General features: G+C 38.8%; 5 protein-coding genes and 2 long non-coding RNA genes across 32 annotated transcripts in view; 5 read left to right on the forward strand and 2 right to left on the reverse strand.

Moving 5' to 3' along the window:
* The first annotated feature begins 40,281 nt into the window (after positions 1–40,281).
* RASGRF2 (Ras protein specific guanine nucleotide releasing factor 2) lies at positions 40,282–270,415 on the forward strand. Of its 5 annotated transcripts, none has more exons than XM_082375417.1 (27): positions 40,282–40,570; positions 100,556–100,662; positions 116,275–116,422; positions 118,692–118,781; positions 122,714–122,967; positions 127,824–127,903; positions 128,286–128,479; positions 137,412–137,521; positions 138,270–138,388; positions 143,989–144,149; positions 145,096–145,162; positions 145,699–145,835; positions 156,870–156,952; positions 162,677–162,925; positions 163,466–163,854; positions 171,993–172,121; positions 174,672–174,761; positions 215,610–215,716; positions 236,919–237,031; positions 250,655–250,715; positions 251,015–251,118; positions 253,266–253,350; positions 256,089–256,286; positions 260,565–260,644; positions 262,366–262,483; positions 263,064–263,132; positions 265,984–270,415. In XM_082375417.1, exons 1-27 carry the CDS (start codon positions 40,283–40,285, stop codon positions 266,074–266,076), a joined length of 3,723 nt encoding a protein of 1,240 aa, XP_082231543.1. In that variant the 5' UTR covers position 40,282; the 3' UTR covers positions 266,077–270,415. The 5 variants fall into 5 exon arrangements, with proteins under 5 accessions (XP_082231543.1, XP_082231544.1, XP_082231545.1 ...); XM_082375418.1 differs by having other exon boundaries at positions 171,996–172,121; XM_082375419.1 differs by having other exon boundaries at positions 163,466–163,728.
* Positions 270,416–273,204: 2,789 nt separating this feature from the next.
* On the forward strand, positions 273,205–300,395 carry CKMT2 (creatine kinase, mitochondrial 2). The gene is made up of 10 exons (XM_082378408.1): positions 273,205–273,292; positions 287,803–287,974; positions 289,454–289,652; positions 291,075–291,170; positions 291,625–291,846; positions 293,468–293,553; positions 294,505–294,628; positions 295,675–295,809; positions 297,253–297,378; positions 300,129–300,395. Exons 2-10 carry the CDS (start codon positions 287,823–287,825, stop codon positions 300,246–300,248), a joined length of 1,260 nt encoding a protein of 419 aa, XP_082234534.1. The 5' UTR covers positions 273,205–273,292; positions 287,803–287,822; the 3' UTR covers positions 300,249–300,395.
* A 21,295-nt stretch (positions 300,396–321,690) lies between these two features.
* Positions 321,691–331,075, forward strand: ZCCHC9 (zinc finger CCHC-type containing 9). 4 transcript variants are annotated; one of them, XM_082378425.1, is made up of 7 exons: positions 321,729–321,828; positions 322,147–322,625; positions 322,963–323,369; positions 326,697–326,847; positions 327,118–327,210; positions 329,131–329,199; positions 330,465–331,075. In XM_082378425.1, the coding sequence occupies exons 3-7, from the start codon at positions 322,986–322,988 to the stop codon at positions 330,581–330,583; spliced, it is 816 nt and encodes a 271-aa protein (XP_082234551.1). In that variant the 5' UTR covers positions 321,729–321,828; positions 322,147–322,625; positions 322,963–322,985; the 3' UTR covers positions 330,584–331,075. The 4 variants fall into 4 exon arrangements, with proteins under 4 accessions (XP_082234553.1, XP_082234550.1, XP_082234551.1 ...); XM_082378427.1 differs by lacking the exon at positions 322,147–322,625 and having other exon boundaries at positions 321,691–321,828; positions 326,697–326,855; XM_082378424.1 differs by lacking the exon at positions 322,147–322,625 and having other exon boundaries at positions 321,691–321,828.
* Positions 331,076–335,990: 4,915 nt separating this feature from the next.
* Positions 335,991–395,203, reverse strand: ACOT12 (acyl-CoA thioesterase 12; the record flags this gene model as incomplete). Its single annotated transcript, XM_082377415.1, has 15 exons — positions 335,991–340,173; positions 340,442–340,568; positions 341,942–342,070; positions 343,818–343,951; positions 361,260–361,343; positions 362,019–362,082; positions 362,368–362,423; positions 362,930–363,080; positions 363,932–364,051; positions 365,605–365,761; positions 370,026–370,161; positions 374,365–374,466; positions 385,167–385,227; positions 390,143–390,212; positions 395,071–395,203. 15 exons carry the CDS (start codon positions 395,201–395,203, stop codon positions 340,024–340,026), a joined length of 1,674 nt encoding a protein of 557 aa, XP_082233541.1. The 3' UTR covers positions 335,991–340,023.
* On the forward strand, positions 343,943–349,143 carry LOC309622544. Its single transcript, XR_014240957.1, has 2 exons — positions 343,943–344,943; positions 347,652–349,143. It is a non-coding gene; the product is annotated as an uncharacterized lncRNA (long non-coding RNA).
* Positions 395,204–397,874: 2,671 nt separating the features above from the next.
* SSBP2 (single stranded DNA binding protein 2) overlaps positions 397,875–576,716 on the reverse strand; it is a 329,776-nt gene continuing 150,934 nt past the window's right edge. For 6 of the 19 annotated variants that reach the window (XM_082378340.1, XM_082378333.1, XM_082378338.1 and 3 more), the window contains 14 exons: positions 523,457–523,546; positions 502,584–502,643; positions 481,439–481,505; positions 480,641–480,711; positions 473,595–473,686; positions 468,613–468,661; positions 457,772–457,807; positions 455,918–455,972; positions 452,215–452,285; positions 449,298–449,376; positions 446,946–446,974; positions 441,265–441,363; positions 424,656–434,083; positions 397,875–409,253 (listed from right to left, as the gene is read on the reverse strand). In XM_082378340.1, the coding sequence (XP_082234466.1) occupies positions 434,054–434,083; positions 441,265–441,363; positions 446,946–446,974; positions 449,298–449,376; positions 452,215–452,285; positions 455,918–455,972; positions 457,772–457,807; positions 468,613–468,661; positions 473,595–473,686; positions 480,641–480,711; positions 481,439–481,505; positions 502,584–502,643; positions 523,457–523,546 (828 nt within the window). In that variant the 3' untranslated portion in view covers positions 397,875–409,253; positions 424,656–434,053. Of the gene's footprint in view, positions 409,254–424,655; positions 434,084–435,294; positions 441,364–446,945; positions 446,975–449,297; positions 449,377–452,214; positions 452,286–455,917; positions 455,973–457,771; positions 457,808–468,612; positions 468,662–473,594; positions 473,687–480,640; positions 480,712–481,438; positions 481,506–502,583; positions 502,644–504,897; positions 504,973–523,456; positions 523,547–534,742; positions 535,246–576,716 lie in introns of those variants that run through there. The other 13 variants (XM_082378343.1, XM_082378341.1, XM_082378330.1 and 10 more) reach the window with 10 other exon arrangements.
* LOC309622601 lies at positions 558,264–562,478 on the forward strand. The gene is made up of 2 exons (XR_014241017.1): positions 558,264–561,424; positions 561,493–562,478. It is a non-coding gene; the product is annotated as an uncharacterized lncRNA (long non-coding RNA).

The following is a 576,716-nucleotide window of genomic DNA, read 5'->3' on the forward strand; positions in this document are numbered from 1 at the left end:
CTCTCCAGCATTTATTGTTTGTAGATTCTTTTGGTGATGGCCATTCTGACTGGTGTGAGGTGATACCTCATTGTAGTTTTGAGTTGCATTTCTCTAATGATTAGTGATGTTGAGCATCCTTTCATGTGTTTCTTCGCAATCTGTATATCTTCTTTGGAGAAATGTCTATTCAGGTCTTCTGCCCATTTTTGGATTGGGTTGGGTTTTTTTTTGATATTGAGCTGCATGAGCTGCTTGTATATTTTGGAGATTAATCCTTTGTCAGTTGCTTCCTTTGCAAATATTTTCTCCCATTCTGAGGGTTGTCTTTTCATCTTGTTTATGGTTTCCTTCGCTGTGCAAAACTTTTAAGTTTCATTAGGTCCCATTTTTTAATTTTGTTTTTATTTCCATTTCTCTAGGAGGTGGGTCAAAAAGGATCTTGCTGTGATTTATGTCATAGAGTGTTCTGCCTATGTTTCCCTCTAAGAGTTTTGTAGTGTCTGGCTTTACATGTAGGTCTTTAATCCATTTAGAGTTTATTTTTGTGTATGGTGTTAAGGAGTGTTCTAATTTCATTCTTTTACATGTAGCTGTACAGTTTTCCAGCATCACTTATTGCAGGGGCTGTCTTTTCTCCATTGTATATTCTTGCCTCCTTTGTCAAAGGTAAGGTGACCATATGTGCATGGGTTTATCCCTGGGCTTTCTATCCTGTTCCACTGATCTATATTTCTGTTTTTGTGCCAGTACCATACTGTTTTGATTACTGTAGCTTTGTAGTATAGTGTGAAGTCAGGAAACCTGATTCCTCCAGTTCTGTTTTTCTTTCTCAAGATTGCTTTATGGGAAGCAGCCACATAGCACAGGGAGATCAGCTCGGTGCTTTGTGACCACCTAGAGGGGTGGGATGGGGAGGGTGGGAGGGAGGGAGATGCAAGAGGGAAGAGATATGGGAACATATTGTATGTGTATAACTGATTCACTTTGTTATAAAGCAGAAGCTAACACACCATTGTAAGGCAATTATACTTCAATAAAGATGTTAAAAAAAAAAAAAGATTGCTTTAGCTATTAGTGGTCTTTTGTGTTGCCATACAAATCATGAAATTTCTTGTTCTAGTTCTGAGAAAAATGCCATTAGTAGTTTGATAGGGATTGCACTGAATCTGTAGATTGCTTTGGGTAGTAGAGTCATTTTCACAATGTTGATTCTTCCAGTGCAAGAACATGGTATATCTCTCCATCTGTTTTTAACATCTAATTTCTTTCATCAGTGTCTTATAGTTTTCTGCATACAGGTCTTTTGTCTCCTTAGGTAGGTTTATTCCTAGGTACTTTTTGTTTTAACGGTCAGTGGGATTGTTGCCTTAATTTCTCATGCAGATTTTTCGCTGTTAGTGTATAGGAATGCAAGAGATTTCTGTGCATTAATTTTGTATCCTGCTACTTTACCGAATTCATTGATTAGCTCTAGTAGTTTTCTGGTAGCATCTTTAGGATTCTCTATGTATAGTATCATGTCATTTGCAAACAGGGACAATTTTACTTCTTCTTTTCTGATTTGGATTCCTTTTATTTCTTTTTCTTCTCTGATTGCCATGGCTAAAACTTCCAAAACTATGTTGAATAATAGTGGTGAGAGTGGGCCCCCTTGTCTTGGTCCTGATCTTAGAGGAAATGGTTTCAGTTTTTCACCATTGAGAATGATGTTGGCTGTGAGTTTGTCATATATGGCCTTTATTATGTTGAGGTAGGTTCACTCTATGCCCACTTTCTGGAGAGTTTTATCATAACTGGGTGTTGAATTTTGTCAAAAGCTTTTTCTGCATCTATTGAGATTATCATATGGTTTTTATCCTTCAATTTGTTAAGATGGTGTATCACATTGATTGATTTGCGTATATTGAAGAATCCTTGCATTCCTGGGATAAACCCCACTTGATCAGTGTGTATGATCCTTTTAATGTGCTGTTGGATTCTGTTTGCTAGTATTTTGTTGAGGATTTTTACATCTATGTTTGTCAGTGATATTGGCCTGTAGTTTTCTCTTTTTGTGACATCTTTGTCTGGTTTTGGTATCAGGGTGATGGTGGCCTCGTCGTAGAATGTGTTTGGGAGTGTTCCTCCCTCTGCTATATTTTGGAAGAGTTTGAGAAGGGTAGTTGTTAGCTCTTCTCTAAATGTTTGATAGAATTCACCTGTGAAGCCATCTGGTCCTGGGCTTTTGTTTGTTGGAAGAGTTTTAATCAGTTTCAATTTCATTACTTGTGATTGGTCTATTTATATTTTCTATTTCTTCCTGGTTCAGTCTCGGATGTTTGTGCTTTCCTAAGAATTTGTCCATTTCTTCCAGGTTGTCCATTTTGTTGGCAAAGAGTTGCTTGTAGTAATCTCTCATAATCCTTTGTATTTCTGTAGTGTCAGTTGTTTCTTTTCCTTTTACATTTCTAATCCTGTTGATTTGAGTCTTCTCCCTTTTTTTTCTTGATGAGTCTGGCTAATGGTTTATCAATTTTGTTTATCTTCTCAAGGAACCAGCTTTTAGTTTTATTGATGTTTGCTATTGTTTCCTTCATTTCTTTTTCATTTATTTCTGATCTAATCTTTATGATTTCTTTCCTTCTGCTAATTTTGCGGGTTTTTTGTTCTTCTTTCTCTATTGCTTTAGGTGTAAGTTCAGGTTGTTTATTTGAGATTTTTCTTGTTTCTTGAGGTAGGATTGTATTGCTATAATCTTCCCTCTTAGAACTGCTTTTGCTGCATCCTATAGGTTTTGGATCGTCGTGCTTTCATTGTCGTTTGTTTCTAGGTATTTTTTGATTTCCTCTTTGATTTCTTCTAGTGATCTCTTGGTTATTTAGTAGCGTATAAAATTCAACTTTTGACCTACAAAATACACTGTTAAGAGAATGAAATGTCAGCTATATACTGGGGAAAATATTTGCAAATTACATATCAAACAAAGGACTCATAGCCATAATATGTAAAGGACTCTTAAAACACAGCAATAAGGAAACAAGTCAGTACATGAATTGCCAACAGATTTGAACAGACTGGTCACCAAAGAAGAGAACTGAATGGGAAATAAGCACATAAAATGATGTGCAACACCATTAGTTATTATAGAAATGTAAATTAAAGCCACAGTAAAATACCACTGCACACCTATTAGAATGTCTTAAAACACACACACAAAACACAAAACCAAATGCTGGTGAGAATATGGAGCAACTGGATTTCTTACACTTTGCTAGTAGGAATGCAAAATAGTACAGCCACTTTAGAAAACAGTTTTGCAGTTTCTATTAAATATGCATTTGCCATGTGATTTAACATTCCTACTCTTATTTACCTTAGAGAAACAAAGACTTGTATCCACACAAAAACTTAGACATGAATGTTTATAACAGCATTATTCATTATGGCCCATTACTGGGAATAATCCAAATGTCTTACAGCTGGCAGCTGGATAAACAAACTATGACAGTTCCATACAATGGAATACTTTTCAGGAAGGAAAAGGAACAAATGATTGATACAAACAACATGGGTAAATCTCTCATGTATTATTCTGACTGAAAGAAGCCAGTTCCAAAAGGTTACATACTCATGATTGTACTTATGTGACATTCTGGAAAAGGCAAACTATAGGGAGGGAGAACAGATTAATGATTGCTTGGGATTAGCATTGGAGGAGGGTAGAATGTAACAAGAGAAATTTGGGGGAGTTCTGTATCCTTATTGTGTTTGTGATTACACAAACCTGTGCATATACTGAAGCACATAGAACTGTACCTCAAGAGTACATCTAACTGTGTGTAAATTAAAAATAAAACAAAACAATATTTAAAAACAATGCAGATCATTTTAAAATACATTATCATCTATGTCAGTTTAAAAATTAGTAGTCTTAAAAATGAAGGAAATTCTGACACATGCTGCAACATGGTTGAACCTTAAGGACACTATGCTAAATGAAATAAGCTAATTATAAGATGACAAATACTGTATGATTCTACTTATATGAGGCATCTAGAGTAGTCAAATTCATAGAAACAGAAAATAGAATGGTGGTTTGGAGGATGGAGTAACGGGGAGTTACTGTTAAATGGGTACAGAGCTTCTGTTTGGGGTGATGAAAAGTTCTGGAGAAGGATGGTGGTGATATTTGCACAAAAATATGAGTGTATTTAATGCCACTAAATTATACACTTAAAATGGTAAATTTTATGTATATTTTAGACACACACACAAAGTTAATAGATCACATAATATCGCTTTTCTGTAGGTCTTGACTGAGAAATACTAGGGGAAAATGCCTTATGTATGCCCAATTCACGTTAATTTTGAGTTCTTTAAAGAAAAAAGAAGTTAATCTATTAACTTTCCAAAAAGTCATATATGATTTCTGTATAATATGTTGCCGTAGAACTTTGTTAATCGCAAAATAAGTTAAAATAAGCTCTCAGTGCAAAAACTTGCTTTAAATGCTTCTGCAAAACCCTAGGCAACAAGAAAAGCAATGTTTCTTCCCATAATTAAGTGCAGAGAAATCACAGATAGTTACATAATTGCCCTGATTCTCATCCTGAGGATACAGGAGCGGAATGGGAAGAAAACTCTCTCTGGAAGAGAGTTGCTTTGCAAGAACTTTATCAGGCTATGTCCTGGGAGGATTAGAATAGAACTTTAGAAAGTGTGGGATTTGCCCCCAGTATAAACAAACTTCTCAACAATAAAATATGCGTTTTCCAACTAGGCCATATCTGAACTGTGAAAGATTAGGCTATTGTGGTTGTGTCAGAACTATTCCTTAAGCCAACCTAATTCTAGATTAAAAAAAGAGAGAGAGAGAGAGAGAACATGAGGTGTTAGGAGGACAGTTAAAAATCTTTTCTGCACTCAGAATGAAATAAAGCTAAGGGGAAAAGGGGAGATGGAGCTCAGGAAACGGAACTGTTTATGGATGTTTTAAATTATTTTTTATATGGTTGCATTATTCTATTGAAAAAAATTAAACAACAAATGCTGTTGTACATTTACTTGGTTCTTCAGGTGGCTTATCATAGGATATATGGCAAGGACTGTCTTTAATGGTAACAGAAAAATTCAAACTAGACTGTCGTTTTAAAAAAGCTTAATGCTGAGTCACAAATGTGCATGACCACATTGAAGTGAGTAACGGGTAAATGACACATCCACCCTTTTGGTAGATTGCATTATCATTCAAAATATTTGTTGCCCTTCCCTGGGATCACCTTCCTGCAGGAGGATAATACTCCCTGGCTGTTGAACTCAGGCATGACCAAATTACTTCCTTTAGGTAATAAATTATGAGCAGAAATGACATGTGTCACCTTGGAGCAGAAACATTAAGAACGAGCATCTTGTTCGCCATGTCTTTTATTCCTCTGCTGTAAGACCAGCAGCATTCCAGATAAGAGCTGCTCTGTGAGCCTTGGTCTATGAGTGGAGCAGACCCGTGATAGACATGTTACGTGAGTGAGAAATCAACCTCTGTTTACTTGGGGTTGTTTGTTCCTGCAGCATTACTTAGCCTATCCTGATCTTTGCATGTTTCCATCCACACCACAGCAGCAGCATAAACGTTTATGTAGTCTGTATAACATTTTGCTTAGGCTTTTTATTTACCTATTTATCCTTTCCTAAAGGACAAATTTGTATAATTTCTTCTTCCTTCTTTGATAGCAGAATCCCAACTTCATTCTAGCTGCAATGTGCCCAACTAATAGTTTGATTAGTCTAAGCCAATCATAGCAACTCTGTTCCTCCTTGAGAGTAAGTGCTCTAGGGATGAGCATCTGATCTAGTTCTGAACAATGAGATTTAAGGGGAATCTGCCAGAGAATTCAGGGGATTCTTTTCCTTTCTGATAAAAGGAGCATGCAAAGAGAAAGTTGTTTTTGTCCACTTTTCTCCACTTCTAGCTTTGAAAGCTGTAATGTAAGAATGTGATGCCTGGAACTATGACCATGAGAGCAGTGAAATCAAGGATAGAAAGAGCTGGAGTCTTCGATGACACAATTGAACCATCAAATCAACCTTAGGACTGCCTACCTAGACTTCTTAGTGAACTATTCATCCTTATAGTTTAAGCTATAAGTCTGACTTTTCTGTTCCTTGCTGCCAAAAGCATCCTAACTGATGCAACACATGTGGGCAAAGCATTGTTCACTTGGTCTGTTTCACAATTCATCTTCTTTATGACTACCCTAGATAGGCCTTAGGTTTACCAGTTCTTTTTTAAAAAGTACAATGGAAGTTAAGGTTATTTGGGGATTTTACTTAATTTGGCCATCCTAGTGCAGCTCTAACCTTCATGAAGTCCTCTTTGGTATAGGCACTGAACGAAGCTCTCAGCTCCCTGTGGACTTTTGGTGTGCACTCCTGTATCTCTAGGTAGTCCCAGAAGCTACCTGGGCCTTGGTTATTTCCCCAATGGGGACAACAAGTTTTTCAACCACCAAACCCCAATATGAGGTTTCTCCAATGAAAGATAGTCAAGCCAGAAAAGCTGCCAATGCCATTGTCTTGATCTCTCTCTGTTATATTGTATCCTAAAGCTGCAAGTAAATGTGTGCAGAGGCACCCATGGCTTCAGCCTCAAAGAGTACTCTGTGTGTCATTCCTCTGAAGCAAGAATATTCCCCCACTGCCAGCCGCTGTCTCAAGCGACAGCAACTACCACAGGGTAGATCATGGGTTTAGGCAAGCAGGCCTGCCTTTCGATGCTCAACGTAAGTTTTGTCTTTTTATAGTTTCTTGGAACAACCTCCATTTTGGCATTCTGTTATCATACAGTATTTCCAGATGTTTCTTGTTTTTATTCTAGTTTTCTATTTCGCAAACCATGTTTTATTTTTAATCCTTGTCTTATGTCTGTGTTTGTGGATCCTCGAAAAGGTCTCAGAAATCTGATCATTCATTAATTTTTCTAGGTATCGTTTTCTTTGTTGTCATAGCTGAGTGTGGCTTCTGGACATCATGTAGGAGCATTACTTTAATTTCAGGTTTCTGGAAACACATAACAAATATCTCAATTGTTCTCGTGCTACTTTCCTTTTATCTCTGTTTTATACATATTTCATCTTTGCCAAAAATGTTGTTTTAATATTTGGTGTCTCTCTTTATTGCCTATGCTACCATGTACTTCTTTTCTCCTTGTAAATAAGAGAGAAATATACAAAATTTGTCTTGTACAGTTATTTAAATCAATCCTGGTAGCTATTTTGAAAAATTCCACTAAGAGCAGTTAAATTGCTATTAAACCAATAGTTGTTTTTTTTTTTTCTGAATGGTCCAAGTTCATAACCATCACAATAACTATCTCTTTTAATTTGTATTTTCCTATTTTAATTTGCTTAGTATAGATAGTAATTGACTATATTTGCAATTTTTCTCCACTTTTTATGCCCTCCAATTTATAGATAGGTTGATTGCCCTTAGGTCAATTTTGTTGCTACTTGGCACCTGTGAATTCTTAGCATTCTTTCTTAGATTTATGCCTTGAATCAGAAAAGCTTTATTTAAAAATCTGTTTCTATACATTGTCCCATAAAATTTTCTTTGGATAGACTAACGCACCCAGTTCTCAAGGAGTTTAATGACTATTTCACCTTGTTGATTTATTGTGATTTTTTTGTTTGTTTTTGGAGCATTTCCATTCTTCCATCAGCTCACAGAAACCTTGAAACATCTGTGCTTGGGAGAACAGTGGTCACATAGAAATGAAAAACACATTTAGCTGCTTTGTTGCTGCATATCGTGTGGCAAATAAAAGTCATAGGCCCTTGACATTCCAGACAGCCAATGGTGTACAAATGGCTTGTGTTCTAATCGTCTATATATCAGCTGGTTACTTGAAATGCATTTCCCCATGGAAACAAGGTTAAGAGGGGCACTTAAGTTTCTAGGTTAGTTCATAAAAGCCTATTTCACCCAAAATATAACTAAAATTCTATAGATTACAATAAGTAAGAGCAGAATATTGTTGTAATACTGGTAAGTCTTAAATAGCCAGAAAAACAATACAGTTGAATAAGAAAGAAGCTTTAAAAACATATGTTGAATGCTGATTGTCAAGGTAAAACAGATTTAACTAGATGGGAATATAATTGGCAGGGGTGTTAGGAGGGCAGTGGGGATATGAAATTGGCGGGGAGCCCATTTCAGCACAGCCTGGAGGGAAGGGGCTGTTTTGCAAGGTGGATGTTAGAAACTATAGGAGGTGAAGCAAAGGGAAAGGGTAGATGATTTGGCAGCAATTTCGCTCAGATAAATTCCATGATTTCAAAAAGTAAATCATAAGGGATAATTTGAGAAATCCAGAAGTTTCAATTCAGATCTATTTTTTCACAATAAAAAAGCTATTTTATATTTGTTATAATGTGATAATGTGTGATTACGAATTGTCTAGTATATTTGGAGGGACAGAGTTGGAGAGAGCTAGCTAAGTAACTGGGTCCCCAGGAATGAAGAATAAAGTGGCTCCCCATGCAGGGTGGGTAGGGAAACTGACACAAACTGACAACTTGCTCACCCCTTTCTCAGCTTCCTTGAATTGCATTTATTTTTATTGAGATAGCCTTATTTTCACTTATTATCCTTACTTCAAGGTGTTCTTGACATTTGTTGTGAAAGTATTTAAAGTAATGCACATTCACCCGGTTCCTACACCCTGGAAAGGTAGCCCCAACACACATAATTCCCTGAAAGGGCCAGAGGAGCACAGGGGTTAACAGCATAGACTCTGGAGTCAGAACATCTGGATTTGAATCCTGACTCAAAGGACACAGTCATTTCCTAGCTGTGTTGTGTGACTTTGGGCAAGTTACTTAACTTCTCTGGGCCCTAATTGTTTATACGTAAAATGGCATAATAATAGCACCTAGGTCATTGGGTTACGTTAAAAATTGAATGGGTAATGTATGTGAAGCTCTTTGAAAAATGCCTGGCTCTAAGCAGTGTTAGCTTTAAAAAGCAAAACAAAACAAAATACAACTTTAAAAAATTCCTGCCCCAGTTACTTATAGTTAAAGAAAACAATAGCAAGTGTTCCTGAGGACGTATTCATTTGCCTTCAGAAACATTCTAGTAAATGCTTGGGATCATGTAAGTAGTTAGAAGTTGGCTTAGCTCCTTGGACTCAGACCACCCCCAGCACCAACCCATCTGAGGAGCTCTAAGTCTGTCACATCTGAATCTGGTTCACTTGAGGTCCTTAACTAGGCTAAACTTGTCAGTTACACTTTGGTATAGCAATGTTAGGAACTGCATACATACATGCTCTCAGTCTTCCTACTCGAAGATGGTGATGATTTTTATCTGTTTGTGGATGCAGCTAAATTTCTTTTAAGTGGGTCATGGAGAGAAAAAACTAGAATTTTCCCTTTCTTCTTTGGATGCCTTCCCTCTAGCAGAGTTTATCTGGACCAAAAATATGTCTTTCTAGCCAGATAAGGCCCCACACAAGCCAGTGATGTAACCAGAGTTCATCCGTGGGGCATTTCCTACCTGTTTTAAACCCCAGTTAGAGCCCTGTTGCCACACACGCTCCATAACCACCGTCATCCTAAACTCTGTCTTAAGAAAAATCTATATTTGAACTTACTTTAAACAGGTGAATGTTAGAGGCCAAACACACAGCTCCCTACCTCTGAAAAGCCTGCCTGTTTCTTGCTTGTGTCCCATGGAAGGCCTGCCCTACTTCCTCTCTTTCTGCATTGACATAAAATATGCCACTGATTCCAGAGGGATTTTTTGAGGGAGAGTCACCATTAATGAAGCGGATACCAAATAAAATTTTTTTCCTCATAGTTGGGGAAGGAGGAAAAGGTAGAAAAAAAAAACAAGCACAACAAAATAGTGGGGGAACCAAAGCAGAAAAGGCATGAGAGAGAGAAAGGGACTGATTGGGAATAAAGAAGAGAGTTAGCTATGTTAGTGACTGGAGTCCTGAGAAGCAAGTTGAATAGGATTTAGGAAAGAAGCATCTACTGGCCGACTTAGGAAGTCAGGTAGGGAGGGTTACTGAAAAGCCTTAGTCATCAGCACACTGAGGTGACAGCATGCTCAGTCAGACTGGGGGGGCAGCAGAGATATTAAGTCAATAGAGAATACAACCCAAATTGTTGGGGCAGGCTCTGGCCACTTAAGCCAGTTGGGCAAAGGTCAGCACCATGGATAGTCCCAAAGGATGATTAGTGCATGGACTCTGGAAAGAAGCAAAATGAACCCTAGGTATTTGGAGATAGACTGAAGTTTATTTTTTTAGCTTTGCACCTAAGACCAAAGCCTTCTTGTCTGTCTATGTTAAAAAAACAAGAGAACATTTGTTGAGTACCTACTGTTTGCCAGGCATACTTGCTAGTGCTGGAGAATGACAAAGGAATAAGATAAAGCTCTCTGCCCTCAAGAAGCTTACTATCCCCTGGATAAATTAGAAATTTTAAAAACAACAATAATGATAGGTAATTTTTATGGATCAATTACTATGTGCCAAACATAATACTAATTTCTATAGATACATTATTTATCTAAATAATAAAAGCTAAAAAAATAAACTTCAGTCTATCTCCAAATATCTAGGGTTCATTTTGCTTCTCAGCAACCTTATGCAAGAGGCGTTATTATCATTATGTTATAGATGAGGAATCTGAGGCACAAAGAATTTAAGAAGCTTTACATCACATTGTCTATACTAAATAAAGCCAGAATTTAAACCCAGACATTCTGACTTCAGTGTCCCTACTTTTAATTACCACACTACACTGTCTACATGTCACAGTAATACCATGTAATAATGCCACCTATGGCAGAGATATACATAAAGTACAGGAGGAACATATGGGAGATGCACTTGAACCAAAACTGGGGTTGGGGGACTTCCCTGGTGGTCCAGTGGTTAAGACTCCACGATCCCAATGCAGAGGGCCTGGGTTCGATCCCTGGTCAGGGAACTAGATCCCGCGTACTGCAACTAAGATGCCGCATGCCACAACTAAAGATCCCACGTGTCACAACAAAGATCCCGTGTGCCACAACTAAGACCTGGCACAGCCAAATAAACAAATAAATATTTTATTTTATTTTAAATTTTATTTATTTTACCTATTTATTTTTGGCTGTGTTGGGTCTTTGTTGTTGAGTGTGGGCTTTCTCTAGTCGCAGCAAGGGGGGCTACTCTTCATTGTGGTGCACAGGCTTCTCATTGAGGTGGCTTCTCTTGTTACGGAGCACAGGCTCTAGGCACGTGGGCTTCAGTAGTTGTGGCATGCGGGCTCAGTAGTTGTGGCGCACGGGCTTAGTTGCTCTGCGGCATGTGAGATCTACCCGAACTAGGGATGGAACCCGTGTCCCCTGCATTGGCAGGCGGATTCTTAATCACTGTACCACCAGGGAAGTCCCTAAATAAATATTTTAAATAAAAAAAAAATGGGGTTGGGAAGACGGAGAAATTCAGGGAAGTCATCTAGCAGATGTGGCATCCAACTGAAGAACGAGGAGAAATCAGTCATGGAGAATGGCATGAAGCAGAAGGCACAGCTTATCTCATAGTCCCAGGCCTATCAGAGGTGTGAGGAGCCCTCAACTGTCCCCTCCATTCCTCAGATTCTAAATGGTGGACAAAGGACCTAAACGAGCACCAAAGGATGAGCCTTACCTAATTCCTTCCAAAGTACAGGACTCCCTGGTGGAGGTTTGGAAAATACAGACAGAACAGAGAGAATGAGAGATAAGCCGTGCTGCTTTTGCTTTCCTGTCCCTCAGTCAAAAAAGAGTTGAGATTTCAGGTTAGTTTCTGGATACAAGATATCAATATTCAATAAGAAATACCTTTGCTACTAAAAAATCCTCAACAAAGTATTGGCAAAATAAATTCAATAATATATAAGAAGGAAAATATTTCATGACCAAGATGGGTAATGAAGTAATGATGCCGAGTATATTTTCATGTGCTTATTAGCCATTTGTATAACTTCTTTGGAAAAAAGTCTCTTCAAATTCTTTGCTCACTTTTTAATTGAGTTGTCCTTTTACTGTTCAGTTTTAAGTGTTCTTTATATATTCTGGACACTAACTCCTTATCAGATATGCAATTTTATATAATAAAGAATTGGGCTAGCCTTTGTCCCCAGTTCCTGGGAGGTAACCTCTAAACCCTTAGAATTTCCCAGCGATAGCAGTGTCTTTATTATTCATGGTGGCCCCCTCATACCACACCAGTTATACATACAAGTTTAGAGATATTATAAATCATATTTAAATAACAGTGGTTTGCAATCAGTAAATACTGTAGGTTCAACACAGTCCCTCAAAGTAATGTTAAATAAACGAGGAGACCATTAGACTGAGGTGGTTCTAAAACCATAGCAGCCCACATAAGCATGTAAATTCTTCAAGATTAAGAAATTGAGACCTAAGGGCAACCAATCACACATCCCCAACTAGGCTTTCCCAAATACAAATGCTTAAGTCATCGCCAATCAAATAATCCCCTTGCTTTGCTTCCCCTTCTTCTGTGTAAAAGTCTTTCCCCTGGCTCCTGTTGATGGAGCACTGCTAACCACTTCCAGTTGGGCCCTGCCGATTAAAATAATTTTTTGCTCAAGTAAACTTTAAAATTTTTGATATGCCTCAGTTTATTTATTTTATTTTAAAATTTATTTATTTATTTATTTACTTATTTTTGGCTGCGTTGGGTCTTCGTTGCTGCATGTGGGCTTTCTCTAGTTGTGGCGAGCGGGGGCTACTCTTCACTGCGGTGCACAGGCTTCTCATTGCTGTGGCTTCTCTTGTTGCAGAGCACGGGCTCTAGGCGCACGGGCTTCAGTAGCTGTGGCTTGCGGGCTCTAGAGCACAGGCTCAGTAGCTGTGGCGCACAGGCTTAGTTGCTCCGCGGCATGAGGGATCTTCCCGGACCAGGGATCAAACCCGTGTCCCCTGCATTGGCAGGTGGATTCTTAACCACTGCACCACCAGGGAAGTCCTTGCCTCAGTTTATTTTTAACAGTTCCCCTTTATATCTCAAAGGCAGTTTTGGTCACCTCTTAACCTTCTCAATCCAGGCAAAATAACTCAAATTCTAAAGGCTTTCAATTTCTTTAATAATTCTGTTGTATTTTATTCCCAGTGCTCAGATGATCACATCCTGTTAAATTATAAAAATGGGCTCTAAATTCATGTTATGTAGTAATTCCTTAGTATAGTATGTTATGAGAGGTAAAATATGCCCCTTTTTCACATAAGTAATACATTGGCTGGGTTATAGATGCAGTTAGCCAGTAGCATAAGTAGAAAGCATGTATACTTGACCTTTTGTTAGCTTCTTAGATACTTAATATTTCAACAGCAATCAGTTGTCTCTATAAAAAATAAAACCTGTTTGTATGGAGAACAGGATGACTTTACTGGCTTTAGAAGGACAGGATTTTCCACCTGTACTGATATGTAAAATTGTCCTCTTTGCTCTGAAGTGTCTTGTTTCTTTCAGTCTCTTGATCAACACAATATTGTTTTGAACAGTGAGTCTTCTGGGTACAAAAGGAGAAACTGTCAGTTTAGGTGCAGTCAGACTGAAGATTACAATGGATTTGTGTGACTTTGCCAGTACTTTGACTTTAATTCTTCTTTCCTCTCAAATATAAATGAAACTAAAATAAAAATATAGCAACAAACTGGCTAAAAGAAAAGCCAGCCATTCATGATTAACATTTCTAAGGGATCACTGTAGAACTATAACAATGCAGAGGAATTTAAATTTGTTCAGGAACTCTTTATTATTAATTAGTTATTCCTAGATAAGAGAAGATTACTAGTGATTTCTATTCTGTGCATTATATTTGTGGTAATATCTATTTTTGTTTGTTTTTATAATGAATCTACCTTTTTGGTGATTTTTTATTGTGGTAAAATATACTGAATATGTACATTTATAATTATAAAAATTGAACTGTTTCCATTTTAGAATAATTGAAACCAAGATCGATGGAAGAATCTTCGCTGTGATTTGCATGAAGACAAGTTCATGTGCGTTATAATGGAGTAAACATACACATTCTACTGAAGAAATGATTTAGTTGCTATGCTTTTTTTTTTTTTTTTCAAACTACATTATTTTTATTATCTTTATTTTATCTTTTTTTTAAAAAATTAATTAATTAATTTATTTATGGCTGTGTTGGGTCTTCGTTGCTGTGCGAGGGCTTTCTCTAGTTGTGGCAAGCGGGGGCCACTCTTCATCGCGGTGCGCGGGCCTCTCACTATCGCGGCCTCTCCTGTTGCAGAGCACAGGCTCCAGACGCGCAGGATCAGTAATTGTGGCTCACGGGCCCAGTTGCTCCGCGGCATGTGGGATCTTCCCAGACCAGGGCTCGAACCCGTGTCCCCTGCATTGGCAGGCAGATTCTCAACCACTGCGCCACCAGGGAAGCCCTAGTTGCTATGCTTTTAAAAATATGAGTATGAAATAGTGTTTTGAGCCCTTGCTAAATGGCCATATGCTCTCTCACTCCCCACTTATGTCATCCTGGGCTAGTCACTCAACCTTGAAGGGTGTCAGCATCCTAGTCTACAAAATGGAACAATCCTTACTTTGTCATGAGGTTTACAGCTCTTGGTAGTAGTGACTTATAGAAGATACTAAAAAAAAATGGAGCTACTTTATTCTGACTGGGCAAGACCAAATGTTTTGTTTATTTACTTATATGATCTAACATAGATTTCATATACTTATATGATCCCATGTAGAATTTCTTCCAACAGTTTGAATTCTGGACAGTATTTCTTCCTATATTTAATGTTTCCACATGGTCACAGCCTTCAGGTTTCCTAGACATTTTTTTTCTTCAGAGGTTCTTGACCACTGTGTTGTAAAGAAAAGAAGTTAAGATGTAACTTTAATGCCATTGAGGTGTTCATTCAGCAAAGATTTACAGTGACATATCTAAGTTGTACATTGGTCCAGTTTGCATGGAGGAAATATCCAGCTCCCAAATGGTGGCTTGTCTGTCATGGGGCTGCCCAGTGCCTGGGTCTTCTGACTCCTGCCTGAGGCTGGAAGGTTTGAGCATCACCAGACCCAGAACTAGAGCAGGCATGGGCAGAGTGCTTGGGCGATTCTGCCAGAAAGTGAGGAGGCTATTGACTTTCTTGGAAAGAGGTGATAGGCAGCAACATGTGAGAGGAAGATGAATACCAACAAAGTAAAGGGTCAACCCACACATATTAATTGTATGTAAGGTCCTGGTACTAGCTGCTTAGGGAAGCACAAAAGACAATGTCCCACCCTTCAAGGAACTTAGTCAAGATGGACATTAGGGGTCAGGTACATGAATTAAATAGAGGCCAGAGTTAATATGAACATTAAAGATCCCGGAAGGCAGCCTGTGAATACAGTTACACTGCTAGGGTGATCCAGAGGGAAGAGTACTGTGGACTGGAGGGATGTACAAAGGCTGCACAGAAGGGATGGAATTGGACGGACAGTAGAAATTAAACAGCCAGAGGAGAGCGATGGCATGAGAGCAGGAGGGTCAGAGAGTGTTTGCTTAGGGATGTCAGATATTTTGTGAGAGGAAGCAGTGGGGTGTGAGTCAACAGGGATGTTAGGAGTGCGTGGCTTTGTTTGTGTAAATCATGGGACCTCAGTGTCCTCACCTTCCTGAGAGGATGGAGCGTTCGCTTCTTAGACTCCGTACAGTTCCGAGCCTCTACGATCCTGAGCGCTGAGCTAAGGATAACAACTTGCTTGCAAAAAGGTGATCTATTGGCTCGAGTAACTGAGGAGGATGAGAGTGGACCTAGGGAGGCTCTGTTAGGACTTACTCTGCCTCCTGACCCTCCACCTTGGAAGGCAGGTATGATGCAGCGGCTGAGATTCTGGGCGCCTCTCAGACGGCCTGGGTTCGCTCAGCTCTTCCTGTTACTAGCTGTGCCTCAGCTTTATCCTCTGACAAATGAGGATGAAAATTAACAGCACCTACCTCCCAGGCTTCTTGTGTGACAGTGCTTAGGATGGTGCTGGTGCATAATGAGGACTTAATAAATGTGACCCATTAGCTTTATCTCTTTGGCTGACTCCCTCAGGTTCCAACCACATAGAGGCATCTTCTATACAGAGGGGAGAGTGGCGGCTGGTCCCATACCCCATCTTTGTGACCCAGCCTTACAGCTGAGAGGTAGGGACGCTGTGATTGGCTGCCCTAGAATCACATGAGGGGACCCAGAGAGAAGCCTGGGGTGCGTCAGAATAGAGTTCTAGGTAGACAAACTGGTCTGCTACCCACACATCTGATCTCACGACCAACTTCATAGAGAAGCAAAGCACACATCCTACAGATTTGGGTGAGGACACCAAGGTACCAAAAACTTAAGAGGTTCATGGGAAAGTGATGGAGCCAAGAATCCACCCAAGCCTGTCACTCCACATCTCTTTTTACTCTATTTCACTGTTATAACCAAATCTCAAAATACTCTATTACCATAAAATAAAGGCTGCCTTCCATTTCCCCTGGAGATGTTTTCACTATGAATGGAGGTTGCTTCATAGTCAACACAACATGTATTTATGGAGCGCCTACTGCATGCAGAGTGCCAAGCACTGTCAGGGAAGTCAAAGCACAAAGATGAGTGAAACATGGCTGCTGTGCATGTAGGATTTTTAAATACAGTGGAGAAGACAGCACCCCTGAAACTTGAATACAGTGTAGCTTTTGAAAAGAACAGATCAGTGGATCCAAAGTTTGTTTTGTTTTTTTTTTTAAACTGGAGGTTGGAGTGTAGAGGACAACTTTGGTTGTCAGTTTCTTATTTTGCTAAGGATATACATTTTTTAAACGTACTATCAACAATAACTATCATTTATATAAAAGTTATATTTTAATTCCTAAAATAGGAAGGGCAAAATTTTCAGAATAAAAGACAGGCCTTTAAATTTTTATAAATGTAGTTGTACTACAAACTTACTACATTGTTCTTACTCTTCTCATTTCACAGAGAACAGTGAGATTTTGTAAACCAATGTTTAGAGAAACATGGTCTAGGTGACTTCCTAAATGTCTTTTCTGCAAGATGACATATAGGCACACTTTGATATTTTTTGAAATGAAAGCCTGCTAAAAATATGAGGAAGTACTGTTGCTTTATTTTGTTGCCCAAGCAGTGCCCCGCCAGTTGCCTTAATGGGAATATTCCAGTGATCCTGGCCTCAGTGGGCAGTGGCTCTTTAGGATGAACTTAGAATGGTGCCACTGCTGGAACCAGATGTGGCCCAGGAGAGGTTTAGCTGCTTCCTGTGGCCTCAGTCCAAAGTTAACCAGAGAAGTGCCTTTGATAAAGGACTTTGAAAAATAGTATTTTTTCTTTTTCTTGACCATTTTGACAATTTAGAGTCAAAAATGCTCAAGGGATAATGTTACCGTGGTCATATAGCAAAGTTAGCAATAAAGTTCCCAAGGGGGTCTCAGTGACTGGAAACCAAAGAATTTCCGAATGTCTCAGCAACTGTTCATCTGTGCTAGTCCTAATCAGCAAAACTCTCTTTCCAAATGCACCGAAGTCCACCCATCTGACCCTGTACAAGTCTAGTTTTTTTCACATCTTGGTTTCAAAGCAATTTCAATATTAATTTTTGTTCTTAAAAATATACCAGGGACTTCCCTGGTGGTCCAGTGGTTAAGACTCCATGCTCCCAATGTAGGGGGCCCAGGTTCGATCCCTGGTCAGGGAACTAGATCCCACATGCCTCAACTGAAGAGCCCACACAAGGCAACAAAGATCCCGTGTGCCACTACTAAGACCCAGTGCAGCCAAATAAATAAATAAATATTAAAAAAAAAAAATATATATATGTATAGCAATATTCCTTGCCATTAAGACAATTGAATATATTTTAAAAGTTGCCATGATCTTTCAAGTTTATTCCTGCAGTGATCTGACAAGCTACAGTAACGGCACAGGAAATAAAACCAGGAGATCATGAGCTAAAATTCAGCTTCTTAACTCCAAAAATGTCATCGTCAAAGTCATCAGAGTTGCGGCAATTTCTCATTTTTCCTCAGATGCTATTTATTTATTTATTTAATTTTTATTGGAGTCTGGTTGCTTTACAATGTTGTGTTAGCCTCCACTGCACAACAAAATGAATCAGCCATACACATACAGATATCCCCTCCCTTTCAGACTGCCCTCCCATTTAGGTTACCACAGTGCATTAGGTAGAGTTCCCTGTGCTATACAGTATGTTCCCATCAGTTGTCTATTTTATACATAATATCAATAATGGATATGTGTCAATCCCAGTCTCCCAATTCCTCCCACCCCACCCCTTTCCCGCTTGGTGTCCATACATTTGTTCTCTATGTCTGTGTCTCTATTTCTGCTTTGCAACTAGGATCATCTATACCATTTTTCTAGATTCCACATATATGCGTTATTATACGATATTTGCTTTTCTCTTTCTGACTTACTTCACTCTGTATGACAGTCTCTAGGTCCATCCACATCTCTAAAAATGACCCAATTTCATTCCTTTTTATGGCTGAGTAATATTCCATTGTATATATGTACCATATCTTCTTTATCTATTCCTCTGTCGATGGACACTTAGGGTGCTTCCATGTTCTGGCTATTGTAAATAGTGCTTCAATGAATACTGGGGTGCATGTGTCTTTTTGAATTATGGTTTTCTCAGAGTATATGCCCAGTAGTGGGATTGCTGGGTGATATGGTAGTTCTGTTTTTAGTTTTTTTAAGGAACCTCCATACTGTTCTCCATAGTGGCTGTATCAATTTACATTCCCACCAACAGTGCAAGAGGGTTCCCTTTTCTCCACACCCTCTCCAACATTTATTGTTTATAGATTTTTTGATGATGGTCATTCTGACCAGTGTGAGGTGATACCTCACTACATTTTTGATTTGCATTTCTCTGAGAATTAGTGATGTTGAGCATCTTTACATATGTTTGTTGGCCATCTGTATGTCTTCTTTGGAGAAATGTCTATTTAGGTCTTCCACCCATTTTTTGACTGGGTTGTTTGTTTTTTTGATATTGAGCTGTATGAGCTACTTGTATATTTTGGAGATTAATCCTTTGTCAGTTGCTTCCTTTGCAAATATTTTCTCCCATTCTGAGGGTTGTCCTTTCATCTTGTTTATGGTTTCCTTTGCTGTGCAAAAGCTTTTAAGCTTAATTAGGTCTCATTTGTTTCTTTTTGTTTTAATTTTCATTACTCTAGAAGGCAGGTCAAAAAAGATGTTGCTGTGATTTATGTCAAAGAGTGTTCTGCCTGTTTTCCTCTAAGAGTTTTATAGTGTCCGGTGTTACATTTAGGTCTTTAATCCATTTTGAGTTTTTTTTTGTGTATGGTGTTAGGGAGTGTTCTAATTTCATTATTTTACATGTAGCTGTCCAATTTTCCCAGCGCCACTTATTGAAGAGGCTGTCTTTTCTCCATTGTATATTTTTGCTTCCTTTGTCATAGATTAGGTAACCATAGGTTTATCTCGTCCTCAGATGCTCTTTATTTTTTAAAAATTTATTTTATTGAAGTATAGTTGATTTACAATGTTGTATTACTTCCTACTCTACAGCAAAGTGATTCAGTAATACACACACACACACACACACACACACACACACACACACACACACACATACTTTTTCATAATCTTTTCCATTATGGTTTACCAGAGGATATTGAATATAGTTCGCTATGCTATAGGACTTTGTTGTCTACCCATTCTATGTATAATAGTTTGCATCAGATGCTATTTAAAAATAAGGTTTTAAGTATCCCAAGGATATTTTGTCTTCATAAAGGCAATTCATAATCCCACTTCCTTGTTCTCTTCCACAATTACAGTGGTTGCCAATTTGTATTTCAGATTAAAATAACACAAACATAGATGTACTCTGTGAGTGAAAATTTACTACGCTTACCAACAGGAGCTAATTTTGTCATAAATAATAATCACAGCAGTAGATATCAGCAACTACAATACCATAAGAGTCATAAAAATAAATAAACCCATTGACAGTTAACTTCACACAACTCATGCAAACAAAGGCAAATAAAAGCAAATGAAAATGCACATATAACACAGTGTAAAAACTCTCAGCCTTGAATCTTCTGAAGTTTCCTCTTGCCAGCCTAGGGTATATGGATTTCTGAGCTTTCCTTTCTAATCTCTATGGTTCACGTTGCCTTCTTAATAGAAATATCACAGAATTTATAGACTTAGTCAAGACCTAGAGTCTGCTGCTACATAGAGCAGTACAATTTTAGAAGATGAATGTGCATTTCACGCCTAATTTTCACATTTGATTCTAGCACTAAAGGAGAGCAGAGCTATAATTTGTACAAAATTTGAGTCTACAAGAGAAAATGAAATGTTCTCCTGTGCTCACTGCCAGGCAATATTCCTGGCTCCAGGGTCTAGCTGGGGGCAATGCCAGATGGTCCTTCCCAGGAAATTGAGCTTGTCCCCAGCATAGGAAATCCAAATGACTCTATCCCACAGGAAATGCTTTATTGTCCATTACCATAAACTTTGTGAGAAATAAAAGAATGAGGGTGGCAATGGCTGAAGATTGATCAAAGGAAGGAAGCTGTTAAATAATTCAGGCTTCTGCTGATTTCTTGGCATTTTGGCAAAGACCGGGGATTGTGGTCTTAAAACAATAGGGTAGAATTATTACGTGGATAAGAATAATAATAGCTAACTAATGAATACATACTATGTCCCTAGCACTGTATTAAAAATACGCATACATTAATCTTTACAACAACCCTATGAGGTCAGGTCACTATCATCATCATCCCTACTTACAGATGTGGAAATCAGTAGACACATTTCCACTGGATTCTGAAGTACCAGCTCATAGAGTTCCCCAAAGTCTTACTTTTGATGAATAGCAGAGCCAGGATTTGAACTCTGATCTGTTCGACTTAGAGTCTGAGGTTGATATTATGCATTACGGTATCATGACCTCCCCCAGCATTTATATAAAACAATACTGCCTCAGACGTGCTATCTTTTGAGTATTAGGAGGCTCCATCGTGCTTTGCCTTTCTCAGATAACATTGTCAGGGAGCTTCTCTATCTTGCTTCTTGCCCCCCAGGTCCTTACTGTTGTGTCTCAACCAGGTCTGTCTTCCTCAGTTCAAATTACATATGCTCTGGTTTCTGCTAAAAAATCAGATTATGTCCATTGATCATTTAAAAAAATGGCTTCAGTGGTGACATTTATCTTCTGTTAAAAGAGCCTTTTCCTACTGCTGTGGATCGGCCACAGCTAAGCCCAGAAAAAAGTAAAACCTAAAGTAAACCAAACCCTATAAATTCTGTTGTTATTTGGACAACTGGGGACTTCCCTGGCAGTCCAGTGGTTAAGACTCCATGCTTCCAATGTAGGGGGCGCAGCTTCAATCCCTGGTCGGTCTGCATGTTGCGAGGTGCGGCCAAAAAAAATAAAAAAGCAGCCTTTACAGGCTAGGACTATTTGGACAATTGAGTTCCTATATAAATTCTGAAAGGTGAAAGGCAGAGTCATATTTATACTATTGTTCAATATACAGCCTGGAACCCGCAGGAGAGATGTGAACATGGGCTCCTTCAAGCCACCTTTCTTCTCCCTTGAACCTTGCCCTAGCAAAACTCCTCCTCTCCAATGGCCAAAGTCAGGTGCCTCACCTTCTTTATGTTCTGAGACCTATGGCTTCAGGTGAACTTTTAAAGGTGCCCTAGAGTTAAAAACAAGAATGAAAATATTAACTATAGCTAATATGCATAATGTACTTAGTATGCCAGGCTAAGCGATGTAAGTGATCATTAACTACCCTTTAAAGGACGTCCTAGGGTCCTGAGCGGTTAATTCCCTTGGGTTATTCACTCAGCCAGCAAGCGGCAGATTTGGGATTTGAACATTGAACCTTGAACACGAGGGTTTTTTTCCCCTCAGAATCCGTGTGTCTACAAGTTACCAAACACTGTCTGCCTGGGCGGGTCCCTGTGCAATACCTTGCAGGGAAATTAGATCTATTATCAGCTATGATCGCTCTTCAAAAAGTCCACAATCTGACTAGTAAGATAAAATATAAAATGGGAGTTACTGACCCCCAAAAAAGTAATATTTCAAGAGATGTTGCCTGCAATACATATTGGTTGTCAACTATGTCTTACCAATCCTAATTGCCCTGGGAGTTCAGAGGAGGCTAAGGGAGTAGAGGGTTGGAGTAGGGGCCTCAGGGCAGAGGTGGGGCTTAGCTGGCCTGCAGAAAATATCAGATTTCCCAGTTTTCCCAGATGGTGGACTTTTCCAGGTGAGAGCAGGGCCCACCCCAGGGGTTAGGGCAGGTGAATACAGTGTGCTGGACACAGATTGGACTAGAAAGACTCTTGCAGGGCAGTTTAAGGAACTTAGATATTATTCTCCAGTCTACAAGGAACCCCTGAAGGTTCTGAACAGGAGATGGATGCAAACAAAATGATTCATTTGCTCAATCACTTAACAGAGAGGGTGGTAACAGGACGATTGCTGATATTTATCATGTGTGTAGCTGCCCAACATGTATTTTTAAGTAAACATTTTTGAAATGTTGAAATATAATGCAATACAGAAAAGTGCATACATCACAGCATACAGCTCTTAAAATTTTTATAACATGAAAATCTGTGTAACCGGCAACTACATCACAATTTAGAAAACTGCCATCACCCTAGAAGGCTCTCTCACACACCCGCCCAGTTAATAATTTCCCAAAGGTCACCACTATTCTGATTTCCATCACCATACATTAGTTTTGCCTGCTCTTTAATTAATACATAAATGGGATAATATACTACATACTCTTCAGTGTTAGACTTTTTTCTCAACATAATGAGAAATTTTGTGAGAATTATCCATGCTGTTTCTTGTAGCCATACTTCATTCATTTCACTGCTGTATATTATTCCACTGTATGGATATACCTCAGTTTGTATATCTGTTCTGATAGCGAAGGGCAGTTGGGTTGTTTCCAGTGTCGGGCTATCACGAACGATGCTGGCATGAACATTCGTATACCCAGTGTCTTTTTCAAACCCTGGTTATGAGTTTCGTCTCCCCAAAGGAGAAATCAGAACTCAATTATCCACTTCCCTGGCAGCACTGGCATGTGACCTCGGCTCCGCCAGTTAGACATACCTACCCATGACTTCACTTAAGGAGAAAATCATGAGGAAGCAGCTGGTAAGACTGGTGGAGAGTGACCAAGAGACTCTGCCCTTCCAGGGGCAGAGTGGCAGTGATGGTGCCCTGTGGACGACACCTGCGATGCCAGCACCAGATGTGGCATGTCTCACCTTGAGGCAGTCCTGGGAGGTCCCCAGCTATTGTTCCTGGCTCCATGCCCCATACTTTGAAGCCTCGTTCTCTTACCAGGATTCTTTGAACCTCTTTATTAAACTCCTATTTTGCTTAAAGAACCTAGAGTGGGTTCTATTACTCATGAAGAGAAGTATTATTAGAACAAAACTAGATAAGCCTCATTTGACTAGTATGGGAACAGGAGATGTAATGTCCCTTTTACAAATATAGACAAGTCCATAGAGTCAGACTGCCTGAGTTCAAATTCTGTATGATTCATGAGCTCTGTGTCCTTGGGTAATGTACTCAACCTCTCTGTGCCTAAATTTCTTCATTGTAAAATAGTGGTGATAATAAAATGCAGGTCAAAATGTTGTGGTGAGGATTAAGTGAGTTAATTTATGAAAAAGACATGGACTGACACCGAGCACATAGTAAGTGTGTTTGCTGCTATTACTATTACCTGTGACACTACCATGCCCCTGGGCTTTTTCAGATGAAAACTTACTTTGCAGGAAAATGCCAGCTAGGACTAAATGACTCACCTGAGCAGGGTTATTTGCACAGCAGGAATCTCCAGTATGTTTATTTTTTATTTTTTATTTTTTAAACATCTTTATTGGAGTATATCTGCTTTACAATGGTGTGTTAGTTTCTGCTGTATAACAAAGTGAATCAGCTATACATATACATATATCCCCATTTCTCCTCCCTCTTGCGTCTCCCTCCCACCCTCCCTATCCCACCCCTCTAGGTGGTCACAAAGCACCGAGCTGATCTCCCTGTGCCATGCGGCTGCTTCCCACTAGCTATCTATTTTACATTTGGTAGTGTATGTATGTCCACGCCACTCTCTCACTTTGTCCCAGCTTACCCTTCCCCCTCCCCGTGTCCTCAAGTCCATTCTCTACATCTGCATCTTTATTCCTGTCCTGCCCCTAGGTTCTTCAGAACCTTTTTTTTTTTTTTCTAGATTCCATATATATGTGTTATCATATGGTATTTCTTTTTCTCTTTCTGACTTACTTCACTCTGCATTACAGACCCTAGGTCCATCCACCTCACTACAAATAATTCAATTTTGTTTCTTTTATGGCTGAGTAATATTCCATTGTATATATGTGCCACATCTTCTTTATCCATTCATCTGTCAATGGACACAGGTTGCTTCCATGTCCTGGCTATTGTAAACAGTGCTTTAATGAACATTGTGGTACACGACTCTTTTTGAATTATGGTTTTCTCAGGGTATATGCCCAGTAGTGGGATTGCTGGGTCATATAGTAGTTCTATTTTTAGTTTTTTAAGGAACCTCCATACTGTTCTCCATAGTGGCTGTATCAATTTACATTCCCACCAACAGTGCAAGAGGGTTCCCTTTTCTCCACACCCTCTCCAGCATTTACTGTTTGTAGATTTTTTGATGATGGCGATTCTGACTGGTGTGAGGTGATACCTCATTGTGGTTTTGATTTGCATTTCTCTAATTATTAGTGATGTTGAGTATCCTTTCATGTGTGTGTTGGCAATCTGTATATCTTCTTTGGAGAAATATCTCTTTAGGTCTTCTGCCCATTTTTGGATTGGGTTGTTTGTTTTTTTGATATTGAGCTGCATGAGCTGCTTTTATATTTTGGAGATTAATCCTTTGCCAGTTGATAATCTCAATAGATGCAGAAAAAGCTTTTGACAAAATTCAACACCCATTTATGATAAAAACCCTCCAGAAAGTAGGCATAGAGGGAACTTACCTCAACATAATAAAGGCCATATATGACAAACCCACAGCCAGCATCATTCTCAATGGTGAAAAACTGAAACCATTTCCACTAAGATCAGGAACAAGACAAGGTTGCCCACTTTCACCACTATTATTCAACATAGTTTTGGAAGTTTTAGCCACAGCAATCAGAGAAGAAAAAGAAATAAAAGGAATACAAATTGGAAAAGAAGTAAAACTGGCACTGTTTGCAGATGATATGATACTATATATAGAGAATCCTAAAGATGCTACCAGAAAACTACTAGAGCTAATCAATGAATTTGGTAAAGTAGCAGGATACAAAATTAATGCACAGAAATCTCTTGCATTCCTATACACTAATGATGAAAAATCTGAAAGAGAAATTAAGGAAACACTCCCATTTACCACTGCAACAAAAAGAATAAAATACCTAGGAATAAACCTACCTAGGGAGACAAAAGACCTGTATGCCGAAAACCGTAAGACACTGATGAAAGAAATCAAAGATGACACAAACAGATGGAGAGATACACCATGTTCTTGGATTGGAAGAATCAACATTGTGAAAATGACTGTGCTACCCAAAGGAATCCAGTATGTTTAGTTCAAAAGAATGGAGAGAGGTAGCCGCAGTGGTCGAAGCAGCTGGGTAGAGATGCCCTTGACTGAGGCTTGCAAGTCTCACTTCCAGAGTGCTAAAGGCTCACCCTGCTCCTCATCACTCCCTTCTCTTTATTTCCGCCCTCCTCAAACTCCAGTACCTGTTTTCTCTACATGAAATCAAGTGTGTGTGTGTGCACGCGTGTGTCCCCGCCAGGCTCTGGGTCTTACATTACCATCTAGAGTCCCTACTTTTCCATTGAAGCCTCCTTGTTTTTCAGTAATTTCTAAATCTAGAGAGGAGACCTCCTTTGTGGGACGCAGAGGCTTGCTCAGTAGATTTTCATCTCTTGGGCAGGGATGCCCTCATTTTGTGGGGTAGGTGGGGTTGCAGTATGAAAAGCCAGAGAGAGCATCAGAGACTCATTCCTAAGAGCCAGGGCGCCCCACAGCAGGGATTGCCACTGTCAGGGCAAGTCCTACCATGTGACAAATCTGAACAAGGGTGTGGGCCTGGGATGTGGGGCAGAAGTGTACACTCCCTTCTCTGAGTTCTTCCCTAGGAAGTAGTCCAACTGCCCTGACTCAGATGGGGTAGCAATTGAGCAGTGAGTATAACCCTCTTGCGGGACCAGGACTGTCCCTCCTTCACACATTCTCCCCTGTTTTTCCTACTAGGAAACTCCAGTTTCTCAGTTTGAGTGGCCTGATTTCCACTTCAAAAAATGTGTCCAGCACAGGTGGGAGTTATCAGTCTGAGAGGGCAGAAAAGAGGGAAGGTGGTCCTCCCCTGAGCCTAATCTGGGGTGTGAGCTGCACTGAATTCCATAGAATAGAAGGGGTAGTGCACATGGTTGGAGAAAGCACAGGGGTGGTTCCCACTGCCAGCGTACCAGCAGGTCTTATCCATATAAGCCCAGATGCTCCTTCAGCTGTATTGAGCCACTCAGCCTGAGACCATGGGACCAGCTGTACTGGGTCCAGTGGTGTCAAAGATGAGAACAGCTGAGTCCCTGTCCTGGGGAAATTTGCACTATGAGGAAAGAACCGGACAAGAACACAAACAACTGCAGTATGAAGAAGAAAATAGAATGAAGTACCCATAAAGGGCTGGACTAGTGATTGGAGAATCATGTAGTTTCTTCGACGCTGCCCTTTACTGTTTCCTGATTGTGTGCTTAACTCTAGAGATACTAATCTTTTCCTAGTGTATCACACCAACCTCGTTATACTGCACATGACAGAGAACCCAACTGAGAATGCAGACTTCAGTGCTGGTTTGATCCAGAGGTTCAACAATGTCATCGATCCTCCCACTCCCTGACCCCTTTTCAAACGTGTCTTTCCATTTTGTCTTCCGCAGCACTGATCCCACCCTAAGGCTGGCTCTCCTCATGGTTGCAAGATGACGGCTGATGTTCTAGAGGCTCCTTGGCTCTCATCCACATCTAAGCAAAGAGAAAGCCTTAGTCTTTGCCCTAGGTTTCAATTCACTCTGATTGGACTGGCTTAGATCGATTACTCTGAGTGGGAGAGGTGGAATATGCTGGTGGCTTGAGCAGATTAGAGCCCACTCCTCGAAATACTCTCACTTTTAGGGTACTGTTAGGGAAGAGAAGTGGAGAGGGATTTGGGTAGCAATTAACTAATGTGGGTCATAGCTAGGTTCAGTGCAGTTGAGCCTTTACAACGCCCAGGATTGGGGCCTCTGTTGAGGCTCAGAAATGAGTAAGACAGGGTCCCTGGCCCCAAGGATCTTACCATCCAGTATCAGAGACAGACATGTAAACAGATAATTCCCAAACTGTGGTAAATGCTAAAAGAGAGATAATGCAACTAGAGCACATGGAAAGAAGACTAAATCCAGCTGGAGGTTCAGTGAAGCCTCCACCGGGGAAAAATAAACAAGCCATGTCTTGCAGGATAAGCAGACACTTGTCAGGTGAAGACAGAAGGCTGCTCTTACAGAAGCAAATAAAGAGCTAGAGGCATGAAACAGTCACTTATTCGACAAGCACTGTTGAACATAGTAAAAGTTGAGATCTACCAGAAATATGGAGTTACTGGAGATTAATATTTGAAGTGCCTGGAGATTAAAATTTGAATTTTAAAGTTCCTGGAGATTAATATTTGAAGTGGTAGGACATGAGACAAACCAGGAATCAAGACCAGGTCACAGAGGACCCTCTGTGCCAGGGGAAGAAACTTGGACTTTATTTAGTGAGAGATGGAATTTGAGTCAGGGAATCTGATGTGGACTTGTGCTAAAGAATTTCACCTAATCAGTTTCAGCAAGTCTCTCCTGTCCTTAGTCTTACCGTAACTCACCAGCCTGGAAAATACAAACTATGAACTATGATTTGGCTCTCTTTTTATTAATCATCTAGCTCAGCCACCTTGTTTTTCTGATGGCCACGGGGAAAACTCATTTTGGCCTTTTGTCTTGTCTTGCATTATAAATAGTTGTATATTTGCTTGCCCTCTTGTTTAAAATGGGAAACTATTGGAGGTTCTAGAGTCTTACTCCTATTTGTTTCCACCATCACCACCAAAACAAGTAAGAAGTTGATAAATGTTTATTGAGTTGACCTCTTGATGATCTGGGTCACAGAGGCCATTCAGCTGGTTACAGAATAAACTTATTTCTAGTTTGGGAGAATAGGGTTGGGAGTTTTGGAGAGCTGCCTTCAAGGTTGTATGTTTTGAAATCTAGGGCTGGAGTACCCAGTGCTGAGAGCATGCCACTGGTGTGCTCATGAAGCAGAGAGGTAGATATTTTTCGGGTGTTTGCCAGTCTTGGGCCTGCTTGCTCTCACATTCACTTCTTGCCCTCACCCTGCTCTGCATCTGTCTGCCAGGCTCAGGGTGAGTTCAGCCAACAAGAGACATTGGTGAGTTTGAAGGCAGGAGAGAGTAAACAAGTTCTTTCTCTCTCTCCCGCATCTCTGCCTTGGCTAGTGTCTGCAGCAATAGCTGAGTCTCTTCCATGGCTTCAGCTCCTGCCAGACAAGCCCACAAGATTCCAGCTTCTGCCAGGTGACTCCAGGTGCCCAGGAGTTCATCTTCTCCCTTTGTCTCTACAGCTTAGAAGTTGTACTGACTTCCTGCAGGTCTTAGTCTCTGAGTTTCCACGCTGAACCCCATTTGACTCCTTTGGTCTTCTATCCCTGAATTAAATTCTCTCTATTTAAAATATTCAAATTTTCCTTACTGGATCCTGAATGATATAAGATCTCCCCATATCCCTCCCCACAATTCTTTTAACTATATATTTTGCCTAGAATTCAATGTCACACTCCACCTCTCTTCCCCTCCCTCCCTCCCTCCAATTTTTCCTCCTTTTGATCCAGGGCTTTTGGGCTGCTCTATTTCTCCTGTTAGGAAGGCATATGAGTTGATAAATCCATTCACACAAAGGTGTGTGCCCCTACTAAGAGTATATGCATTTTTTAAAAAAATTATTTATTTATGTATTTATTTTAATTTTATTTTTATTTATGGCTGTGTTGGGTCTTCGTTTCTGTGCGAGGGCTTTCTCTAGTTGTGGCAAGCAGGGGCCACTCTTCATCGCGGTGCGCGGGCCTCTCATTATCGCGGCCTCTCTTGTTGCGGAGCACAGGCTCCAGACGCGCAGGCTCAGTAATTGTGGCTCACGGGCCTAGTTGCTCCGTGGCATGTGGGATCTTCCCAGACCAGGGCTCGAACCCATGTCCCCTGCATTAGCAGGCAGATTCTCAACCACTGCGCCACCAGGGAAGCCCTATGCATTTTTAATAAATGCACAGGGATATAGTAATAATAAACTCAAAGTGATGACTCACAGATGGTGGAATTTCTCTTTCTTAAGTGTCCTTCAGAGGCCCATGCTGTCTCTGCATACTGCCACTTCCAGGTTTTGTGTGAGCACCACTCCGCCCCTCACAGCATTGCTCGGTCCAGATGTCTATCCTTGGCCCCTAGGAATGTGGATGGAGCACCAAAGTCCACCGCTGGCACTGGAAAATCAATTCAGAGCATATGCTTTGCTAGTGGTTGGTAAGTAAATGCCTTTTTCAAATATAAAGTACTCACCTGTTGTTATTCTTTGTATACATTTTAAAATAATATTTACAAAAGTCCGCACAAATAATAATAATCCACATTATAAAATTATCTTCCCATACTACTTGAGAACTAAGACTAGCAGTTACAGAATCTCATTTTCTTTGCCTCAGGCAAACATATGCTACTCTATGTGTGTTTTTGACTCTGACACATTTACTGAACATGATAATTTTACCATTTGAAATAAACTATGGAAATTTAACTGCATAAAGATTTGATAATAAGCTCCAGGATAGTAAGTCTTAGGTCATTGGTAACTTGCCACTTCCACCCTCAAGTACTCAGATGGACTTGAACCTTCAATGGCCTTAAAAAACAAACAGCTCTTGGGAACAAAGAAGTCATGCAGTGGCTCCAGGATTAGGGAGGTCAGTCATCTCATTTGTTGGGGACTGGGGGGTTTCGCAGGATGGAGAACTTTTGATGCTAAAACCAGGAAGTCCTGGGCAACCTGCGACAAGATGGTCACCCTGTGAAGACCAGATTTCAGGGGAGAAACAAGGCTCTGAAACTCACAGCCAGTGTGCTATGATTGACCAGGCTGCTATGTAGAAGAAAAGTAGCTCCCTGATTGGCTATGGAGGCTGACACCCAGAAGGAAAGCAGCTCCCTGATTGGCTGTTCATGGCTGGGTGAGGTTAGTCTTTTAAGGGCACAGTGCTGTGGATACAGGTGAAATAACCCAATATAAGACAGATTGAGGAAAAATAGACAAAGAAGAGTAGTGAGAGGGTGTGAGAGGAGCAGTAGTCACCAGGCAGCCTGCAGTGGATCCTGGCAGAGTAAGAAAGAAAATGAAGAGGAAGAAGACAAGCGGTTTTACTCAGCAGGCCCAGATGAGATGAATGGTTTTGTACAGGCGTATATGCCTCAAAGGCTAGGGCAGTGGTTCTTAACCCTAGCTAGCCATTCAAATTACTTGGAAACTTTTGAAAATGCAGTTGCCTGAGTTATACCCCAGACTAATTTGAATTAGAATTTCTGGGGACGGGCAGAGTCACTGGTCTTTTTAAAAAGCTCCCATGATCTTAATATGCAGCTAAGGTTGAAAACCACCAACCCTACACATCTCTTCGCGTATGTCTAGACACCAACAGTCAGGGAGGGTAAATAGGAAACATGTCTGTTAATATCTAGACTGATGATCATGCTTTCATGCTTTCAACCCCCATCGGTTGACTGTAGAAACTTCGCCATCTCAAAATGTTTTCTTTGCAATATGTACATATATCAAATCATGACGTGTACACCTGCAACTAATATAATGTTATATGTCAATTATATCTCAATAATTGCTAAGAGGCCACTAGGGTGCTTCCTTATGAGGGTTCACCAAAAGATCTGCATATGGTCTCCTGCACCAGCCTCCTCATTGAGTTGCCAGCCCCAGGGACCTTTGTCTAGTGTCTCCTTGAAGCTGGAATCACCTCCATGCAACTATGGGCCGCTGCCCACCCTCAGGCCAGTGGGAAATGAGATTGGCAAGGGGAAGCACCACTCACCTTTACCACCCCATCTCAATGATGGAATCGTTCCTTTCTTTCATTTCCCTCAGAACAGAGAACAGAGGGTTCCGACAAAACGGAGAATGTAGATGTTAACATGGAGACTAACTTAGGAGTTCCCTGCTGGAGAAAAAGTTTCTCTCTCCCTTTGACACAAACCTTTCCTCTTCAGTTCTCACTTGTCCTAGAATCAACCTCCTCTCAGGATGATTTTATGAAAGGAAGAATCACTCTCATTTGGAGAAAACACATGCCCTACCATGAGGGCTTATTTTAAGGCTCTAATGGGACTTAATAGTCCAATATGAGCCATCTGTGGTCTTTCGTGTTAAATAACACACCTCGGGTAGGGAGGACATCAGTGGTCCAGACCACAGTGAGGCTCTGCCGAGCTTGGTGCAGCTCCTCTTCAGTCTCTCCTACATGTGGGTTGAAGCTCCTACCTGTCTTTTACTTTGTAGATATCCTAGCAACATGAATTCTTCATCACCTATGAGCAACCGCCAAATAACTTCTCAAGAACGAAGACAGAACTTCTACCTCTTGCCTTAAACAACCACGATCTAGGACAAAACAGATGAAGGAGTGGTTTCCAGACACAGGACAATAGGCAGGAAGGGACTGCGATCGTTGAGTGAGGGAGGCAAGCGAGATGAGCCCTACAAGTGCCACCTCCTCCCCACCGCCCTGCCATCCTGGAGAGAGTTGCCAGGCTGCGGCCCTGAAAGGGAGAACCCAGAGAAGGCCTGGTGGCCTCACTGAGCTGAAGAGACAAGATTTAGAGTTCAGGGAAGCCAGTGGCCAGAATACACAGGACAGGTTGCTGGAGAGGAGACAGCTGCATAAAGAGAGAGCTCCAAATCCGCAGAAGGTTCTCCTCCAGTCTTTAGCTGAGTTCAGATCAGCTCATGTGTGTGAGAAAATGAGTAAGGCCAGAAAAAAAAGTCCAGAGAGAAGCAAGAGGAGAAAGCTCCAGAGTTCACACCACTTCCTAGTAGTCAGAATAGAAATATCACCTAACACAAGGAATATGAAGTAGAGTCCTCAGCTGGGTGGGCCAAACTAACTTAGATGAAAGGCTGTTCTGAACCTCCTTAAAAAAGCTTAAAAGTAAGTCTTCTGTGGATCAAACTATTTTCAAGTTACTTAACTGAGTTCCAGAACAAAGTCAAAAATATTTAAAAGAGTATATTACAACAAACAAACAAACACAATGAGAACAACAGAACTGAAAATGTAAAGTTCACAGTATCTGGCATCTAACCAAAAATGGCAGACTCAGGAAAATGTGGCTCATAGGAAAGAGAAAATGTAATTAATAAGAGCAGACCCAGAAATGACATAAATGACAGAATTGATGGATAAGAACATTAAAACAGCTATTATAAATATACCCCATATGTTTGATAAGGTAAAAGAAAGCATGAGTGTGATGAAAAGGAAAATGGAAGACAAAAAGACCCAATCAAACTTTTAGAGAAGAAAAATCTAATGTTTGAGATGAAAAATGCACTGTACAGGATTAACAGTAGATGATACATCATGATGAAGTAGAGCTTATCCTAGGAATGCAATGTCTATTTAACACTATTACTTAAAACTATTGCTTCACCATATTGAATGATTTAAAAAGTAAAACCATATGAACATAAGAAAAAGCATCTGCCAAAATTCAATATCCAATCATGATTTAAAAAAAAAAAACAACTCTGCAAACCAGGAATAGCTGGGAACTTCTTCAACCTGATTAAGGGCGTCTATGAAAAACCTACAGATAACATAATACCTGGTGAATCCTTTCCTCCTGAGATAAGGAACAAGCAAGGATGTACATTCTCACCTCTTCTATTTAACATTTTTTCTAGAGGTCTTAGCCATAGTAAAAGGCAAGAAATAGAAATAAAAGACATACTGATATGACAGGAAGAAATGAAAGCATTTTTATTAACAGATGACATGATTGTCTATGTAGCAAATCTTAAACAAGTCTATGAAGAGGTTATAAGAACTTATGAGTGAATATAGTAAGGTTTCAGGGTACAAGATCAATGTCAAACTAAATTTTATACCTATATACTGTCAGTGAGCAACCAGAAAATAAATTAAAACATACCATTTACTATTTGTTGTTGACTGTTTGTGTCCACCCTCACCCCCCATTCATATATTGAAATCTAATCTCCAGTGTGATGATAATAGCAATTGGGGCCTTTGGGAGGTAATTAGACCATGAGAGTAGAGCCCTCATGAATGAAATTGGTGCCCTTATAAGACAATGAAGGGACCAAAGCTCTCTCTCTTTACCCTATGAGGATAGGAGAAGCCCACAGTCTGCAACCAGGAAGAGGACTCTCACTGGACCCCACCATGTTAGCACCATGATCTTGGACTTTTAGCTTCTAGGACATGAGAAATTTCTGTTGCTGACAAGCCACCCAGTTTATGGTATTTTGTTAGAGCAGCCTGAGCTAAGACACTATTGCATCAAAAAATATGATATACTTAGAATAAATTAGACAACAGTTGTGAAGACCTGTACACTGAAAACTATAAAACACTGCTGAGAGAAATTAAAGAAGACTGAAAATGGGGAGATACACCATGCTTATGGATTGGAAGGCTCAATATTGTTAAGATGTCAATTCTCTCCAAATTGACTTATAGATTCAATCCAATCCCAATCTAAACCCCAGCAATTTTTTTTTCAGAAATTTGTGATCTGAATCTAAAATTTGTATGGAATTGCAAGACTTAAAATAGCCAAAACAATTTTAAAGAAGGAGATGCAGTTTAATGTCTTAAACTATTGATTTTTTAAGACTTTTTAAAAAGTTCATCAAGACAGTGTGAAGTTGGTATAAAGTTATATATCAATGTAAATTTGTGTATGTATATATATATATATATATATGTATATAAAGACACACATCAAAGGAACAGAATACAGTCCAGGAATAGACCCACACATGTGTAGCCAACTGATTTTTGACAAGGGTGCCAAGGTAATTCCGTAGGAGAAGAATAATCTTTTCAACAAATGGTGCTGGAACAGTTGGATAGCCATATGCAAAAATACGAACCTCAAATCATACCTCATACCTTTAGATCATGGATCTAAATATAAGAGCTAACAACAGAAAACTTCTGAAAGAAAATAAAGGAGAAAATCTTAGTGTTCTTAGGTTAATCCAAAGGACAACTCAAATGTCCATCAACAGGCAAATGGATGAACTCATACAACAGGATACTACTCAGAAATGAAAAGGAAAAAACTATTGATAAGCTCATCAAAATGGATGAATCTCAATCCACTATGCTGAGTGAAAGACACCAGACAAAAAGACTACATACTGTATGAGTCTGTTTTACAAAATTCTAAAAAACGCAAACTAACAGTGACAAAGTAGACCAGTGTTTGCATGGGGGTGGAGGGGAAGGAGAGGTGGGAAGGAAGGAATTTCAAAGGGGAATGAGGAGACTATTGGGAGTGATAGAAATGTTTGTTATTTTGATTGTGGCTATGGGTTCATGGATATACAAGTATGTCAACATTTATCAAATAGTATTCTTTAAATATGTGCAGTCATTGTAGGTCATTTATACCACAATAAGCCTGTTTTTAAAAAGTACAAAGAACAGTTTATAGTATAATGAACTTTAAATGCCCAGAGAAATGTATCAGTCAGGGCAATTAACACTAGTTGTAACAACAAACCTAGTATCTCTGTGGCTTGATAAAACAAAAGTTTATGTTTTGCTTATGTCACAATGTCACATGGGTTGGGCTGCTCCTGGCAGCTCGAAGCCATGCAGTGACTCAGGGACTGTGGCTTCTTCTATCCTATGGCCCTGTTGACTTCAATATGTGTCTTTACTCTTACCAAGGAGAAGAGAGAGCAGAGATGATCCTGAAAGGACCTAGAAGGAGGTGCCCATCACGTCTGCCCACATCCCTTAGGCCAAAACCCAGTTATATGGTAAGAACGGCTGGGAAATAGAGTCCTCTCCATGCCAGGAGAGGAGAGTAGTGCTTTTATTTCTGTATCAAGCCGGTCTCTGCCAGAAGAAAAAGAAACATCTCTTCCTAGAGTAGCTATGCACACAATAACATGTATTACAAAAGAATGCTGAGCTTTTGAGCCAAAACACTCGCATTTAGATCCCTTCACAGTTTTCTCCCAGAATGAGAGGGCATTTGCTTCATATTTCTGAACTGAAGAGCCTATTACAGGGCTTCTTATGAAGGAATAGTTTCTACACCAAAGGGGAATCCAAGGCTCCAGATCCTAAGAGACAGAAAACTGTTTATGGTTTTCAAATCACTCCCACAGCCTCACCCACTCCTTTTCTACTTCTTATCCCCAAGGTTTCAAAACTTTCAGAGTTCAGGCTAAGCAAAAGCATACAGCCTGTGCCCTACACCATTTGCACCTGCACCTACAGCATGAGGAGAAACTGAATCCAGCAAGATGACACAGAGCCACCAAGAACATCTGCTCAGAGTCTTTAGTGGGACAGAGCAGAATAAAGAGACTCCTTGCTGAAGCAGCCAGATAGCCCCCCACTGTGTGACCATTTGGACAAGCAGTGACCGTGATAAGGTTGGATTCAATCTTATCATTATCAGCTGTGTGACCGTGACAGGGTTTCACCAGGTGTCTTTCCCTGTAGCACATTCTTCTGTGGCAGTGAGTCTTTTCCAAACTCAGCAGTGCTTCTCACTCAGGTGTACGTGGTCCTGGGGCACGTGATGACCTGACCTGTCAGAATGTTCCTGGCACTTACCTATAGGGGCCTACAGCTGCCTCTGCTTAGAGTGACATGATCTGAGTGTTGAGCTTCCAAGTCCATACTGGTAAGTTGATTGACAGAGTTTTTCCTAAAACAGTTTTTGATTTGCATCCTGGATTTTGAGTGTAATATATGTAACGTGTGTGAACCATTCCATTTAGTCTTTTTAGCCCTACCACTCCACTGAAACCATGGTTGTCACCATCACCAACGATCCCCTCATTGTCCAAACTCAATGGTTAGCATCTAACTTAACATCAAAGAAGGATTTGATACAGCTGATCACTCTCTCTTTCTCTAAACACTTTCTTTACTTAGCTTCTGGGATACCACGCTCTCCAGGCCCTGCCTGCCTGCTGCTTCTTCACTTTCTTGCCTGCTGTCCTCCTAACCTTTGAATAGTATTTGACCACAGAGCTGTCCTGGAATGTCTTCTCATGCCTGAATTAGGGATTTGGAAAAGCTATGGATTAGGTTCTATTCATGTAGAATGAGCTCCCCTCCTCCACCTCCCCAACCTTAATAGCTTTGGACAACTCAGATGAAAATTTCTCTTTCCTTCTTACCTTCCCTCTTTATTCCCTCCCTCTTTTCCTTCCTTCTTTCCTTCCTCCCTCCCTTCCTTCCTCCTTCCCTCTCTCCCTCCCTTCCTTTTTTGTCAAATTATCTGGAAATCATCTCTCTCTACAAGTAGTAATTAGGGTTTCCAGATATGATAGCTCATCGCTAATTTTTTTTCTCTTAACTTGCCTAGAAAAAGTCAAAGAGGACTCTCATCATCAGTGAGAAATGCACTGCTGTTCTCGAAAATCAACTTAAACTGACCCTTTTGGGAAAGAGTCCATGAAATGCAAGAAGGAAAAATAATGAATTCATAGAAGAGCTTGTTTCCACCCACTTGGAACACAGTCCCTTTTGCCAGCCTGTTTGATCAGCTGGGGGGAAAAGCATCCTCATTTACATAACCTCCTGGCCCTTTGTTTTTCAAGATGGCACCATTCCAGGGGTGCAGTTTCCATATGGATGAAGGAAGCTAAAAGCCCACAAATGCCCATCAGGCAGTCACTGGATATAGCTTCTCTAGAATGTCCAGGAATTTTTGGTTGTTTCCGTCTCTTACAGTCTTACAGAATGATCTAATGTTTGCTAATGTGTGTGCCCTCTTTAATAATTCAGTGACCAAATATTAAATTAATTTGGGAAATATTTACGAATCGCATGGATACCTACTGCACATAAGCTCTCCTACTGGGTGGTGCAGCTGTGCCTTGGAGGAACAGTTAGGTGAGAAGTGCCTAAACATTAAATCCTATTCTCAGTAGACTGAGCACATAGGGGCAGTGGCAAAGTCTTTTCCCTATATCCTCTACATCACTTAAATATAGTGTTGAGGACATAAACAGGTGATCAATAAGTAATTCTCCCAGTGAATTTCCATAATTAAAACCCATAATGGTCACCAGCCAAATTTTGGAAGAAATCAGAGTTCCTTTCTCTTGCTATCAGGGGGCATATGATGGCCACAACACCGTCCATGGTAGGAAGTGATGACAGACTGAGGCTGAGAAGAATACTTCTTGTGGTTCAAATCAAAGGATATTTGAGTAGACAGAAAGGATAAATAAGCACTGAAATTAGCCTCAACACCAGAGACATTGCTTACTGGGAAAAAAAAAGTTTCACATCTGAAAAAACACAAGTGGTTAGGAGCTCTAAATACTCATTGCAAAATTGTTTTTGTACTGAATCCACACCCTTAATGGTTTCCACTCAAAAATGGAGCTCATCAACTGTACTGCTGTCAACTCGCTTACGGGGTTTAGATCACAGAGAAGGCAATGAAAAGCCTCCTGAGGCAATTGCCATCTTTTCTGCATCTAGAATCTGGCTCAAAACCTTGTCCGCATTTACTTAGTGTCTCTATACTTGTTTGTATCTCCTCTAAAGAACAATGCAAGCTCCCAGCTGAGTTAAACCCAAATCTGCAAAGCACTGTCCTTTAGCTATTTAAAAATATGTAAAGGAAAATGACCACAGTGCTCATACTGTAATTTCAAATGGCCACTTCCCTATTTTATAGTTTTTAATAGTGATTTTTTTTGAGGTAAAATGGAAACACTCAGCTGCTCAGTGAGGCAGGGTTAAAATATTCTGCAAAAACACAACTTACAGCAGAACCCCTGGACTACCAGTTAATGAACTCACAACTAGTGGTACAAGACAGGTGTATTGTGGCAGATTCATGGCCCAGAAAAGGATTTTATTATGATCATTATTATTTTGTCTTTAACAATAAACATGTTGACAAACCATTTTTATGATAAGTGACTAAGGGGACTAAAAAATGTATATAGCAGAATCAAACACTGGTACTCCCTGGAGTGTTCACTAGCTTTCTCTCACAGCTGCTGTGCACATCATTTCTTTTCCACTTATATTGTATACTAGGGGTCTTGGTTTTCTGGCTGAGCCTGTGAGATTTCTTTATCAAATGAATCCCAGTCCCAGCAAGGGTATCTAGTGAACCTATGACAGCGTGGCCTCTGAGGAATCGATTCTGTCAGGGGCCACAAGTCTCGCTGTTTGGGTATTTTTTCCTGGTTGAAAACCCTGTGCTTAAAATTTAGTCTCTTTCATCTTAATCCTGAGAAATCACGGGTCATTGACAGGGAACCAACAGCATCCAATACCTTTCTGGGAACAGGAGAGTCACACTCACCTTGAGTTTTAAATACAGCAGTGCAAGTACAGGTGGGAAAGTCAAGGTTGCCCGTTATGCAAAGCCATCCTGTGACTCCACTCACTGCCACGGAAACACAGTCGTGGATGAGTGTGAGTGTGTTGTATGTGTCAGTGGGTTTGTGGAAGTGTATGAATTTGCATGAATGTGTATTTGTATGTTTGTGAGTGCTTGTGTATGAATGTTATTTGTGTGTACTTTGGAGTGAATGGGCGCATTTGTGTGTTCATGTGTGTGTGTTCATGTATGTGTCTGTATATGATCATTTGTGTGAGTGTATGACCATGAGTGTGCGAATATAAACGTGTTGTGTATGGGTATTTGTGTGCAGTTTGTATGGGTGTGTGTATGAGTGTAAAAGTGTGCATGTGTCTATATTGTGTGCGTGAGTTTGGCTGAACGTGTGGATGAGTGTATGATTTGTGTGTGTAAATGTGTGTTTGGGTGAGCGTGTCAGTGTGTGCATGTGTGTGGTTGCCTACGTGTGTATTTGTAAATGGGTTTGTATTTTTGTGTGTAGGAATGCACGTTGTGGGTGTTACTTGTATATATGTGAGCGCATAATTTTCTGTGTGCTGAGTATTGCGTTGTGTGTATTTGTGCGAATATATTTGTGTGTTTTGGAGTGTGTGGTGTCTGTGACTGTGTATTTGTGTGTTCCTGTTTGTATGCGTGAGTGTGTAATTGTGCAAACGCAAGCGTTTGTGTTGGGACTGTGCGCACCCTGTGAGTGTGCATTTGCCTGTGTTTGTGAGTCTACATACTTGTGTGTATGTGTGTGTGTGCGCGTGCGATCGAGCGCGCGTGTGAGCGGGTGTGTGCGGTCGCCGCACGCCTCCACCTCTGCGCGAACCGCCCCTTCGCGGCCGGAGCAGAGGCAGCGGCCTGGCCGGGGGGCGAGGGAGGGACGCGCGCCGCGGTTAAGCGGGCTGCGCCGCCGTCACCGCCGCCGCGCCGACTTTGCCCTTTAAATCGGTCTCCAAGCCGATTACAGCTGATCTCCCACGTGACGTTTTACCTTCTGTCTCCCGGAGCGAGTTGCCCGAGGACAGTCCTCCACAGGCTGCGGCGCGGCGCGCCGCCCCAGCCCGCCGCGGGGGCTCGGGCTCCCGCAACTTTGGGCAAAGCAACGGCCGGCCGGCCGCCCTCGGGGGGCCACTCTCCACGCGGGCGTCGGGGGCTCCGGGGGCTTCGCTCGGCCGGGAGGGCGGCGGTGGCGGAAGACAACGTGCCCCGGCCACGGCCCGGCGCCCCTCAGACCCGCGCCGCGCCGCGCCGCGCCGCGCCGCGCCGCGCCGCGCCGCGCCCGGGAGGCCGACGGCGTGCCCTGTGCGCGGCGCCCGGAAAGGGAGAGTCCTCCGCCGTCGGGAGCCGAGCGGGCGCGCCTTCGGACGAGCCGGCGGGAGATGGCCGCGAGGCAGGGGTGAGCCCCCAGCGCCCTCACCATGCAGAAGAGCGTGCGCTACAACGAGGGGCACGCCCTGTACCTGGCCTTCCTAGCCCGCAAAGAGGGCACCAAGCGCGGCTTCCTGAGCAAGAAGGCAACCGAGGCGAGCCGCTGGCACGAAAAGTGGTTCGCCCTCTACCAGAATGTGCTCTTCTACTTTGAGGGCGAGCAGAGCTGCCGCCCGGCGGGCATGTACCTCCTGGAGGGCTGCAGCTGCGAGCGGGCACTCGCGCCGCCCAGGGCCGGGGCCGGGCCGGGCGGCGCCCGGGACGCTCTGGATAAGCAGGTACTACGCGCCATCCCCTCCCCGTCTCCCTGCCTGCGGCCGCGGCAATGCCCACTTTTTCTAAGCCCAGAGGTCGAGGGCCCGATCCGACACTGGGACCACCCTCCGAGATTCGAGATTCCCCTGCGGCGTCTGTGGCAGGACAGCTCCCCTCCTCCGCCTCCCCATCTCCATCCCCGCCCTGTCCTCCATCTCCTTGTGATCTGTTGGAATAGGGGCTCGGCTTTATATTTTCCGAGACCCTGAAAGCTGTCGGGTCGTTGCAGCTTCCTTGCTAACCTTACATTGCTTCTCTACACCTTGTTCGGAAGGACTTAGTGTGGCGACGTGTGTTGACACCTGTTGGATTTAGATTGGCAAGACGGAACTAACTTATTTGGAAAAGTTTGGTTTCTCCGTCACCCGGCTAGTGAGTGTAGGTTTCTTTGCCTGCAGATGTTTGATCAGTGGCTGTGCAGGGAACAAGCGGGGGGGCTCCCAGGACGGACGGGCACTTTCTGTTGGTCACTTTCAATCTGTCTTTGTGGTTTATGGCAGTTTACTTTAACATTTGGCCTGCTGTGTCTAATTATGAAGGTAAATGTGTATCCGTTTCCCTCAGGATTAATATTTGGTAGCCACATTCCTGCTATGTGTAAATATGCGGGCATTTTTAAAGAACGCTTCTGTATACTTTTAAATGAATGCTTCGAAAATGAACGTGACCTTTTTATTCTGGGTCATAATTTTATTAGTTTTGCTATGTTTTGCACTTAGGGAGGAAAAAACCCTCCAGATTTAGTAACTCCCGCCCCCCGCCTCCCATTCCTGCAAGTGCGAAATTTGTATTTTTTTCAATCACCATTTCTTATTAAAGTTAAAGCAGACTAATTTTATGCTCCCAAATGTTCTCACTTTGCTTCTAGATCTCCACCTTGAAAAAAAGAGGCTGATGGTCTTTGTTGTTGCATAAAAATTTTTAGCAGCTTAATTTTCCATGTAAGTCAGGCCAAACAGCTTCTACTGCAAATCCCCGAGGGCGGCTGTGAGAGGCGCTAGCGATGGAAAGATGAGTAAGATGCCTACATAACCCCTGGGGGCTCATAAAACAATGTGTAAAATTAAGAGGAGCTAAAAGTAGATCAACCAGAAGTTTGATTTTTTTCACTTTGGTTTCACTATAAATCATTCAGACTTAACTGATTAAACTTGGTATAACACTTCTACATCTGAAAATTTAAAAATATTCCCTTTGGTTTTTGAGGGCATGTTGAGAGTTCTTTGAAAAACTGATTTCCAATTTTGTAGATATAGATACTGGAAATATAAGTTTAAATTCAAGTCAGGCATTTTAGAAATTAAACTGAGAGCAGGAGGAGGGGTTTTGAGGAAATAGGTAGAGATTTTTTTCAGGATCTATTCTTTTTTTTTCTTTTCCATTGGTGAGTTTTTTTTGTTTGTTTGTTTGTTTGTTTTTTTAAGGCATGTGTTCCAAGGCCCATGGGAGCAAAAACCAGTAGGTTTTTAAAGTGTTATTATGTCTTTACTAAAATAGGGTACTTGAAATTATTCTGAAGATACATCATTGACTCAATTACAAATAATATTTTCTCTTTGTGTTTATAATAATATAAGGAGATAGCCACTTTTGTTATGAGCTGGGAGTGGGGCGTTGTTACCTGTTGCACCTTATCATGGTTGTCTGACCTGTTAACACATGAAAACCAAGATTTTTCTACTTGGAGAATATCCAGACTCTCATCTTCAGGACAATTTTCTTTAAACCATACTTTATAAAGAAATGTAACCTCCAAATAGTTTGACTCTCCTGCCACTTTCTAATGGAAGTCCTAAAAAGGTCCCCTTATTAAGAATTTTTTTCTCTGTTTATCATCATATAAGTTATGAGTATTTCTCCATCATTTATACATCTCTTCGAGGTTAGAAATTAGAACCTTTGGTGTTTGTAGTAGAACTGAGATGTAGAGAAGCAAGCACTCCAAAATGGATTAGGAGTTGGATTGGGAAATCTGTCAGTTTGTCTTGTGTTGGACATGCTTCTGTGGGTTGGCTTAGCAGACTGATATTTTTTGTGTAACACTGTCTGTCTGGGTGTGTTTGAAGAATGAAGAAGAAACTGCAAAGATAAGAAACAAAAAAAAAGTTTACCTTAAATCTACAGTTTATGCAGTTGGTTCTCTTTCAGTTAATTTGTATTGCTAACGTGCTCACTTCATCTCAGGCACCTAGACATGGTGGACCTGTGAAACTGGTGAGGTAGAGGGTGGATGTGAGGCACTGAGCAGGGATCCTGTCAAGGTCTGCTTCTCCAAGTATGCTTCTGGAACTTTCCACATATATGTCTCCATCAACCCCATAAACATACTTGAAGGTTAGGGCTTGAAACGGGACTTAGAGAGGCAGAATGGGCTTCCTCCACCATTTCTGTGTGACTTCTTAAAGGCAAATCTTTTAACATTTCCTCTGTTTTTTCTATTTATGAAATCTGTTTTCAGATGTGTTAATAAAAATTAAGAGTTTGGCTAGGATGATTTCTGAGTTATCTTCCAATAATAACATCTCCTATTTCTAAGATTATAACAGAGAGTGTGAGCTTTTTGCTGTGCACAGGATGTGAAAGACAATTTCACAAGATTTAAAGATTATCAGTCTCTGTAATAAACATTGCATCTGAGTAGTTAAGGCCAAGCAGGTGATTGAAGTGGATATTCTGATAAATCCAGTCAGCAGATGTGCAAAACTATAGAAACATGACTGCTTGAGACAAAGACGTTCTTATCATTCTCATTGGAGGGCGACACATTGTAATGACAGTGACAGTTGATGTAATTCTTGCTATAAAATGCCTCTAATCATTCTTGCCAGTTTAAATTCTACTTCTCCTTCAAATAATTTAAAAATTCGAATTAACTGTGATAAGTTATAAGAAGAAAACATTCATTGGTTTGCTTCTTCTAAATAATAATTCAAAGTAAGTTGGTTGACAAAAGAAAATTAAGGTTTTTTCCTTTTTTTCTTCTTTCCTTCCATCTTTCCTCCCTCCCTCCCTCTCCTCCTTCCCTGCCTCCCTCCCTCCTTCCTTCCTTCCTTCCTTTCTTTCATCATTTTATCTTAAACTGTTTCCAGTTAAGAAGAAAAAAGAAAGGTATTTTTCACTTTCCAAATGTGCATAGGTTGAAGGAATATTTACATTGCTCCATTTTCTCAATAGTGTCCCAAGATTTCACTTTGGTAGGTCCTTGGGAGATTGCAAGGCTCTCTTATCAACCTTCTATAGCAGCTATTTCTTAGGGATAGTTATGGTGATATAATCAAAATGTGTTCAGTTATGGAAAATTTTAAGTGATATTCATTTTCTAGAAAATGTGCGTTGTTAGTACTTCTTTCTAAAAGAGCTCCATTTATGGAAAATGAAAAACTTACCTTTTGTTCCAGGTGAAGGTGTTTAAGGAGGAAGGGAATTTGCATGTAGTAAGTACCTTCTATGTGCCAAGCTCAGTGTTATTTTCCATTATTAAATCTAACTTGAACCTCACTTCAGCTCTTGGAGACTGGTAATGTTCTTTCATTTTTACCTATGATAAGACTGAGGCTTCAAGAGTTTTAGGAGATGACCAAAGTCCAGCTCTAGGTATGAAGGTTGAATAATCTTGAAGAGTGCCTTACTAAGGAGACTATTTAAATCCACTGAGCTTCAAGAAATTTCAAATTTGGGTGGAATAGGGGGCTGGGGTTGTAGTATGTGAATCACTGTTTTGTTTATTCTTATTTCCCCTTAAAAACCATTTACAGGACAGGTTCGATTCTTGAGAAATACAATTGCAGACCATTACATTTTCAAAGAAAAATGAGATTTATGTTTAAACAGTTTTACATGGCATTCGTTTACTTCAGTAAGGAATCTTTAAAAATATTTGCTCTGAGGGTGAAAATACACATCCCAATTAGCCTGATCTGTTTAAGTGGTTGTATCTGTATTGCCTGCTAGCAGGAGAGACATAGGAACAAAGCCATCTTTACTCTTATTTTCCTGGGAATGTTAAGTGGTCTATTCAGCCTGATTTCAGTTGTTTCGGTGGGGGGGGGGGGGGGGCGTGGTGAGGGTGGAATATCTCCTTAGTTCTGGAGGTTTAAATAGTAGATACTTGTCATATTAGTGCTGAATTAAACATGTTGATTTAATTTTAAAGGGATTAAGGGTTATGTGATTTCCCCTGTCACCTCATTTCTAGCCAGTCATTTTAGCCTTCCAAACTTGTCCACAAGCAGAAGATTTTAATCATTTTATCAAATTAGGCAGAGCGGCATGCAAACCCTGAAATATTTGTAGAGGGTGGGGAGCGTGGATGATGGGTTTTTGTTCCAGTTCATGTGGTTTAATTGAAGTATAATAACAAACTCAGCGTTTCCTTTTCAGTGTTTGCTTATTGAACACAAATAAAGGGCAAATGGAATAAAAGTATTTGTTAAACCTTGTAAAACGTTTTAAAATGTAATTAGGAAAGAAATGATTTATCACTTGAATTTTGTAATCATTCTTCCAATTTAGATTTAAATGAAGAAAAATAATCTATGGATTAGAAAAATATAGTTCTTTTAATTTTGACTACACTAAACCTTACTATTTATATTATTGTACTTATCGTTAAGAATTCTACATAGAAAAGTCTATCTTTGATGTGACAGATGTACATAAAAATGAATTTTTATTGTGACAAGTATTTTTCTGTGGGTTTTAATAAGTGAGCGCTAAATGCACTACTAAATGGTGGAAAATATTTGTAGTGTGATAACAAATTTTTTCCTTTCTTTCAGGAATTAAAAAATAGAGATATTTTTCTTTCATTGGATGATAAGTCCTAAAGCATGTATGATAACCAAATGTTTCTGGTTTTAGCAAGCAAATAGTAGTAGTTTGTTAAAGCAGTTGTTGTTATTGCTGTTTGTTTAATGCAGATTATACTTTTTAGTTGACCTTGTCCATATTTTTCAATAAATATGCATGCTACGTCAGTATAATTTTGATTTTGTAGAATAGGAAAAACTAGTATTTAAGATTATTTTGTAATGAAATAAGCCATATTGACAAATAATATGGATTCACTCAGGTCTGAAATCCTAATTTTCACAACTTTAAAGTAGCTTTATGTTTTTATGCCTGTTTATTTGTCCTACAAGAAAGGGATATGTGTGTATATCTGTGTGTGTATGTTGTGTGTATGTTTATTGAGTTTATCTTCCATCATTAAATATTAAACATTTGTTATACAGTTATATATATTGGAGTTTATAGGTTTTTATTTGTATCATTAAGACATGTATTTCAAGACATGAGTTGTAAATCCAATCGGTGTACAATTTGGGGTGCTTTATTTTACAGGACTAATGATTTTAAGTTAATCACTGTATAAATTCCTCTCTGAAATTAGTTTATCTTAATTCAAGACCATGTATAGTAAAATCTTAGTTAATATTGAAACAAAACTAGAAACGATATTTGTAGGTATCAATATAGCACTATGGTAAATGTTTGGTTACTGTATAATATTTGGCCATTATTCTAAAAATTGACCATTATTCCAAAATTATTCATTACATTTCAGTTGGTGAAATTTTCAAATATTAGCTGATTGTGAAGTTAGAAATACATTATTTTGGCTCCACCAAAGGGTATATTTTACCATTTTTGCCTAAGGAATTCAAATATGATTGTATGTATATTTGGGGGGGAAAAAACCAAACAGCAGCAAGTTTTCCTTTTTCTTTTACTTGAGAAAACATTGGTATCATAAAGTGGAACAAGGATGCAGAAAGCACATGTTCTCACACTTTTACTTTTTACTAGTACTGGAAAAACTTATGATTCACGAAAAATGAAGATTCAAATCATTTTTCTTAAAACTCCTCATAGTGAATACAAAATGCTTCAAATATACTTTTAGGGAGAGGGCAGAAAAAAAAAACCAAGTTTGAGTTGATCTGTGTTTATTTAAATAATATTTCTTTTCTTTTTGAACTGTAAAGGAAGAAATGAGAAAGTTGGGGAGGGGTGTATAAGTTACAGCATCAGAGTACAGTAAGTCAATGAAAAATAGAATTCTCATAAGATCTGAGAAGATACAAATAAAACAACCTTAAGAAAAGCTATGCTTAAAAATAAAATTTATTGACCCTTTAGTGCTTCATTTTTTTAAATGTAGGCCATAATTTCTTTTATTAGCTCTTCCCATACTTACCATTGTGACATTGCTGAGACCGATGATGGTGGAAACAGCAGGGATCTGAGGGACCCTGGTTACTGGTATTTGCATTCTTCTCAGATTCCTAAAATGTTTTGTTTTGTCATTTTCTGATTTAATGTAGACAATGCCTGATTCATTTCCCGAACTGTATTTATGAACTCATGCCATTTGTGTGACTAATGTAAACAGGAGGGTTAGTGCTGTCAAGTAGAGGGACGACTGGAAAGCTAGGAGGTTTCCTGGGTTAGAAATGTGGGAATGGGGAGGTAATAGCCTGGCCTAAGGCTCACTGTGGAGCGTCATAACTCTTTACAGAAGGAGTCATAACGAGATAATGTCAGTGATGCATAGGAATAGGAGGCCACTCATATCCAGCATGAATTTGCTTTCTTTTAACTTTAAAAATATCACTTTCCAGGTCAGATGGTAGTATTGTGTATGGTTCCATTCAGGAGTTAAACCGCGGAGGTTTCAGTCTCCACTCAGCTGCTTACCAGATACATGATGAGCAATTTCGCTTTCTAAGCCTGGACCCCTGCCTGTGATGGGGATCACGATAGTACCTACATCATCCAGTTGTTGGGAGACTCATAGGCAACAGTCCATGCCAAGCTCTCAACACAGGGCCCAGCACATACATAGCACATTTGTCAGCTGGTGTTTTTATTACTCCCTTTCTAATATAATTCTTTTTTGATTTTCTTCTTGTTGCTTTCATTACTAGGGTCACTTAGGTGTTTTTTTCCTTCCTTCCTCTTTAAAAAATACTTTTAATTTAACACAGACAAAATAGAACAGTTTAGGGAACACCAATATACTCATCGTCCAGCTTCAACAATCTTCAGCTTTCTGCTTTCTTGTTATCTCTGTTTTTCTCCACACATGCCTTTTTTGTTGTTGTTGTTCGACTATTTTAAAGCAAATCCCAGACATCATTATTTCGCTTGTAAATAAGGAAGTTTTTGGTTTTTGGCATAGCTCTTGTTTGGCGCTGAAGATTGTACTAGGTGTAGCTCTGAAAAGAACGATCCGGGAAATAGTTTGTAATGTGTTTCTCTTTTAATGTGTGTTACTGTAATTGTCATCATCTTTTTGTTTCTTTGATATCATTTAAGGGAGAAAGCTTGAGACAGTAGTTGTGAAGACATAAAGGTAGTAGAATTAGCTTTTAAATAAGTTCCGGCATGTTAAATCCTAAAGAAAAATTTGAAATCAGTTTTTAACCATGATCATGGTGTAAAGGTATTTTCATGATTTGACCACACTCTAGAAGAAATTAAATTATTGGTGGCTCTGTTACTGAGGGATCTTCTTTTCTTTACTGAAGTCCATTTACCAAACTCTTCCAGCAGCTGAAAGAGTTTTGTTTAGAGTTGAGTGAGTGCTTTCTCCTCTGATGCCATTAATGCTTCTCATCACTCAGTATTTTGCATAGTTTTGCAACAATCAGGATGTCATCCGTAAATCAGTGTTTCATCCATCTTTCAGAATCGGTTCTGAGACCCAACAGTAGGCAATGCTATTTTAAGGCAATTACTAAGGTTTCATTAATCAAGTGTGCAGTTTGCTTTCTCTAGTGTTGCTAAGCTTTTCTAGGGTGAGTTGGTCTCTGTCACATGATTATTTGCCTTAGGCTCTTTTGATTGCAAGGGAGAGATATGAACTCAAGTTGTCTTGAATAATGGGCACCTCTGTGTGTGGTGGGGGACAGTGGGAATATTGTAGGGCAATATAAGGGCGAGTACCGCTCCACCTTTATTGTGACCTAGCTGTGCTTCGGACATTGGTACTGGCTGACATGTTTTTCAGTGTGTTTATGCCTCTTTGGTTCCTTACTGCTTCTGTTTTCTCATAATTTCTGCTTCCCCTCCTTCAGGCTGCTGTGCCCCTCGTGATACTGACTCAACATATTGTGGCCCCTTTCTCTCTGCTTTTACTGCTTCACTTCTCACTGCAGCACCTCTTGTTCACTCAGTATATTCAAGCTCGTCTTTCCGTGAGAGAGAATCTGATTGACTCAGTTCACATTTTGGGGGCTAGACAAGACCATTGATCTCTGACCTGTCCATAAATTGGCTGTCAAACAGCAGGGAATGTGGGTGAGGGATTTTCATGGAAAGTTTGGTGGGTGTGAGAGACATTATTATTGACATGTCCAGTGTATTCATCAAGCTAGTAAATATTATTTTCACCAACTAATATTTATGCATTTAAGCCACCTTCTTTTCCTTCAGTAGTAGCTGTACATCCTTACCTTATCAATAAGATCTTTCCAGTAAGACAGTTTCTGTCCTCTGGTCCTGATAGGCCTCCTGTGTTGCTAAGGGTTCATGTTCATAATTTCTCTTTACTTTCTTAATACTTGAATATTAAAAATTATTTGAATGTTGTTCTTTTAACAATAACTTAAGCATATTTTTCAAAGTATAGCATACATATAGAAAAGTGCACAAATCATAAGTGTGCTGCTTCCTGAATTCTCACAAAGTGAATATATTTTTGTAAGCAGCATCCAGATCAAGCCATTGACATGATCAGCCCTCCAGAAACTAACCTCATGTCTATTCCTCTTCAATGCTCCTACCCATGGGTAACCACCATCCTTACTTCTAACATCATGGATTGCTTTTGCCTGTTTTTGAACTTTGTCATTGACTCATGCAGTAAGTACTCTTCTGTGTCAGACTTCTTTCCCTCAACATCGTATCTGTGAGATTCATTGATGTCTTTGGGTGTTGTGATTCATTCCTTTTCAGTTTCTTTGTAGTATTCCACTGGATGAGTATACAACAGTTTCTTTATCCATTCTCTTTCTACTGTTGATGGAACACTTGGATGGTTTCCAGATTGAAGCTATTACAGATAATATGGCTATGGAAATTCTTGTACAGATATTTTGTGCACATACATGTATACATTTCTGTTCGGTATATACCCAGGAATGAACTTGTTGGTTCATAGGACTTACTTATATTCAACTTCAGTAATTACTGCTAAACAGTTTTCCGAGCTAGGTATATCAATTTATGTTCACGCTAGCAGTGTATAAGAATTCCAATTGCTCTACATTCTTGCTAATACTTGGTATTACCAGTCTTTTTAGTTTTAAGCATTCTACTGGGTGTGTAGCAGTATCTCATTTTGGTTTTCATTTTCATTTCTCTGATAATTAGGTTGAACACTTTTTCAGGTATTTCTTTTACTAATTTATTTATTTATTTATTTATTTATTTATTTTTGGCTGTGTTGGGTCTTCATTGCTGCACGCGGGCTTTCTCCAGTTGCTGCAAGCCGGGGCTACTCTTCGTGGTGGTGTGAGGGCTTCTCACTGCGGTGGCTTCTCTTGTTGCGGAGCACAGGCTCTAGGTGTGCAGGCTTCAGTAGTTGTGGCACGCGGGCTCAGTAGTTGTGGCTTGTGGGCTCTAGAGCGCAAGCTCAGTAGTGGCGCACGAGCTTAGTTGCTCTGTGGCATGTGGGATCTTCCTGGACCAGGGCTCGAACCCGTGTCCCCTACATTGGCAGGCGGACTCTTAACCACTGTGCCACCAGGGAAGTCCCTCAGGTATTTCTTGACCGTTTGATTGTTCTCTGTTTTGAAGTGCTTGTTCAACCTTTTGCCCATTTTTTTTTAAATTGAGTTGTCTTATTGATTTGTAGGAGTTTTAAAATATTAAGTTAAACTCTATGAATTGCCATTTTTGAATGTCAAAAATAATTGAACATCATCTTGTTCATCCTAGTATATATGAAGACACGAGTCCTTTGTCAGTTATATGTGTTGGAAATATTTTCTCCTACTCTGGTTTGCCTTTCTACTTTCTTACAAGTGTCATTTGATGAAGAGAAGTTTAAAACTTTAATGTTGTATAAACTATCTGTCTTTTTCTTTGTGGCATTTTTCTGCCCATGAAATGAATGGGGATGGGGACAGTATCCGGAGGTGCTTTGTGTAGAAGGTGCAGGAGCTGGGGCCTTCCCTTGCTGCTCTGTGGTCAAAGCAATCAGGTGCATCACAAAAGATGCAGCAGTAAGTAAAACAGAATGCACTTGCAGCAGCTTTGGACTGCCACACCAGGATGTTTTCCCTTTGGAGGAAAGCTCCAGGGGCAATTCAAAAAGACAAAAAATCATAATGTTCTTTTCTCCCTCATACCTTCTAGGGTCTGAGGTGTTCCCTCCCCAAGTGTTGGGTTGTTGCTCTTCCTCTAGAGATGCATAGATGTATATGCACCAAAGACTTGTACAAGAATTTTCATAGCAGTGTTATTCACAAAACTGGGTGTCCCGTTTCAGAAGCTCTAACTTCACTTTGTTTCCAGTCATCCCCAACTCACACCTACACCTTTCATCTGGAAGGGTCAGGTGCAAGAGGGACAAGGTACTTTTATAAAACTTAACCAGAGTTAAGCTTGAATCCCTGACACCCCCTTTCAGCTCTGCTGCCACCTGTAGGTTGTGTCATCTAGGCTGGCCTGGGGGTGCTGTTAGGGAAAGAAAAATGCATCATGCCCAGCGCTGGTCAAGACAGAATCCTCAGTTTTCAAAATATATCTGTATAATGCCCTATAATTCTTCCCCTTTTGTCCTGATCATTACCCAGGAAGTGGCCAAGAAGGGATGACCCCTTTCTTGGAATACCTGCACTCACTGATCAAACTGCCTTACTAAAGTATATGGGCCAGGAGGGAATGAGGGAGAAAGGGTTGGACAGTCAGTCCATTGTTGAGTATACAGATTAGTTTCAAGGGCCACAGTGGTGTGACTGGAAACAGCTAACCAGTAACCTAAAAAAGTATCAACAGTTGGTGAGGTAGCATTGCTAGTCCTGAGAGGGCTTTGAATGTCTGGTGTAGCCAATCTACCAGGAGTGGGAAGGGGTTGCACCCCTTGTGACCTGGCCTCTCCCATTGTGAGACAAATGGTCAACTTTTGGCAGGCGTCACAAGTCTGCCCTGCAGTGGTAGCCTTCTCCAGAGCCTGTGCTCTGGAGCCCCCGAGCCACAACTGCTGAAACCTGCATGCCTAGAGTCCCTGCTCGGCAACAAGATAAGCCACGGCAATGAGAAGCCCGCGCACTGCAATGAGGAGTGGCCCCAGCTCTCTGCAACTAGAGAAAGCCCGCGCACAGCAAGGAAGACCCAACGCAGCCAAAAATAAATAAATAAATAAAAACATTAGAAACAGAGTCAGGCTCCAGCGCAGCTTGATTCCAGTTGATTCCACAGCCCTTGATTCCACAGGCCTTCCTGTGGACATCTACGTGACTGATCCGTACAGCTCAGTCAGCAGACATGGATCGTTCCCAGGGTCGTGTTTCCAAAGAAGAATCTCTTTAATCTTACAGTCTATAGTTTTCCAAGTGGCAGACCAAACAGCTCTGCCACTGGCACCAGCTCAAAAGCCTGAGCCCTACCCTCTGACTGGAGCAACTACGTCTGCTTTTTCTTCTGCATAGCTGACACTGAGGCTGACTTGCCACAGCACCCCAATGGATACCATTGGGTTTCAGCTTAGCCAAACCATCAGTGAACCGGGCCCAGATATTTAGGGAATTTCTGTGAATCAAGGACCCTACTGAGTCAGTGGCTTTGCCTCAGGTAGCAGAGCAGATAAAGTTCCCCACAGAGAGATACTTGCTACTTTTTAAAATGTAAAGCTGAGGTGCTTCTGGGGCCAGACCAGCTACATTCTTGAATATACCTTTTCCATTGAACCAACAAGGTTTTAGCCGTTCCTACCTTGTTAGTTCTTGAGTCTGAGCTGATTCATCCAAAAATGGGAATTTCAGGCTGGAGAGTTACAAGACCTCTATGGGTCAGTTTTGACAAGGACTCAGCTGTAAGCTAATGGTCACCTGCATGCCTTGTAATTTTGTTTGGATGGTGGACATTGTGTGTGAAAAATCAAAGCGGTAATTTGAGGCTTTGCGTGATGTGTTTTCCTTCAGAGAGGATTTACTTTTGCTTTCTTGCAGGCATTAATGTGGGGTAATTTACACTAATCCATTCTGAGAATGAGCTGATGAAAGTTAGGTTTCAGGTTTGTGAGAACACTATTCCAGTTTTTCCTAATTTCTGAAGTATAGCCTTTCCAAGGTTGTACCAGGAATTCTGGGTGTTTACATAAACCCTTCCTCCTTGGTCTCTTCCAAGCCCCATGGGACTGCCAAAAACTCAGTGCTGATTTCCAGCCTCTTAATTGCAGCTTTCTGCCTGGTCTCTTAGCCTCTTGGCTCTGTACTACTTAGAAATTGGCAAATTCCTTGAGTGGAACAACTTCAAAGACTGTCAGACCCACTAGTTGACTTCCCTTCTCTAAGGTGTCTTTACTCCTTAGACACCTTAGACCTTAACAAGGTCCTGGCTGCTGTGTTAGCTCACTGATGCTTTCAAATGGATTATTTTGTGTGTGTATGTGTGTGTGTTTGTGTGTGTGTTGTGTGCAGCTTTTCTAATTGTTCTTAGTGTGTGTGTGTTGGAGTGGTAGGTGAGGGTCTGTAACAAGCTACCTGGTCATTACCACTTAGAAATGAGTTTTAATAGTGAGTCTAAAAATGAGTGAAACTCCTTTCAAAGCAGTGGAAAAGTTATCTTGTTTCTTTTTTCTGGAAATTTATCTGTTAATTACTTCTAATTCAGTAATGATAAAATACTAAGAAGTCAAATCACAACTAACCCTTATTTTATCAATTTAATTCAGAACATCTTTGAATATGGTGTTTTTGAAGAAAATGAAGCAAAAAATTCATTTTGTAGTCATAAGATTTTTTTACAGAGATAAAAAAAGTGGGATAAAGTGGGATAAAAATAAAGATTTTTATCTTTATCCCACTACGGAGTGGTGAGGTGTATATTTTGAGGGTACCGCAGTGTAAGTCCCATTTTATTCCTAACATAGTAGATTTAGTTTAAACTTTTAGATTGTCTTCTCATACCTGATGTCTGTCTACCATCTATCTAACTGTATGTGTATGTATACTTGTCTATCTATATCTATCTATCTATCTATCTATCTATCTTAGTTGATGAGTGTTTAATTTAAAGCAGTCATCTTTCTCCAGGCATAAGTTAGCCCTTTTTTCTTGGAAAGTAAAACAAAGTAAAATTAGACTATTTTATTTAAGATACTAATTTGTTAGTATTTTATGAATATTGTTTTGTATTATACAATTGTAAGAGTTACCATTAAATGCTGATTTGGGGTTAAAGAGCCAAGCACTTTACATATATTATCTCATTTAATCTTCACAACCATCCCGAGATAACGGTATCCTCTTTATTTTACAGATAAGAATACTGAGGCTTTAGTGGTTTAGTAATTCTCCCAGGGAAAAATTTAACTAAGTGGCAAACTTGGTTAATAGAGCCTAGTTTAGTGACTTAGCATTTGTTGATCTTGGTCCTCAACGAGGAGCTAGGAATATATAACCAGGAGGGAAAAGTTTTTGTCTTCAGTCTCATTCTTCTCTGCCTTGGTACATTTGCAGTTTAGGTGGAAAACTTCTCAGTCTGATCTGGCCACGTTCATAAAGCCCATAAAGTAAGTTATAGTTTCCACCCAAGGAAACTATATGTTATATATGTTATATATGTTATATGTCAACAAGCAAAGCTATGGGCCCATATTTATCCAAGGGAAGCATTTGAACCAGTTTATGTAGCCTCTGTAATCTCTATATGCTTGGCCCTGTGCTGATGTGGTGGAGAGTGGGGTGTTGGGGAGCAGGTCAGTCTGTTTCCAAAGCATCCCTGTCTTTCTCCCTTGCTGCTGATTTCTAGCACAGGCTTCCTTCTTGGTGTCTGCTTAGCACCTTGAGGGGCCCAGTGTTGAAGATGTAGAAGACATAGCGCTCCCTGCCATTTCTGACCTTGCCTATGCTGTGTCTCTTGACTCTGATAAGATCGCTTATGTTTTGAAGTGAGTCCACATCCTCAGTGCTTTGATTTATGCTACTGCTTTTTGGCCACAAGGTCTAACTGGATTGTAGTCTCTCCTGACCCAGAGTAGCAAATACTGTTGTCTGAAACATTTAGGCAACTAAGAATGGTACTTGCAACTTGTGCCATCAATGTCAATGTGAGCAAAGGAGAAGGCATTTATATGTACTCAGTCTTTGTGTTCCAGGCCAGAGTATCTTCTTGAATTTGTTTTGCTGGCAAGTTTCACCTGTTGTCTCTGGAATTGTGCAGTCAAATGGTTGAACCGTAGCATCTTGTGATTCTAGTGTCTTAGCTGTAATTTCCTCTGTGAACGTTATTATCCAAGTTCATTTTCCGCATGCCAGTTTGAGCTGAGACCATCCTTCTTCCTGTTCTCCTGCCATGCCCTTGTCTTACAGCGCTGAAGATGCAATGGCATGCCATCTGGTTAAACGGTACAGAATGCCCAGTACATTGAGGTGAAGTTCCCGAGTTCAAGTTCTAGATTCACCTTTAACAATGTATGGATTCTGAGGCTTAACCGTTTCCTCATCTGGAAAATGGGCATGATAATTCCTACCTTGTAAAGAAAGTGGGAATATTTTTTTTTTTAACATTTTTTTTTTAATTAATTAATTTATTTATGGCTGTGTTGGGTCTTCGTTTCTGTGCGAGGGCTTTCTCTCGTTGTGGCAAGCGGGGGCCACTCTTCATCGCGGTGCGCGGGCCTCTCACCATTGCAGCCTCTCTTGTTGCAGAGCACAGGCTCCAGACGCGCAGGCTCAGTAGTTGTGGCTCACGGGCCCAGTTGCTCCGCGGCATGTGGGATCCTCCCAGACCAGGGCTCGAACCCGTGTCCCCTGCATTGGCAGGCAGATTCTCAACCACTGCGCCACCAGGGAAGCCCAGAAAGTGGGAATATTAAATTAATTGAGGTAATCTATATGAAAAGTGTTTTGTAAACTAAAATGCTACAAGAATATTACTTTTAAATTCTTTACAATTATATTTTTTCATTTAACTGAGGGCTGTTTAAACAGCAAATTAATTGAAAGTTTGCTTACTGCAGGTGTGTGTTCTGTTCATTTTATCCATTTTGAGAACCAGATGGCTTCTCTGCCTAGTTTGTTGGCATCTTTGTGAGCCCAAGGTTCTTAAGTTCTATGGAGAATATTTAGTGGATGACAAATTCCTCAAGAAATAGTTGGAAGATTACTTTTACTAAGTGCAGGAGAATATTACCTAAATAAATCAGTGAAGAAAATTTTCTTTGTCATTTAGATACTTTCTGTTGTATAAATCCTTCTGACTGTAATACATATTAAATATAGTAAAGTGAGATTAATAGGTAATTTTTTCTGAAGAAAAATGTAGCTAAATTGGTATTTGTGCTTTAAAAGTTCAATTTTTTACAGAGAGTGTTTAAAATGTATACTGAAAGATAAATAAATCCACAGCTTACATATTTTTCTCCCTTTTGGCATAAATTGCCATGTAAACAGAACATTTTTATTTTTATTATTATTATTTTTTGTTGGTTGTCCTCCTAACTTTTGAAAAAAAATGTTATCAGTGTGTAGTTGATTTACAATGTTGTGTTAATTTTAGGTGTACAGCAAAGTGAATCAGATATATATATAAAACTGAATATATATATATTCTTTTCAGATTCTTTTTCCATATATGTTATTACAGCATATTGAGTAGAGTTCCCTGTCCTATACTGTAGGTCCTTGTTAGTTATCTGTTTTATATATAGTAGCGTGTATATGTTAATCCCAACCTCCTAATTTAACAGAACATTTTTAAAGCAATTTTTAATTCATAAAAGTAATGTTTCTGGGTATCTAAGGTACACCATGGGGACTTCCCTGGTGGCACAGTGGTTAAGAATCCACCTGCCAATGCAGGGGACACGGGTTCGAGCCCTGGTCCAGGAAGATCCCACAGGCTGTGGAGCAACTAAGCCCATGCGCCACAACTACTGAGCCTGCGCTCTAGAGCCTGTGCTCTGCAGCAAGAGAAGCCACCGCAACGAAGAGTAGCCCCAGCTTGCGGCAACTAGAGAAAGCCTGCCTGCAGCAACGAAGACCCAACACAGCCAAAAATAAATAAATAAATAAATAAATAAATAAATAAATAAATAAATAAAAAATAATAAAGTACACCATGGTGACTATACGATACAGTATTGTATACTTGAAATTAACTGTGAGAGTAGATCTGAAATGTTCTCACCATGTGTATGTGCACACACACACCACACATACACAGTGGTTACTATGTGAAGTGATGGGTTTGTTAGCTAACCTTATCATGGTAATCATTTCACAACATATAATATATCAAATCATCACATACACTTTAAACTTACACAATGTTATTTGTCAGTTATATCTCAATAAAGCTGGGGAAAGAAAGGACATCAGTGAATGGATATAGATAGTATATATTTTCTGATTCCATGAATTATATATAGAAGTGATTGGTTATTCTTGCAACATTGTAGCCTAAGTGGATACCAGTCAAAATACCTGCATTCTTATTCCAGTTCTTTGAGAGAATAATTAAGGCACTATATAATTTCTTGAACATTTGGTCAGGGATAAAAAACAGAGCTTGTTTGTTTGTAAATAATTGAGTGTAAAGGTCTGAGGTTTATGATCTTGAAACTGTCTTGCTAGTGTCTCAGACACTAGCTCATGAACCCAAATAGACCTCTGCATTAACTAATATCTAATCTTGTATTTTTATGAAGTTGCAATAGAAATTTAAATTATTATTATTAATTAAAAATTAAATAATGATATAGGTGTGTAACTAGCTTTCAAAATGTGTTCACATATTTTATCCATTTGATTTCTTAATGGCTCTATATTACTTGTGTTTCCTTTACAATTTCTAACTTTTTAGGCACATTATTAAACTTATTAATGAATTATAAAATTCTTTCGCTCAAAAAAGGAGTAATGTTTTTGTGTAAAATTTGAAACTCAGAGAACTAAAAAATAAGAAAATTAAAATTTCCTGAAATCCCATGCCTCAGAAAAAATTATGTATTGAATTGTTGGAGAATTTCCTTCAAGAGTTTTTTTTCAGTGTATGAATATAATAAATAGACATTTTTAAAGTGGAGCATAATCAAGATCATATTTTATGTATGTAGAGTTTTGGATCTTGATATTTTTTAATTGAACATTGTGAACATTTTGTTTGCCAGTAAATATCTTTGAAAACATTATTTTAAATTACTGTGCAGCATTCTTTGTCACGCAGATGTAAACATTCTCCTGCTATTGGATCTTTAGGTTGTTTTAATATTATAAAGCTTTGCTTTGGTATAGTAATTAATGCTGCAGTGAACATCAGGATGACATGTGTGAAAAAATTGTCAGGGCAGGTGGAGGCATATGCAAATAAATTAACAAACAAAAAAGCAGGAAGTGATAGGCAGCCTTTTAACGCTGACCATAAGGGTATTTTCCCCAACTTCTCCACCTTAATTAAAAGCTGTTTTCTCTAATAAATGCCCCACTTGCATTTCAAGGTAGTTTTGTAACCGGTTAAAAACCCAACATAAAATGTAAATTTCTGGAATGGAAGTACAATCTCATCTGTGAGTAAAATACAGAAACAAATATGGCCAAATATGGTAGTCTAATTTTGGGGAATAAAGCTATAGACCTATGAATGCTTTTTGGTGGGATTTACTTTTCCTAGGGGGTGTTTGTTATGATTAGTTAGAGTGCCTAGGATCATGATAAGTGCGCTCCATGTGAATGCATAAAGTAGAAATGCCTAAAATTACCATATTCCATTGATTTTAAGTATACTTGGATTATAATGTTTTACATTTTCTGAAATTAGAATGTGTTTCCTATCAATGTGCATATTTGGTTGATGTGGGAATCCTTTTCCTATAAACTTTTACTAATTTATGTTGATTTTATAATAGCATTATAGACACAAAGAAAAGTGGGAGGTTTCAGACTAAGATACTTGACATTTGTTTGTGTTTTCAGTGCTCTTTGCTCTATGTGGTTTTTTTTAAAGAAATTTTTAAAAATTAATTAATTTATTTTTGGCTGTGTCGGGACTTAATTGTGGCACGCGGGATCTTTTGTTGCGGTGCGCCGGCTTCTCTCTAGTTGTGGCGCACGGACTCCAGAGTGCGTGGGCTCAGTAGTTGCGGTGTGGGATCTTAGTTCCCTGAGCAGGGATTGAACCGGTGTCCCCTGCATTGCAAGATGGATTCTTAACCACTGGACCACCAGGGAAGTCCCTGCTCTATGTCTATCTGCAAGAGCATAGAGGTATATGGATGTCTACATTGTATCATATGCTGTGGGCCTTTGACCTTTTGATAATAATTAAATATAAGGATAGGGAATATCATGACCATGTGAGAAAGAGGAAAATTCCGTGCTTGGTTTTTGAAGTGCTTAACTCTAATCTTATCTTGGTTGTTATCTCTTCCTGCAACCCCTCTAAGCCACACGATCTTTGATTACTAAAATTCAAGATGTTGCTTCTCCATACAACTACACAATTATCAACTTTTTTGGCAGTGAGTCTTCATTTTTCATATTCTTCCATTGTGTTTAGAGAAGGGCAAATTTGACTGATAATTCTAGCCCATCCTTAAATTGAATTGTGTTATTCACCTTTTGTGATTTAAAAAGACCAAAACAAAACAATTAAACCCTCCCTGGTTAGGGTACTCATTCTTTCCTACCTTTAATGTTGCTAACAGCTGCCTTGCCTCTTTGGGCTTATTCTTATCCTTTCCACTGAGAACATCTCTCATATTCCTGGTGTCCCACCAGCCCACCCCCATCATGCCTCTCCCTGTGGCTTTTGATGAGAATGAGAATAATTTTGGCCCCAAACAGAACTTCTGAAAGAATGCCATTGATCTTCTTATGTCCCTTATTTTAAAACTTGTACACTGCTGTGAATTTAAATAAATGGGCTTTCTGGTTTTGTTGTTTAGACAAAACATTAATTTATTTATTCTTATTGAGGTATAGTTAATTTACAATGTTGTGTTAGTTTCAAGTGTATAGCAAAGTGATTCAGTTATATATGTGTGTGTATGTATATATATATATATATATATATATATATTCTTTTTCAGACTCTTTTCCACTGTAGGTTATTACAAGATATTGAGTATAGTTCCCAGTGCTATACAGTAGGTCATTGTTATTTACCTATTTGGTATATAGTAGTGTGTATATGTTAATCCCAACCTCCTAATTTATCTGCCCCCTTTCCACCCACTATCCCATTTGGTAACCATAAATTTGTCTTCTATGTATGTGAGTCTATTTCTGTTTTGTAAATAAGTTCATTTGTATCATTTTTTTAGATTCCACAAATAAGTGATATCATATGATATTTGTCTTTCTCTCTTTGACTTACTTCACTTAATATGATAATCTCTAGGTCCATCCATGTTGCTGCAATTGGCATTATTTCATTCTTTTTTTATGGCTGAGTAATATTCCATTGTATACATGTACCACATCTTCTTTATCCATTCATCTATTGATGGACATTTAGGTTGCTAGATGAAACATTTTATTTGAAGATTATTTTAGGGTCCTGGAAGGCAAGTTTGTTTGGAGACTCTCTGTCACATTGAATAAAGGAGGAAAATCCATTGCCTTTTCACCTGGCAGTCTTGTTGGCTAGTGAAGTGGGATGCTTCCAGAGAGTCCACTCACCACACCCCCTGCACGCCCAGTTCCCAAATTCCTCAGGATTGCTGCTCATGACATCAGAGTTAAACCCAACCAAGTGTTTCCTAGATACTTTCTAATCTCTTCTGCACATTTGTCTAAAAGTTACTTAAAGTTTTGGAGCTGTGTTTTTATATATCAGTAGTGTTACTGTAGTCCCAATACACCAACACTATTTACTTACACTGGTTACAAAGTGAAAACCTTCCATTTTTTTAAAAGATTTTTTTGATGTGGACCATTTTTAAAGTCTTTATTGAATTTGTTACAATATTGCTTCTGTTTTATGATTTGGTTTTTTGGCGGCAAGGCATGTGGGAAATTAGCTCCCTGACCAGGGATCGAACCCGCATCCCCTGCACTGGGAGGCGAAGTCTTAACCACTGGACCGCCAGGGAAGTCCCTGCTATTTTAGATTTTATTAAGACTTGTTTTTGTTATTGTTCATACTGTTTGGCTTAATTGGTATCACAGCATGGGTTCCAAGTTTTCTAGGACAATCTTGATCTAAAATATTCTATCTCTATGGTCCCATGAAAGCATTTGGGTTTTCAGGTCATGAGGTCATGATTTGCTTTGGAAATTACGGTACCTGTACTTCCTGATAGCTTTGAAAAAATTTACGAAACACGGTTAGACTCTTAAATGGCAGTCTCAGCAGTACATGTGGTACAGCTGAGATGGAAAAGAGACTCTTACAACAAGAGTTGTATTTGTTGTTACTGAAGTTTGTGAGTGCACGTGTGTGTGTGTGTGTGTGTGTGTGTGTTTTTGTGCGTTAGTAACTAACGTCCTCTTTAAGAGATATCCCAGACAGTTCCTTTCTCATTCTAAAAAGTGCTTTTTTAAAACAAAGTTTCAGTGGGAAAATTACAATGTATTAAATTTGTCTTCAGAGAACAATTACTTAAAGGATAAAGTGTGTCATAAAGGGAAATAGAAGTTTGACCAGTGAATTAATTCACTCGCACTGGGGCGTTACAGTGATGTGACTCATGCTGTAAAATGATAAATCAGGACAAGGGTTAGATTGGCTTTTCTGCCCATGAAGGCTTGAATGTATATTCTCACCTCGGGTGTCTTTAGGAGGCCTGAATGTGCTCACAAGGCAGATCCCCCTGCATCAGAGCCCAGGCACTTCATTCCTTCCTTTTTTCACTAAGCAGGTTTTGAGCATTTGCTGCAAAGTACTGTACTGAGGCCTATGAATGAAGTTTCAGGTCTAGTCCCTGATCCTGAAGTTGCCTGTCTAGAGGGTAGGGTAGGTGGTGTATTTGAAGGAGTTCTCTGAGGATGTGTGAGGCTTACTAAAGGCCGTATGTGTTCAGGGGGCGAGGAAGACCTTTCTGGCTTTGTGGCCAGGGAGGGTTGCAGGCACATCTGAAGTCCTTGGTCCTTGACAGAGGAACCAAGTTTAACTGGTAGGAGGAAGGAGGAGCTAAGTTCACTTTGGCTTAAGCTGGGACATTTAGGTTCAAGCTGGGAGTAACATTTGGGCAAGACCAGAAAAGCAGATGGGGCAGACCACACTCATTTGCTTGTAAGTTGTGGAGAGACTTGGAGGGACACCAGTGTGGGGAGGGGAGAGGCGGGGGAGAGTTGAAAAGGCCATCTGGCATGGTGTTCGTGGAAAATGGAACAAGGAAAGATGGGAGCCTGAGAAAGAACTTAGGAATTTGGTTCTATTATTAATAAGGTTTACTGTGAGGAATTTTTCCTGATATCAAACAGGGCTTTTCAAAATTAGATCAGAGCAGTATCTCTCAAAGAGAGCCATGTGTTATGAGAAATATCCACTTGTGTGCCTTGGTGTTTATCACTTGTTAAAATGGATTCACACCAGAAAAGTGTGGGAGAAGGCTGAGTTATCCAAAGTGAAGCAGGTTTCTTCATGACAGGATTTCTCAGAATCTTTACTATGCAAATGGCCTTGTTAATTCTCCCTTACTTGATAGTCTATTCTAGAACCAAGGTAGGCTGGCACAGTGAGCTGCAGAGACCAAGCTGTGGCACGCCCCTGGGCCTCTGTTCCCCCTCTGGCCTACTTTGGTTGCCAACACGTTGGGGTCTTCGCTGTGGCAAATGCAGGGCACCGGATGGTAGGACCTCTGTCTAGGAATCTCAGCTGCTGAGTCTCTTCTGTTCTAGCCACCTGTCCAAGTGGCAACGACCTGGGTACTCAGAAGGAGACGGGGGCTCACTGGAATCCAGGTTACAGTGTCAGCAGTGTCCCTGTCCCCCTTTGGGCCAGTTGTTTTCAGCTTGAAAATGTTTCCAGTTGAGGGCACTTGGGTGCAAAGCTGCTCACCACCCTGGATGGGCCACCCAGGCAAAAGGTGCTATTTCAGTACCTACACAATATCCTCCATTTTGCCTCTTGGCCTGCAAAGCCTAAAATAATTATTATCTGGCCCTTTACAGAAAAAGCTTGCCTATCCATTATGGTAGCCACCAGTCCTATGTGGCTTTTAAGCACTTAGAATGTAGCTGGACTGAATTGAGATGTGCTATAAATATTTACACTTAAACATTCTGGAATTTGAAGACTTGGTACCAAAAAAAAAGAACATAAAATATCTCAATAATTCTTTTTTTATTTGATCAGATGGTGAAAGGATATTTTAGATACCCTGGGTCAGATAAAATGTATTATTAAAATTAGTTTCACTTGTTTCTCTTTCCTTTTTTTTCCATGCGGCCACTAGCAAATTTAAAATTACATGTGTGGCTTGCATTTAAGATGCACATTATACTTCTATTGTATAGTGCTGACTATAGCATAGCACCCAAGTTTATTGCCCACAGAGCTCTTTCTTTAAGGAGTCTCTTAACTAAACATAGTTGGTTTCTCTTGGGGCACAAGTTTAGCAAACAGAGCCCTAAGCATATTCTAGTTTGAGGGTTTTTGTTTTGTTGACAGCTAAGCTATAGTTTAATAGATGTAAACTCTTACCGTTAAATAAAGATATATACTTTCCTTTGTGTTTTTCCAATACAGATATATTTATTATTTTATATTTTACTTTAAATCAGGTATTCACTTATTATTCTCATTATGTATGTTTTAAACAATCTATGAGCTATATATTTCCTGTGATATAAAAATCATGACCTTATCATGTCTGCTCTGATTCAGCAACTCCACTTCTAGCCTTCTGTCCTAAGGAGACAATTGGATGACTGTGCAAAGATGTGTATTTAAGTACTATGCTCATTATTGCCTTTAATGAAGAAAAATTGGAAACAATTTTTGATGCCCCACTATAAAGATTGATTACTTAAATTATGGAATATCTACATAATTATATTGCCAATATAAATGATGGCAATGAATTATTAAAAAGTATTTATAGACAATCAGTATTTTAAAGAGAAATATATGAATTTGTACTTTAAAAATCCTGAAAGAAAGAAAATAGGTTCTAATTGTTCATACTGATTCTCTTTGGGGAATTTTGGGTTATCTTAATTTTCCTCATGCCTATCTATATGGTCTAATTTTCTATAATAGACTTGTATATTTTATGTAATTAATTAAAATAATTGCTTAATCACTTTGTAACTAATGCATGAAATAGCTCCTTGAAAAAGTTCAGAATTCTTAGTGAGCATATTTATGTGGACAGGAATTCATAAAAATAGATTTTGTTGTCATATAATGAGGGATATGAGATAAAAAGCATTTCCCCCCAGATTCCTCACATATTGCACACAACTTGTCTTGATATTAAGGTAAGCAGTCATTGGTAGGGAGTAAAGAAGTTACTTTACCTAAAAAATAAAGTTCTTACTTGAAAACCTTCCGAGATCTACCCTGGGGTCTTCACTCCACCACAATTGTGATGGCCAGTGATTTTTCCTCTAAAATAATTTCCTGAAATTTAAAAATGCTTCATGGCTCGTTATTTTTAAGTGACCCAGCATAGGAAGGATGTGGAGCGGGTGGAGTACCATGGGAACTCCTGCCAGTTAATGGAAAAATTGTTTGAAAGTGGACTAAGGTCACCAAAAGTAGCCTAAAGTGATTGCTATTACAAAGCAAAGTTGTTTTTTTTTAATTTTGGCAGGCAAATACAGAGTGTGTGACTGACCCCAATAGGTCTGGGTAGTTTTTGGCATTTTGTTTATTTCCATGATGAAATTCAATCCTGAGAATCAGTTGAAAATGTAAGAAAATTACTTTCACCGTAGTAGTTAATAGGTGAATTCCAGCTAGCAAGCAGAGCTCTACAAATGGGATTTACCTTTAACATTCACAACGTTAAACAAAGTTTCATAGAATCTATTACATGTGCTATTCTGGTATTATATATTTTAAACAATTTATCCATCGCTTTAGCTAAGTTAATGGGAAATAAGTCAACGGCAGTATGTATATCATTAAAAAATTGGTGATAGGTTCTTTAGATTATTAAGACATTAATGGAGTCAAATGTTACCTGCTCCATCCAGTCAGGTAGTTTGTAATTCTCTGTGCACGTACCACCTCATACACACTTCTTACAGCTTTGGGATCATTGTGGTTATTATCTATGCATCCGTCTGTGTTCTACTAAACTCTGAGCTCCTTGACCACCAGAACTGTGTCTTACTTGCTTTTGTATCCCTAGCTACCATTACAAGACATGTCGTTAGTGCCTTTTAGATGTTTATTGAAAGAAGGAAAGTAGGAGAGGAACGTTCTGGATGGTAGAATTGTTAATTAATCCTTGTATTCAAAAGGCAGTAGTCTGAATTGCCTCATGCCCCATGCTTTGTGAACACAAGAAAATCCAACAGTCTCTAACTTGGGAGCTTAAGCTACATATTTTTCAGGGAGAAATCTCTCAGTATTTGTTGAAGTCCATCCTTTTATCTCGCTCATCACTACTTGAATTCAGACCCTTATCTTACCTCAGTTGCACTTCGTGACCTCCGTGCCTCCTTTCCAGTCCATCCTCCACGTTACCATCACACCTCTCTCTTTAAATCAGTATGATCAGATTATTCTCCTGCTTAAAGTCTGTCCTGGCTCCTTGTAACTGCTAGATAATCCTGCCTTCTTTGCAGGACCCCGGAGCCCTCGGTGGTCTGGCCCAGTTACTCCCACTCTCCTCATGTCTGGACCCCAGTCATGCCACACAGAGGTGGTCATCATTCTTTAACAGGCCGTGTGCTTTACTGTGTTCACTGCTTGAAATGCTCTCCAGCTTCCTAGTTCTGCCAGATGCCCTCCTCTTCCATGGAAGACCAGCTCTCTGACCCCGCCAGGGAGTTTGCCACACCCTTCCAGTGGTCCCTGTCCAGTGCTTCTCAGCTCTCTGATTTGCCTTTTGTATTTGTCTTTTGCTTCTTGACTTCTACTTCAATTCCCATGGCTCAGCTACATTGCTCAAGAAATGGGAGCTCCCATTTACTGAGTGCTGACTGTATGTCAGGCATTTTGTTGACTTGGTTCCCACTGGGTCAACAAATCCTTGGGGGCTAACCATTTACCCTGGGCTGAGCATCTAGTCGGGCAGGAGCTCTCCAAATAAAACATATTGGTTGACTGTAGACCTTTCCATCATCTTTTAAAATAAGCAGACAAGTATCCTAAGTCATTTGAATTCAACACTCATTTTATTTTGGCTTCAGGCAAAGACAATTTTTGCAAATACGTTAAGTGGTGGGTCATTGTGTAGTGACATCGCTCGTTTACTCTGCTGGTTTGTTTCTGAGCAAATCGTTGTACGCTAGTGGGAAGCAGACCATGGAGGGAACACGGGGATATGGTTTCACTTAAAACTAAGAGTGTTGCCCCAGAACACTGAGACGAAAGGATAATAAAGCCAGAATAATGATGGTGATAAGTGTAAAATGTAGATTCTTTGTTAAAGGAAAACCACTGTGAAATAGCTTATCACAGTTTCATATGACTTGAAATACTTCGTGACATATATTCTGTTCTCCAACTGCCACCTCCATCACTCCTGTTACTTTTTGCCTCTGTTTTTGATCATGGTGTGAAGTTCCCTTCTTCCATCACTGCCAATCCAGTGGTTCCTTAGAAAGCTATGTTAGGGATCACCTCCACAGTGCTTCCTGTTATATCTGTCATCTTTCTCTTTATTTCATTTATACCACATTATCATCTCCACTTCTATGTAGCTTTGAAATAAATGCACTTTATGTATATATTTTTATTTTTTATTATTCTGCGAAGTACTTGTAGCCAAGGCCAATATCTTATTTTTCTTTTAAGTTATCTGGAGTTCTTAGTACCATTCTGTGAAGGTTGTTATTAAATGTTAGAGTCTTGCTGAATTAAGTCATTGTTAAGTGTTTGAAATCTTAGTTGATGTATACATAGTCCAGGCCCTGATGGATACTGTTTGCATTTTTTTGATAGCAGTTGAGAGAGACACATACTGCCTGGCTTCAGATACTGACTTTGCTACGTATTAGCAGTCTATCCTTTCTGTGCTTCAGTTTTTCATCTCTTAATGAGGCTGAAAGTCACATCCAGTTCATAGGGTTGATGCAGGGATATAACAGTGTTGAGAGCAGACATGTGCAAAATGCTTAACAATATTAACCTCTATGTATAGCTTATACATACAAACACAGAAAAATGAAATCTAACACAATATGTGTAGTTTGTATATACATGATTTACTTTCATGATCATAAAATTGACTTGTTGCAGGCATGAAAACAATTAAGGTGACATTGTGACTCAGAAAGTTGAACATTATTACTATTATTTTTTAAAAGAAAGAACTCCCTTCGTGTGTGTCAATACTTAAAATCAGGTTAAGTCTACTGTATAAAGTCTGGCCTAAAGAAACTGAATGTTAAAAGAGTTGAGTAAAAACATACTTATGGAAATGTTTTTCGTGATTTTGCTCACTTCTGGGCAGCCATTTTTAGTTTAGACATCCTACTGTAGTGAGGGTTCCTTAAAGACTCATCTGTGTGAAATTTTGTGTTGGAGCAAACTTTATCATTGGCACAACTAATAATGTTGCTGCAGATTGGAGCTATTACTGTAGAGTGGTGGGAAAATGTTTTCATAAAATGCCCCATCGTGTTAGCAAATGAGAACGGGAGGATGGCAGCAGACCATGAGCAGAGCGGTTTACCCTACTCCCCGCCCAGTTCCATTTTTGCAGCCTGGGCTTTATTATATTCTTGTATTCTAAGATGTATTCCACGACTGCCAACACGATACAGTGTAGTTATGCTGTAGTTAATCATGCCATCAGTCAGTTTATAAAACTCAATATAGTCATACTGTGTAAAATGCAATTATAATACGAGTCATAATGAGATGTGAGAGACGGATGAGTCCTCTGGGAACTATTCGCTCACTTCTAGAATACTGTTCTTTGTGTGGATTGTTTATTGGATTCTGGGATGCCTGTGCTTATGTAGTCTCTCCCTTCCAGCCTAACTTTAGAGGCTGCCAAGGTGGAGAGGGCAGATGGCTCTGTCTGTTGCACACTTGTTTGTGCTGGGGGCTGAGCAGGAGCGGTGTTTCCTGGCGAGAGGAGGGCCGTTTTCTTAGCACACAGGTGCCTTCCATTTGCTAAGCTCAGTGCTCCCATTGCCCAAAGAAAAGGCCCTACCGATTTGACTGCCGGAGGGCTTTTTCTTCTTTTTCTGTCCAGCTGGAGGGCCACTTTCTAAATTGCACAAAGGCACACTATCTCGTCTAATAGTGGCTTGATTTCCAGGGTCTGTAGGAAGGAGGTGAGCTCCTTCACGCCCACAGTTTCATGGCCGACTCAGAGTCTGTTCTCGGAGTCCTGACGATCCTCCTGACTGTTCCTGTACACTTGCTGCCTCTGGAAGGAGTGGGAAGGGAACTCTAGCCACCAGCAGTTAGGGCCCCCATTGCTGGGCCAAAGAGTTCTGAGGCTGGGGCTCCGGTCTGCTGGGGGCATTGCCGTTCCCTGGCTGGTTGCACCAGCGGCTCTTCATGGTAGTGGCCCTGTTTTAATGAGCGGGGCCATGGGTCCAGGTGCAAGCCTGGTGGGGGCTGGGATGGGGGCTTGTCAGGGCGCTGCTCTGCTCCCCAGGCCAGCCCTGTGCAGGTCGTGTAGCCAGTCATAGGGCCCGCACCTGTCGCCCCAGCCTGAGCTCCGAGCTCCCTGACACTCTGGGCCCCTCTTCGTTGTTGGCTCTTCCTACTTCCCAGCTAGATTTTCCCTTCCCGTGGGGCGGCTGCTGGCTGCTGGCTGGCTGGCATTGCCCCTCATCCTGGTGACTTCTAACCTCTATTCTGTGGGCATTCCTTGGTGTGACTCTGGGAAAGAGGGGAGTTCAAATTGCCATCATACGTTAGAAGTGCTGACTTCTTACTACATGGAGGTTCACACGGGGTGAACTGCGTAAGCTCGGGTAGGTGATGGTGCTTCTGTAGGTTGGAGAAGTTTGTAAATCAGACTAGAGCATGTCAAGGCCTAGATTGTGCATTTCTAACAAGCTTAGGGAGACCTCATCAGGGTTCTCACACTCAATAGGACCTTTTCTGCCTTTTTCCAGTTTTACCTCCAAGTCCCACCTTACGCACCCCTTTATATTTTATTTTATTTTATTAATAGAGCTATTTCTGGTGTGTCTGTTTGCTTTGCTATCACTGAGATGTGTATTAATACACATTTGAAGAACCTTTTCAACTATTGAATGTGTTCCCAGGATACTATCTATGAAAGCAAAATAGTTGCTTTTATTTTGAAAATGTTTTTCTTTTTAAATTACGCAAGCATGTTTAAATTTTACAGAAATATTTTGAGCACCTGTAGTTTACACAGAAACTTTACCAGAGAAGGTGTCTGTTAACCCGTCTAACAACTTCGATGTGAATTCTGGAGGCAGAAGGCCTTTAGATAAGTTAAGTGCTGCCATGGGTAAATTTAAAGGCTGGTGGACCTTGTAGACGCGGGGGTGACTCTCAGGATGGGATGTCCGGGGAGGAAATCCCTATTAGGATGTTCACAATGCAGACAGTCTTCCACACGAGTACCTGCCACATTGCTTCCCAACCTCTCCATCACAACCCCTCCCCTAAGCTGCATCCTGGACCAGAGAAGTCCCATTGCCTTTAACAGAGAGAATAGAACTCTTTGCACACGTCACAGAGGCAAGTTACTCAGTGACTGTGACTGATTGAGACTGAGAGACCAAGACCCTCAGTAAAGGCAATACTGTCCTTGGAAGGACCCTGCTTCTTAGATCTGAATGTTCCCTTTGGTGTTGAGGCTGCAGGAGGGATGGTTTCCCCAGCCCCACCCTGGAGCACCCGTGACCTTTATGCCTGTGAGACACATGTCGCAGGGAATTGACTTTCTTGAGGGTTTCTGCAAGTTCATCCAATGTAATCTAGTATCTGCTCCACCTTGTTTCTGGTTAATAAAGCGAAGACTAGCGTTCTAATTTGCAGAAGAGAATAAGAGGGAGGTACAGTCAGGGGCTTACTTTGAAAGAGAGAAGAAACTTCAACAAAATAGGAAGGAATTGGTTCTAGGATAAGCTTCAGAGTAAGTTATAAAGATGATCATCCCATTTCAGGCTTCTTGATGGTTTTAAGGGAGGCTTAAAATATAGACTAAGCTTCATGAGGAAAAATACATGTCACTACTTTCAGCCTTTTTTGAAAGTTTGTTCTGAATTATCTTCATCTCTGCCTCATTTCAAAAAGAATTTGATACAGCCTGTCTTAGTCTGTTTGGGCTTGAGTATCAAAAATACCATAGATTGGGTGGCTTATGAATGACAGAAATTCACTCGTCACAGTTCTGGGGGCTGGGAAGTCCAAGATCAACACACTGACAGATCTGGTGTCTGGTGAGACCCGCTTCCTGGTTCACAGATGGCCAACTTCTTGCTGTGTCCTCACATGGCAAAGGGGTGAGGGAGCAATTTGGGGTCTCTTTTATAAGACACCAATCCCATTCATGAGGCTCCACCTGCATGACCTAATCATTTCTTAAAGACCCCATCTCCAAGTACCATAACACTGGGGATTAGGTTTTGACATGGATTCTGGGGTGGGGGGACATAAGCATTCAGTTTATTGCACAGCCCACAAAGATACACCCACAGAGATTAAAAATAAAATAAATTATATAAGGAGATGGAAAGAAAAGAAGCTAGGAATAGGGTCAGCACACAAAACATTTCCTCAAAGATGCCATTCACTAATTAGAAGTGAGCTACAGATTTGGCTGAGAGCGTCCAGGCTCCCTGAGTCAGTGATAAGATGCACTGTGGCCCTAAGATTAAGGCTCAGCAGTTTTCCCTGTGCTTAGACTCGAAAGAAACACCTCATAAAGGGAACGTTGTATGTGTAGTAAACTATGCTTTTACCAGCATTCCTCAAATAAATGGTAGAGTGTTTTGTGGGACTGTTTTTCAAAAGGTCCTTCGATACAGGCTGATGGTATATATATATGCATAATTTAGTGAAGACCTTTTTACAAGGGCCCCAAATGACGAAGTCTAAGTATACAGCTCTCTGACTGCTTCCAGGGATAAAATGATCAAGTCTGGAGAAATGGATGGACGCATATCCATTATGCAGTCTTCCACGAGCGTTATTTTGCTCAACAGAGCTATATTTTGAAATGAAATATGAAATTTCGAATGTTGTTAAATTGCTTAAAAAGGGAAGAAAATTTGTGACTAAAGCTTTCTCTAGCAGAACGTCATCAACTTTAATTTCAGGGAAAGTTTATACAAAATAGATTAAATCCAGTGGCTGCTACTGATCGCTCAGTTGCCTAATTTGTATAGTGAGAGGTTTAAATATATCGTCAAGGTTCCTTTTGTCTTGAGAGTCCTCTGTATTAGCCTAGGTCTTGGCAAGTAAGAGCTGATATTCTCACACTGGGTAATTGAGGGGCGGTCAGTAAAGAGACCACTTGCAAGGGTGAAGGCAGGGTTTTGGGAACCAACAGGGCATAGTGCAGTGCCCAGGGCTAGCTGGAGCAGGGAGCCCTTGGCACTTCTAGGCCTGAAGGCATGAGGGGAGGAGAAGTGGTTATAGAAACTGGAGAGATTAGCTTTGGGGAACTACTCGACAAAAGCTGTAGAGGGATGCAACCAGTCGTGGTAGAGAGTTGAGCTCAGCTTTACTCCCCCTCCCATCTCTGGATGGTGGCCACCATGGGCCAAACCCAGTAAAAGGCTGGAGGGTTTCTGTATACCTCAGCTTCCAGGGACACAGAGCGGGGTGAAGAAGAGTGGAGTCGGGGAGGGGAAAATAGAAGACATGTAGCACTTGCCGTAACTTCGCATTCCTAAACAAATGCTTTGATTTTCCTCAAGGTAAAGAAATTCTGTCTTCGTGTTGTCTCCACTCAGGACCTTATCTCTGGTTTACTGCTGTAGCTCCAGGGCTTAACCCAGGACCTGGTCTCTGGTAGAGTTCAGTGAATGAAGGGCCCCTGGGCAGTGACGGGCACGTTAAGTAAGTGGCAACAATCAAATTGCAGAGCCGAGGAAATAAAGCAGACGTGAACTGACCGCTTTGTCCGATTTCTGAGAGTCTGCGTTGTCCTTGTCCTAATGAATCCTTTGAGAATAGTTTTCGGACTGCAGGACAAAAATAAAACCTTCATAAAATTTCATTTGCTGCTTTCATCTTTATAGTGTTGGAGAAAATTCAATTTCTGATCCATAAATCTCACAGATGAATGACAAGATGGCACTGTGGCCTTGCCTCTGTGACAGGCTCTCTCGTGAAAAACCCCCCTCTTAGCTAGTATTCACTGACGTGATAGCTTGAAGGAAGATCAGCTGTGCCACAAAAATGTTGTGATTTGAAGTCAAGCATGGGAATATACTCTCCTGAGGGAATTATAGTGGATTTTCCTCCAGCTTCTCAAACAATAGTAGATTTCTCAAAAAGTTCAATTGGAGTATAGTTTATATACAATAAAATTCATCCATTTAAAGTATACATTTCCATGAGTTTGGGCACATGTATACAATTGTGTAGTCACAACCACAATCAAAATATAGAATATTTTATCACCCCAGAAAGTTTACTTGGGCCCCTTTGTGGTAGATCCCCATCCGAAGTCCTGGCTCCAGGCAATTTCTAATGATTTTTTGTCACTGTAGCTTTGCCTATTGTAGGATTTTATATAAATGGAATCATATATGGAGTATAGCATTTAAATTTTAGAATCAGCATTTCAATTTTTTACAAAAAAGTCTCCTGGGGTTTTTATTATATATTTGTGTTTACATGTTTATACAAGTTAATATTTACCCAAGTACACACACGGTTAAAATGATCTGAGCAGTGTAAAAAGATTTAAAATGAAAAGACAAGTCTACCGCCCACTCTTTCTCATTTCTAATCCCACTTCAAGAGCCCACAGCATTTAATTGTGTCTGCCTTTCCTGCTTCTGGAGGTTTTAATTAATATACAAACCGCTGTTTCTTGACAGTATTGTTGGGGAGGAAGGAATTTCCCTCTACCCTTCTAGGTTCTTCTGGCTGGCCTAAGAATTAAATTGACGTAAGACAGATTAACAGGAGAAAATCAGACAAAAGTTTAATAACATGTATACATGGGAGAGACCCAGGAGAACTGAGTAACTTGCCAAACTGGCCGAAATCCTCACCTTTTATCCCATCTTCAGCTAAAGACAAAAGAGGATGTTGTGGGTAGTGCTTTGGGACTTCAGAGGGGAGGAAGGCAGTTCATATGGAGATAGAAAAGGAACTGTTTGGTAAATAAATGTTTGCTGGACTATACGGAGACAATGGGATGCAGAGTGGACTCTGGTCTCTAGGCCCTGCTGAGTTTCCCTAGCGCATATTCTTTGCAAGTATCTCTGGTAAGCTCTATTCTGGGAACAGGTCCTCTATCTAAATGCTTTTAGGCAGTGAGGGGGAAGGTCACAGTTTTTTTCCTGAGTCTTTTGGGCCTTGATTGTTTTCACCTCAAAATAATCTGCATTGCCAAATGTCTTCAAAGACATTTTGGGGTGACACGTTTTGCTCCCCTACGTTTTCTGTTGACATTGTGCAGTGAGAGATGACGATTTCGCTCATTACTTTACCTCCTCTACTCTTTCCCTGTCTCTCCCCTCCTCCCGATAGTTATTAGTCAAATCACTATTTTTATTGCCTCTGTTGCTTACCTTTGAACCTTAAGTGCTTATTCTTGATTTTATACCTTAAATTAAACTAACACTTTAAGAAGAAAGTAATTACAATTCTTGGACTCAGTAGACTGTCCTTTATGTAAAATAATTGCATAAATGATAAATTTCAGGGTTGGGGATCAGGCATGACCAGTTAAGTTACTTTGCCTCAGTGAGTGTGTGTGTGTGCACGCGCACACACGCGCATGTGTGAATTGATATGATTCACTTTCGTTTCAGTCATATATTATGGGGTCTCCAACCCCCGGGGCCGCGGTCTGTTAGGAACCGGGCCACACAGCGGGAGGTGCGCCGCGGGCAAGCAAGTGAAGCTTCATCTGCCTCTCCCCATCGCTCCCCATCGCTCGCATTACCGCCTGAGCCATCCCCCACACCCCGTCCGTGGAAAAATTGTCTTCCAGGAAACCGGTCCCTGGTGCCAAAAAAGGTTGGGGACCACTGATCATTACAAAACAGCTAAACTAGACCTTTGATGTTAAAAACGTAATTTGTGTTAAAGAAAATTCAGAAGGAAATTGCAGGAGACTTGGGAAAGGCTGTGTTTGTCTCACTTCTTTGGTGCACACGGGTTCAGTAAAGTGAACTAAGAAGGAAGTTTCCTCTTTCTAGCAAGAACATGAAATTTAAAATGAGGCACATGATAAAAATTAGCTAACAAAGATTTTACAGCTAAAGACTCCCCTTATATTGGCAATTAATCGAGTTGAAACATTCTTAGCCAATGTTACAAAAAACCTTTCAGAGTAATATTTATCAACACAAAAATACTTTCTTTGTAATTCTGTAAACAATCATCTTTGAGATGTTAAAAGAAGATTCTGTTTTCCTCAATTATGAGGAGCTGCAGGCGCAGATAGGGTGGTTTACTAATTTACCTTCTCAAAGTCTTCTTCGGAAGCTGTCAGATTTGCCTTCATCATCTGACATCTGGCGTCCAGTTTGTGGGTCAGACTTCTCCACGGACTCTGCAAACTACAATGTCTTCATCGAGCAGAGGGTCTTTTCTGCGCTTAAGGATACTATTGACTCTCACTAAAGGCAAGAATGAAGAGACTTCGGAATACAAGAGCAAACCCCTCTTACAGCAACATCAATCTCAAGAAATTTGTTTAGTTAAGTCTAACAACAACAAAACAACAACGAAGTATGATCTCAGTGAGGCCCAGACAACCATTTTTCTTTCTTGGTGTATTTATCGAGGGAAGATGGCTAAAGTGGGGATTCTGAAATGCTGAAACAGCAATAGCTTCACATATCATGGAACTCATTTGTTTTGTCACAAAGTTCAAAAATTTCTGTGGTTCATACAGAAGTGAAACTCAAAGCACAGGAGAAAATTGGGCAGTATTTGCCTTTAAAGTTGTCAAAGCTTTTATCTCTCCATTGAGAACAGCTGCATCTTTAAAATAGGAAGATGACCGTGGGAACATAGCATAAGAACTGGTGCTGGAGGAGAGTTTTGAATGACTGGAACAAGAAGACATCATGTTTGCTGAGCTATTTCTTCCAGAAGCTGAAACTCCCAGGGGAAGGTGCTCACGTATTGGGCAAATAAGGCCTGAGGTAACCTTTCCACAGTGGTTACCATATTCCAATTTTATAACTTTTAATGATATTTGTAAATTTCTATTTCTTATTTCACCAACTTTTAACAGTACCTCTTGATTCTCTGTTTTCTGCCCTTCCTTCTGCTCTCCTCCCCCAATTTTTACTGTGAAAATTATTATGATTGAAACTATACATTTGAAATTTAAATAGTCATCTGCTTTATATATAGGTTGATTTTTGAGAGACAAAAGCTGAAAGTAGGTTTTATTGCAGTATACAGAGTTATACTGTGATTAGATTTCTTTCTCTCTGGTACCAGGGCCACAACTTCTTTGTCTTCAAGAAATAAGTTTAAGGACTTCCCTGGTGGCGCAACGGTTAAGAATCTGCCTGCTAATGCAGGGGACACGGGTTTGAGCCCTGGTCTGGGAAGATCCCACATGCCACGGAGCAACTAGGCCCGTGAGCCACAACTACTGAGCCTGCACGTCTGGAGCCTGTGCTCCGCAACAAGAGAGGCCACGATAGTGAGAGGCCCGTGCACCGCGATGAAGAGTGGCCCCCGCTTGCCGCAACTAGAGAAAGCCCTCGCACAGAAATGAAGACCCAACACAGCCAAAAATAAATAAATAAATAAATTAATTAATTTAAAAAAAAAAGAAAAAAGTTTAAGGACTTCCCTGGTGGCGCAGTGGTTAAGAATCTGCCTGCCAATGCAAGGGACACAGGTTTGAGCTCTGGTCTGGGAAGATCCCACATGCTGCGGAGCATCTAAGCCTGTGCGCCACAACTACTGACCCTGTGCTCTAGAGCCCACGAGCCACAACTACTGAGCCTGAGCTCTAGAGCCCGTGAGCCACAACTACTGAGCCCGTGTGCCACAACTACTGAAGCCCACGCGCCTAGAGCCCATTCTCCACAGCAACAAAGAGAAGCCACCACAATGAGAAGCCCGCGCACTGCAACGAAGAGTAGTCCCCACTCACTGCAACTAGAGAAAGCCTGCGTGCAGCAACGAAGACCCAACGCAGCCAAAAACAAATAAATACATTCATAAAAAAAAAAGAAATAAGTTTAAATAAATTCTCTTTCCAATATACTTAGCACATTTGGCCACATTTTAATGGGTTTCATATTTGCACCATGAATTTCTTTTGCATTTTCCCTTCCCTGGATTTCTGTATTGCTTTTTGTTTTTTCCATTGAGAGCTGCATAGAATACCTTCTACACCCACCCTTGTACACCCACTTTCCACCCTATAAGTGGGTGTACACCCACCTGCTTCTTTACCCTATACTCTCTGCTTGTATGCATTGAATCATCAGACTACCATGCCTGGTGACTTCTAGTTGGGTTCAGCCAGTAAGGAGCCCAACAGGAGATAGGCATGTGGATAAAGAACACTGCCTGCCATTTCAGTAAACAATGACTGTTGACCACCATCAAACCGTCAGCCCCAGCAGCTGGTCCCCGACAGTGCATGCTGAGGGGGATTCAGGATGGAGAAAAACAAGATACTGACCCTAGATAGTTAAGATGTATATAAAAGGAATAATTTTTATAAGACCAGACTCTTGCATCTTCCCATACATAGAAAAGCACTAAAATCATCAATTGAGATATCTGTTTTTTGTGATTTGCAGTAATCTTTTGATGTTTGACTACATTTTTTTTTCAGCAAAAACTCTTATATATCCTGGCCTCTCCCTTACCTCTTTGGAACAGTTCCTCAGAGCTATCTGAGAGGTTGTCTCCCAGGCTATTGTCCTCAGTAAGATCCCTGAATAAAATATAACTCTCAACTTTTAGGTTGTGCATTGGTTTTTTTTTTTGTGGTTTCTTTTTTTTTTTCAGTCGACAGGCAGGAGTGGGGAGAATTAAGTCAGCATATGCATTCCGCTGGATCCCTCGGTGTGAGATTGCCTCAGTCTGGCTACATACTTCGACTAAAGGTCACTTTTCCTTTTAAGGTAGCATCCTTGCAGACTCCCTACCTTATTGATTTGGGTAAATACTAACTCCCCTTGTCCCTTAAGGCTTGGAGAGGGATGATATTCTCACTGTTTTTGGCAGCCCTGTTACTGCACTCTTTTCCTCAGTTTTGTAAATGTACCCTAAATTATCCTAATCTGAGGGTGCCACTGGTTTCCTGTTGGTATCTTAACTGATGCAGTGAACTCTTCCTAGTAAAAGTTTAAGCGTCAAGGGCATATCTGACTTTACCCAGTGCTGGACTGTCAAAACCACGCAGACACCTCTGATGGCGTGGGCCTGGTGTTTGAACGCAGCAGATTTCAGAGGGTACATTGTCTTGGTGGTGTTCTGTGCAATCTGCATGTTATGACTGAACAAAGAAAGGCTTTGTTCAATTTGGGTTTCTTCAACGTGGTACAAAAAGCACAGATAACTACAACCAGGGATGTTGTTGGCTAGCTGAATTCAAACAGAGCTGCAGCCCTGACACTCTGTCATCTTGGCCAAGACCAAGAAGACCACAGACAAAGCCAGGACAACATGCCTAACTGGACACCAGCTGCTTGCTGCTGCACCTCGCAGCCTCTGTAACTATGGAGCTAGATGCTTCAAAAATGAGATTAACATATACACACAACTATATATAAAATAGATAACCAACAAGGACCTACTATGTAGTACAGGGAACTATACTCAAAATTTTGTAATAACCTATAAGGGAAAAGAATCTGAAAAAGAATATATATATAGTGTTTATATATTTATTTACTTATATGTATAACTGAATCACTGTGCTGTATACCTGAAACTAACATGACATTGTAAATCAACTATACTTCAATTAAAAAAAAAAAAAGAGAACCCGTGAGTGGTGAGGGAGGTGACTTGTTTGCATGGCTGAGTTATGCACCAGTGAGTGCTGTCACAGTTATTTTATATTTTTCTCATTTCCTGTTTAAATAGATTGGGCATATCTACCAGACTTAAGGATGCATGCAGCCTTAGTTAAGAAGCACTGTTCTAAAGAGATTGAGATGATATTTGTGATCTAATAGGCTGTTTTGCTTTCTCTGTTGTTATGTCTTCACCCCTGGGAAATAGAATTGTTAACGCAATCAATAGCCTTCCAGCAGCAGTCTTTTTTATTAGATTTGTGAATGAAGCTAGTCTCTGTTACATAGGTCTTCTCTAGTATAATTTTAATCAAGGATGAGATACTCTGAGCTAATGATGGGCTCGAGTGGGGAGTTATCTACCTTTGTTGGGCTTCTCTGCTGTGTAAATTTGGATTCACTGCAGGAGCCCACAGCTTTCAGGTGTACTACTTGGTATCCCTGAAAAATGTATCCCTGCAGTCTTGGTATGTTTTATTCTTTTTACACTTGAGCATCTCAGTTTTCACTGCCATTTTAGGGCCCTCTGACTTAGTCTGCGTGGCCGCTGTAACAAAATACCACAGACTGGGTGGCTTATAAACAACAGAAATTTATTTCTCACAGCTCTGGAGGCTGGAAAATCCAAGATCAAGACCCCGGCAATTGGGTGTCTGGTGAGAGCCTGCTTCCTGGTTTATAGAAGGCCATCTTCTCACTGTCCTCACATGGTGGAAAGAGTGAAGGATCTCTCTGGGGTCTCTTTTTATAAGAGCACTAATCCCATTCATGAGGACTCCACCTTCATGCCCTAATTACCTCCCAAAGGCCCCGCCTCCTGATTTCTTCTCATTGGGCGTTAGGACTTAACATATGAATTTTGGGGGAACACAAACATCTAGTCTGTTTGTACCCTCAGACCTCATTCCTTTGGGACCACAAAGATGCTCCTTGGTACTCTGGGGGTCAAGGATTCCCTCTTTCTTGAGCACGGCTGCCACCCCTGGGCAATTGAAGGGTATGATGTGGATGTTTGATGACCAAAGGGCTTTCACAGACATACACGTGTACTGTTCTTTTTTGAAAAGCCAGAGCAACTACCTCATGACACCTAATTTTACCCTGATTTGTATTTATTTACTTGTTTTCTTGCCTCTGTTTTGCTGTGGGATTGTAAGCTCCTTGAGGGCTGAGAAAAAGAGTTTCTTATCTTGATAGACAAACAGTTCCCAGCATGGTTTTGGCTGTATGGTAGACACTTAGAAACCTGTGTTAGGTCGAAGGGAAATCTGGGCTTCTCCTCACCTGCTGGTTCGAACAGGGCCTTGTCTTCCATGTCCTCTTGAACTGTGACAGAATTGGTGGCCTCTTAGGAATGGGAGAAAAGTGTCCATTCATTTTGGTTGGAAATGGGTTCATCTGTTCAGTTTATCTACGAAGACACATCTATACGTGGAATTAGATAATTTGGTTACCACTGTAGGTTTTAGCAAATAGCTTTGCATCAGTAGTCCAGTTGGCAAACTACTATATATATTCAGTGGAAAGTATGTTTTCAGAAAGAATATCAACCAACTTTTCCTTCTAGTTTAGCTTTGTTGGAGGAAGTAAAAGTGGCATATTTAGCATTTAACAACTCTTCCTATTTATAGAGGGGGAGTAGTTATCAAATTTGTCAACTTAATTTTCAGGGCTTTATTTTTTCTCTGCAATACATCTAATTATTTATTTGCTTTTCTTTCCCGCATTTATATTCTGGATACTGGATTTAGTACTATGTTTTGATCCAGGTATTTACTAAAATAGCTAGGTGGCTATTGAAATGCCATTCATTTGCTGCCTGTTTTAAATGATCGATCATGGGAAAAAAAACTATAACTGAGAAGGAGTTAAGGAACATATGGACAATATCTTGTGGTGACCTATCCATTCTTAATATTTTCTGTGACTCAGAAGATGCAGTTTTGTCATTGTAAACAAGTGATTATGTGATATTAAAATGAAGGGACTATAATTACTGCTGGATAAATTTGCATCTTCGGAGAAGTTAAAAAAAAAAAATCTTAGTGTACCTTTACTTAGTAACAGTCTAGATTTTAAAATATATTAGTTCCTGTGGAATATCCAGATCATGTAAATAAGAGTATTCATTGTGTAGACCTGGAAATTTTGTTATTAAGCCATTTTTTTCCAGGATTTTGCAAGATGTTATCTCACTAGATAGAGTGAGATGGAATATTTGATAATAGAATTATCATTTTCCCCAACAATAAATTATCAGCATTATGGTACATTTATTATGACAGGTTTGGCAAGCAGCGTGGCAGACCTGACTCTGACCATTGGTCCACTTATGGACAAGAGCCGCTTTTTTGTTGTCTTCAAACCAGATGGAAACTGTTAATGAGAGTCCCTTGAACTCTGTCCAGTGGGTGTGAATTGGTCAAAGTAATTGATTACCTGCCAGAGGAAAGTAGCTATCTCAGTTTTTTTAATATCACAAAGGGTTAGGTTTTTTTTTAAATAAAGGAAAAGTAAATTGGTTTGTATCTTAAGGTTTATTCATGAAAACAAGCAATTTTTCAGCTTTATTGAGGTATAATTGACAAATAAAATTGTATAAAACCAGTATGTTTTGATTTCAGGCATCAAAACAGAAAGCATCAAAATAGAAATACAGGGTCAGTGACGAGGCTGAACTGTATAGACTTAGGTCTATAGTTAACAGAATATCTACTTTTTCTCAATTATTTTAGGAAAAAGAGACCTATATTTTCTTCCCCAAACGGTGGGGAGCTGAGCCTTCTACATGTTTACCATTGTCCTAGGTCTTTGAAGAGGGCCCTGGAGGTAACAGCTGGGGCTTCGCCTAGAGAGGGGCTCATGTAACTTTAGAGCAGAGGTGCTAACAGGGTGCCGGGTGTATGCATCCCCACCCTCCGGCTTAAAAATTCCTGCCTGAAAGTAGAGTGCCTACTGCAGAGCTGCTGGTGCAATGACAGCTGGGAGCTGACATGTGTGCTTGTGTTTGTGTTAATGTTGGCAGGCAGGCTGGTCAGAGCCTCAGAGCGTTTAAGGTTCTCTGGGATGATTTGAGGCCTGTAGCCAGAATAAAGCTCTCATTTGCTGCTGAGCTCTAAACACAATGAGCAGTTTCCTGTCATTGAACGGGGGAGAGAAAATAATGCTCAGCTACTGAGTTTTAGATGTTCTTAGATTTCAGGTCTCCTCCTTGATTTGAAACCAGATAGGGCTTGGCACGTTACTTCTTGCACGCCCTTTTGTTTCCGGGCAGTGATTGACCTACTGATCACGGAGTGGGATCCATTTCCCAGTAAGTTCATGGACTTTCTGTGAGTAAGAGGTGGGGCAAACAGCTAAGAGGCTGTTTTGGGTGTGGTGTGAGGCCAGGAGGCTGCACGTCCAGTCCAATAGCAACGTTCCACCAGCTGGCTTGTGAGTGAGAACCACTGGACACCTAACTACTTGGTTAAACCATTTGAAGCAGATTCATTTCTTACATCTTAATAATGTATTGTTCTTTAAAGCAGGTGGCTCTCTTGGCTGGCTTTTTCCACAGGATGGTATATGCAGCTATTTAATTTGGGTCATTTCATCAGTTGAAATGGCTCTGGAGAATTTACCATCTTAACAGAGAGAGGCAGGAGTTCCAGAGCTTGGGTAGCATAACCAATCGCAGGGCAGCAAATATGGAAAAAGTATAAATGCCCTGATTGAAATCCTAATCTACGTAGATGATTGTTTTCTCCTCAATATGACATCATCAGTATTCTTTACTTGGAACAGAAGTGCAATGCATGCTGATAAATTTTTAGTATTTGTTTTCAGTTGCACTCATCCCCACAGTGAATTTTAAAACAATTCAATTTCCCCCAATTTCCCATCCCCTACCCCCCAGCCCTAGGCAACTGCTAATTTACTTTCTGTCTCTATGGATTTGCCTATTCTGGACATTTTATATAAATGGAATTATGTATATGTAGTCCTTTGTGACTGGCTTCTTTCACTTAGCACAGTGGTTTCAAGGCTCATCCATGTGTGTATATAGCATGTATCAGTACTTCATTCCGTTTTATGACTGAATAATATTCCATTTCATGGATATACCACATTGTTTATCCATTCATCAGTTGATAAATATTTGAGTTGTTTCCACTTTTTGGCTGTTATGAATAGTGCTGCTGTGAACATTCATATATAACTTTTTGTGTAGACATATATTTTCCTTTCTCTTGGGTATATACCCAGGTGTGAAGAGACATGATTTTCTGCACTGCTTTTTTCTTCCTATCTGGGAAGGGGAAGGGGCACTTTCCTTGGTGAAGTAGGCTCAGTGTTGGAGAGAACATTGATTAGGAGGCAGGAACTGTGGGTCAGAGTTCTAGGTCTGCCCCTGACTGGCTATTTGTTAGGAAATTCACTGTTTCCTCAGCTGTACAATGAGGTACTTTTTTATCAGACAATCTTTAAAGTCCCTTCCAAGTTAAAAAAAAATTTCCTGAGTGATAATAAAAGGTTTTCAAGATATGAAAGAAACTATTTCCAGTGAGGTCTAAATAACAAACCACACCCCCGCTGAAGTCCCTAGATGCTATATTTTGTTTCCTAGTTTGAAAAAAAAACTTGGACTTTAATATGTAATTAGTTAGTTAAATGTTTGTATGTTTTTCCAATAAAAACAAATAAATGCTCCTTTAAAAACTAGATGATTATGGAACCCAAATTACTTAAATTTGTATTACCCAATGACATCTACTTGAACGTCGTGGGGTATTTCCTGTCATTTTTTTTCCACTTTAGGTTATTTTGTTGTTTACTGAGCTGTAATCACAGTCAGTTCACGGTTTTCTGTTGGGATCCTATTTTGATAGCCCTTTAGGCTTTTCTTGATTTCACTTCGATGCTTCTTACTCTGACTGAAGGACCCTTGAAAGTGGCAGTCTCTCGATTTAAATGGTTTTCTGAAACCGTCAACAGTTTTGAGAGTGGAAAGGTGTTCCCAAAAGTGTGTTCCATTCAAAGTAGTCAGTAGAAAGATATGTCCACAGTAGATGGGGATGAGGCTGCAAATGATTTAAAATCCATAGTTTCATACCCCGGAGCAGCTAATCCATTTCCTCTTCTTGTATTTTGACTGATTAGATGCCATCAAAATCATGTGCTTATTTTTTTCACAATGTAATTTGTTCAAAACGTTTCTGATTGTGGTTTCAAGTACACTAGTTCTTCCCAGAAAACATGCTCCCAAGGTTCTTTCCCTTGTTGGAAGGAAAGGTGAACTTGAGTTTCCTTTTGCCTACCTGCTGGTTTTCAAGCTCAACAACTTGAAAATTTACACTGACCTTTTCTGGTTCCTGAGAGATGGTTCTGTACAGTGAAGCAGGCCCTTCTTCCCTGGGGTGCAGAGGTCCATTCTTTGCCCTGGACCTTTCTCAAGCTGGGCCCTGAGGCTGGAGCGGCCCGTCCCCTCTGGCACCACACATCTGAGAGGGTCGGTTCCTGGGATGCCCCTGCTGTGTACTGCAGTGGAAGTTAGCTGGGCAGACACTCCCTCACTTTTTCTTTTTCCCTTTTGTCTTTAACTTGTGCCATCAAACTCAACTTTCTCACGGTATTCTTTTGGTTATAGTAAATACTGTTTTGTATTTATTCAGTCAGCATTATGGAGCCCTTACTATATGTCAGGCACTAGGATTTAAGAGATCAGAGGCACAGTTCTTGTTTTGTTGAAATTTAGTACTGTTAATACAGACTTCTTAAACATCTGGCTAGAAAATGTGAAAAAAATCATAAGTGCTGGATTTTTTTTTAACCTTTAAGAACCTGGTTTGAATGGATACAGAGACTTTCTGCAGAAGGTTGTGTATGACTGCCGGGTTAATTCTTACAAAATACAGCTTTTATTATCTCATGGTTCCAGCCCAAGAAAATATAATAAATCACTATTGCCTATGGAATAAAATTTATTTTCTATAGTTTCTGTGGCTCTTTAAAATCTGATACATTGTTACAACCTTACAACCCTTTTGTTAGAGGGTTGTGTTCCTTTCCTCCTCTGAGGTTATCACCAATGGACCACGTGTAGAAGAATATCCAGTCAAATGAGAGACAAAGGCCGATTTATTAATCTGGGTGCACCTCACCCCCTGACTATGTAGGACAGTGTGGCCTGAGCTTGACATTGAAAGAGGAGCTTCCTATTTCCCTTGTGTACTCAGGCCCTGCAAATAAAGAGCAGGGCAAACCCAAATTTGTTAGTGAAAATAGCTTCATGAACATAAATTCTTTTTTTAAATTATTTATTTATTTATTTATTTATTTATTTATTTATTTATTTATTTATTTATGGCTGTGTTGGGTCTTCGTTTCTGTGCGAGGGCTTTCTCTAGTTGCGGCACATGGGGGCCACTCTTCATCGCGGTGCGCGGGCCTCTCATTATCGCAGCCTCTCTTGTTGCAGAGCACAGGCTCCAGACGTGCAGGCTCAGCAATTGTGGCTCACGGGCCCAGTTGCTCCGCGGCATGTGGGATCTTCCCAGACCAGGGCACGAACCCGTGTCCCCTGCATTGGCAGGCAGATTCTCAACCACTGCGCCGCCAGGGAAGCCCGAACATAAATTCTTTACGTGGAAGAATTCAGGTAATTTTCACAATAACTCTGTGAGGTAGGTGTAACAATCAGCCACATTTTTAGATGCAAAAATTGAAAGAGAGATATTGAGCAACTTGCCTAAGGATATGTAGGTTCATAAGGGACATCAAGGGGACTTGAACCCAAGGAGTCTGGCATCAGGTCCGGAAAAGTCAACCATCAGGATCACCCACCTCTCCATGATGACTGCTAATCTTACTCCCCTAACTGCAGGTACAACTGAGAGAGAAGGGTGACTCTATGTTGTTCTTCAAAGCAGTGACCCCACCATAGAGGAGACCAATGCACTGAATGTGAAATGCTGAGCAAGCAGATCAGATGGGGCATCCTTGTTTGGGAGGGGGTGAGTAGGACATGGAGACATGACTGGAAAGAGCAACAGAAGTGTCCACATCCCTTGGCAGTGGCAGTAATGGAGAGGTTCTAAAGGCCCCGAACTTCCCCAGGAACATCCAGTAAGAGACCTCTGCCTCATTTCTGCCAGTTTCTTCACACTTACTCTTCCCATATTCTGTACCGTCCTTCTTTCTGGATGCTCTAGTCCCCTGGGACTTGGCCTTGGGGAGCGACTTAACTTGTATTTTGATGTATGTGCACTTGATCTCCTATAGCATTTTTTGTCTTCATCTATAGTAAATATTTTCTAATAGGCCGAAATCAGGATGCATGGTCTGATATACAGGAACAACTGTCTCAAACCTGAAAAAATGAATGATGATGGTTGCCATTTTCATACAGCTTATTTCAGCACTTTGACACACCTTACACTGTTATTTAGTCTTACATTGTTATTCAGTTGTTTTATGAGTGCCTAATTTGGCTCTTTAGCTAAATAGTAATGTCCTTAAGACCAGAGAGTGATACATATGTTTGCGTGTGTGTGTGTGTGTGTGTGCTTGTATGTGTATAACATACCAGCATGATACTTTCTAAAATAAGGTGGTTGATAAATATTTAGTGGATATCTTCCTCCCTCCTTCTTTCTCTTTTTCCCTTCCTCCCTCCTTTCCTTTTTTATGGCACCTGCTGTCTCTTGGGCTGTTGATATAAAGATTAGAAATGAGGATAGAAATGGTTAGGGCAGCAGATAGGAACACTATAAAATTCAGGGGTAAAACTCTGTAGACTTGATGATTTTTGGAAATTTATTTTCTGGACATACCTACTGTCTATCCAGGTTCCAGCCCATCTATTTCTCCTTCCCATGTGGTCCATCCTTTGTGGTGAGTTGGCTCAGCAGAGCAGACCTTTGTGTCAGAGTCCAGGGTTTTAGACTCATATGACCTGGCTAGCTTTGCCATGTGTTAAGCTTTCACAACAGAGAATAGGAAGCAGTGTGTTTGGTTGAATGTGAGTCCATTACTGTCCTGGGCCTACAGCTTAGAGCACATGCCCTGGTGGATTGGGGATGACTGTCATGCTTCTTTAAGCCTATTTCCCTATCTGTAAAATGGGAATAAGTCATGGAGTCATGGTGAGAATTAAATGAGAAAATACAGAAGGAATCTTAGTACAATGCCTGGCGTATGTTAAGCACTGAATAGATGTTAGCTATTCTTATGCCCAGACATGAACATGCAGACATGAACATCATATGCTGCCCAGGTTAAAGAAGCTCCCCTGAGAGTGTCAGCTCCCAGAGGGTAGGGATACTCAACTGCTTATAATTTCCAGTTATAGTTTCACGAATGGGGCCACTCTGTTGCTGAAATTGTGGTGTGAGTGTTGTTTGTCGTTTGAGTAGCTGATTATCATGCCCGTCAGATGCAGCCTTGTGTCAACCTTGGCAAACATGGAGTAAAGATCCCTAAAGAAAATCTAAAAACAAGTTAAAAAAAAAAACCCAAACTATTCATATCTTTTGTCCACTCTTGAGAATCTCAATCAACGGACTAACTCAATATTCAAATTAAAAATTTTATGTACCGAAATGTTATGAGGAATAATTGAAAACCTTCTAAATGTTTCAAAAATAGGCAAATAAATTTAAGTAAACTGTAGTATATCCTCTCTGTGCAATGCTATACAGGCTTTTATAAATGTTTACCACATTTTAAGTAACATGGAAACATATTTAGGTTATCATGTAACTTGAAAAAAACTGGAGTAACATTGCATATGCAGCATGAGCTCAACTATATTAAACTGGCTTTTAGAAAATAGAATGTATTGAAATACATCAAAATTTAACAATGACTGTCTTTGGATGATGTTGGGATTATGGATAAATTTCCCCCTCTAATTTTGCTTCTCTATATTTTCTGTATTTATATGATTAATGTGATTATTTTCATGTGCAAAAAATAAACTTTTTCAAAAGGGGTAAATAACTTACATAGGTGGTAGACAAACCCGTGGCATTTGGCTTGTATTTTCACAATGAAGAAAAGAATCAAATGCATAAGGCATAGGCTGAATTACTTGTTATGTCTTCCTCAAAGAGAAATTAGAGTGTGGCATAAACTAAATTAAAGACACCCTGCTTTGGAGAATTTGGGAGAGGTTTAGCTTTTTGAGGATTTTTGGAGAAGCAGCAAAAATATACAGCTGTAGCTAATGAACATGTGCATGTGTGACTTTTCTTTTCCAGGACTGAAGTTTGATATTCTTAGCCATTCTGATTGTGGAGATTTGAGATTGTCGTTTTCTTTTAAATGTCTGACAGCCATAAACTTTCAGCTATCAACAAATGAGGTGACAATGTATTTTTAATATTAAACGTCTTTTTTTGGGGAAGAGGCCCAGCAAAACCATCATTAATAGTTCACATTCAGAAAACATTTTGAGTTCCCTTCCTAATCCTGCTCCTTTGGTATTTAATAGCCAGGCGTGTCCACCAGATGTGCTCCAAGTCCTTTTATTTACATAAATGTTTCCAGCAATTCATTGTACATTTTTCTACTTATAAGTAAATGCATACCATATAGCCCTCTTTTTTACATTGCGATGCTTTAGCATTATTTGTTTTGTTTTAAAGCAGAAAAATGTCTAATTGACCCTGAGTATTTTTCAAATCTTTACCATTCATAGGACTATTTATATTTATGTCTTTAAAATGTATATGCTCATTATGGCTAATTTGAAAAACGCATAAAGTGTATAAATAAGAAGATAATAATTACTAAGGGGTAACTACTGTTAACATTTTCATTTTTTTCTTCCATTTTTTTCATTAATACTTTTTCATAAATGTTAATTCTGTATTATCTAGCTTGCTTTTACTGCCTTTCCTATAAATGTTGGTACATGTAGAACTCATTCTTTTAAACTACTTATTCATGGTTTACTATAGTGTATTTAGCTATCCTTTTATTGATAAATATTTAGATTGTTGTCTTTTTTTTGGCTCTTAAAACAGTATTGCAATGAGCATCTTTGTATGTGCTCTTTGAGTGTTTCTCTAGGAAGTAGAATTACTGGATGATGGGATTTGCTTTTACGTTTTCTTCATTTAGTACGTGTTTTCAATATATTTCTTTATCCATTTACAAACACATATTATAAATAAATAGATGTTACATATATTTATCTTTCTTTTAGAGTAAATGGTTCGTTTCATTCCATCTATCGCTCTAAATCTTGCTTTTTTGACTTCCTGACCTTTTCCCCTGTCAATGGAAATGTTATAGTGTAATTGAACTTTTACAGCAGATCCTTAGATACGTGGAGATATGACCGTGAATTTGCCTTCTAGCAACTTAACTTTTAAAAAACTTCAAATTTTGTTATTATCTCAAACTTTAGTAAAATTGCAAGAGTAATACAAAGAACTCCTGTATGTCCTTTACCCGGATTCACTAGGTATGAATATTTTGCCCCATTTACTTTCCCTCTCTCTCTCCCTTTCCATAGGTATGAATTCATAATTTTTCTTTAGCTTATTCATTTGGTTATGGTGGTGTCTTCCAGAGTTCTTCACCAAAAAGTTGCTTTTTCCTGTGTAATTATTAATAGTTTATGGGGAGATTCATACATGTTTATTTGAGTATCAGCAGTTATTTGTTTCTTGCTGAATAGTTTTCCATTGTACTAATGTACCACATTATTATTCACCTGTTGAAGGACATTTGAGATTCTGCTAGGCATGGAGGTGCATCAGCCAGATCCCCCTTCAAAGAAAGAGTTGCTACCCAGCTGCAGGGAGTTGGTCAGCAGACAATCTCTAGCTGTCAGCTCCTTCAGAGTCTGCCACAGCTGCAGAGAGCTGCCTTGTCCAAGATTACACCCTTCCTGAAGCAGCCCACATTCAGTGACTGAGTGAGGCAGTGGTATAAAGGTCCAGCCATTTCAGCCTGTGGTGGGACAACTCTGACACACAAGTTTTACTTTTTACCTCCACGGCATCCACCACTGTTACACCAGCACCCCTTTCTCAGCTAATGCCTATGGCTGTATAGGGTATCCTGTACAACTCAATGAAGGAAAAGGGAAAAGCCCAAGCTTGGGTTGCGGATGGGTCAGCTCCAAATGGCCTTGAAAAACTGTGATGAAAAATTCTCCCAATGGGTGGACCATCGGACTGTGCCCCTGATCATCCACTTTGCGTGGGAAGAGAAGTGGTCTGAGACTCAGACATATATAAACTTATGGGAAGTGGTGAATGTTCTGGCTGGCATCAAAGACCTGGAAGGAAAAGGATTAGAAGTTTGGGGATGGCAAGACCTGAGTAGAAGCATGTGGATGGACAAATAGGAGTGAGCCCCAAGTGTGACAATCTCTGCAGCATCCACTAGAGAGATTTAAAGACTCTGGATTCTATTCTATTCTATTTTCCTCTGAAGAGTGTTCATTTCTTATTCTAGCAGGCAGTTTACTTGGCACTAAACGACCAAATCAACAAACTGACCAGGCCACTTTATTTCAGATAATGTGTGTCACTGGTCACCCCAGTGCTGATACGATGAGCATATGAACAAAATGACCATTGTGGCAGAGAAGGAGGCTACTCATGGGCCCAACAGCATAAGTTTATTCTTACTAAGACTGATCTAGCTCTTGTTGTGCTAAATGTCCAAACTGACAGCATTAGAGATGAACACTGAGCCTTCATATGGTACCATTTTTAAGGAGATCAACTGTCTTCTTTGTGGCAGGTTTGCTACATTTACCCTTTCATTGGAAACAGCAGTCTCTAATCTGCAATTATGTTTATCCATTTAATTTTTTCATTTCAGTTGTTATGCTTTTCATTTCTAAAATTTCCATTTGCTCCTTTTTTTAGAATTCCATTTCTCTGCTGAGATTCCCCATCTGTGTTCTCATTATAACTCTCTTTTCCTTTGTCTTTGTATACATTTTAAATAACTGCTTTGAAGTTCTGTCTGCTAATTTCAACATCTGTGTCATATTTTCTCAGGATTATGACCCTAGTTTTCCTGTTGTTTTTTTCCTACTAACCTTTTAGCATATACTGGACATATTGGATAATACATTTTAAAGACTCTGGGTTATGTTGTTTTCCTTTGAAGAATGTTCATTTTTATTCTAGCACGCAGCTTACTTGGACGACTCAGTTTCTAAACTCTGTCTTCCTGTGGCGGGTAGTAGCTGAAATCTTTGATCAGTCTTTTCACTCTTGTAGCTGTTACTTTTCACAGGGTTCCTTGGAAGTTTTCCTGTTACGCATAGTTCAGGGGCTAGCCTGAAAATATTCTTACAGAGTGTGATTATTAATTTAATTGCTCAGAGTGCTCCAGTTTAAATATCCCATAATTTAATTTGTCCCCTATTGTTGGACAATTTTATTATTGTTAATGATGCTATAAACATTCTTAGACATAAGTCTTTGAATGTATTTTTAATGATTTCATTAGTATCAGAGAATAGCTTAAAGTCTGTGATACAAATTGCCAACCATCTCCACAAAGTTTGTAACTGTTTTTATTTCAATCAGCACATTACACTTCCTAACTCTGGATTTTATTATTTAAAAAATTGCAATTTGAAAAGATAGTCTTAATGCACTAATATGCATTTCTTTTTCATATTTTCACCTATTTGTGTCAACTTTTGTTTTGTTTGTGGGCAAATGAATATTCTGTTTCTTCTCCCACATTTCTATTAGGATATTTGGCTTTTCCTTATTGATTTAGAAAACTTCTTTATTTATTAAATAAATAAATAAATAAAATTAATTAATTAAATTAATCTTTTTATATTATCCAGTTTTTGGTTCATGAGCTATGGCATTTGATCATTATTATTTGATTATCATTATTATTAGGGCTTCCATCTTTGAGGTTTGCTCAATGAATTAAAGTGCTAATAATTATTGCTGAGTAGTTAGCACTTAAAATGTAACAAATGAAATAAGATTTCAAAGGACTCTTTCTGTCAGTTTTGTATTGTTACGAACCCAATGCTTCTGATTAAAAACCATCAGTGCAACAGTGGTTCTTAGTTGATCTGATAAGTGTAACTGATGATTATCAATATAAACCAGGCACAATGTCATAAAAGACTTTACCTCTTAAAAGGCACTAATTATTTCTTTATTTAGACATGTATTTCCTTTTACTCCCATTTTGGTAAATTGCCATGCAATACAAACTGAGATATTGAACAGCAAAATCAGAACGCTGGTCTAACCGTTGTTTATATGCTTCCTCTATTGCATACCTTAATGGTGAAATTCTAGAGTATGTTACAGCTACTAAAGGATTTTGATACTGTGGGGTATTAGAGGCCATCCGGTTCTGTTTTCCAATGGCAGGAATCCCTTTCTAAACACCATTGAGATATGGTCAGCTGGCAGCAGCACCCCATCCTGTGTTTAGAAAAGTCTTCCAAATCTCTCACTTTAACCTTTTATTCCTGTTTGTGCCTTCTGGAGCTACACAGGATAAATCTGAAGATGGTCTCATTAGACATATTTCCCCTGCCCACTTTTCGACATAACCATTGTCCCTCTTTGACAGAGCACCTCAAAACATTTCCTTGCAGCAGCAGGGGAGCTCTAGCACTTACTCAAGTCTCTTTGTTGAAGTATTCTCTTCACTGCTAAGTGGGACTAACTAACCTAGGTGTTAACAGCATACATTTTCACTGTACGTACTTTTACACAAATGAGAATATGGTTGGCTAATGGGAAATAAGTAAAACCAATGGTTGAAATGAGAAAGTGATGAAGATGGCATGAAGTAAAAAGGTTTTGGAGGTTTCGTGTGAAGTTAGAAGTTCCAGACTAGTTCAGGAGAGGCCAGGGTAGAGTGGACACTGGAATGGTGCTAAAGTTTAGTTGCCTTGCTGTAAGAGAAGGCTGTGACATTGGTGACTGAATTCACATGTGTGCTCAGTCGGTGGCTCTAGGCAGACATGAGTTAGATGTCTCTCTTTAAAGATAGTAAGTAAACAGGAGGGCTGGGGATGGGGTGAAGCCAGTCACAAAGATCAAATGTTATCGTCAATAACATCTGTCCCTGTCTGGAGTGGTGATACAAGAGAAAGGCACTTATGTGAGAATGTAACGAAACATGAAGAGGAATCACTGCCTTTTCCTGTGAGTCAGGGATGATGACTTAAGCCACCATGTATCATGCTTCCCTGTTCATAAATTTCAATATAACTGGTGATTTATGGGACCTCAGATCCCTTGGTTGCTAAAAGTTTCTCTGTTGCAATTTTTATATGATAATCTTTCAGAGATTTGAAGTGCATCCAAATATATCAAGTTCTTTTAGCCATTCTTAAAATGACAGGCTTTCTGACCCCTTGGCACAGTTTAATTTGACTCACTTCTCTCTGAAATTTGGAAGCCAGACACAATGTATTTTTCCTGTTGTGGTAGAAAACCACAGTAGGAGGCAGTCAAACTCTTACTCCTTGAGCTGGATTCTAAGTTCAATTCTTGTCCATTTAAATATGTTTAATAGAAGAATACATTCTGAGGCAGTTCTTAAATGCTGATATTGTAGCATAGCGTGGATTTTATGCATGTTAATACTCTGCTTTATTCATAGTTTCAAGTTTACCGTCTGTGTTTTGGTTTCTGTTGGGACAAATCATTTAGCAAATTCTTGCATGTCATTGAAAATTCAAAATACAGCTCTTCTCTAAGCCTTCGGGAAAATTAGAAATCTTTTCATCATGACTGTCAAACAACCACAAAAAAAAGCATCCACAAGAACAAAACAACCAACAACCACCATAATAAAAACAGTATGACCTCTTCTTAATTACCAAGTACCCAGTGTGCTGGTTTATAATTTTAATACATCCTTTATTTTCCCCATGCGCTATTATCTGAGGAAAGCAGTGGGGAGAAAGCAGGAGGAACACTTGAATTACCCAGTTTTGCAGAGCTGGAACAAGTGCGGTGTCCGAGGCAGACTCGAGGTGACCGCTTTCCCGGTGAGATCTGGCAGTTCTACCACCACAGGAATGACAAGACACACTTCATGCTTTTCAAGACACTTTGATGTGTGTTATTGCATTTTATCTTCACCTTGGGGTTAGTAGGAGAGGTAGTCTTGTCTTCACTTCGCCCAAGAACAAACAGCACGAGAGGAGTTTGCCAGAGTTCACACTCAGAATCCTGATGTCCCTCCTTCTAGCCTCGGTCACCTTCTGTGGAACCACACTGCTTGCTCAGGTGCGACATGAATCTGTGAAGTCGGCTTGTACTGAAGTGAATATGCCCATGGCAAGACCTCTGAATCTCAGAGTTGAAAAGGAAGTGAACCAGTGGGGAGGGGGAAAGCCTTCAGCACCTTAGGTCTTTGTTCTTAAGAAGGAACAAAGGAAGGAAGTAGGAGATTTGAAGTAGTAGGAGGAAGTAGTTGGGAGATTTAACATATGTTTTAACAATAAAGAATGAGCTTCAGGGACTTCCTTGGTGGCGCAGTGGTTGGGAATCTGCCTGCCAGTGCAGGGGACATGGGTTCGAGCCCTGGTCCGTGAAGATCCCACGTGCCGTGGAGCAACTAAGCCCGTTCACCACAACTACTGAAGCCCACACACCTAGAGTCTGTGCTCCACAACGGGAGAGGCCACCGCAATGAGAAGCCCACGCACCACCACAACTAGAGAAAGCCTGCACACAGCAACGAGGACCAAATAAATAAATAAATAGATAAACCAATGAATTAAAAAAAAAAAAAAAAGAATGAGCTTCAGCGTGTAACCATGATATGAAAAGATGGAGTCTATGAAGTAGTTGGAAAATACGGTCTCCTTTAATTTACACAGAGTCTTCTTTGGAGCTAAAAGTACCCATGAGATAGAGTTGTGGTCAAGAAATGATCCCACTATATAAAAACAGTCCCTGAGGCAGGAGAGTGAAATGATTTCTCTTCCAGAGACCAATGGTGCTGGGTCCAAGATATAATGCTTTAGGCTTTTCTTCTTCAGTGTGTGTCCCATCAGCTGGCACAATGGTGACCAGGTGCAGTGGGCAGAGAAGTCCCTTGCAAGTAACATTGCACTGGCAGGAAATACAAAAGAGTAGGAATGCCAGGAGGAGGAGGGGAGGGGATGGTATCAAAAAACATGACGTATTTCCCCTTTTTTTATGCCCACCTGGATGTTATTTTCAGTCTGTCTTCTCTTATCTCTCTCTCACATACTGCCAGGTCAGTGGCAGCAAATCAGATTTAGAGTGATCTGTCTTTGCCTCTAGGGCTCAGGGATGGGATACTTTTCTCTTACAGAGGGCCAGTCACATACTAGGAACATAAATTGAAGTTCCTGTGAATGGTAAAGATAGTTATCAGTTTGGGTGAAGTTAAACTCCTAGGAGTGAAAATTAGTGTAAGGGCACATAAAGCTCAGTTTCGTCAAATGTATCAAATGTTTAAGATGTATTTCATTTCCACTCTACAAGCAGTTACAGAAAGAAGAAGAAAGGGGAGAAGGGAGGAAGAGCAGGAGGTAATGAATCATAGCTAGATTAACATGAGCACAGAGTTTGTTATTGCTTGGGAGATGCACCTAGACTGGAGAATTGCTGTCCATGGTTTTCATCCATCTCCACATCCAGAGACACTTGGAGTGTCCCTTCTGACTGACGTGGATGGTCATAGCAGCGCACGGGGCTGCTGCAGGAAGAATATGCTCCGGGCTGCAGAGGGCCACTCAGTAGCGTTATTCACATTCCTGGGGACTAGGAAGGCCAGACCCCAAGGCCTGGGTGGGGTTTGAGAGCTCCTCCTGGCTTTAGAGCCATGCTGTGGTCCCAGAGGCACTGCCACTCCAGGCTGCTCTGTTTTCATGACCATTAGCCCCAGGTGTGTAAGTCACCAAGCTGGGAACATTTGGAAGGCATCCATCTTTTTTTTAAAAATCCCATCCAGTGTCTGACTCGCAGGGTCAGAAATGTGGCCTGTGGAGAGGAGACCATAGCAAGTTCCTGTAGGGCCTCCCATCCCTCCCAGACAGGAGCCAAGTGTGGGAAGAGGATTCGAGGAGGATTCTCTGCCTCAAAGGCTGCAGAGAGTGTTGGTTTTAGTTCTCTTAATCTGAAACTGAAAAAATGTCAACAACATACGTAATAATTTAAAACCCTGAAGTACCATCAAAATAATAATACATACGGCACAGCAGTTTTTTTTAAAAGAGATTATTTTTCTGCCAAATACTTTAAGAAAACCCACAGTGGTTTTTAATCTTCTTTTGAACATCATTGATTTGACCAACATCATGTACTTTTTCTGGGTATATAAGTAGTATTATAAAAACCTAGACATAGTTTTGAAAATGGATACTATCTTTGTCGTTGATTATATAGCTATATGTGTTTATTATAAATGACTCAAACAATTTGAAAATGGAATGAGCATATTTTTTTTGGCTACATAGCTTTATGTCTTTATTGTAAATGATTCAAACAATACAGAAATGGAGAATGTGGAAGTGGTCCTATGATACCATCCTCCAACAATTGCCACTGTTTTAGCTATAAACTTGTTAACTTGCAGAAGCCTAAGGCCCAGCGTTTTAAGTGAGCTTGTGTTCTCATATTGGGTTACATTTGTTCTTTCTGCAAAAACACATAGCATAAACAGCAGCAAACCCATTGTAATAAAAACCAGACAACTGAAAAATGAAAATGCATATAAAGCTTCAATAGATACCAATAAGACCCTGAACATTTAAATTTCATAGATCTGTTCATTATGTTGTCTTTCTGGCATTTTATGGTTATTGTAGGTAAGAGGTAAGACCCTTTGGTGAATCTGCCAACCTACAGTATCTGTTCTTATTGCTTGTCTAGGGGGTTGTAAAGAACATCATAATGTTCTGTTTTCTGTCTTATAAAAATATGTATTTGGTAGCTTTAGGGGTCTTTCTGAATCTTTTCTCTGGGTGTCTACCTGGATGTGATTATATAGTCATGAAATTGTCATGTGTGGCTGTTTGAAGCAAATTTATTAGGTTAACTATACCTCATGTTTCTTTACTGATGATCATTTATTCACCAAACATTATTGAGGGATTTGTGTGTGCCCAGCACAGTGCTAGGATCAAAGGTACAAAGGGGCAAGTCCTGCAGGGAAGGGAGACACATGCATGGGCAACTCTAAGGCGATGTGAGAACAATGTGCACGGGGTTATTGCCAGAGGAGAGGGGGACTCCTTTTTGCCAGAAGGTGCCTGGGAAAGATTCTTAGCAGAATTGACGGTTCGTGACATGAGTCATGAAAGTTCAATAAGAGTGTGTAGGTGGAGAAGGGACTGGAGATGAAGAAAGTCAAGACAGAGATGCACTGAGAGGGAAGGGAATTAACATTTGTTAAGTGCCTCCCGGGTGCAGGCACTGCATGTCAGCTAATCAATCCTGTAAGGTCTCTTTCCTCTCTATCCTCTCATTGACCAGGGGAAACTCAGTCTCAGAAAGGTTGCATGACCTGCCCAAGGTCTCAGAGTTACCACTTGGAGGAGTCAGGATTCACACCCAGGTTTGGTGACTCTGGAGACCATACTCTGTCAGTAGCATGAGGCTGAGGAAACAGCGTGTCTGTCTTCTTGCGGGAGTGATGGGTTGATTGGCTGGAGTGTGGTGTACTTTGTAGGAAAGAGGCAGAAATGAGGTTAAAAATGGAGAATGGGGCCAGTTGGTGTGGGTGTTTGAGAATACCAGTGAGGGTTTGTAAGCGGATACGAAAACTCAGATTTATCTTTTAGGAAGAGAACTCTGGCCACCTTGTTTGGGCTGGAGGGAGCTGGGTAAGACTGCGGACAGGGTTGTAGATTTACCCTCACTGCACTTAGATGTTCAAAAACATTTTTTTCCCTAAAGTTGACCAGACTTTCTCCTTAAGACCCCTTCCCCACTTAGTAAGTGGAGAAAAAAGAACCGGCATTTAGCTGAGAGTAGTAAATTCAGTCTGCTCCAATCATGTAAAAAGTAATGCATTCTCTCTTCTGTGCCTCACGAAGATGGTGTCTCAGTAAGTGGGGGGTCCCCATGCCCTTGAGGTTGTATGTGTGTCTTTATCAGAGGTTGGGGGGCGGTCCTTGCTGGTGCTGACTGGGGTCTGGTGTTGTCCTGGCTCTGACTTGGTCATCTGTTGCTAAAGTGTATGGCTGCTGTAACTTGTGGTCCATGCTCTCTCAGGTCAGTCAGGGTCCAGATGTCCGTTTTGCTTACACGGCCACACCTTGGCTCTTGCTGGGGCTGCATAGCCCAACCCCCCCCATGAGGTCTGATAGCCCCCTTCCTGCTACAGTCCTCCATGGTACCCTCAGGGACATCACACCACTTGAATACTAGGGGGGCTCTGGATAGCTAAACTCAAAACTTAGGCCCTGTCTTTACCTAACCGCTGTGACACAATTTTACTGATTTACATGATACGGTCATTACCCATGGGGTCACCACCCCACGTTGTCATGAGGGTGGGTGTGGGGCAAGAGAACATTGCGTAAGATGACATCCTCTGTTGCTCCAAAAGGAAAGTGGTACAGAAGTTCCTCGGCTTTTGGCTTTGTCATCAACCCTTCTAGGTCCTCAACCTTCTCTGGGATTTCAGGCTCAAGTGGGGAGAAGCTGTACCATATGTGTCTCTGCTGCCTTCTGCCTTCTTACCCACATCCACCGCTACTTCTCTTCCACATTTCTTCTTGTGTTCACAACTCACTGGGACTTCCCCTAGGTCATCCAGTCCTCCTTCCAGAGAGGCCATTAACCTCCCATTTTGGGCTGTAATAGCAGCTGAGATGTAACGAAGGAGAGAGACCAGCTATAAGACAAAGCAGTCTCAGTTGGAAAGTATTTCAAAGTTGTCATGTCTGTCATTTTCATCTGTGATAAAGATGTTACAGTAATCTAGGTGAGGGATAATAAAAGCCAGAAGAGAGTCTTAGGAGGGAGCATTGGTGAAACCCAATGTGGGGCTGATAAGAGGGAGAAATTGAGGGTGGCTTTGAGGTTCCTAGTTGGGACAACTGTTGGATAAAGACGTACTTGACAGAGAAAACACAAGTGGAGAAGGAATAGTTGTGAGGGCAGCGGGTACAAGGAGGAGCATTAGCGGGTGGGAGGGAGGGAGGGAAGGTAACGAGTGAGTTCAGTTTTCGACTTGATTGAAATGCTGGCTAATGGCAGAACTATGGGGCTGGCAGTGGGAGAGCATCTGCCTGGAGAAGTATATTTGGGAATAGGTGAACCTATCCAAGGAGAAAAAGAAGGGAAGCTCACTGCCATTGTAGATGTTGAATTTAAAGACATAAACAAGGTCATCACTGTTTTAATTCTTCCTTGCACTTCACGATGACCCAGTACTTTGGAACTTCCCCTCCTAGTTTCCTGCAGTGGGGCAGGTCAGAGGTCACAGAGTACCATCAAGGGTGTCTGCTAATGCTTTTGATCCCCAAGGGGACCTCTAAAGCCCCAGGTCCGACACATAGATCCATGGTATCCTGAGTTCATATCAGAATGAGGCCAAAATACACAAAGAAAACTTTTTGATGAATGGCTTAAGTTGAATAATTTGCAGGTACATGTAGAGGCAGTGTTTGAGTATTTGTGGTTAAGCTGAATTTGAACTCCTGGAAACGTAACCTGTACTTCTCAAAACTTTTTCCATCATTGTCATGCCTGAGACATAGTCTAACCTTTGGATGTACTCTGCTGATATAATTACCTTGCTGTCTTTTAAAGGTGGCTTTTAATTGGGTTCCCGAGCAGCAGCTGCTGTTGAGGTGCTGGTTGCAGCCTTTCGATATCAGGTTCATTAAATGTTTCCTCTTCCTGGACGGGGCATCTGGCCTTGGCTGGTAGCCAGCTGTTGCTGAAATGCCATCACTTATAGGATTGCCCTTTAAGCCACTGATTTGTTATTTTGTTGAGTTTCAACTCCTTTCCTCTCAAATTTAAATGGAGCTTTATTGAATACAGTGCTAAACTCAATTCTTCCCATTCTCAGTGGCCTTTTCATCAGATTATTTCCCGCTAGTTCATAGTATTTAGTTCTCTGGCTGGGCAAGAGGTTTAAGAATTAAAGACAGCTTGTCACTTACGGGGCTAAGGACTGTCCTTGGGGAAGTGCGGTGGATTATCTCACAGACATGTCCTCAGTTGGCTGATGATTTATGCACAAGTAACACGAGGTCTCTTAGCCAGTTTTTTTCCTTTTTTGTAAAAATGTGCCAAAAATTCTAGGATCTTTAAGAATTTATCTCTAGGATGATTGTCCTGAAGGTTTTTTTAATTGAAGTTATAGTTGATTTATAATATTATGTTAGTGTTGGTGTATATCATAGTGATTCAATGTTTTTTATAGACTAAAAGCTTTTGTCCTGAAGGTTTTTAATTCATTTGAAGAAAATGAGTATGTAACAGTCACATTGAATAAAGAGAAATTTGGAGGTAGGGTGGGAAGGTGGGACAACAGAAAAAACTCAGGTTTTGTCTTTGGTTTTCTGTCTCAGAGCAGCTGTGCGGGGCTGGTCCTTTCTGTGCCCCAGGATGAAGTCTTGAGCAGGCCCAGTGTATTTGCTGATAGTTCTCCTATAATCAAAAGTTCTCCAGTCATATTTCCTTCCCAGACAGTCTCAGTTTGGTAATTAATATGTCTAGCCTCAAATAGACTGGTTTAAAGTGACAGCTTCTCCTGTCCCTAGCTCAGATTCTAGATTCACTTTGTCAAATTCCACCCAAAGAAAACCTGTTGGTAATTTTATTAGAATACATTGAAATTATAGATTAATTTACTCTTTAGAGGTGATAAACTTATTTTCTTAGGTTCGTCATTTATATTTCTTTGCTATTGGAAATGCTGTGTTTTCAAAATTGTTTCCTATTTGTTGATATTGTATCAAAGTGCAATAAATTTTTTGTGTATTGATTTTATATTCAACAATTTTGAGGGATGTTCTTATTTAATAGTTTTTCAATGAATTTTTAATGTAGACACATCATCTGTGCAAATTGATTTTTTCCCCCTTGTTTTCCATTTCTTTTTTCATTTTTCTATGTTGCCCTCCAGACAGAATTGGTAAATGCAAGTGGTGATAACTGCCATTTTTTCTTGTTTTTGATTTTAGAAGGGTTGCTTGTAATAGTTCACCATTAGCTAAAATGTTTGTAGTAAGTTTTTGGTTGATATCCTTTATCAGGGTTCAGAAATTTCACTTTGGAGTTTACAAAGAATTCTAATCGTGTGTTTGTGTAGAATTTTATCAAATACCTTTTCTGTATCTGAGCTATTGTGAGTTGAATCTTATTGAGGGGTGTTAAGGTGCAGCCTATGGTATCTTCTAGGTAGCAAGTCATTGCCAAGTGGACTGGGAGTGCCATGACATTTTGAAATACGATTTACATAATGCTGATGCATGTTGTAAACATATAGCCTTTGTAGGGAAATATCATGTCGTTACGCTGTTATGCCTGAAAAATAAAACATAACTTGGTTTGTTTTTCTTTCCAGTATTACTTTACTGTTCTTTTTGGCCACGAAGGTCAGAAACCACTAGAGCTGCGCTGTGAGGAGGAGCAGGATGGTAAAGAGTGGATGGAGGCCATTCACCAAGCCAGGTATGGGCGCAAATCCTCTGTGTGACGCTGGATTGTCTGAGTCTTGCATGGGGGTTTCACCATCAGCGGTAGTTTTGGATGAACTTGCAATTCCAAGATGGGTTTCCCCCTGGTTCCTCCTCCTTAGTCGTGTGTGAGATGATTCTTTGCACTTCCTGTGGATATGTTCTGGCTAAAGATTAAAGGTAAAAGATAAAACAATAATAATGATAATTACTGAACATAGGATTTGTGCCTCTGTGCCAGGCACTGTTCTAAGTTTTTCTGAATTAAGGAATTTGTTAAATGTTTTGATTCACTTACACTCTCAACAGTCTGTGAGAGACGTATCAGAATTACCCTCTCTTTCACAGATAAGGAAACTGAGGCCTGGGAGCTTAGCTTGATTGCCTGAGACCACACAGCTAGTGAGTGGCAGAGCTGGGGTACGGACCCAGCCGAGCTTGCATTTGTGAACCTTGGCCTGTGCAGCCTGGTTATCGAGAAAGGGGACGCCAAGCGCTATCTAGGCAAAGAGAAGGGTGTGCTTTGGCTTCCTCCTGAGAAATACCAGGATGGTGGAAATAAGCACTCTCGGCCTCAAACGGGAATGAAGAATCCAAAAGAGATGCAGGCAGACCCCTCTTGTTTATTTTTCATATTCAATTCCGAAGTCCTGTCCATTTTTGCTTTGAATGGCTCCCAAACTTGCTGCTTTTTGCCTGTCCCTGCCCTGACCCCGGCTCTCCTCACTGCATGCCTCCCTGCTCGAATCCTCGGTGTTTCAGTGGCAAAACTCAGGCTTTTTCTTTGCCAGATATGCCTCCCCCACCTTCTCCTATAAGTCTATTCGCATCTGTCTCTAACACCCACTCCCGGGCACTTTCCCCCGCAAGCCAGTGCTCACTGGCCCCCCGCTCCAAGTGGCCGCAGCGCTTGCTTTACTACGTGTGGAATATTTAACAACTTAGTACAACGTAGGTTATGTTTTATTTCACGTGTGTGATTTCTGTTTCCTGGGCCGGATTGTATGCACCATGAGAGGAGGAGGATGAGGACACATTCATTTCTGAATGAAGCACAGTGCTAATTATGTAGTCACTAGGAAATGTTCTCAGATTGATTATAAAGCGTATAAGGTGTTTGTCCTGAGTTCAGGCTGTTTTTGAGCCCTGGAGACTTTTTTCCTCTCCACTCTTCTTTCTTCAGCTACTGTATATTGACCACCTTGCTCTGTGGCAAGCAGCACGCTAAATGCTTTACATACTTATCTTTCTTTTTTTATTCCTCACAACTACCCAGTAGGGTATTATTAATTCCATTTTACAGATGAGAAAACGAAGATTCATGATGATTAAGCAGAGTGGCCAAGTCTAACACAAAGTCGTTAAATGGCAGAACTGGGATCAAACTGAGGTCTCTCTGGCTCCAGAATCTTTAACCGATGTTCTATATTGTAACGTTCTTCATTATTATCTCTTTTTCTCTTCCATCTTTCCCTCTTCTATTTCTTTTTCTCTTCCTCTAATTCAGAGATGAAAATGGATTAATGTCAGGTCAGGGTTGAGAGTAGGTGTTATTTGCAAAAGATTTCAGTTCCTTTTCTTTCCTCCCCTGCAAAATATTTCTCTGAGATGCACAGGGTTGGCGACCAAATGCTGCTCTCCAACGGGGGCCCCGGTGCAGCTTGCCAGCATCATGATCCGGCACACTGTTCAGCTGTCTTCACTCTCAGTGTCTCTGTCTGAGAGTTTTGCTCAGACTTAGAACTAGTGCAGACTGACTCACTGTAGAAGGAAAAGTCAGGTCTTCAAAGGTGAAAGAAGTATCAAGTTGGCCACATAGAGCCCTTGGGTCATTTCCAGACACAATCGTTGTGACCACTTCTATTCCTTTTTACCTGGGAGTTAAAATGAAGTAAATAATTTAAAACACGTGTATTTGCCCATTTTTTTTCTTCGCAGAAGAACCAAGTACTGTTAGTAGCCTAAATGCCTTTGTAGTTGCCAAGCAAATATTGTGGTGAATGAAATAGAGTATGAATTACTTTAAAATGGTAAAATTTCAAGTAAGGGTTTTTTTTGGTATACGAAGAAAACTTTGTCATATATGTGGAAGTAGGTCAGTAGCTATTTGGTGTTGACTGACATATGATCATTCCAGGGCTCACATGATCTTGTCAGGAAACAAAGGTTTTAGAAACCACTTTATTGGTTTAGGTAATTGAATGGTAAAAATTCTCTTCTCTTTTAGATTTGAAGATTTGGTTAATAATTGATCTTTTTTCTTGATGTCCTGACTTTTGGTCCGTTAGATTTGCTTTTCCTTTGACTTGAGGTCCAGGACTGGGTTCTTTGATGGCTTCCTTTTAATTTGACTGCTTCGTACCTGAGTTCTTATATTTGACTTATTACATTGAGATGCTTCTTCAATTTTTGTTTTCTAAATCGCAGAAGATAATAACTTTTTCATTTATGTTTCATTGAGTCAAGTTTTTGGTATAAACTTGGGTCTGTGAAATTCATCCTGACTTTGTTCATATATTAGCAGAGCCAGAAAGTTAATGAAGCTCATTCAGAGAAAGGATTTGTCAACCGTTTTTGCTTGGCATTGTGCTAATTAAACAACTGGTTGGTTGACTAAACATTTTAGAGGACAGTCTGATGGCATTACTTTGGTATTACTGCCTTTTGAATAGAAAATGCTCAATAATTATGGGTTTACTGATCCCTCTTTTTAAGTCTGAACTTTTGATGACTGATGACTGTTTTAGCCTGAGGCTAATTCTTTTCTGAGCTGCAGATCCTACGTAGAAACAGGGACTGCTCAGAATCCTTTTCTTGGTCACTGCTCTTTTCCCGAGGTGTCTCTCAGTACTGGACTGGATGCTCTATCTTTGGTGCCATGAAAATCACATTCTTGAGGCTGGCTTTTGTACCCCAGAACCGAATTAACTTGCCCCCCTTTGCCTTCAGAGGACCTTTAAGTCATTTCCTGGCATGTCAGATTGCATGTTTTCTTCCTTAGATCTGGCCCAGGAAAACATCTTTTAGGAAATTAACATTTTCATTTTGAAGATTTGACCTGGTCTAGGAAGCTTTTTCTCCAGTTTTGCTCAAAGTTGGTTGATACTATATTTCTAGAAACTGGCACATCTAAAATATCATTTCATCATGTATTACTGGCACTGGCCGGTTCATGGGAAGCTGCTGGCAAGGCTCAGTCTTGTTTCTGTCGGGATCAGGTGAGGCCAGAGTATTTTAATAGTAATGAAGTCTGCGCTTGTTCTACAAGTGGTTTGCTCGTTGGGTATGGAACTTTAGACATTTCCAGTAACCTGATATTTCTTTGTTCTCTTGGCCATATCTGTCCACCATGGTTGATTTAGTTGTAGACATTAGGACAATCAAAAACACTGACCCAGTTGACTGTGGGTCTTTAAGGCTCATTGGCTGACAAGCCAGTGTCCACAGCTCTTTTACCCACGTTTTGTCTTCTGGAGCCCTAATCAAACGAAGCCTCAGAAGTTAGAAGGTAGACATGGCCTGGAAGAGGATCCAGTTGTACCAAGTTGTACTAAGAGGTTCCAAGGGTCTTCCCATTCTGGCCTAAGCATAAGACCTGAAGGACCTGGTCTGTGACAGTTGGGAAGAGAGGTGGGTGGAAAGTATTCCAGAGTTGTAGGGGGTAGACTTCAAAGGACCTTGTTGACCACCTGGATGTGGGCCGTCTTAGACCAGGGTGGTGTCTAACATGTCTCTCAGGTCCCTAGCTTGGATGGTGTCACTCCCTGGGAGGACATATGATGAATGAGAGCAGGTCTGTGGGGCAGGATGACGAGCACTGGCCAGGAAGGGCTTCTGCAGGGAATTGGAGGGTATGACTGCCTGGAAGGGGTAGTGGGGAACCGTGCAATACTGATGGGTCTCCTTGCCCCTTGGTATGTCAGGTATGGGAGAATGAGTAACAGGGGCTGCTAGAGAAGTCAGATGTGTCCTGAGGGGAGAGCTGGCTCGGGGTTTCTACCAAGCCAAGGGAGGGCTGAGGTCAGGGGAGGGCTTGTGAAACATTGGAGTCATGGGGAATGTGGTGCCTGGTGTTGCACACATGGGGTGTATGTGGCTTTGCTCACCTGCAGAGCTATGGCTCATGCTCTCAGTGTTTGAGATGGTCCTACTATCTTTTGCCTGCTTTGCAACGTCTCCAACTGAAACTCAGCGCCCTCCCTCAATGCTCTCTCCTCCCTTTGGTGTGTGCCTGTGGCGGGTGGCTCTTAGGGTTTCCTTCATGGGGAGCGTATTTGCAAGAGAAAAAGGAATCGGGCATATGCCTCCATTCCATAAAGCTCATGTTGCCTTTAGTTTGGCTAGGGCTTGACGTAGCCCTTTCCTTCACCCTGTCAGTTCTGAACTTGATGAGCAGAGAGACTTAATCCTCCAGTTAAGATTTTTAATTAAGCCTTGTCCTCTTGTCCACTAAAGAAAGCTCTAATCCAGCCTCTTGGGTCTGTTTTTATCTATAGTCCTTTTGATTACACGTGCCTCAGGTGGCCTGTTGTCCATATTCCCCCTTCTTTCTCTCTCAATCTCTTCACCCCTCCCTCCAACACACACACACACACACACACACAGACACACAGACACACACACACCATGGTAATTGTCCCAAACACCTAATGCTTGTAACCTCATTCTTTTTACTTGGATAGAGTCTTAATTTAGAGCAAAGTGTATAATACAAAATCTGTCCAACACTGAAGGATACACCGTGTGTATCCTATCATCCCCATAAAATCAGCGCTTTGTAGAATGTGCATGGAAAAATCCCTCACAAATCAGAAGAGTGATTACATAGAAAAGCTGAAAACGCTTTATGTTTCATAGCAAAACCACAGGACTAGAAAATCAAAAATGGGTGGTGATGTTATAGCTCAGAGCAATCCCAAGGCCATATTTTGTATTCTTCTGGTAACAGTAAAACTATCACTATTAAAAAAGCTGAAAATGTGGACTTTGTTTTTTTGAGATATTGGATTTCTTTACTATGAACTTCTGTCAGATCTTTGCCTCCAGATTTGCCTGATGAAAGAGACTTTGACATTTTTTCCCTTAGAGTTTGAACAGTATAACACAAAAGAAAAGGAGTAGTGTTTGTGGGTGAAAGATTTACTTGATTGGGTGGTAGAACTTGTTTTCTGTAGAGAAAAGTTGGGCTTGGATTGTCTTATTTGCAGCCCTTTGTTAATACTTCTCCCTGTCAGTTATCTTTCCTGTTCCTTACGGTATTTTTGCTTCAGATGCTCATCTTGTCTCCTTCCTTAACCATCAGCTTACACTGCAGTGCGAGCTTGTGTCTCCACTCACAAAGCAGGCATTCTGTCCCCATGTGCACCTGGGCTCACCCACTGCAGGGGTCCGCCCCAGGGGAACATCTCTGGTTCAATGGAGAGCTCCTCCGTTAGCCTCTTTCCTCTGATTTTCTTGCTCTATTAATTATTCCATTTCTCCCGTATAGTTCCAGTCTATTTACCTGAGCCTCCTGTTTCCCCCTATCCCGCTCACTTTGACATTTTCCTTGTGTTCTTTGATTTTCCTTAAATCTCTCCCACCTTAAAACAAACCAAAAAACCCCTCCCTTGGCCCTGAATCCTCCTCTAGCTGCTGACCTCTCTCGAAAGCACAGCCCGGCTTCTTGGAGAAACGGTTTTGTTGTTCGTCCTCTGTATGCAGCGCCGGCTCTTTTCAGCCCTTGGCAACGGGTTTCTATCCCTACCCCACTGAAGCTGTGTCACCTGGGTCAACAATGACTTTCCAAAGCTTTTCTTTCCTTATATAACTTTGTAGAAAGAGAAGAGATTCGTTGGAGTGAATTAGTGTTAGAACCTCTAACACTGATGTGAAACATGAAAAATATTGATTAGCCAGTGGAGTGGACGGACCTATTGATGTAAGAGAATTTGAGAGCCAGAAAAATGGAGGGTAGCGATGCTAAAGCGGCCGTGAATGATGCCTGGAGGCCTGGTCTTGCTTAGAAAAGGGCGCTGCTGTTCATGCTCAAACATTGCTTAAGTAGGAACTGCACTGCTGTCATCCTGGACTGGATTTCCCCAACTCCCAAAGACACCACGATGCCCCTGATATGAGGAATGCCGATTCCAAAGTTTTCTCAATAACATTGAGCATAATCCGGGAGCGGTGGGAGTGTTTCTTCAGTTACCCGTTGTATGACTTTTCAGCCTGGGTTTTAACTATGGTTCTCGCTCTCTGATATTCTGGATATATATGCTAATTATAATTATCTAGCATATTAGACATGTATCTCTCATTAGCAAATATGTCTTCAATCAAAATAACTAGGATAAGGTTCTGGCCCAAGTAATAATTCCTTGCTAAGCTGATACAGTTTTTTCCCTTCTATAAAAATAATTAAGGGCTATGATTTTATACTGTGCCTCTTCTCTGGACTTTTCAGGATTCTACTGGAATATTTCCTTCTCTCCTGTGTGTAGTAGTGGTGGTTTGGTTTTGGTTATAGATATTATACAAGAATATTTTGCTCCCATATATGTGCCATCTGTTGATACTCAACAGATTAGTTTGGCTTCCATCATGTTGAGTTATATGGCTTAATTTTATTATTCCCCTTTGCAGTGAGAAACCATTTTTTCTTGAGGGAAGTTAAACTGAATAACAAAAATGAATAAAGAAAGAAAAAATAAATAAAACGAAACAGAAGTAATGAATAGATTAGGCAAAAACAAACTTGATAAATGTTTACCTTATGTCTTTTAAATTAAAAAAAAAACCTCTTAAACTTGAGCATTGTCTAGTAACTAGAAAATTTAATCAGACAAAACACATATTGGAAATATAGTAGAATAGAAATAGCAATGCTTTGAAAATTCTTACACTGAAGGGAAGCCATGCATGCGTTTTCAGTTGATTTGACACAGTCTGGAGTAGACTTTTATTTACTAGTGGGATACATAAAGAAAGCTTTAACAACCCAATCAAAAAATGGGCAGAAGACCTAAATAGACATTCCTCCAAAGAAAACATACAGATGGCCAAGAGGCATGTGAAAAGATGTTCAACATCGCTAAATATTAGAGAAATGCAAATCAAAGCTACAATGAGATATCACCGCACACCAGTTAAAATGGCTATCATCAAAAAATCCACAAACAGCAAATGCTGGAGAGGGTGTGGAGAGAAGGGAACCCTCCTACACTGTTGGTGGGGATGTAAATTGGTACAGCCACTATGGAGAACAGTATGGAGGTTCCTTAAAAAACTAAAAATAGAACTACTGTATGATCCTTCAATCCCACTCCTGGGCATATATCTGAAGAAAAACATGATCCAAAAGGATACATGCACTCCAATGTTCATTGCAGCACTGTTTACAATAGTCAAGACATGGAAGCAGCCTAAATGTCCATCGACAGAGGAATGGATAAAGAAGATGTGGTACATATATACAATGGAATATCACTCAGCCATTAAAAAGAATGAAATAGGGCTTCCCTGGTGGCGCAGTGGTTAAGAATCTGTCTCCCAATGCAGGGGACACAGGTTCAGGCGCTGGTCCGGGAAGATCCCACATGCTGCAGAGCAACCAGCCCATGTGCCACAACTACTGAGCCTGCACTCTAGAGCCCGCGAGCCACAAGTACTGAGCCCGTGTGCCACAAGTACTGAAGCCCGTGCGCCTAGAGCCTGTGATCCACAAGAGAAGCCACTGCAATGAGAAGCCTGCGCACCACAACGAAGAGTAGCCCCCGCTCGTCGCAACTAGAGAAAGCCCGCACGCAGCAGTGAAGACCCAACACAACCAAAAATTTAAAAAAAAATTTAATTTAAAAATTTTTTTTAATTTAAAAAAAAAGGAATGAAATAATGCCATTTGCAGCAACATGGTTGGACCTAGAGATTGTCATACCGAGTGAAGTCAGACAAAGAGAAATATCGTATATTGCTTGTATGAGGAATCTAAAAAGAAATGATTCAAATGAACTTATTTACAAAACAGAAACAGACTCACAGACTTAGAGAACTTAATTCCCCAGGGGGGAAGGGTGGAGGGAAGGGATAGTTAGGGAGTTTGGGACTGACATGTACACACTGCTATATTTAAAATGCATAACCAACAAGGACCTACTGTATAACACAGGGAACTCTGCTCAATATTATGTAACAACCTAAATGGGAAAAGAATTTGAAAAAAAAAATAGGTACATGTATATGTATAACCAAATCACTTTGCTGTACACCTGAAATTATCAAAACATTGTTAATCAACTACAATATAAAATAAAAAGCTAAAAAAAAGAGAAAGCTTTATGATTTTAAGGTGGGAGGATATCCCAGTAAGAGCAGTAAGCTATGGAGACCAAAGGAAATACTTTGAATGACTTGAAAATTGTGAGAAATGAAAGGTATTTTGTGAAGAAGAATAAACCATGCAAAATAAATCACATTAGATGACTTTTTTTTTCATTTGAAAGTGACTTCATTTGAATGACTATTTTGTGGCAGGCCCCATGCTAGATGCTGGACTAATCTCTAACATTTTTTCCTGGATTATTGTGGAACTTCCAACTGGTCTCCCTTTCTTCCCTTGTACTCCACCCCTCACCTCTGTCCTTTCCCACCACAGAAACCAGTGTGATCCTGTTAAAAAGTCGAATTTGCCACACCTCTGATTAAAGCTCAGCATCTCATGCAGGGTAAAAACCTGACACTCTATATTGGTCTACATGCATTAGAATCCTGTTCCCTCTTCTGCCTCTCACGTACTCCCCCCAGTAAACCGGCCACTTTGCCGTTCCCCACACAGGCCAGACCCACTCCCACCACAGGGCTTTTGCACTTGCTCTTGCCTCTACTTGGAAGTCTCTTCCCCCAGCTGGACACAAGGCTCACTCCTCAGATCGTTACTCCAGTGCTGGCTTCTCAGTGAGACCCTGGTTGAAGGTCTCTTGGTTAAAGAGACCCTCTCTTACACCCTGGTTAAAATTGTAACCCCATTTCCCCCACTTTCTTTCCTACTCCTCCATTTTTTCCTTTAAGGTAACCATCACCAGGTAACATACATATTTTTCTTATTTATTTTATTGTCTTTTGCTCCGCAGTACAGTATATACTCTACCAGGGCACAGATTTTTTTTCCTACTTTGTTTATTCCTGTATCCAGTGCTTTGAACAGTTTCTGGGTACATAACAGTCAATAAATATTGAATGAAAGAATGAATTTGGAGTCACAGAAACTTATAAAGAAGGAAATAAACATCACATAATCCCACCTCACAGAGTAAATAACTGCCATTAGGACTTGTGCGTGTGTGTTTGGGGTTCCACTTAATATTATAGAGATGTTGGAAAAATACAGAAAAGCACAAAAGAAGTGATTAATAATGACCCATAATTGCTCCAACCAGAGAAAACTCCTTTTTGTGTTTGGAGTATCTATCTTTCCCTCTTTCTCTCCCCTACTTCCCAACCCCTTGTAGCTGTGATATACATAATTTTCTCTCTCTGCAAGTGAACATGTGTGCATGTGCATGCACAAATCATATTTATTTTAATCTCCTGGGGTTTTTGTTATTGTTGTTGTTCATTTATTAGTAAGTCTTGGGTATGTTACATTATGTTCACTATTCTTTAAAATATGATTTTAAATGGCTTGTATCATTCCATTGTGTAGATGTACTATTGCTTTTTTAATCACTTCCATATTATAGACACATATATTTAGATTGTTTCCATTTTCTTATATTTATTTTAATGAATGAACATCTTGTTTCTTTGTACATTTTTTGCAAGTCTTTATTTTTCTTGGGTTAGATTATTAGAAGTGAAATTACTGTGACCAAGGATATGTATGACCTTTTTAACCTATTCTGATACATATTGTGACATTGTCCTCTGGAATGGCTCACTCCAGTAGAGAGTACCCATTTTACTGTATCTTTACTGGTACCGAGTAGCACTGTTTTCTAAAACTCTTGATACATTTGATAAACAATTTTAACTTCTTTGATTAAGTAGGACCTTTTTCCTGTATTTATTAGTCATTCATATATTATATTCTATAAAGTCCTTTTGTCTATTTCTTGACTCAGTAATTTTAGGCAGTATTATTGGCACCCTGCTATAAAGATGAAGAATTTAACACTCTTTCAATATCTCTTACCTCTCCTCCCTCTGTCCCCTCTGTTTTTGTTACTTAACTACTTTTGGCTCTTACAATGGTTGACTTTTTATCTTAAAATAATATCATTAAACCTCTATTAATTTATCAACTTTGGGCAGTATGTATTGACTCTCTGCTATGAGGTACATAAATTAAGACATTTAATGTGTTTTTATTGTTCTTTTCTCTCTTCTAACCCTGAGGTTTTATTACTTTCACTATTATTTATTCTCTGTTTATAAACTTTTAAACATTTACCTTCTGTTCTCTAAATTTAATTAAGCCTCTGTTGATTCTGAAAATTAAAAAACAGTGAGGGGTATTTACATCATGGTTTTACAAATATTACGTACCAACTATCACGGCTGATGTTTGGTTCCACAGAGAATGAAATATAATCATATGCAATTGTATATTTGCTCCTTGAAGGAGAATCTTGCATGCATTTACTTCTGATTTCTTTCTAGTGTCCTTTACTTCATCAAAGGTTTGTATTCTTGCATTCCATGTCATCTTTTGTCTTTGTTTTCTGTTTTGTTTGGTTGGAAAACCTCCTCATAATTTTTCTCCTGTAGTAAGCGTGGTCATTACTAAACTCTTTCTATCTTGAACTGGCACTTGATTGATTGACTGGTTGCCTGGCTGTAGGAATTTAGGTTCGAAATAATTGTCCTTCAATTCTCTATTGTGATCTAGCATCCGAGGTTACTGATGAGAAGTGTATCATCTTGATACTCGCTGCTTTCTTTAGCTAACCTGTGGTTTCTCTTTGGAAGCTTTTATACATTTTCTCTATCCTTAGAGATCTGATATTTTACCAGGGTGTGTCAGGGTGTTAAATTTTTTTCATTTATTCTCTCTGGCATTTGGATTAGCCTTTCTTTTTTTTTTTTTAACATCATTATTGGAGTATAATTGCTTTACAATGGTGTGTTAGTTTCTGCTTTATAACAAAGTGAATCAGTTATACATATACATATGTCCCCATATCTCTTCCCTCTTGCGTCTCCCTCCCTCCCACCCTCCCTATCCCACCCCTCTAGGTGGTCACAAAGCACCGAGCTGATCTAGGATTAGCCTTTCTATTTAAACTGTACCATAAACAGTTTGAAGAAGTCTTCTTTGATTTCTTGATTATTTCTTCCCCATCACAATCTCTGTTTTTGTTTTTGTTTTTGTTTTTTTCTTTCTGGAACTTCCATAAGATAGTTTTTAGACCTCTTGGATCTGTACTCCATGCTGCTCAGTTTTCTTTCTTATTTCTTATCTCTTTGTATTTTTGTTCAGTGTTCTTTTTCTCTGCAACCACCCAGCTTAGTTTTCAGCCATTGTTTAACACATTCATTGACCTGTAAAATTTTAATAATTGTTTTTGTTTCCAAGAACTCTTCCTGTTATCTGATTACTTCTTTTCCGTGGCAGCCCCTTTTTGCCTTATGGCTCTACTATCCTTCTGTATCTCTCTGAAGATAATAAACCTCTGTTACCTGAATTAGCCTTGTTTCTCTAGTATCTTTTCTGTTTGTTCATTTGAGGCTATATTTATTAACTCTTGCTGCTTGACAATTTACTCCACAATTCCTAAAACAATAAACAATTTATTGTCCCCCACAGTGTCTGTGGGTTGGGAATCCAGGCACGAGTTAGCTGGGTGCCTCTGCCCTAAGGTCGCAAGCCAACAGTCAAGGGGTTGGCCAGGTCTGCAGTCTCATCTGAAGGCTCAGAAGGGGAAGGATCCGCTTCCAAGTTCGCTCACGTGATTGTTGGCTGGATTCACTTCCTTACCAGTTGTTGCACTGAAACCTCAGTTTCTCATCACCTGTTAGCCGGGGGCCTCTCTCAGTTTCCATCTATGTGGGCCTCTCCGTGCAGCAGCTCACAACATGGCACTGGCTTCCAGCACAAACCGGCAAGACAGCAAGAGAAGGCCAGTAAGATGGAATCCAGAGTCTCCTTGTAAACTCATCTTGAAGTGCCATCCCATCACTTTTGCCATATTCTGTTCCTTAGAAATAAGTCATTTAGGTCCAGCTCACACTCAAGAGGAAGGGGTTCCATAAGAACATGAATACCAGAAGGCAGGGACCACTAGGGGTCATCTTACATGCTGCCTACTACTTTCTCTTTGGGATTGGTTTTCTCAAGTGTCTAGTGATCTTTGTTTATAAATGAAGGATCTTGAGGGTTATTATAGGTAGCTGGCCTGGGTTTACATTGTGACTGTGAATGTAGGGTCTCTGCCACTTGTGTAGGCTTCCTTTTCAGGTATGTGGGCAGACAGCAGGAAGGTTGGCTGAGACTCCCCTTTGTATGATTCTATTCCCTGTAGTGTGCATGGGTGGAACCTGTGACTTGCTATCAGCTACTAGAATATAGCAAACACGACGGGATAGTCACTCCCTTGATTAGGTTACATTCTGTGGCAAAGGAAAAGGGGTTTTGTAGATGTAATTATGGTTCTGAATCAGTTGATTTTTTTAATTAATTAAAAAGGAGATTTTCCTGGGTGGGCCTGACTTAATCAAATGTAAGAGGGATGGAGGCCCTCCCTGAGGTCAGAGATGCTCTCCTGCTGGCCTTGAAGAAGCAAACTGCATGAGTTCTATAGCTGCAAGAAAATGACTTTTTCCAACAGCCTGAATGAACATGGGTGTGGGTTCTTTCCCATTCAAGCTTCCAGAACAGAATGCACCTGGGCTGACACCTTGATTGCAGCCTTATGAGACTCTGAGCAGAGGATTCAGCTAAACTGACCCATGGAAACTGTGAGATAATACATATGTGTTGTTTAAACCACTGAGTTTGTGGTAATTTGTTACACAATAGAAAATTCATAGTGTATTTCACTCCTAGTCCCTTTCAGTGCCTTTCCTTTTTTGGTTCTCTCTTCTGTCTACAGTGGATGTGTGGTGTAAAGCCAAGCTGTGTTCTCTCTGAGTCTAGCCTCCCCATGAGGAGCCTTCTTCAGGAAGATGGCCTCCTTTCTATAGAGAGCAGGTCTTGGGCTGTGACTTGAGGACATGTCATTCCTGCCAGTTGTGCTTTTTATTTCTTTATCTTGGAGAATGGGAAGAGGAGGAACCTAACTTCCAGATGTTCTGAAGTCACTTTTTAATGAAAGACCCTGATGATCGTTCCCTTGCCCACTCCCGTCCTTTGTATTTGTTGATTCTGGCTTGGAGCATCTCTGGCCGTTCTTGGTGGGAACCATGCTTTTGCAAGTGGTCTGCATGTGTGGTTTCCTTGCTCTACTTTTCCCACCACTTTGATTCTACTTGGTTTTTCTCTTTATGGAATTTCACAAAACTTCTGGTCTGTTGACAGCATATTTTCCTGTTTTATAATGCTGTTATGGTTTCATTCTTTAAACAGAAAACAATTTTCCTAGCATTTCAGTGGGATCTTGGAAGTGAAGGGAGGCAGATATCGGTGATGAGTCTGCATGAATTCAGCTGCACATCCCGGTCTGGACTTTTTCTTTTTATAGGAGAAAATAAAATACTCGTTTGCTACCTAACACTGATCTAACATATTTGTAAGAAATTTGGCATGTTTCTAATAAAATTGATGAGAAAGGGCAGAATTTTCATTATATTAACTAATTTTCTCATGCTCTGTTATTACTTTCTCCTTTTAAAGTACCCCAAAGCATATTTCTGTGAAGACTGTGCTCTTTTTTTCTTCTTTCCCCCTCTTCCCACTTACACTTACACAGCCTTTCTTTCTACTGTCTTAGGGTAATTTCTTAGAACAAGTGACTTAAAAATATTGCTGACACTATGTATTTTTTTTCTAACACTAATGGCACACGTGATGTAAGTGCTGAGAATGTGAGATAATGGAACTAAAATTGTGATTTTAGAATTGTCTTAAGACTCTTTTAGTTCCAAGTAACACAAAGATATTTCAAACTAGTTTAGGTTAAAAAGAGAAGTTATTAGGTGGAAACTGCAACAGTATCTCACCAAACCCAAGGGGAAAATTATATTCAGATACCATGAGGGTCTGGAACCAGAAACTAGAAGCCAACAGGAACCCAGGAAGTCATTACCTTTCTGTCTTTCTTGTCTCTGTTTTTCTGAACATCTGCATATTCTTTTCTCTCTCAGCAGACTTACTTTGCTTTGGCATGGGTTTGGCCACATATAGCTAACCAACAGTAGTAACCTCAGCTTCCAAGTTCATATCATCTCAGTTCAAGCAAATAAGTCAGAGGCACAATCCGAGATTCCAAGGAGAAAGAAAACAGTTTGTTTAGCTTGGGCCAGTTATCTTTTTTTAGACCAGTGAAGTGTGGTCATGAGGGCAGATTTTGTGTTATAAACATGGCTGCCACAGCCCAAGTTCTCAAAGAAGAGGTAAGTGGGTAGAAGATATCTCAAGTGGGCAGATATCCCAAAACATGGCTGTTGTAATATTCTTCTTTATATCCAGTGTGCTGTTTCTCATTAGAGAGACAGTTTAGCTTGTGGTTAAGAACATGGGCTTAGGGTCAGACAGACCTCGATTTGAATCCCAGCCCTGCCACCTACTAGCTGTGTGACCTCTGTGAGGGTCAGATTCTTTCTCTGTACAATTGGGGTGATAAAGCATATCTCTTGGAGTCGCTGGGAGAATGAGAATATATGTGGTATATCCTACACACTCAATAAATAATAATTATTATTTATTACTATTATCATAGCATTTGGGAAAGATTATGTGAATGGAGGAACATACATTTTGCTACCCTGAATAGTGCCAAGAAGATCTGGAAGCAAAAATCTAGGTGCCACAGAGATCAATAAAAAACCCTAAGAGAGAACTTAGCCTTTTCCACACTTGGCCAAAGAAGTATACACAAGTTAGGCTGATGATTTTAGGGCCCAGTAATCTACACTTGTTTTTAGAATGAAATTTTTGCCTCTGTTGGTTTTGGAAAGAGAGAAGTCAATGGTCTCATAATTCTAGAGAGAGCCAGGCTGGGCTGGTGGTCACTGGTACAGTCATCATCGTTCTTTCCAGCCAGTGCCTGTTCTGATGGTCCCTGCATTCATTCTGCTCGGTAGCAGGTCTGTTCTGATTGGCTAGTGCCTTACCCAGTAAAAGAGTTTGAATATGTGCCATCAATTCAAAGACTTCAGTTTTTGTTAAAGGAGATCCACTATTTTCTTTATAAAACAATAGATTTTCTTTGCATCTTTCTCATTTATACGACAAAGTTGTGGGTCGCAGCCATCGTTAAATGAACTCTTCTAAAGGTTATATAAGATGATGATGATTCAAATTCTGTATAGCTAAAGGATACCAAATGTAAGCCAAACATTAATGTTTACATAAAGTAGAGTTAGCTAACAAACTATGTTTATGGCTTCTTTTTAAATAAATGTAGTATATGCTGTTCTGTATGAAACTGTGGTAGAACAATATCTCAGTGACTAACTGTAATTTTCTCTTAAGTTATGCAGACATTTTGATTGAGAGGGAAGTGTTAATGCAGAAGTACATTCATCTAGTTCAGATCGTAGAGACAGAAAAAATTGCAGCTAACCAACTCCGACATCAACTTGAAGATCAAGATACAGAAATCGAAAGGCTTAAATCAGAGGTATTTCCCAGTTGATAGATTCCTTCTCATTGTTTCATGTCTATTGTCATCTCCTCATGATTACTTAAGACCTATCAGGGCAAAATTTTGATCCCAAATTTAGTTCCTCTGCCATCAACACATACATGAGAAGTGAATGTATTGTCTATGTTAGGATTAGGTAAATACGCTACAGTAAAATATCAGGATAATATGCTATTTTTAAATTATTTGTGTTCCTGATGTCCTTCATTTGCTTGACTATTTCAAGAGTTGACTGTAATATTTAACTGTTTTTCAGATTGACTCATGGTAATGATAATTGTGAGTCTGTCATGGATTCATGTAAAGTCTGAATGACAACTAAGGAAGGTCCAAACATGAATTCAGAAAGTCTTGACTTTTTCTCAAGCTCAGGAGTCCAACCTTCTCCCCTCTAGAATTTTGAAAAACTCATTAAAGTATAAGACATAATGCTAGGGTGCATTTTTTCCTGAAGTTGGAATTCACTTCCAGCCCCGCTCCAAGTTTAAAAACTCCTCAGGCTCTGCACCCCCAGGTGGTGAGATTGACTTCAATGACAGCAGAAGGTGGTCGTGGAGCCGGCAGCCATGTTGGTGTGTCTGGGTCCTCCCTTCTCTCCGAGGTGCCTCCGTCTGTATACAGAAACCTGAGTATACCTTCCCTTGCTGTCCTGTCATTCCTTGTGGGAAGTGATCAATATCTGAAGAATTGAAGAGGAATGTAGCAAATGAGGTTTTTCTACTCTTTTTGACCAGTGGTGCAGTAGTGTCTTCTTAGCTCCAAAGAAAAGAATAGGACAGAAGGAAACCTACTACTACTAACTGTATCCTTGCTGACAGAAACAATGCAGCTCCTCAGCCTTGGTAACTTCTTGTCGTTTTTCTGTCATTCAACATTTTCTTCTCCATTTCCTCAAGTCTTCTTCTAAGACATACTGTGCAAATCCTGGGAGGGTTTTCACCTCCTGCCGCCTGTGTACATCACCTCCAGCAGATAGCTCATGGGTATAAGCTGATTCCTATTGGGATATGATTGCCTCTCTGATGATGATAAGTTGCAGACTGTTCACCGTATCATTAGTGCTGTTAACTTCCCGATCCAACCCTGAAATCTGAGATAGTGAAAACAACAACAGAAAACTTAACAAACCTGCATCTTAAAAGACTATACCAGGCACTGTAATTTAAAACAAAATTATTGTGTTCTGTCTTTGCCACAGTTAGCTGGAGCAGATGCGTGTCTGCTAAGTGAAAGAGGTTGGCATTTACTCCATGAGAGGAACTCAGCACCAAGCGATGTTCCCCAATATTTATTTGTGTGTGCTTCTCTGTCTTCACTCTGTTCTATTTTAGTCTGAGTATATATTGCAGCTAGAAACTGTCAGTAGCAGGTATGTCTTGTGTGGTCGCTTGACAGGAACCATAACTTATTTCCTACTCCTTTTATTTTCCCACTTCCCTGCCAGAAAAATGGCAGAAGAGAGTATTTGGTAATGGGGCAAAATGTAAAGACAGGGTAGAGGGGGGCAATTATAACCCCAGTGTTTTAAGTGTTTGCTTGTTAGTAAATCTGAGTAGGTCCTTAAGTTTGCAAGAGCCTGCAATTGAGTGATAGTCCAGGGAATTTCATTACTAAGTGTAGTTCAGAGGCTACCTGGTTTTGAGTCACCCTTCATAGGTCACAGAACTGAGCTGGGTCCTTAAAGAGATCCCAAGTTGTTTCAGTTCTTTTTGCCTTTTTGTCTTTTCTTGGCTGGCTTGGACCAACCCCTAAGCTCTGAAGTTCCTTTTGCAGTTACCATTTTCCCCAGGAGATATGTGAGTGCTATACCGTGTGTACTTGGAAGGCCACAGGCTGATTATAGGAAGCAAGAGCTTTGAGCTGAGTGTCACTGCATTTGGAGATCACAGGGCATTACAGGAAGCTGCCTTTGGTGAGATGATTGACATGTCACTGAGAGGCTGAGAAGACCTTGGTCTGGTCATCACTGGCAGTCAGGGCCCAGTTTTGGACTAACATTTCTCTAAACCAGATCCCAGTTCACACTTTCCACAGTCACTTCTTATAAGCACTTTTGTTAGTAGCATAGCAAAACAAGCTTGAGGTGAAGGTCAGGCTTCTCCTGCCTCAGCGCCGAAGGAAGATAAGGTGCATAAAAAGTGAACATTTCCTGAGGATAAGCTACCTTGTAGGCATAACTTCCTATGATTTATGGCTATAGTCTAGTATTTCCCAAATCATGAAATGGACCAATTTTGTGTTATAGATTATCGCTCTTAATAAAACCAAGGAACGAATGCGACCTTACCAAAGCAATCAAGAAGATGAGGATCCAGACATCAAGAAGATTAAAAAGGTAGGATGCTGGGGGTTTCCAGCTTTGGGAGAGCGTGGTGACCAGTGGTCTTTCTGTAGTGATGTCTTTGCCACCCTGACTCTGAGCTGAGAACAATCTTGGTATTTCTCTTCCGATGGCTCCCAGACTTGCCCTTCAGAGTGATAACACATGGTTGCTTCTCTGGAAAAGTTTCAGCTTGAGATTTCTTTCCAGTTCTGGGAATCCACTTGTAGATTCTGTGAGAAGGATGCCAAAGCCGGATATGAAGCCAGACAGTAGTGTTCTCCAGTTGGGTTATTTAAGTGCTGCTGAATCTTCTGATTTTGTGTGTATTTGGGGGGAGTAGTTTTTAAATTGCATTTCAAAAACATTTCTTTTAGCTTTAGTCTTCAGTGCTTATTTAGAGAATTTTTTTGTTTGTTTTGTTTTGAACGTGTGAGAAGATTGAGTGAGTCAATACATCTGCTCAGGTTTCTGGTTTATTGTTGTTTCTTTCTTGTTTAACATCCACATAATCAGCAGCTCTTTTCACCTTATTGCCATTTACAACTGTAGAAATTTTGCAGTTAACCAGACCCTGGCACTCACTCTAGTCTGCTGTGTTTGATTTATGTCATCTTGATTTTGAGTTCCATAATCTTAATTGTCCTGCATAAAAGCACTTACTCAGCTTTAACATTATGTGAAAAGCTTCACAGTTAAAGAACTTTATTTCTTCTAAATTTTTTTTATTCCTATTTTCTCATGCTAAGTAATTATTCCCCTTCAGTTGCAATAAAACTTTAAATATTGCTCAGAATTTGAAATAGAAATGCTCCTTAGGACTAAGTTGCACTGTTTTCAGTTTTCAAGAAATAACAAAGTAAAATAACAACATTCCTCTCTTAGAATTTAAAATTTTTTAAATTGAATTTGCTTTATTTTATTGTTACAAGATGAATGCTTATGCAGCTGCATATAAACAAAGGTATCAGTAAAATAACAATTGTAATAAAATCCTGTTGTAGAAACTGATAGTAAGTAAGTAAGCCAGCTTTTGCTCAGCAGGTAATACCTGCCAAAGTAAATAGAAAGATTTTATTTAACACAAAACTCAGTTGATTTTTGAAAGTACTTCTGTTAAATGGAGGAATAGTGATAAAATACACAATTTTTACAGTTTCTATCTTCCTATTTCTTAATAGAAATAATTTTTTTAAAACCTCATTTTTGAACTTGTTAAATACATTTTGAATTTAACTCTATGGTCCATTGTGTCCCCAGTCAAACTAATGTCTGTGTGGAAAGGGATGTTTACAAATGAATTAGTTTCTCTATTCTGATCTTGACAAATATCAACATAATTTTTTAACTTCAAGAGACCAAAAATTGAAATTGATCCACAGAAATTTCCCATTAGATTTCTCCAAATAATATGCATATAATTTCTTCCACATAATTCTACTAAGATGTGTTTAATTTTTATTGTTTGAGGTATGGCAACTGTATGAATGCCTGTTATAAAAATTGATAGTATGCTGACATCAGTTGGTAAATGAGAGAATTTTAAATATTGCAAAAGAAGAGTAGTTGTTTAAGTGCATGATAATTTAGACCATATGGGTGAAATAGTGTAAAAAAATAAAAAGTATAAGAATGTGTTGAAAAGAAAACAATGATACTAAAAAAATATTTGGTAGTAATTTAATGCTTTTAATTATATATGAATTTGCAACCTGCTTTGTTGCTGAATCTGCCACTTAGATATAACAAATCCTAATAAATTATCATATAATTTTTTTAATATTTAGAAAGGACTTCAGATATTTTGGTCAGTTATTTTATAGATAAGGAAATGGAGCCCAGAGTTCAAGTTCACCCAGTAGGTTAGTAGCAGAGCCTTTGGGTTAAGGATTATGACATATACGTATCTGCTTAGCACCCAGCATTTACTTGGGCATTTAAAAGATGCTCAGTAAATGTTTGTTGGCTGAAACGCAAAGGCCAGTGCACTTTGTCCAGTTTGCCTGTTATTTTTCAAATCATATCTAGGGAATTCAGATCAATTTTAGAGCCTTTCATGTTCCTACAAAATTGATCTTAAGGGCTTCCCTGGTAGCGCAGTGGTTGAGAATCTGCCTGCCAATGCAGGGGACACGGGTTCGAGCCCTGGTCTGGGAAGATCCCACATGCCACGGAGCAACTAAACCCGTGAGCCACAACTACTGAGTCTGCGCGTCTGGAGCCTGTGCCCCGCAACAAGAGAGGCCGTGACAGTGAAAGGCCCGCGCACCGCGATGAAGAGTGGCCCCCGCTCGCTGCAACTAGAGAAAGCCCTCGCACAGAAACGAAGACCCAACACAGCCAAAAAACAAAATAAATAAATAAATAAATATTTAAAAAAAAATTGATCTTAAGTTTTATTTCGTGTTTTTGTTGTTGTTGTTTTGTTTTTGTTTTTCCACAAAGTAACACCATTGTAAATTGTTAACATGTGTTTTGCCCATGTGGCTGGAAAAGAGAGTCCTTATAGTTAACAAAAAGCAGGTAAAAGAAGGCCAAGTCGTTCCTGTGTGACTAACCACACAGGAAAGCTGCAACTAGACTTGGCCTTCAAGTTTATTCATCTATAAAAAGAAGGGGTCTTATGAACTGATCTCTAACACTTATTTTGTAAGCTTAATTTAAAAAAAAACTCAGCCTTAACAAAAAAATCAAACCTGATTTAAGAGTAAGCAAAGGATTTGAATAGACATTTCTCTAAAGATGATAGACATTTCTCTCAAAGGTGATTCTTGAGAGAAATCACTAACACATGAAAAGATGACCAACATCACTAAGCATCAGAGAAATACAAATCAAAACTACAGTGCAATATCACCTCACACCCACTTGGATGGCTACTATCAAAAAAATCTCCCAAAATAACAAGTACTGATGAAGATACAGAGAAATTGGAATCCTTTTGCACTGTCGGTGAGATTGTAAAGTGGTTCAGCTCCTATGGAAAACAGTATGGTGGTTTCTCAAAAAATTAAAAATAAAACTGCCATGTGATCCAGCAATCCCATTTCTGGGTATATATCCAAAAGAATCGAAAGCAGGATCTTGAAGAGATATTTGCACTCCTGTGTTCATTGCAGCGCTATTCACAATAGCCAAGAAGTGGAAGCAACCCAAATGTTCATCAACAGATAAATGGATAAACAAAATGTTGTACATATGTACTATGGAATATTATTCAGCCTTAAAAAGGAAGGAAATCCTGATGCATGCTACAACGTGGATGAACCTTAAGGACATTATGCTAAGTGAAATAAGCCGGTCACAAAAAGACAGATACGTGTATGATTCCACTTATATGAGTACCTAAAGTAATTAAATTCATAAAAACAGAAAGTAGAATGGTGGTTGCCAGGGGCTGAGGGAAGGGGGAAATGGAGAGTTGTTGTTTAATTAGTTATAGAGCTTGAGTTTTGCAAGATGAAAATGTTCCAGAGATCTGTTTCTACAACAATGTGAATATACGTACCACTACTGACATATACATTTAAAAATTATTAAGATAGTAAATTTTATGTGTGTTTTTTTACCACAATTAAAAAAATTTTTAATATCTGGTTTTATGTTGTTAAAGAATAAACCTGTAGTTTATTCCTTTCTTGAAATGTTAACAACTAAATATGTGATATTATTAATTTCTGATGTCCTTATAGGCAGGCTTAAACAGCTTAAATAGTGGAAGAAACTTGTGAAGCTGAGAAAAATATTATTTTAAAGTCATCTTTTTTCTGCTATCTGGTGCAAAGCCTGACATTATTTATTCTGGTGGTGGGCTCACCAGTGCACCAATGAAAGAGCAGGGTGTGTATGGCACAGAATGGACACCCCACTGACTGGCTTTAGAAGGCCATCTCACACTGCCCTGAGATTCCTGTTTTGTTTTTTGTTGTGTTGTTGTTGTTCTGTAGGTTCAGAGCTTCATGCGAGGATGGTTATGTAGAAGGAAATGGAAGACCATTGTGCAAGATTACATTTGTTCCCCTCATGCTGAAAGTATGAGGAAGAGGAACCAGATTGTGTTCACTATGGTTGAGGCCGAGTCGGAGTACGTTCACCAGCTCTACATCCTGGTCAACGGCTTCCTGCGGCCCCTGCGCATGGCGGCCAGCTCCAAGAAGCCCCCCATAAGCCACGATGATGTCAGCAGTATTTTTCTCAACAGGTTTGTCTTGGCATAAATTAAAGAGCCATGTGAAAAACCTACTTGTATTTCTTAAAAGAATTTTTGCTTTACTTACTTAAAAGAAGAGTTGTAAATTCACCTTTATGAGCTTATGATATTGAAAATAAGAAAGCTATCATTGGCGTTTCATTATTACCCCCAATTTTCATATCTTTATCTTGAATCTGGCATCTAGTTTTCTCTTTTTCTTCTCTATTTGACGTATGTTTTCTTGTTATTGAGTGTGTGCTGGGGAAGATTATCTCCTTCATAAACTGAGGGAAATGGAGTGATTAATGGGTCTTTACATGTAATCTATACAGAAGTACTTTAGGAAGAACAAAAACTGACAGAGAGCCTGAGAATCTCTAGTAAATTTATTTGCTCAGTAAATACTTACAGTGCCTTTACTGCTGAGGATTCATCAGTGAACAAACAGAAAGTCCCTGCCTTCATGGAACTTAAATTTTGATGTGGGAATATAGACAATGAATAATGAATAAGTGAAAGATGCAGTATTTTATATGGTGATGAGTGCTGTGGAAGAAATAAAGAAGGAAAGGGGAGAAGGGAGGAAAGGGACTGCTTGGATATTTTACTTAAAATTTTAGTTTATTTGTTTTTGAGTAGATAATACATTTACATGGTTCAAAAAATTATTTAACAACATGAAAACATCAAACAGCAGTTAGAAGTCTCACTCTGAACTGTGTCTCTGCCCACCCCATTTTCCTCACTTGCTATCTGTAACTGTTTTCATTAGTTTTGTTTATATCCTTTCAGTGTTTCTTGATGTAGATCAATCAAACATGAATATACAGTCTTATTTCCCCCCTTCTTACACAAAAGGCAAGTACTTTAATATATACCTGCTTTTTTCACTTAATATATCCTGGACATCTTTCCATACTGCTATCTAAAGGGCATTCTATTTTTTAAAAAATTGCTACATGCTATTACATTATGTGAATGTTCCATAGTTTCTCTAGCCAATCTTTAGGAAGGCCTCAAAGGTAAGTTAACATTTGAGCAGAGATTGCAGTTGGTGCTAGCCATGTGGCTACCTGGGGGAAGAGTGATGCAAACAGAGGAAACCACCTGTGCAGAGGGCCTGAGGCTGGAGCACGCCAGCCTTGCTTGTTTGAGGAACTGCCAAGGTCAGTGTGGGTGAAGGGGCATGTCAGAGAGATAACAGTAGGACATTGTAAAGATGTTTGCTTTTACTCTAAATGAGACGGGGAGAGATTGGTGGGGTTTTGAGGAGAAAAGTAGCATGATATGACTTATGTTTTAAAAGTTCACTCTGGGTTCTCTGTTGAGAATATACTGTAGGGAGATCAGTTTCATGGCTATTTCAGTAAACCAGGTGAAAGACGACTGTAGCAGGGAGACCTGTTAGGTGGCTATTGCAATAGTCTAAGCAAGAGATGATTGTAATGGAAGTAGTGATAAGTGATTGAATTCTGGGTATATTTTTAATGTAGAGCCAATAAGATTTGTTGGTGAGTTTGATGTGGATTTTGCAGAAAAGTCCAAGGATTTTGACCTGAACAACTAGAAAGATGGAGTTGCTGTTTATTAAGTGGGGAAGATTGACATAATAACATGTTTAGCGGAAAAGATGAAGAGTTTTTATCCTGACCTGTCAAGTCTGAGATGCTGTTAGCGATTCCAAATGTAGAAATCAAGTGAGCAGGATTGGCTATTAGTCTGGATTTCAGGGCTGGAAGGTATAAATTTGGGAGTCTACTAGCATATGGATAGTATTGAAAGCTGTTAGTCTGAATGAGATTACCAAGGAAGTAAGCACAAATGAATGAGAGGAGAAGACCAAGGACTGAGCCCTGGGGCATGCCAACATTTAGAGGTTAGGAATATGAAGAGCCATCAAACGAGAATGAAGAGGATCAGCTAGGGTTGTAGGATGCAAACCAGAAGATGGGCTGTCATGGAAACCAAGGCAAGGGGGAATGAGCAACTGTGTCAAAAAGGTCAAATAAAATAAGAACTGAGAACTGACTGTGGGGTTAACAACTTGGAACATATTGGTAACTTTAATGGGGGACCAAAGCCTGATTAGGTGATAATAGGGGAATTGGAATTGGAGAGAATTGGTAGAGAGAACTCTTTCAAGGAGGGTTGCTGTAAAGAGGATCAGAGAAACAGGGTGGTACCTGGAAGTAAATATAAAAATATAAAGAAGTGTGTGTGTGTGTGTGTGTGTGTGTGTGTGTGTGTTTAGATGGGATAAAAATGACAACAATAATGAGGGGGGGAATGATGTAGGAAAGAGAGGGCAGAATTGCTGGAGCAGTAAACTTGCATAGGCAGAAGTGGATAGAATGTGGTGAATAAGTCAAGAGATTGGCATTAGATGGACAGGGAAGGAATAGTACTGGACACATATGCAGGTAAGAAGCAAGGACATCGGGTAACAGTGCTGATGGGAGGGAAGTGCTAGAGTCAGGGAAGAGAGGAAAAAGTGTGAAATAGTGATCAAGGAGCAAAAAACTGAATGGATGGGATGAGGGAAGTATAATATAACTGCTAGGTAGCGCTAAAAGCCCATATTAGGCTCATGGTTATGACTTTACGGTGAGTAGCTGTATATTCTTTAGCCACTTTCAGCTGCATGGGTGCAGGTGCAGAGTGGGTGAAGGGTTGGGTTTAAATGGTACTGGTATTGTGCGAGATTACTATGATGAAGTGAGAAAAGAAGAAGGGAGTTGAAGGTGTATGCAAGGAAGGGATTATAACACTGAGCCATGGAATCTAAACTGTTCTGAGAAGGAAATGATGTTGTGAAGGGTTTTTGGTCAGCGATAAGGTGGCAGGATCGATGGATTCAGGTCCTGGTGGTGGGAAGGGATTTTGGGAGTCAGGTTTCGAAAGGCAATGAACTCAAAGATAAGGAGATGGTCATAGAATAGTGTGCCTAAAACTGAGATAGGGAAGGGGATGCAGTTATTGACAATGACAAGGTCTGGAGTACGATTAAGGTAGTGTTGACGGAGGTCAATGGAAGACAAGATCCTAAGAGGAAGAAGTTCAAAGACCCAAGAGAGGCTACGTCATTGCAATGTTGTTTGTGTGTGTATCACAGTCACCAAAAATTATGACAAGAGTAGTGTTGGGGGAAGGACTGACAGTGATCTGGGAGCTAAGAGCTCAAGGCATTAAAAGAGTGGCTGGGGTTCTGTAGAAGACTGGAAAATGGAAGGATGATGGGCGGTAGTCTGATAGCATAAGATTAAAAGCTAAGCTTTTCTGTTGCGAGGTCTCCCCACGTTGGGCGGCAGTGGCTCCACTCAAGTGTGTGAGATGCCCTAAGGGAATGAGAGGTAGCTCTTGATCCTCAGGCTATACAGGTAGCATTTTGGTGATACTTCAGTCTCCTAAGTATGCAGTTTCAACAGTTCTAATGGCAATGGACAGAATTGTGAATGTATTCTGATAGTGATGCCATCAAAGCCTGTACCACATTGGTCTTAGGCTGCCTCTGGGGATGTTTCCACTGGATTTCCTGATCTGCAATGTGGAAGGCCAGGTCTGTCATATTGTTTAAATTCTGAATCAAGATACTGTGCCTCTTTTTGGAAAGCTATATGTTCTTCATACAGATTAGCAATTATTTACTATACTTGGTCCCAGATGGAGATTTGAAGAGTTATGTTTTTAGAGGTGAGGCTTATCGGATGTTTGTTGTCATTTCTGTTGTTTAACTACATTCTCTTTCCTTGTCTCTGAAATCGAAGCCCTAGGCAGATCAATTATTTTGAATTTCAACACAGAGTTTATACTTAAAAAATACAATGCCTTCCATGTCTTACCGAGTGCATCTATGGGTGGAACTGAATTTACATCTAGAACCCTATCTGCAAGGGAGCCTGGGAAATGTAGTTTCACCTCTCTATCCTCTCCACCTAGAAGGGGGATGGAATGGAGATTGAAAGACTAATCTACAGTATCTACCAAACTAGATTTGGTTGAAATCATTAAACAACAAACACTGCTTAGTTAAAATTTCTATCCAAGAAAAACAAATCACAGTCTTCAAGCAGTGTCTATTGTGTTTCATGGACCATTTGGAAATAGTAGGGACTTCCCATTGATGTTTCTTGTAGTGGAATTGGACTTACAACAAACCAAAGTATTTCACTGACATGAATAATCCTGTATTTGATTTTGCTGATGTGGTAGTTCAGAAAAGCCTTCAAAGACTCATTCCAGTAGGAATGAGGAGAAAGCAAATGTTACTTTGGTAACCACCCTTCTTGAACCTTTTAGAAATTTGGATCTCTAATTTATGTGTATGTATCTCTTCAGTTTAGTATATCTGTATAGGCTCCATCCTTTTTAGAAGATTCCTCTACATTTCTGTCATGGGTGTCTTAGGAGTGGTAATGGTAGAGGTCTGTCAAGTCTTTTCCCCTCTCTCCTGTCAAAACTCATTTTAGTGAAAGAGAGCTTTCCCCGAGTTAGCGTCTAGAATTAAATCTGAATAGAGAAGGATCAAAACTAATTTTCTGATTATCTGTTGAAGAAGGGCTACATCCTAACAGTAGAAAGCTGTTTTTATTATAAATCGATAAAGAGGGTTACATGACAGTGATGTGGTGCTTACCATCTTCCAAAATTTGAGGCTTAGCTCAGAATTTTCTTTGAGGTTTTCAGGTTGTCTGAAAGATAAATTGCTTTGTGGGAGCTGGTATAATCCATGTCATTATTGGGTGTACAGTTTGGAGGCCCTCAGAGACATGAATATCATGTATTTATTAAGGATTTAAGGACTCAAGGGGCTTCTTTAACAAAATAGACTCTTTGCAGTGACTAAATTATATTTTCATTTTTTATAGCGAAACAATCATGTTTCTTCATGAAATATTTCATCAAGGACTGAAGGCAAGGATAGCCAATTGGCCTACGTTAATTTTAGGTAAGTCCATGCTTTAGAGGGAGAAGATTTTCTCTTAATATGGCTACAGTTAGAGTAAAATAGCTTCAGTGTTATTCGACCTAAGCTATCTGAATTTCCGTAACGATCTGTGAGCTTCTTCAGGCACTGGGACTCTGTCTCATTGCCCTTTTGATCCTTTCCCCTGGTCCGTCATGGTTCTTTGGGGTTTAGAGTTGGGCTCTACTGTGGGGTGTGTTCTACCAGGTCAGTCATTCAGGCAGCTGGACTGGGGCCGTGTAGTGTGACACCTGGTGCCAGGAGCTGCTCTCTGCCATTCCTGCAGAGTGAACAGTTTCTCCCTGTACCTTGGATAATTTACAGAGCATCAAGAGAAACTGCCATGTTTACTTCTTCTTTCCAGCTGATCTGTTTGATATTTTGCTCCCCATGCTGAACATTTATCAAGAATTTGTGCGTAATCACCAGTACAGCCTCCAAGTGCTCGCCAATTGTAAGCAAAACAGAGATTTTGACAAACTCTTAAAACAGTACGAAGCTAACCCTGCCTGTGAGGGGAGGATGCTGGAGACGTTCTTGACCTATCCAATGTTTCAGGTAAGTCACCTGGGATGCATTTTGTAAGTCATTGGTTCCAGCTCGATATGACTGATACCCAGTGTGACCAGCGCGATATGTGCAAGTATTCCCTGTGGGGGGTTACAGCACATATCCATCATCTGTCATCTTGAGCTTGACCCTGAGATAAACAAATTTATGCCACACATACTCTCTCTAGTCTGTCTAGTGTACGTAAGAAAATCAGGAATTTTTGAGACAAATGAGGAATGATTTTTGTGAAAAGCGGCACAAATTTCTCTTTATAGAAAGATTCCTCACAGACCTCTTCCATGGAGTCTCCTCCTCCAGCGTGTTTAAAAATATTATTAGGTTTACAGAAATAAGATGCTGTGCAAATGTTCCAGTGCGTGCTGGTTGCATAAAAGGTTCCGGGGGAGTGGAAGGACTTCTGGGAAGGTGCTTGTTTTCCTGCCCTGTTGTGATTGCTGCTGAGGCTTCCTTGGCTGGAGCTCTGCAGAGCAAAAGGAGGACCTTCCCTGTCACAGAGGCTGTGGAGACAAAGGAGCCAGAGGCACTGCCCAGGCCTGGGGACTCTTGGCCCCTGGTCAGGTTGCTGCAGTGAGGCTGGGGCTTCACTTTTTGGGGTTAGAGCAACCCAAAGGATCAAGTACACTTGCATTCTTTCCTATATCTAAGACTTTACCGCTCTTTAGTGAGAACTGCAGAGGCCAAAATGTGAATTGAATCTCCTGTCCTTTTAAAAAGTGTTGATTCTGTTCTTTCGGAAAAGCATTGAGTGTTCCCATTGCGGAATCTGTGGGGCTTCTGGCCAGGCTTCCAAACTGTCATGTGGCAAAATGATTCTCCTAATCATGTGTGTTATGGTTTCTGTGGAGAGCTTTGTCCCCTGGAACCAGCCTCTCTGACCCCAGCTGATCATTTTGTAGCCTCAGAGAGAAATGATATTCTGGTTCATAATTGTTTGTCTTAAAGTTTGTCACTCCTGACTGAAATCCTGGAAGTCACGATAGAAGTTTAGTGACATTTTTTCAAAACCAAAAGGATGCATTTGTAACAACCTAAGTAGAGTGAAACTTTATACAGTTATTGTGTTTTTTTTTTTTTTTCTCCTGTGGAACTGAATTGTTTAACTCTTTGCCTCTCTGAACAAATATTTCACCAGAAAAACTACAAAGAAAAAAATTGCTTTTTAAAAACCTTATACAAAGTTATAATTTAAGATTTTATTTACAGTGAAACAAATTTTATATAGTTCAATGTTCTAAGAGTCTATTTGAATCTTTGGCAGTTACCTCTAGGTTATGATTAAATACCCGAAGTTGTATCTGCCTAGCAACCCCCAGCTTAGATGAACATACAAAGGTAGGATTGTGGAAGAGGTTCACATTCAGAGAGGTTCCCACCTCCCTTTCTGATGGCCCAGTAATGTCTTTTCAAGTACTGTTTATTCCCCTTGGTGTGACTCTCTCAATGGTTTAAAATGGCAGAACTGTACTTGCATTTTAGGTGAGGTATCCAAACACAGTTGAATGTAGGACCTTGCAAAGGCCTTTGGATTTCTTAAAAATGCTGAGATATTCTTCTACCAACCTTCCTTCCTCCCCCTGGAGTTTAAGCCCAATAAAAACAACTTGGCATTTTGATTGACGCCAGGGAATTCCCATAATGTCAGAAAAGGATCATTGGACTGAGAATGTTTAGGAGACCTGCATGTCTTGCTCACCCTTCATTCGTAGCATTGGGAAACATAATTGAACCAATCTGAATCTCTGTGTCTTAATTTCGAGATCGGGGCAGCTGAGCTCTAATTCTCTCCCAGAGCTCTAGCTCTCTGGGGGACTAGACAGGTTCTGGAAGTTTGGGCTGGGCAACTTGTGGTGTTGCCAGGAGCTTTCTAATAGTCTAGGATCCCTCCCTCCAAGACTGCGGTGGCCCCAAATCCTAGACTTTAGCTGAAGGGTCAGATGTTGAGGTTCTCTGGTTTCTTTAAGACCAGGGTAACCAAAAGATGCTGGGCGAAGCCTCAGACTTAAAGAATTTAGCCAGAATTGGTCCAACTGCAAGAAATGTGCAAATTGAAAGAGTGCTGAGTTGTGCTCTTATTTATTTACTTCCCCATAACTATTTCACTTCTCTGTAGCTATTTTGAACAGACCAAGAGGGGAAAAGATTGGAGTTGCTGCCTGAGGGCCTTATTCTCCTTGGTGTCTCTCCCTCCTGCCTTCTCCCTAGGAGTGACCACATGGAACACTTGGGGGAAAACTGCCCTTTCTAGAAACTTGAAGGTTGTTTTTACTAGGTTCGTTCTATCCTTCTTGCTCCCCTTTGGTCCTTTCACTAAGGAGTCCTGAAGGTGTTTGCTCCCTCAGATGGTCCAGCTATATCTACTTCCCTCGGCATACATCATATTAGTGGTGGTACTTCTGCACATCTGCCTTGCTCCAGTGTAGGCTGGATACCTTGGGATGAGGCTGGGATGTGACGCTTTTTTCCTGTAGAACAAGAATGGAAGAGGTGACCTTAGCTCATACTGCCAGGGGGCCACTGCCCAGAATTTTTCTTAAGTCTGCATATGGAGGCAAAGTTTGGTATGGGGGCAGAGGGAGAAAGAGAGGTACAGTAACTGGAAACTTTTAGCCTGTGTATATTTATTTATTTACTTTAACATCTTTATTGGAGTATAATTGCTTTATAATGGTGTGTTAGTTTCTGCTTTATAAAAAAGTGAATCAGCTATACGTATACATATATCCCCATATCTCTTCCCTCTTGCGTCTCCCTCCCTCCCACCCTCCCTATCCCACCCCTCTAGGTGGTCACAAAGCACCGAGCTGATCTCCCTGTGCTATGCGGCTGCTTCTCTCTAGCTATCTATTTTACATTTGGTAGTGTATATATGTCCATGCCACTCTCTCACTTTGTCCCAGCTTACCCTTCCCCCTCCCCGTGTCCTCAAGTCCATTGTCTAGTAGGTCTGCGTCTTTATTCCCGTCCTGCCCCTAGGTTCTTCATGACCTTTTTTTTTTTTTTAGATTCCATATATATGTGTTAGCATATGGTATTTGTTTCTCTCTTTCTGACTTACTTCACTCTGTATGACAGACTCTAGGTCCATCCACCTCACTACAAATAACGCAATTTCGTTTCTTTTTATGGCTGAGTAATATTCCATTGTATATATGTGCCGCATCTTCTTTATCTATTCATCTGTCGATGGACACTTAGGTTGCTTCCATGTCCTGGCTATTGTAACTAGAGCTGCAATGAACATTGTGGTACATGACTCTTTTTGAATTATGGTTTTCTCAGGGTATATGCCCAGTAGTGGGATTGCTGGGTCGTATGGTAGCCTGTGTATATTTAGAAAAGTGTTATATTCTCCCTCTTCCTGGGCCCTTTGTTGAGTAAGTCAGTTGTTGCTGTCAATGAATTATGATGAACTATGGAAACATGGAGGAATTATAGTGAATTTATCCTTAATTGATGATGCAGTGAATGTATCCTCATTTGAACTATCAGACAAGTAAGTTCATGTTACCAATAAATTCGTTGTAGACAATAATGTAGTCATTAACATAATTTTTATTTAGCAAAAACAGTGGCTTGGCTGGTACTGTTTAAATTGGCTTCAGCTGCTCATACATCCATAGGTCAGCAGATGATGAAATCTGCTTTTGACAAAGATAGCGCTGTTAGAGGTCTTCCAGAAAGTAACCACTTCCTGCTCTAGTCACCTGTTTACTGTAACTGGACAGCAAGCTAATTAGCTAATTAGCTAATTAGACAAGTATTATTTCATAATTGAAAGAAGAATTATGATTCACCTAGACAATGCTACGATTCTTGGTTTCAGGGGGACAGATTTATAATCAGTTCTTGAATATACAGATGAACTCTTTGGTGAGCTGTCCATTTCTCTCTGCAGAAGTCCTTTGCCTACTCTTTGGTAATTTCAGGTTTGTTTGTTTCTCCACCAGAAAATGAGGTGGGCCAGTTACTTTCAAATCCATCCACTTGAAGCTTAGCCAAGGAGCTCTCTAAAATAGATTTAATTAATGGGGGAGGATCATGAAGCTATTGACTAAACTTAGTTTTGTGGGTTTTCAGTGCATTATAAGTAGTCAGGCTCTCCCACTCCTGCCCTCTTTGTTATGGAAAATTGAGAACATTAGCTATTGATTGCCTTGATTTTCTTGTAGAACTAACTTAGAGGCAAACTTCTATCAATCATGGCATTGTGCAAAAGGAATATTTGAAAGCATACTTATCCCAGGAGCCTTCACCAAATGGAATGTACCAACCAGCTGTTTTAGTGAGAAGTTTATGGGGTAGAGAGCCAGAAAGCCTCCTCCCATGTGCTTCCGAGGGAGGGGTCTCCTGTGCCCCATCCTCCTATAACTGAGGAGTCTGCACTTCCAAAACCTGGATGACATTCCCTAGGACGTGATCCCAGAATATGAGCTGCAGATCAAGGTCTGTGCTTATGGCGCTGCCCTCTGTGCCAGTGCATAAATCTGGGCACTCAGTAAATATTAGCAAATAACCCAACGAAGACCACCACCTGCAAGAGAGCAGGGCCTTGGGAAGCTGTTTTACTCTCTTCATTCTTAGACGTCCTGTTAAGTGCTGAGTAAGAACCCAGTCGCTGCAGAAGAGACCCACTGGGCTAGTGCATTGGTCAGAGCCAGGCTCGTGGCTGGCCCTGCCATTTACTATGAGGCCACGTTGGGCAAGTTATGGAACCTCTTCATGCCTTGTTTCCTTATCCGTAAAATGGGGGAATAATCCTTATGTTTTGCTGAATGATTGTGTGCACATGCAACCTCAAGCTCCCTATCTGACCCACTGTGGGCAGCATTATGGTAGCTGCTGTTCATGCAGGGTTTTATTAAAATTAACACACTGCCCCTGTTTTCTAAAAAATTTTAGCTTATAAGCCAGTAAAAAATATGTTGAGTTAAATCAACATATATAGCTCGAGTTAACTCTCCACTGTGATTTGTTAAACTCTTCACAGGGTTGGTGGTGTTTCTGCCTTTAAGAGAATTCAGATAGTCTGTTCATAAACAAAAGTACAAACAAATAATCTAATTAAACAATACTTTTTACTGCTACAAGGATGAGTTAAGGTGAAACAGGATCAGAATGTAATAAGGGTGAACATATCTTTTCCCAAGTTTTAATTCTTAAAGAGAACATTGCAGTAGGATTGTCAATTTAAAAAAAAATAATAAACAGCCAAATAAATCTAAAGTACAGACTCAAGTGACTTGCTGATAACTATATCTGTTTCTCTATGAACCAATTTTCAAAAATTATGATTAAGAAATGTATGATTAGTTAGATAGCCTAATCCACCAGGGGGCAGACAGCAGAAGCAAGAAGAACTATAATTCTGCAGCCTGTGGAATGGAAACCACATTCACAGAAAGAAAGACAAAATTAAAAGGCAGAGGACTACGTACCAGATGAAGAAACAAGATAAAACCCCAGAAGAACAAATAAATGAAGTGGAGATAGGCAACCATCCAGAAAAATAATTCAGAATAATGATAGTGAAGATGATCCAGGACGTCGGAAAAAGAATGGAGGCAAAGATCGAGAAGATGCAAGAAATGTTTAACAAAGACCTAGAAGAATTAAAGAACAAACACCTAGAAGAATTAAAGAACAAACAAACAGAGATGAACAACACAATAACTGAAATAAAAAATACACTAGAAGGAATCAATAGCAGAATAACTGAGGCAGAAGAACGGATAAGTGACCTGGAAGACAGAAAGTTGGAATGCACTGCCACGGAACAGCATAAAGAATAAAAGAATGAAAAGAAACGAAGACAGCCTAAGAGATCTCTGGAACAACATTAAACGCACCAACATTCACATTGTAGGGGTCCCAGAAGGAGAAGAGAGAGAGAAAGTATCCGAGAAAATATTTGAAGATATTATAGTCAAAAACTTCCCTAACATGGGAAAGGAAATAGCCACCCAAGTCCAGGAAGCTCAGAGAGTCCCAGGCAGGATAAACCCAAGAAGAAACACACCAAGACACATAGCAATCAAATTGACAAAAATTAATGACAAAGAAAAATTATTAAAAGCAACAAGGGAAAAACAACAAATAACATAACAAGGGAACTCTCATAAGGTTAACAGCTTTCTCAACAGAAACTCTACAAGCCAAAAGGGAGTGGCATGATATATTTAAAGTGATAAAAGGGAAGAACCTACAACCAAGATTACTCTACCCTGCAACAATCTCATTCAAATTTGACGGAGAAATCAAAAGCTTTACAGACAAGCAAAAGCTAAGAGAATTCAGCACCACCAAACCAGCTCAAAAACAAATGCTAAAGGAACTTCTCTAAGTGGGAAACATAAGAGAAAAAAAGGACCTACAAAAACAAACCCAAAACAATTAACAAAATGGTAATAGGAACATACATATCAAAAATCACCTTAAATGTGAATGGATTAAATGCTCCAACCAAAAGACACAGACTTGCTGAATGGATACAAAAACAAGACCCATATATATGCTGTCTACAAGAGACCCATTTCACACCTAGGGACACATACAGACTGAAAGTGAGGGGATAGAAAAAGATATTCCATGCAAATGGAAATCAAAAGAAAGCTGGAGTAGCAATACTCATATCAGATAAAATAGACTTTAAAATAAAGAAGTTACAAGAGACAAGGAAGGACACCACATAATGATCAAGGGATCAATCCAAGAAGATACAACAATTATAAATATATATAGGTGCACCCAGCACATATGTATTGAGGTGCTCCTATGTTGGGTGCACCCAACATAGGAGCACCTCAATACGTAAGGCAAATGCTAACAGCTATAAAAGTGGAAATAAACAGTAACACAATAATAGTGGGGGACTTTAACACCTCAGTTACACCAATAGACAGATCATCCAAAATGAAAATAAATAAGGAAACACAAGCTTTAAATGACACAATAGACCAGATAGATTAAATTGATATTTGTAGGACATTCCATCCGAAAACAGCAGATTACACTTTCTTCTCAAGTGCACATGGAACATTCTCCAGGATAGATCACATCTTGGGTCACAAATCAAGCCTTGGTAAATTTAAGAAAATTGAAATCATATCAAGCATCTTTTCTGACAACAACGCTATGAGATTAGAAATAAATTACATAAAAAATACAAACACATGGAGGCTAAACAATACATTACTAAATAACCAAGAGATCACTGAAGAAATCAAAGAGGAAATCAGAAAATACCTAGAGACAAATGACAATGAAAGCACGACGATCCAAAACCTATGGGATGCAGCAAAAGCAGTTCTAAGAGGGAAGTTTATAGCAATACAATCCTACCTCAAGAAACAAGAAAAATCTCAAATAAACAATCTAACCTTACACCTAAAGGAACTAGAGAAAGAAAAACAAACAAAACCCAAAGTTAGTAGAAGGAAAGAAATCATAAAGATCAGAGCAGAAATAAATGAAATGGAAACAAAGAAAACAATAGCAAAAGATCAATAAAACTAAAAGATGGTTCTTTGAGAAGATAAACAAAATTGATAAACCTTTAGCCAGACTCATCAAGAAAAAGAGGGAGAGAACTCAAATCAATAAAATTAGAAATGAAAAAGGAGAAGTTACAATGGACACTGCAGAAATACAAAGCGTCCTAAGAGACTACTACAAGCAACTCTATGCCAATAAAATGGATAACCTGGAAGAAATGGACAAATTCTTAGAAAGGTATAACCTTCCAAGACCGAACCAGGAAGAAATAGAAAATATGAACAGACCAGTCACAAGTAATGAAATTGAAACTATGATTAAAGATCTTCCAGCAGGGGACTTTCCTGGTGGCGCAGTGGTTAAGAATCCGCCTGCCAGTGGTGGGGACATGGGTTCGAGCCCTGGTGCAGGAAGATCCCACATGCTGCGGAACAATTAAGCCTGTGCACCACAACTACTGAGCCTGCACTCTAGAGCCTGCATGCCACAACTACTGAAGCCTGCATGCCTAGAGCCCATGCTCTGCAACAAGAGAAGCCACCACAATGAGAAGACCACACACTGCAATGAAGAGTAACCCCCGCTTGCCGCAACTAGAGAAAGACCGTGCACAGCAACGAAGACCCAACCCAGGCAAAAATAAATAAATAAAATAATAAATAAATTTATAATAAAAAAAAAAGACACATGTACCCCAATGTTCATTGCGGCACTACTTACAATAGCCAGGTCATGGAAGCAACCTAATTGCCCATCGACAGATGCATGGATAAAGAGGATGTGGTACATATATACGATGGAATATTACTCAGCCATAAAAAGAACGAAATTGGGTCATTTGTAGAGACATGGATGGACCTAGAGACTGTCATACAGAGTGAAGTAAGTCAGAAATAGCAAAACAAATATTGTATATTAACGCCTATATGTGGAATCTAGAAACAGCAGATGAACCAGTTTCCAAGGCAGAAATAGAGACATAAATGTAGAAAACAAACGTATGGACACCAAGGGGGGCAGTGGGGGGGTGGGGGGGGGTGGGGGGGTGGTGGGATGAACTGGGAGATTAGGATTGACATGTATACTCTAATATGTATAAAATAGATAACTAATAAGAACCTGCTGTATAAAAAATAAAATTAAATTAAAAAAAGAAATGTATGATTATATTAAAAATCTGAGAAAATAATCGTTTCTTTATAATATAAAACTTTATTATCTTCATGTGTTCTTGGTGACGTTTCTGTGTGTGTTTGATGTTTGAAGCATAGTTCATTTTAAATGTATTTCTTAAAAATATATACTTGTGAAACAGTCAAAACTGTAAGAGTAGAGATGAGCTCTTCAGAAGTGATGATGGCAAGTAGAGAAGATCTAGTGTTACTCATCCTGACCTTTGCTCATGCTGGCCTTTGTTTGCTTTTAGATCCCCAGGTATATCATCACACTTCATGAACTCCTAGCTCATACTCCCCATGAACATGTGGAGAGGAAAAGTCTGGAGTTTGCTAAATCCAAACTAGAAGAACTGTCCAGGTATGTGGAGAATTTATAACAAAGGTTTGATCTGGCAAAGTAGCACATTAGTCTTTTGTGGAAACTGAATATATATGTCCAGGGAACAAGAAGCAAGACACAATCCAGCTTCTCAGATTCTGCTGAACATTAAATGCTAGCTCCTGAGATGGTGCTGAGTCAGCATGCACATTAATTTTAACCAAGAAAAAAAATATCTTTGAAAATGGTTTTATGGCATGTAAATTTATATAATTGAGATTAGGCATATTTTGGTTTAAGTTTGAAAATGTTCACATTTCTTTCATCATAATAGAAGAATGGTTGTTAGTTGCATTTTTGCATCCATATTTGGTAAGAAGTTGGAGAATGTATATTTTGGATTTATCAGTGACTTTTCAGTGTTTTGGCATCTGTGTTCCTTTAGCTTATATGGGATAAATGGTATAAAGTTCTCTAATTTACTCCACCTCTAAGAAATGGCATCCTAATTTCAATGAATGGAGCTGTTCGTAAAATAATATATTGCTTTCCTGTTGCCTTTACAAGGAGCATTCTCAGGATACTCACTTATCCTTAGGAATCATGATGTACATTTGCTTTGCTTTGAGTCATGACTTGATGAAGGCTAGAAGTCCAGCATGACTTACCCTACAGCCCCAGTTAGACTGATACAAGTTCAAACCCTAGCTTCCGAGATGGAGCTCCTTTGCTTATCTGCTGGGGCAATAGAAAATCTCTCACTGTGATCCTGTATTGTGTCTGACAGGGTCATGCACGATGAAGTGAGTGACACTGAAAACATAAGGAAGAACCTCGCCATAGAAAGAATGATCGTAGAGGGCTGTGATATTTTGCTGGACACTAGCCAAACTTTCATCCGCCAAGGTAAGTCCTTGTTCAGCAGACCCACCATCTAAGTGGTCTCTGCACCTGTCACATTATCACTGGCAGATCCAGGAAAGCATTTTGGAGCAGGCTTGATTTAGCTGTTTGATTGATGCTGTTCATGCAGGATGTCCCCATGGCCTTGACCGAGGCTGTGGTTGAGGCCCACCTTTGTGCTGTTTCTTTTCAGGGGCCATGAAAAACAGCAACACAATAATAGTAAAGCACGAGTGGGACAGTAAATTACATTCTGACTGGACTCTCCTCCTCAGTGGACCGGACATTCTCTACAGCTCCAGGGAGGACAGATTGCTCTGGCCGATTGGAGTGGCAGTGCCAGGTGGTGACGACATCCAGGCAAAGGCCCAAGAGAAACTTGCATTACTCAGAGCCCTTTCACATAGCAGTGGGGACAATGTCCGAAGTGAAAACAGCTGTCTCTTGTTCCCATTTTTCATCAGCACTTCCGGATCGGCCCCACATGATATGATTTGATTCAATTGGTAACTCCAGTTGCCAGATGAAATGTCTCACTATCAACTTGCCCTGCCATATTTCGGTGATGGCGAAGGTATCATGTTTGAGGGGTGTGCTTTGGGGGCATCACCCAGTAAATTGAGCTTTTGAAGAGTTGAAAATATTTGTACTGGAAACTGTAGAGAAGCAACAACCTAACAGTCCATATTCCTCCGTGGCTTTCATTACAGAGTGCAGGATGTAAACCACACTCCAAGTTCTTTTTAAGTGCTCAGGTGTTCTGGGGGCAGGGGAGCATGCCCCACAAAATCGATTAGTGGCAATATATTGCACACAATCATAATTTTGAACTTGGTGAGGAGTGGCATATAAATTTGGAGCTAGAATTAACCTTTAATGTGGTTTCTCTTTATAACATGCCAATATTATTTGAAGATATTTGCATTTCTAGTGCCTACCAAAATGTGTTGCTTAAAATCTTTTTTTACCTCATCAAACAAGACATTATTTGTGCTACACACGTTAATTTTTGCACAGAACACTTAAAAAATTTACCACATGCTGTTCTATTTTCCATATTTATTTACAAGGAGAGAAATCACACGTACGTTAAAGTTTGGAAGTATATTTCGGGATATGATACCTTTCTCATTTTTGGCTTTAAGTATTCATTTTTCTTTAAGTAATAGTGGACTCTAATGCTGACAACATCAGGCCTTCCTAACTCCCCCTCTATTCCTCCGTACAGACCGTGTCCCCATATTGGCTTCCTGCCTTCCTGGCACTTGTCTGCTTCTGTGCCTTTACATGTGCTGGCCCTAGCCTGGGCACCAGGAATGCCCTTATCCACCTTTCTTGTGCCTATGGAAGGTCTGCTTGTCCTACTGGGCTCAGGTCAGACACCTCTAAAGAGCCTTTTAAATTTCCTTCTCATCTTCCCCTCCTCTTTCCTCCAGTTAGAATGAATTTACCGTCCTCCTCATTCCCAAGCCCCTTTGCTCCTGGTGCATGTATTTCATCCGCTTGCTTGCATGCCTGTCTCTCCCAGTAATTGTAACTCTGAAGGGCAGTTTTTATGAATTCTCTCTTGCCTAGTACAATGCTTTCCATTATAGATACCCGGAAAATGAACAATGGATTAAATTGAATTGCTTGTTGAACTACAGTTTTGAATGTCAGCTGTCTTGTTTTGTATTTTTCTTGTAATTGGAGTTCACTGAAAAATACTCACTAAAGGACTTGAGCTGTATACTATGTGAAAATGGTAACAAAAGTTTTTGTAACTAGTATTCAATTTCTGAAAGGACTTTGGACTGAAAAGTATTATTACACATAAACATTTAATATATTTCTACAAACTTAGTTGAAAAATGCTAGAAGGTCGAATCCAATGAAAAAATCATATTTTTTTTCATTGCACCTGGAGGAAAAACAGTCATGAGCCGCCTCTCCCTTTGATTCATGTCCAGATGTTATTTATAGCTTGTTCTGTACTACATGTTTGAGGTGCTTCTGCCAGCTATTAATATATCTGATGTTATTGCTGTATTGATATTGATATAATGATTTGCCTTTCAGCAGTATTTTTCTGTGTTGTTTGGTTTGGTTAGTCTGTTTGGGAATTGTTCAATAAAGGTGTTTAAAAAATCGAACCTTAATCTGAAAGTAGAAAGTAATCCAATTATGGACAATTTGGAAAGTTTGCATTATTTTGCTTTGGTTGCTCCTATTATTACTTTTACTAAATACTTTTAATAGGCTTTAAAACTCGTTGAAGTGGGTTTTTAAAAAAGTTTTTTTAACTTTGATTCTATTTTCTATGAAATGGACTATAGTTTATCTCTAATTGTATACTAATATTTGCATTGTTTACTTTTAGGGGTGATATACGGTCTGTTTTTCAATGCGTGAGTGCGTGTGCAAACGCTTATGTACAAATATGTATGTGGTTTCAATCTCAAATGAATTTTTATTCTGAGGACTAGAAAAAATAAGGTCATCTGAAAGGCCTCCTCCGAATAGGTGTGATAGCCAATCTTGAATGTCAATCTGTAGGAATTTCGTGATTGAAAAAACAGGTTTTATTGTAAATTGATTCCAATTACTAGATGGTTGATGAGTACGATGCAGAGGACTATATCATAGCAGTGGTCTGACACTGTCATTTATTTTCCAAAATCTTTTCAAAGTTTCTTGAGCAAAAGTGTCTGCGGCAATAATAGGTAGACATATAACCACGTCATGGAGGTCAAATCCTGTCTCCTCCACTTCCTTGCTGTGTGATATTGGGCAATTTACTTAACCTCTCTTTGCCTCAGTTTCCTCCCTTTAAGTTGGGGAATAGTAGTAGCTGTCTTTTAGGGTTGTTGTGAAGATTAAATGTTCATAAAGGCGTCTAGGCTAGTGTCTATGAGATTATGACATAAACCTTAAAAACGAAGATCTAAATTTTGGAATGGGTGTCTATTTTCAGTAACGTGAAATATATATGAATATTTATTAGAAGATAAAGGCACTTTAAGTTGACATTTTGTGCAAAATCCATTATACTGAGTCATTGTTGTCTGGTGGAAATGTGAATCAGGAAAATTAAATAAAGGTGACCGAATTTAGAGGTAAATGCATTGAGAATGAAACATGAACCTCTGTGGTACTTTAATCATTCCCAGACTCAAAATCATGTACTTTCAGTGTACCAGTGTCCTTTGAAATTGTAACGTGGGGTCTAGAAATAGTTATACCTTCTCAAACGCCTAATCCAATAACCTGGAAATTGCTCTTCATTCTTTTACACTACTGAGTGGAATTAAGAATAAGGGCATTAGCCAGTCTTGAATGCCATGCTATGGGAATCTAGTGATTGAAAAACAGAAGTGTTTTGGTAAGTTGACCCCAATTATTAGATAGACTGATGATGATGGTGATGCAAAATATCGTATCACAGCAATGGTCTGATACTGAGGAATTACTGATTCAAGACTATGAGTTCTCTAATTTGTATTAACTAGAAAGGAATCCTCAAGTCTCATAGTTGTGTTGAAACATCATGTCAAACATAAGATGAAATGTGAAAAAAATATCCACTTAACTGATTTTTCAACAAGCTTATTTTATAAACCAGTGTTGAAATTGCTCACTTTTAATTCAGATGTATACACTTCTGTACATACCTAATGCACACAGTCTCCTATTTGGATATGAGATGAACAGTTATAGATTAAGCATATTAGTGTATAGTTGCCAAGGAAACATTGGTTTTTTTTTTTACCTCAAAGTTAAAATTCACGGTAATGATTAATATATGAGTTAACAGTGTACTCTATAATTTCTGATTTACAAAATCATTAAATGCTAGAAGCATTTACCAGTGAACACATTATTATCCAGTTTTCATAGCCTTGGTTATATCCCTTCTGAAAATGACTCTCAAACCCGCTTGCCCACCTGTCTATGCTGCAGTCTTCCGCTCTGCCCTAACCTATCTGCCTAGATGACTCACGACCGCCCATGGCAAAGCTAGAACTTACTGTCTTTTCCCATCCATTCCCTTTCTGACTTTCAGTTGTTATGCTGCTGAATCCACTGCCATCTCCTGGCGGGGATGACCCAGGTCCTCTGGAAGATCTCCTGTGGCTTCGGTTTCACCCACGGGTCTCATGAATACAATCCTGCTGCTGCTGTTACTTGCCCATCTACTCCTCTAAGCATTCTGCCTTCTGCTTTTTTCATTGCTCCGTTATTCTTCATATTTAATTACATGCTGCCTGTGCTCTCTGCCACTTTGCTCCCACCTACCTCTCCTCCTTCTTGCCCATTCCTTTCACTGGAACCAAGCCTTCTCCCGCCCTCATTCCCCAGTCCCACACCCTCCCCCAGGACTGCCTCAGCAATTCTGCCTTTGTCAAGCAGCCCCACCTAAACACTCACCTGAATAGATGGAATTCAGGGAATCCGTAGAAACTTGGGTTCTTTACCCCCAGCACATCTTTAGATCTCTGTAAAAGTAGATGCTGTTTGGAATATTCAGATGTTAGTGTAAACATTTTGTGACCCACAATCATAGTTTTACTATTCTAAAACAAACAACAACAACAACAACAAAATCGGGAAACCCAGGAAATGTATGAAGAGGAAAATAAAGTTGCCTGCAATCTCATCTCTTAGTGATGACCACTGTTAATATTTAAGTGATAAATAGTAATTTAATAGTTCTTATGAGGCTGATAGGAGCCTTTGTAAGGCTGCATTTGGAGTAGGTGGTGGATTAAACAAATAGTAGAAATATTACTGGCTCAGGGCATTTCAGAAGTCAGAGGCAAGGTATTTGCTAGCATCTTTTGTAGTACTTTTTGGTTTGGTATTTAACTTAGATTAGAATTTTCTTTTGTGGGGAGCAGGCAGTCATTATTAGGGTGAAACTATATAAAGTCTATGCATAGCTTCTCACATTGAATGGAAGACAGTTTTGCTCACAGGAATGTTCTGGGTATAGAATTTGTGTGGTTTCTTTTCCATTTAGATTCCACAAAAAATTTTTATCACATATAATTTAAATGTAACCTGAAATGACTGCCCTTTAAAAATAGTCCTTAACTAAATTGCATTGAATTGTATAATTTGTGTATTTTTATAATGTACATGTATTGTACATTCTATTTTTAAAATACAAAGTAAACTATATTAATGCTATTTATCTACCTTCAGGGCTCCGGGAAAATTAAATTTGATTTGCTTTTTATTAGGTTATTTTATTACTCTATCTAATTATATAATATGTACCTTATTCTTATGTAAATAAATTGATTGAGATCAGATTATGAAGGACAGATGGCAGAAGTGCCTCGTTCTTTGAATTCAATTTGGCTTTCTTGTAAACTTATTTTCCAGCTTGTAGATAATCAAGTCTAAAGTGTTTTACAAAAATAGTAGGAATTAGTGTGCAACCCTTAAAACGTAATGCATTGTTTCTTCTGCTCCGAGTGCAGGGGATTTACTTGTTCCAATGGTGCATCAAATAAATCCTTGGTATCTTGGGAAACAGGCCCTGGTGTTTTTACATCAGGAACAGCTCTCACTTGACAGAATTGTAATTACTGTGTGTTCTTCACTTTTGTGATCACCAGGTTCTCTTATTCAAGTACCTTCCGTTGAGAGGGGGAAACTTAGTAAAGTTCGCCTGGGTTCATTGTCTTTGAAAAAGGAAGGAGAAAGACAATGCTTCTTGTTTACAAAACACTTTTTAATTTGTACAAGAAGTTCAGGAGGAAAGCTGCATCTGCTCAAGGTACTGGTTTTATATGACTATTCCATTTATGTTCCATGCACTTAAGAGGCATTGAGGTTAACTTAATTATGACTTTCCTATGCCTGCTATCATAAAATAGATTGTCAGATTTCATGGTGAGGTAATATACAGTTACCAATCCTGACATTTACTTTGTTGTCAATTGGATCCAAAGTAATAGAAATTTAAGTGTGCATTGCCATAAAGAAGAGCAATTAAAATCATAACCTGGACAAAATTACTAGTTGGTGACTACTGAGCTACAAAAATCTTGTCAAATTACTGCAGTGTACTGATTATATAATATTTACTAAATGCTCTTTTATCTTGCTCAGTACCAGGAGTGAGCAAACTATGGCCCGCAGCTTGTTGCCTGTTTTTGATAATAAAGTTTTATTGGAACACAGCCATACTCATTTCCTTACATATTGTCCCTGGCTGTTTTCATGCTTTTTTAGAACAGCAGATTTGAGCAGTTGCGATAGAGATCACATGGCTTGCAAAGCCTAAAAGGTTTACTAGCTGGCCCTTAACAGAAGAAGTCTGCCTATCTGTACCTTCTGTTATTAGTGCCTGAAAATATTATCCCACATCACAACAAAGGCTTCCTACTGCTTAAATCACTTCCTGGTTGGAGAGTTCTGCCCTTTGCTGAGCTTCATTCACTCTACAGGACCCCTAAGGTGCCATATAGTCTCCCATAGACTGACTTGCTAAATTTTATAAACATCGGGAGTGAGAGTCGGATGTGGGGAAGAACCATGAAGTTCAATGAATTCAATTACTTTTACACATCTAAGTTTAATTTTGGACTCTATGAAAAATTATTTATGAAGCAGAATTGCTATCTTCTTCTGTGGCAGTTTGAATGTAAGGTTTGCAAATCACAGGTTCCCAACCTGTGAAAGACTCTTAGCCTCTTAATGAAAAATTGGTCTGTTTCCAGACAGGTGGAGTTCTCTCTCTAATAGAATGTACATTGGTTGAGGAGCCCGATACAAGCGATGATGACTGTAAGTCACATACTATCACTTAGAATTATATTAGAATTAAATAATCCTATGGTTTTTATTCATTCATAGCTAAGAAGAGCTGCTTAAGGAAGCAGGAAAGATGTTAAGAATAAACTCCCTGAATTCATTTATATATGAAAAATTCTGTTGAGCCATTTAACCTGTGACCTTGTTAAACCGTCTTTGGGAATTCACATTTTACTGAATTTGTCTCTTGATAGTGACTTTGCAGTGGCAGAAAAGAAAGGGATTGAATTAGTGTGTTGGAATTCCGTAAATTATGGAAATTTAAAAAAAAAAAAAAACATGAAATGAGAAGGAAAGCAGGATCCTAGTCCTGAGTAACCTACTGATCTCAGTTTCTTCATCTGCTTATGAGCTTAACAAAGCCTTCCCCATGCCCAAGAAGCACCACATTGCTGAAATGAGATCCTGGACTTAAATGCACATTGATTGTATTACTAGAACCATGTGAAAGCAACTGTCACTCATATTTTTGTGTTCACATCTAATTGTTTGGTTTACATGTGTTGAAGCCAAAGGTTCTGGGCAAGTGTTTGGACACCTGGATTTTAAAATAGTGGTGGAGCCTCCTGACGCTGCCCCTTTCACTGTGGTCTTGTTAGCACCTTCACGCCAGGAGAAAGCTGCCTGGACGAGTGACATCAGTCAGGTAAGCAAGTGGCTTTGGCCCTAAGTTGGGGTTTTTTTTTGTTTTAAATTTTACAACATAAAGTTTTGGGAAGGAGTTTTAGAGTCAATTTATTTTTATTAGAAAATTATATCTGGTTGCTGTGGTCACTACCAGTACCACTATATGTCTTCATGTATTAAATCATTTGTGGTTGTTGTTTGTTTAAAATTTACTTGAAATGTAGTTATTGCATTTTGTGTCCTGGGCACTTTTGTACAAGCTGATAATGTAATCACTTGTGTTAGACAGTGTTAAAATTGCCCTGTGAGTAATAAATTCTCCAGTGACCTCACTAGATTTTTTTTTTTTTTTTTTTTTTGCTTATTTGTTACTGAGGTAGGAAAATGGTGAGAGATTCAAAAACAGCTAACAAGGACTATGGAATCAAATCAAAGAAGAGATACTGTCTGTAGTATGAAGCCTGAAAATGAGCTCCTGTATTTTATATAGAAAAAATTAGGGAACAGATTTGCTTACCTTTCCTTGATCAGCAATGCCCAGTTAGGGAATTGCTTCATTTATTCAGCATTTGAAAGAATGTCAAAATTAGTGATGATTGGACTTGGGCATTCTTCAATCCAAGCTCCACATTAATTTTGGTTCCATTAACCAATCTAAGTGAAAAGGGAAGCTGTGTAAATATTAAAAGAAAGCTTGATTATTATCTTCAAAGTTGTTAACTCAAGGAAGAGTGGGGCAAACAGGAAAGGCATATGCTATAGATCCCATTGTCTTCCTTTTCCGAAGAGCTCATAGTACTTATATACAGTAAGTCCCCTACATACAAACTAGTTCTGTTCTGAGAGCGCATTCATAAGTCCAATTTGTTCATAAGTCCAACAAAGTTAGCCTAGGTACCCAACTGACACAATTGACTATATAGTACTGTACTGTAATAGGTTTATAATACTTTTACACACAAATAATACCTAAAAAAAAACAAAAATTAAAGAAAGCGGTTTTAATCTTACAATACATTACCTTGAAAAGTAGTGTAGTACAGTACAACAGCTGGCTCTTCTTAGCATACCAGTTCATCACTACTACTTTTGCACTTGCTTCCGGACATCCTGGGCTTGAAATAAGATACTGTACTACTGTACTCTATATAGTACTGTACAGTAAAGTACACAAAAGCACAACCACTTGTACAGGATACACGCACGTGACAATGTACGCCAGACACGTGAACTAACTTATGTGATTGGACATGCAAACACACGTTAGCATCTTTGGCAGTTCAAAACTTGAAGGCTCATATGTAGGGAACTTACGGAACTTACTGTATAAGACTTAGGTATAAATAGAAACTATATCATAGTTCTTCAGATACTTAATTTTTTTTGGAGTGACTGAAAACTGAGGGGAAATAGAAGGAAAATGAATGGGCAAAATAATTATTTTTGTATGTCAAAGAAATTTTACAGTCTCATTTGACCCTTACAGTAGTATTCTGAAGGCTAACAGAAATAGTAGTCCCATTTCACAGGTGAGAAACCTGAGGTTTGGAAGGTTAATAAGCATTTGTCCAAATACACAACTGTGTTGAGTCAGTACTCAAACCTAATCTAGGTCTTTTATTAGCACTCTAAATATCCTCTACTGGAAACCTGGATTTTTACTTCTTTTCTCCCAGGACTGTTTTGATGATGAATAAATAGCTGAAGTGAAGGTGCTGCTTTTCTGGTTAACAAAGGAATGAAAATATGGGATCTTGTGTATTTGCATAATTACATCCTTGTGTTGATTTATTAATACTTTCATTAGCTCTATGCTGTATGAATTAATACTTTAATTAAGTCTCTGTAGTACATCTTTTACCTGATGAGACTCTGAATCAGTCATTGATTCTATGCACGTTAATTGAGCAATCACCATGTGCTGCCAGGTACTGTGTAGGTACCAGGGATATGGCAACGGTCCCTGCTCTCAAGGAGATAGGCAGGCTAGTAGGGAAGAAAGGGAAGTAGACAACTTAATGCAACAAAATTTTGTATGTGTTGTGAAGCCAAGATAAGTAGGAAAAATAGGGAGAATTGGAGTGTAGGCAAAGATGTTTTTCCAGCTGCTTATAGCTTCTACCTTATGATGTAACTGGGGCTCCTAAGATACAGAGTTGATAAAAGCATTAAGTGATCTTCCTTAGGGGGCCTGGTGAGGCATTGCTAAGAGAGAAAGACCCATGGGGTGCATGAATGATTCTATGCCTGGTGCTTTAAAGAAAGGGTCCAATACTTTGCTTCCCAGAAGCATCCAAGTGATTCTCTCTACTTAGTCTACATCTTGAGTTGAGTATACAACTTCTTCCTGTTTCTCCAAGTTTCTATGACTAATATATTAAGCTGATTATATGTACAATTGAATTGGAGAAGGAAACAACAGAAAATTGTATCTTTCTGAGGGACGATGATATCATTACATGAAATTACTGTGTTCCATAGAGCCTTGATATCGTGTGTCTTTGACACTTATGATTTCAGCCATTCAATAAATATATTTATGGAGTGATACTGTATGCCAGGCACTATTTAGGCACCTGTGATATATCATGGACAGGAGGCAACAGCAACCAGAAATTCCCTGACCTTGTGTAGTTTACATTCTAGTGTGGGGAAAACTGAAAATAGCAGTATACATAATAAGTAAGTATATAATATTTTATGTCAGAGGGTGATAGGCCAGGGTAAGAAGGATTGGGCTACTGGAGGTAGATGGGGGTTGGTACAATTTTTAAGAGGTGATCATCTTATTTTGAAGAAGACATCTAAACAAAGACTGCAGCAGGTGATGGAAATACCGTGTTGATATGCAATGAAGGGAAAGTCGTTCCCTTGGCAGTGCAGAGGGAACAGCCACTGCAAAGACTCTAGAGTAGGAGGACACTGCATATTTTGAGTAATAGCATGAAGGCTAGTGTGGCTGAAGGGGAATGTGCAAGAGGGAAAATACAAAAAGAGGAAGTAATTTAAGTGGAGTTGTTAAGTAAGCAGTGGGATATAGATGTTAAGCGCTTGGAGGGAGGTCCAGGTGGGAGACTCTATGCCATTTAGATGGTATTTAAGGCCTGTTGAGATCAGCCAGGGAGTAAATGTAGATAGACTGAGAAGAGGGCCATGGACTGGGTGAGGAGTCCTGGAGAACAACAAAGAAGAGAAGGAATCAGCAGAGCAATTGGAGGATAGCCAAGAGGACATGGTGTCCTGTAAGTCAAGTGAAGAAAATGTATCAGGGAGTGGGGAGTGATGATGTCAGCTGCTACTGAAAGCTGAGTCTGGTAGTGAGTGTTCTGAGACGCTTAGTGATTTTCCTGACTCAGGGTTTGAATGGTGAGTGGTAGACACAGAGTGCTCCACTATTGATTGAGCCTAGCCTACTACTCAGCAGCCTGCATCTCAACCGGGCTTTGTTCTCTGCTTAAAGCATTTTCATCTTATGGGGAAAATTATGTGCTGTACACACGTTGATGGAATTTGTCAGTATTCCAAGTATGCCTCTGGACATATTCATTATTAAGATGAGTCTACAGAATGCTTGAAAATGTACTTTTTAATATTTTATCATGTATATGTAAAAATATGGACACAAAAAGGAAACCAGAAAGACTCCCAGCACCCAGATCACTAAATAAATGTTTATCAAAGTGTCTTCCACAGATAATTACCGGAAGGTTGTTTTCTTTTTTTTTTGAATTTTTGAATTTTATTTATTTTTTTATACAGCAGGTCCGAAGGTTTTTTATTTAATACAGATTCCTGAACCCACATTCCAGACACCCCCCAGGTTTAACAAGCTCCACAGATCATTTTTGTGCAATTAAATTTGAGAAACCCTGTTCTGAAAATCAAATGTTTCCACCTCTAAAACCCTCATAATCCTGCCATACAGAAATAATTTAACAGTTCGGCTCTACGTGTATATATGCATCATTTTTTGCTTTTTACATCTTTTTATATTCCTGTGAATTCGTCATATTGGTATCTTCTAATAGCAATATATGTATATTCTATCATGTTAACTTACCACTTTTCTAGCTCTTTCTGAATAATTAGGCATTCAGGCAGTTTCCAAGTTTCAGCATTAATATATGATGTGGTGCTAACCATCTTTGCACAGGGAGTTTCTCCCCTTTTAAAGGTCCCTTGGTGGTGTATCTTACCCACAGCCGGTAAGGCTGGTACAGGGGGCCTGATCACTTTCATGATTTCCTGATACATGACTCGACAGACTGCCCAAACGCTCCAAGGAATATGTAACTCATCATTTCACAACATCATCAGCAAGGTATCTGTGCAACTTTCTTCTAAGTCCTGCCAATGTTGAGTTTTGTCACATTTGTCACATTTTCCTATTTAATGGAAAAGTGATATTGCTTTCTAGTGGTTTTAATTTACATTTCTGTAATTATCAGTGAGACTAACATTTTCCACTGTTTCTGTTTCTTGTCTGTTTATACCAGATGGACATTTATCCCTTGGAGCTATCCTTACAGACTAGGGAAATGAGCATTTTCTTTCAGTCCAAATTATGAATATGTTCTCCATTATTTTGTCTAATTATTTTTGTCACTCTTTGTCTTGCAAAATTTTAATTTTTCCTGGCTTGATTTGATACCACCTTGCTAAACTATTGTACCGTGTTATACTAATCACGTGTAGTTCTTATTTGAGATAATAAAGTGGTGCCTGACTATTGATACAATCCCAGTTTCACATAGAGAACTCTATACAAAAATTAAGATGTTTAGCTTTGTCAGGCCTCTCTCTCTGAAGCTGTAATCTTTAGAAGTAACAATGGCTTGAACGATTAATTATACTTTTAGTTCCACCAGCAAGGTCATAATTAACCGTTGGTGCCTCCAACAAAATGTGCAAGTGGTTAATGGTCTTGACCAATAATTCTTCCCTTTTTCATCTATTTATAGGGAAAAATTTGAGGCTGAAGATTTGACCATTCATTTCAATATAGTGCATTCATTTGTGCATGTCTCACTGTCATACATAATGGTGTATTAAACAGATTTTTCTATAATTATGGGTATCAACTAAAATGCAGAATTAAAATTCACCTCTGAGCTTCTTGGTTTGGGCAGATGTGTCAAAATACAGGCAAATTTGTGGCACACTGACATGCTTCCTCCCTTAAAATAACTTCTCTGGAATCAATAGGGAATATTTTACTTTAATATAAAAAGGTGAAATTAAAAGAGAGAAATTGAATTTACTGTTCTTCCTACTACTTAGATGTATTAGGAAGGTAAAAAGAAATATGGTGACACAGTAGACCACTGACTTTGACCAGATATTTCCTTAAGCAAGACCCTCAAAAAACCTTGCTGGAGGGAATTCCCTGGTGGTCAAGTGGTTAGGACTCTGCACTTCCACTGCAAGGGACACAGGTTCAATCCCTGGTCGGGGAACTAAGATCCCACAAGCTGTGCAGTGCGGCCAAAAAAACCCCCAAGAAACAAAAAATAAATCAAAAAAATTACCTGGGCCTTTTGTGAGTATACATATTCCCAGGCTCCACCCTGGTCATAGTCATCACAAACTGAACTAGAATAGCTGTGACCTAGGAATCTGCTTTTGTTAATATCCTATTAATTTCAAGGTTTACAGTAATTCACATAAATTCAATATATCCTTAAAGATTTGTGACATCCTGATTATTTTCATGTCTTTCTTCTTAACTGAGTGAACTGCATTCATTTTCCCAGGACTCAGTCTCTTCTCCCCAACACAACCAAGATATGTGCTTATATGATCATGAATATATACCATGGCTTCCAATATAAATATGTTCATACACACATTCGTAAACATAAATTCTGTTGTAGTTTAACTTTTTTCTGGAAGAGAACTCTTTCTTCAATGTGGCAGTACTGAAAATGCCAAATGGAAGTGAGATAAAAGCAAAATTGTCTGGTTGATGTAGAACTGGTGGACCCAGAGCCCCCAGGAGTCCTGTTTGTTCACACCCTTGCTGTCACTGAAGCCTGTCTGTGGAGCCTCTGAGAAACGAGTCCATTTCAAAACCACTCCTCTAGTTACAAAGCAGAAACTAACACACCACTGTAAAGCAATTATACTCCATTAAAGATGTTAAAAAAAACCAAAAGACACTCCTGTATTATAAATATACTGTAATATGTTTTATATATACATGTATGTATATAGATAGATATATATATATATTCATCCGTCGCACAGATAGGTGTGGCAGTTATCAAAGACCTTTTTGTACATTTAAATATGACTTCTTATTACATGGTCTTTTGAGCTATAGTTCAGATTGCATGTACATTTTCTTCTCCTGAAACTTGAGTGTAAGTGAAAATTTCTTTTTCTTCCTGCTGAAAGTAATTTTAATGCTTAACACAATGAATCAGAAAGATTTATGAATGAGATCTGACATTGGATAATAAGATGTTCAAAAGTGGTCACATAAATCTTCTCTTTTGGATCTAAAACACTTATCCCAAGTGTCAATTCTGGCAGTGTGGAGGACTGCACCGATTTAGATCCCTTCTAGCTACAAACAAGAAATGTTTAATACATAAAATCAGTATAATAAAAAAATTTAATACATTGGTGGTATTCACAGATATAAAGGGAAATCTCTAGTTGCCGGAAATAACAAGGGAACTTAAAGTCAGGGTAGACAGCATGTAAACTGAAGACACAGAGACTTGGGAATGATTTTAGTTTGGATATTGGTCCCACGCCTGAGGGGTATTAACAAAAGGAGCGAGGGTTAGCCTTGGGCCCCTAAAAGGAATTGAGATCCTTGTTTGAAGCCCTTGTTTGAAGCCTGGGCATTGAAAGGCTGCCCCCTCCATGAAATAAGAACTCAAAAAACCCATTAGGCCAGGGAAGATATAAGGAAGTTTGTCTTTGTCTTGGGTTCTGGATTTTCTTTTAATTAATTAATTAATTAATTAATTGATTAATTTTTGGCTGCCTTGGGTCTTCGTTGCTGCACACGGGCTTTCTCTAGTTGTGGCGAGCGGGGGCTACTCCTCTTCGTTGCGGTGCGCGGGCTTCTCATTGCGGTGGCTTGTTTTGTTGCGGAGCACAGGCTCTAGGCGTGTGGGCTTCAGTAGTTGTGGCACACGGGCTCAGTAGTTGTGGCGCACGGGTTTTGTTGCTCCTCGGCGTGTGGGATCTTCCCGGACCAGGGCTCTATCTTGTGTCCCCTGCATTGGCAGGTGGATTCTTAACCACTGCGCCACCAGGGAAGCCCCTTGGGTTCTGAATTTTATTTTTTTATTAATTAATTTATTTATTTATGGCTGTGTTGGGTCTTCGTTTCTGTGTGAAGGCTTTCTCTAGTTGCGGCAAGTGGGGGCCATTCTTCATCGCGGTGCGCGGGCCTCTCACTATCGCGGCCTCTCTTGTTGCGGAGCACAGGCTGCAGACGCGCAGGCTCAGTAGTTGTGGGTCACGGGCCTAGTTGCTCCGCGGCATGTGGGATCCTCCCAGACCAGGGCTCGAACCCGTGTCCCCTGCATTGGCAGGCGGATTCTCAACCACTGCACCACCAGGGAAGCCTGGGTTCTGAATTTTGAAAAAGCTCCTTTGAGAAAAACAAATGTGTTTCTGGCCTATGGATTTGAAATTCAGAGTTACAATAGTCACATGGTGTGAAAATTCCAAACTGAGAAATGAATGCAAAAACAATATTTGGACTGTTGCTAACCCAAAATGCTTGGTAGAAGCAAACGCAAAGTCACTGCATTAGCAACACCTCAACAGTTCAGGGCTCATGACAAGGTGCTCAAAATCAAAAATTACAAATCTTGTGAGTAAACGATCTATCAAGAGCGAGAGTCAGAAGACATAGTGAGCAGTAGAATTAGCACTGCTGGAACTTCAGATAATAGAGTGATAACTTAGAAAAGACTGTGAAAAAGAATGTTTAAAATATAATAAAGCTATGAAAGGAAGGAAGGGAAGAAGGGAGGAAAGGAAGAAGGAAGGAAAGAAAAGAATAGATCACTGTGTAAAAAGGACCAGGCTGATCAGTCAAAGAACCAAATAGAAAAATCGAAACATGAAAACTATAGCCCTAAGTCATCCTAAGGCTGTTGTTTGTGTAACTATATTATTGCTTAGACTGTTAAAGGAAACTGAAGGAACACTATTTACTTGCCACAGTTCTTACCAAGCACCATCTCTGCCCTCCCACTCCCTGTGTTGGTTGCCCAAGTGGCATCCCCATTCTGCTCAGAAACAGTGAGAGTGAAAAGTCTAAGGTATAGCTAGAAACATCCCTGGGGTGAAGGATCACTTAACCCCTCCTTCCTTTCCCTGTCTGCGTGCAGTATCTGTCCCCATACAATCTTTTCCCCCATTCCTCCAAACCCCACACTCATAGTTTCATAAGAACAGGGATAATGTTAATCCATTTTCCCACTGGAATTAGGAAAGTGAATTTAAAGTAGTTTACCTTATTCATCTTTTTAAAAAATATTTATTTATTTTGTTGTGCCGGGTCTTAGTTGCAGCAGGCGGGCTCCTTAGTTGTGGCATGAGAACTCCTAGTTGCAGCATGCATGTGGGATTTAGTTCCCTGACCAGGGATCAGACCCGGGCCCCCTCTCTCTTACTGTCTTCTCCATTATAAACGCACACACCTGCCAGCCTCATCTCTTCGTTTTCCCCTGTTTGTTCATGCTTAGAAATGGAGTCATTGGCGTCTCTTTTCATCTAGCCCTGACTGAGAGCTCTCCCTTTGAGGTCCTGTGGCTGTTTTGAGGCCTAAGAGGATACCCCACCTACTGGTAGCTTGGCTCACTGGTGGAAACATTGACTCCATACAACTGGATACTAACTTAGGATATTGCAGTTTCAGGACTAATGGAAGAATACCATGTCCAACTTCCTGCTGCTCAAAACTGATAGGAGGAGCAGCATTTATTTAGCCTAAAGAAGAGCAGCCTATGCATACCCTTTTCTGAAGAGTGTGAAATCTGTGCTTGGAACCAGACGAGCAAAGGCAGGCCCCCATTCTTTGGGGCCCACCACAGAGTGGTTAGTTTGGAACTGTACTCTTCATCCAGTGTTGAGGGAGTTTATAAGAAATGGTTTGGTCAAAACTGTGATTACGGGCTTCCCTGGTGGTGCAGTGGTTGAGAATCTGCCTGCTAATGCAGGAGACACGGGTTCGAGCCCTGTTCTGGGAAGATCCCACATGCCGCGGAGCAACTGGGCCCGTGAGCCACAACTACTGAGCCTGCGCGTTTGGAGCCTGTGCTCCACAACAACAGAAGCCGCGATGGTGAGAGGCCCGCGCACTGCGATGAAGAGTGGCCCCCGCTTGTCACAACTAGAGAAAGCCCTCGCACAGAAACGAAGACCCAACACAGCCATAAATAAATAAATAAATTTATAAGTGATATTTAAAAAAAAAAAAAAAAAAACTGTGATTACTTTAAGGATGTCGTTGAGGATCATGTTCACGACATTATTCAGTGTTTTCCTTAGGAGAACCCATGAGATAATTCTCCTCTGGACTCAGACTAGGGTGAATTGAGCCTCTATTAAACCATGAATTTTGTAGCTCATCATGTGGCCCCCTTGAGTTGGCTGCTGCATAGCTCAGCTAATTTTGGGGACCACGTATAGCAAGTGTTTGGGACTTCTCAACATAAAGTACATGTGGTGGATTGATCCCAGCCTTCATCTTATTATTTTCCACCCTTTATCCAAATCCTCTCTAATTTTCTTACTAATTTTGACTTTGTCTTACTCTATGTATTTTTGTAATCCACCTATGGGAATAAGATATAGTATAAACTCACATGTAAGCACATGTAACCTAATTTGTAGTTAGATAACCATAATTATTCATATAAAAAGATAACTCCAAATTCCAGGTGCTTCGAGAAATGAATTGAGGGGAACTTTAAAATATTCTACTTTATTCCCGGAAGTTGTGATCCTCTATACCTGGTCATTGAAATAATGGCATAAGACATGAGGAAACAAATTTTTAAGGAAAAACAAGCATGAAAGTGGCTGATATGCTAAGTAGGGGATCAATAGTTAGGGGAGGCCAGTGACCCAAAGTTTCTTATATGCATATTCATTCTTTTATTAAACACTGGGGTTTAGGATAAACCCTGAGTTCAAGAGCTCTGTGAAATCGCTTGGCAATCAGCTTCTTCACACCATTTAATTACAGTCATAAAGTACTACATGGTATCCTAGTAACTAAAAGTAATTTCTGATTTTAAAGATTGTTTAAATCTTTTTTTCATTTTCTGTTTTGTTTAAAGAGAATACGTATAATTCAGAATAAATCCTTCTCTAACCCAAAGTAATTGCAAAGGGAAATTTTGAATTGATAAGGCATAGATATAAATAAAGAAGGTAGAGAAAATTAGCAAAATTTCCTGAAAGAAAAGAGAAAGGAGATGAACAGGGCTTTATGTGTGCCAGAAACAGGAGAAATTATACAATACATCCTCACCAAACTAACACAGTGCCAGTAGAAACTGCTAGAGAAGCTAGTAAAATGTGGGAATTTATTGGCAAAAAGCACCGAGAAGCAGGCACAGAGCTTACTAGTGAGAGAGAAGATGAATTCCATCCAAGCAAGCCACCATTTCTACTCTGCCTGCCCCATACCACCCCCTAGGGCAGAGAATGAATATAGCAGAGGCAGTTTATACCTCACTAGAGGTGTAAACTTCTCAAGTAGTGCTGGGATTGCCAGAGAATTGTGCCGATGTGACATTGTGCTCAGAATCCTTGGGAAACACATTCTAGGAAAACGTAGCCCTTATATCCATCCTCAGGCATTTGCCAGGTGCACAGTTTTGGTATTTGGATATTGAATCTGTTCATCAGTGTGTAATGTTTCCCTGCCTCTGTGTGTGTGTGTGTGCGCGCGTGTGTACATATGTGCACAAATGAGAAACTAAATTGTTTTGTGATTATAAATAATTCTGGGAATATATGCTCTGCCTAGGTTTACGTGTGGGTTTTAACTGTCTATTTTTAAATTTCACAGTGTGTGGACAACATACGGTGTAATGGTTTAATGACTATAGTGTTTGAAGAAAATTCCAAAGTTTCTGTGCCACATATGATTAAGTAAGTGTGATAATCCTTTCTCTTACATTTTAATCAGGATCAACTTGGTAGAGAATGTAAAACTGTGAATAAAATATTGTTTCAGTAGGATTCTGCTTCCTACTCTGAATATGTTTGACAGTAATGTGATTGATCATTCATGATATGCCATTATAAATAATAAGACTATCACAATGTTTTTTCAGATTCCTAGTTTATTGACTCACAGCATAGAAAAATAGTTTTTCATACTGTTCAGATGCCTTCCTCAGTACAAAAAGCCTATCAAAATTTTCAGGTTCAATGGATGGACCTAGAGATTGTCATGCTGAGTGAAGTAAGTTAGACAGAGAAAGAGAAATATCTTATGGTATGGTATCACTTACATGCGGAACCTAAAAAGAAATGATACAAATGAACTTATTTACAAAACAGAAACAGACTCATAGATGAGAACGAACTTATGGTTACCAGGGGGGAAGGGTGGGGGGAAGGGAGAGATTGGAAGTTTGGGATAGACATGTACACACTGCTGTGTTTAGAGTGGATGGCCAACAAGGACCATATATAGCACAGGGTACGCTGCTTTGTATTATGTAACAACCTAGGTAGGAGGGGAGTTTGAAGGAGAATGGATACATGTATATATGTAGCTGGGTCACTTTGCTGTGCACCTGAAACTATCACAGCATTGTTAATCAACTATACTCCAATATAAAATAAAAAGTATTTTTAAAAATTTCAAATTCAATAGGTAAAGTGATAGCCAGATGTGTCAGAGGGTGGACAAAAGTTTGGCAGATTCTTTTGCTGTCTTCTCAGTGGGTGTGAATCATATTAGTCAGATTTGGTTGTAGAGATACATTTAGATTTTGAAGACACTCAACATGAATTAACTGGCTTTTCCATGGTACCATTTACCCACAGCCTGTATATGGATTTGTCCCAGAGGCTATTGCCCAGGCCTGCCATCCTGCTCTCTGTATGTTTTGTTAACAAAGCAAATCCTAGAGAATGGACTTGAGGACACAGGGAGGGGGAAGGGGAAGCTGGGACGAAGTGAGAGAGTAACATTGACATATATACACTACCAAATGTAAAATAGATAGCTAGTGGGAAGCAGCCGCATAGCACAGGGAGATCAGCTCGGTGCTTGGTGACCATCTAGAGGGGTGGGATAGGGAGGATGGGAGGGAGACGCAAGAGTGAGGGGATATGGGGATATATGTATACATATAGCTGATTCACTTTTGTTATACAGCAGAAACTAACACAACACTGTAAAGCAATTATACTCCAATGAAGATGTTAAAAAAAAAAAAAAGAAAGTGATCAACACTGGAAAAAACAAAACAAAAACATACAAACAAAAAAAAGCAAATCCTATAATTTAATATGATCACTAAGGAAACTATAGTTTTAAAATGAGAAGTTATATCAATAACTGTGTGTCATAACTCTCTATATTAATGCTTTTGTCTCTACATACTTTTTTGTTTCCAAATTCAAAAGTTGTTTTGGGAGGATTTTCAAGCTAACCAAATCGTTCCCTACTCTCATTTTCTTGGTTATTTGCAGTCCAAATTCTAAGAATAAAATGTATTTTTAAAAGCAGTCCTGTTATATCTTTCCAAAAAAGTTACATGAAACTAAGAAAATGTTTGTCTTCCATGCCTTTTTATGTGGACTTTTTTTAGGTCTGAGCTGTTTAAGACAAAGAAACAACATCAACTTTTCTCTTCTGATAGGTATTAATTATAATTAGCATCATTCCAATGGTATAAACTTTAAAACTTATTAATTATTGTATCAGATGAAGGCAGAGTACATTATACTAGTGCCATAATTACTACAGAAAAAATATAAAAGGATGATACTGTTTTAAATTGCTAGTCAAATTTTAAAACATTTTGTGTAGGGTCATTTTAAAACTCTCAGGCAAAGATTCCTTTAGCATTCAGTTTTCTAGGTTTTTAATTTAGTATAGTTTGAAAAAAACAGGTCAGTTAAAAATGTACGATACTAAAATTAAAACCGAGTATGGAATATTAAGTCAAAAGTTTCAAATTATGACTTAATTTTTAAGTTCACATCACCAGGTTAGTTTTCTTCCATAGTATTCTTATTTTAATATTTCACAAAATAATATATATTATCTTAATTCCTTATTAAGAGTACTTTCGTGAAGCTTAGACAGCCATGAAAGTCCAGTCTGCTTTAGAATGAGAATAAGTTGGACTTGGTGGCCAAGTTATAAGCTCCTAAACCTTCGGGCAGCTGCACACCCACTATGTATACATTTTGTTCACTTTAAAAATTAGTACAGAGAAAAATTGTAGTTTTGTGCCTGACCAAGTTACGGCTGGCGCCTGAATGCATCTTCTTTGCTCTGTGATGGCAGTTTGACTAATGCCCATGTCCAGTCTCATTTGTATTGATATAATTGCCTCCTGTACAGACCAAGACTTTCCTGCGTCTGGGTGCACAGCGAGGGTCACTGCAATGAGTTGGAACCGCTCTCCTGGGAGAACAGAAGCCTGTATCGCGGGCTGTAGGGATTTCCTACTGGAGCCACACATGTTTGGATGCCCATCTGTACTCTACTACTAGATATATTCCCAAGGCAGAGTTTCATGTATTTCATATCTTTCTTCTTTCTATTTTTCCCTGCTTCATTGAGCCTGGTTCTCCTCAGTCAGAGAAAAGAGGATGATTTTGCAATCTCTGTTCCTTCTGATAGTCTCCTCCATGGCACTGTTCTACCCTAAATTCTGTATTCTTGCCTCCTTGCACATCTCTCTGGCTACATGGAACGAGAAAAAAAAAAAAAAAAAAGACGTTTTACGGAGTTAAAGAAAAAAAATTATCCTACCCTAATGGCATTACTTTGCAGGCACTCAGTTCCTTTTAAAACTTACTAATTACAATAGGTGATTTGGGTTTGATGTCTCAAAATTACTTTTTTAAGTGTTTACCAAAAAGGAGTTGTTATTATCATAGGAGGCTTAAGTAACGCATTGTATCTTCTTGAGGGTCCCTTAGGAAATTAAGATTTCGTTCAATGTAATAAAAGAAAATTAAATAATTTCATAATATTTAATTTCTTTTCTTTACTTAAAATGAAAATATAGTCATAATTTTGAAGGACAGTGGTGCAATTAGTCAGTTTCAATTTCATGTTGGCTACAATATATTTTTTCCTCCTAGTGTTTGGTTAAAGTAATTATAGTCAAAAGATGCAAAGCTCAAAACTATGAATAGAATGCAAAATCATGACATTTATTAGGTGATTATATCCCTTTAAGTGATATTTTATGCTTTATGTATATAGGCTAACGCTTGCTTTCTTCTAATAATAGTTGCCCTCAGTTTTCTTAGAAAATAGAGATTTTAGGTGGGAAAATGGTGGGAGAAAAAGTGATTACCTCGATTAGCCGTTCTCTAGACAGACTGGTTGATTCATAAAAGTTTCTAAGGTCTCTTAACAAATGAGAAAGATTAAGAACCAGAAAAGTAAAGTTGGTTGGGGGTCACATACTAAGTGCAAAAAAGAGCCATGCTATTTTCAAGAATCTCAAAAGATGCACTTATTCGAGATCAGTGATGTGACTAAAACTAACAGGCCACCCTTAGTTCCTCACCAGAAGTAAGCTACTCATTTAAAATGCTCTTTCAAGCCTGCAAATGAAGCCCTTCCATCTGCACTGAGCTTACTTTGGGGTGGAACGTTTCCAAGAACAAGCTAAGGAAGCTATTGATTTCTTTTTATCCCAAAGAAAATAAATATATAACTTAAAATCCCTTGAAGTGCTGAAAGGGCTAATGAAGGGCACTCACAACAAGCCAGCTGATTCTTAGCAAGCAGCTGCCTCACGGAACATCACTGGCCCTGTAGTGTATCCTTTAATCAAGTGGTGAAATCCAGGACTTCATTGACTGTCTGTTCTGAGGTGCTGCCATGAAGGGGGGGACATGGGGTCTCAGATGGGAATGTGAAGGCTACGGGCAGTCCTAGCGAAGGTATGCATTTCTTTGAGCCCCACTTGGATTCAGCCTTAGCTTCCAAGCTATTCATCTTATGAACTTGGCCATGCCGGCTTCTTTTGCCCTTTCTGACAAAGGTGCACCATGGGCTGAGGGCTCTGAGCACAGCCAAGGATCTTGAGGGCTGCTGTGTGAATCTTCCCTCCGGTTTGCTGTCCACCTGGAGAGGCTGCCGCAGGCTTCCAGTGCAGGGGCCTCAGGGTGATGGGTTGAGGTGCAGCCGGGTGGGAAGTTTTAGAGAATGAGAAAAGCCTAGCATTGCAGGTGGGCAGGTGGGTACTGTTCAGGGGGAATCTTTAGAAGAGTTGACTGCCTGTATTACAGCCATTACTTTTTTTATGAAGACATTTTTAACACTGCAGAATATTGAAAATGTAAGGAAAACACAACATTTCACACAATTTATGGATTAAATTGTATTCAGAAAATGGTTGGCCTTAAATGCATTTATCAGCCAGAAAGAATGAAATGGATTAAGCATTCTTTTTCTAACATTCAAGAAGTTAGAAAAAGAATGACAAAATCAACTGTAGGAAAGTGTAGGAAGGAAATAACTAAGATAAGAATGGAAATTAATGAATTAAAATATAGAAAAACAGTAGAATCGATCAATCAAAGAGCTGGTTCCAGAGGGGAAATACCTAATAATATAATCTATTAGTTTAATCAAGAAAAAAGGGGGAAAGCACAGATGTACAAAATTAGAAGTGAGAAAAAGAAATAACCACGGATAACAGCAGTGATATTTGGGTCTCCTCTTCCTCCCCACCCCTCTGTGGGGAGAACGTCACCTGCTACTTTTTAATCACACTTCTGATATTCTGATTTGAGGGCATAAGCAATGCCCCTCCTAAATAGGGCTTCGGCTTTAATTTCCTAATAAAACATGATTGAACCAGAGAAAGAAGTGAAGGGTAGCAGAATATGCCACCCTATAATATGCCACTGTGGCATATTGATTATGTTGAGCTATAGGCACTTGAAAAACAACAAATGCAGAGAGAGGATTTTTCTGAATTCTTCTTATCTGCCTAAAGACAGATTCTCCAAAAGGAACTCAGTTGTCGTAAATCCCCTTCCCAGGAGTTTCACCAACCATGGAAGATTGACAGTTGTCACAGGAGAGACTAGATGTCGACATCACACCCAGGCAAACTGTCACAAACTATCATACCTTCCATCTATTCTAAGGGTTCATTCATCTTTCCTAAAAATCATTTACTCTCCCCTGAGAGGCCTACATACCCCCCACCTCCCTTTCCCTGTAAGATGGTATTTAAGTCTGAGTTCTAAGCCACCTCTGTGAGTTTCTCATTTTCCCCTGGTTATCTCCCATGTATACGTGAGGTATACATGTTAATAAACTTGTTTATTTTTCTCTTGTCAATCTGTCTTTTATCACAGAGTCTCAGCCAACAGCTCAGGAGGGTAGAGGGAGAATTATTTTTCCTCCCCTGCAGAAGGAATTCACAGAGTGAAATGAACTATTAACGTCTCCACAATTAATTCTGAACTTCCTAAATTATAATGGCACGTTTGATGTTTTTACAGCCCTGCTTTGTTGTATGTAATGTGTATCACATCTTTCATCAAATGTAAGGGGAAGCCCAGACACGAGTGTATATTTACAAATATTGAGATACTCGGGCTGAGAGGCAGCCGCGCCCTGGTTTTGTCCTCATGTTCCTGCCTTGTGCGTAGGTCTGATGCCCGTCTTCACAAGGATGACACTGACATTTGCTTCAGTAAAACACTCAACTCCTGCAAGGTGCCCCAGATCCGTTATGCCAGCGTGGAGCGCCTCTTGGAGCGACTGACAGACCTGCGGTTTCTTAGTATCGATTTCCTCAATACCTTTCTGCACACCTATCGGATTTTCACGACGGCAGCCGTGGTGCTGGGGAAGCTTTCTGACATATACAAGAGGCCTTTCACCTCTATCCCCGTCAGGTAGGCCCGGCACTAGCCTGTGATGAAAGTGTGGCCCACTTGGTCCCTGGATCTCCGTGCAGATGGGCAGCCCTGCCCTGCAGGGCACTGGCTTGCCTTTGAACTTGCCAGGCCCCGCCAGTAGAAGGGGTGGGCGGGAGTCGAGGTCACAGATAGTTCCCGAGGGAAGCAGCTGAAGTTTCCAAGTGGCCTTTGCTCTGTGAATATTTGGAAGATAACTCTATTGTTTGGGGCTTTTCTTTCACCTTTTTTGTTAAATTGCAGGCCCTGATTCAGTAGGTCTGGAGTGGAGCCCGTTACCAGTGTGACTTGTCTTTGGACCACAGTTTAGTAGCAGGGGATTAGACTAAGCCTAAATAGTGTCTGTGTTCCTTTGGCAAGTGTGTGGTATACATGCAGCATTTAAATGAAGGTGAATCCAGCAACAGAAGTGTGATGATATTGTGGCCTTTTAATATAGGAAGCATGTTCCTGAATGACATCAGGGGACTCATTTTCACTTGGCTACAATCTGTTAATAGCGTTTGCTCTTATTTTTAGGTCGTTGGAATTGTTTTTCGCTACCAGCCAGAATAGCAGAGGTGAACACTTGGTGGATGGCAAATCCCCGCGCCTGTGTCGCAAATTCTCTTCCCCGCCACCACTGGCTGTGTCCAGAACGTCCTCCCCCGTGAGGGCCAGAAAGTTGTCCTTGACTTCTCCCTTGAACTCAAGGATAGGAGCGTTGGACCTGACCGCCTCCTCGACGTCCAGCAGCCCCACCACCACTCACAGCCCTGCTGCATCCCCACCACCACACACTGGTAAAGTACCGCTGGATCTTAGCCGAGGCCTTTCTTCTCCAGAACAAAGCCCAGGATCTGTAGAAGAGCATGTAGATAACCCCCGCGTGGATCTGTGTAACAAGCTAAAACGAAGTATTCAAAGAGGTATTATCCAGCTGCCATACCCCGCATTTGCTGGCCCCCTGTTTCCCCACCATTCCTTCTGGAGCCCTAGTTTCCTTTCTTTACAACTTTCCTACTTCTGCATAGAAAGTAGAATGAATACAATGGCTAGTTAGAAGGGAAAATTCCTGTAGTTCCCTCTAGCCTTTGTGGAAGGAGAGCAAGGTTAGCCGCCTTCTATGATAAAAGGCTAATTGCAGTCAGTTGTCTATGGAAGAATGGTGTCATCTAAAGGGTTATCACTGGAAGGTTCTTGGTGGAATTAAGGCTGGTTGGCTAAAGAGCATAGCATGATATTTGGCATAGAGATAGGTTGCGGGCACCCTCGTCCATGACCTTGAGCCTCAGAGCCTTCCCCTCCTCCAGCGTCTACCTTAAGCACCTGTACTGCTTCCATCCTTTCCCTGCTAATGTGACGACCTAGCCTGGAAGCTAGGTCATTAAGATGACTTCTTCAGTTTAGTTTCCAAGGCAATGCTCCCTATTACAACAGAGATATAGGGAGAAAAGTTAAGTCTGAGACAGTGTTCATTATCCATGACACAGCCAAAGTGGTTTTTAAAAATGTGAATTAGATCATCTGGTTTCCTGACTAGATTCTCTAAGGACTTCCTATCACACTTAGAATAAAGCACATTTGTCTTCCCAAGGCCTTCAGATCCTATGAGACTTGGATGCTGTCTCTCTCTTTAACCCCTGCTCCTGCCACGCTCCCTCATCTGCTAGGCTACAGTCACATTGATTTCCTTTTTTGTATCTCAGGAAACACCTGGGTCATTTCTGCCTCAGGGCCTTTGCACTTGTTTATCCCTCTGCCTGGACAGTCTTCCCATATAAGCTCATGAGATCAGCAACCTTGTCTGTCTTGTTCACCTCTGTACTGTCAGTGCCTTGGCCAGTGCCTGGCAGGTAGTAAATTTTTGTTAAATGAATAAATCAAGCAGAACACTCAGAGGACTAATCAAGGATTCCTGTGGCACATCTCCCTACCCTCCTCAGCTTGGTACAACATAGGGGTTGGAGGAGGTGATCCTTGTTCTTTTATAATCCAGTGTTTCTGTGATGAAAATAAAAAAGATTTCACGGCCAAGTTAGCAAACAGCTTTTTTTTTTTACTATATAGTAACTGATTTCTTTACTGATAACATAATAAAAAATTGGGCAATAAGTCAGACAAAGTATCCAGATTTTAAGGAGGATCACCCAGATGGAAGCATAGACCCCTGCTTTTCTACCTGCTTCAAGAGTCTATGCAGTTTCTAGCTCACATCACTTAAATAAGCTTTCTGAGTGAAGTACTTAATGGAATTTTAACTGGAGTGGTTGTCATCGTCAAAAGGAGCACCCTTTTAAACAAGAAATTCTTGAAATTGACACGTTAGCAACTAAGGAGGATGAAAGGGGGAAAGATAATTAAAAAGTCATTAGAACAACAAGCTTTAGTAGAATCAGGATGGATTTTTCTTGGGAATAATGAGGTGATGCACAAGGTGACAGGTGCATCTGGGGTTTGATCCAGGCCAGTGCTTGGGAATCTCCATGGTGGGAATGACTTTGGGAGGCTTATCTCAAACCTCTCCTCTGGGCCAGAGCGCCCTGGGAAGCACAGGAACTTTCCAGAATATGGAAAGTTCTTTCCCCCTCCTTTACTGGATTGTATTAAATAGGAGAGGGGAAATCTGGAGGTAGGTCTGGTTTCTCATGTTATTTTGAGTTAAGAGAGCTTTAGGAATAAGCATTTTAGTGCCAGACATTTGTGACTCTGAGGCTTTGGTTTGATTGCCCCTGAGGCTGGGATGAGAACACGGTAAGGTCTGTTCAGGAGTCATTGTGTGACCACCTTCTCTGTGCAGGTTGCTGTGCTACAGGGTCCATAATGGTAAATAAGATGGTTCCCAGGCCCCTTATATATAGTTCCCTGGAGAAGGTGGACAAAACATAAGTATAAGGGCAGATGGTACAAGAGGTATAGATGGAGTGCTCCAGAAGGTGAAAAGCGGGGAAGATAATGTTTGAGCAGAATCAGGAAGTGTCATTGACATGAGCCAAGAAGAATGGATAAATGGGTTGTGTTGTGGGGAAAAAATGGGGCACCAGAGGACGGTCATGTCCCAGGTCTCGAGTGAGTCCCTGGGACAGGCCACCAAGTGAGGGTCCTTGCCTACACGCAGAAAAGAATTCAAGAGTGAGCCATAGTAAAGTGAAGGCAGGTTTATTTAGAGAGATACACGCTTCATAGACAGAAGGCGAGAGAGGTGGCCCCTGGTGTTGGGGCCGTTAGTTTTTATGGGCTGGATAATTTCATAGGCTAATGAGTGGGAGGATTATTCCAGCTACTTTGGGGAAGGAGCAGAGATTTCCAGGAATTGGGCCACCGCCCACTTTTTGGCCTTTTATGGTCAGCCTCGGAACTGTCATGGCACTGGTGGGTGTGTCATTTAGTATGTTAATGCATTACAATGAGTGTATAATGAGGCTCAAGGTCTCCTGGGAGTCGAATCTTCCACCATCTTGGGCTTAGTAGGTTCTGTTTTTTGTGGTATCCTGTTCTTCTTCATGGTTGTGTCATTCTTTTAAGGGTTGTGCTCTGCCCTTTTCCTTCCTGTCTCAGTTGGACAGAGGAAACAGGCAAACTTATGGGCAAAGAGAACCTATGAGCGAAGGGCTGATGGTAACCCCCAGTGGTGAAACCCATTTCTGAGAGCAGGAGTGACCAATGCTTCTGAAGGGGCAGCGTTTGTCCAGTTTTGATGCCATGTGCAGCTCTGTAGAGGAAACCCTGCTACTAGTCTTCCTGGGGCTTTCTAGCATCTAGTAAACTTTTTTAAACGCTCCTGAAGAATCCTCCTCTTCCTCCTCCTTCTTTTTGGCCATCTTAGCCATTAAGTGTACAGTTCAGTGGTGTTAAGTATATTCACATTGTTGTGCAATACATACTTAGAACTTTTTCATCTTGCAAAACTGAAACTCTATACCCATTGAACAACTCCGCATTTCTCCCTGCCCCTAGCCCTTGGCAACCACCATCTTCTTTCTGTTTCTATGAGTTTGACTACTTTTTTAAAAATTTTTATTTATTTATTTTTGGCTGCGTTGGGTCTTCGTTGCTGCGTGTGGGCTTTCTCTAGTTGTGGTGAGCAGGGGCTACTCTTCGTTGCGGTGTGTGAGCTTCTCATTGTGATGGCTTGTCTTGTTGCTGAGCACGGGCCCTAAGCGCGCAGACTTCAGTAGTTGTGGCACTCAAACTTCAGTAGTTGCGGCATGCGGTCTCAGTAGTTGTGGCTCGCGGGGTCTAGAACGTGGGCTCTAGAGCGCAGTCTCATTCGTTGTGGCACACGGGCTTAGTTGCTCCGCGGCATGTGGGATCTTCCCGGACCAGGGCTCGAACCCACGTCCCCTGCATTGGCAGGCGGATTCTTAACCACTGCACCACCAGGCAAGTCCCAAGTTTGACTATTTTGTATGCCTCATGTAAGTGAAATCACACAGTATTTGCCTTTTTGTGACTGGCTTATTTCACGTATCATAACGTCCTCAAGGTTCATCCATGCTGTAACATGTGCCAGGATTTTCTTCTTTCTTAAGGCTGAGCAATATTCCATTGTATATATACTCCATATTTTCTTTATCCATTCCTCTACTGATGGACATTTGGGTTGCTTTCATCTCTTGGCTACTCTGAATAATACTGCAGTGTACATGTGTATGCAGTTATCTCTTCAAGATCTTGCTTTCAATTCTTTTGCATATATACCCAAAAGTGAGATTGCTAGATCATATGGTAATTCTATTTTTAATTTTTTGAGGAAAGTTTTGTTTTTGATAGTGCTTACACCATTTACATTCCCATCAACAGTGTACAGGGTTCCAGTTTCTCTGCATCCTCGCCAACACTTAATATTTTCTTTCTTTTGATAGTGGCCTCCTAACAGGAGTATGGTGAGAATCTTTCTCCTTTTTTGAAATTTCCCAGAGATTGCGTTTTAATTTGGCTAATGCTTAGTAGTATAGGTATTAACTTTTTTTCTTGAATAGAGGAGCAAACGAAAAATCTATTCCTTTCTGCATTATAGACTAAGTACGTGTCGTAGTTCTAAAGGTCCTCAGTCAAGCTTCCCATTACCCATCTTAATTAATTCTTACACTTTATAACTTACACATGGATTGTTCCACAGTGGTCACCAAGTTCCCTAGTTCTGGTCTTTGAAGTCCAAGCCCAAAGTGCATAGCGATGGTCCAATGCCATATCGTAACATCTGTTTGGCCTGCTGTCTCAGATAGAGGTGTGATCACTGGTAGGAATCAGTAGTTTTTCCCCAGGAATGATAAGCTGGAAAAAGGTTAGACTTGGGGAGACCAAGATAAATGAAAAAGAACCAGATCAAGCTCCCAGGAAAGGACACTGACAAAGGCTGCAAAGACTTGTCAGTGTAGGTGTTGGGCAGAGGTGGGATCAGGGATCGTTGTGGGCACAGCTAGCATCAGCTAGAGAGCTTGTTACGTAGCAGCCTGGATCATTTCTGACCAGGGCCCAGCAGATGGAGAGGGTCTATGAATAATGGTGTGGCAGAAATAGTAGGTTCTTTCTCACATTAGAGAAATAGACAAAGTTGAGAGCTTAATGCCTCTCTGTTTCTCCGCTGGATTTTCCCTAGACAGATGATTTGCAGTTAGAATTTCAAGGGTCAGTTTATCCACATGGTTCGCGGGGTAGAAATATGATTTTGCAGTTCCCGGGTCAAGGTTAAATACAGAGCTCCTCTCACTGTGGGGGAGTGGGGACATTCCAGGGTTGTGCCCATGTGTGGCCCATGGCACTTGTTGAAGCCCATTAGAGCCAACTTCATCTCCAGAGATGCCCGCTCCTCTGCCCCGTGTGTCTTAGTCACGTCTACCCACTAATACGTCCCCCTTTATCTCTCATTTTTACCATGATTTCCGCCCCCCTCCAGCAATCCTTCTATTAAACACTTTGGTTTTGGCCACCTCTTCGCATCTTGATTTTTTTTCTCTTTCTGTAGCTGTCTTCTGATTATTTTTAATGTATTTACTTCCCATCTTGTTCTTGAAAGTATTTAAGATGGTAGTTCAAAGAGGCACATGGTACACTGGATTAAAACTAAAATAGATAAGGAAATCAGGCAATGGGGGAAAATCGTATGAAGCCGTGGATATGGTTAGTGAACAGATGAGTACTGTGTGGTCCTCTGCAGTTCCTAAAGTCACTCTGATTTTGGTTCTGAATGTAATCAGTTACGTGATTCATATTGAAAGCTAAGAATAGATGGGTGTGCAGGCACATCTTTTCTTGCTCCTGAGACTTGAGAATAATTTATCCTGTGGATCCTCATAAAGGAGACACTGAATAGAAAGCTTAGAATTATACTGGGGTCTAGGGAGCTCTTTGGCATTTTTCTGAAAAGGTGAAACAAAGGAATTATAGATCTAGTTTTTCCTTTTATTTTGCATTGGTATATAGGCAATACTGATCATGAATAGTTCTAGAAAAGTCATGGATGAAACACTTTACTTCAGTGTCAGCCTGACAAGTTGTGTGTGTGTGTGTGTGTGTGCGCGCACGCGTGCACATGCACATAATGTCTACAGAAGCCAAGAGTGCTGCCGTATTAACTCTGCTATCTAGTCTTGAAAATTCCAGTTGGCAAAGTAAAGGGAGACAATGATCTGTCTTTAATTTGAAAGATGTTTGCGTGTGCTTTGCATAATGGTAACACTTAAGACAGCTGGCAGACTTGAATAAGAAACCCTGTGCCAAGAGTTTGTACAGTTTCTGCTTTTCACCTCAGGATGCAACTCCACAAACCTCATTGCACAAGATCAGCTTCACCATTAGCTCCATACTGAGGTCATGGGTCTCTCTTACTGCTGTCCAGCTAGACAGTTTCAGGGTACCCTCTTTGAAAAATGCTAGTAACCTTTGTCCAGTTTTATTGTCATTGCAGTTATAATGCCAGCCTTGCAATATTTCCTGGCAAGAGAACTTCAAATGACATGAAGGGAAAGGAGAGAAATAGGAAATATCCCTCAAAATGAGTGAGACTGTGAACTTCGGAGGGAAAAATAATGCAATTGGTTTCACCCCCACCCGGTCCCCAGATCTGTTCCAGGCTCACCCAACATTTATAAGTGCCCCTCTTTCTTCCTACCACGAAGTCCCCACCTTCTGCTATCCTGGGTCCTTCTAAAAAGCACAAATATCAGCCCAGCTCACATCCAGATTCCACCCAATGGTGAGATCTCAACAAAAAACATAACCGACAGCAGGCAAGAAAGGAGAGCCATGGGGCAGCTCACTCACTGTGTTTGGGTCTCTTACCCCATCAGCGTTCTCTTGGGCCATGGCTGTGCAAGCAGTCTAAGCATCGCTGCACGACCCACATCACTAGTGTCTGTTTCTATATTCTTAGTTTGAAAATTGCCTGCCTGTGGGCTGAAAGTGCTCCCAATTTTAGCATTTGTTTTGAGCCCACATCTGCCCACTCGTTCTGCAGGCAAAGCTGCTTTGCATGGAACTTGACTGAAAGTGAACCTGCCAGAAGGAAACGCTTCTTTCCCCCCCCCAATGCTGGCATGGTTTCTCCTCTCTGTAGGTGCTCGTTTGCTTACAGTGTTATTCTGTGCTTTCCTGTTCTTTCAGTGGACTTTCGGGGCCTGTCCAGCTCTCTCGCTGGGAAGTTTTTTGGGTTCGGTGTAATTGCTGACTAAATGATTTGCTCATTTGCCTAAGAGGAATGAATGGTTGAATCAGACCAAGGACATACATTTGATATTCTGCTTGCTCTTGCAAAGCAGATGCCTTCTATTACTGCATTTTGAGGGAGTTATTTAGAAAATAATAAAACTAACAGCTAAGCGCTGATTTTTATGTCTCCATCCTGCATCATTGCCAGCTTGACTGTAATTATGTCATTGGAGGAAAGATTCTAACCATTTCCCTTCCCTGGCCCCTTTGTTTTTCAAAAGAGCTGACTTGGGGCCATATTTCTAAGGGAGTAAATCACATGCAAGTGTAAAAATGGCTTTATGTGAAGTCATTAGGGATTTTGTCAAGTTTGTTGAGTGAAATCTTGAATGGAATGGTAAAGGGAGTTGAGTTGAGAGTAGTTCTGCTGACAGGGGTAAATGGAAAACTAGTGGAGGTGACACAGCTTTTATCGGTTGATGAAAAGCCCAAGGAAAAAGAAATGGAAGAGTTGTTGGAAATTTATGAAATTTTTGTAGTGCTTTTCCTGAAAAGAACACACACAAAGTTGTAATTTTACCTCGTTAATAAGCTAGTGCGAGGAGTGTGGTAATAGCTTAAATGTGACTCTGGATTGTTTCTTTTACTCATGGGATGTTAGCTGCAGTGAAGAGGCGCAAATTATCTTAAAAATCTCTCAACTGTTCATTGTAAAAATTTCCACTTGCTTCCTGCTGATCTGTAGCTCTAGGACAGGGCTACCCAATAGAACTTTCTGGGAGGATGGAAATGCTGTTCAGTACTGTAGCCACTAACCACACGTGGCTACTGAGCACTTGAAGTGTGGCCAGTGCAAGTGAGGAAGTGAAATATTCACTTAAATTTAGTTTTCATTTCAATTTACATAGCCACTTTTGGCTCGTGTTACCATTTTGGACAGTAGAGCTGTAGATCCTTAGGCAGGGGGGCTCCTTACGGTAAAGATTCAAACTTTAATTGTCTTAAGGGAGCAACCCAGGCAAAGTACTAATGAAGTCCCAATTTTCATTTACCATCTGGAAAAAGTCCCTCTTTTCCCACTCCAAGAAGGCAGAAACATTCTGGAGGGCGGGAAAGCCACTGCATATCCTCTTCTTTTTATCAGTAACATCTGTTGTGTTGAACAAAAGGGGCTTGGGAGGGTCAACCAGGCTCAGCTGGGTCAGCAAGACCGATGTGGAGATGAGCCACAGTTAGACTTTGTGTCATTAACATTCCGCCAGGAAGAGTGACTCGATTTCATGATGAAGTCCTTTACAAATATAGACTAACATGAAATGCTTATTATCCATAATGAACTTTTGTGTTTCCATGCATGATACTGACAAGAAGCTCTTGAATTCATGGCCTGGTTGTTAAAATTCATGATGTTTTAAAGCAGCAGTGCTGGAGTCTGCGCCGGTGGACCGAGCAGGAGTGGAAAGCTCCCCCACGGCAGATGCCACCGAACTTTCACCTTGCAGGTCACCCTCAACTCCTCGGCACCTCCGCTACCGCCAGCCCGGAGGTGAGCGCTCGGAAAGGGACTCAGAAACACACAAGCGAGGGATGATTCTAGCTCCTGAATCTTTTGTTTGCCTTACTGTTTCACTCCCCGAATATTTTTAGTCTCGGTTATGAAACGTAATGGGAAGCAAATGTTACTGTAGGACCAAGTAGTGGAAAATGAATGATTAGAGTGTATGTCATTAGTATAACCAATATTTATTTGGCCCCATCATTGCGTGGCACTTTGTGTGGAGTAACCTGAATTGAATAGCCTGTTCTTAGTTGCTAGTTGATTGAATTTCAGTGCTGGTTTTACCAAAATGTTCCCAGACTCTGATACCTTACCATGAATCCCAGGATAGTCTGTATTCAATAGGTTCATCTGGGACACAAAATTGTCGGGGTGGGGGGGGACCTTATTAAGAACACTGTTTCAACTAAAATAAAGTCCAGTTGCATGGGACTCCAACCTTCATTATTGCTAGTGGCAGAATCTGGTATCTTTTCTATAGTTATGAAAATTATAAAACATCCCATAATTTGTTTTAGAATATACCAAATGTTTTCTAATTGGAGGGAAGACTGTCAGAGCAAAAGACAGAAATCTTTTATCTCCTCCTTGCTCAAATAAATGTATCCAAATTACAGTTGTTTTAGAAATGTTTTCTTCTTTTCTCCTCAAGCCAATTATTTCAAGTTGGAAGGGAAAATTATTCAATTATGAAACCAGATTCACCCTAAGTAACCCATGTAAAACGTAGACATTTTCTGACTCTCATACTCCTGCTTTAAGTAAGGCAGTTTAGCAAAAGATAGAGTGCGTGGCTCCAAATGGTCATTTCATTTGCAGCCTTAGCCTCGTGGTGGAAGCTCTTTTCATTGCCATCACCTCCAAGAGAAGCTAGTCTGGGTCAGGCTGTTGTCAGCAGATTTGCCTTGATGGATATTAGCCCTTTGGGGCTCCTGGTCAGTCATGGGTCACCCTGACATTTGGGTAGTTCTGAAAAACCAAGGTAACAAGCTAGATTCCCTGGCTTGTTATAGGACTACTATGGAATTAGCCAAATCTCTTTACTCTTCTTAGAGCCTTGGTCAGTCCAAGCCTTGGCAACTTCTTTGACCATTGCCACGTGCACAGACTCCCTTGAGTTCATTAAACCTGTAAGAGTTTGGGGCCAAAGCCTATGAAAGCAAAACTTTACCAAGCCAAGAGTTAAATGCTGTCCACTTGCTTACTATTATTAGAGCTCTGTTTTAGTATAGTCTCTTTCGTATGTTTATATTCGTTTAAAATTTTTTTAAATTTATATAAACATCGTTTGGAAATCCTCATCCTGTTTGTGGATTAACTAAGTCCTTTGTTTCTTCCCTGATCTGACTAAATCCCAGTGATACAGGAAGAAAACCAAAATCTGTGATAATATGGTGGGTCCAAATGGGGACAGTATCACACATTTTCTCACTGTGTAGCTGAATTTTGCCTGTTCATCTGTTTACTTGCCACCTTGTTTCGCAAATGTTTTCAGGCTACTGCTGAAGGAGAGGGTACAGCTGTTCTGTGCTTTCATGCTTGGGCACATTAAGCAGCTCTTTGCTTCCCCTCTTATTTATTTTAAGCATGACTATATAACTTTAGGGGCAAACTAATCAAAAATCACAGAATCACAGCGAACTATCTTCACTAAAAGCCTGAGTGAGAAAAACAGTGAGGTTGTCAGCAATATTATCAAATGTTGTGTGTAAGTATCTGAGTGAGAGGGGCTACAAAAAGGTGCTGAGTGCATCCTTCGATTTAAGAACCCATCTCTGCTTCTAAAGGTATTTTGAGAAGAAAATTCTGTCAGTAAAATGTAGAATATTTTTTAAAAATATTTTTTATATTGAGAGAAAATTCACATACCATAAGATTCACCCTTTTAAAATATACAGTTCAGTGGTTTTTATATATTCTCAAGGCTGGGCAGCCATAACTACGTCTCATTCCAGAACATTTTCATCACCTCCCCCACCAAGGGACCATGTACTCATTAGTAGTCACTGCCCATTCCCATCTCCCTCCCAGCCCCTGGAAACCACTAATTTACTCTCTGTCTCTATGGATTTACCTAATCTGGACATTTAATGTAAATGGGATCATACAATATGTGACTCTTTATGACTGACTGACTTTCACTTAGCATGATGTTTTCAAGGTACATTCATGTTGTAGTATGTATTAGTACTTCATTCCTTTTTGTGGCTAAATGATATTCCCTTGTATGAGAATTTTTGATTTGGTTTATCATTTCACCAGTTGGTGGACATTTGGTGGTTTTTACTTTTTTGGCTGTTATGAATAATGCTGCTATGGATGTTCACGTATAAGTTTTTGTGCAGACGTATGCTTTCATTTCTCTTGGGGCTACACCTAGAATGGACTTGCGAACATAGAATCTTGTTATTTGCCTATTAATAAGGACAACGCAGGGTATTTGCACTCATCCAGTGCTGGAATGAAAATGAGAATTTTTGTTACGTAATATTATCCAACTGCCTCACCATGCCATTTCCATTCTTTTGAAATAACCAGGACAGACCGCCGACAACTCCCACTGCTCTGTTTCGCCTGCTTCTGCTTTTGCAATTGCCACAGCTGCAGCAGGACATGGGAGCCCACCTGGTGAGTAGGGGCCAGCAGCTGAGTGCAGACACATGGCAATTTATGGTAAATCAGTGGTCCTTGCCTGCCAGCGTCTTGAGGATACACTGGGCAGCTTCTTAAGAATGCGGATTCCCAGCTCCCTAAGTCAGTGCGTCTTGGTGTGATACCGTCTTTTAAATAAGCACCTTGAGGTGAGTCTCACACAAGTGGCCTGTGGGTAACACTTTTGAGAACTTCTGTATCAGAGAAGGATGTGTTATTTCTTTCATGTTGTTTTATGGAGTTCTTTAGCCTTTTTAGCCAAATTGTCGAGAACACGTGGTTCCCTTTTAATTGAGTCCAGTGCTGAAAGCATATGCAAGGTGGGAGGGAAGGTTTGTGGAGGGGGTGGGGAGGAGGGAGGGATCTGTTGCTTCAGAGGACTCAAAATTCATTTCCAGTAGCTCCATGATGCTTTCTGAGTTGCTGTCAGTTAATCTTCAGGGTAAAGAAGTACTTAATATAAAAGCACGGTATTTTAAATAGATGAAAAATGTTATCCATGATCTCTGTCCTCTTCTCTCATGTGCAAGGAGAACGTTATGTTAAAATAAATCCGTATGTGGTTTAAACAGCCTTGTTGCTGTGAGTATCTTCACCTAAACTAATTCTCTGTGTTCCGGGAGTGTATTTCTGGTGTATTTTGTTAATTAGCCATTGCTCACCTACCACAAAGAAGTCCATTTCCAAAGCCTATGAACTTATATTCAACAATAGTAACTGGTAGGTACTGTCTGTGTGAAATCTTTCTAGATTGAAGTAAGAACAAAGAGATATACTATAAGGAACATGGATTACCATAGTAATTCATAGTTTTATATATATATATATATATATATATATATATATATATATATATATATATATATATATCCCATCTGAATGGAAAATCTTTGCACTTTGACTACATTCCACGTCTTAAATATTTTACCACACACACTTCACTGGATGTGGTCAGGCAAATTGGGGATGTTCTTTGCCCCAAATATTCCCAGAACCTTCCCCTCAATTCCCGTGAGTATAACACAGTACAGCCTGTAATGGTAGTAGTATTGATGTCTTCTCAATCCAGTTGGCTTCTGTTGTTGACTACATGTTATAATAATGAACATTTCTTTGATGAGATAACAAAGGAGTCTTCCCTACACTTCCGGCAGAGTTGGTTATCAACTGTGATTTGCTAAGACCTTCTTCTGTCTTTTGTTCTCACAAGCTGGTCTGTCTTTGGAAAAAGTGAAATACAGAGCTTCCTCACAGGTCTCTTAATTTAAATACGGTTTGTAAGGGAAAGTAGTTTTTAGGTCAGTTCAGGATGAGACCATTTCCCCATTTGCTGGAGGCTGGGTCGGGGAAGGTACCTTTTTTCCGCCTGAGATTGAAGCAGAGTTCTCACGGAGAATGGCTTTCAGGCTTGGGCTTGTCCATGCCTGATGGGCCAGAGGATAAAGTAACCGCAGTAGCCAAGTCTTCCTCACTATCTGAACACTGCTGCCGCTCTGCGGCCTGTTCCTGCTTCTCCCCTGCAGCCGAAAGAGCCTTAGCAAGAAGGCTGTCCCCGGTGAGCCGGCTGAGTGGGGGCAGACTGCTGACTGACGACAGCCAGCACTGCCAGGTGCAGGGTGGCCGGGTCCACCTCTCTTATCACGCCGCTGCTGACGTTGCCTGCAATGGGGTCTGGAGCCACATGATTCAAGTTTAGACATAAATGACATAAAGGATGGCTTTGGCAGTATCTGTGGCCCTGCTGTCAAGGCAGCAAGTTGCACAGGGGTCAGTTTCGGTGGCTAATGGTGGTACGAAAGAGGGTCTGTTTTGGAGTAGGGATCAGTACGCCCCTGGGGCTCGGCTGCTCCGTGGATCTAGCCCCACAGGAGAGTCCACCTGCCTACGAGAACTTGGCAGAAGGGCTCGGGTTCATAGGCCGCCAGGGCAGGTGGACACGGCGCAGAAAGAGAGGAAGTGCTGGGAGGATGATCTGGACTTCCTGGCTGGTCAGGGAGAGGAGAGCCTGCTACTGCCCAGAGGAGCCCTAGACCCGGACAGACAGGTGTCCGAAGGAAGCTAGTGCTACCTAATGTTTAAGTCTCAAACCAGGCTTTGTATCCACTCTCTGAATCAGGGATTACTGACCCGAATGCACACGAGAAAGTGGAGAGCCTGCAGAGGTGAGCAGGAGGGAAGGCGGTGTAGATAAGTGAACATCTCATGCTCGCATCCATTTTTCCAGGCTTGCCGTCTGCTTGTCTGGCCGCAATATGGGACCACCTGGTGGTGCCGCTCTGCTGTGTGTGGCTTACAGCCTGGAACAAGGTGCCGCCCGGCCAAGCCATGCGGTCTGCAGAGTGGGCTTTCATGTTTCAGGCTCCTCTTCGGGTTCCCTCTTGCTTTAATCCTCTCCCACCTCCCTGCCCTCAATCTCTGCCTCCATCAAAATACACAGGAATCTGGCAACTATGGGTTAGAACTGTCAGTTAGTGATTATGCTTTCAAATATTCACTGCAGGCATTTGCATGTAAGCCATTTCTCTTTAATGATTGCTTAGAAGGTAACTTTACTGCATTAAAAGGAATTTAAATTTAGCAAAAGGATGGACAGAAAATTTTCTATGCAAAGAGGCTGGATAAGATGTGCATGCCGTAAAGGCAGAGAAAGTTGATTTATCTGTGGAAGGTGGCCTGGTATGTACTCAAGATTGCCAGTCCTGCCCCTCAGGTCTGAGCCTGCCTGATTTCCACACACACTGGAAAAGACTGGAATTTCCCCTTTGGTTTCTTTAAGCACTTAGAGCCTGTCCTTTCCAAAGATGGGTGTCTCTTCCTTCCACGTTATGCTCTGTTTCCTTGTAGACTAACAGGAGTACCTCTGCTGGAGAGGAAGGAAAGCCTGATCTGTGGGCACGATTGTGACACAATTAATTCTTGTTAACTTCACATTATGAAGATTTCACAGTTTATTTAGTGCTTGCCTTCCGATTGGCAGCCAAGTTACATTAGGCCCACTGTGGATGGATCCGGGATTTGTGGGGTCTTACACTTACACAGTCTGCCTCAAGGAAAAGAATATAAAATTACAAACCTTTAGAGCACCTCCCAGGGCTTTGGAAGAGGCCCATACACATTGAGAGGCCCCGAGGCTTAAGCTTCATTGGCTTCCTGGTAAATCTGTTTATGAGTCCAGCCCTGATCATTCTTGGAATCAGAGCAGGTTTAGGAAATTCTGATCACGGGGTGGCGGGTGGAGGTGGGAGTGGGACCAGTGATCATCAATTAGTCAAATAAGTGCTAACTCTATAAGTTTTAGCTCTATGCAAGATTGAGACAAAAAACAATGAGTCTTATGAGCCGCCACACTGGTTGAAATGTACTTTCAAACATCTGCTCAAATTTAGGAGCTCTGCATTAAAGTAGAATTAAAATCTGTGCCTTTCAGATGGCTGCTGATACAGGGAATCTGCAGGTGCAGTTTGGATATAGTTATGATATGAATAGAAATGCAAATCCAATAAATACACATATCAGGGCATATCATGGTGCTTACTATATACCTAAAGCTCTGGGATTAATGATAGGGTTTATGAAATGATCTAAAATGAAATATGAAAGTGTGAGGTGGGTTATTTTTATGAGAGTAGAAATAATGGCAGTGGAGGTACTACAAGCAACTCTTGATTATCTGTGAAAAGATTATAGGTTTTACCATTCTATGCAAGTCAGAGTAAATTAACAAAGTAGAGGAATGACTGAATGCATTTATAGGAAAATTAATGGCACAGTTACAATTGCTTAGAGAAATAGTGAGTTCTTTATTGGTGGTGACTTCGTACTTGTAAAATAGATAATTCATAATCTGTTTTTTCCTCTGTCAAACCACTCAGGCTTGTGTAGCCAATAGTAGATCTGAGCTTGGTGTGAATTAGGCTTGGACTCACTTTTTAAAATACCAATAACTGGTCCCACCCCCAGAGATTATGACTTGATTGGTCTGGGTCCATCTGGGGCATCAGGATTTTTAAAGTTCCCTGTGTGATACTTATGTGGAGCCAAGATGGAGAATCACTAAACTAGATGGAGAAGGTGTATTTGTTCCTTCTCTGGTTGTAGCATTCCTACAGCCAGTTTGAGACATATTTTTTATTGTTTTTTTTTTCCAAAACATATAAAAACCATTTTACAATAAAAATGTCTTAAGATAGCTAGTTGAAGTTTGGGAGACAGGATGTATCTCATTTACATTTTTTAATGAAAACATTGTTATCACTATTATTAATGAAAAACAAAGAGCTTTGGCAAACCAAATGTAAGTTAACAGTGATTCCAAGTCTTACTTTAAATTCTTTATTTATTTTTAAGTTTCATGTGTACAACATTGTATTTCAACTTCTGTATTCACTACTGTGTGCTCACCATGGAAAGTTTAATTTCCATCCATCACTATGCAGTTGACCCCCTTTACCCATTTTACCCTCCCCCATGTCCCTTTCACCTTGGTGACCATTACTCTTTTCTCTGTATCTATGTTCATTTTTGTTTGGTTTGGTTGTTTATTTTATTTTATTTTTTTTGGTTGTTTATCTTATTTTTTTATATTCCTCATATGAGTGTTTATTTTATTTTATTTTTGGTTGTTTATTTTATTTTATTTTTTTATATTCCTCATATGAGTGAAAACATACAGCATTTGTCTTTTTCCATCTGACTTACTCCACTTAGCATAATACCCTCAAGGTCCATCCATATTGTTGCAAATGGCAAGATTTCATCTTTCTGTTATGGCTGAGTAGTATTGCATTGTGTATATAGACTACATCTTTATCCATTCATCCATTGATGAGCACTTAGGTTGTTTCCATATCTTGGCTATTGTAAATAATGCTACACTGAGTATAGGGGTGCATATGTCTTTTTGAATTAGTGTCTTCATTTTCTTTGGATAAATACTCAGAAATGGAATAGCTGGATTATATGGTAATTCTGTTCTTAATTTTTTGAGGAATCTCTATACTGTCTTCCATAGTGGCTGCACCAATTTACATTCCCACCGCCAGTGTATGAGTGTTCCCTTTTCTCATCATCCTCACCAACACTTGTTATTTCCTGTCTTTTTGAGAACAGCCATTCTAACTGGCGTGAGGTGATACATCATTGTGGTTTTGATTTGCATTTCCCTAATAATTAGTGATATTGAACATCATTTTATGTGCCTACTGGCCATCTGTATGTCTTTGGAAAAATGTCTACTCAGATCCTCTGCCCTTTTTTTAATCAGGGTGTTTGTTTTGTTGTTGTTGAGTTGTATGAGTTCTTTATATATTTTGGATATTAAACCCCTATCGGATATATGATTTTCAAATATCTTCTCCCATTCAGTAGGTTGTCTTTTTGTTTTGCTGATGGTTTCCTTTGCTGTGCAGAAGTTTTTTAGTTTAATGTAGTCTCATTTGTTTATCTTTGCTTTTGTTTCCCTTGTCTCAGGAGACATATCCAGAAAGATACTGCTAAGACCAATGTTAAAAAGTGTACTGCATATGTTTTTTTCTAGGAATTCTATGATTTTTAGGTCTTACATTCAAGTCTTTAATCCATTTTGAGTTGATTTTTGTATATGGAGTAAAACAGTGGCCTAGTTTCATTCTTTTGCATATGACCGTCCAGTTTTCCCAATACCATTTATTGAAGAGACTGTCCTTTCTCCCATTGTATGTTCTTTGCTCCTTTGTCATAAATTATAATTGTCCATCTATATGTGGGTTTATTCTGGGCTCTCAACTCTGTTTCATTAATCTGTGTCTTTTTTATGCCAATATCATGCTGTTTTGATTACTATAGCTTTGTACAGTTATACCTCATTTTATTGCACTTTGCTTTATTGTGTTTCACAAATACTGTATTTTTCACAAATTGGAGGTTTTTGGCAACCGTGTGTCGAGCAAGTCTATCAGCACCATTTTTCCAACAGCATTTGCTCACTTCATGTCTCTGTCACATTTTGGAAATTCTGTCAATATTTGAAACTTTTTCATTATTATTATACTTGTTACGGTGACCTGCGTTCAGTAACCTTTGATGTTACTATTTAATTTGGGGGTGGTCCATGAACCACACCCATATAAAGATGGTGAATTTAATAGATAAATGCTGAGTGTGTTCTGACTGCTCTACCGACCTGCCAGTCCTGCCTCTCTCCCTCTTCTCGGGCCTCCCTGTTGCCCTGAGACACAACAATATTGAAATTAGGCCAATTAATAACCCTACTGTGGCCTCTAAGTGTTCAAGTGAAAGGAAGAGTTGCATGTCTCTCACTTTAAATCAAAAGCTAGAAATGATGAAGCTTATTAAGGAAGGCATGTCGAAAGAGTAGATGGGCTGAAAGCTAGGCCTCTTGCACCAAACAGTTAACCAAGTTGCGAATGCAAAGGAAAAGTTCTTGAAGGAAATTAAAAGTGCTACTCCAGTGAACACATGAATGATAAAAAAGCGAAACAGCCTTATTGCTCTTATGGAGAAAGTTTTAGTGGTCTGGATAGAAGATCAAACCAGCCACAACATTCCCTTAAACCAAAGCCTAATCTAGAGCAAGGCCCTAACACTCTTAAATCCTATGAAGGTGGAGAGAGATGAGGAAGCTGCAGAAGAAAAATCTGAAGTGAGCACAGGTTGGCTCATGAGCTTGAAAGAAAGAAGTTGTCTCCATAACATAAAAGTGCAAGGTGAAGCAGCAAGTGCTGATGTAGAAGTTGCAGCAAGTTATCCAGAAGATCTAGCCAGCTAAGATCATTAATGAAGGTGGATACACTAGACAACAGATTTTCAGTGCTGATGAAACAGCCTTCTATTAGAAGATGATGCCATCTAGGATTTTCATAGCTAGAGAGAAGTCAGTGCCTGGCTTCAAAGCTTCAAAGGACAGGCTGACTCTCTTGTTAGGGGCCAGTGCAGCTGGTGACTTGAAGTGGAAGCCAATGCTCATTTACCATTCTGAAAATCCTAGGACCCTTAAGAATTATGCTAAATTATGCTAAATCTGCCTGTGCTCTATAAATGGAACAACGAAGCCTGGATGACAGCACATCTATTTACACCATGGTTTACTGAATATTTTAAGCCCACTGTTGAGACCTATTGCTTAGAAAAGAAGATTCCTTTCAAAATAGTGCTGCTCATTAACAGTGCACCTGGTCACTCAAGAGGTCTGGTGGAGATGTACGATGAGATTGTTATTTTCATGCCTGCGAAATACAACATCCATTCTGCAGCCCATAGAGCAAGGAGTAATTTTAACTTTCAAGTCCTGTTATGTAAGAATTATATTTCATAAGACTATAGTTGCCATAGATAGTGATTCCTCTGATGGATCTGAGAAGGGTAAGTTGAAAACTTTCTGGAAAGGATTCACCATTCTAGATGTCATTAAGAACATTTGTGATTTATGGAAAAAGCTCAAAATATCAACATTAACAGGAGTTTGGAAGAAGTTTATTCCAACCCCCATGGATGACTTTGAGGGGTTCAAGACTTCAGTGGAGGAAGTCATTGCAGATGTGGTGGAAATAGCGAGAGAACTAGAATTAGAAGCGGAGGCTGAAGATGTGACTGACTTACTGCGATCTCATGCTAAAACTTCAACAGGTGAGGAGCTGCTTCTTACGGATGAGCAAAGAAAGTGGTTTCTTGCGATGGGATCTACACCTTTTGAAGATGCCGTGAAGATTGTTGAAATGACAACAAACGATTTAGAATATTACAGAAATTTAGTTGATGAAGCAGCAGCAGGGTTTGAGAGGATTGACTCCAGTTTTGAAAGAAGTTTTCTGCTGTGGGTAAAATGCTCTCAAACAGCATTGTATGCTACAGAGAAATTGTTGGCGAAAGGAAGAGTCAATCGATGTGGCAAACTTCTTGGTTGTCGTATTTTTTTAAATGGCCACAGCCATCCCAGCCTTCAGCAGCCACCAGCCTGGTCCGTCAACAGCCATCAACACTGAGGCAAGACCCTCCACCAGCAAAAAGATTATGACTTGCTGAAGGCTCGGGTGACGGTTAGCACTTTTTAGCAATAAAGTGTTTTTAATTAAGGTATATACATTATTTTTTCAAACCTAATGCTATTGCACACTTAAAAGACTGCAGTATAATGTAAGCATAACTTTTATATGCACTGAGAAACCAAAAAAATTGTGTGACTTATTTTATTGCAATATCTGCTATTTTGCCATTGTCTGGAACAAAAGCCGCAATATCTCCAAGGCATGCCTATTGTATAATTTGAAATCAGGGAGTGTGATACCTTCAGCTTTGTTTTTTTTCTCAGGATTGCTTTGGTTGTTTGGGGTCTTTTGTGGTTCTGTATACATTTGAGGATTTTTTTGTCCTATTTTGTGAAAAATATTGTTGGGATTTTGATAGGGAATGCATTGAATCTGTAGATTGCTTTAGGTAATATGTACATTTTAACAATGTTAAACCATAAGACATTGTTGAAAGAAATTGAAGGCACAAAGAAATGGAAAGATATTCTGTGCTAATGGATTCCAGTCTAATTTTTAGACACACACACACACACACACACACACACACACACACGGACTGGAATTAAAATTTTGGAACTGAGAAGTTACATTGTTTTTATAAAGTTTTTATTTTTATTGAAGTATAGTTGATTACAGTGTTGTGTTAGTTTCTGGTGTACAGCAAAGTGAATATATATATTCAATATATATATTCTTTTTTCATACTCTTTTTCATTATAGGTTATTACAAGATATTGAATATAGTTCTCTGTGCTATACAGTAGGACCTTGTTGTTTATCTATTTTATATACAGTAGTTTGTGTCTGCTAATCCCAAACTCCTAATGTATCCCTCTTAACTAGTATGAGCCTGCAAAGCAGCTAGGGATGCTCATGTCAGGGGGTCATTGCACTCTCTTCCTGGGAGGATGCCCGCAGCAAGCCAGATCACATGGAGCACTTCCTCTGCCCATCATGTGTTTTTGATAAGCCTTTCAAGCAAACCCAAATCCTCATTCCAGCTGGCCTGAGCACCCTCTTTCCTGACCATGTTGCATTGCCAAATTCTCCTTCTTTGTGCTGCCCTTTCCTGAGCTCCACGCAGACCATTCTCCTCTATTACTGTATCTCCTCAGCAAAGGTACAATGCAGTTGATTGTGCCTTTTCACTTTTTTGATTCGCTCACATTGCTTAATTGCTACTTGACTGCAGTACAGTTTCATCCATTTCAGGGCCAGGCAGGTAACCGAAAGGGAGACTGGAGGGCTGATACCATGTGAAAAAGGGGCAGCCATTGCTCAGCTCCCCCTGGTTTTTGCCATGACAGAATACAGACTACGGCCGTCAGATCTGTTTTCTTTCTTTCTTTTCTTTTTTAAAGAAAAACCAGAAATCTGGATATTTATGTGAAATCTCCAATTTTTAAATGTTGGAAGTGAATTCATACTCTTTAAAAAATACTGTCCAGCCAAGCAGAATACTTCTGTGGACCACAATTGGCTGTGAGCCACCAGTATGTGACCTCAGATTTACTGTAATCATTTACAGCTGGAGTTGTAGGTTGATCCAGATAAGAGTTTCTGAGACATACCTCAGTGCTAGCAATGGACTCCTGAATCTCCTCAGTCTTCCCTCCCCAAAACTATTTCCTGTTCCTTTGGCCGGGCTATTTTATAGGAAGTCCATCTCTTCGTGTCCACTGTGGCTTGACTACTTTTGCTTTCACAGGGTAATCTTATCTCAAAGATCTGGAGGATGACTCATTGTCACCCCTTCACCATGGAAGGGATTTTAGGGACTGTCTTTCTTATTTTACAGATTTTGAAACAAGTGTGAGACCCAGAGTGCTGGAGGGCCTGGCCCAGGTTCTCACAGTGCCTGAGAATGAGGCTCAGATCTGTCCACTACCAAACTGCTTCTTTCTTTGCCCTGATATTGCCTCTAATCCCACATTTATTTCATAAAGAACAAGATCTTGGGAAACTTGAGTTACATAATTTTGTTACTGACTCTTGCTCCTGTCTTCATCTGCAGCATACCCATTTCTTTCCATCTTCTTTCCACCTCTGTGTCCACCTGGCATTCATCTGACAGATACAGCAGCACGGTAACTCCAGAGAGATGAACCCCAGTGAAATTAGTCATCTGAGGTTAGATTCTTACTTAGCTAGCAGCCTTGAGGGGTCTGTGATTTCTTTCACAGGATCGCAGAAACTAGGGTCTTAGTACAATGATATAACCTGGTCAGAGGAAGCATTTATCTCTGTATTGAGAATTGGATTAAATTTGCAGTAATATATGGAGTACCATGAATTACGTTAATGTCACATATGGACCCCGCTGTCTGTTTTTTTCTGGATTTGTGAGAGCACTCAGCTCTGTTTAAATAGTTTAGATATTTAGTGAGTAAACTTGTAAGAAAGGCACAGAATATGGGCTTTTTTCCAGTGTTGTTTATCTAACTGGCATTTGTAGTCTGTGGCATCACAAGTGCTAGGAAGACCTGAAGGCACAACTTAATAACATGTAATTAGCCTGTTTTATCTGGTGAATACATCATAATTGTGGGTAGTTTTTGCAGAGGGCCTCTCAGAGTTGCGCCCACATCTTGCAGACCCCTGTCCTATGCTTCCCTGTTGGGCATTTGTGTATGCAATTATCAACTTATTATCAACATGACAAAAGCAACAACAATAAAGTTATATAATTCTATAGGGTGTACTATATACCAAGCACTGTTCTAAACTTTACATATGTTAACTAATATGTGAAGTAGTTACTATTATTTGTATAATGAGTATAATGTACTCATTATACTAATAATAGTATTATTATATATTTAATATATAATAATACTATTATATATAATTAATAGTATTATTCATATAATGAGTATATTAGTAAATGAGTATAATAATATTACTATTATTATACTTATTTTTCAGTTGAGGAAATTAAGATACAGAGAGTTAAGTAAGTCACCTAAGGTCACATAGGTAGTAGCTGGCAGATTTGAATCATATCATCTGGCCAATGAAAAGAGAACTGACAGGATCTATTACCAGTCCCAACCTCTGCCTTACATAGATAAGGCAGAGCTGGAACTTCATTCTCTGGGTTTCTACAGTGCTGCCATTTCGTTTGGAAAAGGACATGAATGTTTCTGGTGGGTGGTCTGGTGGTTTTAAAAATGTGTCCACAAATTCTTTCATACTCCATCCTTCAAGAGGTGAAGGTTAATTTCTCATTATCTTTGTGTGGGCAGAACTTAGTAACTTGTTTCTAACAAATAAAATTAAGCAGAAGTGATCATGTGTGACTTTGGAGCCTAGGTCATCAGAAGGCATAGTGGCCTCTGTCTTGGTCAGTCTCTCTCTTGGATCACTTGTTCTGGGGGAAACAAGCTTCCATATCATGAGGAGAGGCCCATGAGACCAGCTAGAAACTAGAAAGTAGGCCTCCTGCCAAGAGCCTCATGCATGAGTTTAGAAGTGAACCCTCCAGCCCCACTTGAGCCTTTGGATGACTGCAGCCCTGGTGGACATCTGGCTTGCAACCTTGTGAGACACCCTGAGCCAGAGCTACCCAGCTGAGCCACTTCCAAAATCTCATCCTAAAGAAACTGTGCAATAATAAATGTTTGTTATTTTCAGCCCATAAATTTCAGGGTGATCTGTTGTGCAGCGATAGATAGCTACTACAGGTGGTATCATGGTTGCCAGTAAACCTTGGCGAAATTATTCAAGATCAAATTGTGCTTAGGGAGCATATTTTCATATTGGAAAGAGAAACATGTCTGGGCTGCTCCTATAGGACAGAACACCCTGCGCTTATTCTCCCCAAAAATTTTGAAATGGAGAGAATATATCTAAAATTAACATGTAGCTTAAATCTACCTTATTCTTCTCCCTTTATCTGTAGTGCTCTGAATTGAATAGCCTTATTTTTCTACTGTTTGAGAGCTGAGAGCAGTTTGATTTGAACACAACTGTTGCTTAGCAATAGGAAGGAACTTAACGGCTCTACTCTGTTCTGCAAACTGAGAGGAGCCTCCCTGTGTAGCTATTGTCTGTCTGTAATGCTGAATTTAAAACTGTAATTATCATTTTAAGATGAAATTGAAGCTGGCCTATGTGACACATTACAATCACCCTAGCATCTCAGCTACCCAGTGGGTTGGAGTGTCCCAGTTTGAGGCCCCTTTGCAGAGAAGCTAGTCTCCTGGAACTATGGGGCATTTAGAAAACTAAGACAAAGCTCTAAAGAAGCTAGTGAATTCCTCATTGGTAGGTGGTTTGTATTCTCTAAACACTGACTTTGTGATTCTGGGACTGAAACTTGGCTCTTGAGATGCTGTGACTAGAAACTGGGCCAATGATATTAGGGAAGGGCTTCGGTGGCATGGGGATTCCAAAGAAATTTTGGGGAGTAGGAGGGGTTTGGAAGTCTAGCTGCCACTGACCTTACTACCCAGCTCTGTTGGAAAGGCTCCTAGAAACGTCAGCTGCTTTGGATTTTTTAAACAAAAGGTCTAAATCTGATTGTTCATCAGAGAGGTTGGTATTGAGATTCAGAAATCTCTGCCTGGATTAAAAGCATTATTCTTTCCCACTCTTTGGATTAAATGATGAACAAGTTTATTTGATTTTGCTTAATCTTCAATTAGTTATATAGGTTTTTCCATGTACACACTATGCCATACCAGGTATTGTGGAAAGATAAAAGTTAAATACGAGGCATTGCCTCTACCCTCTAAGAACTGACAATCCCATTGAGGAGATTAGATGAACAGGCATAAAGTAAATTTCAAATGATCAAGATGTAAACTCTAGGATACTGATAATAATCAGTATAATTATTGGTTATTAAATTCTGGACTTGAGAACCCAGAGAAAATGTCACATTAGCAAAATAATAAGCCTTCAGTACGTGACGCTGAAAGAAAAAGTTAATATAGTTTCAAAGTATTTCATGCATTCACTCTTCCAATTAGTCAGTTTTCTGAACATAGGTTTTTGAAGCTTTTTTGTTTTTGACTTTGGGACAGCATTTTCCTCTGGATCTGCACATTATTCCTATGGTTGCACACTTCGTGGTGTGTGTTATAGTCTTAGCAGTTTGGCTGGTTTTACATTAAGTGGAGGCAGTGTCTGTCGTACTGGAGTAAATTAACATTACCAAGATGTCGACACGTGAATCAGAAGGAGAAGTGATGAAAGTCTTATACAAAGTATATTTCAGTGTCTTACAAAATCAGAAGCTATAAACCTACAGAAAACTGGAAATAGACTTGTTGAAATAGAGATAAATAATAGTATCCTGGTAAGTTTTTGTGTGCATGTCTGTTTGTTTGTTTGTTTTTAATAAATGTAACAAATAGTCATGGAGGGGCAAACAGCTCCTTTTTTAGATATTACAGGAAGTCCCCTACATAGGAACCTTCAAGTTGCGAACTTTCAAAGATGCAAACGTGCATTTGCATGTCCAGTCACATAAGTTAGTTCACGTGTCTGGAGTACATTGTCATGTGCGTGCATCCTCCGTAAGTGGTTGTGCTTTTGTGTACTTTACTGTACAATACTGTATAGAGTACAGTAGTACAGTGTCTTTATTTCAAGCCCAGGATGTCCGGAAGTAAGCGTAAAAGCAGCGGTGATGTAGCTGGTACTACTAAGAAGCGCCAGGAATTGGAGGCCCAGAGAAAGGACAAAGAGAGACAAGAGGAAGTAATAACTTGAGAACCGAAGAGATTCATGATATAGGAAATGGCAAGGGGATTTTCTTTATTTGAGAAGGTACTGTTAGTTTTTGAGGCACAGGACCTGAATGTAGAATGTATATGAACCTGCAGCAGCCGTTCAGAATGCAATCCAGTGCTACCATGTCATCTGTCATGAGAAAAAAAGAGCTACTACCCAGACATCACTAGATCGTTTTTTCAAGAGGGTAGATAGAATTGAATCCAGCACGGAACCAGAACCTGTGCCATCAACCTCAGGCGTGAGTGAAATTGCAGCTTGCCCTCCGTCTCCTATTGCTGACGATCCTTCGGCTCTACCATCTCCCACCTCCTCTCCCTCCTCCAGTCAGTAACTCTTCTTGCCTGTTCACTCGATGCCAGGCCTATATGCCAGCTGTTGTACTGTACTACTGTACTTTTCAAGGTACTGTACTGTAAGATTAAAAATGTCTTTATTTTTTGTTTGTTTTTTATGTATTATTTGTGTGAAAAGCATTATAAACCTATTACAGTACAGTACTATCTAGCTGATTGTGTTAGTTGGGTACCTAGGCTAACTTTGTTGGACTTACAAACAAATTGGACTTATGAATGCACTCTTGGAATGGAATTCGTTCGTATGTAGGGGACTTACTGTATTGGATCACCAGCTGTAAAGACTCTGAGGCTCGACGTTTAGTCGTGTGTCGCATTCGAATGGCAACAGTGCAGATGTTAACTGCCTCTAGTCCTCCTCCACTTTCTAGACTTCTCTTTGGGCTTGTTTCTAATTTTCAAGATCCTGTACACCATTCAGAATTAATTCAAAACAGAGCATCTTAGTCAGGATAAAGTTTCATCTGGCAAATACGCTACCAGAGTCAGTTCTCTTGATCCCTGTGGGATGTGTGGAAAACAAGCCACAGTCCCCTTTAGCGGCAGGCACGGAAGCTAACAGTCTTAGCAAAGGCTAGAGTTTCCTGCCTCCACCTGGCTTACCTTGCTCACTGCAGTGTTAAAGATTTGTAAGTGATGTTCTCGTTCCTTTTTTTCTATCCTAGCAGTATGGGTTTATGAAGACCTAATCCTACACCTCACGTTTGTATACTGCCTTACAATTTCAAAGCCCTTTTATAAGTAACAGCATGTGTGTCCATCACAACCAGGCTGGGAAATGGAGAGGTAGGTATTATCTTTCTCTTCTAATATATAAAGAAACGGGCTCAGCGAGGGGAAGTGACTTACAGGCGGTTATAAATTGCAGGCACAGGCCCTGAGTCCAAGTCTCTGGACTCCTGGTCCAGTGCTCATTCTATTAAACCAGGTTACTTTTGTAAAGTGGTATTTCAGAGCCATACCTCTGAAATGTCAAGGGACAGTTGAACAATTAGTTGGTATCCAATTAATTAATTCTTTAATGATTTTAATTATTAACCATCTTCAAATATGAATCTCAGTTTCCTTCCCGCTCAGATTCAGTCACTTCCTATACATAAGGAAGTTTTAAAGATTGCCTTTTATTCCTGGTTTCCTTTGCGTGTTTCATAATTTGTATTTAATTCTCCAGCAGGGCTCAGGGACTACCACCAAAGCATCCTTGAGGTTGGTTCTTGGATACTGATTGACACAAAGAAAGACATTTTTTAGGGATTTGAACATATTTGTTTGTTCTCCTAAACATTTCTTCAGATAAATATCATGGCAAATAGAAGAAAACCCTGAACTCACCAACCAGATTTTACTTATTTACTTTATCATTTAAAAATCCACCCACCATGCCCATGCATTTCCTTGAAATACATTCTGCCATTCAGCTACCTTCGATGGTGGCTTAGAGATAGAAGCCTTTTATTTTCAAGGATTGGCTGCCCTGTCATTTTCAAATTTTTAAACAGCCTTACTGAGATATATTTTATATACCATACAGCTCACCCATTTAAAGCATACAGTTTGATGGCTTTTAGTATTGCCCTGCCATCTTTAGTGGAATTCCAATCTGGGTTTTGAGAATACTCAGGCTGTTTCCTGTGGAAAACAATTCAGTTGGGATCTGTGGTGCGCTCAGAGTGTCTGGTCCACTTGGAGCTGTCAGGTGCGTGGAGGATGCAGTTAAGAAGCCCTCTTGCCCTCTTGGTGGGAGTTAACAGGCCTGAGGATTCGAGCTTCTGTTTTTATCACATTGAGGGTGGGAAGAAAGGCTGAGTGTCCCCTCCTGAGAACAGTGCTTACTGGAGAAGTGGCCTCTGATTGCTGGTGTCTGGTGATCTGGCTGTGGGAAAAGAAGTTATTCAGGGAACAGGGACCATGCGGGCCTTAGAGGGAATGGGGTATCGGTGAGAGCAGTTATGACTGATTCTCCAAGGAGTCAGGATTGAAAGTGGTTAAGAGAGTGGATTTTGGTGTCAAATAAACCTGTATCTGAGTTCTGCCACTTGTCTAAGCTGTGTGATCTAGGGCAGACTCTCTCATCTTTGAGAAAAGTGAGAGTAGTGATTGTACCTCCCTCATAGAGTTGTCATGAGGATTAGAGGAGATGATCTATGTGCAGCTCTTAGCATTTGGAACCAGCTAAGCACTCGATGAATATTTCCCGCTGTTATTATTGACTGTTTCCTCCACATGATTCATAAGCTTTTTGAGAACAGGGACTGTTGTGTTTACCATTAGATCTCCAGCCCCTGTCATCATAACAAGCCGGAGCTGAATTCAAATGAATGCATTCTCCTGTCATCCATTTATTCTCTTTGTCTCTTCCGGTCTCACTTATGTGCACGCATGTGTGAGCATGCACACATACATGTATACCATGCCCCCTACTGACTACTTTTATAGGGACAAGAATTAGTAAAATAACTGCAAAAGAGTATTAATTGTGTGTCATCCCATAGTCATCTGATGAAAAGAGTGTAGTTTCTGGGCACAATCAACAGACTTAGAAATAACTTTGTTACATGAATCTGTGCTATATAATGGTATCCACTACAGCTGACTCTTATGTATTATGACAGGTAACTGGGGAGAGAAGAGGCGAGCAGCTCACCAGTATGTTTTTACAGTAGTAATAGTAGGAGATGCTTTAGGATTTGCACTGGACTGTTCCAGAAGGGGGAGGAGTCTGAGAAATGTCAGTGTAGACATTTTTGATGGACTATATATATAGTACCTGGTGAAAAAGAGAAGCCACACAGACGGTTCAATTGCACGTCCAAGGCCTGAAAGACTGAGTTAACAGTATAATGATCTCAGTTCACAATTAGCTAAGTGTTAGGTGTCAGTAAGAAATCTAAGTGGGGAGAACCAAAGAGAAGGGACTAATGCACTTCCCAGATGAGCTTGTCCAGCCCCTCTCACCCCTAGAGAGATGTCCCCTGAGCTTATTTATTTATGCCTCATGTCATTTAGGAAAGGGCTTGAGGCAAATCCCTGGCTGCACTGCGAGTCAGAAGGCATTTACCTGGGCTCCATTCTGGGTAGAGTCCAAGGGAAATTGAGTTTCGGTCCATAGGGAACTGGTATCTTAATAATGAAAATTACACTTGCAACCTTCTAGCCTGAAAGTGTCACACATCCCAGCAAACAAATCTTGCGCAAAATGTTGCCATTATCAAAGGCGAGGTCATCTGACATGGTGTTTGCTTTCATGCACTGGCTGTACTTTTCAGTGGCTTGAGGGGCGGGTGCCCTGATTGCCTGTTGTGTTACCCGCAAGTTCTGGGTTAAGTCACTTACTAGCTCTTTTGGGCATCGGTTTCCTCATCACTAAAAAAGGAATGATCATGTCTAATTTGCTGGAACTTTGAGAATTAACTTACTTTTTTCCAGCACAGTGATAATCAGAAGGAAAGGGGCTACGTGAAGACAAATTTGTAGTGTAGGTTGCAGGATGGCAAATGAATTAACCCCCACTTCCTGGTGCTTCATGCTTATTGACACAATCCTACCATTTGGTTGTCCTGTGCCAGAAAGAGATGGTTCTGTCGGATAGAGAGAATTCTGAGATTGGAAAGGCAGGAAGTCTGGGATCAAGGAGAATATCTCCAATATGACTGAATAGCGTTTTTTCACCTACTGTGGTAAGTTCTGGTATTTTCTTAGGTAAGGGTTCCTCGAGACTTCCCCTGACACTGCCGCAGCCATGCTAGTCTATCACAGGTCCAGCTGCTGGAACTGACATTCCTGTGGATGATTTTCATAGGTACTGTCTTGGACCATATCCAGGGTTGGACTCAGCCATACTGGTGCTATGATCATGTATATGCTCCAGAATAGTTTCCATTGTTGTTCAGTTCGGTTTGTGATTTTTTTCAATCCTGATTAATTTTTTTTTTAATTTTTAATTAATTAATTTATTTATTTATGGCTGTGTTGGGTCTTCGTTTCTGAGCGAGGGCTTTCTCTAGTTGTGGCAAGCGGGGGCCACTCTTCATCGTGGTGCGCGGGCCTCTCATTATCGCGGCCTCTCTTGTTGCAGAGCACAGGCTCCAGATGCACAGGCTCAGTAATTGTGGCTCACGGGCCTAGTTGCTCTGCGGCATGTGGGATCTTCCCGGACTAGGGCTCGAACCCATGTCCCCTGCATTGGCAGGCAGATTCTCAACCACTGCGCCACCAGGGAAGCCCCTGATTAATTTTTATGCATAATGATTATAATACTTTATTCATTTATGTTGAAGTACTGGAAACACTGGATTTTTCTGTAGTTAGAAGGATCTTGAGACGCAATACTAAATCTATGGAACGAAGAGGTATTTTTGTTCAAATTCAAATAAAGATTATAAGTACTAAACTCAGCCTTTGGACAATTATTGCTAATAATTTGAAGCTGTCGCTAAAATCCTCAATACTCTTTTTGTCAATGTATGAAATGGTTTAACATATCTAAAAAAGAAAAGGGTATCCAAATTCAGGTTATCCATTTTCTGTTCAGGTATAGGTGGGTAGGTTTTTTGGTAGTATATGACTCCCTTCCCAGTACAAAGCTATCAGATTCAGAAATAGGGTGACTTTATACTACAGATGAAGAAATTGAATTATTAACTCAAAATCTTCCCCAAAAGAAAATCCCAGACCTAAATGGGTTCACAGGTGATTTCTACCAAACATTTAAAGAGTAAATAATGTCAGTGCTTCACAAAATCTTCCAGGAAATGGAGGAGGAAACACTTTCCAACTCATTTTATGAGGCCAGTATTACCATGATACCAAAACCAGACAAAGACATAAGAAGAAAAGAAAACTACAGGGAAATAGTGTTTATGAACATAAAATATAAAAATTCTCAATAAAATATTAGCAAACCAAATCTAGCAACTTATGAAAAGTATTAAACACCATGAACAAATATATTTTATCTCAGGAATGTGAAATTGGTTTAACATCAGAAAATCAATTAATATAATACATCATATAAATATAATAAAGGATAAAAATCATATGATTATCTTTACAGGAACAGAGAAAACATTTCATATGATCCAACCAAGAAAGTAGGACTAGAAGGGCAATTCCTTAGTCTGATTAAAGGCATCTATGGAAAATGGACAGCTTACATCTTACTTAATAGTGAAAGACTGAATGCTTTCCTCCTAATATCAAGAACGATATGAAGGATATCTGGCCACTTCTATTCAACATTGTACTGGGTATTTTTCCAGAGGGAAAAAAAAAATAATATAAAGGCATCCTGACTGGAAGAAAGGAAGGAGGTAAAACTGTCATTATCCACAGATGACATGATCCTATATGTTGAAAACCATAAGGGATCCTCAAAGAAAACCTACCAGAACTGATAAACAAGTTCAGTAAGGTTGCAGAATATAAGATCAATATATAAAAGTCAATTTTTTGTTATATACTAACAATGAACTGAAATGAAATTAAGAAAACAATTCTTTTCACAAAGCATCAAAAAGAATTTAAACACTTAGGAATAAATTTAACAAAAGAAGTGAAAGGCTTGTATCCTATAACGTACAGAACATTGCTGAGAGAAATTAATGGAGAGATGTACCAAGCCCATTGATTAGAAGGTTCAGTTTTCCCAAAACTAATCTGTGTATTCAACACAGTTCCTATCAAAATACCAATGGGTTTGTTTCCAGGAAGTGACAAGCTGGTCCTAAAAAAACACGTAGCTTTAAATGTATATTTATTTTTGCTTTCTCTTTTTTTTTTTTTTGTTCTGGTAGAGTACTAACATTTTTATGGAAATGCAAAGGACTCAGAATAGCTAAGACAAATTTTGAAAAATAAGAACTACGTTGGAGGACTTCTACTTCCTGATTGCAAAACTTAACAGAAGACTACAGTTTGCAAGATAATAGGGTACTGGCATAAGGATAGTCATAAATTTCAGTGAAACAGAAGTAGGAGTCTGGAAATAAATCCTTAAATTTATGGTCCATTGAGTTTTTTTTATGAAGGTACCAAAGCAATTCAAGAGGGGAAAGGATAGTCTTTTTCAACAAATGGTGCTGGAGCAATGGCTGGCTGCAAGCAAAAAGATTAACTTAATCCTAAATGTCAGGGCTAAAATGATGAACTTCAGTAAGAAACATAGGAGAAAGTCTTAGTGCATGGGTTGGGCAAAGAATTTTTAGATACAACATCAAAATCAAGATCCATAAATGAAAAAAAATTGATAAATTGGACTTCATCAAAATTGAAAACTTTTGGGCTTCAGAGGACACCAAGAAGAAAGCGAAAAAGATAACCTGTAGACGAGTGGGAGGAAATATTTGCAAATCATATATTTGACAAAGGACTTCTATCCAGAATATATAAAGAACTCAATAATAAGAAGACAAACTACTGAAGTAAAAGTGGCTAGAATTTTTGAGTAGATATCTCACCAAAGAAAATAAAGCAATGGCTAAAAAGCACATGAAAAGATGCTCATTAGTCATCAGGGAAAATACAAATTAAAATCACGATGAGATACTACGTCATACCCATTAGAACAGCTATAATAAAATTGACCAAAAAAATAACAAGTGGCTGTGAGAATGTGGAGAAACAGGAACCCTCCTACATTGCTCGTGGGAAAGTGGAAAAGAACAGCTACTTTGGAAAACAGTTTGGTAGTTTCTTAAAATGTTTAACATAAGCTTGCCATAGGATCCAGCAGTTTCACTCCTGGGTACTAGGCATCTACGCAAGAGAAATTAAGCCATTATGTTCACACAAAGACTTAAACGTGAATGTGTAGAGCAGCATTATTCATAATAGCCCCAAATTAGAAACAGACCAAATGCCATCAACAAGTGAATGGATAAACAAATGTGATATATGCATACAATAGAATGTTATTTCACAAGAAAAAGTAATGACTGACTGATACATGTTACAACATGGATGGACCTCGAAAATACCATGTTAAGTCAGGATCAGCAATGGTTTTTTTTTTAAAGGTTAGGTAGTGAATATTTTAGGCTTGGAGACCATATAGTCTCTGTGGCAACTTCCCAACTCTGCTCTCTAAGCAGCAACAGACAATATGTAAATGATTGGGTGTTATTGTGTGCCAATAAAACTTTATTTACAAAAATAAGCAGTAGGTACTTTGCTGACTCCTGTGCTAAGTGAAAGAAGCCAGATGCAAAAGACCACACACAGTATGATTCCATTTATGTGAATGATCAAAAAGTAAATCTATGATGACAGAAAGCAGATTCATGCTTGCCTGGCATGGGGGTGGGAACAGGGAATGAGTGCAGGTAAGCACTAGGGATATTTTGGGGGTGATGGAAATGTTCTGTAATTGGATTGTGATCATGGTTGCACAACCCTATAAATTTACTACCTATCAGCGAATTATACACTTAAAAGGGGTGAATTTCATGGCTTGTAAATTATCTCAGTAAACCTGTTAAAAATTATATGTGCTTTCATTTGTTCATTTCTTTTGTTTACTGGCTTAGCTATTTTATCTTCATATTATTACTTTTGTCTCCAGTGAAAATTTTATTTTATTAGTGACTCTACTATTCCAGCTAAGAGCAGTGCTTAGAGAGTTTTATAAGTGCCTTGTAACTTTGAACTCTTCCCTCTAGAGCAAAAGTTGATATGAATTAGGTGAGTTCTTTCTGAACTCTCTCCCAGGGATCTTATTATAAGGAAAACCCTAGTAAGAACTCTGAAGGAAGCTTTATAGCATCATCAATGCTGGAGTATCTGAAACCAAATGTCAGGGAATGTGGTTTTGGAGGTGGGTAAGAAAGGAGCTTCTAATTGTATGTATTTCTTTCCTGCCTTCTTTAAAAGTTCTTATAATATCTAACCTAAACTAGAGTAGGTTAATTCATCTGATGCTTAAGGAACTGTCCATGCCTTTTGAAGATTTTTTAAGCTAAGAAGAGGGCATTTGTGTGTGCCAGTTGTCTGCTGTGATCATTGCATTCCCATCATGAGATCTGAGGCTGAGATGGGTCAAGGACTCAATTCAAATTCATCTTGGGATCATTGCACAATTGCCCACAGCATCTTACCAAGAGAGTAAGTTAGTGAAGTGTGGAACCACTGGCATTCCTGGTACAAAGGCAGGCTTTCATGGAACTAAAAATTATCTTGCTGGTGACAGAATTGGTCATACTGAGAAAGAGGGCCACGTGATGGCTGGTGCAGTGATCTACTGATTTGGTTTAATTTCCCTCATCAGAGAGCATTTCTGAGGTGTGATCTTGAAAGAAAACAGCCTTTTCTCTGGGCTGATGATGGGGAATAAGTACTAATGAATGACCTCACTGTATGATTGAGATGCTATTAAATCCTCGCCCTTGGAGCTGAGTATAAGAGCTGGCTCTTAGAGTCTTCAGGAGCCAGAGGTGGAAAGTATGCCATCGGGAGGATGTGCTATTTACCAGTCATAGGCTTTTCTAATTTGCTGAACTTACTGAACACTGGAGAGGACCTCTTAGACAAAATATAAATATTGTTTTGTCTCTACTGTAGCCTCTTTCCATCTTGTATACAAAGATTCCTGTATATAATTGTGTGCAAATGATTTGATACCTTATTTAAATCCTTGTAATGAAGATTACTAATTACTATGAGCATTATTGGCACCGGTGAGCTCATTGCCTGTGTGTTAGTCAGATATGCATTATCATCTTCTATTTATTTATTTATTTATTTTAACATCTTTATTGGCGTATATTTGCTTAACAATGGTGTGTTAGTTTCTGCTTTATAACAAAGTGAATCAGCTATACATATACATATATCCCCATATCTCCTCCCTCTTGTGTCTCCCTCCCACCCTCCCTATCCCACCCCTCTAGGTGGTCACAAAGCACCGAGCTGATCTCACTGTGCTATGCGGCTGCTTCCCACTAGCTATCTATTTTACGTTTGGTAGTGTTTATATGTCCATGCCACTCTCTCACTTGGTCACTGCTTACCCTTCCCCATCCCTGTGTCCTCAAGTCCATTCTCTACATCTGAGTCTTTATTCCTGTCCTGCCCCTAGGTTCTTCATAATCTTTTTTTTTTTTTTTTTTTTTTTTTTTTTAGATTCCATATATGTGCATTAGCATACAGTATTTGTTTTTCTCTTTCTGACTTCACTCTGTATGACAGACTCTAGGTCCATCCACTTCACTACAAATAACTCAATCATTGTCTATTTAAATTCATTTCTTTTGTCAGTCAGGCTTTTTCTCTGAAACATAGACAGAGACAGGTTTTTAAAAATTCTCACAGGCTATCTTCTAAAGATGGGCTCAAGAGTGCCTAATTCACCCAGAACTGTCCTCAGGGTGAGAGAGAAGCTTCTGTGTGAAGTCTCCTTACCTCTACTGAGACTTCTTTCTCTCTCTCTCTCTCTACTCCCCTCCCCCCCCCTTTCTTTCCTTCTTTCCTTCTGGCATATATAGAAAGCAATTTTGATCAGTGAGTTTTTACCTAGAAATCATGGAGGTCTATTAGAAGGCAGGCTTCAGCATAACAAAACTGAAGAGCCTCCAGGTACCCCTGAATGTGGGATGTGCTGTTTTAATTGAATGTCAAGACTTATTCAGACACTGACCTCCTCGTCTGCCTCATTTCTGATTACAAATATTGAGCATCATAGGCTAATTCCTGGACCTTTGGCATTGGACACTTGCTAACTGTTATCTATGGAAGTTTGGTTGTAGGGAACAAATTAGCTATTTCCCTTGGGAAGAGATTTATTACAGGGAATTGGGTACAGAGGAAGGAATAGGCTTAAGACTGGGCTTCAGGGAATCACTTATGGGGGACCATGTAGAACTCGCCCACCTGGGGCTGCTGCTTCTGCTGTCCTTGGATGGTGGACACACAGGAGATCTCGGGAAACTGCTGACCCAAGAAGACATTGACTTCATTCCATCAGTGATCAGGAAACTGCGGCCTGCCTCTGCGGAGGCTGCCCCTGTGGGCTGGGGCACTGCTGGCCTCCGTGGCCATGCCTGCCAGCAGAAATGGCTGTTGCAGTGGTAATGGCCTCTGTCTCATTTCCACCTTCCAGGCCCTGAGCAGATACTCTAATTTGCATTCAGAACCTGAGTTGCAGGAGAGCCTGGGAAATGCAATTTTTAGCCAAATACTTTTGAGCCTTCCAGCCCCAGAGGACATGAAGGAACTCCTCTCCATCTTCGGCATTTACATGTACAGTAATTCCCCTACATATGAACAAGTTCTGTTCCCAGACCGTGTTCGTAAGTCCAATTTGTTCGTAAGTCCAACAAAGTTAGCCTAGGTACCCAACTAACACAATTGGCTATATAGTACTGTACTATAATAGGTTTATAATACTTTTCACACAAATAATACATAAAAAACAAACACAAAAAATAAAACATTTTAAATTGTACAGTACTTTCAAAAGTACAGTAGTACAGTACAACAGCTGGCATACAGGGGCTGGCATCGAGTGAACAGGCAAGAAGAGTTACTGACTGGAGGAGGGAGAGGAGGTGGGAGATGGTAGAGCCGAAGGATCGTCAGCAATAGGAGACGGAGGGCAGGCTGCAATTTCACTCACGCCTGACGTTGGTGGAACGCATGTTCGCATCTTTGAAAGTTCTCAACTTGAAGGTTCGTATGTAGGGGACTTACTGTAGTTAGTTATGCTTACAAAAAAAATGTTCTTTTTAAACCATCTTAATTCAAATACAGACATGAACAACCGTATTGGAAGAATATGCAAAAATGAGGTAGTCCATAGGCACATAACGTGCTCTCACAAATTTAAATGCACCTCTCTTGACCACCAAACTCAGTAATTTGAAATATCTTCAAGCAAAGCAATGTTTGCGCAACATGTGGTCTAGCTACAAAAGAAACATGCAATTAGAGTGTCCGTGTGGGACCCCAGTTATGTGTATATGAGTGCACATCAAGTCCTGTGCTGAGAATAAACAGCACTTCTTTTCTGACCTGGGAAGTACAGATGCAACGTGTGTCCCAGCATGAGATGATGTGTAATCAGAGAGCTGGGCTTGGCTGATGGCACCAGGATGTGTTTGCTCATTGGGGAACTTTTGTAAGCTGGGGAAATTAGAACCTAGGACTGCTGCAGTCACATCTGTAGTTGATGTGACTGGTACCTGATGACACTGTATGTGCAAAAACTCCGCTACCTCATGAGGTTATTGTGAGGGTTAAATAAGTGTAAAGTGCTAGAACAGTGCCTGGCATATAATGAATACTATATAAATAATTGCTATTATTACTATTATTATTTTTATTTAATCATTATTATTTTCTGTAAAACGAGGGTAAATGACTTCTAGGATTGTTGGAAAGCTTACATGAGTTTAGTCCCCGGCATAAGTGAGCACTGAATGAATGCTAGCTATAAAATAACAATAACCATAATGTTTTAACTCTTAGAATGATGCTTGCATTGTAACATATTTCCCTAGACCTTTTAATCCAGAGGCCTTCTACCTCTGATGAGAAAGACAGAGTCGCTGTCTTGAATTTGAGAGACGAGCACAAGGACCATCTTTTCTTCTTCTGGGCAAGGTGACTTCTCAGCCATGCTCACACTTAGTCCACGGCTTTAGTATACTTTACAGCCTTGCAATAGAACCTCAAGTCCAAGAAGTTAGTTTACCTTTGGAGAATTATTTTTCTAACCAAAACGACTTTACACCACACTATTCACTGTGTGAATTAAGGTCTCTGGCCTTAAAATTGGGCCAAGTTAGATGACAAAATAGGTCCAACCTTCATGAAGTTTAGGAATCAATATGGTTTGTTAATTTGTATTTATATTAACCAAATACTTTGACTTGATTTGGTAGAAAATATTTTTGCAGAAGTATCTAGTAGAGTGTTGAATCATTTTTAGACTGTTGAATCATTTCTTGGGAAGTTAAAAAGTACATACTTTCAGAATTTGTGGTTTTAAAAAAGGATTTTCTCTAGCCTGACAAGTAGTGACAGTAACACAGAATAGGGAATGGAATTCTTGGGGAGCTTCTGGTACCTTCTGGCAGTTGCACACCAGTTAGCAAGTGTTGATCTGATCAGCAAAGTATGGATTCTGGAGGGAAGAAGTTCCCTATGAAATTCCTATATGGGAGTTAAAGTGCTATGTAGATGAGATAAAGGTGTCTGGGTAGCGCAAAGAGGAATTCTGAAGCTTTCAAACACGTTTTAAGAATTGTTAGTCATCTATTGGAAAGTTTTCAACACTGAGCATGGAGCAGCCGTCTTCCATTGAAATGATACAAATAGATTTTGTCTGAAACACTCTGCGGAGACATGGCTTCCCAGCCGCAAGGACAGGGCCCAGTGCAACCCTGCCTTCACGCAGATGGCGTTTCCTGGGGCTGAAGGTTTCACAGCTGTGTACAAGCCTTTCTTCCGAGTCCTCAGTTACCAAACTGAAAGTACTTTACGGCACCTCAAGTCTTGTGGTTACAGACCCTGGGGAGGCTGGGATGGGAAGCAAAGTGTGGTAAATTCCAAGGCAGGGAAGTTCAGGAATCTCCTGACTCAGGACATTCCAAGGTCTTCCAATAAGTGGAACCAGTCTATGTTGGTATGTTTATCCACAGTGATGAAGTGAATGAAAAAATCCTGGAATAAAAAAAATAACAACAATTAAACAGGTTGACTCAGTTCCCACTGTGTGTTAAGACTCTTTACGTGAAGAGACATGTAAACGTAACACAATGTCCCAGGCTTTCAGCCTGGAACCTCAAAGTGAGGCCTGATTTCTTCTTATACCTGAATTAAATCAATTTAAGAACTGCCTCTTCCACCTTGCATCCAATATGGATTTTCATTGGAATGTCCGTCTTTCAAATACTTCCTTGGGAATATTTCGAAGAATTGCAGGTGGTGTGTTTCCCTGTCCTCACTTGCCTGGTGCTTCTCTAGATCGAATGTCAAGTTCTAAGTACATCAAGACCCCACTCGCTGGTCTTAGGTGCCTCTGCTGCTGATGTGGAAGCTTTGGCCAGTTCACAGAGATGCTCCTGTGAACCCTTCTCTCTTTATGGCCATCCCTGGGGCCTGTGCAGATCTCTGCTGATTTGCTCAGACCACGTGGTTTACACCTTCCCTAAGCTCTGGGACTTATTCTGGGTATCAGTTCAGACTTCTCCTTCCTTCTGGTGACTTGACTCTTAGGAGCCCCAGCATCCTTTCCTACAGTCTGACCTGGTTCTGTCTGTGCCACATGGGGCCACCTGGTGTACCTCAGTGTCACTGAACCTCAAAGAAAAGAGATGGGGCTCTGGTCATAAGGAGGCCTTATGTAAAATCACAGATGCAATCAGATGTATGGAATTGGTGTTGCCCTACTTGACCAAGAAGCGCTCAGGACCAAAGGTGGATTACTGGGGCAAGGTGACACTTTATTTCTCCTGCCAAAAGCCCTTGCCTACTTATAATTCTAGGGATACCTAGGATAAGCGAGAAAGACACAGCATCCATTGTCACATGTGAAGGAGTGGCAGCATTGAGGACAGGCCTTTGTAAGCAGAGGGGAGGGATCCGTGAGGGATCCGTGGAGACTAAGGTGCTAGAGGAAAGATGGGGGAAGGGGCGGGGGCAGGTAATTGATGATGCCAGGGAAGCAAGGGTGTCAGACACGTGGTGGGGAGACCTGAGCTTTATCCAAGGAGGCCCTGAGGAAGGGACTTTAGGGGCATCTAGATAAGCTCCGCATGATACCAAAGAGGAAACTGAGACCCTGAGAGACAAAGGGACTTTTCCAAGGCCACTCAGTAAGATAAGGTAAAAATCCCCAGTCTGTTATTTCTTCTATCACATTTGCTGCTCTCTCCTGGGAGGAAAGAAGAGAGTGGGGATGGAGTGGCAGAGAGATTTTGAAGAGGGGAGCTCGGTGTCTCCTGATGTCCCTGCAGTCTTCAAGTCACAGGTGGCGAGGCGTGCTGAGGGTGAAGGAATGGGACCATCCCGGCAGCGTGTGCTTAGAGTCTTGCCATACTGCGCCGTTATCAGCATTGTGAGTTGTTTGACGTTGCCCTCGGCAGCTAAGGTGATGGATCTGAAGTTGTTGGCCTAAGGGACCAGGGTTGAATCATCCGTCCGTCAGCACTGTTAAACTAATTCACTGGAGTAGAATTATACAGCAAGCTGCTCAGAGTCTGTCTGAAATCCTGGGAGAGGTCTGTAAACTGCACACTTCAGTACACAATTGGATGGCAGTGATACTCTCCCTGCTGTGCTTTCTGTAAGTATCAAAGCACGCACGGAATTTTAAATGAAAGGCCACAGAGCGGCTGCAGGCTTGAAAGCCTGCATTCTGCCCCTCCGCCTCTCTGTGGCCGCCTCTGGGAGAAGCCCGCCTGGCAAGTTCTGATGGTGTGATCAAAGGCGTGGAGCCTGGAGCAACCAGGACCTTAACTGAACATTGACAGAATCAGATGGACTTGGTATTCACATAGAGTGGAGCTGCTCTTTTGAGAGGCCTGCAGAATTGTGCTGCCTGGATTCACCTTATGTCTTCAGATCTCAAATGGGTGTTCTGTGCTGCCAGGAATCCTAGTAAAGTCACTTTCCTACACGCCAGGATTTCTAGTCCTCTCCTGTCTTCACATCTCCACCTTCCTCTCCATATTCGCTGAGGAGCTTCTCTCCTACTGTTTGCACAGTGAAAACAGGAAGGATGACCTCTCTCCTCCACTAGTTTCACCAGCCCACTGCGCTTGGACTCATCCTCTGGCTTCTCCCAGTGGTTCTGGAAGAATCATCCCTGCCCTGCTGTTGGGTCCACCCCTCCCTTTCCACGTGCTCGAGAAGTGTTCTCACGCAGTTACTACCCTTTCCTCCCTCATCCTCAGTTCCCCCTCTACCCAATCATCCCCATCAGCATGCCACCGTGTCCTTACATCACCCATTTTACCAGCTCCTGTTCCATTTCGCTGCTTGTTTTCAAAGCAAAGTGTCTTGAACGAGTGAGCCATACTTAATGTCTCCACTTCATCACCTCCATTTCCCCCCAACCTATCCTCTTGGACTTTCACTCTGAAATGACCTTGTCTCCTGTGACCTACATCTTGCTGAAGCCAAAGCCCTCATGTTAGTCAGCCTCTCAGCAGCCTTTGGGGCAGCTGATCGCATCCTCCATGTTGAAACACTTGTCCTCTTTGTCCCCATGACACCACACGTGCCAGATTTTCCTTTCACCTTGCTCTTCTCCCCCTTTTGGTCTCATTTGCTGGCTCCTCTTATACAAAATCTCTACCGGTCGTGGGATCAAAGGGCTGCATGTGGCCTTTTTTCCTGTCTACGCTCTCTGCCTAAGTAAGCTCATGCAGCCTTATGATTCTAAGTACTATGTAAATGCTTGATAGTCTCCAATTTACGTTCCCAGTCTGAGCCTTTCTATCTGAGTTTCAGGTTGTTATGCCTAAGAGCCTCATGGATATTGCCACTTAGATGTCTGAAAGAGACATCTTTCAGGTTAAAACCAAACTCTTGATTTTTCTCCCTAAAACCTACCCTTCCCCAATTTCAGGAAATGGCATCATCATCTAACCTAGCTGCTCAGGCCCCAAACAGTGGAACCATTCCTGATTCCTCTCTTTCCTTTAGACCTCGTTTTGGCTTCTTAGGGCTGCTGTAAAAAATTACCTCAAGTGGTTGGCTAAAAACAGCAGAAATGTGTTCTTTCATGGTTCTGGAGGCTAGAAATCTGAAATCAAGGTGGCAGCGGGGCCGTGTTCTCCAAAGGCATTGGAGAAGGAGTCTGCCTTGCCTCTGCCAACCTCTGGTGATTGCTGGCAGGCCTTGGTGTTCCCTGGCTTGTGGCCCCATAACTCTGTTCTTTACCTCTGTTGTCACAGGGCCTTCTTCCCTCTGGCGGTGGCAGTGTCCAAATCTCCTTCTTATAACCATACCAGTCATTGGATTTAGGACCCTCCCTAACCCAGTTTGACATCTTAACTTGATTACTTCTGCAAAGACCCTGTTTCCAAATAAAATAACAACTGACATGTTCTGAGTGAACATGAATTTGGGGAAACACTATCCAGTTCAGTACAGACCTCCACATCCAGTCCATCAGCGAGTCTTAGCCCCTCCATCTCCAACAGTTCTTGCCACTGCTGCCACAAGCTTTGTGCAAACCAGCATCACCTGGATTACAGCCTCATACCTGGTCTTTCCCACACCACTGTGGCCCCCTCCAGTCCACACTACCCAAGGCAGCCAGAGGAACCTGTTTAGAGTGTCAGTGAAATCATGATTCCCTTGCACAAAACCCTCTGGCGGCTTCCCAATACCAGGGAACACAGTCCAGCTCTTTCACTTGGCTTGAAAGATGCTTGGTGATTTTGCCCGCCCTCCAGCTTCATCTCCCGTCTCCGGGCCCCATGTTCTCTGGGCCTCAGCCACACTGGGCCACTTTCTGGCCCTCAGTCAAGCTGAGCTGTCTTGTGGCCTTTTCATTCACCATTCTGCTTGAAACACTCTTCCCCCAGATCTTCATTTGAACATTTCCTATTCATTGTTCAAGTCCCAGCTCACCTGTCTCCATCCCCTCCTTAGAAAGGCCTTCCCAACCCAGCCTAGCAAATGTCCTCTCTCTCTCTCTCTCTCTGTGTCTCTGTGTGTGTGTGTCTCTCTCTCTCTGTGTGTCTCTCTCTCTCTGTGTCTCTCCCTCTGTCTCTCTCTGTGCGTCTCTCTGTGTGTGTCTCTGTGTGTGTGTCTCTCTCTCTCTGTGTCTCTCTCTCTGTGTCTCTCTCTGTGTGTCTCTCTCTGTGTGTGTGTCTCTCTGTGTCTCTCTCTCTCTCTGTGTCTGTGTGTGTGTGTGTCTCTCTCTCTCTCTGTGAGTCTCTCTCTCTCTGTGTCTCTCTCTGTGTCTCTGTGTGTGTGTCTCTCTCTCTGTGTCTCTCTCTCTCTGTGTCTCTGTGTGTCTCTCTCTCTGTGTCTCTCTGTGTGTGTGTGTCTCTCTCTCTCTCTCAAACGCACACACACACACACGCACACACACTAGCCTGTTTACCGTCCACATGGCTCTTCTTTTCAATATCTGAATTTACCTTATTCATTTGTATGTAGATAATAATACCACTGACATGATTTATTATTTATTATTTCTGTCTCCCCCAGTAGAACGTAAGTTCCTGTAAGCAGCTAATTAGTTTCCCTTTGTCCACCTCTGTACCCCAGTTCCTATGAAAGTGATTGGCACAAAGACAGTATTCTGTGTCTGGTAAAATGGGCTTCCTTTGTGTTTTGTGGCTCCCACCCTCCCTCCCAAGGTATGTTTCATTTTCTACTGGCAAAATTTAGTGCTTTTATACATTGAAACTTTTTGTGTACATTCCAATGTTAACAATTGAGGGGGAGAAAATGGCCTATTTTTATCCCCCCTCCCCAACCATCTCTAAAATTCTCTGCAGTGGCTTCTTCAGAATAGCTCAGCTAATTCTGTAGCCATCCCCACTCCTTGCACACTTAGGCACATGCTCCTTCACAACTGTTTACACGCTTTATACACACCTCCCGGGGTCAGGAGCTATCACTCATTGTCCCATCCCTGTCCCTGTGGAAAAGCATTTCTAGATGTGTGTGTAGCATTCTGTAGAAAGAAATGTCGAAGGATTTGGAAAATTACTATTATTTTGGTTTGTGGGGAAATTTTGCCTAATGCAAGGATAGGAATATTGTTCCACATCAGACTGGTGAGCTGCCTCTTATCCAGAAGAGGTAGCAGATGCCCATCAGAGAATTCAGATAACGTACAGAAAAATCGTCCTCCTTTCTTTTTTCAGATAGTTGGTTATAAAGTTGGGCAGAAAAATAAATAATTGGGAAATTTAAAGTTTGTTCCTTTTGTTTTTTGGTGTTCTTTATGTTAACCATTTCTAGAGCATTTACTGTATTTTTCAAAGGCCTGGGTAATACTGGTTTTACTGTCAAGAAACTCTGACCAAGAGTATTAGATTTCTTGGTTTCTTTTAATATATTGCCATATTTTAATTTTCAAACTGGTTCAAGTTATTGTCTCCCACAAACCTGTGTCCCCTCTCAGTTTCTAGCCTGTCTCTTTCCTTCTTGTCTCAGCAGTTTTCTTGAAAACTCATTTAAATTTGCTTATTCTGTGGCTTCACTTGTCGCCGACTCGTCAAAGGACCCCATTCTTCTTTGTCAGAAGTCACCGTCGCCCTCCATACTGGCTGTGTGTCCTTGTTGCATCTTTACACCAGCACAAAAGCTGATGGCAGCAATGGGAGGGCTGGAGCTTACATAGCGATAAGCATGGGCAGCTAGTGCTTCTTGTGAATAGGCATTCAGACAGGGTGTTTCGGTCGGAAGAGGCTGGATTTTAGAATCCAGTGACCTCGCCGTAAATCCTGGCTCTGCTCTTACCATCTGTGACCTTAGGTGGCTACTGGACTTCTCTGAGTCTCAGTTTCCTCATCTGTAAAAATGAGGAATATATTTTATACAATTGTGAGAATTAAAAGAAGTAACACCCAATGGTTCTCAATAAGTTTTGTTTTAAACTTAGTATATAATCATTTCTTCAAGAATCTAAACAGCACATATTTTTAAAAATCCATGAGAACAATTCAGCTGACAGTCTTAGTTACTGATTTTCTTGAAAGGTGAAAGCAAAGGGAAGATACTGATTTTGCCGTTCTTCATGTATTTTTTTTATCACAAATAATGATAGACCTGCTGAGCTTCTTTTCCTCATTCTACAAGGATGTGGTTCTTTTCATTGTTACAGTTAATTGCACTTAGAGAAAATCTCAGGTTAAACTGAGTAAGGAGAAGAACTTTACAAACCAAGGATAAGGACACACTTACAGAAAAATTGTTTTAAAACTCACTATGCAAAATTTGTTCATTGCCTCATTAGTCCTTTCACATTTCTGGCCATGTGCTTTGAGTGGGAGCTTACCTCCTCATAACACACACATACACACACACACACACACACACACACACACACACACACACACACACACATGCATCTCCCCGCCATCTCTGACACCTCCCCCACCATTGCCGTAGTGATATGAGTTTGAGGAAGGGGGATGATGCAGTTTGGGTCAATGAAATGCAAAGATGTTTTGAAGGACTTCTAGGTTACAAATTTCTTTATCTTTAGTGGAAGGCACCAGAAAGAATGCCCTCTCATCCTCTGGATGGTGTGATATGAGGTTATAAGTCTAGCATGGCCTTACCCATTTTTGCTACCTGGAAATGAGAGCAGAATTAAAGCACTAAAGAGAAGTAGACATGGGCCAGGCTAACATGAGCCTCTGAATCAAACAGGATCTGAATCTAGAACTATCTCCAGATATATAAAATAGTAATTCCCTTTTTACTCTAAGCGAGTTTGAATTGGGTGTTCTGTCCCTTTGCAAACAAAAGATTGCCAACTAAGAGTCCATTAAAATAGGAGTAATTGAATGTACCAGTAGATTACTACACCAAATTTCCTACCATATACAGACTAAAGTTCAGTTTCCATAATTGTAGCTATTCTAGATCATCTCTCAAGAATGAGTCTGTTAGTTTATAGACTCAGTGAATACTGTTATCACGATGTTCAGCACAGTGTACGTGCAAATCTGCTTGTCTGCATTAGCCTGTTTTTTTTTTCAGTTTACTAGCTAATAAAACCTCTTCATATATAGGAAAATATTCTAGACTTGGTTCAGTGGACAATACGGAGACATTAGAAGTACTTGGTGCTGGAGCAGTAACAAATTAGAGGGATATTTGAGATTACTCTTGAAGAGACAGCACCGTGCTCATTTGCAGGGTTTTGAATTACACATTTTTGGTGTTTTACTTGTTTGGAGGCTACCTTCTCCCCATTTAAAGAGCCAGCTCCATGAGAGCAGGGACCACATCTCTTGTTCACCCAATACCTACAGAGAACCTGGAACATAGGTTGATAGACGCTACCAAAAAGGTAACAGTATTTGTTGACCTAATGGGAAAAAGCAAGGAGAGACAGAGAGGCGTGAGGTTTCCCACCTGAGAAGTGGAAACCATCGTTGTTCCATTAAGTCAACAGGAAAGGTAGGGTGGGGAGGCGCTTGAGAGCAAAAAACATAAATTTGATTTTGGGATATGTTTTTTATGAGAGAAGAATGTGTCATTAATATGGAAATATCTTGTAAGAAGCATTTCTTACAAGGAATGAGGGATTTGGGGAAACGGTGGAACTGGAGGTGTCAGTTTGGAATATGTAGAAAAACCCGTGGGAGAGAATCATGTCCCCGAGGGAGGGAGAACTGGATGGAGTCAGCTCAAGAACAGACCAGAAACCAAGCAATGAGGCAGAGGTGGACAACCTGGAGGATTGGGTGGAAAATGGGAAGAGTGTTTAGTGACAGAAACAAAGGGGGGACCATAAGAGGATGAGCATCCTCTGCTTGTTCCTTCAGACATGTTTCAGAGTAAGGAACAGACTTAGTTATCCAGAATTTCTGGGAAATGAATGCAGGTGGTTTAAACATAGTGCTAATAATCAGATTCTCTGTATTAGTCACTTTCAAACTGTTTTATTGCAACCCACTCTCATACATTTTACATTTTGACCCAGGATACACACACACACACACACACACACACACACACACACAACTGGTACAAAATTTTCCCTAAAGAATACTCACTCTCACTATGTACAGTCTACTCAGTTTTCATCTATTTCATTGTTTAAATGCTGATAACAACCCACTAAACTGATCTCACTGCCCATTAATAGTCATGACTGGAAGTTTTAAAAGCCCTGGTTTATATAATGGTCACATAGGAAATGTAATGAATTTGTGGAAAGAGTACACTTTGAGAAAATTTAAATTCCAGTTAGATAAATAAAAGTTTTCATTTAAAATCCATTACCGTATAAAACTCTATAATGGTGCTATGTTCTTATCGCTCTTCAAAATTTAGAAAAGAGAATTAAGAGAACAGCAAGTACTTTCTCAAAATAGTCAAATAGCATCTTCTCTTGTAGCTTTAATAATATTTACCAACTTGCAAGTAAAACTTAAAGTCTAAACTTTGTATCCAGGCTATGAGGTATAATTTAAAGCACTCTGGCTTTGGAAATGGACAGACCTGGGCTCAAGTCCTGGTTCTGCCACTTATTAACTCTGTGACCTTTGTCAGGTTTCTTAACCTCTCTGATTTCCTGTTTATTTGTCTGTCAATGGGGAAAACAACATTTACCCTACTTTGTTGCTGTTGTTGTTGAAGAAGCCACATTACTCATGGTCCTATATTTGGTACTTGGTGGGCATGCAATAAATGCCAATTGTTATTATTTCAAGGGTTAAAATATAGACCACTTGTTAAGCTCCTAGCACAATGCCTGGCACAAAGAAACAATAAATATGAACGATTTTTCCATGCCAACAACCAGAGTAGAAATACAGTTGTAATCCAATACAGAAATGTACAAACCAATTATATGATTTTGTACTGCACGTGATTTTTAAAGCAAGATATCTACTGGACAAAGTAAAGCACATGGATAACATTGATGTTATTGGAGAGATTGAGTCCCATTTGTATATTGTAAAAAATTATTCATCACTGTTGTGGCATTTTTCTTAATTGCCTCACTGATATAGTCATTAACGTGATCTCAATGCATTCATTCAATAAGCCTAAATTTATTAAGACCTACAATGCCAGGTACTGGGGATAAAATTATTCACAATAAGAAACAGGTTCTAGAAGCGTGGTTAAAGTAACCAATAGTTAGCATTTACGTTTCCTTCCAGGCAGCCCATCACCATGGACCACTGACATCAATATTATCTCTGTGCTTTTTGGCTCTTCCTGATTGTACTCTAACTTTCCTCACCAAGTCAGAGGATGGCCTAAAGATGCTTTGTTGGCCTTAACAACAACTCCATGGTCCACTTCTTGGCGATCTACTTTAGATGTTAAAATACCTTCCCATGTTCAAGAATTCCTTGTCTTTGACAGTTTGTCCTCAGCTCTAACTGGACAAGCCCATAATCCACCTACATGTAATCTTATTGCCATCTCACCATTATTTTACTTGCCTCTTACAAAGTAGGCAGAGAAGTTAGCTAAGTATCACATCATTTGAAGTATAAAATGAAAAATTTCCTCCTTTTCTCTATTTTAAAATTTCCTTGCCTCCCTCCCCACTACTTTATTGTATGTCCTGCTTGTGATAGATTTCAAATACATAGTCATCATAGCAATATGGTGGGAAAATGCCCTTAATTCAGATACATAGCATCTGCAGACACTTTCAAATAGTTTTCATTGGGAGTGCTGCAATTTTTGTTAAGAAAAATAACTGCTGAGTGCCTGTGTGCAAAGCTGAAGGGCCTACAAAGATGCCTGAGATAAAATCCCTTCACCAGGGAGTGTATAGTTCAATCAGAGAGATGTTGCATCTACCAATTGCTATAAGGGAGAGAATGACTCACAAGGTGTCTGGGGGAAGGACCATAAAGTTGAATCTCATTCTTAAATTCACACATACGGTGATTTGGTTCTTATCACTTTTCCAGATGGCTTTTTAACCCAAATTAGCTTGTTTGACCAGTGCCTACAACTGAAAAAAAGACATGCATAAATTGGAAAGACAGGAATCTCGGGGTGACAGTATTCCAGATGTGTGATGTTAGTAAAACAAACTCTCCTGGTGTCTGTGGAGTTTGGTTGTGCTGTGACACTTTGCTCTTCCAAAAAATGGCATAAGAACTTCTTGGGGGTAGATCCATTATTTTATGACAGAATGCCTTCTACATGGATATTGCCACCAATTCGCTATGTGGTTCATGTTTAAATTCAGAAATAAATATTGCCCAAGCAGCCCCCAGCTTAGATGGTGGTTTGCAATAAGGAGGAAATCTGACAAGTTGCAGAAAATTGTTGCTCTGATCACAGAGCTTTAAAATCTGTGAAAAATGGGAATCTTTTTCACTGCTTGATCAACAGATGGAGGTCTTTGATCTTAGAAATACTCTGTCAATTCTATTTAAACCACCAATTTAGAAATTCCCTAAACCAGATACATAAACTATCTATCTGAGGGGCATACCTGTAGTAAATCCTGATAGATCAAGTTTTATAAACGGGGCTGCTGCCCAGTCATTAACTGAAGTTGCCTTAACTGTGCTCTCATGTGCTCAGCTGATACGGATGGTCTTGCTGTAATATAGCACGTGGGGCCACGCTCCCAATCAGACAGCCAGTCTCCCCTCTTTCCTGTTTTCTACCTCTTTACTTTTTTATTTTTTTTAACATCTATATTGGAGTATAATTGCTTTACAGTGTTGTTAGTTTCTGCTGTATAACAAAGTGAATCAGCTATACGTATACATACATCCCCATATCTCCTCCCTCTTGTGTCTCCCTCCCACCCTCCCTATCCCACCCCTCTAGGTGGTCACAAAGCACTGAGCTGATCTCCCTGTGCTATGCGGCTGCTTCCCACTAGCTATCTATTTTACATTTGGTAGTGTGTGTATGTCAATGCCACTCGCTCACTTCGTCCCAGCTTACCCTTCCCCCTCCCCGTGTCCTCAAGTCCATTCTCTACATCTGCATTCTTTATTCCTGTCCTGCCCCTAGGTTCTTCAGAACCACTTTTTTTTTTTTTTTTTTTTTACATTCCATATATATGTTTGTTTTCTACCTCTTTAGCTCTTTGTACTGCATTTGGGTAATTTTCTCAGATCTATTTTTCAGATCTCTTTACAGTTTACTCTTTCTTTATTCAACTGGGTCTAACCTGTATTTATTTATAATATCTATCCACGTTTTAAATTTCAACTTGTCTATTTGTCAGCAGTAATTGAAAGAATAATTCCATTAATTTGAAGACATTTTATGTGGTTCTTGTAAAATTTGACTTGAAATATTTTAAATTCTTTTCACATGTTTTCAGTTCCTACTTTTATATCTTTAGACTTTATAAACATCCTAATTTTAGGATATTTGAACTAGAACTATTGCATAGTTCTAGTTTCTGAAATTCTTGGTGGTGGGGGGGGGTGGGGTGAGGTGGGGAGCTCCTGATCCCTGTGTCTACAGACCCGTGTTCATGGTGGATGGCTTGTGTGTTTTGTACTTTGGGATTGTGAGGTTTTCTTCAGAGGCCTTTCTTGTTGGTCATCCAGTATAGGCTGAGGGCGAGCGTTTGTCCCTCCGGAGAGGTTTTGTGTGTGCTTTTGTCAGGGCCTCCAGAGTTATCCCTGGCTGGGGCCAGCCAGTAGTGGTTCAATCTGGGCTTCAAACCTACATGAGGTGCTCCTGTGGTTATCAGTTCTCAGGGAGCCTTTGTTTCACCCTCACTGAGATCCAGGCTAAGACAGTCAAGTTTCTTAACTGTCTCCTTTTGCGGGTTGGAGAATTTCTTTTCCTAATCCTCTCTTGGGCAGAGGGGATGGTCTTTCGAGAGTTCCAACTTTATGTGGGAGTCTCAGTTCTAATTCTGTCACTCATACTTCCTGGGCCTTCGTCTCCTGAATCACGTGGATTTACAATCCACGTCTCCTGTTACCAAGACTGGTAAACTGCTCTCCTCTTAAGGCAGACAGCAATAATTCAGAGGCTTAGTTCTGGTTTTCAGATCTCTCTGTGTGTTTGACCCTGGAAAATTCCTTATTTTCTTGAGAACTCAGCTATGCATTTAAAAAGATATTTATTATATTTTACCCAGAATTTCTAAGCTTCTAATAGCAAAAGATTTTTTCAAGATACCTAGTCTGCCAAGAGCACATCATCGTCCTCTGACAGTGTCTGCTAGTGGGTGGAAGATGCCTGTCTACAGTCAAAGAGGAGTATGGAGAAGGGGTCCCTGCCCTTTAGAAGCTCATGGACTTTTTCGTGTAACTCATTCATGGGTTCTGATGACTGTTCGTTCAGTCTTTCACTGAATCATCCTTACATTTGTAGCATATTCAAATAAATAGTTAGTTCCTACTATCCAAGCTTTTGTTCATTCATTCAGCAAATATATATTGTGTCCAGCATCTGCTACATGCCGCATATGTGCTCACGCTCAGCAAAAACATATCTGATCCTTATCTTCATGGAGGACACAAATAATCACATAAATGAATGTAAAATTGCAAATGTAGCAAGTGTCAGAAAGTAAACGTGCATGTTGCTGTGAGATGTGTGATGGGGGATTTACCCAGCTCAAGCCAGGAAGGGCTCATTTGGGGAAGTGAAATAAGAGTGGCTTTCACTGAGTGAAAGACGGTATATGCAAAGGCGCTGGGGTGAGGATGAGGGGCTGAAAGAAGGGTGGTTAAATGGAAGAGGAAATAGTGAGAAGAATATGGTCTCAGAAAAGGCTGAGAGGGAGCTAAGAGCCAAACCATGGACAATGTTGTAGGCTGTGTTAAGGAGTTTTGTATTTATCCTGAGTCATTGAAGGGCTTTAAACAGGGGAATGACACATCTAATTTGCCCTTTGGAAGATCTTTCTGACTTCAGAAGAGAGAACAGATTTGAGGAGGCAGGAGTGACAATGAAACTAGTTAGGAGGCTATTGTCAGTGGACTAGATGATAATTGCTGGAGCTCGATGCCAGTTTTGGCTTTGTGGATATGATGACGTGGACAGATTTGAGATTTATTTTGCAAGTAAAGTTATCAGGGAGAAGAAGAGAGATGGTCTAAGAACAATTCCAAAGTTTCAGGCTTATGTAACTGGATGGCTGATGGTGTTCCTTTACTGAGATGGGGAACACTGGAAAAGGACAAGGTTTGGTGGAAAGGCCATCGGTTTTTCTTTTGCACATATTGAGTTTGAGGTTTTTGAAACATCTAAGAGGAAAATATCAAGAGGCAATTGGATATATGGGTCTAGAGTTCGGAGAAGAAATCTTGGGACATAAATATGTGAGTAATTTTTTATAGGTGATCATTAGATGAGATTTCCTATGGAGATATGATAGATATCCCTTGAGTATAGAGACATGGAGGTTATTGGTGACTTTAATAAGCTCCCACTGTTTTCTCAAGTGCCATTCTAAATGCTTAACATGCACTAACTTAATCTCCAAACAAGTCTCTGAGGCTGGTACACTTATCCCATGCAGGACATGAGGAAACTGGTCACCAAAGAGGAGCCATAACTTACATAGTAGGAGAACAGGGATTTGAACCCAGACAGTCTGACTGTGGAGTTCATGTTCTTAACCACTATGCTATACTGCTTCTCAATACATGGGTGCACAAGAAAGTATTTGTATCATCTGTGAGCCAAGGCTCATCCATCTACAGATATTGAAAATGTTTGTGGTTATATAACGCCTTTGGAGCAAAAGTATAAACTAATGTTGATTCAAACACTTTGTTAAAACTTCTTCTTGGCTTTATATTATATAACAAGACAGGCACAAATGGAAGTGTCACCAGACCGGCTTTAGCTTCAATCAGTGGCCTTTAACAAATATGTGCACATTATTCATTTAATTGCACCTGTAACTATGTGGTGGCCTCGCTGCTGAGGGTATAATAGGTAAGTAAGCAGAACCCACAGCAGTCTGAAGCCACTTGCTCCTCTGCCAAGATGTGTCATTTGTGAGTTTCATTAACCAATGTCCCAAAATAAGTGACCTTTTCCAGGTCCCTGGGGAGTGGCTTTAACTACAACATGTGTGTGTTTCTTTTCCTCCTAAGGATTTAACAACACCGAGAGAACATGTGACAAAGAGTTTATCATACGTAGAACAGCCACCAATCGCGTACTGAACGTCCTCCGTCACTGGGTCTCAAAGCACGCACAGGTAATTCAGTGGCCTCGGTAATGACTTTCAAGGATTTTTTTTAAAACCAACTTTTTAAATCATTACAACGCCTTCTGATTCTTTGGAGTTGGAGTTTGAAACCTTGAAATTGGAACATAGGAAGGGAAGAAACTGGAGGGCGGGCATACAGATCAAAGCAAACTAACGTGTACCGCTAACATCTGCTGTTTCAGATCTACAAAGGGCACGGCACAAGAGATCAAGCAGGGCTCCCCTCTTCCCTCATCTCTCAGGCAACAGCACCCACTGTGGGCACTAGAGCTGTGGCAGGGCCACTGTCCCCTGCCACCCGGGAGCACTGTTCACAGGGCCCTCTCTGTAAGTGGAGTTGGCTCAGCTGGGGTGGTACCTCCTGGAAGTAAACGGCAGGTGCCCCTGGAAGTAAGCAGCATTCTGGTACCAGACACTCTGGTGTCTGGTCAGGGAGTGTTTTCTCAGCCCGATTCAGAAGATACTTTGCCTCATGCCCTTTGACGTTTTGGTTTCTAGTGCAGTTGTCTCTTGAATGTGATGGTGAGGAGCACCAGCCCTCTGCGCAGTGGAAAATTTGCATATAACTTATAGTTGGCCCTCTGTACCCATGGTCATGTGATATATGTTGTTCCTCCACGTCTGAGGATTCAACCAACTGCAGATTGTGCAGTACTGTAGAACTTACTATTGAAAAACATCCACATACAAGTGGACCCATGCAGTTCAAATCTGTGTTGTTCAAGAGTCTAATGTACTCTGTTTTTAAATTGCATCATGCTGACAGGACACCTGCTTGTTATCTATTTGTGTGTTTTCAGTGCAAGTTTATAGAATTTATATGGATTTCACCATCTCACAAAATGAAGCAAGGGCCCCCTTTGCCTCATTGATTCAAGGCATGAATTGTGCCAAACAATGCCCCCACTGCCAAATAAAGGGTGGGCCCTCCTGGACACTGGCTGGCTAGCACCCAGCAAGGAGAGTTTGAGAGAGAGAAGGGGGCCCTTCATGGCTCAGATCAGAACACGGGAAACATAAAATGTGAGTTAGCTAATGAGGAGAGAAAAAGAAAAAAATGCAAGGAACTCCCATGGCTCACTTCATTATATTCTCAGAGGTCTACCGCCTGGCCCTTGGTAATGAACGCTCATCAGAGAGAGTCACACGAGGGCCAGGCTTCTGAAACCCCTGTGGCAAGACAATTCACTAATTGGAACAAGTGGGATTTGGACCTCACCACCAGTTAGCCTGTGACAACTCTTAAATACTAATTAAAATAAAAACAAAGACAGCACATTAAATAAAGTATGTAAACATTTCATCTTACACATCTTTAGTAAATAAAAATGGATCCTGTATGACCCAAATTCTGAGAACCATCCTTAGCTCATTGGAAATGTCTAGTCTCTCTTTTGCACAGTCTCAGTGAGCTGCTTTGAATCCCTTTTGCCTCATTGCAGATAAAACATGATAGTGATATTTCTCTTGCACCTGACCGTCCATCCCATCATCTCTGGGTTTTGACTCAGAGTCTTGACTTCTGATTCCTGGATCCGACAGTGGCTTAGAGATGCAGAGTAGCTTCGATAGACAAAGTTGAGCAGATGCTAATTTGCTCTCTTCCCCGGTCACAGCTTGGCCCCTGCAAGTTCACACCAAGACTCAAAGTCACAGCCCAGGTTTCCCTGGCCCCAGCTCCCTCCTCTCCTCCACATCTTCCCTCAGGAGCTCTAACCTTGCTTCCCCATCAGCCTCACTTTCCTTTTATCAATCCCCAGTGCCCTCTTTTTCTTTTTCTTTTTTTTATAAATTTATGTATTTATTTGTTTTTATTCTTGGCTGCGTTGGGTCTTCGTTTCTGTGCACGGGCTCCCTCCAGTTGCTGTAAGCAGGGGCCACTCCTCACCACGGTGCATGGGCCTCTCATCACGGTGGCCTCTGCAGTTGCGGCACGTGGGCTCAGTAGTTGTGGCTTGCAGGCTCAGTAGTTGTGGCCCATGGGTTTAGCTGCTCCGTGGCATGTGGGATCCTCCCGGATGAGGGCTTGAACCCGTGTCCCCTGCATTGGAAGACGGACTGTTAACCACTGCACCACCAGGGAAGTCCAGTGCCCTCTTTTTCAAATCTCAAACAGGGATCCCTCACAATTCACATATAACTCTTATAGTAGCTGGAAAAGTACCACAAATCAAATTACAGTAGGCTGGGGTTATTTTACTTTTGGTAGAGAGAATTCATGATGGGAAGAGATTGGTGTACTGAATCCGTCACTTATAATTAAGAGATTTAGAGCAAAATGTTATCGTCTGATTTGATAGCTACCTTGTACATGCATGTATACATGTGTTCATACAGGCAATATCAAGTTGAATAGCACCAAGCCCTTGGAGTAGAAAATGGATTGATGTGAAAGCAAGAATCTCTTTATTCAGATTGTCCTGGTGGCCTTTAGTTCTAATCCAAAAAGCCCCTAGGTGTTATCTTTTCTTTGGACAGTTCAGATACTTTGCAGCCTGTTACTTCAGATGTGCTCACACATGGGAAAGCACATTGTAATCAATTCCAATTAGGGAACCACACTGGGAAGCCCAGCTTCCCAGACCCTCTCCACATCAGGGGGTACATCGCTACATGTGTGGATGGTACAAATTGCTGAGGCATCCAGTCTATTCTCCTGTCAGGATTACAGTATAAAATTTAGACCCCGATGTGCCAAAGGCAGTTCTTACCACTCACTCATTTGTCTTTTCTTACCTTCCCTGCACGAGTGAGTGGATTGCGGGGATCTGCGGTTAGCATTCGATGGTCCTGGCATAACTTCATCATGTGCACAGCCTGTCACCTTCCTCATTCAGCCGAGTTCTCCATCATCCTCTGTGTAAGCACTTGAGGTGCAGGGTGTTTCTGTAACATTCTGCTTCTTGGCAGGTGCTTTAGGACTTTCTTTGCTGGTGTCAGTGTCCAGGTCTCCTTTCCTCCCTTTACTGATTTGCTTTAGGCTTGACTTGAGCCCAGGTCTGTCCATTTCAAAGCCAGAGTGCTTTTAATTACACCTCATGGCCTGGATCCAAGGTTTAGACTTTAGGTTTTACTTGCCAGTTGGTAAACAATACTTACAAGAGAAGTTGCTATTTGACTATTTTGGGAAAGTAAGTGCTTTCCTTTTAATTCTCTCTTCTGAATTTTGTAGAGCAGTAAGGGCATAGCACCATTATAGAGTTTCATATGGTAATGGATTTTAAACAAAACCTTTATTTATCCAACTGACATTGCAAGTAAAATGTAATTAAATTCAATTTTAATTACATTTTATTTTAAATGTAATTACAATTAAAATGTACTCTTTCTCCAAATTCATTACGTTTCCTATGTGACCATTATAGAGACCAGACCAGTCATAATGTCTTAATGGAAAGAGGAATCAATTTAGTGGGTTGTTACCAAGAGCAGGTCAAGGCAGGCTCTTGGTAATGGATTAGTAAACAGTTCCAGTGGACAGAGCTGGTTCAGCTCACGGTCCTAGAGGCCCCATTGTGTGCCCAGCATCTCCTCTCACCACTGTGGCACAGCCCCAGCCAGGTGAGTTAGAGGAGGTGGGAGTGTGTCCCCTGACTTGAGGGACCCTAAGCAGGGTGACCACCACGGTGTTTAAAGAAGGATTAACAGCACAGCTTGATGCCTTTATTCAGGTTTTTTTTTTTTTAACATCTTTATTGGAGTATGATTGCTTTACAGTGGTGTGTTAGTTTCTGCTTTATAACAAAGTGAATCAGTTATACATATACTTATGTTCCCATATCTCTTCCCTCTTGCATCTCCCTCCCTCCCACCCTCCCTATCCCACCCCTCTAGGTGGTCACACAGCACCGAGCTGATCTCCCTGTGCTATGCGGCTGCTTCCCACTAGCTATCTATTTTACGTTTGGTAGTGTATATATGTCAGGTTTATCTAAAGGTCTCTACTCTTCCAAAGGCAACGTCCAGCTGTGAGATGAGACTGCTGGTCAGAAAACTTGGGCTATAATCTGACTCTGCCAGTTAACCCTCATCTTTGTTGTCTTTGGTTTTCACATCACACATGAAGGGCTGGGACAAGAGGGGTTTTGTTATCTGATTCATTCAGTACCAGTTGAGTCCATATAAGGAAGAATGTAGCATTATTGTGGCTACCTGAAGTAGTAGCTTTTAAAAAAATGAGTAGGGAGTTGTCCTCATTTCACAAAGCAGTGCAGCATGCTAACAATTGCATTTTTTCTCACATGGTAGACTAAGTAGGGACACCACTGCAATTTGTAGAAAACAGAAAAGCCACAGTGACACAAGATGTAAATTTGTCTCCAAATGATCTAGAAAATCGAGTCTCCTACAAAGTATTGGATATCATGCATTTATTTCTCATTTCTGATCAAAGGTAACTAATATTGGCAGATGCTACCCTGAACTTATTTCAGGAGAAATAAAGAGTTGCAGAAGTATGGGTGTTGGTTCTCCAGAGATATAAAATTTCCCTAGGATGTCTCCTTCAACTCTCCCCATCCCCCCAAAGGTAGTGCTAGAATGCCATTTCTTCTCCTGGAAACTTCTAGCCTTTAGTATTTGGTAAGGCTAAAATGTTTCCTTTTTTTCCTGATTCTAAACATTTTCATCTGTGAACATACTCTGCCCTAATTGCTCCTCATTTTGTTGTGCTTTTTCACTCAGTTTTTTCCTTGCATGTTGAAAGTGCAGCCACAAGGCCGAGCTGAGTTTCTCCCGTGTGCCCTGTCTATGGACCAGCAGGAGAAGCGGCAGCCCAGAGTCGGGGACGACCTGTGGTTTCCTTCCAGCTCCGCCACTGTATCTTCCCTGGGGCCCTGAGCTGGTCACTCAGTCTCTCTGGGTGCTCATTTCCCCCTCTAAAAAAGAGAACAATCATCCCTGTTTTACCTCACCTAAGGAAGTGGTGAGAATTAAAGGTGACGTTGGATTAAGAAGCTTGAAGGACATAAAGTACAACATAGGTGCCTATGACTATACCCCTTGCAGCTGAGGCCAGGAGAGATACGCACTTCCTCTCCCTCCAACCAGCCTGGAAGCTCCGTCCAGACAGGGATCTTTGTATCTCCTTTCACCGGCTCCGCAATGCTGAGTACATGGTAGAGGCCCAGTAATAGTGGTTGAGTTTATATTTTAATGTTGCTGTTGTTCATTCTCTCCAGGAAGTCATTTTCTAGCCTTTATAGTTTCCAAAGTCAGCCAAGACAGAGAATACAACCTCTAGTGGACCAGAAATCAGGGCTGTGTGTAGAGAGAATCTGAGTAAAGCGAGTGTTTTCACTAGGTGTCCACACCCTTCTTAAGGGTGTCCTGCCGGACAGCCTTACGTGTCAGTCACACAATTCCAAGGTGTCTGCATATTTCAGGACTGTAGAGCTTTTTAAAAAAATTTTTTTTAATTGAAGTATAGTTGATGTACAATATTTTATAAGTTACAGGTGTACAATATAGTGAGTCACAATTTTTAAAGGTTATACTCTATAGCTATTATAAAATATTGGCCCCATGTTGTACAATATATCCTTATAGCATATTTTATACACACTAGTTTGTACCTCTTAGCCCCTTACCCCTATATTGCCCCCCACCTCCTTCCCTCTCCCCACTGGTAACTACTGGGGTATTCTCTATATCTGTGAGTCTGCTTCTTTTGTGTTGTATTCATTAGTTGTTGTATTTTTTAGTTTCCACATATAAGTGATATCATACAGTATTTATCTTTCTCTGTCTGACTTATTTCACTTAGTCTAATACCCTCCAAGTCCATCCATGTTGCTACAAATGGCAAAATTTCATTCTTTTTTATGGCTAATATTCCATTGTATATATGCGTGTGTGTGTGTGTGTGTGTGTGTGTATATCTCACATCTTCTTTATCCATTCATCTGTTGATGGACATTAAGTTGCTTCCATATCTTGGCAATTGCAAATAATGCCGCTATGAACATTGGGGTGCGTGTATATTTTTGAGTTAGCGTTTCTGCTTGTGTCCTCTGTGCACAGCCAGGGAGGGACTTGGAGGCTGGCTATAAACAGCTCAGATCTACACTCGAGTATCTGTGGAAGGTCTCGTTTGTTTAATCTATAGCAATTTTGATTTTCCTGAGTTGTCTTATTGATCAACTAATTCTGAAAAAATACTCTGTCCACTTGTTTGTGGGATTTTACAGACCATGGAATGGCACTGATAAAGGAGCCTGCAGCTGTGTCCGCAGGTTACGACTTGCTTCATCAGACAAGGGGTACCATCTGAATGACAAGTGGCTGAGAATGAAACCGTCATTTATTTTCTTAATTGTAGGCTAGAGGGAATTAGCCTACATGTTTTAAAAGTGTAAGGTCAGACAGAAATGGCCTACTTACATAAAAATCTTCTTCCCAAAGGAGTTTATGGAGGGAATATTGTTACTCCCTTTTCAGTTTTCTCACCTCCTTCATTCATTTACTAATAAGAACTGAGCCCAAGAGTGTGCCAGACACTGGGGTAGATGTGAGCATGAGCAAAATCCAGACATTGACGGAGTCGGGGTAGCAGACCTTACGTCTCCAGCAGAGTGGTCTCCAAAAATCCCACCAAGTGCCACAAAAGGGGGAGCTAGCCACTGTCCCATCCACCACATCCAGTAGGAACCAGCCCAGGCTCCACCTGCTCCAGAACATCAGGTTACCTTCTTTCCCTGGAAGGTCAGAAGTGATAGCAAGAAAGCAGAGAGGAGGTTGTGGAGAGAGAAGAAGGGGCCTCCCATGTGGGCTTCTAGGTTTGAGGCAGGCCAGGCAGAGGCAGGAGGGAAACGGCTTATTCTGGACTGAAATGGAACTTCGATTAATATATTCGATTGGACATTTTGATTGAAGAGATTGTTCTCGTAAGTAAAGCTTCTGGATGACTTTAGTGCCTGCCCTAAAGGGTGGGGAAGGATGGCCTACAGAGCAATTTAATGAGATCTATGAAAAATAGTACCACCGCCTGATTATTTCATTATTGTTCATGGTACAGGAAGTGTAGGTCGCCTTGGCAAGAGTAATTTCACAGACTTTATCAAAATAACTCAACTCTTATGTTTCTAACTCACTTCAGTCCTCTTACCTTCATTGTATGATGGACCCAGAGCATATTTAGCTGCTGATGAAGAACTCCTTAGTTTATGTGCTTTTTTGCATTTTATTGAGATATTACATACTTCAAATAAAGGGCACTGAACATGAGTATAACTCAATGACTTTTTACCTATGAACACACCTGTACAACTCCCACCCTGAGCAAGAAATGGAACATTTCTGGCACTGGAGAGGCCCCTCCCAGTCAAGTGTCCCTCTTCCTGGGCATTACTCAGTTTTCTGTTACTTTTAGTATTGTTCTTATTGATATTATATACTTGTTATATGTAAGGATTAAGCCCTTTATCTGCCAATTACATTCATTTCCCCCAGTTTGTTCTTTTTAAAAAAAAATTTGTATAGTTGATTTACAGTGTTGTGTTAATTTCTGCTGTACAGCAAAGTGATTCAGTTATACGTATACTGAGTTGGCCATAAAGTTCATCTGGGTTTTTCTGTAACTTTTTGGCCAACCCAATATATACATTCTTTTTTATGTTCTTTTCCATTATGGTTTATCACAGGATATTAAATATAGTTCCCTGTGCTATACAATAGGACCTTGTTGTTTACCCATTCTATATATAATAGTTTGCATCTGCTAACCCCAAATTCCCAATCCATTCCTCTCCCACCTCCCCTCCCTCTTGGCAACCACAAATTTGTTCTCTATGTCTGTGAATCTGTTTCTGTTTTGTAGATAGGTTCATTTGTGTCACATTTTAGATTCCACGTATAAATGATATCATATGGCATTTGTCTTTCTCTTTCTGACTTACTTCACTTAGTATGATAATCTCTAGGTTCATCCATGTTGCTGCAAATGGCATTATTTCATTTTTTCTTATGGCTGAGTAATATTCCATTGTGTGTGTGTGTGTGTGTGTGTGTGTATATATATATATATATATATATATATATATATATATATATATATATATATTACCACATCTTCTTCATTCATAAATGTCCATCATAAATGTCGATGGGCATTTAGGTTGCTTCCATGTCTTGGCTATTATGAATAGTGCTTCTATTAACATAGGGGTGCATGTATCTTTTAGAATTATTATTTTGTCCAAGTATATGCCCGGGAGTGGGATTGCTGGATCATTCAGCAACTCTATTGTTAGTTTTTTGAGGAACCTCCATATTGTTTTCCACAGTGGCTGTACCAACTTACATTCCCACTAATAGTGTAGGAGGGTTCCCTTTCCTCCCTCTCCAGCATTTATTATTTGTAGACTTTTCAATGATAGCCATTCTGACAGGTGTGAGGTGGCACCTCATTGTAGTTTTGATTTGCATTTCTCTAATAATTAGCGATTTTGAGCATCTTTTCATGTGCCTATTGACCATCTGTATGTCTTCTTTGGAGAAATGTCTATTTAGATCTTCTACCAGTTTTTCGATTGGGTTGTTTTTTTGTTGTTGAGTTGTATGAGCTGTTTGCATATTTTGGAAATTAAGCCCTTGTCAATCACATCATTTGCAAATATTTTCCACCAGTCCGTAGGTTGTCTTTTCGTTTTGCTTATGGTTTCCTTTACTGTGCAAAAGCTTGTAAGTTTGATTAGGTCCCATTTGTTTATTTTTGCTTTTATTTCTATTACCTCCCCCAGTTTGCTCTTTTACTTTTAACATTGTGTATGATACTTTTAAAATTTATATTCATAAGGGTGTAAGTATGTATACATTTATAAGAGGGTTTTATATATACTTTATCATAGAAATATATACACACATATACACATACTCACACAGACCCTATTAGTCTTTTTATTAAAAAATATATTCTATAAGGCTATTTGTATGCTACTGTCTATTAGCTGCATGGTAGGGTATAAAAACAGGTCAACTTAAAAGGAGGCAGTTATGAGGTGACAGTGTCACTTTATAGTCATTCTTACTTGTATCCTTTACAAACTAGATTAACTACCATACGTGTATCAAGGAAAGGACAAAGAAAGGACAAAGCTAGTAAATTTTTATCATCTGCAACTGATTGTCAGAGTGAGAGAGTGCTTAGGGAAAACAACAGCTTTCAAAAATTCTAATATGAAGCCTATTGTATTTGAGTAGCCCAAAATAATCTTTTAAATGGAAAATAAATATTATTGTATAACCTTAAAAAATATATTCTATAACACTTTCTGAACACAATTAACAAATAAATGTAGCTTGGGGTATCAGACAGGAATTAGCAGCCCTCACAGCCCCACTCCGTAGTCACTCAGAGCAGCAGAGGTGAAAGTTCTTACGCCTCCAAAAGTCCTAGTAGGAGCTGAACCCAGGCCGTCTGTCCATGTTCCATGGATCCCGAGCAGAGGGGCCTTCAGGATCTTGTTGGAAAAGCAGGACGATGTGGGTAAGAGCACAGGCTTCAGAGTCAAAGTTGCCTGGATTGAAACCCTTCCCTATCGTGTGTCAGCAAACTGCTTCGCTCCCCCAGGCCTCCCTTTCTTCTATGAAGTGGGGATGGTGCTACTTACTCCACCCTGTGACTGTGAGGGGTTACGGAAGGTAACTCCTGTTAGAGTAACTGTTCTAGATGGATCCTCAGAACACTGCGGATGGCTGCTCTCGGTAGAGCCCTGTGAGGGTGCATCTGGGCTGCACCCAGGCTTTCAGACAAAATGCTATTACCCCTATTTGACCAGTGAAGCCGTTAGGTCTCAGGGAGGTTCGATCAGCACTGCCCAGTGAACTTTCTATAGCGGTGGAAATGTTCTACGTGCATAGCATCCAGAATAGTAGCCTCTGGCCCCGTGTGACTAGTGGCTACAGAATAACAAACACAGTTCCAGGCCACTCAGAAGTTCAGCAGTGAGCCAGACCCAGCTCTGACGTCTGGCTCAGAATTCTTTCCACGCTCCCCTGCAATGCCCCGTTCCTTGGAAGCAGGAACCTGATGGGTGGTCCCCGCTATGGCCCCAGTGAGCCTGCTGAAGGGGGACACACCCATACTGGGCTTATGTAGACAAAAGCAAAACCTTTATGTAACATTGGTGTTGGGGTTATAAATCTGACAGAGGAGATGATGGCTTTTTCCCAGTAAGGAAGCACAATGAGCATCCTTAGGTTTGGTTTGGGCCTGCAGCCCCAGGCCAGCGGTACAGTGGGAACATGCCCTGTTGACTTACTGAGGCAGAAAAGTGGGTGCTGCCGTGATGGCCAGTGCTTAGTGTGTTCAAAGACCTCAGGGATCAGGGTGTCCTAAAATGGGAGTTTATCATTTCATCTCTTCTGTTTCTTATTTTGACAGATGACAGGGGGCCCTTTAAAATTTTTTAATTTGTTGACGTTGCTTAGTAAAACGCAAAATCCAGCCTCAGATTAAAGCACTAAATTCAGATTTATCCTTTGCTGCAAATCTGAAACGGAGGTTGGACCAGGACAAGCACAGTACAGACTTTTGTTGTGGGCGGGAGAATGAAATGCATAAAAAAGAACCAGCTACTGAACAGGCAGCTCCCATCGCCTCGACGGACAGCTCTCTGCCTGCTTCCGGCCCTGTCCTCTCCTCGGGCTCAGCCCCCTCCTTGTCTATACCCGCTCCTACGAGTCTGCCGTGGAGGACTTACCCTGTCCGCATGCACTGCCCAGTGTCTGCTCCTGGGCCACAGATCTTCTTTCCACTCACAAGGCAGCCTTCAGAGTAGGGTTGCCTGATCTTGGAGTTTTCTCAGGAGAAAGAGTGCTTCCCTGTCCACAGTACTCTCTGCCACACGTGGGTGCTTCCTGACCTCACTCTCCTGAAGATGCCCAGGACTTTACAAACGCCCCGTTCCCGAATCCTCACCACAGCTGGATGAGATTTCCCCATGTCCACTCCCAGGGGAGATGTGCCCCTGGCACGAGCTGGGAGGAGGGGTGATGGGATTCCAGGCAAATGATCTCTGAGCCAGCCTGAGGTTTGAGATTGTCTTAGTTACAATATGGGACATACCATCTTTTACAAGAAATTGAAAACCTAACCCCCCACCTAGAAGGCAGTTTCCTCTCTGACGATGCATTCTGAATGACAGACTCCCAGTGTTTTCAAAACATTCTTTAACAATACTGTATTGTTAAGCAGTTTTCAAATACTAAGTCCTTTACTCCTCACTCCAGCCTTTTGAGAGAGGGAAGGTATAATCCCAGCTTTGTAGATGGGGAAATTGAAGGCTGGAGATGAAACAGTTTGCCCAAGATGATGCAGGTGGCAAGTGGCAGAACCAGGTTTCGCACCCGGGCTGCTGGCTGCCCAGCTCAGGCTCGTAACCAACCATCTCACAGCCTCCCCATCTCGCCGGCCAACGCTTGGGATGCAGACCGCTCAAAAGTGTAAAGTAAAAAGCCACTTCTGACTCAAAACAGTGAGCGTATCATATGTTAGCACTGACACTGCTTCCTCTAAGTCTTCTCTTAGAAAAGTTACTTTCGTCCTAGACTCTGTGTCACTTAGACAAAGGATTTGTATTTGCTAAAGGTTGACATGGGGCAGAGCCCTTTCTCCCTTCCAGAAACCACTGCAGTGCCTCCTGCGTTCAGACAGTGATTAACAGTCTCCGCCGGTCACTGGCCAGGGCAGGAGTTGGGGCTGGTGCTGTCCACGGTCACAGGTCAGAAAACCCCCGCTATTCTCCAGGCCTCGGGACCCCAGACCCCACTATCCTAGGTGGATCGGGATGCAGCCCCACCGCTCAGGGGCCCCTAAGTACAAGGAGGCTTCTGGGCCTTCCCCTGCCAGTGGGTTCTGGGGGGAGGGTGCCGGGAACAAGAAGAGAGAATTCAGTCACAATGTGACATGCTGGCAGCTATGAAAAATTTATTTTTAATGATAAATTAGTCATCTACTGCTTCAACCTTGCAAATGCTTTTATAAAAATCACCAAATGGGAATATAATCCGTGGGCCACATACCTTTTATATTAGTCTCGTCCTTATTAATTGGTCCCCATTTGCTTCTAGCTGGCCACACCGCCACCGTTGACCTCTGAATGCCTAAGCTATGAAATCTCAAACATCCACCAGGTACAAACCAGCGTTAGTTCACAAGCTCAGACTTCCCACGAAGGCAGCCAAAATGAAATAGGGAATGCTCTCTTTAGTTTAATTAGGACAGCAACTTAAAGTCCTTTTGGCTCCTCCTGATTTCCTGGACACATAGGCTGGTACTTATTTTCACCTGTGTAGTATTTGATCCTGCTGGGTTTTGTTGTTGTTGTTTTTGACATTGTTCTCTCCTCCCCTCAGAATAGCATCACATTTCACTTTAATTTCTGGATCAAAAAGGACTCACGTGAGGAGAGAAATCTGGAAACCTGAATTCTAGTCTGATCCCAGTATGTGCTGACTGTAAATTTGTAAAATTGGCCTAATGATCTGTATGGGGTTCTTCTGCAGAAAAGAATGATTTGTCAAATTGTTCTAGAAAATATAAAATATAAGAAGCTATTATCTGATAAATATGGGTTCTCTTTATTTTTTTTTTAAATCTTGAAGACAGATCCTAACTCTTTTTCTCTGGTCCAAGCAAATAACCAAGTAAGAAGATCCTAGTTCCTTGAACTGCTTACCAGAGCTTTTTCTTATCTTTTATGCATCCCTACTGTTATCCTTTAAACTCTCCTTAAGCTTTCCATGCCTGTCTTTTAAAAAATGCTTGGCAAGACATTTACAACAGGATTTATTCAAGTCAGTGTGAAATAGAATTAAGAGTTTAAGAAACCCGTGTCTTAAATGGAACTTACTTTCAGTTTCCATTAGTTGCTGAGACAGAAATTTAGTTTTCCCTTTAGAACTAGTGGGATTCTTTAACCTTTTGTGGATGGAGTTTATTGACAGAGAAAATGCGGAGAAGCACACGTGGGATTTTATGTACTTTGATAGCTTCTTATCTCTGCTGTAAGAGTTTTCTGATGAAAGTGCCATAGGGGGTCCTCATTTTCCCCAGTGTGCATTCTGCATGCTCATAATCACTCTTGGACCTTGGAAGCGTTTCTGGAGACCATGGCGTGCAGTCGAGTCCTCAGGACTAGCAACCCTCCATCCCTTTAAGTCACCTTAGGACTCCAAGGAGCCCGCTTAACGTTGGTACATCAAATTGTTCATTCAGGTCCAAGGTGTTGTCTCACCTGCTGCCATTTCCTTTGTGTTTCTCTCCTCTCCACTCTGCTCCCAGTCTGTCACCAACCTATGTTTCATCTCCTGGTGTAAAGTTTCTCTCTGGATGGATGTCAAAGGTTCTAATACTACCACATTCCTATGACTCTGAGTCTCTTCTCTGTGGGGAAAACCTACCAGCTGTTTATCAGTTTTTTCCCCTCTCATGAATCCAGGAAGGGAGAACAAAGCGTAGCTTAGAGAACACATTCTAGCATTTTCCTAAGGCTTTTATTCGAGTTAAATTTTCTTGGCATGTGGCATTAATTAACTAAGAAGTTTACAAAATCAGGCTTAAAACCAGGCCCTTCATGGACATATATACACTACCAAATGTAAAATCGATAGCTAGTGGGAAGCAGCCACATAGCACAGGGAGATCAGCTCAGTGCTTTGTGACCACCTAGAGGGGTGGGATAAGGGAGGGTGGGAGGGAGAGACGCAAGAGGGAGGATATATGGGGATATATGTATATGTATAGCTGATTCACTTTGTTATGAAGCAGAAACTAACACACCATTGTAAAGCAATTATATTCCAATAAAGACGTTAAAAAAAAAACCCAAACAAACAAACAAAAAAAACCAGGCCCTTCCAAACTCTTCTTTCTCCCTCCAATCCTTGCCATTGTCTTGAAAGCTACAATCCATATCAATTAACCACCTATCTAGAAACCAATGGAAAACACAGCATGTGGAAAAATTCTCTTTTTTTCTGATGAATGCTTTTTAAACAGGCTGATTCTCTTTTGAACCTTAAAGATGTAAGCTTGGGAGCTATCTGATTTCAAGGTTGTAGGGCAATATTTAAAATTCTTATACACACAGCTCTTCAGGTCCAGAGGCTGAATTTTAGCAAGTCATTCACATGCAGAGTCATTTGTTAGAAAATGATCAAACAAATGATTTTCTGCATGGCTTTTTCCTTCTCGCTGAGTTGGTGTCATTCCTTGCCATTTGCCTCTTCCCAGTTATTTTTGTTCTGACATAGCTTCCACACTTTGCATTGTGCCTTCTCCTCGCGTAGCCTCCCACTTCACATCTGCTAAACTAATTTCCCAAACTGCCAGTTTAAGAAGAATTAGGTAGCTTATTACCACTTGTCTCGAAGTTAAGAACCCTTCCCAGGAACTTTTATCCATTCATCCAACAAATATTTGAGGGCCCACCAGGAGCACCCATGCTTACCAGATTTGGGGTTTAATTATATCTGGATTTTACTACCTTTTCCTGGTACATAATAAGCTCCTACATGACAGTCAGGCACACATTTCCTATCTATCCTGTCCCTCTTTGAAGATTCTAAATCTTATGAGTAATTAATAACTCGTAAGTGTTGAACAGGTATTGGAAAGTTTAGAATTACTATGGTATTGCTTTGTAGGGTTTCCTTCCAAACTTAATGCCCTTCCTTAAAATTTTCAGTTAGACTGTTCTTTTTTTTTTTTTTTTTAAACGATTTTTTTGATGTGGACCATATTTTTTGAAAGTCTTTATTGATTTTGTTACAATATTGCTTCTGTTTTATGTTTTGATTTTTTGGCCGCAAGGCATGTGGGATCTTATCTCCCCCACCAGGGATCGAACCCGCACCCCCTGCATTGGAAGGCAAAGTCTTAACCTCTGGACCGCCAGGGAAGTCCCAGGCTGTTCTTTTTATAGTGCAGACAAAACCAAATTTTATAGTGGTTAAAATATTTTTGTAGTTCGGTGATGAGAAATGCTGGAACACTCTACCGTTCACTTTTCCAGTGAGAAACCCCAATTCAGAGTCAAGGTTGCCCAGAGGTGGTGAGAAGGCGGGCAAACCAGGGTGGTGGCAGGTAGACATGGCCAGGCAGGTAATGGGCAGGGTCCCCCATACCAGCTTTCAGCCAGCACAGTTCCCCCTGGGATCAGGTGTCAACATTAAAGTTCTAAAGGAAGTTTCCCCTCCCCAGAAGAGCTGAAAACCACACTGTTTTAGAGGCTTGTTATTTTATTTTATTTTTTTAAATTTATTTTATTTATTTATTTATGGCTATGTTGGGTCCTCGTTTCTGTGTGAGGGCTTTCTCTAGTTGTGGCAAGCGGGGGCCACTCTTCATCGCGGTGCGCGGGCCTCTCACTATCGCGGCCTCTCTTGTTGCGGAGCACAGGCTCCAGACGCGCAGGCTCAGTAATTGTGGCTCACGGGCCTAGTTGCTCCGCGGCACGTAGGATCCTCCCAGACCAGGGCTCGAACCCGTGTCCCCTGCATTGGCAGGCAGACTCTCAACCACTGCGCCACCAGGGGAGCCCGAGGCTTGTTATTTTTAGTTCATTAACATCCAGGGGAGATCGTAGATTTGCGTAGATTTGGGAAGATTGGTCAGCATCTTTGCCTCAGTTTCCCATTTGACAAACTGGCCCGGATCTAACCTAAATCTACACACAATTTCAATTAAAATTGTCATCTTCTGTAGTCAAGAAGGCAGGAAACAGTAGGCTGCTTTTCCTTTTCTTGAAAATCATTAAGTCAAACCTTAGGCTCTTATTTTTGAGCCTAACACATCCTAAGCCCCTTCTTTATGAGTCTTTCGGTCTAGGTATTAAAATTTATGGGGTTTTACTCCACTCTGCAGTATTTCCACTTTCCTTTTAAAAACTCTGGCCACTGTTAGGAATACACTGTACTGATTACAGTGAGAAAATTACTCTCATAATTCTCTTTACCCTCAAACTGTGTTTATTGAATCAGCCTTTCCCAATGTCCTAGAGTTCCCTTGGCCATATGTAGTATATTATAATTATTACCCTGCTCTCCTGAAAGAATGAAGGTAATTTCCAAGGTGTCTAAACTATCAACAGGGGTTAGTTTTAAAGTGCTAGAGAATCTGATTTATTGCCTCACAGATGATTTTTCTGTTCTATAGTCTAGTCTTATTCATACAAACCTCAGTCTCAGGATCTGTGTCTCAAAAGGTTGTTAGTATAGGTGGGAGATAGTTCCAGGCTCAGCACGGTAACCAGCTACTGTTCGGATGTGTCTTTCAGCCCAAGCCACCAGTGCTTCTTCAATGATAACCACTGTTTCTGGAGAGTCCTTATGTAGCAGTTAAAAGCTCAGGCTTCAGCTGACACTGCCCAGGTTTGTGTCCTGGGTCTGCCACTTGCTACCTGTGCGACTTTGGACAAGATACTTAAAGTCTCTGTACTTTGGCTCCCTCATATGTGAAATGGGAATAATAATGATTGTAACTGTGTTGCTATTGAGGGTTGAATTAGATAATAGGGTGGTTAGAATATCATCTAGCGTGTGGCAAACTCTCACTAAGTCTCAGTTATGATAATTACCTCAGGAGTTGTTCACTAACCTAGAGAAAATATTGACTCTCCTAATCATTTTTGAATGTGTTTGAGTAGAGTCTATAAAATCTTGGTAAAATATCCTTATGTTCCAATAGCTTACCTCTCCAGGGGGATTCTCGCATCATCGGTTGGTAACTTTTTGTTCCTAAGCGTTTGCTGTGTGCCACATTCCACTCTTGGACACTCTGCTTAAGCTGTCACCTCTTTACAGGGGGTTTCCAGACCTGCCCCTCTCCTAAGACTCAGTCAGGCACCAGGGTCTCACCTGCTTTTAGATGCTCCCCCTTTTTTTTTTTTTTAATAAATTTATTTTTGGCTGCGTTGGGTATTCGTTGCTGCACGTGGGCGTTCTCTAGTTGTGGTGAGCGGGGGCTACTCTTCGTTGCGGTGCACAGGCTTCTTATTGTGGTGGCTTCTCTTGTTGAGGAGCACAGGCTCTAGGCGCACGGGCTTCAGTAGTTGTGGCATGCAGTCTCAGTAGTTGTGGCTCGCAGGCTCTAGAGCGCAGGCTCAGTAGTTGTGGCGCACAGGCTTAGTTGCTCCGTGGCATGTGGGATCTTCCCGGACCAGGGATCGAACCCGTGTCCCCTGCATTGGCAGATGGATTCTTAACCATTGCGCCACCAGGGAAGCCCGGGATGCCCCCCTCTTAAAGCCCCTCTCCCTGGATTTCATTGGTTAGTATCTCCTCCATTCGCCCAGCCTTCTGTTGGTTGTTCTGTGTCTCCCCCAGAGCCCTAGGTATTGAGGTGCTCAGTAATTGCTGAAAGAACACGAGCTATAGTCTCCTATTTAGAGACTGAAATGTAAAAGTCTCACATTTTCTGGGCTCTGCCTCTTTGAAAACAGGGTGGTTTCTTTTTTCCAGTCTTCAGCCTCCTCATCCCTGCTTGATGAATTGGAAAACGAAAACTAACCTAAGTAAGCTGTTGCTGGGATAACTGCAGGCCCTCTTGGGTGCCGTGGGGTTCACTCATCTTACCCCGAAGCTCCCTGGCTCGGGCCCGGCTCGCTCTACACCGCCCGCGGGTCCGGGAAAGGCGCTGCCGACTCCCGACGAGCCAGGCGACCCAGGAGCGCCACCTTGTGGGCGCCTTGCTTGCTGACTTTGCCAAGGAGCCGGTGTTCCTCCACCACCCAGTATTCTGGTTTCCCATTTCAGGACCTGGGGAAATGTAGCCAAAAATGAGATTCTAGATAATTACAAAATGGCGGTCAGGCAGACGTACTGTGAATAATCTACCTCTGGGTTTAAATAGGGCAAGTGCCTTTTAGCTGATTCAGATTTCTTTTCATTGAGTAGTAGGTACTATGTTTTTAACAGGGATTTTTGAACGGCCAATTCTGGATTTTACATGCACTGGTGAAAAAAGAAAAATTTACGTTCTAAGTTGTACATCACAGGATTCAGATTGTTATCAGTTTCTGAGTTGTTTTTTGCATGAATTTTTTTTAATGACAAACTTTTGTTACTCAAAGTGTGACCAGCAAAACCCAGGAACTCGTTAGAAAATTAGAGTCTCAGTCCCCATTCCAGACCTGGTGCACCGGAATCCGCGGTGATTCGTGGGCACGTGACAGTTTGCGAAGCGCAGGTGGAAGTAAGGTGGAAGATCTGTGCTCTTGTCCCCGCGCGGCCGCGTCCTTGTGTGCCTCATCTCACCCCACGTGATCACATTCTGTCAGCCTCAGCCGCCTGGGTGTGAAACTGGATCTTAGTTCCCGCCTTACCTGCCCCTGGGTCGGCTGAGGAAGAGCTGAAATCATATACAGAAGGTCACTTTGAACGTGATAAAAGCCTGTGCAAGTGTAAAGGAAAATTATGAGTGAGAATTCTTACATTTCATAGTCAGCCATCATTAGCTAATCTACTTCATATTAGCTACATCCTCAGCAAAGCGAGTATTCACCTGTAACCGTTTGTTGTGCTTCAGATAGTGTCTGGGCAGATTTCACCAAGTTTGCAAAGGTCTCTCTTAGGCTAGTCTTCCCAGAGCTCAGAATAATCAAATTACATTCTGTTTTCTTTAACAAGACCTTTCACAGAATTTGCCTTCCTGGGGTCTCAGAAGCATTCCTCCTGTTGAGCCCAGGTTGGGACACAGTAGGTGCTTGGGGATGCTTGTTGATTAAACCACTAATTAGCCCCCAACAAGGTCCAAACACTGGCTTGATGTCCTTCACACTAATCCATTTATGATAATCAGATTATTTGCATCATTGAGAGATTCAATATAGCTACAGGACTCAATCATCTCAATAATAAATATCAAATATTCATTAAGCAAAGACTCCTGGTGGCTGAGAAATCCTTTGGTAGTGCATGAAGATTGAAGTAGGTGAGATCATTAACTGTTTATAAACATCATTCCCATTACCTTTGAAATTGGGGGGTGGGGACAAAGGAAAAGAGCGGCAGCAAGGTATTACTCTCTCCTCCTCGCATACATTTTAAAAGAATAGCAATAACCAAGAAGCTGTTGGACAATAAGTAGGTGAAATTTTAGGAAAATTTATCAGCTGAAGGTGTTGCCTGGGGCCCTAGTGGCTCCTGTTCTCGAAGAAATGGTACTGATTGTCAAACAGTGAAAGTGAAATATTGAGAAAAATGAATGACACTGTTCTCCACCAACCTGAGGCTCACAAATATTCAGTTCAAGTTAAGTTAGACTTTTGCATTGTCTACAATTTGTGGAATTATGGACTTTATGCTCCTAATTTACTAAATATAGTAAAAGTATGCTGTTTTCTTTTTATTGGATCCATTGCAATTAGCAATATTCTCTCTAATCATTTAAAAGAATTCAGAATGTCAGTGCTTCAAAATTAGTTTTCCTAAAGTTAAAATGTACTTATAATAGGTAACTTTATATAGGAGGGAAAATAAACCCTCATGCCTGCATGTACAAAGATCGTCTGTCAGAGTCAGATCTTGAAAGCAAGTCATGGCAGCATTCAGTTCACCTCTGAATACCTGACAATCCCAGGATGCTGCCAGTATGCTGTTGGTATTTTATGAGAATGCATGTAATAAAAGAACTACAACTTTACCTTTTTATTAACTTTTTACTTTGAAAATTTTCAAATCAAGAGAAAATGTCAGAATTAAACAAAGTGCACGGATACACATCTGGAATCACTGATAGTTCACATGTTTACCACATGTGTGTTCTCCCTCCCTCTCCTTTTCTCTCTCACATTCTCTCTCTCCTCCCCTCACCCCAACAAAGAACGAGGACCTGCTCTGAAACAGCCCCGGCAAAATGATCAAATTCAGGACCATTTAACATGGATAGGATGCTCTCAACTAGTACATAGTTCTGACTCAGTTTTTGCTGGTTGTCCCAGTAATGCCCTGTGTAGCAGTTCCCCCTCGATCCCGGATCTAATCCAGGCTCACCTGTTGCATTTAGCTCTGGTCCCTTTGGTGTCCTTTAAACTGGACCAGTTTCTCAGTTTCTCTTTGTCTTTGATGACATTAACATTTTTGGAGTGTGCAGGTCAGTGCTTCCTCGCAATGCAGGTGAGAGATTATGCGACAAAAATACTAAGTGATGATTCTTCACGGAACATTACACTAGTGGTTGCATGATGTTGGTTTGCTCCATTACTGGTGATGGCAACTCTGATCACTTGGTTCAGGTGGCATCTGTCAGATTCTTCCTTTGTAATTAATAAATAATCTCTAATGGTAGCATTGTTGGGGGGAGTACTCTGACACTATTAATTCTGTTTCCCCATAAATTTCAGCATCTATTCATGATCCTTACCCGATCAGTTATTACTGCTTTAGTCAAAAATGGTGATTTTCTAACTCTTATATTCCTTTGCGTTTATTGGAAGTCCACTGTAAAGAATAGTTTTCTCTTCCGCCCTCTTTATGTATTTCTCTATTTATGTATTTGTTTGTGGGCATCAGTAGGGACTTGCAGGTGGTTTTGATTCAGGTGGTTATTACTTATTACTCTCATTAATCATTTTGGTGTTCATATGGTCCCAACTTTGCTGGGTGGGTACCCTTTCAACCTCACTCCTGTGTTTGTTTGACATGGCCCCATTGGTGTGTATCATTTATTCTTTAGCATATCTGTACTGAAGTTCTTCATTCAAATCACTGCCCAAATGACAGATTTTATTCTTGCAAAAATCTTTTTTTTAGCTATTGCTATGCCCCAGTTACTGATCTTACTCACGGACCAATGGGAAACCAGACAATTAAATCAGCCCTTATAGTACAGTAAGTTATGATAGGTTGTACCATGGGAACACCAAGGAAAAGCTCTTTATCCCACTCGGTCAACTTAAGAAGGCTCCTGGGAGAAAATGTATCACCTCCTAGAGCTGAGAGATGAATAGAAATAAACCTGGGGGGAGGCAGTGTTCCAGGCTAAGGGGCACACATGTCTCTTTGAGGAATTCCTATCCCCCAGGGAGCCTAGTGGCAGGGCCCCATCCCAAACCAACTAAGTCAGAATCTCTGGAGGGGGAAGGGTCTAGGGCCCATACATTTTAATTTCCATAAATTTGTCACGAGGAACGGTGTCATGGAGCTAAACCCTTCAAAACTAAAATTTAAAAAGATCCATTTCATCTTATAGGATTTTGAACTCAACAACGAACTAAAGATGAACGTCCTAAACTTGCTAGAAGAAGTTTTGCGAGACCCAGATCTTCTTCCCCAAGAACGGAAAGCCACAGCGAATATCCTGAGGTAAAGGCAGTTGTAGGTGCCTATTAATCACACTGGTTGATTTGTGCTGTGTTCATAGAAAATAAGATCTTGTCAAACCAGAAGGATGTATATTAGACTCCTGAGGGGCAGCAGGGATTCTGTCCTCACTGGGAAAGCTGCCTCGGGAAGACTTCAGACTGGGTGACATAACTTGTGTGCAGTACAATCGCTCCTGTTTGTGTGGGCAGATGGTGGTTTACTGTAGAACCAAAAGCCTGAAGATCCTCTCCTGCAGGTCCAGCAGGCATTGCAGAGGTGTTTTTTCCTCATGTGGGTTCTAAATGTCTATTACAAGCTCATGTATATGAGCGGGGTTGTAGTGTTTCTGCGGGAGTCTTGTGCACCTGGCTTGTGGATATGCCGCCATAGAGCAGCTATGCGTTTTCTTCAGCTTGTTTCACTGGTCCTGGACCAATTTTACCATCAGCTTCTTAGGTGGAGATTTCCACATCAGGTAGGTTGTATAAATTTGGACCCCACACTTCAGTGTGACAAAGTCTTGTACTTCAGGTTTCCCACTAGAGGCTGCTTGTGTCTGTCATTACACCAAGCATCCAAGCAGGTAACAAACTTTCTTATAGCTTCTCGAACAGATGGGTGGATTTTTTCCAGTCCACTCTACATGAAGAGGGCAGCCATCCATGTCTCTGTGTGGACATTTCAGTTACAGCTTTCCACCTCACTATATGTCTGTCCCTACTCGGGGTGGAAAGCCCAGCCCCTATCTGCCAGGGCCTGGTACTCCTTCACCGTTCTGATTTCTACTTTCCCTCTTCATTTGCAACCTCTGGAAAGACCCCTTCCTTTCTTCTATGCTCAACTCTATTGTTGTTTCTTCGTTTTCCAGAATGATTGTGTGTAGAGGGGAGTCCAATTTAGCTCAATCCACCATGCCTTTGGAGGCCCCTCCCTGATGCAGCAATGCCAGATTCTGGTCTGTACCATTTTAGCAATTGGCCTACAAGTCATTCTTAGTCCCATTAGCTCAAGATCCCATAGCCAGACCCTTCTTTGGTCTGTGGGCTATTATGGGTTGAATTGTGTCCCCCTCAAAAGTATGTTGAGGTCCTAACCCTCAGTACCTGAGAATATGACCTTATGTGGAAATAGGGCTATTGCAGATGTACTTAGTTAAGGTGAGGTCATACTGGAGGCAGGCAAGCACCTAATCCAATGTGAGTGGTGTCCTTATAAGAAGATGCCCGTGGGAAGACAGAGGGAGACACAGAGAGAAGGCCATGTGAAGGTGGAGCAGAGATTGGAGTGATGCAGCTGCAAGCCAAGGAATGCCAAGAATTGGCTGGCAAACCACCAAAAGCTGGGAAAAGGCAAGGAAGGATTCCTCTACAGGTTTCAGAGAGAGCATGGCCCTGCGGACACCTTGACTTTGGACTTCAAGCCTCTAGAACTCTAAGACAATGAATTTCTGTTGTTTCAAGCCGCCTAGTTTGTTGTACTTGTTTAGGACAACCCTAGGAAACTATTAAGAGCCTTTGTCACTTTTTCCATCCTATGAAACATCTAAGTGAGCTTAGGGACTCAGTTACTATGTTTATTTTCAGATTTTAAAATTCTAAATACATCTTCAGATAAAGCCTGATATCGGTGGATGAGTGGTCATATCTGTGAGTGATTGCTGTTCCTCTATTCTCCACATGAACAGTTGATTATCCTCCTTGTATTTAAAACATTGATAATTAAAAGCTAGGTTCTGGAAGTGTGTGCCCCTAGGAACGTCTGACTAAATAGCTGGCAGGGAAATGGGGGTGGGGTGGGGCTCAGACTGGGAAAGGCTGTCAGGATTGGCCAGTTTGAGGCCCTCATGTTGCCTGTCCTATCACAGCACCCATGCCAGATATCACCAATCAATCCTGAGCGCTTTCTTCCTGCACCCGCAGGCGAGCTCAGAACTCAGCCGATTGGCACTACTACTTCAGATGAAACTTACTTACCATCTCAGGTCTTTATTATTCATCAGGCTTAAGATGTACAAATTCTTTTTGCTGAGTAAGTGACCTGAGAATTAGAAGTGTAAGACTGATAAGAAATGGAAATTTTAGTAGATGGTACAGCCTGGGAGTGTAACACCTAGCAGAGTCTGATTCTAACTTTTGCAGGATGTCACAGGTTTAAATCTTTGCTCAGCCACTAATAGCTGTCAAGTTTCTTAATCAATCTCAACCTCATTTTCCTCGTTTATAAAGTGGAGCTATCAATACCTTCCTCATTGGGTTGTTGTGAAAATCACATGATGTAATATGTGTAAAGAGGTTAACACAATGCCTGAAACATAATTAGTACTCATATTACTGCTACAGGTGTTGTTATTATTATTATTAGAAAGCACTGACAGTAGCTCTTGGGAAAAATAGTTTCTGCCATCAAGCCAATACAGCCCAAGTAAAACCAGGCTACATCTTTGTCAAACTCAACTTTCCTTAGGCTTCATTACCTTGTCTATAGAAAAGAAATGATAATAACTTTAAAAACCTATAATGGATTATAATGTGGAAAAATATTGAATCGTGCTGTACACCTGAAACTAACACAATATTGTAAATCAACTACACTTCAATTAAAAAAAACTAATTTAGTATTGCACAACAATATTAAATAAATAAACAAGTGAATGCAATTAAAAAAATCATTCAAATGTACACTTTAATCTGAGTCCAAACCACTGGACTAACAGAGAACCTCTGACTCCAGGGACTATTCATCGGAGTGAGGTCTCACAGAGGTCCTCATCTCAACACCAAGCCCCAGCTCTACCCAATAGCCTATAAACTCCAGTCTTGGAAGCCTCAGGCCAAACAACCAGTAAGACAGGAACACATCCAACTCATAAAAAAAAAAAAAAGAGAGAGAGCAAGAAAATATGTCACAGATGAAGGAACAAGGTAAAAACCTACAAGACCAAATAAATGAAGAGGAAATAGGCAATCTACCTGAAAAAGAATTCAGAGTAATGATTGTAAAGATGATCCAGAATTTCGGAAATAGAATGGAAGCATGGATTGAGAAAATGCAGGAAATGTTTAACAAAGATCTAGAAGAACTAAAGAACAAACAAACAGAGATGAACAACACAATAACTGAAATGAAAAATAGACTAGAAGGAATCAATAACAGAATAACTGAGGCAGAAGAATGAATGAGTGAGCTGGAAGACAAAATGGTGGAAATAACTGCCAAGGAGCAGGATAAAGAAAAAAGAATGAAAAGAATTGAAGACAATCTCAGAGACCTCTGGGACAACACTAAATGCACCAACATTCAAATTATAGGGGTCCCAGAAGAAGAAGAGAAAAAAAAAGGGGCTGAGAAAATATTTGAAGAGATTATAGTTGAAAACTTCCCTAACATGGGAAAGGAAATAGTCACCCAAGTCCAGGAAGCACAGAGAGTCCCATACAGGATAAACCCTAGGAATAACACACCAAGACACATATTAATCAAACTAACAAAAATTAAATTCAAAGAAAAAATATTAAAAGCAGCAAGGGAAAAACAAAAAATAACATACAAAGGAATCCCCATAAGGTTATCAGCTGATTTTTCAGTGGAAACTCTGCAGGTCAGAAGGGAGTGGCAGGATATACTTAAAGTGATGAAACAGAAAAACCTACAACCAAGATTACTCTACCCAGCAAAGATCTCATTCAGATTTGATGGAGAAGTCAAAAGCTTTTCAGACAAGCAAAAACTAAGAGAATTCAGCACCACCAAACCAGCTTTACAACAAATGCTAAAGAAACTTCTGTAAGCAGGAAACACAAGAGAAGAAAAAGACTCACAAAAACAAACGCTAAACAATTAAGAAAATGGTAATAGGAACATACATATCGATAATAACCTTGCATGTGAATGGATTAAATGCCCCAACCAAAAGACACAGACTGGCTGAATGGATACAAAAACAAGACCCACATATATGCTGTCTACAAGAGACCCACTTCAGACCTAGGGACACATACAGACTGAAAGTGAAGGGATGGAAAAAGAAATTCCATGCAAATGGAAATCGAAAGAAAGCTGGAGTAGCAATACTTGTATCAGATAAAATAGACTTTAAAATAAAGACTGCTACAAGAGATAAGGAGGGACACTACATAATGATCAAAGGATCAATCCAAAAGAAGATATAACAATTATAAATGTTTATGCACCCAGCATAGGAGCACCTAAATACCTAAGGCAAATGCTAACAACCATGAAAGGAGAAATTGACAGTAACACAATAATAGTAGGAGACTTTAACACCCCACTTACACCAATGGACAGATCATCCAAACAGAAAATAGAAAAGGAAACACAAGCTTTAAATGACACAATAAAACAGATAGATCTCATTGATATTTGTAGAACATTCCACCCAAAAGTGGCAGAATACACTTTCTTCTCAAGTGCCACGGAACATTCTCCAGGATAGATCACATCTTGGGACAAATCAACCTCAGTAAATTTAAGAAAATTGAAATCCTATCAAGAATCTTTTCTGACAACAATGCTGTGGGATTGGAAATCAATTACAGGAAAAAAACTGTAAAAAACACAAATACATGGAGGCTAAACAGTGTGCTACTAAATAACCAAGAGATCACTGAAGAAATCAAAGAAGAAATTAAAAAATACATAGAAACAAATGACAACAAAAACACAACTACCCAAAACCTATGAGATGCAGCAAAAGCAGTTCTAAGAGGGAAATTTATAGCAATTCAATCTCACCTCAAGAAAAAAGAAAAATCTCAAATAAACAATCTAACCCTACACTTAAAACAACTAGAGAAAGAAGAACAAAGAAAACCCAAAGTCAGTAGAAAGAAAGAAATCATAAAGATCAGAGCAGAAATAAATGAAATAGAAACAAAGAAAACAATACCAAAGATCAATAGAACTAAAAGCTGGTTCTTTGAGAAGATAAACAAAATTGATAAACCCTTAGCCAGACTCATCAAGAAAAAAAGGGAGAGGATGCAAATCAATAAAATTAGAAATGAAAAAGGAGAAATCACAACTGACACTGCAGAAATACAAAGGGTTATAAGAGACTACTACAAACAACTATGTGCCAATAAAATGGACAACCATGAAGAAATGGACAAATTTTTGGAAAGGTACAATTTTCCAAGACTGAACCAGGAAGAATTAGAAAATATAAACAGACCTATCTCAAGTAATAAAATTGAAACCGTAATTAAAAATTTTCCAACAAACAAAAGTCCAGGACCAGATGGCTTCACAGGCGAATTCTATCAAACATTTAGAGAAGAGCTAACACCCATCCTTCTCAAACTCTTCCAAAAAATTGCAGAGGGAGAAACACTCCCAAATTCATTCTACAAAGCCACCAACACCCTGATACCAAAACCAGAAAAGATATCACAAAAAAAGAAAATTATAGACCAATATCACTGATGAACATAGATGCAAAAATCCTGAACAAAATACTAGCAAACAGAATCCAACAACACATTAAAAGGATCATACACCATGATCAAGTGGGATTTATCCCAGGGATGCAAGGATTCTTCAATATACGCAAATCAACCAATGTGATACACCACATTAACAAAGTAAGGAATAAAAACCATATGATCGTCTCAGTAGATGCAGAAAAAGCTTCTGACAAAATTCAACACCGATTTATGATAAAAACTCTGCAGAAAATGGGCACAGAGGGAACCTACCTCAACATATAAAGGCCACATATGACAGACCCACAGCAAGCATCATACTCAATAGTGAAAAACTGAAAGCATTTCCTCTAAGATCAGGAACAAGACAAGGATGTCCACTCTCGCCAGTCTTATTCAACATAGTTTTGGAAGTCCTAGGCACAGCAATCAGAGAAGACAAAGAAATAAAAGGAATACAAATCGAAAAAGAAGTAAACCTGTCACTGTTTGCCAATGACATGATATTATACATAGAAAATCCTAAAGATGCCACTGGAAAACTACTAGAACTAATCAATGAATTTGGTAAGGTTGCAGGATACAAAATTAATGCACAGAAATCTCTGGCATTCCTATACACCAACAATGAAAAATCAGAAAGAGAAATTAAGGAAACACTCCCATGTACCACTGCAACAAAAAGAATAAAATACCTAGGAATAAACCAGCCTAAGGAGGTGAAATACTTGTACTCAGAAAACTATAAAACACTGATGAAAGAAATCAAAAATGACATTAAACAGATGGAGAAAGATACCATGTTCTTGGATTGGAAGAATCAATATTGTGAAAATGACTATTCTACCCAAAGCAATCTACAGATTCAATGCAATCCCTATCAAACTATCAATGGCATTCTTCACAGAATTAGAACAAAAAATCTTACAATTTGTATGGAAATACAAAAGACCCCGAACAGCCAAAGCAATCTACATATTCAATGCAATCCCTATCAAACTATCAATGGCATTCTTCACAGAATTAGAACAAAAAATCTTACAATTTGTATGGAAATACAAAAGACCCTGAACAGCCAAAGCAATCTTGAGAAAGAAAAACAGAGTTGGAGGAATCAGGCTCCCCGACTTCAAACTGTACCACAAAGCTACAGTAATCAAGACAGTATGGTACTGGCACAAAAACAGAAATATAGATCAGTGGTACAGGATAGAATGCCCAGAGATAAACCCAAGCACATGTGGGCACCTAATTTACAACAAAGGAGGCAGGAACATACAATGGAGAAAAGGCAGCCTCTTCAATAAGTAGTGCTAGGAAAACTGGACAGCTACATGTAAAAGAATGAAATTAGAACACTACCTAACACCATACACAAAACTAAACTCCAAATGGATTAAAGTCTTAAATGTAAGACCAGACAATATAAAACTTTTAGAGGAAAACAGGAAAAACACTCTTTGACATAAACCACAGCAAGATCTTTTTTGACCCACCTCCTAGAGTAACAGAAATAAAAACAAAAATAAACAAATGGGACTTAAACTTAAAAGCTTTTGCACGGCAAAGGAAACCATAAACAAGACAAAAAGACAACCCTCAGAATGGGAGAAAATATTTGCAAATGAAACAACAGACAAAGGATTAATCTCCAAAATACACAAACAGCTCATGGAGCTCAATATCAAAAAAGCAAACAATCCAGTTAAAAAATGCACGGAAGACCTAAATAGACATTTCACCAAGGAAGACATACAGATGGCCAAGAGGCACATGAAAAGATGCTCAGCATCACTAATTATTAGAGAAATGCAAATCAGAACTACAGTGAGGTATCACCTCACGCCAGTCAGCATGGCCATTATCAAAAAAGCTAGAAACAATAAATGCTGGAAAGGGAGTGGTGAAAAGGGAACCCTCCTGCACTGTTGGTGGGAATGTAAATTGATACAACCACTATGGAAAACAGTATGGAGGTTCCTTTAAAAACTAAAAATAGAACTACCACATGACCCAGCAATCCCACTACTGGGCATATACCCTGAGAAAACCATAATTCAAAAAGAGACATGTACCACAATGTTCATTGCAGCTCTATTTACAATAGCCAGGACATGGAAGCAACCTAAATGTCCATCAACAGATGAATGGATAAAGAAGATGTGACGCATATATACAATGGAATAATACTCAGCCATAAAAAGAAACAAAATTGAGTTATTTGTAGTGAGGTGGATGGACCTAGAGTCTGTCATACTGAGTGAAGCAAGTCACAAAGAGAAAAACAAATACCGTATGCTAACGCATATATATGGAATCTAAAAAAAAAAAAAAAATGGTACTGATAAACCTAGTTGCAGGGCAGGAATAAAGAGGTAGACACAGAGAATGGACTTGAGGACATGGAGTGGGAAGGCGAAGCTGGGGCAAAGTGAGAGTAGTATCGACATATATACACTACTGAATGTAAAATAGTTGGCTGGTGGGAAGCAGCAGCATAGCCGAGGGAGACTGGCTCGGTGCTTTGCGATGACCTAGAGAGGTAGGATAGGGAGTGTGGGAGGGAGGCTTAAGAGGGAGGGGATATGGGGACATGTGTATGCATATGGCTGATTCACTTTGTTGTGCAACAGAAACTAACACGGTATTGTGAAGCAATTATACTCCAGTAAAGATCTATTTAAAAAATAGTAAAAAAAAAAAAAATATATATATATATATACACATACACTTTAAATGGATGGATTGTTTGGTATGTGAATTATATCTCAACAAATTTCTTACCAAAGAAACCCCCATAGTCATAACCCACTTACTGCTACTTTGTAAAAGAAAAAAAAGAAGTTAAAAACAAAACAAAAAAGCAATTCCACTGGTGGCGTGCCCCCTAGCTGCCCACCCAGAATTCTAGTCCCTTGCAGAGTCTTCCAAGTATTCTGAAAGTCTCCAGAAATATGTGCTCAGGAAAGAACCCAGTCATTTCCCTGCCTCAGCGTCTTTATTCAAGCCCACCGCCCTGAGGCTCCTTGAGGGAGAGACCTTTCAGTGCCAGCGCGGTTTCTGTGGAGCATGCTGCCTGGCAGTCTTGTGAAGCCACCATTTCCCTATCAAAAAGCTGAGAAAGATGCCACCTGCCCTGTCCCTGTGCCACCTGGGTCCCAGAGCAGCCTCACTCAACCCAGAGTCTCTGTCTCTCGTGAAAACAGCTCTTTCCACATCTTACCTGGTTCCACCGTCTTTCACCGTAAGAATTCAAAAGCCACCTGCAGAGCCAAGCAGGGAATAGATGTTACACTACCCCACCTATTCTCCCCTCTCTCACCATCTTTCTTCCCATGAAGCCAAAACAAAACCAAAGCCTTTGTTTAGCCCTGAACATGTCAGCTAAAGCTGACAGATACTGGTGGGGTCACCAGCCCATCAGCTGAGCAGACAGCCAGACCCTGAGTCACAGTTTGAATCAGCTGAGTCCCTGGGGCACTAACTTATCTTCCCAACAAGCCAGTGAATAGATTTGTGGAAAACAACACAAAACAAACGCTGGTACAAGAAAGCAACTGATATTTGATTGAATTTCTCCTACCAAGTAATTCATTCCACTTGCACTATGTTTGAGGGTCCCTATCCCAGCACATGAGATTGTGATTATAGGAGGAATAAATCATGTATTAGTTTTTAGGGGTTTTGATAGTTTTCCATATCCGATACTTATGTTTATATGTATGAAATGTGTGTTTTTAAAAATCATGTCAGAATGATTAGGAAGTAAGACCTAGACAGAACCATCAACTGAAGGAATGTTATCATTCATGAAATCTCTTTGTGAAAAAAAGGAAATCATGGGGTATATGAGAAAGAAACAGAAATAAAAAGGATTATTTAACAACCCTGAAAATTATAAAGATTTTCCTGTTAGTTCATTTCTTAATTTGAAAACAAACAGGGAATTATTTTCAGCTGAAACAAAGAGAATTTAGTATTAAACATTTCCATGCATTTATGGACATCTGCCTTTTAAAAAAAAAAAAAGTGCCAGAGCATAGGTAACAATGGCTCCAGTAAGCCCAGCAGGAAGGAAAGTCATGCTTGAGAAAGCACGGGAAGGAAGAGGTGGTCTGGCAGGTCCCAGAAGCAGCATGAGATTAAACCATTCACAAGGTGGGGAGGAGAAGAGTCTGAGGCAGGCCATGCCATGGGCCCAGGCCAGCCTGTCACAGTAGCAAGCAAGCAGCCCATGCGAGGACAGAGGCCAGTTGCTCTTGGCTCTGTTTTTAAGACTACATGATTTCTACACTTGAAGGGGGAATTTTCTAGTTCTAGAATTTGCATAATCCCTTTTCCTTTTAAGTTTTTTATCTGGTATTGCATTATAAGTGCATAAATATTAAATTGATCATAATGAGTGATACATGTGGGGAAAACCCAGGATCCTGGAGTATTCATCAAACTCTAAGGTAGTCAGAAGACTAGAAGCAAATTCATCCTCTGCTGGAACTGGACCAGGGTTAGAGAGGCCTTCACATCTGAAGGGAACTTTTCTGAACATACCTCCCATGGAATACAAGTTAGGATTGTGAGAGGTAAAAAAAAAAAAAAAAAAAGTCCCAATGTTAAAGATTTAGATGCATTCAAGTCATATAACAGTGAGATATAAACATGACACGTGTTTAAACACATAATACATTAATGCAGTAAAGTGAAAGCTTTCTATGATGAATCATCCCCTCCTTACACAGTGTCACAGGGGTTACTTTATGCTGAAGAAGTTTAATTAGCATAGGTATTTTGTGGCCCTGTAAAAACCTAGGCTCAAGACTTTTGTATTCCTAAAATACCACGACCCTCCAACGTTGTCTGACCAGCTGGCTTTTGAATCTATGCAGTAGTTTTTTTTGTAGACAACTAACATGCCATAGAATGAAAAGAAACAATGATTGACTTCTTGGATGGTCAACTGGAATGGGTTCAGTCATGAAAAGGGGACCCACAAACCTCACACAGCCCCAAGCAGCATTAGACTCCTTTTTTTTGTAGAAGAAAAACTACTTTCTTCAAATTGCTTCATACAATAAACCAGGTATTCAAATGAACAGGCCAGGATAAATGTTTTGCTTGGTTTAATTGAATCAGTTTACCAGAATCAAAGGAAATCCAGGCGATTGTGTTTCTGTGAAACTTTTGCATCAAACTAAGGTACTCACTGTGGATGTTTACATGTTACAGGTCAAGAATATTTGACATGTCGGTGTTTAGGCATAGCATTTATTTTGTTCAGACCCATTAGAACTTTTACACCAAAATGACCTCTTGCTCCTACTCTTATTTGTAGTCAGGGCTACCTCTCTTACTAGGTGGATTTTGTTCACCTCCTGGCTTGAAAATGTCTTCAAAGATAATTAGTCATAATTCAGTTTTTTACTTTCTAATCACTTTTAATTTTGGTGCAAAGTATTTTTTTTAAACATCTTTATTGGAGTATAATTGCTTTACAATGGTGTGTTAGTTTCTGCTTTATAACAAAGTGAATCAGTTATACATATACATATGTTCCCATATCTCTTCCCTCTTGCATCTCCCTCCCTCCCACTCTCCCTATCCCACCCCTCTAGGTGGTCACAAAGCATAAAGTATTTTTTGACAGCTGGATCATCCTCATTTTTTTTTTTTATAAATTTATTTATTTATTTATTTTTAACTGTGTTGGGTCTTCATTTCTGTGTGAGGGCTTTCTCTAGTTGCGGCGAGCGGGGGCCACTCTTCATCGCGGTGCGTGGGCCTCTCACTATCGCGGCCTCTCTTGTTGCGAAGCACAGGCTCCAGATGCGCAGGCTCAGTAGTTGTGCCTCACGGGCCCAGTTGCTCCGCGGCATGTGGGATCTTCCCAGACCGGGGCTCGAACCCGTGTCCCCTGCATTGGCAGGCAGATTCTCAACCACTGCGCCACCAGGGAAGCCCCATCCTCATTTATTAAACACATCTCTATATTTTTCTGAGCTATTTCCTCGAGTCACATCTACCTTAAGAATTCGACTTGCCCTATGCATCTCTTCCTTTTACTTGGCTGTTCCTGAGTTATATCCTTTATAATAAAACTGTAACTATATGCATAAAAAAAGAAAAGAAAAAAGAATTCGACTTGCCATCACTAATGAATTCATGGGTGGGCATCAAATTCTGGAGCTGGTTCCTTAATAATAATACTGAAAATCTTTTGTAAAATGGCAATGTCACATGCCATTTTATGGCAGAGTATACATTTCTATAGTTATTTTTAACCTTGTTGGGGGTCATGGATTCCCCAAAAGAATATGATGGAAGCAGTCTCCTCTCAGAAAAATGAACATATGAATATATGCACACATTTGCATATCATTTTTAAAAGTTTGTGGACCTCTAGAGATTATTTAGTGATACTCTAGGGTTAAGAACTTTTGTTCTAAGGGGACACTTTCAAAAGAGATAGCATTTATTTTGATTTATAGGGCAGACTCTTTTGAAGAGAGAAATGTTAGGTAACTGAATGGGGCCAGATGTATCCTGGAACATTAGGGTAAGATCGTTGAGGAGAGGAACATTTGATAGAAGCGAAATAACTTCTGGACCATTTCTTTCCAAGCTAAGAATATTGCCCAGCCTCATAAAAAGGATCTTTTCCACGGGTACACATAGTTATAAGGCCACTGATCTCTCTCCAAGAACACAGGCTACCGTAGAAAGGATGACATGCGCTTTGGGAAAGAGTCACTTTTCCCCTGTGTCTAACCCTTAAGTGTGATGTAACAGTCTTTGGAGAAAGAGTTATGTTTACTCATTTTTTCCTCACCTTAATCTGCCCTTTAGCATATGGTGACTTTTTCTTCTCACAAATGATACGGCTAATTGCAAACAGGAAGACTGCCATTCCTGTGATCTAGAAGGATTCTGCTCCCGGGTAAACAGCCAAGAACTTTTGTTAGAGAGAAGGAAGATAGAGGAAAGGGAATTGACCTTTTCTGGTGTGTGTTCTATGCTGGACCTTTGAAGTGGTGCCTTTCATAAGCCTGCTCATGACAAGCAAGAGCAACAGGAAAGCAAACTGGACCGAACCCTGGGCCAGTTAGTCCCATTACTTCGAGCTTTTGTTTCCTCATCTATAAAATGGAGATAATAATGCTTACTTTAAAGGGATTTTTTATGATATAGGAGAGAGTGTGTGTCAGATGGTTAGCACGTGCCTGGCATGTAATGAGCATACAAGTACCCACCTCAGTTGATTTTGTATTTTCGAGGGTGATAGTTTTGTTTTTATCAACTCAGAACACAATAGAACATCACATCATTGTTGCTTTTTAAAAATAGCGTCCTCCAGCAGACAGGCTACATGGTTGGGCACTGTTTAAATATTTTAATACTTTTAATATGTGATTGTGCCTTCCTTTTAGGACACTTAAAGTGTTTGGTCCAGGTGGCAAGCTATATAATCAGGTTAATTTTCCTGGACCCTGAACTTCTCTTGGACGTGAAAGCATCACTGTCACTCTGAAACCAGCACCCACCTTAACTTACGTATTCATTTATTCATTTGTCACTGATCAAAAAACATATTTATTGAGAGCTGAATAACACCAAGTGTGGGGATACAGTACCAAATGTGTCTCAGGAAAGCCCATCTGGGAAGCAAAGGGGAAGAGTTCACCTGCTGGCTTTCTACCTGGTATTGTTTGAACTCTTGCTGCCCAGGAACTCCCCTGAGCTTCTGGTCTACCTATGCCTGCATCTTCTGCCTCAGCATGAGCAGGGAGGGGCCAGGATAGGGGCTGGAGGATTGTGGATGGGACACTTGGGCCTGTTAGAAACCCTGACTGATAGCAACGCAAGGCACCCAGATTCGTGGCATAGATCCGCTCAGTAACGCAAAGCACCAGCTTACCCTCTGCTTCACTTTCACAGTGGGTGTTTGATTTACAACTTGTATGTAGCAGGTTGGCTCCTTGTTATAAGTCAGCTCTCTTGATGATCCTCCTCTGCCTTTAACATGTGTGTTTTCCTGTTTCCTTGACCCTCTGTCTTCAACTCACGTCTCCACAGCCTCGCAGCCCGGAACCCTCCGACTTCCCCCCAGGGAAAACTGAACTGCATTTTGTCATTTCATTTCTGGTATGTCTATTTTCTTTTCATGGAGGATATTTTGACTCTTTTTTAGGGCCCTTTCACAAGATGATCAAGATGACATCCACCTAAAACTGGAGGATATAATTCAACTGGTAAGTTCAGCCGTGGTCTTATCCTGCACAAATATATGTAAGACTTACCTCTCAAAGGCAAGCACTGTGCCCATAACTGGACTGTATATTCTGTCGCTGCAACTGTGTGAGAAGAACCAGATTTGGCTTGGGGTTTAGCAGTTGGTCCATGATGTTAACGCCGGCTGATATTTCTGAGCTTTCTACCCTTTTCTTCATAGCTGGAATCTAGGGTGGACTTCGTACTCCAAGCAGCTGCAGTGAGCTGGCCGGCACCTTGCTTCCAGGTGTGTTTCATTCCCTGCCCTCATCTCTTGCAGACGGACTGTGCAAAGGCTGAGTGCTTTGAGACCTTGTCAGCCATGGAGCTGGCTGAGCAGATCACCCTCCTGGACCACATCGTTTTCAGAAGCATTCCCTACGAGTGAGTGTGCCCTCACAGCAGCAGGTCCCTGAAGGCAGGGCCGGCTGCCTCACAGCTGACATTGCTCCTCAGCAGATGTGCGTGCGCAGAGCTGTGGCTCTTAATCTTATGTTGGTTTGGTCCCACTTGAATGTCTTTTGGTTCCACTTTATATTGGAAATATTTATATGGAAATATTGGGAACTCTCAGGATGGTCACTCTTGTGTTTCTGTATGTACTACAGTTACCATAGAATGCAAAGTTCTCTGTCCTCTCACATCTTTGTGTTATAGAAACCTCAATACAGTATAACAGTGGTTCTCAAACTTCATGGTGCCTAAAATCATTTGGGAGACCTGTTAAAAATGTACATCCCTAGGTACCGCCCCCTGCCCACCCCCCCACCAGAGATCCTGATTCCAGTAGGTTTGAGGCCCAGGAAATTTCATTTTCAATGAGACTCCCAGATAATTCTGCGTGGTCTAAGACTATACTTTGAGAAACACTGATGTTGGGAAATTCTGTAAATTCTGCTGCAATTTTCCCCCCACGTCCATAAATCAGCAGGTATTGCTGAGCATCGAGACTCCGGAACAGCGTAGACTCCCAAGACAGTGCTTTGCACAGAGCACACTTGGAGTGGGTATCTGCCGAGTGAACGCTGTCATGTCACGTAATGAGCATCTGTGTCACTACTGCCTTTTAACTGCCTCGTGTGCAGAGTAAGGGAGGCTCTTTAAGCCCCCTCCTGCTGTCCTAATCAGCAGCTCCACAAACAAGGCCTTTGTTTGGACAAGTAACAACTGTTGGCATAAGTCCCCTGTGAAATTATAACTAAATGAAAGGTAAGGGAGGGGCTGGCTAAGAGGTATGAGTGTGGTCCATGTCGCGTGTAGAGAAGAGGACATCCAGGATGATGGAGGCTCAGGCGTAGCCGTGTTGCTGGTCGGAGCTACAGTATAAGGGGCAGGGCCGGAAGATGCTCCTGCAGACTTTTCTTTTATGCATTTTATCTTATTTCCCTCTTTCAGCAATTGTAGGCCCATCCATGAACATGGGGAAAAAAGGAACGTGGCCCCTTGGCAGTACAAATGAACCCACTGACTATTTGATGACTTGAGTTAGGAGTGCAGTGCCTCTTCCCCCCACCTCCTGACTATCCTCCAGTGCGGTGAGGATTCAGGAGGGAGGGGAGCATGACCACTATGGAAGAGGAGAAACGGCAAAGCCTGAATCTTTGTGGTTGTCCTTGGTGTGGTCTCTTCCCGGGACCCTTCTCACCTCTCCTCCTCTGTGCCGCTGTGAACATGTACCAATCTTCATCTGTGGAAAAAGCACATCTTTATGTCCAACAGCCTTGCAGGATGGGAACAGTACCACCCACGTCAAGGGACTCAGTCAACATTGCTGGATTAAGAATGTGTCAGAGTAATTTCATTTTATTTTTGGTAATGCCTTGACAAAATAATTCCTGTATGCTCCAGCTTGATTGTGCCTTGCTTGCTGTGATCTGGTGACCCACTCACGAGTGAAATGAAGGAGCAGGGATGTTATTCGGAAGACAGACCTTCCTCCAGGCTGAGCTCCCACCACCGTAACTGCCTTCATCACATGAACGGGCTGCAAAGTGCTAACACCAGCATTTGTTCATTCGGCCCTTACCACGTGTACTGTTCCGGGCTCTGGGGAGAACAAAGGAAAGTCCCTGCCCATGGAATTGACATTCTCCTGGAGACTGTCAGAGCAAAGTGGAGGAAAACATGCTGTTCTTGATTAACATTTTTGGTAGTGATGGATTTTTCAAGCCTTCTGCTAAGGCTTAAGATTTTTTTAAAGCTGATCCAGGGAAAATGATCTTGGTTTCTGAGTTAGCACTTAAGCTCTTTATTCCTCCTGTCATTGTTTTCCAATTTCAGAGAAGACTTTATAATGATCCTAATAGGGACCCGGTTCCAAACATTTATAAGAGAAAGCTGAAACTGAAGAATCTTTTTCATTTTGGCATCAAGTGGTGAAATGGTAGAATTGAGCTAAAATTCATTTGAGATGGAACAGCAGGAGTTGGGCAATGTCAAGTTTAATGTACATAATATTCATAATAATTATTCAGGATCATAGGCACCCTTAAAAAACTTAATTGATTTTGTGTTTTGTTTTGAATTTTCAGAGAATTTCTTGGGCAGGGGTGGATGAAGCTGGATAAAAATGAAAGAACACCTTACATTATGAAAACCAGCCAACACTTCAATGATGTGAGTAACCATAAAAATAAAACCTTGTGTGGGCGTGTTATAGGAAGATGAGTATCAGGGTCTTTAGATGCCTTCTCTAAATGAAAGGAAGTCTGCCACCCACTTTTTAAACAAAACTGATGGAATGTTAAAAAAAAAAAAAACTTAAATCTCCTCTAAGAGTTCATAGTGATGTGATAACTTCCAGTTACCTTCCAGACGTAAGAGGTTCACATTTGATGGTACACAAGTCTGGTAAGTGCTCAATGATGCATAGGTAGCTGCTGTTATTTTTATCATGATCATCATTACTTCATGGTCGTAGATTGACTAGTTCTAACAGCACTGTGTCACTGGCCCCTGGTGACACTGGTGATGGTAAGACTGGGTTGGTACAGCTGCTCCTCGTCATTACTGAACATTCAATCCCAATACATTCCAGGGTGGGAAGGAACCTCTTTGAGCATAATTACAGTGACGCTGAGACTGTGTGCAAAGGTAACCAGCTGTCGGTCCATCTCCCCCTCTGCTCTTCTGCAGCAGTAAGATGGAGTTGCTTTTATACCCTCCTACTCCCTATTGGTGCTGTTCTAATGGTCTTAGTCCTGTGGAAGAACCACAGATGTTGGAATGTCTTCAGGCCTATCCCGGCAAAGGGAAGGCTCCCTTTTCAGTTCTACTAAAGTACGGTAAAAGGAGTAATGATAATGTTTAAAAAAAAAAGACTACCAGGAAACCTGTAGGTAAATTAATGTCATCCAGAATCAAAATACAAAACAACAGTGCAAATTCCCAAGACAGTGCTTTGCTGAGGGTACATGTGGAATAGATGTTATTACATAATAAGCATCAAATGCCACTGCTTCCTAAAGGACAGGACACATGACCTGTCTGGGCCACTCTTTGAGAAGCAGAGCCCCTTCTGTGCACAATAAACCTTTTTTTTTTCTTTTTTGCCTGTGCTGTACATACACTTGGGATGAAATGGACACTCAAATCAGAGGTTCAGTCCCAGGCTCCATACCCACATGTCTCTACTTGGGTGGCCACTTGCACTGTGTCCAGATTGCAAATGGAACTCATCATCATCACCTCCCAGACCCACCAAGCCTGCTTCTTCATCTTATTCTCTGTTCTTGGCCTTGGGTAATGGCCCCACTAGCCACTCACTCAACCAAGCACGGAATCTGGAGGTCATCTTCGACTCTTTCTTCTCCTTTCCCCACCTCGCTCACCCCTCAACATGTTAGTGAACCCTAAATCTACATGTCTCAGACTCTTCTTTTCCCCTCCCTTCCCACTGCCATAATCTTGATTTGGCCTTTCATTCTTTTCTCCAAGAGCTCCTAACTCACTATCTCCCCACCCCCATCTCACTGCCACCCAACCCTTTCTTCACACAGTGTCACGGAAATAACTTCTCTAAGAGGCCCATCGAATTACATCTCTTTGATGAAATTTTGTCAGTGGCTTCCTCTCACCTTCACAATACGGCCCCAGCCGCTCAACCCGGCCTGCAGGAGCCCTGCCTCCTGCCATCCTTGTCTCTCACCAACCCCCGTGCTCCTCGGACAGCTGCCAGATTCTCCATGCCACCACGCCTTCCCCCTCTGTCCCTTTGCAGACACTCCTCTACTTTGATGGGAAGCAGTAGCTAGCTCTTCCTCACCCTTCAGGGTTCAGTGCAGGCACGATCTCTTTCCTCTGTACTAGGCCACCTGCCCCATGCTGCCTCTGCTTCTCAAGCTCCCCCTCCACACAGCCCTAGCTTTGCGTTTCGCTTTGTGGTATTGACTTGTTTCTGTCTGCCTCTCCTCACCTTCCCACCTAACCAGGCTCAGCGCCTTAAGGTCAGGGAGACTGATTTATTTATTTTTCTTGTTCCCACAACCTAAAAGAATGGTCCTTACTAGGTGCTCAGTACAAAATAATTTCTTTAATAAATATGCACAATGATAGTTCTGAGGCCCTGTGAGATTTAAAATACCTATGGAATTATCAAAGAATTGGTGTACTCATCAGATTTAGTGTTTGGATATAAGATTATGGACCCTAGATTCCCTTTATTAGTAATCAATCCTGTTCTAGCCTTTTCCTTTCCATATTCTAAGTGTTGAGCCTCTTAAGCTGCCTCTTTTTCTCTTGGCTTTAACTAATAGAATTACAGTGCTTAGCCTTGAAACTATAGGTCCCTTTAACTGCTGGTGGAAAAAAAATTCAGCAAGATGAGAAGATGAAAATGTTCTCTCTTCTGCACCTAAGGGTTTCTGGTTTGAGAGTTGGTAGGTTAGAGTTTGATTTGATTGGGGGGAAACGTGTTTTCTTTGTGATAACTGAGGCTTCCTAGAGTGACTATCCCCACACTGTTGGGACCCAAGGAACATTGGGAGAGGCCCCAAGAAGTGAAACCCCTGATCTGCAAAGGTTCCATTCCTCAGGGGTTAGCTCATTCTCTGCCATTCTCTCAATAATTACTGGAAATGACTCCTTCATCAAAATTACTGATTAGCAAAATCACCTCTTCCCCCAACAAGCTGATGCCGAACAACCCGTCTCTTCACTCAGGATGAGCAGGTGTTCATTCGTGTGTTGTTATTGTTATCATTTAGTTTCTTCAGAAGGTTGATATCTAGATGGACCTTGATCTCGCATCCCTTGACACCTGCTTTGCTGACATTTCTGTAGGTAATTCAGGTATCGTGCCTGCATGAATTGCTTTGACTCTTAGCTGCCCTCTCTTGGCTTTTCCGTTGTCTCAGATGAGTAACCTGGTGGCCTCCCAGATCATGAATTATGCGGATGTCAGCTCCCGAGCCAACGCAATTGAGAAGTGGGTGGCCGTGGCGGACATCTGCCGGTGCCTGCACAACTACAACGGCGTGCTGGAGATCACCTCAGCCTTAAACAGAAGTGCCATCTACCGGCTGAAGAAAACCTGGGCCAAGGTGTCCAAGCAGGTGAGCATCAGCGGGCGACACCTCCCGCTGCCGCGAGGAGGAGACGACACTGGGAGATCAGAGCCAAGATAAATATTACTGATTAGGAAATAATTAGCTGAAAGGAGCAGCTCTGTTGCCAAAGAAAGGTGCCAACATGGGTAATTACTGTGCTCTTACCACTTAATTGATTCCGCTCATATACGTTTCTAAATGGTTAATTTAGAAAAGAAAATGCAAACCAAAATATTCATTATAACATATCTGGGGACAACTTCAGACAATGTGGTTGACAGTCAGGAGCTGTTCCCTGAATTATTTAGGGAGGGCGCATTGATTCCAAGTGGGCACAGTGATGTCCGTGGATCCATTCTTTCTCCCTCAAAGTAAAGGTACAAATGCCTTAGGGCCAAAGACCAGGGACAGAGGGCCTCCATGTTCACCTCTTCTTTGTCATTCAGGTAGTCAAGTTTGGGCATAATGACTTGAATGTGAAGAAATATAACTTTCTTAATTTTCTTTTAATTGGACTTAGCTTGTTCACGCTTATTTTTTCCTTCAGATAATTTCAAGATTCAAGTGACATCACCATTTTCCCCCTGCTCTTCCTCCTGTTCTTCCCCCTGAGTGTCAGTGGGTGTTAGGGAGGGCTTTTCCAGGCTTGTGGAAGGCTGTGTGCACCCACTGGCCTCCTGCTGTAGTCTTTGGCAGTTTAGTCATTGGGTACAAGCCACTGTGAGTTGACTGTGCCTTGTGTTCAAATGGTCATCCTACCCTGCCAGGAACATGGCATGGTTATTGCACGCAGGGAGCTTGGCTGACCTCACCTCCCCTTCATCTCTCACTGGCTCCGCTGATTCTCTGAGATAGGGTGCGTATTACCTCTACTACAGGCTGTGGTGCCCCTTGCTGATCCCTAGTGGGCAGGCTAATTCTTCATTACTAGATAACTCACTTGACCCTCTCAAAGGGTGTTGGGGGAATTTTCTAGGCTCCTCCATGTCCCATGGGCGCCAGAGGCTAGGAGTGTTTATGCCAGGCCCTCTCTACATATCCTTCTTTCACAGACCACTGTGCCTGCCTTGTTGTGACCACCCAAAGTAGGTGAAGGGTGTCTTCAGGGTGCCCACCTCCAGGGTTTCAGGCAGGAAGGATAGCATATATTCTGCTGACATTTCCTCAAAGCTGTCTGGTTTCTGTTGCCCCTTCTGAGGGTTTAAGCCCCTCTCAGAGACATTGCTTCTTACTCTATTCTATTTTCTTTGCTCTCTCCAAGCCTTTTAAATTCCTCCCTATGTAGCAAGAAACCAAGCCTAAGTCATATCTTTTATCCCCTCCCCCCATTCCTTAGTAAAAATGGAACGCTCTAAGAATCCCAAGTTTGGCCCCTAGAACTGGCAAACTCTTCTGTGAATAAAGCCTGGACCTTGCAAATTAAAGCCACAGCTTTTATAAAAACTGTTTTTAAAAAACTTTTAATGTTGAGATCATTGTAGGTCCATATGCAATTATAAGAAATAATAGAAATCCCTTCCACCCTATACCCAGTGTCCCCCTGTGGTAACATCTCACATAACTACAGGCAATATCACAACCACAAAATTAACCATTGGTACCATCCACCAATCTTATACAGACTTCATTACTTTTACATGTATTCATTTGTGTGTATACGTGTGTGTGTGTGTGTGTGTGTGTGTGTGTTTAGTGTGCTTTTATTACAGGGATAGATGCATGTAATCACCACCAGAGTGAAGATACAGAACAGTTCTATCACTAGGATCCCTCCTGCCACCCTTTTATAGCGCCAGCCACCTTCCCCCCTCTCCCTCCCTAACTCCTGGCAACCACAGATCTGTTTTCCATCTCTGTAATTTTGTCATTTCAAGAATGTTGTATAAATGGAATCATGCAGTATATGACATTTTGAGATTGCCTTTTTTTAAACTCAGAATAATTCCTTTGAAATCCATTAAAGTTGTTACATGTATCAATTCTTAGTTCCTTTTTATTGCTGAACGGTACCTCCTGGTGTAGATATATGACGTTTCGTTTAAGCATTCACCCCTTGAAGGACATCTGGGTTGTTTTCAGTTTCAGCTATTACAAATAAAGCTGCTATGAACATTCATGAATATGTTTTATGTGACTATAAGTTTTCATTTCTCTGGGATAAATGCCTAAGAGTGCGATTGCTGGGTCATATGGTAATTGTGTATTTAGTTTTATAAGAAACTGCCACTCTTTTCTAGAGAAGCTGTACCATTTTACATTCCTATCAGGAGTGTATGAGTAAACCAGTTTCTCCACATTCTTGTCAGCATTTGGTGTTATCACTATTTTTAATTTTAGCCATTTTGAAATCTCACCATTGTTTTAATTTGCACTTGCTAATGGCTAATAATGTTAAACATCTTTTCATGTGCTTGTTTGCATCTGTATATCCTCTTCAGCAAAATGCCTACTCATGTCTTCAGCTCATTTTTTAATTAGATTGTTTGGTTTTTTTACCTTTGTGATTTGAGAGTTCTTTCTATATTCCTCCACTTTATTCTTCTCTTTCAAAATTATTTTAGCTACCTTAGGTGCTGTGACTTCCATATAAATTTTAGGATAAAAACTCTGTCTTAAAAGCTTTACTGAGATTTCCATTGAAATTCCATTAAACCAGTCAATTTAGGGAGAATTGACATCTTTACTACACTGAGTCTTCCAGTCCATAAACACAGTATTTCTCACAATTTCTTTAGGTTTTCTTTGATTTCTTAAATCAGCATTTTGAAATCTTCAACATACAAGTCCTGTATATGTTTTGTTAGATTTATGCCTAAATATTTCGTTTTCTTTGGAGATATTTAAACGTTCTTGTGGTTTTAATTTTGGTTTCCACACATTCATTGTTAGTACATACAAATGTAATTGATTTTTTTGTGTTGGTCTTGTATCCGTAACCTTGCTGAACTCACTTATTAGTCCTAGGAGCTTTTTTGTAGATTCCTTGGAATTTTCTACATAGACAATTATGTCACTTGTAAATAGGAACAATCTTATTTCTTTCTTTCCAATTTATATGCCTTTTATTTCCTTTTCTTGCCTTGTTGCTCTGGCTAGACTTTCCAATGCTATGTTGAATGAGATAGTAAGAGAGGACATTTTTACCTTGCTCTTGATCTTGGGGGGAAAGCTTTCAGCTTTTCACCATTAAGGATGGTGTTAGCTGCAGGCTTTTTGTAAATGCTTTTCATAAAATTGAGGAAGCTACTTTCTTTTCCCTAGTTTTTGAGAGATTTTATGATGAATGGGTATTGGAATAGTATTTTTATTTTATTTATTTTAATTTTTTAATTTAAAAAAATTTTTTAACATCTTTATTAGAGTATAATTGCTTTACAATGTTGTGTTAGTTTCTGCTGTATAACAAAGTGAATCAGCTATACATAAACATATATCTCCATATCTCCTCCCTCCTAAGTCTCCCTTCCACCCTCCGTATCCCACCCTCTGGGTGGTCACAAAGCACCGAGCTGATCTCCCTGTGCTATGTGGCTGCTTCCCACTATCTATCTATTTTACATTTGGTAGTGTATATATGTCCATGCCACCCTCTCACTTTGTCCCAGCTTACCCTTCCCCCTCCCCATGTCCTCAAGTCCATTCTCTACGTCTGCGTCTTTATGGAATAGTATTTTTAAAGTGGGCTTCAAACAGCTATATCAGAATCTAAAAGCTGGACACTGACCCCTTGGCCATGGCTGGGTTTTGCCTTCCTCTAAGGCAGTGGTGGCCTCAGCCATTAGGCACTGGATACAAAGAGCATATTATCCTGTCACACACATGTCACATTTCATCAGAGTCGATATTGGTCAGTCCATAGCCAAGCAACAGAATACGTGCTTTGATGACTTGGAAATTAACAGTCGAAAAGATTCATCATGAAAACTCCCTGACACAAGACCTCTCCTTTAAGATTCGCTATTCAACATGTGCTTTTCAGTTCTTTAAGTTCCTAAGTTTCTTGTGCATTACAGTTTTTCTTTTCTACACATTTTCTCTCTTTTTGGCTCAATGATTAGTGTAGTCACTTTTCTTCTCCACGTGTTCTCCCTCCTTTGTTTAAACATTAAATTTAAATATAATGCCCCCCTCTATACTTTGAAAGTCATATCACATCACAGTAGTCTGGCAAAGGTATCAGTAACTGCCACTGTAGAAGAGAACTGAGCATCTTTTGGTAACTTACCACCTTACCAAACCATAGGAATATTTTCATGACATACTAAGTTATTTGTTTCTTTCTAGACAAAAGCTCTAATGGACAAGCTTCAGAAGACTATTTCATCTGAAGGAAGATTTAAAAATCTCAGAGAAACCCTTAAAAAGTATGTCTATCTTAATTATTAAATTATTCATAATTCAGAAATATGTTTATATAATTTTTATAGTGTACAAATAGTCACTTACCTCCTACTTTGGTTTGAAAAGAAAAACAAATGGGAACAACTCCCATCATATAGGTGTTTTTCTGATTTCCCTTTTCATTTGGAATACTGTGGATACAGTAAGTAAATAGCTTATAGATATACTCATGGTATGCAGAGCTTTCCAAATAAGAAGAAAATATCACCATAGTAAATCAAACCACATAAAGAGTAAATCAAACTCTTTTACTATAAAGAGTTTCTTGACTTGGTATTTCTTAAACACAGTGATCTCCTGTGATTTTTTTTTTTTAATTTTTTTAAAAATTATTTATTTATTTATTTTTATTTATGGCTGTGTTGGGTCTTCGTTTCTGCGCGAGGGCTTCCTCCAGTCGTGGCAAGCGGGGGCCACTCCTCATCGCGGTGCGCGGGCCTCTCACTATCGCGGCCTCTCCTGTTGCAGAGTACAGGCTCCAGACGCGCAGGCTCAGTAATTGTGGCTCACGGGCCTAGTTGCTCCGCGGCATGTGGGATCTTCCCAGACCAGGGCTCGAACCGGTGTCCCCTGCATTGGCAGGCAGACTCTCAACCACTGCGCCACCAGGGAAGCCCTCCTGTGATTTTTTTATTTAAATATTCCAGTGCCTATTGATTATTATTATGTATTTTTGACCTTTTATTGCTGGATCATTCTCTCTTTCTACAGACACGCACACACACACACACACACGCACGCGCGCACAGAGATAGAGAGAGAGAGAGAATAAAATGTATTCTCCTGAAACTTGTTTTCTTATCATCTACTGCACATACTTGCCTTACTCTGGAAAATATTGTCCTGTGATGCCATGAGAGAAAGAAAGACTCATAGTAACAACAATGACAACAGTCGTACAAGAACTATTCACTGAATACTTGCTAAATGACAGACTCTATGTGAAGTGCTTGATGTGTCTAATTTAAGCCTCACAGCAAACTAAAGAGATAAGTTTTATTGTCTCCATTTTACAGACGAGAAAACTGCGGTTCAGAGAGTTTGCCCTGCATCACTTAGTAAGTGGTCAAGCAGGGACTCAAACCCAGTTCACTCTGGATCAAAAGGCCATATTCTCAGCCTCTAGACTCCTTGAGAAAAACAAGTTCATCCCCCTTCCAAACAGCAAAGGTCTCACTTTAGCATGTAGTTGTGATATTAATTAAGTCTATACCTTCTAAAACATTTAAATACTAACTAAAACAGAAAACAAGTTTTACAAGCTCTAATTACATTGATTTTTTTTTCCACCCACTTCTTTAAGGTTGAATGTTTGCACGTTAATGAGGTGAGGGCATGGGGTTTTCCTACATGCTTTTACTCCTCAGAGAAGTGTGGCCAATGCAGATAAATACTGCAAGCAAGTCTCGCTAGCAAACGTTTGTATTTGTCTGTAAGACATCCTGTTGTTTGAAATACCATTGTCTCAAACACATAGTAAAGCATGGGCGGTAATTTTGTATCATATTCTATTGTGAGGCATATTTAAAACTCTGCATATAGTAAGTGTGCTTCTGAAAATGGAATTAAAAGACTTTATTCTTCAGGGTGGGAGCAGCACATTTGCTTCCTATTTATTTTAAATGGGGAGGTAAGTGGACACTGGTGGGAATGAGCATGACAACAGTACCTCTTGGTCTTGCAGCTGTAACCCCCCTGCTGTTCCTTATCTGGGGATGTACCTGACAGACCTGGCATTTATTGAAGAAGGAACACCAAACTTTACTGAGGAAGGCCTCGTCAATTTCTCCAAGATGAGAATGGTAGGTAAGAATTTCATACAATCAGGCTGTCTCAGTGACATCAGTGGCTTATAGAGAAGAGGCGACGTCATGGAAGTTCACTTCTTTTTACGCTCGAGGTGGAAGAGGTGGTGGACACTGGTGGTGGACACCTGATGTTGGCTGATTCAGGAGATTTTCGCAGGCCCATTTCAGCTTGCAGTCTGGACAAAGAGGGTAGGGGAAAAAAGCTCCAGGGATGACTTTCTAGGACTGACCAGTGATAGACAGATGCTGAGGCTTCTTGCTGGACAGCTGGGTTCTAAGCACCAAGTTAGAAGCAAGGAGCCCATGGACACTAGCACCCAGGGCTTGCCACTCCTGAACCTGAGGCCACCCCGTGACAGCTGTTTCCCTGATGGTGAATTCAGTATTTCCTTGCTGTTAACATTTTGTGTGGCTCATTAAAGGGCAAGAAAGCCCTGGGGCCTGGAGCGTGATAGGACAGGGCTCCAGATACCTCACTGGAGGAAGGGACTGACTACTCTGGGATGGGCTCCCAGAAGAATGTGCTGCAGCACAGGGCAGTACTTAGGCTTTGCTTTTGTTGTTTCTCTGTCAGATATCACACATCATCAGAGAGATACGCCAGTTCCAGCAGACTTCCTATCGAATAGACCATCAGCCAAAGGTAATATTGTGTGGTTGTAAGAGAATTTAATGAAGAAAAAAGTGGAAATTAATTAATTGGAAACAGCAGTAGAGTAGATCAATAATACCAAAAGCTGACTCAAAGAAAAGACCAATAAAACAGACAAACCTTTGGTAACTCTGAGTAAGAAAAACAAGAAAGAAAGCAAAAAGAATATCAATTCATCATCAAATTCTATCTATTTTACATCCTGTATTTCTTGTGAAGCTGGAACCACCCCTACCACCACCACCCCTGGTCCAAACTACCAATATCTGTTACCTGGTCTACAGAATGCAAATCCATTCTACAAATTTACAGCCAGATAGAACTCTCTGAAACACACAGTGGAAGTTGTTTGCTTTATTGGCTTCCCTTTGCTCTTAGGATAAGGAAAGAAAAAAATCTTGATATGTCCAAAAAGTCTTGCATTGTGTGGTCCCTACTCATCTTTCAAGATTCATCTCACGTCTTATACCCCCTTCCTTTCTCCATCCCAAACACAACTGGTCTTTATTACCTCTTTCTTTCTTCTTTCTTTACTTTTGTTCCTTCCTTCCTCCCTCCCTCCATCCCTCCCTCCCTTCCTTCCTTCTTTTCTTTTCATTTTTTAATAGACGTTATTTTTTAGAATCATTTTAGCTTTACAGACAAATTGAGAAGGTAAGACAGAAGATTCTCATATAACTCACAGCCAATTATCCCTATTAGTTCATGGAACCTGACATACTTATTATGAAACTCATAAGGAAGCTTTAATAGGCCCCAAAAAAATAAGGACTTTTTGAAAAATAAGAAGAGTAAGGGAGAGCCTTCCCTACCAGATACAGACACTGAAACTGTAGTGAATAAAACAGGACTATATTGGCACAGGAATACAAACTCAATGGAGCAGGATAAAGTCCAGATGCAGATTTTGTCTATATGAAAATCTAATATGGGATAAAGGAGACGTTTAAAGAAAGCACCAGAAAGAAACTGACCATTGTGTAAATGGAATAGGAATTTTGGCTATCTTATACCATTCACAAAAATAAATTCCAGATGAATTCACTACTTAAATATAAAAAGAAATATTAAATTATTTAAATAAAATATAGGATAAAATTTCATGACCTTTGGGTTTGAAAGACCCTAAACACAGAATGCAAAATCTGTAAAAGACAAGCTTGATAAAGTTTGCTGAATCAAAATCTAAAACTTCTATATGACAAAGGGCAATTGTTTAAAAAGTCAAAATACAAGCAGTAGACTAGGAGACAATATTTGTAACATGTAAAACAAAGAGACAGAGTAAAAGTGTTCCTATAAATCTATAAGAAAAGCATAAATAGCTCAATAGGAAAATTGACAAAGCTATAAGCAGGTAACTCACAGAAGAAGAAACAAATAAATATTTGGAAAATGTTCAACTTCATTAATAAGAAAAAATGCAAATTATGAAGCATCATTATCAGCTATCAGAAAGACAAATTTTTAAAATATTGATAACAGCAAACATTAGTTAGCGTATGGGATAACAGGTGCTTTTAGGTACTATAGGTACAACAATTTTGGAGGTCATTTTATGTTATCTTTTAAAATTAAAAATTGATATACCAAGTAACCGGAATTCTTATACACTGCTGGTGAGAGTAACACGGTACAACCTCTTTGGAAAACTGTGTCATTTGGAGGTTTCTTGAAATGTTAAATATGCATCTACCTTATGACCCAGGTATTTATCCAAGAGGGAAGTGAAAACATGCCCATTAAAAGTCTTGTATAAAATGTTTATAGCATTTCTTAATAATAGCCAAAAATTGGAAACAGCCCAGGTGTCCATAAATAGACGAATGGATAAACAAATTGTGGTACATCTATACAATGGACCCACTACTCAGCAGTGGAAGAGGACAAACCACTGAAACACACCACAATATAGATGAATCTCAAAACATTATGCTGAGTGAAAGAAGCCAGACACAAAAGAGTGCATACTGTGTGATTCCATTTGCGTGAAGTTCTAGAGCAGACAGAACATGTGGTGATAGAAATCTGAGCAGCGATTGCTTCTGGCAGCAGGTTAATTGGGAAGCTGCATGAGGGAACTTTCTGGGGTGATGGAGTTATTCTCTAGCATGCTATATATGTAAGTTACATGGGTGTTTACATTTGTCAAAACTAATCAAGCTATTAATTTTACTTATGTCTGTTATATCTCAGTAAAAATAAAGAAATATTTTCATGGAGCTACCCCATGTTCCAACATGTTCATTTTCATATCCTTTCCTTTCATTTCATTTCCAGTGTCTAGAGGACCATTCACATGTGAACACTAGGAAACATGCTAACAAGGACTTCACTGTAACTTTGTGTCATAGTGAAACATTGACAGCAACCAAACACCCATCAATATGAGATCATTAAAGAAACTCTGATATGTCACACTGTTAATGGTGCACAGCAGTTAGAGCTCTTTGTACTGACATGGGGAGATCTCCACGACTTCTAGTTTGACAAAAGCAGAATAAAATGTATCGTTTTGATACCATTTATAAGGGGAAAAAATGATTTCTGTAAGTGCATGGTAATGTCTAGAAAGACACAGAAAAATGTCTGGGAGAATACAAGCCAACTGATAACAGTGGCAATTCTTGAGGGCAGTGCCTGGGGGTGGGAGCTGACAGAGGACTAGAGATGTGTGATTTTTTTTCTTTTTTACAGTAAGAATATATTCATAATTTTTTTAGTTACCTAAAGTATTTCAATGCTTAGGAGAAAACGTTGAATTGTGTCGGGTTCCATCCAGAAAACGTACGTACTGGTGTTGTGAAAAAACTCAAAGTGGGGATTCCCCTTTTTTCTCCAGGTCACTCAGTACTTGCTTGACAAAGCCCTCATCATAGATGAAGATACACTGTATGAGCTGTCTCTAAAAATTGAACCTCGGCTCCCTGCTTGACGATCCAGCCTTGCCCCGAGTCCGTGGAATTTTCGTGGAAAGCAGAAGGGACAGAACTGTGCACGCCACGCCTCCCACAGTGCAGGGAGGACGGGGGTGATGGAGACGACGAAGCCAGTCTCCTTTGTCCCCCGAAGATGATGGAACCAAACGGGAATTCTGTCTCCAGCCAGGGAAGCCCAGTTGGTTGGAGTCGAAGACAGATGCTTCAGACTTGGGTGGGAAGGTGAAGAGATTGATATTTGGTAAAGCTGAGGGCACATTTGCATGAGGGAATATAAGATGGGAGGTGCTGGTAGCCATTTTAATGAAGCAGGTTAAGAAGGGGAATTTGAAACTCTGCTGCATGTTCTGTTAGAACTCGGGGACGAGGGTCCATGGAAAAGACTTGTGATGTTTCGCTGGTACTTTACTGGCCCGGTGCACCTCCCAGTCTTCTCCTAGGGTTTAACTGCTTCTGTTACATTTCCTTTGTTACAGGCTTCCAGAAGAGCCGAGGCTGCCTCTGTAGGGATGGGCCGACACATAAGCAATTTCAGTCCTCAGCATGTGCATGGTTCTCAGTGCATCATAAATATTTATATTGGAGGAATGGCATGTTCTGAAACTGCTCTTTCAGTCTTTAGGCAACAGGACAGGAAAGACAGGTTGAAAGTCAGGTGGATTTGTACGTAACATTTCCATAATTAAAAACTCAGTAGCTGTGCCCCTGAGGAGCCCAGCCAGTGGCTCTCTCGAGGTGGGGGACTGGGGGGCTTCTTCCTGAGGCTGTGGAGACCAGGAAGCCAATGCCCCTGGAGAGACAGGTGCAGGCTTTGCAAAATGATGCCCACGCACCTCACCGACAAAACTGTGGAATACGACAAAAGGCCACAAAGTGCTACAGGGAAGAGTGGGTTTCAATGCTAAGTGAAAAGATACACTTAAAAATCATCTCTGCACCTTGCTGTGCTTGTTTTCTTCCCCCCCCCCGCCGCCCCCCACCATTGGTATTGTGGGAATCTATTCTGATTTACACAAACCATTTTTAGCCTCACTATGAACGTTGATTGTATTTTTTTTTTTAAAGCTGTTTAGTGGGATTTTCTTTTTAAAACCCACCTTTCTGTGTGCTGTTGGTAGACGGTTCTTCCCCAGTCTTTAAATTTTGAGACATTTCTGAGTGAAAATATTGTAAGTATATGGGAAATGGACCCAACCACTCAACAGCCCTTGTGTCAGAAAACCAAATGCAGGGGTTAGTCCTCCTACCCTAGGCTGGGAAAGCAACCTTGCTTCTCCCAGGATTGTTGGTTGTTGAAGAAATAGGGCTATCTCATGTTTACCTCCCTCTTCTCTTCTCAGGGAGACCTCTGCTTTCAAAGAAGAGAAAAGATATAGAGTTATTGTTACCTGAGCCTATTGCATCTGGCAGGCATGAAGCATATTGATGCAGACAATGAAAAAAAATTGACCTGGCTGCTTTCTCTCTTTCTTTGCACTTTAATTATGTTGTTAGAGCTGACAGCTGACTAATAAATTCAACTTGCTGGCTCATAAGACCCAGGGAACTGATAATGTCCCACAGAGGTGGAGAATGTACATTTTTCCTGCATGGTAAGGGCCATGTCTGTACATAACTATGTAGTGAAATATCAAGTCAGTAAAAGAAAATACTTATAATATTTGAAGACCATTACAAAAATATTTTCAATAGCTCATATTAGCCAACAGGATAGCACTAAACCCAAGGAGGGTGACTTATGGATGCTTTATTTTTATTTTTTTTAAAAAAGTTGCTCGTTTTTTCTCTTTAATTTCAAATAAGAGGTTGATGCATCTTGATGCATGATAAGAAGCATGGGTTGTTTGGATCCTAACAATGCATAACTTACAATTTGTTTCTCAATGTTCAGAAACAGAGTTTGAACTAATATATGTCAGTTGCACCAAGCACCTCAAAGTCTTGCAAAAGAATATGAAAGTAAAGGTTAACTTTCTTGGTGCAAAAACATAGTTTTGAAGGTGAACTAAAACCAGGACAAATCAGTGAAAGGACCACACACATAGTAGTTTCAGGCAGAGCAACACGCAGAAAGGTTGATGCATCGGACTCTGCCCTTAGAGTCCCCAAAGTCTTCCAGAAGGGAGGGTGTGGTTCTGTGGGCACTGTCCCTGGAAGTTTGGACCCTTAATTCTCTGACCCAAATGTTCCAGAGGCAATGCAGCCATTCTTATTAGAGAAAAATAGGAACTAGAGGAATTTCCAAATACGTCTCCCCTTTTGGCATACAGGTTTTCCTCAACTAGTGACAAAGCTTTCAGGCCTATTTCCTGCAGGATGTTGGAAGCGCCCCCCAGTGGTCAACTTTGGGCACTGTCAGTAGTCTATGCTGACCTTTGCATTCTATTGAGAGTCACACACCCCTCCTTCTGCTTCGTAGTCTGAAGCCTTGCTGGAGCTGCAAGAGAGAGAACTCCACCTCCAAGGGAGTTGCTTTTGATGACCTGCACTATTTTGGGGCCAGCTGGGAGAGAAAGTGCATTTTTCAATTTGGTCACACTTAAAATCCCCAAGAGCAATTTGTGGTTTCTTTTTGATTGTTTAAAGCACCCATCCTCTTCTGCCTTGCAAGCTTTGTGTGACTGTTGGAGCGTGCACCCCTGGCTTTGTCTGCTTATATTCTATTATATGAGACCCATTTCTGTGACTAGATGGGAGGTCAGGCCCTAACAGCCAAGTAGGGAACACTTATATTCTTGCAAAATGAACCCAGAAAATCAGAAGTAAAATCCAGTTTCTTGCTTTCAGATGAATAGCCACATTTTGTACTGTCAATGAAATTATCTTGGGGATTTTAGGGGATGCCTTTGGTTATTAACTAAGACTTCCAGTTTTGCTACAGGGACAAATCTCTTACATAAGCCAATATATTATACAGATTCAGGCATGAAGTAGGATGTTGCCACTTTTCCTTAGTGTTTCTCTGAAGGAATTTAAGGAGGGAATTTTAAACAACTGTTGCAATATTTTCAACTGGCTTTCACACCAAGTCCCCATTACTGTTTGCTAAATTTCAGTACAGATACTGAATACCTTTGCAGAGAAAACTCCGTTATGTTCCAATTGGAGTGTGGGTGATGATGGACCCGCCCCTCTTTTTTTTTTTCTCACAGTGCTATAACAGACAAGACCGTGGGTCAGCAATGATTGGGCCACTTTTAAATTCTTAACTAAAAAGAGTAATGCAATAGAGGGGTTGTTCCTAATAAAATTAACTTTTATTTTAAAATAAAGGATTTTATTTAGCTTTTCAAAGTTTTATTTTATTCCCGCTGGATGGGAAAAAAAGAAAAAAAAAACCTTTCCCTTCACTTTATAAGATTTTTAAAAAACCAGCCTGTGAAGTTTATCATTTTTACTGCTGTTGAAATGGTATAAAAGATAACATATTATTTATGGCTAAAGGATAGAGCTAGGCTAATGTCCACAGTCAGAAGGAGTAAGTGAATAGGATTCATTTTCATTTCAGAAAGACAACAGATTGTAGCTTTAAATAATGACTTGATTACAGACACCACTGTGTGAATCCTGGTAATAAGACTTGAGTCAATGAAATCTAATCAGAGTGTCATTTCTCCATGTCTGTCAGTGACTTAACATTAAGGCAGGGCAGAGCTAAAGTAGAAAACAACCATTTTGTTGTAGGTATAAACACATGAATGATTCAGAAAATTATTCATCTTGGCTACCACACCACATGACGTGAATATTAGGGTTGATTTGATTGTACTTGATCTCACTTGCTCAAGAAAAATAAGAGTTCATCAATAAATGAGGTTGAACCACTGTCTTTGACACCACCGTTGATTTTTCCATGGAAAGGCAGTTGTGAAAGAGCCCTGGACTGGGCATTCTAGCCCTGAGTCCTAGGCTCAGGTCTACATCTAAAGCCTTAGGCCAGTGCTGAAACCTCTCTGAGCCTCAGTTTCTTCATCTGTGAAATGGAGTTAATAGTGATTCCTGTGCTGCCTACCTCACAGGGCTGTCATGAGGACAAAATGGATTAGACTGTAAACTGTAAAGTGCTGTCCAAATGTGAGGTAACTTGATTACCATCCTCATCTCTCTTTTGCAGAGGATTTAAGTGTATTTCTTTGTGATTTGTATGTGTGTGTGAGATGGACAAACCCACGTGTTACTTTGAGAAGTATATCGTTTGTGTCCAGTTGCTTTGCAAATCTACGGACATTTGTGACTCCGCCAGAGGGGTTTGTGCTGTGGCCTAACACTTGCCGGGTGAGGTGTGGGTTATGCCTGTATGCAAATTAAACTTTGCCTTTCTCGAATTCTCCAAAATCTCCTTAGTCTCTTCATTTGATTCTTTTAGCATTTTTCTCTCTTGTCTCTTTCATCACAATGGGCTCCTTCAGATATTCTTTTGTTATACTTCTGAAGTTTGGTGGGGGAAAAGGTTTAGAGGAAGCCATGCTGCAGGTACTAAAATATTAGAGAATTTGGAGGACCTCAAAAAAATATTAAGGGTCATCTAGTTCCACTGTCTCTCCAGGGCTTACGTCTTTCCTGTGCCATCGTCAGCCCAGGTTTGACCACCTCCAGGCACAGAACTCATTACTGTCCAAACAGCTCTGTTCACCTAATGGCAGCTCACAAACAGGCTGTGGAGAGAAAAGGTGCTGAGGTGGAGGCCTGGCCCAGCCGTCACCGGCTCCAACCCTGGATGAGCCCCCGAGCCATCTAGAATTACTGCAATAGTTACGTGGAATAATACATATGAAAATACTTAAACTTTTGTCAAGTAGATGAAGTTGTCCTAACATTTAGAGCTGAAGGAAACATGACACAGCTGTTGAGCACGAGAGAGAACTGAGGAAAGGAAGAATGTAGGTCCCTTCTGTCCCATTGGTTTCCTTTTCCATTTCTGAAATGAGCAATCAGCCTGGTGGGGATTCAGGAACCCAGGTTCCTTTCCTCTTGTTACTTGGTCATTCCCTATGGCATCGCCCTTGCCTACTGGTCAAATCTGGGTCCTGCTAAATCCAGGCTCCAGCTGGATTCGGGAACAGGAAAGAGAATAAGCCCACGACAGGAGATCTCCTTTAGAGCAAGTGAAAGGGCAGTTACACACTTCACTTCTGTTCCTGTCCCTATGGCAAGAGCCAGCCACATGGCCACCCTGGCCACTAGGTGTGGAAAGAGCCTCCACCCTTTGCAGGGAGTTGGCAATGATAAGAAAGGAGTACATGTCATATGACAGAGATCACATCTGAAGGATTTTCAGAAATCTGGAATTTCTGTTGAGTCACCTGTGGAGGCTGCCATCCCATCACACCACATTTATCGTTAAGTGTAAGGATGACTAGGCCCCCAAAAGAAGATACCACACCCCTTTTCTCAATAAGATCCCAACTTCTCTTCTGACCTTACTTACTAACTTATGTAAAATTACACTGTAAAAGATGAGGGGTTGAGGTAAGGTGTGGGAGGTGGGGGGGGAGGCTAAATGTCCATTAGTAAGGAATTGGGGAAAAAGAAAGAGTGGTTTCTCACTGTAACTGCCATCCTTTAAATTCTACATCTCCGTGCTCTTCAAAAGCCTCACCGTTCTCTGGATCTGGGATCTGGGCTATTTCAGGCTCACTGGATTTATTTCACCTGATGCCTGAAGTGCCATGAAACAGCGAAAGAGCGAAACAGCAGCTGGTGAGCCCCACAGACCTCTAGCTTGCTGCCTGTTCTGCCAGGGGAGCCGGAGGGACCACGGTCCGTTAGGACAGAATGTGCGCACTGGGAACTCAACTCTTTAGAGAATCATGTGCACACTGGGAACTCAACTCTTTAGAGGAACAGTTTGGTTGGTCCCAATCTGCAATTGTTTAATGAAAGAACATAGGAGAGCCTAGAAAATATCTGAGTATATCATATGCAGAAAGGGTAAGTATCACTTTGTAAAAATTTCAATTCATTGTAAGCTAGGTTATGATGATAGCATATATATTAACTGAGGTAAGACCAATACACAGTAAAGTGCTAGAATCTTAAGTGTACAGCTTGAGGAATTTTTACATGTGTGTACCCCCATACAACCACCCCCAAATCAGGAAACTTTCCAACCCCAGAAGGCTCTCTCACGCACTCTCCCACTCAGTACCCCCATGCAAAGGTAAAATAGTTGTTTTTTGCTTTGGTTCATATTTAAAAGAGGTGGAGACTCTGAAAGAGAACCTCTCTAGGTGGGAGGTTATTCCTGGGCTCCATCATCCCCTCTGTACATGGACTGGGTCCTGAGAAGGAAGGGAAAGGAATCAGCTGGTGATGTGCACGTGGCCATAGAAGCTGGGTACGTGACCATCACCAGAGGCCTGGGCAGCTCCCTCTGAAATACAGGGCTGCAGTCCAAAGTCCTGGGGGGTCATTGCTATTTACAGTCAACCTTTCTGGTTTGTGGTGTATGTTGCAAGGAGGGCTATTTTTAAGCAGGGCGATGGCCTGGCAGGACCTTCTGGGTAGTAAATTAAGCTGGTGCGGATATAAAGTGAGATTGTCTAGCAATCTACTTCAGATGGCCTGATCTAGAAGGGAAAGGTGATTGTCCCTGAATCCAGGCCCCAGACAACGAGCTGGAAGGAGATGTCCTGGTCCCTGGTTCAGAGCATGATTAAAAACTGGAGAGAGGGAGCTTTAGACGTCTTCCTTAGCTTGGAGGGGAGAGGGGAGAGGGAAAAGGGGAGGGCCCCGGGAAGAAGGGACCATCCTCCACAGCTAACCGGGGCCCCAGGAATGGGCTCTTGAAGGAAGATAGGAACAAATTCCCTAACAGGTGCAGCAGTTTCCCGACGGTCCTTCCACTCCGAGGCCGAGGCCGGGAGGCCTCGGCAGCCAGTCAGCCGAGCTGCGGGCCCAGGAACCCCTCGCAGAGTTCTGGGAGAGGCAGCCTCCAGGACCGGATTTAGGGGAGGGAAACGATTCAGAGAAAGGGCAGGTGCTAGAAAACGGCGGAAGAGTCGGGGTCCTGCCTTCAAGGGCAAGGCTCGGGGACCAAGTGCGTCCCGAGGCCTCAGACGGGATTGGCCGAGACGGGCCCCGCCCTGCCCCTCCCGGCCCCGCCCCGCCCCGCCCCGCCCGGGAGCCCTTTCAAGGCCGGGCCCCCGCCCCTCCCCTTACAGTCCTGGGCTGTTCGCGAGCGGCAGGAGGTGGGAGATTCCCGGCTCCAAGGTCAGTGAGGCTGTGAAACTCGGCTTTATTGCTCCAAAGCGGGGTTACTGCTAGAGCCAGGGTGGGGCCTTGTGAGCAGTGGACCCAGGGCTGTAGGTCGGAACCTGGGCACTGCTCTTGTGTGAAGACTTCATGGTAACTCTCTAAAGAAGCCGGCAGGGCGTCTGTCCTTGGCTGAGCCATCCTGCGCCCAGGCGCAGGTGGCCATTCCGTGGGACAGCTGCGCTCGAGGTGCTGGAACCGTGTCAGCACCCTGCTTGCGGTGCCTGTTTTTCATAGTGAATCAGGACTTTTTCTTGATGGAAAAAAAAAAAAAATCTAAATGCCACTGAATTGGGGACTTTAGCCTTCAACTTCCTTTCCCTTGTAATTTCTAGAAACTAATTCATTAGTTTTGGGAATGGTTTCCCTCAGCAGCATCAAAAGAGGTGCAAATCAGTGACTTGGGATAAGCTAACTTAAAAATGAACATTTTGGAGCCCTGGAAAGGAGCTAATTATTGATTGGCCCAGTAGCTAGACCTGATTTAAATTGGTTAATGTTATTGCTAGAGATTGATTTTTGAAATCACTAACCCATTAATAATGAGCCAAGGAACTGTTTTCCCCCCACTGGAGGTAAAAGTGCTATAGAATTGACCTACATGTGTTTCATCTCTGGCAAAGGACTCTTCTTTGCTTGCTTGCTTGCTTGCTTGCTTGGGTTACTGTCAGCCCTGTTCCTGTCCCTTGAGTGGGTGACATCTCTGCCTTCGAATACTCTGCTGGGTGTGGAGAGTGACATTCACCAGAACAAGGCAAAACCCTTCGGCCCTCCTCCGCGCTGCCCTTTAGACCTTCCCTTGAGCATTGCCCTGGCTCTGACCCACACAGGGTCAGGTGAAATCACCAGAGGTGGCAGTTAATGGCCTCGTGACAAGGCTACGCTAGTTCACCTGGTGGGCTGTTTCCAGAAGTGCCACTTTTCCTATCTGCAGCAATCATGCTTCCTCTGTTTCTGAGCTAGCGTCCTTGGTCTCTTCTCTCTCTGCTCATGGAGAAGAACATGACCACCACCAGAACTTGGCAAAGGGGCTTCTTGAGCCTCCCAAGCAGGCTCTTACAGGATATCTGGGCGTTATTAGGCTGTGTGAGCGCTCCACTTCCTCTTCTGCTTTTGTAGGCACCTTTTCCAAAACCCCAGCCTTTAGAGCTAACCCTTCTGTGGGTTAAGGCACTGTTCCAGCAAAGGGCACGAGCGTCACATGCACCCATGGACTCCGCCAGCTTCATGACCAAATCTTAGCCTTAGCCAATGGGCCAGAGGCCAGGTGAGTTTTCCTAAAGGGGTGGATGAGGAAAGTACAGGAAATGTGGGGTGAGGGTGAGATAAGGCATGGAGAGTCCTGGGTGTTCAGAGGCAGGAGGAGGATTGGCTCTGAGACACACTTTGCCCCTGGCTCAGAGGCACTGGGTCTCCATCTCGGCCACAGCTTAGAGAAGGAGCCATTTGTCTTCCCAGAGGGAATCACATGGGACCCTGCGTCAGCATTCTGGGAGTTCCTGGCCCTGAGCCAGGAATCCCACAGGGAGCCTGTCTGAAGGTGACTGCTGGAGGTCACACCCATTCCTGCCTGGGAAGCCACAAGGGCTCCTTTCCTTGCAGGGAAGGAGGGTCCCACTCCTTTACAGCATTTCAAAGGACTAGATGGTTCCTAGCTTCCTACTTTCTTGAAAACAACTTACCCTTGAGAGGCAAACCTGGTGATGGTTGTATGTCTTCATCACCAGGAGGCCTAGGAAAGACCTCTGTTTTACAGGGAAGGACCATAAACCCCTCTGCTTATGACTTTCTACTTGTTGAATAGAACAGGAATGCCCAAGGGTGCCTCTTAGGGTACCAGTATATCCAGTGGTGGTGAAGTAACTTGAACTCTTTGCTCCCTTAGAACTGGGAAGGAAAGCCATTCTCTGCTGGCCACGAATGGCATCATAAGAATTTGTTCAGAGTGTTCTGTGGAGCTGGTCCAACCCCAAGGACATCTTCTGTTTTGGGGTGACTCTCTCTGGAGGGAAAGCTGACATGTGGTCCTCCCCCTGGTCTTCCTTTGCCCTCCAAGGAGCTCAAACACATGGAAGCCATTTACAGCTGGACCAAAAATAACTCTGAGTCAGCAGAATGGTACCTACGGCATCTCCATCCAGGATACTCAGGACGACCAGGAGGCTCAGAATTGAGGCAATGACAGAACCTAAGGCCTCCACATCTTAGGATGTGACAGAACCAGACAAAACCCTTAAACCAGGACCCAGACTCCCAGTATGCCTGCCTGAGATAGAGATATAGAGATCTTGGGCACAGTGACAAAAGGGCTTAACGTGGTGGTTCTTGTTTTTTAGTGGAGAGGGCAAGTGTAGGAATACCACAGCACTGTTGCTTTTGGCTGTGATCTTGCACCCCATATAGAAATCTCCCTGGCTTGGAGCCCAGCAGTTCTGCCAGATATTAGCCCTATTGCTGTAAACAGTGCTTTTCAAATCAAGAGTCATGAGGTATTCCAAGTTAGGGAAGCTGAGGCAGACAGCTTCTGTGGGGTGAGGGCTAGAGACTACCTCCCTCCTCACCCCTGCAAGCCCTACTTCTGTAGGAGAGAGGAGAGAGGAGGGGAGGAGAGAGCAGCAAAGTCCATGCCCCATCTCCTCAGAGAAAGGCAGGCTGGTGCAGTAGCCCCAGCGTGTCTGGCAGGAGCTTTGGGCACCTGGCGTCAGAGTGGAGAGGGTGAAGGAGCACCTGGGATCTGGGCCACTTCAGCAGAAGCCTGAGGACAGGAAAGAGAACAGGCTTATAACATTCTGGGACTCTGGGGGAGTCACATGCCCCGAGGTGACGATCCCGTGTCTAGAAGCTGCTGTGGTAAGTGCATGTCTGCAGTCTTGGGGGCCTGAGTGGAGGGAACTGTGGCACTCTCAGGTCCTAAACCACAAAGGTGGTTTCTCTCCAATTGCTGGTCTGCGCAGGGCTACCTGTGAGGTGCTGTGGTCTGCAAGGAGCCTGCGTCCAGGGCCAAAGACAAGCCTAGGTTCAAATGCCAGCTTTATCAAGGTGCTGACCCCAAGACCTGGGGCAGGTCCCTTAACCTCTCTCTGTTTTCCCCATCTACAAAATAATGCCTACTTGGAAGGATTGTTTCAAAGACTGAAAACAGTGTTTGTAAGGGCCTCTTGCATGATGCGTGGCTCATGGTAGGAGTTTAGTAAATGATAGTTAAAAAGAAAAATAGACAGTAAGGTTTGACTGGGCATGCAGAGATGGAAAGGACACTCCAGGTGGAAGGAAAGGTCGGGGTAAAGGGTCAGAGTCTGGAAGAAGAACTTGGGAGCCCAACTGAGTAAATCCATTTTGTGAACCCTGGTGCTGGTTTTCAGAGGATGAGCAGTGGATCGGAAAGTACACGATGGGCTCCTTCTGGAATCAAGTCTTGTCCTCAGATTACAAAATAGAGCAATTAGATGAAACACTTTAAATGCTAAAAATGTAAACTAAAATCAACATTCAGAGAAGGGGCAGACCAGTCTGGGATAACCAGGGGTGGCTGTGGGGAGAGAGTGATAGCTGTCCCATAGGCTTAGGGTCACTAGGGGGAAGGGACTCACATTTATTCAGTGCCTACTGTGGCCTGTCACTTAGTCCTCACAACAGCTCAGGGAGAGGTCTCATCAAGCCCATTATAGAGAGGGAGTTGCTGAGGCTCAGGTAGGCAATTCATGGGCTTCCCAGACCTAGCAGGGCGTGGGAATTGCCTGTGCAGTTTAGACAACATACATGTGACGGTCCCATTCTTGCCACTCATTCAAAAGATGGAGCCTGGAAATCTGGATTTTTAGCACACTTCACAGTTGATTTTTTTTAGCTTTTAATTTATTTATTTTTGATCATAAAGGCAATCCATGTTGATTTTTACAAGTGATGCAATACAGAATTCTATTAAGAGAAATTTAATAATCTGCCTACTCCAGGTCTGTTGCTCTGAAGTAATGCTTTTTGCAGTTTGAAGAATCACCTTTAGTACTTTTCTTGATGTTCTTATAAATATATGCAAATACATATATACGTACATCATTGTTACAAAATTGGAACCACTCATATTCATTACTCTGAAAGTTTTTTTTCCCTTTTAACCTAAGACTATGGCAAGACATGCATCCAGGTAAAGTGGAGGCAGTTTTAACTGATTCTTTAATAGCTGTGGAATATTCCATTGTCTGAATGTGTCACATTTAATACAACCCTGGTCCCTCTGATAGACAGGTTTCTTCTAGGGTTTTTTGCCACTACACATAGTGCTTCACTAAATATCCTTGTGCCTCTCTCCTTGTATACTGGCAGCTCTATTTCTTATTTTTAGAAATTTAGCCTTTTTTAAAAAAAATTAAATTTATTTATTTTATTTATTTTATTTTTGGCTGCATTGGGTCTTCATTGCTGGGCCCTGGCTTTCTCCATTTGAGGCGAGTGGGAGCTACTCTTTGCTGCAGTGCACGGGCTTCTCATTGTGGTGGTTTCTCTTGTTGCGGAGCACAGGCTCTGGGCGTGTGGGCTTCAGTAGTTGTGGCACACGGGCTCAGTAGTTGTGGCTCGCGGGCTCTAGAGTGCAGGCTCAGTAGTTGTGGCGCACGGGCTTAGTTGCTCTGCAGTATGTGGGATCTTCCCTGACCAGGGCTCGAACCCGTGTGCCCTGCATTGGCAGGCGGATTCTTAACCACTTCGCCACCAGGGAAGCCCTGGCAGCTCTATTTCTGCAGAACAGATTTCCAAAGTGTGATGCCGGGCCAGTGGGTATGCACATTTTTATGTTAACTGATGTTTCCTGGTTCACTTCCAAAATGGTTGTGGTAGCTCACAGAGCAGTCTAGGCGATTCTGATCACAGCCAGGGAGAGAGGAGAGCTGCTCCCCCCTCACCTCCTGCCCCTAACTCTCCCAGCACTACTCAGCAGGAGCCTTTTAGGACCAAAAGAAGACCCCACCTTGCCCTCTAGCTTGGGCCTTTATTTACCTGTCTCCCCAAGAGCAGAATTCCTGACTTGGAGCAGCTAAGTGTAACTTGTCCTGCAGAAAGGCTCTTAGAAGACATCAGGGCTGAAGGAAGGGAGGGTGCCTGGGAGCAAGCTGCAGGCACAGCAGGGCTGTGGGCTGGAGAAGAGAACCAGGGCTGGCCTATCAGGGATACACATCCCTGCAGGGCCAGGCACCCCTGCTTGGCTGAGTACCCCACTCTGGACTAGGGGGCACCTGCGTCCTCAGGAGAGAGGGGGGCTGAGGGAAAAGGCTCTGTCTTGGCTGAGCAGACCCAGAGAGGCACTAGGAGACGGCCTGGCCCAGGAAGTGGCCTGATTAAGGTGCAGGACAGAGGGTCTCAGGCAGAAGCATCCCAAGGACGAAGCCTGCTGTGGACCCAGGCAGGCTCTGCAATTGCCCCCATACCCAGGAGGTGCGGGCTTCCTGAGTCTCTGGGGGATGCTCTCAATGTGTTCAGTAGGTAACCCTCCCTCTGTCAGAAGGAGCGAGGGAGCCCTCAGTCCCCCTGCCCTTGAACAAAGCCGGGTTCCCTGCTGCTGAGGTGAAGGGAGAATGTTCTCAAACACTCTGTGGGCAGCCTGTAGAGATGACCTCCCAAAAGGAGTGCACAGTGATAGTAACAGATGTGAGCAGACGTTCAGCCCTTCGTAAGTGCCAGGCCCCGTTCGGATTTGCCCCTAGTAGCTGCAGGTGTTCTGGAATCTAGAATCCGTCAAGGTTGTCCCCACATCATGGGTTTTCTCTGGACCTTTGGGGACAGGCAGCCACTACACATCCTAGGCAGATTCAGCCCCAGTGTAATTCAACTCTCTAAATTTCAGGGGAATTATCTGCTATAGACTCTCCCCAGAGCCAAATTTGGATGAGTGACAGTGGTCCAGGACTCTATGTGCTCATCCAGAAGATTCTGGACCCAGGCATAGAAGAGGGGGTACAGTTAGCCTTTCTTCCTCTCTGCCTTTCTGCAACATTCCAAAGTAGATTAAGTGTGGTGTGGACTGAGGGCAACGGCCATTCTCCCACCTGGAGGATGGCTGGGAGGCAGCCGGCCATAGAGAGGCGATGCACCAGGCCTCCATAGTCATCTGTTTCTGCATATGGGTGTGCGGTGTCTAGTCACTGTTTCTGCTCTGATCTTTTGCAATTTGTGTCCGGGTACTAGTCCCAGGGCAGGTGGAAGCAAGTAATACGTCAGTCTGATTAAGACCAGGCAAGCTCCCTCAAACAGTATAGCTGAGTGAGCTGGGCCAGCTCCAGGCCCTCCCAGGGACTCCCATGGGGCTCTGGTTCCCCTCGAAGAACACTTACCCTTTGCCTGGTAGTTGCCCAGGTCCAGTGCTGGTTAAGAGCATGGACTAGGAAAACAGACCACTGGTCTTGAATCCCAGTATTGCCACTCACAAACTGTGTGCTTTTGGACAAGTTATTTTACCTTTCTTTACCTCCATTTGCTCATCTGTAAAATGGGGCTGATAAGAGTATCAACCTCATGAGTCTGTTGTGAGGATTTAATGAGGTAATAACCATAAGCTAACAGAACCATGTGCCCAGCATATCGTAAATGCTACACGAGAATTTTCCCTTCAGACTGTGAGCTCTGTAAAAGCTGCCACGTAGTAGGCACTTAAATATTTATCAAACAAATAAGTAAAAAGATACCTATCCTCACCATCTTATCATCCTGTCTTGCCTCTCCCTCCATCACTGCCCACTGTGACCCCTCCCCACCAAAGCACATCAGTGTCATTCACGGTGACTGTGACCCACACTGCCTGATGACCTCTGGAAGTCTGTGGTCACTGGTGTCCCTGGAGGGTGGAGGAAGCCCCGAGGGCACACCCTCTGGTTCCTCTGCCCCTCAGAGCTGCCCAGAATGAGGCCTGTGTGCTGGTTGGCAGTTTGGCCCCGCAGTTATCCATAAAGAGCATAAAGAACCAGAGGCAGCTAAAAATGTCTGGCAGCTCCATCCAAACATACTGTAATGTTGTTTGTTATTAAATCTGATAAGTAAAAACAGGATCTTCACTTAAATAAGAAACTACTACTGAAACTCAATACATGAGATTTCTCTTTAGCTGTGTGACCTTTGGCTGTCAGTTAACCTCTCTGTTTTTGAGGTCCCTCATCTTTGACATGGGGCAAGATATCTGCTCCTTTATTAGTACTTTCAAGTGCCAAGTACTTTGCACTTGAAAGAGAGAAAGTACTTGGCACTTGAAAGTACTAATTTTCCCCCCTTATTAAGATATGAAGAGGATTTTTAATAATTCCACTTATTCTACAGTGAAATGGGTTGCTCTAGGAAGTGGTGAGATCCCCAGCACTATTGCTATTTAAGGAGGGCTGAAAGGAAAGGGATTCCTGCATTCAGGCCGAGCTAAATGACCTCTAAAGTCCTTTCCCACCCCAGTATCTCTATGACTGTTTGTTCACTCACTCATCCAGCATTTTCTGAGAACCTATCACGTGCGGGCCAGTGGGCTTGAGAACCAAGAAAAACTATGACCCAGTCCTGTGGTCTTTGGGTCTTTTCTCTTACACGTGCCAAGTGCCAGGTCAGCTCTGAGTGATGTCCATCCTTGACCTGAGCCCTGCTGAGCTCCCGACACCGTCCTCCCCAGTGTGTGGGAGAGGGAGATAACAAAATGAATGGTCCCCTTCCCTTTTCTTTTTTTTTTTCCCCTTCCCTTTTCTTAGAGCATTTCCTTTAGAAAACTTGTAAATTCTGTCTCTGCCCCTTTGAGATGGATTTAAATCTTTTTCAAAGCTAAGTAAGCTTCCAGCCAGCTTAACAACCCAGGACTGTCTTTCTCAAAGGCCTGGGAGCCATCTCTTTGAAATGTAAACACCAGGAAGATAGCACCCCAATCTCCCAGGCTCAGTGGTAAAGACCTGTTGTCAGAGAGATGGGAGCAGCTCCTTTTCCCTTTGGATAAAGGCAGTTAGCTAACACAAATGGCCACCCCAATGATCAGGTGAATTTAGAGTGAACTCTGTGTGACAAATGGTGCTGTCATGTCCTCTTACTTGAGTTACCTGAAGAACATGCATAGGAGAGTCCTATCTGCACGGCTCTTTAAGAGGGTGAGATTTTGTTCTGTCTTTCCTGTCTCTTTAGCTGATGTGCATCACAGTCTGGTTTCATGCTTAGTCAATAATAAAGCTGCTTTCTTTCTCTCCTCTATCTTGTGGAGAGAAATTTCTGGGTGTCAGGAGACTTAAATTTCCCCAACACCTAGCACTTGCCCCTCATCTGACCCCTCCTTCCCCACCTACTGCTCAGTCCGAAAAGGATCCCTGGAGGAAGGAAGGGCATGCAGTGATGCTTCGTCTGTTATCTGTGGGGCAGCATCTGCTGATCACCCCTGGAAACCGCCAAGGATGGGCTCAGTGGGCTCCCACGGGGGCAGCCAGCCTGTCATGGCTGAGAGGTCAGGAGCCTGTGCTGGGCTACCCTGGCTCAGGGGCAGCTCACAGAGACCAGGAGTCTGAGCAGGGAAATGCTGAAAACCTGCCTACCAGCCTCACTCAGTTGCTTTTATGATAGGATTTCAAAATCAGTGGCTGAAAGGGACGTGTTTAGTGTTATGTAAGTAGATTTTTTTCTCAAGTTTTGATCCAGGAAACTAGCTCACAAAATTGATTCTATATTGGCTTGGATACCAGGCCTGGGGCTTCATAGCAGATTAAATGTGAGAAGTACTTGGGAATAAAGGAGCCAGGTTAGTAAGGTGCCTTGGAGAATAGCCCAGGGAAAAGGACCCATTCCCTTAGACTTACATGCATTTAAAAGGAGATACACAGGAGGCTGGTATGATATCCTCCTTCTGGAAATGAGGCAGAGCACTGTTCACAAATAATTATGTAAAGCCTGAGAAGAAGTGTTTACTGAGCAGCTACTATGTGCAAGGATCTGTGGCAGATGGGTTCCTGTCCTTGAAGATTTTACCCATCAGCTGGGAAGACAATCCAAACGTAGTGGGGAGTTCCCTAACATGACAGGAGATACAGGACAATTGAGTGCACCAACAAATGTCAAAAAAACTATGCAGCTCAAGTGCAAGTGAGTGAGCAGCCCGTGAATGCTTTGGGAACTCAGAGAGAAAGCCATCATCTGAGACTAGAAGGGCACAGGGAGATTTTGTGGGGACAAGGCACCAGGCTGTGGTCCAGTCAGACAGGGAAAAATGGACGGCAGAGTCCTAGCTGAGGGGCAGTAAGAAGCAATACTTTTACTAAAACAGTAATAATAATTTTACTAGAACAAATTAGTGGTTTATTGCATTAGCACAAAAGTACGGACAGAAAACTGATATCTTAAAAAGTAATATCTATATTAGAATATATATATATATATATTTTTTCAAGTTGAGATTGTACAGGCTCTAGAGCTGTCAATCCGAATATCAGGCCAGCCCACTGGGTCCTAGGTGTTCTGGGCCCCCATGACAGTCCCTGAATGTATGTGCACATGTGCTTGTGTGAGCCTTCACAAAATTCTGAGTATGAGCTTCTTTAGTTGACATTTGCCTCTTTCCCCCCAAATAGATCAGGATTCCTCTCCCAGGGAACAGGCTCACAGGCTGAGGGAAGCTGGCTTCTCAACTTCTGTGTTGCCCGTGTTCCTCTCCCCCCAGCTCTCTGCTCCCCCCATCTGCTCAGCTCTCTGATTGGCCCTGTTTTCTGGCCTCACATTGCCCACTCAGTTGACACCTGCTCTCCCGCATAGATCCTGGCAAAGAGAAGAGCAAAAGCCAAAGCCTTGACGTGGAGCCCACAGTGAGGGTGTCTGGATGCTGAAGCTTTTGTCCCTGGTGAAACACCACAGCTGCTCCAGCCCCTCATCTCCTCTCTCCAGTGATCTCTTGACAAAACAGTTTAGTGTGTTATGCTAATACTAGGGGCATGGAGGGAATGAAAAAAATTAAAAAGCTTGTAAGGGAGTTTCAGATCTCTTATGCTCCAAAATTTTGTTCCATTGGTTTCACACAATGTACTGATTTATAGAACTACCATGTGTGGAAACTAGGCAAAGCCAAATACCCCTTCGGTGGACACAGATTACCTCTTTCCAGCTCCACTTGTTTATGCCACATGTTACCATCTGTGCAAATAACAAGTCAAGTCTCTCCTGAGGAGGAATTTTAGCTGTAGATGGTGCTTATGTAAGATTGGGGCCTCCTGGGTAACAGAGGAATCTGTAAGACAAAACAATGTCCTGCCTGTGCAGCTTTTCAAAGACTAACTTTTAACATGCAAGAGAGAGTTAGTTTAGTCATGGGAAAAGTGATTTCATTGCAAGCCTGGCTTTGGGTCTTTGGGGAGCATGGCTCAGCCGTTGCCAAATTACTACCCTGTTCAATGAGACCCTTGTTTCAGTCTCATACCCAAGTTTATCGATTGGGACCTCAGTAGAGAAATTCTATGTCTCATTGTGTCTTGGAGAGAGAAAAACAGAGAGTCAGAGAAACAGGAATTCTTCACCAAAGATTTGAGTCTGTGTTAATTCTCTACAAGGAATCAAAGCAGGGGTGCTCTGAATTTCAGCTCTAGGATGGTTTGGCTTGCTGCCACCAAAGCCTCCACGGGATTATTACCATGAATCGTGCATCACTGCCCGGACACCAGCATGATGTTAGAACTCTTGGATGTTAGTTAATATTATTATTTCCAGAAACTAAAATATGGATATGATGACATTTCAAACATTAATATTCTGAGTCAGACACCTACCCACAGACCACCCTCACAGAGGGGAAGACCTTTAAAGACCACCAGTGGTCAGTGGGCTGCACATAGACATCACCCCCTCCTCTTCCTCCTGACTCTACCTCTTTGGATTTATCTTCTCAAACATGCTGATGTGAACACCTATCAGTGCTAAAGCCAATTAAAGAAAGAAAAATAAAACTCAAGCTATTTGAGCCAAACTCAGAAGCCAATGCACTTCTTGTTAACTTAGGGCTGGCTTAAATTTTGACCCGTATATAGTCTGGAAAGAATTCAGGCAACACTTCCTTTACTTTGGTGAGTTCTGTGGTAAAACTCATAGAAGACAGTACTGCCTCTCTGCTTGAAAAGCAGATTGGAGGGTGTGGAAGCAGATAAGACAGGTCTGAAAGATGCAAGTTAGTGTCACCTGCTGCATACGAGAGCCAGGAAGCCTGGGTGCTGTTCATTGAGGAACACTGACCTACTCTTGGAAGGAGATGGACAACAGCCCAAAGTCTAGTAGGGAGCAAAGAAGTACATGTGATGAGATGCATGTTGGGCCATTACACGTCCCTAGAACGACTTTGAGACATGGCCCATTTATCTTGCCTGCTGATTACTAAAGTAATTCCTGTTGTCTTTACGATTGAGGGAATTGTTTTTAGAAATGACACAGAGGAAAGGCCATCTGATAACCTGATTTCCTGGGCTAATGTAGAAAAATAACTTCCTAATTTTTCTTCAAGGGCTTTGATGCTTTTAGTTGAGATGTTCTAATTTCTCCCTAGCTCAAAAAATGTTAAGTAAAGACTTCCAGGTGGGGATCCTGGAAGCACAAAGTTGATGGACCCATCCCAGTTCCAAAAATGCAATCAAGGAAGAAAGTGGACCTCAGAAAGCTCCTCTTAGAATTGTGCGTAAGGCCATGTCGACCTCGCCTTATTAGAGGAGTTTATCGTCTGCTGGGTAGCCCAGGTTTTCATCCCACAGCCATACTCTCAACAGGCTCGTTGCAGTCATCCAACCCACCTATGCTTGGAGAATCTTGTAGCAGAGTCTTGGTAATCTTCTAAATACAAGGGAAAAAAATTCCACCCTTCCTTTATTTGGGCATCACAGAGACCAATATAATGAGGGAGTACTAAGAGTTACCTGCTCTATTGTTCTCCACTCAACGACCCACGATAAATAGCTCCCCGCTGGGTGATGCTGTGGATTAATTGTCCATTCTGACCTCTGCGCAGTAGCAGACACAGCAGGGTATCTGATTTTCATCCCTGGTGATATTATATAAATATTTATCTTTTTAAAAAATATTTATTTATTTATTTATTTTTGGTTGCATTGGGTCTTTGCTGCTGCACGCGGGCTTTCTCTAGTTGTGGCGAATGGGGGCTACTCTTTGCTGCGGCGCATGAGCTTCTCATTGCGGTGGCTTCTCTTGTTGCAGAGCATGGGCTCTAGGTGCACCGGCTTCAGTAGTTGTGACTCACGGGCTCTAGAGCACAGGCTCAGTAGTTGTGGCACATGGGCTTAGTTGCTCCACGGCATGTGGGATCTTCCCGGACTGGGGATCGAACCCATGTCCCCTGCATTGGCAGGTGGATTTTTAACCACTGCACCACCAGGAAGTCCCATAAATAGTTATCTTGATTTATACATGTTCTCAGTTTTGAAAGATAGCTTGACTATGTCCCCAAGTCTGGTTGATAATTATTGTCTTAGCCCCTTAAAGACACCATTTCTCTGGCTTCCATTATTCATTGTTGAAAAATCAGCTGATGTTTTTTCTTTATAGATGAACTGTCTTTTCTCTCTGACTGCTTTTGATATCTTTGTTGCTGATATTCTGCAGTTGACTGTTATTTATGTATGTGTGGATTATTTTAATTTTGCTTGACTTATGTCATGCCTCTTGAATCATGGATTTTTGTCTTTCATCAGTTGTGGAAAATTCTCAGCCATTTCCCTTGAAATATGGCTTCGCTATTTTCTCTATTCTCCCTTCTGAGGCTTCCATTAGATGGGTATTTGATCTTGTCATTCTATCCTTTATATCTCTTATATCTCATATTTTCCATTTTCTTATTTACCTGTGCAACATTCTGGATAATTTCTTAAGATATATCTTCCAATTCATTTATTCTGTCTTCAGCTGTATTATATCCATAGTTCATTCTGGTTCTCTTTCAAATCAGGTTTATTATTCTTAATAGTCTCTTGTTGCTTGCTCATCATTGTGATTCCATCACTTATTTCTTTAAACATTCCACGTAGAGCTAATCTATATTCTTGTCTGACAATTCCAGTATCTTCAGTCATTGGAGGTCTGAATCTGTGGCCATTTCTTCTGCTGACTCCCATTCATGGTGCCTCCTTGTGTGCTTGGTGATCTTTGACCAAGAGCCTATTGCTTGATCTTACTCTGTAGGAAAGCAGGGCCTAAAATGAGCATACCTTCCTCAGAGCAGATCTGAGTGCATTTCTGCTGGAGGGCTCCTGACCTTGGACCACCTTAGCCCCTTTCAAGGGTCCTAGCTCAACTGGGGAGTCTTAGACTCAATTCCCCACCTCCCTGCTGGTATCCAGACCTTAGTATTCAAATGGACATCCACTCTCAAGATAACCCAAACCTGAGCTCCGACACCAACTCATTTGGGGTGAGCAAAGTAGGAGAATGGTCTTTAGAGACTTTGCAACTGCGAGTAATGATTAGTCAAATCCATTCCACCTGCCTTCACCAATCAAGGTTGTCTTAAGACTAGCATCTCCACCAAGCAGCTCCTAGCCTAAACAATAAGATGTTTGCCTGAGTTATTTTCCAGGAACGTGGACTCAGCTGTGTCTAGTTTAAGCTGAGCTGGTTATAACTGGATAGGACCAGCAACCCTCCAATTGGGCATACATGGATGTCAGTGACCTTTTGACATAGGAGGGCTGAAAACTCCACCCTCAGAACCTGCAGAGGTGTGTAGCTTTATTACACCTGTGCAAAACAACAATTACCGAACCTTTTCCCAATCATCTTTCCCCACACTCCCAGACCACCCTGCTTCTTTGTTATCCCGTAAATACCCCAAGCCCATTGCTTTCAGGGAAGTGGTTGTGAGATTTGTTCTCCCATCTTCTCCCTTGGCTGCCTTGTGAATAAACCCTCTCTTTGCTGCAAACCTTAGTGTTTCAGTGTTTTGGCTTGCTGTGCGTCGGGCAAAATGAAGCTCGTTTGGTAACAACTTACTCTATGTCTTACAAGCCCAGCAATGCATTCTATTCAGGGTCTAGTTGTGTAGCGGCAGAGTCCAAAAGAGCACCTGGGCTGTCAAGCAGCCAGATGTAGAAATCCTCTGGGTTTTTCCCCCTATATCATATTAGTGGAGAAAATGGCAAGGACTGCAAGCAGTTTGACATTCTCAGTGTCTAAAAACTACCCAGGTTTTCCTAAGCAGTGTGAAGGGGGTGGGGAGAAAGGAAGAAAGAGAAAAACAAAACAACGAAACAGGCTAAGTCGCCTGCAGTTTTTCTCTTGCCTGTTGTTCTCTGTACTGTGGTTCAGGGCCATCCTGTGAGGCTAATTCTCAGCTTCTCTGGAGTTCCCTGGCGGTTCAGAGGTTAGGACTAGGCACTTTCACTGCAGGGGCCCGGGTTCAATCCTGGTCGGGGAACTAAGATCCTGCAAGCTGTGCGATGCGGCCAAAATTTTTTTTTAAATAAAAAATAATCTTTAGCGTCTCTGCTTTCCAGACACTCATCCAAGAGGAAGGATGGCCAGTACCTTCTCGAAGTTGCTAACTGGCCGCAATGCCTCTCTGTTATTTGCTACCTTGGGCACCAGTGCCCTGACTACTGGGTACCTGCTGAAACGGCAGAACGTGTGTGCTGAGGCCTGGGAACAGCACAGGCTATTCCCTCCAAGGTAAGTCCTCTTGGCTTTAAAACGACGCCAAAATGCCAGCCAGAAATATGCTTTCCTCTGCTGAAACTGTCAGCAGAGGCCCCTCTTTTTGCCTCTGAGGGTGACTAAATCAAATTGACTCATTAAGCACAGTGACCTGTGGCAAATCCAGGGATGTATAGTGTCATCATTCCTGCCCAGAGCTTGAGCTCTAGTGGAATAGTAATAACAGTTGGAGCTAACCTTTGTTGAATATGTGTAGGCGTGTTGAGCACTTTACGCAGAGTATTTTATTCCTCTTAGCGTCCCTTTGTGATGAAACGGAGGCTTAGGAAAATTAAGTAGTGCCCAAGTTCACACAGCTGGTGCAGCCAAACGCGAACCCAGGGACCTTGATTCCAGACTCATGCCTCACTCATGCTGTACTGCCTTCTGGAAAACGTGATGCGACAGCACTAATTTTAAGTATCAGCTTTTTTGCTTTTTATTTTTTTTCCGGCCACACTGTGCAGCATGTGGGATCCTAGTTCCCCTACCAGGGCTCAAACCCGTGCCCCCTGCAGTGGAAGCGTGGCGTCTTAACCATTGGACCGCCAGGGAAGTCCCTAAGTATCAGCTTTAAAGGAAGGGAAGTAGAGAAGTGGCATGAAGATGGACTGTTTTCTCCACCCTGGGGACCTTGTCATGGCTGAGACGTCCCACACTGGATAGAGCTGGAGTGGATGCTGACTTGAAGGGATTCCATATAGGCAGCTGTGCATGAAAGAGACAAGGAAAACCTGAGGTGTTTCTCAGAAACATTTACTGACTTTCATGAGAATTAGGAACTCTGAGGGAATTACTGGCACCTACCATATACCTCAGGAATTCCTTATGTGAGATTTGAGCCTGTGGTGGTCTTGAATCCTCTATTCTTCAATCAGTACATATCCCAGGGTAAGATGGCACCCCCCATCTGATTTCTTTCTATGTATTATTTAAACAAATATTTATTGAATGCCTGTTTCTATAGGCAGGCACTGTTCTCAACAAAGCAGATAGTCAAGAGTTTGCATCATAGACAGAGGACAGATAAATCAATGAATTTCTATGTAGTTCTACCCACAGGGTTTTTAGCCTCTATCACGGACCTAAGGGACCAAAATGTAGTTGTTGTAATTTACCAAAACTTCTGGGTGTTAAAAAAAAAGTCTGCATACGATTTCAATTTCTTTTCTAATCGTTTCACTCTATTTCCTCTTTACATAAACATAAGCCACAGTCTGTGGGCTCCTGCAGCCAGCATAATGGACTCCTTAGGCAGGGCCAGGTCCATTCCTCTGGCTGTTCAGGGAACTAGTCTTTAAAATCTGGCTTACTTAAATCATGACCTAGCCAATTTTCCTCTGCCCACTGGCTGAAGAGAGCCTGGTGGAAGGATGGCTGGCCAGAAACAAAGCTCTTGCATAGGCCCCTTGCCTCAGGGGCTGCTCACTGAATACCCCTCTCCTCCTCATGCAGCGCAGACTACCCTGATCTGCGCAAACACAACAACTGCATGGCCGAGTGCCTCACGCCGACCATCTACGCCAAGCTCCGCAACAAGGTGACGCCCAACGGCTACACCCTGGACCAGTGTATCCAGACTGGGGTGGATAACCCCGGCCACCCCTTCATAAAGACCGTGGGCATGGTGGCTGGTGACGAGGAGTCCTATGAGGTAAAACTCTTGGCTGCCGGTTCTGTAGTGTGTGTGTGTGAGGCGTGCTCTGGGTTCTCTCTGTGGGACCAACTTGCTGTTTTCTCAGGAAGGGCGCCCATAAAGGGAAGCCAGCTTCAACAGAACAGCTGCAGTGCTCTCTGGAACAGTGAGGTCTACAGCTTCCCAGGGACAAGGTTTCCTTTGCTGCTGCTCTAGTATCCCTCCCCACCGAGGAATGAGTTGCATGACCCAGCTCTCAGAGCTTGTCAAGGGGATGAATTAGTACAGAAAAAATAAAATCTTTTAATGTTTTTATTGTTTGTGTATTCACCGATAAGGCATTAGGAGATGATGTGTTTGTGGCTGAACTTTATTGAGGCTGGAGGATGGTTCCGTGTGTGTTTAGTTGGGGAATTACTGATTACACAGCCCCCTGTAGTCTTACTGAGTTCACTAAGTCTCTTGGAGAAATCCCAGAATCTCCGCATCCTCATCCTGGGTCAGAAGCACAGGACGGTTTGCTGCTCTAGAGCTCAGCCGCCACAGCAGCTTCTACATTACGGTAAAAACCTCCAGCCCATCTCCCTCAGGTCTGCCCCCTTTGCACCTTCTGTTGCAGGGAGCTGAAGGTGATTCCCTGGGAAGGCAGCCATCAAGAGGAGGGAGAGGGCCACCTTGAATAGATTAGACTAGCAGCTCACTCAGGGACGGCAGTGCCCACCTCTGGGCTCCCAGAGTCCCAGACTAGAGCTGGCTCCCAGGACCCACTCCCCACAGCTCCCAAAGGCTGCAGGGTGCTCTGTTTGACTTCTCTGAACCTTACTTTACCTAAAGGATGTTCCTGCAGTTTTTGGTGTTTTAAAAAGTAGATTTCACTTGAGATAGTTTGTGCTGGGGAAGGTCCTCACAGGGTGACAGGTCCCTGCTTTGCCTTAATTGCTGCTGTGCACTTTTCTTTCTATGCAGCTGGTTTTCCACAAATTTATTACACATTGCTTAAACTCTAGAACCTGACCATCCTTTTTGACCACAAAACTGCTTAGCTTCTGAGCTGGCAGCTTCTTTTATCCCACAAAAGCAAGAGCTTCTGGAGAAAACCCTCAAATTCTTAAACACAAGATTTTCCTGCTCCGTCTGATGGCAGTGAACTTGGCAGAATCCCTAGGGAGGAGGTTACTATGACAGAGTTCTGTAGCCCTGCCCTCTCCCAAGGGGCCAGGTGCCTCAAAGAGGTTTCCTCTGGTATATGTGACCTACTAGTACTACTACTATTATTATTATCGTTATTATTAACCATCAATCCAGTCTCACACCTGTTTCCTGCATGGCTGCACTGAGAATTTCAGAGAAGGAGGGCATCAGCTTTGGCCCTTAAGGTAAATAGGAATAAATGATGATGAACCAATTCAAGAGGAAACGGGAGCATCGTCCCTCCTGCAGGTGTTTGCCGACCTTTTTGACCCTGTCATCAAGCTGAGGCACAATGGCTATGACCCCAGGGTAATGAAGCACCACACGGATCTGGACGAATCCAAGGTAGGCTCCAGCCACCTCTGTACCTTCCCATGAAGCCAGCACTCCAGAGTCCAAGGTGAGGAGCCCTGGAGAGAAGGGCTCCTGGGTCAGATGCCCTTGAAAGCTCTGTGATGGCCCTCCCACACCATGCTCCCTAGAGGGCCACTGAGACAATCAGGAAGGTCCCGAAGTCTGTTTTTCTTACCTCCTACCACCAGCGTAGTGGTGGTCACTGAAGACTTTAGCCTTTCCCCAAACAATTCCTTTTTTCACCCCAAACCTAGCCAGGGTAGAGGATTGCAGACAACGCTGTGTGAAGTAGCTCCTCCCTTGACTTCCCTCTAAGACCACTGCCCCCAGAGTTGCAGGATGTGTGCAGCGTGCACACGCGCTCAGCGCCCGGGGGTCCCCTGGTCAGCGGGTTGGAGGCCACCGTGGCTGTGGCGCTGCGGTAACCCCGCGCTCTGCTCCGCAGATCACACAGGGGCAGTTCGACGAGCACTACGTGCTGTCGTCTCGGGTGCGCACGGGCCGCAGCATCCGCGGGCTGAGCCTGCCGCCAGCCTGCACCCGGGCCGAGCGCAGGGAGGTGGAGAACGTGGCCATCACGGCCCTGAAGGGCCTCAAGGGGGACCTGGCCGGCCACTACTACCGGCTGTCCGAGATGACGGAGCAGGACCAGCAGCGGCTCATCGATGTGAGTGACCCCGAACCACGTGGGCTGCCCGGGGAGGGGCTGTGCCGAGAGAGCCCTGACCCACGCGGGGCGGTCTCCCCCGGAGCTCAGGCCCCCGCTCTGGTTGGGAGCTCGCTGGGGCTTCAGGCTGGTCAGTCTAAGGAAGGAAAAGCAGGCCTTAAAAGCTTAGGTCAAAAGTGGAGATGGTCTATGGATAAAGTCTGCCGAGGAAGCAATGGGATGGTGGGTTGCCATTGGTGTGTGGGAGTGAGTGGAGGGTCCCCGGGCTTGTTGATAAATAGGAACAATTGGGTGTGGAAAATCCCGTCTGTGCCTGGAGGATGGTCTCCATTACCACACTCAAAGTCCAGGAAGCTAGGAGCTTCTGGAAAGGGAATTATCCAGGTGGAAGGCCTGCCCTGACTCACATTGGAGCTGGTCTCTGGGGTTCCTGCTGCCTCCACAGGGTCTCCATGGCTTCCCTCTAACACTAGGGTAGACAAAACTCAAGTCCCTTCCTTTTTTCCCTGTAGCAAAGTTGAAACAGAATGGCATTTTCAAAAATAACTTTAAACTCCAAGGAAAAGCGGAAACAAATTTCTGTCATTTCAGAAGATGTGATGCCACAAAATATGCCCCATTTCCAAACCAGGTGGGCAACTGTATGGTCTAGAGACCTCAGTCTCCTGGTCCCCTCCTCTGCCTCAAGTAGCCGCTTCTGGTTTCCAGGTTAAAGGGCATGCTGTTTCCTGGGCAATGATAGTCCATAAGCCTGGCCTGGCTCAGGTCTCCAACCCCTTCCGCTTAGAGACTGTAGATCTTCCTGTGTCCTCTTTATTTCTGACTTCAATGTAATATATGGTATCCATAGTCATATTCTTACTGTGTGCACACAGTATTTTGATCTGATTTTGATCGCACGGTAGCATGTTGTCGTTAGAGGCATGCTTGGGAGTCATACAGGTCTAGGTTCGCATCTAGGCTCTGCCACCTTCTAGCTGTGATAGGTTTCCTCTCTCTGAATCTGTTTTCTTTTCCTACCAAATAGAATGATTACATTTACCTCAGAGTGTTGTTGTGAGGATTAAAGGAAATAAAAGTACATAGCATAGGGCCCGGCACATAGTGAACATTAAATGAATGGTGACTATTTTTATTCACAGAGAATTATTTTACATCTCTAATATTTTTTAATGGAAGGAATGATAATAATAAACCAACAATGCTAGTAACGTGGAGAATGCAGCTGTATAGAACACTTTTCAGGATAGCACCCCTCACTCACTGCCCACTCTGCCATTGCATGGGGTTGGCGCTGGTGGGGTAGACACACTCCGTAGTGATTAAGGATCTCCATCTGGGCTAAGCCAGCGGTTTTCAACCTTAGCTATACACTGGAATCACCTGAAAATAACTGATGTCCAGGCTGCACCCAATAACAAGTCGGAATCTCTGAGAGATGGGAACTGGGCATTAGAATATTTTAAGCTCTCAGGTTATTATAGTGGGCAGCCAATGCTGAGAAGCACTGCCTGAGAGACCTCAGCCATTATTAGTGAGTTGAAAGGTGACCACCTGACGCTTGCCATCGTGTCTGATCTCATCAGTTTCTTCTTTTTGCTTTGTCCCTTTGGGCCTGCAGGACCACTTCCTATTTGATAAGCCAGTATCCCCTTTACTAACTTGTGCTGGGATGGCCCGTGACTGGCCAGATGCCAGGGGAATCTGGTATGGACATAGCATTTTCACATTTGCATTGTGTGCAGACGTTCTCCTTCAGATCACTGCTTGTCCTAACCTGAAGTTGCTGTGACCTGCGCTTGACAGCATGCCCAGCTTGAGCTAAATGGAGACGATAGAGTACTTAGAAATTGGGGTGTGTGTGTCTGTGTGTGTGTGTAATATATAAGTATAATGATGTTTCCAAATGTGCGGGAATGTTAGCTGTTTTGCATGAATTGTGCATGAGAAAAAAGACTTTATTTTTAAGAAAAAATTAGCTTCATATTATTTGACCTCCCAGAGAATCTGTTTCATGACATTAAAACAAAAGAGCAGAAAATGAAAAGTAAATATTGAGGATTTAAGCAAAACTCTACAAGGAAGAGTGGCTATTGAGTGTACGCGTATTTTATCTTGGCCAACAGTCCTCAGGCCACTTTGATTCCTAAACCTTGGTAAGTTATTATGACACTATCCAAAGGAGCCCAGATCAAAGTGTTTGGGAGCAGCTGCTCAGTGGGGGTGGATAGGCAAGATCTATACAGCAAACATATGTGAAATGTTCTGCATCCCAAACATGTTGAGCTGCAGCTAAAATCTTTTTTTAAGTGCCACAAGATTTTGGTTGAATCTATTAGGAGACAAAACACTCTTGTTGGTGTCAAAGCCAAATGTTATCAGGGCTGAATTATTGTCATCCTAGTCTGAGCAATGAGAGAGATTATGTTCTTGTTGGGCGAAAACATGACATCTTTGAGGGTTGGAGTTGGTCTTACTCTTCATTCTGTCAAGGTAACATTATTTTGCAGTACTTGTTCAGGCACAGTTAAGAGATTAGGACCATCTAAGGAAATGAGGAAGGTGAAATGAAGCAATCAAGCTACAGAGGTAATGGGAATTTTCATGTGTTGAAACAAATGTAATTAACACTCAACACTGTATTTCTCTCTTCATTAGGCATAATAATGACAAGACATTTCTCATCTGGATTAATGAGGAAGACCACACCAGGGTAATCTCTATGGAGAAAGGAGGCAATATGAAGAGAGTATTTGAGCGATTCTGTCGTGGACTAAAAGAGGTAAGATGTCGTCAGAGAATTCTGAATATTCACTAAAATAAAATCTCTTTGTTTTTCATTCTTGAAAAAAGATACTATGGTGACTTCCAAGATGGGGCTAATTTTTTCTAGGGATCATGGCACTCTTTTGGGGTGGGACTTCCAGGGCAGTGCTTCAAAAAATAGATGACTTTTTTTGGTTGTCATTAGCAAGCTCCTATGCTTCCCTTCCCAATGCAGGATGGTTTAGAGAAGTCTGTGGATCATTAGTTATTTTCTGATTTCTTTAACAGAGATCTTGGCTGTTTTAAGCATAGAGACAGTATAGGATGCACCTATGTTCATATGTGACCTGACCACAGCCGTACTTGATGAGAATTCCTATATTCTCCTACTATGCTCATGTGGAAAAGAATAACAACTGACATTTATTGAGTGTTTAGTATGTGCTAGGTACTGTGTTCAGTGCTTTACATGGTTCATCTAATTTAATTGGACCATTTTAATATTGTGATAGAAGAAGTTTAATTTTCTATTAAAGAAGTACTGCAGAATGAAAGAACGAAATTTTGCCATTTGCAGCAACATGGATGGACTTGGAGGGCATTATGCTAAGAGAAATATCTGACAGAGAAAGACAAAAATACTGTATGATCTCACTTATATATGGAATCTAAAAAATACAACAAACTAGTGAATCAAACAAAAAAGAAGCAGACTCACAGCTATAGAGAACTAGTGGTTACCACTGGGAAGAGGGAAGTGGGGAGGGGCAATATAGGGGTGGGGGAAAAAGGGTTATTACAGGATTATATGAAATCATGTGTGTGAAACTTTTGAAAATTGTAAAGAACTATAGAATTTAAAGAATCTTTCATTCAATAAAAATAAATTTAAAAAAAACTGCAGATAGCTTTGCTTTTTCCTTTCCAAAAAAAGAATTAGTACTATAAATTGACCTAAGTTTTATTCACGGCAGACACGCAGTACACACATCTTTCCCTGGTGTTTGGGATGTGCTGAGTGAATGGATATCTGAGAACGTCGTCGTTTGTTCCCTGTCTTAGGTAGAACGCCTAATCCAAGAACGAGGCTGGGAGTTCATGTGGAACGAGCACCTGGGATACATTCTGACCTGCCCTTCGAACCTCGGCACAGGATTACGGGCTGGTGTCCACGTTAGGATCCCAAAGCTCAGCAAGGTAATGTCATGTAGCCAGTGGCCCTGTTGGGTTCCACCGGGATGGGTTCACCTGGGACTGCTTTGTGGAGGGAAAAACATCACAGCCCAATTCCTTAACGCTTAGTTTCTGCACTAATGAAAGAAAATACAAGAAAAGGTTGTTTGTCTCAAAAACACTTGTATCCGTATGATAAGAGGTTAACGGGCTGTAAAAAAGGGAAGCGGCTTCAAGAACAAGAACTTTATTCTTTTTTTTTTTAAGATTTTTTTATGTGGACCATTTTTAAAGTCTTTATTGAATTTGTTACAATATTGCTTCTGGTTTGTGTTTTTTGGTTTTTTGGCCCCGAGGCATGTGGGATCCTAGCTCCCCAACCAGGGATCAAACCCACACCCCCTGCGTTGGAAGGCAAAGTCTTAACCACTGGACCACCAGGGAAGTCCCAAGAACAAGAACTTTAAATTCTCCTTCATATAACAAGTCGGGATAGATAGGCCGCTGCTCCACTCTGCTCCCTGGCCTGCCTTCCCTCTCCTCTCTCTCCCAATACGGAGGTTCTCAGACTTGGGCCTGCAGCAGAATCACCTGGAGGCTTGTGACAACACCTGCAGCACTTGCATTTCTCACAGGTTTCCCGGTGATGCTGATGCTGCCGGTCAGCGAGCTGCACTTGGAGGGTCACTGCCTTAGAGCGTTGTGCCCTTAGCGTGGTCACAGTCAGGCCTCACGCTCTAGCCTGCGGGAAGGCGAGAGAGCATGTGGGTGTGTCCATGTAAAGATGTAAGGTCCAGGCCTGGCAGTGGCACCCTTCACTTCTGCTGGTTCCATTAGCAAGAACCTAGCCAGTGGTTACTTCCCCAGCTCTCCAATGGAAGAAAGGAAAGAGGATTCTGGTGGGCAACTAAGAGTTCTGCCACAGCACACCAAGTGAATCAAATACTTTAAAACAATTTTAGAAAATGTGCTTTCGGCCAAAAAAAAGTATGGTAATATTTGTTATTCAAAATTCCAATGCTAAGAAAATTATTTTTTAAAATTTTTATTGGAGTGTAGTTGCTTTACAATAAGAAAATTATTTGCTGTGATTTAGTGTCATGATTTTAATTATAGCAGTAACAACTGTTATATAGATGAATAATAAACTCACCAAAGCTGGCATCCAGATGCCAAAATAGCAGTATAGAAGTTAATGACAGCTCTGCTACCTTCTACCTGTGTGTACTTTTAGGCAAGTTAATTCCTCTGAGCCTTATTTTCCTCATCTGTGAAATGGGGGTAAAAGCAATACCTTCCTCATGGGATTGTTGGTGTAAGTTCCAGCACAGGGCCCTGGTACATAGTAAATATATGCTTAATAAATATTAACTGTTATTACTTCTCATTATATGTCTTTTCTAAGTGTGCCAAGGATGACGAATCAAGTTTGATTCTTAGGACACTAAGTATTATCCTTTGTCCCAGGATTCGCGATTTTCTAAGATCCTGGAGAACCTGAGACTCCAGAAGCGTGGCACAGGTGGCGTGGACACTGAAGCAGTGTCCGATGTGTATGACATTTCCAACATAGATCGAATTGGCCGATCAGAGGTAACATCTCTCTAACTTTCCAAACACGAACTAACAAAATCAGCCTGGAGGAAAAGAAGCAAACTCAACAGCCTTTCCTTATTCACAAAATTCGAGACCTCCTCTTTGCCCATTGAGTCCTGAGTCATGTTAGCATTTCATTCTGTAGTACTTGTCCTCCACACATAAAGGTAAGTGCGATGTAAGCTGAGAATATATAAGCAAGTGAAGGAATTCACAGTGGGACTGTTGTCACCTGCCTGCCCCCAGAGCTGTTCCAGCAATCCTGAGCAGCAGGAGTTCTGTTATGCTCAAGGACAACAGTCTTTTATCACTGTGAGTCAGAGAACATGTGTGCTCTCTCTGAGGGGCGTGAAATAGTGGATTTTCTCTTGATTCCGAATTTCCTTTGGTGAAGGTCACATACTATCATCTTCACGTTGGCATTTTTAGATACTTGATAGTTTGTAAAATTTTATGTTTAGGGCTAAAGATGGCAAATAAGGTATGCATGAGGTATGTGTAAGATTGTGCTCATCAAATAATCCTTAGGATTCTGTGAATACATAGGGTAAATGGGATTCATAAACTATAGGTAGGCCTGGAGTGATGCATGAGAAAAAGCACAAAGAGCGCATTTAATGAACATGCAGCAGAATCCTAAGCAAATCCTGATCTCAGTAAGTCATCCCAGCTTATCTGGATGTGGTCCCATTGAACGTATTGTGCCCATCATTAATTTAAAAGCCGCTTATAAAACTCTTAATAACTCAGTGGCTGGTTATTAAATCTGTGGATTATTGGTGCCCTTTCTTCTTCCCTGCCATCTTTTGCATATTTCATTGCCGGTTGGTACTCCTACCAGTAAACTAAGGAAAGGAAAGGAGAAAACACTCAAAACAATTAAATCAGCTTGAGTGCTACCAGCTCTGGTAAAGTATTGATACTTGAGGAAGAAGCAGATATAAATACTACACCTTCTGAAATTTGCTGAATATGGTGTAGTGAATAAAGAAAATCTGGGTCCTAGCCCTGTCGGCTTCTAATATTAACTAGATTTTTAATACTGGAAAGCAAAGTACTCATCATTTTTAGAAAACTGTAAGTCAATAAGTGATCATCTATAGGAACTAGAAAAATTCCCAAAAGTGTTAAAAAAATAAATAAAACCACTTGTTCAACCTAACAACCCTGAGATAACCATTGTGAACATTATTCTAAATTGCCTTCCATTCTTACAATTATTCAAAAAACTTTTTTTTTACAGAATTTAGTATTACAACATATTTGATATAACACAGCTTTTCCCAGTGTATTATAACATGAGCATTTTCCTATAATTTTATAATTCTTCAAAGAATATAAAATTCTTATTTTATAAATAAGATATATATAAATATTTTATAAATAAAAGATAAATATAAATATTTAAATAAAAGATAAATATAAATATTTTATAAATAAAATTCTTATAAAAGAATTTTTATAGTTCTTCAAAACATGTTGTTTAATGACAACATAGTAAAGGTGGTCCATTATCTACTTAATATCTCCCTGATTATTTGAGATTTTGTTTGACTATCTCTGTACATAACTGTATGACCATCTCTATACATAACTCTAATCACAACTCTGATTAGTTAGTTAGGATATATTTCTAGGAAAGGGATTCCTGGGTTAAGGATGAGGGTCCCTTACTTATGACCAAGTTTCCTACCAGAAGATTTATACCAAGAGAGTTCCACAGGCAGTGAATGAGAGACCCATCTCACCACACCCTCATCAACACTGAGATAGGTCAGTTGGCTAAGTAGAAAATCAGTGTTTCTTTTATTAGTAATGACTAGCTTTCTGGACCAACCCTTTCATAGGGCTTCAGTTTCCTTATGCATGAAAAGAAGTGGGGAGTGTACTAGACTCTGTCATGCCTGAAGTATGTTCAGCTGTAACACTTAACCATCTCTTCCATTATAGCTGTGCATCCTTGAGTTTTATCATGTATTTTAGTGCTGTCTAGAATTAACTAGTAATTCCTTTCTGTCTTAGTTTGGGTCCCTTTAGGAGCAGTGCAAATAATTTGTTTGGGAGGTGATTCCAAGGAAAAAATTCATAAGTAGATGTCCTCTAGTTTAAGAAAAACCAATATTTGTAAACAAAAGTTCTAACATATATTTTTTTAAAGCAGGAATTTTAAAAAGTATATCTTAGTATAATTCACAGTTTCCTTTAAGTAGCACACTTGCCTGGTACAATACAAGCACTATTTAGTTGCCAAACATTTGGGTTTAAACAATTTTCAGAAAGCCGTTCATTGTGTAAATGATAATATCTGAACTATAGCATGTTTAGTACTCAGGTAGCTTAGTGGAAGGTCAGAATTCAGATCCAGGTCAGAGAACATCACAAGGGTGTCACTGTGTAGTTTTACTTTTAGACAAACTGTTATTTTATAACAGATTGATGGGGGAAGAAGTGTCTGAGATGCAAACTAATGGTTTTCATATTTTTAAAAAGTCCTTACACGCAAAGTAGTAACTCCATCTTAACTACAGAAAGATTGAGAGAAACCCTGTAATATCTCTGTTCCCCGTCTCTGATGATAACCATCAGACACCTCTGCTCCCATAAAACATTAGGGAAATAAAGAGAAGAAATTGTTAAAGTCCATGTAACAGGGCAAGTTCTCATTTGTCCCAGTATTGTTCCTATTGATCAAAGCCTTGCATGTGTCTTCTATGCAACTTAATCTTTCATCTTTTTCACTGTCAAAGGTTGAGCTTGTTCAGCTAGTCATCGATGGAGTCAATTACCTGGTGGATTGTGAAAAGAAGTTGGAGAGAGGCCAAGATATTAAGGTGCCACCTCCTCTACCTCAGTTTAGCAAGAAGTGAACTTTCCCTTCCCTAATTTATAAATAATCTGTCTGCTGGTATGACAGACATAAAGAAATTTCTACTCTGAGAGTTTTTGTAGACTTGGAAAAATGTAAAACTGTAGGTCCTGTCTATCTTTACAATAAAACTCTCCTTAATATCTTCGGTTTGTTTCTCTGATTTTTTTTTTAATGCTACTGAGACGGGCAAACACATCCAATTACAAGTAGTAGGAAGTAAAAATATTTTCGGACAACGATAAAACTAATATTTGTAAGGCCACTTTCACACAAATGTAGAAACCCTCCAACTATCTAGATGCTACTATAGTCAACCCTTCAACCAATCCCTACAGACACCACTGGAAAAGAGAAACTCATATAATCAATTTTCTGGCAAGTAGATCAAGAGAAGCTTCATTTCTCTTGAAAGTGTGGAAATAAAGACTATACAGATGAGGACAAACAGAGACTATAGCAGAGGCTATTTAGGGCTTGCTATAGCAAGGGAATCAGCCACCATCACCTGCTTGAATTTGGCAGAAACTCAAAGGCAGGCATAGGAAAGCTTTCTGGTGAAAAAATGGGAATGCTTGGGTGTGATCTGAGCGGGGTGGTAGGCATGGGGAAATTGGAGGCAGACTAACTAGAAGCGGGGTATCCTAGGTAAGTGGTTTGGGAAGCATATTTGGCTTTCTCTGGCTGGTCCTGAATTGGAAACAGGGGCAAAAATGAGGGGAACTGGGCGTCCCTGACCAAAGCCTAATCTCTGGGCTGATTGCTTCAGAGACTGTGGTTTGGCTTCTTGAACTGGTTGCTGCAGAGGTTGTGAGTCAGAGTTCTGTTGTCATATATGGTCTGGCCATTGTGTATTTGTACATTCAGTCTCTCAAAAGCAATCCAAAATGTGATGTCTCAAACACTGAAAACGTATTTAGTATAATTTGAAAGCCGAATTCTTCCCTCAGCACACAGATAGTTATCTCTCGAATCTTGTTATCCTCTTCCATCCATCCTGTGGTGTCTGTAACCTGAAGGGGCATATGACAGAAGAGGTGGCCGCAGCTAATTCTGTAACTCTAAAAGTGTTCCACATAACAAGAAAAATACTGTTATCTAGAATAATAGGAGTGAGATCAAGTTCTGCATTTTGTGAGTAAATGAGTACTGTAGATGCTACTGTGAAAATACATCACAGCTATAATATAAGCACTTATCTTCCCTCCTACTATATTGAGAAAAATAAAGTATAAAAAGAATACACTTGTGCTGGTGCTAATAGGCACCATACTAATGTTTGAGTGACAAATTAATGTCTTTGAAATACAGAAGAGGAAGCCACACCCAATATAATTCAGGACATTGTGCTAAACACCCTGAATGGGATGGAGTGGAGGGCCGTTCTACCAACCAATGCCTGTAAACAAGAGAGGGAGCAGAACCTCGAGCAGCGACTGGCATTCTGGGGACGAGGGATGGAGGGTTGAGAGGACTGGCATCATGGCCAAGCATGTTGACTCTAGAGCCACACTGCTTGAGTACACGTCCCGGCTCTCCCAGTATATGACGTTAAGTGATTGACTTAGTCTCTAAGTTCCTCAAGTTCCTTTGTATAAAATGAGAACAGTGATAATGCCTCTCTCATAGGGTTGTTTGGAGGGTAAAGTTAATATTTGTAAAGTTCACTTAGAAGTGCTCAACACATTTTAAGTACTATGTAAGGGTTTGCATGTTAAATAATAAAAAAAGAATCACTATTATAACATGATAATAATCTGTCTTTGAATATCCCTTAAAACCGTCCTTTAGGGCAGGGGTCCCTAACCCCCAGGCCATGGACTGGTGTCGATCCGTAACAGGCCACCGGTATCGGACTGATACCGGTTGTGGCCTGTCAGGAACTGGGCCGCACAGCAGGAGGTGAGTGGCAGGTGAGCGAGCGAAGCTTCATCTGTATTTACAGCCGCTCCCCATCGCTCTCATTACCGCCTGAGCTCTGCCTCCTGTCAGGTCAGTAGTGGCATTACATTCTCATAGGATTGTGAACCCTACCGTGAACTGCACATGTGAGGGATCTAGGCTGCACGCTCCTTATGAGAATCTAATGCCTGATGATCTGAGGTGGAGCTGAGGTGGTGATGCTAGTGCAGGGGAGTGGCTGCAAATACAGATTATCATTAGCAGAGAGGTTTGACCACACAGAGACCGTAATAAATCAATTGCTTGCAGACTCATATCAAAACCCCATCAGTGAGTGGCAAGTGACAAGCTGCATCTGGTAGCAGGCTTTATAGTGGCAAGTGAGTTGATGTACTTCAATTGTACAGCTGCATCTGGTGGTATGTTTTAAGTCAGAATCCGACACTTATTTTAGTCCACATGTGGCCTGCCCGTTATTTTATTTACCACTTCCGTCCACACCTCTTTCCTGAACTGCACACTTGTCTCAGTCACAGTTTTGGTAAGCCCACAAGCTAATCCTAGCCAACATGAGTAAAAACCAAACGTTGTTGGAGAGCTTCTTTGAAAAGGGGGAAAGACCCAATGATGAGACAGCAGAAGACTCTAAGACTGCCAGCAAAAAGAAAGCTGCATTTAAAAGAATATAACAAGAGTCCTACTTAAATTATGGTTTCATTGCAACAGGTGATTCATGTTCTCCAAGCCCGCTCTGTATAATATGTGGTGACTGGCTATCCAACAAAGCTGTGAAATCTTCAAAACTGCTTCGCCACACAGAGACCAAGCACCCTGCCTTAAAGGACAAGGCTTTGGACTTTTTCAAAAGAAAAAAACGTGAATACGAAGAACAGAAGCAATTATTGAAGGCCTACTTCATCAAATGTGTCTGCACTGAAAGCATCATTCTTAGTGGTTAACTGCATTGCTAAAGCTAAGAAGCCCTATACTATTGGTGACAAGTTGATCCTGCCTGCTGCTAAGGACATCTGTCTTGAACTTTTAGGAGAGGCTGCATGCAGTTCAAAAGGTGGCATGTGTTCCTCTTTTGGCTAGCACCTTAACTAGACGAATTGATGAAATAGCAGAGGATATTGAGGCACAATTGTCAGAGAGGATTAATGAGTCACCGTGGTACGCAATCCAGGTTGACCAGTCTACTGATGTTGACAACAAGGCAACAGTGCTTGTTTCTGTGCAATATATTTTTCAGGAGGATATGCATGAGGATATGTTATGTGCACTTTTGTTGCCAACCAACACCACAACTGCAGAACTATTGAGGTCTTTGAATGATTACACATCAGGACAACTGAACTGGTCATTTTGTGTTGGTATATGCACAGACAGAGCGGCTGCCATGACTGGACGGCTTTCTGATTTCACTACTTGGGTCAAAGAGGTCGCTTCTGAATGTGAGTCTATCCTAGTCATCCCTAGAGAAATGCTGGCTAGCCGAAAAATGTCACCTGAATTTAACAACGTTTTGCAGGATGTGATTAAAATTATCAACCACGTTAAAGTACATGCCCTTAACTCATGTCTGTTCACGCTGCTCTGTGAGGAGATGGACGCAGAGCACACACGTCTTCTCTTTACATGGAAGTGAGATGGCTTTCTAAAGGTAGATCAGTGGCCAGAGTTTCTGAGTTATGAGAGCCACTCCAGAGATTACTTTCAGAAGAACAGTCACCACTGGCAGCACATTTCGGTGACACAGAATGGGTCACAAAACTTGCTTATTTGTGTGACACATTCAACCTGCTCAATGATCTCAATCTGTCAGTTCAGGGGAGAACGACAACTGTGTTCAAGACGGCAGATAAAGTGGCTGCATTCAAAGCCAAACTGGAATTATGGGGGCGATGAGTGAACACTGGGAATTTTGACATGTTTCAAACATTAGCAGAGATTTTGAAAGAGACTGAGCCAGGTTCTTTCTCCCAGATGGCGCATGATCACTTATCTCAGCTTTCAAAAGAGTTTGAGCATTACTTCCCAACCACAAAAGACCCCCAAACTGGGAAGGAATGGATCCGCGACCCATTTGTGAATAAGCCAGGTGAATCGACTTTGTCCATGCTACAAGAGGATCAACTGCTTGAGATCGCAAGTGACGGTGGCCTTAAAAGTATGCTTGAGACAATGTCAAGTCTCCATACGTTCTGGATTAAAGTCAAGGCAGAATATCCTGAGATTGCCACAAAGGCACTGAAAAGCCTGCTTCCATTTCCAACATCCAGTCTTTGTGAAGCAGGGTTTTCTGCAGTGACAGCAACCAAAACGAGATCACGGAGGAGACTGGACATAAGCAACACACTTCGGGTCACTGTCTCCCATCACCCCCAGACGGAACCATCTAGTTGCAGGAAAACAAGCTCAGGGCTCCCACTGATTCTGCATTATGGTGAGTTGTATAATTATTTCATTATATATTACAATGTAATAATAATAGAAATAAAGTGCACAATAAATGTAATGCACTTGAATCATCCCGAAACCATTCCCTTCCCTCCCCGGTCTGTGGAAAAATTGTCTTCCACGAAACTGGTCCCTGGTGCCAAAAAGATTGGCGACCACTGCTTTATTGTATTACCTGGAATGTACTCATATGTGACTTTACTCTTTCAGAGCAAGATATTCATAACTAAATGCAGTCATTTAAACAAAGTCTGCAATGGATTCCTAAATACTCAATCTGGCACCTCAGGTTCTGTTAAAACCTTCCATATTCATCAAATATCCTTCCCTGACAGCTCTTCAATTTTTCAGAGCATGGAAGAGCACTTAAATTGGATACAAGAATATTCTTTCTCCTCAAACATTGCCGGATATTTGAATGATGTGATCCTTTTTGCAGAAGTTGTGATTTCTTTTGCTACAAGGAACAAGCACATTGGCAATGTTACAGTGAAAATAAGAGATCTTTTATGTAACAGATGGGTCAATTGAAAGAGATAAAAAGACTTAACTATTAGTTAAATTATAATTGAATGCCATATCTTTCAGCCAAAGTAGTCACAGCATGCAAAGAGTTCCTGTTTACTAAGGTCTCCTTCAATCAATATTCATCGAGCAATGATGTGAACAAAGCATGGTTTTGTGTCACAAGACTTAAAATTTGCAATATTCCTTGTATCTGGGGCAGAATGCAGCTAGATTAGGCTTTGATGGCTAGGAATCCATTCTGGCTCTCTTCCTTGGGTCCTTCTCTTTGACTTCTGTGCTGCCACGGTATGTCTGCTTATGTGGAACCGGCTATTCTTCAGGCCAAAGTTTAAAAAAGAGCATATTGTGAAAGCAGCCAGAAGAAATTGGTTTCTTTTTGGTTTTTTGGGGGGTTTTTTTTCCTGTCTTTATTTTTTTTGAATTTTATTTTATTTATTTTTTTATACAGAAGGTTCTTATTAGTTATCCGTTTTATACATATTAGTGTATATATGTCAATCCCAATCTCCCAATTCATCACACCACCACCCCTGCCCTGCCACTTTCCCACCTTGGTGTCCATACGTTTGTTCTTTACATTTGTGTCTCTATTTCTGCACTGCAAACAAGTTCATCTGTACCATTTTTCTAGGTTCCACATATGTGCATTAATATATGGTATTTGTTTTTCTCATTCTGACTTACTTCACTCTGTATGACAGTCTCTAGATCTATCCACGTCTCTACAAATGACCCAATTGGGTTCCTTTATATGGCTGAGTAATATTCCATTGTATATATGTACCACAACTTCTTTATCCATTCGTCTGTTGATGGGTATTTAGGTTGCTTCCATGACGTGGCTATTGTAAATAGTGCTGCAATGAACATTGGGGTGCATGTGTCTTTTTTTTTTTTTTTTAATTTATTTATTTATGGCTGTGTTGGCTCTTCGTTTCTGTGCGAGGGCTTTCTCCAGTCGTGGCAAGCGGGGGCCACTCTTCATCGCGGTGCGCGGGCCTCTCACTATCGCGGCCTCTCTTGTTGCGGAGCACAGGCTCCAGACGCGCAGGCTCAGTAGTTGTGGCTCACGGGCCTAGTTGCTCCGCGGCATGTGGGATCTTCCCAGACCAGGGCTCGAACCCGTGTCCCCTGCATTGGCAGGCAGATTCTCAACCACTGCACCACCAGGGAAGCCCACATGTGTCTTTTTGAATTATGGTTTTCTCTGGGTATATGCCCAGTAGTGGGATTGCTGGGTCATATGGTAATTCTATTTTTAGTTTTTTAAGGAACCTCCATACTGTTCTCCATCGTGGCTGTATCAGTTTACATTCCCACCAACAATGCAAGAGGGTTCCCTTTTCTCTACACCCTCTCCAGCATTTGTTGTTTGTAGATTTTCTGATGATGCCCATTCTAACTGGTGTTAGGTGATACCTCAGTGTAGTTTTGATTTGCATTTCTCTAATAATTAGTGATGTTGAGCATCCTTTCATGTGTTTGTTGGCAATCTGTATATCTTCTTTGGAGAAACGTCTATTTAGGTCTTCTACCCATTTTTGGATTGGGTTGTTTGTTTTTTTCATATTGAGCTGCATGAGCTGTTTATATATTTTGGAGATTAATACTTTGTCTGTTGATTCGTTTGCAAATATTTTCTCCCATTCTGAGGGTTGTCTTTTCGTCTTGTTTATGGTTTCTTTGCTGTGCAAAAGCTTTGAAGTTTCATTAGGTCCAATTTGTTTATTTTTGTTTTTATTTCCATTACTCTAGGAGGTGGATCAAAAAAGATCTTGCTGTGATTTATGTCAAAGAGTGTTCTTCCTATGTTTTCCTCTAAGAGTTTTATAGTGTCCAGTCTTATATTTAGGTCTCTAATGCATTTTGAGTTTATTTTTGTGTATGGTGTTAGGAGTGTTCTAATTTAATTCTTTTACATGCAGCTGTCCAGTTTTCCCAGCACCACTTATTGAAGAGACTGTCTTTTCTCCATTGTATATCCTTGCCTCCTTTGTCATAGATTAGTTGACCATAGGTGTGTGGGTTTACCTCTGGGCTTTCTATCCTGCTCCATTGATCTATATGTCTGTTTTAGTGCTGGTACCATATTGTCCTGATTACTGTAGCTTTGTAGTATAGTCTGAAGTCAGGGAGTCTGATTCCTCCAGCTCCATTTTTTTCCCTCAAGACTGCTTTGGCTATTCAGGGTGTTTTGTGTCTCCATATAAATTTTAAGATGTTTTGTTCTAGTTCTGTGAAAAATGCCATGGGTAATTTGATGGGGATTGCATTGAATCTGTAGATTGCTTTGGGTAGTATAGTCATTTTCACAATATTGATTCTTCCAATCCAAGAACATGGTATATCTCTCCATCTGTTGGTATCATCTTTAATTTCTTTCATCAGTGTCTTATAGTTTTCTGCATACAGGTCTTTTGTCTCCCTAGGTAGGTTTATGCCTAGGTATTTTATTCTTTTTGTTGCAGTGGTAAATGGAAGTGTTTCCTTAATTTCTCTTTCAGATTTTTCATCATTAGTGTATAGGAATGCAAGAGATTTCTGTGCATTAATTTTGTATCCTGCAAATTTACCAAATTCATTGATTAGCTTTGGTAGTTTTCTGGTGGCATCTTTAGGATTCTCTGTGTATACTATCATGTCATCTGCAAACAGTGACAGTTTTACTTCTTCTTTTCCAATTTGTATTCCTTTTATTTCTTTTTCTTCTCTGATTGCCGTGGCTAGGACTTCCAAAACTATGTTGAATAATAGTGGCGAGAGCGGACATCCTTGTCTTGTTCCTGATCTTAGAGGAAATGCTTTCAGTTTTTCACCATTGAGAATGATGTTGGCTGTTGGTTTGTCGTATATGGCCTTTATTATGTTGAAGTAGATTCCCTCTATGCCCACGTTGTGGAGAGTTTTTAATCATAAATGGGTGTTGAATTTTGTCGAAAGCTTTTTCTGCATCTACTGAGATGATCATATGGTTTTTATTCCTTAATTTGTTAATGTGGTGTGTCACACTGATTGATTTGTGTATATTGAAGAATCCTTGCATCCCTGGGATAAATCCCACTTGATCATGGTGTTTGATCCTTTTAATGTGTTGTTGGATTCTCTTTGCTAGTATTTTTTTGAGGAATTTTGCATCTATATTCACCAGTGATACTGGTCTGTAATTTTCATTTTTTGTAGTATCTTTGTCCGGTTTTGGTATCAGGGTGATGGTGGCCTCATAGAAAGAGTGTGGGAGTGTTCCTTCCTCTGCAATTTTTTGGAAGAGTTTGAGAAGGATGGGTGTTAGCTATTTTCTAAATGTTTGATAGAATTCACCTGTGAAGCCATCGGGTACTGGACTCTTGTTTGTTGGAAGATTTTTAATCACAGTTTCAATTTCATTACTTGTGATTGGTCTGTTCATATTTTCTATTTCTTCCTGGTTCAGTCTTGGAAGGTTATATGTTTCTAAGAATTTGTCCATTTCTTCCAGGTTGTCCATTTTATTGGCATAGAGTTGCTTGTAGTAGTCTCTTAGGATGCTTTATATTTCTGCGGTGTCTGTTGTAACTTCCCCTTTTTCATTTCTAATTTTATTGATTTGAGTCTTCTTCCTCTTTTTCTTGATGAGTCTGGCTAATGATGTATCAATTTTGCTTATCTTCTCAAAGAACCAGCTTTTAGTTTTATTGATCTTTGCAATTGTTTTCTTTGTTTCTATTTCATTTATTTCTGCTCTGATCTTTATGATTTCTTTCCTTCTACTAACTTTGGGTTTTGTTTGTTCTTCTTTCTCTAGTTCCTTTAGGTGTAAGGTTAGATTGCTCATTTGAGATTTTTCTTGTTTCTTGAGGTAGGCTTGTATTGCTATAAACTTCTCTCTTAGAACTGCTTTTGCTGCATCCCATAGGTTTCGGATCGTAGTGTTTTCATTGTCATTTGTCTCTAGGTATTTTTTGATTTCCTCTTTGATTTCTTCAGTGATCTCTTGGTTATTCAGTAACGTATTGTTTAGCCTCCATGTGTTTGTGTTTTTAGGTTTTTTTCCCTGTAATTGATTTCTAATCTCATAGCATTGTGGTCAGAAAAAATGCTGGATATGATTTCAATTTTCTTAAATTTACTGAGGCTTGATTTGTGATCCAAGATGTGATCTATCCTGAAGAATGTTCCATGTGCACTTGAGAAGAAAGTGTAATCTGCTATTTTTGGATGGAATGTCCTATAAATATCAATTAAATCAATCTGGTCTATTGTGTCATTTAAAGCTTGTGTTTCCTTATTAATTTTCTGTCTGGATGATCTGTCCATTGGTGTAAGTGAGGTGTTAAAGTACCCCACTATTACTGTGTTACTGTTGATTTCCTCTTTTATAACTGTTAGCAGTTGCCTTATGTATTGAGGTGCTCCTATGTTGGGTGCATAAACATTTATAACTGTTATATCTTCTTCTTGGATTGATCCCTTTATCACTGTGTAGTGTCCTTCCTTGTCTCTTGTAACATTCTTTATTTTAAATTCTTTTATCTGATATGAGTATTGCTACTCCAGCTTTCTTTTGATTTCCATTTGCATGGAATATCTTTTTCCATCCTCTCACTTTCAGTCTGTATGTGTCCCTAGGTCTGAAGTGGCTCTCCTGTAGACAGCATATAGATGGGTCTTGTTTTTGTATCCATTCAGCAAGCCTGTGTCTTTTGGTTGGAGCATTTAATCCATTCACATTGAAGGTAATTATCAATATGTATGTTCCTATTACCATTTTCTTAATTGTTATGTGTTTGTTTTTGTAGGTCCTTTTCTTCTCTTGTGTTTCCCACTTAGAGAAGTTCCTTTAGCATTTGTTGTGGAGCTGGTTTGGTGGTGCTGAATTCTCTTAGCTTTTGCTTGTCTGTAAAGCTTTTGATTTCTCCATTGAATCTGAATGAGCTCCTTGCTGGGTAGAGTAATCTTGGTTGTAGGTTTTTCCCTTTCATCACTTTAAATATATCGTGCCACTCCCTTCTGGCTTGTAGTGTTTCTGCTGAGAAATCAGCTGTTAACCTTATGGGAGTTCCTTCTATGTTATTTGTCTTTTTTCCCTTGTTGCTTTCAATAATTTTTCTTTGTCTTCAATTTTTGTCAGTTTGATTACTATGTGTCTCGGCGTGTTTCTCCTTGGGTTTATGCTTCCTAGGACTCTCTGCGCTTCCTGGACTTGGGTGGCTATTTCCTTTCCCATGTTAGGGAAGTTTTCGACTGTAATCTCTTCAAATATTTTCTCGGGTCCTTTCTCTCTCTCTCTCTTCTCCTTCTGGGACCCCTAAAATGTGAATGTTGGTGCGTTTAATGTTTTCTCAAAGGTCTCTTAGGCTGTCTTCATTTCTTTTCATTCTTTTTTCTTTACTCTATTCTGTGGCAGTGAATTCCACCATTCTGTCTTCCAGGTCACTTATCCGTTCTTCTGCCTCAGTTATTCTGCTATTGATTCCTTCTAGTGTAGTTTTCATTTCAGTTATTGTATTGTTCATCTCTGTTTGTTCTTTAATTCTTCTAGGTGTTTGTTCTTTAATTCTTCTAGGTCTTTGTTAAACATTTCTTGCATCTTCTCGATCTTTGCCTCCATTCTTTTTCTGATGTCCTGGATCTCTTCACTCTCATTATTCTGAATTCTTTTTCTGGAAGGTTGCCTAGCTCCACTTCATTTAGTTGTTTTTCTGCAGTTTTATCTTGTTCCTTCATCTGGTACATAGCCCTCTGCCTTTTCATCTTGTCTATCTTTCTGTGAATGTGGTTTTTGTTCCACAGGCTGCAGGATTGTAGTTCTTCTTGCTTCTGCTGTCTGCCCTCTGGTGGATGAGGCTATCCAAGAGGCTTGTGCAGGTTTCCTGATGGGAGGTTCTGGTGGTGGGTAGAGCTGACTGTTTCTCAGGTGGGCAGAGCTCAGTAAAACTTTAATCCGCTTGACTGCTGATGGGTGGGGCTGGGTTCCCTACCTGTTGGTTGTTTGGCCTGAGGCAACCCAACACTGGAGCCTACCTGGGCTTATTGTTGGGGCTAATGGCGGACTCTGGGAGGGCTCATGCCAAGGAGTACTTCCCAGAACTTCTGCTGCCAGTGTCCTTGTCCCTGCAGTGAGCCACAGCCACCCCCTGCCTCTGCAGGAGACCCTCCAACACTAGCAGGTAGGTCTGGTTCAGCCTCCCCTGGGGTCACTGCTCCTTCCCCTGGGTCCCCATGTGCACACTACTTTGTGTGTGCCCTCCAAGAGTGGAGTCTCTGTTTCCCCCAGTCCTGTCGAAGTCCTGCAATCAAATCCCACTAGCCTTCAAAGTCTGATCCTCCAGGAATTCCTCCTCCCATTGCTGGACCCCCAGGTTGGGAAGCCTGATGTGGGGCTCAGAACCTTCACTCCAGTGGGTGGACTTCTGTGGTAAAGTGTTCTCCAGTTTGTGAGTCACCCACCCAGCTGTTATGGGATTTGATTTTATTGTGATTGCGTCCCTCCTACCATCTCATTGTGGCTTCTCCTTTGTCTTTGGATATGGGGTATCTTTTTTGGTGAGTTCCAGTGTCTTCCTGTCGATGATTGTTCAGCAGTTGGTTGTGATTCCGGTGCTCTTGCGAGGGAGTGAGCGCACATCTTTCTACTCTGCCATCTTGAACCAATCTCTATTGGCAATTCTTTCACAAGTGCCCTGATTTGGATCAAGAAATTGTTTTGAGGTCAAAAGATTTGCCTTAAATTCAAGCTCAGCCACTAACCAGGTGTATAACCAAGGGCAAATGATTTAACTTAATAGAGTCTTGGTTTCATTTGTAAAATGGAGATAATTTGCCTTACAGAGTTTTTATGATGATTAAATAATATAAGGCAGTGACTTGCATTTTTTTCTTTCACTGTAACCTCTGGGAAGAAATATATTTTACATTAGAATCTGGTACCCACATATATGAGTAAGCAAGTGAGTGTGTATGTGTATGTATGTAAAACCCAAATAAAAGTTTCAGGTAATAATAGTTATCCTTACTATGTGAAATACACTTGATGCTTTTCTATTCTATATTAACTTATTCTCTTTCAGTTTTAAAAAAATGCTGATTGTGATCCTCTATACTGATGTCACATTTATGGGATGAAATTCACATTTTTGAAGACACAGACCTAGTTACCTGACTCAGTAAACATTAAATTCTCTCCTCCCCCCCCCCGCCGCTTCTTTCAGTTCTAAATATTTTGTTCCACTACCTTCTGATTTCCATGGTATTTGGTGATTACCCTTTTCACAATGATGAATCCTCACCTGCTGGTCCCCAGACATAAGAAGTCTTTTATTGCTTTTTGAATGTCAAAAATATTTCATAACAACTTTTAAAAATTTGACATTTAATCATGCCTAATTTTTTTTAATGTGAAAGGATACACAGTTGCTATTAATTTTAGTGGAGAAAAACTTTGGTACAAATTATGCAATATCTACTGTATGTAATCCAATAATCAAGGTAGAAATGAAATAATCACCATCTGTCTACATTAAAAATATTCATTCTTTTTCTCATCTGTGTAGGGAACTATACAAGGCTTTAGAATTTTATTGGGGAATAAAACATATCTGAGAGAGCCTCAAAACCCTCAAAAAAAGAAAAAAAGTAAATTAAACTGCCATCTGAGAACTAGAAAAATTTGCACATAATGGAGATTAGCCACCTGGAAGACTAAATCAAAAAACTGCCTGGGATCTAAGACTAAACCGAAGAACTGCAAGACTGGAATCAGATGATTCAGAAAAGGAAGCCAAATTAACTACATTTTACCCTTTCTGCAAAAAGCTTATGTGAAGAGAAGGCAAATGGTTATCATGGAACTTAGAAAAGGGAGATGAAGAGACCACATTTGGTGAAAGCGCCTTTAGCATCATTGGAGAAAGCCCCACTCGGGTGTTACTAATGTCCAAATCCTCTTTAGTTAGTTCCTAGTGTGGGGATGGGGTTAGATTGTTTGATCTTCTTGCTTTGGGTATATATATTCAGAGAGTCACTTATTCTGGTACCGTGAAAATACTCGTACTAGAGGTCAAGGATTAGAGGTGCCCCATAATTAATTGTGTTTTCAATCTGTAAGCCAAACCTGTATTTGACAATGAGTAAATCTAGTTTGAGAGATGTAATTATGGAATTCTAAGAGGATTTAAGAAGAGGTTTTTCTAAAAAATTAGTTTTATGAAACAGTTACAGTGGAAATGCAAAACTGATATTCATTTACTTTCTAACATATACATCAGACTCCCTACTTTTCAAAAATGCATTTGACTCATATCTATATTCTATATCTGTATTCAGTCTGAAGATCTGAGGAAGAAATGTCATATTTTGGCATCTCCACAAAATCTTTTTTTTTGTTTGCTCAGAACTCGGTTGTTAGTATAAAAGCAGCTCTGAAAATAGAAATCTCTTTAAAATAATGTAGGTAAGGTCAAAAAGGAAGATGTTGGGCTCCTGGAATGTAAAAGCTGTGCTGTTGAAGACATGGGTAAACAGGCATAGAGTAGATGTAAATAAAGACATAATTTGTGATCACTCTGCAGACATGGCCTGAATTACTTGGAACTCATCAGTACTGATGAGGCACTAACTGCATTCAGGTGCACTTCAATCAGAACTAGATTATACCATTAAAATTAATGAAGCACTAGAAGACTTTAATGAGTAAAAGAGGGTTGGTTTTAAAGTCTTTTATGCATTTTATTCACATGACAACAATTTGGTTCACAGTGCAATCACATCTCTCTCTGGTAGACAGGTAAAAAAATTTTGGTTATTAAAGGTTTTAAGTAACACATTATGTTCAACATACTCCCTGGCACATCTCTTCAACATTCATTTAAATGGCCTATAGGTTTAGCTTAATTAAAACAGAAGCTGAGTTATCTGTCTTTTGCTGTCCTGTTTTTTTTTTTTTAAATAGAAACTAAATAATTGTCCTCTCTCAGATTCCAAATTTTCTCATTATACTGCTGAGATGTCATTTTCCCCTCTTTTAAGCTGCTAGCACTTTTATAAGCCAATGCGGCCCCTGGTTTTTTATCTTTTCTAGGAATGTATTCATCATGAGTCGGGGCCGAGGGGGGAGCCCAACCACCTTCAAATAGGACTTCACTATGAGATTCAGCAGAATATGAAATTGGGAAGGAAAGATGAATGTTTACTAAGTATCAATGCTTATTTTAATATTAGCCTGGCAAATAACAGAATGAAATGTTAGGCAACCACAGGAAGGTGACATGGCCATATCTCTGAGTGCAGGAAAGGGAACAGACATTTCAAAGCCTGGATACAGTTTTGACAAACTTAATGTTAGTTAAACTTTCTGTATCTTAGTTTTCCCCAGGTGTTAATGAGTATTACTGTTCATGACTATATCATGAATATTATCATTCGTGACTATTTGGGAAGCTTTAGAACATAAGATGATTACTAATAGAGGCTACAATTATTTTTTAAATGCTTTGTGCTCCACAAATAGCACTTTCTAAATTCAAACTGATGACTGATTTTGTGATAAGAAAGGGAAATAATACATGGATAAGAACTTGCTTCTTACATTTAAGAACAGCTTCTTAAATAGTAAATAAAGATGTAAAAAGTAAGCTTCAAGAGAATCAAGATGAAAAATACTACTAATAAAAAGGTCAAATATAATTTTTTCTATTTTTTTAAATTGTGGTAAAACGTACATAAAATTTACCATTAAGTGTACAGTTCAGTGGCACTAAGCACACTTCCACTGCTGTGTAATCATCACCACTATCTTAAATATATTTTTAAAACAAATACCCAGTACAGGAAAAACAACAACACCTATAGACTGAAGACTGTTGTGTGGGAGAGCGATTTTCCCCTCGTTCCCCTCTTAGTTCTTTTGGCTGGTATCAACTTAAAAACACACAAAGTAAGAGTTGTGAGTTTGTTTCATTCAGGGATTTTTACTGAGGACTACAGCCCAAGAGACAGCCTCTCAGTAGCTCTGAGGAACTGTTCTGAAGATGTACAGAAAGAAGTCAGTGTATATATATATATATACATACACACATATATATATGTGTGTATATATATACATATGATGCTTGGCGAGCGAATCTGTGCAGTCAAGCATATATCTTGGTAAAAGATTACTGCTAGTCACAAAGAACAGGTATCTCAAGTTAATGATTTCAGAGTTTCTCTATGTATGGGAAGATGCAAGAATCTGGGTTCATTAAAATTCTTCCTGAGATATATATCTAACTATCTATGGGGCCTGCTCGTCCAAAGCACAGAGCATCCCGTCATGGTCTTAATTTCCTCTCAGAGTGCAGTGTCAGTCAGTGACTGCAGCAGGTTACGACTTAATCCTTGCAGAATTGGGTGGTGAATAAAAACGCTCTTTGTTTACACTGGTAATTAAAAGGCAGACATAAGGCAGATTAATAGGACAAAATCAAATTTATTACATATGCATGGGAAAATCCTCATAAATATGAAGAATTCTGAAGATGGCAAGATGAGGTATATCTGTTATTCTGGACTAAAGAGAAGTAGGTAAGGGTCTAGGACTTCAAAGGGAAGTAAGGTAATTCACAGGAAGGTAAAAAAGAGTTAACGTTTGGTAAACAAATGTTTGCTGGACCATCCAAAGACAATGGGGCACAGAGCCGACTTTGATCAAATGGGCCTTGCTAGGTTTCTTCCTGTCTACCACTCTTAGTTCATATCTAAAATAGTTGTTATTTATGGTGATAACTCCTTCCTGGGACAAGCTTCCTATCTTAAATTCTTTTAGGCAGTATGGGGGATGTTCAAATGGTCTTCTCGAGTATTCTGGGGCTTGCTTGTTTTCAGCTAAAATAATCAGCATGCCAGAGTGGCACATCTTGGAGCAACCTGCCCTGAACCCCATCACTGTACATTTGGATCAGTTCTTGAAAGAAATTCCTCTGTTTGGTTTGCTCTCCTGCTCTAGGACATAGTTTAGATATCTAAAGAAACATACACCCAATATAGGCAATTTCTATTTGAAAACTTGCTGGTGATTTCCATATTGCGCTGCCTTGGGCATACCTGGGTACACCTCCACATTTGCCTTCCTTCATTTACTCTTTGGGGGTATTATTGGCTTACTTTCCCGAATCCTCTAGTAGATTACAGATTCTTCTGGGGGTATGGATGGTGCCCAATTCATCTTCATAGAGCTCACCATCATATACTCACATCTTCCAGAATAAATGCAATATGACTGTACATTTTACTGGTCCATAAACGTTTCTTAAAATATTTGTGGGACCTTTCCCCATGATCATTTATTTGCTATGCCATAATTTTTAGAGGGCTAACTTTTTCCTACTATGTGGTATTCTTAAATTAATTTTTTTTTTTTTTTTTACCCAGAGACTTATAGGTAGATTACTTATAGTAGTCACTAAATCTGTACTAAATATTTTGGCCATCTGGTTGTGTTCACTTTGGTCTTTTATAAAGTATTACCTTAAATTCGTGCGTATGTGTGTGTGTGTGATCGCGCCTTATTTACACAAAGCATTTCAGCTTATTGAAGAGGATGGTTAGATTTTTTCTTTTTTATTGACTCCTCCCCATCACCTCCCAAATCCCTCTTTCCAGTGTCTGCAACACATTCTATTGTGAGGTTTTCCAAAAATCTCCCAGGAAGAATGACTTTATCTGTAATCTGTACTGCCAGTGTAGTTAGTTCCTTCACTTACCACCTTACTAGTGGTTTACGAGTCTGCATGTCTTACCCTCACAGGCTGTTGGCTGCTTAAAGGCAAGGACTGTCATTTTTATATATTATATCTAGTCTTTAACAAGGTATTGGCAAACAGTAGATATAAAAAAGTGCTTTTTCCTCACCTACCCCATTTTATAGAATTCCATTTGTAACTACAGACCTCTCATTTTTCCCTTGGAAGGGACAATCTAAGGCCCATATCAGGTAGCATTTCCTCAGGCCTAAGGAGGAGGGGAGGAAGTACTCACTTCAGAGAAGAGAGCTTGCAAATCTTACCACTTACTTGTAATTTAGGTTTAAGTATTCATTTGAAGCACTTGACACTCTAACCACTAAAATGCTTGATTAGGAACTCAAACTTGAGAGACACACCAGAAGAGGGTGAGATGAGAGGCAGAAGACCACATCATTTTTGTGATTAACGTTTCCAGTGCTACTCTTTCTCATGTTTAAGCAAAGAATATGAAAAAGATTCAAGCTTTTTCAGGGAAGAACACAAACTTCATATTATTTCTATTCCTTAGTCCTTAGCAACCTCAAGCAACTTCCACTAACAGGTTTCTCCTGTTAGGCACTTCAGATCTTGCTTGTAACTTTATTATTGAGTGAAAAAACCAACAATCAAATGAAGAACTAAAAATATAAGGCCATCTCTATGTGCATATCAGGTAATAAAATTCTGTGTCCTATGGCAATCACTTAACTTCTCTGACCTGTAAAACAAGATTTTTAAAGGTATGTATTTCTACGAATCTATATGTAATTGGAAATTCTCATGTGCTGTCTCAAAATATCCATGGATTTAAAAAGCTCTTTAATAATGATTTTAAAGGTAATTTATGCTCATTAAGGAACATTTGTAAAAATAATATTTAAAGAGGAAAAAAGGAACTCATAATTCTATTACCCATTGGTCTTATTGTAAGGGCCCTAAAGCAGATTTAAAAAAAATAATAACTGACGGATTTTTAATAAAGAAGCTGTTAGAATGTCACTGGTCTGGATCTCATTTTTATTTCCAACAGTAGAATCACTAATTCTTTTTCTCTCCTGCGCTATTTTTCTGTATATTTAATGAAGTTCAGCAAGTGTCCAGAGGGTCCTGAGCACTGCATAAAGTACATTTTTCTACATACAACGCTTTTATGTATAGGTCTTCATTGCTTAAGCTCTAAAGGATAAAATACAAACACTTTGATTTGGCATTTTTAAAAAACCCTTTAATTTAGTAAAATCTGGTGCCAGCCCACCTTTTTAGATGCACTAATCCTTCATTCCAAATTACTCTACAGCTAAATAGGTGTTTGAAGCTGCTCGTGCTATGTGACTTAACTTGAGGGCTGGCTCATCCAGGGTGGGTCTTGGACACTCCTAGTCCTACAGCACCTACTGGTGACTTTAGCCAGGCTGACAAGTGCTTCTTACTCTGAGAGAATCCAGGCAAGAATGAGGATTTAAAATTCTAATGGTAGTGGTTCCAATTCCAGGTAAGATGGAATGAGCACACCTCCACCCTGTCTCCCAGTGAATCCAGCTATAAAAGATAATGCATACATCAGCTAACTGAGCACTCTGAAAAATAGTAGCAGGCAAATTAGGGAAGATCAGAATTCAAAGTACCACTGAATCAGTGCTAAATTTACATTCTGGATTTTATCCTGGACATTATGGTTGTTATTTTATATATACTCTGAGTTCTGTTTTATTCCTTAGGGAAAAAATTTTTAAGCAGGCAATTAACTTGTGTAGACTTGGGTTACAGGTTTGCCTCACTTTTTGTCAGTGGAAATTCAAATCTCAGTTCATTCTTTTAGCCTCCAAGTTTGTCTTGTGCATGTGGGTTCAGGGACAAGCTTGAGATTTGTGAGGGATACATATACATATACATACATCTACATCTACATCTACATCTTCATATACATATACATACGTATACAAAGAGAGCTTCTTGTGGCAGTCTTCCTTCCAGGATCTTCTCCCCTCACTCTCCAGGGATGGCTGTTGAATGCTTCTTCCCCTGGTTCCTCCAATCAGAAAGTTGATGGTGGGCTTTCCATTGCAGTTTTAGCTGTTCATGTACTTTGTGACTGTGGCCCACTCTCATGGCAAAGACACAAACACACAAAGGGACACACAATCATGTGCTAATTGCTTCTTCAGATTTTGATTCCCCTCCACAAATGTCTGCTTTTACTTACTCTTCAGAATCCTCAGGTAATTGTTTTTTATATTTTATCCAGAATATATAGTCATCAGGATAAGAGATGGTTTGTAGAAAGCTTATAGCATCATAACAAACTACTTTTGTTTGAAACATTAAAATGTACTACCTCTGCAAAAAAAAATTAATATGATTTGAAACAATATCTGGCAATTGTCAGCTTCTTAAACTGGGCAGTGTTTACATGAACATGTGCCTTATGATTACTTCATATGTCTTATATACTTTTCTGTATGCATCATACACTTCACAATTTTCTAAAAATGAGGCACTTCAGCCCTTCATAACCAGAACTTCAGTTCCTCACTTAACATTTATCCTCTGGATCATATTCTTTTGAAAATAACACATTCACAGTATTTTAATGATATCTGAATGAAAAAATTTAATAAAAAGATAATCCATTGAACTGTAAAAGTGAAGATATTCTAAAAATAAATAAAGTCTCATATGGGCAAGGCTAACTGAGTAAGTCTATTTTAAAGTGGGTTCAAGCTGGCAAACAATCCCCTATAGTATTTCAACATAGTGGAGCTCACACCTTTGGACTGAGCTTATGGTTCAAATCCTGACTCTGCCTCTTACTAAATGTGTGACCTTGGATAAGTTACTTTAGCTCTCTGAGCTTGTTTCTTCATTGTAAAGTGGAGAAAAATAATAGTTTCTACCTCTCAGGATACTGGGTGGATTAATGAGGTAATGAATGGAAAGCATTAAGCACAGAGTGCTAGGTACCTATAAAATGTTCAGTGGAAGTTAGCTATAATTGGTACTAATACTTTCTTCTGAATCCCAAAGGATTTCTATGGATGATTTGCTCAATTTCTAATTTTTATTTGATGCATTTCCACAAAAGCAAATTGAGATCATGTTCCTTCACTTCCAGGAATATACAACCTTCTACAGATTAAAATTCAGCACAATACTAAAGACGAGTTTTAGTTGAATGCACCCTCTAGTGGCATACATTATGTGCAAGAACCTGGCATCTACCAAAGAAAACCTCTTTATGAAATGTCAGGTTTTAGGTCGGCACTTAGAGCCTGAAGCCAGCTGGTTAAGAACATGATGGTATGAGTGGCACTCGCATACATCTTTTAGGAAGCTCCCTCTCTTCCAGAGCTGGAGGGTTTTTTAAAAAAAATCTTTTAAAACTTTCCCCACCATAAGACCTAGGATATTTGTGATATTTACCATACCAAATTCCAATATTCCTATAGCATTGACTTTAATCTTTCCTCTTAAAATAGAGTCATTTTCTAGCTTACTTTAACAAGCATTGCAAAATACTTACTCTTCATTTAGTTTACAAACCATACTGAGCATCAACTATGTACCAGGCAATGGGGATACAACAAACAACTTATTACACAATTCACTATGCAATTACGAATTTGAAAAGCGCCATAAAGAAGTATAGAGTGCCATGTGTGTACACTAGGGATTGATCTAGTTTGGGGAGGGGGCTTTGGAAGGCTTACTTGAGAATAAAACGTTAAAAGCCTTGAAGGGTGAGTAGAAATTAATTGGAAGAAGAGAAGGAGGAGTACCATACAAAGAGAAGAGCATATATAAGGGCTTGGAGATAGCAAGATGCATGTGGCATTTGACAAACTGAGGAGACTCCTATGCATGGAGCTCAAAGAAGAGGGGGAACTTGTGCAGCATGAGGCTAGAGAAATAGGCAGGGACTTATCTTGTTAATGAGTTTGAACTTCATCCTAAGAACAATGGGAAACTATGGAAGGGTTTAAAGCAGGGGAGCAACAATCTGATTTACATTTCGAAAGTTTGCTTTGCTAAGGCACGGAAAATGGATTTGAGGAAGTGCAACAAGAACGGATGCCCAGATCAGCTGCCAGTAATCCAGGCGGGACATGATGAAAGCTGGAACAAGGGAGGTAGCAGTAGCGATAAAGTGGACAGATATTTAAGAGGTAAAAGGGATCGAGCATGATGATGGGGATGGGAGCAGTTGTCCTGGTGAACTGAGTGGATTGCCAATTTTTCCACCAAGCACAAATGCTGGTGGTAGCCGGGTTTTTTTTGTTGGGGGGGGGCGGGGGGAGGGGTAGCAAGTTGAGATAAAGAGTTGCTCAGGAGACTACAATTTCTCTCTTAAAGGAGAACGTCTTTGGCTCCACAGGGTGGTATTTCAATTGAATGCTGAACTAGCATTGGTCAGGACCATGGGGCACCGCCCTTCACCCAGTAGGGCCCCAAATGTCCTTTTTACACTTCTATCACAGTGATCCATTCCCACTGCGCTAATAGTTTTACTTTACGTCGGATAGAAAAACGTAACTCCCTCCCGCCGCCAATCCCAAGAAATATTTGCTATATCTTTCGAAGTCCAGTACAAAGATCATTTCTCAGGGAAGTCTTTCGGGCCTTTCCCACCCCACGGATCCTTCCATCCATCTCGCCCACTATGCTGTGCGTTCCACACAGGACAGATTCCGCACTCTCAACTTCGCGTCTCCGGCGTCCAGAGCGGGGCCCTTCAAACACTGCGAGCTTCACATTTTCTAATTAGCCACATTTACTGGCGCTGAGAGGCACCATAGCACCTGATAGCCGCACCTCGGCGTGTCAGCCAATTACCCCCCGGAAGTGACGCGCTGTCAGGGACGACGTGCTTCCGCTCCCGACTGTCGCCCCCGCCGCCGCAGGGGGGACGGGTTTCTCTGGCCTGCCAACTCTGCTGCTCTGGAGGATTCGTGCGTGGTAAGAAGCTGCGCGTGGGGGAGTAAGGTGGTGGGATCCCCTCTTTCGTTCCCTGGGACGCGGCGGGAGGGCGGAGGGAGTGGCGGCTAGGTCCCCGAGGGCCCCCAGCGCCAGGTGGGGCTGAAGCACCGGGCTCCGCGGCGGGCCCAGGCCGCCGGTGACGGGATCCGCCTCAGCTGTAGGAGGCTGGCCGCTTGGGCCGGCGCGGGCCAGCCCCACTGGGATCCTTCGGGTCGAATGGATCCGGCCGACCGGGTACTCAGAGCTTCCCCTGTTCCATATACTCAGGGGAAGGATAACCTTTCTCCTCTTGAACAGCTCCAGTCCCCACTGTGACAGTCACAGGATCCGCAGCGACGAGTGCGCGCGCGTGGTGTGAAGTGTTGTGCACAGTCCCACACCTGTTTATTGGCTCCGCCCCGCAGCTTGTGTTGAAGGGATGTCGTGACAGGAACTGAGGTTTTCCGCACGGGATGCTACCCTAAAAGAGGGGCGTCTTAATAACTGAAAATGATTTGAAACAGCTGGGCTGGAAGTAGCTTACGCTCTGATTAATAAAAGGAAGACTCGGTATTATCACGTGACTGCAAACACATATATTTTGCTTATCAATCTGCCGGAAAGAGTTGTAATGACAGACTTCAGGTCAAAGGACAGGAGTTGTGTATACTTACTAATTTGCTGTGCAAATTATTTGCGATGAAATGGCAGACTAAGCAAGAAGATTGGAAGAAAGTAGACCTGGGACTTAGAGATAGGAAAATAAACCGCTAAGAAAACTGCAGAATTTGGGAAAAGTAACTTCATTTACTATTACTATGTGATTTAATTTTGGAAATAATTTGGTTTCTTAATGAATTGTTTTCCAGTTTGAAGCAAGTATTTATATCCGTGTGTTTTTTGTTGTTGCTGTTTGTTTTTTTACTGGTGTGGTAGCAAGGGCTAGATTTACATTACAGGCATATCGCTGCAGCATGTTATAGAATTAAATATACAGATATCTAAATTAAGTTAAAAAGTGTTTTAATAATTAAAACTCTTAACATATGGGTACAGGTGATATAGTGATATAGCATGTATCTTTAGTTTCATTTTTTTATTTGAGATGACTAACTGGCCATGCTTGTCTTAGAGACTGATAAACATCTGATGAAGCCATGACCAGGTGGGCACGAGTTACTACCACACAGAACAAAAGACCCTTCCCTGCAACATCATGGGAGGACATGAAGAAGGGGTCCTTTGAGGGAAAAAGCCAAAACCTACCAAAGAGTAAACAACTTGAAGCCGATAGTCTGTCCCTTAAAAATCATGCATCCCAAGCAAAACACAAAAAGAATAAAAAGAAAAAGGAGTATTTAAATGAAGATGTGAACGGATTCATGGAATATCTAAGGCAAAACTCACAGATGGTTCGCAATGGGGAGATGATAGCAGCAGACAGTCAGGAAGTCAGGGAAGAAATTGCAGTTGCTTTAAAGAAAGATAGTCGCCGGGAAGGAAGACGATTAAAAAGACAAGCAGCAAAGAAAAGTGCAATGGTAAGATGATCACTTCTACTAAAATGTTACTTTGTATGGCTAGAAACTATTATTCATGCACTCAGATATGTATTTTAGCAGAGTCTGATTGTGGTTATGTAGTAGACTTATACGGCATCTTTTTGAGGGCTAGTAATAACACTAGGACTTTTTTTGAACACCTCCTCTATGCTAGACAATTGACGTACTGATTAATTATCACAACATGCAAAGATGGTGGCATTATTTCCATATTTTGGGTAGAAAACACTGGTGTGCAGCTAGGTTAAGTATCTTGCTGAAAGCCACTTAGCAAGTAGCAGAGGAGAAATTCAAACCCAGGAAAAGGTGTTAATATTTGATTACTCAGAATAGTGGTTGGCACTTTATAAGTATATACATTATTAAATAAATAACGAACCTAAATGAGCTGCTAACTCTATGTAGTTCAGCCAAAAGAAAAAAAGAAGATATTTAAACCCAGAGTCTGACTTTAAGACCTATGTTCTCTCCCCTTCCAGTAGCCCTTTTTCAAACAGCCATTTTTAAAAAAGATCAAAATAAGGGGGAAGGTTAAGTACAACAGGTTAGATATGTGTGGTTCCCATTAGTTGGAAAGGATGTCTCCCTTTATCTTTATCCCTGAAAAACTGATTGCACAGGAAGGAGATCTAATAAGAATCATACTGGTTAGTAACACAGCAGAGTAATAGCAGAGTTAAAACTCCTTGAGACTGTCCCTAGTCATTGCTCCCTCCTTCCCCATGTTACACTGAGAGGAGTGCTGGGGGCTACAGGTTTATTTCCGTGGTGCCAAGACCTAGATTTTAAACTGTGTCAGACACAGGAAATGAACTACTTGGTATAATTCTTTCCCTTCTCTAGCAAGGGATTCTTCTAGCAGGATACTACATAAGAATCAGGATTTGTTGCTATTTTACAGTTTTATTTTTTATTAGAATTACCACATGTAGAGCACTGTTTGCACCAGTGTAGACTTGAAATGTTACAGCCTCCATAGATGTGGCTTCTGGCTATTTGCAGGATTAGTTTTATGCAGTGTCATATTTAAAGATTCTTTTGTGGAGATAATACTGATAAAATGTTCCTTATGGATAAATTGGGATGGAAAAGATAATCATTTCTATTTGTATCAAGATAGTTTTGTTTAAATTATACAATTTTTAAATATTTTAAAGTCAAGTTAATTTAATGTAAAGATAATGTAAAGATAATTTCATTGACATAGTTGGTGTGGTGAATTGCATACTTTTTGAAAAAGTTTAGTACTGTGACCTTTTAAGAGAAGTTTTATGTTTTTTTTTTTTTTTAAAGATTGATTGATTGATTGATTGATTGATTGCTATGTTGGGTCTTCGTTTCTGTGCTAGGGCTTTCTCTAGTTGCGGCAAGTGGGGGCCACTCTTCATCGCGGTGTGCGGGCCTCTCACTATCGCGGCCTCTGTTGTTGCGGAGCACAGGCTCCAGACGCGCAGGCTCAGCAGTTGTGGCTCACGGGCCTAGTTGCTCCGCGGCATGTGGGATCTTCCCAGACCAGGGCTCGAACCCGTGTCCCCTGCACTAGCAGGCAGACTCTCAACCACTGCGCCACCAGGGAAGCCCTATGTTTTTAATTAAGGGGAAGGGCATTCTTTTTCCAAAAAAAAAAAAAAAAAAAGGAATTCTTTATATTAAAGCATGTGCTTTCAATAGTATATGGCTTGTTGAGACCCTTCAACTCATTTTCTTGTTTTTCTTTTTAATACCTCAGACTAAGCAGACTAAGCATCAGTTCTATTGTTAATAAGTTGACATCTAGAAATTTACCAGTCCACTCTCCACAATCCCATCTACATTAAATTTAAGGATCATTCAAAAAGTTTGTATTTGGTGAAGATTAGGTTTTTTTTTTGTTTTTTTTGCTTTTTGTTTTGTTTTTTTTTTTTTAAATTTTATTTATTTATTTTTTATTTTTGGCTGTGTTGGGTCTTCGTTTCTGTGCGAGGGCTTTCTCTAGTTGCGGCGAGCGGGGGCCACTCTTCATCGCGGTGCGCGGGCCTCTCACTGTCGCGGCCTCTCTTGTTGCGGAGCACAGGCTCCAGACGCGCAGGCTCAGTAGTTGTGGCTCACGGGCCCAGTTGCTCCGCGGCATGTGGGATCTTCCCAGACCAGGGCTCGAACCCGTGTCCCCTGCATTGGCAGGCAGATTCTCAACCGCTGCGCCACCAGGGAAGCCCCAAGATTAGGTTTTTACAGATAAAACCCCATCAGTAAGCTGTCAGGTTACTAGAGACAACCTTGACTTTACCAAGAATCCAAGACTTCTTATGTTGGTGATCCAGTTTTGGGTAGTAACTTTTCCTGCAGTTGTAGAATAAATGAATTTTCTTTGTTTGCCCTAGCTCATTTTAAATGTAAAAGTTAATAAAGACTAAAGGGACTCATTCTTTTCCAGTATGTTATTAAACAGGAAAAAAAGAAAGTGAGGGCATAGTTGCAAAATATTATTTTACCTACTGAATTTGCTTTTTAAAAACCTTGTGCTTATTTCGAAAAAAGATTAAATGATGAATTATTTGTTATCCAAAAAGTATACCTTTTTCCAGTTTAAATAAAATACTTTAGCTATCTACCATCTTTGATTATGACTGATATTCTCATTCATCACAGCGAAAACTATCCTGCAGATTGCTAGGTAGTATGTAAAGAAACCAAACCATTGTTCAGTGTTAGGCTGGAGCCAAATAATTCATCTTAGAATTATACCTTGAAAATGTGCATATATTCTAAAATGAAACCTCTATCTATTTATGAATAGTAAGGAATATGTATGAAAGATATAAAAATTTAAGCATACATTTTGGTACGAAATATATCTTATGATTCGAATCATAATTTAAATGGAATCACTTGGCCCAAATTCATTCAATTATGTGAACTTTGAAAGTATTAATTTTGAGTGATCATTTTTATGGTCATTGTCCATCTCCTCCAGAAAACTCAGTGTTTCTAGGTACAGACATCCCCGTTAACGAAATGAATAGTCCATATTTGCTTAATTCATTTAAGCGATTACCTCCTACAAAGACATTTATAACTTGTGTCTGAGACTGAGAGATTTATGGATTGAGGGTTTTCAAAAGCACTGAAACTCTCTGATGGAAATGACATTCCTTATGGTTTAGGAATATGTGAAACACTGTTTTTCTACAGATAAAATACTGAGATTTCAAAAAAAGAACTAGATAACTTTAAAATGAGGAGTGTTTTAAAGACATTTTTAATGACTAGAATTAATAAAGCCAGTGTAGTGTTGCAGTGTGGAAACTCACATTTTTGTTTTCCCAGGTATGTTTCCATTGTAGAAAACCTGGCCATGGGATTGCAGATTGCCCAGCTGCCCTTGAGAATCAAGAAATGGGCACTGGAATATGTTACCGGTGTGGATCCACAGAGCATGAAATAACCAAGTGCAAGGCTAAAGTAGACCCAGCTTTTGGTATTAATGTATCTTTTTTTCTATCAATTTTTTATTTGGTTAATGGTGAAAGTGGCCAATAAGTAGCCAACTTGTTTTTTTCGTTGTTGACAAGGTTTGTTATGAGTGTGTCACTTAATATTTTGAAATCAAATGAGATTAAACTTTAAATCATGTAAAAACAAATATGTTTTTTAAACACTCTGAAAACACTCTGAGAATACAGTGTTTTAAAATAATATGAATTACATGAGATATATATAACTTAACAGGAACTGTTGATTATTACAGGTGAATTTCCTTTTGCAAAATGTTTTGTTTGTGGGGAAATGGGACATCTGTCCAGATCCTGTCCTGATAATCCCAAAGGACTCTATGCTGATGGTGAGTACATTTATATGTCGAAAATGGTGAGTCATCATGCAGTTGTGATTTAGTTTATACTTAAACAGTTTTTAAATAAATTCTTGAGTAAGTAGCAAAATCTTGAGAATTTCATTATCTTTGTCAAGCACTATTCTATGTACTAGACATTTTGTGTAATGTAACTTGGTATTATTTTTAATACATCAAATCAGAAAAAACTGACGTGTATATTTCAAAATATTTGTGCTTGCTTCAGCATCGTTTATGAGAGTATGTTATAAGTATCTACTTTTAAACATAACAGAAACAAAGGGATAATTTCTCAAACTAGGATAAGATTTAAAAAATAGTGTTGTGAATTTAATCTCAGTCTAGCATACCATTTTGGGTAGAAGGGTTGGTACACACTATTCATATTTGTAGTAACTTTTGTTTCTGAATGTTTTTCTTAGTTAGTTGTCTGGCATGGGAATCAAGTAACTTTCTTACCTTTCAACTAATGGCTTAAGGTGCCCACATAAAGTCTGTGATGTTTAAAGCTTTAAGGAGGAGGTTGTCATCTGTTAATGTGAGTCATTTATTAATGTGATGCTGGTACCATCAGGTTCTAGAAACCACTTGTATTATGACTGGGTTCCCTTGCAGAAGTCCAGTGAAAAAGCATAGCTTTGGAGTTAGACCAGTTATAACCTCAGCACTACCACTCACTAACTGTGGGACTTTGGCCAAGTTAAATTCTCTCTTCTCAGTTTCCTTACCTGTAAAATGGAGATGAGAAAATTGTATTTCATTGATTCTAAAATGCACATTTTTTCACATTTTAGTATCTCTGAACTCAATGTATCTTACTATTAGGGGGTGTCACATAATTGGAAGTTTTTTTTTTCCAGAGAGCAATGTAGAATAATGATACATCTTATAATCAGTGGTGTCTTAGATTTGATGAATTATGGTATTTTACCTTGAAGAGTTAGGAGGATTAAAATGTATTATTCAAATGCCTCTTCTATTTCACTATGGCATCTACAATAGTAAAGAGTCTTGGACCTGGAAGATGCTCAAAAGTGCCTTTCAGTTTTGAACTTAAGAAACAGGTCATGTAATATGACTAGTGAGCAAAGATGCCTTTGTATGGTCAACCAAAATGACTAGATATAAAAAAGTGCAGCAAGGGGAGTAGGTCACATAGAAGTGAGAATTCATCCTATTAGGGTCATTTTTCTGAGTGAGTCACTTAACATTATGAGCATGATTGTGATAATGCTTGACCGTTAAGCAATAGTGTTCGACCATTCAGTGAAGACTCATTTTAGAAACCAAATGTGTTGTAATTCACAGTCCTGGAATGTTGCTTAAAGAAGGCCAATAGGCATTTTTACTCGAGTTAGGATGCCTGGCAGATAGAAGGCACTGAAACAAAAGTTAATTTCATTCCTTTTGTAGTTGATCACCCCCATCTGACCTGTACAGCAGAGCAGTGGTTCCTAACCCTTTGGGGACCTCATAGCACCTCATGATTAAACATTCTGATCATTAAAGAATCTGATTAAAAACTGTGGGCATTCTCCTCAAAAAATGCATCTGCACAGAGATTTTTCAGAGTTCACAAACCCTTCCCTTTCTAACCATGGTTAAGATCCAGGCTTCTGTGCAGTGGCTCTTGGACACTCCAGAGGACACGTACCTTCCGTCATATCTCACTTCTCTTTCCCACATCTGCCCTGAAGGCCAGGGGCAAGAAATGGTGGGTAGGTACAGTTTAGTGCTCTTTGAGGTCAAGAGGAATGGAGAATGGACTTAATAGGAGTAAGTTCCTGGCTCCAGCTACCTTCGTAACTAACAAGGTTGTGAGGACCAAATAAGATATGAAAGTGCTTTGAGACATTAAAAGCCCTATGTAAGTATTAGAGGTTTTCAATTACTCTGTTCTTTTTATAGGTGGTTGCTGCAGACTTTGTGGCTCTGTGGAACATTTTAAGAAAGATTGCCCCGGAAGTCAGAATTCAGGTGAGATCTCTGGGCCTCCATTTACAAGGGGTGAGATTAGTATTCCTCTGTGTTTTTGCTGAATTTTGTTATTAATAACTTGTTGATGCACAACTGATTTTAAGGCTGCCTGGTTTCCTACTGCAGCGATGACTTCATCATTTCTTTATCAGCAGTACTGAGCATCAGCTGCTGTTCTCAGGTGGGAAAAAAAAATGACCAGTAAGCCCCAGAGGACCCTGATTTTATAAAGCATCTTATTCATAAATATTTTTATTTGCTAACCCATGTATTTAATAATAGAGCCAATTCTGTTACTTGAAGAAAAGTATTAATTCACTAAGAGAAAATAAGAAATTTGAGAATAACTTACAGTATTCTTATGATTGAGTATCCTCATGTATGCTCTGAAACCAAAAGGATTCAGTTAGTTGCAAAAACTGCCGAAAATATTAAAATTGTGTTATCCACACAGCATCTGGCCAGTTATATTTTCTTCCCAGTGAAATACTACCCTCGGTCATCGAAAACTTCATAAATGTTCACCAAACCTAAGGCAGATTTTTTTGGGATGTGGAGACCATTATTACATTAGTTTACCTAGCTTAAAAGGATGATAATCCTGTGTGAAAGAAAGCAAGACAGTGGGATAGCCCACTAGTGCTTCTTGGGGAAAAAGCACATTTCTTTTTATATCATATAGTCATAGTACCACACAAATAAGCCTGCCCATTCTTACTTCCTACCCCTAGCATTTGAATCTGAAAACCAAGAGTTCTTGTTTACAATCTTGTCTAGAAGAAGATAGTCTTTACTACACTGTAGGCAGTGAGATTGAAATGATGGAAGTGGAATTTGAATTCTCCCTCCTGGGAGGATTGCCTCTTCCCAAATGACAAGACTGACAAGCAGATGTTGTATAATTTCACAGGTGGAATCTTGTTCATTTGAAACTGATGCTTCATAACTCTTGCTGTTTACAGACTCTTGGAACTCATTGACTCTATAATGATGAACTCTGAGAAAGAATGAAAGCTTTCTCATCAATTCGTGCATTGCAAAGCAGTTGCTGCATTTCCCTAATTGGGATGAGAAATTGCCTGTGGTACTCTGAAATCAAGGGTTATAATCAATTACAGAATTGCTCACTTTCCTTTAGTGATGGAGTCTTCTCTCTTTGTGATTATTCATGTCAAAACTAGTTCCTTTGCTAAACCAATACCAATCTAGGTGGATGTATTTGATGACTGTTTCTCTTACATTCTGACTTTTCTATGTCTTTACAGATCGAATGGTCACGGTTGGTCGCTGGGCAAAGGGAATGAGTGCGGACTATGAAGACATTTTGGATGTGCCTAAACCACAGAAACCCAAAACAAAGATACCTAAAGTTGTTAATTTTTGATGATTAGTGCTATCGTTTGTTAGCACCTCATTGTTAAGCATTCTGAACTGGGCCTACTTCATAAGTTGGAGCTGGACTCTCCCTTGGAGTCCTGTATTGTAGATATCAGTATAATCTAGGTGTGGTCAAAGCAGTTCCTGAGTTCTGTCCATCAAGGAGCACTTCTACCATTGTTTGGAGAAAATCACTGAAAAAAAGTATAATGTGTTCAAAATGGATTTTCTAAAGAATATATTTTTAACCAACAGAACTTAGGTGTAACTCAGTGGTTATATACCTGATTGTAGCAATCATCTTTTTCTAAAAACAAGATTATGCATTAATATGAACTATCCCTAAACATAGGGTACCTGCTTTGCATTTGGAAATGAATTTTTGTTATATTGTTTTCTTGGTTCAAAGTATCAGTTTATTATTATATTAGAAATTAATTTATAATTGCCACAAAATCTGTATTTTAAAAATATTTAATAAAAACTCACTTGCTATTTACTTATTTTTCTGAATACCTAATTTTGGATTGAATGAGCCATTGTCCATTAATGTCCATGTAACAATCCCTTTGGAAACACAATCTTTATGAATCCTAGATGAGCTTAATTTTTATTAATTTTTGTTTTAGTTTTGACATAAAGAACAAATTATTAACAGCAGTTAATTATTATTAACTTAACAGCAACTCTTTCTTTGCCCCTGATTTTCAAGAGAGAAATTCTAGCCAAAATTCAGTTTGTGCTATTTAACCAGAATGATGATGGCACATAACAGATTGTCTATCAAACTTAATAGCATTTTGTTCACATGTTTTAGATGAGTCAGGATGAGATGCAAGCATCATCATCATCATAACAGAGTTAGAACACTAATCAGAGACCCATTAGCTTCTTTGTTTGATTTGATGAATACATGCATACTTAATACATACATTTCACAAGGCTTACGCTTCCCATTGTACTGTATAATGGAATGACTGTTGGATTGTGTGTTTCATTTGGAATTTTACCTGATTGGATACATTTGTAATGAAAGGAAACAGCTGTGATTAGTTACTGATGTTTCAAAAGCAAAATATTTACCAAATAAGAAAAGGAACACTTTTCTGTTTTAATGTCTGTACACCTCAACATTTCTAATCTTAATAGGAGCTGTTCTTTTTTTTTTTTTCCAGTGACAGAGGAAAACATGACAGAATATGGCTCAGCATCCAAGAGCTTAAGGAAATGAGTGCCATTTAAAAGGAATGGTACAAGTCATGCAGCTGGAAAAGGACAGCAGTGCTGCCTTAGTCATTTAGTCTGAACACACCCAGATTTATTTCACCTGTCCTATCAGGAGCAAAAGGCTCTGGAAAGTCAAAAACCTGTCAGCTGCAAGTTAAGTCTAATGTTTTTTATGTAGTCTTCAATGCAGGGATGTCAATTTTGTCTTCCTTGGGGTTACTTTGCTTACATTTTAATGGTCTATAAAGTAGACAGTGAAATCATTAGAAATAAATTGCAGGTGCTGAATGTAACATTGGAAGACTATGTGGACACTTTGTTAAACTCACCAGAGACAGAAATTCTGACATCTGAGAGATTGTGTATTGCTTGATGCTGGTTATTTTCTTACTAAGAATGCCAAAAGAAGAAGGCACACATTTACTTTATTCATTATATATTTTCCAAGGACCTACTATGTTCCTGGTACTCTTTCAGGCACTTGAGATTGTGGCAGTGAATAAGACAAACAAGGCCATTGCATTCTGCTGGGGCTGAAGAATGGAGAGGAGACTTAGGAACAAAAAATACATATCAGAAATATCAGTAAAAATAATATCAGAGAGGGATATTTTATACATTTTATAAATATTTTGTTGAATCCCCTAAGACTTAGTGGTTAGCACTCTTTTCTTCCTTTAGTCCTTTGGAAATGTCATCTCTCTTTACAAGCTTATCTTTCACTTTTCTATGGCTGACTCCTAAATCTCCATCTTGCCCTAAAATCCCTGGTTTCAGTTCTGTCTTCTCACCTGCCTGCTGGACATTCTTGCTTGGATGTTGCACTAACACCTCAAACTCATAATAGCTTTAAATCTCATCACTTCCCCTGTGGGAAAAAATGGACTAATTAATTCCCTTTCTTGTCCCCATTTTATTCAGTACAATTATATTCCAAGCCTGTAGGCTCGCATCTCAAGTTACTCTTTTCTTGACATTCTCCCCACCACACTCCAGAGTCAACCCTCTCTTACCTCGTTCAGGCGTCTACTTATAATCTGCTTAATAGAGAGTCTTTTATGACTAGCCTTATAGGAAATAGCTCTTTCCTCATCCCAATAACTTTTCTTCTCTTGCTGTCTAAATTTTCTCCATAATTTATGTCCCTACGTAACACTATTTGTCCCCTCTCCACCGGATTATAGGTTACATGAGGGCAGGAATTTTGAGTCTTACTCATTATCCTCAGAAGTGCTTGGCACATACAGAGCATTCACACTTGTTGAATGAATGAGTGAATTAACTGAATATGTGATAGAATTAACACAGAGATGTTGCAAGAGGCTGGGTAGCTACTTCAGATTGGGTAATCGGGAAGGCCTCTGAGGGGAAGACTTTTAAGCTGAAATCTGGATGACAAGAAGAAATCTGTTGTGAAGATAATGAGGAAGAGCGTTTAGGGAGAGAAAATAGTCAAAGCCATGAGCTTGCCATATTTGAGGGGCAGAAAGAAGATGTGATCTTTTTGACTGGCTTCCTTCACTTAGCATAATGTTTTCAAGGTTCATTTGTAATGTTCCATTGTATAGTACACAGGGAGGTATTAGGGAGAAAGCCTTGGATATCTTGATGTGAGGTAGTAAGTAAATGCAATGATACTGAGGAAGGAGCCTGCCTGGTATAGTTGAAAAACAGCAAAGAAGCCAATATGGTTGGAAAAGAGAGGGATAAACTAGTAGAAGATCACATAGTTAACAGGGGTCATATCTTACAGCCTCTACCAGTTTCTGCCACATAAAAACCACAAACTCAGAAGCATACACTACTAAGCGGTTATTTAGCTCATGCCTATGAGTCAGATCTAGACTGGGCTTATCTGGACAGCTCTGCTCATCTCATTTGGGCTTGTTCACTTCCATAAGAAGTCTGGTTTGGGGTCAGCTGATCTAAGCTAGGCTCAGATGAAGAAGCTCTATTGCATGTGTCTCTCTTCCTTTTCCTGGGACCAGCAGGCTAGCCCTGACATGTTTTTCTCAGGACAGTGGCAGAGATGTAAGAGGGCAGGTCCACTTGCAAAACCATTTTCAAGCCTTTGGTTGCATCATGTCTGTTGAGGAGTCACACAATCGAGCTCAGAGAGAAGAGGTAGAATAGCGCACTCCGTTCGTGGAGGTGGGGATGGTGGTGAGGGAGTTAATATTTCTGAAAAATAATCCAACGTACCACAACATACCCCAGACCATTATAAAGCTTTGGCTTTCACTTTGTGATGGGCAAAATTTTTCACACGTTTGGGGAGAAATGTGACATGATCTGATTGCCGAGTTGAGAGCAGAGTGAAGGGAGGAGTAAGGATAAAAACAGGTTATAATTCAGGTGAGAGAAGATGGTGTGAATGAGGGTTGTCATGGTGGAGTTGTTAGAAGGGGTCAGGTTCTGATTATGTTGATATTTTTAACATAGAGCTGATAAGATTTCCTGAAGGAAGGAGGATTTATGGAGGGAAAGGTGGCAGAATTAAGGGATCTGTTTTGGAAATGTGGACTTTGAGATGACGATTATCTTAGTGGAAATGTCAAGTAAGTAGTTAGATATACAAGTGTGGAGTTCAGGAGAGTCTAGGGCTTGAGACACAGATTTGGGAGTTATTGGCAAGTAGATGTCTTTTAAAACCCAGAGGCTGGGTGGACTCACTGAGGAATGGAGATAGAGGAGAAGAGGCCAAGAACAGAGCCCTGGGTAGTCTAATATTTAGAGGTCTGGTGGAGGAGGAAGAACTGCAAGAGGATTTAAAAGTGTGACTGGTCACACAGGAGGAAATCCAGGAGTGTGACATCATGGAAGCCAAGCGGAGACAATGCTGCAAAAAGAAGGAACTAGTCACCTTTGTTAATGCTGCTCAGAGGCTAAATAAGCTAAGAACAGGTCCATTAGTTGTGGCAATAAGAGAGGTCTTTGTGGAGTAATAGAGGGAGAAGTACAATTCGGTAAATGAAATAAGGATATGAAGACCACATTTATAGATAATTGGAGTGGAGATGGGTGGCCTTTAGGAAACTGGATCAGGTGAAGTGTTGTTTTGCTTTGTTTTGATTTATTTTAAGATAAGAGATAATAGTGGCTATGAAAATAATCCAGGAAAGACTCCTGAAATAGAGAAAAAAAGAGAATTGGAGGAGGGGAGCCTTGGAGAAGGTTAGAGAAATGGTTCTTTGCTAGGGGTAGAGATGTTTAATTCATTGTGTTAGGAGGGATGGCAAAGATGTGGAATGTACATAGATGGGGAGATGAGACAACTCCTGCCTAATGGTTTATATTTTCCTCAAAGTAGTTTTTTCTAAAGTTCATTAACTGAGAAAGGGTAGGAGACATGAGAAACTTGAAGGAAGAGAAGGCAGTGTGAAATAGCAAACATATAGGAAATGTAGTAGTATTATCAGAGCCCTTTTGAAATCTGTGGTCATAAATTTCAAGTGAGACCTGTCCACAATTTTCAGGTGCTTAGTGCAGGGGTGAGGTATTACAAATACTTTAACCACAGTTTTGAGTTTGCCAGACAAGTCGAATGAAAGGAAAAGGTACAGGTGTTTTCCAGGGTGTGATATTAATGATAGACCATGGAATCTAAGCCAGATAAGGAAAGAAGGGAGGACATGGAGAGGGATAATGAGCTATGGAAATGATAGAAATATTAATTTTGAATCTATTTTCAAATGTCCCTAAAAATGTCACAAAATGAGGAAGGGAAAGATGGCATCAGATGTATAATTTTTATATGGTACTTTATACCTGCAAGTGTACAATGAGAAAGACATTTTATAATATTTCTCTGACTTTTGAATCTGGAGGTGAATCTTACTCTTAATACACTAGTCTGTTACTGTTTCATGGATGTCGACAAGGCATGAGAATCCTGGTTCAGAGACAAAAGATAGTATTCATGGCACAGCAAACAGCGTGAGTATCGTGAGTATCAACTTATTTCTGTTGCTTCCCTTTTTCTCTTAGTCCCCACAGGGTGACATGATGTGCCCAGATGGATGCTATAGACATAGCGGGTTTGTGTCACTGCTGAGGAACAAGTTGCAAACGCTGTAGCACAGAGCAAACAAGCCAGCCTTCCTATGCCCAGAGAGTGAGCCATTACACTGAAGTTAAGCTGTGGTCACCTTGACGTACTTAATTGCCTATGGGACTAGCACTTGCCTGTGGATAAGTGAGTCTTGCAGTTTGGCACACTCAGCAATAATGTGCAGGCCCCCTCTGGGCCCATGGTGAACTGTCTGTTCCAGTAGTTACACTACCTTCAAACGGGTAAAATGAATCATGAACAACCTTCATAGTTTACATTTGAATAATTTATTCTAAACATAAAACTTATTCCTTAACATACACATTTTCAACATATATTTTCAAAACTACTCCTATAAATATACCAATAAAAATGTCCAAAGTTGTCTCTGAAATGTGCAATAAGAAATATGAACAAAACCATGTGATGGTATATATAAAAATACTCTGGATTTCTCTAGATTTAATTAAAATTGTTCATTATTTCCTAGAGCTGTTAGACCATAAGGGTAAACTATATTATAAACTGTGTAGATCAATTTTTACATCTTTTTTTCTCTAGAATTCTTCTTTAAAAATATGATAGAAAAACTGAATATAAATCAGAAACTCAGTTGCATTAAAACCAGGAAGAATTAATAGGGAAGAACTTCCTTTCTTAATCAAACAGCTTTCAGGCCTGTTAGACACACTTGAAAACCCTTACTATCAAGAAAGGTATGAAATCTTTAGTGTTCCTGGAGGATATTTTGACACTCCAAAGGAGAAAATAAGCATGACTACATTTTTATGTTCCCTCTGTCCTTAGTCTCCAGCGGCTTGAGGGTGACTGCTGACGCACCAGCGTCACTGCTTACCCTTGGTTCAGTCGTGTTTGCTTAAAGTCAGGGCGCCAAAGAAATCCAGAAAAGGCTGTCTTTAATTCATCTGTCTTTAATTACGTCTCTATTCCAGCCTATCCAGCGTCTGCTTTTCCTGGAATGTGCCAGAAACACATTCCCATCTCAAAGGCTGTGCCTGGGCTAGTCCTTCTGCAGGAAACATGCTATCTCCAGAGATCCTCGTGGTTCAGTCCCTCTCTGCCTTCAGGTTTTCACTGAAATATCCCTCAGTGGGGCCTACTCTGACCACCCTATCTGCCAGGCCATCAATAACCAAAAGCCCAAATCCTGGATGTATGTATTGCTACATTCATTATATAGAATATTTACTATCTTTCAGTGTGAACTCCCCCACACACCTTCTTGTTGTTTAACAAAAGTCATGTTTCATGGCCAGAAAAATGTTATTAAATTTTACGTCTTTAACTTGCAGTGGCCTTAAGGAGTAGATGTGAAGCTTCACACTTCTGACCCCTGGTCCACATGCCTGCATTCCCAGGCACGAGGGCAACTCCTGGAACTCCTCACAAGGCCCCTCCAGCCCTGGCCCAGCTGGAGTGTGGGTGGCAGAGGTAAGGAGGGGGGCGTCTGCAAAGTCAGCGGGGCTGAGGGACCCCAGGCTCTGCACTGAGCCGTAGCGCTGGCCTCCCAGCCCTGGGGAGGGGGGCCCAGAAGCAGCAGAAGCATTTTCCTGCTGCTTCTGGCAAGTGACCACCCTATTTAAAATATGAGCATCCACTTCCAACACCTCCCCAGCACTCACATCCTTCACCCTGCTTTATTTTTCCATTTAACACTTATCTCCTAAATATTCTATTTATTTATCAATATTTTATTATGATGTTATCAGTATGCTTCTGTTCCTTGCTGAACCCACAATGCCTAAAAGTGTCTAACACAAAGTAGGTTCTTAATAAATATTTATTGAATGAGTGAAAGAGCAATCAAATACATTTCCATTAAAAAAGGAAATATAGGGCTTCCCTGGTGGCGCAGTGGTTAAGAATCCGCCTGCCAATGCAGGGGACACGGGTTCGATCCCTGGTCCGGGAAGATGCCACATGCTGTGGAACAACAGAGTCATGCACCACAACTACTGAGCCTGCGCTCTAGAGCCCACAAGCCACAACCACTGAAGCCCCTGTGCCTAGAGCCCATGCTCTGCAACAAGAGAAGCCACTGCAATGAGAAGCCTGCGCACCACAACGAAGAGTAGCCCCTGCTCTCCGCAACTAGAGAAAAGCCCGCATGCAGCAACGAAGACCCAACGCAGCCAAAAATAAATAAATAAAATAAATAAATTTATAAAAAAAGACAAAAAAAGGGAAATGTAAACCTAAGGGCTGTTGTTGAATTTTGCAATAAGAATGCCCTAGTCAGTTGTGTCATGGTTTGAGGCAATAGATTTTAAACTTTTTGAGATGACCTATGTAGAGCCTGAATTCATTGCTATCTTTTCCAGTGTCATGCCCTTTAAAAGTCTCTTTAGTCCAGTAGTCTGAAAGTGAGCACTTCAAGTTAGGCCATGATGACCACATGTGACTGAAAATATTGAAGTGGGGCTAGTGTGGCTGATGTTTAAATTTTATTTAAGTTTGATTAATTTAAATGATCACATGTGGCTAGTGCCTACCATATTGGACAGTGCTTGACTATGCCTGTGTTATAAGTTAGAGTGGGCAACATCTTTACGTCTAAAAGTGATCCAGCCAAAGTTACTCTATTCCTTCAACCTCATAATGTTTCTGTTACTGTTCAGGAAAAAGTTTCAAAAAAAATAAATAAATTCAGAAGTGTAGGAGAGACAGAAGTTAGAAGTGTTTCAATTGTAGGAGAGGGCTGAAATTTTAGCATACAAAACTCTAGTGTACTGTAACCCTCTTTACTGCTCATTTTTCTCACCTTTTTAAAATCTAAAAATATTCTCAAAAATCTTTCTACTTTTGGAATGTAATGTATAAGCATTTTTTAATCTACATATCCACTCTTCTTATTGTATATAAATGTTAATTCATAAAATTGGGGCACAGTCCAAAGTTCATATAAATGAAAATCTGCTGGCACAGATTAATAAAAATAATTACAACCAGATTTGGACAGAAGTAAAGATTTGACAAACTAAAGCAGGATGTAACTAATCTCTTAAGTGCTTTAAACTCTTAACGGAGAAGTCCTTTAACTTTTAGAAGTTGTCCTGTAGAGGATGCTAACTTGACGTATGCTGGTTTGTCTTATGAGTTAAGACAAATCACAGACAGAGTAAAATGATAAATGTTAAAGCCTAGGGGGACTTCCTTGGTGGTGCAGTGGTTAAGAACACCTGCCAATGCAGGGGACGTGGGTTTGATCCCTGGTCCGGGAAGATCCCACGTGCCGCGGAGCAACTAAGCCCATGGGCCACAACTACTGAGCCCACGTACCACAACTACTGAAGCCCGCGCACCTAGAGCCCGTGCTCCACAACAAGATAAGCCACCACAATGAGATGCCTGTGTACCGCAATGAAGAGTAGCGCCTGCTCGCCGCAACTAGAGAAATCTCATGCGCAGCAACAAACCCAACACAGCCAAAAATAAAATAAATAATTTTTTTTAAAAAGCCTAGGGAATAAAGTTCTAATGTAATGATTATGAAAGTAGAGCTCAGTTAATGCTTTCTCTACAATATCACATTTTGCAGGTACTTTGTGAGTGTAGATAGAGCAATAGATACTAAATTGGTCAGCTAACTTGATATATGTTAAATGACACTAGGAAAGTAGTTCCTATTACTAAAATTGATTGGATTCCATTATGTTTTAATGTCTTCCTAATTTAAAGCTCTAAAACATGTAATACATCTTGTCAGATGCTCCTGACATACAGATACCTGCTGTACATGGAACAACCCCATACTATTAATCAACTAGCCAACTTATCATTTCTGATTTTATAAAATTTTGTAAACTTTCAAACAGAACATGTAGCCTAAAAATGTTTTGATTAACCTAACTTCCACCATTTTACAGAACACATAATATTGCATGTGGGAAATTTTCCATTGCCTGTGCCCCTGGAAGGGAGCAAAGCCACGGGTGGTCTAAAACAGAGTTTTAAAGCTCTTTTAATGTTAACCCAAATCACTGGTATTGGACTTGGGATGCATTTTGTTTTTTAACCTCTTCATAACTGCATTTTGCTTAGACTGATATTAAATTATTTGTGGCCCAGAAGCTTGTCAAGTGTCAGAGCTAAGGGTGCTTGAAATTGAAAGTGGAAAATAAAATGACAGATAATTTAAAGTTTATCATTTAAAATATGCTTATCAACCCATCATCAGTAGTGTTCTCTATGAATTGTATACAGGAGGCTGCTGTCTCTTCAATGGATTTTGACCAGCCACCAAGATTTCCAGCAAAGTAAGGAAGGATGCTAGCAGAAATCTGGTTAAAGTAAGATACCTGTTTCAAAAATACAAAGCAAAACAAAACAATATTTTAATTTCTTATTGACTTAGAGCTTTTTCAAGCAGAGATCTCAATCTTGTTGGTGTAGGGGAGGCTATGACCCTAATCTTTTGGGAATGGATCTGAAAGGATGACCTTAGGATTGCCTGGTGGGTGTGGGTCGACACACATTGCAGAATTACAGTTAATTAGTAAATCCAGGTAAAAGGTTCCTCTGTATCTGTAGGAACAAATTAATCTGCAGATGTTTCATCAAACTTACGGTACATGAACTGCTGTCAATAGCACGGATGAGAAATCCGGCACTTATGATTTCACTTCTGACGTACTGTGGAGAAGGTGGGACCGATGGCAGAATAACTGACCTCACTGCCACCGTGTAAGTGTGACTGAAAGATAAAAGGACATTTTCAAAGTTCTTGAGAGAAACAAAGAATAGTTGTTAGAAAATAAATTCCTACAGTTAATGCAACTTGTTTATATAGTAGAAGTAAAACTATAGACACCCAGATCTTTTAGATGAGTGGTATACATAGGAAAACGTTCTCTATGGATACATTCAAGTATAGCAAATAATAATAAGGGCCATAGGTGTTTTCTGCCTAAGAATTACATATACTTTGTATAATTCTGCAAAGCTGCAGTCAACCTCCAAACTGGTTTTTTTTTTGTTGTTGCCCTAATGGATTGTAATTTCAATCTCTTCTTTTTTTAATGAAAAAATAATACCATTGTTTTAAAGAACCTTCAAACAATAGAGAATCCTATGCATTAGAAAACAGAAGTCATCCTTCAGTCCCCCATAAGCACAATACATACTTATCCTAGAGATGCCCACGTTATATTGTGATCCTCCAGATCTTTTTATAAATATATAACATTTATGTAAGCAAATGGACGTATGTAGATTTTTACATAAATATAATCATTTTACAAATATTGGTCTATAATTTGATTTTTCACCTAATGGTAAAACTTTGGAGGTGTTTCTGTATCAGTGCCTCTGTGACTACTTCATCCTTTTTAATGCTGGTGTAGTACTCTGTAGTATGGTTCTACCATAATTAATAAGATGGAGCTTCAGTTTATTTCTAATATCTTTTGCCATAGTAAATGATACTACACTGAACATCCATGTGCATTAATCCCACACGGGAGGGATTATTTCTATAGGCCAGCTTTGACATCAGAAATAATGCTGGCTAGTTCCAGGGGGAGACCATAACTGCCCTGGCAGCTTCCACTTCTTGTCCCTTTGCACACCTGCTCTTGGGACCCTTCCCCTTGGAACCTAGACACTATTCTCTGAGAAGTCCAGTGCCCATGGAGAAGCCATGAACAGACACTCTAATTGACAGCCAGCCATTTTGGGTGTCTAGCACAGTTGAGTCTGTAAATTCTGAACCAAAACCAATTCCTGGTGTTTTATTTGGCTTTCATTGCATTTTTACAATAACGGATATTTTGAAGGTTTGCTAAATATCCGTTTTACATCTGCATAGAGCAAAAGGGAAGAGAACTGCTTTACGAGTCTTACAGATGCCTTGCACATGGCTGGCACTTAATAGATAATTGTTTCTTTCTGGTTCTTTGTTTGTTTGTTTTTTAATGATAACTAAAGCCTCATCTAGAAAAAATTCACATGAGCATCATTCAAGACCAGAAATGCTTATTCCATTGACTTCCTTATTTTCATATCAACTTTTTCTTTCTACTCTATACTGTAAGACATTGCTATAACACTTGAATAACATATACTCACCCATCTTTGAGAGGCCTTCTCCGTGAAACAAGTACTACCAAGTCTTTGGGTTTGTCATCATTCACCACAGGACAAGTGATATAATATATCTGATCATCTTCACTTACCCAGTCTATGACTTCACAGGACCTATGTAAATAGAACAGTGACAGAAAGTCTACATTTTTCTACCTGGTAGAATAAGGCATTCCTTTCTTTTGTTTGTTTGCATAACTTCATTATTGGTGTCCATATTCACCCTTCTGCTCACATAACCATCCCCCCAAAGCCAGCATCATTTCTTAAAGTCCGTTTTTAGAGTTGTTTGGCCAGAAGGAATAATTCTGCATGTGATGAAAAGAATGCTGGCCATCTGACTCTAAGGTCACTGCCTTCAACACTGCAGAGAAAGGCGCTTTTCTTTTTTCCACAAAATTATTTTTCTCTAGGATCAAGTAATAATATTTTGAAGACTAGTGAATTATATGGACAATCCAATGACTCTGAGGTAAAGGAATATCGTATATTGGGAAAGAGCACTAAGCTTGGAATCAAGCAACTTGCCTTTGAGTCTCAGATTGCCACTTAGTAGCTATGTTATGTTAGGCAAGTCACTTTTTTTCCATCTATAAAATGTAGATAATAGTACCTATGGGGTTATTGTGAGGATCAAATGAAAACACCTGGCACAGTACCTGAATCATGATAGATGCAAAAAAAAAGTAAGTGGAATTAGAACTCATTCATTCCTTCATTCAAGTTCAATTAGGCTAGAATGTCAGGTGATATAGAAAATAGTGGGAGAAACATTTGAAAAGAGCAGCAAGTTTAGGCATCATTCTTGCTAAAATCTTTGTACTTACAGAGTATCTACAAAGATCAATGCAAGAAAATCGTCAAGTGTTTCCTTTTCTCTCCGAATGTTTAACATTAACCAGGATGTATCATTCTGGCATCTATGCAAATGTAACACATGAGCCCAGAGATGTTTCACTTTAGTGGTGTTAAATTGTCTGTTACATGCTGTTAATCACAGTGAGATTTGGACATCTAAAAGGTGAAACTCCACTTCGTCCAAATTAGGAAGTAAATGGTAATGCTGAATATAATAGGTATAATCTTACCAATCCTTTCCTTCAAGCAAGATGTCCATGAAGCCTGAGCCCTGCAGCCCAGGAGCTTGGACTCCTTGGAGAAGGGGGTGTTACCCTGACAGTGCAGTTGACAAGATGCCCAGCTCTGCATTCCAGGAAAGGAGGGAGAGTGGAGAAGATTGGATTAGGGATGTGGGAGACAAGGAGTAACAGAAGAGATGTAGGCTGACAGGAGTGGGCCCTGATCAGGCATGGAGAGCAGGAAGGAGTGTACTCACACAGCTGCTTCTCCCAGCTTCTCACCAGGGAGTGCTGCTTCACAGAAAAAGAGGGGACTGCCAAATAAAGATCAAGAGTGGGAAGTTGGAGGGACTATTTGATAATCACTTCCTCAAGAGCAATGAGACTGTGTATTAAAGTACAAGAGTGTGGAATTCAGAGCCTGACAGACCTGGGTTCCAATTCATGTTCCATTGCTTTACTGCCTGTGTAATGTTGGCAAGTCTTGGGATCTCTCTCTTGTTAAATAGGAATAATATCAACTTTGAAGAGTTATTGATAGGAGTACAATAGTTGTGGGTAAAGCATGTCAACTCAATATAGATGAAAAATAGATGATTATAATAATTTTTGTGTCTCTCAGTAGCACCTGATGCAGTTTTCCATGCAGAGCAAGCTTTAGCAAATACTGTTTAATAAAACAATAGGTCATACATTGGGCAATGGAGATAGACTGCAATGTAGAGGTCATCTTTTACATGATGTCAGGGTTGAATAAGAAAATATTTAAAATTTATTCTTACATATAATAGGGGTCCCACAAAGGTCGCTTGGTAAAGTCGGACAAGAGATGATAAGCCAAGTGTGCTGGTCTTTCCACATGCTTTTCAACACAAACAGATAAAATATTGTGCTCTTCCAGAGTATATATTTTTATCTAAAAGAAAATAACAAGAAAAAAATTACAAAAGAAATATAGGTGTTTTTATATTAAAAACCACAAGCATATATACGTAGTCATAGGCTGATTGCACTAGCTAATGCATCTTGGCACCTGGATAATAATGAAGCCAAATGATGGCAAGTTGACTTTAAATACTTGGATGTCTAGAGCTCAGACCAGGATGCTATGCCCCTGTGTCATCTGAACAATATGTGACTTGAGGGTGGGTTATTATTGTGCAATAGTTTTTCTGATGAACAATTAAGAACATAAGCCTTTCTTTCTTTATCTCTTTGTGGTATTTCCCTGCCTCTATCCAGGAAAAGCAGAAATTATAACCAGACTGCTGGGCAAGTCAGTGCTTCATTTCCCCCTAAGACCTTGGAGCCAAGGCTACAGCCTAACATACTTTCTCAGGATGTCAGGCATGCCTTCATGTGGGCTGAGGGAACCCAGGAAGTAAGTCAACACCTCTAGAACCAACTCAGCCTCTCAACAGGACCGCTGAAGCGTTTCTTCAGCACAAAGCATTCTTTCATTTGTGAATCACAAGAGCTCATCTTTCAAGGTGGCCAATTCCTGGGTTTCTAGTGCTTATTATTCCTTAGATAAGAGGAGGCTTGTCATGGGGATCCATTTGATGTATACTTAAGCATTAATGTATCCCTTGTTACTCTGAACTTTCCTTCTACTGTGCTTTGGCCAGTAATCAGAGATATGTGTTCAGCTAAGAGCACATTTCTATCCTGCCCATTTTCTCCATCTCTTTCAGGGTGCTTTGAAGACAGTGTTGAAATTTGCCATCTTATAATCATTCCCATGGCAACAAGCTGTGAGAAGACAAACAAACATAGGGTTAAGACTTCACTGCAGGAATCAAGCAGATGGAAAAATCAGGCTGTGAGGGAGAAAACCTTTATTTAAACATAAATATCTTTAGGAAGAGAATGAAGTAATGAGAAACTGACTAAAAGCAGCTTAGAAAGGTAAGAAGTGACTATTTGCTTATGCTATTTTACCTCTCTAATTGACCTCAGTGCCAAGCCTGTCTTTAAATTGAGCCTGCAAAGGAGGACATGATGTAGGCTGTGGGCACTTATCAAAGAGAAAGAAAACCATGAATGCAGCTGTAGTTGGTGGCTGAGACTCACCCCAGCATAGACATGCCTACCTTTGCCCCCCGTACAGCAGAAGTCGAAGCAGATTCATTGGTGTAAATCCAGAGGGAAGTCACCTTATCAAAGCCTGGTGTCCATGTGGCTCTTAGCCAGCCTGTTGAGGCTCTGCAGTCTCAGAGGAGGCAAGGGCAGGGGGCGAGAGTGAATCCCACCACCTCAGTCAGATTCTGGCCATGAGGCAACCATGGTCAACCTTGGTGGAACCAGGGTGGAGTGGGATGTAACACTGGACTGAGCATTTTTTAAGGGTTGAATTGTATCCCCCCCTCCCCCAATTCATATATTAAAGTCCTAACCCCCAGTAGCTCAGAATGTGACCTTATTTGGAAATAGGGTCATTGCAGGTGTAATATGTTAAGACGAGGTTATACTGCAGTAGAATGGGCCCCTAACCCAATATGACTGGTGTCCTTATAAAAAGAGGCAATGTGGACACGTAAACATACACACATACGCACACACACACACTGGGAGAACCCCATATGAAGGTGAAGGCAGAGGTCAGGTGGTGCATCTACAATCCAAGGAATGCCAAAGATTGCCAGCAAAGCACCAGAAGTGCTTTAGGGGAAAGACCTGGAATAGATTCTCGCTCACTCCCTCAGAAGGAACCAACACTGCCAACACCTTGATCTCAGACTTCCAGCTTCTAAAACTGCAAGGCACCCAGTTTGTGGTACTCTTATGGCAGCCCTAGGAAACTATCACAGCACTTTTCCAGGAAGCTGCTCCCCAGGTTGCAGATACATGCTGCTACTTCCTATCCTGGAGCCAAAACAAACTTCACGCTAAGTAGCCATCATTAAATTCTGCCCTTATAAAGCTCACTTGACTTATCCAGTGCCAAGTACAGTATTGGATGAGTGGATGATATTTTGATCCTTTCCCCAAAGTTAAAAGTAGCAGACAATCAGAGTTAATGACATTGATGCAGACAAAGCAGACAAGGAAAGGCAGCGGTTGATGTTGGTTCTCTTTAAACCCTACTATTTTAGGAAAGCCAACTTTTGCTTAGTGCAAAAATTCTCCAAGACCAACTCTCCAAGAAAACGAGTTCCCTTTCATGCTTAGAAGAATACAGGTTAAATTCCATTTATCATCTCAAATGTGTTATCATTGGGTGCCTGGAGAATTTTAGTCTATGAAATGAAGTTTATAGTAGGCTCAAAATCTGCTGGTGCTTGTTAATATTTTACTAATGATATATTTTTTCATTCTAATAAGATTCTGTTTAATGGGTTTGGATCTTATACAAATAGCGCAAGAGGACATAACTCAAAGTTTTAGAATTTTATACTATCTGTTGACAAACATGTTATTGAGCCTATATTGTGGAAAGGAGAACAAAACTGGTTGTTACAGAGTCATGGGTCGAGGGGTAGCATCCTTGGAGGTAGGTTACCCCCCGGGCTAAGGGGAGGAGACATGATCAGGTGGAGCTCTGGGACCAGCCCCTCCCCAGCTTCAATGAGAATAGCTCTTCTTTGGTCTGTTTCCTGTGGGTTTTGTACTGTGTGAAGGTTTTCACATGAGCCTTGCCATTCTGGCTTCCAGTACACTCTCAGCTACTCCCTAAATAAAAAGCTACTCCCGTCAGGCCAATCTCTTACCCATGCCAGTTCCAACCAGGAAGGTTTGGCTCAAAGCTACTCACTGCCTAGAAAGCACTCTTTACCCCTCCAGTAATTTATCCTTACACTATCTTCAAGGAGGAAAGGATCAACTCCTCTCCAAAGCTGTCTCTAAACAACTGTCTTCCCTGACTTTGAATTGCCTAAGAGCTGACCTTTGTGGTTTAAATACTACAATCTCTCACTTGTTTATAAACTACCTTAAAATTACCTTCAGCTATGATATGTATATATGTGATGCTTTCAAAATAGACTATAAGCTCCTTTAAGATGGGGGCTCATCTTTTGTTCCTTGTATTACTGGTATTATTAATTCCAACACTATACATTGAAAATGAAATATGGGTTAAAACAGTAAGTACTGCCCAATTTCATTACAAATACTAGAAATTTTAGAATTTTGCCATCTATCAAAATTTATATCAAAATAAGTATAGATTTTTATAACCCGAAATAAGTATAATTCTTAACAGACTGTTTTGTGGTAAGAATTTATTCAGCTAAAAGGTGACAGAAAAAAATGTGAGCTGTATTTTTAAATTAAAAGCATATAATGGTGAAGGTGATTTAAAAAACCACATAAAAGCTTTAAAAAGTGGGAGAGAAGAGGGGGATAACTCAGAAAGAAAAATTTAGATTTTTATTATAAATACAATCTAAAAAATAAAGGAGGGCTTCAAATTCAACAGAGATAACATAAGAATGTTTAATTATACAGTGTTCTCTAATAAGTATCTGTACAAAACTTAAGAATTAATTATTGATGGCTCTCCTTAGACACTAGCAAATATACGTTTATTTGTTTAGATTGGTTTCTGGCACCAAACTCTTTAAGAATTGAAATTTTAATGACTTCACTAAATATGTTCTCGTCCTTCATTCCAGACATGAGTTTGTCCTTTGCTACGCTGCTCATGAATGCTTGGATGCCAGCAATGATGCAAGAAACAGATTTCATATTAGTAAAAGAAAACAGTCTTGAAGCAGCTTTTATGAGGGATAAAGAGAAGCAAGCAACTTAGTTATGTTAAACCTGTATTTCTGCATCACTGAACCAAACACAGATGGAAACCTAACTGGATCCAAAGAAGGTAAGGAAGACCCTGAAAGGATTCAGAAGTGAGCACCAAGACATAATAAAAGCAAACAACCAAAGCCAAAACACGCAGAGAAGGTCAAAGTCAGAGCTGAAAACAATAAATGAAGTATCTGAATTTGCTTTGATATCAGGGTAAGTGACCATATAACTTAATATCCAAAGTGGAACACTTAGGCACTGTTAATAATTATGATGGGAAAACCAGGACTGTCCCAGGAAAACCAGAACATAGGGTAATCATATTTTAGAGGCTACTGTTTCACTGATGATGAAAAACAGTACACACTGAAATGTGAGCATAGACAAAATGTCAGCATTCTTGAGCATCTCCTGAATGCTAGGCACTGCTGTGTTCTGGGACTATAGTCCTGAACAAAATGGTCCTTAAAGAGCTTATAATCTGTTTAGTGTGGACATCAGCCTCAAAGGGTCTCCTGATATACCTTTGAAATTAGATAAAATTAAAATCCAAATGATATACATTAATTTAACTTTGATGACATGCAAAACATTGTAAAAGGTGCTGAGAAGAAAGATGTCAAGACAAGGCTTCTTTCTTAAGATGTTTATAATCTAGTTAGGGAAAAAGACCATGTGTAAAAAGTTAAATTACTATGTAGGACAAATACTAACTCAACGTAGCTGTGGGAGAAATGTCATGAGATAATGCATAATTAATTGACCAGTTAATCATAAAGAAGTAATTGTTAAAGGAGTTCCTAGAGGGATAAGTTCCTTCAGTCAGGGGTGATTGGCTTTATGGAAAAGCGTTTGTCCTGGGTCATGAAGACCAGGTAGGACTGGGGTAGATAGAGAGGAGGAGGAGAGAGAGGTGGAACATGAGAACTAAGCTCAGAGGTAGGAATGTGTAGGGCGATTTGAAGGACCCTAGATCAGCCAGTGTGGAGGAGTAGAGACAGGGCTGGAAAGATACTTGACTCTTAAATTTCCCCCAAAGATTTTTTTTACCTTTTAAAAAATTGAAATACTTGGGGCTTCCCTGGTGGCGCAGTGGTTGAGAGTCTGCCTGCCAATGCAGGGGACACGGGTTCAAGCCCTGGTCTGGGAAGATCCCCCATGCCGTGGAGCAACTGGGCCCGTGAGCCACAACTACTGAGCCTGCGCATCTGGAGCCTGTGCTCCGCAACAAGAGAGGCCGCGATAGTGAGAGGCCCACGCCCCGCGATGAAGAGTGGCCCCCGCTCGCCGCAACTAGAGAAAGCCCTTGCACAGAAACAAAGACCCAACACAGCAAAAAAAAAAAAAAAAAAATTGAAATACAGTTTATTTACAATATTCTATTAGTTTCAGGTGTATAACATAGTGATTTAATATTTTTATAGCTTATACTCCTATATATATGAATATATATGTGACTGTGTATGAATCTATATATATGTACATATCTATATTTATACATTAGATATATACCCAGTAGTAGAATTGCTGGATCATATGGTTGTTCTATTTTTAGTTTTTTGAGGTACCTCCATACTGTTTTCCAAGTGGCTGTACCAGTCTACATTCCCACAAACAGTGTACTAGGGTTCCCTTTTCTCCACTTCTTCACCAATATTTGTTATTTGTGGTCTTTTTGATGATAGCCATTCTGACAGGTGTAAGGTGATAACTCATTGTGGTTTTGACTTATGTTTCTCTGATGATTAGGACTGTTGAGCATCTTTTCATGTGCCTGTTAGCCATCTGTATGTCTTTGGAAAAATATCTATTCAGGTCTTCTGCCCATTTTTTAATCGGGTTGTTTTTTTTTTGATATTGAGTTGCATGAGCTGTTTATATGCATGAGTTGTATGAGCTGTTTATATGACCCCTTATTGGTCATGTCATTTGCAAATATTTTCTTCCATTCAGCAGGTTGTTTCTTCATTTTGTTGATGGTTTTCCTTGATGTGCAAAAGCTTTTAAATTTAGTTAGGTCCCATTTGGATTTTTTTTTCTTTTTTTTCTTTTTGCTTCTGTTTCCTTTGCCTTAGGAGACAGATCCAAAAAAATATTGCTATGATTTATGTCAAAGAGTTTTTCATCTCTGTTTTCTGCTAGAAGAAACAGAGATTTTTATGGTTTCCAGTCTTTAGTCTTTAATCTATTTTGAGTTTATTTTTGTATATGGTGTGAGAAAATGTTCTAATCTCATTCTTTTACATGTAGCTGCCCAGTTTTCCCAGCATCACTTATTGAAGAGACTTTCCCAATTGTGTATTCTTGCCTTCTTGTCATAAATTAATTGACCATAAGTACGTGGGTTTATTTGGGGGCTCTCTATTTTGTCTCATTGTTGTATGTGTCTGTTTTTTTGCCAGTACCATACTGTTTTTATTACTGTAGCTTTGTAATATACTCTGAAGCCAGGGCGTGTGATACCTCCAGCTTTGCTCTTTTTTTCTCAAGATTGATTTGGCTATTTGGGGTCTTTTGTGGTTCCATATACATTTTAGGATTGTTTGTTCTAGTTCTGTGAAAAATGTCATGAGTATTTTGGTAGAGTTTGTATTAAATCTATAGATTGCTTTGGTAGTATGGTCATTTTAACAATGTTAATTCTTCCAATCCATGAACATGGAATATCTTTCCATTTCTTTCTGTCATTTTCAATTTCCTTCATCAGTGGTTTATAGTTTTCAGAGAATGTATTTTTCACCTGCTTGGTTAAGTTTATTCCTAGGTATTTTATTCTTGTTTATGTGACTTTAATGGATTGTTTTCTTGTTTTTTCTTTCTGATAGTTCATTATTAATGTACAGAAAAGCAACAGATTTCTGTATATTAGTCTTGTATCCTGCAACTTTTCCTGAATTCATTTATTAGTTCTAATAGTTTTTCTGTTGGAGACTTTATTAGGGTTTTCTTTATATAGTATCATGTTGTCTGAAAATAGTGACACTTTTACTTCTTCCCCTCCAATTTGGATGTCTTTTATTTCTTTTTCTTGTCTGATTTCTGTGGCTAGAACTTCCAATACTATGTTAAATAGAAAGGGTATCTTATTCCTGATTTTAGAGGAAAAGCATTCAGCTTTTCATTATTGAGTATGATATTAGCTGTGATTTTATCATATATGGTCTTTACTATATTGAGATATGTTCCCTCTATGCCAATTTGGATGAGAGTTATTATCATGAATGGATGTTGAATTTTGTCAAATGCTTTTTCTGCATTTATTGAGATAATCATATAATTTTTATCCTTCCTTTTGTTAATGTGGTATATCACATTGACTGATTTGCAAATACTAAACCATTCTTGCATCCCTGGAATAAATCCCACTTGATCGTGGTGTATGAGCCTTTTTATATATTGTTGGATTCAGCTTGCTAATATTTTGTTGAGGATTTTTGCACCTATATTGATCAGAAATATTGGCCTGTAATTTTCTTTTTTGTAGTGTCTTTCTCTGGTTTTGGTATCAGGGTAATGGTGGCCTCATAGAATGAATTTGGGAGTGTTCCCTCCTCTTCAATTTTTTGGAAAGTTTGAGAATGCTAGGTATTATCTCTTCATTATATGTTTTGTAGAATTCCCCTGTGAAGCAGTCCAGTCCTGGACTTTTGTTTGCTGGAATTTTTTTGACTACTAATTCAATTTCACTGTTTGTTCAGAATGTCTATTTCTTCCTGATTCAGTCTTGGATGATTGTGTGTTTCTAGAAATTTATGCATTTCTTCTAGGCTGTCCAATTTGTTGGCATATAACTGTCCATGGTATTTTCTTATGATTTTTTTTGTCTCTGTGATATCTGTTGTAATTTCTCCTCTTTAATTTCTTGTTTTTAAAAATATTTATTTATTTATTTGGTTGCACCTGGTCTTAGTTGTGGCACGTGGGCTCCTTTGTTGTGGCATGCAAACTCTTAGTTGCGGCATGCATGGGGGATCTAGTTCCCAGACCAGGGATCGAACCTGGGCCCCCTGCATTGGGAGCACAGAGTCTTATCCACTGCTCCACCAGGGAAGTCCCTTCTTCTCTTTAATTTCTTATTTTGTTTATTTGAGTCCTCCCTCTTTTTTTCTTGATGAGCCTGGCTAAAGGCTTATCAATTTTGTTTATCTTTTCAAAAAACCAGCTCTTGGTTTCATTGATATTTTCTATTGTTTTTTTACTCTGTATTTTATTTTCTTTATTATTATTTATTTATTTTCCTTCTTTTTTATTTCCTTCTTTCTGCTGACTTAAAGCTTTGTTCTTCTTTTTCTAAATCCTTCAGATGGTAGGATAGGTTGTTTATTTGAGATTTTTCTTGAGGTAAGCTTGTATCACTATGAACTACTCTTGTAGAACTGCTTTCGCTGCATCCCACAGATTTTGGAAGGTTGTGTTTACATTTTCATTTGTCTTGAGGTATTTTCTGATTTCCTCTTGGATTTCTTCATTGACCCTTGGTTTGTTAGTAACATGTTGTTTAGTCTCCACGTGTCTGTGTTTTTCCCTTTTCTCTTCCTGTAATTGATTTCTAGTTTCATGGTGTCGTGGTCTGAAAAAAATGCTTGATATGATTTTTAGCCTTTTAAATTTGTTGAGACTTGTTTTGTGGCCTAGCATGTGATCTATCCTGAAGAATGTTCCATGTGCACTTGAAAAGAATGTGTATTTTGCTGTTTTGGGGTGGAGTGTCCTCTAGATTTCTATTAAGTCCAAGTGGTCTATTGTATCGTTTAAGAGCACCATTCCCTTATTGATTTTCTCTCTGGATGTTCTGTCCATTGATGTAAGTGTGGTGTTAAAGTCCCCTTCTATTATTGTTTTAATGTCTATTTCTCCTTTTATGTCTGTTAGTATTTGCTTTATATATTTAGGTGCTTCAGTATTGGGTGCACATGTTAATGTGTGTAATATCCTCTTGTATTTATCCTTTTATCACTTAAAAAATTTTTATTTTATATTGGAGTATAGTTGATTTACAATGTTGTGTTAGTTTCAGCTTTACAGCAAAGTGATACAGTTATACATATATATATATATATGTATATATATATATATATATATATATATATATATACACACATATATCTATTCTTTTTCAGATTCGTTTCCCATATAGGTTATTATGGAGTCCTGAGTAGAGTTCCCTATGCTATACAGTAGGTCCTTATTAGCTATCTATTTTATATATAGTAGTGTGTATATGTCAATCCCAATCTCCCAATTTATCCCTCCCCCGCTTATCCCCTGGTAACCATAAGTTTGTTTTCTAAGTCTCTGAGTCTGTATCTGTTTGTAAATAAGTTCATTTGTATCATTTTTTTATATATATAAGTGATATCATATGGTATTTGTCTTTCTTTTTCTGACTTACTTCACTCAGTATGACAATATCTAGGTCCATCCATGTTGCTGCAAATGGCATTATTTCGTTCTTTTTTACAGCTGAGTAATATTCCATTGTATATATGTACCACATCTTCTTTATCCATTCCTCTGTTGATGGACATTTAGGTTGCTTCCATGTCTTGGCTACTGTAAATAGTGCTGCAGCAAACGTTGGGGTGCATGTATCTTTTTGAAGTATGGTTTTTGCCAGATACCTGCCCAGGAGAGGGATTGCTGGGTCACATGGTAGCTCTATTTTTAGTTTTTTAAGGAACCTCTATACTGTTCTCCATAGTGGCTGTACCAGTTTACATTCCCACCAACAGTGTAGCAGGGTTCCCTTTTGTCCACACCCTCTCCAGCATTTATTGTTTGTAGACTTTTTGATGATGGACATTCTAACTGGTGTGAGGTGATACCTCATTGTTTTTTTGATTTGCATTTCTCTAATAATTAGCAATGTTGAGAATCTTTTCATGTTATTTTTGGCCATTTGTATGTCTTTCCTAGAGAAATGTCTGTTTAGGTCTTCTGCCCATTTTTTGATTGGGTTGTTTGTTTTTTTTTTGATATTGAACTGCATGAGCTGTTTGTATATTTTGTAGATTAATTCCTTGTCGGTCTCATCATTTGCAAATGTTTTCTCTCATTCTGTATATTTTCTTTTCATTTTGTTTATGGTTTCCTTTGCTGTGCAAAAGCTTTTAAGTTTAATTAGGTCCCATTTTTTTCTTTTTCTTTTTCTTTTTCTTTTTCTTTTCATTACTCTAGGAGGTAGATCTAAAAAGATATTGCTGCGATTTATGTCAAAGAGTGTTCTGCCTATGTTTTCCTCTAAGAGTTTTATAGTATCCGGTCTTACATTTAGGTCTTTAATCCATTTGAGTTTATTTTTGTGCATGGTGTTAGAGAATGTTCTAATTTCATTCTTTTACATGTAGCTGTCCAGTTTCCCAGGAACAGTTGTTGAAGAGACTGTCCCTTCTCCATTGTATTGGATTAGCCAAAAAGTTCGTTTGGGTTTTTCTGTAACATCTTACAGAAAAACCCAAACGAACTTTTTGGCCAACCCAATATATTCTTGCCTCCTTTGTCATAGATTAATTGACCATAGGCGCGTGGGTTTATTTCTGGGCTTTGTATCCTGTTCCAATGATCTATATTTCTGTTTTTGTGCCGGTATCTTACTGTTTTGATTACTGTAACTTTATAGTATAGTCTGAAGTCCGGGAGCCTGATTCCTCCAGGTCCATTTTTCTTTCTCAAGGTTGCTTTGGCTATTCAGGGTCTTTGTGTTTCCATACAAATTTTAAGATTTTTTTGTTCTAGTTCCATAAAAAATGCCATTGGTAATTTGATAGGGATTGCATTGAATCTGTAGGCTGCCTTGGGTAGTATAGTCATTGGACAATATTGATTCTTCCAATCCAAGAACATGGTATATCTTTCTATCTGTTTGTGTCATCTTCAATTTCTTTCATCAGTATATTATAGATTTCAGAGTACAGGTCTTTTGCCTCCTTAGCTAGGTTTATTCCTAGGCATTTTATTCCTTTTGATGTGATAATAAATGGGATTATTTCCTTAATTTATCTTTCTGATCTTTTGTTGTTCGTGTAGAGAAATGCAACAGATTTCTGTGTATTAATTTTTTATCCTGCAACTTTACCAAATTCATTGATGAGCTCTAGTAGTTTTCTGGTAGCGTCTTTAGGATTTTCTATGTATAGTATCATGTCTTCTGCAAAGAGTGACAGTTATATTTCTTCTTTTCCAATTTGGATTCCTTTTATTTCTTTTTCTTCTCTGATTGCCATGGCTAGGACTTCGAAAACTATGTTGAATAAAAGTGGCACGAGTGGACATCCTTGTCTTGAGAGGAAATGCTTTCAGCTTTTCACTGTTGAGTATGATGTTAGCTGTAGGTTTGTCATATATGGCCTTTAATATGTTGAGGTAGGTTCCCTCTATGCCCACTTTCTGGAGAGTTTTTATCGTAAATGTGTGTTGAATTTTGTCAAAAGCTTTTTCTGCATCTATTGATATGATCATATGGTTTTTATTCTTCAATTTGTTGATGTGGTGTATCACACTGATTGATTTGCGGATATTGAAAAATCCTTGCATCCCTGGGATAAATCCCACTTTATCATGGTGTATGATCCTTTTAATGTATTGTTGGATTTGGTTTGCTAGTGTTTTATTGAGAATTTTTGCGTCTGTGTTCATCAGCGATATTGGCCTGTCATTTTCTTTTTTTGTGGAAAGAATGCTCTATAAATATCTGTTAAGTTCATCTGGTCTAATGTGTCATTTAAGCCTGTATTTCCTTATTGATTTTTTTGTCTGGATGATCTGTCCATTGATGAAAGGGGGGTGTTAAACTCCCTCACCATTATTGTGTTACTGTCAATTTCTCCTTTTATGGCTGTTAGCATTTGCCATGTTGAGGTGCTCCTATGTTGGGTGCATGTATATTTACAATTGTTATATCTTCTTCTTGGATCGATCCCTTGATCATTATGTAGTGTTCTTCTTTGTGTCTTGTAACAGTCTTTATTTTAAAGTCTATTTTGTCTGATATGAGTATTGCTATTCCAGCTTTCTTTTGATTTCCATTTGCATGGAATACCTTTTTCCATCCCCTCACTTTCATTCTGTATGTGTCCCTAGATCTGAAGTGGGTCTCTTATAGACAGCATATATTACCAGTGTTGTTTTTGTATGCATTCAGCCAGTCTGTGTCTTTTGGTTTGAGCATTTAATCCATTTACATTTATGGTAATTACCAATATGTATGTTCTTATTGCCATTTTGTTACTTGTTTTGGATTTGTTTTTGTAGGTCTTTTTTCTTCCTTTCCTCTTTTGTTTTCTTCTCTGGTGATTTGAGGACTTATCTTCAGTGTTGTGTTTGGATTCTTTTTTCTTTTTTGTGTGTATATCTGTTGTAGATTTTTGGTTTGCAGTTACTGTGAGGTTTTGATATAGCAGTCTATATATATATACAAGATTGTTTTAAGTTCATAGTCTCTTAATTTCAAATGCATTTCCAGTATCCTGCATTTGTACTGTCCTCTTCTCATGATTGCTAGTTTTGATATCATATGCGTGTGTGGATGATTTCCTACCTTTACTGTATGTTTGCCTTTACTGGTGAGCTTTCCCATTTGTAATTTTCTAGGTGTGGCCTTTTCTTTTCTGTCTAGAGAAGTTCCTTTAGCTTTTGTTGTGCAGCTGGTTTGGTGGTGCTGAATTCTCTTACCTTTTGCTTGTCTGTAAAGCTTTTGATTTCTCTGTCGAATCTGAAGGAGAGCCTTGCAGGGTAGAGTATTCTTGGTTGTAGGTTTTTCCCTTTCATCACTTTAAATATATCGTGCCACTCCCTTCTGGCCTGCAGACTTTCTGCTGAAAAATAGCTGATAACCTTATGGGGATTGTCTTGTATGTTATTTGTTGCTTTTGATATTTTCTCTTTGCCTTTAGTTTTTGTCAATTTGATTAATGTGTCTCAGCATGTTCCTCCTTGGGTTTATCCTGTATGGGACTCTCTGTGCTTCCTGGACTTGGGTGACTGTTTCCTTCCCCTTGTTAGAGAAGTTTTCAGCTATTATCTCTTCAAATATTTCCTTAGGCCCTTTCTCTCTCTCTTCTGCTTCTGGGACCCCTATAATGCGAATGTTGGTGCATTTAACGTTGTCCCAGAAGTCTATTAGACTGTCCTCCTTTCTTTTCATTTTTTATTCTTTATTCACAGCAGTGATTTCTACCATTCTATCTTCCAGCTCACTTATCCATTCTTCTGCCTTATTTATTCTGCTATTGATTACTTCTAGTGTATTTTTCATTTCAGTTATTGTATTGTTCAAGTCTGTTTGTTCTTTATGTCTTCTAGCTCTTTGTTAAACATTTCTTATATCTTCTCAGTCTATGCCTCCATTCTTTTTCTGAGATCATGGATCATCTTTACTACCATTACTTTGAATTCTTTTTCAGGTGGATTGCCTATCTCCAGTTCACTTAATTGTTCTTCTGGAGTTTTTATCTTGTTCCTTTGTCTGGAACATATTCCTCTGCCATCTCATTTTGTTTAACTTTCTGTGTTTGCAGTCTCTGTTCCGCAGGTTCAGGATTGTAGCTCCTCTTGCTTCTGGTTTCTTCCCCCTGGTGGGTGAGGTTGGTCTAAGAGGTTTGTGCAGGCTTTCTGGTGGGAGGGACTGGTTCCTGCCCAGTGGTGGGTGGAGCTGGGTCTTGTCCCTCTGGTGGGCAGGGCCATGTCAAGGGGTGTGTTTAGAGGTGGCTGTGGGCTCAGGAAGACTTGGCAGCCTACAGGCTGTTGGGTGGGGCTAGGTCTTGGTGTCAAAATGTAGTCCTCCAGGAGAACTCACTCCTATGAATATTTCCTGGTACCTCTGCCACCAGTGTCTTTGTCCCCACAGTAAGCCACAGCCACCTCCTGCCTCCCCAGGAGTCCCTCGAAGTCCAGCAGGTAGGTCTGGCCCAGGCTCCTATGAAGTCACTGCTTTTTCCCTATGTCCCGGTGCACATGAGACCTAGTGTGTGCCCTTCAAGAGTGGAGTTTCTGTTTCCCCCAGTCCTGTGGCGTTCTTGAGGTCAAGCCCTCTGGCCTTCAAAGCGAAATGCTCTGGGGGCTCCTCCTCCCGATGCCAGACCCCCAGACTGGGGAGCCTGACATGGGGCTCAGAACTCTCACTCCTGTGGCAGAACCTCTGCGATATAATTATTTTCCAGTTTGTGGGTTGCCTACCTGGTGAGCATGGAATTTGACTGTATTGCAAATGCAACCCTACTACCGTCTCATTGTGGCTACTTTGTCTTTGGACGTAGAATATTTTTTTTGGTAGGTTCCAGTCTTTTTTGTCGATGATTGTTCAGCAGTTAGTTGTTATTTTGGTGTTTTCATGAGAGGAGGTGAGCTCAAGTCCTTCTACTCCACTATCTTGTCTTCCTCCCCTTTATCATTGTATAATGCCCTTCTTTGTCTTTTGTTATAGACTTTGTTTTAAAGTCTATTTTGTCTGATATGATTATTGCTACCCCTGCCTTCTTGCTGTTTCTGTTTGTATAAAATCTTTTTCCATTCCCTCATTTTTGGTCTGTGTGTGTGTTTAGCTCTGAAGTCAGTCTCTTGTAGGCAGCATATAGAAGGGTCTTGTTTTTTATCCAGTCAACCACCCTGTGTCTTTTGATTGGAGCATTTAGCCCATTGACGTTTAAAGTAATTATTGATATTATTGCCATCTTATTACTTGTTTTCCAGTTTTTTGGGTAGTTCTTCTCTGTTTATTTCTTTTTGTTTGTTTGTTTCTTCCCTTGTGGTTTGATTATTTTCTTTAGTAGTATGCTTGAGTTTGTTTCTTTTTGTTTTTTTTGCATCTATTTAAGTTTCTGATTTGGGGTTACCATGGTGTTCATATATGTTGTCATGTAACTATCTGCTTGTTTCAAACTAGTAGTCCTTTAAGTTCAAACACATTCTAAAAGATCTACATTTTTTCCTCTCCTCCCTCATATTTTATGTTTTTGATGTTTATCCCTTAACTGTTTATTGTAGTTATATTTTATTTTATTTATGGTTTTTGTCTTTTAATATTTATACTAGCTTATTTAAATGGTTGATCCACAGCCTTTACTAGTGGGGTTTTTCCTTTCCTATGACTTCTTACTTCTTGTTGTAGCCTTTTCTTTTCCACTTAGGGAAGACTCTTTAACATTTATTTTAGGGTTGGTTTAGTACTGATGAACTCCTTTATTTTTTGCTTGTCTGAAAAGCTCTTTATCTTTCCTTCAATTCTAGATGATAATCTTGCTGGGTAGAGTATCCTAGGTTGTAGGTTTTTCCCTTTCAGCACTTTAAATATATTATGCCACTCCCTTCTTGCTTGTAAAGTTTCTGCAGAAAAATCAGCTGATAGCCTATTGGGGAGTGGGGGGTTTCCTTGTATGTGTCTCTGTTTTTTCTCTTGCTGTCTTCAGAATTCTCTCTTTTTCTTTAACTTTTTCCATTTTAATTATGATATGTCTTGATGTGGGTCTCTGGGTTCATCGTGTTTGGGTCTCTCTGTGCTTCCTGTACTTGAATACCTGTTTCCTCTTTCAGGTTTGGGAAGTTTTCAATCATAACTTTTCCAAATACATTTTTGACCACTTTCTCTCTTCTCCTTCTGGGACCCCTATAATGTGAATGTTAGTATGCTTGATGTTGTCCCAGAGGTCCCTTAAACTGGTTTTATGTTTTTTAATTTATTTTTCTTTTTGCTGTTCTGATTGGGTGATTTCCATTATTCTATCTTCCATGTTACTTATGTGTTCTTTATTACCTAGTCTGCTTTTAAATCCTTCTAGTGTGTTTTTCATTTCCGTTATTGTATTCTTCAGCTCTGACTGGTTCTTTTTTTTTTTTTTAATTGGAGTATAGTTGATTTACAATGTTGTGTTAGTTACAGGTATACAGTAAAGTGATTCAGTTATATATATACATATATCCATTCTTTTTCAGAATCTTTTCCCATACAGGTTATTTCAGAATACTGAGTTCCCTGTGCTATACAGTAGGTGCTTGTTGATTATCTCTTTTATATATAGTAGTGTGTATATGTTAATCCCTAACTCCTAATTTATCCCTGACTTGTTCTTTTCTTAATATTTTCTAGTTCCTTGTTAAAATTCTCACTGTGTTCATCTATTCTTTTCCCTAGTTCAGTTAGCATTTCTTATTACTAATGCTTTGAGCTCTTTATCTGGTAAATTATTTATCTCTGTTTCATTAGTTGTTTTGTCAGGTTTTTTTGTTCTTTCATTTAAAACAAATTCCTCTGTTTTCTCATTTTGCTTAACTTTCTCTGTCTCTATGAAATTAGGTGAAACAGTTACTTATCCTGGTCTTGAAGGGTATCCTTGTGTGGGAACGTCCATATGCAGTCCATATCTGCCCAGTGGCTTTGGTGGGAGAGCTGGATCTGACGTGAGCATGAGTCACATCTTCCCCCAGGGTGTGCTGGCAGCTATCACCTTGGTGGGAGGGGGGGGCTGGATATGGAGGGGCTAAAGCCGGAGCTAGCTGTGAGCTAGGGCTTCTCCTATGCTTAGTGGCCATTACTTTCCTACTGGGGACAGTGAGGGGGTCCCAAGGTGCTGGCACAGAAGCCCTGAGAGTTGCGTCCAAGCTAGTTCTGTTCCATCTAAGTGTGCGCTCTCCCCTATTCCAGCAGTGGCACCATCACCACAGAGGGGAGAAGTGCTGGAGCAAGAAGGCCCAGAGTGGGTACCCGGTGTAGGCTGGGATACGTGCTAGGCAGTCTTGGCACACCAGTCAGAGCTCCAGACTGCTCGTGATACACCACCTTCATGAGCACTAGTAATGGCCACCCTCACCCTGTTCAGATGCAGTGCCTGGTCTGAGCTGGCTCCATTTCTGCCAGCTGTGCAACCTCCTCAGCAGTGGCAACCTTCACCCTAGTGGGGAGCTGCAGTGGAGCTAGAGGGGTTGGAGTGGATGCTTGGCATGGGCCAGGGTGTGCACTGGGGTGGTTGCAGGAAACCAGCCAGAGCCCTGGGAAGTTTCAATCTGCTTCCTTTGCCTGGTTCCCAGGAGCCAGGAAGCATGTGTATGCTCTTTAAGAGCAGAGTCTAGGTTTCTTATAGCCCTCCTGTTAGTCCCACTGGTTTTTAAACAAGCTAAGGGGACTCCTTCTCCCGGTATCAGACACCAGGGCTGAGGTGTCCTGTCCTAGGGATGCAGGTCCTGACCTGATTGCTTCTCTTCCCCTCCTACCTGACTCCATGTGGATCTTTCTCTACAGCCTTGTTTGTTGTATAAGAGTCTTTCTGCCACTCTCCAGTTTGTTTTCAGTGTGAATTGCTCTACATGTGGATGTATTTTTGATGTGTTCGTAGTGGGAGGTGAGCTCAGTGTCCTTGTACTCTGCCATCTTGATCTCCATTTTTTCCTTCTTAAAAGCGGCATCAGAAGTACCAGAACAACCACTACCATGACAACTTTCATTTGTGATGGGCAACGGGTTGTGTGTATACCTGGATGCCTCCTACCTTTTCCACAGCACTGGTAATCTCCCAACCACTTTTGGCCGCCAGGCTTTTGAGAGCCTCCACATTGCCATTACTCAAGGATACCTAAAACACAAATATTTGAAATGCTCTGAGTTCAGTGCAGATATGTGATCAAATATTTTCTGCTTAGAAAGTGGGCACTGTTAGAGCCAAAGTGATGATGTTGAGGTTAGAACTAAGTTACAGGAACATAATTTCTGTCTCAAACTCTTAATGCAGAATTCAGACAGGTAATGTGAGTCATATATGCTTAGCAGATTAGTATCATTTTAATTAGTATCCTAAGCAAAGACAAGAACACCCTTCAGTATGACTTGTAATCAACGGGTAATAAGTAAACTTGGATTTCCCTTTACATTTTATGGTCAAAAACATTAAAATGACTAATACTTTGCTATTGTGTTATAAAAATGCAAGCCAGTGGGCATGTCATTCAACACATGCTATGATGAAACACCAGATCTCAATGTCCTATGTTGCTTGAATGCATTTGATGGCAGAGCATCCAGAGTCTGTAACTCAGGAACTATACATATAATTCAAACAAGGCAGTGAAGCAGCTGGCTGATAACTAGTTACTGATAGCTTGGTTTTGTTTCATTTTGAGATGACTGGTTGCTATAATTCACCTTTTCATCTAACCTGTGTAGGTACAATGTGAGTCAGTTAAATGAGGGGATTTCCATTTTTGTAATGAAGTGATTTTACATGAAGAACTTCAGATCATAAAATTGTCACCTGGTTGCCAGTATCCCAGTGTATGCAAAGTGGAACCTCTCCTTTGTGGGAAATAATGTATTCTCTGGAAAAAAATTAAAATATTAAATAACAGTTTTCTTCCCTGTATTTAGCACACAGCAATAACTATGAGAGTTTCTTGAACTGAAATCAGCAGTTTTAAAAAGCTGCCTTTACTGGTGGAACAATCAGAAAGAACAATTTCCATCACAGTAGTCTCCACAGTCAAAAAACATCAGACCTTCTCTTTTTGCATTATATGGGAATAGAGACACAGAGAGGGCTCTTTGCTATGTAATTTGTCAGATGACAGAAGATTCCATAAAATCCTTACACCTAAGTCCCTTACCTGCCTAGGCGAATTCTCTTGCGTGCAAGAGCTCCACGATACCGTCTAAAATCATCCTTAAATAAAAAACAAAGTAAAATCAATAAATTTCTAATATTTTAGTGTTACAATCCTTAAGTTTCTCTCTCCTAAGTCAGTTGAAAAGGCTAATTGGGACAAGGAGTCTCTACGTGAACTATCTTCAGGTCAGAGTTGGCAGTAAGGCAGCTTATTCTGAAAGACTTAATTCCGATGAGCGTAGAGCAGCATAGAGAACTGGGTGTAAAGTGGGAGAAGAGAGTCAGAAATGAGACATGGAAGACGATATGCTTCCAACAGCAGCATGTGGCTGAGTAGATGTGAGGTCTTCAAAGACTTCACCATTTAAATAAATGACTAGAGTGATTTGGAAAAAGAAGAAAAAGACTGCTTTACTTTGTGATGCAGAAAAGAAAGAAAACCAAAGGGGAATAGACATGGAGGTTGTTGCCAGTGCAGGGAAAGATTCTGGGTGGAGCTCTGTACCCACAGCTTCCCCAGAATAAGTGGTCTGATTACTGAACCACACGTGCTAATAACTGACCTTTGACATCGGTTTGATTCTGGGAAATGTGATCAGTTCTTCCTTATCATTGACAGCATTATAAATGAGAAAAGCACTGTTGATATGACGGCCCTGGCCCCCAGACCACTCCTGGCAGTCAAAGGCCTCCACGCGCACTCCCACTTCGACACTGCAGATGGGCGACAAGGGCAGTGGACAGAGAACCTGACCATGCCAGGCCTACTCTGCCCACTGCCCCACCACCTCCTCCAGGCAAGGAAGAGAATGAGGACCCTGGGTTGTTTCATTGTCATCTGCTAATCTATGCAACTGTTAACATCCATTTCATCAGGTCGATTGATCTGATGTACAAGCTCCTGGGAGCATTTCTGCTTTACTTTCCCACTTTCAAGTGGTAAAAAGGCCAGTGGAACTTTATATACCTTCATGAACATATTTTGGTAATGGGGGAGGGGTGGTTAAACTGTGCCAAAATCAAGTTTTCTCTCCTAAAAACAATAGTCCTATAATTTAAAAGCATCGAACACTGAAACTGGATAGGAAACACAGATGTTCTTTTTTACATTTAAAAAGAAAAAAATACTAAATTAAATCTTTTCTTTGTGTATCAAGAATAATAAAAATAACTGGGAAGTGGTTTGGACTTCATGGTGATAAATGACAGGTCCATTATGAAGTGGTTGACCACATGACTCTTTTGAGAGTGAAAGGAAGAATTAATAATTATGACAGGTGCAAACCAAGACCATCCTGGATCAAGTAGGACATACAGTCACACTTATTATGAGACAAAAACCAACTTATCATAACAGTGTAAGGAGGCCTGAAGTGGAACAGAGAGTTAAAATGTGTGTCTGTGGATTTTGAAGATTAAGTGAAGTTTTAAAAAAATTAGAAGGAACTTGATTTCTTTAAAGTAGTCACTATACTTACCTCCAGATTGAAATAAAACAAAAAATATTGCTTATGTGCAAGTTTGAATTCATTTATAGCAGCCTAAGAGCACCAGACATGCTTTACCAGGTCTGAAATGTATTGTTGACAATGGCATTGAAGACAAGACGATCTCCAACTGTAGATGGTCCCCGGAACTTAAACATGTCCACGGACTTCAGAAGGGGATGCGCTCGACACAGGCGGCTGATGAAACAAAGGGAAGGAGAGAGAGAAGAAAGTGATCATTCTCCAAAATATTTTCAGGAACTGTTGCTTTGCTTAATGGATGCAATAGACCAGTGTTCAGGGTGCTTTCTAAATGAATATCTCTTTTAGCTCAGAGGGAAATGAATAACTGGATTGTGTGTGTTGAGAGTGGCCCTGTACATTACCTGCAAATATTGTAGGAAATGCCACACGTCCCCAGGCCGTGGGTCTTTACCAAGATGCTGGCGCTCCTGCTCTTGTGGTGACTGTCCTGCTCTTGTTTTGTGCCCTATGGAAGTATCTCCAAAAAACAAACCACTGTCGTTTGTTCTAACTTGAGGGATTTTTTTTCCTCCTGACAGTTCATGACTACAATCGCAGAAAGCTGTGACTCCCAGGTTGGAGTGGGGCACAGTGAAGAGAACTGTCAGCTGGTGCCATTCACATGCATTCCTTGGCTTCACTGTTACCTGAGTTCACCCACATGTCAAAGACTAATTTTTTTCCCCCAAAGAAAAATTACCTGGATTGCTGCACAAAGCCTGAAAGGCTACAAAGAATACATTTTACGATTTTTGTGGTGTGCGGAGTTTTGGAAATCTATAAAGAAAATTTAATCTCAGAAAGTTACTTCCATAATTTTCTACATTTTAGATTCCCACTGTAGTCATCCAGTTACTCTAAAGCATTGTGCCAACAATAAGTGAACAGACTCTGCCACAGTTAGTTATATTGTAAGCCTTTACAATAGAACAGGTTCAAATGCTTTATTGTCATTAAGAGTGACAATGTCATTTTAAAAACAAGCTCTTATATTTGTGCACAATTTATAGGAAGGATAACCACAGGTTTCTAATTATAGTCATAACTGTAGACATATTAATAATAAAATTCCTTTAATTTGGAGAAAATAAAACCTTAACAATTTTCAGTGGTTACAAAAATTGTTGGAAGGGCAGATCCTGTTCAAATGCATTTTCAGAGAACAGTGTTCTTTAAAGCTGCTCAATTACCTACATGGCTCCATTAAGAATAAAGGAACCCTTTTTGAAACTGAGGAGCATTTAAAAGTACTTTTCTAAGTTCTTTCCTCTTTCTCATCTTATGTTTCAGTTAATCCTTTGGCCATGATGATTCTAACCAGCACCTTCAGAGATCAGACCTAATTGTAAACCGCCTTTATAAAAGTTTGTATCTTGACCATTTTTAAGTGTAAAGGCTATCTTCTATTTCTATCCTGCATCTACTTTGTCATAAGTAATGTGACAAGGAGTTGCAGTGTCATAAGATCAACAGTCATAATTCAGAATCAAGTATAAGAACTGTCATTTCATTTTTAGTTTTGAACCAAGAATTTAAACATTCACTTTCAAAAAAAGGACAGAATAATTCTAAGGTAAACAGGAAAATGACTTATCATTTTCTCATTTTGATAAAAGGCAACATTGTTCTCTACTTGTTTCCTTGACTGCCCAATAGCTGAGCCTCAGACCCTTCTGTCCTCTCCCCACTGGTCTCAAGATCACAAGCCAAAGGTCCAAACCAAGAACCTTGCAGAAATAGTAGCCACCATCTCCATCCAAGCCATGATCTGGCCACCAAATGTGTTTCCATGATGGTTTGCATGGGGTGGGAGGACAAGTTCAATGCTCTGCACAGAGGTGCCCCTCGTGGAAACCGTTCCTTCTTCTTCATCACAAGTGGGATCTGAAAGGTGGATGTGAACAAAGATGGTGGAGTTAAATGCAGAACCTGAGGCTACAGCCTTTCCTTCAACTCATGGGATTTTTAGAAAAATTAAATTATTACCAAAGACTTAAAACTCCTGAAGAAATGAATAGGCTTTATTTACAGTGAATTGAATAAGACCGCAGATCAGAAAGGGCATTTTAGAGATTGTATTCCAACCTGTTTTACAAGTCAACCAGAATTTTGATTAAAAGAATGTTTAAGTTTAAATTTGAGTTGCTTCAGGTGGAAGAGGGGCAGATCAGAGCAGATCACGGCAGAAAGAAATATGGGGATTGATGGATATGTTATTATCTTGATTGTGGTGATGGTTTCATGGGGGTATACATGTCTCAAGACCTATCAAGTTGTACACTTTAAGTATGGGCCATTTATGGTATGTTAATAAAGTTATTAAAAAGAAAGCGATTTGAGCTTTAAAGGGCCACAGACACTGAAAATCTGGAATAGTTTGCTGTATGATAAACTTCAGAATGGGAATATAGCCTCCCATAGTTACTGTTTTGTAATGAATGCAGTCACAAACGAAAAGACACAATTCATTGTACTTCTTAGTGTCTTTCTGCTTCTTTTGAATCATATCTGCTTCGTTTACTGACCAATTGGTTTTGACTCTCAACAATGGAGAAATCATTTACTTTGGCGGCAAAGCAGTAAAACGTATTCAGTTATATTGCCTGCATCATCAAGGGAATCACCAGCTAGGCTTAAATCTCACGTGCTATTGTTGAGGAGGTGGGAGAAAGAATTACAGAGCAGGGCACCATCCTGGTTGTACCGTCAGAGGCACAGCTGAGCTTTCAGTGTGAGAGCACAGACATGCCTGGCTGTTGTCGGTAACTGGGAATGGAGCCTTTCTTATCACAGTCACATATAAGTGAGCAGAGAAGAGCGGTTACAGAGATTTAACTCCATTTCCTGAATCTAATTATTATATTTTTCGTTAATTGATGGTATTTTTCTTTCATGTTTTTTCCCCTTCATTCCACTGATCATTTCAGTCCCCTGCTTAAAAACATGCAGTGACTTCCCCTTGGCTTATTAGAAGAACCTAAATCATTCCTATGGCCCCAAGCCCTTCCTTTCCTGGCTGGCCTATGCCTACCTCTCCAGCCCCAGCTAGTCTGATTTGCTCCTAGCACCCCTTCCTCTCTCAAGCTCTCTCTCCCTTTGTTCCAGCCACAATAGCCCTTTTTCAGTTCCTGTAACTAAATGTTGCCCTCAACATCAGGGCATTTCTACATGGTGCTCCCTCTGTCAGCGGCAGTTCCACTGGCCACCCACACTTTCTTCCACTTACCTCCTATTCTCTCTTGGCCCATCTCAGTCACTACTTCCTCAGGAAAGCCTTCTCTGACCACAGCAACCCCACTATTATGAGCTCCCACTTGTACCTTTCTTTCACAGTTATAATTTTATGTTTATTTGTGTGATCTTTGATTATCTGACCCCCTATATCCTAAGCTCCTTTGGGCAAGGACTGATTTTTTTAAATTCTAATAAAATTCCAGAATGTGGGTGCTCAGTCAATATTTATTGAATGGATGAATAAACTTAACCTTGCTGATTTATTCCATGTTCACAGTCCTTACTAACAACAGAATATTTTTAAGTAACAAAATGATTGTACTGATTTATACTTCTGTCTGTTGTTTATTACAGTTCCTACTGCTCCCCATTTTCATTTAAATAGTATTGTGGAGTCTTCAATTTTTCCAATTTCGTGGGTGTGAAATAGTGTCTCATGGAGGTTATAATTTGCATTTCCCTGATTAATAATGAGGTCCAACATCTTTTCAGATGTATATGAAACTTTCATGTTACCCTTTAATGAAATGTCAATGTTGTTTGCTTCAAATGTTACTTCTCTCCCTTTCTTTTTCTCCTCTCTTCCTGGAACTTTGATTAGATGCTTGTTAGACTTCTTACTCCATTCTCTACATCTCCTAATCTCTCTTATATATTTCCCATTTCTTTGTCTATCCATCTGCATTCTAGGTAGCTTCTTCAGATATACTTTTCCAGTTTACTGTCTTAGATACTGTTTAATTCATTCATTGAGTTTTTTTTTTTAATTTTTATTTATTTATTTTTGTCTGCATTGGGTCTTCATTGCTGTGCACGGGCTTTCTCTAGTTGTGGCGAGCTGGGGCTACTCTTCGTTGTGGTGCACGGGCTTCTCATTGCGGTGGCTTCTCTTGTTGAGGAACATGGGCTCTAGGTGTGTGGGCTTCAGTAGCTGCGGCATGTGGACTCAGTAGTTGTGGCTCACAGGCTCTAGAACGCAGGCTCAGTAGTTGTGGCACACAGGCTTAGTTGCTCCATGGCATGTGGGAACTTCCCAGACCAGGGATCGAACCCATGTCCCCTGCACTGGCAGGCAGATTCTTAAGCACTGCACCACCAGGGAAGTCCCACTCATTAAGTTTCAAATTTTAATTATTATATATTCTTTTTTATAGAAATTCCTTTTGCTTCTTTGTCAAGTAGTCTAGGTCATTTTCTTGTTCCTATATAATACTTTTGATACTCTTAAAATATATTAATGTTCTTACTGTAAATTCTTTATATGGTAAATTCAGTATCTGTAGTCTTTGTGGGCCTCATTCTATGGTCTGGTGCTTTTCTGGATTTAGGTGACTTATTTTTGTCTTTTGTGATTTTTGACTAGGAGCTCACATTCCTTGGCTCTTTATCTGTGACAGTTCTTAAGGGCTGGGCTTAAAGTCATTTCTTCACAGAGGATTTGCATTTGTGACTGCAGATCACCCGTGGGTACGTAGCACAGTACCACTTCACACTAAGTATCACTTGGTCTGTTTTGGGCCAAACAAATTATGTGAATTCTGACACCAAATCTGCTTGAGAATGTAGTTGTGATTGAATCCTCAAAGAGAAACAGTTTTTTTCCATTCCACCTAGGGCTAAGTGGAAAGCATCCCTACCAGAGCTCTCTGAGGGGTGGGATTTTTCCAGTTGACCCACTGAGGGTATCATTTCGGGGGTGTTGCAGCTCCAGGTATGGTTCCTTGATCCAACCTTCCACCTGGCTGTGTCTCCTTAGCCCTGGCATGCCCATTAAAACACAGCTCTAGGTCTGGCACATACAGGTTCCTCCTGAGTAAATGCCAACTCTTGTATCTCCTTACACTGCTGAATTTGTGCTTCTAATCATTTGTGGACTTCAAGGCATTCTCTTATTTTTTTGCCTGCTGAGATGTGTTTGTAAATATTTCATCCAGAAATTTTAGTTTTTTTCAGACTCCAAGTCCACCATAGTGCTGTAATCAGAATTGGATTGCTTCCTAAAGTGATCCTTAAAAAGCATATGAAGTCTTAAATCCCTTCCAACTTCTTTTTTAAGTACTGATTTCGTTAGATAATTTTCTATAAACATCCAAAACTAGTATTGATTGAGATTTTTTAAGGTTAATTTCTCTTACTCAAATGGTACTTTTTTGTTTCAAAATAAATTAATATAAATTATCTGTAAACTATATTGTTAAATGAAAAAAAGAAAGGTGCATACTTGTTTGAATATTGTGTTACCAGGATAAAATAAAAAATTAAGAGAGGACCTTATACTGTGAGAGACATTGTAAAGACTCAAATATAAGGCAACTCCTTTTCTGAGGGATAATTAAAGAAAAAGCTACTTGATTCCTATGAAGACATACATGGCCTACACTGGGACACATAGAGGAGGGTACTAGGGCAGGTCATATGTGTATAAGCATCAGCTATGACATCTACACAGAAATATATTGAGTATAGGGGACCTTGGTGCAGAAGTATGCCTATTTGGAGGTAATTGCCAATCAATGGGGAAATAGGGCTCTTCCAGGTTTAGAGACCAGTCTAGGCTCACAGCTCTGGCTGTGTACCCATGTTAAGTACAATAAACAAATGTCACCCTTTCTACAGGCTTCCAAGTAGGGGCATACTCATCTGGAGGTCAATTTCAATTCTTGTACTTTGGATGTTCATTAAGTATTGTGTCATTCTGCTTGGACAATTTTACATTTATCCCACATTTTCTGGTCAGGAACTCTGACCTGAATTGAGGTTATTCTATCTCTGGTTTTCTTTCTCATTACTGGAAAGGATCAACACAACAGCAGAATACACATTCTTCTCAAGTGCACATGGAACATTCTCCAGAATAGATCACATGCTAGGCCACAGTCATATAATTAAAGTTCCTGTAAGTAGATTTACTGACCATCAAACTTGCCACTTTCCTTCATCAAGTTTTTAAAAGTATCTTCATGTTGTAATCGAACTTTCCTTCTCTCAGAAGCCAGATTATGTTCCACATGATCTTGTTCAGTTAGAAGTGTGACTGGTTTTAAATGAATCTAGAGAAAGAAAAACATTTATCTTTCATTGCCCTGTTAAATTATAAAAGCACAACATGAATTTTGCAAAAACAAATGATATGCTACATTGTTTTCTAACTCAAAGTAAATAGAGCATTTATGGGTGTTTATATACACATTTTATTTTGACTTAATTTTTTTCTTAAAATATTTTTTAAACTAAAAAAAAATCAACATAGACTTAATTATTTGTTCATATAATATGTACCTTAAAAAGTTTTCCAAATATTAATTTTCCCTGATTTAAAAAATTTTCAACAGAACTACAAAATTAAAAATTCTTCAGATTAATGAGTGAGGAGAGGGACTTTGACTCCACTAAATTCTTATCAAGAAATGCTTTCTACCTTTTGCAAAATTAATGTATCAAAGGGAGAGAATAAAGATGTTCTAGAGAAAGCTATCATGTACCAAGAGATATTCCCAACTTGGAAATTTCAACACATGGTGAAAACATTGTCTAATAAGCAAACTGAAAAAATCAATAAGTCAGAATAAAGCTCTAACTGACCTCCAGAAACCTGGAAATGTGATGCAACAGAATGAAATAGAAACAAAGAAAACAATAGCAAAGATCAATAAAACTAAAAGCTGGTTCTTTGAGAAGATTAAAAAAATTGATAAACCTTTACCCAGACTCATCAAGAAAAAGAGGGAGATGACTCAAATCAATAAAATTAGAAATGAAAAAGGAGAAGTTACAATGGACACCGCAGAAATACAAAGCATCCTAAGAGACTACTACCAGCAACACTATGCCAATAAAATGGATAACCTGGAAGAAATGGACAAATTCTTAGAAACGTATAACCTTCCAAGACTGAACCAGGAAGAAATAGAAAATATGAACAGACTGATCACAAGTAATGAAATTGAAACTGTGATTAAAAATCTTCCAACAAACAAAAGTCCAGGACCAGATGGCTTCACAGGTGAATTATATCAAACATTTAGAGAAGAACTAACACCCATCCTTCTCAAACTCTTCCAAAAAATTGCAGAGGGAGAAACACTCCCAAATTCATTCTACGAAGCCACCATCACCCTGATACCAAAACTAGAAAAAGATATCACAAAAAAAGAAAATTACAGATCAATATCACTGATGAACATAGATGCAAAAATCCTCAACAAAATACTAGCAAACAGAATCCAACAACACATTAAACAGATTATACACCATGATTAAGTGGGGTTTATCCTAGGAATGTAAGGATTCTCCAATATACACAAACCATTCGGTGTGATACACCATATTAACAAACTGAAGGATAAAAACCATATGATAATCTCAATAGATGCAGCAAAAGCTTTTGACAAAATTCAACACCCATTTTATTATAAAAACTCTCCACAAAGTGGGCATAGAGGGAACCTACCTCAACATAAAGCCCATATACAACAAACCCACAGCAAACATCATTCTCAATGGTGAAAAACTGAAAGCATTTCCTCTAAGATCAGGAACAAGACAAGTATGTACACTCTCACCACTATTATTTAACATAGTTTTGGAAGTCCTAGCCACGGTAATCAGAGAGGAAAAACAAAGGAAAGGAATACAAATTGGAAAAGAAGAAGTAAAACTTTTACTGTTTGCAGATGACATGATATTATACATAGATAATCCTAAAGATGACACCAGAAAACAACTAGAGCTAATCAATGATTTTGGTAAAGTTTCAGGATACAAAATTAATGCACAGAAATCTCTTGCATTCCTATACACTAACAATGAAAGTTCAGAAAGAGAAATTAAGGAAACAATCCTATTCACCATCGCAAAAAAAAGAATAAAATACCTAGGAATAAACCTACCTAAGGAGGTAAAAGACCTGTACTCCGAAAACTATAAGACACTGATGAAAGAAATCAAAGATGTCACAAACAGATGGAGAGATGTACCATGTTCTTGGATTGGAAGAATCAATATTGTGAAAATGACTATACAACCCAAAGCAATCCAGAGATTCAATGCAATCCCTATCAAATTACCAATGGCATTTTTTACAGAACTAGAACAAAAAATCTTAAAATTTGTATAGAGACACAAAAGATCCCGAATAGCCAAAGCAATCTTTGGGGAAAAACACAGCTGGATGAATCAGACTCCCTGACTTCAGACTATACTACAAAGCTACAGTAATCAAAACAATATGGTACTGGCACAAAAACAGAAATATAGTTCAATGGAACAGGATAGAAATCCCAGAGATAAACCCACACACCTGTTGTCAACTAATCTATGACAAAGGCAGCAAGGATATACAGTGGAGAAAAAACAGTCTCTTCAATAAGTGGTGCTTGGAAAACTGAACAGCTACATGTAAAAGAATGAAATTAGAACACTCCCTAACACCATACTCAAAAATAAACTCAAAATGGATTAAAGACCTAAATGTAAGACCGGACACTATAAAATTCTTTGAGGAAAACATAGGAAGAACACTCTTTGCCATAAATCACAGCAACATCTTTTTTGACCCACCTCCTAGAGTAATGGAAATAAAAACAAAAATAAACAAATGGGACCTAATGAAACTTAAACGCTTTTGCACAGCAAAGGAAACTACAAACAAGACAAAAAGACAACCCTCAGAATGGGAGAAAATATTTGCAAACGTATCAACAGACAAAGGATAAATCTCCAAAATATATAAATAGCTCATGCAGCTCAATATTAAAAAAACAAACAGACCAATCCAAAAATGGGCAGAACACCTAAATAGACTTTTCTCCAAAGAAGACATACAGATGGCCAGGAAGCACATGTAAAGCTGCTCAACATTACTAATTCTTAGAGGAATTGCAAATCAAAACTACAATGAGGTATCACCTCACACCAGTTAGAATGGGTATCATCAGAAACTCTACAAACAACAAATGCTGCAGAAGGCGTGGAGGAAAGGGAACCCTCTTGCACTGTTGATGGGAATGTAAACTGATACAGCCACTATGGAGAACAGTATGGAGCTTAAAAAACTAAAAATAGAATTACCATATGACCCAGCAATCCCACTACTGGGCATATACTCAGAGAAAACCATAATTCAAAAAGACACATGCACCCTGATGTTCATTACAGCACTATTTACAATAGCCAGGTCATGGAAGCAACCTAAATGCCCATCAACAGACGAATGGATAAAGAAGATGTGGTACGTATATACAATGGAATATTACTCAGCCATAAAAAGGAATGAAATTGGGTCATTTGTAGAGACGCGGATGGACCTAGAGACTGTCATACGGAGTGAAGTAAGTCAGAATGAGAAAAACAAATATCATATATTAACACATATATGTGGAATCTAGAAAAATTGTACAGATAAGATGGTTTGCAAGGCAGAAATAGAGACACAGACATAGAGAACAAACTTATGGACACCAAGGGGGGAAAGAGTGGGTGGGGGGGTGGCAGTAGGATGAATTGGGAGATTGGGATTGACATATATACACTAATATGTATAAAATAGATAACTAATAAGAACTTGCTGTATAAACTAGCTATATAAATAAAATGTAAAAAAAATAATGCTTAGACTAAATGCGGATCCTCCCCTAGGCACTCTGACCCTAAAAAGAAAAGCCAAGAAATTATGAGTAAGTCCACAGCAGACAAGGGACACGCTGCTCTGGGCCAAAGCCAGGCAAGCCCACTGGGCACCCACATCAGGCCAACATATTTCTTTTAAGGGTGTTTTTACCCTATATGCCCTGCAGCTTATGTTTAAGCTTCAATAACTCAGCAACTTTGACATTATTCCTTTAGGTATGAAAAAGTGATTGGACCATAAGACACAACTGCTAGCTAAAATGCTCTTGCTTTAAAAAAATATTTTAACTCAATTTTGAGTTATATAACCACAAAAGAAAAGAACTAAACCAGCAAGCAATATTGTGGGGAAACTGACATGACCTTCAGATCATTTAAAACACAATGTTTTTTTTCTCTTTCACAAACTGGCTACATCTCTCATTTTCTCTAAGGCAGTTAATACTATGATATTACCACATAAATATTGGTGATAATTATGATAAGTATTGATGAGTAACAAATCTTGGGAAAGTATATTTCACGGTAAAAAGAAATGTTTCTTATTCCATAATAATTCTGATGCTGATACTTCTGTTGATATGTCCCTGAATTACATGCTAGATACTCTTCACAAAGAAATTTACCTTTTCTTTTCCAACTGGTTTGGCTACAAATGTAGAGAAAGCCACACTAACAAGTTTCTCAATGCCAGTGAACATGTCCTGTACTGTGACCTTGATGCTGATCTAAAAAGGAAAGAAAAATAAATTCAAAACTTTTCAGCCGTCTAGACAACAGATGAGACTGCAGCATTCAAAATTCATTTATGCACTTCACCATTGTTTTGTTTTTTGAATAAAACCAGCATTTCAATTTACTTTTAACCAATACTGTCCTCTCAATGATTTTCTATAAAATTGGAAAAATATTTTATTTCTGATTATAGAAAAATATATATTTACCATGGAAGATTTGGTAAGATTAAAAACAGATAAATGATAAAGATGGAATCTGACAATCAAGAGTAAATATTATCAGTAATTCCATCACTCAGATGAATAGTTACTAACCTTTATATAAAATTTCTTCCAGTTTAATATCATTTCATACATATGTATGAAATGTATCTATATGTATATAGTTGTGTCTGTATGTGTGTATACACACACACACAAAAGATTATCATACTGTATTTACAATTTTATACTATAACGAAATTTTTTGGCATTTATATGATAAGCGTTTTCTAATCCCACTATTACTAAATGTGGTTTTTTTTTTGTTTTTTTGTTTTTTTTAAATCTAAATGTGGTTTTGAAAACAAGATATTAATGAATTCCTTATAGCCCATCGGAGAGATGCACCATAACTTTTTTTTTAATCTTTAGTCTGAGTTTTATAACCAAGTTGACATGGACAGAATGTTATTTGTAGTCATGTTATTTGCAGCTTTGTTTCCTCTTTCAGGAGTTTTCTTTTTCAGGAATAGCAAGAAAGTAGTTGAGACATTTTATGGTGACACCACAGTGGACTGGATTTCCCCATGTGAAGAACTCTGAAGCTCTGGTCCTCATGATCACACACTGCAGAAGTGTAGGTAAACTCGGGAACATAGCCCAGAGAAATAATACTACCTTCCTGAAATAGTGGGCAACCTCGGGCATCTTAGTTCAGCACTGTGTTATCAATGATAATATCTATTTCTACATCTTCGCCAAGTACATCATGCACAAAAATAATCGTCAATCGGCGATTCACTTAACTTATGAAACCAAATTAGTATTTGCATGGTAAACGTAAGTTAACTAGATGGTGATTAACCAAATTTAAACCATCCATTTTCAACCCCCAACAACTCTCAACCCCACATAGCTTTCTACTTTCAGAAAAATAGACAAATGAAAAATAGAATAGACAACTAATAGTAAAAACAAAGCAACAATTCTGGAGAGTTAAAACAAGTTCCAAACATTGTCTTCTATTAGAACAGTTAATTAGTTATGTATGATGGCCAAATGTCTCAAAAACATATGCCAGGGAGAATTTCACTTTGTGTCATTACAGAGTGGGTCAGATTGGAATTACATCCTATGAAAACAACTGGAAAATTGGACCAAGTATAGGAAGCAACTATTTTCACACACAGGACAGCAGGCAACACAGACCTGTGATCTCCAAGGAAAGGGAGATAAATGAAGGGAGCACTTGCATTTCCTGGGTTCTCAGCCTGCAGGTAATTCCCAGACTATGACCAAGGAGGGGAAATGGAAACTTGCTGAATTGAAGAACCAAAAATCAAGGAGATCAAGGCAGCTGAGATTGTCCCAGAAAGGAGGGAGCTACAAAAGGAAAGAATTCCCAGGTATCTGCATATTGTTCCTGTTGAGTGTTTGGGTTGATACCAGTCTGAGCATGTGTAGGGTGAAATCTGACAAAGCCAGAAAAGAACAGCTTCTGAGGAAGAAACAGTTATTGTAAGGTAAACAGTTCCAAGAGCTCATACAGTGCTAGGAATCTGGTGTTCCCTCCAGCCAGACCTCAGTGAATACACAACACATTCATAGAGGCCACAGAAGACCACAACTTAGTAGAGGGACTAAATTAGCCCTAGATGGGGCTAGCATTTATTTTTCTTAAGATCAGAAATCTGTGCTTTCAAACTCCCTAGGTTCTTTTCTTAGCTTTTAGTCAAACTTCCTCTGGAAATTCTAGCTGCTATCAGGGAATAGGAAGAAAGGAGAAAAGAAAGGGAACTTTCATCTGTGTATGGGCTGAATATAAAGGAGAGTGCTGTCTCTCAGGAGAAAGGCCAGACCCAGAGGCTACTGTGAGGCAAAGCTCAAGAGCCCCATAGCTGAGAAATCAGGATCCAGAGGCACCATCATAAACTGTCTTTGACAGAGCTCATTTTATCCACAAGTTTTTATTACCTTTCTGATTTCTTCAAGTTTTTTTCTATTCTGTTTATAAACATACTGGGGGAAAGTGACTAAATCAGGGTAAAGCCATCACCACAGGTGTGGTTATTGCCAAAATAGTTCTTTTATGGGTTGATTTGTGTCCCTCACCAAATCTGGTACCTCAGAATGTGACCTTATTTGAAAATAGGGTGTAATTAGTTGAGATGAGATCCCTCTGGAGTAGGATGGACCCCTAATCCAATATGACTGATGTCCTTATAAAAAGGGAAAATTTGGGGGGGCGCCTTCAAGAGGGCAGAGGAGTAAGACGTGGAGATCACCTTCCTCCCCACAAATACATCAAAACTACATCTACATGTGGAACAACTCCTACAGAACACCTACTGAATGCTGGCAGAAGACCTCAGACTTCCCAAAAGGCAAGAAACTCCCCAGGTACCTGGGTAGGGCAAAAGAAAAAAGGAAAAACAGACAAAAGAATAGGGACGGGACCTGCACTTTGGGGAGGGAGCTGTGAAGGAGGAAAAATTTCCGCACACTAAGAAGCCCCTTCACTGGCAGGGACGGGGGTGTGGGTGGGGGGGAAGCTTTGGAGCCACGGAGGAGAGCTCAGCAACAGGGGTGCAGAGGGCAAAGCGGAGAGATTCCCACACAGAGGATCGGTGCCGACCAGCACTCACCAGCCTGAGAGGCTTGTCTGCTCACCGGCCAGGGTGGGCAGGGGCTGGGAGCTGAGGCTTGGGCTTTGGAGGTCACATCCCAGGGATAGGACTGGGGTTCGCTGCATGAACACAGCCTGGAGGGGGCTAGTGTGCCACAGCTAGCCGGGAGGGAGTTCAAGAAAAAGTCTGGACCTGCCTAAGAGGCAAGAGACCATTGTTTCGGGGTGTGTGAGGAGAGGGAATTCAGAGCACCGCCTAAATGAGCTCCAGAGTTGGGTGTGAGCCATGGCTATCAGCGCGGACACCAGAGACGGGCATGAAATGATAAGGTGGCTGCTGCAGCCACCTAGAAGCCTGTGTGCGAGCACACGTCACTATCCACACCTCCCCTCCCGGGATACTGTGCAGCCCGCCACTGCCAAGGTCCCGTGATCCAGGGACAACTTCCCCGGGAGAACGCACGGTGCACCTCGGGCTGTTGCAACGTCTCACTGGCCTCTGCCACCACAGGCTCGCCCCACCTTCCATACCCCCCCTCCCCCCAGCATGAGTGAGCCAGAGCCCCCTAATCAGCTGCTCCTTTAACCCTGTCCTGTCTGTGTGGGGAACAGACGCCCTCAGGCAACTTACACACACAGGCGGGGCCAAATCCAAAGCTGAACCCCAGGAGCTGTGTGAACAAAGAAGAGAAAGGGAAATCTCTCCCAACAGCCTCAGGAGCAGCGGATTAAACCTCCACAATCAACTTGATGTACCCTGCATCTGTGGAATACCTGAATAGGCAACGAATCATCCCAAATTGAGGCGATGGACTTTGGGAGCAGCTGTAGACTTGGGGTTTGCTTTCTGCATCTAATTTGTTTCTGGTTTTAAGTTTATCTTAGTTTAGTATTTAGAGCTTATTATCATTGGTAGATTTGTTTATTGATTTGGTTGCTCTCTTCCTTTTTTTATTTTTTTAAATATATATATATATTTCCTTTTTCTCTTTTTGTGAGTGTGTATGTGTATGCTTCTTTGTGTGATTTGTCTGTATAGCTTTGCTTTTGCCACTTGTCCTAGGGTTCTGACTGTCCGTTTTGTTTGTTTGTTTTTAACTATAGTTTTTACCGCTTGTTATCCTTGGTGGATTTCTTTTTTGGTTTGGTTACTCTCTTCTTTCTTTCTCTCTTTTTTTTATTACTTTTTTATTTTTAATAACTTATTTTATTCTTTTTTTCTCTCTTCCTCCTTCCCTCACTCCATCTCTTCCTTCCTTCCTTCCTTTTTTTCTGAGACGTGTGGCTGACAGGGTCTTGGTGCTCTGGCCAGCTGTCAGGCCTGAGCCTCTGAGGCGGGAGAGCCGAGTTCAGGACACTGGCCCACCAGACACCTCCCAGCCCCACATAATATCAAATGACAGAAACTCTCCCAGAGATCTCCATCTCAATGCTAAGACCCAGCTCCACTCAATGACCAGCAAGCTACAGTGGTGGACACCCTATGCCCAACAACTAGAAAGACAGGAACACAAACGCACGCATTAGCAGAGAGGCTGCCTAAAATCATAATAAGTTCACAGACACCCCAAAACACACCACCGGACATGGTCCTGCCCACCAGAAAGACAAGATCCAGCCTCATCCACTGGAATGCAGGCACCAGTCCCCTCTACCAGGAAGCCTACACAACCCACTGAACCATCCTTACCCACTGGGAGCAGACACCAAAAACAATGGGAACTACAAACCTGCAGCCTGCTAAACGGAGACCCCAAACACAGTAAGTTAAGCAAAATGAGAAGACAGAGAAATACACAGCAGATGAAGCAGCAAGGTAAAAACCCACCAGACCAAACAAATGGAGAGGAAATAGGCAGTCTACCTGAAAAAGAATTCAGAGTAATGATAGTAAAGATGATCCAAAATCTTGGAAATAGAATGGAGAAAATACAAGAAACGTTTAACAAGGATCTAGAAGAACAAAAGAGCAAACAAACAATGATGAACAGCACAATAAAAGAAATTAAAAATTCTCTAGAAGGAATCAATAGCAGAATAACAGACAGAAGAATGGATAACTGACCTGGAAGATAAAATAGTGGAAATAACTACTACAGAGCAGAATAAAGCAAAAAAAATGAAAAGAATTGAGGACAATTTCACAGACCTCTGGGACAACATTAAACAGACGAACATTCGAATGATACGGTTCCCAGAAGAAGAAGAGGAAAAAAAGGGACTGAGAAAATATTTGAAGAAATTATAGTTGAAAATTTCCCTACTATGGGTAAGGAAATAATCAATCAAGTCCAGGAAACGCAGAGAGTCCCATACAGGATAAATCCAAGGAGAAACACGCAAAGACACATATTAATCAAACTATCAAAAATTAAATACAAAGAAAAAATATTAAAAGCAGCAAGGGAAAAGCAACAATTAACATACAAGGGAATCCCCATAAGGTTAACAACTGATTTTTCAGCAGAAACTGCAAGCCAGAAGGGAGTGGCAGGACATAGTTAAAGTGATGAAAGGGAAAAACCTACAACTGAGATTACTCTACCCAGCAAGGATCTCATTCAGATTCAACAGAGAAATTAAAAACTTTACAGACAAGCAAAAGCTAAGAGAATACAGCACCACCAAACCAGCTCTACAACAAATGCTAAAGGAACTTCTCTAGGCAGGAAACACAAGAGAAAGAAAAGACTTACAATAACAAACCCAAAACAATTAAGAAAATGGTAATAGGAGCATATGTATCGATAATTACCTTAAATGTAAATGGATTAAATGCTCCAACCAAAAGACATAGACTGGCTGAATGGATACAAAAACAAGACCCGTACATATGCTGTCTACAAGAGACCCACCTCAGACCTAGGGACACATACAGACTGAAAGTGAGGGGATGGAAAAAGATATTCCATGCACATGGAAATCAAAAGAAAGCTGGAGTAGCAATTCTCATATCAGACAAAATAGACTTTAAAATAAAGACTATTACAAGAGACAAAGAAGGACACTACATAATGATCAAGAGATCAATCCAAGAAGAAGATATAACAATCGTAAATATTTATGCACCCAACAAAGGAGCACCTCAATACATAAGGCAAATGCTAACAGCCATAAAAGGGGAAATCGACAGTAACACAATAATAGTAAGGGACTTTAACACCCCACTTTCACCAATGGACAGATCATCCAAAATGAAAATAAATAAGGAAACACAAGCTTTAAATGATACATTAAACAAGATGGACTTAATTGATATTTATAGAACATTCCATCCAAAAACATAAGATTACACTTTCCTCTCAAGTGCTCTTGGAACATTCTCCAGGATAGACCATATCTTGGGTCACTAGTCAAGCCTTGGTAAATTTAAGAAAACTGAAATTGTATCAGGTAATTTTTCTGATCACAATGCTATGAGACTAGATATCAATTACAGGAAAAAAATCTGTAAAAAATACAAACACATGGAGGCTAAACAATACGCTACTAAATAAGCAAGAGATCACTGTAGAAATCACAGAGGAAATCCAAAAATACCTAGGAGCAAATGACAATGAAAACACAAATACCCAAAACCTATGGGATGTAGCAAAAGCAGTTCTAAGAGAGAAGTTTATAGCAATACAATCCTACCTCAAGAAACAAGAAACGTCTCAAATAAACAACCGAGCCTTACACCTAAAGCAATTAGAGAAAGAAGAACAAAAAAACCCCAAAGTCAGCAGAAGGAAAGAAATCATAAAGATCAGATCAGAAATAAATGAAAAAGAAATGAAGGAAACGATAGGCAAAGATCAATAAAACTAAAAGCAGTTTCTTTGAGAAGATAAACAAAACTGATAAACCATTAGCCAAACTCATCAAGAAAAAAAGGGAGAAGACTCAAATCAGTAGAATAAAAATGAAAAAGGAGAAGTAACAACTGACACTGCAGAAATACAAAGGATCATGAGAGATTACTACAAGCAACTATATGCCAATAAAATGGACAACCTGGAAGAAATGGACAAATTCTTAGAAAAGCACAACCTTCTGAGACTGAACCAGGAAGAAATAGAAAATACAAACAGACCAATCACAAACACTGAAATTGAGACTGTGATTAAAAATCTTCCAACAAACAAAAGCCCAGGACCAGATGGTTTCACAGGCGAATTCTGTCAAACATTTAGAGAAGAGCTAATACCTATCCTTCTCAAACTCTTCCAAAATATAGCAGAGGGAGGAACACTCCCAAACTCATTCTACAAGGCCACCATCACCCTGATACCAAAACCAGACAAAGATGTCACAAAGAAAGAAAACTACAGGCCAATGTCACTGATGAACATAGATGCAAAAATCCTCAACAAAATACTAGCAAACAGAATCCAACATCACATTAAAAGGATCATACACCATGATCAAGTGGGGTTTATCCCAGGAATGCAAGGATTCTTCAATATATGTAAATCAACCAATGTGATAAACCATATTAACAAATTGAAGGGTAAAAACCATATGATCATCTCAATAGATGCAGAAAAAGCTTTCAACAATATTCAACACCCATTTATGATAAAAACCCACAAGAAAGTAAGCATAGAGGGAACTTACTGCAACATAATAAAGGCCATATATGACAAACCCACAGCCAACATTGTTATCAATGGTGAAAAACTGAAACCATTTCCACTAAGATCATAAGCAAGACAAGGTTGTCCACTCTCACCACTATTATTCAACATAGTTTTGGAAGTTTTAGCCACAGCACTCAGAGAAGAAAAAGAAATAAAAGGAATACAAATTGGAAAAAAAGAAGTAAAACTGTCACTGTTTGCAGATGACATGATACTATACATACAGAGTCCTAAAGATGCTACCAGAAAACTACCAGAGCAAATCAATGAATTTGGTAAAGTAGCAGGATACAAAATTAATGCACAGAAATCTCTTGCATTCCTATCTACTAATGATGAAAAATCTGAAAGTGAAATTAAGGAAACACCCCCATTTACCAAAAAGAATAAAATACCTAGGAGTAAACCTACCTAGGGAGACAAAAGACCTGTATGCAGAAGATTATAAGACACTGATGACAGAAATTAAAGGTGATACAAAGAGATGTAGAGATACACCATGTTCTTGGATTGGAAGAATCAACATTGTGAAAATGACTGTCCTACCCAAAGCAATCTACAGATTCAATGCAATCCCTATCAAACTACCAATGGCATTTTTCACAGAACTAGAACAAAAAATTTCACAATTTTTATGGAAACACAAAAAGTTCGTGTGTTCGTGTGTTTAATGTTGTCCCAGAGGTCTGGGAAATTGTCCTCAATTCTTTTCATTTTTTTTGCTTTATTCTGTTCTGTAGTAGTTATTTCCACTACTTTCTTGAGAAAGAAAAATGGAGCTGGAGGAATCAGGCTCCCTGACTCCAGAGTATACTACAAAGCTACAGTAATGAAGACAGTATGGTACTGGCACAAAAACAGAAATATAGATCAATGGAACAGGATAGAAAGCCCAGAGATAAACCCATGCACATATGGTCACCTTATCTTTGATAAAGGAGGCAAGAATATTCAATGGAGAAAAGACAGCCTCTTTAATAAGTGGTGCTGGGAAAACTGGACAGCTACATGTAAAAGAATGAAATTAGAACACTTCCTAACACCATACACAAAAATAAACTCAAAATGGATTAGAGACCTATATGTAAGACCGGACACTATAAAACTCTTAGGGGAAAACATAGGCAGAATACTACGTGACATAAATCACAGCAAGATCCTTTTTGACCCACCTCCTAGAGAAAGGGAAATAAAAACAATAAACAAATGGGACCTAATGAAACTTAAAAGCTTTTGCACAGAAAAGGAAACCATAAACAAGATGAACAGACAACACTCAGAATGGGAGAAAATATTTGCAAATGAAGGAACTGAGAAAGGATTAACCTCCAAAATATACAAGCAGCTCATGCAGCTCAATATCAAAAAAACAAACAACCCAATCCAAGAATGGGCAGAAGACCTAAACAGACATTTCTCCAAAGAAGATATACAGATTGCCAACAAACACATGAAAGGATGCTCAACATCACTAATCATTAGAGAAATGCAAATCAAAACTACAATGAGGTATCACCTCACACCTGTCAGAATGGCCATCATCAAAAAATCTACAAACAATAAATGCTGGAGAGGGTGTGGAGAAAAGGGAACCCTCTTGCACTGTTGGTAGGAATGTATATTGATACAGCCACGATGGAGAACAGTATGGAGGTTCCTTAAAAAACTAAAAATAGAACTACCATATGACCCAGCAATCCCACTACTGGGCATATACCCTGAGAATACCATAATTCAAAAAGAGTCACGTACCCCAATGTTCATTGCAGCTCTATTAACAATAGCCAGGACATGGAAGCAACCTAAGTGTCCATTGAAAGATTAACAGATAAAGAAGATGTGGCACATATATACAATGGAATATTACTGAGCCATAAAAAGAAACGAAATGGAGTGAGGTGGATGGACCTAGAGACTGTCATACAGAGTGAAGTACGTCAGAAAGAGAAAAACAAATACCATATGCTAACACATATATATGGAATCTAAAAAAAAAAAAAAAAGGGTCTGAAGAACCTAGGGGCAGGACAGGAATAAAGATGCAGACATAGAGAATAGACTTGAGCACACGACGAGGGGGTAGGGTAAGCTGGAACGAAGTGGGAGAGTGGCATGGACATATATACACTACGAAATGTAAAATAGATAGGTAGTGGGAACTAATCACATAGCACAGGGAGATCAGCTCAGTGATTTGTGTCCACCTAGAGGGGTGAGATAGGGATGGTGGGAGGGAGATGCAAGAGGGAGGACATATGGGGATGTATGTATACGTATAGCTGATTGACTTTGTTATAAAGCAGAAACACACCTTAGTAAAGCAATTATACTACAATAAAGATGTTAACAAAATTTTTTTTAATAAAAAGGGAAAATTTGGACACATACACACACACACACAGGGAGAACACCATGTGCAGATGAAGGCTGAGATCAGGGTGAAGCAAACCACTGGCAAACCACCAGAGGTTAGGAGGAAGGATGGAGGCAGTTTCTCTCCCATAGGCCTTGGAAGGAACCAACCGTACTGACACCTTGATTTAGGACTGCTAGCCTTCAGAACAGAGACAATAAATTTCAGTTGTTTAAGGCACCTAATCTGTGAAACTTTGTCGAAGAATCCCTAAGAAACAAATGTAAGTCCCTACATGTCTTTTGTGCCCAGAGATCAAAGGGACTGCTACAGAGCAAACAACAAGTTGCAATATGGGATCCAGGAACTCCTTTCCTGCTATTTTAACCTGAATAGAGACTTCAAAAGCTCCCAAGAATTTTGTATTCATAGCTATAATAAAGAAAAGAAAACCAGGTAGACGAAGAAGAAAAATCTAAGCTTCCCTTCTTGCTCCAATTACTCTGCCTTTCAAAAACCAGTTAATCGTGGGGCTAGTTTTCAGTATAGGTGAGGAGATAGAGAACAAGTAGAATTAGAATAGCAATAGAGTCAGAATAATTAAGAAATAAAACCTATACCTGGCAAAGAACCAAGAGAGTGCCCTCCCTTGTATGTTTCCTTTGTGTATATCCTTTTATGTAAAAATAGTTCATTGCGTCACATTTAATTTTAGTAGCAGGGAAACACAGGCTTATTATTTACCTGTGAGCCTGACTACAGATTCAAGGGCCTTCTGAAATTCAGAATCACATGAACTCCAAGTTATTCCAGGCCTCCTCCTCTCTCCTCTGTAAACAATGAAGAAATGAGCACCAACAGGCAGAAGGAAGAAAAGGGAGCCTCTTACCTCCATGCTTGTGCTGAACGCTCTAGTAACTTTCGCTTTGATGGTTATAACTTGTCCAACTCTAGTTAAAAAAAAACAACAAAAAAAACAGTAATTCTAGCACATCTCATTTCAGACTTGAAGATTCACTTAAATGTGTGTGCCATAGAACAGTTCCACCTTATGCTGATAATGTTCATGCATGAGAAACTCAAATTAATAACATAACAAGACAGCACTAAAAATAGATACTGATTATTGTAAACCACACAAGAGTTAGCTGACTACCTCTTTTTAACAGAAAACGGCCTTTGCAAAGATGGTGTGCAAAATGATTTCCAAATCTACAACAGATACTTGACTGTACCACAGCTGTTTGGTTAAGAGAAAACGAACACACAGGCAAACCTATACAATTGATATTTTTAAATGTTGGTTAACAAATAAATGGGAAACATACAAGCAAGCAAGCAAACAAACAATACCTTCACTAGGTTTACAGGAGCCCTCAATGTTGCCAGATGATCCATTCACTCCACATTATTACTGGGACTCTGGTCATGTATCCCTAAGTTGTTTCAAAGCTTTTGTGTCTGGCCCTTCAGTCACCTAAGGGTCTACCCAATATAAACCTCCTCAGTTTTTCTCCCTGACTTCAAAGTTGAACTACATTCTCACTATTCTTCTCAATCTTCTGTTTCAGGGGAAGAAAAATAGATCTCTTCCAGACCTCTTTCTTTACCCGTGCCCTTGATCCCATCCTGCTCTTACCTTTCCTCCTGCACCATGGCCTGGCTTAGGCAGCTCTTTCCTCTTTTGTACCCTCAATCTCGGCCCCTTCCTTGACTCCTTATCAGTCTGTGAAAATGTTCAAGGCTTTTCCTTGCTAAAAATCTTTCTCTCAAGTTTATTCTATCACAACATTTTTTTCTCTTCTCCTCTATATTTCTCCATATTCAAACTTCCTAAAATAATCTTTTTCTTTTTCCAGCTCATACATTTAACAAATGTTTACTGAGTTACAACTAGTCCTGGCACTAAGCTAAGGCCTCAGGATACAGTGATTAACAAGACAAGGTTGATGACATCAAGGAGACCAGTCTTCACTTGGGACACCAGGATGCAGACAGATGAAGTGCAAAGCTATGAAATTTTTCAAAAGGAAGAAAGAATCAAGTATTGCAAAAGCACCCAGAAGTGACTAATTTGAAAAGTCAGGGAAGGAGCCATAGAAGAGGTAACATCTGAGATGGGTCTTGAAGGATTAGGATTTTTGTCAGGTTCAGAAGTTTGGGGGTTTCATCTCTCATTCACTTCTCAGCCACTCAAATCTAGCTGTTGCTTCCACATCTTACTCCTGATCTCTCTGAAGTCACTTCCTAACAGCTAAATCCAAGGTCTCCTCTCATTTAACAGCATCAATCAACCTCTTTCTTCAGGAAAACTTCTCTTCCCTTGGCTTCCAAAATACTGTTCTCTCTTCATTCTCAGTTTTCTTCACTGATTTCCCTTTCTTAATCCATCCCTTAAGGGTAGCCATCCACCAAATTTATGCTCTTTGTTTTTTTCTCATTTCAGCCTCTTCCTGAAGACCTTGTTCTCTTCCACAATCCTATCATCTTTATAGAGATGATTCTCAAATCTAAATCTTTAGCCCGAACCTCATTCTTGAAACACAAAGCCATATTTTCAAACTTCTCTCAGCAGATTCAGCTAATAGTTATGGAGGCCCTACTAGGCTGAGTGATAGCTGCTTGCACACACATTACCTAATTTAACTGAATCCCCACATTTAGCACATGTGAACCCAAACCAATTTTCTCTTTTCCTTAAATTTGTTCCTCCTAGATTTCCTAGCTCTGTTTGGTAAAGTTTCTAGCAGAGATTTACAGTGATAACATGAGGCAGAGAGTCCCTCTTCAAAGCTACTGTAGTACTTTGTACTCATACACTACCAAAATCTTCTGCCTCTGCCTGTCAGACTCTGAGGAGGGGACGCATCTTGACACTTTTTTTTTTGGCCACACCATGCGGCATGTGTAACTTCCCTGACCAGGGCTCGAACCTGCATCACCTGCAGTGGAAGTGCTGAGTCTTAACCACTGGACCACCAGAGAAGTCCATCTTGCCACGTTTTTGTCTCTTCTGTGAACTCTGCCCTTCCTTTAAAAGCAGGAGACATTCTGCTTTTCATTCTGCTAAAATCCCAAGTAAAATCAATTTCATAGCATGGCATTCAAGGTCTTCTGTTACCCAGTCCCACACTGCTGCTGGGGCATCATCTCTGCACGCCAGGCTTTTCCTAAGCACCCCCCAATTCTTCCCACCTCAATGCTTAGGCTCTTACATGTACCTCATCTTGTGAAGTCCTTTTCCTATTCACCAGATGAAAAATCTATACCTCATTTAAGGCCCACATTAAATACTACCTCCATCATGAAACTCTCATTGGTTCTCCAGTCAAAATGTACCTTTTATCTACCCCACAGAATTTATATCTCACCCTAGGCATGCATCCTATCATACTTTCTATTCTGATGACTATGTATTTGTCTGACCTTCTTACCAGACTGACTGCCACACTTCAGTATTGTGTCATAAACATTCACATATTCTATTGAGCCTAGAGCAGTACTTTTGGTATATTCAATATATATTTGTGAATTAAAAAAATATCTAATATGGGACTTCCCTGGTGGCACAGTGGTTAAGACTCCACGCTCCCAACGCAGGGGGCCCGGGTTCGATCCCTGGTCCGGAAACTAGATCCGACATGCATGCTGCAACCAAGAGTTTGCATGCCACAACTAAGGAGCCCACCTGCCACAACTAAGACCCGATGCAACCAAATAAATAAGTAAATAAATATTTTTAAAAATCAATATAGTAAAAAAAAAATTAATATGGCATTTAAACAAATTGTATGGCTTTCTATATGTAGCTTTCAATTTTCTTTTTTTAATGGTGCAGGTCCCATATATTTTAGTGGCCACAAATCCTTTCTGATAACACAAACACAAAATGGTTCAAATGGCAAACCACACTATAATGATGACGTTACTAGTTAAGTCTAAGTTACAGAATTTAGGATTGGAAAGTACATAATAGATGTTTTATTGCAATATACTGTTGGCATTCCTAAGTTTAATAATGGTGCTTTAATCTATTCCCAATTAAGTTTGGATTTTCAGTAATCTGTAATTGTGTTGAGATACAAACACATGTCAACTTTTTCTACTTCAGGGAAAATCACATAGCTAGTATCTGTGCTTAGTCAATAGACCCAGTAGACTTTTATCTGTATCTACAAGTCTCTAGAATGTCAAGGGCTCTTTCACTGACACTGCAGCTGCCTATGAGAGCAAGCATCAGGAGATGTTCAATAAAGGTTGCTGATCACGAAGATAGAAGAAGTGGGTTGGAGAAAGCACTAGATAGAGCATAAGAAGATCCAGGCTCTAAGTGTCCTCTGTCCTTTGGCTGGGCCTTAGGCTTCAGTTTCTTATCAGTACAAAGAGATGATTGGGTTGAGTTCTAAAGGTCTCTCCATATCTATGATTCTAATGCCTACCAAAAATTTCTTTTGGGTTAGCTTTGGAGATATAACTTCTTTATGCATGTGGTTTTATTTAACTTAATTTTGTTTGTATATAAATGAATAAGTGCCAAATAGATAAATGTAAGCTGGAGGTTGGAGAGATGAACTGGGCATCTCACTGGACAGACTACTTAGGGTTTGAAAACTTGGGGCAGCTACCCCATGGTCCTTGAGAACCATCCCAGACTAGAAACAGATGATCTTCTCTCTTCCTTTTTCTTATATTATGTTTAGAAAAAGGAAGAGAGAAGATCATCTGTTTCTAGTCTGGGATGGTTCTTTTAGGATCAAGATATTCAGAAAGAAAAAAAAGAGATACAAACATAAAATCAAATAAATTAAGTAAAACCATATAACCCTAGTTTATTAGATTTATTAATGTAACCTCTTAAAAAAAAATTCCTAATTCTGCCCACCGAAAAGGCATAGAAATAATGACAAATCCTGCATCAGTGAGCATGTTAAACAGGGATACAATGAGCAGATACAAAATGTGGTAAACGCTATAGGACAAATGACCAGGTTTCTTTAAAAATCAAATTGCAAGAGAAAAGAAGAAAGGGAAATTTTTATGTTAAAGGTATCAGCCATATTGGATCCTGATTCAATCCATAGACCAATTGTTTAAATTAAAAAAAAATTTTTTTTGAGACCATTGGGAATGATAGTTTTTCTTAATGGTATTGCAGTTATGTTATTATGTTTTCTAAAAGAGCCCTGATCTTTTAGAACTATATACTGAAATATTCAGAGATGATGTCTGGGATTTGCTTCAAAATAATCCAGGTATGTGGGGGAGTATGGAAGGGTATTGATAAAACAACAGCATTCATGAGTTGATTATTGTCGTAGTTAGGTGTTGGGTCCTTGGGGATACATGGTAGTATTCTCTCTACTTTTGTATATGGTTGAAAGATTTGTGTATCTTGAAATTTTCTGCAATAAGAGATGGTAAAACATATACACACTCCCACACATAAAATGTTTTTCATAATTTAACACCTCTACTCAGATGAATTAATGTTTACCCAACAACCTAATGATGAAATTCACCATCATAGAGATACTTATTATCATTAATTATTCTACTAGTAAAGGAAGGAGCCATTCAGAATCAGCTTTTAGAAATCCTGCAATGGCTTATACCAGAATGCATTTAATGCTGAGAGCTATTTCTCAACAAAATCAGGGCTGTAAATTTACACTTAATAGTATTTACTAAAAGTAGGTCCTGAAATTATTATTATTATTATTTTTTACTGATTTACATTGGTTCAAATGTTACTTATTAACAAATTGGATCCCTGACTCCAAATGAGTAAGCTTAGGTGCCATAAATACATGTTGTAAATGAACCAATAAACCCAGGAGAAAGGCATGAGAAAGCAATGCCACTTACCTAGCTGTCTCCTCAAATTGTATGTCATCCACTGAGGCTGTAACACAGGAAACCCCAGCATGTTTTTCAGCTTCAAAAAATAGGTTAAAAATGGGCTGCATTAATAGTTATATTTAAATATTTCAGCATGCAGGAAAAGGAATAAAACAAGTGGATTTATTCTAGTAACTCATCCTCTTATGCAGTATAGGACCACTGTGCCCACACTTCTGGATGAACTGGATTGATAACAGTTCCTTTGCTCAATAAGTTATTTTCCTACTGCATGGAGATTACTGTACTTTCTCCTAAGTTTTAACTTATACTATCTTTGATTTGAAATTCAGCACCAATACCCAGCATATCTAGCTATTCAAATAGTAACTTTAGTAAGTTGGTGTCAAATTTAAATATTTTGTCAGGTACTACCCTTCTTTTGTTTAAAAAAACAATACATCAAAGCTGTATCTATTATCCCACATAACCAGTAGCTGAATATATTTAAACCACTTAACCAGTGCAAGCACTGAACAGTGTGGAAGACCTCAAGTTCATACCCCAAATCAGAGAGAAACTTGTCTGGGCATCAGAGAAATAGAGATGGGCACATAGTAAGTATTTAATCAATATTTATTATTTATTACTACCAAATTCATATGAAATTCACTATGCATTAATTATGTTGGAGGAGAAAAGTATTGAGTAGGGTGAGAGAGATTAGGGACGCGCTCCAGTTATTTCCATGTTCCCTGCCTGCATTTATTTATTTATTTATAACATTTATTTATTTGTTTATTTATTTATTTATTTATTTTTGGCTGTGTTGGGTCTTCTTTGCTGCCCTTGGCCTTTCTCTAGTTGCAGCAAGCGGGGGCTACTCTTCGTTGCGGTGCACGGGCTTCTCATTGCGGTGGCTTCTCTTGTTGAGGAGCACAGGCTCTAGGTGTATGGGCTTCAGTAGTTGTGACACACGGGCTCAGTAGTTATGGCTTGCAGGCTCTAGAGCGCAGGCTCAGTAATTGTGGCTCACGGGCTTAGTTGCTCCGCGGCATGTCGGATCTTCCTGGACCAGGGCTTGAACCCGTGTTCCCTGCATTGGCAGACGGATTCTTAACCACTGCACCACCAGGGAAGTCCCTCTGTCTGCATTTAATTTGTTGAGATTTTTTTTTTTTTGATTGTTGGTTTTACTTTATGTAAAAGTATCAGAATTTTTCCTCTTTGGGAAAAATCTTGACATGTGGTTTTTCCAGAATTTCATTTTGAGGAACAGTCAATTAAAACCCAAACAGACTGCATTAGCTTTTTAAAGAAATTTTAACTCCATTTTAATTTTGGAGACTTCACTCCTGCTGTCATATTATGAAAAAGAAAGAGACAGTGAATTATACTGAATTTGCATTCTTTGTGTGTAGTGGATTACTTTAATTGCAATATATATTGATAGTCCCAGGTAAAGTGATATGAGAAAATACTCCAGAGAGCAAGTATTTAAGACATTCCTCTCTATGATCTAATTCTGTAGAAAACTAGACATTCTGGTTTTACTAGTTGGAAATAACTATTCTTCCAAATATGCAGATAACATAAACTGAGTTACCAGAAAACTAACTGTAGCAGAACTCTGTGTGTGAGTGATGGAGGGGGGGAAATGGGTTTCCCAGCTCTAAAGTTCAGTTAGAGGAAGGAAACATAAAAGTATTAGACTCTAGAAAGTTGGGTTCAATTTAATTCAGTGTATCAAACATTTGTTAAATTCCCATTGATTTCCAGACACTGAGCTGTTATCAGTCCTATCTTTTAATGAGTCTACTCAGTGACAGAGATCTAGCCATAGTCAGTAAAGTGTTGACTAAAGGGTATGTAATAGACATTCATTCTGGTCACCTGACATGAGGGAATGATATGTTGAGTTTATTAAACTATTCTTTTAGATAAAGTGTTACCATGTACACCAACATGAGTTACCAAATTTTGAATGATTTAAATGATAACTAAAGTGCAAAAACCAATAAAAGACTAAATTTTTATTGTATATATTGGGTGTCTTCTATGTATATATAGCACTATACCAGATTGCATTAGGGATCACAAAGAAACATAATCATAATAATTATGATTTATTATTGGCCTGGCACTGAGCTAAGTATTTATGCATATCAATTACATGAGGTTGATACTGTTATTAGTTCTATTTTACAAAAGAGGCAATTTTGGCTTACAAAGATCAAATACATTGTTCTAAATAGTTATTTTTACTACAGAAGCAACAGGAACTCTGAGAAAAGAAAAGACCAACCAAGGAATGCTACCTAGAGAAGTACTTGGCTGAATATGGGCTTCAGGAGCTCAATTGCCATGGTTTACATTATAGACTTTCAGGGGCCATTAAATTAAAAATGAAAATTTAAAATATGGGGAACCAACACAGGGCCACAATTTTTACATGTGATTATTTTCTTTTTACAAGCGTGACAGATATGAATTCAACAGGACCAGTCTGTTCTGGTTCTTGGTTTTGATTGTCCTTCATGCAGTATGCCAGTAAAAGTGGAGAAACCCTAAAGCTATTTCTGATTTCCTGGGGAAACTGAGAGAAGCTGAGGAACAGCTAAGTGGATGTAATCCAGGTATGATGACTGATAAAAATGACGGTGGCTTCATTCATTCTTTCTTTTAACTAATATTGATCGAACACCCGTGCTATGCCAGCCTCTCTGTAAGGTGCTGGAAATATAAAACAGCTACTATCCCTATTCTCATGGAATCTAGTGAGGAACCAGACATTCATTAAACGAATACATAATAACAAAATGAGTTAGGTGATCTGAAGAAAACATGGATTTTATGAGGGTCTGTAACTGAGGAACCACACCTAGGTGGCATGTCAGGGAAGGTTTCCCTGTGGAGAGGATGCTTGAAGTGAGATCTGAAAGACGAGAAGGATTAAAACAGATGTGTGTTGTGGAGGAGAGCAGGGGAGGAAGGGCTTGCTGGGCAGAAGGAACAGTGACTACAAAGGTCCTGAGAAGGTTTTTGTGGTAAAAATGCAAAAAGCAAGAAGGAGAGTAGGTAAGATAAGGTTGAGGGGAAGGCTGAGGATAAACCATGCACAGGGCCATGAAGCTCTTGGTTGACAATTTTTATAATATTTAGTATTAAAGATATTGTTTCAGTATCTTCTGGTCTCCAGATGAGGCTGGTGGCTAATTCTAACGAGGTCAGTGGCTAATTCTAATCCTTGTTTTCCTACAAGGATTAACATTAACCATGTTTCCAAGCCAACTTTATCATAAAGGTTTCTTCAATATTGTATTATTAGTAATATAACTATTAAGGTCCACAGTAATTGGTTATCAATTGACTCCTGCTGTGATCCGAGTTTCCAAAGGTGTAAAACCATAGAAATTTTTATGAAAATTGCAGGAGGGCAATTGTTTCTCCATTATAGGACAGAGGCACTAAGTGAGGTAACTTTAAAAGTCACATCAATATTCACATAATGAATTCAGTTGCCATGGCAATAGGCATGGCAAGTGAATAATTTCTATAGTTTCTCCTACATGTGAATTACTTTTATATTCATGTCTCCATTATTGTTATTATAACAGACCTCAAATCCTGATAAAAACTGTTAAGACAGAAACCAAACAGACCTATCAACAAACAGAAAATAAACAGATTGGCATCAGATATATGACTGAATTTTGTGGGTGGTTAGCACACAGGGGATTAGAAACTCTATGCACACTCATTGAGGAAAACAGGGATTTGTAATCAGCTGAGCTTTACTTTTGTCCTCTATAAAATAAGAGTCCTGGGATACACGATCTTAAGCTCTTTCCAGCTCTAATATTTTATCCTAACATATTTTACTTAAAATGTACATTTGCTGAGTCTATTAAGTGCCTTACGCAAAGCCTGGCTTCCTTTTATAAATGAGATTCCAAGTTCTGGACCCATCCATCCAATTACCCATCCATATAATCAGGAAGTTTTTATTTAGTGCTTACTTACTAAGTGCTTACTAAGCTTCCGTTTACATGCTAATTGGCCAGGCAGGAAATAAAAGGTGAACACATTAGTACACAAAGTAATTACGGATTGTGCTAAGTGGTGTGGAGGAATTTGGAAAGGGTGTTGTGATGAAAGAGTGCAAATGTAAAGCAGGTAGTTAGGAAAGACTGCTCTGCATAAATGATATTTAGTGGAGACGGAATGCATGGAAAGGGGCAAGAGAAGAGTGTAAAGGCAAAAAGAACAGCAGGTGCAAAGGTCCTTTGCAGAGACTACATGACGGTGTGGAAGGCAACAAACTGAATTCAGAAGCAGGTATAAGAGGTGAGTGATGTATTAAACTAGACATTAAAGAGATTTGCAGAAATGTAAACCAATACCACTTCTCTAAGTACATTTTTGTTCTTGTTGAAAATATAGTTATTTTACAATAAAAATATGTAATGGGTTTTTGTTCTTTTCAAATGAATTATTTTTTAAAATTTCGCATATGGTAAATATGGATAAAAGAACCAACACGAAAGCTCTCTGGGGGTCCTCGTTTATTTAATGGGGTAAAGGAGTCCTAAGACTAAAAGGCTTGAGAACCACTGGTCTAGGTCATTCCCAGTGTTGGATGAACAATCTCAATCATTACTTCCCAGCTGCACAGGGCTTAAAGCTCTGTCAATACTCTCCTCTCCTTCCTTCTCCCTCCTCACCGATCAGGGGTCCTGTATGTGGCAGCATCACGACCTCTGCCGTCTGGACCCCCGCCACCCCGCATCCCTATATCCCAGCCCGCTTCCCAGTTCCCAGACACTCCCTGCCATCCCAGACACACCTCTCCGCAACACACACCGGCCCCATCCCCCCCACTCAGGGCTCCTCCATTCCAGACCCCTGGCACCCTGGGTCTCCCCCATCCTACCCTCCCCTTCCAGCACCCCTACCCGCCAGGCAGGCGGTAGCGTCGATCCACTTGAGCAGCTGAGCGGCGCTCAGCTCTCCGCGGAGGTTGGCGTGCGTGGGCTGGATGGCCTGGCTCATGCACACCTCGCCGGGCGCCGGCCGCTCCAGCTCCATGGCTGGTCAAGAGTGCGAAGCAACCGGGCCTGGCCGCCGCCCGGCCACCAGCTGGGCCCGCCCCCGCTCCAAAGGGCACCGAGCCGCTGCCCCCACCCCGGCGCCCCCCCCCCCCCCCACATCCCGCTCCCTGCTGGCCACTGGGCCGCCTGGTGCACCGGGAGGTGAGATTTAAGGGGCCAGGAATACCGCGAGGAGGGCGAAAGGGAACTCTCTTCTGTCTCAGAAGACGCTGACTCGGGCGGCCGAGGTTGGCAAAGATGGAAACAGACCGGGTTTCTCACCTATAAAGGGGGGATAGCAGTACTTACCTCAAGAGGACTGTGCAGAGAATTAAATGAGATAAAGTACAAAAGTCATAGCGTGTGCCTGGCTAAGGTGACATAGGTGTTTGCCAAGTAAATAGTGAGGTTATTATCCGTCTGAAGAACTTGACAGGTGATGGGGAGTTAATAATTAATTAGTTAAATGCTGTCCAGAGAAATGTAGACCTTTTGCTTTAGAAGTTGATTTTAAAGTATTTGACTTCTTATTTTCTTTTTTTCTGGCTGTAGACTGCCAGGTAGGGTGGGCACTCACTCCTCCCATCCCTAGTTCAAAATCCACCTTCTGAGTCTTAGGATAATACAATGGCTCCAAAAAAACCCCTGTTATTCATCTTTTTGTTATGAAATTACCTCCACTGCCAAACAAACGGAGAAAAATTAAAAAAGGTCTGATCTTTGCTGGCACATCAGAAGTCACCCAATAAGGGAAGGCAACCTTTTGGTTTTAATACAGAGAATTTACAGTTAAAACCTGTCAACTTGGACTTCCCTGGTGGCGCAGTGGTTAAGAATCCGCCTGCCAATGCAGGGGATGCGGGTTCGAGCCCTGGTCTGGGAAGATTCCACATGCCACGGAGCAGCTAAGCCCATGTGCCACAACTACTGAACCTGCGCTCTAGAGCCTGCGAGCCACAACTACCGAGCCCGTGTGCTGCAACTACTGAAGCCCACACGCCTAGAGCCCATGCTCTGCAACAAGAGAAGCCACTGCAATGGGAAGCCTGTGCACCGCAACGAAGAGTAGCCCCTGCTCGATGCAACTAGAGAAAAGCCTGTGCGCAGCAACGAAGACCCAATTCAGCCAAAAATAAATAAATAAATAAATTAAACAAAACAAAAAAAACCTGTCAACTCATTACAAATGAGCCCAAAAAATCCCAAGAGAATTTCTTCTTTATGAGAGACAGAATCTAGAACATTAAATAAGAGTTCTCATTGTCAAACTTTAGCACATATAAGCTGTTACACTTTCTAGAGCTGAAATCAGTAACTCTACAAAGCGTTTCCCATTATGGAAACAGTGACACCAGAAAACCTCCAGCATGTTATAGAGCCATAGATGTCATATTGCGAGGGCTGGCTGCATCTGGGATGGGTGAGGGAATGGACACCTAGAGAGAAAACCATGTGTCAGGCAGGCAGCTGATATAAAAGGAGCAGTTAAGATAGTAGAGCACCTGACTTGAACTCAGGGCTCCTGACTTACCACAAAGTCTAACTGACCCCACCAAATCAGTGCTGCTTTTTTATTCTTGTGCAGATGGCCTGCCAAGCCCCAGCCTGGAGCATCAGAATGGTGATTCTGGTAATTTTGCTTCTCCTTTTAAAGATTTTTTTTTTTTTTTAATGTAAGAGAGGAATGAAGGAAACATGGACTTGATAACTTTTCAGGATCCTCTGTGAGGTTTCCGTCCCATATAAGCATAAATAAGAATTAGATGCATGCAGTTAGGCAAGTATGAAGTTTGACTTTTATAAAAAGCATGAAAATGACTTTTTTAAACAAACAAATTAAAATGTGTGCTTCCTGGATGGTCCCCTCACGTGGTTATATGCTGATTTCAATGACAGTGTTATTACTCATATCACTTTTGGCATTCCTCATTGGAAAGTGCCTCTAGAGTTCTTAAATAACATCTTGGCAGATTAGATCATTGTTCAGCAAGTATTCACTGTGTCTACTAATAACTCCCTGTGAGGCACTTATTGGTGTTGGGCTTGGCCACGTGACTTGCTTTGGAACGGAACGTGAGGAGGTACCAGTGTACCAACTTGAACCTAGACCTTGGAGGTACCACACGCTCCTGTTCTCAGGAACATCTGACCTCTGCAGTGAGAAGATGCTAGCCTGAGCTGCTGCCCCATCGGCATCTGGGTGCCGGGCTGAATTCACATATTGCAGAGCCATTCCAGCCGACCTGCAGACTTGCAGCCTGAAGCTGAGCCACACAGCAGACATGCAGACTTCTGAATGAGACATAACTATTTACTGTTGCATGTCACTGTGATTGGGGGATTGTTACGCAGCAATAAATAATGATTACGTGCATGAATTTCATTTATTCATATTTTAGAAATTTTATTAAGTTATTGGAAATAAAGTAAGTGTTTAGGTTGGGTTTATTGTTTTGGGTAAAAAACAGTGACTAAAGTGATAATAATATGTAAGTACTTGTGTACTTGCTTTATACATATACTTGGTGGCTTTCTGAAGTGATTATCTGGAAAGGGATAGCATGTGTCTGTATACGTATGTCTAGGAATGTTTGATCAAAGAAGCAGACACAGTACACAAAGTCACTATTGTTTTGTTATATATATTATCTCCTAATAAGATGTCTTGATTATGGTTTCATAGCTTTTGTTGGTTTTGCACCGATTTTCATTTTCATAGCCTCTGCCTGAAACTACTGTTCTTATGTTTTTCTGAATAACATCTGCATGTGTGAACATTTGCTATATCCTTTATCTATCAAGGATTTTTGCTATTATGTTTGAAAAAAAGGCTTCCATTTTCCATTTCTGTTTAGAGACATCTGCTGAAGATGAGCAGGCTGTGAAGCCAGCTTGATTTTAGAAGGTCATGCACAAGAGCAGGAAAGCTGATCAGGAAGAGTATGGAAGGTATGATAATCACTAGAATAATAAGAACATCTTTAGAATGTTGGTGTAGGAGGGAAACTAGACAGTTGAACCCCGTCATTCTGGAGATGAGGAAATGAGTTGTTGGCCCTGGGTCACGTTGCAAAGGTAATGGTCAGGCTTTGAGAAAACTGAGAACAAGGAGCATGAAATATAAGAAAAGAGACAGAAAAACAGTGCTTCCCCCAGAAGCGGACCCTCCAACAGGAATTTGAGAGCAAGCAGTTTATTTGGGAGAAAACTGCAGAAAGCACCTGTAGCAGAGTCAAAAGTGTGGTCCCCAGACCAGCATCAGCACCACCTGGGAGCTTGTTAGAAATGCAGAATCTCAGGCCCCACCCCAGACTTGCTAAATCAGAATCTGCATTTTATTAAGATTCCCAGGGGAGTCATAAGCACATTCAAGTTTGTGAAGAACAGCCTGAGTTATTCCTGCCGGAGACATGGAGGAGGTTGGAGGTTTCTACCCTCCAGTCCCCACCTTTCATTGGCTGAGGGCTGCTTCCCAGCATGAATCCCTCAGCACTTACACTGACTGCAGGACAAGAGCGGGCTCTCAGGCAGAGCTTTGCCTCCTTAGGAAGGGAGGATGCCGTCAGCTTGTACTGGAAGCTGGAATGGCGAGTGCCGAGGGGATGGTGGCAAGGCACCAAGAGCCATGATACTTACTGTTCTGAACATCAGGGGCAGCTGGGAGCCTTTTCTTTTTATGAGACGAATCCCAGGCAGAGGGTTTGGTCATTTAAAGTGTTTCACACCGAGATGAACTTTATTAGCTAGCAGTCTCTATCTCCACCTTTGGTCGAGGTTATGAAAGGCACCAGGTCAATGTTTTCAAATTCAAATTTATACGGATATGGTTCAAAGTTTTAAATACAGAGTTCCTAAACAAAAAATTCAGAGTGTGTTTCCATATATTTCGCGTGCCAACTTCTTGCCTGGAGGGTCTTTTTTGCTCCTGGACCCTATTCTTGGGGTCACGCTGACCTTGGGAAATTGAACTGTCCCATTTAGCGCCTGGAGCCTCAAGCAAAACTTTCTCCTGTTTGTTCCTGTGCCTTCCGTGGCCCCAGCTCTCAGACAAGCATTAGGTGTACAAGCCAGGTGTCACCTAATGCCTGCGGAGTGCAGCACTTTATTTTTTTGAACAAAAGCCATGTGTATGGAGTCCAATTTTTTCTCTTCCCAGGGTGTGCTTGGCCCTACCTTCATTCCAGGAACGGCTCAGTGGAACCCCCTGGCTGCCACCCCATTGCTTGGACTCCGGGGATTGCTTTCAAATATGGAGTCAGCCTTGCATCTCTGGAATAACCCCACTTGGTCACGGGGTATAATTCATTTTACATGCTGCTGAAGTCTCTTTGCTGATATTCTGTTAAGGATTTTTACATCTACATTTTTGAGACATATTGGTCTCTCTTCTCTTTTTCTTTTTTTTCTTTACTGTCTTTGGTTTTGGTGTCAGGTTCATAAAATGAATTGGGAAGTGTTCCCTCTATATTCTAGAAGAAATTGTTCTTTAAACATTTGTTAGAATTCTCCAGTGAAACCATCTGAGCTACTCATAACATGCTACACAGTCCTATGAAGTGTGGGTATTATTATAATTCCCATTTTATAGATGAGGAAACTGAAGCAACTTGCCCAAGACCACACAACTAGGAAATAGTAGAGACAGGATTCAAACCCGATAATCTGGCTGGAGTCTCAGCTAGGCTGAGAAGGTGACCAGTGGGGTCAGGACCACACAATTAGGAAATGAGAGAGATGGGAGTTTACCCAGATCTAACTTCAAAGGCCATGCCTCTCTTAGTCAAGCTACCTTCACTCATTCATTCATTCATTCATTCAATCAGTGCATATTTATTGAGTGCCTCCTGTGTCCCAGGGACTGTTCAAGGCACTGGATAAATGAAATGATGAGTGAAATAGATTTAGTCCCTGACTTTATAGAGTTCATGGTTTAATAAAATGTGCTACAAAAATGTAAATCATTCTACTAAGGATGAAGCAGTGATAAACATGTATGGAAACTAGTTGATGGCTCTGGGCAGCTCCTCAAATTATATCCGGCAGTTGACCATTTACTAGACTGAAGATCACTCTTGATTTGTGTGTGTGTTTTTAGACAGTCACAAACCTACAGAAAAGTGGAAGTACCATACAAAGATGTGCTTGTTGCTGTTGGAGTGTCACTGCTCCCAGGCCCTCACTGTGGACACAGCTACGAAGTGTAAGTGTGTGTGTATATCTGTCTATAGTGGATTGAATGATGATCCTCCCCAAAGATATGTCCATGTCCTACTCACCAGAACATATGAACATTAGCTTATGTGGCAAACAAAAAAAAAATGTGATTAACGATCTGAGAGGAGAAGCTTATCATGGATAATCTAGACGGGCCCTAAATGCAATCACAGGTATCCGTATAAGATAGACACCCAGGGGGCTTCCCTGGTGGCGCAGTGGTTGAGAATCTGCCTGCCAATGCAGGGGACACGGGTTCGAGCCCTGGTCTGGGAAGATCCCACATGCCGCACAGCAGTTGGGCCCGTGAGCCACAATTACTGAGCCTGCGCGTCTGGAGCCTGTGCTCCACAACAAGAGAGGTCGTGATAGTGAGAGACCCGCGCACTGCGATGAAGAGTGGCCCCCGCTTGCCACAACTAGAGAAAAGTCCTCGCAGAGAAACGAAGACCCAACACAGCCATAAATAAAATAAATAAATAAATTTAAAAAAAAAAAAAGAAAGGAGGAGGATTAAAAAAAAAAAAAAAAAGATAGACACCCAGAGGACAAGTCACACAGAGGAGTGGAGGAGACAGAGGGTGGAGTGATGTGGTCACGAGCTAAGGAACACACAGAGCCACCAGAAGCTGGAAGAGGTGGGTACAGATGGAGTGTATCTGTGCCTTCACCTTGACTTCTGACTTCCGGCCTCCAGAACCTTTAGAGAAGCAATGTCTGTTGTTGTTGTTGTTGTTTTTAATTTTTACACTTTTATTTATTTAGTTTTGTCTGTGTTGGGTCTCCGTTTCTGTGCGAGGGCTCTCTCTAGTTGCGGCGAGTGGGGGCCACCCCTCATCGCGGTGCACAGGCCTCTCACTGTCGCAGCCTCTCCTGTTGCGGAGCACAGGCTCCAGACGCGCAGGCTCAGTACTTGTGGCCCACGGGCCCAGTTGCTCCGCGGCATGTGGGATCTTCCCAGACCAGGGCTCGAACCCGTGTCCCCTGCACTGGCAGGCGGACTCTCAACCACTGCGCCATCAGGGAAGCCCATGTCTGTTGTTTTAAACCACCCAGGTTGTGGTAACTCGTTGCCCTGGGAAACTAATACACTATCTATAAAACCCCAAATTCAGATTTTTTTTTTGGCCGCTCTGCATGCAGGACCTTGGTTCCCTGACCAGGGATCGAACCTGCGCCCCCTGCATTGGAAGCACGGACTGGACTGCCAGGGAAGTCCCCCAAAATTCAGATGGATACATCAGTTCCCATCCACCAATGCAGGGTTCATTTTATTTCTCTTTCCGCATATCTCTAACTCCATTTTCTGACAATGATAAGCCTGGCTTACATCCCACTTGGCAGATTGCCTTATTTGGTCAGTCCCCCTGTGTGTATCCAATCTACCACCTCCAGGTCATTATTGCCCTTGAGGGGCGCCCTCCTCACCTGCTCAGGCTCCAACGCCCAGCCGGGGCCTGTCCTGGGGCCACCTCCCCACTGGGCAGGCACAGCCTCCGGCTCAGGCAACCTGCGCAAACCCACACCTGCTCGCCTCACATGATGACTTTCAGCTGTGTGGCTGAGGAAAGCAAGAGGAAGGAAGGGGAAGGGGAGAGGAAGAGGCGGGCCCTGACTGGGCGTGCCCGCGCTGCCGCTGCTTCCTGAACGCCCTGCGGCCCAGCGCAAGCCCCGCTCCCCCTGGGATCCGCGTGAGCCCACCCCAGCGGGGCTGGATGTGGCTGTGACCCTGCAGCGGGTGGGAGGGGCCAGGGGCCGGCGCCCACTGAGACGCCCTCACCCTGCAGGACCAAGTACCTCTTTTCCCAGGAGGAGTCATCAGCCAGGACTTGGTGACCGGAGTGATGCTGGAAGGCTAAAACCAACCTGGAGGTTTTGATACTTTATTTCATTTAAGAAGAGGCCTGTACCTAAACATCAGAGGCATTTCTTGGTGGCAAATTGGATATTTCTCCCCTATTATATAGGCATCAATCTGCTGAAGAAGCCTTCAGATTAAATTTCAAGGATGAAACAAGATTAGTCCTGACAGGTATGTAGATCCTCAAAGAATGTGCAATAACTCCTCATAAAACAGCCTAAAAATATTCTTTCTGTCAGTTCCACACTTTGTAAAGAGGCTTTATGATTTGTGCTTGATAATATACTGCTTAAATTTTAAAATTGTTTAATACCAGCATGTCTTTTCTCTCTAAAGAGATTCATTCATCAACTATTTCATTGAACATGTTATCTTAAATATGTAATATTGACCAGACACTGGGCTAAGCGTAGGTAAGGCCCCCGTTCTCAGAGCTCAGGGAGCTCTCAGTCTGGTATTTACATCAGTAGTGTGATGTGAAAAGGGCATATCATAAGATACTGTACACAGTGCCATGGGGACATGGAGAGGGGAGGCTCTCCTCTGCATGGCCATCCCCAGAAAGTGTTCATCACTTTGTCAGTCAAGCAGCAGGACCTAAGCATCCTAAGCAAAGGGGAATGCTTTGGGGGCTCCCAGAACTGACTAGATATGGAGAACCAGTCTTGACAGTGGGCAGGTGCAAACGCTGTGCTGCAGGGCTGAGAAGTGCAGCAAATGTTTGTTAAGAAGATTCTGGGGCTTCCCTGGTGGCGCAGTGGTTAAGAATCTGCCTGCCAATGCAGGGGACATGGGTTTGAGCCCTAGTCTGGGAAGATCCCACATGCCGCGGAGCAACTAAGCCCATGCACCACAACTACTGAGCCCGCGTGCCACAACTACAGAAGCCCACGTGCCTAGAGCCCATGCTCCGCAACAAGAGAAGCCACCGTAATGAGAAGCCCGTGCACCGCAATGAAGAGTAGCCCCAGCTCGTGGCAACTGGAGAAAGCCCGCACGCAGCAATGAACACCCAACACGGCCAAAAATAAATAAATTAAATAAATTAATTTAAAAAAAGAGAGACCCTATTTAAAAAAAAAAGAAGAAGAAGATTCTGGTATGGCCTTGCCTCTGCTCCTTCCTTCCTTGTGGACCTTGGTTAAGATCTAAAGTCCCAGGAGAGAGCATCTATCTGCTCAAGCTTAACTCATAGTCTTCTCATGGTTCTAGGACTGGGGAAGGGAAGGGTACAGGAAGGGCAAAACCTGTTTCTCTTGGTTTCAGTAGAGATGAGACAGGTGCCTGGAATTACTTTCTCACTAAGATTAAACCCACTGTGGGAGAAGTTATTCCCCCAAAGGAAATTGATCTCTGATTAGGAATGGAGAAGGGAAGCTAGACGATTTTTTAAAAATTAGCAGTGACTTGTACAAAGGCATTCAGGCATGGGGAAGACAATGGGGAAGGGCAAGTCCTTGATAATGTTCTTCAGCTGCTGGATCAAGCCTCACCTGAAACCAACATACTTTGGAACTTTCCAATTACATGAACAGATAAGTCTTTTCTATGGCCCTTCCTGCCCCCACTTTTGTTTGTTTGTTTGTTTAAGCCCGTTTGAGTCTGGTTATCTGTCATGTGTAACCAAAAGATTTCTAACTGATACACCCGCACAATGTTCTTACACAATTGCTGGCAGTTCTTTATTTTTCTTTTATTTGCTATGAAAATATTCATTTCTATTTATTTTTCCAGTCTCTGAGTGACATCAGTGCTTCTCATTTTTAGCTCATATCAGGTGAGTGATCCAGCTCCATAATATAACATTTTTATTTTAAGTCATTTTTCTCAAATAGGTGGTATACTTTTATAATGATGTTTGATTACATGCTTTGCAGCATCCTAATAAAACAAAGGCAACACACATTGGAAATAGTTTTTTTCTTTTTTTTTTTTATAGAACTATTTTATGTTGATACTGATATTCCTTTTTTTTTTTTAAAGGATTTGTTTATTTATTTATTTTTTTAATTTTTGGCTGTGTTGGGTCTTCGTTTCTGTGCGAGGGCTTTCTATAGTTGCGGCAAGCGGGGGCCACTCCTCATCGCGGTGCACGGGCCTCTCACTGTCGCGGCCTCTCTTGTTGCGGAGCACAGGCTCCAGACGCGCAGGCTCAGTAGTTGTGGCTCACGGGCCTAGTTGCTCTGCAGCATGTGGGATCCTCCCAGACCAGGGCTTGAACCCGTGTCCTCTGCATTAGCAGGCAGATTCTCAACCGCTGCGCCACCAGGGAAGCCCGGAAATAGTTTTTTTCTTACAGCAATTTTGAAATCAGTTTTTCAGCTGTGCAGCTGACTGGGCTAGAGATGCGAAACCTCCACAGTCTTCATTGTGTCTTTAAATCAGGCAACCGCTCGGTCCCCACAAGGTCTCGCCAGCATGAGCCCTGCCTGGGTGCTGTGGGGCACGCAAAACAGCATCAAAGAGACCCAGGTCAGTTCCTGTCCCTATGGGAGACTAGAAAAGTAACCCAACTTTATATAATGCTGCATTATCCTGAGGGGCTTTAGAACCATTAATTAATTCACAAGACACTCTGCATGGGGGCAGCCACTATAATTACGCCAATTTTTCAATGAGAAAACTAAGATCCAGATATTTACCCTGCATTGTCCGCCTAATCAGTAATCAAATCTGAATTCCTAAGTAACTCTGCTTCTTGAGTCACGCATCCGAGGCACAAACTACCCTTGCCATTTGCGATGTTATTTAGCTAAAATAATATGAATGTTTTAAACAATATCCTAATAATCATCGTATAGCATTTGAAAAGAAAACAATGTTCTATAATGTAGATATTGACATCTTGGATTTTTCATTAAGGATTTTTTTTCTCTTAATTTTATCACATGCAGAGAAAATCAAAGAGGAGAAAATTGAAATTAACTTTACATTAGATGACAGTAATTCATAGGTCAAAAAAATGTTGGTTTACAGATCAGAACTAATAAAGACAATTGGAACTAATTAAGATTTTAATAAATCTTAGAAAAAATATATTTCCTACCTGTTGGAATTACGACTGTCTTGCGCATTCTCTCCTTGATAGAATCACACATGAAGCCTGGGATATCAAAGGAACATACAAATTTCCTTACTGTTTTGCTCTTATTCTTGTCAGAATTTGGTCAGAAGAAGCTTGGAGGCAAACGACGACAATAATTAATCTTTCAAAATCCTAATACGAACGGGAGTAGGAAGCCAAGAGGGTCCCGAATATTCCCTCAGCAAATGTTGAGAGCTTACCCTGCTCTCATGGAGCTTACATTCTGCTGAGGGGAGACAGAAGCTGAACAAAATAAACGTGTGTGTGTGTGTGTGTGTGTGTGTGTGTGTGTGTGTGTGAGATGCTTGGAGAAAAATGAAGCAGGAGAGGGATGGAGGGAGGTAGGCATGGCTGCAATTTTACACAGAATAGTCAGGAAGCTTCCCTGAGACCCGATATTTGAGCAAAGGTCAGAAGGAAGTGACAGAGGAGCCATGAGGCCTCTCTAGGGGAGAAGGTTGCCTTTAGGACTGTTCGCTAATGTTCCTGTCCTCCTTCTGGCCACATGGTAGGACTACATCTCGTATCTCCCCGAGTATGAATTGATTTGACCAATGGGACGTAAGCAGCGGTGGGTGAAGGACTTTAAGGGTCAGGGCATGATTTGTCGTGTTCTCTTCTCTTCAGCCAGTGGGGTCCGCATAGAAGAGGCCCCCTCAGGAGGCATATCGATCACAACAGCATGGGCCAGGGCCTACAGCTAACCCAGAGACTCTGTTGCTGTAACCCTGAGATTTGGGGGTGGTTTGTTCTTGCAACATTGCCTAGGTTATTCCGACTAATGTAGCAGTGTTCTGGATGCGGGAGCAGCAGGGCAGAGGCCCTTAGCTAGGGGTGTACCTGGCGTGTTAGAGGTACAGTGCAGAGGCTGTGTGGAGCAGATTGGGCCGAAGGGTCCTGAGATGATACCAGAAAGGTAATGAAGGGAGAGAGAAGTTGTGCAGGGCCTTCTAAGTCACTGTAAATATTTTGGCTTTTAGTCTGAACGAAATGGGGAATTGGGGGGCTTTGAGTAGAGGAAAGATAAGATTTGCATTACATTTCAAAAGGATAAGTCCAGCTGCTCTGTTGAGAATAGATTGCTGGGGGCAAATGTGCAAGAAGGGGAATTAGGAGACCATTGCAGGTCATTGTATGCATATGTAATAGAACCCAAGGGTCTGGGACGCAGGGGATGGAAGTAGGGGTGAACCCAATCACTGTCGCTTATGCTGCTTGGAAAATGTGTGATTCCAGTCCTTGCAACTCGCAGCTCAGGGCTTTGTGGGTGTAGATCTCCTGATTCCCAAAGGGGGACACTTCTGCTGGGGGTCCAGCAAGAGTCCCGGTCACTCCAGGCTCCTTGTGCCAAGAGACCAGCAGGAAGGAAAGGTGTCACCATTCCCACGAGGGCCACTGACCTAAAACTCCAGGAGTAGGTTAGATTTTTGAGGAAGGCAAAAATACATTCGGCATGCAGTAATTTTCGGAGCATCTCTTCTCACTTGCCCAATTTTGGTGATAGATAGACCTGTGCAGCAGCCATGTCCTGTGAAGGGCATGATGACAAGGGTAAATAAGATCCCTCAGGGATGAGGATGTAGTTAACTCACCTGGTAAACTGCCTAAGCCAGTAGAGGTGTAGCTAAGGGGAATCTAGAATGGGCAACTGAGGAGGGTGATTATTAGCATCATTACATTTCTGAAACCAGCTGCAGCACGGGGGATACAGTTTGTCCCACTAAGTTTCCTCTTGTAAGTTTTCTCCAGGAAAAGAGATCAGCTAGAATTTTGGAGTGGCTGGTTCCAAAGTTGTCTGACTTACTGTACAAAGCAAGTGGATCTGAGCAGGCAAGGGGTGAACTGCAGTGGATTTTGTGGTGCACTGCACACAATACCCCCTTCAGGACCCAAACTGTCATTCTCCTGGTTACCAAGAGTGTCCCTATTCTTGGATGACACCTGGGTACCTCCCCAGGATTTGCCCTTAGCGGAAGGGAACTGCTGGGGTTTTATTTATGTTCCCTTTCCATAGGGAAGTTGTATTCACTGACTGGCTAATTTGGGGAGTATAAGGGCCTGGCCTCTTGCTTCAGTCTGGGACACCTCTGAAGAACATGCCTGGTTTAGAATCTCTGTGGGATTGGCTGAGGTCTCTGATGTACCTGTATCATAGTTCAACTTCTCCCTCTGCCCAGTCTGCTCCCTTCCCTTCTGTGGTAGACAGAATAATGAATGGCTTCCCAGAGATGTCTACATCCTTCTCCCCAGCACTCATGAATGTGTTGCCTTACACAGCAAAAGGAAATTTGCAGACATGATTAAGTTAAAGATCTGGAGATGGAGAGATTATCCTTGGTGGACCAAATGTCATCACAAGGGTCCTTCTAAGAGAGAATCAGGAGGTCAGAGAAGAGAGAAGATGCTTCACTGCTGGTTTTGAAGATGGAGGAAAGGGCCACAACCCAAAGAATGTAGGTGGCCTCCAGAAGATGAGAAAGTCAGGAAAGCAGATTCTCCTCAAGAGCTCCAGAAGAAAGGTGGCCCTGATGACTGATTTTGGACTTTGATCTCTAGAACTATTAAAGAATAAATTGTGCTGTGTTAAGCTACTCTTTGTGTTAGTTTTTTTTTTTCTACAGGAGCAATAGGAAACAAATACATGTTCCCTTACAGGTAATTTACACCATTAGAGTCTTGTTCCTTTTTGCAGAGGAACTGGGGATATTTGGATGTATTGAACATGTTCATGTCACATTGAAAAAACTTACTATGAGGATGAATTAAAATGTAGAAGGACAAGTGGTTGTCCACTACTCTGCTAGCTTGGGGAAGACAAGATGGAAAAACAGGATAATAAGTTAGAGACCTTAGCCTCACATTTTGCAAAGCTAGGAGGACATTAGATGCCACAGATTAAGATTCAGGTGATGACAAAACCTGATTAAGCTAAGAGATAGAATGTGTGGGAAAGTAATGAGAATAAAAGGGAGCAAAAGAGGCTTTTAAAAATACAGACTGCTGTAGCCAAAAATCGATTTGTACAAAACTACTAGGAATAATAAGAATGAAAGAAAATGACTATATATGAGAAGTAGCATGTATGTTTTTGGTAAAAGAAGGTAAGAGGAGTGGAGGAATTATTCTAAGAGAAAAATCCAGAGTCAAGGTGTATCTTTTCCTGCTGTATTGTGTGTCTGTTTCCTATGCTAGTGTGATCAATCATCAGAGAACCTGTTTGCGTTAGAAAACGTTGATAAAAATATTTGACTCTCTTTACAATGTAGTACAGAATTCTCTATTGTCTCACATGAGTTTTCAGATTGTTGGTCTCTTCTTTTTTTTTTTTTTCATAGTTGATTTTTATTATTATCTGTGTCATTTCATTTAAAAGTGATATTTGTGTCATTCATTTAGGGGTGCTCACATTGATGTACGTAACAAGAAGGGGAACACTCCATTGTGGCTGGCAGCAAATGGTGGACACCTTGACGTGGTTCAGTTACTGGTGCAAGCAGGTGCAGATGTGGATGCAGCTGATAACCGCAAGATAACTCCTCTTATGGCAGCATTTAAAAGGTAGGAGTCTTTCATCCTCAGTCACTTGGATATTTTTCACTTAGGCTTTTAGTGCTTTCTCCTTTTTTTAAAAAAAATTTATTTATTTGTTTATTTTTGGCTGTGTTGGGTCTTTGTTGCTGCGTGCAGGCTTTCTCTAGTGGCGAGTGGGGGCTACTCTTCGTTGCGGTGCGCGGGCTTCTCATTGCGGTGGCTTCTCTTGTTGCGGAGCACGGGCTCTAGGCGCGTGGGCTTCAGTAGTTGTGGCGCACGGGCTCAGTAGTTGTTGTTGGTCTCTTCTTGATGAGAAATTGTAAGCAGGGGATTTTATTTGCCTTTTCAGTGATCTGCCTAGAAAACAAAGATTTTGTGTGGTGTCATGTCAGGTCTTTGATTACCTAAGAGGGCTGCATCTTACAACTATATATATATATATGTTAAATTACATGGGAAGCATTGTCAAATAAGTATTATGTTGTGTCTAGAAATGATGTAAAATTCCTGGAAATCTGATATGTCCAAATAGAATAACTTTGACAAGTGAGAGTTTTCTGATAACTTTAAGATCATAAAACTGAACTGGGTAGGAATTTCCAGAACTAGATTCAAGCAGAACAAGAATTAATATGGGGCTGAATTAACTGATGAGGGTGATTGTAATTTCTTCCAGATATAAGGAAACATTTCCTTTCAGACTAACTATGACTTACAGCACATATAGGGAGAAAATGATTGTTTCATATCTCTTCATTGCAAGCCTGTTCCTAAAAATTGTACATTTTAGAACAAGAGTCCAAATGGAGGCCCACACTCCATATGTCTAAATATTTAAAAATTATAAATCAAGTGAGCAAATTGTTAAAATATGGTCTATCCTCCCATCTTAAAATATACATTTATGATGACAAAATAGAAAGTTGGCAAAATACAAAACACAAATCAATTTATTATTACACATGTCTTTGGGCTGATGATGTCTGGATGAGTAACTGTTTCATATTGTAGCAAGTTACACAGCCACTCTGTTCTACTGTTGCACATACTTCCCTAATTCCCAGGTATCTCCCCAGTCAGGAACTGGAAAATGAAGAAAAGAAAAAAAGACAGAACTCCCAGGAAATACCTTGGTGTGCAATAGAATCTATTGTATACATAAGCATCTCACAGTAAAGTTGTCAGGTGAATTAGTTTCTCTTTTCACCTACTGAAATTTTTCACTGAACTTCTCCCAATGAAATCCTCCCACACTCTAAAGCAGTGTTTATCTCTGACTGAAAAATCACAAACCTTTATTAAATTCAGACACCTTTTGAGGGTGTAGGGCAAGCAGGATGGAGAGGCATTTCCCTGAGACCTGGCCAGTGTTACTCATTAGAGTGGATATTTAGGGTTAAGGATGGTGCCACGTCAGTGAGTGCCAGACCCCCAGAGTATCGCATGTATAGTTTAATAAAAATTTGGGTGGGCGTGCCTGTGTTACATGGAGCCCTTTAAAGTGCAGGACCAGGGCAGGGGGCCCTTTTAATGTAAGGGCATTGTCACCTCATTGTTCCGTGACATCCCTATGTCCATCCCTATGTCCATCCCTATGGACAGAAGTCTAGGAGACAATGACAGGGCTCTATGTGGGGTTTAATCCACTTTTAACCACCCCCCCCGACACCCTCAACAACAGAACAATGATGAGGCTGCAATCCTACTGTTTAGTGGTCATGTTCATTGTTTCCATTCATTCATGTGTCAGATGCTGTTCTAGGCATAACAGTGAGCAAAGCAGTCAGAGTTCCTGCTCTCATAGAACTCACATGTTAGTGGGAGAAGACCAAAGATAAACACATAAACTATAAGTAAGATGATTTGTCATAGAAATAAGTGCTATGAAGAAAATAAAGCATGAAATGGGGCAGGGGCAGGGGTGGACAACTTTAGCTACAGGGATCGGGGAAGAGCTCTCTGGGGAGGTGACTTTTTGGCCAAGATCCACAATAACTGGACTTCCTGATATTAGAGGGTTAAGAAGAACCACTTTTTAAATTTCAGCACTTTATGAACATCTTAAGTACTTAGGCCCACTGTCTTGCTATCATCTGTAGTGCAACAAATATAAAATTTTGCATAATTCTGGACTTTCTACCACACCTTGATAATTAATGCACCGAATATAAATGTAAAATTGTGATCAGACCAAATCTGACCTGAATTCAGAATATACCCTATAAAACACATCACTTAATAGAATTTTTATATCAGCTACCTTGCTGTTCTTTCTCAAATAGCAAAATAATAAAAATTGTCTTTGTGATTTCTAATGTTTTTCTAGAACTGATCTTAATATGAAAGACTTGATTTCACTAGGTAAGTTTTTAAAAAGCTAAATGTATATAGAATAAAAATTTAGGCCTATACATGAGATTTTTAATTAAAGAATACTCAAAGTTCTAAGTTCTTATTCAACCAATGCACCTCATAGACTGAAACGGAGCAAAACCTTAATTTTTTTTAATTTGAAAAAAGGAAATTTACCAGTTGGTTTTAAAAGAAATATGCATGTATAATTTGGGATTTTTTTTTTCTAAATTTATTTATTTATTGGCTGCGTTGGGTCTTTGTTCCTGTGCGTGGGCTTTCTCTAGTTGCGGCAAGCAGGGGCTACTCTTTGTTGCGGTGTGTGGGCTTCTCATTGCGGTAGCTTCTCTTTGTTGCAGAGCACAGGCTCTAGGCACGTGGGCTGCAGTAGTTGTGGCATGCCGGCTCAGTAGTTGTGGCTCACGGGCTCTAGAGCGTAGGCTCAGTAGTTGTGGCGCACAGGCTTAGTTGCTCCGTGGCATGTGGGATCTTCCCAGACCAGGGCTTGAACCCGTGTCCCCTGCATTGGCAGCCGGATTCTTAACCACTGCACCACCAGGGAAGTCCCTGGGATTTTTTTGTAAACCCTAAATATTTTTTTCATATAATAGAATCAACCTAAAATAATTTTCATTCAATATTTTCTAATTCTAAAAGAGAATCATTAGACTTATTTAGTACTTTATTTATTTTTAGTACTTTATTGTTGCTTGTGCCAGACAGCATACAAAGTGATTTACATGCATCATTTCATGTAATTGTCACAAAACCTTGCATGGATTAGTATAAGGTAATAGAATTCTTATTTTATATTTGAAGAAATAAGCACAAGTTAGGCACCTTGTCCAAAGTCACACACAGTGGGAAATTGTGGAACCAGAAATTGAACCTGAGCAGCCTGACTTCAGAGTCAACTTAATGCTTGCGATTATGACAAGCTTCTAGATATTTTATACTGTTTTATTCTTTATAATATTGGCATGATTACATTCTTACATAATCTGAAATTTGCTTAATTCTTAGGAGTTTCTCCAGAAATTCAGTATATTGAATTTTTAAAATATAATTATAACTCTTTATATAATTTTTAATATAATTATATAATTATTTTATATAATATTATATAGTTTTTTAGAATATGAAACTTTATTCTAAAACATATCCCAAACTGCAAGACACAAATACCATTGAAACAGATAAATGTATACGTACAGAGAATGGTGAAACAGAATTTTAGCCTTTATGAAGTCTTTATCAATAAAAACCCAATATAAAGATTTGTTTCAAAACAAATTACATATATTAACTCTAGCATAATTCTAAAAAATAGTCAAAGTAAAACACAAAACTATGTAAACTGTGAATTCAAGTACAAAAACAAGATATATGTACATTTGAATCTGTGCAGAGTGCTTCAAATTAATTGTAGTCTAATTCCAAACAGATTGCATAACCAAGTCCACAACAAGTCATAGACTAATGAACAAAGATTTCATAAAATGACTAAATGATTTATTTCCAAAATCTCCTGTATGATCTGGCAACTGCCACCTCTACCTCTTTCCTTACCTCTAAAATAAATCAGGTTCTGTCACATCTGATGTTAACCACTGCATGGCCTATTAGATTTTGGGCATTTTGATTGAGACCTTTTCATTACATTTGCTTTCCTGTGACATCTTTCTTCATCAGTATGTCTTCTAAATTCTAAATATTTCAGGTACCAAAATCTCATTACTGCATGATTGTATAATTACGGTAGCTTCCTTCGTTCAAGTGGACATCTAGAGTTCTCTTCAAATGAATGAAAAAGAAGAGCAGACAACTCCACAAGAACAAGATAACTTCATAAATATACTTCTTTACTCTTTAATACTCTTGAAATATTATTAGTAAGTAACTCCCCAGGTCAGAGTTTTAGAACTTAGATGTAGTAAAATCTCAGAATGTAGTCAAGGGAACAAAAGTTAGTCCTATAGAGATGTGGGTACATTTTAAAATTTTGTTAAATATGTGAAAGGGCTAATGCATTGGGCAGGGGACGCATTTAATCATGTCACTTCTGACTCTCATCACTTCTTAGCTGCCTCTTTCTTTAGGAACCTAAACTCTGAAAAGATTGATATTATTAGACAATTTCTCTGGCATTTTCAATAACATCGTAGGAAAATTGGTTGTTAACATAGGAAAGTGAACTCAAAAATGGTGGTAAACTTTCAGAAAAATCAGGCCTCCAAATCTGCTTTTATTATCAGACTGTTTCTCTACCTCAATACAATTTTCTAGCTATTTATAAGATCTTATCTTGACATTAACAGTGTTAGATATAGTATTATTAGTAGTAGTATCAAAATGCAATAGCTTTAAGAAGAGATATTTTATCATTGTTACTTTCTTGAAGTTTATGATGCTTAGAGATTTTTCAAATCCATGATCTTGTTTTAGAGCTGAACAAACTGAGGCTCAGATAAAAACATAACCTGTTGAGTCATATCATGACAGCAAGGTTATAACGCCCACTTCTTTCTGTCTGCTAATATTATGGTCACTGTGAGACTATACTGCTTCTAATCAGAGGTCTTTAATTTCTTAATTTTAAAATCTGAAGTTTTTTTTTTTTTTTTTTTTTTGGCTATAGTTTACACGTATTCCTTATTAGGAATATGTCTCCATCTTCTTGTTTGGGGTGAGTCAAATTTTTATGTTTTCTTTCACTTAAACATAAAACCTGAAACTGTTAACACTCTTAGAAAACATAGAGGAGTTCCTAGACATTGATGTTTGGCAATGACTTTCTGGATATGACAGCAAAAGCAAAATAAATAAGTGAGATTATATCAAACTAAAAAGCTTCTGCACAGCAAAGGAAATATTCAGCAGAATGAAAAAGCAACCTATGGAATGGAGAAAGTATTTTCAAACCATATGTCTATTAATGGCTTAACATCCAAAATATAAGGAATTCAATATCAAAAAATGGGCAAAGGACCTGAATAAACATGTTTCCAAAGAATACTTAGAAATGGCCAACAGGATCTGAAAAGGTGTTCAACATCACTAATTATTAGGGAAATGCAAATCAAAATTACAATGAAATATTATCTCATACCTGTTAGGATATTGCTTATTAAAAAAATAATGTGTTGAGAAGTGTAGAGAAAGGGGAACACTTGTACACTGTTGGTGGCAATGTAAAGTGGTGCAGCCACTGTGGAAAAGAGTATTCAGGTTCCTCAAAAACTTAAAAATAGAACACCATATAGTCCAGCTATCCACTTATGGGTATTGATCCAAAGGAATTGAAATTAGGATCTTGAAGAGATACCTGCCTTCCCGTGTTCATTGCAGCATTATTCACAATATTCAAGACATGGAAACAACCTAAATGTTCACTTATGGATGAATAAAGAAAATGCAGTATATATGTACAATGGAATGTTATTCAGCCTTAAACGAGAAGGAAATCCTGCCATTTCCAACAACATGGATGGACCTGGAGGACATTATGCTAACTGAAAGAAGCCAGACACAAAGATGAATATTGTATGTGGAATCTAAAAATCATCAAACCCATAGAAACAGTAGAATGGTGTTTGCCAGGAGTTGGGGGAAGTAGGAAATGGGAAGATAATGTTCAAAGGGTAGAAAGTTTGAATTATGTAAGATAATTTCTGGAGACCTGTTATTCAGCATAGTGCCAATAGCTAACAGTACTGTATTCTTTTTTTTTTTTTTTTACATTTTTATTTATTTATTTAATTTATTTTTGGCTGTGTTGGGTCTTTGTTTCTGTGCGAGGGCTTTCTCTAGTTGCGGCAAGTGGGGGCCACTCTTCATCGCTATGCACGGGCCTCTCACTATCGCGGCCTCTCTTGTTGCGGAGCACAGGCTCCAGACGCGCAGGCTCAGTAATTGTGGCTCACGGGCCTAGCTGCTCCGTGGCATGTGGGATCTTCCCAGACCAGGGCTCGAACCCGTGTCGCCTGCATTAGCAGGCAGATTCTCAACCACTGCGCCACCAGGGAAGCCCAGTACTGTATTCTTAACACACACACACGTATGTGACAAATTGGGTGAGAGGAAACTTTGGGAGGTGATGGATATGTGTGTGTTCCTGATGGTTTCATGGGTGTATACTTATCCCCAACCTTAGCAATATGTATATATAAAATATGTACAGCTCTTTACATGTCAGTCATACCTCAATAAAATGATTTAAAACAAACAAAACGTGTAGACTTTAAAGATTAATAATTTTGCTGCTCTTTGATGCTATTCGCCCACTGGGAACATACTGGCGCTGTGATTTCTGGAGACCGCTAGGCTTTCATGTACCGTTCAGGCTCAGGGAGAGGGAGCTTACCCCGGAGAGGGGCATGTACTCATTCAGCTACACAGCAGCCGTGTCTGCCAAGCTGGCCAGAGGAGCTTCTTGCACTCCTCCATCCGACCTCCACACCCCCCTTTAACCTTAGCCTTTGAGTAGACATGTGAGTCACTTGGGACACAGAGTGAAATCACAGCATTTTAATCAGCATACTCACTTGTTAATTTTACTTGTTTCCTATGAAGAAGGAAGTCTCATCTCAGGGAAGTAACCAGTTAATTATTATAAGCAATCATCAAATACTCAGGTTTCAGAAGTATGTTGGGTTATGATTTAATTATTTTCCTTAAGAAATGCTTCCTATTTTAATTTTTGAAAGCCATATAGCTAATGTGTTTTTGCTGGGTATGACTGCCTTATCACCAAGAGTCTCCCCTTTCCCTCACATCAGATACTGAGATAATTGAACGTGTTTAGATGAAAAAATACTACATTGGCATGTTTTAATGAATTAGGTTCACAGAAGAAATTCATAGATGTAATGAGCATGCATCTAAAATATCTAAATTACTTATTTATAGATTTTTAGAAGTCTTAGAAGCCTAGGTATGTTTACTATAAACCACATTGAGGAACTGTTGATGGAAGAGATGGAGGCGGCTTGTTATAAAACAATCAGCTCACACTTCATCCATGTAAAGGATCAATAATGAAAGAGGAAGGGGCATGCTCTTGTCCTCCCCTCCTCTCCCCCATTGCTTCAAAACATTGGGAAGAAAACTACACATTTATAATATTCCATCAGAGCTAATTTGTAAGATATTAATAGATGTTTGTCTCAGTGTTACAATATGTGGAGCCAAAAAACCAGAGTGAACTCAGGGTCTTCAAGAATCATGTGCCTACCTAATAGGACATGCTTAACAGTTATCAGTAGAAACCAGTAATCATGTTTAATAAAAATATAGTCAGTTCGTTGTTGAGCGATCATGTTCTATCAGTCACTGAACACTTTCTTTCCTTAACAACTGCTAACACCCAGATAGACAAGTAAAAGGAAAAAACCAAAAAACCTTGAAAAACAAAAACCAAACTGACACAATGCAAACTATAGAAGTTGGAGGTAAAACTTAGAATAGCTAAAAGTTTCGTGGGTCTCCATGGGGACTGACAGAGACTGGGGGACCAGTACCAGGGAGGGAAGCAGTGAGGCTTCATTCTGAGTAGCTGCTAATGCGTGCTATAAACCACCTGCTGCAGATTCAAACAGGACTCCAGGGACCAATGGGGAGGGGTACAAGTAGGGAGAGATTGAGAAAGGTTACCTTTAACTGGCTTGAACGTAAATAATGGGTCTTGTGGTAGAGGTGAAGAGTGTAGTTAGCCCCAAAGCAAAACATCTTGAAAGATTGCTTAATGGAGAAATGGAATTCTTTTATCAAATTGTAATCTTTCATTACAGGAAAGATTATAGTAATTGTGAGATGCCATTACCACTTGCCACAGTAGTTTAAGATTTGTATCAACTTGGCTGTATTTAACTGGGTTTTCCTGGAGTCATTTTTTGTTTTTGGTCTTAATAAGGTTCCATAAAAGATTGGACACTGTTCTTACCAGTGTCAAAGTTACTCCTTGAGGAATAAAGTAGTTGTTTCAAGAGCCACATTAATCCTTTTAAACTAATAACTATTTATGAAGGTGCATTAACTTTTCAATAATTCTACATGGTACCTTAACTACAAGGACTAATTGTAGGTACTAGAGATAACAGGACTCCCGAATGAGAGAGAAAGATATATAGAGAGGATTTAATGTAATTCTACTTACAAAAATTATATGAATTTCTTATTAGACAAGTTAGATTTCACTTGATCAAGATAATGCATGATTGGGTAACTAATTTTTTCATTGACCTGTAAGAGTTTTTTCTATAGAAGAGTATTCTTCTATTGTGAAAGGAAAATAGGTTTTTTTTTCTAAAGCTGAAAATAGGGTTTGTTTATTTTAAAGCCTCCTTCTTGCAGTTTCCATTCTTATCCCTCCATCTTAATTCACCCTCTTTGTTTTAAACGTGGCTTGAGAAATAAGAGGTTTTGTGATGCAGACAGAAGCTGTCAAACTAACTGCAGGAAAAGGAGTATTGTGCTCAAGTTGGATATATGAATGGAATTATTTCAAAGGAAGACAGAGGAACCAACCCTGCACATAAATTTCTTGGTTCTTTGCAGCACGACTCTTCTGGTCTCATTTCTTCTAGAATGTAAAGGTCAAAGTAAACTTCACACAGCTAGCTTCTCATCTCCGTATACTGGCTAAATGTCTTAGGAGGACAAAGTTTACCTAATGGGAAAGTAATCTTATAATTCTGTTTGCATTCCAGAAATGTTCAGATTATGTTTTCCAGTTGAAACAGTTCTATATACAAACATCTTCAAAAACCAGTTCTTTAAGATGTCTGATTTCTTTTTTCTTTGTACGGAAATATACTTGATTTACAGTATTAGTTTCAGAGGTATTGCATAGTGATTCAGTATTTTTACAGATTATACTCCATTAAAAGTTATTACAGGATAATGGCTATAATTCCCTGTGCTGTACAATATATCCTTGTTGCTTATCTATTTTATACATACTAGTTTGTATCTCTTAATCATACACCCCTAACATGCTCCTTTCCCCTTCCCCCGCCCCACTAGTAACCAGTAGTTTATTTTCTATATCTGTGAGACTGTTTCTGTTTTGCTATATACATTCATCAGTATTATTTTTTAGATTCCACATATAAGTGATATCATATAGTATTTGTCTTTCTCTGTCTGACTTATTTCACTAAGCATAATATTTTCTAGGTCCATCTATGTTGCGACAAATGGCAGAATTTCATTTTTATGTCTGACTAATATAATATTGTATATATGTATATATATATTCCACATCTTTATTATCCATTTGTCTCTTCATGGGCACTTGGGTTGCTTCCATATCATGGCTATTGGAAGTAGTGCTGCTATGAACACTGGGGTGCATGTATCTTTTCAAATTAGTGTTTTCATCTTTTTCTGGATATATACCCAGGAGTAGAACTGTTGGATCATATGGTAGTTCTATTATATATTTAGTTTTTTGAGAAACCTCCATAGTTTCCCATAGTGACTGCACTATCTACATTCCCACCAACAATGTATGAGTGTTTTCTTTCCTCCACATCCTTGTCAACATTTGTTATTTGTAGATTTTTTGAAGGTAAGTATTCTGACAGGTGTGAGGTGATATCTCATGGTGCTTTTGATTTGTTTACACTCCTCTGATTAGCGACGTTGAGCATCTTTTCATGTGCCTGTTGGCTATCTCTATGTCTTCTTTGGAAAAATGTCTATTCAGGTCTTCTGTCCATTTTTAACATTGGGTTGTTTATTTTGATGTTGAGTTGTATGAGCCGTTCATATATTTTGGATATTTACCCCTTGTCAGTCACATCATTTGTAAATAATTTCTCCCAATCAGTATGTTGACTTTTAGTTTTGTTGATGGTTTCCTTTTCTGTGTGTAAGTTTTTAAGTTTAATTAGGTCCCATTTGTTTCTTTTTGCTTTTGTTTCCTTTGCCTTAGGAGACAGATTGAAAAAAATATTGCTACAATTTATGTCAAAGTGTTCTGCCAATGTTTTCTACTAGGAGTTTTATGGTTTCAGGTCTCACATTTAGGTCTTTAATCATTTTGAGTTTATTTGTGAGAAAACGTTCTAATTTTGTTCTTTCACATATAGCTGTCCAGTTTTCCCAGCACCATTTATTGAAGAGACTGTCTTTTCTCCATTGTATAGTCTTACCTCCTTTGTAGGTTAACTGACCATAAATGCATGGGTTTATTCTGGACTTTCCATTTTGTTCTATTGATCTATTTATCTGTTTTTGTGCCAGTACCATACTGTTTTGATTACTGTAGCTTTGTAGTATAGTCTAAAGTCAGTGTGATTCCTCCAGCTCTGTTCTTTCTCAGGAACACTTGGACTATTTGGGGTCTTCCATACAAATCTTATTTGTTCTATTTCTGTGAAAAAATGCCATTGGTATTTTGATAGGGATTGCATTGAATCTGTAGATGGCCTTGGGTAGTATGGTTATTTTAACAATATTAATTCTTCTAATCCATGAACAGGGTATATCTTTCCATCTGTTTGTTTTTTTGTCTTCAGTTACTTTCATCAGTGTCATAGATTTCTGAGTACAGGTCTTTTACCTCCTTAGGTAGGTTTATTCCTGGGTATTTTATTCTTTCGGATGGGATTATAAATGGGGTTGTGTTCTTAATTTCTCTTTCTGACATTTCACTGTCAGTGTATAGAAATGCAACAGATTTCTGTATATTAATTTTGTATCCTGCAAGTTAACCGAATTCGTTGAGTTCTGTTTTATGGTGGTGTCTTTAGGATTTTGTATGTGTAGTATCATGCCATCTGCAAACACTGACAGTTTTATTTCTGCCTTTCCAATTTATTGGATTCCTTTTATTTCTCTTTCTCCTGACTGCTGTGGCTTGGACCTCCAAAACGGTATTGAATAAAAGTGGCGAGAGTGGACATCCTTGTCTTGTTCTTGATCTTAGAAGAAATGCTTTAAGCTTTTCACCATTGAGTATGATGTTAGTTGTGGGTTTGTTATATATGGCCTTTATTATATTGAGGTATGTTCCCTCTATGCCCTCTTTCTGGAGAGTTTTTATCATAAGGGATGTTGAATTTTGTCAAAAGCTTTTTCTGCACCTATTGCGATGATCATATGGTTTTTATTCAATTTGGTAATGTGGTGTATTACTTTGATTGATTTTATGGATATTGAAAAATCCTTGCATCCCTGGGATAAATCCCACTTGATCATAGTGTATGATTCTTTTGAGGTAGTGTGGAATTTGTGTTTGCTAATATTTTATGGAAGATTTTTAAATTTATGTTTATCAGTGATATTGGCCTGTAATTTTCTTTTTTGTGTGATATCTTTGTTTGGTTTTGGTATCAGGGTAATGTTGGCCTCATGGGATGAGTTTGGAAGCATTCCTTCCTCTGCAATTTTTTGGAATAGTTTGAGAAGGATAGGTGTTAACTCTTCTGTAAATGTTTGTAGAATTTGCCTGTGAAGCCATCTGGTCCTGGACTTGGTTTGTTGGTAGTTTTTTTTTAATTACTATTTTTGTTTTCACTGCTAGTGACTGGTCTGTTCAAGTTATCTGTTTCTTCTTGATTCAGTCTTGGCAAGTGCATGTTGCTAGAAACCTGTCCATTTCTTCTAGATTGTCCAATTTATTGGCATGTAACTGTTCACAGTATTATGATTTTTTTGTAACTAAATGGTATCTGTTGTTATCTGTTCTTCTCTTTCAGTTTTTATTTTGTTTTATTTGGGTCCTCTCTCTTCTCTTCTTGGTGAGCCTGGCTAAAGTTTTATCATTTTTTTAATCTTTTCAAAAAAAAAAAAAACTGTTCTTGCTTTCATTGATCTTTTCTATCTTTTAAATCTCTGTTTTAATTATTTCCTCTCTGATCTTTTTTATTCCCTTCCTTCTGCTGACTTTGGGCTGTGTTTGTTCTTTTTTAAATTCCTATAGGTGGTAGTTTAGGTTGTCTAGTTGAGATTTTTACTGTTTCTTGAGGAAGGTTGGTATCACTATAAACTTCCCTCAGAACTGCTTTTGCTGCATCCTGTAGATTTTGGAGTATTGTGTTTCCATTTTCATTTATCTTGAGGTATTTTCTGATTTCCTGTTTGATTTCTGCACTGACCCATTTTATTTTTAGTAGCATGTTGTTTAGTCTCCAAGTGCTTGTCTTTTCCCATTTTTCTTTCTGTACTTCTAGTTTCATGCTGCGTGGTTGGAAAAATGCTTGAAATAACTTCTATCCTCTTAAATTTGTTAAGACTTTTTTGTGGGCTAGCATGTGACTTATTGTGGAGAACATTCCATGTGCTTGAAAAGAATGTGTATTCTTCTGTTTTGGGATGGAATATCCTGTAGATATTAAATCCAACTTGTCTAAGGTGTCATTTAAAACCACTGTTTCCTTTTTGATTTTCTATCTGGATGATCTGTCCACTGATGTAAATGGGGTGTTAAAGTCTCCTACTATTATGGTGTTATTGTCAATTTCTCCCTTTTTGTCTGTTAATATTTGCTTTCTATATTTAGGTGCTCCAGTGTTGGGTGCATATGGGTTGATGAGTGTACTGTCCTCTTTTTGTATTGATCCCTTTATCATTATATAATGCCCCTCTTTGTCTTTTGTTATAGCCTTTGTTTTAAAGTCTAATTTGTCTGGTATGAGTATTGCTACCCCTGCTTTCTTGTTTCTGTTTGTATAAAATCTTTTCCCATCCTCTCACTTTGTCTGTGTGTGTCTTTAGCTCTGAAGTGAGTCTCTTGTAGGCAGCATATAGAAGGGTCATTTTTTTTATCCAGTCAGCCATCCTGTGTCTTTTGTTTGGAGCATTTATGTACTTACTGCCATTTTACTGCTTGTTTTCCATTTTTCTTTCTTTTTTCTTTTTTAGTTCCTTTCTGTTCATTTCTTCTTTTTGCTTTTTCATTTCTTCTTTTTGCTTTTTCCCTTGTGGTTTGATTTTCTTCAGTAGTATGCTTGTGTTCCTTCCTTTTTCGTTTGTATGAATCTATATAGGTTTTTGATTTGTGGTTACTATGGAGTTCATATATGTTGTCCTATAGGTATATCTACTTGTTTCAAACTTGTAGTCATTTAAGTTCAAACACATTCTAAAATATCTAAATTTTTATTCCCCTACCCCACTTTTTGCATTTTTTATGTCGTATTTTATATCTTCATGCTATCTCTTAACTGTTTATTATAGTTATAGTTGATTTTATAGTTTTTGTCTTTTAATCTTCAGACTGGCTTAAGTGGTTGATCCTCAGTCTTTACAATATATTTGCCTGTCCTAGTGGGATTTTCCTTTTGCCATAGATACTTACTTGTTTTCCACTTAGAGAAGACCCTTTTAACATTTCTTTAGGGTAGGTTTAGTATTGATGAACTCTTTTAGTCTTTGCTTATCTGAGAAGTTCTTCATCTCTCATTCTATTGTAAATGATAATCTTGCTGGGTATAGTATCCTAGGTTGCATATTTTTCCTTTTCAGAGCTTTGAATTTATCGTGCCACTCCCTTCTGGCCTGCAAAGTTTCTGCAGAGAAATCAACTGATAGCCTTATGGGGATTCCCTTGTATATGACTCTGTTTTTCTCTTGCTGCCTTTAGAATTCTCTTTTTGTCATTTTGATTCTGATATGTCTTGATGTGGGTCTGTTTGGGTTCATCTTTTTTGGGACCCCTGTGTGATTCTTGTACATGGATATCTATTTCCTTCTTGATGTTTGGGAAGTTTTTAGTCGTAATTTCCTCAAATACATTTTTGATCCCCTTTTCACTCTCTTCTCCTCTGGGATCCTTATAACGTGAATGTTGGTATACTTAATGTTATACCAGAGATCTCTTAAATTGTTTTCATTAAAAAATTTTTGTTTTTCTTTAGATATTCTAATAATCGGGTGATATCCATTATTCTATCTTCCAGATCACTTATGCATTCTTCTGTGTCAGTCTGCTATTCATTCCTTCTAGTGTGTTTTTGATTTCAGCTATTGAATTCTTCATTTATGATCAGGTATTTATTTTCTAGTTCCTTGTTAAAATGTTCACTGTGTACATCAATTCTTTTCCCTAATTCAGTTAATATTTTTATTACTAATGTTTTGTGTTCTTTATCTGGTAAATGGTTTATTTCTATTTCATTATTTTTTCAGGGGGTTTCTCTTGCTCTTTTTCAATTGAGAGTAGTTCCTCTGCCTTTTTGCTTAACTTCCTCTGCCTCTACGAGTTTATGTGAAACAGTTACCTATTGTGGTCTTGAAGGGGTGTTCTTATGTGGGAGCATCCCTATGTCTGCATCCCTGTGTCTGAGTGTGCCCAATGCCTTTGGTTGGTGAGCTGGATTTGACATGGATGTAAGTCACATCTTTCTTCAGTGTGTGCTGGCAGCTATCACCTTGGTAGGTGGTGGGGCTGGTGATGGAGTCGCTGGAGATGGAGTCGCTAGAGCTGGTTTTGGGTGTGGGACTTCCCCTTTGCTCAGTGGCTGTCACTACCCTGAGGCCCTGAGGGCTGTCAGAAGCCTGAGAGTTGGGTCTGAGCTGGCTCTGTTCCCTTTAAGTGTATGTTTTTTCCCTTTCCCCTCATTGCGACCCTTGCCCCAGAGTGGGGGCATGCTGAAGCAAGTGGGGCCTGTGCAGGCTCTCAGAACATGTCCTCTGCTGACAGAGATCTGAGCTGTGTCCGATCTGCTGCCTTTGCAGGCACCCACAATTGTTTCCTTTGCTCTGTTTAGACGCAGCCTCGGGTGTAAGTCCCCTTTGTCCCTCACAGCCAATCACTGCCCACAGCCTCCGCTGCCCCTGCCCTGTGTAGAATTGCTCCACAGGGCAGGCAGGCCCCATGCAGACTCTTGGTGTGTATTGGGGGGTGAAATGTGGTGGAGTGGCCACTGTCAGAGATCTCAGCAGCTTCTGATGCGCTGCTTGTGTAATCACTAACAGTGGGCACTGCCATCCCACCCAGGCTCCACCCCAGGACCAGGCTGCCTCTGTGTCCCATGGTCACGCCTTTCCCCTGGTCATGGCTGCTCCAGATCCTGTGCTGCACTGTGGTGTGACGTGAGTGGGGCCAGAGTGTTGGCTTGGCTCAGGCTGGAATGTGTGGCAAAGTGACTGCAGGAAACCCAGCAGCCATTAGAGCAGACCTCTCTCTGTCCTGCCTCAGGGACAAGGCAGTGAACGTGCACTCCTCACAAGGAGAGTCCTGGCTCCCCCAGCCCTTCCGTTACTCCTAGCAGTCCTCCAACCAGCCAAGGGGCCTTTTCTCCTCCAAGTAGGACCCCAGGACTGGGTGCCCAATCTGTGGTTCCAACCATTCACTCCCCAGGGTGGGTGTCCCCCCGTGTATTCTCCTTTTCCTCTGAGTCCCCTCCCAGTGGCACAGGTTCCAATCCTATTGCTTTTCTTCCCTTCCCACCTGATTACCTGTGTATCTTTCTTAGAGCCTTGGTTGTACAGGAGTCCTTCTGCCAGTTTCCAGTTTTCAGTGACAGTTGTTCCACATGTAGATGTATTTTTGATGTGTTCATCAGGCGAGGTGAGCTTCACATCCTCTTACTCCGCCATCTTGATCTCAAACTCTTAGATCTCTGATTTCTTATAATTAAGTCTGAAATTTTTCAATATATTCTTTTAACATAATCACTGAAAATAAAAATTCATAGCCAAGTAACCAAGAAATGTCTTGAACTCTAAGCACATTCTGAATATTTATGTTGATTTTCAACTTTTAATCAAATGGGAAAATATAAATTCAATTTGTGAAATAAGCATTTATTCTAAAGAGTTTGAAAGTTGAAACGTTAATAAATCACTGTTAGCACATACATACGCTCTCCTCTAAGTCCCAAATTACCTAGTTATTTTTCACAATTCTTTTGTTTGAATCCCCTCTTTTGTATATAAGTTTTTATGTCAAAAATAGATTTGAAGTGTTTTAATTGCTGGCATTTATATCTGAAAACAGTTGGAATGATGTAGCTTATTTTTGGCAAGCAGAATCAAGATCCACCACAAAGCGATCCATAATATAGAGCCTATAGCATAAATTTTTGTCTTTAGTGGGAAGAAATCCACAATAGGTTAGGGATTAACTGTACACATTTACTTCTGAAGTTTACGTGGCAGTTTAGTGATTAATCACTAACCTTGGTAAATGCCAATTTCCTACTTATTAGGAGTAAGAACATCTATTTGTGCAACTCAAATGGAAAAGATATGTGATTTAATTATTTGTCTGCTCCAAAACTCCTCTTCAGCTGGATAAGCTTTTACATTTCCAGTGCCTCTTTTTTTTTTATTTTTAATTATTTGTTTTTATTTTTGGCTGTGTTGGGTCTTTGTTGCGGTGCATGGGCTTCTCATTGTCGTGGCTTCTCTTGTTGTGGAGCACGGGCTCTAGGTGCATGGGCTTCAGTAGTTGTGGCATGCAGGCTCAGTAGTTGTGGCTCATGGGCTCTAGAGCACAGGCTCAGTAGTTGTGGCGCACGGGCTTAGCTGCTCCACAGCATGTGGGATCTTCCTGGAGCAGGGCTTGAACCCATGTCCCCTGCATTGGCAGGTGGATTCTTAACCACTGTGACACCAGGGAAGCCCCTCAGTGCCTCTTTAATGCACAAGTGTGGACCCCAATTTTTGAGGCCCAAAGCAAGAGCTCGTGCCATGGCAAAATTGATGAGAAATAATACTGCCAAGTGAACCAGAAAGATATTTTATTTAACAGATTTCAAATGAAGGTCAAAGTTATCTGGAACAGATACTTTTCCAATCTACATTTCGTGTTTCCTGAAGTGAAGTGCTGCCTGCCAGAGCAGAACAACAACATATTTCTGGTTACTTGACGGAAAAGATGTTGATATTGCTTACTCATTTTTGCAGATACACAGTTCAGTAACTCTCTTACACAGAAACACTATACAAAAGCTTTCTACAACTTAAATACAGTAGTAAATACCTTATTAAACAAGGTTTTGAGTCATCTGGGAAGTGAAGTAACCAGCGAGAGCTTGCCAGACTTCTACTCACCCCAGACCACCTCCCCTCGGAGATGATTTAAAAGGCTCATCTTAGAGATACTCGCAGCATGTATGTTCTACCGAGATTTGGACCTTGAATGCTTTACATTCTAAACTGAGCTTCACTGGACCATGTAGTTTTACAACCAGAAATCTTTCAGCAAGATTACTATTTTTTGAGAAGGGCCTGAGAAGATTGTGCTGCCTATTTCAAAAGGAATTTTTGCTAAATGGATTGAATTTTAAACTCTGTCTCAATATTGAGAATTTGGTTATGTTGTGATTTTTGTGGAGGTAATTATCTTAGAGATACTGGTAGTGGTCTTATTAATGCACTTTTGGTACAATTTAGATGTGGCTCCTATGTTGGTTTTGATTTGGTTATTGGATTCAATAAATTTCTTATTAGTAACTCTTATACTGAGCATTTCAATTTTGAATTGTGTATTAGTTTGAGAACTTTTATGGTGAGATGATCTCTTGCAATTGCTAGTGATCTATTTTCATAAAACACTTTCATATATTGCTTATATGTGTGAAAGTGTTCACTGTATTCTCTTTTTCAGTGGGTATAAGTTCAGCTCTCTGGAGGTTTTTCAATCGAATTAAAAATTGTACCTAGGTAAGTACTTCTCAAAGATGAAGTAAATATATGACATTTGGCTAGTAACTGCTTGTTGTAATAGCATGCCGAGTTCTCAAAATTAAAATTAATTACTACTTTCAATTATTTATACATGTGTTCTGTTAAAACAATTTTGAGACCATTAAATATGTGTACTATCCCTTCAGTCATAAGTGAATAATGATTAACTTCATGACAAGACAGTGAGCACCATTAAGACTGTCAAGGAAATACTTTTGACTTTTCAATTCTTAAACTATTTCTTTCTCTGAAACAATATTTACAAAAATAATAAACACTGAATTCTTTTATACAATGTATTCTAATTTTTATGTTTTTATTATATGTCATAACTGAGATTATATTGTGAGCACATTTAAAAGCAAAATTTTTCATGTGACATGAGTAGATATCAAGAGTTTCCTATTATCGTCAAGAATTACGTGCTATAAGATGCAAAGATACAGTCACGTGAGGAAAATCTGACATCATTGTACACTGAGAAATGCACCTGCAGCCAAGCAGAGCCCTTCAGACTTCAAGGGAAACTTTGCAAACTGAATAAGACAGATAAACATTGATATGTATAATGTCTATTGGCTCTAGAGCTTTCTAAACAGCAATACCATATTCCTCATCAGACAATTTTGCAGGGAATAAAACTTCTGGAATTTCTTTTATTTAATTTTTATGACTCTCTAGATATAAAGGGTTTCTTTTACCTTTAGAGATACACTGAGCTATGGGAACAAACACTTGATGAGTCTCACTGTGTGGGGCTGGGTGTGCAGACTCCAGCCCCTTACCCTTCATTCTGTACTTGTACTGTTATCTCACTTACCAAGAGGAGCTGAGGAGGCATTAAGCTAATTCTACTTTTTTTTTTTAATGTACGTTACTCTTGTCCTGAATCTACAGGATGTTACTACCACTAATAGCCACTTTTGCACCATTAGAAATAGCTTAAGTAACAACTTCCAGAGAAGTTCTTAGTGATAGGACTCTACTTGTTTCAATTCAGGGACTCTTCAGTTGCCTTGCTACCTACATTCCATCTCCCAGAAATCCAGACACCTTGCTAAGACTGCCTCATAAGTTACTTGAGGTAACCTTCAACTCAGTAAGGTGTCTGCCCAGTGGGATTTACAGCATTACCCTTTCTAAAGACTACGTACAAATGTGTGGCAGCAGTGAGCTAGAAGACACCATGTGGATCAAAGCCATAATGCTAAAAATAATTAACACTTAAATTCTCTTGAATACTACAGAAACAGCATTTAAGAATTTATTGAAAAAATAATTTATATGTTTCCATTTTATCTAGGATGAATTCTTAATCTCAGTTATAGACTTCCCTCCTCCTATATTCTTAAATATCTATGCAGTAGTGTGCAGAACCTACTTCAGAATTTGTATTTGGGCAAATGCTCATGGTGAGCTGAGGCGACCATCTGTATAATTCATCAGAAAGATGAATGTACTTGAGGAAAGGATAGTTTTACAAGAATTACCTGCATAATTGCTTCAGATTTCCACATTATGTGCAATCCTACTTGGAATAAAATACTGAACTTTTACCCATGAACAGGTTTGCTAATAATATTAGTTATATTTTTGGTATTCAAAGTTTAGTTATCTGACCACATAGAGCTAGCCACTCATCATAACCTATTTAAATGCGTATAAAGAAATTCTTTGATATTAGAGACACCTGGTTTTTACATAAAGCATAATGTCTAATTCAATTATAGACACAGATGTCCACATTAATTACAATTTTATCATTCAGACAGCATTTATGCTAGCTTCATATGAACAATTTCCTTTACTTTTTCAATAAGGAATAAAGTTAGAGGCTAGAAATGGTAGAAACGGTAGATGAAAATCTGTATTTTTAGAATTAAATGTGAAAATGTGCGAAATTAAGGGATATTTACGTACATCTTTATGGCAACCTTTTCCATTGCATGACTAGCTCAAATATCTGTACAGAAACGGGGAGTGATAAATCCAATTGAAAATGTAATAATGCACACGTGTGCACGCATGTGTGCACACACACAGGCAGACGCTAAATTTACAACATGTATTGGGTAGCCGGTGGCCATAGCAGAATGAAGGACAGGGGATTATGAAGAGGCATCCCAGACTCCAGTTACAGTTATACATTAATTGTGCGTTCATAACAGCCTGACAAAGAATTGTTTTTCCAGGAAGATATTATAAGTAACATTTTAACACATGTAGTAAGAAAACATCTTAAATTCTTAAAATCACAATTAGATAAACAGTACAATAAGCTGATGGCTATAAAGAACCCTCTTTATAAAGACTTGTCCATTCATGTTTGAAACAACACCATGTCCTTTATTCATTCTAACGTATAGTTTCTGTTAAGTTTTTAATTGTTGTAATGCATGGAAAGTAAATATTTTGAAATATAATCTAATAGAAAGCCACATACACAGTTTAATCTGTTTATATTAAAAACATTTCTAAGGTGTGGCTAAAATTAAAGTAGATTTATTTTCAAATTACGTAAACTGGAAAGGTTATTTGAGTTGTTTTCTAATAAGTAGATGATTAATTGCATTTTCCTGAGCAATTCTGTCAGGACATGATGGTAATTTAGCTAATAACATGTTGTCTTGTGTTCTGAGAACACTGAAGAATCCAAATTTCATTTTCTGGGCAATGTACCGAGGTCATTTGGCACAAAAGAGAAAAGTGGGATAAAGTTTTAATGTTAACTGGGAAAAAATTCTGGGAATACTTTTAAAATAGGAATATTAATACTTGCTTTTGTCATGTTAATTGCACATCTCACTTAAAAAATGGAAATGCTAAATATTTCTAGGGACGTATCATTACATTTCAATAACTGGGATAATCAAAGTGAGTCCAATTTATCCTGAGGACAGTAAATCCGCAGAGGGGGAAAAGACAAACTATACATGAAAACACTTAGTCCCACTTTAAATTTTACAGTATCTATATATTTGTCTACATACTTAAGGATGTAGACAGCAAAAATATTCATATTAAACTATCAGTGCTTACAGAAATTATTTTTCTTCTACTCAGGAAGACCATTTGTACTAAGTTAACATGGGACACTTAGAGGAAATCCTCCTTAGGAGACCTACTCAACTGATAATTTCTCTTTAGAATATAGTTCAGGAAAGTAATTAAAGAGGTCTCAGGTGTTTTCATCTGTAGGTCACTCCTTTCAATGTGAATTACAGTTCATGGGTAAAGTTGACATTTTTGGTGAAATAACATCAACTCAATTTCTTCTAAACAAATGTCTACATCAAAAGACTGTAATAACTGCACAATTCGTGGCAGTGAAGTGACCAAGGATTAGATGGTCATTTATGATCTTACCTTTAGATGCAGTGCCTTCTTAAGAAAGCCTAATGTGGACAAGCTAGCAGAGGATGTGAAAGCCGGCGAGTCCATCTGCTTATGTTTTGTATCACTCTTTCCATCCGAAATCACTTTAATCAGCTATTTTACCATTGAAATAAAATACAATCAAAGGAAGGGATTAATAGTTACCAGTTGTGCAATAACATAACGTAAGTCATAATGGAAGTGTTTTGTGAGGAAACTTCACACTGCCACCCCCAACACACACATACACACACACACGTGCAAGTTTAATATGCCAAATGGAAGTGTATTAATAGTGGTTCACTTTTCCAGTATTTCTCAAGGTATGCTTCACTGACCCAATTACCAGTGGCAGTCAGAAAGTGGAAATTGTGATTACGTCCCCTAGGAAAACTATATACTATATATGAAGAAGAAAACTGTAACGGTTAAGAGGTAAAAATGTTCAGTTTGTATCTTATTTCTACTGGAGGATGCAGGGATTGGGAAGGAGGCATGGAGAAAAAGCCCAATCAAGACTTCATGGTATTAAGGACTGTGGAAAACTCTTTGCCAAGGGCACAGTTCTAAATGCTTTGCTACACATTCTCAGGATGAAATGATAGAGAAAAGGTATGGACAGACGTAGGGCTTCCTCATATCCAAACTGAACTCATATATTTTCATTTGCTCTTTTAAACTACAAGAAGAGTGTTAACTGAATGATCCTATGAAATGCAACAGAGTTCAGATAGCTTAGAGAATCATAAACATAGAAATGGAACTTTTCTCTATTTTATTCCTGGAGGGAAAGGGTTGTTTTGGGCACTTTCCATGGCTCAGGGAGCAGATTTGTTAATTTTCTGGCAATAGAGAAATCTTAACCTCAGATTCTCAGCTATGTAATTCCTGTTCATCAGCAACTGAACATCCAAACTGGAACACTTGGAAAGGAGCAAGAACATTCACCCATCCAATGTGTGGGTTGTTACCAGATCAGTGGCACCTCACAGCCTCTGTTCCTGTGTGCAGCTTTGCTATAAGAAAGGCAGCTGGTTAAGGACATACATACCTTTGAAAGACTTTGACATATATTTTCAACTGTAGTGAGTTAGGCAGAACGCAAAGCAGAGTAATAAGAGTTAATGTTTTCACCTATTTATTTTTATATTTCACATGTATATTTTATATGTTCAATGTAGGCGGCAAGAATTGCTAATGTTACTGAGAGGTGAAATGTTAAAAGTAACTCAGGAACAGGTAGTACATATAAAGACCACCACAAATGCATGGAAAACATGGGTGAAAAGAGAAAAGGATAAGGTTTAAATGATTCAAAACCTAAACAAAATTAATATACAGCTATACTATCCTCCATTCGGTGCATGAGAAAATTATTTGATATTGGATTTAAATATCTTTATTTTCTGGTTTTCTTGAATACAACTTCTTCAAATTTTCAATGATTTCAGGAATTTAAAAAACTAGCTATTTCTAATCTGGGTTCCAAGAGAAAGAGAAATAGGCTGAATTGATTGCTATACCTTGGAAAAAGTCAATTTTACTATTTTGACCAAATAGGCTAGAAATAATGGGACCCTATTGCCTTCATATTCCAATATTACTTCCAAAATAAGAGCAAGTAAAATCATGCTCAGGATTCTTTGATTATAAGAAACAAAACCTTCTTAGAAGGCAAATGAAAGAAATTCAAGATCAGTGACAATAGAGAAAAGAGTCAACAAAAGGTTTCAAAATTCTAGCATTATAAGATTAAGCTTAATAATCACAAGACTCTCAGTGTTCACACAGTTGTCATAAAAAGTGAAAGTTAAAATTATTCTTGGTAAATTCATGTGTCTGTAGAAGGTGTCATCTTCAGGTTACCTTGGCTTGAGTTAAAGACCTTGTCGTTTGAATTTTTCATAAAAGCCTCTCTGTGGCTTGAAACCTTGAAGTTGTTCTCCAGTGTGCAGCCCTAGCCTCTGCACACTGTGTGATTAATGGCAACTAGTTTGATTAGTTTAAATCTGGAACATAAATTTTCATTCAGCTTCCTTTTCCCCTCTTAACAGTTCTGCCTGACATCCCTGTCATGCACAGGCAAAAATCTTTATTTTCAGAAGGAATAAATCCTTATGGATTTGAGAGAAATAAGTCATCTGGGATGAGGAACTAGTAAATATAGTGCCAAATTTTCACTTTAGAGACCATACGCCTAAAGAAAGATGGATGCCCCTTATCTGAGAGTAAACAATGCTTTTCAAAGTCTCTGGAGTTTGGATATATAGTTGTTGATCAATGGTTATTTTTATCACAATTTTCAAAGAAAGGATCACCAACTTAGCTTTTAGAATGTAAAATCAGTCTTCAGACTTTTCTATTATGACTTTGGTGTTTGTATGCCTGATTAAACACAGAAAACCCAAAAGATCTGGAAAGGGCCATAGAGCAATGTGCTTTCATAAGGGAAGTGTTTTGTTTAAATTTTTCTAATGTTTTATGAACAGTTATATGAAGCAGATGTAGCCTACTGAAGTCAATGGCTAGATGAAATATAGTTACTATCAATAATTTCACTCCTATAAGTCCTATATCCTGGGAACAGAGCAGGTGCTCTGCTGGCAGCAAGAAGGGACAGTCAGTTTTGCTGCTACTAAGATACCTGGGTAGAGAAGCAGCACTCCAGAGCCCCTGGCGTGTGATTAAAAACTCCCTCCCCCCTTGTGCTGAAAGTCTCAATCATTTGAATGTATCTCCTTTGCAGTGTCTATGTGGAGATGTTCACAAGTCTGAATAAAAATGAGGTACATTTCACGTTAGTATGTTATTAAAAATTTAGCTCTAGCATTCCTGGTGACAAGTGACATATTCAAGCAAATGGCTGTGTTATCACTTCTGGGCTTTATCATATTAAACAGGAAATATGTTGCTAAAAATATGACGACCCCTGTCACTTTATTGCTATGGTCTAAGCAATTGCAGCTAATTAATGATTTTCCATATCATCTAAGACAAATCAAGAATTCCATCTAGAGCAGTTATTGCAGAAATATACTGTGTTAGGCTCCAGTTAAGCTTTTGTTGATTTGAAGTAATATTTTTCCTACATAAAAAGTACAAAAATACTCACTGAAGGTTACTGAGAAGTTGTTTGATTTGACATAAAGATGAAGACACACTTCTTTTCTGAGACAGTACACTTTGTGATTCACAGGATAACTTGCATCACACGCAATTTAATGAAAGCTCTCAAATAAGCGATTTTATTCCTATCCATGATTGCAGACATTTACAAAACCATAACATCTGAGTTCACCTTAAAAAATAACTTATATAAAGCAGTGATATACACAGCACAAAATAGATCAGGGAGGGGCAGGAGCAACTTTTAATAATTAAAATGTAAACGTGAAAAAAAGGATGGAATAAAAGTCCCTACTTAGTTCTACTTAAGATGTCATGTGATAGTATTTTACAATGTCCTGTGGGTCAATGTATGTATGTGCATGTGTCCATATAACATACACACATACAATACATTCTCTTTCCCACACATATACATACACAGATAATCATTTGCAGTTCCGTTGAGGGCAATTCTAATATGCCGCTCTGTACAGTTGTTCGAATCACGTTTGGACCCGCTTTCTTCACAAAATATGGGAGAGAGCAGGAAATAAAAAGGTTGGTTTGGAGTGACTGAGATTCCTTTGTTTAACTGTACACTGTGATGAATAATTTTCTTCCGTAGTAGTTCTGTGAAGGGCTGACTCACTGTGGTTTCCATGAGGAGACTTGGTAATGGATCACACACTCATTGTCATGCTAGGGGAGTACTAGAAGGAGAGAAGAATCCATATTTTAACAACAATTCTTCTACAGGCCACTAACATTCCCCTTGGTAAACAATAGTAACTGTGAATTTTAATGTCTTTTATGCACAAGCTTTAAATACAGCATAAAAATAAGAAAGCATAAAAAGAGTAAAATTATATAGAATTGACTGTCCTGGACTGTTAAATATTTCCTCTGGAAAGCAAGCAGTCTCATTCTCTCTCTGAGCTTCAGGGTTTGATAAGTACCTAGTCCCTCAGCTTTCTCCTTCTAGCCAGATTCATGTTTCATAGGCCCTTGGAACAATTTGGGTAAATCTAGTCCAAGAGTGATTCATAATAATCAAATACATGTGAGGGATAGGATAGTCTTTGTTAGCTGTGTAAACTTGGGAGGTTACTAACCTCTCTGTGCTTGTTTCCTCACCTGTAAAATCAGCTTAATGATAGTATCGATCTTAAAGGGGTTTTGGGAGGATTGAGTGTAAAACCCTTAAAACTATGTGTTTATTGAATACATGGAAAGTGCTCAGTAAATGCTGGAGTAATAGTATAACTCCCAGCTGGCCATAAGAAATCCTTATTAAAGCATTTAGAAAATACTTAAGAGTCTGATTTATACTTTAGCATATAAACTTCTTCCCTGAAGCTGTGACTCCTATCTCAATCCACAAGCATTTCTGGGTGGGAGTAGGGGCATTCTTGTTACATGTTACTTGTCAGTTTGAGGCTGACCATTGGTAAAAGGCGAGACTTTCAGAAATTTGGAAAAGTGGTCTTAACAAATGACAAACAGCAATTATTTAGATAATGATGCCAATCTACCCTCATATGCTTGAGAAATAGACTGACAGAAAAGTTCTAGAGCAGCTCTGCCCAAAAGAACTTACTTCAACGATGGACACGTTCCACAACCTGTGGTGTCCAGTACGAAAGCCACTAGCCACATGTGGCAACTTGAGCCCATGAAATGTGGCCAGTGCCACTGAGGAACTAAAATTTTAATGTTATTTAACTTTAACTTATTTAAATATCCCCATGTAGCTGGTGGCCACCATCTTGGACAGCACATTCTAGATCACCTGTGATGGGAAGGAGGAGCATCTACTTCCAAGTGGTAACGGTTTCCATATTTAATATGACCTCTTAAATATTTTAAATGCTTTATAAGAACCTCTGAGGACCAGGGCAAAAGGGAATTCCTTTTTTCATGGAAAGAGGCAGATAAAGTGAGAGGGTTTGGTCCCAGGCTGCAGGGGCTTAACCAGGAACAGTGATGGTCCTGGGAAGGGGAGCATGAACCTTCTAAAAAAGGAACAGACAGAACAGAAAGAAGTGAATTCCAAATGAGCGGAGGTTGTGCAGGAACCAGAAACGAGGTATAAGGTGTGTACTAGATAGGGATGGATTTGTTAATATGGAGAAAGCAGGATTTCCCAGGGAAGAGCGCAGGGTGACTGACAGTGGCTCAGCTGGCAGAAGTCTGGACTGGAAGTCATTAGAGTTTGATCTAGTGCTCAAACCAAAAACCCACATTGATCCTGAGTAAAAGCAGATGACTAGGCCTGAAAACGGGTCACTGGACCTTAGGGGGAGGATTGTTAATCCTTTAAACACAGGTCAAATCAAGGAAAAATCTACTTGTTAATCCCTTAATAGCCTCAAATTTCCTCAGTATAGGAAAGCTTATTTATATATGTTCCTGACCTTCCACATTGGATTACAGTGAGTAGGGTGATATAAAGGGGAGACCGCCAGAGAAGCGAAAGGGGATTCAGTTTGATAGAAAAACTCCCCCTTTATGCTTGATAATGGCAACAAAAAAGCAAAGCTAAACAAAACCTCAAGCCCCCAAACAATCATTGAGAAGGATCAGTGAAGTGGAGCCCACCCCGTCCCTGAGCTGGGAGGGGATCTACCCCCATCTCATCAGGAGACACCATGCAAATCTCCATTACAAATAATGACAGCACACTGCCATGACCTATCCACAACCTTTGACAAAATAATCATGTTTTGGCATTTGACTTTTAGGGGCAGGACTAAACAAGAAGATAAATGGATACTAAGGTTTCATTGAAAGTAGAAAACATAAGAATATGGCAAAATGGGCATAGGAAATTTAATCTATGCTTTCTTTGGCTACTGTTATTTATAGTAAGGATGGGTGAGCCAATCAGTACTGCCCAGTAGAACCTTCTGTGATGATGGATATGTGCTATTCCGTGCTGTCCGGCACAGCGCCCACACGTGGCTGCTGAGTTCTTAAAACGTAGCTAGTGTAATTTAGGAACTGAAAATTTAACTGTATTTAATTTTAAATAGCACAGCTAGATCATCAATCATTATTTTAAAGACAAAGATTTTAATGGGTATATTGTGCCAATCTAAAAGCAGTGAAACACTTTAAAGCTTTTTTAAAGTCTCCTTTTTTAAAAAGGACTTCAAAGGATATGTCGGAAAAAAATTTTCTGGGTAAGTCATAATTAATTCTAGAGACCATCTCATTTAATGCACACCCTGAATAATCAGATTTTAAAAATCCCTGAATCCTTTTTTCACAAGGATTGTTCCAGTTCATTCAAATGTAATGTAACATTAGGGAATATAGTTAAGAATATATTATAGCCTTCATTCTAATTATATACCATTAAAAGTATGTGTATATAGAGACAAGTATATATGCACATTCTCTCACATTCTCCATGCTACCAAGCATGGTTATTGGTTGCTCCCATTTCTTAACACTGGCAATTGTTAGGATTTTTAACCTGTGTTATTTCAAATGTCTTAAGCAAATCTTACAGTAAAATGAGAATCTGTTACAGATTCATTGGGAAGTTAAGAGAGTTAGGCTTATTCAGGGAGGAAACTGAGTGGAAAATAGGGTACAACAAGAAAGTCAGGGCCAGATTCAGTCAGAAAGGATGGAAGCACCATCTCCAAGCAATACAGCTCAAAAATTAGCAAGCATCTAATTAAATTTAAATTTTGAATAGTACAAGTAACTGTAAAATGATGCCCTAAGTGTATTTGGTACAGTAAAATAGATTGTATTTGTGTGTGACTGTCTTTATAAGCGATGGGCTATTTGCACTGCTAAGGCTGTAAACTGCTCATCTGCTGCTGCCTTTATTGAAACTGCTTCAACTAAGTAAGACTGAGGGAAATTGCAAACTTTCTAGGGAAACTCACAGAATGTGCCAGCAAAAAGGAATTTTGCTATTGATTACTATTCAAGTAGAAGTGGCTTACCGTTTTCTAGAAGTAGAAGAGCAAGTGTTAAATGGGGTATCATATTTAGAGACATAAAATATTCATGGTGTATTGTCCTGAGACCACACTGCAATGTTTCTGTTGTACTGCTGCATCAATATGCCATGACATATTCTAGTGTTTGTGTCAGAATGCTGTGATATCAGGGCAACCTGATATCACAGCATTCAAAACTATTCTGTGAGTCTGGTTCTCCTCAATCAAATGATAAAATGGCCTTACAATGCTGTTGACTGCATCAGTGTTTGGTTTAGCATGTAAAACATGAGCTAGAGAATTTATTATACCCAGTTCATGTACCATGGACTCCATCAGAAATATCCATTAAATCTTTGAACAATGTGCATACATTTCTGTTCATACAATTCAAGAACACTTCAGATCTTACATTTCTCTTCAAACACTTCAGGAGCACTTCAGATCTCCCATTTATATTTCTAAGCATCTATATAATATTTTATTTTCTTAATGAAAGATAATACTACAGGTACCTGAGCTGAACTAAAGTGAAATAAATCTAGTGTGTACGTGACTATTCAAAAAAAAAAATTGGGGCATATGTGATTTCTTTACAATAGAAGAAAATAAAAAAAAGGCAGTAAGGGTAATAGGAAATGATCTACCACCTTGTTTATAATTTCTACTTGACACCATGATTTTAATAGCATGTTTGCTCAGTTGATTATAGTTCAATGCTATGGTGAAAATATTCTGCTAAATTAATTCAAGAAATAAAACTAACTGCTTTCTTTACTTGAGAGGCATGAAGCGCTATTCTTTGAATTAAGCTTTTTTGTATTGTTTTTAAAGCCAAACATTTTATAGAGTTTGAACACTAGGGGGCATCTTTGTTTCTTGAAATAAAGGCTTTTTTTTTGATCCCCCCCCAAAAGAGCCTGAATGTTGAAACATTTTTTGATTCCTATTTTCTTGCGTAAAGTGTGTTGGCACTGCAAGGTTTCTGCCTTTGGGTTGGACATTTCTGTTTCTGTATTGATTACATTAAGTAGCATGTGTGAGGTGACTGGGATAGTGTCGGTACATGATAATCAGTCAATAGATATTTGCTCTCTTCCCAGGCCTCTTATGTGGTTAAACTTCAAGATAAAGACCGACAAACCCTCAAAAGGCAGAATGTTCAAAAATCTGTGCTTTTCAGACTTACGTGCATTAAAAACCACTAGAATTCAGTTTGCATGCTTAGTCACTGGAAATGTTTTCTTTTTAAAAATTATTTATTTATTTTTAATTGGCATATAATTGCTTTACAATGTTGTGTTAGTTTCTGCTGTACAGTGAAGTGAATCAACTATATGTATATATATATCCCCTCCCTCTTGGACCTCCTGCTTTTCCTTGATGATAGTAAAGCTAACTTAGTGGAAATACCTAGTCTATTTACTTCTTTAAGGCCTTACTACATTTGACAGCAATGAATCTCTTTTGTCTTCTTCCTCTCTGCTCTCTTTTCTTGATCTTTTAAAAAGGTGCAAACAAAAATGTGTGGATGTGATAGAGGAAGCCACAGATAACCAGGGTGTCACTCATAGCATGTAGACCCCTCACCCAGCAGACAGAACAGCGCAGCCAGTGTGGACCCGCTTCCAAGGCTGCACTACCCTCCAGGCGGTTGTGCAGGTTCTCAACCACCATCCAAGTATTTCTCTTTTGGGGACTTTTCTAGTGGGGACAGGAGAGAGGGAGGGGGGAGACAGGAGGCAGCTTCTGTTTTCTGCTAACTCTGCACAGCAGTCTGGCGTTTTACCTGCTTCTTGGCTTCAAGGGTAGCGAGGCTGGGCCAGGAGTCAGGGGTGGGGGAAGCCCTACTCCAGTGGCTCTATATGCTACGCACATATTCCCAGAGGGATCTGCTATCCAGCATGTGCATAATCCACTTGGGGTTAAAGGATGAGGCTGGTCTTTATTCTGCACAAAGTAGTTTTTTAAGTCCTGTTCTATCTGATTCTCTGATCCCTATGAAGAGCTTTCTGATGCCAACTCTGAAGCAGCTCCCCTCTCTGGCAAACAAGGCGGCAGTCGCCCACAACAAATCTGGGAAGGAAGGAGGGGAGAGTTCCTGTCGTCGCTGCCCCTAAAGTTAAAGTCACGTGGAACCTTTTTAAAGAAGTTTTCTTTTCCAATACAAAATTAATACTTTCCTTGGTGCTCTTAAAACACCTGGTTTATATCTATTGTAGCACTTATTAATCTGACGTATGGTTTAATTAGCTGTGTAAACATGTTCTTCCCATCAGATTGCATTCTTTGAGGTTAGGGATGTGTTATGTTTGTTTCAGAATATTTTGTCCTTAACCTAGTGCTTTGCATAGTGCAGGCTCAATACATGTTGAATTGAACTGAATTAATTATAATATACCTCACTGAATTATACCATTACTGGAAGAATTAGCATAAAATGAAATTAATGTCTCTAATTAGATAAAGTGAACATTAATTAATTAAAATTAACTAATTTGTCCATAGTCTTGAAGCAAACTAGTGAAAGAACCGGGCTCTAAGACATCCCATAATCCTAAGCATTATGAAAAACTATATAGTTCCTCATATTTTTCTATTTCCTCATCATTGACAGGCTAATCTTCTGATTTCTTTAAATATGAGTTTTTATGTTTACCTTCTTGGTTCTCACTAATCATAAATATCCTACAAATGAAACAGACAAACTAAAGATCATCATACTATTTCTAGTTTTAACGGAAATTAAAGTCTAAAAACAAGGGAGGTCTTGTCCCATGCCGAGGTGCTAGGTCAACACCAAGAAGTAAAGGAAACCGCAGAACACTCAATCTTGGGTTCCATTTTGGGAAGCAGCCACTCTGCGCAAAAGTAGGTATGTTACTAGCCACCGCTTCAAATTCTGATGGCATCACCTCTGATAAAGGTCTGGGCAAAATGAAGGTAATTTTCTCTTCTGATTCTGTTTATAGTTTGGTAGATCCTCCATTATTTTAATGATGGCGGTACACGTATTGGAGGCGCTGATTCTATGAACATGAAACTAGTTTGGGTTCTGAACTCCTTTATTCCAGTTCAGGAGTTCTTAGCAGAGAATGTGCATCAGCATCACTGACAAAGCTTTTCCACATGGGAGGATGCCTGGCCCCGCTCCTGGAAGTTCTGATTCGCTGGGTCCAGGGAGGGTTCTGGGAAATTGTATTTTAAAAAATTCTATAGATGCTTCTTATGTGAAATCTTAGTTAATAAATTACTGTATAATGCAGTAAGTCCTTGAGAAAAGATACCATGTTGTCCTTTTGGTTTTTCCAGTGCCCAGCACATTGCTGTCTGTGGCCTGTAGTCAGTGCTCAGTGACTGTCAAATGAAGGAATGAATTTGATCGCTTCTCCATTTGCGCCTATCTACTCCTATGGAGACATGAAATGATACTGCCTTTGCTTAACACTATAGTCACACAGAAAACGACGTGGATATCCCGTTCGGGTTAAATGTAAATAACTCGTTAACATACAAGGCAGGAAAGTCTAGTGCATAATGTAAAGACAGCTTAGAGACAATTTTCAGAGCTTTCAGGACAGCACTGAGAATAAACCTGGTTTTGCAGTGATCAAAGACATTTTAGTAATGTGAAAAATTTATAAAAACGATCACATATGCAACCTGTTTCTAGTACATTCCTTTATGGTGGATGTTTTCTAAAGGAAAATTAGGATTAAAGTTTTTGTCTTTGTAACTATGTACATAGAATCGGAGTAGAAAGTTTATTTTTTAATACTTTCAAAGAAATTCCACTTAGTTTTCTAACTTTTAAAAGATCAACCTATTGAACTCTAGATAAACAGTCGTAATAATGGCTTTATGCATTTATTCTAAAGAAGAGCTTCAGAAATAAAATCTGGATATAGTAATGTAGTCAAGGGAATACTTACACTCTCACTCTGAAAAGGATTTAAGAAATTTCCCCCCATTTCGCCATCATCCCTAGGAGTGCCCGGCTGATTACTCAGGCTCATATTATTGGGAGAATTCTGTAAACAAGATTTAGAAAACAAAGCATTTTGAAGATTTTAATTTCCCTTTTACATGGTACTGTTTCAAACATGGAATCTATACCATCATCTCTAAGGACAAAGCAGACTTATAATTCCAATCTCAGACTTCTACCATGGATTCTGTTCATTCTTTGCACCTTGACAAGTACTAATGCTTTCCCAAATGAAAATTAAAAAACAGAAAACCCCAAATAATTCACTGTAACTCTTCGTCTTAGTCTCAGAATCATTTATTCCATTTCCCACTCTCAGTTCATAGTTCCTAGACTTCTGGAGAGTTTAAGAAACATTCCCAGGAGGGGCATGATGAAGAGTGCAGTCTACACACTGATCAGGCGGGATGGAACAATAACTTCCCTGGGTGATTTTACTAATCAAACTTGAAAGGTCACTGTTTTGATAAATATTTCCCTTTAATTCTACATGTGGTTTACATAGTAACACGACTTTAACCATTATTTTTATATGAACCATAAGGAAAAAAGGAAAATGGTTAACGAGTTAAGAACAAGAGAAATAAATACCTCAGGACTTGAGAATTCAGTATGTACTTGTACAGGAAAAGGAGGCTCAGAGGTGGAGTGATTTAGAACCCTTTCCTATCATTTGTTTGAGCAGATTTATTTGAAACTTTTAAGATGAAATGGCTGATATTAGCAATCTAATCAAACACAAAGTTAACAGTATACTGCTTTATATTCTATTTAAATTCGCTAGTCGTTTTTGCTGTGCGATTTTAGCCACGTGAGGTCATCTGATACTCCACGTCGATAGGGAATACAGAATGGCAGCGGCGTATAAACCATGCTCACACAGGATTGCAACCGTGACTAAGGGATTCTTGTAAAAATAAACTTCAAGGTTAAAAACTTTTACTTGTTACTTCAAATGTAAGCCAGGTTTTAGAGTTTTTTCCTGAGCCGTTGCCATTTTATATTCTGTTTTCGAATAAGTTTTTAGATTTTTTAAACAAAATTGCTCTGAGGATTTTGACTTAACTAAAACCAAGTTAGGCAATAAAAACGAAAATGTCATGAATGGGTTATCCCCAGAAGAATATGTGCTTTTTAAAAATATGGTTAAACTGTAAAGCAGAGGCAGGTAGATGAGCTGGTAGAAATAGATCTTGTATCTTGTCCTGCTGTGCACCCCACAGGGAGGATCTGAGAACAGGGATCCTCTGAAGTCCGTAGGAGCTCCATTTGCCAGCGAACCCCAAGGGCTGGGGAACCACAGCTTAATGGCATAAAGAGGATTCTATTTTTTTTTTTTTTGGAAAATTTTTTTTTCCTCTGAAAATGTTAGTTTCCCAAGTATAAAGTAACTGGACTTTGAAATGAACATGGATAACCTGATTTCCTGAAAAAAAAAATTAAGTAAAATTGAAGTGCAATTAACTAAGCTATAGGTAACTAAGCTACAACTCGTGAATAAAGTTATTAATCAACTGTGTCTTGAAAGCAGGAATGATAATGCTTACTTAGTTCAAAAAAGGGCAAATTTATAAAAACACTATAAGATTTACCCCAAATCTAGAAGTCTTTGGTGAAGGCAGATTTGTCATTTCATACATAATGGAGAAACTGGCAATCTTGGAATAAAAAATAATCTAACATACCTATACAGGGGTATTTGAGCATGTATTTGGAAGCTGCATACTTTTACATATTCAAACAGATATATGAAACGAGCCCTCTCCATCCTTGCGTAATAGTCACACTCCTAGCTTTAAGTACGTAAGGTGCCCTGAAAGGAGCAGCATATCTCTGACTAAACTGGGGTGCTCCCAGACTCTGCTGCATTTTTGCCATGTCTCATTTCTTTTTTTATTTTTTTAAAAAAGTTTTATTGGAGTATAGTTGATTTACAATGTTGTGTTAGTTTCAGGTGTATGGCAAAGTGTATCAGTTATACATATACATATATCTACTCTTTTTTAGATTCTTTTCCCATATGGGCCATTACAGAGTATTGAGTAGAGTTCCCTGTGTGATACAGTAGGTCCTTATTAGTTGTCTCTTTTATATATAGTAGTGTGTATATGTCAATCCCAATCTCCCAATTTATCCCCCGCCTCTTACCACAGGTAACTATATGTTTGTTTTCCACATCTGTAACTCTATTTTTGTTTTGTAGATAAGTTCATTTGTATCCTTTTTTTAAACTCCACATCGAAGTGATATCATTTCTTGATTTGCAATTCTGAAAGTCTGGCTACCTTCAAACTGATTCCTGACTCAAAGTGTTGATTTAAAAATATTTGAAGTTTGAAAGTAACATTACAGTAATATTTAAATACTTATAAAACACTTCATGGTGTTGCTTCTGTTTTCCATGCAATCTTTTCATAGCATGGTGGCTCAGCATTAAACTTTTTTAGGGGGGAGTGGTGGTGGTGTATATGAGAACATTGAGAGGCAGATTAAAAGGACACATTCAACACACAAAACTGAGCTAGTATCAGATCTCTGAAACCTGTTCCTATCTAGCTCACTGGGTATATTTGAAAATCATGAAATGATAGAACATCTTTAAAAAATCTGAGGTAATCTCTGCAAAATGTTGTGAAAACAACAAAAGTTGCTCAATGAGGAGTCTTAAGGAAATTGTGCTGTCCATGGTCACTGGGTGACATGATGAAGATATAGCTAAAGATATACTCAGTATTGGTATCTGAGGAACAGCTAAGACAGTGGTTCCAAACACCAGCCCAGAGCAGGTTATGACGGTGGGTGGCAATGAACTGTGTGTATGCTGCATTTAACTGTAGCTGTTTGTGTGCAGTGTCTCCAGTAGATTGCATCAACAAGGCAAGAATATAATGCACAAAAAGGGCGTAGGTTGGTCAAACAACTTCTTAAAATGGAGTTAAGAAATTTAAAAAATGTAATACTGATGCTTGACAAAATACAGGTTTAACTGGAGAATTAGGAAGATGCAGCTAGAGACCCAAGAGCAATTTTGAACACAACTGCTAAGCAGAAGTGGTTAAGATCATCTTCTGATTCACAAATAAGAATGACTAGAAAAAGAATAGGATGAAAAGGAATGAGCCCAGGAAAAAAGAGAAAAGGGAGAAGAGAGCTTCTTGAGATGGCCGGACAAGAGGTGGAAAAGGAAGAAGGTGGGGAAAACGAAGTTAGTGACAACTTGCATAGCTTGGAGTAAAAGGCTGAAAAATTCAGCTGTGAGTCGGAAGACGTAGGGAAAAAATAATTGTACAATATGTTTGATGCTGCTGATTATAGATAAAGCGACAGACAAGTGGAGATGGGACAGACAATAGTGGTACCATCACCCAGACAGCCTGGTTAGAGCCTGGAGCCAAGGAACGAGGCGTGGGGGCAGGGCTGAAATGAGACACTTAGGAGCCCATTTGAAGGTGGATGCAACCAGTCATTTCTAGTACATTGTTAAGTGGCAAGTTTATTACTTGGGCATAATTCTTTTTTTTAAATTTTTTTTCTTTATTTTTACTTATTTATTTTGGCTGCGACGCGCGGCATGCAGGAGGATCTTATTTCCCTGACTAGGGATCGAACCCGTACCCCCTGCAGTAGAAGTGCAGAGTCTTAACCACTGGACCGCTGGGGAATTCCCTTGGGCATAATTCATATGTCAATTGAAACGTACTTGAACTTTCCTTTGTAAAGTTTTTCCCTATTGTATTTGTTTGGTCTCCTTAGTTATACTGAACTTCTTGAGGGCAGAGACAATATCTTGTTTGTCTTTGGAATTTCATAGCCCAGAATAATGCCTTGGCATATTAATGTTTACTGAATGAAGGAATTCCTGCCGAAGTACAAACCATTTGAGGGCAAAGATTATGTTTGTATTTAAAGAAGTCTTTTGTATTTCCCCATAGTGCACAAGGCAATAATCAGTACATAAAAGTACACAATGGGTGGTCAATTAATGCTTAAAGAATAAACAGTAATCACTAGGCAAGAGAATGTTATCAGCAGCAGGCACAGTGTGGTGGAAAAACTTGCTTCTGGTTATAGGAAGGGGAAAATAAGCATAGAAGGAATAGCAATAGATCTGATATGAGGGCAGATTAGAAGATGGTATTTCATTTGTCATTATGGCCCTTTAAATTTTTTAAAGTGCTTTATAAATTACAAAGTACATTCCCATATAGAATTTCATTTACATCTATGTAGTGTACAAGGTTATGTCAGTGGAAACGTTACGAAGACGGCCTTAAGCAATCTGGATGTTCCCGCCTTTGTGTAATGAAGAATTATCTTTAGACATTAGAATATGTTTCTCAAATATAACTTCAGACATTTTACTGTGACCACAAAGCACAATTCAGCCAACATCAATTGTTAGATACCTAAGACAGCCAATACAATCATGGTCATCTGGTTTGTAAAGGTGCTTCCCAGAAAGAAGGCTCTAATGGTATTATACAATGAATCTTATTTTGAAAACAAGGTTTTTGAAGGCTTACCTAATACTATTTCTCACAGAGCTAAGATGGTGCCGTTTGTATATATCTATTTTTAGAAAAGAAAAAGATCTTCCTGATTGTTTCTAAACAGACATGCAAAGTGCATGATGAAGTTCCTAGGCCAAGCAGCCAAGTGATGCAGATACAATGTCAGAATGCCAATTAAACGCTCTTTTTTTTTTTCTTAGCTTGAAGTCTTAATTTATAAGTTTCTATAGCTCAACTTCATTTTATTTTTCTTGGCATCAGGAATTTTGCTTTATTATACATGAATATAAATTCAAAGTGGAATTAAAAATGAAGTCATCCTTTAATGAATTTCTCTATTTATTGATATAAAGCAGACTTCTGAGAGAGTCATTCTAGTGGTAGTTAATAATTAGTTCTTATCAGCCATTCTAAATATACATTTGACCCACAGAGAAGTATTTTAAAATTCATCATGACCTAAAAAGTATTTAGGTATTCTTCAAAAAATATACGGCATCTTAGCAAAGCATTAACTTTAGATACTCAGACGACTGACAGAGGAAAAACAGAGACATGTGCTATTGGAAGGGTCACTTTCCTACTTCTATTAATATAATTTTCCTCTGATTACTTTCTTACTCTATTTTGTGGAACTATAATAATGATTGAGGACATCAGCATTGCCTGATAAGGGTTTGGAAGACAAATGAGATGTATAAATGCAATGCCCTTACAACATATAATAACCACTTTTTCAAATTTACCTCTTTTCGTGTTGCTCTAGACTTCTTTACATTTTCAAAAGATTATCTATAGTATGTCAGTTTGCTTTACAAATGCGTAACATCATAATGTGATTAAACTGATTATTATTTGCTTGGGTATCAATTAATCATGTATAGCATATCCTGTAAATGAATCCTAGCATGCTTTGAAATATTCTTAAAAGACTAATTTTACCCTTTCCCACAGATTATATGCATTAATATTTTACACTTCTACTTAATTATATCTGGCCTTCTACTTTCAAACTCTTTAAGAACAAAATTCATAACGTTATTCTCAATCTTAATAAGAGTTCTGTGTGGAATAATACACAGATAAAAAACAACACACAATACATAATACTCACCTTGGAAATACTGTCCATATCTCCTGAGCCTAAAACAAAATATGGAAAGAAAGCCTTTATTAGGTAATGATTCTATCTGTAAATTAAATACTCCTTTAAAATAAACAAATGTAGTAATGCAGTACACTCTATGTATTTGCAGTGTATATCTCTTGGATTTTTGAATCTCAAAAAATTACTTTTCTCTTATACTGTGTGGTAAGTATCATCTGATGGCAAATGCAAGGAAGAGTTGTACCTTTCCTTCCCAATCATCTACTTTTTTTGGTAATGGCAGAATAAAAAACTATTGCTATCATAAATTCCTGAAAGTGAAACAGTAGACATATATATCCTACTCAATTCAAAACTTTAAAATTTGTACACTAATACACATGTGTATATATATATTTATAGATATGTAAATAGAGAACGAGAGAGAGAGAGATCTCTATTTTCTGAAATGATGCTTCTGTACATCTGATAAAGTACAAAACAGGCATTTGCAACAATACCTGACAATATTCTGAACCATGTTTTACTATAATAACCAAAATCAAAGTATAATATTTTTAAGAAAATTTTGGCAGCAACAAATATTCATGGCAATCCATCAAAAGTAAAAATGTTTTCAAAATGTAACATTGTGGTTTTATTTTAATTCTTAGGAGAAATGGACAATCAATACTAATTTCTTACTTAAGAAATGGAATCATAACTTAGGTAACAAAGAAAAATAATCAGATCCTTGCCACAATTTTAGCTTTATTTTTAACTATTTAAATAATTTTCCTGGCATAAAAATATTATAATATTTTAATAGTACAGCATTCAGCAGACGGTCACAAATAAAGTAAAGGCTTATTAACATTAGTTTATAAATAGGCATAATGTTAAGTACTGAATGTATATATGCAATTATGTATCTATAAATATATACAATATTCATTATAGATGACAAGTATATGTGAAACTATTCTGCAAATTCTGTTCTAGTGAGTAATATAACTGAGAATCTTCTCACTATGACCAAATGCCATCTTTTTGTGAATGATTTTACAAATTAAAAGATTGGAAAGTAAATTATTTTGCAATAAATTAGAAAGTAAAATTCTAGAATGGTGCTATCCCCAGTAGAACTTTGTGTGATGCTGGAAATGTTTCCTTGTGCTGTCTGTTATGATAGCCATTAGCTCATGTGACTATGTGCACTTGATATGTGGCAGTGCAACTGAAGAACTAAATTTTACATTTAATTTGATTTAGAATTAAATAGTCACACATGACTAGTAACTATCACAACTGGACAGTGCAAATTAACATTTTGAAAACTAGGCAAAACAAGCATGGATCCTTAAAAGCACAAAAGTCTATCAAAAAAAAAAAGTCTATCAAAGTGTTGTAAATAATTTCTTGATTATTGAAGTTACATAGCTTTTTGAAGTATCAGAGGATGGCATTTCCTGACCTAGGGTGGGGCTGTGAAATCCGTGTATAACCTGAGTTACTCATGGCATAGTTTCTCCAACTTAAGTAAAAGATGGTTCTTTTTCAAAAGAAAAAAATTATCACAAACCTCCAACCCCACTGTCAACTTTTAAAATAGTTTATGATATATGATGATGATAAACATACAAACATAAAATAAATGTCTTTTTCCCCTTGTTTTGGTTTTGCATTTGGCCTGCCTACATATACAGTATGCTGTGTGACCAGGTCAATTTTGTACCACTTGTCTTTGTTTCTCACTGCTGTGAAACTTTTTGTTCACCTTGCAGATATTGGGCTTCATTTGGTAAGAACACATCATTTATGAAGTATGTTTACAACCATTATTTGCACTACTTGAAATCAGCTTTATCACGAACACAGACAATGTGGGCAGTGTTCTCTCTTAAGAGAATCATTCAGATTATCCAGAATATGATTACCAATTTTACTTTTTAAAAAGAGACAAACATTAAAATGCAAAAACAACATCAAGAAATTCTTGCAGAGGACTGAAGTTCCTCTGAGACTGTGTCTACAGACCTTTGGAGACAAAGAAACCCACTGTGAGGATACCATGGTCCTCTAGGTGCCCAAAGCAGCAGTGTCTCCTTTTATCATAAACGCTCAGATTTTGATAAGTTAAAGTAAATACCTGTGAATATGAGCTAGGTTAGAACAATTCTCACATATCTGATTTTCCAAATAATCTTTAGCCATCATAGCGAATATCCTATGGATTAAACTATCAGTTGTAGATAAAAGCTGAAGCATTTCAAAATGAGTTCCTATACAAAGAAGAACTTCGCAAGTCATGATATTCACTATGTAGAATTAAGGTTTTGTTTTGAATTCATTCCTGAACATCAGATTTAATATCCTTACCTAAAGAGCCATTCATGTGATGTGACTCCATTCCTCCTAATGCACCCATGGGACCATCTGACCCAGGGCCCATTGGAAACTATTTAAAAAATGGAGAAAATGACTGTGATCACATTGAAAACAATTGTTTATCTCAATGTCACAATACCTATCTTTAACACTGTAAGACACTTCTACAACTTATTTTCATTTCCAAATTATGGAGATTATTTTCCTAGATTTTTTTCCAGCCTTCTAGATTCTCTAACTGGACTGCTACTTCCCTCATTCCATCTTCTCTATGTTCTAGATCTTCAGGCTAATCCTCATTCATACCCAAATTTTTCTTCAGATATCCTTAACCAGAAAGCACATATATTCCAGTGCAAGTGAGAAGATAAGTATTTTATGCTATTGACAAATTTTGCTATTATAAACCAGAGGTAATTCTTAAGAAGCTGCTAAAGGTATTGGCTTATTAATAAGAATAATTGAACATTATATGCCAACATTAACATTTTTCTTAGCAGACAATCTATCTTTGTTCAAATGGACATGATAAATAATTTCATCTTGCAGGTTAAATACATTTAGCTCCTTGGGGATAGCTGAATATAGCTAAGTCTTCTTGGCAGTCTCAACTATGTCAGTTCAATCACAATTAGGCATTCAATAGCAGTTATATTTAACATTTTTTAAAGTAGTGGTATTTCATTTTCAAGTGAAACCTTACATTAGAAGCCTAGTACAACACAGATGTGAAGAGATGTGCTGTGGTAGAGGTGGTGGTGGAGAGCCCATGACCTGCCCGCTTAGTCTCTCCCTCAACTCCCTGGAATACTTCTAAGGAAACTCAGACCTCAGTTTGAAGACAGGCTGTCTATAATTACCTTATGTTTACAGTTAAGATAGATTACTGAAAACACTTGTTCTTAAAATTTCCCATGCCCAAATCATTTCTTCCATGTTGTATGGTGCAGAATACTGAATGTGTTGCGTGTTATGTATGTGTATCGATGGGATTGTGGTGGTTACTAATCATACAGGCTTCGGGGGAAGATTGCCCTGAGTGGACACCCTGTATACCACCGACTCTGTGTGGAAAGAAGATAGCTTTCCATCACCGTGCTCACACAAACCACATGCTTATACATTTTCACAGGATAATGCCAATTCTGTTGCCTAAAGTTTTGTTGCCTAAAACACATGGATGGATTGTGTTTTTTGGGTTTTTTTTCAGTAAACAACTTGGAATACGCATGCCTCTAATGAGAGGTTAAAGAAATTAACTTTGAACTTACTGTTGTTTTTCAGGTTTTTTCAAAAGCATAGTTTAGATCTGGGCTGAGAAACTGGTGCCGGTGAGGCCAACAGCCGGTGAACCTCCTTGGTTTGGTCCTTTTATCCGGCCCCCACTGCGCGTTAAACAACACTAAGACTGTAGGTATTATACTTGAAGCACATAATACTGCAGTCCTAGCCCTCAGCAGGCATTTGCTTTGACTACCTCTGGCTGAAATGAATGACATTTGGAAGAGTGACATGTTCAGCTTCTGCTTCTCTTGAATCTCTTATCTTTGTAGCAAGTAAGAGAAGCAGAATGGAACACACTTGGATGATACCAGTTTAGCTGTCTGCAGAAATGTCTTCAGTACCATATGCTCCTGGTTTCCTCCCGTATCCCCTCCCTTTCAAATATCAAGTTTTAAGATCTGAAATTGCAGTATGAAGAGCTTTTCTACATTTGTGCTGCATTTCTAAAATGAACATTGTTCATGATCATATTCAGTGTTCTTTAAAATCTCTGTGAAAACACCTTTTAGACATTACTGACAGAAAATTGTTTCTTTTTCCTGAAAAAGAATTTATTTGATTATACAAAGGGAATACTGGTTAACTGAAGGCAGTGCTGCTTAACAGAAATAATATGTAAGGTTCAAATGTGAACTACGTAAAAAAATTTAGATTTCTTAGCAGCCATCTTTAAAAAGTAAAAAGAGACAGGTGAAGTTAATTTTAATAATTTTATTTACTTATATAATCAAAATTATCAATCAAAATACAGTCAGTATAAAATTTTAATGAGATATTTTATATATTTTTTCATATTAAGTTCTCAAAATCCAGGGTGTGTTTCATACCTGCAGCACATCTCAGTTTGGACTAGCCCTATTTCAAGTGCCATAACATACTGGACAATTTGAAGTTTCCCTTTGCTGTCCTCACTGCTAGGAAGCTCAATTATAATATTTTGTCCTCAGTTTTTGGTATACTTTTGGAAATTCTTTATATGTGTTTTGATTTTTCTTTAATTTGAGCTACATTTTATTCATATATATATATATACCTATGTATTGACTGTATTTTCTTATATATTTTGTTAATATGTAGGTCTTATAGATATCATTTTTCTGTAAGTGTTCATGGAAAAATCATGACCATATGCTTTATTAAGTACACTCAAATTCTTTCTGTAGAACTGCTTCAGTTCTATATTTAAACTCCAGATTTCAAAAATTTAAAGAAAAACAGGCATATTCAACTTCCTAATTTAGTTTCAAGTTTAACAGGAAAAAAAAAAACAACCACCTGAGAAATTAGTGATGTGTAAAATGAGATGAACATATGATTACACATTAACTGTCACTTTCAAATAGTCAATATTAATTATTAGGTATTCGAGATAAAATAAGGCTACATATCAACATTTTATAATTAAGTTCTCTTTTACATTTATATTATACTGATATGAAATCTCTTGTTATGCATGTTATATATTACGTTTTTTTCCAACCCAGAACATAGAATTTGATTTTTTGATATCCAGTAAGATCCTGGATAATAAAATATAAAGCTTAAACAGTATCAAGGAAAAGGAATGTACTTAGAGTTTGAGTCTTCAAATACATTCCAAAAATTTTAAAAAATGCATAGTTACATTAGGCCTGTTAGGTCCAGGAGGTACTGCATTCATTAAAGTATACATGTTGTCTCCAGAGTTGGTTGAGTCTGAAACAAAATATTACTGAATTAATATCTTTCATTATAATCTATGCCCAAGTCATCACAAAGTAATAATCAAAGATGATCTGGACACTTATGCATATTTATAGCTACAGCACTTGAAATAGTCATTACTAATGTCCAGAAACAAATATCTGTAAGTCATTTTCTGACCCAAAAATTATCATTCTGAGGTTGTAAATTAGGAATATCTACCTAATATATTAGGAATAATCACTTGAATAATTCAGATCAAAAGGAATATTACTTTAAAAGTCTAAAGAGTTACTGTAAATTTTTTCTTCTTTAAAAAACATGATATCTTTTGATTTCTCTAAGCAATTTATATGTATACATATAACAGAAATCTCTTAAGATTCAGATTTAGTAGCTTTTTACTTATTATTTCCTTAGGCTTCTTATAGACCAATTTAAAAAAATAGTTTATTTAGCTAATAATTAATAAAAGCTGGTGGAATATCCTGGCTTAGTTCCCACAGAAAGATATTAGAACGAGACTATACAACTGGAATGAAAATACTCTTGCTTGAAGTAAAAGCCAGCTTCCACTAGTACAACTTTTGATAAAAATCTTTTCATTCATTTTATTTTTGATTCATTATAATAAAAATAACTGTAGTGTATATCCACATAAATATATGTAACATTTTACATTTCATGTCTATTAGCTAGTCCTAATTAAGTCTCTGAGTATATGTGTTTATAATGTATAGCCTAGAGTGAAAGGCTTAATATTTTACATTTAGGGACTATCAATTATAAAATGCTTTTCTATTTTTCCACAATTATATAGTTCTCTTAAATATAATGTTGCAGGCCTCTATTTTGTAAAAGATGTTTTTCAAATGTTTTGTACTGATTCAAGGCAGAAGATAAAAATTATTTGCTTTCTCATGGCAATAACCATAGAGTGAGAAATGGGCAATTACTTTTCCTCTTGTTTTGTGATTATTAGACGTTAATTTATTATTTTAGGGTAGGTTAGATGCCATTTATACTTTGTTTGTAAACAGTGATCCATAAACCTAAGTATTATTTTTTACTTCTAGATTAATACATCATATTGTTGAGAAAGTTGAAATGCCCACCTCTGGTTGACCTCTGTTTGTTTATACTAAACTAAGTAAGCTCCTAATCTACTTTTGTGGCCTTAACTATTTTTACATCCTTATGTACACTATACTCCTGTCAACCCGGGCTACTTGTTCTTTCTTGCATATGATCATCCTTTTCCATCACCTTATTTTTGTTCTTTCTTCCTCTGAGCATCTTTTCTACACAATCTCCGCTTACTGAAATTATACTCTCACTATTCAAGGCCCCTTGCCAACGCTACCTCTTCCATGAAGTTTTCCCCTGATACTTAAAAGTATGTGAGTGCTCCTCTACCATGGAATTCTGCTTTGCATTATAGTTAATATTTTGTCTTATTCTTCCCTCCTGCTTCAAACTAGGTTATAATTTCTTTGAGAGGAGGAAAGGGACCATGTTTTACTCATGTTGTGTTCTATAAACAATAAATATCTACTAACTTAGATTCAATTCATGGCATAAACTCTATCCCATAAAAATGTATCTTTCAGAAAAGCTGGAATTGTTTTTTAAACATAGGAAACCTTCAAATGGTTCTTCACCTTTATTAGCCTTACTAATTTTACTTACTAATTTTAGCAATTAATTTGAAAGGAAAATGGGCTGTATATTTTAAAATATGCAGAAAGAAAACTTTATTGCTTTAAAGACCAATCAAATATAATTGCATCTGAAAATGAAAAAACATTGAGTGAATAAGGTTGGTATTTTTTAGAAAATGTCTGATTTATTTTTATATACAAAAAAACTTTACAATAGATATTCTGGCACCTATTTTTTGGAGAGTGGGGGATATTGGCTTCATATTAGAGGACTGACTGTGATAAAGGATAAGTACATGAAAGAATAGGCAGAAAAGCTAGCAAGATATACTGGTGGCAATTTCTGGCTTGAAAGGAAGAAGTGATCCGATTACTTATCACCTGAAAAGTTTAGTGTTACTCCAAAAACTTTGTTTGAGTATGTAGTAAAGTATTTATTAATCACATGCTACCTTCATAAATTAGACCTTAACTTCACCAAAAGGATTGCAAATGTGGGCAAGATGTGCAATTCATATACTTCTATCTTCAATGAATTTTGTTTCACTTCACTGAAGATGTTCTGAGGACAGAGATCCATGAAATATTTATGATATATTCCAAAGAGTTAGTGAGGCAAAGTAAAATTTTGAATTAATCATCAAATTTATGCTTTTTCTAAATTAAAGATTCAAAACTTAAAAATATTTATTGGTATGATTAATGATATTTAAATTTCAAACTTCTGTGTATCTTAGATTCCAACAAATTCGTAAGAACATACGAATTTAACAGTGCAACATAATAAAAAAATATTTTCTAATTATAAAAATTTCCCATATATTTCATTACCCAGAAGTTAAAACTGACAAAGTCTTAGTCTATTTCTTTGTTATCTACTTGTCAGATTTCAGGGTAATATATTTTAGTTTTTTTTGGCCACACCGTGCGGCTTCCGGGATCTCAGTTCCCTAACCAGGGATCAAACCCATGCTCTCTACAGTGGAAGCACGGAGTCTTAACCACTGGACGAGCAGGGAAGTCCCAGATTTCAGTGTAATATATTTTAAAATAACACTGTGATCATATTGTATTAAATCATGAACATTTATTTCTCTGTGTCATTAAAATTTCTTTGATAATAATTTTAATGGCTACATTTTAGTCCATAAAACATTAATTTAAAAATATCACTAAAATCGGATTAGGCATGAAGGTTGTTTCTATTATTTTACTATTGGCTATAACAAATGAGCATCATTCTACATGATTCTTGGATTGTACCTCCAATCATTTCTAGTAGTAGGATTATAGTGTCAAGTGGTATGAGCTTTTTCACGGCTCTTGCGACATGTTGCCAGGAGCTTTCTAGGAGGGCTGTGCTACCATCAGAGGCCTCAAGACACAACACATTTAATAGTTTGTATTAAAGTCTCAAATGAAAGAGATATTTAAAATAACGACATGATTCCAGGAATGTTAAAGTATTTTGGTTTAAAAGGTTAAAAAACTTTCCTCACTACATAGTGGGTTAGCTAACTAATAAATACCTATAGACGTGTAGGATAAATGATATTGTAAGCACGTCCACATCTATCTTAGATGCTAGATATGGTGGGTCTGATTTGTTGTATTAAACCTAATGGATCCATGTATTTCATGTGTTACTTATGCAGAATTTTTCTTAAGTTGTGAGGTTTGGATCTTTTCCACAGTCTCAAGCAAACTTTTAGTCAGATAAATTATTGGGCAATTCATACAGATCAACACAGTTTTCATTCTGATTAAATCTATTACCTACACAACAGGAGTTTTCTAAATGCTTAAAGTAATTGGACAGTAGTTACTTAAGAACACTATTTCTTCCTATTTGCTACCTCTACTCAACTTGTGAAACCACCAATGAGGTAAAGAATACTACTAACTTTCTTTCATAACAATTCCTGTATTTTGTGATTTTACTCTAAGAATCAAATGTCCACGTGGCTAGTTCGATTACAATACCTGCTGGACTAGGCATGATGGGTGTTCCTGGTGGCCCTCCACCTCCTGGAGGACCCTAAATAATTACACAAAATTTCAGTAAAAATAAGGCATTGCATTAAACAATATAAGGAAAAAACAGAAGTTAGACTTTATAATAATCCAGTTTGAAAACAGCAGAGGAAATACATTTTCTCCATAATTTATTTTCTTTGAATGCACAATCATTTCAATGTAATGCAAAATATAATTTAGTTTAAATATGTTGAGATTGTTTTGACAAGTTTCCAAAAACAATGAGCCTGTAACACTGATTTATGATTCATGGCTTAATGACATCAGGTATAAGGAGGTTAAGGAGAAACCATTTAATAAGGCCTTTACAAATCCCATACAATAGAAATCATTCATGTGTATTTGTGATTTAGTTTACTGTAATTTTCTTACATTTTGTATCACTGGTTTTTATAGGCAACTGAAAATCAGAAGATATTCATATGTTTAAAAAAATACATTGATGCTGTTTCTTCTGCCAGCATCAACTGCAACACTTCTGATGCACTGTACCTTCAGCTATCACATCAATTAGAAATGAGAGGTAATGCTGACTGATGTGAGGGTTTCTAAGGCTGTAGGTACACAATCAATCTGAAATGGATGTTACGTGACTCAAGTTAATTCAGTTATTTCGTGCAACCAAAATGGATAATTCAGGCAATGAGTTTTACAATGTTCAGACTTACAGTAGTCAAATTAACTATTAAGTGGCTAAATTTCTGCTTCATTCTGAGTGCACAGACATAACCCACTAATTATTTCAAATAATGTATGTATTGCTATTTATTAAACAGCTTAAATTTACTTTCAAATAAGTCTATAATTCCATAAAACTATATATATCAAGCTTATTTTTCATTGACTTTAAGAAAAAATAGGTTTTACTCAAACTTTTTTACTTTCATAGAGATTGTGCAAGAAGTTAGACTTGCTTAGCTTGTATAGCTTAAAGGAATACCGAGCACTGAGTTCACAGGTCCAAAACAGCGTGTGCTTTTCGCTATACTCACAGAACACTGTTTCCATGGAGGGTAAAATGCGTGTTGATCTTCTTCCTAAGTACTCCTTTTTTCCTACTCTGGTTGACCACCACCTCTGAAAAGTTCTTTAGGAAAGATTTTTCTTTTTACCGTTTTATCCTTGCTACTCTGTTAGGCATTTCCCTCTAAATATTATAAACAAATTATCTTTTATGATGGCCTTGAGATACAGCAAGGATTATAATGTGATGATGGTTAAAAGGTCATTTGCAAGTTCAAGAGGTCATGTAAAACCTGCTAATTTGACGAATGTAAAGAATTGGAAATTTTTAACATGTACTAAGTGATAAGAAGAAGAAGAAGTGGTCTCGGTTTCTAAGAATGAAAACTAGCCCTCCTCCCCCAAATTACTAGTCATTATTCTGCTATCTAATTATCTTTGTGATTGGGAGAAAGCGTAATGTCTTCTTAGACTTTGTGTATGGCAAGTGGGGTGGGGAGGGGGTGCAGATTATTCTAAAGAACTGCAAATTCAAGCATATCATTGTGTAACTGGAATGGCTGTCTTCATGATTGGACAGTGTACTGCGTGGTTTACAGAAACATATGCTGAAGTAAAACACAGTACTCAGGGCAATTTTGGCCAGATTGATAACTGTTTCACTAATGAACATCAACATATGTACTGAGGTTGGCAGACGAAACAACTCAGTACAAATCAGATGTTCACTTCTTGGCCAACACACAGGGGCTCTTCTTAACATCTGGACAACTATTTCATTGCCCAAATAGAACATAACATCAATTCTTATGAGCAAACAAACCCAAATGTACTTACTACATAATTCCCAGGAGATGCTGAGGAGTATGGTATCTGGAACATGAACAGGACAAAAAATATACATATTTTGATTCATGTGGCAGTATGGAGACTGACCTAAAATGAATCTACTTTCTAACTTTCGTCAAGGTTTAAAATTTATCACACAGGATAAAGGCATTTATATATGTCTGAGTGCTAGAAAACTGAATAAAATGCAGAATTATCTTGATTTACAAAAAAGAGAGAATTTTAGTCAAGAGGAATTTAGATAGAATTACAGCTTCAAGTTATATTGATTTCAGGGCAGTTGTACTCACTGCTTGATACTAATGACACTTATTTTGTAATTAAAAAGATATATATTTGTGCAGCTAAAAACCGGAAACCAGAATTTTTCAAATTAGTAGCCTTTACAGATGCAATTTCTAATTTATGTGCATTCTGGGATACATTATTTTTTTTAAAGACAGGTTTCAGGCTACTATATTCATGCAGTAGTCAATACTTGATATATAAACCTCACTTTTCCCCCCTTTCCTTTCCAATTAGCTTCTAGAAAACAATATAATGAATGCAAAAGATTTTGTTAATGTAAGTCTCCAAAGACTACTAATTTGTGGGGATCAGATATGGGTAACATATTCCCTCTTTCCCTTCAAATCAAGCTCCTAACTAAGCTCTTTTCTAGAGATTAGAAGGTATTAATACGACATTGCTATGATAATTTAAGAAATGAAAACTGGAAAACATATATTTAAAAATAACCCCTTAACTGTAGATATTAATAGAGAAGTTAAATCCAAATATTCTTTTTTCACACAAACTCACTAGCTTACATCCTTCTGCACATCCAGAAGAGATATTTTTGCCTTATTCTGAAAAAAGCCAGTAAATTACTGTCTTCTTGGAGTAGGACAGCCAGGGCCAAAATAGGACCTTAAGAGCGGTGAAAAGATTATAGTGCCTGTACCTAAATGTTCCCTCCACCCCAACTCCTTCCTGATAATTAAACTTAAAAATAATATGAAATAATAAAGTAAGCAGAAAGAAATACAACAAAGTTATGGTTTTCCTTTGATTTTAATATTGAGTTATTTGAAAGCTCTCTCCTCATTGTTTGGTGTCCTTGCTTTGCCTTAAGCACAGACCACAGGTGTCTGAGCCTCTGGTTGGTCCACCTATGGTAACTCAGCACTGCAGGTGGCCGCTACCGGAGTGTCCAGTATCACTAGTGATGACGATCACTTCTATGAGTATGGGGATCCCTATGGCAGTAGACAATTTACTCGACTTGGTGAATGAATATAGCTTTGCTCTCTAGGGTCCTCTGCAGTTCATGATCTACTATCCATCCTCTGCTTATTATTTTAAACATGTGCACCTGCCCTCTCCAAATCACCAACTTATCTGTTGGCTCCAGTTTTCATCTCCTTACAACTTTAGCACCTGGCTCATGTTCTTCTGCCTCTATTGCCTACCATCATCCTTAAGCAACTTCAAGATATGATCTAACCACTCTTTAGATCTTTGGAATTTACACTCACTGCCTTTCCTTTCCAATATAACCCCCTTTTCCATTTATGAGCATGAATACATCCTAAAAGTTTTTGCACAGAGATCTAAACAACTTTCCTGACATTTTTCTTGTTCCTCATGGCACTCACAAATAACATTCTATATTCCAATCAGAATCTTATCCCATCACAATTCCTCCATGTTTACTAAGTCCATTATTTCCCTATTAGTTTCCCACTAAATTGCCTGTGCCCCTCCCCCATGCCACTGCCAGTATTTTCTTTCTCTCTCCAGTATGTTAAATTCATTATCCTGAAGTCTACTTTGTTAATTTCCAACTCTTTGATCACCCTCTAGCCAACTTTTCTGTTTTATGGTAGAGAGTTCCTGGTAAGAAACACAAAATAGGGTTGACAAGGTCCAAAACATAATCATATTCTCCAACTTCAACCTAGTTTTCACTAACACTTGGAAGCATTTTGTTTCGGCCTTTATGGAAGCCCCAAAGCATTCTAGAGGTGTGCCAGTAAACTCAGGGGGGAAAACTCCCAATCTGTAGCATTTGCCTATTTATGCAGTGTAAATATTCCTCTAAGGCAGATTTCAAGCTACCAATGATTTAACAATCAGCTCACAAAACTCCTGAATTTTTAACAATGGACTTTTGTGATCTGGCTCTCGTTGGTGGTTATACCATCCCGAGTTGGTACTTTGCCCTTTTGTTATACATTAAAGCCATCAAATTCTTGCTATGCCTTCATCTTCAACTAAACACTTCATTATTTATAGATTTAAAATTTCATCCATTCATCTCAGGTAGGAAAAAAAAATCTGTGTTTCCAAAGCTAGCCCCTCCTGACCATACCATTCTCCTAAGTCCTTGCTCCTTTTATACTTTTAACTTCTCCCTCTTCATGGTTCCTTCAAACACCATTAAATATAACAAACATTTTAAAATACTTTTAAAAGTTTGTTACCACCTCTAGTTCAATTTCTTTCTATTTTTGCCCTGTCAAACTCTTTAATTTTGACTTACACTCACTGTTTCTACCTCATAGTCTTTGTTGCCCTCATTAAGAGAAATGGGCTCTTAATTTCTAAATTAATTTCTTAATTTGGGCTCCTACCCCTAGCACTTTATGGAACCTGCACTCTTGTAAATTACATCAGCATCTGCCAGCCTAGCCTGAGAAACAAAATCGGACAATGTAGGTAGAAGTACTGTGTGGGTATAGAAGACGTATTTGAGCTGGGCAGCTAGGACTTAGAGAGGGCGGGGGTCCATTAGAAAGGCAAAGAGAAGGATCAGCATTTAGGAAAGAAATGTGAAAGTACACAGTGTATTAGGGAAATGGTACATGTAATTTTACACAGTTGCTGCAGTGTGGGATGTATAGGGGATTGTGGTAAATGATGAGGCTATATGGTCAGAGTGAACTTATGCTGTTGGAAACAGGGAGTCACAGGTTTTAGAGAGACAGGTTCAAATTTATGTTTTATTAAGGTAACTCTAGAGGCATTATGGAATGTGAATACAATTTAGGAGACCATTGCAAAAAGTCTAGGCAAGAGATGGTAAAAAGTGTTCTAGGCAGGGCTGATTAAGATAAGTAGGAGTAAGAGAATCTGACAGACTTTTCACAGATGTACTCCGCAGGGCTTGATGACAAACGGTGTGGTGGACAAGGGAAGGGAGAAGTTAAGGTGATTCTGAGGTTTCCAACTTGCTGACTGGGTGGATGATGGTGCTACTAATTTATATATAGGGAATTTAGGAAGTGGGGGACAAGTTTGGGGAATACCTGACATGTTGAATTGGAAAGCACTAGTAGACACTGAGTTAGATCTGATCAACAGATATTTAGAAACAGAGGTCTAGAACTCATTCGAGATCAGGACTAGAGATAAAGCTTCAATTGAATAAATTTCCATTTTGTGCTGGGCACGAGACTTTAATCTAGGATTTGGTTAGATTTAGTGATAGTTGAAAATGTTAAAATGAAAAAAAGAAAAAAAGGCCCAAGATTGGAATTAAAGAACATTACCAGTTAAGAAAGGGCAGATAATGTGACTGGAGGAAAATCAGGAGAAAATATCTTATAAAAAGTCAAGCAAGTTAGACTTTCAAGAAGCAAGGAGTCGGGGCAGCTTGGCTAGGAAATGCCTAAACTGGGCTTATTTTTGAGCTCTGTTAGGCTCAAGTCTTTCAACCTTTCTGTGACACACCTAAGAATAAATAATAAAAAGGAATATGCTAGTACAAATATGGAAAAAAAATAAACATTATTTAAATGAAGAAAAGAAATGAAGAGACATTTAAACAAAACCAAGGTGTCAAATATTTCAAAGGTCAGGTATGATGAGGACAGAAAATAAGTCATTATTTTTGGTTGGTAAGTAGAAGGTCACTAGTAATCTTAAGAATAGTACTTTTCATGGGAATTGAAACAGTTGAGAAGTCAATTCAATCAATCTTAGTCCATCACCTGTTATATTTCAGGCACTGCACTACCACATAGTAATGAAACGGAAAAGAGGATCAAGGAATTCACTGCCCAGGAGAATGGTGGTGAGGGATTCAATGTGTGAGAGACACTGGATGGTGGTTTGAGACTGAGGAAGGGTTGAGAGAAGTTTTCTATCAGTTGCCCCCTCCCAACTCTAGAGGAGTGAAAGACTGGGGGTTTTAAGGTTGTCTTGGGATTTTGTTCATTGGCACAGTGTTAGGGAAAGTTCCAGCCACTGGAAAGGGATCGATGAAAACTCCTTTAGAAAATGAATGAGCAAGATATGTAGAGACATCCAGACATGGAATAAAGAGAACAGATAAAACAGTTAGCATTGAGAAGAACATTTCTGAGACAAGAGGAAAGAAAAACAATGAAAGGTCTTATAATATTGGAGGTAAGGGTAGAATCTGAAAAATTTGAGTCTAATGGTGTTTTGGGTTTTTTTCTCTATAAAATATGAGACAAGTTTTGCTAATAGAGAAGGGGCCAAAGATAAGAAGTGCAGGAAAGGCAGGCTACTAAAGAAGAGTTAAAAAAAATTGCTGGTCACACATCAGTGAGGACTCAGCAGAGGTTGAAGGTTATAGATTTAAATTATAACACATTATGTTATAATGTTCAAAGACTTGAAATCACCTTCAACTTCTTCACTTTCTTTATCCTCAAATCCAACAAGTCACCAGGTATTTTTGATTCTATGTGTGACATTTATCTCTGCCATCCTTTCTCCACTGCTTTTACCTTAGGCTCTGACAACATTTTATAAGGTCTGTTACTATACTCTCCTAATATTGTTTCCCTATGTATCCATTTTATATACTATCTTCCTAAAACACAGCTCTGTTCTACACAGATGATAATTCCAGATTTCTCAGCATTGAGAGCCCTGAACACATCATGGTCCCATTTTTCTTTTTCCAGCTTTGCCTTCCAAATCTATGTTCCTAGCCACTAAGAATCTAATAATTTTTTCTCACACATTGCCTGCATTTCCCTTTCCCTTTACTTTTGTCCAGGCCTTTCTCCACCTCTAGTGACCAGATTCTTCCCAATGTAATTAATCTCCTCCCTCCACCCCTCTCCCATATGCTATACAAAATAACCATTAATATGAAATGAAAGATGAAAATGCAGATGTAGAAGATAAGCAAGACCAGAGAGGTAGAAGATCAGAATCATAGAACAAGAATCTCTTATTTGACAGATGATAAAATTAAGGGCCATATGTATTGTCTGGTTAAGCTAGACAGAAAATTCAAGAGCTGTGACAACAATCCAAATATTCTGACTCCTAATATCCATGACTGGTGCCGTGGTAGGGGGAACAGCAGAATAACTAGAAGTTTTTTGGCTTCATTAAAAAAATGATTAGCTAAGTAGCTTTACATTTTAGCTAAGTAGCTTTCGTCAACTGTGAATTTCAAAACTACCTTAAAAGCACTGAAATTCAGTTCACTAGAAATCGCAAGCGGAACATTATCTGTGTCAGTGTAAAGTTGAAAATATTCTATTATTTTTTAACGCTCTTTTTAAAAAATGAGCATCTATTTGTACAGGGCAGAGCCTATTTGGAGTAAAATATTTGTATTTCTCTTAGGCTTAATCATTGTAGTAGATCCTCATTTTTCCTTAAAGGGGTTTTCTCTTCTATCTGTCCAGCTAGTGAGTTGATGAATACAATGTTATACTGAACGTTTGTTGTTTCTGCCTATCCCCTCTTTTGCCAACAATTCCTTGAATTCTTTTTGAACCATACCTCCCTTATTTTTCCATGTGGCTCGGGCGGGGCTCAGGAAGTGGGTGTGTGACCTAGGCCTGGCCGATAGAGCATTGTACATAACTGGTTCATGAATGAGTCTATGTACCCAAGCTAAGTGAATCCAGTTCAGTTAGTTATTCCCAATACCTGTGCTTAACTGATAGAGTTGTGCTCTTTTGTACTCAAGAGGGAGCTGTGAGGACATAAATCTGGAGCTTCACAGGGCCTTCTTGCCAGATGAGTGGAACAAAGGTAAACGATGAATAGAGGCAGTGTCTGATGATGTTATTTGAATACTTGGAACCAAATGTACCCCAAAGCAAATTTATATCTGGACTTTTCAGATACATGATCCAGTAATATTCTCTTTCAATATGAGCCTAGTTTGGTTAGTTTTCTATACCTTGTAATCAAAAGTGTCTGCAGACAAAGCTAATTAAGATATTTTTGATAAAGGTGCTTGCTACTTAATGATTAGAACTTGCTTTATAGTTCAACCCAAATGCACAGTTCTTTGTGAAAAACATAAAAAAGAAAAAAATGGTTGGTCGACTTGTAAATAAGCTTCCAAATAAGAATCTGAGGCCAATACTGTAATGCTCAGAGTGAAGGAAGTTAAAAGTAAAAAATCATACTCTTATTTTGAATTAAAAACATAAATTTGTCCTTAAAAATGTTTCTCCTGCTGCCATGCAAAAGAGTGCCAAAAACATTTTTGATCAAAACACTTGTATATGACAAAAATTTGTAAAGATAAAGATTAAGCAGATAAATAAATGTACTGTGGATAATGGTTGGTAGATTTCTCACTTTCAGAGAAGTGAGGTATAAACATGGAAAGCAGAAAGTCTAGAATGAACTCTGTTGTATTGAATTGAAGTTGAAGCACCAGTGTGCACTCATGGGGTTTTTAAAAAATTTTATTGGATTACAGTTGATTTACAATGTTGTGTTAGTTTCAGGTGTACAGCAAAGTGATTCAGTTATACATATACATAGATTCATTCTTTTTCAGATTCTTTTCTGATATAGGTTATCACAGAATATTGAGTAGAGTTCCCTGTGCTATACAGTAGATCCTTTTTGATTATCCATTTTATATATAGTAGTGTGTATATTTTAATCCCAAGCTCCTGATTTATCCCTCCCCTCCACGTTTCCCCTTTGGTAACCATAAGTTTGTTTTCAATATCTGTGAGTCTGTTTCTGTTTGTAAATAAGTTCATTTGTATTATTTTTTAAAAATCAGATTCCACATATGAGTTATATCACATGATATTTGTCTTTGTCTGACTTACTTCACTTAGTATGATAATCTCTAGGTCCATCCATGTTGCGGCAAATGGCATTATTTCATTCTTTTTTATGGCTGAGTAGTACTCCACTGTATATATGTACCACATCTTCTTTTATCCATTCATCTGTTGATGGACATTTAGGTTGCTTCCATGTCTTGGCTATTATAAATAGTGCTGCAGTGCACACTCATGGTTTTAATATGTAGAGATACAGAATGATACAGATGTGCGTGGGTGTGTGTATATACATACATCTGTGTCCTAGTTCTGTTGGTTGAGAGGGTTAGAAGCTAGATCACTCCAATGGGTTCTAAATACCCCTCTCCACTAAAAGGAGCCAGGGACCGTTAAAAAATGGCTGTTTCCAAGGCGAAGGCTGGGAAAATATGAGCTTCAAAATGCTCAAAGAATAATGGGGACATGGCAAAAGGGCAAATGACCCAACCTGAAAGGGTTTTAACTGGACAAATCTGAAATGATTTTAGTATTAAAAAAACCTACTGGACAAGGTAAGAATCCACGAGTACATTGGATTACATGAATGATTGGAGAAGAAAGAAAATCTCTTATAGTAGAAAGTCAACTAATAAGTGGAGAAGGAAAGACAGAATTAGAAAATAGACAATTGGCAACCAACATAGCAAAAAAATGATTCAGGCGAGATTCATCAATGGATACTAAAAGTAGCAGATTAAAGTACGATCTTTATGATAGTGTCAAACTATGTCTTCACAGGTTGATAATTACAAAGGGAAAAATAGTAATTTAACAAGCTAGGAGAAACCTAACAAGCATCATCTAACTAAGTGATCAAAGTTAACATCACAAGTAATAGATAAATCACCATCATATGCCCCCTGAAATGACGCACTGAGCAAAACACAAAATTACTTCTGTGGATTTCTGCCAAATATATATAACATGAATCTAATCATGAGGAAGCATCAGCCAAGACCAACTTATGGGACATTCTACAAAATAACTGGCTTGCAGTCAACAAAACTCCAAGTTTATGAAAGACAAAAGTTAAGGGAACTGTTCCAGGTTAAAGGAGACAGAGACATGACAGATGAGTGCAGCAAGTGAACTGGGATCTTCTTTTGTTACAAAGGATATTGTTGGGGCAACTGGTGAAATCAAAATAAGGTGTACAGCTTAGAAAATGGATTACATCAATATTAATTCTTAAATTTTGATCCTTATACTATGGTTATGAAAGATAATGTCTTTGTTTTTAGGAAACACAAAGTATTTAAAAGAAAAAAAAATATAAAACATATTTGGAAACAGCAAAAACGAAACAACCAACCACTTTAATGTGCTGCCCTGAGGAGCCAGAGGCTTACTGTATTGATACCAAATGAAAAGTATTTGTAATTTTAAATATGGACAAAAAGTCCAAAGAACTTGGAATTCAAAATAATACAGATAAATTGTCACTACAACATAATCAATGGTATTTGGGGAAAAAAATCTCTCTTTAATACTTTTGCTTTGTTTCATGCAAGCCATATGTTTTTGCTAGAAAGTCATCAGTTGTCTTTGGTTTTTTTCTTCTCATAATCTATCATATTCAGAGGAATGTTTTTCCTTTCTGTGCTCTGGATGATGACTCCTTTCTTTTTCCAAAGAGAAAAGTATAGGTGTGCCTTCACAACTTTTCCCTATTCAAATTCTTTGGGGGGAAGTGTACCCATATGTGGTATATATTAACAGAAGGGACTGCTTTCAACTTGATTATGTGCCTACATGTGTGCTGGCCAAACGCCCATTTCACAGTGGTTGTTCAGTAGTTTGATATGCACAGCTCCTTCCCTAACGCCTAGTGTTTCTCAGGGTCTAAAATAATGCAGAGCTGCTGCCCTGATACAGTACATTCTCCTATACACGTGCTCGGCTCTGTGAAATCCCCAAGAGTTGTTTAGGTATCTAAAAACTAAAAATGATCAGAAAGCATAACTCTCTCCTCATCTCTGCCTCCATCTAATACTCTTCACTTGGATAACATACCCGTTAGGTACAATGCACCACCTTCAGTATCATATCCTGCCCACCTTCCTTGATGGCTTTTGGAGGATAGTATCTCCAGATAAGCGTACAAAAGGAGGTCCTGCAGGAGGTGGGCAGTGGTTGTGTGAACTGCACTCTGGCTGCCTGCAGTGGGCAGTGGAGGGGATGGCTGGGTGAGCTGGCACTGAGGAAGGAGAGAGGGTCCTCTTGCTTCTAGGTAGGAAGGCTTACTAGTTAAGGTGGGTCATCGACTGTGCTTTTTAACCCAGTTTCATCAGACATGTAGATAATAGAAATTCTTTCCAGATTCTGACAATAGGAAGATTTGCAGAGTTTGCACTGTTATTAAAAAATTGTTTTTCTGCACCTTTATGGGTATTTTAATGGGGAGTTCAAAGAACGTTATCTTGAGCTGCTAGTTAGATGCCTTTTTAAAGTGAAATCTTGAAATTTGAAAGGCATATATAACAAGAGGCAAATAGAAATGTGAACTAGTCAAAAGCATATAAGCAGACTAAAAGAAATTTGGAGGAGTAAAGGTAGTCATATTACAACATAATCAGGTAAAACAGTATCTTAGATTTGTTGAACTTAAATAGTGAACTGAAGACCCAAACGGTAGCAGCAACATCACTCTCTCCACCCCAAACAATATTATTTAATTAGCAACTGTCATAGCTATTGAAACTAAGAGATAGGCAGATAATATAAAGTAAATGTTTTCTCTAAAAATATGACAGTTACTTAATTGAGAAGAAAGTGATTTCTGCTTTAGAATAGCAATGGATTTAGGATGATTCTTTCTATATCACCCACACCTCACTTTAAATTTTCTTTAAGTTTACATTAACATTAAACATTGAATCAGTTTCATGTTTATTTAGCATTAAGGCCACTGCTAGTCAGTGAAGGTACCTCTGCATATTAGCAAAAGGCGTCCCTTCTGGGCAGATAATCCATAGACTTCACAAGTGGAAAACAGCTATATTTCAGCATCCTTCTGACTCCCTAGACTCAGGCATCTGAGTATGTGCGGTGCACATACTACACAAATGTACAGAGCAGAGCTCTCTCACAGACTGAAGAACTCAAGGTTTCAAAAGTCAAGAAAAAAATCTCCAGGTTCATTAAATTTAAAATCATATCAATATTAATTTTAAGATTGAAAGCTTAATTTTTAACCTGTGCTTATATTTGTGACATTAATAAGAGACAAAAATATTTACACAGTCAAATCATGGCCACAAAACTTGTAAGGAAAATTCCCATGATGTCAGATACATAGATACAAGTGTAAGGATGGCAGTTTAGCCCACAGGCACAAGGTAAATGTGTACTTCCTTCTTGGGGCAGCAAGAGAGCAAAGCTAGGTGTAACCAGAACAGCAAATATAATCATAATAACTGAGATTGATTTTATTTGGCAACTTAGTAATTATTATAGTTATTTTAGAAGATGAATTCATTATATGATAAATTTTATGATAAATGTAGGCTACCGTAGAGTATCCTTAAATCACACTACTATATTTTTGAGGGCCTGGTAATCTACATAGAATGCATGTTTACATTAGACCCTGAAGTGAAAAAAATCACATAATTTCAAAAGTTATACATATTTTTCTAAAAACATATAAAAATATATTTTTTGAATGATTTCTTAAAAAAAGGTTAATATAACCAGTTGCAGGGCTTTCAAAAGCAACAGATTTTTGTTGTTAAATGCTACAAAGTGCAAAGAAAATGAAAAAATACATATACTCACTGAATTGGCATTTGTTGGGTTTGGCCAAGGTCTACCACCACCAGGACCCCTGTAAGACAAAATAACAAATGAAATTTTAACTGACGCTCTTAATGTTTCACAATAAGCAACAACATCATAAAATACAAACATTTATAATTCAGTTACCATGCAGTTCTAGTTCAGCACTGAAATTACTCTTTATATTTTCACAGCTTTTTTATCTCTAAAATCCAAAAATTTTATCATTCCCCCAAACAGCTTTCAGTGTTTTACAACTGTTTTAAACAGCTTTATCACTAATTATGAGATAAATATAAAAGATAATTGTGACAATAATAAGTGCTGCATGTATCATTCAAAGTGAAAATGAAATTATTTGTAAAATATCATTATACATAAAATGATTGCTCTTAAGCTACAAATGAATAAATGTACATAGTAGGTATCTAAATTTGTCTCCTCTTCAAAAAATTGCATAGAATATCATGTTACTTTATACATCTATATATCAATCTATCTTTCGGTGCTACTGATGATTTAGTTACTATTAAACAAGGGAAACACATTTCCTGTTTTCATAATTGTAGTTCAAGATAGTGGCCAGAGTAAATCTTGGGGAAAAATAGGAGGTAATCTATGCCAATGTATGTCAATATATTACTTCATGTTAGGGTGAGGGAGAATGTCCCCTATTCTATAGCTTAAAAGGACATAAAGCTTTTAAAACAAAATTAATGCCTAATTAAATTAAAAATGTCTCTTGTCCATTTGCTTTTTAGTATTAAGTGTACCTGAATATATACTGCCTGATAAAAAGTAGACTACTGTCAGCAGGTCTTCTGTAGTTAGAGTCACTTGAAATTCCCCTTTTCCCTCTAATCTCAATGAAAACACTGTGACATTTTTTAATTAAAAAAAAAAGTCCCCTGATTCTTATTCTAGGGACCTTAAACCTAAAGTTCTAAATGTTAGCTAGAGGCTCTCCAAGTTAGCTATATTACCCATGTTTGCTTGGAATATTTAGAACTGTTCTGGGTATTATTTTGGGATTCCCCAGGAATATAAACAGCAGGGAAGGGCAAGAAAAATTGTGTCCTTAGGCTCTATTAGGATGCCCAAGTTCAAGTCCCCTTTTGACCAGAATGGACTTGGTCAAAGTATTATGCATAGGGAGAAGGTGAGGGGCACGTGTATTGGCTCTGGAAATAGTTCCTCTCTAGGATAATGATGATGACTTTACAATTAGTTACTGGAACACTTTGGAAAGTGATTTTACATAGAGGATTCAGTGTCTTAATGGACAGAAACTGAGGTAAAGCATAGGATATATGTTGATCAAGTAAAGCACTTGACTTGTTTGATGTTAAATAAAACACAGTAAAGAAATTGGAAAATATTTATCTTAAAACAACATAAAAATATACTATATATCCAAATCATGGCAAAAATTTGTATGCAACAACATGCAGACAATCTCATATTTTGAAATATTATGTTTAAACAACGACTGCATGAATAAGAGATATTAAATATAAAATAATTTTGTTAGTTAAAAATTTGTTTAATGTTAAATTAATGTGCTAAACTAAATGTTAAAATAATTAAACATTTTACTTAAGTAAATAAATACAAATTAAATAAGATAAAAGTTAAATGTTAAATTTATTCTAAGAACCATAGAATACCTTTTATGCATTTCAACTGTTTGACAAATACTAATCTAATCTCAGCTCACCATGTATTTCATATTAAATTACATTTTAATGTAATGGGTTAAATGTTAATTCATTTGAATAAGCTAAATTTCCCCCACCATTACCATTGTGTTTGAAAACATTTTCAGTTTTGCAAATACCGCTAAATAAAGTGGGGGTTATAGTAGTGAGTAGTTCTATTAGAACAACTTCTTAAGTGCGGTAATTCCTACTCCTTTTGAGGGCCATCAGTATTATCAAGAGGGTAATCTACAAACTATAACACAGGCATTATTTTGAATGTACATTTCTACATAAGTATAGTTTGAAGTAGAATCAGGTTAGCCTCATTTAAAAATAAAGAGAAAAATGAAATTTAAAAGAAGTCTTTAATTTTTGGTAAGGGTGTATGGATATGATTAAATCAAGGCAACCATGACTATCAAAGAGAAAAATTCTCTTTTCTTCTGTAATTCAGTCATTTTGAGATAATATCTATACAAACTTTATAATTCTATAGGATATGATTTAGAACAAGAAAGTCTAGATCCTCTGAAATTATTTGTCCTCTTAGTTTCTATAAAATAGCAAGGTATACAAAGTTGAATTAGAAATATTTTAATACTGAATCCTACATTCTTTTGAAATTTGTAAAAATGTTTATTTAGAAATACAGTTTTCTTTAAAAAATAATCTATAATGCATTTGAAAACATTTACATTGTGGCTGTTGTTTGTAAATTCTACTTTAAACTACTGAAATTGATATTAAAGTTTTTTCTAAATATATAATACTAGTTATATAAACATTAAAAGTATACTCTTATTTTAATTTTAGGTGACACTACATATAATTTATCCTGAGTTTGGAGCATGGAAATGTAAAAATCATATCAGAATAACTATTTTCTTTAGAGGTCACCAATATTTTTTTAACAACACAATTATCAGAATTTTGTTCCAAATGGTTTGGTGTCAATATAAGAGAGAAAGCTGCAGTTAGACTATGGTATTTAGTTACTTTAATGACCGGGGTTTGGTATTCTTTACTGGCATTATACTTTGGTGTCAAATAATAAAAAGTGACAAGCTAAAGAAACCTCATCCAGATATGATCCTCCAGTAGATCCCTCCTGATCCCAACACACAAATATCTTAGACTCTTAAAAACATAGTCTAAGGTAACACTATTCTAATGCCTTTTCCTTTAATTTTTAAGTTAGCCAACATGTAAAACAGTGACATGAAGGAAGCCATAATTCTAGTTAGAAATACTTACTTGCCATAATACAGTAAGATTTAGTTTGTTTTAACAATAATAAATTATGAAGTGAATTTCAATAAAATTTACTCTATTGAGTACAATGGAGACAATAATATGTTTTATTATTAAATTCACTTTTGCTTTCTTGGGGCCAATATCAATAAGAGAATGAGTCTCTCTGGTTGGACCTTCCATACTTCAGAACTTTCCCTGTTAGAGGGAAATATTTGTGATTTCATTGTCCTTAAATCCTAATTTATAGAAAACTGAAAATGGTATAAAACTCCAAATAACAGTCAACAGTAACAAATAATGGAAATTTGATCTGTAAAGCTTAAAGGCTCTTTAAAAACCAGATATAATATAAATAGTAAAATATTATGTAATAAAAATATTTTAAAATATCTGGGTATATTTAAATGAGAAACCCAAATATGAACAAAAATAATCATTTGAAATTTTCAGCCATACTTTTAGTCTCCATAGTCTAGGGAATTAAATGTACCCTTATGTATCTGTTTAAATGTATGTGAGAAAGGAATGAGACAATTTTAAGCAGCTATTTGAATCTCTCAATAGTCACAGGAGAATAACTTTCCTCTATACTAGCAAAACCGCGTTGATCTAAAATCGACCACATCACTACAAAATGATATTAGATACATCCTTAACATTTAAAGAGAATTTTGGGTTGATCATAGCATTCAAAATGTATACTTCTTACATCTATACATAGTATTCAAAATTATTCTTTAAAAGGCATTCCATTTTAAAGTCAGAATCTTAGGTAGGTAAATTTTATATGTATCTAAATCCTATTGTTAAGAGTTTCAGCTTTTGATATAAGCACAAGATATCACTCCTTTTTGTAGAAACCATTAATAAGCCTAAACCTTTGAGGGATTTAAGAAAAGTCAGACTTCATGTCTATCCATTTTTACTTTAAAAGTAAGAAGACATGATAGGAAAATTTGACCTACTTTTTCCCCTTGTTCTGTTAGTTTTGAGCCTGGCTGGTATCCACCTATTAACCTATTTTCTATTTTAGGCAAAACTGCTTTCCATGAAAATGGTTCCAGAAACTTAAACAAATCCCTATGTACATCAAAAGAGCTCACCTCAGTATATATTCAATGCTATTAAATGATGGCAGAGTTGTTTAATTTGATAGGTAAGTAACCAAAACATGGACTAATGGGAAATATATTAGAGGAGACTACCCAGAACCCTATATAGAGCTCTTTCATTATTTCTGATAAATTTTCTTTAGGCTACATCATGGAATTGGATCCTCTAATCAATTAATGAAAGTCATTCACAAGTTCTGGGTGTATATGGAACTTTGAGGGCAAGTAAGATAATGAAAAATAAATAAAAATTCCTTAACAAATTGCATTATATTGGCTGATAGAAGCAACTACTCTCTTTGGGCTTGAAAGGCCCTTTCAGTAAAAAAACAAAAAAAACTGTTAGTTTACTCCCTAAGTATATTTTGAATTTTCAAAAGAAAGTATACTATGGAAAGTTCTTTAATAAAGAAGAAACTACCAGAGAGACTTCTTCCTGGGTTAACAATGGTCCCAACAAAGCAAAAGTAAAGACATATATATATTTATAAGAATTAAAAACTCATAGGAATCACGCTATATGTGTTAAAATGAACGATATTCCATTGTCTACTTCTGTAAAGTCAAGTCATGGTCCTGGCGTCATCATCTCTTCATACTTTTGTATGGACTACATAAATATTATGTGCTTATTTATAAAAGACTCATCTTTATGATAAACATGAAAATCAGGCTAAAAGTTGGCATTTGTGGCATTTGAAAATGGAAAAAAATTAAGGGTTGCAAGGGAAGGAAGAAAAACATGGAGAATATGCTGTGAAAATGAAGCAAATGCTACAGCTCATGTTTAGTTCACTTATACTACAGTTTCATTTTATACTACACAGAAATTGAGCTTAAATTGTGTTACAAATTGGTGTGACTTTAGAAGACAGAAAAGAGAACACTTTACAGGATAATATAGCATTTTGCTTACATGTTCATTCCAGGCATTCCAGGGCCACCTAAAGCATTCAGTGGGGGTCTCATTGCACCTCCATAGTTCTGTAATGATAACCAAGGGTCAGACTACCACAAAACAAAAAAACAAAACCAAAGAGGAGGGGGGAAAGAAAGGAGAGCAGGTTAATGATTTCCCTACATAACTCCTGATGGGATAAGGCCTGTGCAATTCATTCTCAGAAGGGTCCACTCTTGTACTTTTGCTTCTATTTTAACAATTACTTTTGTTTGTGTCTTTTAAAAACTATGTGAATATGTACAATCACTGGAGCATGTTAAGTGATTAAGGTATAGTTGCAATTATAATATTCAACATATCTTTATTAATTTCCTGATATCTGTACAACAGTGAACTTTTTCAAACAAAACATTTCATAAATCCAAAACTCTGTTTTTAAAGAAAGGACTTAGTCAACATGTTTGAAATTGTCTGACTCAGAAAAATTACATAAAGTCTGAAAACAAATAGGGGAATCCAGCATAAGAAAGTGGAATACAAACTTCTGTTCACAAAATAATATATCCAAGAGAGAAATGTACAAATATACAGATACACAAAAATATATGAACACTAAAGTATACTTCAAATATGTATGCATGAACTATATGACTCAACAGGCTTCTGTCAATACCTATTATGTGCATTCAAAGGATAAAAACATTTTAATGTTTTAACAGGCATATCAGCTTAGCTTAGTTTAGTTTCCACAAGGGCCAAAAGACTATTTTTAACACTATCATATTAATATATTTTGACATCATCAACTACTTTCATGCTTGGTTTTCTGACACCACATATTCCTCCCACATTTCTGACCACTCTTCTTCAATCTCCTTTACTGGCTCCTTTTGTTTTGCTAGCTCTTAAAAATGTTGCTTTTCCCCAAGTTCTAGCCACAGCATTCTTTTAAATAAATACACATTTATGGGTAATCTTACCTGCTACCATTAGTTCAACAATTATTTATATGTTAGGAATCTCAAATCTATTTTGTCATGATGTCTCTCCTAAGCTCTTAGATAACTCATATGTTGAACTTCATATCAGCTGTTTCTATCTGGATACCATTTCACACTCAACATACCTAAAAGTAACCTCAATTTTATCTTCTCACAGCTGTGTTCTTTATATTGCCTTCCTCAGTCAGTTCTGTGGCGTCACCTTCTATGTAGCAGTCCAGGCTAAGAACCTCTGAGAGCTCCTGGATGTTTCTTCCTTTTATTTCAATTTCCATATCCAGTCAGTTACCAAAGTCTATTGATCCTACCTGTGAAATAGCTCTTGAAATACTGCTCTCCTTCGTATCACTCATCTCTGTCATTTACTGAGACTACTGTACTGTCTTAGTTGGTCTCTCTGACTTAGCCTCTCCCCCTCCCCATCTATTCTCTGTACTGCCTCCAGAACTGTGCTTCTTAAACTCAGTCCTATTTATGTCACTTAAAAGCCATGATGACCCACACTGCCTATCAAATAAAGTCTGTACTTCAACATGGGTCTATGGTGTTATTCACAGATCAGCCCTAGTCTATATTTCCTGCACCCATTTCCTATAATATTTACCTTCTTCCCCTACTCCCAACTATACCCTCCAGACTGCTGAATTTCTTGTGATTCAGAAACATGCAGTACGCTTTTACACTCATGATAACTCATCTGCTATGGCCTTCTGTGTAGTAGGTGCTAAGATGACAAGGAAATATTCAATGAGAGAAGGTCTGTTAACTCCAGAGAATAAGCCACAGTTTGTAAATAAATTACCTAATTACATGCTCTTCTCATTGTTTATTTACTTTTACTTTCAAGAAATCTTATTTAAACATCTCAATTGTGTATGCTATGGGCTAAGAGAATGGTGTCTATCCACACTTGAGTCACTGGTTAAAGAGATAGCTATTTCTCTTAACCTCTGGAGCAAGGATGGGGGTCGCAGCAGCAGTATTACCAAGGAGTCTCTGAGAAGAAAGTTAGTCACTGGGAACAAAATCTGAATGGTAGAGTATAATAGAAATTCTTCACACAAAAGGTTGCGCCTCATTTTTGATCTTAGGTGGTCTGTGCTTTATCAAGGAAAACACTAGTTTTCCTTCTAGCTCTCGACATGGAAAGATACTGGTTTGAATCTCTCTTGCCCCTGCCCTATTTCCTCTGCTCCTCTTTATATATGTGTGATTGTGGGCCAATGATCTGCTCAACCTTAATTTCCTTATCTGTAAAGTGAAAATATCACCTCTCTTATAAGCTTGTTGGAGGAAAAATGAAATCATACAAAATGCATATTAAAGTGCTTGGTGCATTAAAAGCATGATACCTGGTGCTCAAAAACTGTAGCTGCTAACTCTTATCACTGTTAATAAGGGACTGACTTAAATGAGTCTTCTCATTTTCCCTTGAGCCCTCAACCCTAACATGCTTGTGATATAGTGACTCCCTGACAGAGTACATGTATTTCTTTTCTTGACTTTTTTCCTACTGCCTAATAGTTTTTCTTTATGTATCTGCATCTCCTGCTAAACAATAAGTACCTGAAGGTAGAGTCTGTTTTACTCATCTTTGTGCATCCAGTGCTCAAGTTTGACAGTGCAGAAGTGTCATAGGAAATGAGTAAGAAATTATCCAACACATATTTTGATAGACTTACAAAATATTTTCATTTTGTGAAGAATCTGAAGCATATAGAGAACAGGAAGATAAGAAAGAATAACAACTAGCTTTCTAACTGGTAACAAAGGCAGAATGTGAAGAGCTAATTTAGAATCACTGAATTTTAAAGCTGATGGCAACTACACAATTCCATCTGGTTTAATCTCTCTCCCAATGCAACGCTCCTGACAAAAGGGTTGTTCAGACTCTGCTTGCAAAGTTTATAAAGAGTTTTTCCATGATTGGGCAGTTTAATTTCTAGAAAGTTCTTCCCTATACTGAGCTAAATTCCACTTCCCATCTTAGATTTGTAAATACAGAATTAGTTTACTCTCTCTTTACATGAGAGCCTATCATATATTTCCATCTCACTATTTCTCCACCCCAAGTATTTGATTTGGAAATCATGATATGTTCCTACTTGTATATAACTCATTTATCCTTCAGATTTCTAGAGGAATTAGAAATAGTTGGACAGTCTTGTTGAATTTTTCTGTTAATCATATGGTACCTGCTGAGCCTAAGAACACAGACAAGCTAAGTATATCTTATTATAAAAGCCAAGTAGAAAAATTACTTCAAATATGGCATTAGGGAAGACATTTTTCTTGATTAAGCAGACAATTCTGCTTTTCTATTGAAAGGATACTGATATCAATCTAAAAATCATGTATTACTACTGAACGTAGATTTAAAATAGATTAAGGGGTGGAAAAAATATGCCAGAATTTGGAGCAAAGTTTTATTTCTTCATCCATGCAGTAGGTTTTAATCACATATTTACTATGTTCTAGGTGCGCACGTTGCCTACATCAGCGTTGTCTGAGAATCAAATTATATATATTTCTTCTAGGAATTCAATTATTCCAATAGATAACTACTGTCCCTCTTCACCACATTGGTCTTAAGCTGAAAAAATTGTGGAAATAATATCTACGATACAAAGGAGATGTGTATTTTGTTTTGCATAAAGCTAGAAACAATATTCCAGAGACTGTTTCTATAATTCGGATACAAAAAAAGCAGACACATTCTGTTCTTGAGTAGTATCCATAGGATTAAATATCTGTCATGAGAGTTGTTTTTCTATTATCTTTTAAGAAACACAGCTAACTTTTATTATAAAGCTCAGTTTATAATCCATATGTTACATATACCAGGTGTTATGAGTAAATACCTTACAAGAATCCCTTAATTTAAATAATTTTACTTCACTTTTTACCTATTGTACCATTCATATGAATATGATTCCTATTTTCATTTAAGTACACGATATTTATAAATAATTCCCTTTAACCTTTTATACTTATATACTCTGATTTTAAAAAGTTGTAGGTATTTCTGGTTTCTGAGGTAAACTCATACCAAAACACTTTACTTCCTCCAAATTATAAAGAAATAGATAGCAATGATATTAATCCAAATGGAAGAAATAAACTACTCTCTTTGGGTTTGAAAATGAAAAGAATTCATACTTATATGATAAACTTAGTTAAACTCTTCAATTAGCGATTACTCCCCAGAAATCTTTTCTTACTTTCTGTCGTAATTTACGTATAACACAAAACACATACGTATTTGGCTAGATATTTATAAAATATAAAGACCAATATGCTTTTTACTTCTGCATTTTCAAATGAGATCTAAGTATTCATACAGCTTCAGTGAGCATTGGTTCATCTTTCAAACACTGCAAAACTGGCTCAAATCAGACTCTAATTTTTAAAAGTATTGAAAATACTGGTCTGGAATGACAAAAACTCAAAGAGCAGCTAGCTGAAAAGTAAGAGAATTGAATGAAGAATAAATTATAGGCATCAACTTTTGATGTATATTTAAAATGCATCTGTTATGAAAATCTTTTGAGAAAAAAAATCCTTCAAGTTGTATATAGCTAAACTGGTTGGCTTAGCTCATTAAAGACTAAAAGTATATTCAGTCAGTGAAATATCCTACAGATCTTATAAATTCTAATTGCTATTAATAGATTAATGATGGTTGGTCATAAAAATCATCATCCCTAACATGAGTAGAAATAGGAAAAAATAATTTAAATATCTAAATTAGGGTTTTATAAGATCTTAAGAAAATACATAGAAAATAACTGAGCCTAAATAAAAGAAATGGGTTTTCTCTGACTTTGAGGATCCCACAAACATTTACATAACACTTTTTCTTATCATGTAATATGGTACCTCTGAAAAATTTGTGCTTCATGTCCCAATACAGTTTATATATACAGTTGGCCCTTGAACAACATGGGTTTGAACTATTCCAGTCCACTTATACGTGGATTTTTTTCAATAAATATACTATTGGAAAATTTTTTGTAGATTTGTGACAATTCGAAAAAACTTGCAGATGAACCGCATAGCCTAGAAATATCTAAAATATTAAGAAAAAGTTAGGTATGTCATGAACACATAAAATACATGTAGACATAAGTCTATCCTTATATAAGTGTAAGGGGAGTGGTATGTAATATAAAATTAATAATGTGTTTTCTTACTGTTTTATAATTTTGCTTTCAAAGAACTACATTACTATACAGTATGTGCCTCTCTCTCTCTCTCCCTCTTTCTCTCTCTCTCTCCTCTCACCCCGCAACCCCAACTGGAGAAACTATGTATTGGCCTATCATCACATGTAAGTGGTTTAAAAAAATGTAACAATGTTTACAATACTGTATTGTGAATATGACTGTAATACTGTATGCCATAAAAATGTTATAATGATTCATTCATTAGTGTATAGGATAGGCTACAATGATGCAATCATTGATTATTACGCTAGTTTACCATAAAGCTATCATATTGCTGCTTCTTTGTTATCAATGCATGAATTGTTATACCTGTAAATAAATAGGAATTTTTTTCACATTATCTTTTCATTTTTGATGTCCTGTGTTAGAAATATATGTAATATCTACAGTGTTTTGTATAATTTAAGACAACATTGATGAAGATACTGACAGATGATTCATCTTATAAACAGATGATATAAACTTATGGTATCGAAAAACATAGTGCAGTACTGTAAATGTATTTTCTTATGATTTCCGTAATAACATTTTCTTTTCTCTAGCTTACCTTATTGTAAGAATACAGTATATAATACATACAATATATAAAACATGTGTTAATTGACTACGTATGTTATCAGTAAGGCTTCCAGTTAACAGTAGGCTATTAAGTTTTAGGGAGTCAAAAGTTATACATGGATTTTCGACTACGCAGTGGTTTGGTGCCCCTAACTCCCATGTTATTCAAGGGTCAACTGTATATTATTACATGTTGGCAGAAACTCCTTGGTCTAAGTCACATGTACCTGAGAATCAAATTATATATATTTCTTCTAGGAATTCAATTATTCCAATAGATAATTACTATCCCTCTTCACTACATTGGTCTTAAGCTGAAAAAAGCTTAAGACCAATGGGTGGTAGATTCTTAATTCTCTGACTCCTTTGGGTACACAACAAAATACTTAACATTTTTAAAGCAGATACATGAAACAAGCTCCTAAAACTGTCACTTATAAAGACTGTTCTTGGAAAGAATAAAGAAAGTAAATCAATTCATTCTTTTAACCAATGTTATGATACACTAACCTCTGACCTTTGAGGAAGAAATTTAAAATTCTGAATTCTGGATTAGTTTCTTTGAAATATAACATTACAAAATTAGTTTCTACCCCATGCAGTTTTCCCAAGAGAGACAGAGGGATGTTTTAGCTAAAATAAGTGATATCCTGGAGCAGCATACTTAAAAATGTCATCAATATCTGAATAGGTTCAATCTTGGTGTGTACTTCTGGGAAATTGTGATACGGGAGTAGGCTAACATCTAATGTATACTGATAGTATTATGCGTGTTCAGTAAGACCCATTTTAATGTTTATTTCTAAATGGTTCTCTATTGCTTTCATATTCTGTAAAGAAATATGGTAGTATATAACAGTCAATGGCATTCTTTAAAAGATTTAGAAATATATTTTATGCTGCTTATTCTATTTAATTCAGTCAACTAGGTTTTATTTAACTTATCTTAGTTATCTTTTATAATAATTACTATAATTTTTCATATTTCCTCAATATAACAAAAGGGTAATAGTTATTTTTAATAATAATTACTATAATGTATTTCTACACAATGTTTTTTCTCCAATGTACCAAAAGCATATGTGTAGCACCTGTTAAAATATGGTTTGTTGTTACATCAATTTGGACATGTCATAGATACGTCCTCAAGAGACTAACAACCATGTTATTAAGCCTTTAATGTACATACTAGAAGCCAGCAAATAATATAGTTTGTTTGTATAAGGTGAAGGCAAAAAACTCAGCCTTTAACTTCCTGCACTGATTATTTATTTACCTGTGGTCCTAAGGGCACCATTCCTCTTGGAGGTGTCATTCTCTGCATTGGCCCACCCATATTTGGATGTCCTAAAAGGAAGAAAAGTATGACGATATTAGCAATGTAATGAGCATGAGTGCTAAACCGGAGGCTATAGCCTCCTCTCTGCCTGGTGTCACATCTTATTTACTAAGGACTGTGTTATTGACATCACCTCATCTTGGCTTCCATGGCCAGTTTTCTACCTCTTATCACTACCTACCCACACTCTCCATTAATGTCTTGAAATTGAAATGTTCTTCCTATTCTGTGTTGAATTACATCTCTCACACCATTTGCTCCTTTTTTTTTCTCTTGGAATAGTATAATAGAGCCATACGTATTTGTGGTACCTAAACAGCTCTGATTATTGGGTTTGTTAAACTACCAAGTAAGTTACTTATTGCATAGCATCCTCTTTCCTCCTGCTTATCTTTCTGGTGGACTAACCTCTCTATCTGAAAAAGGCAGAGAAAATCACAAGGGATATAATCACTTTGAGTCTCAGTTGTTTGAAGTTATATAAGAGGTTTTAGAAGTTACTAGTTAAAATACAGATTCTAGATATTTAATTATTCTGTTCCTTATGTTATCACTGCCCTCAGTATCACACATAATTAAGAGTTAGCTAAAAAGATAATTACTTGGCCACGTTACCTGTAAAAATGCAACTGATACAATTATGGAATATCTGTACAAATAAAACCTTCCTTAAAAAATACAGGATTTCCTTTGAGATTTTGCACATCAATTTCACTTTTACTTTAAAGTAGTCACCTTGTTGTCGAGTTGGGTCCATTCCACTGGGAAGTAATGGCTGACTTCCTGGGACACCTCCAAGAGCCTAGCATATTTAGTAAAACAAAATAAAAAGCAATATTGTAACTATTTATAAAATAAGTGCTGTAACAATTACAGAGTGCATCTGAGTATTTCACAAGATGTTTTTTTTCAAGATGTATTTTTTTTTCTATTGGAATATATTTGATTTACAATGTTGTGTTAGTTTCAGGTGTGCAGCAAAGTGATTTAGTTATAAGTATACATGTATGTATTCTTTTTCAAATTCTTTTCCCATATAGGTGGTTACAGAATATTGAGTAGAGTTCCCTGTACTATACAGTAGGTCCTTGCTGATTATCATTTTATATATAGTAGTGTGTATATGTTAACCCCAACCTACTAATTTATCCCTCCCCTACAGCTTTCCCCTTTGGTAACCATAAGTTTGTTTTCTAAGTCCGTGAGTCTGTTCCCGTTTATAAATAAGTTAATTTGTAACATTTTTTAAGATACCACATATAAGTGATATCATATTATATTTGTCTTTCTCTGACTTACTTCACTTAGAATGAGAATCTCTAGGTCTATCCATGTTGCTGCAAATGGCATTATTTCATTCTTTTTTTATGGCTGAGTAAGAGTCCACTGTATATATGTACCACATTTTAATTATCCATTCATCTGTTGATGGATGTTTAGGTTGCTTCCATGTCTTGGCTACTGTAAATAGTGCTGCAATAAACACTGGGGTGCATGTATCTTTTCTAAGTATGTTTTTCTCCAGATATATGCTCAGGAGTGGGATTGCAGGATCATATGGTAGCTCTATTTTTAGTTTTTTCAGGAACTTCCACAGTGTTCTCCATAGTGGCTGTACCAATTTACATTCCCACCAATAGTGTAGGAGGGTTCCCTTTTCTCCACACCCTCTCCAGCATTTATTGTTTGTAGACTTTTTGATGATGGCCATTCTGACTGATGTGAGGTGATACCTCATTGTAGTTTTGATTTGCATTTCTCTAACAATTAGCAATGTTTAGCATGTTTTCATGTGCCTCTTGGCCATCCATATCTCTTCTTTGGAGAAATGTCTATTTAGATCTGTCCATTTTTTGATTGGTTGTTTGTTTGTTTTGATATTGAGCTGCATGAGCTGTTTCTATATTTTGGAGATTAATCCCTTGCTGGTCACATCATTTGCAAATATTTTCTCCCTTTCTGTGGGTTGTCTTTTTGTTTTGTTTATGGTTTCCTTTGCTGTGCAAAAGCTTTTTTTTTTTTTTTTTTTTTAAAGATGGGTCACCATAATGGTTTTTTAAATTAATTAATTAATTTATTTTTGGCCGTGTTGGGTATTCGTTTCTGTGCGAGGGCTTTCTCTAGTTGCGGCAAGCAGGGGCCACTCTTCATTGCGGTGCACGGGCCTCTCACTATCGCGGCCTCTCTTGTTGCGGAGCACAGGCTCCAGACACACAGGCTCAGTAGTTGTAGCTCATGGGCCTAGTTGCTCCATGGCATGTGGGATCTTCCCAGACCAGGGCTTGAACCCGTGTCCCCTGCATTGGCAGGCAGATTCTCAACCACTGCGCCACCAGGGAAGCCCACTGCGCCACCAGGGAAGCCCTGCAAAAGCTTTTAAGTTTAACTAGGTCCCATTTGTTTCTTTTTGTTTTTATTTTCATTACTCTAGGAGTTGGATGCAAAAAGATTTTGCTGCAATTTATGTCAAAGAGTGTTCTGCTTATGTTTTCCTTTAAGAATTTTATAGTATCCCATCTTACATCTAGGTCTTTAATCCATTTTGAGTTTATTTTTGTGCATGGTGTTAGAGAATATTCTAATTTTATTCTTTTACATGTAGCTGTCCAGTTTTCCCAGCAACTCTTATTGAAGAGACTGTGTTTTCTATCCTGTTCCATTGATCTATTTTTCTGTCTTTGTGTCAGTACCATACTGTCTTGATTACTGTAGCTTTGTAGTATAGTCTGAAGTCAGGGAACCTGATTCCTCCAGCTCTACTTTTCTTTCTCAAGGTTGCTTTGGCTATTCAGGGTCTTTTGGGTTTCCATACAAATTTTAAGATTTTTTGTTCTAAATCTGCAAAAAATGCAATTGGTAATTTGATAGGAATTGCACCAAATCAGTAGGTTGCCTTGGGTAGTGCAGTCATTTTGACAACATTGATTCTTCCAATCCAAGAACATGGCATATATACCTTTCCATCTGTTTGTTCCATCTTATAGTTTTCACAGTACAGGTGTTTTGCCTCCTTAGGTAGGTTTATTCCTAGGTATTTTATTCTTTTTGATTTAATGGTAAATGGGATTATTTCCTTAATTTCTCTTTATGATCTTTTGTTTTTAGTGTATAGAAATGCAACAGATTTCTGTGTATTAATTTTATATCCTGCAACTTTAGTGAATTCATTGATGAGCTCCAGTAGTTTTCTGGTAGCATCTTTAGGATTTTCTATGTATAGTATCATGTCATCTACAAACAGTGACAGTTTTACTTCTTTTCCAACTTGGATTCCTTTTGTTTATTCTTCTTCTCTGATTGCAGTGGCTACGACTTCCAAAACTATGTTGAATAAAAGTGTCAAGAGTGGACATCCTTGTCTTGTTCCTGATCTTATAGGAAATACTTTCAGCTTTTCACTACTGAGTATGATGTTAGCTGTGGGTTTGTCATATATGGCCTTTACTATGTTGTGGTATATTTTCTCTATGTCCACTTTCTGGAGAGTTTTTATCATAAACTGGTGTTGAATTTTGTCAAAAGCTTTTTCTGCATCAATTGAGATGATCATATGTTTCTTTTTTTAATTAATTAATTAATTATTTTTGGCTGCATTGGGTCTTCACTGCTGCACGTGGGCTTTTCTCTAGTTGTGGTGAGTGGGGGCTACTCTTCGTTGCGGTGCGCAGGCTTCTCATTGCAGTGGCTTCTCTTGTTGCAGAGCATGGTCTCTAGGCACGTGGGCTTCAGTAGTTGTGGCACATGGGCTCAGTAGTTGTGGCTTGTGGGCTCTAGAGCGCAGGCTCCGTAGTTGTGGTGCATGGGCTTAGTTGCTCCGCGGCATGTGGGATCTTCCCAGACCAGGGCTTGAACCCGTGTTCCCTGCATTGGCAGGCGGATTCTTAACCACTGCGCCACTAGGGAAGTCTGACCATGTGGTTTTTATTCCTCAATTTGTTGATGTGGTCATCACACTGATTGATTTGCAGATATTGAAAAATCCTTGCATCCCTGGGATAAACCCCATTTGATCATGGTGTATGATCTTTTTCATGTATTGTTGGATTCAGTTTGCTAGTATTCTGTTGAGGATTTTTTGCACCTATGGTCATCAGTGATATTGGCCTGTCATTTTCTTTTTTTGTGGTATCTTAGTCTGGTTTTAGTATCAGGGTGATGGTGGCCTCACTGAATGAGTTTGGAAGTGTTCCTTCCTCTGCAATTTTTTGCAATAGTTTCAGAAGGATAGGTGTTAACTCTTTCTTAAATGTTTGATAGGATTTGCCTGTGAAGCCTTCTGGTCCTGGACTTTTGTTTGTTGGGAATTTTTAAATCACAGTTTCAATTTCAGTGCTTGTGATTGGTCTGTTCATATTTTCTGTTTCTTCCTGGTTCAGTTTTGGGAGATTGTACCTTTCTAAGACTTCGTCCAAATCTTCTAGGCATTTTAGTGTCATATAGTTGCTTGCAGTAATCTCTTATGATCCTTTGTATTTCTGTGGTGTCTGTGGTAACTTCTCCTTTTTCATTTCCTATTTTATTGATTTGAGCCCTTTCCCTTTTTTTCTTGATGAGTCTGGCTAACGGTGTATCAATTTTGTTTATCTTTTCAAAGAAACAGCTTTTAGTTTCACTGATCTTTTCTATTGTTTTCTTTGTCTCTATTTCATTTTTTTCTGCTCTGATCTTTTTTTTCAATTAATTTTATTTATTTTTGGCTGTGTTGGGTCTTCATTGTTGTGCACGGGCTTTCTCTAGTTGTGGTGAGCAGGGGCTACTGTTTGTTGCGGTGCACGGGCTTCTCATTGTGGTGGCTTCTCTTGTTGCAGAGCATGGGCTCTAGGCGCGCAGGCTTCAGTAGTTGTGGCTCACGGGCTCTAGAGCACAGGCTCAGTAGTTGTGGCGCACAGTCTTAGTTGCTCTGTGGCATGTGGGATCTTCCCGGCCAGGGATCAAACCTGTGTCCCCTGCATTGGCAGGCGGATTCCTAACCACTGCACCACCAGGGAAGTCCCTCTGATCTTTATATTTCTTTCCTTCTAGGAACTTTGGATTTTGTTTGTAAGCTTAGGTTGTTTATTTGAGGTTTTTCTTGTTTCCTGAGGTTAAGACTGTATTGCTATAAACTTCCCTTTTAGAATTGCTTTTGCTGTGTCGCATAGGTTTTGGATCATTGTATTGTTTTCACTTGTCTCTTGGAACTTCTAAATTTCCTCTTTGATTTCTTCTGTGATCCATTGGTTGTCTGACAGCACATTGTTTAGCCTCCACGTGTTTTGTTTTTTACAGTTTTTTTCTTGCTGCTGACTCCTAATATCATAGCATTGTGGTTGGAAAAGATGCTTGATATGAGTTCAATTTTCTTAAATTTACCAAGGCTTGCTTTATGGACCAGCATGTGATCTATCCTGGAGAATATTTCATGTGCACTTGAGAAGAATGTATATTCTGCTGCTTTCAGATGGAATGCATAAATATCAATTAAGTCCATCTGGTCTAATGTGTCATTTAAAGCCTGGATTTCCTTACTGATTTTCTGTCTGGATGATCTGTCCATTGATGAAAGTGGGGTGTTAAAGTCCCCCACTATTATTGTTACTGTCAATTTCTCCTTTTATGGCTGTTAGTGTTTGCCTTATATATTAAGGTACTCCTATGTTGGGTGTATGTATATTTACAATTGTTACATCTTCTTCTTGGATTGATCCCTTGATCATTACGTAGTGTCCTTGTCTCTTGTAATAGTCTTTAAAGTCTGTTTTGTCTGATATTAGTATTGCTACTCCAGCTTTCTTTTGATTTCCATTTGCATGGAATACCTTTTCCATCCCCTCACTTTCATTCTGTATGTGTCCCTAGATCTGAAGTGGGTGTCCTGTAGACAGCATATATACAGATCTTGTTTCTGTATCCATTCAGCTAGTCAATGTGTTTTGGTTGGAGCATTAATCCATTTATATTTAAGGTAATTACTGATATGTATGTTCTTATTGCTGTTTTGTTAATTGTTTTGGATTTGTTTTTGTAGGTCTTTTTATTCCCTTCCACTTTTGTTCTCTTGTGATCTGATGACTATCTTTAATGTTGTGTTTGGATTCCTTTTTCTTTTTTGTGTGTATATCTGTTGCAGATTTTTGGTTTGAGGTTACCATGAGGTTTTGATATAGCAGTCTATACATATACAAGATTGTTTTAAGTTCACGATCTCTTAATTTCAAATGCATTTCCAATATCCTGCATTTGTACTCTTCTCGTGATTGCTGGTTTTGATATCATATTTGTGTGTGGATGATTTCCTACCTTTACTGTATGTTTGCCTTTACTGATAAACTTTCCCATTCATAATTTTCTTGTTTCTAGTTGTGGGCTTTTCTTTTTCGCCTAGAGAATTTCCTTTAGTATTTGTACAGCTGGTTTGGTGGTGCTGAATTCTCTTACCTTTTGCTTGTCTGTAAAGCTTTTGAGTTCTCTGTCAAATGTAAAGGAGAGCCTTGCAGGGTAGAGTATTCTTGGTTTTAGGTTTTTCCCTTTCATCACTTTAAATATATTGTGCTATTCCCTTCTGGCCTGCAGAGTTTCTGCTGAAAAATCAGATGACAACCTTATGGGGATTCCTTGTATGTTATTTGTTGCTTTTCCCTTGTTGCTTTTAATATTTTCTCTGTCTTTAATTTTTGTCAATTTGATTAATATGTGTCTCAGCATGTTCCTCCTTGGGTTTACCCTCTATGGGACTCTGCACTTCCTGGAGTTGGGTGACTATTTCCTTTCCCATGTTAGGGAAATTTTCAGCTATTATCTCTTCAAATATCTCCTCAGGCCCTTTCTCTCTCTCTTCTCCTTCTGGGACTCCTATAATGTGAATGTTGGTGTGTTCAATGTTGTCCTAGCTGTCTCTTAGACTGTCATTTTTTTTTTTTTTTATGGCAAGGCATTTTATTTTAAATACAGCAGTGTGTCAATCCCAAACTCCCAATCGATCCCTCCCCGCCTTCATTTCTTTTCATTCTTTTTTCTTTATTCTGTTCTGCAGCAGTGATTTCCACCATTCTGTCTTCCAGCTCACTCGTATGTTCCTCTGCCTCATTCTGCTATTAATTCCTTCTAGTGTATTTTTCATTTCACTTACTGTATTGTTCATCTCTGTTTGTTCTTTATATTTTCTAGCTCTTTGTTAACATTTCTTGTATCTTCTTGATCTGTGCTTCCATTCTTTTTCTGAGATTTTGGATCACGTTTATCATCATTACTCTGAATTCATTTTGGGGTAGATTTCCTATATCCACTCCACTTAGTTGTTCTGTAGTTTTATCTTGTTCCTTCATCAGGGACATATTCCTCTGCCATCTCATTTTGTCTAACTTTCTGTGTTTGCAATCCCACGGGCTGCAGGATTATAGTTCCTCTTCCCTCTGGTGTCTGTCCCCTGGTGGACAAGGCTGGTCTAAGAGGCTAGTGCAGGCTTCCTGGTGAGAGAGACTGTTGCCTGCCCACTGGTGGGTGCAGCTGGGTCTTGTCCTTCTGGTGGGCAGGGTCATGTCAAGGGGTGTGTTTAGAGGTGGCTGTTGGCTCAAGACGACTTTAGGCAGTCTGTGTGCTGATGGGTGGGGCTGTGTTCCTGCCCTGTTGGTTGTTTGGCGTGAGGCGTCCCAGCACTGGAGCCTTCAGGCTGTTGGGTCGGGCCCAGTTTTGGCATCAAAATGGCGGCCTCCAGGACAGTTCATGTCAATGAGTACCTAGTACCTCTGCCACCAGTGTCCACACAAGATTTCTTATATTTCACACTCATTTATGAATTTTATAAGCCTGTACACCCAGTATAATTTCTTAGTTTTAAAATGATCCTACTTTGCCCAGTTTTCAGGCAAAGAAAATTGGTATTGTTGGGAACAAAATCTAGGCAAAAATTGTCCTATTTCTTCCTGAGAAGTATATATAATGCCTTTCCCCGAAATTAATTTACTAAGGGTAAATTAATTTTGCTTCTTAAACGTAAGCGATTTCTATAGATTATTTTACTCACTGGGCATTATAATAGGAGCAGAACTAAAATGCCAAGGGGCCAATGAATATTGTTTTGGGTAGTCATATTTTCCCTAAGAAACTATTTAGAAAAATAATACTCCAATTAGTTCAAACAATTTGGCTGAATGGAAAAAGAGAACTAGAACTGAAAAAAGGTGCCGATTAACAGATAGGGTATATTTTATGCAGGGGTGCAATAGTGGATACATACTGAATTGTAAGTTTCTAATAGTCATCTGAGAAGCACTTAGAGCTAGACCAAGCTATAAATGATTTAAACATACTGATCCTATGAAGCATGTATGTATACATATATACACATAATCCTGACAACTGGCAAGAATTTCTATAAAGGTTCACTAATTTAACTTAAAAGCAGGAATATCTTATTTAATTAGTTTAAAATTTCAAATATTTCAAAGGAAATTTGATATTAAATAATTTATTTATCCAGACCAGAACTGTTTCGGTAATTGTTATCATTGGGATGCAGTAGAGAGCTGCCATTTTTCAAGCCTTTTTTGTAATCCCTTGATTTTTTTGTTTGTTTACAAGCACACTCAATGCCAATTTATTGATCTCCTACTAAATGACATATTTCCTGCTACCTTTCCAGCCTAATTTCTTGCTACTGCCAAGCTGACATTCCAACTTCCAGTTATACCAAACTCCTTTCAGTTTTTTCAATTCATGTACTCAGTCAACAATATCTAAATGCCAACCATTAAAAGCAAAATAAAACTAAACAAAAACTAAACTTTCTTGCCTCTCTAGGAGGTCACAGACCCCTAAGTGCTTATTCTGACATATTTTAGATCTCGGTTTAGGGATCATTTCCTAACAAAATTCTTCCATATAATCCCAGTTTGGCATAAATTCTCCTTCTATATGCTTTAAAATACATTTTTAAAAATTTCAAACTTACAGAAAAATTGCACAGACAGTACAAAGGATTCCCATATACCCTGACACTGACTGCCCAACAGTTAACATTTCACCATATCTGCCACTTGAGAGCAAGTTGCAGATATTATGCCTCTTCACTTCTAAGTACCACAGAGTTTAGTTCCCTAAGCAAGGATATTCTCCTACATAACCACAACACAACTTTTCAAGTCAGGAAATCCATTGATACAACACTACCATCCAAAACACACAGACGTCATTTAAATTTTGCCACCTGTCTCAACAATGTTTCTTTTTACTTTCTGGGACCAGGATCTCATGGAACACATGTTGCATTTAGTTGTCAGGTCTCTTCATGCTCTTCCAGGTCTTTCCTTAGGCTTTCTCTATCACAGCCTGAACTGTTTTGGAGAATGAGTAGTCTTAAACTCTACAGGATGATCCTCTGATGTCTCTTCATGACCCAGACTCAGGTTTTATTTTCTTAGGAATACTGCAGAACTGATGCTATACTCTTCTCAATGTATCACATCAGAGGGTACATGATGTTGACTTATCCCACTACTGTCGATGTTAACCTCATCATCTCATTCTATTGGTGTCTGCCAGGTCCTACAACACTAGATCATTATTTTTCCCCTTTGTAATTGGTTACATTCAATATTAGAGCTATTCCAAGACTGTCAATATCCCATTCCTCATCAATCCTTTATCAGCCTTAGCATCCACTGACAACTCCTAAACACTATGACAGTTGCCAAATGGGAACATTGCATGTGTATCATTCTTTCTATGCTTATTAGTTGGCATTCCCTTGTAAGGAACAGCTTTCCCTTCTTACTGATTGATACATCGACACTTACGGATTCCTATTCTAATCAAAAAGTTATAAACTATTTACTGTCATCATTCATTTTAATATTTAAGTTATGCAAGATCTGGCCAGTGGGAGGCTCTTCAAGCTGGCTCTATTGTCCTTTTGAAACATTTCCATCATATTTTGAGCATTTCCTTACTGGTATGAGATGTTCCAGGTTCGTTTCATACTTTTCCTGGCCTAGCTCTGGAATCAGACCTTTCTCCAAAGGGCCCCGATTCCTTCTAGTGGAGGACAGCATTTAGGCACCAAGATCTGGGTTCTCAAAGTGCTCCTTCTTAGTTGAGTACATTGCCTTTTGGCTCTCTCAGTAAATGCTGCACTTGAAAATCTATGTGTATATGTGCACACATAAATTTATGACTAATTTTATATCTATCTGTGTGTGTGTGTGTCTGTGTATGGTACATACACATACCATAAATCCATACTCTCTAACACCAATCGAACACATCCAATTCCAATCCAAAACCTCAGGATTATTTTCAGTCTTCTTCCTTCTTCTGTTTGTAAGTATTTTCTCCAACAGTGAGAAACCTGGCTTTCATTATCTTTAATGAAATTATCTTTATCTTTAATTATCTTTAATACCGTTATGTGGCACTACCATATGACTCCACCCTGCCTCCCTGAATATCTTGGCATGCAGGGGAGGTAAGGGCTTCTTATGTGCTTTTAGAGATTTTTTTTTTTTTTAAACATCTTTATTGGAGTATAATTGCTTTACAATGGTGTGTTAGTTTCTGCTTTATAACAAAGCGAATCAGTTATACATATGTCCCCATCTCTCTTCCCTCTTGCGTCTCCCTCCCTCCCACCCTCCCTTCCCCACCCCTCTAGGTGGTCACAAAGCACCAAGCTGATCTCCCTCTACTATGCGGCTGCTTCCCACTAGCTATCTATTTTACGTTTGGTAGTGTATATATGTCGATGCCACGCTCTCACTTTGTCCCAGCTTACCCTTCCCCCTCCCCATACCCTCAATTCCATTCTCTAGTAGGTCTGTGTCTTTATTGCCATCTTGCCTCTAGGTTCTTCATGACCTTTTTTTTTTTTTTTTTTTTGGCTTAGATTCCATATATATGTGTTAGCATACGGTATTTGTTTTTCTCTTTCTGACTTACTTCACTCTGTATGACAGACTCTAGGTCCATCCACCTCACTACAAATAACTCAATTTCGTTTCTTTTCATGGCTGAGTAATATTCCATAGTATATATGTGCCCCATCTTTATCCATTCATCTGTTGATGGACACTTAGGTTGCTTCCATGTCCTGGCTATTGTAAATAGAGCTGCAGTGAACATTGTGGTACATGACTCTTTGAATTATGGTTTTCTCAGGGTATATGCCCAGTAGTGGGATTGCTGGGTCGTATGGTAGTTCTATTTTTAGTTTTTTAAGGAACCTCCATACTGTTCTCCATAGTGGCTGTATCAATTTACATTCCCACCAACAGTGCAAGAGGGTTCCCTTTTCTCCACACCCTCTCCAGCATTTATTGTTTCTAGATTTTTTGATGATGGCCATTCTGACCGGTGTGAGATGATATCTCATTGTAGTTTTGATTTGCATTTCTCTAATGATTAATGATGTTGAGCATTCTTTTATGTGTTTGTTGGCAATCTGTATATCTTCTTTGGAGAAATGTCTATTCAGGTCTTCTGCCCATTTTTGGATTGGGTTGTTTGTATGTTGATATTGAGCTGCATGAGCTGCTTGTAAATTTTGGAGATTAATCCTTTGTCACCTGCTTCATTTGCAAATATTTTCTCCCATTCTGAGGGTTGTCTTTTCGTCTTGTTTATGGTTTCCTTTGCTGTGCAAAAGCTTTTAAGTTTCATTAGGTCCCATTTGTTTATTTTTGTTTTTATTTCCATTTCTCTAGAAGGTGGGTCAAAAAGGATCTTGCTGTGATTTATGTCATAGAGTGTTCTGCCTATGTTTTCCTCTAAGAGTTTTATAGTGTCTGGCCTTACATTTAGGTCTTTAATCCATTTTGAGTTTATTTTTGGGTATGGTGTTAGGGAGCATTCTAATTTCATTCTTTTACATGTAGCTGTCCAGTTTTCCCAGCACCACTTATTGAAGAGGCTGTCTTTCCCCCACTGTATATTCTTGCCTCCTTTATCAAAGAAAAGGTGACCATATGTGCATGGGTTTATCTCTGGGCTTGCTATCCTGTTCCATTGATCTATATTTCTGTTTTTGTGCCAGTACCACACTGTATTGATTACTGTAGCTTTGTAGTATAGTCTGAAGTCAGGGAGCCTGATTCCTCCAGCTCCATTTTTCTTTCTCAAGATTGCTTTGGCTATTCGGGGTCTTTTGTGTTTCCACACAAATTGTGAAATTTTTTGTTCTAGGTCTGTGAAAAATGCCAGTGGTAGTTTGATAGGGATTGCATTGAATCTGTAGTGTGCTTTGGGTAGTACAGTCACTTTCACAATGTTGATTCTACCAATCCAAGAACATGGTATATCCATCTATTTGTATCATCTTTAATTTCTTTCATCAGTGTCTTATAATTTTCTGCATACAGGGCTTTTGTCTCCTTAGGTAGGTTTATTCCTAGATATTTTATTCTTTTTGTTGCAATGGTAAATGGGAGTGTTTTCTTAATTTCACTGTGAGATTTTTCATTATTAGTGGATAGGAATGCAAGAGATTTCTGTGCATTTTGTATCCTGCTACTTTACCAAATTCATTGATTTGCTCTAGTAGTTTTCTGGTAGCATCCTTAGGATTCTCTATGTATAATATCATGCCATCTGCAAACAGTGTAAGCTTTACTTCTTCTTTTCTGATTTGGATTCCTTTAATTTCTTTTTCTTCTCTTACTGCTGTGGCTAAAACTTCCAAAACTATGTTGAATAACAGTGGTGAGAGTGGGCAACCTTGTCTTGTTCCTGATCTTAGTGGAAATGGTTTCAGTTTTTCACCACTGAGGACGATGTTGGCTGTGGGTTTGTCACATATGGCCTTTATTATGTTGAGGAAAGTTCCCTCTATGCCTACTTTTTGGAGGGTTTTTATCATAAATGGGTGTTGAATTTTGTCAAAAGCTTTCTCTGCATCTATTGAGATGATCATATGGTTTTTCTCCTTCAATTTGTTAATATGGTGTATCACATTGATTGATTTGCGTATATTGAAGAAGCCTTGCATTCTTGGGATAAACCCCACTTAATCATGGTGTATGATCCTTTTAATGTGCTGTTGGATTCTGTTTGCTAGTATTTTGTTGAGGATTTTTGCATCTATGTTCATCAGTGATATTGGCCTGTAGTTTTCTTTCTTTGTGACATCTTTATCTGGTTTTGGTATCAGGGTGATGGTGGCCTCGTAGAATGAGTTGGGGAGTGTTCCTCCCTCTGCTGTATTTTGGAAGAGTTTGAGAAGGATAGGTGTTAGCTCTTCTCTAAATGTTTGATAGAATTCACCTGTGAAGCCATCTGGTCCTGGGCTTTTGTTTGTTGGAAGATTTTTAATCACAGTTTCAATTTCAGTGCTGGTGATTGGTCTGTTCATACTTTCTATTTCTTCCTGGTTCAGTCTCAGAAGGTTGTGCATTTCTAAGAATTTGCCCATTTCTTCCAGGTTGTCCATTTTATTGGCATATAGTTGCCTGTAGTAATCTCTCATGATCCTTTGTATTTCTGCAGTGTCAGTTGTTACTTCTCCTTTTTCATTTCTAATTCTATTGATCTGAGTCTTCTCCCTTTTTTTCCTGATGAATCTGGCTAATGGTTTATCAATTTTGTTTATCTTCTCAAAGAACCATCTTTTAGTTTTATTAATCTTTGCTATCGTTTCCTTCATTTCTTTCTGATCTGATCTTTATGATTTGTTTCCTTCTGCTAACTTTGGGGTTTTTTGTTCTTCTTTCTCTGATTGCTTTAGGTGTAAAGTTAGGTTGTTTGAGATGTTTCTTGTTTCTTAAGGTAGGGTTGTATTGCTATAAACTTCCCTCTTAGAACTGCTTTTGCTGCATCCCATAGGTTTTGGGTCGTCGTGTTCTCATTGTCATTTGTTTCTAGGTATTTTTTGATTTCCTCTTTGATTTCTGCAGTGATCTCTTGGTTATTAAGTAGTGTATTGTTTAGTCTCCATGTGTTTGTATTTTTCACAGATTTGATATCCAGTCTCATAGCACTGTGGTCGGAAAAGATACTTGATACGATTTCAATTTTCTTAAATTTACCAAGGCTTGATTTGTGACCCAAGATATGATCCTGGAGAATGTTCCATGAACACTTGAGAAGAATGTATATTCTGTTGTTTTTGGATGGAATGTCCTATAAATATCAATTAAGTCCATCTTGTTTAATGTATCATTTAAAGCTTGTGTTTCCTTATTTATTTTCATTTTGGATGATCTGTCCATTGGTGAAAGTGGGGTGTTAAAGTCCCCTACTATGATTGTGTTACTGTCGATTTCCCCTTTTATGGCTGTTGGCATTTGCCTTATGTATTGAGGTGCTCCTATGTTGGGTGCATAAATATTTATGATTGTTATATCTTCTTCTTGGATCGATCCCTTGATGATTACGTAGTGTCCTTCTTTGTCTCCTGTAATAGTCTTTGTTTTAAAGTCTATTTTGTCTGATATGAGAATTGCTACTCCAGCTTTCTTTTGATTTCCATGTGCATGGAATATCTTTTTCCATCCCCTCACTTTCAGTCTGTATGTGTCCCTAGGTCTGAAGTGGGTCTCTTGTAGACAGCATATATACGGGTCTTGTTTTTGTATCCATTCAGCAAGTCTATGTCTTTTGGTTGGAGCATTTAATCCATTTACATTTAAGGCAATTATCAATATGTATGTTCCTATTACCATTTTCTTAATTGTTTTGGGGTTGTTATTGTAGGGCTTTTCCTTCTCTTGTGTTTCCTGCCTAGAGAAGTTCCTTTAGCATTTGTTGTAAAGTGGGTTTGGTGGTGCTGAATTCTCTTAGCTTTTGCTTGTCTGTAAAGGTTTTAATTTCTCCATCAAATCTGAATGAGATCCTTGCTGGGTAGAGTAATCTTGGTTGTAGGTTTTTCTCCTTCATCACTTTAAATATGTCCTGCCATTCCCTTCTGGCTTGCAGAGTTTCTGCTGAAAGATCAGCTGTTAACCTTATGGGGATTCCCTTGTGTGTTATTTGTTGTTTTTCCCTTGCTGCTTTTAATATTTTTTCATTGTATTTAATTTTTGATAGTTTGATTAATATGTGTCTTGGCGTGTTTCTCCTTGGATTTATCCTGTATGGGACTCTCTGTACTTCCTGGACTTGATTAACTATTTCCTTACCCATATTAGGAAAGTTTTCAACTATAATCTCTTCAAATATTTTCTCAGTCCCTTTCTTTTTGTCTTCTTCTGGGACCCGTATAATTCGAATGTTGGTGCTAGATTCTTATACCTCACTTTTATAGAACTTATATACGATCATGGCTTGCTTTCTTCTCTGTATCCCCAACAGACTGTAAGTTCAGACAGTGAAACCTATCTGTGCCTTTTTGGCTCAGAGTAAGAAATATTTATCGATGGAATAAAACAAAGAGTTTTCACTGGACAATTTTAGGAATCAACAGTGATAAAATCTTAAGAATGGACTAGATTTCAAGAAGTGAGAGAAAAAAGGTCAAAGAATCAAAGATATAATTTTCTTAAAATACCAAAAAGAGGTAGGAAAGGAAACAAACTGTACAGGTATGATATTAGCCAGGGGACCAGGACCAACATTTCAGAATGCATGAGGGGGAGTTTCCAGAAGAAAGAAATGGTCAACAGTGTCAAAAGTTATAAAGAAGTGAATTAGGAGGAGGAGTGAATATGTATGACTAAACATTATCTTCAATTGTGAGTTTGAAGTTCTTCCTCTTTTTAAAGTCTCTAAGTGGTTCAAGTTTTATACTCTGATTGTGAATTTCTAAATCTCATTGGTGACACCATGTTTTATCACTGGAAACCATTTTCTTCGAAATTTTACTTTTTCTTGTTTATCCTGGAACATCAGAACAATTGACAAGTCTTCCTGCTATTATCACTTAAAAATATAGCATAATCCTATAGAAATCTTGATCAATGTCAAGTTGTCTTTCAAAACGAGTGTCTTTACCAAAATTTAACTCTTTAGTCGCCAGTGTTTGTCTTTTGGTAAGTCAAATCTCTAACTTTTAAAACATTTTGATCAGTCCCGGGATGACCGGATGATGGTTTTGTGCATCAAAAGAGCACGATCACTAGATTCTTTAAACCTTTAATATCAGGAAAAATAAACAGATTTATACATCTTGTGGGTCAATATATATTCTCATATTTGTCAACAAGTTAAATGTATTCCATTGATAATTGTTTAACTAGTCACAAATTTTGGCACACATTTTTTGTCTATAAAAGATCTTCATTCTGACAGGGAAATTGACACTAATGATGAGAATGCTTAATAATAACAATCATAATATCAACAAAAATATATACTTGTGAGTCAGTACATCTGTGCCAGGAATTGTGCTAAGCATTTTATATTTATTTCCCTCAATGCTTACAACAATCCCACGAGGTTGTTATTATAAATCCTTTCTGATGATGAGAAACTGAGATTTAGTACAGAAGTTTGTTAATTTGTCCATGGTTATACTATCTGTAAGTAGTAGAGCCAGGACTTCAAATCAGATCAACATATTCCGAAAGTTCTAAAAGATAAGCCTTAAATCCTAGGATTTAAAATAAATGAAATAACATAAAATATTATTAAGTATTTTAAACTAATTAATAATTCAACGAAGGAGTTTCTTGCTGCAGAAAAAATCATTTAGTTTACAGAAGATTCATCATATGATTACAATGGTGAGCCCCTCTAGGATCTTAAAATTCTGGTGTGTATTTCCTTGAATACCATTATATGTATATAATCTACTCACAGAGACTAAACACTCAATGATGATTAAAAAATAGTGAATTTATCTATGCCTTTATGATATAATTCAGTTAACAATTTTGACCTACCAAATTTTTTTAATGGGCCCCCTCAATTACATGAAATGAAGTAGAACGAAATAATTATGAAATTTTGGAACTAGAAGGGATTTTAGAAATACAGGAGTCCACTCTCATTTTACCTGTAAGAAAAGCAAGGCCCAGGAAGGTTAAGTGACTTGCTCAAAGTCATACATTGCTGGGCTTTGCTGGCATTTGGATATAAGATGCTTGACACATTAAGGTCCTGCTAACAATACCACTGTCATTTTTTTTTCCTGTAAAAAGGCAATATCAGTAGAAAAGATATTAAAATTCAGAAGTGTGACATTCAGTGTGGAAAGATATTTGTCTCCAAATTACAACTCACCATTTGACATATATATTTACTTATTTATTTTTCTTTTTTCTGTTATCTCAACCACTGTAACTGCACTGTCCAATATAGTAGCCCTTTGCCACATGTGGTTATTTAAATTAAAATGAATGAAGTTAAAAATTCGATTCCTCAGTCACACTAGCCACATTTCAAGTGCTCAAAGGTGCTCAAAGTACCTGAGCTACTGCATATGACAGTGCAGATATGGAACATTTCTCTCTTCCCAGAAAGTTGTTGGGCGCTGCTGCATTAGAACGCCAGTTCCATGAGAGAGGGATTCTCTTAGTTTGTTTTCTGATGTATCCCACATGGAGAATGGTGCCTCGCACATAGTAAACCTCAACAAATTTTTGTTGAATGACTATTTCTGAGAGTGATTTTTGTACAGCCCTATGAACTTTCCAATCATATATATGGCAACGCATTTTTTTGGTATTGGCTTATGTCCAAAAAGGGAATATCTGTGACAAAATGGCTGTTAAAATAATGAAATGCAGTTTGGCAAAAGAAGTAAACATTGTACCAAAAAGCCTGATATACTGCTAACTTAAATTGAGTAAGATAGCACAGTGTTCACTATGTAAACTTTTCTTGGTTTGGGAAGGAGAATGAATTTCTTCTTTGCCAGAGATTTTGAATTTGTTAATTTCCTTTGTCCTACAAAGGTAGAAAATAATTGGAAAAGACATATATCCCAGGACATGGTCATAATTCAAAGTCAAAAGAAAATAATATATTTTTCATTGTGTTTCACTGGATTTCAAATAATAATTTAAATACTTTAACAGTGTAATTAACACAATAGAGATTTACTACAGTCTTCTTTACGATTTCAGCTACAAGACTCCTATCATTTACTCAATGTAGAACTTAATTCTCTTTATGCAGCTGAAGTCCTTCTCTTATGTTTTCACATTGATATCATTAAATAAATTCAAATTCTACGTATGAAATACTTTACAAAGACAAAATTACTGGGAAAGGACATGTTAAATAGCATTTATTCTGAAAAACAGAACATGTAAGGAAGAGTAAGTGTAGTATGTTTAAAATATAGGTACCTTGGTTATACGGGGGGATACAGTACATTTATTTTCAGTATATGAGTAAATGTCCCAACAACCTGTTTTTTTTTTTTTTCTGCTCAAATGCTTGCTGATTTTTCCCTATCTGAAAAGTGAAGGATAGTCTTCTCAAGATTTGCCTATCCTTAACATCCATTATGTTTTTCATTTTATCATGTATAGTAAGAACTATACATTCAGTATTAACAAAGAATAATCTCATATACTGAATAACCAGAAGAATAAAATATCTGTACTTTCATTTACATATATAATTAACTAATAATATCTTTATCTGGTCACAAATAAAATTCCTGTTCAATGCAAACTTTAAACATACAGAAATAAAAAAAGAAATCACTCATAATCCTATCACCCAGAAATAAAGGATAAGTCCCTTACAGTCTTTTTGGGGTGTGTGTGTGTGTGCGTGTGCGTGCATGTTGGGGGGGTGTGGAGTGGAGGAGCTGAGTTTGTACAGTGATATATGGTAAAGGTGACATACCACACAGGTTTGTGCCTTTTTTACATTTGGTAATAGATCATAAACATTCTGTCATATCAATAAATTTAATCCTATAACATACCTTTTAATAGCTGCATACTATTTCACCATTTGGATATACTATAATTTATTTAACCACTCATTCATCTATTATTGGACAAATATCTTTGAGACTTTCAGTAGAATGGTCAGATGCAGTGTACTTTTAGAATGTCAAAATCAGCTTTAGAATATAAAATGGTCAACAGCATTCACTATGTTACCTCAATTCACACACCTGTTTATAGAGTTTCAGGAATGGTGAGAAATTCCAATTCTATAGGGTCAACAAATCAATAGTTTATTCTTGGTGTCACTCATTAACAGTCTCTATATTTCCGGCTGTCTTGGTTTTCTTAGCATAGTGTTGAATGAACACTGTGAATTTTTCAGATTAAACATTTTATCTATGAGAAGGATAAAGACCTCCAGGTTATGGATACTTCAACACCACCAACCTATTCTGACAGTTGAACCAATTCCGGTGTAATTTCTATGTTTCATGTGTTCTCTCATAGATATTTATTCTTTGCAACATTGCAGATTTTTGTAATTTTACTTTGCTTTCATAATTTTAGATACTATTACCTTTTCTTGCATTTTTTGGGCATAGTGATTTGATACCATGTTCCAAATACCCAGTCCATAAATATATAAACAGTATAAGTAAGCCATTGTGGATTTAGTTCAGACCCATGAAAACCATCTCAGAAGTACTTAAAAATTATAGTCTAATCATTAGTAATTATAAATTCTGGAGAAGCTGTTTATTAAAAGATTGTCTTTTACATATTCAAAATGACTAGTCAACACCACTGAAGAAGTTAATAGCGTACTTTTTATTTTCTTAGATACAATATACCAATAAAAGAAAATTTTATTAGTTTATGATCATTTTAAATAGACTAAATAAGAAATTTAACACTTGTTTTTATATACATCATTCCAATTAATCACAAAAATAGCTTTGCCAATTCTACTTTAATGACTACATAATGAAATTGAAGAAATGTTTTGTTGTTTGAAAAGGTCATGCTACTAAATAGTTAATAGTGTAAACATTGCTTTAGGAAATGTTTAACAGTTTGCTCAAAATTCTTTAAAAAATAGTATAAATGTAAATTATTATAAATTTGAAAGACAGATGTTTGGATTAATGAAGCTTAACTATATATGGGGAGGGGGGCAAAAAAGGGCCACTCATAGAAGAGTACAATTGTTTTAAAATATACTTAGGTAAAGACTGTTTAAAAGTCTTGAGGAAAAAGAACTTGTATCATAACTCTTTATTACCTTTAACTTTTTAATTGCCTCTTTTAAAAATCCAAAGGTTGTTGTTCTTAAAAAAAATTTCAAACAACCTAGACTTACAACTCCACATTTCTACCACTAACCCATTCTTCCTAAAAGTGTCTTTCATTTTGTCAGTTTCTTTAGGTGTGGAACTCAGTATCTTATACATAGCAGGTATTTCAACAATGTCAAATGGATGCAATTCCAATAACTCCATGAGATTTTCATTATTCATATGCAATAAATGGAATCAGAAAAATTCTCACATGCTTGTACAAGAAATTCACATTTCCCTAATGGAGATTTTCACACACCTCTTATATCTACGAAATACATAAAACTATGAATGGGATGTCTGAAACACCATGAAGACTGCAATGAAAGATACAACTTTCTGTCCTTAGAAAAGGAAATTTAAAAGACTCAGGCACCTATAAGTAGATCTGACTGTCAATACATATAGGTTCACCCACAGAGAAAATAAAACTCCCATATGTTGAAACACTTGGCATCCGTGCACTTCTTTTTCCTATTTCATGCCATGTTTCCCTGGCCCTATGTACTGAATGCATTTTCAGTGTGAAGGAGAACACTCCTCCAGCTGCTAATGTGAGGACTTCTAGCCCTGTAACCATGAGATGACCCAGCACTGCTGCCTGCTTAGAGTTCTCCCCTGGGGGTGAATGTGGGTGCTGGCACTCTTTGCTGTGCATTAGAAGCAGAGAACACCAGCAATTGGGACACTTCAAGGACACTGCATAATTTCAGTAAGAGTTAGGAGAGGAGAAGGAAAACTCCATTTCTATCAAATGTGCTATCAAAGTAAGCACAGCTTTCTTGTTCCATTTTTTGGTCAGGAAGGAAGTGGAAATTTTTGAAAAATGAAAAAGATTTTATTGTGATAAAAATAATAATAAACCAGGGTTTACTTTAAATCTGGGAAAATGATGTATACAAAAACAAAGAGAGTGACAAAACAATCATCTTGACATTAATATTCCATATGGTTAAGCATTTAATTTCTTCTTGTGTTATATATATATATATACACACACACACACACACACACACACATGCATGTTGTCTCTATTCTAAACCTAAACTATAAGCTACCTGCAAGTAAAAACTGTGCTTTATTCTCTTTAGCAAATAAATATTTATGTTATTGATAAACTATCTGAGGATGAAAGTCTATGAAATCACAGAGCTCTTATAGGTAAAGATAGTTGGATGATCTATTGTTAACTATTAATAGATCTAACCCTTCTAGAAGCAGCTAATTATATGCTTGATATGCCACTATAATTGGGCAAAATTGGTAAGTTACAGCCATGTTATTGTAACTATATAATATAAAAATAAGCTTAAGTATGTTCGTAGAAAATTTTATTGCCATCCTTTGCAGTATAATCTGCATTTACCAAAATTATATATATTTTGAAAGGTAGGTTCAAAGTATATGGTAGACTCCAAGGGTCAGCAAACTTTTTTCTGTTAAGATCTAGACAGTAAATATTTTAGGGTTGCAGGCCACCTATGGTCTCCATCATGATCACTCAGATCTGCTACTGCAGTGTAAAAGAAGCCATAGACAATACATAAATGAATGAATGTGGCAGTGTTCCAATAAAATTTTATTCACAAAAAGTCAGCCAAACTATGGGCTATAGTTTGCCAACCCTTAATGTAGGTTATACATCACTAGAAGTAGCATAAAATGGGATGAAGAATAATTTAATATTTTTATAGGAAAGAAATATATGTGACATTTTCAAGATCTTTATTGACTCTTAAAAAAAAACACAACAAAAAACCACCAAACTTAAATAGCACACACAAATCTTACCTGGTTAGGTATCCTCAGTGGGGGCCTTGGACCTCCAGGGTACCGAGGTGACATAAAAGGCTATTGAAGTAAAACAAACAAATAAACAAAACAAAAAAACAATGTAAAATACAGATCTGAAAATAAACTGCTTTAAAGAATTTTCGAGTTATACAAAACATAAATCAAATTTACTTATGTGGCTGATTTCAGTAAAATAAAAGCTTTTAAGAAAAATTACCATCCTATTTTTTATTTTGTAGAATATCTGGAAAAATTTCCAAAGAAATCATTAAAAAATCGAAGATGACTAAAGTAACTGTAGCAAAAAAATTTTTTAATGCTATCTAATTGGCAAAAAGTAAGACTAAGAAATTTAGGCAATTGAATCTTAGTCAAGACTTCAGGAAGAGGATCACTGGCTACATTTTTATACAAACTGGATTCTGAATTACTCAATTCAGTTATCATTTTCCTCTAATAATTTTGACTGAATTACCCAATTCGGTTATAATTTTCCTCTAATAATTTTAAAGTTGCCAAATTTCTTCATCTTTTCTTTTGTAGCTCCATTTAAAATGGTAAAGAAATTTCTTTTCCAAGGGACATTTGTGGTTAGGAGAGCTTTGGCTTTCTTTCATTAAGGGTTTTTTATAATTCAAAATCGATTATAAATTTTAAAATTGAAATTGCTTTGCATATTTTGAGCCTAGCAGACTATGAGGTGTGTACTTTTTTTAATAACCATTTTTTATTGAAGTATAGTTAATTAACAATGTTGCATTAGTTTTAGGTGTACAGCAAAGTGATTCCATTATATATATATACATATACACACACAGACAAATATATACATATAAATATAGACACATATATATATTCTTTTTCATATTATTTTCCATGATAGGTTATTACAAGATATTAAATATAGTTCCCTGTGCTATACAGCAAGTCCTGGTTGTTTATCTATTTTATATGTAGTAGTATGTATATGTTATGAGGTGTGTACTTTTAACAGAAGAAAAAAATGGCCTTATATTAAAACTCAAGTCAATTTATCTTGTTAGATGAATCAGAGGCTGCTAAGATGTACTGATTCTGTCAGTCCCGAAACTGTCTGAAAAATATGCTAAAAGTATCATTTCAGTGATTGTCCAATGATGAGTGGAAGGAGAATATTTTTGATCACTCAGATTTGGGCACAGTTTTTTTTTTAAGTTTATTCCTAAAATTATTCAAAATTCCATTTTTATAGAAAAATATAATTTTGTTTAATTATAATACATAATTACATGTAATATAAGCAAATTATCAACTCTAAAGGGTTGAATATTAAGTAAAATATTAAGAATGAATTAATATAAATTAAGAATCAATTTACCAAAGGATTGGGCAAGCCAAATCTATAGTACTTTACATAATTAAATTCCACATTTATAATGAATTTTCTAAAAATATTTTTAGAAATTAGGCCTGCAGTTCTAGGGCTATTTTAAACGCAGCAGCTGAAAAATAAAATTCTAGCAAATTTATGTGGTATAGACTTTTCTATAATATCTTTTGGAGGGTCTGACAAACCAACAAGAAGAACTTTAGAATTAAGCAGTTTGAGTTTTTACTTACTGTGTTGTTATATGTTAACATATTCCTAGGAGATCATTTTAAATGGACAGAAACAGTAGATTATTCAGGTAATAGTGTCACCTCCAGCTGATAAAACTTAAGTGGATTTTCCAGTTTAAACATTTAAAAAATGTTTAGTTTTCACATATTTGATTAAAGTTGACTCTCATCATTTCTGAAGCTCTACTCTAAATTGGATTAATTAGTTAACTATACTGTCAACTGGAAGCTCATCCCAATATTCACACTCCCTCTGCTACTTTTCTAACCACCTAATTTCATTTATGAAACTGTCTTATAAATTCTGGACTCACTTAAAAAATTTAATAATTAAATATCATGTCATTGATTTTGGAATGGTTGCCTTTCTTTCACGAAGTGATGTTTTATGACATAGTCACTAAGCCCAAGTACAATATCAATTTAAGGTTTGAGACATGGAGAAATAAAAATAGGTTACTAATAATTCCTGTCTATAATAAAATCACTTCAAAATGGAATACAAGGTAGAAATTGTTAAAACACTACTAAATACTGATAACCTTGAAATGTACCTTATTTGAAACAGAGCATTTGAGATTTGTATGTTCCTCTGAATGTAAAATAATATTATAGTATTAACATAAATGGACTATTTGAAAAGAGAAAATTTTTCTCTGATCAATGGCATTGTGAATAAATGTATTTTAACAGGACTGTTGTACTCTCCTATCTGACCATGAGGCCCCATCAAGGGATTACTAAGAGGGAGAGGCAGTGCATGTGGTAGTTGTGAACCTGTAGTCCCCTATGGAATAAGATTGCCAGAGAGAAAAGAGTCTCTTTTTAATTTATTTCCTCTTGTATGCCCTCCTCCAGAAGTTCAAATTTTTTTTAGCCAAAAAAAAAAGAAAGAAAGAAAACCACTTCCATTTTTCAATCTATAGCTATACAATTAAAGCAAAAAATAACAAAAATCTAGTTAGTTTAGATAAAAAACTAATACTTTCCCCTAAAATATAAACATTATTATGGTTAAAGCATTTTAATATCAAATTAGTGCTGTTATAAGCTCTTAATATTCAGATTGATTCTTAAGATATCTGGTTAACCACCTAGGTCCTCAACTGCCTACTTGTTGAGGTACAGACACAGCAACAGAACCCAAAAGAGTTTTCATGTTAGCAACTGAGAATATTCTACTAATATTCTGTATTTCACTATTCAGAAGTCAATTTGCTTTCAAATATAATTTAAGGTATTAAAACAAGTTTAAATTCTATTATGGTAAAATGCTAATCTAAGAGATTACCTACTGATATTATAAAGTATACCTACTGATATTATAAAGTACATCTATCGACAGACCTTCAGTACTCTCTGCGTTGATAACCTGGGAAGAACAGGTTCCTCAAAAGAGCCCTTAGCTATGAAAGTATGCTTACTCTTAATATTTGGGGAAAATTTTTTAATAGTTTGGGCATCAAAATATGTGCTTGAGGGTGTCAGAATGATGAATCAATATTTTAAATGGAAAAAGCCTTCCCCTTGAAAAATGGGCTAAAAAGTTATTTATAATGTGTATGGAAAACATTTGACTGGGAGTCAAAGGCCTGGATTCTAGTTTTTGCACCACCACTAATTAGCAGAGGGACCCTAAATTAAAAACCTTTCAGGGCTTTAGTTTTCCCAACCTTAAAATGAGAGAGTTGGACAAGATGATCTCAGAAGTCTCTTGGGAAATAATAATTTAAAATCCCCATGATACTGAATGTCAATATTATGACATAGTATGAGTGTGTTTCGTGTTTGGTAATTGCAATCATTGTCGCTTTTGTTGTGGTCATCCATTTACAATGCTTGGTGTCAGTTTATTTATCTCTTGCAAAAATAAAATACACTGTGTGTGTGAGTGGAAAAAAAAAAATTAATGCTAGTAGAATAGGTAGTTTAACTCTTCAAATCAAGATATACAATTTCCAGTTACTTGGAATATTTTTACTTCTTAATTTTTAATATTTCATAAAAGGCCTTTTAAAATATAGTTTATACTAATTTGTATTATTTCCTAATTTTGAATCTGCATCCACATAGTGGTCAGTTGGTATAATAAAGAATAATACTTGATTCTTTAAAAAAAAAAAAATAAAACTCCCATGATTCCATGTTAATTATTTCCAGCAAGTATAAAGATTAGCATACTGTAAATAGCTATAAATATTTGAAGTGTGTGTGGGTGATATCAGTCTATGCTCCTAAGGCACAAGCTATCTTTATCAAGGAGCTAGAGAAGCTTATTCCCATGCTTTCCAGAGAAAAAGAAAAACCTAGGTAAAGAAAAAAAATACTCCAACAAACAATGATGCCCTTTGTTCAGATCAAAGGCCAATAGAGAGAATAAAAAAGCTGCACTTATTGATTAAAAGGTATGCTAGAGATTTGTTCATTCAACAAATATTTATTAAACACACACAAAGGCACTGTTCTAGATGGTGGGACATATCAGTGAACAAAGCAGATGAAGATCACTGCCCTCTGCTTAGGATTTTTCAAGGTTCACAGTCTTGTAATTAATAGGAGAAAAAATGTTCTGGAAAAACTATTTTCTACAGTCCACTAATCTGGAAGAAATAAAACGTTCTCTTCACCAAATGGCAAATATCATTGAAAACCCAAAGAAAATAATATTTCAATCTGGTGGCTTCCCTCAGAAGTCATATTACATCATCCCTACTTGACAGAACATGTAGTGTTATGAATGACTAAAAATCAAGGCTAGGCTTTTAAAAAAGTTCTCCAAATTAGGCAAAACTCGTGGACAAAGGTTCTTTATAATACACAAGATAAACTGAGTAGCACAGTTAGTACCCTGACATATGGAAATACATTTATAGGCATAAATTCTCATTTCTACATGTTTCAGTTATCTACTTAGAATGAATGGGATAAACCAAAGTGCAAGCAATAAAAATGTATACAAAGCCAGAAAATCAATAAATATTTGATGACTAAATGAAAGGAAAAAAACTCTAATAGAAATATAAACTAAATGTCCAGCCCATTTCCTCCAAGTAGTCTTTTAGAGAAAAAAATCACACCCATTTAGAATCATAATTTATTTCAGAATGAACATCATTCAGTCTTAAAGGATTATTATTTTCCATTATATCAAGAATTATTCATGAAATATTAAGCTTCTGCTTTCCTAAAAGAGATTTTCCTTTATTCTTTGCCATTTCTGCTAGTGGAAAGTAGTAGTCTGCCTCTTCTTATTTCATCTTCATAAACTGTTAGTGCTTTATCTCAATTCTCTAAGATTTAGAAGGAACAAGTTCTTTCTCATCTCTCCTTCTCCAAAGATCCCAGACCCCACAAATGGAATTATTTTATAAATAATTTACCCATTCTGAAATTACAGGTGATAAGAACCATTTAAAGCCCTAACTTCTTTTCACATATATATATATTATCAAACTGTACATCTTAAATGACACATTGCTCAAATGTTAACTTTACTAATATTTTCTAACATTTTAATTAGTTTCCAGAAAGCATAAATATGATTTATCAATGCCACAATTTTTCTTGAGATAACTCAGTATTCTCCTTTCTATGCCAAGTAAACATCTACTAATCCTCCAGGGGCTGGAATGTCACTTCCTCTTTAAGGAATCTCTATAGGCTCCTTTCCCTCCATTTCCTAAGCACTTTGTTCACACTATTCTCATAGAGGATTCAGCACACTGCAGTGTAATGTGTGCCTTGATATGAAGGGAACCCACTTCAGAGGAAAGGACATGAAACCAGATCAGAGCAAGTACCTTAATGCCATGGTAATCAATCCATAAAATAAAACTGATATTTCTAAGAATCCTTAAAATTGATGGTAGCAGTGTATAAATCACCCTATATCTTATTTTAAATATTTCAACATGGCTTTAGAAACTCTTTAAATCTTGGTCTTTAAGAGCAGGTTGATAATAAAGAAAATTTAAAATCACTAAAAAGTAAAATCTTCTTTAAAATGCCAATTTTATACTTAAGCATTTTCTATATACTACATTTTATTTTATGAGCACAATTTAGAACAAATCAATGATGAAAAGAATAATACTAAGTTCTTTAGAATGAACAAATGTAACATTTAGGACAGTTTACAATTCTGAAAATTTAGAAGTCTGAGATATGTTCTACAATTTAAAGTAACTGAACTTTTTCGAGTACAAAACTATTCATGTGAAATTTGCTTCTATTTTTGAAAAAATAGTAGTTTTTAAATGACATAGAAATACACAATTACCAAGTTTGAGAAAACATGAACTTACAATCTAAAAAATAAATACACACTTAAAAAAATGACTTCACAAAACTACTCAAGTAAAGTTTTACAAGTTCTGTATTGTACAATTATAATAAAATCTGACTTATAGAATTTTATTCCAATATACCTTTTTGACACATTTTACAGCAAAAAGTTTTTAGAGTTAACTAGGTCAACCTCCTTATTTTATGTAAAAGAAAACCAAAGACCAAATTCCTTAACTGCCACTTTAGTTTTCTTAGAGCTATGTAACATCCGACTATAGTAATAACTTTAAAGAATAAAGGCAGGTACACATACTTCATTCTTATGACTAACTGACCATAAATAAATTGCCTGACTTGGCATTTCCTCCTAGGCACCCCCAGCAACCTTGCAACCATTCACTTAATGTAGAATTCTTTACCTTTGTTACCACTCAACCATGAAAAGCTGAAAAGACAGTAGTATTTCAGGTAATCAAGTTAATTTGCACATAAAGCACTAATTAGCATGTGCTCTTATTCACCAGATGAAAAGAAATTCAACAACTGAAATATAAAATCAATTTAGTAAGCTCTATCTCTCTCTTCTTGAATATTTTTGGTAGAGTTTTGATAATATATGTTGTCTTTAGTTCATTTATTTTTGTTTTTAAGTCAAATACTGGAAGGGAATAGAAGATGGGTTAGGAATGGTGCTACATGGATGTGGTATTATTAGAAGAGTATTATCATTGTAATCAAGCTGCTCATGATAATGTGACAACTTGTAATGAGGTTCAGGAGGAAGGGAAGGAAGCAGTTAGCACATTCTAAGAGAGAATGTACAGAGTCACATTCAATAAATACTTGGCTGTTTCCATAGCTGGGTCATTGATTGAGTGAGTGAACAACATTGATGGAAGACTCTAAAAACCAGCAGAAGGTGTAATAAAGTTTGGTTCTCTTGTATAAAATCTCACCTGGCCAATTTATGTGTCTTGTTAAAAATAGGTAGTATCTATTGATATTGCAAAGGGTAAGGCACAGTACTGGCATAGTGTATCTGGTTGTCTAATGAGAAAATGCTTGTATGTATAGAGGGGAAAATTCAGCTTGCTTATATAGGATAAATTATGTCTTCTAGAGCAGCGGTCTCCAACCTTTTTGGCACCAGGGACCAGTTTCGTGGAAGACAATTTTTCCACAGACTGGGGGGTGGGGGGAGTTGGAGGGGTAGAGGGATGGTTTCGGGATGATTCAAGTGCATTACATTTACTGTGCACTTTATTTCTATTATTATTACATTGTAATATATAATGAAATAATTATACAACTCACCATAATGCAGAATCAGTGGGAGCCCTGAGCTTGTTTTCACTTGCCACTCACTGATGGGGTTTTGATATGAGTCTGCAAGCAATTGATTTATTATGGTCTCTGTGCAGTCAAACCTCTCTGCTAATGATAATCAGTATTTGCAGCCACTCCCCTGCACTAGCATCACCACCTCAGCTCCACCTCAGATCATCAGGCATTAGATTCTCATAAGGAGCATGCAACCTAGATCACTTGCATGTGCAGTTCACAGTAGGGTTCACACTCCTATGAGAATCTAATGCCACTGCTGATCTGACAGGGGGCGGAGCTCAGGTGGTAATGAGAGCGATGGGGAGCGGCTGTAAATACAGATGAAGCTTCGCTCGCTCACCTGCTGCTCACCTCCTGCTGTGCGGCCCAGTTCCCTGGGGGTTGGGGACCCCTGTTCTAGAGGACATAATAAAAGTAGGTAAAGAACAAAGTGTTGGAGATCCCAAGATGATACTGAGTTATAATTACAATATCTACATCAACAACATATAAGAGAATTTATGATTTAGATGACTAAGAAGGTCTTGTACTCTCTCCTACTGCTTTCAGGTTTCTCTATTTCTGGGCATCAGGGTTGAAAATAGTGATTCTTAGGCAGTTTTACAAAGTAACAGTATTTAATAACCACTTTTTGGTATAGAAGTATGTCAGGTTAATTTATGTATGATTTGGAGGAAAAAAAAGTATGATAACTTCCTAATTTTTTTCTAAAGCAGAGGCCAGCCATGAGAACTGCCACTAATTCCATATAGCAGGGCATTTCAACTGTTTGTCTAATATAGTGCCAGGTGTACACATGAGACCCTGGTCTTCTTAGATTTAAATACATTCAAAGAGCTATAACCCTCAGGTCTCCGAAACATGTTTTAGCTTACATATTTTCTTTCCATTAAGAAGAGGCTCAGCATTTGAGTAATATCATATTGTCTTTACCATATAACCATCTTTAGTCTAAAAATCTGTAAGAAAAAATGGTTATTTGCTATAAAGTAATTTGCTTCCATCAACATTTAGGCAAAAACACAAGACACAAAGTGATACACAGCTAGGAAAAATATGGGTTTATCTTTAGTAATTATATTAATTACATAAAGATCAAATATCTACCTTTCTTGATCCTGTGCAGATATGACTTTAGACAGATATAATCTTTCTTCTGATATTTTTCACATACTGTTTTAGGCAGACACAGGGAATAATACACAATTCTGTGTCATAAAAATTATTACAGAATCTTTCAAGGGAAAAACTTCTCTTGAACATAATTTTTTTAAAATGATAAATATGGAAGATTATAATTATTTATAGTCCTGTAAAGGTAATAAAAATATGTTCACTATGAGATTTTACCCCAAGCATAAACATTCTTTTAAAAATTAAACATTACTTTTAATTCATTCTGGATCCATTTTTTTAGTTAGTCCAATTCTCTTTACATGATTCTCCTATATAGATTTCTATTCTCTATTTTGCTATTCAAAATCTCACTTAGAAGTAAATCTTTTTTTCCTTAATTGTGATAAGAGTTGAAGTCATATGGCTGTCAATTATAAATAATATTGAGAATATTATTTTGAAAAAAGCATCACAAAAAGTGTTGTGACTTGTACATTCATTTCTGCCATCGTTCATATAGTAAGACTGTTCACATTTTTTTATTTTTATGATTCCATGAGATGCTTCATAAGTTTTCTGTAGAAAAGTAATGAAGCATAAATTATACATCAAATGAATTTCGTTAAAGTTACTTTACAATTCATATATCTTAATTTGTTCAGTTTCTTTTCTGTTTTTCAGGAAAATCTCCATCAGACATTACTGACACCCCAGTGATAAGACACTCTTGATTAACACATTTTAATTCCAACTAGTATTAAACTAATTTAGCTCACAAAATGACATACTTGTGCTGGCAATTCTGCTGATAAGCATAAATATGTAGTTTATCTTCCATACATCTTAGATATTCTATCATCAACAACACTTAATTAAAATAACGCATATCAAATACCTGTAAAGTATGAACAGATCAGGTTTCCTAGATGTTGTTTTGGCAAGGCTAATCCAATTCAGCACAGAGTTATAAGCAGGTTGATTCTTCTGATATGGATTTAGGCTAAGCATTAAAATTGCTCATTTCTATTATGGGCCTTTGCAAAAAGATGAGACTATTTCTCAAGTCTTCATTACCATCTATCAGATACTGGCTTGTGGCAATGGACTTGTGGATTGTGAAGGGGAACTATGCTGCCTTCTGGTCTAATCAACTACAGAAGTTTGAATAACATTCTATGAAAAACTTTAATGATTTGTTTTAGATCAATTTATATTCACAAATACACACAGACCCTTTTATTTTTTTTTTTTTTGGTGTCTGTGGGACACGTAGCTGGAGTCCTGTGTAAGTTGAATCTCGCTCTGTGCTGCCTCCCATCCCTGACTAAAGTCACAAGGACAGATCAACCCACATTACAAGTAACCCACTATGGGTATGAAAATCAATATGTGAGGTTTATAACTGAGGAAAAGTATTGGGCTAACTCAATAAAAAAAGAAGCAAAAACAGTAATTTTTTAAAACGACTCAATTTTTCATTGAAGAATGCAAAAACATTCCCCTCTTCCCCAACCTTTTCCCTATTTTATATTCTTGCTTCCACATAAACTTGGTCTAGATGAGAGGGTGGGAGACCAGCACTTTAATTTACCTAAATGTACCATTAGGTTAAAAAAAAAAAAAGCTACTTTGTTCTGGTACCCTTCTGGTATCTTGATATGCTAGGTAAGTTTCTACTGATAAAGCAGTAGTCTTTTCAAATTCACAAGCAGCGATAACATTTGTTAAAGAAACCTGCCTATGGGCTCGGTCTCTGATACAAGTGGCAGATTATATATATTTTTACTTTCTTTAAAATGAAATGTTACACTTCATATTCACTTGGTTACTTACCTGCAAAAATGAAGTCTAAAGTTACTCAACTCATGTCTGAACTGTATAGAGTAATCTTTTCTACTGAACAGATTTTAACAGAAATTATTAATGCCCCAGAAAGTCTGTTTTGAAACTAGAGCTTACTAATTTGACTAATGCTAAAAAGTATAAAAATAAGCAAGATGAGAGAATTCAAATTGCACAAAGTGAAGTTATTTCTCCATCTCCAATTAAGATGCATTTTGAACCACGTGTCTTAAATAGGTACAGAATAAATGTACAGAATAAAACTAAGACAAATTTGAGTAGAGAAAATATTACTGATGTCAAAGGTATTTGTAATGTCAGATTATTTATAGAATATAAAAATGACAGAAAACAGGTAGTAGTCACATTTGCAGGCATCCTTAGTAAGTAACTCTATTTTACCCTTTCTTGATAAGCATCCTACTGTGTACAAAGAATATCCGATTACGCTATTCCTTCGCATTATGTCTTAAACTCAAGATTATACCTGATTGTTGGGTATAATAGATGGCACCTGGCAATTGCCTATACTCTCTGTCTACAGGTGCCAGCAGAGCAGTTTTCTTTGTCCCTCGGCAGGAATGAACAGTTTATGATAGCCAACACTTCACTCCCAGCAGCATTTCTTTGACCTCCCCAGCTTCTCTCTCCAGCTACTGCCTCATCTTCATTTTCCCTTTACAGCAAAACTCTCTGAAACTCTCTGAAAGAGTTGGACACACTCGTCTGCAATTTCTCTCTTCCTACTTTATCCTGAATTTACTTTTATGCAGCTGTCACCCCATCACTCCATGGAAACGGGCCTTATCAAAGTCACCAGTGACCACCTCGTTGGGTCCAATGGTCAGTTGTCAGTCCTCAAGTAATTTGAACTATCAGCAGCATTTGACACAGCTATCATTCCTCACTTCCCTGAGTTTTTCTTCTTGGCTTCCAGGCTCCCACATTGCCTGGTTTTCTTCCTAACTCATGTGCTCCTCCTTCCCATTCTTCTTGCTGGTTCCTCCTCATCTTCCTGCCTTCTTAAAAACAGAACCCTGGGATCCTTGAGCTTCTCGTCTCTCTCTCTACTCATTACCTGGGTGATGTCATCCAGGCTCACAGCTTTCAATATTAGCCATATGCTAATAACTCCCAAATGCCTCTAGCCCAAGCCTCAAGCATAAAACTCCAGATCTGATACCGCGCTCCCTACTCGACATCTCTTGAATATCTAATAGCCATCTTAATCTTAACAAGTTTAAACTTAAGCTTCTGATTGTCCCCTCATACCTCTTCTTGCAGTTTTACCTATATAACACGGGTAAATGTCAGCTCCATTCTTTCAGCTGAACAGACCAAAAGACTTGCAGTCACCCTTGATTTGTCTTTTCCTCTCACAACACATACCCAAACCATCGCCAGAATCTGTTGGCTCTAACTTCAAAATATATCTAGAATCCAGTCACTTCTCACCACTGTTACCAGCCTTGTTTGAGCCATAATATTCTCTTGTAAAGTTTTGCAGTGACATCCAAATTGGTCTCCCTGCTTCCACCTTTCCCTCCTATAGATGAATCTCAACATAAGAGCCAGAAAGACCCTGATAAAACCCTCCACTCAGAACAAAACCCCAAATCCCTACAGTGACCTACAAAATTCTACTTGATGTGGCTTTCTACTGCCTACGACTTTATATCTAATTGCTCTCCCCAGCCGACACTCCACTATAGTTACTCAGGCATTCCCTTTGTCCCTGGAAAAAGCTGGTCATGCACTGAACTCAAGGGCTTTATACTTGCTTGTCCCTCAGCCTAGAACACTTCCTTCAGACACCAGATGCTTGTTCCCTCACTTCCTTCAAGTCTTTACTTAAATGGCATCTTCTTGATGAGTCCTTCTGTGGCCACCCCATCCAGAACTTCCTCAACACTGCCTATTTTCCTTTTCTGCTTCATTTTTCTCTCTAGTCCTTATCACAATCTAACATATCATATATTTAAAAATAATTATTTATTTTGTTTACTGACTGTCTCCCATAGTGGATTCTACGTTGGATGTGGGTAAGGATTTCTGTTTAGCTTGTTTACTGCAGTAACTCTAGCACGGAGTGGTGGGAGGGGGCCATAAATATTTGTTGCTGAATGTCATCAGCAATATGAGCCAGTGCTTCTCAAAGTTTAGCTTGTAAGACTCATCTGTTAAAAATAAAAAACAAACAACAGAAACCAAAGGATTTCCAGTGCCATTGCCCCACCACCAAGAATCCTGATATACTAGGAGGCAGGTGACCCCAGGACTCTTGACGATAGTACAAGAATACACTTGGAGAAACACTGTTCTTGGTCTTTACCCTTTGGATTTCTTACAGGCCATCTAGTGGTGACCATATTCATAAAGAATAGGAGTGGGTAAATTATGGCTCATGGCTAAATGTGGTCCACCACTTGTTTTTGTAAATAATGTTTTACTGGAATAGCCATGCTCTTTAGTGTACACAGTGTCTATGGCTGTCTTTATACTACAACAGAGTTGAGTAGCGTGACCTCAAAGCCTTCAAATCCTAAAATATTTACTATCTGGCTTTTTACAGAAAAAGTTTGTTGACCTCTGATATAGATAGAAGATAAATTATTCTAGACCACCACTTAGTGATAAGCTATTTTTTATTATATATATATATATATATTTTTTAATGGTGTTTTCTTTCCTCTTTTGGCTGCATGGCGTGGCATGTTCATCTCCTACCAGGGATTGAACCCATGCTTAACCACTGGACCACCAAGGAAGTCTGATAAGCTATTTTTCAAAAAGCTGAAGGTATCCTTATGTATACTTATCTATCCGACAAATCTAGCCGACCTATACCGGGAATTTGCAATATATTTAATATTTGATTTATATTTAATAATCCATTCCTTACCTTTAATTCCCCAAAGAATGGTGCCCATTTTTGTTTCTGTAACCAACGTTAAACAAAAAACTAAGATTGTGTTATAAACTGCCTTTGGATATTTGCTATACATTTTTTTGTTTCCCAAGGACATATAATAAAAATAGAGGCGTTCTGGGAAGACTTTTCAAAAATAAGATATTGGTCTAGGATGGCCAAGTTAACTTTTTCATAAATACCCATTTTGATAAATAAACATCAAAAGTAAGGTTTCTAACAGGAAACTATTTCATTGCATTCTAACTGAAAAACCCAAGTAAAGAGTCTAAACCCCTGACACCCCCTTCCTTGTTTGTTGTCCATCTAGTCACCGCTATAGGGTCTTCTGTTGTTTGAAACTGCGATTTAAAAAAAAAAACTTAGTTACTCAAGCTGAGCAGTTTTAATTTGTTCTAATAGTTGAGGCCAGAAAAACTATTACCACAACTGCAGGAAAGCATTATCAAAGCCAGCAGCTGTCAGGCACCTTGATTTTTTTAGGCTGCTTTTATCTTTATACTAGAGAAAGACTTGTTCTGTTCTCAATATTCAGAATCTTTGTTCTTTAAAGATTCAAAATTACATTTTTAAGAAAATTAAACTTCAGTTTTATTTCTTGAACTCTGACAAATAAGCAACCTTCCCCACCTCTACTCTCCAAATCCTGGTGTATTTAATTCTGAGAAATACTATTTTTAATGTGTGAATTTTAAACTATATATATTGATAATGTCAAATGTTATAGTTCAGTAAGTCAATTCAACTTGAGATATTCAGTATTCCACTTATTCAAATTAATAAATGATGTACTTACTAATCTTTTGGTTTGTTATCTGAGGTCAAAGATGATATCTACAACTTCTGGGGAGAAGGAAAAGGAGTTTCTCCTGGTTTAGAGTATTTCCTAAGACTAACTTCTGAAACAGCCATGATCAGGAGGGATAAGAGGAAAGGCAAACCATTGGGAGAGAAGACAATTTAAAGATTAATAACAGAAGGAAACTGAGGAGTGGAGACTATTTAACTACTATATGTATAAATAATAGGGTAAAACAGGTGCTACTGATAATAAAAGGTGGTTTTGTGAAAGTCTGAATAGGAAGAAGAGTATGCTTAGTTATGAAGGTATCTTCAAAATGTAGGACTTATGTCCAAAAATAAATCAAATAAATACCTACCTCCAGAAACATTTAACCAGGGCTTGTAAAAACATTTCTTCTTGTCTTTTTCCTTTTCAGTTTCAAGTGTTAGATTAAATAATTGTTTTTCTCCTTTTTGATTCTCTTTCTTTTAAAATATCAAGAATATTATATTACCCTGAGCTTTGTTTTTGTCTTTGGTGCTTTATGAATGTCATTTATATTGAGTTTTTCTAGTCAATAAGTGTCCCATGGAGAAAAGGGGAGACTTCTTTGTATTTTTGTTGTTGTTGTTCTTATTACATTATTACTATGTCAAAGCATTAGGTCAGCTTGCTACAGTGCAGTCTTGCTAAAAATAGAACCTTTGGAAAATATACCCAAACAAGTAGAGACATCGGCAAACCACCACTAGATGGCAAAGCCGCTTTACCATTGCTAACATTCTGCGTGTAGAAAGAATGTGACTTAGGAACCTGCTGCAACATATTTTCCACCATATCAGAGTTTTGATCAATTCGGATTTTAAAATATGGATGGCCACTGTAGTCTGAAACTAAATTACTTGGTATACTTTATCTGCAACAAGTATTTATAATCTTATTCATGTCAAAGCCTAACATTTACAATCCATCATCAATGTATTATTAGTTTTCAACAGTTCTCAGTAAAGAAGACAGATCCAGTGACTAAGAATACAGCAAATGTATTAAGATAAAAATCAAAACACAATACATGGTAAAAATGAACAAAAGGCTCTACAGAATTCAAAATTAAATATTTACAAGTATATCCCACATTAGTTATATACGCAAAGATATCTACATTAGACCTATTAAAAAGATTACATTGTGTTTTTATATATTATAGATGTGCTTGATTAGAGTGATAAAAACAAGATATGGTTTTCTTAAAAGTTTTCTTGTGGTAAAGAGCAGAAAGAAGGAAAAAATAAAGTATTTTTTTCACTCCCCTCAGATTTTTTTTGGTTGGAATAAGAAATGCCCATTTCTTTAATGTAGTTTAAGTTATATTAAATTCACAAGAGAAGATTTCTTACTACTCAAATCTAGAAAATTATAAAGCAACAGAGTTAATAGTCTATTTTTTAAAAAAACACAAATGAATGAGAGCTTTGTTTTGTAAGTGCATTTTACTAAACTGTTTTGATTATTATACATAAGTGTGAAGAAAATCTAACTGGTTCAAGGATTAATGCTGCCTATTCGATAAAACTACAGGAATCAAATTTTGCCTGACTTTTAGTAAGAATGCTATGAGAATGAATATACAGCAGGTTGATGCTTTTAATGCATAATTTGAATTTCTTAGCATACAATGAAACTTTTGAATAATACTCTAGCATAGGGACAGGAGAGTCAGAGTACAGACCTAGTTCTGAGGACCTATTAGGTGTATTCACACCACACCACAGTAACTGTATTTTCTTCCACCAAAACTGCCAAACTCTAGTTAGATCAAAGGCCACTTCTACTATCTTCCCACTGACCCCAGTAGCAACACTCCTCAATTTAAGAAAGTTGCTCTAAAGTCATTCACCAGTTCCATGGTAGGTCACTTTGAGAATTTAGAGGGTTTCTTATACAAATTACTCCTTTGATAAAAGACTCCAAGTAAATAAATGTGCCTTACTTCAAATGGCTTTATTTTACTAAACTGACACCTTTTGCGTGTCCAACTATTCCCCTTGATTTTACTTAATTTGATCTCCTACTCAACAATAGAAGCACTCCCATTTCAATTAAAAAAGGTCAAGGTTTAAGTCTGAACCATGTTGATATCTGTCACAAATAGATGTGACAGATATCAACATGGTTGATAGATGCTAATCTAGAGACCGTCTTCCAGGATGGACTTATTAAATGTATGGGGTATTAATCGTAACTATTTATTTTGGAGTTTGAGTTAATTGCTATTATTCAAATGCAGTTGTTATGAATTCACAAATTTAGAGTTTGTAATAATTCCACTTGGTAATATATTTAAGTCTATACTTATAATGGAAAAGAGGGGGCTTGTTCTGCAGTGTAAACAGGGATAAAACGAGAATGTTTGTCTATTTAGGAGAATGTTTTCAATGTACTTCTTATGGTAGGATCACACAGTTAGAACTCAGAACTGTTGAAGCTGGTGAAGCTTTATGTGTTAATTAAAATTCTTCTTGCTTTACTTTCCTTTATTCATTAAATTCTAATAGGCTCAATCTTTTCCTGGTCTAGTCCCATCCAGCCATCCCCAAATAAGCTTTGCATTTCCTCACTAAGAATGGGGATTCAAAACTATTTTCATACTCTGGATAATTCTTGGACATCACTATCTCTATGGAACTGGATTAGAAACTGGTGTTTGGACTTGAATTATGATTGTCATGGTGCTATTTCTACTTATAGAAGGTAGCTGCTCTTCATTAACAACAAGCATTGTGGTCAGAATCATGCTGAAGGATAGGAAACCGATAGTGATATTTAGGAAACATTTGAGTACCCTGATCCCATCATGATAGGTACCAAAGGTAATATACTATTTCTTTTTTAAAAGTTTGATGACTTGAGCTTTCCAATATTTCAGAGAGGCATTTCTAGGGAGACTGGCCATACTTAAGCCTACTGAATAGGGGAAACGAGTATTTAAAAGATTAGCTGGAATGGTCTCCCTGGATAAAAAGGAATGATATTTATCATGCTCAAACATATCTAAAACTTTTTCTACCCGCTATCTTTCCTAACTTAGGTTAAGACATGAAAATTTTCCAGGGGCCTTAAGTAGGAACCTCAGAGTCATCCTTGATTCCTCCAACTCTTTCCCTTCTACCCCTAACTTGGTTAATCAACTAAGGCCTATCAAACATACTATGCATAGCTTCTTCCTCCCCAGTCCTGCTGCCACTGTTCTTAAGTGGGTCCACAGAGTCTCTTTCTTGAGCTACTGTCACAGCCAACCAGCTGACAGTCTGCACCAGTCTCTTTAATGGGTTCTGTTGTTTTTGCTCTTCTTTCAAGGGTCAGTGTTTTTGGAGTCCAGGTGTATACCCCTTTACTCTCTCGTTCTGTACTTTCTCCCTGGACAATCGTTCTACGCCTGTGGATTCAGGTCCTTGATATGATGACAATCCTGCAATTTTTATCTCTAGCCTAGATCACTGTCTTAGGCTTCAAACCTGTATGTTCATCAGCCTAAGGGATACCTCTAATTGGAGGTCCCACAGGAATCTCTTCATCTGTCCTACCTCAAACCTACTCCTCATTTTGTGGTCCCTATCATCAAATCTCACCTGGATTACTGTAATAGCCTCCTAAATAGCCTCCCTACTTTCAAACCTGTCCCTCTGCAATCCACGCTACACCCTATAACTGGAGTGATTTTTCTATAAATGCAAATATGAACATGCCTCTTTCCTGCTTAAAGTCCTTCAATAGCTTATTACTGCCCTTAAGATCAAGTTCAAACTCAAATAACCTACAAGGCTCCTCAAGGTTACCCTGGAGCCTCATCACCAGTCATTCTCCCTTTAGCTAATTAAGCTCTGTTTTTTTTGGAATTATTTGGTCTCTCTCCTTTCTTGTCTGGGTCTTCATAAATTTTTTTCCCTCTTCCTGGAATATTCTTTCCATATCTCTCTGCTTCCTTTGCCTAATTCATCTTTAGATGCCAATTTGGATTTTATTTACTGTTTTTTTTTTCCCCCAACTTTCTGGTTATTAGCATAGTCTCAATTGGAATTCATGCCTGTTATTTTCTCTTTTTATTTTTTTAAAAATTTATTTTATTTATTTATTTTTGGCTGCATTGGATCTTCGCTGCTGTGCACGGGCTTTCTCTATTTGCAGCAAGCCAGGGCTACTCTTCCTTGCATTGCGCGGGATTCTCATTGCGGTGGCTTCTCTTGTTGAGGAGCACAGGCTCTAGGTGCGCAGGCTCAGCAGTTGTGGCACGTGGGCTCAGTAGTTGTGGCTCGTGGGCTCTGGAGCATAGGCTCAGTAGTTGTGGTGCACGGGCTTCGTTGCTCCATGGCACGTGGGTTCTTCCCGGACCAGGGATTGAACCCGTGTCCCCTGCATTGGCAGGCAGATTCTTAACCACTGCGCCACCAGGGAAGCCCTATTTACTGTTTTGACAATATTTTTCTGACAATGACTCTCCCAAGATTGGGTTTGGTGGCCTTCTGATGTGCTCTAAAAACACACACTACTCATTTAATATAGCCATTTTCTTTCTAAATTCTAATTGCCTTCTCTCTCTCTCTCATTCACCACAGTGTAAGTTTTTCAACGGCAGGGATTCTGTATACAACTATATCATAGGTGCCTAACAAAGCCTAAATCTACTCTATAGCTTGAATTCAGGTCACTGCCCTTCTTAAAGATGTCTGACAGTTCCTACATGCCTACTGAATAAAGACTCAAGTTCTTAACATGGCATATAAGGCCCTTCTCAATATGCTACAGCTTATCTTCCTATTTCATTTCCAGGAATTCCTGCCTGCCCTCCCCTCTACTTTCCATTCATATTACCCTGAACACCTCTGCACAGGTCATTCTGATGCTTCCACACTTTTGCTTATACTTTTCCCACTTTCTGGAATATCATTCCTCTGCTTGATTTCTTGGAAAACTTTTTCCAAACCACTCTTAGCTCCAGTTCAGGCAGACTTAATAGCTCTCTCTTCTAGGTCAACACAGACCTTTACTCTGTTACAGCACAAATCTTGCTGTATTACAGTTATTTATTTTTAATAATGACTCGCTGGCTAGACAGTGAGCTTCAGGAAGGTACATATTATACACACTCGTTTTTAGATGCCTACCACAGTGCCTGGCATCTAGTAGTAGTCAAGTGTTTATCTAATTGGATTAAAACAGAAGTTAATTCTGTTTCAACTACTCTTACCAAGACTCAGGCAGAAGGCAGGTAAGGGGAGAATGGTTCATTCTACAAAATGTAAAAATGAAAATGTATAGGTTTATACGTCTTTGCTTAACCCTAGGAAGAATTTGGCTTCCTTCCCAGCCCACTGCCTCTTTTTTAAAGTGCCACTTAGAGAGCTTCTACTAGCTCTTGTAAGTAAATGAACTCTTCTGATTTACTCCCTAACTCCAATCTATCCTTAGTAAGAGAAATAAGAGCATGAGGAAAAAATATAAAATGAGCTAGAAATATTTTATGAGTAATGATCAACTATGAACTTTAAAAGGTAAAGTCAATGGCAGAAGTTCAGAAAGCCTTGCCTTGAATCCCAGTCCTGTGACTTTCTGACTTTGTGCAAACTGCTTATCATGCTTTGGTTTTTTCATCTGTGCAATGGTAATGATGATAATACTTACTTTACCCCTAGGTTATTGTGAGGATTAAGAGTTTATACACATGAAATATTTAGAACAAAGCATGGCATACAGTAAGCAGTTACTAAGTGTTAGCTATTATTATTATTATCTTAAACAGTGATTGTTTAATTAATAACCAAGAGTTATAATATGTTCCTAGATTTTAAGAAAGGGGCCTCAAGACAGAATGTGAGCTCTAAGACTTTTGAATATTAATATAGAGTAGCCTGACAAATAGCATATCCTAAAGGACTTTACATTTCAGACTTAGTACTAGGTTCTAATTATGACTTTTTTATTAAATTGCTGTACTGTGGAAAATTACTTATAATTTTATTTCTCCATTTTCACATTTATAAAGTACTTTGATCTACACTGAAATGATGGTATGCATTAATTAACAAATGATTATCAAGGACTTTGAAAATATAAAACACTAAAGTGACAAATTAGTTTATAAGTACTTGATGTAATTCATTAACAATATGGCATATAACATTAATTCCTGTAGTGCCTTCCAACTGCAGTTCTTAACTCCTAAATTCTTCCTAATTTTCTCAAAGGGTGTTATAAAATTAACTATGGAGTTAAAAAAAAGTAAACTTCAGAATCTATGTAGCTTTGGGTTAAAAAACTGTCAGATTTAAATGTGGATGCCATAAAATTGAAAAGTGATGTAATTCTAAAATCATTATCATCTTTTGCTAAAATAAATGCGCTTGTTGCAAATTTAAAATACTAACATATGTATTTTAAAATCTGATTTTATAAATGTTATATAATGATATTGATAAAAATTCCAGTTTAAAAGCCACAAAGATGATTCTCAAAATATTTTGTTATAGCCTATAATTTTGATAAATGAATAGGTTATAACTTAGCCATAATGTGAAAGTACAGCCAAATCTTGATTATCTTTAGTCTGTGGAGATATGGATGGCTTGGATAGTTAAAATCCATATATCATTCCAAAACCTCATCCATTAGCCTTTTCTCCCACCAAATCTTCACCACAGTTAGCTTAGCTAATTGCATTTCAGCTACCTTTCTTTCTTACTTGCACAGTGAAATGGTAAAATGTACGAATAAAAATTTGACAATAAAGAAAATATTGGAAGGAAGGGCTAATCTACATACAAGATAACCGGTCTCGGAATAATCAAGAGTTGGCTGCACAGCATTATGTTTACCTTAAGGATTAAAATAGCCTCATTCTCCTTCATATATTTCAATAAAATCGAACAGGAGTTCCTATGCCTTAACATTCCTAGTCAGAGTTTCTCTGAGTACCTGAAAGAACCCTGGTGGTACAGGACCTACTGGCATGCCATCTCCTGGGGGAATGTTTCCTAGCACTGGACTGGGAGCTGCTGCAGCACTCTGCAAAGAATAAAGGAGAAACAAACCTATATCATTACAGAGCAGGCACAGAACAGAAGACTGATGATAACAGACTGTAGGGAGGGAAGCTTTTCATTCCTGGGAACAAATACTGGTAATTTCCCCCACTCCAGAGGTAAACTAAGATGTAGCAGTTAGTTTAGGATATGACTAAGTTATTTGGTTTAAACAGGTCTCTTTAAACTTTTTGAAATCACAGAACTTTAATAAGATAGTATATCTGAGTAAAATATAAAAGGCAAATAAAATGATAAAGTGATAGAAGTTTTAAGTAAATGCTTCATTTTAAGGCACAGGCTTCTGAAATGGCAACATCAACAACAAATAGATAAATATTTAAGTAACAAGTTTGAAAATGGTGGTTGTAGGAGCTGGAAAAAAGAACTCTGTTTAGATTATGCTTTTCTCTGTCATAAATAAATATAATTACTTCTCTGTCTATAGGTGGCAACACGCACATTATTCACTTTCTGATATACTATAATTAGTAGCCAAAATATAATTGATAGCAAAAAACAGGGTGGTGAGGATGAAAAAGTAATTAGGAGATTGAATAAGAGAAAGGAATTAGATTTGGAGAGATTAGTCTCAGATAAACAGATTATGAAAAAATCAGATTGAAAAATTCAAAGTCTACTTTACTTGCAAATTATTTCATGGAATCCTACAGCTTCATGAAATAGGAATATGAAAAACTTTGGGATAGGCTCTTTGTAATCAAGTCAAGGTTTTAGATTTAACTCTTACATAGAGCAGTAATACATACAACTATTCTACAACCATGGATTTCATCCCTCAATCTCATTAGACACATTACAAATACTAAGAACAGCCAAGAAGGGAGCAGAAATATGCTGAAGACAGATAAGTATGAATTCAACAGTTCTGTTATGAAAAGAACTCAAAACAAATCCTGGATCTAGTGTATTTGTTGTACTTTTCTCACTTGTAGATCAGTTTATTCATTCATGAATTAATATTCCATTAGAAGATGTAATATCTCAGTATATTTGTAGCATATATTTCCCAACATATAAATTGATAAAAATACTAAAACATGTTTATTCTATAGTACTGGAAGTTATTATCACTGAAAGCCAATGATTTTAGTATTTCCTGAGGAAACCTAGATTTAAATGTGGTTATCTAAAATGTTGGTTACCTATGAATGCCAACATTCTAAACTTCTGATAAAGCATAGAAGTATAAAAGGAGAAATAATATTTCTTAGATACTAAGATGAAACATCAATCTATCATCCCATTTTAAGCAAAAACATGCAATTTCATTCAGTGTACATTAATTGAATACCTACCATTTGTCAGATAGCTCTATTTTGCGTTATAATATCAACACTGACGCTTTTAAAAAATGAAAGGCAAATTGTTTTTCATTTTAATTAAACTTGCATAAAATTTTAATACACAATGTTAGAGTAAGAGAAAAACTTACCACCAAACATTTATCTTCTTTTAGTTTAAATATATATGGTTACAGGCAGATCCAAGAAGAAAGATTTGATCTACATCCTTTGACAGTCAATTATTTTAATGGGGAAGTTACTCTTAGTACTGAAAGCTAGACATAGGATGTTACTATTGTTCTAATTAATTGCAGAATAGAAACTTGTTTTTGCAATAAAAAAGATGTAAAAAGAGACAAGTTTGTAAAACACACTCACCTATGCTTTTATAGAAATGTATACTACAATGTTGAGCAGGTTTACAAAAACAAAACAGAATTCAGTGAATTGCTGCACCTCCTTAGTGTTGTTCAAAGATGCTATTTCTCCTGCAATTCTTGTTGCCTGGCAAGTATATTAAAAAAGCTTTTGCCTATCTAAAGGGAAAAAAATGTTTGTTTGCATCTAAACTAAAGTTTAACAAGTAAAGGTGTTGGGTCATCATTGGCTCCTTTATTTTTTCTCTTTTCGGGGGGACTACATTGTTTAACGGTATATAATACACTAGCTTTTTTGTTCTAAGTTCTTCATTGTATATGTTTCCTAAGGATTTTTTTTTCAGCTGTTATTTAAAAGTGAAACAAAATAAATGATACAGATGAAGATTTAAGCAAGTTAAATCTTTGAGATGCCTTCTGAATTTTCATTTTATGACTTCAAAATTATTTAATAAATTCAATATATCAAAATCAAAATATATCTTGCCAAGGATTCTTTTACAAGCTCTACAACACAGCAGTTAACACAACAGACAAAAAAAATCCTTGCCCTTTTGAAGTTAGCATTCTAGTGAAGGGGGGAAAGAAAGCCCAATAAGTGCTATGGAGAAAAAGAAAGAGCAGGAAATACAGTTCCCAGTAAAGTGGGTAGGAATTATAATTTTAAATAGAATAGTCAGGAAGGAATGAATCAACCAAACAAATGAATGGATCAAGTTATGGTGACTGATTTAAATATGTCTCTTACTCTGTTGTTGAGATTGCCTTCTACATTTTAAAGATGTCTCACATTTTTATAGTTTGCACCTATTCCCTCACAGTGGCACAAAAATTTTATAGAAATTTTTTCTTGCATAATAATCATACTTTGGCCATAACAATACAGGTGTCTTGAAAATAAAGAGTTTTATAGCTACATAATTTCTAGTATAGAGCATGATGCTTTAGTTTTCTGGTGTAATAGCAATTTCTAGGCTTGGCCTAAGGACACAAATTGAAGTGAACAGAATACTAGTAATTATCCAATTTATTTACCCAATACAAAGCACTGGTATAGAGCACTGCAGTCCAAACTTCACTTTGTGGATCACATTTTTGATCTAAAGTATCCATCCATTCTTCTGTGATTTATTGACAAGGGATAACTCCCTCCTTTATTGTACTGTGTGGACTGAAGCTTAGAGTACCATTTGGTACACCATGCTGATCAGTAACAAATACTAGTCTGATAATAAACACTGAAGAGCTACACTAAATGGTACTCTAAGTTTTGTAAAAGAGTATATTTCTCAAACTGCCTAACTTGCTCATTTATATACAGTAGCAATAATAAATAATACATGCTTTGAAATTGTAGGCTAAATAAGAATCAAGTTTTGGGGATTAGAGCTTAATGTAGACGGGAGAAGTACCACATTTCTTGGGTTTCATTGCTGGAATTTCTGAGACTTGTCTCAAGTTTACTTCCAACTCATGAGACAAATTTATCTCATGACTTGAGGATCCACAGAAAGTTGTTGTTGTCTCAAACTCATAAAGTATGTATAATATTATTCTGGGGGTTTGTGACTGAATTAAAAAAGGAGAGCAAATAATTTAATTATACTAAGAACTACTACAAAGCATTAGTTTCGCTGGATTTGTGTGAATTCCCATTAGAATACCATGGAAAATCCTTTATATATAATATATCCACAATTATTTAGGGTTGACTTTTTATATTCTCTCTCTTGTAAAAAAGAAAGACATATAAATAATATGGCTTTAAAATACTTCTTCTAACTAAACTGAATACATAAGACTTTGGAGCAATGTAAAAATATTAATTATCATTAAAAGTATTTTTCCTTTTTACTAGTTTACTTTGTATGCTTTTAACATATACTTTCACATATGTATTTTCTAACTGCTCTTAAATCATTTACTTTGTCATGTGACTTGAATTTCAAGGTTTTTTGGAAGTGAAAATTTTAATTTTTAAAATATTTTCCCAAATCACTAATATAATTTTTACCTGCTTTTTATAAATACAATATATTAAATTTGGTGTTTTCAAATGAACTAAATTATGGAACAATTATTTGCTTTTCCAGGGATATATTAAAATGAACTTTATAAAGAGTCACCACGAAATATTTCTTCATGTTGCTATATATTTATCTTTGTTTAAGTCTACTCTCTTGGAGTTTCTGTTTTTATATCTTTCTACCTATAAGAAGGCACAAATCAATCTGTGCCCCTTCCTCTCTGTATTATTTATTTTCCCTTGCATATATGTCCAGCACCATTTCCCATTTTGCCCCTTCTCTTAAATGCTATTATATAATTGAATTTTAATAATAATTTTTATTCTCTAATTCCCTATTTCTGAATTTAAAGAACAGGGATGTATACTGTTATTTTATATTTTCCCTTCTTAAATAAAAATATGAAATAAAAGCTAGAAGAGTTCTTATTTTGACCTTAGTTATTATCACTAGTGGCCTCTGGTAGAAAAAAAAAGTTGTATATACTTCTGTAAGGAGGTTTCAAAACAATAGGCATAAAATAAAATTTTGCTTAAAAATAAAATTAAGATGCAATTGATTATAACATAATTAGCATTTATCAAGATTCTACACATTAAATAACTAACAGTTTTAGTTACTAAGGATGGTACAGAACCAGCTGCCTAACTATACACTGGGGAATCAAGATATAAAGTCTACATTTGGTGGAAAAGGAAAAAATACTTTAAGCATATGTAAAATTGTGAAGGTAATAACAGAGGAACTAAAATAGCGATATACTTATTAGAAATTGGAAGGAGGATTAAAGGTAAGAGTAGGTAGGAAGAGACCAGGCAGAGAATTATTTGTCTTTACTATTAACACACTTATACTATTTTTAAGTCAGATATAAGTATTGTTTGAGAAACATTTAAAATGGTCATACAGTAGACTCCCTTATCTGTGGAGATAGATTCCAAGACCTCTAATGGATGCCTGAACTGTGATAGTACTGAACTCTATATATATTGTTTCTTCCTATACATACATAACTATGATAAAGTTTAATTTATAAATTAGGCACAGTAAGAGATTAACAACAATAACTAATAATAAAATAGAACGATTATAACAATATACTGTGATAAAAGTTATGTGAATGTGGTCTCTCTCCTTAATCAACTTCCTTACCTCTGCCAGAAATGCGGCAGCAGCTTCTTCAGCAGCCTTTCTGGTAATTTTTATATTTTCTGATCTACACCTATTCCTGCATCTGTGTAGCCATCCCTTACTAGCAGTAAATGGCTTGGTGTCACTTGTTTCAGAGGATCTCTTGTTGAAGTCTTTGTAGAGGCTCGATATGCTTTCTGGCCCAACACAATGCTGTCAATCAGAACACGTTTTCTGTTCATGTCTCCCGCCCACAAATTTTATGCCTTTCCTACCTTAACTAGTGCTTATCATGCACTGTGGGCATGACTTTTGCAGTCTGAGGTGTGAAAACTAGCACAGATTTATTTTTCCTTTGTCACAATTTCATGGATAGAAGACTCCTTCTTACCATAGATCTTAGCAACCTCAGCATACGATTGCTTTTATTTCCTTATTAAGTTGAGAACTTTCATCTTTTCACTTAAAGGAAGCCCTTTTCAGCTTCTCTTTGCCATATCTGAATTGCCTGCATCACTACTGTTGCACTTTGGGGCCACTGTTAAGTAAAAGAAGGGTGACTTGAACACAAGCACTGTGATACCACTACACTGTATCCGATAACCCAGACGGCTGCTAAGTGACTAATGGGTGGGTCAAGCTGGACAAAGGGATGATTCACGTCCCAGGCAGGATGTAGCAGGACATGGTGAGACTTCATCATGCTACTCAGAACGGTCCGCATTTTAAAACTTATGAATTGTTTATTTCTGGAATCTTCCATTTAATTTTTTTCAGAACTTGGTTGACGGTAACTAAAACTGCAGAAATCAAAACCGTGGTTAATCAGGGCCCTGTAGTAGGTTTCCTGTCTTCACAATTTTAATGCAGAGCACACTTAAATATTTTAGCTGTTGGTTGAAGACATGTTCTTTATCATATTAAGAAATATTTCTATGCCTAGTATTTTAAAAACAATTTTCAAAGATCAGGAACAATAAGAGACTTTGCCTTTTCATATTTGATGGGTATTATTTGGTTTTCTTTTGGCAAAGACACTTTGCCTTTTCATATTTGATTGGTATCATCTGGTTTTTCTTTTGGGCTATAAGTAATTATATATTGATAGTTTTCTTAAACTATCATTGTATTTATGAGATAAGTCATGCTTGATCATCATGGATGATCCTTTTAATAGTCTAATGAATTATATTAGCTAATATTTTATTTAGGATCTTTACATCTATATTCTAAATGAGACAGGTTTAGAAAATTCCTTGCTGGATTATATTCAAATGTAAACATTAGGATTATTCTACCTTCTCAAAATGGACTGGGTTGCAAACTCTTTTATAATGCTCTCAAGAAATTTACATAATATGGTGTTTATCTACTTTGTAAAGTTAAAAAATATGCAGCGGGTAAAACTGCCTGAATACAAAGGCAATTTTGGAAGTAATTATGGCCATTATTCTTTTTATATTTTCTACTTCTATTTACTTCAATTCTGTTCAATTATATTTTTCCCAGAAAACTTCATTTCATTGAGATTTTTAGTATTATTCATATACACACCACTTTCACATGCTTAAAAAGGTCCTCTGTAGCAGCTGTGAGACTGCCAGTAGACCACAAACATCTGTTTCCCTCTTCTTCTATGGTAATAGAACTGTAGCCAGAGACCTGGCAGCCCAGCTACACGACATTGCTCAGTCTCCCTTGCTCTCACCAAGAATTAGGCTCTTACTAATGTGAACAGAAGAGGTATGCACCACTTCTAGACTGCCTCCTACTTTTTAATTGGAGATCTAATTTCTGTCATGCCTACAAAACCAATGTCCTGAACAATGGCAGAGCACCCACTAGCCTTAGTCTCTGGATGACTTTGTGGAGCACAGCCTGCCCACCTGCCCTGGACTGCCTTACTGAACTGCTGGCACTAGACAGATGATGACTTGTTTTCTCTCTCCTAAATTGAATTAGTGTTCTCATCATTATCTTTGCCAGGAATTGTTCTATTAGTTCACTTTCTTTTTCTGTTTAATTAATATGTTTTCTTCTTTAAAAAATTATCTCTATTTTCCTTTTTTGTAAAAAAGGTTTCGTTTATTTTAAAAATTCTTAATAGATTAGTAACTAATTTATTTTCTTTTTTTAAAATATAAAGAATATAAAACTGTAAATTTCGCTCTGAATTTACCTTTGATTGCATTTGCAAGGTTTGATGGTGGTGTTCATGATTTTTTTCCTAAATCATCCAATAAGTATAATTTCGATTTCCCAAAGAGTTACTGGATATAACTGGAAACCAAAATTATACTGATTAGATGATTTAGAAAAAAACGAGAACACCAATATCAAACCTTGTAGATTTAACCAAAGATATACTTTAATCTACAAATGGTTGGAGGTTTTATTTTCCTGTTTAATTTCTAGCTTTCCCAATTGTGTCCAGGTAAGATATACTATACAATTTCTGTATTTAGGAATTTGTTGAATAATTTTTTGTGGTCTAATCAATGACCAATTTTCATAATTTCCCAGGGATATTTAATAAAATATCCATGTTTCTGCTCTACATTTTATCCATTTGCCTAATATCTTTATATTGTTTCTAATTTTTGTCTCCTTGCTCTTTCAAATATATATAATACCCTATTATTGTTGTTTGTCCATTTCTCCTTTCTTTTTCATGTTTAATGATCACTGCCTTGAATCTATTTTGCCCAAAATTGACATTGCAAACTCAGCTTTTTTGTGTGTTCATATATCAAATTATCTCCCGTCCATTTATTTTTAAACTTTATGCTGTATTTTATCTACCTGTTTCACTTGTTAGCAGAAAAGCACTCTAATATGCATCTAATGAGATGTCCTTTAAAATTAGAAAAAAGAAACTTTTCTTTATCTTAAGCTTTAAAGGTACCAACGTTAAGACAAACAATATCGTTTATGTTTCTTTATGAAAAATGAAGTTAGCTTTCTCTTCCTATTCTACATCTCCCTCTTCCATTTCCTAACCCTTATTATAAACATCTGGAGTTTTAGGCATAAACTTCTTGTTTTCATCATCTCTGCTTTCAGTAATAATTTTTGACCTCTACATTCAGTTTTATAATTATACTTTCAGTATCAAATACAACTCCAATTTTGTCTAGTTTTTTTTCCCTATCAGTTTAAAACAATAACATAACTGTGCTGCTCATGAGTTTTAATTTTTATGTATTTCTTAGTTGGCTAGATGATGTATGAATATCATTTTCCAAATCCTTATATGTGCAAATGTCTTTTTTTGACTCTCATCAAAACTATAGACACCACCACTGTCTGGTATTTAGTGTTGCAGAGAAGTCTGATGCCATCCTGATTTTTGTTCCGTGGGGTGTAATCTGTTTTTCTCTTCTAAAGATTTGAAGAATGTTTTCTTGATATTTATAATTCCCAAATGTTTCCATTCCATTTCTAGGTACTGATCTCTAAATTTCTTGCCTACAGTGAGGTGAACCTTTTCAATGATCACACATAGGTTACTTTTTTCTAATGCTAGAAAATTGGGGGGAAATCTTTTCAGTTAATAGATGTAAAGGAAAGATCTGGCAAACCTTAAAGGGTCATTCTTTGTAAATGTTTTTAGCAACTAAGTAAATAGTTATGATATTATTGATAACTTGGGAAACATGCTTAGGAATCTTGATAGGACAGGATTTTAATAGGTTATTAGTGGCATGGGAACCTGGTTAGTACACTGTAGAAAGCACATTTCATGTACATATCATGTACTATAAAAAAATTAATAAATTTTAACTAAGTAATCCTTCTGTTCAGACACTATCCAAATATAAATTCTGAACTATGAGAAAAACAGTATGCATAAAATATGTTCACTGTCATATATTTATAGTAAGAAATATTCGAGGTAACCCCCAAATTCAGCAATAATATAATATTTCTATAAATTGTAGCACATATAAGACATATATGTGTCTAAATATGATAGAACATGTTTCAACTATTAAAAATCGTAGTTACAAGTGGAATTATTTGGGAAACATAGGAGTTTATTTATGATATAGTGCTATGTAAAACATGCCAAATATAGAATTGGGTGTATGATTATAATTACGGAAATGGTAAAAAATAATCTATCAAAGATGGTGGGTGGATACATAAAATTAACTGTTAGAATGATATAACTGATTGATTTTTTAATAAAACATTCACACACTTTCTGAAGTTTCATATTTCTAATATAAATAAAAATTATTATAGATTAAGAATACACACTGCCAGTTTTGTCAATAGCTATAAAACAAGACCAAATGCTAACTTAAGACAAACCTAATCCCTAAAATTTAAGGTTAAATAAAATGCAAGTATTTCTAACTTAAAAAAAGAACTCTTATTTCAATAAGACATGAAACATTTTAATTTTCAGACCATGAAGAACCAGTTTTTCTGTTTTGGAAAGTTAGATCCTAGAAGTAATCTAAAAATCACTTTCATTATTCCTGGGCATTTGTTAGCATTGTCTTCACAAGTTCATTTTTAGTGCCACATGCTTCTACCCTAGCCCACTCCACTCAGTCACCCTCTTAGAGTCCAGAGAACCAGCATCACTGACTACTGTATACTTTTTAGGCTTGTTTTAGAAATATTTTATATGTGCTTTCACAAAAACAATTATCCAGAGTATAGTATTCAACCCTTTAGGCTTCCAAAAGAGGGACAGACCCAGAAAGAGCATTAAAAACAAAATTAAAAGTAGCCCCTGAGCGCCTAGAAACATAAAGTGTAAAAGAGTTGATCTAAATATTACAGCTTTATGTTTGCCATGCAGAAGAAAAAGAGTGCTTTGACTGGCTGGTAATTTCTACAAAATGTTAACTTTTTCATATGAAAGCCAAGAAGCGTGGGAAATATGACAGGCAACAGAAGCGAAGCAGCTATGGGTGCTAAAAAATGTTTTAAGTGCAAGAGAAATGCAAAAAGACCCTGATAAACACAGTGATTATTTCATTCCTAAAGAATACTTTAGCAGGCAGCCTTTGATTTAGTTGTTAATTTTCAAAACAGCAGCCATGTTTCATGGTTCAGAAATCAGGTTCCCTGAATTCTCTATTCAGCTTTAATCAGAAAAGGTAGATTATAAGAAAAAGGGCTAACAAATTGGTAGATTTAGTTAGGTGAGAGGTATTTGGTGTTCATTGTACTATTTTTAAACTCTCCTATAGGTTTGAAAATTTTCAAAATAACATGTAGAAAAAAATATAATTGAAATAAGCTAATGAAATTAGGCTCCAATCTACAGTAATGTAGAGAAAAATTCAGCTTAAACAAGTGGTAAGACTGTACTTCCCAAGATGAATTTAGGGACTCTGCACTACCACATGAACTCTTCTCCACCTCTGTATTTTCAATAAATTAAATTTAAAAAGAAAAAAGAAAGAAAGAAAAAGGGCTGACATAAAGAATTTGCTTTGGGACAATTAAGTCCTAGGTGATATCTTCACTTCTGTACATGCATCCCAAATATTAGGTACCTACTATGTACCTGGGGCTGTTCTAAGATGCAGATTCATTCTGATAACAAAGAATTTTGAACCTAGTGCAATTACTCCTCAAAATTATGAGTTACTAAGGAAACTCATATAAATAGCATATAAAATTTTCTGTTTAAAAATGAAACAAAATGGGGATATTTAAGACACCACTTTTAGCATTCATATAAGTTCAGTGCTCAAGAAGCACTTACTGTCTTCATATGAATTTCAGAGGTTGGGCAAATTGTTATTACAGCATTAAGCCTGCATTATGGCCACATAGTCAAACTACAGGCCTATCTGTGAGCTTTTCCATTAAACACCCTCTCCCCCACCCCGCAATCCACAAACTAACATTTTAGTCAAACATTTAATAAAATAACCTTAAACAGTATTTCATAATACCATAGTTTAAAGGAAAAACAAGGAAAAGTTGTTAGAAATACTAATGTTGTTACCCTCTTTCACAAGTTTTTAACAGTTATAGATTCTGGTCATTGCCCTACTTTTTCCTTTTTGACCTCAAAGATGGAAGCCTTTGTCTCTTTTCTACACTATTGATTCAGTATAAAAAATCCCTAAGCTTCTAGTTGTTTGGGGTCTAGGTATTTTAACTATTCTTATTGGTAAGAGAAACTGGATAATCAGAGTCATCCTTTGGCAAAAAATTGTTTTCCTCTGTGGTAGGCAGAATAGCCCCCCAAAGATATCCATGCCCTAATCCCTGGAGCCTGTGAACGTGGTGGTCTCTAGAATCTGAGAGCAGCCTCTGGCCGACTCCTACAACCACAAGGAACTGAATTCTACCAGCAACCTACATAAGTCTGAAAGTGGATTCTTCTCAGAGCCTCCTAGTAAGAACCCAGCTGGCCCAGACCTTGATTTCAGCCTGGTGAGACCTAGAGGAGAGAAAACAGCTTAGTCAACCCAGACTTCTGACCTACAGAACTGTGAGATAATAAACTTTTAAGCTGCTAAATTTGTGGCAGTTTGTTAAGTTAGCAATAGAAAACTAATACACCCCTCCCCCAAAATTATTATTTCATTTTGAAGAACATTTTCCATGGGGCATCTAGAAACTAGGGAACTCTATGGGTCCTTACAGGTTACTGCACTTGCCCTGTTGTGCAGTGCTTGTTTGCAAATACTATGATTTTGATTAAATCAACTGTCCTTCTGATTAAAAATAAACAAAAGTATCTCCCAGGTTTAACAAAGCTTACTTTTGTGGTATTCTTGGTCTCACAAATCTTTTAGTGGCTGTGAATCATGCCCCTCAGGTTTTTCCCTTCCACAGTTGAGTATTCTTGGTCTCACAAATCTTTTAGTGGCTGTGAATCATGCCCCTCAGTTTTTTCCCTTCCACAGTTAAGAGTAGGGAAGCATAGTGAGAAGAATGGCACACGAAGCATCTTTTCTTCAGCTATGATTGCCTGCCAGGACTCTAACTCTGCCTTCTTCTTATCCACAAAGGAATAACTCCTTAACTATTAAATGAAGTCTCCAGCAATCCCATCTAGACTCCAGCCAAGCTATAGGGAGAATACAAAGACAACTGAAACCATAGTTTAGGATTCACCATCATGTCAACTTTGCTAATGGTCCCTGACCCAGTACACTGATTCAAAGAAACTAGGATCCAGCTTCAATCCTTGTACCAGAAAAAGGTCCATTTCTTACTTCCATTTGCTGGACTTTCAGCCCCAGTTCCCATCTAATTAGCATCTCATTGCCTTAGAGACAAGAGGAAAACATTCTATTGAGTTCTTTCCTCATATTAATTCTGAGGGAGTACGTTCTGCCACTGGACTTCCATTTCCATAGTCAAGTCATCAGTATTTGCAGTTGGATTCCCTTGACACCAACAGTTCATCTGTCTAGATCTCTACTCGTTATTTCTTGCCATGCCCCCTCCCCTACCCCCATGCATAGCTTTTTGCACCTGCAGAATATTCCCATTACTCATTCTCTAGTATCCTAACGATGACCATTTGCACATACCTCTGCCTGTTACCTACTATCAGTCTCTAAGATCTCCAAGGCACATCTACTAACCTGTCTTGACTTCCTCTCAATGGTCTGCTGTACACCCTCTCTCAATTGTTTCCTCTGTCATCTTACAATGGCTTTGTCTTAGAATCCAAGTCACACTTATTCTGATTGCATGACCAAAGGAACTCTATTTAAGAAGTTCTTTTTTAAAACTTTGTCATAGAACAAATTACAGTCATGGAAGTATAGCTCTGTATCAATAGCAAGAATCATTGTAATTTTTGTTTGTGTATTTAATTTTTCCAGGGAGAAGATAACCATTATATACTCATCTTTTAAAAAGTCACATCCCTTATGAGTCAGTTAAAAAGTTTACGCAAAAAGGCACACCTTCTCTGAAATATCTTTTTCTCTTTTGTAATTTACAGCTTCTATAGGAAGAAATTTAAAGTCAGTAATTCTGAGTTTTTTCCTTTAACAGCATTATTAGCATGGACCTGAAACAATATATACCTAATACAACAAATTTCTAAATGTTCTTAAATTTTACCTAGAATGAATAGTTCAAATACGCTTAAGGAGAAATTTTAATAGGTGTAAAAAAAGGAAATTTAAATGATTTCACTGCATCACAATATTTTAGAATGATTTCCATACAAAGATTAACTTTTAAAGCGTCAACATTTATCTCATATCCTCAAAAGTTGTTACTATGAATAAAAAGAGAACTTGAAAGTAACTTGAACAGAAATATTGTTTAGTTTTAAAAGGTGTTAGTTACTGTTTTCTTGAAAGTGGCATAACAGGTGGATTATAAAAGTCACAAAATAAAAATAATAATAAGATAATAAATGAAAATATTTGTTTATATTGCCTCCAAACTAAAAACATGGGCTAAGCCACTGAACCAGTTTTCTAAATCTTTATTAATGTAAAGTATAACTTGGCTTAATTCTGCCACTGGGTTTGGAGGTATTTGAGGTCACAGGCAAAACAAAACAAAACATTATTGTATGTTAGCACATATAAACATAAGATTAAGGGATACCTGCAAAGGGTGCTTTTATATCTGTGTAATGTTTTGTTAGGGAGATAATCTAAAAAATGCCTATCAAAGATTCTAAAAATAGTACCTATAAAGATACAGTTAATTAGACTAAAAAATGAGAAATTCAGCAAATAACTGGTACTCTCTACTAAAACAGGGAAACAAAGGTAAAGAAAATCATGCTAAAGATTTGTTTTAATTTAAAAAGTAAATCTCATGGGACAGTGGTTAAGATACATTTGGCCAAACTTGATCTACCATTTTTTTCTAACCTTCAACTGCAATGCTCTACAGTAATCACTGATGTTCACTGATATAAAATATGTAAGATATTTAGTTATCAGAAAAGGATGGTTAAGTACAGTTTCAACATAAAGAGCTAGTGTGACTTCTTTTTAAAATAAATATACAAAATCTTACATTACAAAGTGGTAGTAGGCTCTAGAGTATGCCAACACTCCTCAAAACATCTGGAATTGCTTTTAGGGAACTATCTTCCTTCAGACACTGTACCACATTCTTTTGGATATTCTCAAGATAAGAAATTTTTATCCTTAAACAAAATAAAATTTGCTTTTTGGAAGCAGGCAAAATTCATTTGGTATAGTGTTTTGTAAATAGTGCTTAATAAGGATAAAAAAATTTTTGAATTAAAATTTTTTAATAAGACAGCCTTTCCACATAAAATGGCTTTGAATTCAACTGCAAAAATTTGAAGTGTTTAAAGTGATGACATGATTGAGACGTTTTAGGTTTATGTATATTTTTTAAATCAATTTTTTGACCTCATAATTTTCACTCATTAGTGCATTTTTAATCCAACAAATATTTGTGCCCATTACATGTCTGATACTACACCAAGTAGACCTTATTCTTGTTCCTAGGAGCTTATGATCTTAGAGGGGGAAACAGACAATTACACACATATTTATTTACCAGAGTGATAAATGCTAGAAAAAGAAAGGAGGAGATGTACTTTAGAGGATTATAGAACATTTCCTAGAAGTAAAATTTAAGCAGAGAGCTGAAGAAAGTGTTGGTGATCAAGGAGCAAAAAAGAGAACGAAGTGAGAGAGTGGCATGGACTTATATATACTACCAAATGTAAAATAGATAGCTAGTGGGAAGCAGCCGCATAGCACAGGGAGATCAGCTCGGTGCTTTGTGACCACCTAGAGGGGTGGGATAGGGAGGGTGGGAGAGAGATGCAAGAGGGAGGGGATATGGGGATATATGTATATGTATAGCTGATTCACTTTGTTATAAAGCAGAAACTAACACACCATTGTAAAGCAATTATACTCCAATAAAGATGTTAAAAAAAAACGTGAGGCAGCAGAATTAAATTATTACAAACTAAAAGAATTAAAAAGTAAAGACCTTAGGGTGGGCAGGATAGTGACAGAGTATAAGAAATATTAAGGAAGGTCAGTGTGGCTGAATCAGTGATTCCAATGTGTGGTATGAGAGAAGAATTTAACTTTATCATAGGACCAATACAAAGTCAACAAAGTGTTTTGAGAAAGAAGCACATGATCATCAGATCTATTGTTTTAAATAGGTAATTCTGATAGCTCCCTTGAGAAAATGAAATAGAGGGGGCCAAGAGAAGATTCCTTCTGAAGTAGCATAGTGATATGTTAAGGTGTTTGGGCAGCAGTAGAGGAGAAATGTGAATGGATTCAAAATATGTTTTAAAGTAAAAAACTGCCAGGATTGATGAAGGCCAACAAACTGGGAGTAAGGAAGAAGGACATGTCATGGATGACCCAGATTTCTGGCATAAGCATTGCTAGGATGCAATGAGATAGGTAGCATTGGATGTGCATCAGGTTTGGAGGGAAGAGTGCAAGAAGGGGAGGGGAGAAGCATCAGTTCAATTTAGAACGTGTAAGACATTCAGCAAGAACATTTATTTACTAACAACTGGGCCCTTAGGGAGTACTTCCAAAAAGGAAATTCCACACCCCCTAACTACTTTAACAATCTTATTGACCTTGAATTTTAAACCCACTTCTTTTCATTTAAGTCCTTCTTTTCCATTTTTCTTACATCACAGAGAAAACAACTGACCACTACCTTAGGCATGTACTTATAGCAATATATACCTTCATTAGCAAATGATGAATAAGAATTTATGGTTTCTGTAACTCTTGCATAAATTCTCTTGTAGTACCAACCATATTACATTGAGATTTTCTCTGTTCAGTCTGAAAATACTTAGCCCTAAAGGGTCAGACCTGTTTTCCTCTTTTGTATACTCAGCGCCGAGCTGTGCCTGGAGTGTGGTCAGTAAAAAAATGGCTGAACTGAATCCATGCTATTATGATGACATGCTTTGTTCTGGCTAAAGTAAGTGTTATGTCATTTACAGAATTAATAAATATCTTAAATCTAAACTAGCCCATGTTCTTGTATGTCAAGCAAGCATATCAAGTTCCTGGAAGACAAGTTGACAGAAGTCAATGTAGCTGGTACTTGCTTTGCTATTTTCTGAATAGGCTTGGACAGTTTTAAAGGACACTGAAATGAAATAAATTATACAATCTTCATGTTAGCATTCACTGTAGGTGATGAACATGAATCAATGGTGCTATTACATGGGAAATGTCAACTTATTTTTAGCATCATTTCATCTGAATAGTAATTTGACTACTGTAAGATGACCACATAATTCATTTTCAAGATCAAGTTCTAATATATGGTTGCCAATCGCATATCACCATTAAGTTAACTTCATTTTAAACACCATTTTGAAAATGGATCCATAAAATAACCATTTATTTCATTGTGAAATCACTATTGGCGATTACTCAACTAGATAAGACTAGATGTTTTGTCTAAAAATAAAAAGCATCAGTAGATAAAAAGAGGGTCTTAAGAATAAAAGGAATGAATTACAAGCAAGTTATAATGATACTTAATGCATCTAGCAGCATATTTTTAAAATACATATAGCAAAACAGACAGGATTACAAAATTACAAATCCATCATCACAGTGAGAGATTAAGAGACTTCTCAGAAACTGATATATTTAAACAAACTAAAACTTAGATTTGACCATAATTAACAAGCTTGATTTAATGGACACTTATAAGACTGAGCACCCACAGATAGAAAATATATATATTTTTCCAAACACTCTTAGAATATTCATAAAAAATTGATCATAAACTAGGCCACAAAGAGGCATAAAAAAGCCAAGAATATATATGATATGGATTATATTCTTTGAACACAATGCAATAAAATTTGAAATAAAACTTATTATTCAAAACTGTATACTTTTAGAAACTGAAAATACGTATTTCTAAATATATAAAATCACAATGGAAAATTGTTTAGATTTGAACTACAAAAGCCCTCCATATCAAAACTTGTAAGGTATAGTTAAAGCAGTACTTAGAGAAAGTTCATAGCTTGAATATATATATTAGGTGATGGGAAAGGGTATAGAAACATTAGATGTTTTAGATTTATCACTGCACAGTAATAAATATAGGGAACTTATTTTTGCTCCATTTGAAATTTACAAACATATTTATTATGTTTCTATTTTAGACTTGGTACTTGAAAGATGTAGTTGAGTAAAGTGGAATGTAAGATTCTATTCTTAAGCTTACTGTAGAAAAGAAAAAGTAAGAAACAATTATTTAATAGTGTAAGGTAATGCATATAAGCAAGTATAATATGTAATGGTAAAAACATAGCTATGGGGTAAAACCAACTATATTGTGTGCATTCTAACCCCCGAAATTGCATTGAAGTGGAAAATAAAGAGAGATATAAGGAAACAAACACCATTCAGGTTGGGGAAGAAGTTTTCATAAACTGTATTGTATTTCATTGCCTTGGCAAAAATATTACATATTCTTTATATGTTTGTGAGAAACATGGGTATTCATGCCTAAGTTGAGGCACCACCACCTATCCCCCACACACTAACTCCCTGATGCAGCTCCGATAAGGTGATCCCCAGAGAAGTCTCAGTCCTTTTTGCAATATCCAGGAGACCAGTGCCTCACCAAAGGCACAGGTAATTCAGAACACAGCTTATTATAAGTGCTATAGGAACTCACATTAAGAGGAAAACAACAAACCATTGGGATTAACTTCACGGAAGATAATCATGGTTAAGCTGAATCTTGAAGGAAAGTTAATTGATAGAAAGGAATAAAAGTAAATAAATAAAAATTCAGCCCAGAATAAGAACATGGAAAAATGCACAAAGGAAGCAATGAACTACAGAGAAACTATAGAAGATAGGAAATTAGTCCCTCCCTGGTAATCAGGGGAAAAAGGAGTTGTATATATGAGCTAGGACCAGTTGCTGGGAATTCTGGGAAATATATCAAGAATGCTGGGAAATATATCAAGATATATTTGATTTAATGAGTAACAGAGAGTTATTATATGTCTCAAAGATATGAAGCAACTCAGTAACATGATGATAGTGATATTTCTTTGGTAGTAAAAAGAGAAAAGAAGAACGAGTTAAAACTGAAAGCAGAGACACCAGTATTTAAAATAATCCAGGTTTTGGGACTTCCCTGGTGGTGCAGTGATTAAGAATCTGCCTGCTAATGCAGGGGACATGGTTTTGAGCCCTGGTCTGGGAAAATGCCACGTGCTGCGGAGCAACTAAGCCCATGTGCCACAACTACTGAGGCTGTGCTCTAGAACCCGTGAGCCACAACTACTGAAGCCCGAGCACCTAGAGCCCATGCTCCACAACAAGAGAAGCCCCCGCTCACCGCAACTAGAGAAAGCCTGAGCGCAGCAACGAAGACCCAACACAGCCAAAAAATAAATAAATAAATAAATAAATTTATTAAATAAATAAATAAATAAAATTATCCAGGTTTTCAGTTGGAAAAGTGGATGGCAGAAATGGTGATACAAAGGAATGAACACAGTTAGAAGAGAAGGCAGGAGAGGAACAATCAAGTCAGGTTTCAGACAATATAGTACTGTGGTTAAAAAAACAAAACAGAAGAACATGGATCCTGTGTGACACTGGTCAGTTACTGAAACTCTCAGAGCAATGGTTCCTACTTCAGAAAATGTGCATAATAATAATACCTATCATATAGAGTTGTTGGAGGAATAATGAGTTAATTCATATAAAGCAGTTAAAATGATATCTGGTACAAAGTAAGGGATCAGTAAATATTAGCTATTGTTTCTCTCATTATTTATTTCTAGTTTGAGTTGATATACAAGTAGAGGTGTTTGAGAGTCCAGTGGGAAAACACACACTGAAACATGGATGAAAGAACAAAGCTGGATAAATATCTTTGGTATTTTTCCCATCCTCATTCCGTTGCCATTGTCAAAATTAAGTCTTCCCTCAACTTTTATAAAAGACTGTTACAATAGCCCCGTTTCTCTCCTGTTCCTTTCCCTCAGGTCCACATTTAAGGCTGCCAATAATTACCTTTTTATAAGCACAGATGTGCTCCTATCAATTCTTCATATGAAAACCTTAAAAAAAAAAAGAAGGTACCTCATGTCCTATAGGAGAAAGCCGATTACTTGGCATAGTGTAATGTATAAGTTACTATAATCATTTGAGTGTTTTTCTCTCATTTGAGTCAATAAAGTTCTCAGTTAAAGGAGCTTTGCCTTATCAATCACTAAATCTCCTGTGCCTAGGTGCACAGAAAGTGTTAAAGATATGTTCACTAAAAGCTACATAAATATATATAATGGTAATTTTATGGTGCTAAGCAAATATTGGCAAATATAGGCTCTCAAAAAAGAATTTTGAGGGAATAAACCAGAAAGGTTTAGAAGGCAAGAGAGGAGACAATTTCAAGTGGAATATTAAAAATGTTGAATGACACATTGATCAAAAGTTTTAGGAAAGGAAAAGATACTGACTTTCACTTCAATTAAGACAACTAATTATGAACTTATATATCAAACACTGCAAATATAACTAAGACATGATTACAGCTCTAAAGGAATAAATATAGTGTAAAGTGGGAACTAGACACACTAATAAGAAAGAGAAATTCACAAAGAGTCCATCTGGGGAGTTTAGAGAAGTCTTCTTGGAAATTATTATTCTGGAGCTTAGTGTTGAAGTAAGTAAGAATTAACAAGGCAAAGAAATATAATTACAGTGAGGTTGTAGTATGAAAGCTATAGTACAAGGTGTGAAGAAGGAAGGACGTTGCTAGGAAATACAGGTAGTAGCTACAGACTACTCATTTAAAAATCTTAGCTAAGAAAGATAGTTCAGAAATCATAAGGTAGTTAAAAGGAACAAGACAGTGAACTGGAAGTTTTATTTAGATGGGGAAAGTGTGCAAGAAAATGATAAATCAGGAGAGAAGAACCTCTAAGAGACAAAGAAATGAAATTCAGAGCATAGTTTAGAAAGGGAAGAAGGACCTCTCTTCTGAGACAGCAAGGAAGGACAAGATTATCATCATCTACTGGTAAAGAAAGTAGAAATTAGTTGAGGTGAAAGCAGTATATCATGACGTTCATTCCAGATGGTCTTGGTCCATCTTGGTCTTCTCTGCCAAAAAGGATATGAAGTTACGGGCTATTATTGAGAGGAGCTGAAATTGAGCACATTTGGAAAGGAGCTATTTGAAACAGTTGCTATAAAAAGTAAGCTGTCAACTAAGGAGTGAAGAGTAGTATTCCCAGGAGTATACAGGGCCAAGATTATGTTGGGAATGTACACCTGAAAGGACAAAGTCTGTTTGATAAAAAGAATGTTCCTGGGCTTCCCTGGTGGCGCAGTGGTTGAGAGTCTGCCTGCCAATGCAGGGGACATGGGTTCGAGCCCTGGTCTGGGAAGATCCCACATGCCGTGGAGCAACTAGGCCCATGAGCCACTATTACTGAGCCTGCGCGTCTGGAGCCTGTGCTCCGCAACTAGAGAGGCCACACATCACGATGAAGAGTGGCCCCCACTAGCCGCAACTAGAGAAAGCCCTCACACAGAAACGAAGACCCAACACAGCCATAAATAAATAAATAAATAAATAATAAAGAACGAGGATTAAAAAAATATTAAAAAAAAAACGCACAAGACTAATCTGTCAGTTTCTCTAATACACTAAATTCTCTTAAAAAAAAAAAAAAAAGAATGTTCCTTAATACAAGGGAAGAAGTGATAATACAAAGACAAATCTGAAAAATTAATAGGGAACTCTATAAAGTAGTACTCATTAATTTTTGCTTTAAAATGACCATCTTCAAACTACAACCTTCTTAGTTCAAAATTCTGGTAATTGATTAATCAATGATGTGCACAGTCCAAATCAGCAATAATTTTCTAAGTTTGAACTTTTTTTTCCTTAAGGAAAAGTATATTTCAGATATTGTAACCTCTAGAGCATCACTAAAAAATTAAAATAAAGAAGTATACCTAACAGCAGACGTAAAATGGAATATCAAAAACTAAATACTAAAAAATCAGAAAAAAAGTCAAATATAAAGGAAAAGAAGGACAAAGATTAGATGGGACAAATAGAAAACAAGATAGTAGACAACCCCAAAATACAGATCATTACACTAAGTTTAAGTGGTCTAAACACTGCAATGAAAAGACTTGGATTTCAGAGTGGGTAATAAAACAAGATACAGAACATGCTATTCCAAGAAACACACTTTATATATAAAGATACGTATAAGTTAAAAGTAAAGGCATAGAAAAGGACTTACCTTCAAATATTGTAAGAAAGCTGGAGTATCTATATAAATATCAGATAGATTAGACTTTAGCACAAGGAATATCAGAGATAAAGAGGAACAGTTTTATAATAATAAGAGTAAATGGACCAAAAAGACAAAACAATCCTAAATGTACAAGCACCTAGTTAATGAGCTTCAAAATGCAAGAAACAAAGATTGTCAGAACTGAAAAGAGAAATAGACAAGTTCACAGTTATAGGTAGAAATTTTAACATTTCTCAATGTTTGATAGAATAGGTACAGAGAAAATCAGCAGGGATATAAAGGAATAGAATAAATCTGTAAGTCTACTAAAGTTAATTGAATATAAAATACTACACTCAACAATAGTAGAATACACATTCTTTTCAATGTGTACTCTTGAAGCATTCACCAAAATAGACCATATGCTGGGCCATAAAACAAGTCTCAATAAATTTTAAAAGATAACATACAACATATGTTGTCTGACAACACTGAAATTGAATTAGTAATTACAAACAAAAAGATATTTTTTAAAAACTCCATACATTTAGAAATTAATATTCTTCTAAATAATATAAGGGTAAAAGAAGAAATTACATGAGATTAGAAAATACTTTATACTGATTGATAATAAAAATAGACTATATCCAAATTTGTGGATGTAGCTAAAGCAGTGCTACAGAGTTAATGTATTCATTAAATATTAAATAAGAAAAGAAGATTTAAAATCAATGACCAAAACTTCCATGCTAAAAAGCTAGAAAAATAAGGGCAAATTAATGCCAAAGTATGCAGAAGGAAGGAAACAGTGAAGATAAAAGCAGAAATCAATAAAGTAGAATATTTTTAAAAAGAAAATATAACCAAAAGCAGGTTCTTTGAAAATTCAATAAAATTGATAAACCAGACTCAAAAAAGTAGAGAAGACATAGGTCACCCTTACCAAAGTATAGCAATAGTTATCTTACTGACATGAAAAGGGAATATTATGAATAACTGTATGCCAATAAATTTGATAACATAGAAGAAATGAACAAATACCTTGAGAGAAAAAAATGACTATAACTGACCTTAAAAAAAAATAGAAAACCTAAATATCTCTACATCTAATACATAAATTGAATTCTTAATAAAAACATTTCCACCAACAAAATTCTAGACCTGCATAAAAATTTGCAGGTCATTCCATGAGGCCAGAATTACTCTGACACCAAAACCAGACAAAGAAAATACCAGGAAAGAAAACAAAGACCAACAGCACTCATAAATGTACACACAAATATCTCTAACAAAATATTGGGAAAATTAGGACACAACAACATATAAAAGGTTAATACATCATGACCAAGTGAGATTGTTTTTTTTTCAGAAATGCGAAGTTGGTTTAATATTTAAAAATGAATATTAAGAGAATAAAGGTATAAGACCACATGATCAATTCAATATGTATACAAAAAGCATTTGCATTTGACAAAATTCAAGACCTATCCATGATTTTTAAAAAATTGCAGCAAAATAAAAACTGAAACTTCCTAAATCTGAGAAACCTATATAGCTAGAGTCACATTTAATGATGACAGACCAAATGCTTTCCCCTTAACATCAGGAACAAAGCAAAGATGTCCACCATCATCATTTCTATTTGACATTTTATTGGAGGGAAAATAAACTAGCCAGTGAAATAAGGCAAGAAAAAGAAATAAAAGGCATAGAAATCAGAAAGAAAGAAGTGAAACTGTCTTTATTCACAAACAACAAGATCAAGTACATAGGAGGCTTCCAAAAAGTACCTAGAAATAATAAATAAATTTAGTATGATAAAAGGATACAAGGTCAATATACAAAAGCTTATTAAATTTCAATATGCTATGAACTGATAATTACAAAATAAAATTTAAAAAACATCAACAATCACATCAAAAAAATAAGTACTTAGGATAAACTGAACAAAATAGGTTTAAGATCTGTACAGTGAAAACTACAAAATATTGCTCAGAGAAATTGAAGACTTAAAGAGATATGACATGTTCGTGGAATAGAAGACTCTATATTTTCAAGACATCAATTTACCCCAAATTGAGCTATAGATGCAAACCCAAATCAAAACCACAGCAAGTTTTTTATGTAAAATTGATGGGTTAATTCTAAAGTTTATATGGAAATGTAAAAAAATCAGAATAGTCAAAGAAATTGGGGGTGGGGGGGAGAACAAAGTTGGAAGACTCACACTAAGTGATTTCAAGACTCTCTATATAGCTACAGTAATCAAGATGATGTGGTATTGCGTAAGAACAGGTATTTAGATCAACTGGACAAAACAGAGGCCAGAAATAGCTTCAAAGTTGAATGGTAATTCGATTTCTGACAAAGATGCCAAAGTAATGCAATAGGGGAAGGACAGTCTTCAACAGGTTTTGAGTAATTAATCTTAAACTCTCTTTGCCTCAGTTTCTTCATTTAAAAAGTAGGAATAGGGCTTCCCTGGTGGCGCAGTGGTTGAGAATCTGCCTGCCAATGTAGGGCACACGGGTTCGAGCCCTGGTCTGGGAGGATCCCACATGCTGCGGAGCAACTAGGCCCGTGAGCCACAACTACTGAGCCTGCGCGTCTGGAGCCTGTGCTCCGCGACAGTGAGAGGCCCGCGCACTGCGATGAAGAGTGGCCCCCGCTTGCCGCAACTGGAGAAAGCCCTCGCGCAGAAACAAAGACCCAACACAGCCATAAATAAATAAATAAATAAATTTTAAAAAAAGGTAGGAATAACTATGAGTATCTATCTCAATTATGCTAGTTTTAATGAAAATTAAATGATTTACTACATGAAAAGTGCTTGTTCTATTGGGCCTGGCACATATTAAATGTTCATCTATTCAATAAATTTGTCTCTTTAAGTGGAAAGTAGGTGGGAAAACTACAAAAATTGCCTAGAAAAATGATTCTAGGATGACACTTTTACATGAAATAAAAATTAAGGCAAACATGAAATTTTGTTTCTTTGTAAGATTTAGAAAATTGTCTTAATTTTTGTGTGTGTGTGTTGGGGTTCTTTGCCACTGTTATTTTTTTATTGAAGTATAATTAATTTACAGTATTATATTATTTTCAGATGTACAGTACAGTGATTCAGCATTTTTGCAGATTATAGTCATTATTAGTTATCATTATTAATAACTAATAATATACTGCATTAATTTACTCCATTATTAGTTATTACAATATAATGGCTATAATTCCCTGTGCTATACAATATATCCTTGTTGCTTATCTATTTTATACATAGGTTTATTTCTTAATCCCATTTCACTTATTTGTCCCTTCTCCCTTCCCTCTCCCCTTTGGTAACTACAAGTTTGTTTTGTATATCTGTGAGTCTCTTTCTGTTCTGCATATATATATTCATTTTTATTGTTTTTTAGATTCCCCATATAAGTGCTATCATATGTATTTGTCTTTCTCTGTCTGACTTATTTCACTAACCATAATATTCTCTAGGTCCATCCACATTGCTGCAAATGGCAGAATTTCATTCATTTTTATGACTAAGTAAGAACTGTCTTAATTTTTAAAGCTTTACCTATGTGTTTAATTCTAACACAGGACAGGAAAAACTATCTTATTTTCAAAAATTGTGGTATTATTGTAGCACTGATATCTGTTCTAGAAAAGATTAGATTCATCTTCTGAAAGGAATTTTTAAAAATTGAAAATTTTCAATTGTCAACTTTCTCTAAAGAAATGATGGGTTGAAATTAATATCTTGAACATGTTCCAGTCTCACTGGGTTTTTCTGACTTTATTTGTTAATAAATAAACCAAAGTTGTATTATGAAATTTTTAAGATCAACACCTACAAGTTATTTACCTAAAAATATTCGTAACTATCAATGTATTTATTTCTCTTTTCACTGAAGGTTGGATAAAGGACAATGCTGATGAGATCTACGTTTTCTGAAACTAGGCTATAAATGACATCATTAACTCTAGGCAGATATTCTGAAATGTCAGTGACCACCATGAGAATCAGGAGGCAGCCTATTTAGGGATTAAAATTTAGGGATAAATTAGGAGTTTGGGATTAACAGATAGACACTACTATATATAAAACAGTTAAACAACAAGGACCTACTGTATAGCACGGGGAACTATATTCGGGATATTGTAATAACCTATAATGGAAAAGAATTTGAAAAAGAATATATACATATATATAATATATATGTTATATGTATAACTGAATCACTTTGCTGTACACCTGAAACTAACAGAACATTGTATATCAACTATACTTCAATAATAAAAAATCATCATCACTACTTATATGACTCAAAAAACAGGGCACTGAGTGTGAGTCCTTTCAATATCAAGGGTTATATGTGTTTGTTCTCTTCAATTATACACGCTTTATTCTAAAAATAGTAGGCATTCAATAACTATTCGGTGGATGGAAGAATAAATGAACATATTTTGTGGCCTATCATATGATCTATCCTTGAGAACAGATGATGTGTACCTCAGAAGAATGTATTTTTTCCTTTTGTTGGTTGGAATGTCCTATATATACACCTCAGGTTCGTCTGGCCTGAAGTATGGTTAACGTAAACATTTCCTTATTTTTCAACTGCATCTATCTGTTGCTGGAAGTGGAATACTGAAATCCTCTACTATTAGTATTTGATATATTTAGGTGCTCCAATATTGGGTGTGCATATATTTATGATTGTTATGTCTTCTTGATGAGTTGAGCCTTTTGTGAGTATATAATGACCTCCTTTATCTCTTGTTACATTTTTGGTTTAAAGTCTATTTTCTCTGATATAAGTAGAGCTACCCCTGTACTCTTTTGGTTTCCACTTACATGGATTATCTTTTTCCATCCCTTCACTTTGAGCTTGTGTGTGTTCTTGAAGCTGAAGTGAGTCTCTTGTAGGCAGCATATAGTTGGGTCTTGTTTTTTTTTTTAATCCATCCAGCCGCCCTGCCTTTTGATTAGAGAATTCATCCATTTACATTTAGAGTAATTATTGATATGTAAAGACTTACTACTGCCATCATATTAATTCTTTTCTGGCTGTTTTGTAGCTTCCTTGTTCCTTTTTGACTCTCTTGCTGTACTCTTTTGTGAGTTGGTGATTTTCCATGGTGGTATGCTCTGATTCCCTTGTCTTTACTTTTTGTGAGTCTACTATAGTTTTTTGCTTTGTGGTTACAACTGACTTATATGAAACATCTTATACATATAACAATCTATTTATGCTGATTCAAAACTCTACCCTTTTATTCCCCCCTTTTGTTTTTAATGTCACAATTTGCTTCTTTTTATACTGTGTATTCATTAACAAATTATAGTAGCTATGATTATTTTTATACTCTTGTACTTCAACCTTTATACCAGAGTCAAATGCTTAACTTATCAATTACAGTATTAGAATTTTCTGAATTTGCCTCTCTATATCTATATCCCTTTATCAGTCTGTTGTCTATTTTCATACTTTTTATGTTACATATTTTCTTTTTTCTTAATTGAAGTATAGTTGATTTACAATATCATGTTATTCTCAGGGGTACAGAACAGTGATTCAGATATATTATATATATATTATATATATATATGTAATATATATATTCTTCAGATTCTCTTCCCTTATAGGTTATTATAAAATATTGAGTATAGTACCCCCACCCCCAGCCCTCTTTCCCCTTTGGTAACCATAAGTTTGTTTTCTATGTCTGTGAGTCTATTTCTGTTTTGAAAATAAGTTCATTTGTATTTTTTGTTTTTTTCAGATTCCACATATAAGCGATACATATGATATTTACCTTTCTCTAGGTCCATTCATGTTGCTGCAAATGACATTATTTCATTCTTTTTTATGGCTGAGTAATATTTCATCATATATATAAAGCACATCTTCTCTATCCATTCATCTGTCAATGGACATTTAGGTTGCTTCTGTGTCTTGGCTATTGTAAGTAGTGCTACAATGAACACTGAGGTGCACGTATCTTTTCAAAGTATGGTTTCCTATGGATATATGCCCAGGAGTGGGATTACAGAATCATATGATAGCTCTATTTTTAGTTTTTAAGGAACCTCCATACTGTTCTCCATAGTGGCTGTACCAATTTACATTCCCACCAATAGTATAGGAAGGTTCCTTTTTCTCCACACCCTCTCCAGCATTTATTGTTGGTAGACTTTTTGATGACAGCCATTCTGACTGGTGTGAGGTAATATCTCATTGTAGTTTTGATTTGCATTTCTCTATTAATTAGTGATGCTGAGCATCTTTTCATGATGTGCTTTTTGGCCATCTGTATGTCTTCTTTGGAGAAATGTCTATTTAGATCTTCTGCCCATTTTTTTGATTGGGTTGTTTGTTTTGATATAGAGCTGCATGACCTATTTGTATACTCTGGAGATTAATCCCTGTTGGTTGCTTCATTCACAGATATTTTCTCCCATTCTGTGGGTTGTCTTTTTGTTCTGTTTATGGTTTCCTTTGCTCTGCAAAAGCTTTTAAGTTTAATTAGGCCCCACTTGATTATTTTTGTTTTTATTTTCATTACTCTAGGAGGTGGATCCAAAGAGATATTGCTGTGATTTATGTCAAAGAGTGTCCTGCCTATGTTTTCCTCTAGGAGTTTTATAGTATCTGGTCTTACATTTAGGTCTTTAATCCATTTTGAGTTTATTTTTGGGTATGGTGTTAGAGAATGTTCTAATTTTATTCTTTTATGTGTGGCTTTCCAGTTTTCCCAGCACCACTTACTGAAGAGACTGTTTTTCTCCATTGTATATTCTTGTCTATTTTGTCATAGATTAATTAGCCATAGGTGTGTGGGTTTATTTCTCAGCTTTCTATCCTGTTCCATTGATCTATAGTTCTGTTTTTGTGCCAGTACCATACTGTTTTAATTACTGTAGCTTTGTAGTATAGTCTGACGTCAGGGAGCCTGATTCCTCCAGCTCTGTTTTTCTTTCTCAAGATTGCTTTGACTATTTGGGGTGTTTTGTATTTTCATACAAATTTTTTGTTCTAGTTCTGCGAAAAATGCCATTGGTAATTTGATTGGGATCTCACTGAATCTGTAGATTGCCTTGGGCAGTATAGTCATTTTGATGATATTGATTCTTCCAATCCCAAAACACGGTATATGTTTCCTCATGTTACATATTTTCAAATGACAGCATCCTTTCATTTCAGGTTGAAAAATTCCTTTCAGCATTTCTTGTAAGGTCCAGTGGGAATGAATTCCCTCAGCTTTTATTTGTCTGGGAAAGTTTTTGTTTCTCCCTCATTACTTAGGGATAACTTTACTGGATATTCTTGGTTGGCAATATTTTCTTTCAGCACTTTTAATATATCATTCCACTCTCTCCTGGCCTTTAAGGTTTCTACTGAGACATCTGCTGATAACCTAATGGGGGTTCTTTTGTAGGTCATAATATCCTTCTTTCTTGTTATCTTTAGTATTCTTTTTGTCTTTGATTTTAGACAGTTTTATTATGTCTTGGAGAATGCTGGTTTGGAATGAAATAATGGGGCAATCTATAAGCTTCATGAACTTGGATGTCTAAAACTTTCCCCATGTTTGGGAAGTTCTCAGCCATTACTTCTTTAGATAAGCTATCTGCCCCCTTCTCCCTCTCTTCTCCGTCTGGAACTCCAATGTTTTGGACATTAGTTTTTTTTGATGGTGTCCCATAGACTATCTAGGCTTTCTTCATACTTTTTTATTCTTTTTTTCTTTTCAGATTGGGTTATTTCGAAGTTCCTATCCTCTATCTCACTAATTCTTTCTTATATTTGGTCTATTTTGATATGCTCTATACTGCATTTTTTTCATTTCATTCACTTAATTCTTCAGCTCCACAATTTCTATTTGTTTCTTTTTTATGATTTCTATGTCTTTGTTACATTTCTCATTTTGATCTCATATTGTTTTCCCGATTTTGCTGAATTGTCTGTGTCTTCTTATAGCTCACTGAGTTTCCATGAAACAGCTATTTTGAATTCTTTATCAGGTGAATTGTAGATCTCCATGTCTTTGGATTTGATTACTAGAAGATTATTGTGATCTTTTGGTGATGTTACAATTTTGTTTTTTCACATTCCTTGAAGTTTTGCATTGTTGTTTTTGCATTTAAAGTAGCAGTCAACTTCTCCAATTTCTATTAACTCCCATTTGGGTAAAAATACCCCAAAATACCTTATGTCAGTAAAATACCTTATGTCAGTCCTGATATAGATTCTGAGGTGTAAAAATACCTTATGTCAGCTCTGATATAGATTCTGAGGTGTTCTTTGACCTTGTATGGACACAACTGCTCCACACTCCTTCCTCCCTCTTGTGGCTGAATTCTTAAGCTTGTCTTCTCTTGATCCTACCATGTAGCAGGCCAGCTGCTAACAGCTTGTCTTTTATTTTTCTGAAGGTGGCACTACAGCTCAAGTTTATGGTTTCACTCTTGCCCATAAACCCTGGCCTGCTTTCTGAGTGAGTTCCTTACCTACCAGAGCTTGCTCTCACAGCAGCCCTCGGAGCCACCCAGGGAGCCAGCTACAGAGTAGGGGGAGGCGTGGGTTTCGCATGGCACTGCAGGTGCCCATGGGACAGTTGGAGGGATCCATGGGTGAAGTTTTCTCTTTGGCTGGTGGGTGAGCTTCCTAATGGAGTCCAGAACACAGTCAGCAGGAACCTTATCCTCTTAATGCCCTTTGGGAGCCCTACATGCTGCTCTCCCAATCTGTTTCCCCCCCTAATCATGAAGCTCCCTCTTTAATGCTCTGGATGCTGTGAGACAGTAATGAGTCTCTCTGGCAGTGTTTCACACAGCTGGGGAAGCCAGGCCCTGCCTTCCCTACCCAGAAGAAATCACTAGCCGTCTAACTTAGCCTTAAACTGTGCTGCCTTGGAGGAGGGATGATGCTGGCAAAGAGGAGCTATTACTCTTACCAACTACAATGCAGCCAAACTCGTTCTTTTTGTTTGTTTTGTTTTGTTTTTTTCCTTCTCTAATAGAGTTTTGGAACTTCTCTGGAAACCTGGACTTTCACAAAGGCTCTCTCGTCTCTGTTCTGCAGGTGCTCCCAGACTGCAGCCAACAGGGTCCAGAATTGACTCAGACTCCTGTAGGTTCGACAGCTGGTACTTAAATCTGTCTATTACCTATTACCCCATGCACTGGTTGGTGAGGCTGCTGGATCCCACAACTCCCACAAAGGTATTTCTGTTAATGGATGGATGCCAAATTTTTGTTTTTGAAGTTGGGGGGGGCAAAAATGAGGGTTGTCTTACGCTACCGTTATGCTAATGTCACTCCCCAGGGCATCCTGTATTTTATCTTACAATCCTACCCACACGAGACCATCCTAAGCAAGAAACAAACTTTTATTTCATTAAGGCACTGAGATTTATAATTGTTTCATAACCATTTGCCTACCTTGACTAATATAAGACATAAAAATATTTTAAAGGAATATAATAGAAATAATTTGTAGTAATAATACCAATAATAGTCATAAAAAGAATTAGGTTTCTGAATGAAGTCTGAAAACATCACTGCATAGTTTATTGTGGTTAAGGTGATAAAGAACCAAGTACCTCTAACTCTCAGGCACAGTATATGAGATAACTGAGATTCAGGGAATTCATTTATAATACTTGTTGAGTATGTATTCGTTATGATGTACTCTGGGATATATAACAATAAATAAGACACATTTTGTGCCTTCAGGAGCACAGCAGGGCAGCTGATACAAATGTTAAAATAACCCTTGTATAATGCAAAAAGCAGTGCCCACCAAATTAGGAGGGAAAATGGTGTTAATGCAAAATCTTTAATTCTGACACCACAAAAGGTATTGCAGAAGAGGCAGGAGGAGAAAAACTGATTTGTAAGAGGGCAGAGAGAGTATTTTATTTTTAATTTCTTTGTCATGAATCTATGCTCCTGGAATCTAAAGGCCATTCCATTCTCGGTGGACAAATGAAATTCACTTACTTTCCTTTTGCCTTTAATAGTTTTTAAAGGGAATGTTTAAGTATAAACCTAGTTGATCTTATTAAAAACAAGCACGATGGCTACCATGGCTACCATTTATTGAGTACCTACTGGGTGTTAGGCCTTGTATGTACCAAGTGTTTTATATGATCTCATTTAATCATATGATCTCATTTAATCATTATAGTAGCTATGAACAGCATTATCTTTCCCACTTTACAGATAAGGAAGCTATGGCACAAATATGCTATCCAGCTTATCCAAATCACATGTTACTATGTATTAAAATCACAATTTTAAATTCAGTTCTGATTTCAAAGGTTGTATTCTTCATCACTAAGCTACCCTGTATAATGATGTTTTTCAGACTGGTTATTCTATACCTCAATCCAGTCAAGTCTTTAGTCCATGTTATACAGTTTGAGTTATTATACTGATATAGAAGTCAATTTTCAGGTGAAATTTGAAAATGTCTTTTTCTCCATATAAGCACTAACTGGAAAAAGAAACCTTATTCTACTACCACAAGATGTATGAACACTTTCTCAGTGTCTTGAACCTTAACTTTCTAGAGCTTTAGTCCTTTTTAGGCTTACGTTACATTTATAGTAACAGGTCTTTGAAGTCTAAGGGATAAAATTTTTTATTAGCAGAATTCTTCATACACGTTCAAAGATAAAACTGCTGGTCTTTGTTAAAAAGGTCTTAATTTTCTCAGAACAAGTATCATTTCCATTTCTCCTCTTCACTGAATTTAGTAAAATATTATGAATCTATGGTAACTATTGGGCAGGCTACTGAAGAGTAGAAAAATCAGCAGATGTACTGATCAACTATTTTTTACCAAAAATGACTTTTCAAAAGAAATTTGCCTTCTAACACCATGCCAATCTTATAAACATAAAATTTTAAATGTCACAATACACTCTATAGAGTCTGAATATATACATTTTCTCAAAAATCATTCAGAAAGAATTATCTTAGAATTTATTGGAATAATGATTAGTCTAGCTGAAAACTCCTACCAATCATCACTCATACTTTGGGCTTTTAGTAAGGGGCAAATCTTGACCAAAAAATAGAAATGAAGCCTATCAAGAAATACATGTTCAGATAGCACTGTATCAGGCTTACAGTTCTTAGAAGATGTTTTAACTATGGATCTAATGTACATTACTTCTGCCCAAATAGTGCTCTTCATGACATCTGTAGGAATTAAAGGGAAATGAGTGAAAAATGTCCTTCCTTTCTCTTCCTCCACTGGTTTGCTAATGCAAGCCGTGAAATGTTTTAAAATGTATAATATTAGGAAGGTAGTTTTGTCGTTTATAAACTGAAATTTTATACACACTTAATTAGCATTATATTAATTCATTTTTATCTGAGAAAGAGTAGCCTAGATGCTTAATAAGCAAGACATATCATATTTTTTTAAATTATCAAAGTAAACTTCTAACTGCTGAGCTACTATCTGGCTTCAAGATTTAAAGATTTATCTGGCTTTAAAGATTTTAAATTTCCAAACTTTCCAAAATCATCTTTCTCCTTTTAATCTATAATCTTGTTTGGTCATTACTATACCTTAACTGAACCACTGAAATAAAATAGCATTTGATCTATCTTTCTGTCTTTATCTCTCTTCATCAATCAATCCCTCATTTGCTCTGACAATGTCAGATCACACTGCCAAATATCAAATATCTCTGCTCTAACCATGTCATTGACATATCCAAGTATCTTCCACGAGTCCCATTTATCTAAATTAATTCTGTATTTTTTAAGCTATAATATGGCCCTCCATGTTCTGAATCTGAAGTGGGTTTCCAGGCCTATTTCTACTACCTTCCTACATATATCCCACATCCTGTTATTGTTTTGTATATGCATCTGCTCCACCAAGCTAAAACTGTAAGCCCCTTGGAGAGAAGAACAGTGCCTACCTCAATATCCTCCATACAAATGGGGATCACAGTATCTATTGAAAGAATAAGTAAATGATCTGTACAAAAATTATTTCAATTAAAGTGTTGTTATTATGATAGTGATTTTACTGAATATTTATTGATTGACTACCTGTTAATAGGGCATTCTGATTTTTTAAAGTACTATAAGAAGTCATAATCTTAAGGTCAATAGGTTCTGGTATATTCATCCTCTTCTTAAAGTGCCCTCTTTTCCTAGACAGCAATCTTCTCTTGAGAGGATACCATATCCCCTTCTTTTTTATGTTATACTTCCCCATACCCTTCCTCCCAATCCCCCATCTTAGAGACACATATCCAGATTCACAGCTCAAAGAAATAAAAGAATATCTATGATATAATTACTCCTGCTTGCTGATGGACTGACTAAATTTCTGTGTAAATGAATTTTAGCCTATGTTGCTATACTTGAACATTAATTGGTACTTACCTATATTTTATACTCCAAATCTACTTTCTAACATTTGGAAAGCATAACTATGATTCTGATACTATTTTAATCTCTGAAGTTATCTAACATTAAATTTTTTTTGCTTAACTTTTCGTGTGTTTGGGTCTTGACTCTATCTATTGAATATACTGCAAATTCCTTGGAGACCACAATAATGTCTTACACTCTCTTATTACCTAATGAAACCTCATTCAACACCTTAGACTTAATAGCAAGGTGTTCAAAAAACAGTGTTATTAAAACATCATATTAAGTTACCCCAATTTGTTTTACTAAAGTAGTTTTATTAATGAGAAAATGGAAAACAACAGTTTAAAGATTTTAAAAAGGGGATAAAAAAAATCACACTGATCCATTAATTAAACTTTATTTTGAATTTGCACAAATGGTTTAACCCTTAGTTGATTTTAACTGAGCTGAATGGGGCAATTTGATTTTTACATATGTCTAACATAATCAACAAATCTTTACTTGACTTAAACATGTAGATATAATTTCAGGATTTGGCTTCTTATTTATATTCCATGGGATCATGGATAAGAACTTATTAATAAGCTAGTTCTGAGCTCCCAAAACACAGGCATCATATTTTACTGTAAGTATAGTAATCATAGAAAAAAGAAAGCTCATGTTATTATTATGATTAACTAGGAATCAATTTCTTTTTACTATAAAAACAGCTAATTAAATAGCCTCTAAGATTTTTCTGTTCTGTGTTATCTCATTACATTATAAAATACATTTGGTTTCAGGAATTAGAAAAACAAGACCTTATTTTTCTTAAGTATATGTATCTGCTTCATAACAATAAATTTGATTCTATATTCAGGAGATATTTAACACATGCATAAGCACCAGGTTTTCTAATTAATGGTATTTCAAGTGAAGCATCTTACGTATCCATTTTTGGAGTTTTACTATGCTTATAATTTTAAAACTTTTAGAAATGCAAATGCAAGTTTTATACAGAGTGAACCTATAAAGTTCTGGAAGTTCAGAATCAGTCTCAGCGGGAAAGCCCGAACAACAAATGACTCTCTAAGGACAATTTTCTACTTATTCTCTACTATTTATTAAAAGTATCCTTTTTCATAAAGGAATGTAAGGAATGTAACAGAATTTCTTCCAGTAAAGCTCTCAACTTAAATCTTGCTTGAATTTTTTGACAGTCACCTGTTAATTAAAGGATTCAGTAATTATATTTCAGTACTGAAAACAGTATAAAATTAAGTTTTCTAGAATTTAAAAATGTATACTTTATCAAATTTAGAATAATTAGAATTTATGCTTGTTTTTATGTCATTGTCCTTTTTATGTCACATGTACTTTAAAAAAATACCTGTAAATCTATTCTTTTAAAATGTTGAGAAATATTTCTAAAGTAATTATGCTTTACATTGTAGTTATAAGTTTCAGGAAATTTCAAAGAACTTAGAGCAGGCTATTTTAAGAAAACAATTAACTGAACATGAAAAGGTATGTATGTCAACTCATATTTCACTAACCACCTACCATAAATATTTTTCTGAAACAAATATAAACCATAAATATTCGTGATCGCTCACATTCCTTTTCCAGTTACACTCATTTGGGATTAGAAAAACATTGTTTACAGATTTATTTTGTTTTATAGCATGAAGCTAATAACATTAACTGGGTAAGTCCTTGAATGTGTGAACATTTGTGTTAATTCTTGTACTGAGTGATACATAAGCAAACAGTCTATAAAGTATGCTTAGCACTAGTCACATTCATATGACTAAGTTGGTTTCACACAGTATATATTTAAAATAAATATCCATATTTAAGAAGCAGTGTAAACCACATATTTAATTATAATCAGAAATGATATGAAAAAAACAAAAATTTACACAGTCAAAACAAGTAAAACAAGATTTATAGAAAATAATGTAAAGGTGTGCCTGTGGGGGAAGAGGTGGTAGAACAAATTACAGTTTGGAAGAGTTTGATTTTTTAGTTAACTTATGACTTGAATGGTGATAGACTTTTAGTAATTATAAACAGCATGAATATGCAAAGTAGACTCAGAATTTATAAATTTTTCTCCATCCATTTTTCACAGCAATGTATGAAACACAGCATGCAATACTATCTCTTCCCTTGAAAAGGCAGCATTAAAAAAAATAGGTCACAGGATACAAACTGCCAGGATGAGGGCTACAAGCACAGCAGGAGTTCAAGCGATGATGGTAATAATGAGACCGCATTACTGCTGATTCTCAGTTCTGCTGAGAAAGTTTGAATTCTCACTCTAGCCCTATCGTCATCCAGCCCTATCGCCATTTTCTATATGGTCTTGGGTGAGTCACTTAAACTCTCAGTGATTTGATTAACAGCAATTCTGAGTTGACTTTCCTCACAAACGTATTATAAGGTCCAATAGAGCCATGATGAAATGAACATGTAATACATATTCCTTTACTCATGGCCCTCGTCTTCCTAAATACCTTTTATGTTGTATTTTCTCTAAGACAACTTCCAGATTTACATATGTCACAAAAGCTGAGAGATTAATTCTAAAAATATGAGAATCTTTCAGGAAGAGGATTTATTTTAGAAGGGAAAGAAAGCCCTCCAAAATATTGGTTTTACATTTTCCTCACTTCATGTGGAACAAAACTTGAAAGCAAAGTCGTGAAAATGAACTAGACACTTGATCTTTGACAAATGAAGAGTGCCATGCAACCTAATATTTGTAGCATTATACTAGTTTGGAAAGACTACTCAAATAGTTACCATTCCAAAACTCTAAGAATGATTTAGAAAGTGTCACTTTAATACCTCAGAACAGGGTTCGCCAGCCTTTTCACTCCACCTTTTGTATATACCTATCAGCTAAAACTTAGTTAAATTTTACCTTCTATAGCTTTTAATATAAAAATAGTTATATTAAATATGTATTTTCAGCTGCCTAAACTCTCCTTCCCAAACAAGATTTTTATGCACTGCCCTGAACTTTTCCATTTACTACCCTACTAGCCAAATCCCAGATTTGGGCAGGATAAATTTTTTACTCGTAACATTAATACATATCATTACTGAAGTAAATTTAGAAAGCTATATGAGATGGCCAGCTATTTTCCAGTAGTAATATAAATTTTTTTTAAAAAAGTATGACCAGAACAACTCTCTTTTATGTTTCAATTACTTAGAAATTCAGTAACAACAACATCACCAAAAATATACATATTGTTTCGTTTATTTATATATGAATAAAATGATATCATCAGGGCAGCAGGGAGTAGAAATGAGACCATCACAGGATCTTGTTCTGGAAGAACATTTTACAATTTCTTATTTATTTTTATACAAATGAACTAAATGTATAGTTAACTTTCTTGTTTTCCTTTTTTGTTTTTTCTTCTTTTCTTGCTATTCCTTCCTCCTTTCATCCTTCCCTCCCTCTCTCTCATCCCTCTTTCCTTATTCCTTCCTTCCATCCATCGTTGGTTTTTGGCTGAGACCACAATTTCGACAAGAAATAAAAACTGCATTACTCAGGAAGGAAGCTAATAAGTTTCCCCTCCCCAAATGCTATTAGAGACTTCCTGAATAAATGAGAAGTACATTAATTTAAAAAAAAAAAAAAAAAGGAGGGTGCTTGCAAAAGCAACGAAAACAGATTCTGGTCTACATTATGATTAAAATCAACTTGAATAATAAATGTCAGATATGGATAAGATCTATTAGGACACCTTGCACATCTATGGCCAATGAAGTTTGCTCCCAACAATTGTGTGGATTTCTTCAGTGCATTGTTAAATAACAAACAGTTATTTTGTTATTGGGACTTCTACCATTTCCTTTTAAGATAATCCTATAACATAATGGATTGCAGTAACAGCAAATTTCTTTTAAATATAATTATTACTGAAATTCTTCATTCAAAATCCTTCCCATTATTCACTGTCATAATAGTCAGTAGAATAGATGGATACAATTTATACACATAAACACATATACATACATATGTATGTACATATGTGTATGTGTGTTTAATTATAAATATATAATATTATTGGACTTACTTAATTTTATGTAATTATTTACATATTTAATTGACACATGGGCTCAAATTTTACATTTTACATAAAAATGCCATTTGTATCCACATATATTCTTGTTCTGAGGCTCTCTATTCTTTTTTTTTAACAAGGTTACATAAAAATTCCTCTTACAAGTTATATTTTAATTATAGGTAATGAATCATCAGCCTATTTGACTAATATTTAAAGGACAAAGAGAACAAGGGTTTGGGGGGTTATTTTTTGCTTTGGTTTTCTGTTTGTTTTGCATGACAATTTATCCACAAGTCGGTAGTTTGTAGCCCAAGCTTCAATCTTGAGATTGCTCTCAACAAATGATTTGGTCATTATAGAGATGGTAGATTTGTAGCCCAAGCTTCAATCTTGAGATTGCTCTCAACAAATGATTTGGTCATTATAGAGATAATAAATACCATTCATAGTGATAATTTAAATTAAAATATATGACTTAAGAGATGAGATTTGGTACAAATTGGTTTCTCTTCTATTTCGATGACTCCTAACATAGTACAGCCACTGAAGTCAACTTAATGTTTACCAAGATCCATTGAACTTTATAGTGAGCATCTGGGTAGTGCTACAGTGCAGATGTTGAATAGAATACCACAATAAAATTACTTCAAGTATCACCTGGTTAATAACAGTACTTCATTGAAAACATTACTTTTTGTAATTTGACTTAGTTTTGCCCAAATAAAAGCTGTTCACCTTTTCTTTTAAGGCACAATTGTGACTTCTTACAAAACAAAGCCCTCAACTTCTATAATAAAGTATAGGTTTTATTCATAGCTAAATAACTGAATTTAGTTTTTCAAATTAAATATAAATCACTAATATAAAGCATTATCTACAAGTCACAAAAATTAAAAACATCTCCATAAACCAAACTGAAAAATCTGAATCTTTGGAAATGAGAGACAAAGCCTAAATGTAATTTATAACTTATATACCTCTATTTTCTCTTTTTTTGAGGGAAACTATACTCTTGGGCAGTGCTCATATCAGATGCTGGTTAAATATAAGGAACTGAAGGACTTGAAAGTGTTTATTAGTGGCATCATCAAAAAATTTCTCCAACTTTTTTGGTAACCAACAAGAAGCATTTTCTTTATGCATCTTCCAGGAGTCTCATCTTTGCCTAACCCTGACAAACTATTCTTTCCAATCTAATTCATTTTGGCTTCTATGTCTCATCCTATTCTACTACTAGATGATTTTATTAATAATACAGTAACACATGTTCATTGTAGAAAAATCAGAAAACATATGAGAACCAGTAAGAAAATAAAAATCAACTGTAATCTTACCATTCAGAATCTACAATTAACATTTTAATATAAATTTTTAAAAATAAAAATGAGATTAAGGTATAATCTGCATAGGTTTGTAAAGTGATATTTCCATTTAGCAATACATCCTAAATAGCTTCTACTTTTCTAATTCCCTTCACATTTTTAGTATCTCAATTTCTCTTTTTCACAAAAGAATTTTCTGAGTCCTTACTGCATTATTATTCTAGACAAGAGGTCAGCAAACTTGTTCTGAAAAGGGCTAAACAGTAAACATTTTAGGCTTTGTAGGCCATATAGTCTCTGCTACAACCATTTAACCCTGGTGTGGTAGTGCAAAAGCAATCACAGACACACATCAAGAATGGATATCTCAATAAAGTTCCCAATAAAACTTTATTTTAAAAAGCAGGCAGAGGGCTGCAGTTTGCTGACCCCATATTCTAGACAGCTGCTTAGAAAGAAATATTGCATATCATGATCACTATCACCTACAGCTGAATATTTTACAGATTATCTTTATACTCAACCTCTTCTATCAATACAGATTTACCCCAGCACACATCACCAAGGAGTATGTTCATTTCCTGTGGTAACTGCAAATGTGATTCTTCAAAAGTGGTTGAAAATCATCCATGCCGGAACGGTACCAGAAAGACTTCCCCAGCTCAGTCTGTGTCTTAGAAACCTGTATTTCAATAGCAAAGTAGAAGGATGCTCTTCCCTCTCCCCTTTAGCCAACAGAAGTCCAAGTTAAATGGGTAGTAACTTGCTGACACAGAGAATTTTCATCCCTGTTTCAAATCTATGAAAGAGAGAGAAATTGAGATTGAAGGAGTTGGAATAGCAGGAAACCTACAAGTTTACATGCATCCAAATCCATGCTTTCCTCCTTCCCCACTGTGACAATAAAAGAGGGCTTTCTCCTCCTAAGGTCCCTCTATTTATTTATATTTGCTATGGATCCTATTCCCTACTGCTTTGTCATCATGGTCCAAAAACTCTCTTTTTATTCTGTCTCTCTCTCTCCCCCTTCCTTCCTTCTCTCGTCTCTCTAACCCCCTCCCTCTCTTTATGTGTGTTCTCTCATCAGCATTTAAACTTATCTAATATTTGCTTATCTTAGAAGGCCCTTCCTCAATCTCAAATAGTACTCGCCTATGCCCCTGTTCTCCCTTTTCACACTCTAGTTTCAAGACAGGTCTGCACTTTCCTTTTCTCATTTTTCTCATATATTCCTCAATCTCCTGCAATCAGGTTTTTGCTCCCATTTGATCCACAAAAACTGACTAAAGTTATCAGTGAAACCCTTGTTGTTAAATCTGTCTGTCACTCTGATCACTTATCTTGCTGGTAAAAAGTACAAATTACATAGTTGAATAATCTGAGTTCAAATCTTGATTGTCTATTTGCCAAGCATTTTCTTGGGCAAGTCACTTAGCCGCTCTGTACCTCACTTACCTCATCTGGAAAACTGGGATATGTTAATAACTAGCTCAAAGAATTGTGATGAAAATTAAATTAATGAAACATGCAAAACTGTTTACAAGAGTGCTTAGTCCACAGTAACCTCTATTTAAATGTTAGTTATTACTGACCTCTCAGCAGCATTTGACACTATGAACCTCTCTCTCCTTTCTGAAAACATCTCTTTCCCTAACACATTCTCTAGGTTTTTTTCTTACCTCTTTGATTCATCCTTCCTAATCTCACTTTCATGTTCCTCTTCTTTATAAGCTGGTTTCTCTCCTAAGGTCACCTTTCTCCTCACATGACATCTTCTTCCTAGGCAATCTCTTTCATTTCCATGGCTTCAATTACCATTCAGTGTCTTCCAGTCTATTATTGCCCATCAAAACTTTTCTTCTTATCCAGACACCTGTATAGACTGGCTCTAGTACATCATCACTTGGCTATCTCAAAAGCATCCCAAGCTCCACATGTTTAAAACTCACTCCATCTTCCCAACTCCTACCCTATCTTCCACATTCAGTAAAGGTCCTGTCAATTCCATCTCTTAATAGGTATCAAATCTGTTCACATCTCTCCTTCCCTACTGCAGACTAGGCAACTATCAACTTTCATCTCTATTCTTTCTATAGACTTTTACCTGAAGTCTCTGCCTTGAGTCTTAAGGCCCTCTTCAATATATGTTACACAATGCAATCGAAACATACTCTCTAATTGCAAATCTGATCAATGCAAAAAAAAGTTTAGTGGTTATGCATTGCCCTTATGAAACTCTGGCACTCCTTAATGTAGATTTTAAAAGCATTCATGGCTTATTTACCTCTTGAGCTTTGTGTCATATCCCCCTTTCCCCACCACAGGTTTTCTGCATGGATGATCATGTCATCTGCAAATAAAGACAATTTTACCTCTTCCTTTCTGTTTGCCCTTTTTTCCTTTTTCTTGCCTAAGTGCCCTGGCTAGAACCTCCAGTATGGTGTTGAATGTAAGTAGTAAAAGTGGACACCTTGCTTTATCTGTCCACTTTTTCCCCCTACCATCTTGTTGATGGTAGGGGGAAAACATTCAATATTTTACCATGAAACAGTATGTTAGTGGTAGGATTTTATCAAATTGAGGAAGTTCCTTTTTTATTCCCAGTTTGCTGTGGGTTATAAAAGATGAACGTTGGATTTTGTCAAATCCTTTTTCTGTATTTACTAGAAGACACGTTGCCTTGACTGATTTTCAAACGTTAAACCAACCTTATATTCCTGGGACAAACTCTACTTGCTCACAGTATATACATCCTCTTTATATATTGTTGGATTCTGTTTGCTTAACTTTTGTCAAGAATTTTTTTGCATCTATATTCATGTGGGATACCAGTCCTTAATTATCTTTATTGGAATGTCTTTGTCTCATTTTGGTGGCAGGATAAAGCTGGCCTCACAGAATGAGTTGGGAAGTATTCTCTCTTCTTCAATTTTCTGGAAGAGTTCATGTAGAATTGGTATTATTTCTTCCTGAAAATGTTTGATAGATTTCAGAGTAAATCTATTAGGGTGTGGATTTTGTTTTGTGGGAATGTATTTACATACAAATTCAATTTCTTTAACTAATAGCTATTCAGATTGTCAATTTCTTCTTGAGTGGGCTTTGGTAATTTGTGCCTTTCAAGGAATTTGTCCATTTCATCTAAATTGCAGAATTTATTGGTACAAAGTTATTATCTTTTTAATATATATAGAATATGTAGTGATGCCATCTCTCTTATCTCTCATCTCACTGGATTTTGTGTCTTTTTTTTTCTGACCAGTTAGCTATAAATTCACTGATCTTCTCAAGAAATCAACTTTTGGTTTTATTGGTTTTCTCTATAGTTTTTTGTTTTTTATTTCATTAATTTCCACTCTGATCTTTATTATTTCTATTTTCTTTCTGTCTTTGGTTTTATTTGCCTTTTTTTCCCTACTTGCTTGAGGTTGAAGCCAAGGTCACTAATTCGAGACCTTTCTTTCTTTCTAATACAGGTGATTTTCCTTTAAGTATTGGTTTAGTAGCAATCCACAAATTTTTATGTGTCACTTTTCATTTTCATATAGTTAAAAACTTCTAAGTATTTGGGAATTTTCCAAATATTTTTCTGTTATTGGTTTCTAGATTAATTCCATTTGGTTAGAAAGCATAGTTTGTATGACTAGAATCCTTTTAAATTTATTGAGATTTAAGTTTTATGGCCAAGAATACTGCTTAACTTGGTAAATATTTAACATGCATTTGAAAAGAATGTATATTCTGCTGTTATGGGTAGAGTGTTCTATAAATATCCATTAGGCCAAGTTAGTTAACAGTGTTGTTCCTATATTCTATATCCTTACTGATTTTCTATCTACTTTTTTTAATCAATTATTGATAGAAGGGTATCTCCAAAAACAGTTGTGGATTTCTCTATTTCTTTTTCTTAATTCAATTTAAAATTTTTGTTTTATATTGGAGTATAGTTGATTTACAATGTTGTGTTAGTTTCAAGTGTACAGCAAAGTGATTTACTTATACATATACATATATCTGTTCTTTTTCAGATTCTTTTCCCATAGAGGTTATTACAGAGTATTGAGCAGAGTTCCCCATGCTATACAGTAGGTCCTTGTTGATTATCTGTTTTACATATAGTAATGTGTATATGTTAATCCCAACCTCCTAATTTATCCCTCCCCCTCCCCTCTTTCTCCTTAGGTAACTATAAGTTTGTTTTCTAAGTCTGTGAGTCTGTTTCTATTTTGTAAATAAGTTCATTTGTATCATTTTTTAAGAATCCACATATAAGTGATATCATATGATATGTCTTTCTCTGTGTGACTTACTTCACTTAGTATGATAATCTCCAGGCTCATCCATGTTGCTGCAAATGGCATTATTTCATTCCTTTTTTATGGCTGAGTAATATTCCATTGTATATACGTACCACATTTTCTTTAGCCATTCATCTGTCAATGGACGTTTAGGTTGCTTCCATGTCTTGGCTATTGTAAAAAGTGCTGCAATGAACATTGGGGTGCATACACCTTTTCTAAGTATGGTTTTCTCTGGATATATGCCCAGGAGTGGGACTGCATGATCATATGGTAGCTCTATTTTTAGTTTTTTAAGGAACCTCCATACTGTTCTTCATAGTGGCTGTACAATTTACATTCCCACCAACAGTGTAGGAGGGTTCCCTTTTCTCTACACCCTCTCCAGCATTTATTGTTTGTAGACTTTTTGATGATCGCCATTCTGACTGGTATGAGGATTTCACTATTTCTTTTTATAGTTCTATTAGTTTTTACTTCCTGAATTTTGAAGCTCTGTTAATAGGCACATAAACGTTTGATTACTATATCCTCTTGATGAGTCGACCCCTTTATTATTTAAAAAGTTTTAAAAAATAAGAATTGTATATATTTTTATATATACAACATGATGATTTGATCTACATACACATGGTGAAATAATTACTACAATCAAGCTAATTAACATATCATCTCTTCACACAGTTACCTTTCTGTGCATGTGTGATGAGAGTAGCTAAAGTCTACTCTCTTAGCAAATTTCCAGTATTCAATATGTCATTATCAGCTATGGTCATCATGCTGTACATTAGATCTCCAGACTTATTCACCTTACATAACTGCAAACCTGTACCCCTGACCACCATCTTCCCACCTCTAGTAACCACTGTTCTACCCTTTTTTTTTTTTTCATTTATATGACTTTTTTAGATTCCACATGTAATTGAATCATGCAGTTTTTTTTTCTTTCTGTGTCTGGATTACTTCACTTACCATAACGTTTGTTCTCCAGGTTCATCCATGTTGTTGCAAATGGTGGATCTCCTTTTCAAAGGATGGTTAATGTTCCATTGTGTAGGAGTACATCACACAATTTCTTTGACCCCTTTATTACATGAAATGACCTTGTATATCCCTGGTTATATTTCTTTGTTCTGAAATCTTCTTCTAACAATAATATAGACACTTCAGCTTTGCTTTTGATTAGTATTCAATGCATCTGTTTCTTTATACTTAATGTGGGTTTCTTGTAGGCAGCATATAGTTGGATCTTGCTTTTTCATCCAATCTCACAATCTCTGCTTTTAAAATGGGATGTTTTGATTATTTATACTTAATGTGATTCTTGATATGGTTAAGTTTAAATCTACCATCTTGCTATCTGTCTTCTATTTATCACATCCATTCTTTACTCCCTTTTTCCTCTTTTCTACCCTCTTTTCAATTAATTGAATATTTTTTAATGATTCCTTTTTTATCTCTTTTGATGAGTTATTACCTATAACTTTTTCTTATTTTTAAGGTTGCCCCAGGGTTTATACTATCCATATTTATGTAGCATACATACTTATAATATATGCTACCACTTCATGTATAGCATAAAGAACCTTGTAACACTATACTTCATCTCTCTCCTCCCATCCTTCGTGTGTGTCATTGTTGTACATTGTACATGTGTATATGCTATGCACCACATGGTACATTTTTTTGTTTGAAGTCATTTATCTTTAAGTGAGATGTGAATTATAATAAAAACATCTTACATATTTATTCACATATTTACAATTTCTGATTTTCTTCATTCCTTTGTGTAGCTCCATATTCCTTTCGGTGTCATTTTCCTTCTGCCTCAGGACTTCCATTAACATTTCTTTTAGACAATTCTGTTAGTGATGAATTCTTTCAGCTTTTGTATGTCTCAAAAAGCCTCTATTTTGTCTTTGTTTTTGAAGGATATTTTCACTGAATATAGAATTCTACATTGATTCCCCTCAATACGTTAAAGATGTTCCACGGTCTTCTCACTTGCACTGCTTTTGACAAGAAAATTTCTAGAATCCTTAAGATTTTCTCTTTGTTACTGGTTTTGAACAATTTAATTATCAGGTGCAATGGTGCATTTTTCTTTGTGTGTGCGTGCTTGGGTTCTTTGAAACTCTTGAAATTCTAAGTTTATAGTTTTCATAAATTTGGATAACCTTTGTTGATGACGTCTGTAAAGATTTTTTCTGTCTTTCCTCTCCTTTGGTCTATCTCTTCTGTCTATCTCTCTCCTCTCCTTTGGTGACTCCAGTTCCAAGCATATTAGATCACTTGAGGTTGGCCCATAGCTCACTGCTGCTCTACTTAACTTTTTTTTTCCTCTCTCTGTGTTTCATTTTGAATAATTTCTATTGCTATGTCTTCAAGTTTATTAATCTTTGCTTCTGCAATGTCTAATCTGCCATTAATTGCATCCAGTGTATTTTGCACCTTTAGAATTTTGGTTGTTTTTACATATTCCATGTTTTTACCTAATATGTTCAAGCTTCCCTCTAACTTTTTGAAGATACTGAAAATTATAACAACTGTTTTAATGTCCTTGTCTGCCAATTCTAACATCCATGTCAGTTCTGGATTAGTTTTGATTGCTTTTCCTTATTATGGGTCAGATTTTCCCACTTCTTTGCATTGCCTAGTCATATTTGATCGAAAGCAGACATTATACTTGGTTGGGTGCTGGATATTTCTACATCCCTATAAATATTCTTGAGTTTTGTTTTGAGATACAGTTACTTGGACACAGTTTGATCCTTTTGGTTTTTTTTTTTTTTTTTTTTAATTTTTATTTTTGGCTGTGTTGGGTCTTCGTTTCTGTGTAAGGGCTTCCTCCAGTTGCGGCGAGCGGGGGCCACTCTTCATCGTGGTGCGCGGGCCCCTCACTGTCGCGGCCCCTCCCGTTGTGGAGCACAAGCTCCAGACGCTCAGGCTCAGCAGTTGTGGCTCACGGGCCCAGTCGCTCCGCGGCATGTGGGATCCCCCCAGACCAGGGGTCGAACCCGTGTCCCCTACATCGGCAGGCAGATTCCCAACCACTGCGCCACCAGGGAAGCCCGATCCTTTTGGTTCTTGTTTTTAAGATATCATAGGTGGGACTGGAGTAGCCTATAGTCTAGGAATAATTATTCTCCACTACTGTAGCAAGGGTATTCTGAGTAGGATACCCAATGGCCTGTGAATTATGAGGTTTTGCGCTCTTTCTGCCATATATTTCTATAGCACCCTGTACTTTCCCTATATAAAGCACCTCTTATACTTCATTGAAATTGCTATTGTGGTTGTCTTCTCATTATGTAGTTCTTTCTCCATACTGTTGCTATATTAAGTTCATACTTAAGCAATGCATATTTTGTATTCCTAACACCTGGCACAGTCCTGGCACAGCAGATACTAGCTGAATAAATAAGAACATTCATAGGTGTATGGTGACAAAATACAAAATTTTGCATGTTTAAACTAAATTTTTATAAACCCATGGTTTAAGACTGAACTTTTTCTAACTTGCATGATTTTTTAAACATACTGGTATACTTTTATTCTTAGGGAAATCATAACCACCTACATATTTGAATATGAAACCTTGGCTCAACTTGTATTTTTTTTAATATAAATTTATTTATTTATTTATTTATTTTTATTTATTTTTGGCTGCATTGGGTCTTCGTTGCTGTGCGTGGGCTTTCTCTAGTTGCGGCGAGTGGGGGCTACTGTTGTGGTGCGAGGGCTTCTCATTGCAGTGGCTTCTCTTGTTGTAGAACATGGGCTCTAGGCGTGCAGGCTTCTGTAGTTGTGGCACGTGGGCTCAGTAGTTGTGGCTCACGGGCTCTAGAGCGCAGGCTCAGTAGTTGTGGCGCATGGGCTTAGTTGCTCCGTGGCATGTGGGATCTTCCTGGACCAGGGCTCGAATGCGTGTCCCCTGCACTGGCAGGTGGATTCTTAACCACTGTGCCACCAGGGAAGTCAACTTGTATTTTACTTTCCATCTCTTTCAAGATAACTTATTTCCCTTTCTATCTCTTTCACATTAGGCTCCAGACTAAACTAATAGTCAAAGCAGAAGATTTATTCTGCAATGTAGCAGTATTATCTATATTTTCTGTGACTTGTCAGAACTGGACATCTGGTCTCTTAAGCAGTGTAGTGATACTTAGAATTATCAGAGCAACATCTATGAAACTCAGCCTGCTTAGAAAGATGTTTTAAAACACATTTATAATGTTATAAAAATTGGAAATTAACTGCAAACTAGTAATGATTTCTGCATTAAAATCTGAGTTATTAAACCTTATAATTTCTCTTTTTATCAAAATATCACTTAACTATATTTCTAAAATGGACCCTTTATTTTAATATATATCACTTTAGTAATAATTAAACCTTTTGTATATCCAAGTCTGTATATCAATAAAAATGTCTTTATATAAAGCAACTGTCAAAATCTTAAGGTTTCCTTAAAAGATTGTAAAAACACTTGTCTTCACAAAAAAATAAACAATTTATTCTGATAGAGTACTGCAGAAGGTATCAGAAGTCTAGTTTCATTTGTCCTTAACTGATTGAAAATTCATTAAATAAGCTTTTGATTTGCTTATTAAACAAAACAAAATTATCTTGAATAAATATTCGATTTCTTTCAATTATCCTGTGGTTTCCAGATATACAATTCCCACAATTAGTGACTGAAAAAAGACTGCTTCTCCTAAAAAATAAAACTGTAATAAACTATATTAAATAACAGAATACAATGGTATATCAAGTGAGCCTTTTACTATGTGCCATGGTTAATTGTATAATACTTCCTATTTAGTTAGAAAAAAAGAGTAATGCTCCACTAGAATATGTCATTTCCAATTTTTTTAAAAAGGTTGTGTTTAAATTTTAAGAATATGAGTAATTTTCTTGGGATTTAAAATATCAAGCCCCTAGATCAACAGCCAGAGACCCTTTATATTTCACTGTCCTGCTCTCTGTTTAGATAGGAACATAGATGTGACTATACACTCTTTACTGTTAAAGGGTTGCAGAAAATTTAAAAACATAGCCAGAACTTAAGCTTATCCTACCAAAACAAAGGAAATTAATCCTTTGGAAGAACTTCAGAATCGACTTGTAAGGAAAGCAGGCATTATGGCATAATAGCATAAGTATTATTCTAGCGAGATATGAATAGAAAGCTACCACAGTACTTATTTTTTCACCTCTGGCCTCCCCTACTCCTTACTCTTTTCAAACTCCATCAGGAGAGAAGCAGCATTCTTAGATTTTATAGAGATACATTTTAACATAATGACTATAAAATTATGTTTTATAAATAAGTTCTGTTTTCATTAAGTATTAAAATGGGAAACACTCTTTAGAGTAGAAGAATGTGTTTAAGAAATTATAGAATTTTTAAGAACCATTACAAATTGCTGTAGGATTTAAAAAAAAAAAAAAAAGACTGTTGTCCCACTCCCCAGACTTCACCACTGTCTTTTGATCAAAAGAATTTCTCCTTTCCCAGAAATCTTTTCTACAATTAGCGTTTTCAGAAATTAGTTTTCTCACTTACTTTAATAAATGTCTAAACGTGCTAGAGTAAAATATCACACCAAATAAGTAAAATCCCCTGATAAATCTTTCCCCAAGAATGTTTCTTTTCTGCTTTATTATGGGAACATCTTATGACACTAGAAAATAAAAGGTGAAGAAACTGAGAATAGAAAAAGGAAGCAAAGTATTGCTAATAGTCTCTTAAAACCTAGAAAACAATGAGTATTATCTCTAAAACGTGGCTGTAAGTATCTTTAAAAATCTTGTCTTCTTATTCATAGCAGTAAATGATGGCAATGCAGTATCTGAAAAAAAAATAGTCAGTGCTTTTCCACTTGTTAATACTGAAAAAAAAAATTCTACTTAATAACTTCTAGTCCAAACCAGTAGCCTTAGGAAATAAGTCCAGAAACTAACATTGTCAAATAAATAAATAAATAAATAGGCAAGCCAAATTATTCGATAAAACTCTTCTATTAAATACTAAATGTAAGAAAATTTTTAGACTGAGGGGAGAAAAACTATCTAAAATCAACTGCATTTTGTTTTCAATGACCTTATATTACTGAGAAGAAATCCTGAGTTGTAGCAGTACAGAAGGAAAGAAATCAATAAAGCACTACAGAGTAGAATTGCATCTAGATAGCAATTGTACACTGTAAATGCCTCTCATTCATCATAATCTGCTCAAATTAAAGATTCATTTTTAAGGTCTTGCGAACTCACTAAAGCAGTGTCACAACTTTTTTTAAAATCACATGAAATATGAAGGCAGTCTTGAACATGATTAAAATGCTTAGAACTTTTTTACTTATATAACTATGATGACTAAACAGTACAAAAAGAAGCACAATTCTAGCAAGAAGGTATTTTCCATTTTTGTTATTTATCTTAGTTGTCTATAGCAAGTAATATACACATTCTTTCAAATCCCATTAATAGAGAGGACTGTAAGAAACATTCACTTTCCTACCTGTCATTTTTCATGTAAACGTATATCATAACTATACAAGAATATGGCATTTTATAAGAGATAATTGATTAAATTGGTTCCCTGTACTAAATAATTGACACTAAAAACAACCAAGGTGAAAAAAGAAAAACATACCATTAAAATCATCTAATCATATGGCATGTATGTAAGAACAAGCATCCCATGTCCTAAGGATCTCATGAATTAAACAAAACAAAATACACCTTTTTTGGAAATCCTAAATAGATATCATTGCTTATATACAAACTCCAAAAGAAACCATAAAACAGGTACTAAAACTAAAATTTAGTATCTTAACAAGGTAGAAAATCAATACACTATATATAGGATATGAACATTTAGATACTGAAATTTTAAAAGTGCCATTTATTATACCACAAAAATCATAAAAATATTCTGCTATAAATCCAAAAATATGTGTGCTGAAAGCTACAAATCACTAATAAAAGAAATTAAAGAAGACTTAAATGGAGAAATGTGTAGTGTTCAAGAATGGGAAGACTCAATATTGTTACCATTTCAGGTATCCTCAAACTATCTATAAATTCAACACAGTTCCAATCAATATCCCAACAGGATTGCTTTGTAAAATCAAAAGCTGATTCCAAAATTTATATAAAAATGAAAGAGAATTAGGATAGCCAAAACAATTTTGAAAATGAAGAACAAAATTGGAAGTCTCACACTACCTGATTTCAAGACTTAGATAAAGCACAGCAAAGAAGATAACAAGGCCATGGAGAAAGAATAGAGGATCCACGCATACTGTGATTTTAACCAAGATGCAAATGCAGTTCAATGGAGAAAGACGAGTCTATCTATGGAATCTTGGTCTAAACAAAGATTCCTTAATATATCACCAAAAGTAAAAATTAATAAATTGGACTTCATCAAAAGTAAGAACTTCTGCTCTTAGAAGGATACTATTAAGAACAAGCCACAGCAGGGAGAAAATATATGCAAATCACATTTCTGATAAAATTTTTGTATCCTGAATATCAAGAACTCTCAAAACTTAAGAAAACAACCCAGTTTTAAAAATCAGTAAAAGATCTTAATAGACGCCTCACCAAAGATACAGGGATGACAAATAAGCACGTGAAAAGGTATTCAGCATCATTATTCAAAAGTAAAATGCTAACAAAACCACAATCAGGAAACAGTACATACTTATTAGAATGGCTAAAAACAGAAACAAAAATCCCCACAAAACCTGACAATAACAAGTGCTGGTGAAAACACAGAGCAACTAGAACTCTCATACATTGGTGGTGGGAATGTAAAATGGTACAGATGCTTTGGAAAACAGTTTGGTAGTTTCTTGTAAAGTCAAACATAGCATCATACAACACAACAATCCCATTCCTAGGTATGTACCCAAATGAGGAAAGAAAAAAACACCACAATCCTATGTTTATATTGGCTAATTCATAACTGCCCCAAACTGGAACAACTCAAATGTCTCTCAAGTAAGGAATGAATAAACAAAATGTGGTATATTCATACAATGGAATACTACTCAACAATATGAAGGACAAACTACTGATTCATGCAACATGATGGATTAATCTCAAATATATTACGCTAAGTGATTGAAGCCAGACTCAAAAGGCTACATGTTGTACGATTCCATTTATATGACATTCTAGACAGGCAAAACTACAGGGACAGAAAACAGATCAGTGGTCACCAGTGGCTGGGAATGGGGAGGAGGTGCTAACTATGAATGGCTAAGGGGTAATTTTCTTAGGTGATGGAATTATTCTATATCTCCACTGCAGTGGTGGCTGCATGGCTTTGTGTTCATCAAAACTCACAGGACTATACACCAAAAAGGGAGAATTTTATTGTATCTAAGCTATGCATTAATATAAAGAGTGGGGGGAAAACATCATAATCAGACAATGAGAAATATTCAATACTGAGTTATGTGATTATGAACATAGGTTGAAAAACATGATCTTCCCAAATTTCAGCTAGTCTTGGATACTGTTCAAGATTTTACTACTATAAGGCAATATTCTATCATTTAGTAGGTAAAAATAACATTTAAAATAATAAAATAAAAAACTGGGAAACTATTGTATACACAGATAATATGCAAAAATAGGTCATGCATGCCCTCTATTCTCAAGACCATCTCATTTCATGTATTGAACACGTATCTACTTAAAGAACACAAGGCAAGAAGTATCACCAATGTATAATCCAAGTAATGACACTATGGTGTGTTTGGGGAAAAAAATCATGGGCTTTGGGGACAGACAGATAAACAGGCCTAATTTCAAGTCTTATTTATGCTGCTTACTTAAATTAACAATGTCACTTAAATTACCTTAGTTGATTACACAAGAAGTAACAGAAAAACACCTCGCTCCTTGCTGGCTTCTAAATCTTCCATGAAATATTCCCTTGCTCCTTCCCTCCCCTCCCTCTCTTCTTTTCTAAAGGCCCAAGTTTTTCCAAAAGTGGTCGATCTCAGAATGTAAGGTAACCGCTTTTTAAAAGAATAGTGTTCTTATTAAGAAAATCCACATGAATTAGTCCGCCAGCTTCCCTCTCATTTATATTGCCACCACTCTCAATTGGGGATGCACCATTGATCTATTATTATCAATGAGTAGTTAGTGTCTCAGGGGTGGCCAATCTCCAGGCTAATCAGTGATCTGTGAGGCAGGCAGGCTTGAAGAGCTCTGCTTAGAAAAAGTAATGGTAATTTGTTTAGCCAGTCAGACTGAATATTCTCAGACATAAACAAGAGAAAACTGGCTAATCAGCAGCAAAAGGAAGAGCCAATACACAGAGACAAGTAGAGTGTGAATGATTGTGTGCATGCAAAAGAACGGGGGATATGTGTGTAGAGAACACACTTGCCAGGAGAGTGCCTGTATGAAATGGCTGGGTGATGAGAGAGAAAGAAGCTGGAACCTAGAACTGCCTTGCTACCTAACAGTTGTCTAGTTTCAGTTCTTTATCCACTTTATGAGTCCTTATAATAAAATTCCTTTTTCTTAAAATGGTATAGTAAACATTTTTCATTGCTTATTCTACCCTTAACCACTTTCAGAAAAATTTTTTCCTGGGATTGTCATCTCTAAGGACTATATACAGCTTACTGGCTCAAAGGAAATATCTGACCCAACGCAGCCTACCCCAACCAGATTCTCTCAAGACCAAGTTACTCATACTCATACAGAGAGTGATTGATTCTCTAGCAAAAGACAGGCAGAGTTAGGGTTGTAATCAGCATCTTAGAATGTCAAAGTCTCATGTAAAATAAGGCTATGAATTATGAGAAATCAAGAGAAAGCTGGACTAAAGAATGAGCCAGTCATTTACAAGCTTTGATATTCAAAAGCTCTCTCCTGGTTTCCTGCTCCTTCTAATGACAAACATCACCTTACAAAATTCTTACAAGGACAATTATG

This window comes from Balaenoptera borealis (assembly GCF_965194805.1).
Source record: "Balaenoptera borealis genome assembly, chromosome: 2".
NCBI classification, from domain to species: Eukaryota; Metazoa; Chordata; class Mammalia; order Artiodactyla; family Balaenopteridae; genus Balaenoptera; species Balaenoptera borealis.

Excerpts from the sequence above, each read along its gene's own strand:
- ZCCHC9 (XM_082378424.1), top strand. The coding sequence starts at position 322,986 with ATGACCAGGTGGGCACGAGTTACTACCACACAGAACAAAAGACCCTTC. Across the intron at positions 327,211-329,130 it reads CAAAGGACTCTATGCTGATG|GTGGTTGCTGCAGACTTTGT; the intron begins GTGAGTACATTT and ends TTCTTTTTATAG. Across the intron at positions 329,200-330,464 it reads CCCCGGAAGTCAGAATTCAG|ATCGAATGGTCACGGTTGGT; the intron begins GTGAGATCTCTG and ends ATGTCTTTACAG.
- CKMT2 (XM_082378408.1), top strand. The coding sequence starts at position 287,823 with ATGGCCAGTACCTTCTCGAAGTTGCTAACTGGCCGCAATGCCTCTCTG. Across the intron at positions 291,847-293,467 it reads ACCAGCAGCGGCTCATCGAT|GACCACTTCCTATTTGATAA; the intron begins GTGAGTGACCCC and ends TTGGGCCTGCAG. Across the intron at positions 297,379-300,128 it reads ATCGAATTGGCCGATCAGAG|GTTGAGCTTGTTCAGCTAGT; the intron begins GTAACATCTCTC and ends TCACTGTCAAAG.
- RASGRF2 (XM_082375417.1), top strand. The coding sequence starts at position 40,283 with ATGCAGAAGAGCGTGCGCTACAACGAGGGGCACGCCCTGTACCTGGCC. Across the intron at positions 156,953-162,676 it reads TCTGTGCCACATATGATTAA|GTCTGATGCCCGTCTTCACA; the intron begins GTAAGTGTGATA and ends CCTTGTGCGTAG. Across the intron at positions 172,122-174,671 it reads CCGCTACCGCCAGCCCGGAG|GACAGACCGCCGACAACTCC; the intron begins GTGAGCGCTCGG and ends TGAAATAACCAG.